Raw genomic sequence first — 576716 nt, forward strand, 5'->3', positions numbered from 1 at the left:
GATTCGCGGATCGCGAAATCGCGGAAAATCCGCAAATTCGCCCGCGAAACGGATTTTACTCCCACCCTTACCCAAGAGGTGCAAGTTGTTTCTGTGAGCCCGGTTTTCAGCGTCCTCCGCCCTGTGATGGAGCTCCGACGTCAGCGTCTGAAGACGGGCTACCTGCACTTTTAGGGTGGTCAGGTCGTCCTCCGCCGTGGAGATACGGGATTCCGCTGCCTTGATGCGCGCCGTGGCGTTTCGGAGGTCCTGTCGGATGAGAGCGACATCCACCTTCATCTTCACCTCTCCTATCTTACCCTCCACGGAGGCCTGGGAGGTGCTGATCACCTAGAGGATTGTAGATAGGTCTCCCCCCTCAGTCCCCCACGGAGGTGGGGGTCGGCGCCGGGGTCGTGGTCCGGTTTAGTGAACTGGTCCATGCACACCTGGGTTGGGGGAACCGGAGTTTGCGTGGTCTTACCCCTGCCCATGGTCCCAGCGAACCGGTTGGTGGCACGTGGGGAATGATGCAGTCCCTAGGGCCCACTCTAGAGGGTCAGACCTCGCAGGGCCGCAGGGGGGTCAAGCCTTCAGGGTCTACCAGTGGCGCGACAGCCCTCCCGTAGGCCACCGTCCCCTGGGCCTCCCCTCACAGTGCAGGCGGCAAGGTCCAAAGATCAAGGAGACAGGGGGGAGGGGGGGAGGCTCCACGCCGCATGCAGCGCCAGTCAGAACAGGTGGAAGTCCGTCCAGGGATCTCACAGGGCAGGGTGCCGGTTGACAGCAGAGTTGGCAGATCCCCAATGAGGCCGAGCAGGGCCTCAGTGAGGCAGGCGACCTCGCCCGCTACAGTCCCCCAGTCCAACTAGGCCCCAGGTGCTGGGCAAGAGGTCCGGTACAAGGCAGCAATGGGAGGTCGTGACAAGTGGCCCCCAGGGTAGTCGTCCGGGTGGTCAAGGACCTCCGCCGGCCCAACACCCTCACAGAAGTCCAGCGGAACTGGGAAAGGCACCAGGGGGCCGGTCAGCAGCCAGGCGGGGGCAGTTTCTGGCAGCAATGCAAGTCGGGGCTCCCAGGTCTCCCAGCCTGCTTGAGCAGCTCGCGGACGAAGCCGAGGGGAGGCCCTGTGCCCCCACTCAGTTCTCCTCTTGCCCCCGGGGTCCGCAGCAGCCTCGGACTGCCCCCGGTTGCAGGGCAGGGCCCAGCGTCGCAACAGGGCCGTGGCTAATGCAGGGCCGGTCCCACAGGCCCACACTCCGGCACCGCAGCCCCAGTCAGAATGTCAGCGGGGGGCCGCACCAAGGGCAGCGCGTCCGGGGCTCCCCGGCCTCCCAGCCCACCAAAGGCGCACATGGGCGAGGCCAAAGGGGGAGCCTCCCCCCCCGTTTCAGTCTCCTCCTCCCTCACCTCTGGGTCCCCAGCAGCCCTCTGCCTCGGGAGGGCTCAGGAGCAGATCTTCCGGTGCGGCAACTCTGCAACTGGCCCCACAGCGGCCCGAACTCGATGGCGGCTGGGGGTCGCCTCAGGCACTCCAGATCGTCGATGCCGCACCGATCCCCCGGCACCAGGCAGGGCAGGCCTCGTCACCCCGGTAGGGCCCCCGTAATCCAACAGGGAGCCCAACGGGAAGCAGGTTGTCAGGACAGCTCCACCCGCGCAACAGGGGCGGGGAGCCAGGCGGGCCGTCAGGAGTCACCAAACAAAGCTCTCCGGACCAGGCCACCTCGCAACTCATAAGGGGGCCGCCATGTTGGAAGCCTCGCGGCCAGGGAGGAGCAGGCCAGCCAGGGCGATACAGGGCTGTCAGGTGAGTCCGATACAGCAGGGGCTGTGAGTCGATGGCAGCTGCGCAAGGCTGATGCTGGGCGGATGACGGAAGGTGGGTTCAGAGCACTCTTAGAGTGCGACCGCCATCTTGACGCCTCAGGCCACGCCCCCCAGCTATTTTTTGAGAAGGAAAAAGTAGCCATCTTGTTTTTACTACACTTTGGCTATGTTCAGAGTTAGGGCTTTAGATATAAACCAGAAGTAGTTCCCTGCTTATTAAAACTTTAGTCAAGTGATAATAGGTAGGGAAATGTATTGATATTTTTTAACATATGTTTTAAATAATTTTACGTCCATGTACCATGGTTGTTTCTCAAAATTTGGCAATATTTGGTGAAAGTACCATAGTGACAGATATCACTAAGTTTAAATGCTTTATAACTTAAAACAATATTGAACCTACTTGACTGCAGTACCCAAAATGTCTAATCTTTCCACTATAATGTATTACTCTGGCAAGTATCTCTAAATCAATTTAGCCGTTTTCATGCTATGTCAAATACAATACGCTATAGAAAATGCATTGGTGAAAAAACAAGTTTCTGGACCCCTCTTTTTTCTTTGCACCCCTCAACAATCCAACACAAAAATTTACATCATCTTAAAATGAAAAGAAAATGCAATAGGTCTGGAAGGTTTTGTGGTGATTCGTCAAATGGGTATTACTACACGTTGTCATTACAACGACATGCCATTACATTGCATACTTTTACCACGCATATTCCTTTACCACGTATGCCATTACAACGCAAAGGCATGCGTGGTAAAGGTATACTCATGGTAAAAGTATGAAAGGTAAGTGACTCTACACTGCCTACCGTAAACCCTAATTTAGTATCCCTGCAAGGCAGTCCCCCGACCCCCAGCTCTAACACTACCCTGCACAATCCCCCAACACTACCCTAAACCCTAAAATACTACTCTACACTACACAAACACCACAACACCCCAACCCCCAGTCCTAACACTACCCTGCATGACCCCCCCGACACTACACAAGTAGACAACATTCTGAATTCAGAAAGGGGTCCTTTGTCTAAATCCATGAAGGTTTCTTTATAGAAACTAACACGTTGCGTTTTGCGCTGTTTCCAGTCGCAGGCACTATGCAGACCCAGGCAAGTAAGGTACCATTTTTTTCGGGAGACCTGGGGGAACGCTGGGTGGGTGGAAATTTGTTGATCCACGCAGATTCCAGAATTTTCCACCACAGAAATGTGTGGAAAATGCGTTTTTTGTGTGAATTGTTTCGCTTTGCAAGGGATTCTGGGTAACAGAACCTGGTGGGAGGCAGTCGAGTCACCCCATCCTGAATTTCCCTGGGTGTCTTGTTTTCAAAAATGTATAGGTTTGCTATGTTTCCCTAGGTGCCGGCAGAGTTAGGGTTCAAAAACTAAAGGTAGGCTCTTTGCCAAAAAAGGGCCCGTTTTCACTGCAAAATTGAGGTGCGACCACGTTGCGTTTTGCGCTGTTTCCTGTCGCAGGCAATAGGCAGACCCAGGCAAGTGAGGTACCATTTTATTTTTTGGGAGACCTGGGGAAACGCTGGGTGGGTGGAAATTTGTTGATCCACGCATATTCCAGAACTTTCCACCACAGAAATGTGAGGAAAATGCATTTTTTTGTCAATTTTTTAGCTTTGCAAGGGATTCTGGGTAACAGAACCTGGTGGGAGGCAGTAGAGTCACCCCATCCTGACATTCCCTGAGTGTCTACTTTACAAAAAAGTATAGGTTTGCTAGGTTTCCCTAAGTGCCGGCAGAGCTAGGGTTAAAAAACGAAAGGTAGGCTCTTTGCCAAAAAAGGGCCTGTTTTCACTGCGAAATTGAGGTGCGACCACATTGCGTTTTGCGCTGTTTCCAGTCGCAGGCACTAGGTAGACCCAGGCAAGTGAGGTACCATTTTTTTGGGAGACCTGGGGGAACACTGGGTGGGTAGAAATTTGTTGATCCACATAGATTCCAAAACTTTTCACCACAAAAAATTGAGGAAAATGCGTTTTGTTGGTCAATTTGTGAGCTTTGCAAGGGATTCTGGGTAACAGAACCTGGTGGGAGGCAGTTTAATCACCCCATCCTGACATCCCCTGAGTGTCTAGTTTTCAAAAATGTATAGGTTTGCTACGTTTTCCTAGGTGTCGGCAGAGCTAGAGTTCAAAAACAAACGGTAGGCTCTTTGCAAAAAAAAGGGCACATTTTCACTGCGAAATTGAGGTGCAACCATGTTGCTTTTTGCGCTGTTTCCTGTCGCAGGCACTAGGCAGACCCAGGCAAGTGAGGTACCATTTTTTTCGGGAGACCTGGGGGAACGCTGGGTGGGTGGAAATTTGTGTGAGCCCAGTGATGCCACACTTTTACACACAAAATGTTTAAAAAAATAATAAATTTCAGCTACATTTAAAGTTTGCTAGGGATTCTGAGAAAAAGAACGTTGGAGGATACACGCAAGCCATACCCCCTTGAAAGCCCCCGGGTGTTTACTTTCCAAAAATGTGTGTGTTTGCTAGGTTTACCTAGATGGCAACCGAAGGAGTGAAAAACCCATTTGACCCCCCTAGCTAAACCAATTTGTTTGGACAAAATTAGTTGTTTACTTGTGCAGCGTGTCAATTTGGGCGCAATATTGCAAGGAAAATATGACGGACATTGTGAGTTTTGCAGGATATTGTGGATAAAATTAATTGTTATATTTCACCAGAGAGACATCACCATGTAGTCCCATGAGTTTAACAATATCTACAATTGGCAGGTTATTCGTAGGTGGAATGTACACCTTGGCAGAGAGACAAAAAAAAAGATCCCTGCACAGCCATCTATTCCTCAAACACATACACATACTGGTTGGATTTGGCACAAGGGCGCATGATGGTTCGGTATATATAATTTAATTAACAAGAGATTTCACAAAAATGAAATGCACTGTCAATTACATGGACAAAAAAACGGAACCAATGACTCGCAGCTCATGAGATGTAAAGCCACAACAAGGCACCAACCGCTTTACAGGCCATTCATACACCTTTCATACCAGACACACAGAAGACCATTCACACCACCAGGCACAAAATCTACACATCACAACATTTACAAAAAAAGTGACAAGGTGCGTCCTGCTTAAAAAAAAAAAAAACGACATCAAGTTTTTTAACACACACACATACATACTGGTTGGATTTGGCACGAGGGTGAGAAACAGAACCAGAACCATTGACTCACAGCTCGTGAGCTGTAAAGCCACGACAAGGCACCAACCTCTTTTCAGGCCATTCATACACCTTTCATACATGTGACACATACAAAACATTCACACCGCCAGCCGCGGACCCATCACATTACTACACTTCCACCAGCAGACAATGCCAATCAAGGGCCCATCACTTTCACACGCACACATTCCTGACACCGCAATTACACAAAGTCATGGATTACATGGAGTGGCGCTCAGCTAGCACTGTGTGTAGTAACCAGCATTATGTCACTTCCCACACACTGCCAGCCAAGCACCAGTCCACGCACACCACCAGCCCAGCACCAGACCACACACACCGCCAGCCAAGCACCAGACCACGCACACCGCCAGCCAAGCACCAGTCCACACACACACCGCCAGGAAAGCACCAGTCCACAGACACCGCCAGCCAAGCACCAGTCCAGGCACACCACCAGCCAAGCACCAATCCAAACACACCAGGCAAGTGCAAGACCACACACACCGCCAACCAAACACCAGACCACACACAGCGCCAGGCAAGCACCACACCACCAGGACAGCACCACTGCACACACACCCCCAGCCAAGCACCAGTCCAGCCACACCACCAGCCAAGCACCAATCCAAACACACCACCAGGCAAGCGCAAGACCATGCACACCGCCAACCAAACACAAGACCACACACACCACCAGCCAAACACCAGTCCACACACACCACCAGGCAAGCGCCACTCCACACACACCGCCAGCCAAGCTCCAGCCCAGGCACACCACCAGCCAAGCACCAATCCCAACACACCAGCAGGCAAGCGCAATACCACGCACACCGCCAACCAAGCACCAAACCACGCACACCGCCAGCCAAGCACCAGTTCACAGACACCGCCAGCCAAGCACCAGTCCACAGACACCGCCAGCCAAGAGCCAAACCATGCACACCGTCAGACAATGGACACTACACGCAAACCAACATCATACTTTAGTTTTTTTCCAATACAAATAAAAAAAAAATTTGCAAATTGATACAAATCTATTAACACAACAACTAAATCTAAATACACTACACAAATGCCAACTTTGAAACTGAAACAATAAGTTTTAAAGAATGGAGACCAGCCTGTTCACTTCACCACTCATGGATGCTCCCAAAAATTCTTTTGTGTGTGGTACATTCTAAAACAAGCAGGTACACACAGCCCAGGGTTAGAAGGACAGTTGGGGCAGTACATACGAACCTCCTTCCACAAACCTCTTCGCCAACAAACTCTACCTCTCCGACTGGGAAAGTCTTTTGAGGTTGTGGGAGGAATTTGATCAGGAAAGTGGCGATCTTTCAATCTGGCAACATCCTCCACCACTCCAACTCTAGGAACACTTGCCTGTTCCACTAAAACAAGGCTGCCTATTACAGACTCCTGAAACTTTACAAAAGTCATCTTTGACTGAGGACAAGATTGCTGGAACACAACAAAAGCATTAAAGTTGCCAAGTGGAAAAGATGGATAGCCAACTTCTTGTACCAAATGTAAGACTTACGAAGAGCAGCATACGGTTCCAACCTCTGGTCTACTCTGTCAACACCACCCATGTGCCTATTATAGTCTATAATGCACTCAGGTTTGAGCGCTTCTGCAACCTGACCCCAAACAGTCACCGCTTCAGTGTTTTCATCATGTATGGAAGTCAACATGTAGACATCTCTCCTGTCTGAAAACTTCACAGCTAAAAGCTCCTCACAACACAATGCACTGCACTGTCTCCGAGCAAGCTTTTGACAAACAAGTTATTTTGGGAAACCTTTACGGTTAGGGCGGATTGTGCCACAAGCAACAGTGTCCACTTTGGCCAATTCCCTGAACAACCGCACACTAGTGTAGACGTTATCTACATATAAATGATGGCCTTTGTTAAAAAAATCCTCTACCAAGTCCCCACACAATTTTCTCAGTCACTCCAAAAGTCGACGGACAACCAGGGGGGTTAATCTGGGATTCTTTACCGGTGTACACCCTGAAATTAGAGACATATCCAGTCCGACTGTCACACAGCATATAAAGCTTAATTCCATAGCGTGCCCTCTTACTAGGAATGTATTGCCTAAATACCAAGCGGCCCTTGAACAACACCAAAGACTCATCCACTGCAATTGCTTTCCCAGGAGCAAAGATCTCAGGAAATCGATTAACAAAATGATCAATGACAGGCCGAATCTTGAAAAGACGGTCACAACAAGGGTGATCTCGTGGCAAAGCTAAACCATTGTCAACAAAATGCATCATCCGAAGCAGAAGCAAATACCTATCACGACTCATGACTGCCGGAAATATAGCTGTTGCCACCAAGGGACTAGTAGACCAATATGAAGCCATTGATGGTTTCCTAAGCAAGCCCATCAAAAAAGTTAAACCCAAAAACTTTTTCATCTCCTCCAAATTTGTGCGAGTCCACCAGGTAGCCCTAGCGTGAGGCTTAAGGCTGGCACTGTTCTCCCTCAAAAACTGTTCTGCATACAAATTAGTCTGCTCTGCAATCTCTGCCAAAAACACATCATCCATAAACAACTTGAAAAAATCAATTGGCAAAAAGTTTTCAGTATTCACCCTACACCCTGGAACACCAGTAAATTCAGGCAATGCTGGCTGCACCGTGCCTGGGGCAACCCAGAGGTCAGAACTTTTATCAACAAGTCTTGCAGCCTCAGGCTGCCGCCCAGCTGCCTCTTGTCTCACTACACCAACTGGAAGTCTAGCAGCCCCAGGCTGCCGCCCAGCTGCCTCTCGCCGCACTATACCAACGTGAAGTCTAGCAGCCCCAGGCTGCACCCCAGATGCCTCTTGCCGCACTATCAGCACAGCAATGTCCTCCTCTAACACAGGCACTTCATCCACACCAAAAATAGCTTCATCAGCACTCAGGGTATCTTCATCATCAGACGATGCCATGTGCAGAGAAAACTCACTACCAGAATCTTAACCTCCGACCTCTGCCTCAGAATCAGAGTCACTCTCAGCACCATGGTCAGAGGTTTACCGCTGAGCGGTAATCCGGCGGCTAGCCAATATGCTCACTAAGAAAGGAGACTGCACAAACAACTCAACAACCAACACTGTGCAAAGTAGGTAAAAAAATGTAAGCCTTTATCACAAAGATCTATAAACTGAATAACTATACAATTCTCTTACAAAATACAGCCACACTCACCAGCACCTACTCTGCAAAGACACAACAAATAATCAACGATATCCCACTAGAAAGAAGAAAAAAAACCTTAAATCTACAAAAAGCAAAATACACATCAAGCACAAATGCAAAAGATGTTTCACAATCACTAGAAACAGAAACCAAACATACTCGTATTACTACACACTCTTCAAAAAAAACATTTACATTAAAATTGTACAAAAAAGGTCTCTTACCAAACACATGCAACTACACAAACAGCAGAACCACCAGTAATGAAACCGCACACTGCAACAGTCTATAGAGAAAAGAAAACATTACATTTCAGAAAACAAAAAATACACATGACATTACAACAGGCTATGTCACAGGTTATGTCACAAATGGGGTGTCTGTCCCAATGGGGGACAGAATATAAAACTTTTAAAAATTTGAACCCACTGGAAGCAACCCTTGCCCAAGGTGTCACTTCCATTTTAAAACAAAAACAATTTCCATGGTGTCTAGTAGGGTTTTTGGCTCCTTCCTGAGGGCAGAAAGGCAAAATTATGAGGCAGAATATATTTAAAAAAAACTATGGGCCAAAGGAAGAGACCCTTGCCCAAGAGGTTGCTTCCTTTTGCAAAAAAAAAAACAATCCCTAGTGTCTAGTGGGCTTTTCTACCCCCCCCCCCCCCTGGGTCCAGATTCGGCAAAAAAGGGGCCAGTCTGCCCCCAGGGGGGGGCAGAAAAATCTAAATTAATTATTTTGCCCCCAGAAAGCAACCCTTGCCCAAGGGGTCGCTTCCTTTTCAAGAAAAAAACAATCCCAGGTGTCTAGTGGGCTTTTATGTCCCCCCTGGGTCCCAATTCGGTAAAACAAAACGCCCAATCTGCCCCCAGGCGGGCAGAAAAGTCTAAAACAATAATTTTGCCCCCAGGAAGTGACCCTTGCCCAAGAGCGACCCTTGCCCAAGGGGTCGCTTCCTTTGCTAAAGAAAAGACAATCCCTGGTGTCTAGTGGGCTTTTCTACCCCACCTGTGTCCAGATTCAGCCACAAAAACGGGCGAGGCAGAAAAGTCTAAAAAAATATTTTTGCCCCCTGGAAACAACCCTTGCCCAAAGGGTCGCTTCCTTCTCAGAAAAACAATAATCCCTGGTGTCTAGTGGGCTTTTATGCCCCCCTTGGGTCCAGATTCGGTCAGAAAAACGGGCGATCTGCCCCCAGGGGGGGCAGAAAAGTCTAAAAAAATATTATTGCCCCCTGGAAGCGACCCTTGCCCAAGAGGTCGCTTCCTTTGCAACAGAAAAGACAATCCCTGATGTCTAGTAGGCTTTTCTACCCCCCCTGGGTCCAGATTTGGACAGAAAAACAGGCGATCTGCCCCCAGGGGGTGCAGAAAAGTCTAAAAAAAAAATGTTGGCCTCCTGTAAATGACCCTTGCCCAAGGGGTCGCTTCTTTCTTACAAAAAAAAGAATCCATGGTGTCTAGTGGGCTTTTCCGCCCCCCCCTGGGGCAAGATTCGGCAAAAAAATGCGCGATCTGCCCCCGGGGGGGGGGGGGGGCAAAAAAGTCTGAACATTAATTTCAGGCCCCTGGAAGCGACCCTTGCCCAAGGGGTCGCTTCCCTTTTCCCAAACAAACGTCCCTGGTGTCTAGTGGGGGCATTCCTGGTGCAGGATCGCAATGCTGTGCGCGATCCTGAACCAGGAATGCCCTGCATTGGGATATCAGGGGAGAGGAAACAGTGTTTCCTCCCCCTCCCCGATGCCTCAAGGCTCCGAGAAACGGCCCCCCCGCCCCACCGGAGAGCACAAACCTGCTTCTCTTCTCTGGACGCACTGGAAAGAAATGGCTTCCAGCGCGTCCAGCACTTCCTGATGACGTCGGCACACGCTGAGTGCGCTGATGTCACCAGGAAGTGTGGGGGGACCCGGGGGTGGCACCGGAAAGTCTTCCACTGCCACTCCCGCTTGAGGCTTGATGATCGAAGCCCCAGGGGGGGAGCGCCAGCGCTCCCCCCGAAGGCTGTGCCGATGATGGAGCAGTTCCATCATCAGCACAGCCCAACCGATGCTGATGACGGAACCGCTCCGTCATCAGCATCGAAGGGGTTAAAATAATATGAAACAGAGTCTGTAGAAACATGAGCAGAAAAATAAGGGAACTTTTTAAAATATGTTTTAGAACTACCCACAGGTGATGTCAGGCAGTGTTTACACTATGCATAATTAAAAACAGTTCATGGAGTACTAGCTCTGTGTAAATAGTGATGTGCATAATGATGGTAGCAAAACATTTAACCATAATTTTCTGAATTCAGATCAAAGTACTCATTTTCAATTACTGTGTATGATTCTAATTCAGATAGCATATTAGAAACAGTCATCAGAAATGGAACCTGGGGTAATAACATTATCAATAGCAATTATAACAACATATGCAATTTGGAAAGTCTCTGTAGGAACAAAAATGTCATAGGGGACATTATCCCAAAGGATACCATCATGGACAGGAAATGCAGTAATGTTCACAAGGGACAAGTCTCTTCGGACCTTATGTGAAGAAGAATAGAGGATTAGCACTTTAGCTAACAGTTCCAGAGAAGAGCAATCTGAGAGATAGTATCCATTCAACAGAAGAAAGAAAACTGTAGCAAATCCAATCCAGAGGAAGAGAAAAAATAATGAAAGAAAAATCCAACAGAAGGACCATGAAGGAATCAGGTAAGTCTGTTTCAGCCAAAAGAACAGTACACACGTACCACGCAAAGAGAAAAGTGAAGATTCTGAAGAAAAATCATCAACGTTGACAAAATTGGCACTCTGAGTAAAAACATGGACTTCATTAGACCAAGCTGAGCAGGTAGGCACCTCCAAAGGCAGTTGATAGTATAACATTTCATTACAAGGAGTAGCAAACTCATTTAGAAACACATCGCATGTTTTCATCATTAACTTGTATGATTGAATGGTCAGCAGCTGCAGTCCCCAGCCAGAGAGTAGAAAGTTTAGGACTATGTGGTGTGCGTAGAGGGATTTTGTGCAGGGAACAGAGAGATGACAAGGAACTATCCAGAAACCCTTGTGGCCTATTATGGAGAACTGGCCACATGGTGTAACTTGGTCAAATTATTGGAAACATGTTGTTTCTGTTTACAACCAGCAAGGTGAGCAGGAGAACCATGTGGGTAAGTGTGGTGGGGTGGTGGGGCAGGGTGGAGTGGGGAGGGAGTCGACAGATGACGAGGGAAAATATACATTTTTAAAAACCCACTTACCTTGAGCTAGCTGCATCACCAACTAGGAGATACGGCCAGTGCAAGGTAAGTGCTTTTATTTTTTTATTTAATTTTCTCTTGTCGTCGTCTGTTGACTCCCTGCCCACCCCATCCCACTGCTCTTACCTGCACGGGCTGCTCCTGAAGCGGTGGCAAAATCACAGTTTGAGTACCTTTGACAACAAAGACAGGCACTGGTGCATGTTAGGATGAATCAAACTCTATTTCCTGCAATCGTCACTTGGACTAAATCCCCAACTTTAGGAATTCAGCCAGAAACTGTGGGTTGCTCCTTCACTTTGTCAGTTACTGAATGTTTCACATTTAAATTTGAGTGCTCATCTCGGAAGTCTTGTAATTCGTGTAAGACAATGAAACATTAATTGATGTCAAATGGTGCATATGCTGCCATTTAATAACAGTTTGAGAATCAGCTGATCACTGTAGCCGCACCCATAGAAATTGAGAACAAGAATCAACAGCCACTAAGATAATTTTAAAGGCACCATCATTATGGAGTGGTTCACAAGGATCTAAATAACTGCATTGTAATGGCTTATTTGAAACTAACAGATGGTTCCTCCGTGGGCGAGAAACAATGGTACTTTTAATTTGTTGACACACATACTTGGGGAGAGGACGTAGCCTAATGGCTAGAGCGGTTGACCTTGAAGCTGGGGAACCGGGTTTGAGTCTTGGCAACAACGCTCAACATCCTGTGATAATGGACAAATCACTTAATCTCCTGTGCCTAACAAAAATCAATGTGTTGTTGTGTAACGAAACTGGTGCTATGTAAAGCACTCTGTAACCGATATCTTCGGGTCTAGCTTGTGCTATATAAAACTCAGAGAAAAAAGAAAAATAAACATGACCACGCCACCAGTAGTGTTTTTGCAATAAAGAAACTAGCCACCACACCAGCATGGGCAGACCCCAATCCCTCATGAGCAGCTATTTTGAACTCTACCAGGCAGTCCAGGTTGGGTGTCACTCAATCACCCACCTAGGGAATGCAGGCAAAGGGGATATTTTGAGGACTCAATAGACAGGAATATTTTGCTGAATAGCCTTTAGGCAAGGACTCACCACTAGCCAAATCCATTACCTCAGCCATGCTCGAATCATCTTCATCAATACCTGTATGTGAATGTGCAATTGCAGCTACTAAAACGGTCTAAACAGTTGCCTTGGCAGCTTCATCAGCCAACAACGTGTACACCAAAATGTTGATGTCTCAATGTGTGAATTACATGAGCCCCATGCAAAGCATCTTTTCATATCATGACCTTCCCCCCAAAAAAAGTTCACGCTTGATAGTATTATCTTTAGATTCTCTGAATCCATTCAAGTGCCAATAAGTTAAATTGTCATTAAAGGACAGGATGCACTAATAGGAATCACATGCTATATGTGTGGGGAATTCTGAATCTGTATTCTGCAATGCCAGAACCAAAGTTTTCAATTCAGCCAGATGAGCAGTACAGTTACCTAACGTTTCTGTAAATGTTTTTTGTACCTACAATATACCGTCTTTCTTGACACCTTTTACTGCAGCACATGCAGCCGAGTACTCGTGCTTACTACCAATTGCAGGCTGGGCTGAACCATAAGTACAGATTATGAAAGCATACTGATCTAGAGGCAAAATCCCACTAGAAACAAAGTATTCTTGTTCATACTTGAGTTATTACTGGGTTTTCTAAAGTACAGTCAAAAACAATATCTACATCAGTAGCTGTCAAGGAAGTGACCCATTGGATCCATCTTGGCAGTAACACTTTCATGTTAGGGAGCACTGGCCTTGGTGACAGCTTCTCAGGCCGTAACAGGAGACACCACAATTATGAGTTCCCCCTGAGCCAATGGACGTTCCTTCAGTACAGCTGTTTGAACTGCAGTCAAAACTTTTCCTGTCGATGCAAAATGCATTACTGCATTGTTATGTTATGTTATGTTATGTGGTTTTTATTTGGCGCACAGATGCTCCAGCTAAGGAGCGTCCTGGCGCCCGGCATTGGAATATAAATGTGATTTATAAGCAATCTGCACTGTTTCTCCTTCATTGAATAAAACATATGTGCAACCACTGGAAACAGCCTTTATGTGGATCACTAAAGGGGAGCGACCCTTGACCCTGTTTGCCAGGAAGGTCGCTCCCCACGCCGCGCAGCTCCACGGACTGCGCCCTTGCTGCTCCTGTGACCAGCCGCTGCTCCTGAGGGTGTTCGAGGCCCGCCTCCACCCGCAGGCTACCATCTGCCACTCATCCCTTGTGGACAGTGGTTGGCCTTAGATTTGCTTGTGCTCGCTCGTTTTTCTGCCTGTGACCACTGTTTCTGCACTGTGTAATATTGCTTTGTGACCTCATTGTACTGATTTTTGGTATTGCCTGTATCTGCTTCTGCCTTGTTCCTGCCTTTGTCTGTGCTTGTTCCCCCTACGTGCCCGCTCCACGCCAATCCCAATCACTGCCGCTGTGTCCCCTGCTGCCCGCCCCCGCCCCCATTGGCCCTCTCCCCACACCCAGCTGCTCCTCCCTCCCACCTCCCCTTGTTATGGTGGCTGCTGTCCGTCCGCGCCTGGACCACACCCAGCCCCAGAACCCCTGGACCCCAGAGACCCCCCGCACCCGACTGCACTACGATGCCAGCACCCTCCACGCACTCAACCCCGGACAAGAACACGCCTGCTACCGGGCCACACCAAAGCGCACCCCTGGACCATTCTCCTGTCTGACCTGCAGCCTCACCAGCATCTAGCCCGCCAGACCGTCAAGCAAAGATCCAAACCACCTCCAATGCATCCTCCTCAACACCCGCTCCGCTCGCAAACACGCCATCGAACTCTGGGACCTCCTCGACTCAACCGCCCCCAACGTCGCCTTCCTGATGGAGACCTGGCTGAACACCACCTCAGCACCAGACATCGCCATCGCCATCCCAGAAGGCTACAAGATCTCCCGCAGAAACCGCACCAACTGAGTGGGAGGGGGAATAGCCATTGTCCACAAAAACACCATCAGAGTCTCGACCAACACCGACGACACTCTCAACACCGCGGAGCACCTGCACTTCCAGATACACACCGACCCCAACACCACCCTCAAAGGAACCCTCGTCTACAGACCACCCGAACCCCGACCACAGTTCAGCGACTCCATTGCCGACCTCATCGGCACCCACACCCTTGCCTCCATGGACTACATCCTCCTCGGGGACCTGAACTTCCACCTCGAGAACAACAACAATGCCAACACCACCGCCCTAATCGACAACCTCCCCAACCTCGGACTCCGATAACTTGTAACATCACCTACCCACGCCGCGGGACACACGCTTGACCCCATCTTCTCCGCAAGTCCCCACGTCTCCTTCAACCACACCACCGAACCCCACTGGACCGATCACAGATGCCTCCTCTTCACCTTCAGGAAACCCACCACGCACCACCGCACCCAACAGATGCCACGCCGCTGCTGGGGCAAGGTCACTGAAGACCAACTAACCACCACCCTTGCCCTGAGACCACCCCCTGACCCCACCGACCCCGACACAGCCGCCTTCAAACTCAAACAATGGATCAATGACTGCGCGGACACCCTCGCTCCACTCCGGACCCCCTCCACCAACCACTCTAGCAAGAAAGCTACATGGTTCACCGAAGACCTCCAAGCCTCCAAGCGCACCTGCCGTAAACTGGAAAAGAACTTGCTCCGCAAACGAACACCAAACAGCTACACGGCCCACAAGAATGCCTCCAGCAGACATTATCAGTTCATCAGGACCACCAAGAAGGCCGCTTTCAAGGACCGCCTAGACAACAACGCACACAACAGCAAAGAGCTCTTCAACATCGTGAAAGAACTCTCCAACCCCGGCTCCAACACTAACGCCATTACCCCTCTCAAGACCTGTGCGATTCACTTGCCAACTTCTTCCACCGCAAGATCGCCGACATCCACAACAGCTTCAACGCCACGACCCCCACATCCACAGCCGAGCCCACCAACCCTGCGACCACCAAGCGCACCAGCCGCCTGACCGCCTGGTCCAACATCAGTGACGAAGACACCATCAAGACCATGAACTCCATCCACTCCGGATCCACATCTGACCCATGCCCACATCACATTTTCAACAAAGCCAGCACAGCCATCGCCCCCCATCTCCGGAAAACAATCAACATCTCCTTCGAGACAGCAACCTTCCCGGAAAGCTGGAAGCACGCCGAGATCAATGCCTAAATGAAGAAACCCAATGCAGACCCCAAGGACCTAAAAGATTTCCGGCCCATCTCCCTGATCCCGTTCCCGGCAAAAGTCATAGAGAAAATTGTCAACAGACAACTGACCCGATACCTCGAAGACAACAACATCCTGGACCCATCCCAGTCGGGCTTCCGCAGCAACCACAGCACTGAAACCGCCCTCATCACTGCCACCGACGACATCAGGACCCTAATGGACAAAGGAGAAACAGCCGCCCTCATCCTCCTGGACCTCTCAGCCGCCTTCGACGCGGTCTACCACCGCACCCTAACAGCGCACCTCCACGATGCCGGAATCCAAGAGGAGGCCCTGGCCTGGACCACATCCTTCCTCTCAGGCAGAACACAGAGCGTCCGCCTCCCACCCTTCCGCTCCAAGACCACCGAGATCATCTGCGGCGTACCGCGAAGATCCACTTTTAGCTCAATGCTGTTTAATATCTACATGGCTCCACTCGCCCACGTCTCCGGCCAGCACACGCTCAACATCATCTCCTACACCGACGACACCCAACTGATCTCCCTCACCGAAGACCCTCTCACCGCCAAAGCCAACCTCCACAGGTGAATGAAGGCCGTCGCCGAATGGATGAAGGACAGCAGGCTTAAGCTGAATTCTGACAAGACGGATCCACACCCTCAGCCTGGGACGTTTCCTGGTGGCCCACTTTGCTGGGAACAGCCCCAGCACCCACCAACCACGCACGCAACCTGGGGGTCATCCTCGACTCCACCCTCTCAATGACCAAGCAAGTCGATGCCGTTTCCGCATCCTGCTTCAACACCCTCCGAATTCTCCGCAGAATCTTTAAGTGGATCCCCCCCGAAACAAGAAAAACCTTCACCCAGGCCCTCGTCAGCAGCAGGTTGGACTACAGGAACGCCCTCTACGCAGGAACATCAACCAAGCTCCTGAGACGGCTGCAACGAATCCAGAACGACTCGGCACAACTGGTCCTCGACATCCCCTGTAACATCCAAATCAACCCCCACCTGAGAGAACTACACTGGTTCCCCATCAACAAGAGGATAACCTTTAAACTCCTCATCCACGCACACAAAGCCCTGCACAACGCCGGACCAGCATACCTCAACGAACGGCTCAGCTTCTACACCCCTACCCACAGCCTCTACTCAGCCAGCCACGCCCTCGCCACGGTCCCACTCATCTGGAAAATGACCACCGGCGGCAGATCCTTCTCCCACCTCGCCGCCAAGACTTGGAACACCCTCCCCACCAACCTTCGGCAAACCCAAGACCTGCTGACCTTCAGAAGACTTCTCAAGACCTGGCTCTTCGATCAGCAGCGGCGTCCCCCTTCCCCAGCGCCTTGAGACCTTCACGGGCATGTAGTGCACATTACAAATTCCTTGATTGATTGATTTAGTCTCAAGCATGTCTGTTTGTACATTTCTAAGTATAGTAGTATGTTTAGTAGTCCAATGTTTATTAGAAAAATCAGGATGAATTAAATCACACAATAGTTTAATCCACTGCGCATAATCTAGTATGTATGTTCGACCAAAGTTGAGAAATCCTGGAAACGATTGAAGCTTTTTCAAGGTATTTGGTATTTGCACGAGTCCAAGAGAGCACATTTCTCTAAAATATGTGGTGTTATTCTTTTGCTGTCATTTGATCATCTGTATTCTAAAAACAGGACACTGAGAAAGGTAATTTTAGGTTTTGGAAAATGTAAGTTTTAGCCATTTTCAGCGAATCCCAAAATTCTACGATCCACTCTGTCCAAAGACCTCAACGTAAGACGGTGCTTCTGAGTTAATTTCCGGTACATTTGACATCACACAGACCTGGACTGATCTTATGCATTGTGGGAGCTTACAGAATCTTCATTGTGCTCCTTGCGATGAAAATGCCGTCAGATTACAGCATTCAGGTGCTATATTACGAAAGAAAAGCCATTGAAAATGTTCAATGTAGTTTTGTATTTTTGATAAACAATGCTATTTATTAAGTCCATGAATTTTGTACAGCAAAAGTCAGTTAGTGATTTTTTAATTGCCGATAGTCTAAGACTAAACAATAGGAATGATCAGGGTTTAAGCACAGGAAATAATGGATTATTCATAGGGGAGACACAAGGCTGAATAACTCCTTTATAGTGTGATTGTGATAGAATCTACCTAACAAGGTGTTTAGCGTCATGATAATGGGATATTGTGCTTGCACTTGGAGACTGGACCTTATAGGTATAACACGATAAGGTGAGTCTTTATTCCAACCTGTCTGATTGCGATTAAATGCTAAGGCCTGCCAAAAGGCCATTTTGTAGAATATGCTTCTTTAACTTCCCAGAGAACAAGAACAGAAAAGGGAGGTATTAGTACATCCTCCACTTGTGGGACTTTTGTAATAAACTCTTATTCATTAGTCAAATCCTACTAAAATCTTACTTTAGGAGGATGCGATATGCCACCGTCAATTTGATTGTCCAATTCATAGAGTCTATCAGGAGGGCATAGCTGCTGATCTGCAGTTTCACTCTGTATATAGTCATTAGTCGGTCTTGCCACCAGAAACTCTTGAAGAGTCTGTTGAACTATTGTGATCCCTGCTGGGCAGAGAAGTAGAGGTCTCACCAGCTTCTTTGTCTGAAGAAGAGTTCTGAGTATTTGTGGCATAGCGAGTAATTCTTGCTACTTTCTTCTTTTTAAATTGTGCTTTTTGTTTTGGACGTTTCACTTCCTTATTTTGATTAGATCAGAAGAGCTCTGGGAGTCTGATTTCGGTGTCACATATTCCTCCTGTCTGCGGTTGCCTCGTTCCCCTTGCTCTGACCACTTGTTTGTAGAATCCTGAAAAGACAGAGAAGGCCCTGTATCAGAATACTGATTCCTATTAGGCTGTTTAAGTGTGTCACAGATACGCAGATTGTAAAGTTTTTCATAAGACTCTGATGGTGGAGACCCAGTCTTTGTTTTAGCTCTATGTTCTAGCGCTTTTTAGAAGACTCAAGCTTCTCATTTACAGTATCGGCATTAGATTTGCTTTCAAGTTTGCGCTTCGTATTAGGCCCGGTTCTCAAACTGTCATGACATATAGATGCATAGGTTTCAGATATTATTTTATGTAGCTCACATTCTTGATATGACATGGAAACTAAAGCAAGCTGCTAAATATCATCAAAAAGCTTCCTCCCCTTTAATATTACTTAAAATTATTGAGGACACTGTGAAAAAGTTGCCACTGAGTTTCATCCCGAAATCAAGGGCAAAGGCCGCTCCATGTTCAGTCTGAATCTGTTTAAGGACTTAGGGTAAAACTGCAATTGAAAGAGTACAATGAGTGATGGTGTAAATGGCAGTAAATACAGTACTCCATGCACTAGACTCAACAACTGGGGAAACCACACCAAGAGGAAGACACATAGTGATAATTCAAAATGTATTTTGGGGTCCCGTATGGGGAAGCACTGCTTCAAGCTGATTTGATTTTTATGCAATCTAAAACAGAATTTCATCATGTTTAGTAAGGGTTTTTACTGATAATTACATTAATCGTATCTGGACTAATTGCAGGCTCAGACTAACTGAGCCTGACCAGCTTGAAGAACCCTTGCTGGGGCAGAAGTTAATGTACACATAATGTACTACATCAAACGTTGATACAGCCTCACCAAATGGTTTAACAGAGCAAGTATGTCATGCTGGTTTAATACATCTGCATGCGGATAAGGCATATAGCCTGCTAAGACTCATCAGGCTGCCCCTTTATTACTGAAAGGGCCAGTCTTACATTCTGAAATGTGTTTGGAGGGAGCCTTGGAACCAATTATGATGTTCCTGGTAAGTTAATGGTATTTCTAAATATTCATAGTCTATATGCAGCTGGAACTGCAGCCTCAGTGTATTTGTGAAGTTTGCGTGAATTGGTATCGACTGCAAGAAAATAATTCCAGGAATAAAAAACTTCACATTTATAAGCTTCTTGTGCCTCAACCAAGAAGGTAAAGTCTCCAACACCATTGGCAAGCCTATATCTAGTTAAATGATTAGCCGCAGCTTGTCTGCAATTAACACCAATAATCACTGGATATGCTATATTTAACTAATGGATTTCAAAGAAAGGAAACACAATAGAGTGCAATCCTTTTAAAAGATCAAGCTTGATCAACCTACAGACGATAAATAGGTGTTTTCTATTAGGCTGAGGAGGATAACTCCTTATCAACACTGATGTATCCGTATAAAGGTGATGAAGGAGCCTTGGACACACGTAAGAAACTACTCAGAAGACCCATTAAATAGGTACCAGACCTAGAATATTGGCAGCGCCATGTTATATGGTTTCTACAAATTGAGTAGGACTGTGTATTACTTCAACACAATTTCACAGTATAGAGACTGAGCCTACTAATATCATAAGTAAATGTTGGTCTTTTGGCTAGCTCACAATACCACATCTAAACCCCTAATCTTTCGGAGTTACAGATGTTACGGGTAACCTCGAACATGACCACTCTGATTCCCAAGGAATTCATGGAAAGAGATCTAACTTTTTTTGTGTCACTTTTGAATGCCTAAGGTGTTGCAAAGAAAAATCAAATGTTTATTGAAAAGCTCTAATCCTTTTAAATAAGATGTGAACTGCGATTATTAGACAGGGGAAACACAGCATTGTTATAAGCATAATTAGAATGGTGAAAAACACAAACAATTCAACAATGTTAATTGTTCATAATGTTATTAAGATTACTCCTATCAATCACAAATTACTCTATGCTAAAGAAAGCATGTCAGGACTACCCCTCTGCCAGACCTGTTGGACTGATCTAACCCCATACCTTGGCACAGTGTGTCAGGAAGTCGGCCTCAGTACATTAATGAATGCATCAATAGCTGCCAAGTTTCCTAGGTTTATGTGTATTGTGCTGCTCTAGTTCAGGTTTTTTCATTTGAATTGTCAGACTTGTAGTCCTGTTTATAATGCAATAAACAAGACTACAGGCCCCAGAATTGAAAGAAAAAAACAGTATTGGAACAGCACGTCAAGTATGGACCGGGAAAATTTGGCAGGGATATGCATCCCTGCCTGAGAGTGCAGGCCTGCTCACTTTTCACACACGGCTATCTTCCTTCTCAGGATGAAAGTCAGGAACAGCAGAGCTGCATCTCAGTCAAAGCTTACAGTAGTTTCCATAATAACTCTGGCTAGAAGTGAGCACCTCTCAGCAAATTCAGAAGGGATATTGCTTAAATAATAAAACACCATCCTTATCATCACTAAGTTGTTGACCCTTATAACTACATAACCACTTCATAACATTACTTACAAAAGCAGGAATAGTCACCTACATAGTCTAATGTACTTTGCTGTGAAATTTCTTTACAACCTGTTCAGTTGTTTTGTTGCTACCTGAAATACTAAACGTTTATGTAAAATGCATTGGACTGTGAGTGCGTTTGGGATCCACCTTTTCCCTTTGCTCCCCCTTGACAAAATGCTACCAAACTTTCAATCCTTCAGCAATGGTACAGGTACAATAGGTCTACAATGTTTTGTCAAATGGGTGCAAAGTTATTAAGGGACAATAATCAGAGGCATTCCTATCTCTGGTAACCATAACTATAACCACCGCCACTCTGATATAGATATAGATATATATCATGTAATGATATTTCATCACCCAGTCAGCAGAACCAGTGTGTAGAACGGTCATGCAATTAATCCAGGCACTGAAGGATGGCGACATCTTGCATTGATGTGCGTGCACCAAACAAAGATAGGTCTCCAACGAATTTCGGTTTATGTCTTCAACTGTATATATCACGTGTTTTCAGGAGTTTTAAAAGTGCGCCAAATTGCACTTTGTAAATGATTCTCTCCCCCTGTGACCAAGGTTGACGCCGAAACGCGTAAGGGAAAAGGAGAAATATTGTGTTGCTGAGCCTGTCATTAAATGCCTCTTACCCGGTATTGGGCCTCTTGTGGTGCTTTCTCAGATGGAATGTGACCGGGCTGCTCAGTGCCCGGTGTTCAGAGGCCGCCCTGCAGGGTATGATGTTCCTTTGCTCGGAGGCTTTGTTGGAAATATATATATACATATATCCCCCAGGCTACTGTGTCAAGAATTAGTGTCAGCTTTCCATTACCTGGCAGATTCAGGGGCTACCTATAAGAAGCAGGGAGCGTATGTGTTGGAGTGGTGAGTAGTGAATGAAAGAGTGAGCTAATGACTGGTCAACAAAGTCTCAGGGTTCCAGACTGTAGTCTGGACGGGGGGGGGGGGCTGAGAATGTAGGGTACTTTGGCAGAACATTACAGAGAGGAGTGGGTGATAGGCTCAGGAGTGGTTTGTGATGAGCGAAGGTTTGGAAATGAATCTATTTTATTTCTAATGGCTCCTCACCAGATAAGATAATGATAGCATAAGCCATGTTAAATATACATATATATATATATATATATATATATATATATATATATATATATATATATATATGTATATATATATATATATATATATATATATATATATATATATATATATATATATATATATATATATATTCTCCCACTATAGTTAGTTCAGCTAACTATAACTCACGTGCCCGCAATGCACTGCTGATGACGTCACATATTACATCACTCATGACATAGTCAGTGACATCACTTATGACATCACTGATGACATCTCAAATGACATCACTGATGACATCATCCAGTGAATGTGCGTCTTTCTGAAAAATAAATATTTTTTATATATATATATATCTAAAGGTCGATGGAAGAATAAATGGGTAAATAAGTGTCTAAATGGATTTTTTTTGTAAAATTGATTGTTTAACTGACTTATTAAGTGTATCTTAGTGAATACATGTATTAACGAGTAATGTTTAAATATTTAAATATCTGTATCAGTGTCTCACTTTGTGTATAATTGGCTGCATGGGTTGGTGAGTAGCTACATGTGTGTGTATATGGGTTATTAGATGTTTTTTTAGTATCAGTATGAGTCTCTGTATGGTTTAGTGGGGATATTACTTAGCACATAGATGCATCAATGACTGACTCACTGTTTGTATGTGTTTTGAAGACAGCATATGTGCAGGACTGTATGGGTGGATGAGTGTGTATATGTGTGTGTTAGTGAGTGAATGACTGTCTCAATAGTGTCTTTATATCAGTAATGACATATGTGTTAATCTAGTATATGTGAGTATTGATGTTTATAAGTGAGTATATGTGAGATTGTAAGATTCCTGTTTAAATAAGTATGTTTTTCTATAAGTGATTGTTTAAGAGAGTAAGTATATGTAAGTTTTCTTAGAAGTAAGGTGGTAGTGTGTGTATAGTTATATATGCAAATAAATGAATGTTCAATAGTTTATTTGCATGTGTGAGTATGTGTGTGAGTAACTTTTGGATGACTGTCGGTGTGTAACAAGATGTATAGGTGTATCACTACATATGATGAGTGAGTATATGTATGAGTGACTATATAAAACTGTTGGTGAATGAGTGGATGTATATATAGATGGTGGTATTACTGAATTGGTTGTTGTAACTGGTATGGATATCTCCATTTTTTTGAAAATGTTAATTTCTATTTTCGAATATGTGTTTTAAGGGTTACATTACACTGAAAGGAGGTCTGTCACTCTGTCACAAAGATGGTGTCATCAGTGATGTCATGAGTGATGTCACTGACCATGTCATGAGTGATGTAATATGTGACGTCATCAGCAGTGCATTACACGCGCAAGTTATAGTGAGTCCAACTAACTATAACGTGGGAATTTCAATGGTTTTATGTCAGTAAAATTTCCATCTAACTATAACTGGTGTGAAACCTATGTTTTTTTCTGTGAATTTAATAGGTTTTTTAAATGCTAATTCCTAACTATAACAAGGCGGAAGTAAAATAAGGCATTAACAATTGAAAGTAAAAACGGACAATTATCACAATCATAAGCGCCATCTTTGAATGGTGAAATAACACAAATAACGAAAAGAAACAAAATCAATTTCATAGCAATGCTCATAATGCTGAACAAATCATGCAGTCCTATTCAGTGAAAATTTCAATTAGGTTATCTAATGTATATATATATATATATATATATATATATATATATATATATATATATATATATATATATATATATATATATATATATATACACCCCACATTCTCAGCCCCCCCCCCCCCAAGACTACAGTCTGGAACCCACACAATAAATTAATGGATCTTGTCAAAGCATGCAGGCCTGCGGGTAGACTTTTTGACCCATGCCATGTCCACCACAAACCTTCAAGACTATTCTTGCTCCCACACCAGTAAGTGGAATCATCAACAATTCCTTAACTCCCGGAATATTCCCAGAAGATCGCAACAAGTCATACATATGCCCATTGCCAAAGAAAACAAACCTGGACCTGCTTAACCCCGACAACTAGAGGCCGATTTCAAATGGAATTTTTTCCTGGTCAAACTGATAGAAAGAAAGAGCAGCATTTGCCCAGATGTCACAATTCATTGAATATAATTCCCTACTTTCAGACTTCCAAACAGGATTCCGTCCAGGAAGAAGAACAGAATCTGCCCTCGTTGCCACCCAGGATGACCTTCAGAACACCATTAACTAGAACGGGATTGCTGAACTACTTCTCTTGGACCTCTCAGCTGCCTTTGACAGTTGACCATTACACTCTAATACAAGAACTCAACAAAGCCAATATTGAGGAGACTGCTCTCAACTGGATCACATCCTACCTTCTCAACAGAACTAATGTCATCCATTCCCCCCTTTTTTACTCAAACCGTACTTCACAAAACCAGCGGTCCTTCAAGGCTCTATCATCTCATCCATGTTTTTAAACATCTACATGAAGTCATTACCGGCATTGATCAATCAATTTTACCTCACATACTATAAATATACAGATGACACACAAAAACTCCTTAAACTGGAAACCCCCAAAGACATTGGTCACTCACAAATTTTCAATGGTCTCACAGCCATGGATCAGTGAATGACATGGAGCCATCCCAAATTGAATGCTTCCTAAACAGAAATACTCATATGTTCCGATTGGAAAAATTATGACCCACTCGTCGCTGGCCTGATGATCTGGGAGCATCGCCTAAAATATCAAAGGAAGTAAGAAACCTCAGAATTACTTTGTACTCCATGAATGTACAAGTGGACAAACTAGTAGGATAAAGTTTTGTTACTATAAAAACTCTGCGACGCATCTTCCCCCACCTGGGATTTCCACACAAGGTCCAGGCTACCATCTCTCTTGTTCTGTCTAAACTTGATTACACTAGCAGCTTCTACCATGGATCATCTTTAACATCTATGAAAGACTACAAATGATTTAGTACTCTTACAAATAAAGTCACATCTCCCCGGCTTTCAAAGCCCTACATTGGTCACTGATTGCCAGAAGATCCACATTCAAGTCAGTGGCGTAACAAAACTTGAGGGGGCCCCCCTGCAATGCACATGGAGGGCCCACCCCTCCCAGAGGCCAGGCCCACTACCTACCACTTTGCCCCACCTCCTAAAAATCTGATATATTTTAATTTCAAACCTCCAACATTTAATGAAATGCCTCTATATTGTCTTGCTCAAAGTTCTAATGAGAAAATGGGAAAACTCTTAACAAATAAGCTACACCATTCGTAACAATACTGTCAAAAGCAGAATATTTAACTGAGGCAGCAATCAGAACAATGCCAAGCAGCAGTCCTATTGTCTCAAGAACTGCTTCTGGCTGAAGAACAAAGAACTATGAAGGGTCTGAATTAGAATTCACATTAATGGACAATAACTTGAAACTTTGAAAGACAAACCCAAACCTGTAATTCCATAGACTCGACTGACAATATACATGAGAAATGCACAAGATATAACTCAGTATCCTGTGAAATTCAGCAGAAATGGCCTGGTGAATTATCTGCATGCCACATACTAGTGACTGTCACGGGTCATAGAAAGTGTCACAGACACACTATTCCAAATATTCTAAATGTGTTTCCATGTAATATTCAGGGATAGTGATGTGTGTTTTAAATATTGCAACACAGCAGCTGCTCGCTACTATTACTGCAAATAATCTCTGACAATCCATTTCTCATATTTGTGAGGTCCTGATTCTATCCAAAATAAACTATTTCATAGATGTTACATGAAACACAACATTACTCTACAAAATGTCTGTAATAGACACACATATCACCAATATTGAAAAAAAGCAAAGGTAAGTGGTATTTAAAACAATCTGTTCAAGAATCATTTAGTGTGGCCCTGAAAGTCTGGGGCCCTGGGCCAGAGCCCACTTTGCCCATGCCTTAAAATGTCTCTGGATGGCATCTGCCTTTAATGGATGCAACAATCTCCCATGCAGTAATGGCGGCTTCTGAAGCAGCAATTGTGACCTGGGGAAAGTAAAGGAGGCCCTGGTAAGAGGTGAAGGATATAGCTCGACAAACATGATAAGTGACAGAGCACTTAGTATCAAACCTGGGCCCTGGCATGGAACAGGAGCTGATAATTTACTGTACGTGAAAGGAAGTGTGAGTGAAGATATCAGCACATCACAAAGTGGTGGGCATGTAAATGCGAGTAACAGGGTTACCAGAGACAGTCCTACAGGCAAAGTGGCACCAAAACCCACACACACCTAAATAATTTGAAAAGATGTCTTGCAGCCCCTCGTGTTGGATCGCAAATTGGAAAACCAGAGGCATGTACATCTTAGTAAGAAGCATCCAAAGCTGTTCAAGGGGCACATGATTTCTAACAAATAGTAGCTAGTTATACATTTTCTTTTAAAATATGTGTAAACATATTTTTTTCCAATACACTCCTTTCCCATATGACAGTTCTCCATCTGAGCAAGTATATATGGAAGTATTTTTGGATGTTCAGAGTAAAGCTGGAGAAGATATTGATAACGTGGTTGGTTGTTAAAGGAAAAAGTAAGATTCCAATCACCTTTTGTCTTTTGCCAATGAATGCAATATACTTTTAGAAGGGAGTAAAGCAAACTATATTAAGGGGTTTTGATATGTAAAGTGATGAACACATTCTTTTTTCCACAGAGAGGTTATTGTGAAGATGAATCCCTGATCTTCAAAAATGTGGATGGATATTGCTCATTCAGTGAATAACTAACATCAATACTGAGAGGAGTAAGAGACTTATGTGCCCTCATATTATACACACTGTTGTCTACAAAAAATATACATTTTCGACTTGATCAACTTGTTATTTTCTACATGATTGACAATTCTGTAGTAGCATAGCTGTAAGTTTAACAAAAATCAAAGCCCATATTCAACTCAGTGAGCTTTCACTCATGGTTTAAAATGCAGGAAGTACCATGTAATGTCCAGAAATTGACACATATCTATACTATGGAGATTAAATGGGTGAGGCACTGGGGGTGGCATACCTCTGCCCATTCACAGATTGGCTTTGCCTCTTGCTTCCCCAAGGGCCATCACCAACCTAAGCCTCATATAACAAATCAGAGAAGCAAGAACGAAAGTCATGAGTTGGCTAGGGGATTGAAACCAGGGGCCCAACTAGACCCAAACTTCGGGGGGCTACCTCTCCCAGCCAGGGCTGGCCCTAGCACTGGTCGCACACAGTGGAACAGTCTTTTTTGGTACACTCCCCCATTTCCTCCTTCTCTATGAACTCCCTCACTACTACTAACCAACAATCCACCTCATCTTTCTATAGCACCTTGCTGACAAACATTTCATTTGTTATAGTGCTACTCATAGTTTACTCACATTCAGTTTTGTGATCTGCATGGTACACAAACTTTGTAGAAGGCACATTGACCCTCTGCCCTTTGTGGGTGGCAGGAATGACCATGTGAGTGCATGGTTAGCGATGTGACAGTGTGAGAGTAGGGTAAGAGGAGTGAGGTGACCATACGAATTTGGGTGTGGATGTAAGTGCAGAGTGGGACGAAAGAGAATGCATGGTTAGTGATGGGCTTGTTTGAGTGAGATTGCAGATTGAGCAGTGAGGGGACAGGTGAGTGAAGTGTCACAGGAGTGCAGGGTGAGTAGTGTGCTCAGGTGACTGCAGGTAGAGGTACAGGGTGAACAGCGCAAGTGAACTGTGAGTGCTGAGTGATCACTGAGTGCAGGGTGAGCGGGTGAATGGTGTGAGTGCATGGTGTTCGGTGAGTGGATTGTGATTGCTGGGAGTGCAGGGTGAGCGAAAAAGTGAAGGGCGAGAATGAGGAGAGAGTTGTCTTAATGCAGAGTGCATTCCCAGATACTTGAAGTAACTCAGCAAGTTCTTGACAGCAGCGTAGGGTTTCATATACAAGTTAAACTATTGCTATTAATCAGGGATTGAGGGTGTAGGAAAAATAATGCGCTGATCCTGCAACAAACTTCCAGTCTTATAATTAGGGTTGCCAGCTCATTATTTTGTTGTCCCAGACTGGACAAAAATAATCAGTCACCTAGAGCCGTATTTTCAGCACTTATCTGTGCATACTTCGAACAGTAAATATAGATATAAAGCACTTTTAATTGTGTTTTAGAACTGCATGAATGATGAGATCCATGACTGATAATTAAAAGGAACAAAGACAAAAAAGTCACATTATAAATGAATGCATACTTTTTTATTTACAACCCTATTTAGTGTCAAGACTCCAGGCCCTTTAAACAACACATGGCTGACCTTTTTCTTTTGGCAACCGTACTTTATATTCCATTTCATGAAATGCATGCTCACACTACAGCAGGAAATGTACATTTCAAATGTAAGGAATAGGCAGAGTGGGAGCCCGGGGGTACTGGAACCAGAAAAATACTAAGCCTTTGTAATCAGTTTACAAAGGTATGATGACTGTGCATCTCAGATAGAGCGTACAGCTGGCTGTAGTGGTGCACTGTAGCATCCAACAACACTTTTCAAAAATGTACATCACACACAGACATGTAATAGCACACACTGGATAGAGCTTATACAGCTCAGAAATACCATATAACTGAATGGCTCGCAACTCCCAAGAGCATTGTAAGTAGTATAATACCCAAGCAAGCATCAAACAGAACGCAGTGGACAGACCTTGCATACACCCTACATTGCATATATATACTATGCAGCTGGCTGCAATGTGGCCCCGAAAAGCACTTTTCAATGGCATGAAACACACACAAACTTCCAGGGGAGTGGATGTAACCTTACGGCTACAGCAGTCGACCTCGTAGCTGGGGAACCGGGTTTGAGTCTCGGCAACGACCCTAAACATCCTGTGATTTTGAGCAAATCACTTAATATCCCGTGCCTAACAAAAAAAAATGAATGTGTCCTTCTGTAATAAAAGTGGTGCTATGTAAAGCGCTCTGATACCCGATGTCTTGGGTCTAGTTGATGCTATATAAAACTCTTTAAAAACATTTTTTGTTTTTTTAAAACACAACACACTAAATAGAACATTTTGCTTACATCTAACTAAGCACAGACATGACATTTGGGCCGTGGGCCATATTTTCCATAGAATGCAGTATATTAACATAAATAATGTAACCTAACTTGTAATTGCTGTCCCTATATTTGTGTGATAACTTGGTCATTGGAATGTGCTTCAAACAAAGACGATGATGCTGGGCTGGTAAACAGGAGCGAGGAGAGGGGCAACCCATCTTCACTATTGAGAGGCTCAGAAGCGCACCATTTAATTTATGAGGTCAAGACTGTTATGAGGCAACTGGTGCACCCATGCGCGCTACACCTACTGCGCTGATGGGGACCCTGGAGGCTGGAACATGGGGGCTGCGGGCCTATATTACATTCTACACCTGGCCCCATGATGCATGTGACTGGCATGTCCGGTATGCTGCCCACCCCACCCTCGGGGACTCCTCTGACAGAAAGACACGGTCCGTGACGGGCATGCCAGCGGGCAGTGACGTGGGGCGGGGGAGGGGCAGGGTGGGGGGGTGTGAAATGCGGGAAACGGACAATTTCAGGTAAGTACCAGAAAAAAATATATATATATTTTGTTGAGCGAGCTGCATCAAATTTGGTGATGCAGCGCACCAGTTTGGCTTCTCACCTCAAAATCCCACCATACAGGAAAAAAACATAGAGGACACATCCTTCTCTGTTCTGTTAAAGCAGCCAAAATATGGAATTCTCTACCTCCACATATGAGCTCAACAGATAACTACCTCACTTCAGAAGACTACTCAAGAGTGGGCTGCTCCCCATATAACCACCATACTCAAACATGAATACACAGCATATCTCTCTGTATATATAAGCATTTATTTGGACTATAAATAGGTACATACATATGAGTATTGCTTTGTATAAACGTGCATAACAAATATGTTTTTAAATATATAGATATTTGTTAGTTCTGTACATTTTACTAATGGTTATATTATTCTATGTATTCTATGTTAACATGTATATAGGTGACTCCATAAATAAATACATCTTTTATCATATCATAACTATTTATCCACAATTGCTTCCCTATTGAATTAAAAATAAATAAATAAAATAAATAAATAATTAATAACAACAAATTAATTAACTTTAAATATAACAACACTTGAAAGTCTGGGTTTTTAAAAACAACTTAAATCTACATATATTACCTTTCATATTCATATATACGTTTCATGGACTTATGTATCTTTATATTTATTACTTTGCTTCTAATTCAGCATCTCCAATGCACTACCCTATTTCTTACCCTATACCTCTCATAATAAATATATTCTCTACCTCGACTCTGACTCATCTCAAACCTCATTCTACTTCTCTTTTCAATGCACTACTCTATTTCTCACTCTATACCTCTCTCACTATATCATCTACCTCCACTCTCTCACTCGTCCCAAACCCCATTTTACTACTATGATCCCCAAAATAACCCTTTCTTGACTCTTACCTGTCTCTCACCCTATACCATTCTCAATATATCCTCTACCTCCACTCTCTGACTCATCCCAAACCCAATTTTACTACTATGATCCCCAAAATAACCCTTTCTAGACTCTTCCCTCCTTTACCCCTCCTTGCATCATATCATACCTCTTATGGGGCCATATGTATCAAGGCAAAATGGGTTCGCAAACGCCGAAATTCTAAAAATTCCGGCGTTTGCGAACCCATTTTCGCGAAATGGTATGTATGAAACATTTTTGGTGCAAAATAAGGAATCGCTAAATTTGCCATTCCTTATTTTGCGATTGCATTTAAGGAATTGCAAATTTTGCGATTCCTTAAATGCAATGTATCAAGGAAAAAAACATTCCAAAATGCCATTAAGGAATCGCAAATTACCACCAACTTCTAGTTGGTGGTAAGTTGCGAATTCCTTTAAAAAAACATTTTTTTTTAAATCAAAAGGTGCCATGTGACGCTCATACATGCCCTTAGGGCATGTATGTGTGCCATATGCGCACACATGTCATTTTCAGGGGTGCAGCAGGGTGTTCTTGAGAAACCCCTGCACCCTTGAAAATATTCACAATTTGCGATTAGCAAATTGCGATTCGCAATTTCCCCTTCATTACTATGGGCCTCCTGGCCCATAGACATGAATGGGAAATTATTCCTTAATTGCGATTAGCAATTTGCTAATCGCAATTATGGAATTTTAAGGAATCGCTAAAAAGAAGCGATTTTCTACATACATACCATTTTGTGATTTCTAAATCGATTCCTTAAAAATCGTTATTTAGGAATCGCAAAACGGAATGTTGATACATATGGCCCTTACTATCCAGCTCTCCCAAACAAGCTTTTCCAAACACTTCCCTCAGACTCTTACCCCATCCACCTCCTCTTTACTCATCCCAAACCTCCTCCTACTGCAATGAACTAAAAAAATACAAAATCTAAATCCTTCCCTCTTCTATCCCTCCACTATCCTTTTCAATCCAAATAACAAACTAACGTGTCCTCCACTAAAAGGTAATTTCATATTTCCCTATACTAATTCCCCATGAATCCTTTTTGGGTTCCAAAGTAGATTGCCACCTGCGAAAAGCACTTCAACTTTTTATCAGGGGTAGCGAGTGCTATGTAAATGCAAACCCTTCCCTCTTCTATCCCTCCACTATCATTTTTTAACACAAATAACCACCGCTCAAATTATTAACATATTCCACTATACTCATTTCCTCACTAATCCGGTGTGGGTTCTGGAGTAGCGTGCTACCCGCCGAAAAGCGCGTCATCACCCCATCAGGGGTAGCATGCGCTATATAAATGCAAACCCTTCCCTCTTCTATCCCTCCAATATCCTTTTCAATCCAGATAACAGACTAACATGTCCACCGCTCAAACTGATTTCATATTTCCCTATACTAATTCACCACTGATCCTTTTTTGGCTAGGGAGTAGCATGCTGAAAAAGTGCTTTGATGCCTTTTCAGGGGTAGTAAGCGCTATATGAATGCAATTACAATTGTTGTTTAGTGGGACACACAATGCACTTGTTTTTATGACGATGGTCCAAGCGGCTATGGTCTACCGGCTATCTCCCTGGACTAATATTTGAATCCACACATTAATGTCCCTATGTCCTTTTATCACAATGTCAGTGACCTTGTGTAAGTTTCAGTATCCATGGGAGTGATCCTGTGCTCCGAGATCCCGATGTACTAATGCCAGTCTTCCACCGTCAGTGTTAGTCACAATGTCTGTCAATGTCCCTATATCAGTGTACAAATGTGAATTTTCCTGTATCAGTATTGGTGTTTCCATGTCAACATAATTCCATTTACTAGTTTCTGTGTCAGAGTCTCAGTGCCACTGTTTTATCTCATTGCATGTGGGATTGTCCCACCGTCACCTTGCCAATGCCAGTATCCATTTGTAAGCTTAACTGTCCCACTGTCAGTGTCTCACAGTTCCTGTGGTTATGCACCAGTGGCTATGATGGACTTCTAATGTCCATGCTAGTGTTTGTTCTGTGTCACTACCTATAGTCCTGTATCAATGTATTTGCCATTGTCCAAGTGTTAGTACCCCTATGTCAAAGAACCAGCATAAGTGTTCATGTGCAAGTGTTGGAGATGCAGTAAATATGTGTGCATGTGTGTGTCTCTGTCCCTTGAAATCTCTCTTTATTTGCGTTGATGGTCTCGTGCCAGCAGCCCAGTGTCATGAACTCCTTGGTGGTGCCCATGTGTTGTGTCACGTCATAGTGTTAGTGTACATGTGCCAAAGTACCGGTTCTGGTTCCCTTGTGGACTTGTCAGTGTTCCTCGGATAGTGTCCCATGTCAGTGTTAGTGCATATGTGTTGGTGTCTTGCTGATTTTTCTCCCCTTACTGTTCCAGTATCAATGTCAGTCCTCCAATTTGCCCATCTTCTTATGTCCCAGTGTCAGAAGCCCAGTGTCAATATCCCAGTGTCAATGTCCCTGGGTTAGTTCCTCCATATTATTGTCAATGTGCCAATATCAGCTTCCCAATGTCAATGTCACCATATTATTTTCTGTGTCTATGTGTCAGTACACTCTCATTTCAGGACCTGTCAGCCCAACCAGGTAGTGTCACTGTGGCAGTAACTCTCTGTAGTGTTGCAGTGCCCCGTTGTTCAGGTGCCCCAGTGTCAGTATCTGGTGCATGCTGAACATATTCAGAGTTACAAGAAGTGTTAACAATAGAGAAGAGCACTTTTAAAAATAGGCCTTGAACAGGGAGGCCTTCCTGTGGCTAGTTCCATTTGGGTGGGGGCATGCATAATTATGGGGTGTCCAGCCCTGCCAGGCTGCACATCATGGCTCTGTCCCTGATAATACTTGACTGCAGACATCTACTATTCCCAGTTTCATCCTCAGTTTTCCCTTCCTGCCCACTCTCCTTCCCCAAGAAAGGAATTAAAGCTTCCATCATTCCATGCAGGCTACGTAAGAAGGGACAAGTTGAATTGGAAAAGTTATAATCGGGCTTTTAAGAGAGAACGAGAGAGACAGAGGAAGAGTGGAAGAGCATGTGAGGATGGAAACGAATTATACCTTCCTTATCCTACTTCAAAGCAAGGGACAGCAGTGGATTCTATGAACGGGTCATTGAGCAAAGAGAGTAAAGAGCTAGCATAGCCATAAAAAAGAAAATAATCGAAACAGTAAAGAGAAGGACACAGGAAGCCAGGAACAAGGATAAAGGAAAGATAAAGCACAAACGTGGTAAGAAAAAGTATGAACAAGTTGAGAGGCATCGGGAAAAGCAGACCGGTTAGAAAATGCTAAGTTAAACAGTAAAGAGTGATAGCAAGTGTCATACGAGCATAGGACCATTGAAAACAACAAGCATTGAAAGGGAGTGGAAGCCACGATGGCGGCTGAGTAAGACCTGAGTCACTCACCTCTACGCCGCTCCGGAGCTCCGAGTTGTCCTGTCAGCCGAGAAATGTGCCCAGGCATCGACAATTGGGATCCCGGCTATTGGCGTTGCTGGCATACTAGAAAATGGAGTCTGATCGAGGAAGAGATTCTCCTGGAGCATCGCTGCTGGCTGGGGCGAAGATCGTGCTGGGAAGCACTTGCAAGGCTGCTGCTCACCGCGTTAGCAGGCAGCTACTCGATCTGAGAGTAAAGACAAGGTGGAACAGGGGAAGCAGAAAACTGGCACAAACTCTGGTAAGATCGTGAAAGACCCGGGGGGGTAAAAACACTAGACACCCTCCGATTAAAGACACACTAACGGTGGGGGATAAGAGGCAACCAATCATTGCTAAACTATTTTACAAAAGACATAATGCGGACCGGGGCACGGATTTCACAGCAGAACCCTTGACAAAGGCTGGTAGCTGATGAAGCAAGGTGAAGAACAAGATTTTGTTCAAACTTGTGAAGTTAATTTCCCATAACAGTAATTAAATTAATAAGCTTGTGGTGAAATTACTAATCAACTTAGTTTAAGAATACATTCATCAATACACGTGGGATAAACTAATGTGCTTTATGTTGCAAACGCAAAGAAAAAAATAATAAACTAACCTTGTCTATTGTCTTTGTGAGTATTTATAATGCTGCTTGACTGTGCTTTTTGCTAGGTAACATAATTAACAGGATTAATTAGTAAAGGGGGTGGGTAACAGAATGGGTCTCAATTCTTTAATTAATTGATGTCTTGTGTTTGTTTAATAATAGTTTCCAAAGTGAGGCCTAAAGGTGGTTCAGAAAATATGGCTGACAGAGCTGCAGACGCAAAAGCTTGTCCAGAGTGAAGTCTTTGCACATGCGTAGCTGTGAAGATCTTTACTGCACTGTCATCGTTAATTGAAAAAGCAGTTCTTTGGTTGTGTTTGAACGTGCTCATGGAGAAAAGGCTCAAGGACAGGAACTTAAAGTGTCTGCCAAGGCTAGGAAGTAAATGTTCGAAACTCGAGGAAAAAGTAACTTTCTTGAGGAAGCTGAAAGATGTGGAAATGAAAGACAATAGGGCTTATTTGAAGCCTGGACTTGGTCAAGAATCGGAGATGAACTAATGCATTTTATCATGGACTGACACAGGACAGCCAATGAAAAGTTCGGAATTGCTTAAAAGAATGTAAAATGTAGAAAGTTTAGCTAGAGAGAAAGGTATAAAACCTGACACAATGAGCAGGGATAAAACTCTTACTTTCCAATTCCTGAGTGACGTGACATGCTGTTGGACCTTTGGCGCATGTAAGGACAGCAGACTTTAAATGATTTTTCCTTTTTAGGTGAAGTGAGAAATAGTCAGGGAAATAGATTTAGGGACTGGAAACTGTTATTCTGCTAATACTTCGTTTTTCTGAGCTTGCTATGAAAACGTCAGTTTTAATTCATTTTCTTATTTAAATGCTGCTTTCTTAATTGTTTATAAAATAAAGATTCTAAAACGTAAATGCTTTTTCGTTATGAAAAATAAAGTTAATAAATTAGATTTGAAGGGACAAGCTGGTCTTGTTTATTCATGGTCTAGTTTCCATCAGTTGATCCAATCGCCTTAGTGGTCGGATTAATAAATAATAAATGTTTAAAACCATGGTAAAGAAAGATAAACTGCAGGTGTATATAATAATGTAAATAATATGTGAGTAGTTTAGTTAATCACACCAACTGATTCAGTTGCTCAAAATGGTCTCATTGGTATTATGGGCCTTTATATGCGTTTCATGATTAATGGTAAGTATTAAGGTGACAGGTAGTGTTTATGAGAAAGTTTTTCAATCAGAGCGCTGGATCAAATTACTTGGTAGCAGAGGGTGGTTTCTATGGTAACTAGTATGTTACATGGTAATACATAGGATTGATGTCTAAAACATGTTAAGTTTGTTCAGTTGTTATATGTAGTCAAAAGGTTTTTTCCAGCAGTGTGAAAATTCCTGGTTTGTGCCGGCATGAGAAGTGTGACAGGTGAAGTTACACAGTGCATTTGTTCTGTTCCAAAATATTGGTATCGCCGTATATCACAAGTGTTGTGGCCGTACAGCACAAGTTTAGGGATTTTAGGTGTGTAAGGTAGAATTTATAGTGAGGATTGTCTATGAAATCGTAGCTTTCGAGTATAGGGACTTCTGTCCTGTTTTAAAACTCACTGTGAAAAGAGTAGTAGAATTTATCTAAGCTTGAGTGAAGGCTAAGGAAGCGTTGTCTATCTTACTGGTGAGTGAGGTTTTCTATTAGTGGGTTAAAGTCCTACTAAAGATTTATGTATGCATGGCTAGGGATTTTTCTGTATGAATGTGCGTAAATGAATTTGTTATGTACGATCGAGTGAAACTTTAAATTGTCTCTAAGGAGGTGTAAAATATCTCTGCATGTGCATTTAGAGAGAAATGAGTTCGTTATTACTTGCTAGAAGGGTAAAGTAGCCTTACTTTATCGACAAATTTAAATATTCTGTAAAAATAGCGTCGTCTATTTCACGTGAAAAGAATACTTGAATGTTTAGGAAAGCTATAACTTTATTTTAGTGAAACAGACAAATGGCTTGTTTTTGTGGAGTTATTAACTGAATTTATTTGAAAAATTTGTAAATAAGGCGCTGTGAAAAAATGTTTGTAAAGGAGGTGTCAGTTTAAGGAGTGGAGTGAGGCACAGAGCAGCTGCAGCGGTAGCATACGTCATAAGTGTCGCGCTGTGATTGGCTAACACACGTCACAGTATTCGCGCAAAGATTGGTTCATGTGACTAAGGCAAGCTTGCAGCTGATTGGCTCATCCTGAAAAACAGTAATTCTATTGGTTGAGCAAAATAGTGACGAAGCTTAACTCGATTGGTTTGTTGGTAAATTTCGCGCACGGATTGGTTGGTGCTGCGGAACAACAAGAAAGTTGTTATGATCTTTTCCGAAGTAAGGGAAATTGTTTAAAAACATTGATTACTATTACATGAAGGAGAAAAAGAAACTTTCATGGTTTGAGAGATTGAAAAACAAAATTAAACCTGACAAGAAAATTTCAACGCGGGTGGAAGATTACTTCATAAGTACAAAACACCTGCAGCTTATATGTTGGGTGAATATGGTTATCATACTTGTCTTTGGATTGAGAATTGGATGCAGTATACTGAAAATGATGGTGTATTAGCATGGCCGGAAGATGGATCATTTAACATAGCAGTTTTGAAAAATTTAAGAGAAAGAATGATGAAACTTGTACCAAAGCCTAGACCTACTCAATTTGAAGCTTTAGTTGAATGGGAAGATGACATGTTTGAATTAGAACGAGAGAGTAGAGGAATATTAAGGGGAACAGGATTAGGTCATGATAGAGAAACACATGAGGATAGAATGCGTCGATGGAGAAGTGCAGACATGTGTGATGGTTTGTACCCAGTGAGATTAATTGATGAGGTAACTGGACAAAAGAGTGTCCAAAAGAAAAAGAAAAATAATGAAGAAAGTGATTCCGAAGATGCGGTATTAGATGAAATTTATACTAGAAAACCGCAACCTTATCAACCAGTTTGTTCTCCAAGTGCCCCTCAAAGAGAAATTATTGATGAGACGTCTCCTAAAACAAATCCGCATTATAGAGAAACACCTGAAAGAGTAGAAACAGGGCGTAATTCAAGTATATCAGGAGAAAATAGAAATTATACTAAAACCCCAGTTCAAAGAGATGAAATTCCAAGAAATGGAAATAGAACAGAAAGGTATGAGGAATTACCAAATACCTCAGAATATATTTGTTCTTCAAATGAATTAATACAGCAGTTAACTCAATCAATCAATCATGGACATTTGTATAGCGTGCTACTCACCCGGAAGGGTCTCAAGGTGCCGGGGGAGGGGTCCGCTACTGCTCGAAGAGCCAGGTCTTGAGGAGCTTCCTGAAGGAGAGATGATCCTGGGTCAGCCGGAGGTGGATTGGGAGGGAGTTCCATGTCTTGGCTGCCAGGTAGGAGAAGGATCTTCCCCCGGCGGTGGCTCTGCGGATGCATGGTACGGTGGCGAGGGCGAGGCAGGTTGATCGTAGCTGGCGGGTGGGCGCATAGAAGGTCAGGCGGTTGTTGAAGTACTTGGGGCCCCGGTCGTGGAGGGCCTTGTGTGCGTGGGTGAGGAGCCTGAACGTGATCCTCTTGCTGACGGGGAGCCAGTACAGGTCTCTCAGGTGGCCGGAGATGTGGCTGTGTCGGGGGATTTCCAGGACGAGTTGTTTCTGAAGTTTGGCTGTTGTTCCGGCGTAGAGGGTGTTTCCGTAGTCCAGTCGGCTGGTGGCGAGTGCCTGGGTGATCGTCTTCCTGGTTTCGGTGGGGATCCATCTGAAGATCTTACGGAGCATGCGCAGGGTGTTGAAGCATGATGAAGAGATGGCGTTGACTTGTCTGGTCATCGAGAGGGAGGATTCCAGGATGAAACCCAGGTTGTGTGCATGGTCCGTTGGTTTGGGAGTGGTGCCCAGGGCAGGGGGCCACCAGGAGTCGTCCCAGGTAAAGGGTGATGATCCCAGGATGAGGATTTCCGTCTTGTCTGAGTTCAGTTTCAGGTGGCTGTTCTTCATCCATTCAGCGACGTCTTTCATCCCTTCGTGTAGGCTGGTTCTGGCGGTGGTGGGGTCGTGGGTGAGGGAGAGGATTAGCTGGGAGTCGTCGGCGTAGGAGATGATGTTGAGGTTGTGTTTGCGTGCGATGGCTGCGAGAGGGCTCATGTAGACGTTGAACAGGGTTGGGCTGAGAGATGATCCTTGTGGTACGCCGCAGATGACTTCGGTGGCCTCGGATCTGAACGGGGGGAGGCGGACTCTCTGGGTTCTTCCGACGAGGAACAAGATGATCCACTCCAGTGCCTTCTCTTGGATTCCGATGTTGCTGAGGCGCTGTACTAGGGTGCGGTGGCAGACATTGTCGAATGCTGCGGAGTGGTCCAGGAGGATGAGGGCCGTTGTTTCCCTGTTGTCGAGCAGAGATCTGATGTCATCAGTGGCTGCGATGAGGGCGGTCGCGGTGCTGTGGTTGGCTCGGAAACCGGACTGCAAGGGGTCGAGAGATCCGTTTGTCTTGAGAAAGGCGGCAAGCTGTCTGTTGACGGTCTTCTCGATGACTTTGGCAGAAAAAGGGAGGAGCGAGATGGGGCGGTAGTTCTTGAGGTCGGTGGGGTCCGCTGTTGGTTTCTTCAGGAGGGCGCTGAGTTCGGCGTGCTTCCAGATCTCCGGGAAGGTGGCGGTGTTGAAGGAGGTGTTGATGATGTCTCGGAGATGGGGTGCGATGATGGAGTCGGCCTTGTTGAAGACGTGGTGGGGGCAGGGGTCGGTTGGCGATCCGGAGTGGATGGTGTTCATTGTGCGGGTGGTGTTTTCGGTGCTGACCGGGGTCCAGGCGTAGAGGGTGGTGGTGGGGGGCGTTGGGTCGATGGTTGGGTGTGTGGTTGGTGCACCTAAGCTGTTGTGTTTATCGGCGATCTTGCGGTGGAAGAATGAGGTGAGTGAGTCGCAGAGGTCTTGCGAGGGAGTGATGTCGTTGTTTCCAGCGCCGGTGTTGGAGAACTCTTTGACGATGCTGAAGAGTTCCTTGCTGTTGTGGGCGTTGTTGTCCAGTTGTTCTTTGAATGCTGTCTTCTTGGTGGTGCGGATCAGCTGGTGGTGTTTGCGGGTGGCGTGCTGTTATCCGTGGTCTGGTCGTGGCGCCAGGCTTTCTCGAGGGTGCAGCAGTTCTTCTTGGAGATCTTGAGTTTGTCTGTGAACCAGGGGACTTTCTTGCTGCCGGGTCTGCTGGGAGGGTTCTTCAGTGGTGCGAGGTCATCTGCGCAGTTGGTGAGCCACTGTGTGAGGTTGCTGGCTGCTTCATTGGGGTCCGTTGTGCTGGCGGAGGGTTCTGGCGGAGGGAGGTGGTGAGCTGTTCGGCGGTGATCTTGCTCCAGCTCCTGCGAGGAATCTGTTGCGGGTGGTGGTGGGTCGTGGTTCTTCTGAAGCTGAAGTGGATGCAGCTAAGGTCAGTCCAATGGAGTCCGGTGGAGTGGCTAAGGGAGATGTGCTTGCTGGAGGAGAAGACGGGGTCAAGCGTGTGGCCGGCGTAGTGGGTGCGGTGTTCACCAGTTGCTTGAGTCCGAGGTTAGCGAGGTTGTCTAGCAGGGTGGTGGTGTTGCTGTCCTTGTTGTTCTCCAGGTGGAAGTTGAGGTCCCCTAGGAGGATGTAGTCGGCGGAGGGGAGGGCGTGCGGGCTGATGAAGTTGGCGATGTCTTCGCTGAATTGGGTGCGTGGTCCCGGGGGTCTGTAGATGAGGGTGCCTCTGAGGGTGGTCTTGGGGTCGGTGTGTATCTGGAAGGGGAGGTGTTCGGCGGCGGTGAGGGTGTCGTCGGAGTTGGTCGTGATGCGGATGGTGTTCCTGTGGACGATGGCGATGCCTCCTCCAGTCTGGTTGACGTGGTCCTTCCGGGTGATCTTGTATCCGTTCGGGATGGCTATGGCGATGTCAGGCGCTGAGGAGGCGTTCATCCAGGTTTCTGTGAGGAAGGCGACGTCTGGTGATGTTGTGTCTAGGAGGTTCCAGAGTTCGACTGCGTGTCTGTGGACTGAGCGGGTGTTGAGCAGGATGCACTTGAGGTGGTTGCTGCTGGTGCTCGGCTTGTCGGGTGAGGTGCAGGTCCGGAGGCAGGTGTATTTGCAGGCTTGGCAGGCGAAGGGTCCATGGGTGCGTTTCGGGGTGGCTCGGTAGCAGGCGGGGGATCGGTCGGCATTGAGTGCGTAGAGGGTGGCGGTGTCGTAGGTTCGTCATGTGGTGTGGCGTCGTCGGGGCCAGGGGTTCTGGCGCTGGGCGCGGTCCAGGCGCGGACGGGCATTGACGGGCTTGCCTTTGGCGCGCCTTCATCACGCAATCGGCGTGCCCGCTGTGCGTGCTCGCTGCGCGTACACGTGCACTCCGCCATAAATGGCGAAGTGGGAGGGAGGAGCAGCTGGGAGGCGGGAGCGGTGCGGCGAATGGGAAGGGAAACAGAAGCAAAAGGGGCGGGCCGCAGGGGAGCAGCAGCGGGGAGAAGGGCGGGAAACATGGCAGGGGTAGGACACATTAATGGCGCAAACAAGGAGAGAAACAGCACAGAAACAAACTAAAGAGGCAGGAAACAAAATACAGAGGCACAATACAGAAATACTGAGGCAGAATACAAAATCCAAAGGACTAGGAACTCAGCTGCAGGGCAGCGCCAAAACTCGGCAGAAGCGGGGGCAGCCTGGGCTCACTTACGGGGAGTGTGCGCGGTGCGTGGAGCGACCGGCCCAGAACAGGGTCAAGGGTAACTAAAAGCATGGAAGCAGTAACAGTCCCTGTAACGATTGGACCTGTTCTTCCAGTATTTGATCAAAAGGAAATTAGGCATTCAGCTTTAACTGTTCCATTAAATTCAGAAATACAAAAAGTGACTGAAACATTTTATTCAGATTTGTCTGAAATACATCGAGAGAAAATAATGATGCCTGACTTAACTTTTAATCAAAGTTTGTCATGTAAAACTCCATCTGGTGCAGAATCTGACTCTGGAACTCCGGAAAAGGGTCTGAGTAAAATAGATTTAACACAAATCCCAGAATGAAAATTACTTGATATTGCAAAATTGAAGGCAGATTTAGAGGAATTAATAATTGGAACGATTGGAACTGACAGATTGAAGGCATATCAAGATGATGAATTATTATTAATTTGCAAAAGCATAACATGGAAAACAAAAAACAAATATGATCATTTATAGGATATGGCTTTTGAATTAGAAGTAGATTTAAGTAAGCAGAAGAATTTGCAGAAAACTTATAGGGTGGATTTCTCTAAAAAAGACATTGAAAATATGAATACCACAGGAAGAATCATTCATATAAAAGACTTAATTGTGATTTTGAGAAAATGGGGTGAATTAAGTAAATGGAGAGCGAAATGGACAAAGAAAAGAGATGAAGACAGAACAAGTTTAGCTTTTCCTATCAGAGAAAAGGAAAAAGTAGTAAATGAGTTTCCAAATAGAGAAATAGCGGGAGCAGGGTATGCACATGTCCCCTGGACAAGACAGGACATTTTAATGTTTACAAATGACTTTCCTCGATTAAGAGAAAAACCTGTACAATGGTCTCGACAGGTAGACAGATTTGTGAAAGTTTCAAAAGTTTTGTGGATTGATCTTGATGGATTATTTGGCATAGTTGTCCCATCAGATCTTTGGACAGAATGTAAAACTACTATAAATTGGCCTAGAGAAGAATACCCTCGAGATAAAGTAACAGGTGCTCCTTCACCAGAGGTAATGACGAAGTGCGAACAGGTAATTGTGTTTTTGAAAAACAAGATTCCCCCAAAGAGATAGATTGGGTTAAAATTAATAGAGCAATCCAAGAGTCAAAGGAATCAGTACATTCATTTTATGAAAGATTACTGCTGGTATTTAAACAATACAGTGGTTATGAACATTTAAGTGAGAAAGACATGAGCCATTTTATATACAGATTTGATATACAGACCTGAAATTAGTGAAATGGTAAGAACTGGAATAGTTGGTTGGCAGTCAAACACCGTAATATTAATAATAATAAAACCATTTATAAAGCGCCTGGTTACCCAAAAAACAGTGTGTCCCCGCGCTGAGTAGATGATATCTTGAGAAAAGCAAAATACTGTAGTGATGAAATAGAAGCTAAACAAAAGAAGTTGAAAGAATAGGCTATGTGGGCACAGGTAAAAGTGGCTGAACAACAAATAGCAAGCTTAGGAAATAAGAATGTTGAACAGAATCAAGGGAAATTTAAAAGTAATTATAATAAACCAAAATTGATGGGAAATATAGAAGAGTTAAAACAGAAACTCCCATGTTTTAATTGTGGCTAAATTGGATACTGGAAGCGTGAATGCAAGAATCCGCCCAGAATTCATTTAAAAAATGCATCATTAAATCCACAGATGTAGAATGAGATAAATGAGCAGCAACAGCTACAGCGACAGGTAGTGATTCAGCAAAGCCAGTTACCACAACCGCCACTTCCAAACTGTGTAAATGTGCAGAGATACAGTGCAGAAACAGGATTCAGCGGAGGTGAACAGGTAAACAGATCGCCAAGAGTGAATGTGTTGAATGTGTCTCAACAATATTGGTTGAAAGAAGATGGAGGGAGTGAATCTGAAGAATACTTCTGACGGTGCCTGAGAGAGGAGGAAGAGTGTGTGCTTGGAGCCACTCTTGAGGTAGATCAATCCGGTCCATTTGTAAATGGTAAAGTGAATGATGTAGAAATTACTTTCTTAGTGGATACAGGTGCTACCCGTTCTACTGTTAGATCAGTGGAAATAGAAAACCTTCCTCTCTCTGGAGATAAAATCCAAGTAGTAGGTGTAGCTAATCAGCAAATAAAAACAGATTTAACTGAACCAGTTGAAGTTGAAATAGGTAAATTTAAAGACATGCATAGATTTGTAGTTTGTGATAGCAGTCCTGTAAATCTATTAGGTAGGGATATCCTGTGTAAAATGAATTGTTCAATATATTGCTCACCGGATGGTATAGAGCTTCAAACTCCAGAAGAAGATAGGCTTTAGAAATTAACAATGTCAATGGTTGAGGCAGAAGAAAGTAAATTATTTCCTGTGTTTGATAAGAATAGTTTACTTGAAGAACTAAAAGACACAGTGAATGTAACAATTTGGGATTTCACTGGAGATGAAATGGGTATGATGAAAAACGTAGACCCAGTAAAAATATCAGTAAAACAAGGAGCAGATTATCCAAACATTCCTCAGTATAAAATGAAAGCAGAAGTAATTGAAGGTGTTACCCCTGTAATAGACAAATTCATAAAACAAGGTGTTCTAAAAGAAATTGAGAGTAGTCCATGTAATTCACCTATTATGGGAATTAAAAAGCCAAATAGAACTTTCAGAATTGTTCAAGACCTGAGAAAGATTATTAAAATTGTTGTTCCATGTTGCCCAGTTGTACCAAATCCAGTGGTAATTTTATATCAGATTCCGCATGATGCAGAATGGTATATGGTTATTGATTTGTGTAATGCATTCTTTACTGTTCCATTGCATCCAGAAAGCCAAGAAATGTTTGCGTTCCGGTTCAAAGAGCGTATTCTAGCTTGGTGTCGAATCCCTCAAGGGTACACCGAAAGTCCATCTATTTTTAATTGCTAAAGAAATCATTGGAAAATCTAGATTTACCTGGAAAATCTACGTTAGTGCAGTATATTGATGACCTCCTTATGGCCGCAAAAACAAGAGATAATTGTGTAACAGATACCATTACTCTTTTAAATCATCAAGCAGATGAGGGACATAAAGTATCTCCTGCGAAATTACAGTTTTGCAAACAAGAAGCAAAATATCTTGGTCATAGAATTGCAAAAGGAGTCAGACAAGTGACAACAGAAAGAATAAAAATTATTCAAGCAATGCAACCTCCAAAAACACAGAGACAGGTTAGAATGTTTCTAGGAATGGTAGGTTATTGTCGCCAATGGATTAGTGGGTTATCAGTAATTGCAAAACCACTGCAGAGACTGACAAAAGCAGACATAAAAGACCCAATTAGCCTAACAAAAACCGAATTAGAAACTTTTGAACAGTTAAAGAAAAGATTGTGTGAAGCTCCAGCATTAGGAATGCCTGATTATGAAAAAGAATTTGAGCTGTATTGCAGTGAAAGAGAAGGATGTGCATTATCAGTTCTGATTCAAAGACATGGAAGACTGAGAAAGCCAATAGCATATTTCTCAGCTGTTCTTGACCCTGTTGCAAAAGCATTACCACGTTGCTTAAAAGCAGTAGCTGCAACAAGTGTAAGTTTGGAGCAAAGTGAAGGAATAATAATGGGATTTCCTGTAAAAGTATATGTACCACACTCAGTTGAAATTCTCCTCACTAGAAGCAGAACACAACATTTAACAAATAATAGGCTTACAAAATATGAAAAAGGTATTCTTGGCTCGGACAATGTTTCAATTGCGAGATGTGTGAATTTAAATCCTTCAATATTATTACCTGACACTACTGAAACAGAAATCAGGGATGAGGTTGATCATGAATGCCTGGATGTATTAGAATATTGCACTAAACCAAGACAAGACATAAAAGATGTCCGGTTAGCTGAATCAGATTATGTTTTATTTGTTGATGGTTCATGCTTAAGAACAGATGAAGGTGTTCTGAGTGCAGCATATTCAGTATGTACAGTTGCAGATGTAATTGAAGCTTCCTGTCTCAAAGGAATTCGTTCAGCTCAAGTAGCAGAATGAATTGCTTTGATTCGTGCATGTGAATTGGGAAAAGAGTTAAAAATTACCATAGTGACTAATAGTCAATATGGTTATGGTGTGGTCCATGACTATGGCCAGCTCTGGTCTCAAAGAGGTTATTTAACTTCTGCGGGATCACCAATAAGAAATGCTCAGCTGATTAAAAGATTGATTGATGGAATTCAGCTACCAGAAAAAAATGCAGTAGTAAAGTGCACAGCACATAAAGGTGAAGATTACATAACAAAAGGAAACTCATATGCTGACTCAATAGCAAAATTCTGTGCAAAACATAGTGTGCATCGGTTTGTTCCCCTCCGAGTAGGGGAACCTTCAGACTTCTTAGCTCTTGTGCTTTCACTGTTTGGTCAGACAGTGTTTATCCGATTGCACGCTACAATCCATTACAACCGTATCAACTCAAGTTTACCCACGCTGTGCGAGTGCCCACTTAAACTAGATTCAAAACATAATGTGTCCATGAATCGGGAAAAAGAAAATGAACATGTTTCGAACTCACTTATGCTAACATCTGTAGTTGAGACTTGGCAGGAAGTAAAACAGTTGCAAGATGAGGCAAATGATGAGGAGAAAAACACATGGTTAAAAGCAGGATGCAGACAAAGAGAAGAAGATGAGGTTTGGGTTTACAAAGATGACAGAGCAGTAATGCCAGATAGTATGATTTCTGACATGGCACGCATGTACCATGGTCCAGGACATATTGGTAGAGACTCAATGATTAGAATATTTAGACAAATATGGTACAATCCAAAATTCAGAATAATTGCAGAGTCCCTTTGTCAAAGGTGTCTTATCTGCCAACAGATCAACCCAAACAGAAAAACTGTTGTAAGCATGGGAACCATAGGACGGGAGGGTGGTCCATTTACCAGAATACAGCTTGACTTCATTGACATGCCACCTCACAACAAACTTAGATATGTCTTGGTGATAATCTGTTTGTTTTCAAGATGGGTAGAAGCATTCCCAACACGCCACAATGATTCAATTACTGTGGCAAAATTGCTTTTGAGAGAAATCATACCAAGGTATGGTTTTCCAGTGACGAACGAGACAGATCGTGGCACACATTTTGAAAACAGATTGCTAAAATTGATTTGTGAAGCACTGGATATAAAGCAAAAATTACATTGTGCTTACAGACCAGAAGCATCAGGTGTTGTTGAGCAAGTGAATGGTACAATAAAAAACAGAATAGCAAAGATGTGCTTAGCAACAGGAATGAAGTGGACAGATGCAGTTCCACTTGTTTTGATGTCTTTGAGAAGCATTCCAGATAGAAAAACAGGATTGAGTCCTCATGAAATATTAATGGGCAGAGTTATGGGGCAAGCATTTGTTCCAGTTGATAAACTGTTGAGCATTAATGATAGCATTATTATGGATTACTGCAAAAATCTAGCTAATGTGGTGACTTCTGTGTTCCATCAGGTGGGAACTGAAGCAATTACAAAAGAGAAAGAACAAGCTCATGATCTGTTACCAGGAGACTGGGTAAGGACAAGAGTACATCAAAGAAGAAATTGCCTAGTACCAAGGTGGCAGAAGGCAAGACAGGTGATATTAGTCACGACAAATGCAGTAAAGTGTAGGGGATTGAAAAGATGGATTCATGCTAGCCACACCATATGTGTGCCAACACCTGAGAATCCCGACGAAGGTGAAACAACAGCTGATTCAGATTCAGAAGAAGAACCTGAAAGAAATCCAGATCCTGAAGATCGACAAGAAAGTGGACATCTGGAAAATTCAAATGTGAATGAAGCATTGAATGAAGAAAATGAAGAAATTGTGTTACAAGATTCTGAAGAAGTGATTCAAGATCAAGATCAGGAAAGTATTGAAAAGCAGATTGAAAGCTCTGGAAGAAGGAACGAAAATTCTGAAACTGGTGAATTGGAAGCAATTGAGGAAGAAGAAGAAGAAGAAATTTCAAGTACCAGCTATAAGAATGTTGTTGCTAACAGAGTGAAACTGCAGAGTAAAGAAGTACCTGAATCTAAAGAAGAATCTGATACAATAAAACTGATTATTAATAAATCAGCTGTTAACACAGAAAGTGAAACAGATGATAGTGGAGATGAATCAAAAGTGAAAAGATCAAGGAAAAGAGCTAGGAGAGTAGAGTATAATTAAGCGGAACCAAAAAAGAAATTAACAAGAAAAGGAGATAATTGGCCAAATGAAAATGAAGGCCTAAAATTTAAATTAGTGAATAAAGCAAAGGAGCAGGTGAATGAGATCACAAGTCAAAAAGGAAAAGACTCAAATAAAGAAAAACAAGCAGGAAAGAAAATAGAAGTAATAAACAGCGGAGCAAAAAGAGTAATAAAGCCAAATAAGAAGTACAAATCACATGAGTGGACCTATATGATAATTCTACCAGTAGTAGAAGTAAATAGTAGTCAAGGATATTTAGATGATGCAAGTGATAATGATTGAATTTGTTCATTAGGTTACACAAGGTTGAAGAAATTGTGTTAGGTGACACAAGGTCGAAGAAATTGTGTTAGTTGGAAAACACATTGATGTATGACATAAGGTCGAAGAAAAGCTGATAGAAAATAAAGTTATCTGTTGAGAAAATAAATAAATAAAAGGGGAGTATATTTAGTCATTTTTTATTTTTAGTAAAGATGCTTTCTACTAATAATAATTCGGGATGCTCGATTTTCAAAAGATGTTGCAAATTGTCTTCAATATGTGTAATCTTGATAATTTTAGTTTGGTTAATGTTAGCTGTCATTTTTCCTTTTTGAATAGATAAAGAGATGTATAAAACTAACATGACTAGTAAAGTTGTGGTTAATCATGATAAAGTTGCTGAGACTGATAAAATTATTGTACATAAACCAGAGATTCATCAAGATAGATCTGTGGGAGATTTTTCTAGTAATACCTTTTCAAGACTTTTATCTGAATATGTTAAGGTGATGGACGCAAAAGACTGCTACATTTGTGTGAAGTTACCTACTTCTGTGTCTGAAGGTGTTACGTATAATATGCTTCCTCTTACTTATGGCATAACATGTAGTGTAATAGCTAGTTTGTTTTATAAAACTGGACGTTTGGAATATTATTATTCAGATTTTGATGAGATTTTTGCAAATTTAAAAGTTGAAGATAGCTTGAATAAAGTGAAATATGCTAAACAGATGAGAGAATTTTTCTTAACGACTAGTGAACTCACTTATGAGTATGCTTTTAGAAATAATTTAACATGTAAATTGAGAACAGAAGAGAAGACGTTCTTAAATATGGTGGAAGAGAGAAGGGCGATTTACAAGCGAAAAGAGATGTTGAAACCTATTAAGTCTAAATTTTGGCAGATGGAAGATGAAAAGCTTAATGGTAGAAATGAAAATGTTGCAATTCATATAGATAAACCTGTTAGTGGAAAATTTTGTATAAGAAGAGATAATACTTTGTTTGATAATTATTTTGTAGGTGCAAGTCAATGTGAAGATACTTATTGTATTATAAGGGGTTGGGGATTTAAAGGAGGCAAGGATCCAATTTTTCCTGGAATTTATTTTGTTTGTGGGAATAAGGCGTATTACAATCTCCCAGACCATTGGTATGGGACGTGTTATGTAGGTTTAGTTTTTCCCAAAATTTTCCATGTAGATAGAAATGCGAAAGGTTCATTTGAAATTAGCAATCACTTGAATAGATTTAGAAGGGAAAGTTTTACAGAAATAATGGGAGACATATTTGGTGAATTAATACCTATGGTAGGAATAAACCTGAATGCAAACAAAATCAGAAAAATGTCTACAATTGTTGATAGATTGTCAACAGATACTGCAAGTGGATTTCAATTAGTGAATACAGAGCTTCTTGCTATGAGAACTATGGTGATGCAAAATGGTCTTGCTCTAGACATTTTGCTGGCAAAAGAGGGTGGAGTCTGTGGAATTTTGCATGTTCAACATTGTTGTACTTACATACATGACAAAAGTCAGAATATAGAAATGTATATAAAAAATATTACTGAATTGCATAATGAAATTGAACCTTTAGAAGACGAACGTTTTTCAGAACGTTTAAGTAAAAGATTTGCAGAAATTAAACACTGGTTTCAAGAGATTGGTAATTCAATTATAGGTAAAATAGTTTTTCCTTTAATAGTCATAGTTATAGTGATACTTTTGTTAAAAATTAGTTGCATGATACACAAGAGAAGAAAACATGTAATAGAAAAGAAAAGAATTTGCAAACTAAGAAAAGAAAAAGAAATAGAATTAGAAGAGTTTCGGAGAATTCAATATGAAAAATGCAGAAAACCAGATGAATCTAAAGTTTAGAAATACTAATATTAAGAAAGTCCAAAACATGTTCAAGAGTTGAAAATGTATAAATTGTGGATATTATTTGGGGATTTAGAAATCACCAGATGAGGGAGTTGATGAAGCAAGGTGAAGAACAAGATTTTGTTCAAACTTGTGAAGTTAATTTCCCATAACAGTAATTAAATTAATAAGCTTGTGGTGAAATTACTAATCAACTTAGTTTAAGAATACATTCATCAATACACGCGGGATAAACTAATGTGCTTTATGTTGCAAACGCAAAGAAAAAAATAATAAACTAACCTTGTCTATTGTCTCTGTCAGTATTTATAATGCTGCTTGACTGTGCTTTTTGCTAGGTAACATAATTAACAGGATTAATTAGTAAGGGGGTGGGTAACAGAATGGGTCTCAATTATTTAATTGATTGATGTCTTGTGTTTGTTTAATAATAGTTTCCAAAGTGAGGCCTAAAGGTGGTTCAGAAAATATGGCTGACAGAGCGGCAGACGCAAAAGCTTGTCCAGAGTGAAGTCTTTGCACATGCGTAGCTGTGAAGATCTTTACTGCACTGTCATTGTTAATTGAAAAAGCAGTTCTTTGGTTGTGTTTGAACGTGCTCATGGAGAAAAGGCTCAAGGACAGGAACTTAAAGTGTCTGCCAAGACTAGTAAGTAAATGTTCGAAACTCGAGGAAAAAGTAACTTTCTTGAGGAAGCTGAAAGATGTGGAAATGAAAGACAATAGGGCTTATTTGAAGCCTGGACTTGGTCAAGAATCACAGATGACCTAATGCATTTAATCATGGACCGACACAGGACAGCCAATGAAAAGCTCGGAATTGCTTAAAAGAATGTAAAATGTAGAAAGTTTATCTAGAGAGAAAGATATAAAACCTGACACAATGAGCTGGGAAAAAACTCTTACTTTCCGATTCCTGAGTGACGTGACATGCTGTTGGACCTTTGGCGCATGTAAGGACAGCAGACTTTAAATGATTTTTCCTTTTTAGGTGAAGTGAGAAATAGTCAGGGAAATAGATTTAGGGAATGGAAACTGTTATTCTGCTAATACTTCGTGTTTCTGAGCTTGCTATGAAAATGTCAGTTTTAATTCATTTCCTTATTTAAATGCTGCTTTCTTAATTGCTTATAAAATAAAGATTCTAAAATGTAAATGCTTTTTCTTTATGAAAATTAAAGTTAATAAATGAGATTTGAAGGGACAAGCTGGTCTTGTTTATTCATGGTCTAGTTTCCATCAGTTGATCCAATCGCCTTATTGGTCTGATTAATAAATAATAAATGTTTAAAACCATGGTAAAGAAAGATAAACTGCAGCCGTATATAATAATGAAAATAATATGTGAGTAGTTTAGTTAATCACACCACCTGATTCAGTTGCTCAAAATTGTCACATTGGTATTATGGGCCTTTATATGTGTTTCATGATTAATGGTAAGTATTAAGGTGATAGGTAGTGTTTATGAGAGCTGGATCATAGCTTAGGGGCTCAGACTTAAATGAGATAAAACAAAACTTGATTCATAAACACAGCATAACAAACGGTGAGGCACGTGTCTCTTGGGGCTCAAGTGGCGAAACTACAGTCCTGCTGACAAACGATATGGAAAAGGTTGAGATGGAACCAGAGCATAATATGGACAATGATATTAATACTACACCAGAGTCAGAGGCAGAGAAAATGGATAATCGCACACCAAAAAGAGCGGAATAAAGTTAAGGTAGCAACTAAAAGATGTGCAGGCGGCCCTTTTGGATGTCACAGAACAGGGATATCAGTCTCTGACCCCCACCGAGAACTTTTTCACATTAAATGAAGAATCGTATGGCTCAGAGTCCTCGGGACCACATAGCCATAGTAGCGATGATGAGGGAGTTAATTCCTCCGCAAGCAGCCAGCGTGAAGGCAAAAAAGCCCAAAAGAAAGCAAGGAAATCCTCAGAAAGAAGGAAGTCAGCTCAGAAGACAGACACTGAGGATGAGGTAGATCTCCGATGGGACTATTCCGATATACAACCACTGCTATTAGAAGGACACGGAGCACTGGTCACACAAGAAGGGGCGGATAAACAGAAGGAAATAGCGCAGACACCCGAATCAACGCTAACAATGATCTTACAATCCTTGAGCACTTTCCACAACGAGGTGAAATCGGAAAATCGGATTGGCCGTGTGGCAGCGAAAAAGCTTCAGGGGTCTATGCGTAAAAGTGGTAAAACTTGCACAGAAATTGCCGAAAGAATGAATATAGTGGAGACCGGAACAGAAATACTGGAAACTACAGTGGACTCTTTGAAAACCCAGGTTACTTCTCAAGAAAAAGCAGTTACCCCCATTCCTAAAATGAATATGTGACCTCATGTAACGTAACTGGTGATATGTAAAGCGCTCTGATACCTGATTCGGTTTGGGTCTAGTTCGCGCTATACAAAACTCTGAAAAACAAAACAAAACATAGATTCCCACTTTCACTTCACAAACAGCCACGCAAGGAACAAGCCTTCCCCAGAGTCATCTTGATATTCTTTGGCAATTTTCTCTTGCGACAGGCAGACAGGCAGCATATGATCTTACCCAAATAAAAAAAGGAACTAAAAGGGTTTTTCTTTCTTCGCAAAACCAGACTTTGCACATGCCACTGTGGAAAGTCGATGGAGACTACAACAACTGATCACACCTTTTCAAAATGCAGGGGCTCTCGCCTTTCTCCAAAATCCAGCTAAACTGAAAGTAGTGTCGCAGGCCGCACAGTGTTTCTTTCCTCTGAGATACAGGCGGAACAAGCTTTGAAAGATTTCATCTCAGGGGATTAGGGGGGTACAGGGAAAAAATAACTGATCCATTTGTTTATTTTTTATAAAACTAAACTACTACCGGACTGCTGGTCAGAATCTTGCTGGACTATGAGGGTACCTTGTGTGATTTAATTTGATTTGATAACTGGACTTGGTCATTGCAGTCAATTTATTTTTCCCTATAACCATTATATAGTGTTTTCTTTTTTCAATTTAAACTTCTTTCATGAATCAATGTAGGGCACAATTTGTCTGTATGTATGTAAGGATAGGAGGGATGGAGGAGCGTGGAGTGTGGGTGAGGTTGGTCAGACGCTATCACACAGGCTCAGGATTGAGCCTGGCGGCTTACAAAGTGGTGGAGGGTGGGGGCATGGTTGGGGGAAGAGGGAAGATCAATGGAATGTAAATACAAGATGGGCGGAAACAGGTGTAGGTGTAGGGGGTCACAATAGTAAGAAAATGGTAGAAAAGAGGATTAGGAACCAGCAATATGATTACAGTAAATGTCTGAAAAGTGATCCAACAATAGTATGGCAAGGTTAAGAATTATATCAATGAATATATGTAGTCTTAATGACATAAGGAAAAGACAGAAGGTAGCTATGGGATTGCAAGCAACGGAGGCTAATATAGTATGCTTGCAGGAGACACACATTGAGGGGTCTCAACAGTATCTACTGAAAACATTTGGGTACCAACTCATAATCGCTTCTACCCAGGGCACACAAACTAGAGGGGTGGCCATTCTAGCAAAAGGGGGTGGGGGCTCCAATTTACAAGACCAATATCGGATAAATTTGGAGGATGGGCCATCACTGAATGCCAATATAATAATGGGGAAAATAGGATGACATTATGCACAGTCTATGGCAATGTCAGTGACGAGCCAGATGTCCTGGTGAGTGTCGCTAATGAATTAGTACATTGGCCCCTACCCCTAACTGTGTGTGGGGACCTTAACCTACACCTACCAGGGGATTGGTCAATGGGTCCCGAGTATAATTATCAAGGGAGGAAACCAAAGGTTTTCAGGGCGCTTAAGAATTTTTGCGTATTACATGGGCTGAGTGATAGCTGGCAATTAAATCAACCCGGGGATCACAGCTTTAAATATTTCTCTCACCCACATTCTCGTCATGTATGACTCGATTATATATTCATCTCTAACTCTTTGAAGGAAATGTGCACTGTAGGAAAGCTCCCGAGGGTCTTATCAGACCATAATCCATTACAACTAGATTTAGTATGTAATAGAAGTAACCCCATATTAAGGACCTGGACGTTTGAAAGGGCTTTTTTAAAGAATGAAAAATATTGTCAACATATGAGGGATTGGATCCTGACTTCTAAGCGATCTAGCGCACCTATTGAGGTGGTCTGGGATATCATGAAGGCAGGCATTAGAGGAGAAACGCTCCAGTTCTCAGTTAGGGCCAATAGAGAGGGGAAACAACAATTGACCATGCTACAGAGGAACTTGAGCAGAGCAGAGGAAGATCTGATTGATGCCACACAAAAGGGACAGGTAACTGACGAATTGGCATGGGTAGCCATCGCTAGAAATCTTGTATCAGAAATCTTCACGGAGAAAGCCATTACCAAAGCTACAATCTATAAGGAAAAATCGTATGAGCTTAGTGAACAAGTTGGGCACCAGCTAGCAGTTCACACGAGAGAGGAGATAACAGCTAATGTAATAAAAAGTATTAAGGACTTAGAAGGTGGTCTGAGATTGGAATCATCTGAAATTAGAGCATCATTTCAGAGTTTTTTTTATCAAGAACTGTATAAAGAACCAGAAAGAGAACAGGAGGACCCCGAGGAATATTTAGATCAAAGTGTGGGCAACTGCTTGGAGAAAGGATATAAAGATAGCTTAGATAACCCTCTCTGCTGGGATAAAATACTGCTCTCTATGAATACCTTGGCAATGGGTAAAGCAGCAGGGATGGATGGGATTCCAACTGAGTTTTTCGTGAAATTCTCAGAACAACTTAAAATAGTCATGCTGGAGCTATTTACCTCTATATTTCGGGGAGCGGGAATCCACCTCCTTCTTGGTATGTTGCTAAAATCATGGTTTTTCGGAAAAAAAACAAGGACCCCCTGGAAATGGGATCTTATCGACCTATAACACTAATTAACGGTGATTCCAAAATGTATTCTAAATTTTTAGCCGCCAAATTCATAAAGAATTAGTAGAGTAGCATAGAGTGCAGTGGCTTGGAGTGGTACAGAGTAGAGTATAGTGCCATAGAGTGGAGTGGCATAGAGTGCAGTGGTGTAGAGTGGAGTGCTGCAGAGTGCAGAGGCATAGAGCGCAGAGTAGAGTGGTGTAGAGTTCAGCGGCAGAGAGTACAGTGTTGCACAGTAGAGTGTTGTAGAGTGGTGTGGAGTGGCGTAGAGAAAAGTGGCGTAGAGAAAAGTGGCATAGAGAGCAGTGACATCGACAACAGTGGTGTAGAGTAGAGGGCAGGGACACGGTGCATTGGCATAGAGTGCAGTGGCATAGCGTACAGTAGCATAGAGTGGAGTGGCATAGAGTAGATAATTTCAGAGTCGAGAGAAGTGGCATAGAGTGGAGTGGTACTGGGTAGACTGTAGTGGCATTCAGTAGAGTAGAGTGGCATGGAGTAGAGTGACAGAGTAAAGGCGTAAAGTGCCATAGAGTGCAGTTATGCAGAGTAGATTAGAGTGGCGTATAGCAGATTAAAAAAGAGTGAAGGGGCATAGAGTAGAGTGCTTTACAGTAGACTACAGTGGTGTAGAGTATATTAGCAAAGAGTGCAGTGGTGTAGAGTGATGTGTGTGTTGCACAGTGGCATAGAGCGCATTGGCATAAGCAGAGTGGTGCAGGGCAGAGAGGTGTAGAGTGCAGTGGCGTAGAATAGAGTAGTGCAGAGTGACGTACAGTGCAGAGTGCAGTGACGTGGTGCAAAGTTGAGTGGTGCGAAGAACAGTGCAGTGGTATTTAGTAGTGTAGAGTGGAGTGGAGTGGCTTAGAGTGGAATATGCATAGTGTGGTAAAACACTTCCTATACAGATAACACATCACATTACAACCATTACATTTGCACAGGCATATAGTTTCACTGATAAAAGTATACAGTGCACAAACGATAAAGTGTGGAATCGTCATTACCTAGTGTATTGATTTGTTTTGAATGTTTTAAAATATTTGTTTCCACCAAACCTCAGATTTACCAAAAACTGTGCTTCATGTGGGCTTTTCTAATTATGAAAAAATCTGCACATTTCATGCACAGACATTGAAATGTTGTTGTGTGCTAGAAAAAAAATGGCATCGTACAGCCTTCCATGAAAGCACTCCCAGGAGCCGGCATGATTGTCAAATAAAGCCTCTAACTTTGAAGTCAGAGAGAGAAAAGTAAACTTCAAGCTCTCTGAAAGAGTGAGCCTGCGATTTGGCCTCCGTCTTTGAATGCACAGCAAATGTGAGAAGATTTAAAGGCTGGTTTACAGAATTTGAGTACCAGTATATGATTACACTAAATATAGGTTTGGGAAAGGACGAACTAGAGCTGGTCAGAATATAAAACAAAGAACCAGCACATAGAAAGCAAGTCAACGTGAGTTACAAACCACCACAAAGCCAATGGTGAACAACGGGTGGAATGCATTCCAGGAAAGCTCTCCAAATGTTCCCAGTATGTCGTTAGCAAACTAGACAGCAGGCTTCGACCTAAACACGACATTTCACATCTTCAGAGGCAACAATGGGGCCTGTTGGTGGAATTTAGCTCCAGGAGTCACCCATATAACACCTCCTTGGTCAAATCCTAACTCTATCTTACAAAGCTCTCACTAGAAATCAGTGAAGAACTAGTCAGAGAGAAAAAAAAGTTATAGGGCTCCGGAACGAAAGGGAGAATGGAAAATATCAAGACTAGTGTTTATTTTCTATTATAAATATTTATATTGGTAAAACACTGCCTTATGACCGCTTTAACTTCATTTAGCCGCACAGGGCTAGTAGAAACAGGGGTTAGACCTAATTTTTTAGCATAACATCAAAAATTCAAGGAAGGAATTCACAAGAAACATAATATTAAACTAATCTGAAATGTTTACTGCCGAGCGCCAGTTCATAACCTGAACGGGACACAGGATAAGAGACCTGCTATATTAAGCCATGAACACACAGAACATCAACATGCAGGCCTAGGTAAGCTCCCGCCTGCTGCCACGATCACAGGAGCACGGGAACTACCCAGCGCAGAAAATAAAGTACAAACAAGATACACCATAGCTGCTGATAAAATATCGAAGAGAACAACATATACCTGCACAACTTCAAACTGGCGTAGCGGGAGTGCCTTCCTCGGGCCGTAACACAAGCATGAAAAGCGCAACCCCTCTTTTGGCCTCATGGTAAAAAGAAATGCTATAATTGGGGTTCAGTGGGCCCCTTCGACGCCAGAACCCCAGCACCCGTTGATAGCTACACCCCTGCCTAGAAACCGACGTTAAACATGCAAAGTACGAGACCCCAGTGTGAGTTTCTACATTCACCAAAGGCCCACATAGACTCTTTACGACCACAGACCCATCATCACAGCCAGATGTAGCCCCTTCCTCAACACTACGGGACATACCACACCGTGCAACCGCAAAGGGGGCGACAATCGGCTCTCTCATGAATAGAGCCAGCTCAAGATACATTAACATTATTACAGCAACGCTATTATGTGATCTTAGAGTCTTGGCAGACTGAACAGCATCAGTCCAATTAACAAGAGGGGACCTGGCTGGAGGAACAGTGGACCCATTCTGAATTTCTGGTCACAAAATGTTTAACATTGCTGCTTTTTAAGCAGATATGAAGGCCTTCATCCCAGGCCGCATGACCGTTAACTGCAAGATCAAGGTAAACAAGCCACCACTTTTCACTTTAATAAGAGCTACTAAGAGATTTTAAAGGTCTACGGTTGTATAGCCCATGAATGCCATACTAGCATAATCATCCATCAATCCGTGTGGAGGATTGTAGAACTACTATACCCCGAGATCCTCAAAATAGGTCTGTTTGTAAGGTCAGTTCATGCTAAAATGAAAGGTGCCTAGTGTGTTGTTGTAGTTGATGCATTTACACATTAAGGGCCAGATGTAGGTAAATCTAATTTACAGACTCATAAATATCGAATCATACCGAATCGGTATTTTTTGAATCGGTAAATTAGAAGGAGGTAGATGTAGGTAATTTATTATTTTGAATTACCGAATCTGTAAGATTCGGTATTTACCGAGTCAGTAAATACCGAATCGTATTCCCCATTGATTCCTATGGGCTTTGGAGCCCATAGGAATCAATGGGAAATACCGATTCGGTATTTCCCGAATCGGTAAATACTGAATCCAGCAAGGGTGCAGGGGGTGTCACTTTGACACCCTCTAGCACCCCAAATGCAGGCTTGTGTGCCATGTGGCACACATACATGCCCTAAGGGCATGTCTGTTTGTCACATGGCACAGGTGTGCATGCACAGATGTGCATGCACACCTGAATTCGGTATTTTACCACCCAATAGGATTGGGTGGTAAAATACCGACTCTTAAGGGCCTGTGGCACTCAGTGGAATGCCACCTACATCTTCATTTACCGAATTCGGTATAATTACCGATTCAGTATTTTACAGAATCGGTGAATTTACCGATTCTGTAAATTTACCGATTCTGTAAAATAATGGCCCGTACATCTCAATCACCAATTACCGGTCGGTAACGGCCGAATTCGGCCGTTACTGACCGGTAATTGGCGACCTACATCTGGCCCTAAGTCTCCTAGCTTTATCTTGGGTTTTTGTATAACAATTGAAGTGGAACAAGTGATGGGAATTTTTATCATTTACATCCTTTCATTAGCTTTCTACTAATAAAAAAAACTCATGCTGATGCGCCACAGACCACCAATTACAACTCTATCTGTGTTTGCAGGTTTCTTAAAATGGTGTAGAATAGTTGCCAAGATTATCTTTATCATTGCCTTCCATTTACAAGCGTGCAAACATATGAGACGGTAATAACGACTTACCCCTCTCATCCAGGTCTACATGTTCCAGTGCTTCATGCTGTCCTGTAGGGTCATTCACATTCCTCAGGATCAAGTTCAGAGCCACCTATTAAACCCTGCCTATTTTAGGCTGGTGACAACATAACTTTATGCCTTGCTGCTTCAAGCTTTTCTATCACATGTTGTACAGAAGACTGCTGTGAAAATGAAGCAAACAATAATATCCACGCGATGGTGCAGCAATTTTAATAGTTACTAATTAAAAATGTTACTGTGATACACCTCATAGGTGACACATTGCTTTTAATTGACATTGATGTTTTAGTATTTGGTGGCGTCCTCTTTACGAAACAATTGGGAATTGTACTGCAGTGCTATTTTTTAAAAGATAAAAGGGGGAGACTACCACATACTATCGACCAGACTTATGTACGCGCTTGCCTACGTTAGTTGACCCCACCATCTACATTGATGCTGTAACTGTGTATTTCCTCTGCCCGATTGCTGTAGCTGTTTTTTTGGGTTACTCCTGCACACATCCACTAAAGTAATCATTTGAGTTCAATTACTAGTAATATAACCAGCTGTAACCCTTATATTCTTCTTATTGTAAAGCGCTCTGATGCCTTCGGCCAATGTCCATGCTATAGAAAATTGAATAAATAAATAAATAAATAAAACATTCAGTGCTCGTCAGTTTATGTTTTATGGCTTTCTTGTGAATCCTATGCCTCACAGATGCACTTCATTGTTTCGCGGATTCTTACTGTAAAAAGGCAAAACTTTATAGGTCAGGATTGACAGTTTCAACTCTCCGTGACCGTAGTGTGGGCAAATTTTGCTTGCAACAAGCAAAGGAAGAAGGGGCCTGATCCCCTGTCACTCTCCTATCTCTGTATATTAGAAATTACTAATTCCCTAAGATCGGACAGACAACTAAAGCGGCCTTCGGCAGCCATAAAAACAATATTGGTGTGGTCACTCTACCCAGACAAGGGGAAATTTGAGATACGTGCAAGAGCTCAATTTTAGTTCCCGAGTAGACTGTTTCACAGGCGTGGTAGAAAAAGTGGCAGGTTGTACCAGGCTGGCACTGCAACAAGAACAGTAACCTAAGCCACGAAGTGACTGTAACATATGGCTGGATGCTCCGCTTATCCCTATACCAAGCACTGGTCTTGACGTAAGGAATGACTAGAGCAAGCCCTGAATTTCTTAGGGAGAGGGTAGGCTACAGAGCCCTCTGTTTCAGGTACACTAGTCAAATTCACCTTAAGCGCTGCAAACAATATAGTACAAAAATGGTAATTGGCTAAAGCACGTACACATGGTTATGAAATAATACACAAATGTCAATATGGTACACTGCCTGACTTTGGGGTAGGCTGTTCTTAGCTCCTCGGTGCCCCCAAATGCATACGATTCATGTGCTCCAAAATATTAGCCAAGAGGATCTGTGTTGCGTTGGGGACTATTGAGCAGAGGCTTGGTGGAAGGTGGTGCCTAGAAATGTTTAGTTCCATAATTTAGCTTATTTCAATAACAGCCGCACTGTGCCCATTCCGGGAACCATACCATACCTCTGTATCTGTATTACTACACACAGCCAACAATCATTGTTTTTGTGGTGGGTGTTGGCCGCAGTTTTATTAATCATTACATACGTCATATTTGTACAACTCCCCTGGACACCTTCTCAGGCCGGGGTCATAAATCATTATCATACATTATCACAATTTGTTATTAGTCAGTGTCATTTGGACATCATAAATCATAGGTCATAAATCATCGGGTATCATAAATCATTCTGTCATTGTTTTGTTGTCATAAATCGCTCTGCCGGAGTATCATAAATCATTGTCATAAATCAAGGTGATAAATCATCAGGATGTCATAAGTCATTCTGTCACAAATCTGTTATCATTCTGTTGTCATAAATCATTCAGCATGGGCATCATAAATCATCAGCCACAAATCATCGGCTGGTCATAAATCACTGGTTTGTCTGTTTGCTCATTTGCATATCCTAGGGTCATAAATCACTCTGACAGCTTGTAGATTGTTTTGTTGTTGTTTCCATGCCCCTTTGCGTGTGGGGGGTAGCCTTTTCCCGGAGCCAGGCCACAATTCACTACCTTGCTAGTCTCTCAAGCGCCGTGCCGTTTGGCGGAGGGTGGGCTGCGAGTGCCATCTCTGTGTGCTACCCCGATTTTTTCTCACCCAGCCGTGAGGCATCCCAGAGTGAATGGCCCTCCTTCTACACACTGCCCTGTCGGTGTGTTTCCATAACCAAGCCAATACACCTTTTGTTTCCACCCCGTTGGGTTGGATTTGCCCTCCCCTTGCGCTCTCCGCATGGGGTAGGCTCTTCCCGGAGTTAGTTCTCAGCACGCTACAATGTTGGACTCATTTGTGCCCTGCTGACCAGCAGGGGCTGGGCTGCGAGTGCCGTCTCCATTTGCTACCCCCTTTGTTACACCACTTTACTCAGCAGTGAGGTATCCAAAAGTGAGTGAACTTACTCCAGGTGTGTTTTCATCGCTAACCGTTGCACCCTTAGTTCTTTTCGTCCCTGCCAACATTGCGACGCTGCTGTTGTAGGTGTGGGTGGGTGGGACTCAAAAACCGTTGGTGCCGCTCCCCCAGCTCTCTGATGTAAAAGGTTAGCTACCCAGGGTGAGCGTAGCCTTATATCCCCTTCCCCTTTTCTTCTTCCCTTTGTTCTTGGGGAGGGGGGAGAAGAGGGCCTCAGGCGCTTTTTGCCACGCGGCAATTCCTGGTGGCGCTGACTAGCGCAAACCAGATCCGTTCCTTGTGGGCTCGGTCGGCCATTATGGCACCGGCCCTCGAGGCCCCCTTCGGGGGTAGTCTCTGCAAGTGCGACCGTCCTGACTTCGTCAGTTACGGTCGCTCCCTCCTGCCCCTGATCTCTCCTGCCTCAAGCTGGGTATCGTTTGCGCAGCTCTGCTGCTAATCACAGAGATTGTCCTTTGCTGCATTATTTGTTTATTTTTACAACTTGTATTGGCCTGCCTTGAGATCGTGTGCCCGTGTTTGTTGTCCATTGCTGCATTATTTGTTTATTTGTACTCCTGCATTAGCTGCCTTGAGATCGTGTGCCCGTGCTTGCTGTCCATTGCTTCATTGTTTATTTGTTTTTACACCTTGTATTGACCTGCCTTGAGATCGTGTGCCCGTGTTTGTTGTCCATTGCTGCATTATTTATTTGTTTGTACCCCTGCATTAGCTGCCTTGAGATCGTGTGCCCGTGCTTGCTGTCCATTGCTTCATTGTCTGTTTATTTTTGCTCCCTGCATTGGCATTTGTGTGGCCGCCCCGCGTAGTTATTTGGTCGGTTTCACCCGACCCGGTCGGCGCTTCCGCCCCAGCCGCCATTGCTGTTGTTGTTGTTGTTGCCCAGAGCCCGCCCCCTCCACCACGCACCCGCCTCCCAGCTGCTCCTCCCTCCCACTAAGCAACATAGCCTCCTCTCCAGACACCGTAGCGCTGTGACCGTCCTGACTTCGTCAGTTACGGTCGCTCCCTCCTGCCCCTGCTCTCTCCTGCCTCAAGCTGGGTATCGTTTGCGCAGCTCTGCTGCTAATCACAGAGATTGTCCTTTGCTGCATTATTTGTTTATTTTTACACCTTGTATTGGCCTGCCTTGACATTGTGTGCCCGTGTTTGTTGTCCATTGCTGCATTATTTGTTTATTTGTACTCCTGCATTAGCTGCCTTGAGATCGTGTGCCCGTGCTTGCTGTCCATTGCTTCATTGTTTATTTGTTTTTGCTCCCTGCATTGGCATTTGTGTGGCCGCCCCGCGTAGTTATTTGGTTGGTTTCACCCGACCCGGTCGGCGCTTCCGCCCCAGCCGCCATTGCTGTTGTTGTTGTTGTTGCCCAGAGCCCGCCCCCTCCACCACGCACCCGCCTCCCAGCTGCTCCTCCCTCCCACTAAGCAACATAGCCTCCTCTCCAGACACCGTAGCGCTGTGACCGTCCTGACTTCGTCAGTTACGGTCGCTCCCTCCTGCCCCTGCTCTCTCCTGCCTCAAGCTGGATATCGTTTGCGCAGCTCTGCTGTTAATCACAGAGATTGTCCTTTGCTGCATTATTTGTTTATTTTTACACCTTGTATTGGCCTGCCTTGACATCGTGTGCCCGTGTTTGTTGTCCATTGCTGCATTATTTGTTTATTTGTACTCCTGCATTAGCTGCCTTGAGATCGTGTGCCCGTGCTTGCTGTCCATTGCTTCATTGTTTATTTGTTTTTACACCTTGTATTGACCTGCCTTGAGATCGTGTGCGCGTGTTTGTTGTCCATTGCTGCATTATTTATTTGTTTGTACCCCTGCATTAGCTGCCTTGAGATCGTGTGCCCTTGCTTGCTGTCCATTGCTTCATTGTCTGTTTATTTTTGCTCCCTGCATTGGCATTTGTGTGGCCGCCCCGCGTTGTTATTTGGTCGGTTTCACCCGACCCGGTCGGCGCTTCCGCCCCAGCCGCCATTGCTGTTGTTGTTGTTGTTGCCCAGAGCCCGCCCCCTCCACCACGCACCCGCCTCCCAGCTGCTCCTCCCTCGCCCCTCCCCCCTCCCACTTATGACAGTTGCTCTTGCGTGCAGCGTTCACGCGCAGCGGTCGCGCCCCAGTTGCGCCGAAGGTGCGCCAAAGGTAAGCCCGTCTACGCCCGTCCGCGCCTGGACCGCGCCCAGCGCCAGACCCCCTGGCCCTCGTACCACCCACCCCACCCGCATTACATACAATGCCACCACCCTCTTAGCTCTAAACCCCGGCCGTTTCCCCAACTGCGTCCAAGCCGCTCCTAGACACATCCATGGACCTTTCTCTTGCAACTCCTGCAAGTTCGACGGCACCAAGAACAACTCCTCATCCTCGAACACAAAACAGTTATCTGACCCCAACCACCTAAAATGCATCCTGCTCAACACCCGCTCGGTCCACAGGCACGCCATCGACCTCTGGAATCTACTAGACACCATCTCTCCGGACGTCGCCTTCCTAACAGAAACATGGATGAACGCCTCTTCAGCCCCAGACATCACCATTGCCATCCCGGAAGGCTACAAGATCATCCGTAAGGACCGCACCGACCAAACTGGAGGAGGCATCGCTATCGTCCACAAGAATTCCATCCGCATCTCTACCAGCTCAGACGTCAACCTCGCTAACGCCGAACACCTTCACTTCCAGATCCACACCGACCCCAAGACCACACTCAGAGGCACCCTCCTCTACCGGCCTCCCCACACGCCCTCCCCTCCGAGGAATACATTCTATTGGGAGACCTCAACTTTCACCTGGAAAAGAACAATGACAGCAACGCCACCACCCTTCTGGACAATCTCGCCAACCTCGGACTCAAACAACTTGTCACTACCCCCACCCACATTGCAGGTCACACACTCGACCCTATCTTCACCTCAAGCAAACATGTCTCCTTCAGCCACACCACAGCTCTCCTTTGGACGGACCACAGCTGCGTTCACTTTATCTACAATAAGACCACAACCCACAACCATCCTCAACCTACCCTGCGAAGAAACTGGAACAAAATCACCATCGACCAGCTCTCCTCATCGCTTCTTCAAAACCCCCCTGCCCACTCCTCAAACCCCGACCAAGCAGCCATTAACCTCACCCAATGGCTATCCAACAGCGCCGACATCCTAGCACCGTTGAAAAAACGCCAAATCAAACTAGGCAGCAAAAACGCCTCCTGGTTCAACGACGATCTTAAGAAATCTAAGAAACTCTGACGCTCCCTCGAGAAGGCCTGGAAAAAAGACCCAAACACCAGCACCAGGGACGCCTTCAAAAACGCCACCCGCATACACCACCAACTAATTTGTTCTGCCAAGAAAGCCGCATTCAAAGACCGACTAGATAACAACGCCCACAACAGCAAGGAATTATTCAACATCGTCAAAGAGTTTACCAACCCCTCAGCCAACTCCAACGACATCACCCCCTCTCAAGCCCTCTGCAACTCCCTAGCTTCATTCTTCCACAACAAAATCGCAGACATCCACAACAGCTTCGACAACCGACCCGGAGACCAACCCACCCAACCCTCTGCAGGACCTTCACCCCCCTTGAACATCCTTAATGACTAGAACCCAATCTCCACTGAGGACACCATCCGCCTGATGAACTCCATCCACTCAGGATCCCCCACAGACCCATGCCCTCACCACATCTTCAACAAAGCAGACTCCATCATAGCACCACACCTCCGAGACGTCATCAACTGCTCCTTCAACTCCGCCACCTTCCCGGAAAGCTGGAAACATGCCGAACTCAGCGCCCTTCTGAAAAAACCCACAGCAGACCCCACCGAACTCAAAAACTACCGCCCCATCTCGCTCCATCCATTCCCGGCCAAAGTCATCGAGAAAGCTGTCAACAACCAGCTCGCCGCATTCCTCGAAACCAACAAATCCCTCGACTCCTCACAGTCCGGCTTCCGAGCCAAACACAGCACTGAGACCGCCCTCATCGCAGCAACAGATGACATTCGAACTCTACTGGACAATGGAGACACAGTCGCCCTCATCCTCCTCGACCTCTCCGCAGCCTTCGACACAGTCTGTCATAGCACCCTATTACAGCGCCTCAGAAACATCGGAATCCAAGGAAAAGCACTGGATTGGATCACCTCGTTCCTCACCGGAAGAACTCAAAGAGTCCGCCTCCCACCATTCAAGTCAGAGGCCACTGAAGTCATCTGCGGCGTGCCACAAGGATCTTCACTCAGCCCCACCCTCTTCAACGTATACATGAGCCCCCTCGCGGTCATCGCACGCCAACACAACCTCAACATCATCTCCTACGCTGATGACACTCAACTGATCCTATCACTCACCAAAGACCCGAACACTGCCAAAACCAACCTACATGAAGGAATGAAAGAAGTAGCCGAGTGGATGAAGCACAGCCGACTAAAACTGAACTCAGACAAAACAGAAGTCCTTATCCTAGGTACCTCCCCCTCCGCCTGGGATGACTCTTGGTGGCCAGAGACCCTTGGAAAAGCACCCATCCCGACGGACCACGCACGGAACCTGGGCGTCAGCCTGGATTCTTCACTCTCCATGAACAGACAAGTCAACGACGTTTCATCATCCTGCTTCAATATTCTTCGCATGCTCAAAAAAACATTTCGCTGGATCCCCACCAAAACTAGAAAAACTGTTACCCACGCACTTGTCACGAGCCGCCTGGACTACGGAAACACCCTATACGCCGGTACCACCGCAAAACTCCAGAAAAAACTCCAACGCATCCAGAATGCTTCAGCCAGACTCATACTAGACATCCCGCGTAAAGACCACATCTCTGGTCACCTGAAAAACCTCCACTGGCTCCCCGTCAATAAAAGGATTACTTTCCGCCTCCTAACCCACGCACACAAAGCACTCTACGAACTTGAACCCGAATGCCTTAACACACGACTCTCCTTCTACACCCCCTCCCGCCAGCTACGATCCTCCAACCAAGCCCTTGCTACTGTACTTCGCATCAACAAAACCACCATGGGAGGTAGATCCTTCTCCTACCTGGCAGCTAAAACCTGGAACTCACTTCCCACTCACCTTCGCCTCACTCAGAACCACCTAGCATTCAGAAAGCAACTTAAAACTTGGATATTCGACAAGTAATTCCCCCACCCTTCTTCAAGCGCCTTGAGACCCTCTGGGTATGTAGCGCGCTATATAAATCATCTGACTTGACTTGACTTGAATTTGCAAGTAGATAACAGAAGTGAGGAAAAGGGCGTAACACAGGCCCCTCCAGCGCCTTCGTCGCAGTAGCGCCCCAACCCTTCAGGGGCCTCCATTCAGCCCAGGGCACATGAATATAATTGTGATAAGGGAGACTCAGGGACTCCATCACATTTTGCAAGATGACCATCATTTTGCCCTCCTCCACTGGGAAAAGGGAGATGCATGGATTGTCCAGAGTCATGCAATTTAGGTGAAGAAATAGGGAGTCAGCATTAGATAGCCGATCTGCTACTTTCAAAGTTTGAAACAGCATGTAGTAATGGCTTTCAGGTTGTTACTCCATCTTTCTCTAGCCTTGTTAGATTATTAATGCTTTAACATTCTTTTGAGGAATTGTATGCCATCACATGGAATGTCACTGTTACCTCGGAATTTGGAATCCACTTGAAGTGGAGCACTTGGAGTTGACGCTGTGTTTTCGTGGAGCCTGTGCTGTGCAGGCTCTACTACCATGTAGCCAGTGAATAAACTTCATCTCTCAAAGCCTTTGGGTTACGTCTTTATTACTACAGACATTTTTGGTGTCACCCTGCGTGTGACCTCACCACTAAACAGAGGTCATAACAACAACTCGTAATGAAGTAAGTTGACCCAGGCCTTGTCCATCCTGCTCAAACTACGGCCTTCAAAAGTCGTCACGAGCCATTCGCATTCAACTACAATGGTGTGTACGAGTAATGTCCGTGTGCAGAGGCCTTGCCACGGGAACAGTAGCCTGCTGATAAAACCGGATCGTGTATCAACAGATCTGTCATGAGTAAAGAATTACTCTGTAATTTTGAAAATGTGAGGGCGTTCATTGTTTTGCAAGAACACTGCTGTTAAAACAAAGTCTGGGAAAGGAAATGTGCCGACTTGAACCACTGCGGGCAGTTTTCCTCTTACTTGTGTATTGGTACAAACAACATAGTAAAGAAACTCAGCCCTGTACGGTAGGAGTTGCTATGCAAGATCCGGTAATTCCAGTTTAGGGACAAGGCTGTGGTTTTATGGTCGTTGATTATTAATCTGCCCATCTCTGACTCCTTGAAGATCAAAACAATCAACAAACAGGGCAGGCACAAGAGACAGTGAGAGTGTGTATGAAAACTGCAGAGGCAGGGAGAGTGCTACTAAAACTTGAGCGAGACTGTGAGAGGCGATAAAGACCGGATTCATGTTTTCCCGAAGAGCAGGTCTGGAATTAGTTATACTCTATGTCTATATGCTCTTCTCCAAAAGCTGCATATGTAAATAAGTTTGCTGAGTATGGCACCCATCCATCTGTGTCAGGGACGTTTGAAGGATTTTAAGGGCCCTAGGACAAATGTATTTTAGGGCCCTCTGTTCATAACTGCTTTGATTTTATGAGCCAGTTCCAGCTCTTTCATGCCCTTATTGGTCAAATTCTAAATGTGTGTACATCTGATATTCAGGGATAGTGATGTGTGTTTTCAGTATTGTAACACAGCAGCAGCTGACTAATATTAGTGCAAATAATCTCTGTCACACCCTCCCATTTCTCATATGTGAGGTACTGTATTGATCGGAATTAAACTTTTAAAAAGAATGTTGCATGAAACAAACACATTTTGTCTGCAAAACGTCTAATAGACTCTCACGCATTATAAATTATAGAAAAATGCAATTTACAACACTGTTTAAAAATGATTAGAGTCATCAGGGCAAAATTCTCTGCAGAACAGAGCTGGCTCTATCAGGGGGGCCCCTGAAAGGCTGGGTCCCTGGGCCAGAGCCCACTTTGCTCATGCCTTAAAACGTCTCTGATCTGTGTTAATACAATGTCCAAGAAGAGAACAGCAAATTATGAAAACAACTTTATAATTTCAAAGTAAAATGCTTCACAATGAGTGAACATAGAATATTAATCATCACAACTAAGAAGCTCACACATGCAGGCATATCTATTATCCAGTCATTTACTAATGAATCCACCGCAGGGTGTGAAAATAAGCGATGTAAGACAGAGCCCTCCCAGGAAAAAGTTCTACTATATTTTCTTTCTTTATATAGGTCTTGTTAAACCAATTTTTTAGTTTTAATGTAATCAAAAGAAAATCACCTATTAGAATGCATATTTTAAATTGTCTCATCATGATCTTAGCATTTAAAATTGTATATATAACGATACACATTTTTGCAATAACCACATTTTAAATATTATCACATTCCTTGTAAAAATAAACATTTCTCAAAAGGTTGACAGACATATCTGCAGTCTCAAGCAAACAATGAATACTAAAGGAAGGAAGTTCAAATCCTCTAATCTTTGTACTAACATCAACTAATAAATCATGTACTATAAAAATAACTAATGAGTAACGTTGTATTATAGGCCTATAAAACTTGGTCTTGGAAAGTCGTTCAGTAGCTATATATATATATATATATATATATATTACCTACTGGCGGTCGCCAGTAGGTATATATAGTTAGGATTTTTTCTCTATGGGATTTTTGAAAATTCTATGTCTAATAACTTTGGCGTTTGTGGACGGAATTGGCTGAAATTTTCAGGAAAATGGAACATTTTGTTTCCGAGCAGCCCCTGACAATTTGGGGGGGTTTCATCAAGGGGGGGCAGAGAAAAAAGGGGGGTCCCAAAACGCGTTTTTCCCATGGTAATTTCCATAGGGCGGTTGGCCTCACTTTTAGCTCGAACGGCTGAATGGATTTGCACGAAACTTGGCAAAATTGTAGGGACTGTTAGTCCGATGTGCCTTTGCTAGGTCTCAATATATGTGCTCCAGTGGATTTTGAGTAATTTAGGTTCAAAAAAAGATATATATCTGGGCGGAGCCTAACCACACATCTGATCTGATTGGCTGTCAGCACTTCATCCAAGAAGTGTTGGCAGCCATCTTGGGACCAATATACATGATAGCACCTCATTAAAAAGCATTGTAGTTAATAGAGGGTTTTAGGACTTTAGTTACATTATAAATCATTTGTTGATGGTACCATACTCGTTTTAGGAATTGTGGTGGGTTCTAAGGTGATTTTACCATGTGAAAAAACCTTCTGCTGTGATATCATGAATATTGTTTGAAAGAAAACTAATATCTCATGATTTTCCCACAGTGGTTTGGAAGGGGATCTATAAGCTAAACTGAAAGCATATTTTCTGTAAATTCACATTATCTTTCTCAGTCATGTGAAAATGAAGTCTGACATTCTCAGTAAAACATGTACATCCAACAAGGACAGAGACTGTCAGTTGATTCCTTTGTGTTCTACTGCAGCCTCCTAGAGTGTTCTAAAGAACAACTAGAGCGCTAACAGTCCTACTTATTACAAAGGTATGGCACACCTGAAGCCATCTTGATTGGAATAAAGTGGTAACTCTTAAAACATTTAATTTAAAAAGAAACAACATGAGGGGGTATATTTTGCCATAGAAAGTATGATTAGTGCTGCAGAATGAAAAATTAGGGCACATTTTGAGTGACTTCTCAAATCCTTTTCTATTTCATTAAAACATTCTGACATGCAGTCTCCCAAAATGGCCACCAGAGACAAAAGAGCCCAAATGTAGCCCAAATATCACCCAGATGTAGCCCAAGTATAGCCCAATTACAGAATGTCCCAGAGTGTTCTAAAGAACAACTAGAGCGCTAACAGTCCTACTTATTACAAAGGTATGGCACACCTGAAGCCATCTTGATTGGAATAAAGTGGTAACTCTTAAAACATTTAATTTAAAAAGAAACAACATGAGGGGGTATATTTTGCCATAGAAAGTATGATTAGTGCTGCAGAATGAAAAATTAGGGCACATTTTGAGTGACTTCTCAAATCCTTTTCTATTTCATTAAAACATTCTGACATGCAGTCTCCCAAAATGGCCACCAGAGACAAAAGAGCCCAAATGTAGCCCAAATATCACCCAGATGAAGCCCAAGTATAGCCCAATGACAGAATGTCCCAGAGTGTTCTAAAGAACAACTAGAGCGCTAACAGTCCTACTTATTACAAAGGTATAGCACACCTGGAGCCATCGTGATGGGAATAAAGTGGCAACTCTTAAAACATTTAATTTAAAAAGGAACAAAATGAGGGGGTATATTTTGCCATATGAATTATGATTAGTGCTGCAGAAAGAAAAATTAGGGCACATTTTGAGTGACTTCTCAAACCCTCTTCAATTTCATTAAAACATTCTGACATACAGTCTCCCAAGATGGCCACCAGAGACAAAAGAGCCTGAATGTAGCACAAATATCACCCAGATGTACCCCAAGTATAGCCCAATGACAGAATGTCCCAGAGTGTTCTAAAGAACAACTAGAGCGCTAACAGTCTTACTTATGACAAAAGTATGGCACACCAGAAGCCATCTTGATTGGAATGAAGTGGTAAGTCTGAAAACACTCAATTTAAAAAGGAACAACATGAGGGGGTTCATTTTGCCATAGAAAGTATGATTAGTGCTTCAGAAAGAAAAATTAGGGATCATTTTGAGTGACTTCTCAAATCCTCTTCTATTTCATTAAAAAAATTCTGACATGCAGACTGAAACATGCACTTTGAATACCAGCAGCAGACGTCCCTGGTGAGCAGTAGCTTTACTACAGTGATCTAATGTGCAACTAGAGTGCTAACATTCAGAATTTATGGCAAATGTGTGACACATCTGAATGCCTTCTTGATGGAACCAAAGTAAACAAGCATTGAAAATGCAATAGATCTCGCCCTCGTTTAAGTTAAAGCCATTCTGTTTGTAATGAGGTGGCTTTTTAGCTTTGCTTTTATTAGTGTTTTTTCAACTTTCATGTAAATAACATGCATCTGTATGCATATAAGTATATGTATGCATGCATTTATGTTTGTATTTATATAGATATACAGATGATATATGTTTATATATGTATGTATGTATATATATATATTCACTGAAAAAACCATAGGCTATAGACCATATATAGTTAGGAATTAGCATTTACAAAACCTTGAAAATTCACTGAAAAAACCATAGGTTATAGACCGTATATAGTTAGGAATTAGCATTTACAAAACCTTGAAAATTCACTGAAAAAACCATAGGTTATAGACCATATATAGTTAGGAATTCGCATTTACAAAACCTTATTTTACTCACGCAAAACCATTGAAATTCCATATATAGTTAGTTGCACTAACTATATATCGCGCACCCACAATCCACTGCTGATGATGTCACATATTACATCATTCATGACATGGTCAGTGACATCACTGATGACATCTCAAATGGCATCACTGATGACAACATCCAGTGACTGTATGTTTCTGTAAAGTTAAAATATGTCTTACATATTGAAGAATGAGTGGATGTATAAGTGTCTGGATGAAGGATTTAGTAGGTGCATGACTGACTGTATGAGTGAGTGATTAAATGTGTCTCACTGAGTGCATGGGTTAGTGACTAAACTGTCTTAATTTGTGCATCATTATGTCTGTTGTTCTGTAAACTGTTGCATGTGTTGATAAGTAGCTATATGAGTAACTATATGGGTTATTGATTGGTTGCCCAAGTATTTGTATGGGAGACTGAGTGTGTGTGTGGGTGGCTGGGAGGTGTATGACTCTGTCCATAGATGTGTGAGCAGTTGATTCACTAGATGTATGGTTTCAAAAGTGCATGTGGAAACAGCTGTATGGGCGGTTGGCTGTGTGCATGAGTGTATTGGTGAGTGAATGGATATCTCAGTGCAACATGTCAAAGTAAGTACATATGTAAAACACAGTACATGTGAGAGTTGACATATATAAATAACTGTGCATAAGAGCCAGTGAATGTGTGAGTGGCTGTATGGATCATTGTGAACTTGTATCAGGGATTGTATAAGAGAGTAAATATGTGTTAGTATATGTTTGAATAAGTAAAGTTTGTATAACTGTATAGTTGAGGAAATGGAGGTGTGATTGATTCTTTGCATGACTGACTAGGTGTGTGAGTAACTCCATGGATGAGTGACAGTCTGTGTGTGTCTGTTTACACTGATTGTATCTAAGGTTATATTAGAGTCTGAAGAGGTTCATCGTATTATCACATGAATGATATCATCAGTGATGTGATCAGTAATGTCAAATGAGATGTCATCAGTGATGTCATCAGTGATGTCATTTGAGATGTCATCAGTGATGTCATTTGAGATGTCATCAGTGATGTCATCAGTGATGTCACTGACCATGTCATGAATGATGTAATATGTGACATCATCAGCAGTGGATTGCGGGTGCGCAATATATAGTTAGTGCAACTAACTATATATGGAATTTCAATGGTTTTGCGTGAGTAAAATAAGGTTTTGTAAATGCGAATTCCTAACTATATATGGTCTATAACCTATGGTTTTTTCAGTGAATTATATATATATATATATATATATATATATATATATATATATATATATATATATATATATATATATATATATATATATATATATATATATATATATCCACAGAGGATAAGCAGACCCCAAATATCTAAAGATAAGATCTGTTTGGCTGCCACCACATCAACAAAGATGTGGCAGTAGCCATTGTACAACTTAGGTTTTAGTTCCCACTCCTACATAAGGTCTTAAAAAAAACATAGTTGGAGAGGGTAGGGATACCATACCCCCCCCTGGCATCCCCTCTGTGGCAAAAAACCTAACGATGTTTTTTAGGGCTCCTGCTGTTTTAAAAAAATAAGTCCCCTGGGTTGAGAAGGGGCTTGAAGGGTCGGCACAACTAGTGCCCCCATACCTGAGCTTTTAGAATGCCCCATGGCCCTAATCCACTGGGGACGTTTTTGCATTTAGGGGAGGAGGCATGTGACACTCCCTCCTCAAGCTTTTAGGAGGCTTCAGGTACCCCACCCCTTGGGCAGATACCTTAATTTATATCTAGGGGATGCGCAGATGCCTCCACAAGCCTTTCGATAGTTCCGTAGACCACATCCCCTGGGGCCAAAGGTAGTTTTAATTTGGGAGTGGGCATGGGCCCCACCTCCGAGCCATCCTATGGCCTGGAGCCCCTATGCCCTGGAGCCTAATGGCAGCAGTGTCCTGGGGCGCACATCACCAAGGGCACTGCCATTCTATACTCTGGAGAGTGCAAGCTGAGAATACAAATCTAATTTTCTACCTGCATGTTCCTGGGCAGGGAACACAGCTTTACTCCCGCAGGAGCAGAGAAAGAAGCTGCTCCATCTGGGTGGGGCAAAGGAACATACTCGGCTCTCCATGAACACAGTATAGGTGGTGGCTGGGGAGACAGTAGAGGCTGACTGGGTCTTGGGGCTCCCCCCACAGCCCCGACTTAAAACAAAAAAGTGTGGTGCCCTAGGTGGGCACTGGGTCATTTATGGTAAAAGACAAATGGCTAGCTCCTGGCAGCACCCACACGTGGTACTGACTGAGGAGCCAGTAGGAACCATGGGGTACCCCCTGTGCTCCCCATTAAAAAAAAGGTGTCAATGCCCTGGATGTGCTCCAGGGTACCCATGTTAAAAGACAAGCAGCAAGCTCCCACTGACACCCACAACGGGTGATGGCTTGTGAGCCATTAGGGACTATAGAGGCCTTTGGACTACCCACCTCCAAATAAAAAAAATTAAAAATAAATGAGAGGCAGGATCCTCTCATTTAATATTCACTGCTATGAGCAAGGAGTGCCCCATAATGCCAGGTGAGGGATTTATAGTAATACAGCACTATGCGGTTCTCAAGTGCGTTCTTGTGTTCTAAATCGTGCGCGAACAGCACTACGTGGTCCACATTGGTGCTGCCATCTTGTTTTTTTGCTCTCTGATATGCTGCTGGGCCTACATTTTAGCTGTCCTTAATCTTTGTAATCCTCCTCCATTATTACTTTTCTACCCCTAATTTTTATTTTTTATAATAGTGTGTGTCTTTGTGTTTGTATATTTAACATTTTTGTGTACATTTTTTTGTGTTTTTGTGACCATTTGACTATCTCCCCTTCTTTGCTTTTTGCTTTCTTTTTTACTCTCCCTTCCTTTTCTTTCATATTATTTCCCCATCCAGCACCATGACAGAGGGGTGACTTCCTCGCGGGCGGCGCCACATCACAGGTGTGCTACCCCGGGCGATCTTTGGAGAGGAGGAAGTGGCAGCACCAAATTATGTGCAGAGCCACCTCCCCTCTAAGCTGGTGTGGGCTCCTGCTTAGAAGATTCTACAGTTAGGTGGTGTTGCTTTCACCACATCAGTCCCACCAAGTGTGTGATCTATTGATTGTGTAATTTAAGCCACGCCTCAATAAATCACACAGCTCGTTGGGAAGAGGGTTAGGGGTATGATAAATGGATGGATTAGGGGATTTGGGAAAATGTTTGACAAAGAAACACTACAACTCAAGTCCAACATTCATCTGGGCAATGAGCAGCAGCACACAATTCACCATCAATCTGTTGTTAGAAGGAAACAAAGGGATGAGTCTGAGAGTACAAATAAATGCACTGCAAACAGTACTTCTGCCCGAGACCCAATTTATCAGATATCTAAATGTTCTGTCTTCTAGGTTGGGGAGCGAACCCACCCACCCACTGCTCTTAGTTAACATGACGTTAAAAGAAAAATTATACTGTATTGCAAAATTGGGTGGTGCATCTGCACTCTACTCTGGAACGTCCACTCTCTGGGGCCTGTCTGCACTGGTCTGGTTGGTAAAACGAAGTGTTGCTGAGCTCCCCTGTCTTTTGCCTTTTATTTGTGAAGGAGAGTAGAAGAAGGCCAGTGTTTGTAAAAGAGAAACTGTATTTTAGAGTCAAGGAGAAGGACAGAAGGAAGGTAAGCTTCACGAGGAGTGTATCAAGAAGACTCCGAGCAAAAAACACAAAAGGGGGACACAGAGTATCACTTTTGCCACAAGTACGTACACACACACACACACACGCATTTCACAAACACACCTCTCTCTTTTCCAAACAGCTGAGTACTAGGCCTCAGACTCTTGGTTTAACTTTGAACTAAAGTCAACAGATACTCAATAACTTCTTGTTTCTAGCTGTTGATGAGGTAGTCCTGCAGCTCTTGCCCCGAGTTCTTACATGATCATCCTCCTGACTCCAAGTAACGCAATCCCAGACCAGTCATCATCAACATGAATCACGATGACCTGAGCAAGATAGACGTGGGGTGAACTTCTGTTGAAGAACAAGTAGAGAAACTGAACTGCAGTATTTTGCATTCGGTTTTGTGTGTTAACTAAAATGACTTTTCTGGCCTCTGAAGAACCAAAAAAAGGAGAACACCCTACAATTAAATCTGGCACAGTGTGAAAGGACTGATCACCCACAGGGAAAAAAAATAGCACCCAACACTAAAGCCCCAAACAATGCAAATCAGTAAACAGCTCAAGAAATTTCCCATATTAATTTTCAAAACAGCCTTCCTCACTTTCAGACTCTACATCAATCATCACTCACAGTCACTCGATAAGCTATTCACTTATTGGTGCAATGTTTACCTGTGCCATTCCATGCACGGTGGTAGGTGCACTTTCTAACCTTTAATGTAACCAACAGATTGGAATTTGGCAGTCATGTAAATAAAACGATTATTTGGGGCAGTCATCCTAGATGATAAAAAAAACAGAAGAATCATAGGAGTGGACCATATAAGTTAATTCATTTTTGCTAAGTAAGTTTGTGAAGGCCAATCACCTCCAGAGTAAAAATTATCACCCACCCCATAGTCCCCAAATATTGCAAATCAGTCATCTCATGCAAGTTTCCACATTACAGTTCAACACCCTCCTTCACTGTCTGCCACCACTTGAATCATCAATAAAGTTAAATCATCACTCACGCAATCAGTCACTCACCGTTGCAATAGTTGAAGTTACCACTTCCAATCCAAGCACGGGTAGTTTAGGTATTAGGTATTTAATCATTTGTTATGCAGGCAACACAATGGAGTTTGGTTTTGTAGGCAGTCTTGTTGATAATAAATGATTTTATGGGGCAGCTCTTCTAGTGCTAAGTGATGCTAAAAGGGATAGCATTAGGCAATAGGCATGCGAGGGGAGCAGGCATTGTCCCCCAATGTCATGAAGGAATCGTGAAGGCTTTCTTAATGCATATTGGTCTAACTGCAAACCAGCATAAATCTCCCACAAAAATAATAATGTTCCTCTAGCTAATTTTTCGTAGGATTTTTTTGCAAAAAAAGAACTACGTTCAACGAGAAAAAAATCTAAGCGTTCTATGGGGTAACTGGCATACTCGGTACGGAAAGTAGAGTTAGTCCTCCAAATGAGGTGGTTCTCCCAGAAGTTGGTCAGCCTATACATATGATTCAATTCCAGACTAATGACCCTCTACTCCTCCTGTGCTACGGTTTCAAAATGGTGTAAATGAGTGGTATAAAATGTTGGTTCATTGTGATCATAGTCAATATCTCCACTTTTTGAGGCAGGAGACTGGTCCTTCTCATTGTGACAACTGCACCACCTGCACTGAAAACACGTTCAGCTGACGCTCTGGAGACAGGACAAACCAGATACTTTGCCAGCCTGCTGAGCTCTGGCCAGTGGCGCATCTTCCCATACCAATACATCAATGGATTTTGATCCACATAAACCTCTTTTGGATCATCCAGATACTCCAGGAATATCCTGTGGATGGCAATTGGTGCTACCACTAACTCAACCTGTTTTGCCATCACGTCTGCACTGGACTTGAGCCCTAGCAACTGAAACCAATACAATGTAGAAGTTGGGTCGGGTCCTTCTGTTGCTGGTGTTCTGGTTGATGGTGTTGTTGGCTGCTGTGAGACAAGACTGCCATCTCTGGAAGTTGAAGGTAGCACCCCAGAACTACGGGGTGGGACTCAAAGTTCCAGGCTTTCTTCTTCCAAGTCTCAGGCTTGCTCTTCAATCCACCTTCTGTATTTTAAAACATCCCACTCGGAAAAAGTAATTTAAGTGGGCAGAATCTTTTTGTACTGTGGATCACAGAAGCCAAAGCGAATGACTACGTCTCAACCAAGGCAAGCGCTTCTGTGTTTTCATTCACACCGAGGGGGAGAACCTTCTTTACCTGGTCTTGTAGGAGAGGCAACAACGGGATAGCTTGGCCCATCGTACTGTCCTCCTTGCTAACTTCGCGTGTGAAAACCTCAAAAGCGAGTAGCATCGCTGTCAGGCATTTGACTAGGCCACATATGTCTGCATCCATGGTCATAGCTTTCCTCCCAACTACATACCCACCTCTTTGAATGATAGTCATTGATCCATTTGTACTGCTAAAACAGATGTTGCAACATGTAAAAGGTGGAGTGCCAACGCGTTGGCACCTCCTGTATCAGCATTACAAGAAATAGGGTCAACCCAAAGAGAAGTCATTGGGACCTGGGTATGTAGTGATACAAAGAGAGGGGTCCCAGAATGGGAGGACAGATAGGACACACAAATCAGAAGAATTTTATTAGCTTTAGAGTACAGTGTTGTTTAATCACAGAGTACTCAAACACATCATTGTGTACATTACATGAGTATATCAATTGACAAATAATAGTGCCCAATGACAAGAAAGGGGCGGGGTGAAAAAGGGAAGTGGTAGGAAGTGGTGCAAGGTAGGGAACGTGGTGCAGGCCAAGCATACTTACTTACAGGCAAGCGAAAAGACAGTTTTACAACTGGCTTCAAACGAGAGCCAGACATTAGTACATCAAATGTTCGTAAGATTTTGAGCAACCAAACCTCTGGAATCAGAAGTATAATTCGTGCTAGGGGTAGAAGCTGGTACGGGCGATAGTAGTCTACGCTTCGACCCAAATCGGCGTAGGGTAAGTGGTCCCTTACAAACGGGTCTTCATCACGACAGGAAAGGGTGTTGGGCAAACTTCCTAGAGGGGGGCATATGAACACACAGTTAAAATGGACCCATAGGGATCCCGAAGAGTACCTCCTGTATCAGTGCTTTAACTGGTGCTCTTTTATTACGCTGAATAATCCGCAGCTGCTTCCGGGCTTTAAAATAATGGCTGAAATGAGTGCAGATTCTTCAGCAAGGGGTCAGTATATTGCTGACTTTGTCTTCCTTTTTGAGGAAGTCTTGCACCACCAAGTTGATACAATGGGCCAAAAGCAGGACCCTGAAATAGCCTCCATCTGACATGGCCTTGACTATGTTACTGCCATTTCCCGTGGCAACAAATCCAATTCTAAGACCTTTGGGTTGCAGCCATTCATACACCTTGCTTTTAAATTTCTCCAAGATTCCATTGTGAACATGCCACTGCTGCATGCTGCCGAACGCTCTTAAAACTTTCTACAGGGCTAAGACCTGAAGATATCTTTTGCTTTACCCCTGCAAAAGAGATTCAGTGTGCAGTGATACACATGTAATCAGTCGCCTGACAACTGGTCCACATGTCTGTCATCAGGTGGTTGGTGTGAACAACACTTTGCTGAAAAGCTTATCCAACCAACTGCAGCACACCATGATGTAGAGCTGGAACAGCCACTCTGGCAAAATAGGTCCCACTTGAAACCTTCTATTTTGGGCAGATGGCTGCCACAAATTCTAAGAATCACAATCCTTCCACAAAAGAAAAAGGGGGAGGTCCAGCACTAAAATGTTTGCCAGCTTCCCATTGTACAAACGTGCGGTTGGGTGGTTTCATTAGTATGGCCCCTCCTGCCTAAACATCGGACTAGTAGCTGATGTTCCCCGGCTCTCCCGACCACCATGACCACATTCAGCAATTTTTTTTAAAGATGCTCCTCCCACTTGATTGTGTGGTGTTTTTTTCATATTGGTCATCAGGCCCTCAGTACCATAATGTGTACCAGGCTTACCTCGACAAACATTTGTGTGGCAAATGGTGCATACTGCAATGTGCTTGCTCTCTTTGCTCACTGTAAAAACTGGAGGTAGATGGGCATGTCGTTGATTGCCTTTCTGCTTCTCCTGAGAGGGAGGGTTGATGCAGGTCTCAGCTGGGGCTTTGCAAATATGGGAGCTGGTGGCAATGCTACCTGTGCCACATCCCTCGGAGCTGGTTAACTAGCAATGTCAGATTTCTCTGTGTCACCTTCGACCATGACTACCTCAACATAGTTATCCTCCTCTTTATCCTCTTCCATAAGTCTAAGTCTTTCTGGAACTTTTCTCTTCCCTTGCCTCTCATGTTGTCCCCAGGTCTCTGTCGGGGTCCACTCCAATTATCTATTATCATCATCAGAAGTGCTGCTTGGAGAAGATGTTGCAGTAGTACCCTTCATTTTCCTTGCTGGAGACCTGGGAGCCAATAATTCGAAAAGAGGAGGTTCAACTTCTTGCTCGGAAGGAAGCTCAACCTCCTCTTCAGCTCCAACAACAGATAAATGTACTATTGCTAGCTGCGGCTGCTGTCCAATTTGCTATGTTTCCTGAAAATATTGTGTACTACTTTGCGTATGGGGCGAATCCAATTCAAAATCACTACTCTTCAGCGTCGCATTGATGGCACTGGCTGACTTAATCGCAGACATGGTTGTGGGCTTAGGTTGGGGGTGGTACTGTTGATGCAGGAGTGCTGCTCTCAGCTTGCCCACCAGAGGCTGGTGCTGTGGCAAGCACAACTTTCCTGATAAAGGTTGCGGTCGACCACCTTCTTCTCCCCTTTCTTGGCAGCACCTTTCTTTGGGGCCATATTGAAGTTGACAGTGGAACTTACCTTCACAACAAGCTGAAGAGATGACCATGGTGCGTAGTCAGAAAAACATCAAAAGTGGGAGGCCGAGAGAAAACTATGAGGACTCATCCTCCAAATGCATGTTTTGTAACCAAAAAGAGTCACTCTTTTTTAGATATACATATTCTCGAAACCTTGTGTTGAAAAAGAAAAAAAAACATCTTTAAATAACCCTCACCCACCACGGCTGCCCCTTGGTGCATGCTTCATCGTACGGTTCTTCTCAAACCCGCTGCGGAAAGGGGAGTGCTGCGACCGATGGATATGTGGGAGCACTTGTAGTATTAGAACCCATCGAGATGGCAAAGGTTATTTGGAGTTTGGGTATTATTATATGTAGAAAAGGTTCAAATATCTGGCTAGTAGAAAAGTATTATTTATTGGTACCTCCTAGTCGACACGGGGGATGATGAGAGATTTCTGGGGTGATGTCCCTAAGTTTCTCTGGTTAAATAGTTTCAAGTTTTACCCCAAGGCTTTCAATCAGGGCCTAGGGAGGTCACTCACTTGTAAACACTTCTTCAGTCGTAGATATCACAGTGTTCTCAAATTAATGCAGCAAGAGATATAAATCTATGAATATACAGCACCTAATCAGTCTGTTTCTTTGTTATATGTAATATGACTCATGGCACCGTGAGTCCAAAACAGGGGGGAAGACGGACGCCTGTAGTCACACTTTCCTCAAGGCTACTGTGTCACATTGGGGGATAACCGTCTCTTCTCTTGTGCAAGCAAGAAGAACATCAGTGAAACATGGCATTGTTGCAGTTCAAGTAGTAGCACAAACAAACAATATCAGTCAGTTGGTGGGGTGATTTAGCAAAAATACAGTCAATCAATCACTCAATCATTGAATTTGTAAAGCGCACTACTTACCTGGGAGGGTCTCAAGGCACTGAGGAGGGGGGTGCTGCTACTGCTCGAAGAGCCAGGTCTTGAGGAGCTTACTAAAGGTGAGCAGGTCCTGGGTCTTCCGCAGATGGGTGGGGAGGGTGTTCCAGGTCTTGGCGGCGAGGAAAGAGAAGGATCTGCCGCCGTAAGTTGTTCGTTGGATGCGCGGGACGGTGGCGAGGGCGAGGTTTGCGGAGCGGAGCTGGCAGGCGGGGCTGTAGAAGTTGAGTCTATTGTTCAGGTAGGCTGGTCCGGTTTTGTGAAGTGCTTTGTGTGCGTGGGTGAGGAGCTTGAAGGTGATCCTCTTGTTGACGGGGAGCCAGTGCAGGTCTCTAAGGTGGGAGGTGATGCAGGTGCGTCAAGGGATATTGAGGATCAGGCGGGCGGAAGTGCTCTGGATGCGTTGCAACCGTGGTAGGTGTTTGGTTGGGGTTTCTGCGTAGAGTGCGTTGCCGTAATCCAGCCTGCTGCTGACGAGGGCTCCAGCCTGCTGCTGACGAGGGCTGCAGTCGAATTATCCATTCGTAAAACCACACCAACATAAGTTTTAATTGTGTGCAGTACATTCAGGAAGGGTCAGAGAGAGCAACAACAACATACAGATGTAACTTTTTGCTTTATTTGCATCACATTGGGATGTGACATTCAGAGGTGCAGGTGACAATGGAATAATCCTCAGACAATGAATGTTGCTGTGCAGTGCACCCATTTCAGTCATGGGGTTGATGCCAGATGTTAGGAAAAAAGAAAAGAATGTAGATAAAAAAAAATACAAAATTTTAATTAAAAAACTGAAATAATTTAAGAAGAAAAAATTTAAAATGTTCAAAAAAATAAAATAAAAACATGGGAATAAAAATAAAACAAATAGAAATTAAATTAAAATATATTTGTTTTAAATATATCATTTTTACAAAAAAATTTAAATAGAAAAAAGAATATATATATGCGCAGAAACATTACGTGCAATCAGCTGTTTTTACTACACGCCGCAGATGAAGGGAAAGGTCCTGAAACGCGTCCGGCGTTCACGTTACCAGAGAGGTGCCTCTGAACTACCGTGTGCTTGTAAAGCTGCCATTAAACCCCTGAACAAACGTTTTCCTTGTGGTCTCCCTCAATTAGACATATTTTTAAATAAACTGAACTCAGCACCGGGGATCCCACCTGTCATAGTAGCGAATACAAATTATAGGGCGCTTGCATACGCTGACGACATAGTGGTGCTTACAACCAGTCTTCAGGAAGCCTTGCCAGTAATAAAAGATCTCGCTGCTCGCTTTGGGGCATTCTCCGGCTACAAGTTGAATATAGCCAAGACTCAAAACTTATTTGTAGGCCAGACACCCCCTTCATCGATCCCAGTGGTTTCGGTAGGGACGTATCTGGGTATTAAAATTACCTCTCCTATATCATATATCCCAGCTATGAATTTTTAACCCGATTTTTCAAAAAGCAAATGCTACGCTTGAACGGATTGATCATTTTCATTTATCCTTATTTGGCCGAAATAATGTATTGAAAATGACAATACTTCCTAAGTTTCTTTATATGTATTGCTCTATTCCACTTGAGTTCCCCCCGATGTTCTTTAAGCAATTGGAAAGGATGACATCTAAGTTTATATGGAGCTATAAAAAACCTCGTAGATCCTATAAAAAGATGGTTCTACCCAAATCTAGGGGGGGTGGGGTATCCCGTGCTTTTTGTATTATTATGTTGCGTCTGTCTTACAGTTCATTTCCCCTTTGATTATTGGTGAAAAAGTAAGGATCCCACAGAGTCAATCTCCCTCCATCTATGAACTTATAATGGGCGAAGAATGTCGTGGATGCTTCCTAAAAAATATAGAGCCAAGTTATTATAAAAAAACTAAATTTAAGACGCTGAAAGCAGCCTTTCGAGTTTGGAAGATAGTTAGGCAACTTTTGGGAATTAGGAAACTCTCGATATATACACCCTTTACTGCCCATAAAATATTTCCATCTGTGTTTCAAGATCTGGCAATGGTTCGATGGCGAAATAAAGGAATACAAGGGGTGAATGATCTATGGCAGAAGAACCGGCTACTTACTTTCCTGGAGCTTACAACCAGATATAATCTCTCAAATCAGGACTATTTTAAATATCTACAGATACATAGCTTTTTTAACTCCCTGTCACCTGTGGAAGTCTCAGGTATTACCAGGATTTCATTGATTGATGACCTGTTCACCAAAAAAAGGATTGGATATTATTATAGAGCTCTTCTGACGTTATGCCCTGACGATTTAGAAATCCACGCCGCAGGATGGGCAGAGAAGTTAGGGGTGGCAACTATTTGCCTAGAAGAATCAATTACACTAGCTAACACTGTGTTGGTCACTGGCAGAGCCCGTACGCAGCACTACATGGCTCTTTATGACCTATATTATACACCGCTAAAAATTTCAAAATGGGGTGCGACGGTGGGCATAACATGTAATAGGTGTGGGTATCACGCTGCTGATTCGCTGCATATGTCTTTTGTATGTCCGTTGTTAGCCCCCTTTATAGAGGCAATTCAGACCTTTTTGACTACAGTGTTAGGGTATTTCCTCAAGTTAACTGGGGAACATGTCTTAATTGGAGTAACCTCTGAAGTCCTACTAGAGGGGCACAAAGGGCTCATATTCATATCTATGGCTATAATGAGAGCATGTATTACTCAAGAATGGATTAGCTCTCCCCCCCCTCCATTCGAAGAATGGAGAGCACGTCTATTAGCTGCATATAATATAGAGACAGCTATATATAGTACAAAAGGTAAAAAGAAAAGATCGCTGGGAATGAAGATCTGGGACCCAATTCGGCAATGGATTTAGGGGGAGCTGATTTGATAATTATAATCTGTCACTGCATTTACTTTCTGATAAACTCGACTGGGATTTATTCTGCGCTTACTGATGGTAGTCTGGGCATTATTTTGGCTGTATAATTCTTTGATTTGATTGGTTATTAATATTGAATTAATCCTGTATTGCTTGCAAAAAATAAATGTAAAAATGATAATAAAAAGATTTAAAAAAAAAAAGGAATTAGCATATTAAAAACCTATGAAATTCACTGAAAAAACCATAGGTTTCACACCAGTTATAGTTAGGAATTAGCATTTAAAAACCTATTAAATTCACTGAAAAAACCATAGGTTTCACACCAGTTATAGTTACCTGGAAATTTTACTGACATAAAACCATTGAAATTCCCACGTTATAGTGAGTTGGACTCACTATAACTTGCGCGTGCAATGCACTGCTGATGATGTCACATATTACATCACTCATGACATGGTCAGTGGCATCACTCATGACATCACTGATGATACCATCCTTGTGACAGAGTGACAGACCTCCTTTCACTGTAATGTAACCCTTGAAACACATATTCAAAAATACAAACTAAAATTTTCAAAACAATGCAGATACACATACCAGTTACAACAACCAAATCTATAATTCCAGCATCTATATACACATCCACTCATTCACCAACAGTTCTATATAGTCACTCATACATATACTCACTCATCATATGTAGTGATACACCTATATATCCTGTTACACACCGACAGTCATCCAAAAGTTACTTACAGATACTAACACATGCAAATATACTATTGATCATCCATTTATTTGCATATACAACTATACACACACTACCACCTTACTTCTAAGGAAACTTACACATACTTACTCTCTTAAACAATCACTTATAGAAAAACATACATATTTAAACAGGAACTCTTACAATCTCTCACTCTCACATATACTCACTTATATACATCAATACTCACATATACTGGATTAAAACATATGTAGTTACTCATAAAGACACTAGTGAGGCAGGCTTTCACTCACTAACACACACATATACACACTCATCCACCCATACAGTCCTGCACATATGCTGTCTTCAAAACACATACAAACAGTGAGTCAGTCATTGATGCATCTATGTGCTAAGTAATACCCCCACCAAACCATACAGACACTCATACTGATACTAAAAAAACATCTAATAACCCATATACACACACATGTAGCTACTCACCAACCCATGCAGCCACTTATACACAAAGTGATACACTGATACATATATTTAAGTATTTAAACATTACTCGCTAATATATGTATTCACTAAGATACACTTAATTAGCCAGTTAACCAATCAATTTTTTTTTAAAACATCCTTTTAGACACTTATTTAAACATTTATTCTTCCATCGACCTTTACATATACATATATAAAACATATTTATTTTTCAGAAAGACACACATTCACTGGATGATGTCATGAGTGATGTCACTGACCATGTCATGAGTGATGTAATATGTGACGTCATCAGCAGTGCATTGCACGCGCAAGTTATAGTGAGTCCAACTAACTATAACGTGGGAATTTCAATGGTTTTATGTCAGTAAAATTTCCAGGTAACTATAACTGGTGTGAAACCTATGGTTTTTTCAGTGAATATATATATATATATATATTCACTGAAAAAACCATAGGTTTCACACCAGTTATAGTTAGGAATTAGCATTTAAAAAACCTATTAAATTCACTAAAAAACCATAGGTTTCACATCAGTTATAGTTAGCTGGAAATTTTACTGACATAAAACCATTGAAATTCCACACCGACAGTCATCCAACAGATGATGGCTTTTGTTTTATTTTTTTCATTATTTTTATGGGAGGGGGGCTTCGTGGCCCCCCTTCCCTGAGCCACTTTTGGCTCCGGGGACCCCATCCCCCGGGGCCTGCAGCCTTCTTTTTTATTGAAAGTTTTTGGAAGGGGCCGTGTGGCCCCCCTCCTTAGGCCAATTATGACCCGGTGGACCCCATACCGGGGGCAGGCCTTTAGTTTTTTGTTTTTAATTATAATTTCAGGGGAGAGGGGCCACGTGGCCCCCACTCCCAGACCACTTCTGGCACTGGGGACCTCATCTCCTGGGGCCTGGCCTCATGTTTGGGGACAGTGGGGGAGCCCCAATGCCCCCACATTCTCGCTGGCTCCCCCGCCTCCTGCAGGAGCCGGCATTGCTTTTGAGCAAGGGGAACTGCTTACATGCAGTTCCCCTTGCTCAAAAGCAATTCTACTTTGCTTATTTGAAGCGAGAGCAGGTTTCCCTGCTCTTGCTTTAGGGAAGTAAAGCAGAGTTTGCTATGGCAGGGCGGGAGCCATGCTACCGCCCCCCATAGTGAACAGCAGTGTCTCGGAGGTGGGTATCCCGGGACACTGCAGGAGCTAGCCCTGGGGGTTGGTTGTCCCCAGGGCCAAGGAGGGCTCCAGGAGGGGGGACATGTGGCCCCCCTCCCTCCATCTTGAAAGCCAAAGAGAAGCGGTGGTCCCTGGGGCCGGGGGGCCGCAACGGACTCCCAAATTTAAATATTTAATGCCCCGGGGGGTGGTGGTACTTGGGGCAGTGTGGGGAGGGGCAGGAGCCCCCACACACCTTTTATTAAATGTAGTGCCCCGGGGAGGTGGCGGTCCCCGGGGCTCGGGGGCCCTTGATGCCACCCGCACATTTGCATTAATGACACAGGGGAGGTAGTGGTCCCTGGAAATGTGGGGGGCTGCGTGCCTACCGCATTCAATTTAGTAAGCCCAGGGGAGATCGCGGCCCCCACAAACAAATAACAGAGTGCTCCAGGGACCTGGCCCACCCAGGGGCTTTTTGAAAACAAAGCGCTGGAGCCTGAGCTTAATTATTATTTTTTTCTCGGCAGGATTTGCGCACCCAGTGCGAATCCTGCCATTTAAAAAAAAAAAAGCTTTTTTCGGCCCTGGTGGTCCTTGTGGGACCCTCTGAGCAGGCCTATGGGGTCAGTGTGTTTATATCCTGCCCCCTTTTGTTGTTTTTCAACCTTTTCTCCCCTTTTTCTTGTGACTCGGTTACCGAGTGACAAGATGACTGCCAACACTTCCTGGTCTGGAATGTTGGCAGCCAATCAGAATTGAGCTTGTGCTCAGGAGGGTTCGCGAACCTTCCTCGGTGCTCAGATGTCGATATTTTTTAGTTTTTAGATTTCTCAGGAACTACTGAATGGATTTTCATCATTTAACAAAAAGGGCACAGTCTAAACCAAGACCCACCTTTTTGCCAAATTTGGTGTAAATCCGTTCAGCAATTCAGGCTGTAGCCTTTAATAAAGTTCCTATGGAAATTAACGTGGGGAAAACGTGCTTTGGGACTCCCCTTTTTTCTCATCCCCCGCTTGACGAATCACCCTGAAACTTTCAACACACAATCTGAGCGGTCCAACCCTGTTTTTTGTTAAGTTACACGAAGATTCGTCAAACAGCGCCAAAGATATTGGCAAATCAAAAAACGTTTTTCCTATGAATAACAGGTCTTAACTATAACTACCTACTGGCAACCGCCAGGAGGAGATAGATGAATATAGATATATGTGTATATATATATATATATATATATATATATATATATATATATATATATATATATAAAAATCCAGCCCGTCTCCAATGTGCTTGCCGCACAGAAAGGCACGTAGACAACGGAATTAGCACTCCAAGGCGAGTTGTGTTTCCAACTGCTGAATTTATTTATGCAACATGTGGGTAAAAGCTGCCATATATATATATATATATATATATATATATATTCAAACTGAAGCTTGCTCGCTTATTGAGGAGAACGCACACAACGTTTTTTTGCCTTCTTTATTTGATTGACAGCAACAAGCTGGTAACGGGCCTTCCAGCGTACTCTTAGCCGATAATGCCACACGTGTTCCGGGACCACATCCCTTGTTCACTGGCTGGGCTTCAATGGGAGAAAAACAGCGTGTTCGCTTTTCTCAGGTGTTTAAGAGTTCATGAGACTGCCTCCTATTGGGCGTGTCTTCGCTATGCTTGCTGGTACATGCAGTTCCGGTAAGTGTAAGTTCTTTAGTAGACGCTGTCAGTTTCCCTCCGTGAGGTAAATACATCGAGTTGCTGTGTGGTGCATCACCTGCTTGCTGCTTGTCTTCAGTCAGCCAAACCGGCACGTTGTTCCAGCGTGTGCTTCGAAATGGTAGTCTGTATTTTAGAGTGGGTGTATCAAACGTTATATTAGGGTGCGAGGAGGTACGTCAGATGATCACGTGGATGTCATCAGTGATGTCATCAGTGATGTCACTGACCATGTCATGAATGATGTAATATTTGACGTCATCAGCAGTGCATTGTCGGGGAGCGAGTTATAGTTAGCTCAACTAACTATAACAGCTGAATTTCTCTTGTTTTGTACGAGTGAAATGTCCAACTAACTTACAGTGAATTGCTAAGGTTTTTTAAATGCTAATTTCTAGCTATAACGTCCCTGAAACCTATGCTTTTTTTTCAGTGATTTTCAAAGATTTTTTAAATGCTAGTTTCTAACTATGCCTCCATAGGTAGGACATGTGCAGCAAGAGGAAGAAAGGCGTAGAGAGAAGCAAGAGAAATGCAGAAAGAGGCAACAGAAGTCCAGAAAGGCAAAGAAAGGTGCAAAAAAAGCAAGAGATCTACCATTAGAACCAACAGAGGTGCAGAAAGAGGCCTTGTTGCAAAGTCATCCTGTGCATCGAATTGTTTGTTGACTGGTACTGGTGGTAACTGACTCCGACTATCCAGCCCGGAGCCAGTGCTATGCTGAAACACACTTAGAATACAGAAAACACACCTACATTCTCTAGAGTACACAATGGGTTGGGGTACCCCTGTGATTGCCATGACCTCCCCTGTAAGACCCTAGTACATAATAGGGCAGGGGGATTAAACTATCTCTAAGTCAGAGGTGCGGAAAGAGGCAAAAGAAGTACAGAAAAAAGCAACAGAACTGCCGAAAGAGGCAAGAGACGTGCAGGAAGAAGCAAGTGAAGTTCAGAAAGAGGCTACAGAGGTGAAGAAAGACACAAGAGAGGTGCAGAAACAAGCAAGAGAAGTGCAGAAAGAGGCAAAAGAATTGCTGAAAAGCAACAGAGGTGTATAAAGAATCAAGAGCAGTGCAGAAAGAATCAACAGAGGTGTAAAAAGAATCAATATGGGTACAGAAAGAGGTAAGAAAGGTGCACAAAGAGGCAGGAGAGTTACAGAAAGAGTCCGGAGAGGTGCAGAAAGAAGGAAGAGAAGTGTAGAAAGTGGCAAGGGAATTGCTGAAAGAAGCAACAGAGGTGTAGAAAGAAGCAAGAGAAGTGCAGAAATAACCAACAGAGGTGCAAAAAAAGGGAAGATCGGTGCAGAAAGAGGTAGGAGAGGAGCACAAAGAGGCAAGAGAGGTACAGAAAGAGGCAAGAGAGGTACAGAAAGAGGCATGAGAGGTACAGAAAGAGGCATGAGAGGTACAGAAAGAGGCATGAGAGGTACAGAAAAAAGAGGCAGGAGGAGTGCGGAAAAAGGTAGGAGAGGTGCACAAAGATGCAAGAGATGTACAGAAAGAGGCAGGGGGTGCAGAAATAAGAAAGAAACAGGCAGACAAAAAGTAACATAGGTATGGAAAGAAGCAAGAGAGGTGCAAAAGGGTCAAGTGAGGTGCAGAAAGTCAAGAGAGGTGCAGAAAATGGCAAGAGAACAGCAGAAAGAGGCAAGAGATGCAACAAAGGGAAGAGAGGTGCAGAAAGAGGCAAGAGAAGTGCAGAAAGAGACAACAGGGGTGTAAAAAGACAATAGGGGTGCAGAAAGAAACAAGAGAGGTACAAAAAGAGGCAATAGAAGTGCAGAAAGAAGAAAACGAGGTGCACAAAGAGGCAAGAGGGTGCAAAAAGAGGCAAGAACAGTGCAGAAAGATCCAAGAGATGTGCAGAAGGAGGCATGAGACGTGCAGAAAGAGGCAGGAGATATGCAGAAAAAGCAAGAAGGGTACAGAAAGAAGCAAAAAAAGTGCAGAAAGAGGAAAGTGAGGTGCAGAAGGAGGCAAGAGAACTACAGAAAGAGGCAAGAGAGGTGCAGAAACAGGTAAAAGGGGAGCAGAAAGAGCGAACAGGTGTGCAGACAGAGGCAAGAAAGGTGCAGAAAAACGGAGAGGGGTAAAGAAAGAGGCAAGAGGGATACATATATTTGCAACAGAGGTGCAAAAAGAAGCAAGAGCAGTGCAGAAAGAATCAACAGAGGTGAAGAAAGTGTGGCTCAATGATTATAGCAGCAGACCCTGATGCAGAGGTCTAGCCCGGGACCAGGGTTCAATTCCCCTCCTCAGCGGGTCTTGGGCTCAAAAAATTCCACGGACCTGATAATTCTCGCCTTGGTGCCTATTCCAATCATGGAGTCCCACTCTGCAACTCTGGGTAATAGCTTGCTTAATCTCCACAACGGCCCCCACAATGCTAAGGATGCCTGGCCTCCACCTTGGGGGTGCCCAGGAGTGGACGCCTCACAGGGCAAAGCCTGCATGGGTTCCACAGCGGTATTCGTACAAGCGCCTTGAGACCCTTGCGGTGAGTAGTGTGCTATACAAGTATTAATTTACATTTACAAAGAGGCAAGAGGGGTACAGAAGGAGGCAAAAAAAGTGCAGAAAGAAGCAAAGAGGTATAAAAAGAGGCAAGAATACTGCAGTAAAAGGCAGAGGTGCAGAAAGAGTCAGGAGAGGTGCACAAAGAAGCAAAAGGGGTACAGAATGAGGCAAGAGGGGTGTAGAAAGAAGCAAGAGAAGTGCAGAAAGAAGCAACAGAGGTACTTAAAGAGGCAAGAAGGGTAGAGAAAGAGGCAAGAGGGGTACATAAACAGGCATGAAAGGTACAGAAAGAGGGAACAGGGGTGCAGAAAGAGGTAAGAGGGATACAGAAATGTGCACGAGAGGTGCAGAAAGAAGCAAGAGCAGTGCAGAAAGAAGCAAGAAAAATGCAGAAAGAAGCAAGAGGTGGAGAAATAGGGAAGAGGGGTGCAGAAAGAGGCATGATTGATGCAGAAATTTGCAAAAGAGGACCAGACAGAAGCAAGAGTAGTGCAGAAAGAACCAAGAGAGCTGCAAAAAGAGGCAAGAGGGGTGCAGAAATAGGTAGGAGAGGTGCACAAAGAGGCAAGAGGGATATAGAAAGAGGAAAGAGGGGTGCACAAAAAGGAAGAGAAGTGCATAAAGAGGCAGTAGAGGTGCAGAAAGAGGCAAGAGAGATGCTGAAATAAGCAAGTGAGGTGCGGAAAGAGGCAAGAGAAGAGCAGAAAGAGGCAAGAGAGGCATAGAAAGATGCAAGATAAGTGTTCAGAGAGGCAAGAGAAGTGCAGAAAGAGGCACTTGAGGTGCAGCAAGATGCAACAGAGGTGCAGAAAGAGGAAATAGAAGTGTAGAAACAGGCAGTAAAAGGGGCAGAAAGAGGGAACAGGGGTGCAGAAAGAGGGAACAGGGATGCAGAAAGAGGCAAGAGGGATAAATACATTTGCAAAAGAGGTGCAGAAAGAAGCAAGAGCACGGCAGAAAGAACCAACAGAGGTGCAGAAAGAGGCAAGAGGGGTAAAGAAAGAGGCAAGAACTGCAGAAAAAAAGGCTAGAGGGATACAGGAAGAGGTAGGAGAGGTTCACAAAGAGGCAATGGGGGTACTGAAATAGGCAAGCGGGATGCAGAAAGAAGAAAGAGAAGTACTGTAAAAAGCAACAGAGGTGCTGAAAGAGGGAAGATGGTGCAGAAAGAAAAAAGAGGATATAGAAAATAGCAAGTGAGGTACAGAAAGAAGCAAGTGAGGTGCAGAAAGAAGCAACAGAGGTGCAGAAAGTAGAAGAGATTTGCAGAAAGAGGCAAGAGAAGTACAGAAAAAGAAAGAAATGTGCAGAAAGAAGCAACAGAAATGCAGAAAGAGGCAAGAGAGGCGCAGAAGGAAGCAAGAGTGGCTTGCACACTATTAGTACCAATTTGACACCCACATTTAGAAATACGTTCTAGCTTTGCAAAGGGCCTACCACCATGCTGTAACACTTGTCGCTGCATTTTTGTTAACATTTGAGCTAGAGACAAGTCTTTTTTTGTTCAAATCTGCAGATTAGGGAGCAGATGATGGATTATGTGGCTAATGTGGAAAATTTATAATTTTGCGAAAGTCGGTGCAGCCAAACAGTCACACACTTCCAGTGGCCTTGCTCATACCTTTGACTAGGTCCACAAGTGCTCCTCAGTGATTCCTTCTTTTTTTGTCTCACTGAGTTCATAGTTGAGCTTCTATGGAAATGAGGAAGACTAAACCTTAGGTTACCACTCCACAACAAAGACTACCATACCACATAATTACTCTCCATAACACAAAATCCCACTCTACATAATTCCTACACACTAAATACCACATACTTTCTATCCACATAATTGCACTGCACAACTTACCACATAATTCCACTACACACAATGTAGATCCACTCCACTACCAAAAGCATTAGTAAAAAACTTTTACATTTACAACACCAATAGCTCTAACTCCCACAAATGTGAAACCTATTGCATTGCAAACACTTTTTTAACTAGAAGACGCGTTTGCAGAGTGGTGGAGAAAGGGGGCTGGGCCTCCGACCAGTGCTCAGGTATTCCGCTACCTAGGACTTACAGGAGGTACAAGGAGGGCTTTTTGGCCCCCAAAGTCCCTCAGGAGTAAAGTGGACTTCATCCCCATCCCGTAGTCTGCTAGGAGATGCATCTGCAGAGTGGTGGAGAAAGGGGGACATGGCCTCCAAAGACGTCTTAGCAATCCCACTGTGTGGGACTTACTGGAGGTAATAGGAGGGGTAGTTGGCCCCCAAGGACAACCGTGGGACCAACTACCTCCCCTATTACCTCCAGTAAGTCCCACACAGCAGGATTGCTAAATTCTCATAGCAGGCCACACCCCCTTTGCCCACCACTCTGCAAACATGCTCCCTGGCGTGCTCTTGGATGGGGATTGAAGTCCCCTTCCCTGCTGGGAATCCTTAGGGGCCAACTAGCCTACCTCTTACTTCCAGTAAGCCCCACACAGTGGGATTGCTGAGAGGTGGACACAAGCCATGCTCCCTTTCTCTACCACTCTGAAAACGTGCCTCTTGGTGCATTTTAAGTTGGGGTATTAGGCCCCCCTTCATTCCTAAGGTTCCCTGGGGGCCAACTGGTCCACCAGATATCTCCAGTAAGCCCCACACAGCCGGATTGCTGAGAGTGGTCCAAGGCCATGACCCCTTTTTACACCACTCTGCTTGGAAGATGAAGTCCACTTGTGTCCTAAGGTCCTCAGGACACAAAAGGACTTCATCGCCCCACCATCAGTGCACCAAGAGACGCGTTTGCAGAGTGGTATAAAAAGGGGTCTTTCTGGAGGTACCTGGTGGGCTAGTTGGCCCCCAGGGACCCTCAGGAATGAAGGAGGCTTAATGCTCCAACTGGGACTGCTCCACACTTTTTTATTTAATTTAAGTCCCAGGGAGGTGGTGGTCCCAGGGGCTTGGGGGCCCTTGAGGCCACCCTACCCATATTGATAAATGCCCCGGGGAGGTGGCAAGTCCCGAGCAGCATGGGGGAAAGAGACCCCCACACATTTTTTTAGAAGCCCCAGGGAGGTGGTGGTCCCCGGGGATGCGTGCCCCCGCGCATAATGAATAAAGCCCCGGGGAGGTGGCAGTCCCCAGAGCTGCGGGGCCCACAGTCGGCCCCGCTAATTAACTGTGCATTGCCCTCATGACCTGGACCACCTGGGGGCTTATACAAAACAAAGTGCTGGAGTCCACGCTTTGGTTTTTTTTTCAGCGAGATTTGCGCAACCAGCCAGAATTCAGCCAACTTTTTTTTTATAAATGCTTTTTTGAGCCCTGGTGGTCCCTGTGGGTCCCCCTGAGCAGGCCTACAGGGTCAAGGTGTTTCTACCCTGCCTAAAAATAACTCCCTTTGAAAAGCCACAATAGCATACTTAATCACTTCTCACTCAAACACCTATTCACACAGGAACTATTCCAGTAGCCAAAAGTCAAATATATGAATGCTTTATTCATCAAATAAATGCAGTGAGTTAAAAATGATTAAAAGAAAAGAGTTAATCAACTCATGGATTATAATACAATTTCATCAAGAATTATTGCACAATGTGCAGCAGAAACATTTCTTACAAAATACAAAATAACTTTTAGGTCAGCATTAATGATCCATTAAAAATATAATTGTTTTCACAATTACAACACCACCAATGATGTACAATGGATTTATATACAACAAGATCAAGAAGCGACGCGTTTCGGTGGGATCAGTAGGTCCAAACCACCTTCTTCAGGCTTTACATTAAAACTTGTCCCGGCACTTATATCTATATTTAAAAAAATCTATATGTATGTATACATATGAAATCAAACATATCACAACACTATTCATTTAATTCACAAACATATTTATCCTTTATTTTAAACAATGTATTAACATTTTATGGAAAAACACACATACATAAGACCATCGGCTCTGTCACATAATTCCTTGAGATCTCTACATCCACACTTAAATCTTCAAATATATATCAAACTAATCAACAAACAATAACTCCCATACATCTCAGGCTATAAAAATAGGTCTGACTGGTATTTGTGTGTTGGTGAGAGACACTACCACTTGTTGCACACTCAAATTCCATGACCACCATTCAATGATTGAGGTGCTTGTCTACTTGCCATCTTACAACGCCTCTCTCACATTCTCACAACAGGACTAATTCCAAACACCCACCGTAATGTCAACGTGCAGTTATGCAAAAGGGAAAAAAATCTCCCAGTCTCTAGTGGCCAACAGGTCACAGACTGCACTGGAAAAGGCTCATATTTTTAAAGAAGGAACAGCCCAAATTAGCAGAAAATGCAGACAATATTCTCACTTTTTCTATCCTCATCTTTCATCATAAATGCTGCTACATACCTCAAAATTCTGAACATAAGGCCTGTCACAGTCTGTTAAAACATTTCATCAGTTGGAAATATGACAACTGTGCTGCCCTGCAATCCAACACCAAGAATACTATTTAAAAATCATGGAACTCTCAGGCTTGCTAGTGTGTGCGAAAGGGGCAAAAAGAGTAGGAAAGAGGAGGGTATGAGCGATGTGAGCTCTGAAGGGTGGTTAGGGTGTGCTATAGAGGGAGTGTGAAGCGAAGTATTTACCCTTACCGGCGTGAAAGTGGTGTTTTGCCCAGAGTGAGATGGTGGTGAGGTGAGGTGCCGGTAAACTCTGGGATGAAAGCGTGCGCCTAAACAGTGAGCTGAGTGCTGTAAACTGATGTGCTGTGGGTGCAGTAGTATACTGGCCGAAGCAAAGTATTTACCCTTACCGGTGGGAAAGTGCTGTTTTGCCTAGAGTGAGATGGTGCTGAGGTGAGGTACCGGTAAACTCGGGGATGAAACCGTGCGCCTAAACTGTGAGCTGAGTGCTGTAAACTGATCTGGGCGCTGTAGAATACTGGCCGCTGTAGCATAGCTGTGCAGCTGGCATTAGTATGCGTTTAGACTATAGTGGGAGTGGGAAGCAAAGTACTCACTGGTAATAACTGGTACCGCTCTGAAGACTTGTGGATGAAACTGTGAGTCTAAGTCATGAGCTGATTGCTGTAAAGTGATGTGCTGTGGGCGCTGTAGGATACTGGCCGCTGTAGCATACCCGTGTAAGTAGTGTTAGTATCCGTTTATACTATACAGGGAGTGGGAAGCAAACTACTCACCCCTACCGGTCTGAAGACTCGAATGCAGTGTTTTAGCAAGCAGGAATAAATAAATAAACGTGAAGAAGATAATGTAGAATGTTGCAATGTCACAGAAGACAAATGGTGAAATCAGGTGTGTCTAAGAAAGTGGCTGTGTGTAATAAAGCTATAGAGTTTGAAAGTTAAATAAAAAGTGTTTTTATTTAAGTGCCATAAATGGACCCACTGGTGCAATAGCCAAGGCATCCAGCTGAGGCAAACTCTAAGCTGTTCTGCTGGATTCAAACATAAGCGCCTGTATCAGTGAATTCCACATTTCATGTTTCAGTTCCAAGTGACATATACAATACCTATTAGACTTGAATGACTCTAAATTCTATAAGGAAAATAAAGGTAGGATACGATTACCACATGTATCCTTGAAGAAAACAAAGAAAAAAAAACATTTTGCAAAATATAATCATCACACTTTTTAGGTACCCTGGTACTGCTTTTTTGTAACACAAAATTATCAACAGTAGAAGAGTCAGGAATCTGTTGTACAGTAGATTCAGTCTGGTACGTGTCATAATTCGTAATAGTTCTACCCACATTGGAACTTTGAGGAGTCATACAAACATTGCGCTTCTGAGAAGCACATTCGGTACCCTTCTGGTCAAACCATACATTATTGTCTTCAGCTCTTTCAAAAACAATTCTTGTGCAGAGAGCAATGGCATCGGCTGAGGCAAACTCCAACTGCTTCAGCTGTATTCAAACCGAAGTTCCTGCATCAGTGAATTCCACATTACATGTTAGAGTTCCATGTGACATGAACAATAGCTATTAGACATGAATGACTAAATTGTATAATGAAAATAAAGGTAGGATATGATTACCACACTGTGCCAACCAGTTCCTAAACCATGTCGTGGTTTTTGATCTTGATCGCCAGCTTGTGAGCACATGCTGAGGGAGAGTAAATTTGTGTGAATGGGCTTTGTGGATAACAGAAAGGCAGAGCGACGTATGCACAAAGAAAAGACATGGTTTCAAAATGGATGTCGGGTTTAAGCTAATTTAGCAAGTAAATAGAGTATTTGCATAGGCCATACATCACCGATCCCTGGTTAGAGTGGGGACGTAAGGGGCAATAATGAAAACAGAGTTCAAATGCGTCAGCATACTTAGATAGTTATTATATTAAAAGAATTCAATTTAAGTCTATTACATTTTTTTAAAGGAAAAAGTTAAAAAAGTTGGAAAAAATCAATCCAAGAATAACGAACATTTCTTACAAGTCTTGGAGATTGCAGTATGGAAGTTCTTCAGCGGCTTGAGATGTGTAATGTTCCAAGAGGTCATGCCATCATGTGAGAAAAGCGAAGCAATTCAATTCATATCCTCGAAGGAACAGTAATGTTCCTCGAATGTTGGAGCGGCAATTTGAATTGGCAGGCAATCTGCGATGTTGTCAAAGGTCGCACGTTGCTGGAGATTTTTCGCGGCTGCACAGAAATCCCATTCCGCCACAATACCTTTTTGCGTTGCATTCGCCATTTCTCCACTGCCTGAACAATCAAGTTCATGATTTTCAAGATACTCCATTACCTGCTGGATATCGGGAGCGATTGTTGGGATGTTGGCAAGGCATATATCCACTTGCCAGTCGAATGGGCAAGTTTTGCAATAAAAAGATGGTTGTACGCAGAATGCATATGTGTAAATAAATGTCATGTTGTAGCTGGCTCCGATAATAGATAAAGGCAGGCAGCCGAATAGTTGTTCCATTTTTTGACAGTATTGATGTAGCTTCGCGTAGAGGCTTATTCTGCCGGACATGGTTGTTAGCACAAGGAGCGCAGCCATTTTTTACAAGCAAAAATAGTAGTAGGATGGCCGCAAAGAGAGCGAGAATTATGGGCACTGTTCCTGTTAAGCCACAGATGATCGAATAAATGAAGTCTGGGATTGTACCAAAAACAGATTGAAAGAGTGAGAAGGCCGGAAGACACCGTGTTAAAAAAGTGTGCCAGACCTTGAGTGTGAGATGTGTTGAAAATTGTGTAAGAATTCACTAAGGATAATAGGAGGTTCGTATTTAAAAGAGACTGTATTTTACTTGAAGTTCATGATATCGGCAGTCGAAACATTTCTTTTGCAGAAGTGAGGGACACTTCTGTTCTGAACAAAAGCTGTTTCAGTTGGTTACTTTTATGAAATCTGTTTGCAAAGTAGGTTTTGAAGGTCAAGTTGAAGTTTGGGAGTTGTTTTGTGTGGTTGGGAATAGATATTGCCACCGGATGTTACTCAGTTTGAAACAGTAAGGACAGACGGTATGCAATCTCATATTCCGTAGGAGTGCATGTTATTGAGAAGCAGATAAGTGCTGTTAGAAAGCTGTGTGAATGTTGGGCTGATTGTGGGAGTTGGCATGGCTTTAAGAAAACACGCAAGATTGGGGCCTGTAAGTTTAGAAGCGTCGTGCAGTTGGACGTTCTTGGATAGTAATGAATGAGTGCCATTGTAGTCGCACTTTTCACCTGTGAGAAAAAGTTCTGGATCCTCTTTAAGACAGCGATATGTAAATGGGAGAAACCACTGCTCGTGAAAAAACGCGGTACCTTATATAATCACATGCAACATGACAAACAACATGTACACCTAGCAGACACAACGATACTACGTACTGTGGGAACTGTGGCTAGCCATGTATACAAACCAAACATGGCATGGCACCTCTGCCACACAATGCAGAATGCGGGGAGAGATGAGAGCAAAGTATGTGCAAAGGTGGGAAGTGATTCTCGATTATAAAAGTATACAATGCGAAGTATTGAGGGGATGTGCCGGACAGACTTGAGTATGCAGAGTACAGACATGTACATGTGAACACACACTGATGGTCTATTGAGTGAAGTAGACAGTGTACGCAACCATGATAGTACAGTCAGTAGGGAATATTAAAAAAACATAGCTCGTACGTGCCCCCCCAAATCTTTAGTGTAGTGGGCTGGCTCGGAGTACGCAAGACTAGTGTAGGGGTATGAATAAAAGGCATGTTTCTGTGGGTGTGGTTTTGCTCAGGAATGGCGAACGTGTCTGCCAGGTCTAGGCAGCTTACACCGCCAAGAGTTTGACCCCGTGAGCAAAGGTGGCTGTGTGAATGATGCTCTCAGCCTGCTGGTACTCAAACTGTCATGGCCACTGTGACGCACATATTCCCCACAGTTCACCTTTCACTACCGCATTTTGTGAAAGAGGGCCCATCATGTGCCGGTGGAAGCTCCTGGGCCGAGGTTTGCGAGGTCGGAAGGTTCCTGAGATCAACGTTGGCTACCGCGACACAACCACACATCACCCAGCTGGAGGCCCAGCACTGTGGAGAGCTCTGTATACTACTAACACAGTAGTCCAACAGGTACCAACAATGGAACGGTGTCTTGATCCCACAATGGACGATGTTAGAACTGTATCAGAGAGTGGAGATGAAGGTACTCCCTTCGACCAGGTGCAACCAACTCTAGGTCCCAACAGTGGAACGTTGTCTTGATCCCACAATGGATGATGTCCGATATTACCTGTTGCTTGGTTTTCATACAACTGCCTCCGTTGAGGAGCATCAGACTCGATGCTTCCATAGCTAACTGCTGCGCATGATTATTGGGCTTGATTGACTGCAGTTGCTGGACTACACCGTGGTACACAAGGTCCGAACAGTGAAACGGGTTCTTGATTCTATGGTTGAGGATGTCAGAAGTTAAAGTCTGTGATAATTTCTGTGTACCCCCTCTGACCAGGTACAAGAGGCCCTGGTATTTAAATGGTATTATATCCTTCTCCTTCCGTACCAGGGTCGAAATAAAGATTAAAAAGTAGCGGGGAAAAAGGGCATCCCTGTCTTGTGCCCCTCCTTTTATCGTCATCTTTTCTGTTAGACTGTCATTCACTAGAACCTTAGCTAAGGGCCCTTTGTAGATCTGATTTATGGCACTATGAAAAGTATCCCCAAGATTGAATTTGGCAAGAGTTGCATTTAAAAAAGGCCAGCTAACCCTGTAGAATGCTTTTGCGGTGTCGAGGGTTATGATTGAGAGGGGGACATAATGCTGAGTTACTACATCTATTGCGCTTGTAAGTTCATGGTGAACCTGCTACTTTTCCTAGTCTTTTTGCTAACATGTAATTTTAAGGACGCTCAATGAAATGTTTTTATAATGTTTTTGTTTAATATTACCCAGTGTAATTTTATGTGTGGTGTGTACTTTTATGGCTTGTTGCCAAATAAAGCTACATAACCGAACAGTAAATTGTTCATATACATAAAATATCTTAAGGAGATATTAATGCATAAGCTTGTTTTAGATTTTAATTAACAGTGAAAAGAACAGATTTATGTATCCCAAACAGAAAATTGTACACACATGAAAAATTGACACAATGTTTGGTGTAGTGTTAGTGGCACCGATCCACGCATCCTTTACCAGCCTTTGTCAGGTCTGACTGATCCTGGTAGGGCTGATTGGCATCCAAGAGAAGTAGAGCACTCTACTTCACGAGAAGGAATATATAAACAATACATATAGCCTTAAAAAAGTGAAACATCACATTTTGACATATGCACAAACATTGGTGATGCACCAGGAGGAAGCAATAACTACAAAGGGGTAATAATTAGTATTTCTCTATCTCAAAATATCATTAAGATCTGTGGATCGTGACAGTGCTTCTGCTACTTAGGTATGTTCTACTTGACTGTAGCTCTCTTCTGCAGGGAAAGACCAGAGCTGGTGGGGATAAGCACTAAGCATATCTTCTTTGTTCCTGTGAATGCCCTAGTCTAATACAAACAAAAGGGTCCCAAGAATATTGCCATATGGAGTGGGACAGGGAAAACCAATCCAAAAAAAGGGAAAGAACAACCCACCTCAAATAAACACTCAACACAGAGTTGCAAGTTAAATAGAACAGCACAATATGTATTGCTGTAGCAAATAGGTTTATTTCTTATATTTATTCAAATAATATATACAAATTTTCCATAATGATTGAAGTGTTGTAAACTTATCTAGGGCTCTAGTGTAATTTTCCCGATTCATGCCCTTATATAGGTATAACTTATCATATCCTTATATAGGCATAAGAATCATAAACATATTTAGACACAGCCAATGCAGTCCAAATACGGCATGGCTACTTCCACTAAGCTCCTAGAGTACAACGAGTTCTTGAAGACAACCAGCTTTCAGCAGTACGGGACTTCCCCCTGCTTCAGAATTGATTTGTCCCAGAACTCCTGGAGTGTGTAAAGAACTTCGAGTTCTTAGTGACGTTATTATGTCCACCCTTACGTCAAACTCGGCACCTTCAAGGTATAAATATGCCCACATCTGCCCTAGCAAACACACAGTGGTTTTGGAGCAGATCGACTGAACTACTTGCCCGACGCCCTGCTGTAGCGAGTGCCGAAGGAAGCCGACCCTTCAACTGACGCACTGAGAGAGATGCTGTCTTTTCTCCTGCAGAGAAATCCAGCTCCAGTGTTTCCCTGCTACCCTTGCGGGTTACTGGGAGATCGAGTCCTGAGAGAGAGATACAAGACCTCCTTCATTCTATAACCAAGGTACGGAGCTGATTAGACCCTTAGAGAATTCTTGGATAGATTCTTGGCAGAAACTGTTTAACTCCAGCTACACCTCACTTACTTCTTCCCTTGTACTAGGCTTACGTTAGGTACACTGGGGTAGGCGTATTTTAGATGCACCAGTTGAGTACTTTTAGTCATTATTTATCATTGTATGTATTTTATCTATTTTATGTATCTTATGGCTTAGAAACCATATAAATTATTTTACAGTATTATTTCATAATACTCCTTTTACTGTACGCACTTTACTTCATAGCAAGTATTACGATTGTAGCAATTCACTTCTCTTGCATGAGTAAGAAGACTGCTCAATAAATAACCTTTTTATTGAAAACGCACGTCTCTCTATTTCTCTGCAAAAACCCTGGTGAAAAGAAGCATGCACAATTGACTGAGTGAAATAGCCATCTATTGTTTCCGCGACTCTGAAGATATATTTCTTATTCTTGGGGAACAAAGTTGTCATTTTATATGGTTGTCAGAAACTAATCCCTTGTTTATTCGAGAAAGTTTCTAGAGACCTAGTCGACTTCAGTCCTACGTCTAAACTATCTTTTATGTTATTCCAATGCGCAGAGCCTATTGGGAATATAGGAACTACACTACAGAAGCAAAACATTTATATATAGTAGCTACCAAAAAATCCCCAGTCAACTAATGAAAAAACACTTCATGCTATCAAACTGCACACATACGATTCATCCCATGCTAGGAGAACATAAAAGAGGTAACAGACATTGTACAGCACCATATTAAGTCAACTGAACACCTTCTTCCAGTACTCGGGTCTATGAAGTGTACTTGCACAAAATCAAATGAAACATGTAAATATGCAATCAAAACTAGAGGATTTTTATAATTAATGGGCACCTATTACATATAAACTTTGCTTTCTTTTCAACAGACCGTAAAATCTAAAAGGAAAATGGAAAGTAAAAGGAAACAAAACCTTTAGGTAAAAATTCAATAATACACAGGAGGGTTATCTTAAAAACAACACAAAATGCAATTATAGCAATAACAAAACATAAAATCAGTAATTTCCCCGGTTTTTCCTTCGAAATTGAAAGAGAAAAGCAAGAAACAAGCAGCCAGCCATACCGCAAAACGAAAACAATTGTCTACAAATCTTGTAAGACCACATTAGAGTAGAAAATAAAATCACCAGGTAAAATTCCCACTGAAAGCTATGAATAACCAAAGCAAACTACTTTCATCCTACAGGCTACAACCAATATCACTTAAACGTTTCTCTTTTCCTCAGAAACAATACAAAAAAATTCCTTCACCACACTGTCTCAAGTAATCATGCAATCTTTTTCCGCTTAGCAGACAGATTGTTCACACAGAAAATAAAGCACACTTTTAAACCACAGCATTCACAAAATGTTCATTTTTATATTTCTGCAGATCCCTGAACCATGGAAACAGAAACTAGGCTAGCTATGTCCTATGATGAAGAGGAAAGAGACTGCTTGAATATGGTAGCTATCTTTATTGTAAGGAGAGGTTAACTGAGCCCTGGAGTCATTGATACTGTATATTCATCCCATTGCAAAGGGAGAGCAATTACTCTGGGTGACACTATTAAAAAGGACCACAGAGCATAACCACCCTGCCTCTGCAATGGAGATCAAAGTGGTGAAGAACATACAGCAAATTAAAATGCTAGCTTCTACCTCCAATGAACCCTGTGGCTTAGGTTTGAGAGAAGTATCCCAAAACATCACCATGCACGTTGCTAATAGTATGCCCACAATACCTAATTTGAGGAGAATGGTTCAGAGGCAAAAACAGGTGAGTAATCCCCAAAGAGTAAAACCACAATCCTACTCTGATATTAACATCCCACTTTAACGAACACTTTATTTTACTAATGAACTTTTCCTCCTGTATGACAAGGAAGACACTCTCAAATGAATACTAATCTTGAGCACAATCCATACGTTAGTAACCATTGATGGATGGGACTTTTAAATTAACACCCCATCCATTCACTCAAATCTACACAATTCATGCTAACAAACTGCTCAACTGTCCCATTAGTGTACATCTTACTCACTGACAAGCAATCCATGTACACTGAATTTTTATAAGTAAATAAAACCAAAACTGTGAATAAATGTCTTAGGAAAATATAATTGATTTTGAACTACAAATGATTATTACGAACATTTACCATGACATCCAAATTCAAAGTTTTTTTCCTTGCTTTTTCCTGGCATTTTGGTGATAAATTAAAAAAACATCCTTAGTTGAGGATTATGTGCCAAGCAGTAAACTACAGTATGAATTGAAAAAACAGCTTAGTGTTTTGGACCTCCTGAGTGTGTGGATGAACTCTTGACCTGCTTAGAAGGAGGTGCAAAAACAAACAATGGCAAAAAGGAATGGCACGATTCATTTAACAAATCAATTTAACAATTTCACCCTAACCATTATCATTTCGTGGAAATTTTGAAGAAAGAACAATGTTTCCAGGAAATGAGAATGGCACACTCATTGTCGGGTAGTCTGAATCCTGGTGAATCCAAAAAAGCAAGAGACTATTGGCAAAAATCCATCAATTTCAAATGATGGGAGTGTCAGACTACCTGCCATTATTGCTTGCATCCTACACTTCTAACATATACTAACAACCTGTAGAAATACTCACCTGCTTTAACCCCTTCGCTGATAATGACGAGCTCAGCTCGTCATGCAGTACACTGGTTGTGTGCTTATGACGAGCTGAGCTTGTCATGAACAATGAGAAAGGAGAATCTGCAGCACAGGAGGGGAATTGCCTTAGCAGCCATGTGGTTAATCAACATTTGCAAACTCAATTGTCGTTTTTTTTTTTTTAAACAAATCAAAAGAATAATTTTTGTTCCTACCTGCAGTTGTCTTCTTTCTTTGACTCTTGGTGATATTTCCTACCAACTGTCACTAAGAGTCTTGAAAAATCCAATAATCCAAAGAGTGTAACCAAAATCCAGAGAAAAGGCCAACACCCTCTTTTAAAAAATTTTTAAAAATAAAACAACATCTGCTATGTTCCATTAATTGGCAATCCAGAAAAATTAAAAAAATAAAGACATCCCAGAACGAAAACCCTGAGTAAAAGTCAGTAATTAAAAAACAAACTTCAAAATAACATGCATTAGTCACAAAATTCCCCAAAAACGTCCAGTAGTAATTCATTCAAGAATCCCAAGTTTCTCCATCAACGATGTGGTATTTGTCTTCAAAGTCATTAAACGGTAAAAAAAATTAAATGTTGGTTTTATTTTAAATAGGTTTTAAAAAGTTATAACCATTATTTTCCAATTTTTTTTAAAACTTAATTTGAAAAAATACTGACCTGATGTGCGCATACGAACACAACCTGCATGGGGACTGAAAGTGGTTAAAACAACAATAAAAAACTATTCTTTACTGCACAAAATCTATTTATGTCCCTGATCCCTCCTTCCAATAAACTTTGCCACCTATATCTTTTAAAAAGTAAAGTACATTTTTCTTACCTAACTGCAGCTCTTACTTGCATCCGATCTAGACTGCAATGCTCCACCAACTGTAGTAACAGAATGCAAAACCACATACGTCAAGCCTGAAAGTAAAAAGAGAAAAAAAGGCCAGTCAATAGGAAACCTTGGGAAAATACTTTAAAAATTATTTAAAAAAATGTTATGCTTTATCTTAAAACTATGTACTATATTTGTAAAATGAATCATATCTTTTACTATTTATCACAATTTTTTCTGATTTTAAAAATGTAATCTAATAAATATTTTAATTAATATCCTGATGGGGTTATTTATCTTTGACAATAACATTATTACATTTTTGTGTACAATTTGTAACTTTTTTAACGTTTTATTTTTATAAATCATTTTACATATTTTATAAGTTTATTCTACACCTACTATAATTTAGTATGATAACAAATGTGTAGTATGCTAATGTTTAAACATTAATAATCCGGGTATTAATATTAATACCGGAGTATTAATACACTCTCACACCCAATACCCCTATATCCCTAACATCCTCTCCCTAAAGGTTTGTGCTACTGTCTTAAAAACATTTTATAGGAATAATATTATTACTATATATATATTATAATGTTTAAAAATGAATAAGCTGGTATTAAAATGAATACCCGGGTATTAATATAATTCCCCACCCAACATTCCTATATCCCTAGCATCCTGTCCCCAAAATTGTAAAAGATTTTACAAAATGATTATACTTGCCTATATCCTTACACAATACATATACCAAAAATAGGTGGTAAAGGCATGCGTGGTAAATGCATGTAGCTATAATGGGTGGTAGAGGCATTCATGGTAATGCAATGCGTAGTATAGGTATATGTGTGGCTATGCCATGCGTGGTAATGGTGACAGGACCTATGCTGCTCCCTCACGAGAGCCAGGAAGGAGAAACCTCCTGGAAGAAGTGCTCTCACAATGCTGTGGCAAGTTCTGCCTGCATTCATTTTCTCACCTGAGGCACTGAGAACACATGACGTGGTGTTTTACCTCTGTATTACTGGGATACTGCCAAAGACCAAGGGACAGTGTGCGTCTTGTGGCGGTGAGAGTTTGTATATCGGGGATGGGGGCTGGAGCGTGAATCCTAACTCCTACTCGCAACTGAAATTAATCAAATAAGACTCCAGAAAGGTAGACAGACACAATTCCCATGCTACATTTCTCTATTGAGTTTTGTGGTACAAACATACGCAATACAGTACAAATTATTCAGAGCTGAGCGTAGATCTGCGGAAATGCAAGAAGAAACAGGGATACCTCTGAACCTTCTTATTCGCAAGCAGCTCCAACACGTTCGTTTTTCGGTTGACATCTCAAGTAAAGCAAAACCGGCGAGTTCGGGATTCGTCGTCACTTGGTGAGATTCATAAACTCAATGTCTGGTTCATGTCGAATTGAATGGAAACTTGGACAGAAATGTTGACGTGGATGTTCTAAAACACTTCCTGCAGCGGGAAGCGCATAGTTACTTTAATCACATCAAACAGTTCATATGACAAAAGAAACATTTCGGGGAGTTGGAAATACTGAGTAACGCGGAAAACAACGAGCTAAACATTTTTTTGCAACTAAGAAAATGATAGTAAATAAATGCAAACCTGCTTGGGCATCAAGGAGACGCTTGATCTGATCTTCGCTCTTGTTTTTGGTGTTTGCAAGTATCTTAAAGTACAAACAAGCCTAATTTGCATTAAGTGCTCATAATATGCAAAATCGCAGACATTAATCATTAATCATTTTAGGTCGATTGCTAGTTTCTTGAGATTTTTGCTATTTCATAATTTCAGTTATTGTGATCAGTAAATCAATTTGATCTCAACTACGAATTCATCAATGTGGATTAGTGTAGAACTCGGTTAGTGGGCACCGATCAGCCATTCTTTTTCTGCGCATGCTCAATCAAGGATTACATTTACATAGATGTCAGCACTGCCATGTGTGACACCTTGTCAGACTCCACTTGGGATGCCACGGCAAGCAAGGGCGAATGGACCAGAACTAGCGTAATTTGCAATGGTTGTCCAGAGGGTCTGTCCTACTATGACTCCGCAAACTGGACCAAGTGTAAGCTCTACAACACCTGACTCTCAGTGCTAGAGATGGCGAGCAGTCACCGGAATCTCAGGGAGGTAGGGAGGGTGCTCGAACTCAGAAGTCACACAGCAGCGTATAATGACTGTCTAACCCAGTGCTTTACTTTCAAGAAGAAAAGTGCTTTCTTTAACATACATTAAAACTAAATATTACACAAACAATAATGGACAGATGCAACTTAATCAGGTGTAGGTTAGGTGTTACCTCTCAGGTCCTGACAAATTGCCTAAGACCCTCTTGGGCCATTCAAGCATGAAACATGTTGACCCTAATTCACATATTTTCTGCTGTCTAGGTTTATTGATTTCCAGGACAGTGTTCATTTGTTTTTACTGTTGTCAAGCGGACCACCTTATTAAACTTTCTTCGGTACCCCTTAGACATTTTGAATCACTCACTACACCACATATGCTCACGATATTCTCACATGCACGCATAATTATGGCACCCAACTTTAAAGATCTTCGGCAAAGAGACCCACTCAAGGGGCCCATTGGGCATTGCAGCACCTCCCCATGAAGAGTTGCCCAATGATGATGAAGCATGACACCCATCTGGGTGTGTGGGGACTATTGGTTCTGATTAATCGGATTCCCAGATCCAGTTGATCAGCCCCCTCCCGACCAACAGCTTCTCTTTCCTCATCTTGTTCTTGATGAACAGCATCCTTCTGTGATTAACTGTTACACTTAACATATACAACAGTTATTTTTTCAAACTGTCAGCGCACTGTTTTTAGATTTGACACTAGGATAGTGTTTATTAAAATTTTTGGAGTGTCCTAGTAGCCAATTTTGTCAAGGGGAGCGCTCCGCAGGATTCGTTTGATGCTCGTAAGGGTCCACCTCCAGATGTTACCAATACCCTAAGTACCTATACAAACAGGGTATTCGAACCATCAGGTGAGGGAAAAAAGGAAGGGGAGGGATCAGCAGGGAAGGAGACCTGAAACAAATAAAGGCAAGCATAAGAACAAAGTACATAATACTTGACTACTCTCATATGATCTCACTAGTAAGGCTAATATACCTGTCACACAGATGGTCTCTAGGTAATGCTTGAATCATATCCAAAAAAACTCTGCCTGGTTCAATATCACCAATCACATGATACTTTCGGATCATCAATAGAGTTTCTATTTTCACCCCTTCCTTGAGGACACAGAAAGCAAATAGTCAACTGGTTATATTCACCAGAGCTGGAAAGTCCCACTAATAAAAGTTCAAGAATCAAATACACTGTAACGCGAGGCTGCGACCACCCGCCTCGTTCAGAGAAGGGAACACAAACATAAACTGGTAAGGCGTGGTTGCGACCACCACCGCTTTCAGCTTTTAGCTACACTTCGCAAAATGAACAGGAAGTTCGGCAACGTGTGGTTGTGACCACCACTGCGTCCTGTGACTAAGCAAATAAAGGAAAAGTAATAGAGCAGACCGGCAACGCGTGGCTGCGACCACCACCTCGTTCCGTGTCTAATGAAAGAAGTATGGTATTGAACAGACTGGCAACGCGTGGCTGCGACCACCACCGCGTCCCGTGTCTCATGTAAGGCGACCAGCAGTAACAACAACAGCGCGTAGCTGGGATCACTACCGCGCTCCGCTCCCGGGAAGAACTGCAGGGTACTCACGGTGAAAAGCAGGCTGAAAACAGGACGGTATCCGCTCGTATACCGCGGCGCTCGGGATAATGCAGGACCAGCTGACAGTGTACTCCTCTGTCCAGTCGTCAACTAGAATCAGTCAGAATTACGCGCATCCTCCGATGTGCCGGCCCGCCTAAGTACTTCCTCTCCCGTGGCATCATGGGAAACATAGTTTCATCTGTAGTCAGGCAGGCGCGGCTCGGACAATCCTCACAAATTTTAACATTTACACAATTTTTTCACTTTATTGCACTGCAAACCTTCAGCTCCACTGATTAAAACTGGCTAGTGGCTGTACCAATCACTGGGGTACAAAGCAAGCATAGTTTTTATATCGTTTCATGCTGGCTGCACAAGTTGTGCAATCAATCACAAATCCCAGATGATGAAGTTTCGCCACTTATGTGGGCTGATGGGAATCTTTTCTACTTAGTGAATGCACTTTCTTCTTTTTGTCCTAGACATTCTAGTTTCTCTGCTAATCTATGTCTCATTGTTTTTAGAACGTTAGGTTCATTGTGTTTTTTCAGTTGTAGAATGGGGATAGAACACTGCCTGGTCTTTAAAAATTGTTAATTCCTAGGACCCTCTGGATGACGTTTTTGTGCAGGTGCCTTCAAACCACACCTTTGTATACCTGATCCTAGTCTTCCTTCCAAAGTTCCACTAGAGTAGGGTGCTCAACTGGTGCTTTGTAGAATACCTTTTGGGTACACCCCCCATGTGCTAATAGCCCCTGTAGCTCTGGCCCACCTGGACATGGTCATCACAGCCAGTGCTTTTTCAGAGTCTACCCTGAGCCTCTTACTACCCTGTTCTGGTCTAAGCAAATCTGAATGGTCACAGTCTCAAATTGGGACTGCAGTTTAGCCTATGCTCTACACACAGCTGATTTGGTTCAAGCCATGTAGGCTTTCAGTCCTGGTAAACCAGAGACAATTAAATTGTTGTCCAAAAGACATCCAGGACTTAGTTTCTTTTTCACCCCAGCTTTCTTTTAACCATAGTCCTTTAAGCTTCTATATCTCTCTGACAGGAACCCTCCTCCCATTGATACTAGCTTTCAAAACAAATACCTTAGTTTTATGATGAATGTGTTTAAGGGCATTAGGGTCTCCTTTCCAAATGTCCATAGCAGCTAGGATGGGTGCAAGAGGGCCCTCTAAGGTCCCTTTAACCATAGACTAAACACTTGCTATCAAGGATAACCTGACAGTCTCTCTTCTCCTTGTTACAATCACAACAAGCAAAAACTGTGGGCTTTTAAGATACCTCCTGTCCCCCCTGCACCTTGTGTTTCTACCTTGGAACCCAATTCTCTTTCTGCTTATGTGCTCCTTTGGACCCTTGAGAATTGAACTGGCCCTTACTCTCTGGCTTGGAACTAGTCTGTTGAGGATTCTCATCTCCCTTTAGTTTACAGCCATGGTACTCAAGCCCTTTGTTATCACTGTTAGATGCCCACCTGTCAGCTAACACTGCAAGTAACTCCGCTCTCTGCCTCAACGGGTTAAATGCATAAAATCCTTGGCCTCTAACTCACTCCAACCACCCTGCACACAATGAATATAGACTTCAAATGGAAAACCATCTACTTTCTTGCTGTATTTTAACCCCTGGAGGGGGAGAGTTTCCTTCAACCCAAACGGGCTGATTAGAACTTTTTTAGTTTTCATAATTAAATTTCTCAGTCACAGGTATCTACACTAAGGTACTAAGAAAGCCAACAGCACTCCCTCCCTGGGTTCTTAACATGGTACCCTCCCAGAGTCCATCACAGTTTCTTCCCTCCATTCCAGTTCCTCTAACTGGTCTCTTATGTAACCCACAGGGTACCCCCTTCTCTTTGTTCCTGGGAGCCTTCCACCCTTTGTGCCAACAAGGATCCCTCAACTGATCTAGACACAGTGTTAAATTCTACCCCCACCATCCTTGTATCTGACATATTAATGTGCAGATCCTAATTTCTATAACTTGAACTAATTACTTTGTTGAAAATTCAAATGGGCTTTTGCAAGATCTCAAACCACTTGCTGCCAACTGACATACCCTGTTCAGCAGGACAACAGGCAAGCAGGGGCTATTGGGTCACAACCATGGGGTTTGAGTTTGTTTTCCGCTGATTCCCAAGATCTATCCTATAATGGCCCTGCAAACTGAGCCAAATACAACTGCATCACTTGACTTTCAGTGGTAGCAATGCAAATAGTCACAGGCTTCTCTGGGAGGTAGTGCGGGTTGCTCAATGATCACACAACCGCGCAATAACTGGTAGTCCAGCCCATTGATTTACTTTCAACAATTAGTTTAATACAAATTAAAACCAAATATACAATAGTGGCCAGATTCAACATAGTGTCGTAGGTACTAGGGTCAGCTAGACCACACTCCTAGTACAGGCTTTCACACCTGTAGGAATAACTATGATACTGGAATATAGGATTAGGTTCAGAGTACCCCCTTCAATAAGATATCAGTGGACTCTGTACCTCACAGTTCATGCAGTCTGAGTTTTTGATACTTCCAGCAGTCAGGTGGCTGCCTCACTGCAGCAATGCGCAGTCCCTCTCCTGCTTCAGAGATGACATGCATAGCACAGCTTCAGAGAGAGCCCTTCTGCTCTGCGGAGAGGTTGCAGATGGGGTCGAAGGAGTTTGCTGATGATTCTAGGAGCCGGCCAGCAGACATTCAGTAATGTCTTGACATGGCAACGTACAGGCCAACTTCAACTGAAGGGGCACATGGGGAGAAGCAGTGCCCAATGGCAGATTCCATCATGCCGGACTACACAATAGAGAAGTGGGGGTGAGTGAAAGACAGAGTTTTCCAGCCGGGAATTGGGGGTTGAGCCTCGGGAAGGGAAAGTGACAGTTCATGGGGAACGCAGGGGCTTCCAGCTTGGGGACTCAGCCTGCCTGGTAGGTGGGTGCTTGACTACCCTTATGGAGCTGCCTCACCTAAACAGCCTTTGGAGGTGGATGCAGAGAGACTGGGGCAGGATTGGAACCCGGGGAAAGACCAGTGTGAGAGTTAATTATGAGTAAAGGAGTCCATAAGCAAATGCAGTGGACCAAGTTGGATAAATAAACCACCCCTTCGGGCGGCTACCAAGATATTGCACCTACAGCTGGGGAGATGGGTGGTGACGGAGACCTTGGGGATGAGGCTGGTGTGGAGCCCTCTCTCTGAAACATTTTGGCAGTCATCCATGGCATCCAGGCGACACTGGAGAAACTGGAATCCAAAATAGATACTGTTGCTACAGAGGCCACTCTGCAGACTTGAGAAAAGTCAATGAGTGAACCACACAGACTGAAACCACCGTAGCCCAATTCAAAGAGGAATAGAAATCCCTCAAAGCCAAGGTGGAACAACTGCAGAGAGAGAGCGCTGCGGTGCAGGCGTGATTAGAGGACAGCAATGGTCATTTGAGATGCAACAAAATCTGTGTCGTAAGGGTCCCTGAACCTGCAGTGGGACCTAGTATTAGGTTATTCCTAGAGGACTTGATACTTAATACGCTAAATCCCAAGAGGCTATCAAACATTTTCTCAGTGGAGCAGGCACACGGGGTCGCCCATCCCCCCACCAAGGCCAGGAGCGCCTTTGAGAATGATCATCATGCGCATCTTGAACTACAGGGACTGGGGCCCGATAGGGCGCCCGCGCCAGGAAAACACTCCAGGTTGAAAATGCAAAGCTACAGATCTACCCCAACTTCACCTTTAATGGTCAGCAACAGAGAAAGAGCTTTTGGGAGGCGAAGCAGAAGCTGGGTGGGCAGGAAGTAAAGTACATTATGCTGTTCCCTGCTTGCCTCTGGGTCCTACATCAATGGGCTGGGCTACCAGTTATTGTGCAGTTGTGTGATCATTGAGCAACCGGCACTACCTCTAAGAGAAGCCTGTGACTATTTGCATTGCTACCACTGAAAGTCAAGTGATGCAGTAGTATTTGGCTCAGTTTGCAGGGCCATTATAGGATAGATTTTGGGAATCAGCGGTAAACAAACTCAAACCCCATGGTTGTGACCCAATAGCCCCTGCTTGCCTGTTGTCCTGCTGAACAGGGTATGTCAGTTGGCAGCAAGTGGTTTGAGATCTTGCAAAAGCCCATTTGAATTTTCAACAAAGTAATTAGTTCAAGTTATAGAAATTAGGATCTGCACATTAATATGTCAGATACAAGGATGGTGGGGGTAGAATTTAACACTGTGTCTAGATGGACTTTTGGTACTCCAGAAGAGGCATGGGATTGGCTTGCAGGCTGGTCGGTGATGAGGCAATGAAATGGTGATCCTAGGAAGGAACGATGACCGAGGGATCTGGAAACAGAGATACAAGCACGTACTGGAGAGGTGGGCCCCTCTGGGAGTGCCCAGTTGGAGGGTGACAGGTTTTCAGTGCTGAGAATCTTTGATACAGATGAAAAAGCGGCTGAAGACAAAGGAGAAGATGTTATGGAACATGCATAGGGGAGCAGTGGGAGGAGGCTTCACCCACCCTCTTCTCGGACAGGGTGCATTAGGAATATGTATGCCCCAAACTGCAAACCCACTTTGTCATGGCACCCGACCTGGCTGCAGTGCAGATATATGGCGGTCTTTTGTACATACTGTACAGGGTTACTGCTCAAAGTGCCAGGGAGGTCGGCAGCGAGCTCCATGGCTATTGCTGTCACAGGGGATTGTGCTTGCAGAGTTCTTTTGGTTTCGTATAGGATATCTGTTTAGCATAAGCGGCATGCTTCTGTTGAGGTAACAGGCACCCTGCAAATTAGGATTGGCATGCAGTTTGAGGCCTGTCTTCCAGGAGGGCATGGAGCAGGGGTAGTTGGTGGGGGGGGGTAGAGTTACCATTGGCACACCTATGTTTTATACTCCTGGATATGCAGCAGAACAATGGAGGAGTTTGGGGGGCGTGAACTTGGTGGACTTTACCATGTGTGCCTCCTTTAATTGTACTCCTACGATGGTGGAGGGTGATGCATTAACATGTATGTCATAGAATGTTAATGGCCTGAGGGCCAAGTTTAAGAAAGGGGTCCTTATGAAGAGCATAGGCTAACATAGCCTAGATATTGTGATGCTACAGGAAACACACCTGAAGGATACCAAAATTAAAATGCAAAATACACAGGGACATAGAGTATCAGCTCATGCAGGCTGTACCTCTGATTCAAGAGGGGTGGGGATCCTGCTGAATAAATCTACCCCGTTTACCCCACAGCAGACTTGGGTTGATAGCTAAGGAAGATACATAGGCCAGACTGGGGCATGGAATGGGTTGACTTTGAATGTGTGTGCGGTTTATGTTCCACCTACATTAAAAGCGCAGACACTAAGGGAGTTGGAGGAGACTCTGCTTCAGTTATTGGAAGGGGCTCCGACCCTGGGGGATGCCCTTTACCATGTCCTCGATGCCGGAAAGGACTGCAACCCCCCGAGGGGTGAGAGAGCCTCTAAAAGGTGCTTGGGGAAGTGTGGTTCTGGATACCATGGGTCTGGGAGACATTTGAAGGGCTCTTAACCCTGGGAAGAACCACTTCACTTATCACTCCGGATGCCATCACACCTCCATGAGAAACAACTACTTCCTTACCTCGTACAAATCCATGCCTAGATCCATGATGCCAGGATTATGGCGCACAGCATCTCAGACTATGCACCGCTCTAGGTGGAATTCCACGGTCCGATCTTGGACCTAGGTGGGGATGGATATTCAACCGGGGTATCTGGGTATGACAGAAATTATGGACAATATAAGTAATGGTATCAAATTATACTTCCAGGTTAAATACAAGTACAGTGCATTCTGTAGTTACGCTGCAGGAGGCCTATAAGGCAGCAATGTCCTTGATAGTGTGGGAAAAGAGGAGAAAAAGGGAGAGGGGTGACAAACTTGAAAAATACATTTTAGGCTTGGAGACTAAAAGGGGGCTACCCTAGACCAAAACAGCACTATAGGCTATGGCTTAAGCAAAAGGAATTTATGGATACGGCAGAAAACGGTGCGCAGCATCACCTTGGCCACACACAGGAGGGTGAAGGAGGTGGGTGACAAGGCAGAACATCTACTGGCCTGGTTGAGCTTGAGGGAGAGGAGCGGAGTCTATTAACTGAGGACAACGATTAGAGAGGTAATTAGAGATGTGGGGGTGATTTCAGATGAATTTGGAGCCTATTATTCATTCTATAGTAAGTCCACCATGAGGTCTGATTTGGATATTAGGGAGTTTCTGAGAGACCTGATGGTTCAGGAACTTAAAGTGGAGACTCTGTGAGATTTGGAGGAGGGTATCTGTGAAGAGGTTTGTTATACCTGCTGCTCAGCCAGTGTGTCTGTGGAGTGGAAAGTTGGTGTGAGAGGTGGCAGTGGAATGTTGGATGAGTGAGGGTGTCAGTTAGCGGATGGGCTGAGCAGCAGGAAGGCTGCTCATGGTGGGGCTCTGCTTTACATCGTAACAACTTATCTTAAATAAATCTACTTGAAGAATCTACATGGATTGGACCATCTTTTATTTACCACATATTTTGGTGACGATTGTGTGTGCAAACTAACTGAGAGAGAGAAACTACTTAACCTACAAGCAACTCCTTCATGAAGAACCTCCTATGAAAGTATGTGCAATGTGTGTGTAACAGCAATCTGGCAACTCTGAGCCCCACCGGTGACCAAGATCCTGGTCTGCCCCAACCCGGGTGTGCCAGATTTAACCCAGCTGCTTGCCCCTTAAGTAATTCACTGTTACCCGTGTTGCCCTGGTGCCAGCTTGATGTGTAGTTCAGGTTTACTGAGTGTGGACCAGCGTGCCAGCTCTGTTTGTGGAATCGAAGCACCTCATCAGCATCCCAGAGGAATTAGCAAGAGCGACTTCTTGAGAGGAAAAGCGACACCGCTGGTGAGCCAATGTATTTACTTAAGATGGCAAAGAGTGCTGCCCATGCATTTATCCTTAACGTTGAGTAGAAAAAACAAATAATATATCCTGAGCTAGACATTCATCAGTATCAAAGTCCAATTATTAAATCCAAAGAATCAGAGTATCTTCATTTCATCTTTATTTATTTTCCATTAAGTAAGTCCAATCTTCACCAAGAGAATATACAATAGCCGCTGCCAACACGTGTTTCGTCTTGGCCTGGTGACCAAATGACTTCGTCAGGGCATATGACTAGAATAGTTTGTATTGGAATTCTAAAAGGTGTGCCTTAATCCATTCTCGGCATCCACTCTTTTGTTATTCAAAAGTTGTTCCACGTTTCCAAAGTATTCTCCAGATTGCCAGTAGTTAACGTACTGTACGCCACCTGCATCGGAAGTTTACTGATCTTGCTCTGTAATCAGAGGACACGAGTGAACTCTAAACACTTTATTGGGTCGTTTTGGAGTCGACTTATACGATAATTGTTGGGTTTAATACTCTTTTCCTAACTTCAAGGATTTTGCAAAGGAATTACGTTAACTACTGGCAATCTGGAGAATACTTTGGAAACGTGGAACAACTTTTGAATAACAAAAGAGTGGATGCAGAGAACGGATTAAGGCACACCTTTTAGAATTCCAATACAGCGGCTATTGTATATTCTCTTGGTGAAGATTGGACTTACTTAAGAATGGAAAATAAATGAAGATGAAATGAAGATACTCTGATTCTTTGGATTTAATAATTGGACTTTGATACTGATGAATTTCTAGCTCAGGATATATTATTTGTTTTTCAACTTTACATTTGTGGCTTGGTTTTATGTCACATTGTCTGGTTCTGGGTGGGTGACCAGGACCTTATCCTTGGAGCTAAACAGATATTGTGTTACATTACTAGTATTTCTTCCCAGCGCAATTAACTCTCATTCACCTGTTCTCTCTGTTCTTAACATTGAGTACTTTAAATTGTTGCTGCACATTTCCAATATGTTACGTAGTTTGAAATGCACGGTTACTCTAACACGAGATACGCTCAAGCCTTACCGGTTTTGAAAGATGCTCCAGTACTAATTCCAGGCACGAGACAACCTGTGAAGGCTGTGTATGACATCAGCAGTGGATTCAAGGTCTAATCTTCTTTGGAACCCAATGCAAAAAGACGCACTGGTGGCCATCTTTGCTTAATGGGAAAAATCCCTTTGACTTTAATGGCGGTAATGACGTTGCAGATAGTGTTCAATATTTAATGAAGCCTGCCCATGTAAGAAAGTTTCTGCAACTTGACTTTTTTTTCGTCCACGTGTTGTGAACACCTCATCGCTGTTCTTCCTACATGCCGCCATGGTGATCCTCTGAACTGCTGTGTGTTTTTGCGGGACATTGGTGCAGTGGAAGGAGTAACCGGAATGAGCATTCTCTGATCACCTCGGTGCCCCAATCTCGGCCAGTTTCCCTCGGGGTATCGTTGCAATTTTGTTTGTTGTGCCTGCAGCCAGCCTCCCCACCCCGCTCCCGCCTCCCAGCTTGATCCTCCCTCGCCCCCGCCCCCTCCACCATCCATACATGACAGATGCTTTCCCACGCAGCGTTCACGCGCAGCAGACGCGCCCCATGCGCGCCGAAGATGCGCCAAAGGTAAGCCCGTCTGCGCCCGTCCGCGCCTGGACCACACCCAGCGCCTGTTCCCCTGGTCCCCGCAGCTCCCAACCCTCTAAAATCACATATGATGCCACAACTCTACTCGCCCTCAACCCCGGATGCACACCACAATGCTGCAAAGCCACCCCAGGACGTATCCACGGCCCATTCACCTGCCTCTCCTGCAAGTTCAACTGCTTCAGAACCCTCACCAAATCCACTCCCTCCATACACAGCTCCGACTCTAACCGCCTGAAGTGCATCCTGCTTAACACCCGCTCGGTCCACAGACACGCAACTGAAATCTGGGACCTACTCGACACTACGTCACCGGACATCGCCTTTCTTACAGAAACATGGATGAACACATCATCAGCACCCGACATCGCAATAGCCATACCGGACGCTTACAAGATAACCCGAAAAGACCGCACCAATCAAACAGGAGGAGGCATCGCCATCATCCATAGGAACACCATCAAAATCACTACCAGCTCCGACGATAATCTCTCAACCGCCGAACATCTCAACTTTCAGATCCACACCGACCCTAGGACCACACTTAGAGGCACCCTCATCTACAGGCCTCCAGGTACCCGCACTCAATTCAGCGATGACATCACAGACTTCGTCAGCCCACATGCCCTCGCCTCCGAGAACTACATTCTTTTAGGAGACCTCAACTACCACCTTGAAAACAAACAAGACAGCAACACCACCACCCTTCTGGACAACCTGGCCAATCTCGGACTCAAACAACTTGTCGACACCCCCACCCATGAAGCCGGACACACGCTCGACCCTATCTTCACCTCCAGCAAGCACATCTCCTTCGATCGCACCACAGCTCTCCACTGGACGGACCACAGCTGTGTTCACTTCAGCTACAAAACCACCCTGACCCACAGCCGCCCTCAACCTATTCCTCGGAGAAACTGGAACAAGATCACCACCGACCAACTCCTCACATCGCTCAACCAAAACCCACCCACCCTCTCATCAGACCCAAACCAAGCTGCCACCAACCTCAAACAGTGGATCACCCACAGTGCTGACAAATTAGCACCCCTGAAAAAGCACCAGATCAACTCAGCCAGCAAAAAGGCTCCCTGGTTTAATGATGACCTTAAAAAATCCAAGAATCTATGCCGCACCCTGGAGAAAACATGGAGAAAAATCCCAACCACCGACAACATGGCCAACCTCATAGCAGCCACCCGCAAACACCACCAACTGATTCGATCCGCCAAGAAATCAGCATTCAAGGATCGTTTCGACAACAACACTCACAACAGCAAGGAACTTTTCAACATCGTCAAAGAATTCATCAACCCCACTGCAGCATCTAACGACATCACTCTCTCCCAAGACCTCTGCGATGCGTTAACCTCCTTCTTCTACAACAAAATTGCCGACATCCACAACAGCTTCGAGAATACTCCCAGCGATCAACCCTCCCCACCCCACTCAGATCCTACTCCACCAACTAACCACCTTAGCGCTTGGAACCCAATCACCACTGAAGACACCACCCGCCTAATGAACTCAATCCACTCTGGCTCGCCAACCAACCCCTGCCCCCACCACATCTTCAACAAAGCGGACTCCATCATCGCACCTCATCTCCGTGATGTCATCAACTGCTCGTTCAACTCTGCCACCTTTCCAGAAAGCTGGAAACACGCCGAACTCAGCGCCCTTCTGAAGAAACCCACAGCAGACCCCTCCGATCTTAAAAACTACCGACCCATATCCCTCCTCCCATTCCCGGCCAAAGTCATCGAGAAAGCCGTCAACAGCCAGCTTGCCTCCTTCCTTGAATCCAACAACTCCCTCGATCCATCTCAATCCGGGTTTCGAGCCAAACACGGCACCGAAACCGCCCTCATTGCAGCGACTGACAACATCCGAACACTGCTGGATAACGGAGAAACAGTGGCCCTCATTCTACTCGACCTCTCCGCCGCTTTCGACACAGTCTGCCACAGCACCCTCATACAACGCCTCAGCAACATCGGCTTACATGGAAAAGCCTTGGACTGGATCACCTCATTCCTCGCTGGGAGAACTCAAAGAGTCTGACTTCCCCCATTCAACTCAGAGGCCACTGAAGTCATCTGTGGCGTACCACAAGGATCTTCACTCAGTCCCACCCTCTGCAATGTTTACATGAGTCCACTCGCCTCCATCGTGCATCAACACAACCTTAACATCATCTCTTACGCCGACGACACCCAGTTAATCCTTTCCCTCACCAAAGACCCTAACACCGTGTAATGGCCGGATTTTCCGTTTAGATGGGATCAGCCCCTAGGGGCCCCTCTAACCCAGCCAGAACGTACTCACCTCCCTCCTTAGAACGTATTCACAAGGGATATAGATATATATATATGTACCTAAGGATGGGGAATAGCAATAAACATGCATAGGTTTTCTACCATATCTTATTCACATCAGTTAGTCTCGCGGCCACTCCGACCCAGACTGATCTACCCCAGGGCAGATATGACACACAATCCGGCGTGTCTACACATGGGCCTGCAGAACCCAATGCTCTCTTTTCCAAACGGTTTACAATCCGGCAAACCTACACATTGGTAATCCCCCCCAACGCTCTCACTTACACAAGCCACAATCCTGTGGGTATACACGTTGGTAATCCACCCCAACGCTCTCACTAACGCCGTATATCAACGACGACCACATTCCTATGAACACCTATCGGAACGATTTCTCCTTTGTCTACTTGGGATGAAACAATAATAATAGAATTTGGTACGGTTTCCGAATAGTATTATGTACCTCTTACTCTTGGCATCAAAGGTCCACTCGCTCCCTATTTATTTGATCACCACTTACCTGATTGGGGTTACTCATCCATTCATATAAACAACAACCAACTAGAAGCCACGTTTACCAAGATTGAACAAGAATACACGGCACATCTCAGTTCACTAAGAACTAGGATATTTATTGTCAATAAACATATAACACAGTACTATGCAACACAGATTATGCAAAGAAAAGGCAAAGATTAGAATGCGCGCTTATTATGGAAAGGGCGGATGTCACCTTATTAATGTGAAGTCGGGACTCGGCAGTCATCTAGGTTCCCTTCTCGTCTCTGTGTCCTGGCTCGTCTCGCAGTCACACCCCAGCCGTCACAAGTACACGTCTGCACCGCTAGGCTCAATCTCGTCTGCTTCCCTCCAGGCCACTGGAACTTTGCTGGTTATTAGCTACCGTATCTCTCTCTCTCTCTCTCTGTTTCAGTGCGCTCCGCGCTAATTCTCCTTCAGTCTTTCTCAGAGAGTCTCGGTCTTAAATCTTTCTCGGACTTCAAAGATGGCGACTGTCCGCCATGGAATAATTAATGGCAGAGATGCTAACGGCTAGATGCCGCCTACGAACTAACTCTCGACTGACTAACACCTTCGCTAATATCAAAGCATGTTCCTTCATGGAAAGCTACGGCCAGCAACCTGCCGCCCACCAAATTCTTGTACCTCCCCGTACCAAGGACACGTTCCCAGCCGGCCGGCCTGAAGTTGTGTCTTCGGAGTGGAGAAAAATACATTCCTTCGATAAGGGCCAGCCTGAGCCGGTTCTCTCCAAGCGAACAACAGCTTGAAACTAAAACATTACACTTGACCTAGAAGGCCTCTCGAGCTACCAGGCAGAGGGCAAGATGGAGTCTGTCCTGTTTAAGGCCTACAGGGCCCACAATACGCATAACTCCATGGAAAATATCCTAACACGCTAGCAAAAGGGCAGATCATGATTAATACTTATATATTTATCCCCTAGCTTGTATTCATAAGCCCTACTCTAAAGAAAGGGGCACGAAAATACCCTACTATGTAAAAGACAGAGATCCTATCTATAGTCCTAATCCCTATGCTATAAGGATGATAGACTGGAGTCACTCTCCATCATTCTCCCTCTCAAAGGAGCTAGAATAAGTCAGCCATTACATTACACCCCTTGACTCCAGTCTATTAACTATATTCTATATGGAACTCACATCAGTAGAAGAATAATAGGAAACAAAATTAACTGATCTATGTCTATTGCTAAGTCTACAAAACTGGAGCAAGGAAGGAATGCACTGAATAAAGCAACAGACAGCTATTAAGATACAAATGGCAACAATAATTCCCCCTAAAATCTGTCGTAAAGAATGCAAGTCAGGTAACCAATTAAAGAGCCAGTCAAATAAACCCTGATCAATATGTCGTCTAATTTCTGTAGTCAAGTCGTGGAGTTTGTCAATATGGACTTGGATTGATTTAGAATGGTCGGACAAATTAAAACAGCATAGGCCCTCAAAATCAGAACATTCATGTCCATGTTTTAACAAAAGGTAATCAATCGCTGCGCGATTTTGTAAAATAGCTTTACGTTCACCCTGGGCATCTAATAACAGATCAGATAATACAGTAGAGGTTTGATTGATGGATTTAACCATCCAGCAGGCCATCTTGCCAATAGTTTTGGCATTATACACGGCCAATGCAGGGACACCAATAATGGAAAAAGCTAAACCAAGATATTCCGATTTAGAGTAGAGATGAACAGAGGAATCACAGTCTTCATGTAATGACATCGAATCTCGTACCATACGGGAATGTGAACTAGGATGTGAAGAAAACATTAATAAACTCAATCTAGTGATAGCACATGGACCACCGGAAATATTTGCGGGAATATAGGGCCAAGACGAGTTCCCGCAGGAAAAGAGCCAGCCAGAAGGTAATAACATGGAACGATAATAACTAGGGGCAACCAATAAACGTTTACAAGTCATATTGTTTTTGACGGAAACACATGAATTTGGAAGTCTCTTTAAACACAGCAATCGTTGATGAGCTGAAAAAGAAGTAGCAGCCTGAATCTTTATCTTAAGACATTCGGTGATAGCTTTGGGATCACATGTCATAATAAAACATAAATCACCTGGTGTGATATTGAAAGTTGTAATTTGGGAATGAATAGGGGTATCGAGGTCAGGAAGAACAGTACATAAGGGGCAAAATTCATGGGCCGCGAAATCGCCCAGAATAATATTTGGTCGAGCATTCGAAATATTAAAGATATGCCGTAAAGTCTCAGTGGATGCTGGGACGGCAACCAAGCAGGTCGCCAAAATGTCAGTCACAGACCTCATGGGGGTAAGACAGAAATGTGGAGAGTTCGTCACTCTCTTAGCCAGAGCGATCCAGAAATTGGCAGAGGAGTCCCATGCAGCAAAGGAACGCGGAACTCGGGTTTTCCAATCAACCGAAGTCGGTGGATCCTTTCCTCTCCCGGCGTAGCAGGCCAAAAGGAGTCCAACGGCGACACATCCTGCAGCAGCAGTCCAGAGAATGATCTGGAAAAATACAAACACAGGCCTTAATCATTCTCGTAGGTAACATTTATCAGCTGGGACAGCTTCCCAGCTATCTTTCCCTGGCTTCATCACCAAAACGGTGTTGTCATGACCGGTCGCAATAATATCAGCCTGTTCAGGGGGATTTTTAGGCGATTGCACCCATATTTTAGCTCCAGGAAGATCAGACGATCCGAAGCCTTTTTGTCCTCGCACAGTTAGCAACGTTGGGGCAGAGCCTTTTTTGATCTCACCACTGAAGACAGGCATAATCAGTAACTGAGCAACACGGTCAGACTTTTTGATCAATAAGTCAGTCTCACTGCTATTAAGCAAGAGAACCTTAATCTCTCCCTCATAGTCACTGTCAATTACTCCTCCGAGTACCTGAATACCTTTCAGGGCAAGGCCTGATCTGGGGGCAATTAATCCAAAACTACCGGCAGGTATACAGACACCAATGCCAGTTTCAACAATGATTCGGTCTTTTCCTTGTAAATTTGCATCCTTTAAAGCATGCAGGTCTAGGCCTGCGGAACCTGGGGTCGCTCTACATGGAGCCAAAGCACCGGGGGTAATTTCCCAATACATGACAGTGTTGGACAGGGAATTAGGCTTTACATCCACATTTGGAGGAAACAGACGCATCAAAGGGGATTCAGCATGTAACAAAGGGCGATTATTTAAAATCAACAATGCCTGAAACAAAAGGTCTCTCCAATTTTTATAATGGTCATCTGTCAATTTACGCAATTGTTCTTTTAGCAAACCATTCATTCTCTCAATCAGTCCCGAAGCCTGTGGATAATATGGAATGTGAAACACCCAATCGATGTTATTTTCCACACAGAATTCCTGTACCAATCTTCCACGAAAGTGGGATGCATTATCAGATTGAATTTGGAATGGAACACCATAGTACAAAATAAGCAACTCCAGGGTCTTAATGGTGTTCACTTGGGTAGCGTTCTTGCAAGAGAAAGCGACCAAAAGGCCACTATAAGTATCAACAACTGTACAGACATACTGACAATTTTTGCTCATAGGGAGCGGGCCAATATAATCAATCTGCCAAATTTGAGCGGGCAATTTTCCTCGATGTAACTGCCCTCGAACAATTCGAGGCACCTGCTTCTTTCTAGAATGCTGGCAAATGGGACAATGCAGAATGACATCTTTAATCAAAGAAAAAGGAATATGAATTCCTCGATCGGCAGCCCACCTGCTAGTGGCTTTCTCTCCAAAATGTCCCGCTTTCTGGTGGGCCCATTTCGCCAGTCCCGCCAAATCAGAATCTTGCATGTCCACCACTGCCTCAGCAATTTTAGATTTCTCATCTGCAATGTTATGAAAGAATTTATCAAGGGAATATATCGGAGTATGAGCATCCACGTGAAAGATTGTTACAGTACTCTGTGGGAGCAACTCCCAAATTTCTTGCCATAATTCTTTTCCCCACAGTTCTTTTGAATGCAATTCCCAATTATGAGAATGCCATGTTGGTAACCACACCGCTAGTCCATTAGCAGTGGACCAGGAATCAGTGAAAATATGACATGTGCCAGGCAATTCCTGTTTCAAAACTTGGTAAACTGCATAGAGTTCAGCATATTGACTACTCTTACCATCACCAGTTGTACCCAATAATTTCTGCGTGACTGGATTATAGGAGACGGCTTTCCAATGTCGTTTCTCACCAATGAACCTCGCTGAGCCATCCGTAAACCACACATGTTTTCTATCCTCCGCGGACAGATCATCAAATGATTTACCCCACTTGACGGGAGATTCCTGCACTACGGGTACGGAACAATCACTTCCAGTCTCATTGGAGGGCGCCTGTCACACTCGCTCATGTAAAACTGCCACACCTTTCGGACCCACACGTGCCCTGTCCTGAATGTACCATTTCCATTTAATCACGCTCGCCTCTTGAGCATGTCCGATTCGATGAGATTTCGGCGAACTCAAAACCCACTGCATAATAGGAATTTCAGGTCTCAAAATCACAGCATGGCCTAGGGTCAATTGCTCGGTATCCACCAGAGCCCAGTAACATGCAAGTAATTGTTTTTCAAAAGGTGAATAACGCTCACCAGCCTCAAGTAACTTTTTAGTCCAAAAACCTAATGGCACTTTTTGTCTGCCCTGCTTTTGCCACAGACTCCAATTGGCATATAGACCTTCCACGGACACATTCAAGTCCACATCACCTTCACCCACCGGCCACAAATCCAAAGCATACTGAATTGCTTCTTTCGCCAAATTAAAAGCATTCTGTTGTGATTCACCCCATTCAAACGCATTCTTCTTACGAGTGACTCGATATAACGGAGCTAAAATCTGACTCAAATGGGGAATATGCTGACGCCAAAAGCCAAACAAACCAATGAAACTCTGAGCCTCTTTCCTATTCTTTGGAACTGCAAAATCTAGGATTTTTCGCTTCACCTGTGGGATCACTTCTCTATGACCTTCATGCCAATTAATTCCTAAAAATTTTACATTTTGGGATGGACCTTGTAATTTATCAGGATTCATTTCCCAACCTTTTGCTCGCAAACAATCAAGGATCTGATCTAAATGGGACTGTACCTGATCTTGCGTCTCACCTTGAATCAAAATGTCATCAATATAATGACACACCTGTATCTGTGGATTAGCGGACACTTCAGACAAATGCTCTGCCACCAGCCGGTGACAGATCGTGGGACTGTGTACATAACCTTGAGGAAGACTCCGGAACGTCATTTGACGTCCATTCCATGTAAAACTGAATTGTTCCTGACACTCGGGGGCAATCGGAATTGAAAAGAAAGCATTAGCAATATCAATAGACGCATACCATGTACCTGGATGCTTTTGAATTCTCTGAATCAAAGTGACAATGTCTGGTACTGCAACAGCCAATTTAGGTGTATGTTTATTCAATTCTCGATAATCAACAGTCATGCGCCAAGAATTATCACTTTTGCGCACGGGCCAGACGGGGTTATTCCAAGCAGACGTGACCGGCGTTATAACTCCCGCGTCAACCAAATATTGAATTGTAGCATTAATTTCCTCATGACCACCTGGGATACGATATTGTTTCTGAGAAACCACTTTCGTAGCTAGAGGAATTTTAATGGGAGGCATCCGTAAACGGCCAACCCGTACGGGTCTGGTCGAAATATAATGTCTAGTTCCAAATTGATAACAACCATCATCCAGATGCAAAGTCATTCCTTTTAGAATATCAATTCCAATTATATACTCCAAAAGTGGCACAACTAACACAGAATATTCCCTACGAGGAATCCTACCAATTTTAATTTCAAGTGTAGTTTGTACTGCGGGGGTTTCTTTTCCACCTAAACCAGTAATTGTGAAAAACTGTCCTTTAAATTTCTTTGATTTTCCGTGAATTAAAGTGGCCTCCGCTCCTGTATCTACTAATGCTCGGGCCCTTTGGATATTACGATGTTTCCAAAAAATCTCAATATCTACATAGGGTCTGTTGTCTCTGTGAGCCCACTTGTGTACTGGAGCTTGACCTATTTCCTAGTCATTTTTCCTGCGTTCTGTCAACCAGGACAAATCAGGGTAAATGCTCTCTGTTTTCTTTGGTATCAAAATGTCTTGTTCATATCCATCTCCATTACGAAATGGATTTTTATCATTTTCAAAATACTGTGAATTACGGTCAGAAAGTCTGTTACGATCCTCCCTTCTTTTCATTTCAGGGGAATAACTCCTCTCCTCTCTATGTCGGTTGGAAACACGATCATCTCTCCCCCTTTCTTTTTCCCCCTCTCTCCCTCTCTCGTAATCACGATGAGGGGACACATCACGTTCATAACGCCGATCATCACGGCGATCAGAATCCACATGTCGTCTCTCATCACCACTGTCATCAGATCCACGGTCATACTCATTCTTCCGCACACGACGGGCACCCTCCTTCCGATCCAAACCACGCTTACGAAACATATCCCATAAGCGATTATTAGGCTCACCGTCAATGTCCTCCCTTTTGACACCATCAGCAATAAGAGCAAGAAACATGTCACGTCTAGAGAACTTATAGTCCCCAGCAGTACGACCCTCAGGTCGAGATTGTCTCTCAGGTTTAAACCACTCACCCAGCTCACCAAGCTGATGAACAGACTCAAGCACAGTAGACAAAGGATTGCCAGTTTGATTAATCAACAAAGTCATCATAACCTGCTTGTAAGCAACAGGCGAAGAACGGATAATGCGATTACGCACAGAAGATGTTAAAAGACCATCCAGCAATCTGTCAGAAGTACTGAGAAAGATAGCAGTTTTCATGACTTCCTCCTTCAAACGTTGCGACGCATCGCGCAAAGTGTACCATGGCTTGTCATTAACAGGCCAATCAGATTCAGTAGGATATTTATGGTTACAGCCGTCAGACGCAAGCTGGAGCAAAGTAATTTGACCAGCACCATTATAGTTCCGAAAATGATCTTGAATAGTGGAATCAGAACTCAAAGAGCAAAACCGTAAGCAATCAACAGCATCAAGCATAATACCGGCAGCGCCGAGCTCATAAAGGCGCACCATCCATGTAAGCAAGGCCTCACCAGGCCGTTGACGAAATCGTTGTAAAATGTCACTAACCTCCTGTTGAGTAAAATCTTCAATACTATCCAGAGCAACACCACCCGGATTACCAGGAGCTTGTTGTAATTTGCGACGAAATACGGGATGAGCAGAAACCTCAGGAAGGGCCTCCGAGGAAGCCCGCATCTTAGATTTAGCAGAACAATCGGGGCAAGATACGTCACCTGAATGGGAAGAGCGAGCACGGTCGCCGTGAGCGACAGTATCAGAATAAGAAGCAGATTTACAATCACGTCCAGAGCGAGAAGATTCGCGCTTATCACCCTCCTCAGCCGAGGAGTCCGAATCATTTGAATCCCAGATATTACCATCCCACTCATCAGGGTTCCAATCCATTCCGGCCTTAGCTACGACCAGACGCACTTTCCGTGTAGACACACGACCACGACGATGTTTGTACTTATATCGAGCAATGCGGACCGCAGCTCTTTCGGCTATGGTCTGATATGTTTCAAGTTTATCAGCAAGCAATTTATTTTGACAGCGCAAAAGAGTATGCGCATTTTGCAACTCAACACACTGTCCTTCCATGTCCTTAAACTGCTTCTGCAGCTGAACAAACTTCTCATGAAGAATTCTGTATGCATTAAGAACAATCCAACCTCTGCGTCCTAAAATAGGAAGCTCATCACCTTTCACCACTGGCGCTTTCTGTAAGCATGAAACCACATCAGCAGGCTCCGCCTGCTCCAAACAAGAAGATCAATTTTCACTCAAGCCAGTAGAATCGGCCCACTCACGGGCCAAAGCCTCGTAAGGCGTAGACTCCCAGCCGGGAATCTGAATAGGCAACTTAAAAACCGACGGTGATTTTTTCGCAAACATATTGACACACAAAAATTATATACACAATTATACACAAAATATTATACGTACGAGCCGAGCGCAAAGAAACAAGATCAAAACAATACAGCGCGCACAGGCTTCGTAAACAGTTCGTGACGCCAGATGTAATGGCCGGATTTTCCGTTTAGATGGGATCAGCCCCTAGGGGCCCCTCTAACCCAGCCAGAACGTACTCACCTCCCTCCTTAGAACGTATTCACAAGGGATATAGATATATATATATATGTACCTAAGGATGGGGAATAGCAATAAACATGCATAGGTTTTCTACCATATCTTATTCACATCAGTTAGTCTCGCGGCCACTCCGACCCAGACTGATCTACCCCAGGGCAGATATGACACACAATCCGGCGTGTCTACACATGGGCCTGCAGAACCCAATGCTCTCTTTTCCAAACGGTTTACAATCCGGCAAACCTACACGTTGGTAATCCCCCCCAACGCTCTCACTTACACAAGCCACAATCCTGTGGGTATACACGTTGGTAATCCACCCCAACGCTCTCACTAACGCCGTATATCAACGACGACCACATTCCTATGAACACCTATCGGAACGATTTCTCCTTTGTCTACTTGGGATGAAACTATAATAATAGAATTTGGTACGGTTTCCGAATAGTATAATGTACCTCTTACTCTTGGCATCAAAGGTCCACTCGCTCCCTATTTATTTGATCACCACTTACCTGATTGGGGTTACTCATCCATTCATATAAACAACAACCAACTAGAAGCCACGTTTACCAAGATTGAACAAGAATACACGGCACATCTCAGTTCACTAAGAACTAGGATATTTATTGTCAATAAACATATAACACAGTACTATGCAACACAGATTATGCAAAGAAAAGGCAAAGATTAGAATGCGCGCTTATTATGGCAAGGGCGGATGTCACCTTATTAATGTGAAGTTGGGACTCGGCAGTCATCTAGGTTCCCTTCTCGTCTCTGTGTCCTGGCTCGTCTCGCAGTCACACCCCAGCCGTCACAAGTACACGTCTGCACCGCTAGGCTCAATCTCGTCTGCTTCCCTCCAGGCCACTGGAACTTTGCTGGTTATTAGCTACCGTATCTCTCTCTCTCTCTCTGTTTCAGTGCGCTCCGCGCTAATTCTCCTTCAGTCTTTCTCAGAGAGTCTCGGTCTTAAATCTTTCTCGGACTTCAAAGATGGCGACTGTCCGCCATGGAATAATTAATGGCAGAGATGCTAACGGCTAGATGCCGCCTACGAACTAACTCTCGACTGACTAACACCTTCGCTAATATCAAAGCATGTTCCTTCATGGAAAGCTACGGCCAGCAACCTGCCGCCCACCAAATTCTTGTACCTCCCCGTACCAAGGACACGTTCCCAGCCGGCCGGCCTGAAGTTGTGTCTTCGGAGTGGAGAAAAATACATTCCTTCGATAAGGGCCAGCCTGAGCCGGTTCTCTCCAAGCGAACAACAGCTTGAAACTAAAACATTACACTTGACCTAGAAGACCTCTCGAGCTACCAGGCAGAGGGCAAGATGGAGTCTGTCCTGTTTAAGGCCTACAGGGCCCATAATACGCATAACTCCATGGAAAATATCCTAACACGCTAGCAAAAGGGCAGATCATGACTAATACTTATATATTTATCCCCTAGCTTGTATTCATAAGCCCTACTCTAAAGAAAGGGGCACGAAAATACCCTACTATGTAAAAGACAGAGATCCTATCTATAGTCCTAATCCCTATGCTATAAGGATGATAGACTGGAGTCACTCTCCATCATTCTCCCTCTCAAAGGAGCTAGAATAAGTCAGCCATTACACACCGCCAAAACCAACCTTCACGAAGGCATGAAAGAAGTAGCCGAATGGATGAAACATAGCCGTCTAAAACTCAACTCAGACAAAACGGAGGTGCTCATCCTAGGATCTTCCCCCTCTGCTTGGGACGACTCTTGGTGGCCTTCCGCTCTGGGCACAGCACCCACACCCACAGACCATGCTCATAACCTTGGCTTCATCCTAGACTCCTCTCTCTCGATGTCCAGACAAGTCAACGCAGTCTCATCCTTCTGCTTCAACGTACTTCGCATTCTCAAAAAGATCTTCCGCTGGATCCCCCTCGACTGTCACCTACGCACTGGTTACGAGTCGACTGGATTATGGTAACACACTTTACGCTGGAATCACAGCAAAATTACAGAAAAAACTCCAACGCATCCAAAACGCATCAGCGAGACTCATATTAGACATCCCTCGTCAAGATCACATCACCAGACACCTAAAAGACCTCCACTGGCTTCCCGTCAACAAAAGAATTACATTCCGCCTTCTCACCCACGCACACAAGGCCCTCTACAATCTAGGACCCTAATGCCTCAACACTCGACTGTCCTTCTACAAACCCACCCGCCAACTAAGATCGTCCAATCAAGCCCTCGCCGCAGTCCCGCGCATCCGAAAATCCACCATGGGTGGCAGATCCTTCTCCTTCCTTGCTGCCAAGACCTGGAACTCACTCCCCACTCACCTCCGCCTTACTCAAAACCACATCTCCTTCAGAAAAGAACTCAAAACCTGGCTATTCGACAAATAATGAACCCCCTCCCCAAGCGCCTTGAGACCCTCTGGGTGAGTAGCGCGCTATATAAATGCTCGAACTTGAACTTGAACGTGGGTGAAGTGCTTCATGAGCCAGTTTCTTTGGACAATTCGATTGGTTGCGGTCACCTACACTACACAGAGGACTTCTACACCATAGATAGAACTAGTAACAGCACCTTTTAGCAGTTGTGAGTATCTTTGGGTGAGGACTCACTCACCGAAGAAGAACACCCACAGTTGTTTGATCTGAAGTTCAATGCATTACTACTTGATGCTTAGACTGCATAATCTGTTGTTTAACATTTTGTTTTGTGTTTTGCAATGATTCCTCCTCACTTTGTCCGTCTAGTGCTTTGTATTTTATTTATTTTTTTCTTCTCACTTCCTGGCACTTTGTGCGTGTTATTTCCTTATACTTATACAGTGCGTGGGTACTAGTTCTGAACCTTTAGTGTTCACTAATGGATTTAGTTTGGTGAATGAATGGTTGTGACCTTACCATTCACATGTTATTGAGTGTTTGGACCAAGTAAGTATGTTCTTCTACTTTGTTCTCCATGTTTTTGGGATACACAGTTTTTTCTTAATTCTGCTTACTGTTCCCTTTGAGTCTTGTTACATCCTACCTACTAGGTAAAGGTGAAGGGTAGATTTGTTGCCCTTTTACGGGTGTTTGAACTCTGTTATTCTTTTACCACACTACTTATGAGGTGAGGGTGAAGGGCAGAGTGTAAGCCAGGGTTGTTTTGAATGTGCGTGTCTTTACTGCTTATTGCTGTTTCCACCTTACTTCGTGATTTGATGTAGAGTTGTGTAATTGTTACATGATTGGTGTGGAGCGACTTTTCACACATACTACCCTAACTTTGGGTGAAGTATGAGTTAAAGACAGACTTGCGAAGACGGTGAGTTTTGCTAGTGTGTTCTTTTACTATTTGATTGCGTGTAGCGTTGTGCGTATTTACAGGTTCCGTGTTGAGTGTTTTTCCACACATCCCACCCCAACTTTTGGTTTGGGTGAAGGGCTTAGAAGAAGCATAATTTTGTAGTGTGAGTGTTATGGATAGTGATTACTGTTTGACTTGGTTGGTGTAGAGTTGTACTCTTTTACATGTTTCGTGTGAAGTGGTCTTTTCACATGTACCACCTTAACTTTGGATTTGGTTGTAGGGCAATTATTTTATAATCAAACAAAGAAATTCCTTTCTGGGTGTTCCAATTCATATACTAGCATTATTTTCCAAAACACCATTTGTTTAGACCAATTTCAAACTATATATATAGCCCTATGCAAACATTATAATCACAACATAAAAATGTATGTATCTTAGTACTTTTTATTAAAAGAAGTTCCGAAATAGATGCATATTTGTTAACAATTCATTAAAAAAAAATCACACATATTCTTCATAACAATATTATGTTCAATTTTGGTGAATTTCACAATAAATCAATACATATTACACAAAACATAATTTAAATAAAACAATTTTTATACACATAAAAAAAATCCGTATGTCGACGCGTTTCGGTGCTTCGTTTTTATAGAACACCTTCCTCAGGACGATATGGTTTAAAAACATCAAATCTTCTTTCTAAAATTAAATACATACAATTAATGGAGTTATACTTATATAAAGAAAACTTCTTTCTACTGGCGGGCTAATAGAGTGAGTGGTCATAAACAGATCTTACTTATTGTTAATTTCAATCTTTCGGGTACCAGATATGTATCCCTGGGGTCACTGTAAATGATGAACCTCCACTTCAACTCTTTATTTCACCAGAGAATCTGAATATAAGACAATATATACTTTCAGTTATCGCGTTTAAATTTTGATGTCTGATATGTAAAGAGATCTGCCCCAGTATGCACTTACTTATTGCCTGGTGGGACGCGCTTAGTTTAGAGCATTGTATATCTTTCAATTCTTAGATTTTGTTAGTTCTTGGCCTTGCTTGCACGAGGGTATTTCTTTCTTTCTCTCCTCTGTTGTATCTCAAGGTTGCTTCCTCTTTATGCTTTGAGGGAATAGTCAGCGTCTAAGGCATATAATACACAGTGTAAGGAACACCTTACCCTCTACTCATTATTACAGTTAAAGGATGCATATTTGCCTAATTATCTGCTGTTTTAATAAATAAACAGCTCATTTCTATTAATGGGGGCATCCTGAGGCATCCTTCTCTTCCCCATGGTTTACACTGGTCCCTCCATGATTTTAGTTTAGGATAAAGGACCACCGCTAATGTTCTTTAATAGATAACTTATGCACATTTTAGTTATCGGGGCCATTGGTTTTAATGAAGGCGGTCCGATGTTTTCAATTGTTTGTTCAAAAAACGTATTCACCTAAAATTTACCCAAATGGAGTTGTAGGTTAGTTGTGACCAACAAGCTAGCATAGAGCATACAATAGTTACATGTTAGTCCTAAAGTGGATCTGTCACTAGTTATGAATATTACCTAAAGTATTAACAGGGATTCGAAGTAGTCAATAATTCCTAACATTTCTACATCCCTGATGACGTCTATAACAAACGTCAAATTAAGGTTACCTTACCTTTTGTAAAAGTAGCAGCGGTCCGCCTTCCCGGTCTCCCTGGTATCCAGAGTGAGATAAATTTCTTCTTGTTAACAAATATGCATCTACTTCGGAACTTCTTTTAATAAAAAGTACTAAGATACATACATTTTTATGTTGGGATTATAATGTTTGCATAGGGCTATATATATAGTTTGAAATTGGTCTAAACAAATTGTGTTTTGGAAAATAATGCTAGTATATGAATTGGAACACACAGAAAGGAATTTCTTTGTTTGATTGTGATATTTCCCGGTCCTTTCTGGGTTTATTTGGGAAAACTCTCTCTTTGTAGGGGCAATTATTTTATGTCATAGCTTGGGTGTGGGTTTATGTTTTCTGTGGAATGATTTTCGTAGTTCTTGTTAGAATGGTTTCCTACCACGCCTCTCAGTCAGTACCCCTCGTATCTCTATTGACCTGGCCAGCCAACTAGTTTTTGGTATCTGGGTTTGGTTAGTGTTTTGTGGTGTGGTAGTGTGTGCGTTTACGTTTAAAGGAAGCATGTGATTTTCTTTTTTTTTTTTGCATGGTGGAAAGGGAGAAGAGGTGAGTGTAGTAGTCTTTATGTGTTTACAGAATTGCTGGATTGCGTGGTGGGTTTTATCTGTCCCTGAGTTATTTATTTATATATGTATTTCCACCATCATTAAATGTATAACATTGCACTCTCTTTATGTTTATACCATCTTTATATTTGATATGTTATCCTTACTTGTTTGCAATGTCTTTTACCATCTCTGTTTTTAATATGTAAACACGTACCTCCCGTTTGTCCATTACTGTGACGTGCAAGTCATGCGTGTTGTTATATCAATTTTATCTTTGTTTAATTAAAGAGAGGAGATGTATTATACCTGCTGCTCAGCCAGTGTGTCTGTGGAGAGGAGTGTTGGTGTGAGAGATGGCAGTGGAATGTTAGATGAGTGAGGGTGTCAGTTGGAGGATGGGCTGAGCAGCAGGAAGGCTGCTCCTGGTGGGGCTCTGCTTTACATCATAACAACTTATCCTAAATAAATCTACTTGAAGAATCTACATGGATTGGACCATCTTTTGTTTACCACATAGTTGTACCCGCTGCTAGAGAAATTCAGAAGGGAAAGTGCGGGGTCAGAATTGCCTTCCAGCACAGCTATATAGGAAACGGGCGTGTGACCTGCCCCCCCCAACTATGCAAAATGGCTGCTAGGAAACACTGTGTCGTTCCCCATGACCAGCAGCTGGCCACTCTTATTTTAATTCGTAAGGAAGGCAAGCCATGCATGGTTTGTGCCTCCTACAAACCAATCTCACAACTAAATATGAAGTGTAAAATTATTGCAAAACTCTTGGCCACCCGATTGCGGAGGGTGATACAGACACTGGTACACACCGATCGTTCGGGCTTTATGCCTACCAGAGGGACATGACTAATCCTCCGGCAATTATATCTCTGGATTGAGGACACAGATGCCAGGACTGAGTAGGAGGCAGTCCTTTCTTTGGATACCACCAAGGCATATGAAACCCTGAAATGGGGCTTCCTTTGGGGTGTCCTGGAGAGGATGGGGGATGGCCCTAATTATGTCACATGGGTCAAGCCGCTAAATAGTGAACCCCTGGTGCAGGTCAAAGTCAACGGTGTGTGTTCAAATTCATTTATGTTGCATCGGGCACCAGGCAGGGGTGCCCATTATCGCAGATGCTATTCACCCTGGCTCTGGAGCCACTGGCATGTTGGATACATACGGACCTGCTGGTGAGGTGACTGGACAGGGGAGAGAGAGGGGAGGACAAAATATCCTTGTATGCTGACAATATCTTCTTGTATGTGACCAGTCCTGAGACAACCTTCCCCCAGTTTTTCATATCTTCCATCTCTATGGGCCCTACTCTGGCTTTTAGATCAACTAGGTTGGGTGGGGGAGGCCCTCCTCTATCCCGTGTGCGTAGTTTGCAGGCCAGTATCTCTTGGAGGGACCAGTGGTGGAGCATGTGGGCTTTAAATACCTCAGCCTTTTGTTACTAGGAGTTCAGATCATTCTGTAATGGACCACTTTAGAGCTGATGCGCAGCACTGGCAGAAGATCCCATTATCACTTCATGGCAGGGTAGCTATGTACAAAATGATGACCTTGCCAAAGCTCCTGTATCTACTTCAATATTTTCTGTATCGAGTTCCACTCGAGTTCTTTGGACAAGTCAATCACACGGTTGGTCAGCTCCTCTGGGATGGGGGAGCAGCTAGGACAGCACTCCCCAAACTCATAAGAGGGTGGTATGATGGAGGCATGGCCCTTCCTGATGTGGAAAAATATTACAGAGCCTCCCAGCACAAGGGGCTCTTTGCCCCTCAGGAGGCGCCTTTGATTAGGTCGGATCGTAGAGTGCTGGACCTATAGGGCACATCTGAGTACATTGTATTCCAAAGGAGGTTATAGGTCCCTCACTCTCCTGACAATGGTCATAGCATCGGTATGGTGGAGTGCTACTAGATTCCTCGGCTGGCAGGGTAAACTCACGGCGATGACACCACTCTGGAACAGTGACACAATAACGGAAGTGGGGAGGTTCAAAGAATGTGCTAGTTGGAAATTAATCAGGATCTCCACTCTAGGAGACGGTTGGGTGGTTGGTTGACTGGGAGACATTGTGGGGAGTATTACATGAAACTTGGGGAGTTGCTCCGATAATACCAGCTGAGGCATGCCTTGTCAGTACAAGCGGAGATGAATACTCTATTGGAAGATGCATCACCTCTTGAGGATAGGCTGTTGACCGAACCCTTGCATAAGAGTGTGATATCCCTTTCTTATACTAAATTGATGAATAACACCCCTGACCCCCTGGTTAAGCTTTGGGAGGCATGGGAGGTAGATGTAGGAGCTATGAACGATGAGGCATGGGAGGAAGCAATTTGTTTGCCCAGGGAGGGAATCCTAGCTTCACACAAAGTGTAGCAAATGTACTTAACAGGAAAGCGATAAAGATGTAGTATGTAGCTGGTGGTGTATTTTGAAGCATGCAGTTGCATGCACACTACTAAAGCATATGCTGCAGTGCGCTGCCAATTACAGACTAGAAACAACTAGGGCTAGCTCTGATCAGTAAGGCTGAGCCTGATAAACAATACAACAGAAGAGGAATGCCAATACTGATACTGTAATTCATATACCAATGTGCCATCCAAATAAAGATTTATATTCAAAACTGGGAAGTGCTATTTAATAGCTGTTTATTCTACAAAATATGTTGCAAGGTACATTAAGTTTACCTTAGTACATCATGTCAATTATAAATTGATGACAATAATGAAAATAAAATCTCAACCATACAATCACTAATCAGACATATCACAGTCATACCACTAACATTCACGCATTCATACTAAGGTACTTCACACAAACGGGGGGTTCAATGCACCAGTGTGAGAAGTAATAGGTCTGCTATACACTCAAAAAGAATCAAAATGGGTTTTGTAAAACAATACACTCCTTACAGTTCAATTAAATCAACTTTTTCAAAATTTAACAAAAGTGGGTGTATAGTTGTATATCCTGGTGCAACACAATTAAGGGTGACAAAAAGCAGACCAAAGAAAGGCCTACGCGTTTCGAATTCCTAGCAGTCTTGGGGATTCTCCTCAGGGCCAAACCACTCTGAAAAAGAGAAAAAGAACCTGTGTATAGGGGTTTTGTAACACAAGAACACTTGAGAGCACTACAACACCTGGAGACACACAGCTTACCAATATCAGTGTATCCAAGAAGACCTATTCCTGGCAGAAGAATGATGGGTTTGACTCCCATTCTAGGCTTTACAACTATACACCCACTTTTGTTGAAATTTTGAAAAAGTTGATTTAATTGAACTGTAAGGAGTGTATTGTTTTACAAAACCCATTTTGATTCTTTTTGAGTGTATAGCAGACTTATTACTTCTCACACTGGTGCATTGAACCCCCCAGTTTGTGTGAAGTACCTTAGTATGAATGCGTGAATGTTAGTGGTATGACTGTGATATGTCTGATTAGTGATTGTATGGTTGAGATTTTATTTTGTTTCGCGTCCTCTTTTCATTATTGTCATCAATTTATAATTGACATGATGTACTAAGGTAAACTTAATGTACCTTGCAACATATTTTGTAGAATAAACAGCTATTAAATAGCACTTCCCAGTTTTGAAAAGAAATCTTTATTTGGATGGCACATTGGTACATGAATTACAGTATCAGTATTGGCATTCCTCTTCTGTTGTATTGCCAATTACAGACAGCACATTTTACAATGATATGGCCACGAAATTGTCACAAATATACAGATTTACTAATAAAACTATATAGTAAGCAAATGATAATGTGTGGAACTCAGGTTTCAGTGAATATTTATCACTTGCACATTACCAAGTAAAGTGTCTTGATTAGTTTTGATCCTATTAAAATCTTTTGTTCCATCACACTTCAGAATTAGATAGGAAATTGCTTCATGTTTGCTTAAATAACTGCTGATCTATTCCAAAATATGTACAGTTTATTTACATCTATTTATATTTGTTTGTTTGTTAATGAAAATTACAACCTAAAGCCGCAATTATGATAGTCCTCCCTGGGACATCAAATAGCAGACTCACCTAAGTGCTGACACCTGGACATGCTTATCACACTTATTTGTTTTCCTCTAACAGACCCCATCACTACTGGGGTCTCACTGGACCTGACTCCTCCTGGACAGCCACTCTTTCTGCAGGGTTGGTAGGTTTCTCCTCCTGCACGGTTGACAGGTTCCTTCCTTCTCTCAGAAGGGAGGCTGCCGTCCTGAAACTGCAGGTCAGATCAAAATAATCTTCTAGTAAGACTAGGTGATGTCCCCTCACGTCTGGAATGCTGACTAGAAGACACCAACTCTGGTTGCACAAAAGTCCTTGAGTATTATGCAGATCACTTCCTTCCTCAAAAATAGATAACCTGGAACTCAAACTACAAGTGGGCCTGTGGATCCCACTTTTATAAAATCAAAGCAGATCCGAGATGTGGAGCCACGGTCTACACTTTTTGAACTGGTTTGAGGGTGGTTCTCTTTTCAAGTGTCTTTTCCAGGCTGCTCTTCAGACACAGCCTTTGTGTAGACACAGCAGAGGAGTCTCCAGACTGGAGCACCCACAACAGAGGCACAAAGAGGTGTGAGCAGCTGGTTTTTATTAGCCACAATGAACAGTGCTCAGGGAAAGACAAAAGGCTGGTGTGACAAAATGGGTCTTTTAAATTGAACAACAGAGAATGCATTCCCCACCCTTCATCCCCACCACTGACCAAATGGCAGAGTCACAGGAAGACTAAAGAGAAGCTCCTCTCATCAAAATGCCTAATTGAATCACTAAAGGACTCTTGTATCTCCCCACTTCAGGAATGACTTTCCTCCCTACAGTTTCAGTAATATCAGCAACATTTCAGCTGCATGGGAAAACAACCTCACCCCTTTCGTATACACAAGACCAGGCCACGGGCATCCAAAATAGATCCCAGAGGCCTCCATTACTCTGGCACACACTTGCACGCAATGCATCTGCCATGCAGGCCATATAGAGAAATAACTACAACATACGTTTGGGAGGTTAGCATAAGGAACTGGGTTAGCAGATATAAGTGTAACCTTAGACAAGTGGGCAAGAAGGTTTCCACTCCAGTGACACTGGGCCAGTAGATCTGCAATACAGTGATACTGTTGCGGGGGATTCTGCACATATACAGATTTATGCGCCGGCAACCAGGACCTAGGTAGATACTGGTGTACCAACCTATCCCCTCAGCACCCAAAAATCCCAAAACTGACTAGCAATAGTGTGTCATTCGTTCTCCGACTAATAGCGAAGCTACCAATGATTAGACAACCCAGAACATGACACTCCTGATTCTCTCAGGAATCACGGGAACAATACAACTCTTTTACTCACTCACTCATACTTGTCCACAATAAGAGTATTCAGAGTCACAGTAAAGTTTAAAACGTTTATTTTTAACTAACGCGCTCTATAGTACAGTACACGTGCCATTACTAGCAGCAAAATGCACAGAAACAATATTGTCAGCATTGTTACAATTCCATAGAATTCAAATGGGGATATCATTTTATAAATGCAGTGGAAAAGGCCTATAGTGCCTTACCACCCTGCCCGTGCTAAGATATAGTTTTATATAAAAAAGAAGACCTCTGGGCTTTGTCAGCAGACCCCATACCTCAAGGCCTAGATAAAAGTTTTACATATCAGGACAAGCACAGTTCTTCTCTCTTGAAAGGTTCCTCTCCAAGTACCTGAAGTACATGCTTAGCTTGCAATATTAAAGCATACGATTTTCAGTAGTGCAGCTGTGTGTCATGTTATATCTAGGTGCGAGGGACTGACCAGAACAGAATAACAAGGGCCATTGTTGATCGACCTGGTACATCGTGTGCAGACTTTACCTCAGAGAACAGCACAGAACGTGAAAAGCAGACAGTTCTCATGTGAAAGGGCACAAACAAAGTCTTGCAAAACATATGCATGGGGTGCCGTGTGCAAAAGCGGCCTAATGGCAGCGAAGCTCATGCTAACTTAGCAATGTGGACAATGAACCCACCACCCATACCACACCCTCCCCCTGGTAAGTCCATAGTATGTAGACATAGGACGAAAACAGTGTTCAATCTAGTATGAGCAGAATTCAAAAGCCCCTTCATTTTGTGAAAAAGAAAAAAAAGTGCAAAAAAGGGAGTGAAAAAAACATTTATGGGAAAAAAAGTCCCCTAAAGGGAAAAATCCGGAATGCAAGAACCTGCGAGATGCTTGTGGGGTATTAGTGAGGCTAATCCATCAAAGTATATGAGCAAAAGAATGCAACACCCTCCAAAAGAACATCATTATCGTTGGACGAAAATAGAGATGCCACCCAATTCAGCTAGCTGAATGACAACGTGTGTTCCTCATAGTCAGGTGCTTACATGAGCATTGTCGGATGACTTGTGTGATATTCGATGTAGCTTTGAATTAGGAGATTCTGTGTAGCCTCACAAATATCCCATTGAGCCTAGACTCCAAGTGCAGCCACACCCGCCATAAGGCCAATGCCGGAACAGTCCTGCTCATGAGCCACTAAGGGAACCAGATTTGCTGGTCGAAATCTGGTTCTGAACATGACATATTGGAGATGCGTAAATCCAATGCCCATGTGAACAGTCATCTCAAGCACAAAAATTCTGGTGGCACGCAAGTGAAATACGCAAAGCGGAGGGATAACCCATGAGATACACTGAGAGTAAGTAGCTAGTGGTAATGTACCGAAGCATCCATGCACACAGTCACGGAGCAATTTCAGCCATCTGTGCAGCACTACAAGAGGAGCAGCCATTGCACAGCAGACACAGGAGAAGCAGTATTTCAGCAGCTAATGCCAGCATTAAAGGGAATCCACCAAAGAAACTGGAAAAGTTAGAATGAATGAATGCAGGTATTACACCAAATATTGTCTGAAAAGAAGTCACAAGGCCAGAGGCTTCACAAACAGGTGCTATAGAGGGAAAAGACGCTCTGAGCGGGGAGTGAGTGAACCGAACGATGCAGTAGAGGTCAGTTTGACGCAGAGTAACTGGCATAAAGACATTGGGATAAGTGGACGCGTACACGACATCCCCAACATGTGGCTGTAGGTATGCCATAAGGGGGCAACCACCTGGTATCGAGCTGTGAGTTCACAATGTGGCGAGGACAGACCCCTAGCCCTGAAGAAGTTGCGGATAAGTATTAATAGGCAATGAAACCTGTTGGCTTCCTTTATAAAATGACTATGCACGAAAGTAGGTCTTGTTTTTAATGTTGGAAATAGTGCCAGTGATTGTTTAGCTTATTTTTAGAGGGTAAGAACCAGAAAATTGATTTATTTTGATTGCTCGTTCTTGGGGGTCAGGTTTTTGCACTAATTTATATTACAATTTAGTTGGGCACTTTTAACATTGATTTCAGTGGGGAGGCTACCGATGATGATAAGTGGAGCACACTGATGAGTACCGATCAGTCTTTCCCTGGCGGTTGTTTCCCTGAGGTGCCTCCTCACATTTTTTTTTGGTGGTTGGTAGTTAGGAACTGTGGCCAGTAAACATACACAGGATATGTTCTGGAGGAAACAGATACAGACTGATGTGCTTTTAAATGAAAGGGATAGGAACACCCTGATAGTACAGTAAAGTGTAGCTAGTACTTTAAGTATTCTCACCATTAAGGGGTGTGGGGCATGTTCATGTTTTTATCCTAAAAATATAGAGAAGGTTTTTGTGTGAAACAAGGGCAGAGCCGATAGGTTTAAAAAAAATGTGCAATGCCTTGAATAGAAGACGTATTAAAAATGCGGTGGGAGGTTAGTGTTCAAAAGTGTTTGAATTTTGCTAGTAGTGCTCGCCACCTGCAGATTAACGGTCTCGTGCACAGAAGTAAGGGGAACCTCTTGTTGGAAAAAAAGCGCTTTTAGTCTGCTCAATTGTTGAAATCTGCTTTCAACGTTGGTATGGAAGGCCAAATTGAGCTATCGAGCTTCCCATGCGGGGGAGGAAAAAGCACATTTTTTGCAGCAAACAACGCGCTGTGAAACCGTTACAATGTATGGTATTCCAGCAAGCAAACCGCAGCATTCTTGGTTATTTAAAATAAAATAACTGCTGTTAGTAAGCGAAGTGACTGTGGGTGCTATTGTGGGAACAAGGGAATGACCTACTGTAGAATCACAGTCATACCCATAAGGTATACTTCCTTCTCATCCCGCAAGCATCTATCTGTGAAAGGCAATTACCACAATTCATGCAGAAAAGCGCTACCCAGGGGTTCAAAGCGGCCTAGCGGGTAATGTTTCATACAGGAGTTGAATTGAAACAATGAGAAAGGTAGAGATATAACTCCATGGATGAGCCAGACAGCAGAGTTAGTCTCCGCCACAGAGAAAGTCAAAGGGTCTGTTTTCTCCATGTGTAAAAGAGTATAAATTGCATCTTTCATGGACATAAACTGATGTTTGTCTGTCAGGTTATATGGTAAAAACAAAGCAGACGCATTTAAATAATCCCAAGGTACCTTACCCATTTTTAGAGTTTGAAAAGTCCATGCGAATTGCATCACGGAACGCAATTGATTCTTACCATGATATAACAAAGAAACATCTTATTGTACAATATCAATAACAGAAGAAACAATATAATCCAATGTGTAAACGCGGGAAGACAGTGTATTAATAGTATTGTCAACGACAGCAAGAACCTTTTCTAAATTTACCTGGTCAATTTCCTGCAGACGTGATGCTGCTTCAATCAGTGAAAGTTTCCATATTTTATTGTAAACTGCGTAAATAAATCTCTTTGTTATAGGAACTTTGGGTCCCAAGACAAATTTGGCCAAATAAATGTTATTGGACAGCAACAATAAGTGTTGATTAACAGACGAAAGTGTAGAGTGCTGTAACCACTGTTGACATAATCTTCCCATCAAATAGGTGGCCACCGAATGTGTTTGCCTAAATCTAGGGTTGGGTTTATCTTGTATATACCCTGAACTAATGTTATGAAAACAGAGCTGGAATACATGTGAAGTCGTCTGCCGCACTAGCCAACCTAAAGGATCCAATGCAGACACGTTAAAGGTGTTATTTTGAAATGCCAATGGCAAGTCACTAATTGTATAATTTGTATACATGCGCCAATTACTATACTCAGCTAAAGAGGGAATGGCAGGGGTGTTTAACTTTTTTGCAGTTGCCAAACCCAAGCAAGTAGTTTGGTACACTGTATCATTTAAAAACAATATTTGTGCTGGGATGAAGCAGGCACGGTGTAAGGCTTCAGTGCCACGCACCTGCCAGTTCTTAAAACCCCAGATCGATTTCAAATCAATGGTAGTCTTCCAGTGATCATTACCCCTGACTGACAGATCATGTCTGAAAGAATTTGAATACATTAACTTTGTATGGGTCAACATGACTTTGGGTGATAAAGGAATGGATGATAATTTAAAATAATAGGACTCAGGTGATGACCTATCAAAAATGTTGAAGTATGTAAAGGTATTCCTAAGTGTTTTAGAACTTCCTTTTAATGGTGTAGGGCAACGCTCTCACTGTGTATAATTAACAGCAGGACGTAATGTATTAGTCTTATGCCCATAATGTTGATAACAATAAATCGGCATAATTGGCAGGATTGAAATACAAATCTTCAGCATTAACCCGTTGGCTGCTGCCGTCGGCCAATGGTCGTCGCGAGCACTACCTCGGTAGTGCTGCGCACATCCGTTGGCCGACACGGCCCCACCCGTTTCTTCGAACGTTCCGCACTGGCACGGAACGTTTGAAGCAGCCAACGGGTTAAAAGCAGCATATTACTTCAAATCTGAAAACAATGATTGAATTGCATGCACATCCCAGTCATTTCGACGCATTTCCTGTGTTACCACATCACCCATGGAGACACGAAAGACGTATGGTACGTGAAATCAAATCACATCAGGGACATTTGTACAGCACACAACACTCGGAAGTCTCATGACGCTTGCAGACTGCTCTGAAAGATTGCTTTATTAGTTGTCGAACAGTCATGACTTTAACTTCTTGCGAAAGCAATTGTGATCTGTGATTGTGCGCAGATTGATGGGCAGTTTTTTCCAAGATGCAGGGGCAAGAAAAGAAAAGGACCATCCTCCATTTCTGGAGGTACGGATTCTGAGAGGAGTGAGTAATGATTCATTGCTGGATGTCAGGATCCTCCTACAAGGCTGGTACCAACTTAGTTTTTTGGCCCAATAACCTGGGCCACTTCCATACATGTTTTTATGTGTGAAGTAGAGGATCTTCAATTGAATACGCTTTATGACTGAAAGCCAGTGTAAAGATCTCAAGCTGGGTGCCGAAGGGGATCTGGGCGGGAGGTCGAGTACCACTCTAGCTACGGTGTTCTGCAGAATCTGAAGTCTTGCTAGAAGGCCTTCATTAAGCAAGGCATTGCCGTAGTCCATACGATTTATTATTAGTCCCTGGACTAATGGTTTCCTGGCCTCGATAGGAATCCATTTAAAAACCTTTTGTAGGCTATGCATCATTCCAAAACAGGAACCAGTTATATGGTTGATCTGACTATGCATTGATAGTTTGTTATCCATATGGAATCCTAAATTCCGAACGTCTGTTTTGGGGTTGGACAGGGGCCAAGGTTCGGGGGCCACCAGTCATGAGACCAGTGTTCTTGCGCCTTACCAAAAAGCACTATCTCTGACTTGCCACAGTTTAATCGAAGGTGATTTGTGCTCATCCACCTATCAACTTGGGACATGCATTCTTTCAATCTCAGCCTGGTTTCTGCTGGATCTGGGCCAAGAGTGACCAAGATCTGTGTATCATCGGCGTATGATACAACATCAAAGCCGTGAGATTTGATCACCTTGACCAATGGTCAGTTGGGCCATGGACCTCAAAATCTACTTTATCTCAAACGATGCCTTCTGAAACTGGGAAAGCTGAAATGTTAACAAGAGTCTGGCCTCGCTTCATGATGTGGAAAGAAGAGTGGGGGGCCAAAATACAATCAACCAAGCTCCCAGCAGAGAGTTCTGGTAAGTAGTGACCCTTGATGAGCAGGAAAAACACTGTTACAAATCCAATTGACATGAAGAGAAAAATCAAGATGAGGACCAACCATATGTACATCCAAGGAGGGACTAAATAAGTCTGTTTAAACCAGGAGACAAAAACAGACTGTTTAGTAGGGCCAGTTGAGGTGGTAAAGGACGATTCATAAGAAAAACTGGCATGGTGTAAAGGACTTTCGGGCAATCTTTGCAAAGACTCACTTGTGGGATACGCATATTCCACTTCCTCGTTGCAGGAGGAAGCAGACGGGACAGGCAAATGGTCAACAATAGGGTCCATCTCGATGACAGCATCAGTAGGTGCGTTGAATGATGCGCCAACCCCAGGATTCCTCGAAAGTGTGAGGCATGAAACAGTAGGCGTCATACTATTCAGAATCAGCCAGATGTTGTAGCTTGACATTGTCTATTGAGATATACCCTGTGACCAGGAAGCGGTGGAAAAAAATGACTGTACGAATACCCTTCAAGCTAAGCACTGGAACCGGTGCATGATAAGAGGGACCAAATTCTTTTTTGTATGACTGTACGAGTACCCTTCAAGCCAAGCACTGGAACCGGTGCACGATAAGAGGGACCAAATTCTTTTTTGTTCTCCAACTTCTCTCGGACCGGATCACCAACGTTCAGAAGCCAGCCTGCCACTGGAATCAGCAGTGCAGCTTCAGTGGCAGAGGGCAAATGTTCAGTTGCAAGACTGTCATGGGTCTCTTCTAGGTCCTGTAACATAGTAGCATGATTATCTATGTCAAAGGTTACGACAGCCACCTCATGTCTAGACCATCAAGGTCTGGCACATACATTTTGATGCCAAAGAGCATCTCGTATGGGGTCCGCCCACCCAGAGGTCTTTTAGGGAGATTATTAAGTGATGGTTGGACTCCACACAAATGAGCTAGCCAGTTCCTGACAGTACCTAAGACTCTAGCTGTCAAAGATTGCTTTAAGTCACGGTTCATCCGCTCTACAACCAAATTGCCCTCAGGCCTGTATGGAGACGAAAACTGCACCAGCACCCCAAAGACTTCATTGCATCCTTGTATGCCTTAGAGGCGAACACTGGACCTTGGTCTGAATGAAAGGTGCCACAGGCAAAAATCCCAACAAAGACACGCAAATCTTTGATGACATTTCGAGCATCAGCACTGCGTTGTGGCCATATCCAAAGGAATCAAGTGCACGAATCAACCACAACTAAAATGTATTTATATGCAGTATCTGAATAAAATGGACCAATCAAAAGGCCTATTAGAAATGCATAGCTGTGTTGGTGGTGGGTGTGTCACCGTAGATGGCTTAATTTGCTGGCAGATGTCACAAGCAAGTACATAATTACGGGTCTGTTTATATAAACCACACCACCAATAACGCTGCTGCAAGATAGAAATTGTTGCAGACAAGCCGGCAGGGGCCGAAGCCAAGCCTTCATGTGCGGCTTTGATCAAAGAATATCTGAGGTCCATGTTGGGAATCAGCCGATCACCAACGTCGGCTATTCTTGTGAATGGAACTTGTTTGGGAGTTAACTGATAAGAATACTTTGAAGGGAAACCCTGTGGGTAATCAGTGCCCTTCGTTGTAACAGCTAGAGCTGCCAAAATCTCATTATCAATCAGCCAAAGAATTACCAAAAGTGTGTGCTCCCACACGCTGATTGCCAAGAGTATGTATCACACTATGTGTGGGGCAGACGTTGTTTAAAATCGGCCACTCGAACCCAAAGCGTTTTATGCTTAATTGCGTTGCCTTTAGAGTTTCGATAATCATTTTGAGACCAAAAGAATAAGTTGTCATTGAAGGACTGAACACAGTAATAAGAATCACACACAAAGAGTAGTTACCTTCGGATCTGCAAACTCGAGAGCAAGAACAAGAGCACGCAGCTCAGCCAGTCTCCTGGCACCTGTGTATGCACTACGTTAGACTTGAACTTTCCGTTCACCATTGTACCTGCCACAATGACACAAGCCGCTGAATAAGCATGTTTAGAGCCAGAGGCCGGTTGCACCGAGCCATCTGTGTAAATGATACATTTGTGCTCCTCCAAAGGGAGAAAAGACAGAGGAGGTGGCTGAACGTGTTCATACTGCAAGAACTCCTGTGTCTGAAGAGAGGGGTCAAAGATAAATGTGACATAAGGAGACATCAAAGAAGTAGCCCATTGTATCCAACGTGGGTGTAATGCTTTGGAGTTTGGAATACTCGCCTTTGTCACTGTTTCTAAGGCAGGGTAAGGAGTAACCACTAAAATGCGTTTCCCCTGCGCTAGTGCGCATTCCTTCAGGACTGCCATTTACACAGATGTTAAAACATTTTTCACAGTGGAAAATTGCATTTCGGCTGAAGTGTACAGATGAGATTTGTATGCAATAGGAACTATGTTGCCTACATTGTATGTTAAGTTGGTAAAACCCACTGCACCTGGTACAATTTGTATCACCAGGTTTGTGTGGTAGTCACGTGTTAACAAGTACTTAGATTCAAGTAGAGCAGACTGCAAAGATTGCAGAATAACAGAATGTTCAGCAAGCCAGCTGGCTTTAGAAAATGTAGGTTGTATCAAGCATAAAGAGGCGTGATACGCTGGGCATAGTCGGGAATGTAAGCGCGCCCAAAATTCAAAAATCCCAGCAAAGACTAGCCCATTTCTCCAGAAAGTGAGCCGCCAAGCCCCTACGTTCATTAGTGAGCTCATAGCCCAAAAAGAGCACCGCATAGCAAGCAATGTGAGATTTAGCAAAATTGAATTTGTACCCGTTGTCCACAAACATGAGAATGATGCGGTCAACATGGCATAGATGCGGCCAAAGTTCGTCATCCATCAGATAAATATCGTCAACGTACGAGTATGCATCTGGGTCTTAACCAGCAACAATCCAAAAACTTATTGGAAATGAGGTTTTTTATTTTACTTCTCCCCGCCTCCCCTGTGCCCTAAGCTACCCTCCACCCTCCCCTGGGACACCCTTGCCCTATCTATCCGGAACTAGTCCAGAAGATAGTGCCCCAACCCAATACTCTCATTGTGCTAAATGTATGTGTAAACTTCGTAAACTCCCAAGGTGACAACTTGCTTGGAGTAGCGGTTACCAAACTGGACCAAAGTTTAAATATGCTAGCCATACAATGGAACCCATGTGCTCACCCCATTTTTCTTCTTTTTTTTTCTTTTCTTTTCTTTCCCCTTCCCTTCCATTCCCTTTCTTCTCCTTTTTAATTTATTTTTTTCAAATGGGATAGAGAAAAATAGAGCAAAAAGAAACTTTTTTTCTTATTATCTTTTTCCTTTTTTCCCTCCTTTTCCTCCCCTCCCTCTCTTCCCTGCTCTTTTCCTTCCCTCTCCTATCTTTTTTTTCCTCTTCTCTTCCTCCCCCTATATCTATTCCTTTCTTTTTCTTTCCCTTATATATTATCTTCATAGAGCTATTACCTCCTCTTGCCTCTTGCCTCTTTAGACAAAAGAGAAAAGAAAAAAAAAGGAACCTCTAAAGAGTACTAGAAGGGAGCAATAGATAGAAAACCTCAACCAGTAAAACCATTCGCACCACCCTTAGACCCTCCAATATTAAGCAGTAGTTCATCTGCTTCTTGTACTGACCTAATGTTAAACATTTTATTGTTATACATTATTCTAAGTGAAGCAGGGAACTTAAGCTGAGCTGATGCGCCTGCACTTCTGAATGCGTCTAGGCGTCAAGTTCCCATTGCTTCTCGAGAGTAGCCCTTGAAAGGTCTGATCTAACTTGAAAGTTGAACCCTTTCCCTGCCAATGTATTGTGCTTCAATGCCGCTGTCAGAATATTTTCTTTAAGGGTATACGTGTGAAAATTCACAAGAATTTTACGAGGTTTGTCTCTATTAGGATTCTTCCTAAAGGGATCTCTATGAATCTGTTGGATGTCTTTGGCCAGATATTCAGACGATTCCACCAAATTCAAAGCTTCTTTTAAAAGAGAGACTACATACAACTTAATGTCGGACCCTTCACTTCCATCAAGGACATTCAAAATACGTAGGTTACTACGTCTAGAATTGTTTGAGAATTTCCATCCTCTCAGCAATTAAAAGATCTTCTTTCTTGAGCTTCATAATGTCACTTTTAGCCTGTTCTAGAGGTAATGACAGTCCCGCCACGGTCTCTTCAAGGGCTGATGTTCTTGCATATAGGCCATCTATTTTGTTGTCAAGGGACTCACAGAAATTCCTTTTCTCCAATTGGTTAGCTTTAGAGGCTTCAAAACCATTTTTGATGTCACTGGTCAATGCTAGAAACATAGACTGTAAAGAGGGAGTCGTGGGAGCATCAGTAGCCGCCTGCAGAGGCTCTACCTGAGCACTAGCCAATTCCAGTATTTTCTCTGCTGCAATGTCCTCTGAGCCCACACATACCTCTCCTAATGGTACTAAGGTTATATCAACAACCTGGGATGGCAAAACAGTTTCTACCCCCCCTGCAGCCGCGTCAATATTTGTGCTTACGATTGTATCAGCGTCTGTGACTTCGCCCAAACAGAGACCATCCGCGAGGGACACAGAAGGGGACAACTCCATACTATTGATGGCGGTTCCGCTTAAATGCAGCGTTTTGGCCCCCAAGGGAGTAAGCTGATCGGGGATAAAGTCCTCTTTAAGATGCAGCACTTGTGGAATAGCCTTGAAGTAGGAGCGCAGTGATGGAGTTATTTTGGCCGCAGCACCAGTAGGTATATTAAAGCCTTTTAATTGCCTTAGAGCCTCTTGCCCGCTTTGCTTTAGTTTCTGTATACAAATAGGAGGAGGGCTTCTTAGGTCTAACTGATCCCAGAACCTTTAAGCTTGGAGAAACAGGAACAGCAAAAAGTTCACCACATACTGATTTAACTGACTTAACATGCTTAAAAGATATTGGAACTGGCACTGGCACTGGCACAACTGATGTAGAGCCTGACTCACTCTCTCTCTCACTCTCGCCAGGTCCCGCCATGACACCCGTGTCTCCCAGAGACTTCTTTTTACCCCCACGCTTACCTCTTTTTTTTTGTGGCAGTCTGTACAACTTTCACTAGGCTCGCTAATTTAGTTTCATTTTTGGCAAAAACCATATACCCACAATCACTCCTGACCTCAAAGGCGGGCTCTGTTATGGGATCAAAAAACCTGCTCGGTTCTTGTAGAGGCTCCATGTCTGCTGGAATCTCTTCTCCCCCGACAGCAACAGGGAACCCGCTGGAGACGCCGCTTGCAACGCAAGAAGCGTGCAAAAGGCTCCGAAGCTGCCGCCCTCTCCTAAGCTCCAGGGCGGCCCTACACCAAAGCTGTAAACCCGGACCAAGAACCGAGCCTGGTCCTGGCAACGAGGAGGGAGAGCCAACAGCTGAGCCTCCGAGCCTGTCAGCTCCCTCGCAAGTCGTCTGCCGGTAGCAGGAAGAGGTCGGAGTGGAAGGTGGAGAAGAGGCGGGAGGGAGATCACCCGCCTCCCAGCGCATGATTTGAAAACGCAGACACAGGCCGGCAGCCAAACAACGCACCTCGCCAACAAACTCAGCAGTACAGCAAAAAGGTATTTGCGCTATGATTAAGAGCCATCCCCAAGTCCGCAAGGGGTCCCTTAAACTTAAAAGTATCTAGAGCACTTCACCATAATGCACATAACCCGGAGCTAGCAAAACAACTGGAGCATTGGACGGAGCACCGCAGCAGCTCAGCTTGCTGCCGCCATGTTTCCCGACATCCTCAAAACTAAAAACAATCTATTTGTTATTGGTTGTAGTCTTGCAATTTTCTGTCTAAGGCAGAGCTTTTGGTGGTCGTATGTGTCTGGTGTATGAAATTGCTGCCTCCTTATGAATAATGTGAAAGTGGTCTCCTGGAATGTGAAAATCCTCCACACTAGACCTAGGTCAGATAAGATAATGCAGTATTTGCGGGATCTGGATGCGCAGGTCATCATTCTCCAGGAGACCCACTTGACTGAGGCGGAAGTACTCTCATTGGTGAAAAAAAATAGGTGGATTGATTTTTCTATCTCTACCTCTCAATCTTCTAGTACTAGAGGAGTGAAAATTATCTTTAAAAAACCTCTTCAAGTTAGATTAGTGTCAAAAATAGCAGACCCAGGTGGCAGATGGGTCATCGCTTCAGTGTTAATAGCAGGTGCACAAACAACGATAGTGGGCTATTATGGACCGAATATTGACGATCCACCTGTACTAAAGTCTATTTTTTCACATTTGTTGTCCTTCCCCGAACCGACGATTCTGGCTGGAGATAATGTAGTGCTGGATCCTCGTTTAGACAAAACCCCAAACAGCCGACCTTTGTCTCTTTCAAAAACAAGGGTGTTTTTACTTAGGTCTATGAAACAGTACGGGCTTGTCGATATCTGGAGGAATAGGGCTGGAAATAAGCAGGGGGTCTCTTTTCGAAACCAGAAATACCACCATCAGTCTAGGATTGACTTTGTTCTAATTAATCAGCGTTTGGTCGAATGTGTGAAAAAGATTGTATATCTTCCATCTCACCTATCGGACCATTCGGCCATCCTAATGGAACTTTGTGGGTTTCCTAAAACGTCTAGATCTTGGACGTTTGATCGCTCGCTTCTATCAGCAGCAGACGATAGATCCTCTTTACTTACTGAAACACAGCTGTTTATAGAGACCAATGTAGGATCAGCTGCCCCGGGGATAGTTTGGGACGCTCTTAAGGCCTTTTTAAGAGGCCTTATTACAAATAAGGTCTCATATCGAAGGAAGTGTTACAAAGAGAAGGTAGCGTCCATAGAGGCAGAAATGATGGTAGTGCAAGAGGAAATAGATCAAGTTTCATCTGGCATTTCTACTCTAGCTCTCGATAGCAAGTTGCTATCTTTGAAAGCACAATTGGGGTCTGTGCTGAATCAACGCTTGCAGGAGAAATGGGAGGCTAGCAAGATAGCTCAATTCCAATTTGGAGAGGGGGCTGGCAAGTTGCTGGCCTGGAAGGCCAGAACCGACCGGACTCGCAACAATATCGAGTCCATAGTCCAGGATAATACACATTACTCATCGGATGGGGATATTAGGAGAATCTTCAGAGAATTCTTTTTAAACATCTACCATGAGGATAAAATATTGGATAAAGAAACTATTGACAACTGGTTGGATAAAATGCCCCTTCCATCCCTATCCGATGAGCAACAGGCCTCTCTGAATGCTAGCATTACGGAGGGGGAGGTTAGGGCTGCCATCCTTAATAGTGGTAAGGGGAAGGCCTCTGGCCCAGATGGACTACCAGCCGAAATCTATAGGGTCCTTGAGCAAGCAGTCGTCCCTTTTCTAACTAGGTTATTTAATCAAATCTTGCAGGATGGAACATCTCCACCTGTTTCCTGGGATAGTGCTTCCATAACCATAATTTTAAAATCAGGGAAATCAGCACTGACCTGTGGGTCATACAAGCCTATATCCATCTTGAACGGGGACTACAAGATTTTTGCTTCCGTTCTCGCGAAGAGGCTAGGTTTAGTAGCTCCAGGTGTTTTGCATCAGGATCAGAGAGGGTTTGTGAAGGGTCGCCAATTGTACCAGATAACCTATGATTTGATAGGGGCTATAGATATAGCAACAATGCATTCACTCCCTCTGGCAGTCTTAACACTCGATGCAACCAAGGCCTTCGAAAGGATGAACTGGGCGTACCTGTCGGGGGTCTTGGATAAGTTTAATATTGGAGAAAATTTTGGTCGTGCTGTAAGACTCTTATACTCTAAGCCTTCTGCCTGCGTGCTGGTCAACGACAAATTGTCGGATCCCTTTCCTATTACTAGGGGAACCCGTCAGGGTTGCCCGCTTTCTCCTCTATTGTTCGACCTATATATAGAGCCCTTCGCCCAGCGGTTGAGGGAAGAGGAGACTATCAAGCCATTTGTCTTTGAAGGATGGGAAAGGAAAGTGGCTTTATATGCCGACAACATTTTGTTATTTTCCTCAGATATAAGTTCAGCCTTTCCAGCAGCCATTAATCTTGCTTTAGAATTTGGTGAAATATCTGGCTACGAGGTTAATGCCTCTAAGACTGAGGTAATGATCTGGAATGATACTGATAGTGTACTGGAGGTACAGCCTACTACTAGTCTTCGGTATTTGGGTCTGAATATAATCAATGACATTAATAAAATTGCAATAGTTAATTTCTACAATTTGTTAGGACGAGTTAATTTAGTTAAGATGACTATCTTGCCAAAGGTGTCATTTCTTTTCAATACCATACCTCTTTTTTTAACCCAACTGTTATTTCTAAGTTACAGGGAGATATAACATCTTTTATTTGGGATAAACATATCCCTAGGATTTCATGGAAGAAGCTCAGGCGGCGCAGAGAGAAGGGGGGCTTTGCAGCAACGGATCTACAGGCATATGCTTGGGCTTTCCAACTTAGACATACCCGAATGTTGTTGAAAATGGCTGTGGATCACAGGATTGGCAGGTTGTTCTCAGCTATGCTTAAAGGGGAAGCAGTTTCACAATTAGGTTTTTTGTTTAAATTTTGAGTCCCCAAATTCTTTAAGAAAATTAAGTTGAAGATATTGCAGGGGATGGCGAAAATATGGTATAAGGTGAGGTCCTTAGTTAAGCTTGGTTACTTTTCTAGCAGGGCCCGCTCTGGGAATCTTCTGGAAGTCCTGAGTGGTTGAATGACAGCTTGGCTGCTCCCTTGCGTGTTGGTGGCCTGGAGGTATGGGGAAACATTTTTGTGGGGGGAAGCGTGTTACCATGGGAAGTTCTAAATATGAAAACAGGATCTAACCTCTCTAAATTTAAATATATCCAGATTACCAGCTGGATACAACACTATACCTCGCAAACATCAGCCCGAAGTCGAACTCCAGTTGGGGGTGGCAACCAACTTGAGGCTCTACTTTTAGACAAACCATCGGGCAAAAAAGAGGTATCTGTGTGGTATAACTGGATATTTGAGGAGTTTGATGGAGAATTCCAACTTCCAGAGGTGTTGTGGGGCTCTGCCCTAGTATGTCCTAACCTAACTTATCTGTGGACGATATCATTTCAAGTTCTATGGGATATTGTGAAGCCTGCATGGCTGCGTAGAAACTACCTGTACACGCTTCATAGAGCATATTATTCCCCACAATGGATTTCAAAATTTGCCAAAGGTTCCCCGGTGGCCTGTGCTAGATGTGGCCTGTTGGAGGCCACCGACGTACATATGTTTTTTGAATGCCCCTGCATTTCAGTTTTTTGGGATTCCATTAGTAAGTTGCTTTCGGATTCTTTAGGTTTCCAAATTTCTATAGACCTACCTCTTTTCATATTGGGAGTAAGCGATGGAGTTTGAAGCCCAGTGAAAAATCTTCTTTTCTATTCCATTTTGCTGGCAAGAAGGGAGATCTGTATAAAGTGGAAGGATCAGCATCCACCGTCGCTACCTGATTGGCGAGCTTCAGACTTGATTTGGCAAGAGCTGGGAACCGCAATAAAAGATCCTTTTGGAATTTGCTAAAATGGAACTAGCTGTCCGGGGGTTTTTTTTTCTCCTGGTCCAATGATTATGCTGCTATGGTTTACCTCCCTCTGTTTACCGGATTTTACTTTCCCGGTTTTCCACATCCACAAGCATATGGTTTTCAATTGCAGGCCTAAGTTACCCTCGTTATGCTGAAGGGTCGCGAAATAGGAACAGTTTATAACCCTTGCCAGTCTTGTACTGAGACAGCATATGGTACACGAACAACCTGTAATATTTGAAACCTGGTGGAATATGAGGACAAAAAAAAAAAAGAGTATGCATCACGGTCGATGCTGTCTAACAAAGAGACAATACGGGTGGCAAAGACCTTGGGGCTATTCTTATACCCCATTGGTAAATGCCGAAATTTTTTCTGTTTTCCACCAGCTGTGAATGCGGTCCGTTGACTGCATTCAGGGGACAGAATATGGCTAAAGAAGCTGTTGGAAATGTCAAGTGCTGTTTTATATTTTTTTACAAACAACACGGTCTACAAGAGCCGAGCTATGGGTATTCTGTACCGCAAAAGTACAACAATGAGAGTTCAAGTGCCGGTAATCCAAAACTATGCGATAAGACCCATCAGGTTTGGATACAGTAAAAAGAGGATTATTCATTGGTGACACACACGTCTCAATCACACCTTAATACTCCAACTCAGTGAGAACATCAGTAACGGGACCTTTAGCTTCCTGTTGGATGGGATACTGGGGTTGAGTTTGTGGCACAGACTGCAATGGTATCTCATGATGTGAAGATTCTTTATCCCAACCCACCTGATTATGGTACACCGTCGGTGCAAGGGCCAGAGCCCACTCAGCTGCAAAGGCCTCTGCATGCTCCTTGGGGACATAACGCAAAAAACTCGGAAGTATCATGTCCTCTACCCTTGATGCGGCCAGAACAATCAGTGGGGGCCCAATCCGCCTCCACCAACAAAATGTGGTAAGAAAAGGTCAGATTCTCCCAGAAAATCCCTGTGATAACACGCTCAATGTCACCTTCAGATTGAAAAACCATATTATATAGTCTATTGGGGGGGCAACTCGGGTGTCAGTTGTCTCTACTGTAATGAAAGTGTCAGTTGCTGTTGCCTCCATACAAGGATGCAGTGCCTCCCACACTATGGTAACTTCTGCTGCGCTCTCGAGTAGAGTCATCGCCCAAGTCCAATCCAGCAGTCATGGTGGCACCGTCTAAGAGATATTTCGCTGTTAAAGCTGCAACTTCTTTCTTTTGGAAAGGAGGACGAAAACGAGGTTGATTGTCTTGTTCTCCTATAACGTCAAACTGACGAGGCTGATCATGTTCCTGTGGCGTAGGATGACTCTTGCTACGACCCTGGCGATCTCCACCATGGACTTGAGAGCCAGATGTGTCCAGTGAAGAACAAAGAGAACGCTGATCTGGGAAATGAAATCTATCAGGAGTCTTAATTTTCACACGGTCGCCCAAGTCATAAGTACGCTCAGAAATGTCAAGTGTCGGTGAACCAGCACGCAAACCTTGCATCCGTTGTTGTTGCCTGTTGTTGCCCCTGTTTTTTATTTTTCCTGTTCTTTTTAGGAAAAGCAGGACGCCCCTCTTTATCAGACTGAGCTTTTTGTTGTGTTTGAGATTGAGTTTGCGTTTGAGTAAAAGGCTTAACTCCCAAACTATTGCGGCCTATGTTTTTATAAGCTTTTGCAATAATCTTTGGTAATTTGCATGGTTTGTCTGCCTCAGAGACAGCCTCCAAGCGGTTTGCTACTTGAAAGCTTACTGCATTGCCCTTGACATTGGCAAGGATCATATCAGCAACCACGTCGAACACCCCCACCAGTCTCATCCCCAGCTCCTCATCTGCTTCGGCTTGTGTTCATCCTGAACACATTTAATCACGGAGGGGAGTACAGTCATTGAGGGAGTGCCGAAATACTTCGAGTACACAGCTGCAAACACCCTACCCCAGGTTTTACAATCAGCTACCTCAGGAAATAAATCTTTAGGCAAACTTATAGTCAATATCCTGTGTTTTTCCACAGGAGAGGTATTAGGAAAAACAGCTTCTCGCTGTCCAAATTTTTCAGCTAGCCAATAAGGTAAATCGTCCATATTTTGTGGGTGCTTGCCCTTACGGAATTAACCATGACAGGATTGATGGTTACGCCACCAGGTCCAGCGGGTTGCGCAGCAACACCAGGTGGTCCCACCTGGAAGTTGCGCGTCATGAACTGTATAACAGCTCTATGCACACGTACTAAAGTAGTATGTAACACAGGAAGTCCCGCCAAAGTCGCTGTACCCAGCCGACGTGGAGGGGTACACCCAGCCAAAACAGGCCAATTGGCCCCATCTATCGATAAAGGGTCCAAACGGATTGGCGTTATTGGGTGAGGAAGGGTGCCATTAAACCAAATTAGGTGTTGCCAAGCTGTAAGCAGAATTTCCAAAGTCTGAAAGGGTTGATAAGCATTAGGAAGGGCTGTTGCAGTGTATGTATGAAACATATTATCTGTTCTGTCGACCGCCGGAAAGGTGACCCAAGAATAAAACACCCTGAAGTGGTAAGCAGCATCCACTTGGACTACAAAAATCACTGCAACACCAGCATTAAGGACTCCATTCTGAGTCAAATAAGCCGTGAGAGCAGGGGGACTGTGAGGCGGAAGATCAACTTCTCACTCCCCCGCCCTAGGTTTGCATTCAAACGTACAGCTAACCTTAAAGATCAACTAATACATACCAGGCCAAAGAATAGGGAAGTGGTCACTCAATGGACCCTCTGGAATCTGCCTCCAGTGACAGGTCACTTTCCCTGTGGCGGATGCTCCATCTGCAATCAAACCAGCCCTAGCAAGGAGTTAAAACTCACTGAGACCTTCAGGTGGAAACAAAAGCGACACACCAACTGCAACACCCCCAGGTGCATTTATCTCCTCAACTGCCCTTGCGGGAAGAGATATGTAGGCATGACCATGAGACTGGTCAAGCTGCGTACCACTGAGCATAGGAGCAACATTAGATGCCACAAAACACACACAAGGCTTTACAGCCACTATACGGGAAATGAATCACTCAGCAGACAGCCTGCGGTGGACGATACTGGAAGCACATCAGCAGATTACACACCAGGCGCTCTTCAGGATAGAGCAGAGGTGGGTACACTGCTTAGGTACTGATTCCGACGCCCTTAATGACTCCATTCCTTGGGGTTGTCTTACTAGGGCCTGAATTCACTGTCCCTTGTTAACTACACTACCATGTGTTTACTATATTTCTGAGTCTCCTGACAGAGAATGATGCATTCCTGAGATGCAATACAGGACGTCACCTCTAGGGGGGAGGATATCCATCGTGCCCTCAAAGGCCGCCCTACTGGCCTTCCGTTTCCCTGATATTTCGGGGTTCTAACGACCATCCTTATAAACCCCTTTAGATCTGATACCATTCATATTTACAGGTTCTATTCCACTTTACATGACCGAATTAGAGGTGGGCTATCCTGCCCTTCTGCATCATCCCTATGAGTTGGTTACCCGGTTTTACAAACTTACAATAAAAATCACACATCAGCACCGCCGCCGTCATGTCCGACACTTTGGCATCCCTGCCCTACACATTTATTAATCTTCCACGCCTATCTCACGTGCGTCTTGTGACATAGCTCTGCCTGGCGGGTTGTCTCGACCGGCACCTACACACACTACAACATGGCTGCCATGTGATACGGGGCTCACACAGGCCTTGCATTGGAGCCTTGCCCTGCTGGCCCACCCCTACGTTTGCGTAACCTCCAATCGCCCCACTCCCCCACGTGACACGCGGTCACGGGAGTTCCGGCACGACTAGCTAAATAGCAAAGTTACCATGTGCCACAGTGCCCCGGCTTCTCCCCAACCCCTACATGCGGGTAGGTGATACGGTGTGTTTCGTACTTCGGACAGGTAAGCGGCCCCCACAGGGTCCGTCCTCTGCAATGACCTCCATTGCTGCCAGACCGCAGCCTCCTAGAATTGAGGGTGATGCTGTGGTTGCTCCAGGGTCGCGGTATGCCTCATCTCTGTGTTGCCGCGAAAACCAGGGAGCCATTGCCGGGTGCTGTGCGCTGTATGTGTGTGTCTGCTGCGGGGGTTTCACGTCACCACCTCGTTAACTCCTGGGTTGATGGGGTGGGCGCGGGGCCTCTGGGGTTGTGCTGCCCACATATTCTGATGGTGGTCTACACTGTCTCTCCAGGAGCAGAATGTGAGTTTGGTATGTCCACCGTCGGGGTTTCCGCCAAGCGCACCCTGTGTGTGGGTCTGATTATGGCACTCTCCAGCGGGGCCCTTTACTGTTTCCCTTACAATATCTCTCCCCGCCCTTCCTCCCAAGGTACCAACCATTCAGGTGCCGTGCACTACAGAGAAGACTGGAGACGCCCATATTGGTCTAAGTGGGGTGAGATACTCGAGCAATGGTTGACACATTTTATTGTTCACAACTGAGTCACAGTAATCCATAGTCGCACTGATTCCCACTGCTTTTGTTTCTCTTTGATTTTAACCGATTGTTGAATACAATCACTGTGTACTTTTACTTTGATGGTACAGAATGGGTAACCCATCACTCCTTACCCACTGTCCTAATATACTGTAACCAGGCTGTGGTGACCTGTACTGACTTAAGAGCTTATTGAGGGTTAACTCTCTTCCCTTCATGTCGCCCTTTCATAGGTCCCACTTAGACAGAGCAGGACCATCTGGCCTGCAGTCCAACTTCTAGAGGAAGGTAGTATTTCCCTTTCCTGTTTGTGTAGCACTATAATATTGTAGGTCCTGATGAATTGCTCTCAAAGCATGAAACATGTCCATGTCGACCTTTAGGTAGGATACACACGGCTGGATCTTCGCACCAGCGTGTGTTTTCACTTCACTGTTTTTAGTAAGGTGGTAAACCACACCAATAAAGATTGTCGTGGATTCACTAACCTTTTTTAACCTTCACCACTCTCACTTACGTCTACACTTTCCCTGAAGCCCTCATACCCACATGCACCAACTGGCAGGAACAAAAGGTCTCCGATAAAGAGCCCCTTTATAGGTGCCCGTCAGACATTGCAGCGCCTGTCTGACGAGGAGCAAAACCCATATGAAGAAGCATGTCACCTAGCTTGCTGGGTGTGTGAGGGTTTCAGTTTCGAAAGGGGAATTTCCCCCCCTTTTTTTTCTTCCCACTGCACGCTGCTTTTTTTGCTTGGTTACGCGGTTTTAGTACCTCCTCCTGGGGAACAGTGTATTTCTTTTTGTTGTTGCGGAATATCATCCGCCATCACGATAAAGAACAACAACTTAAAGAGCGGCAGCGCAACAAAGGGTTAAGAAGAGAGAAACCTTTTTAAAACTTCAAGTTTGAAAGAACCTATAAAAATATCAATATAGGAAGTTACACTGTCACAGCTTTCTCCGGAGATAGAAGCGAGGGTATTGTGGACAAGAACAAGCACTACTCAAGCGTCTCGCATATAAGAACCAGACCAAACGTTGGCGGCGCCATGTTGCAGGGATTCCGCACATATACAGAACTATGCGCAGGAAACCAGGACCTCGGTAGATAGTGGTGTACCAACCCATCCTTCAGCACCCAAAAATCCCGAAACCTACTAGCAATAGTGTCTTATTCGTTCTCAGACTAACAGTGAAGCTACCAAGCCATAGACATCACCCCGTCCCAAGACCTCTGCGACAAGCTCTTAACCTACTTCCACCTCAACATCAGAACACTCTATGAGAACTTCAGCGACCACCCACAAGACACCTTAGCCAGCCAGCCGCCTCCCCAAGACACCACCCAGCCCACCAACTCCAACTGGACACCAATACCGACCATGGACACCACTACTGCCATGAAAGGCATCCACTTAGGGGCCCCACCGACCCCTGCCCGCACATCTACATCAGAGCCGCAGACACCATCGCGCCCAAAATGCAACACTATCAACACTACCTTCATAATAGGCCCCTTCCCAGGCGACTGGAAGCGCGCCGAAGTCAAGCCTCAGCTCAAGAAGCCCACGGCTGACCCCAAGGCCTCAAAAACTACTGGCCCATCTCACTTCTCCCCTTTGCAGCCAAAGTGGCAGAGAAAACAGTCAACAGGGACCGGACACGATTCATCCAAGAGCACGCCGTCCTCGACCCGTCCCAATTCATATTTCAAGACAAACACAGCACCTAGACTGTCATACTCACCGCACCCTCCTGGACCAAGGCCACTCCGCAGTCTTCATCCTCCTCGACCTGTCTGCAGCCTTCGACACCTCTTCTCACCGCACACTAGCCGATAGACGACACGACGCCGGCATACAAGGAACTGCCCTAAACTAGATCTGCTTCTTCCTCACTGTAGGAAGCCAAAGGATCAGACTACCGCCCTTCCTCTGCGCCCCCACGGAAATCACCTGCAGAGTCCCACAGGGGTCATCCCTGAACCCGACCCTCTTCAACATCTACAAGGCCCCCCTAGCAGACATCGTCCAAAACGGCCTTAACATCGTATCCTACGCCGACAAGACCCAGTTTATCCTCTCCGTGACCAATGAATCCACCACAGCAAAACTCAACTTCCAAAGAGGAATGCAAGAAGTTGCAGTCTGGATGACCAAAAGCTGCCTAAAACCAAATGCCGAGAAGACTGAAGTCCTCATCCTCGGATCCACCCCTTCAGCACGGGACAACAACTGGTGGTCCCCCGCCCTCGGAAACCCCCACCCCCTCAGACCACACCAAGAACCTCTGCATCATACTCAATTCTTCACTCAACATGAACCGACAGGTCAACGCCGTCAGTTGAGGAAGACAGTCACCCACGCACTCATCGCCAGCAAACTCGACTATGGCAACGCACTCTACGCCGGCATCAACAAGTCCCCACTCCACAAACTGCACACAATACAGAACACCGTGGCCAGACTCGTCCTCAGCATCCCCTGACACGAACACATCATCCAACACCTGCAGTGACTCCACTGGCTCCCGGTAGAGAAGAGGGTCACCTTCAAAATCCTCACCTATGCCTACAAATACCTGCACAACAAAGGACCCAAATACCTCAACGACAGAATAAACTTCCACATACTCAAAAGAAACCTGCGTTGATCCAACCTCACACGGGCTGAAACCCCCCACATCCAGAGAGCCAGAGCAGGCGGAAGATTGTTGTCTCACATTGCAGCCAAAACCTGGAATGAGCTACCGACACATGTCAGACTCACACTCTCCCTGAACATCTTCAGGAAGACGCTCTCCCGACTCTCTCAGGAATCGCGGGAACAAGACAACTCTTTCACTCACTCACTCATACTTGTCACAATAAGAGTATTCAGAGTCACAGTGGGATTTAAAATGTTTATTTTAAACAAACGTACTCTATGGTACAGTACACAAGCCATTACTAGCAGCAAAATGTATAGAAACAATATGGTCAGCATTGTCACAATTCCATTGAATACAAACGGGGATATCATTTTATAAAGACAGTGGAAAAGAGCTACAGAGCCTTACCACCCTCACTGTGCTAAGAAATAGTTTATTATAAAAAAAAAGAAGACCTCTGGGCTTTGTCAGCAGACTCCATACCTCAAGGCCTAGATTACAGGTTTACATTTCAGGACAAGCACAGCTCTTATCTCTGGAAAGGTGCATCTCCAAGTGCCTGAACTACATGCTTAGCTTGCAATATTAAAGCATACGCTTTTAAGTAGTGCAGCTGTGTGTCATGTTATGTCCAGGTGCGAGGGACTGACCAGAACAGAAAAACAAGGGGCATTGTTGATCAACCTTGTATCTCAGAGCACAGCAGAGAACGCGAAAAGCAGAACGTTCTCATGTGAAAAGGGCTCAAAGTCTTGCAAAATATATGTATGTGGTGCCTCGCGCAAAAGCGGCCTAATGGCAGCGAAGGTCATGCTAACTTAGCAATGTTGACAATGAACCCACCACCGATACTACAATATAGGAGCAGAGGCCTCCAGTGGCACAGATAAAAATGACACAACTATGAAGTCACAAAACAGTACACTGCCACCACTACTCTATTTACTAAAATCATGTCAAGTACAATAATTCATGAAAAGTGCAATGAAGGCAGGTGTGGTGTAGCCCTCCAGGTCAGAAGACAGTGCCAGGACCTCATTAATTTCAAGAAACAGGCCTCGGTCTCAGCACACACACACTAGATTAGTGCCGAGCTAGGTACAAAATAAAAAAACAGGAATTCAGATACATGGAGTCCCTCAGGGCAGGGGAACATACAGGACAGTCCCGCCGCAACATATTTTGCAAGTTCTGGGTTTTTACCTAATAGTACTTCGCAAAAGAGGATTTAGAGGTTAAAGCGTCTAATGGTAAAAGCCACATTACAAGACACGCTACAAGCATTTATGATGTGCCTCTTCCATCTTTAATTTCACGTCCACTTCTAAGTAATTCCCGTTCCCTTGTTCGGTATTCCAGACTCGATAGACATGGCAGGCAAATCAAACAATGACCCTGATGCATAAGGATATATATCTCACCGCCATCACATGAAAGGGACTAGATTTTTGTTTTTTAAAGACAAACTTCCGCTTTGGAGTTTGTAGTTGATAAAAAAAAAAACTTTGTCCAGCGGAGCAACAACAACATGGCACCCACTTGGCTAGAAATGCAGCACCCACAGTTGTTCTGAACAGTGACATCACTGCCAGGCAGGCAGGCAAGGATCTCAAACTAAGGAAGATAGTCAGTCCTCCTCTAACAAGAGCAGAGGTAATAGTCTCAGCTGACAACCTGCCAACAACTCCCTTAATATACCTGGATATATAACGAGCAATTTGGTGCTGTAGTTGTCCGCAAGGCGCATATGAATCTACTGGGTGGGAGGGCAGCAGCCTTTTGCAGTACCAGCCTTCCGTTAGCTCTATTACACAAAGCAAAGAATACGAGTAGAAAAAGGACTGGTCTTAATATGAGTGATGTGTACCAGCATTTACTAGTTCTGTAATCAAAGAATGCATCACAACAACAGCAGAAGTACGTTTGCGTATCACACCCTGTGGCAAGGGGGAGATCGAAGTATGAGTCAGGCGAGGTTGAAGATCCAAAGAAACGTTATTCTTCCATAGTAAAGGCCCACGACCTTGGACACGTCCGCATGCTCCCAAGAACACAGCAAACTGCCCTGGCAGAGCTGACGTTCCTAGAACCATTCAGCCGGTTCCAAAGAATGTGAAACACACATTAAAAGTGCCCAACTTGAAACAAGGCATTAAACAATTACTTTAATCAAAAGGGAACCAGGAGCTTTTCATGAGATCCTGCACAATGCTCCTGGAAGATACGCAAGTCAAAAGAATGTGCAGTTCCTAACAGTGGGGGAGGGGAGAGAACAGGTCTCTTATGGATAGCCCTCACACGCCCAGAAGGGTGTCATGCTTCATCATTGGACTGTGCTCCTGGTCGGACCAGCGCTGCAATGCCTGACAGGCTCCCGCGATGGGGCTCTTTGCCAGAGATCTTTTAAGAGACAGCTGTTTGGTGCGTGAGGGTGAGTGGTCAAGGTAGTGTGTGAGTGGTGGCTTAAAATAGATTTAGAACTGCGCTGAGGGAACACATTTTATTCACTGGGTGTGCTAACCAAATTAAAATTTATGAGCCCTGCTTGGAATAACAATGATCCCATAGGGTCTAGTGTGTGAGTGTAGTCGACATGTTTCTTGTCGTCTGCCCTAGTGGGACACTCTGCAATTCTTCAAGGCCAGTGTCAACAAGAGTGAATGCTCTAACACTAACACTACTACAAGGCCGGTGCTGAGTACTGTGAATGTCACCAGCATTGTTTTTTGAAGATCCAGGAGGGACCCGGATTGTTGAGACCTGTAAGAGATATGAAAAGTTAAAATTCCAGAACACGTCTGGAAAACAATAGTACCCACCAACAGTGCAGTGACTTCCATGCATTTTCAAATCCTGCCAAAAGGGAAGGTATTGGTGGACATACTATGGGTGAGTGGGATTAAAAACGAAAAAAGACACAGTGTACATCACATGGCGTAGAAAATTGTTAGAGATACGCCTTTACCAATGAAGGATTGATGATATCATTGCATTACCTTGTGACACCGAAATGTGGTGGTGCCAGCATTTAGTGCTGATTACTTGTGGGTATATTGCAATCCACTCGCAGCATGCCCAACAGTACAAGTGCATAGTAAAGGCACAGAGTTTGAAAGTGCAACGGTACGCGAATGCACAAACAATTTGAGATAATTAACTCTTATACATGTGACAGGGCATAGGCGTGTGACCCATTAATTTAAAATCTATTCTGGTAAACGTGGCGTAATCGTAAGAGCAGAATAGTTACTCACCCCCGATGATGGGGTCGGGGGTTGTACAGGGTAGCCTTGAGAGCACTACGTTGCGCACTCTGAAAACAAGTGAAAATAATCACAGAGTCCAGCGGCGGGGCTGTTAGTGCCAAGACTTACCGGTATCCGGTGATGAGACTCATGATCTGTAGTAGAGTAAAAGAATAGGTACTCACATGGCAGGGGACGCGCAACTAGCGGTGCTCCTACCCTGGCTCAGGCTTCAGTGACGGGCCCTTCCGCTTTGGGGATTAAGTAACGTATGTCAGTGCGCGTTAGCATGAACACTAGACCAACGTGGCGGGCGGCCATCTTGGGAGTGAAAATGTGAACAGGGATTTTTTCACAATACAACTTTATTCGGGCTAGGCAGCAGACGTGTGAGAGATCTAGACTGAACGGATAAGTTAAATCTGACAGTGACTTTGAACGTATGTTAACATTCTCCCACCTACAGTTTTCCTGGACCTCATACAAGCAAGGTGTGGTGGATAATTAGTTACTCACATGATAGTATATAATGAGGCAAAGACAGCAAAAGTTGTTTTTACATTGGGCGGTTGACTTGCACTGTGCGCTACACTTCCTTAAGTATTGTTCAATACAGCTGTGGCATGTATTAAGTGTAGGGCAGTACTTATACCTGTAGTGATTATGTAAGCAGTGTACCTAAAGTAAGGAGGTCCTGGGGGTTAAGTGTTGTTCAGTACCACCCATGGGATGTCTGTGTTACTGGAAATATTTTTAATCCATTTTTGTTCCTTTCTAAAAAAAGTGCTTTCTTACTGATCACTGGGTGTGATTCCAAGATGGTCCAACACTTGTATGGGGTCCTGGAAAACTGTAGGTGGGAGAATGTTAACATACGTTCAAAGTCACTGTCAGATTTAACTTATACGTCCAGTATAGATCTCTCACACGTCTGCTGCCCAGTCCAAATAAAGTTGTATTGTGAAAAAAATCCCAGTTCACATTTTCACTCCCAAGATGGCCGCCTGCCTCGTTGGTCTAGTTTTCACGTTAACGCGCACTGACATACGTTACTTAATCCCCAAAGCGGAAGAGCCCATTAAGGGAGCCTGAGCCAGAGTGGGACCACCGCTAGTTGAGCGTCCCCCGCCATGTGAGTACCTATTCTTTTATTCCACTACAGATCATGAGTCTCACCACCGGATACCGGTAAGACTTAGCACTAACAGCCGCCCGCTGGACTCTGTGATTATTTTCACTTGTTGTTTTCAGAGTGAGCAACGTAGTGTTTGCAGGACTACCCCTTACAACCTACGACCCCATCATTGGGGGATACGTAACTATTCTGCTCTCTTAGGAATACGCCATGCCTATGCCCTGTCACATGTATAGGAGTTAATTATCGCAAATTGTTTGTGCATCAGCGTACCGTTGCACTTTTGAACTCTCTAGTGCCTTTTCTATGCACTCGTACTGTTGGGCATGCTGTGAGTAGATTGCTATATACCCACATATAATCGGCACCAAACGCTGGCACCACCACATTTCGGTGTCACAAGGTAACACAATGATGTCAATAATACTTCGTTGGTAAGGGTGTATCTCTAACAATTTACTACGCCATGTGATGTACACTGAGTCTTTTTTCGTTTTTAATCCCCACTCACCCATAGTATGTCCACCAATACCTTCCCTTTTGACAGAATTTGACCATGCATGGAAGTCACTGCACTATTAGTGGGTACTATTGTTTTCCAGACGTGTTATGACATTTTAACTTTTCATATCTTTTACAGGTCTAAACAATTCGGGTCCCTCATGGATCTTCAAAAAACAACAGTGGTGACATTCACAGTACTCAGCACCGGCCTTGTAGTAGTGTTAGAGTTTTAGAGCATTTACTCTTGTAGACACTGGCTGATTCTAAATAAATTCCCCAGAGGAATTCCAAGAGTCTGAAATATGCTGAAATCCACTATTTCTGCCTGCAAAGATTAGACTGGCATATTTAGGTTGTATGATTTTGCGAACTGTTAAATAAATTGTTCAATACAAAATAATTAACAGAAAACGAACTAAACAATGTAATATTACCAGAGGCGAGGACTGTGTAAACAGCGTGAGAGACATGACCATCCCAATCAGGACATTCAGAAAACTAGAGGACATTTAAACTGCTAAGAGAAGGACTTGTTTTAGAGGTCCGTTTAAATAATTTACAGATTAAAGACAGGTGAAATCTCACAGAATCAACTTCAAACAAGATATGGAACATTCCATAGGAAAACATCGTCAAATAAATGTTTGATGAACCACAGTTCTCTAGGCAATTTCCAAAGATGCAAACCCCATACAACCCTTTTCCTCAACAAAAAACAGGCATACCACCGAAAAGAGCATGATAAAAGGGACAACTGATATAGCAATGCGATCACGCCTCCATCTATTGCAAGTTTGAAGTTATAGTCTCAAAGGCGTCCTCCACAATTAAATGACTGTGGAAAACCACAAAGATGGAATATGTGATGGAGTACCCATCAAAACTGATGGCCATACAGGTTTCCTGAGGTAGTGATGCTTTTCGAACTGAAATTCTGTGGTGCAGGTAGAACATTGCCCACGCAGGCTAGAAGGGACATAAATCAATAGAAAGTATGCGGTCTGGCTCTGGAGTAAAAGTGCATATCCTATTTATAGATGGATTGCATGTGTAGGTCTGTATACTCAAAATTCAACATGAACCTGAGGTGGCTTTATCAGGACAACTACAGTCTGCAACATGATGGTATGTATTACAGTTAAATGGCAATGGGGACTTAAACGCGTCAGGGCTGGTAAGTGTGGATTCTTAAGGTAGGATGCAGAGAGATGTTCTTTTTGAAAATTCCGATAGCAGAAACAAATGATCTCATAGGCATCAATTGAGGACAAGGCAAGTTTAACACCATTTTACCATAACATGTAAAAACATGTAAATTACATGACCTCAGCATGGCTAAACTGACAGCGCAAGAGACTCATCACAGGTACAGATGGCACACAACAGAGGCAAGCGAACTATTGTGAAGAGCAATACAGGATAGGAGATAAATCAGGAAAATATTTCCACAATGTTTGCATTAAAAAGTTAATCAAATGATTAATAATATTGCATGCATAACCTTCAAGCAGTTCTGGGCTGATTATTTCAAAACTACTCTCCTGTGCATCGAGTTTTAGAGACACATTAGAACTAGATAAGACCTCCTCAATGACATTCCAATTACATGTGCATTGCCTTCCTTCCCTACTGATCTTCTCCAATGCGATTACATAGAAAAAAAACACCCAGCATTTCAATAGCATTATGTCTTCTGTCCTTGTTCGCAACATCCTATTTGAGTATTTTCCAAAAGGCCCTATTCGCCAACAACTAACCTTTTAATTTATAATAATTTTTTTATGCATTGCTTCATTATTCTAGCTTCTCATCATTGACCACATTTAAGCTGTTTCCATTCGCCACAGATGTAGAAACTGTGATAATTTCGTTGTTTCACTTTTTTTTTCTATTTCTTTTTTTTTTGTTCTCATCTCACCTTAGACCAAGGCAGAGTTGTATGGACCTGGGCACCCTTCAGCTCACTGCATAGGTCTAGGCCCCCACAGCCTACCTCACGTGTTTGAGATCTGGTGTAATCATTGGACCGGGATCGACCGCCAAAGATCTAACAGGATTTCAGGTGTAGGCGCCGTCCCCAAGCTAGAAGGGGAGACCAGATGTTCTCATGTGATCCTATCCCACCTCCCTGATCTAAACGTGTTATGTTGAACGCAGCTTTTAACCAGTTTTCTCTATTGGGGGGGGATCGGATCTTTCCACCTTAAGCAGATCTCCCTCCTGGCTGAAATAATAAGATATAACAACAAACCCATATGTAGCTGCAACAGCGCCCCCCTTATAGGATCATTTGTACCAAAAATCATGAGGTAGAGATCAATCCCAATATCAATTCCAAAGATAGCTGTCAATGTTTCCCCCACATTCGTCCAAAATTGACTTAGTTCTATGCATTCAAAAAATATGTGGGTGTCGTTGGCTTTATCATATTTACACCTGGGACATTGTCGGACCGGGACAAACTTGGCAATTCTAGCCGGGTTGTATTAAAGCTTATTCAGCACAAAAAAAGTGATTCTTTTTTAGCCTAGCAGGCTTTACATATCTGTAGAGTAGTTTAAGGGAGACTTCAAATCGTTCTTCTATGGCCTGGGCATATGGGAGAGAGTTCCATACCGATGATTGGGATCGGATCCCGCTGTCCTCTGCTTTGAACATTCTTGCATACCAAAGGGAGATTTCTTTTTTCTTTGGTTGCGGGTTTTGTAATAAGTGCTTGAGATCCCAATTCCCTTTAAATTCTCCAGCTTCGGCCTTGTACCATGATCTTAGCTGGAGGTACTTCAACATTGAAAAGGTGGGACCGATCTTAACTATAAGCAGCTCCCAAGGGAGCACCCCATCTAAATCCACCAGATCCGACCTTCTCCCTAAACCAGCTTTCCTTATAGGGATCGCAAGACTGCCGCTCAGGCATGTAGTGGTCCCTGGTGAATCCCAAATAGGGGCAAAATCAGAAAAGAAAACTATACCTCAGATGCGCCTCACGTTATACCAAGTTAACAAGGCTGCTTTCAATACCTTGAGACGCACATGCTTAAAAAATCTGGGAGCCCCGAATTTGTATAGGAACCCACCTTGCCCACTGTCTCCCTCTAATAGAACCATTTCCCCTAAAAGACGACCCCACTTAGATTCCCCCGGTGTGGATAGAAACATCCTAATGCCCTTGAATTGAGAAGCCAATAGGTACCAGTTAATATCTGGGAGGGCTAGGCCACCCTTTAAGAGAGTTTCCTCCTTAGTTTTTTCCAAGATAACCATGCGCTTTTCTGACCCCATATAAAGCTGCCAATTTTACCTCGAATTTTACTAATATTTTTCTGAGGAAAAGTGAGAGATACCGCATTGAAGAGATATGTCAATTTTGGTAAAACCATCATCTTTACTAGGTTTACCCTTCCATAAATTGACAGAGGAAGGTATTTCAACCTAGCAAAGAGATCTAGGTCTTTTTCGATTTTTGCCAGATTTAAAGGGGGGATTTTCTTCAAGTCCTTCACTATTTTTATCCCAAGGTACCTAAATTCCCCACTAACTGAACCTCCACTGTAGACTGTACTCCAGAACATAATTTCAGTTTTGGCCGAGTTGGCAAGGTTTCCTGACATCGAGCCAAACTCCTTTAATATGATTTCAAGACGTGGGATGGCAATATTAGGATCACTGGTGTAGATGATGACATCGTCAGCGTAGAGTGTGATTTTAAACTGATACTCTTGTGATTCAAGTGGTCTTAAAACACTGTCCTGCCTGATCATCTGCGCCAGGGACTCAATATATATATTAAATAAAAGCGGAGATAGGGGGTATCCCTGCCTTATTCCTCTCTGAATTTCAAAACTTGGAATCAAGGAACCATTTAGCAAAATATTCGCAGAAGCCCCAGAGTAACATTTCTTTAAGGTCTGCACAAATATTGGACCCAAACCTACAGTCTCTAGCACCCCCCCAAAGATATCGCCAACACACGCGATCGAAAGCCTTAGCGGCGTCTAAGGCCACTACCACTAGGGGGTCCCCCCTAATCTCGGCCAGGTCAATATTCCCTATCAGCATTTGGGTTCGCTCCTGGATGGACCTCCCTGCCGTAAAGCCTTTCTGGTCGGGGTTGATTAGGCTTGGTGCCAGTTTTGCCAACCTCCCTGCCAGAATGACCATAAAGATCTTATAGTCGGCATTCAGCAGGGAGATTGGACAATAGGAGTCAGCCACCAGGGGGTCTTTCCCTGGCTTCAATATTAAAACTATTGTGGCCTCTTTCCATGATCTTGGGTCCACCCCGTTGATACTGTAAACTGAGTTGAATAAAGTTTAAAGTGTGGGTAGGAGCTCTTCCGATAACAGCTTGTATATTTCCTTGGGGAGAGAATCAAGTCATGCAGCTTTTTAATTTTTTGCCTTTTTTATTTGATCCCCTATCTCCTCAAGGGATATGGGTGCTTCTAACATTTCTCTAGCTGATTCTGTAAGCACGGGTAAGGACTTGTCCCTTAACCATGAGCCAATCAATTCAGGGGAAGGTGTTATATTCTCCTTATACAGGGTAGAAAAGAGGGACCGAAGACATTCCTGCATTTCTGAATGCCTACTTGATTTGGTATCCACACTATCAATGATCAGTTCATTAATATCTTTTTTTGCCCGGTCCATCCTCGCTTTCAAGGCCAATAATGCCCCTGCTCTTTCGCCGTATTCGAAGTTTTCCATGTTCCGCGCTTGCCACTAGGCCTTACATTTCTCATCTACAGATATTCTAAGGTCCTGCCTAGCTTCCTGGAGTTTCTTCTCTACCTCTTCCAGTTTCCGTGTATTCTTTTGATTAATAAGGCTCCTTTCTTTCTCAAGAGCAGGTATTTTTAAATCCAGGGACTGTAATTTTAAGGTCTTAATTTTATTTTTGGAACTTATTAGGCTACCCAGCACCCCTCTCAGATTAGCTTTATAGGCATCCCAAACATGATCTATAGAGGTGGAGCCTAAATTGATGGTAAAACATTTGAGAGAGGACTCTTTAATTGCCTGAATAATCCCCGAGTCTGATAGAATATCTCTATTCAATGTCCACTTTGGTTGTGTACATATATTACTCGTGGAATATAGGCAGAGCAGAGGAGCATGGTCTGAAAGATGACTTGGAGATACTAAGAATGTTATCTAAGATCGCTCTATTAATCAGAACATAATCTATTCTTGCAGAATGATGGTACTTTTTACAATGAAATGTGAAACGCTGTACAAATCCCATCTTGGCTCTCCAGGTATCGACCAAATTGATGTTTAATAGCAGATTTTTCATGACCCTTCGGGACCGCGGGGACCCAATAGCATGACTCAGGTTAGACCTATCCTTTACCGGATCAAGCCAGCCATTAAAATCGCCTCCCACTATCAAAGGGGGAGTTGCTGTAATGAGATTATCTTGAAGTTTAGCAAGAAAAGATAGATCATTCGTATTGGGACCATAGAAGGAGGAGCAGGTCAACTTTTCCCCCTCAAAATCCAACTGGGCGATAATCCATCTACCCGATTGGTCTGTTTGAACCGACTTAATTTTACAAGTGATTCCCTTTTGACCAAGATTGCAACCCCACGTCAGTTTATTGATTGTTGGGAGTGGCAGAAACATTAAATCCATGGAAGTTTGGAGAAAATACTCTTGGACTCTATTTGGTTTAAATGAGTTTCCTGCAATAAACAGACCTGAACTGGTAACATCTCTAGGTATTTAAAGATCAATCTTTGTCTTCTTGGACATCTCAGGCCGTTTATATTCCAGGAAATAAATTGAACATTACGGCCCCCTTTCATTTTGCCTTTCCAAAATGCATTCCCTGATTAGCCAGTAACACTTAAAGTTTGATCTTGATGGCCAGTGAGATGAGAGGTATTTTTTAACATTTTTCCCCCACCCTGTGCCCCGCCATTCCCCCGTCTCCCTCCCCCTTCCCTCCCTAATCCCTCGTGACCCCTAGACCCCCTACACCCTGAGGAACCCAACCTTCCAAAAGGCAATTGCCTTTTCGGGCTCTTCCTCCCTCCAGGCTTTATGCATTTACAAACAAAATAATTATAAACTGCTGCATTCCTCCCTTACAGCCCTCCTTGCTTATCATGCTGTATTTTTGCAATTAAGGTGTTGACTTCTTGCGGGGAACGGATCGTGTGCATGTGGTTGGTCCACATAACTCGCAATGATGCAGGAAACCTCAGTTGAGCCTTCGCCCCCAACCAATTCAGCTCTGCTAATCTTTTCCCCAATTCCCACTGTCTTTCCGCGGTTATATGGGAGATATCCGATCTAATGAAGAAGGAAAAAGGAGATTGTTCTGAGAATGGAGAAGAAATAGCCTCTCCCCTTAGGGCTGCAGAGAGGATCTGTTCTTTAACAGAATAGGCTAAGACATTGACCAAACTTTTTCGGGGTTTTAACCGTCCCGGGTTCCCTTTAAAGGGGTCTCTGTGGACTCTCTGGATTTCCTAGCTTAAATCCATACTGGGATGGTCCTTAAAGACTGTACGCTTCAATAAAGAGATCAGAAACCCTTTTATGTCCTCTCCCTCCATTGCTTTCGGTATGTTTAAAATTTTTAGATTGTTCCTCCTTGAATGGTTCTCCAATCTCTCAAGATCGTCCTTGAGCTCCTTATTCTGTATGGATAGCTTTTCCAACTGAAATGAGGTAGCCTCCATTAGGCTCTTGATCTTGGGGATTTCCTCTTCTATTGCGTCGGTCCTTGCGGTGACTACTTCTAGCTTCTGAGCCAGCAACTCGCAGGAGGAACAAATAGCCGCATGGTTTGCCTCAGAAACCAGGAACCTGCTCGCTAAATCGGCTTGGTTTGCTTCAGTCACAGTAAATCTGTTAGCCATCTCATCCTTCAGAGCCATAAGGATATCTGCCAAGGAGTGGGAACTTGGGGCCGAGGTGCTCGTATTTTAGAGGGGGTCGAATATTTAGTATACTGGCTGGTGGAACTGCTCAAGACCTCCATCTGCCCTTCTACCACCTCCTTATATTGCTTGGATGTAACTGTCTGATGACTCTTGGTTATCCTTACCCAACCTCTCATCCCGGAATTGAGCCTGTTCCATTCCCTGCAACTGATCCAACCCCTGGTCTGCCTCCTTCCGTGGGTCCAATATGGAATATCTATTAATGAGTGTAATTGCTGGATGCACTTCTTGATCCAGATTGGATTTTATAATACGTTCTGCAAAGTTAGCTGATTTCTTCGACTCCGGGTGGGCCTTCCCCCCCTGAGATCCATTTCATCCGCTTTTCTTAACATCCAATATCGACCCTTTCAACCATTTTGAGGGGAAGGGGGGTTGAGGTATTTCCGAGACTAACGAAGAAGACAAGGCAGACTGTGTTTGGCAGAGGTACTACTTTAGGTCCAGGGATGGCATGGGGCTTTGGAAGAATGAGACATAACCTGGTAATAAGTTTTCAGTGACGGGGTAATTTTTACTTTAGACCCAGCTAATTTCTTCTCCCGTAATTTCGCTTTACCCCTTTGGGATTTTAGAATCACAGGTGTTGCTGGTGTTACTGGTACTCCTGAGTTCCCCCTGCTTACTCTGTTTGCTTTGATTAGTCAAGATTTTTACTTCGGTCACCGGTGGGGAGACTCGCTGTGGCAAGAGTGTGTTATCAACTTATGCAATAGCAAATGTGCCGCCCTGGCCCTTAATGAATATCTTGTAAGTTTAGGAGAGATTCCCTCTTGCGCTGTAACCCCGCTCTCCATGCATTCATAGAGTACTTCACCCATAATGGCCCCCTCTGTTACCTCCAATATACCTTTTTTAATGCTGGAGGATGTACTCTTATTCAAAGAGTTATGGCCAAAAGTTGTTCACTATACATACCCCAGCGGGGAAACCCTGCAGGTTCCCAGTCCCGGGACCCCCTACCTGCTCCGAGGGTGGATGGGGAGAACCCAAACCGAAAATACGGTCTGAGAGGCACAGCAGCAGGGGGGACCGCTCACTCCGCTTCTACGCACCTGCGGCGTTTCCCCACCTCCAACTCGGCGTCTGCTCAGCTGTTCCGCCCTCACTCACCGCTAGAACGCCAACCGCTGCCTGACCTCGCTGCCCACACCGAAATTGGAGGATCGGAGAGAAACTCTCCATGCCGACACTGCAGCTGAAAAGGGAGACAGACAGAAAATAGGTACCTGGGCACTAAAGCGAGGTCCTCCGCATGTAGCAGTCCACACCATATCCAGAGAGGGTTAAAGAGGGTATCTTATAGTTGTTTTTAGCCGCTAAATCACGCCTTCATTCAGAGCCCGAAGAGGAGCATCCGCGGCCATTTAATTTCAGCAAAAAATAATCTAATTTTTTTACAGATAAAGGAGAGGATACAACAAGTCACTAGTGAGCTCTCCACAGTTTTTCTGATGCTATCAGACCCAATGAGAAGAGCCTATACCGCTAGAAAATAAGACTGAGCAATATAAGATGATGCCTCACTCCCAAAAAATGGTTCTCAATCTCTTGCAAACTGATTATCTGTCAGTCTTCCTTCGGATTCTAATATGCTTCCTCATTCGAAGATCAGTTTTTAATGAATTTCCTGGACTTGCATGGCCACTATTTCTTTTTAATAATGTACAGCTTCTGGGGATGAAGGTAATATTGCAAGGATCAGGTTTATTGAGACAAAAGAGCATGAGATTTTGAAATCCCACATGTCATTTTTCCAAAAATTTTCCTTTCAGTTGCCTAATTGGACAATTTACATATGTATCACCGATAATTAAATAAAAAAAACTTAAAACGATGTTTCCTATTGCTCTGTACTAGTGGGTTAGTGCAGACAGTTAGTAACATGGTAAGAAGTTCTGGTTTTTGTAGATGGAAAGTTATAAGCAGGACGTAGATATTTATGGCAACAGGTTTATTTTTTGCACTGATTTAGATAATTAAAGGAAAGACTGCATTTCTCTGCATGTATCTACACATTCTTGGTTTAATCTGACTTGTATTAAACTAATTTGAATATCTTTCGGCAATAAATATCTGTTATTTAATGTACTTAATTTTGCACCAGAGATTCTACTTGCATTTTTCACCTTTGCAAATATGCCCTCTCTTTCATATGAAATAGCAACACACCTTTTGTTTTGTGCCCACTGGGTTTTGTGCTGGAGTATTAATCACACCAGTTTTCCCTTGAACCTCTATAAGACCTTGTAACGACCGGATTTTCCGCTTAGATGGAATCAGCCCCTAGGGGCCCCTCTAACCCAGCCGGAACATAATCACCTCCCACCTTAGAACGTATTTACAATGGGTATAGACATATATGTATGTACATCTCGTACCTAAGGATGGGGAAATAGCAATACAACATGCATAGGTTTTCTACGATATCCTATTTATACCAACTAGTCTCGCGGCCACTTAGGCCCAGACTAATCTACCCTGGGGCAGGTCTGAATATATACTCTTACACACTGATGATTATCAGTGCTCACTCGACACACAATCTGGCGTGTCTACACACATGGGTCTGCAGCCCCAGTGCTCTCATTTACACACGGTTCACAATCTGGCGAACCTACGCACCGTATCCCCCCGGTGCTCTCATTTACACACGGTTCACAATCCGGCGAACCTACGCACTGTATCCCTCCGGTGCTCTCATTAACGCCGTATACCAACAACGATCACTTTCCTATGAATACTTAAGAAGGAAATCTCTCACTTGTCTACTCGGGATAAAACTACAATAATAGAAATCAGTACGACTTTCCGAATTGATATATATATATGTACCTTCTGCTCTTGGCATCAAATGTACCCTTCTTACCTCATTGTTCATTCATTCCTTACCTGATCGGGAATCACATCCGTTCATGCAAACAATGCCTGACTAGAAAGTGCGGTTACCCTGATTGAACAAGAATACAAGGCACATGTCGGTTCACTAAGAACTGGGGTATTTATTTGTAATACACACAAACACAATACTATGCAATATATATATTCTGCAAAGAAAAGGCAAAAGGTTAGAATGCGCGCTCAATATGGGAAAGGGCGGACGTCACCTGGTTAATATGAAGTCGGGGCTCGGTAGTCATCTAGGTTCCCTTCTCGTCTCTGTGTCTTGGCTCGTCTCGGGGTCACACCTCAGCCGTCACAAGTACACGTCTGCACCGCTAGGCTCAACCTCCTCTGCTTCCCTCCAAGTCACCGGAACCTTGCTCGCTATTAGCTACCGTCTCTCTCTCTCTCTCTGGCTCTGTGCGCTCCGCGCTATTTCTCCTTCAGTCTTTCTCAGAGAGTCTCGGTCTTAGAATATTTCTCGGACTTCAAAATGGCGACTGTCCGCCTCGGAAATAATTAATAGCATAGATGCTAACGGCTAGCTGCCGCCTACGAACTAACTGACTCATTGCCTAACACTTTCGCTAATATCAAAGCCTGTCCCTTCATGGAAAGTTACGGCCAGTAACCTGCCGCCAACCAAATTCTTGTACCTCCCCGTACAAAGGACACGTTCCCAGCCGGCCGGCCTGAAGTTGTGTCTTCGGAGTGGAGAAAAATACAGTCTTTCGATAAGGGCCAGCCTGAACCGGTTCTCTCCAAGCGAACAACACCTTGAAACTAAAACATTACACTTGACCTAGAAAGCCTCTCCAGCTACCGGGCAGAAGGCAAGATGGAGTCTGTCCCGTTTAAGGCCTACAAGGCCCAAAATACGCATAACTCCATGGAAAATATACTAACACTCTTACAAAAGGATGAATCATCACTAATACTTATATATCTGTCCTCTAGCTTAAGTTCTTTAGCCCTAATCTAAGGAAAAGGGTACAAAAATGCACAACTGTGCCTCATGGATAGGTCCTACTTATAGTCCTAATCCCTATACTATAAGGGTGATAGACTGGAGTCATTCTCCATCATCCTCCCTCTAAAAAGGGCCAGAAAAAGTCGGTTATTACATTTCACCCTTGACTACAGTCTATTATCCATATTCTACATAGAACTAACATCAGTAGAAGAATAATAAGAAACAAAATTAACTGATCTATGTCTCCCGCTAATTCTACAATATTGGAGTAGGGAAGGAATGCATTCAATAAAGCAGCAAATAGCCACTAAAACACAAACAGAAATTATAATACCCCCTAGAATCTGTCGTAAAGAATGCAAGTCAGGTAACCAATTAAAGAGCCAGTCAAACCAGCCCTGATCAATATGTTGTCTAACCTCTGCAGTCAAATCGTGGAGTTTGTCAATATGGGCTTGGATCGATTTAGAATGGTCAGACAAATTAAAACAGCAGAGGCCTTCAAAATCAGAACAGTCATGTCCATGTTTTAACAAAAGATAATCAATCGCAGCGCAATTCTGCAAAATGGCTCTGCGTTCACCCTGGGCATCTAATAATAGGTCAGATAATACAGTAGACGTTTGATTAATTGATTTAACCATCCAGCAGGCCATCTTGCCAATTGTTTTGGCGTTATAAACAGCTAACGCCGGGACACCAATGATAGAAATAGCTAGACTAAGATATTCTGATTTGGAATAGAGGTGTACGGACGAATCACAATCTTCATGTAACATCATAGAGTCACGTACTACACGGGAATGAGAACCAGGGTACGATGAAAACATTAATAAGCTTAATCTAGTGATAGCACATGGACCTCCAGAAATATTAGCGGGAATATAGGGCCAGGAGGTATTCCCGCAGGAGAATAGCCATCCAGCAGGCAATAACATTGCACGATAATGACTAGGAGCAACTAATAAACGTTTACATGTCATATTGTTCTTGACAGAAATGCATGAACTTGGAAGTCTCTGTAAACACAACAATCGTTGATGAGCTGAAAAAGAAGTGGCAGCCTGCAGTTTTAATTTAAGACATTCCGTGATGGCCTTTGGATCACATGTTAGAATGAAGCATAAATCACCCTGTGAAATATTATACGTTGTGATTTGGGAATGGATTGGGGAAATCGATTCAGACAAGACCGTACACGAAGGACAAAATTCATGAGTCAAAAAATCGCCCAGAATAATATTTGGTCGGGCACTGGAAATATTGAGAATATGTCGTAAAGTCTCAGTAGAAGCAGGGACGGCAACCAAACAGGTCGCCAGAATGTCAGTCACAGACCTCATGGGAGTGAGGCAAAAATGTGGAGAGTTAGTAACTCTTTTCGCAAGAGTAATCCAAAAATTGGACGATGAGTCCCACGCAGCGAAGGAACGAGGAATTCTGGTTCTCCAATCAACCGAAGTCGGTGGGTTCTCTCCTCTCCCGGCGTAGCAGACCAAAAGGAGTCCAACGCCGGCACATCCTGCAGCAGCAGTCCAGAGAATGATCTGAAAGAATACAAACACAGGCCTTAATCATTCTCGTAAGTAACATTTGTCAGCTGGGACAGCTTCCCAGCTATCTTTCCCTGGCTTCATCACCAAAATGGTGTTGTCATGACCGGTCGCAATAACTTCAGCCTGTTCAGGGGGATGTTTAGGCGATTGCACCCATATCTTAGCTCCGGGATTATCGGCGGAGCCGAAGCCCTTTTGGCCACGTGTCGTTAGCAAAGTCGGGGCAGAGCCTTTCTTAATCTCACCACTGAAGACAGGCATAATCAACAATTGAGCAACGCGGTCAGACTTTTTGAATGATAAATCAACCTCACTGCTATTAAGCAGGAGGACCTTAATCTCTCCCTGATAATCACTGTCAATCACTCCTCCAAGAACTTGAATACCTTTTAAGGCAAGGCCCGATCTAGGGGCAATCAATCCAAAGCTACCGGCTGGTATACAGACACCAATGCCAGTTTCAACAATGATTCGGTCTCTACCTTTTAGGACAATGTCATCCATAGCATGCAGGGTTCCATGATGGAATATCATTAATATAAATATCGTCAGAAATAAATATCGTCACTAAAATATCGGTTACATTAATATCGTCATCCTATACTTAAACAAGGATTCACACAAATAGATGATTTTTTATCGACAACCCTAATATCGTTCACACTAATATCGACAACATAAATATCGACTACTACATTATCGACTTTATTTTAAATAACATTACCTTAGACATATATATCGACTACACTAACATCGACGACCTCTCTGCCTATATAAAGATACAAAAAATATCGTCTTTTAATTACCAACTCGATATGCACTATTCTTTTATTTTACTCACTTTTTTTTCTATTTAACTTGACAAAACTATTCACACATATAATTATTTAGTTTTCCTATTACTTATTTATATAAAAATAAATAATATAGGTAAAAAAAAATTACATTTACTGATACTATCATACACTCCGATGGCCTAAATGTGAAACACATTGCATTATTTTCTACATATAAACTATTTACATATAAAACAAAATAACACATATAAAACTTTTTACTATGTAATTTAACAAACAAATAGTGATGCAACAAACTCTTACGAAAATAACAGTTTTCTAATTCAAAATAATGTTCTCAACCAATGAATTTGAAATTTCACTAATTGAACCAATCAAAAGCTACCATTAATTAACTCACTAATATAAAAACAATTACACACTTAACGTAATTTACCATTTTTGGCCCAAACTTGGAGAAAAATGGTTACCTTGCTGAGAGAAGAGAATACAAACCTACGACTACAACTACAAAACGTTATACTACACTTCAAGTAAGTAAAATCCCATTCCTTTTTTCATTCGATCTTAGCAAAAAGTAGATAAACTCCCTAATTTAAAAACTGTTCTTCTTTAGAGTGAAAACAAAACATGTTGAACTTATCAACAACGACCAGAAACTTAGATGTAAAATCAGTTATAAACTACCTTATCCATTTCTACTTAGATAGCTGATAAAAATTACTTAAACTTGCTAAGTAAATGTACAATTTACTTCATATGCTAACAGCTACTATCATCCAAATACTATAAGTAACACAATGATTATTTTTTCAACAGAGTCTACAAAATTATTTGCCTATCTACAACTACACTACCAACATCTTCTACTACATCAAGTAAGTATAGTCACTGTATGTATACCAATTCTGAAAGTAAAATCAAACACCTATTACACTAAATTATGTCTTTCAATTATTCTTTAACACTACTACAGAACTTAAAAAGGAGAAAATTCAGAAAGAGAAATAAGAATAAAAGAATTACCAGTGAAGCCACATAGTAAGTATATGTTCACGCTTTTTCCTGCACTTATACACACCTCTATAAATCGTGTACAATGTTCATAAAAATACATATATATATTTCCACAGATCTACCTTAGACATGGCAACTGGAGCTACTTTCATTACTTCTCAAAAAGGGAAACTAATGCTGAGCTACATGGGTTACACCTACACCCAAGAAAGAATAAAAGCGAATAAGACCCATTGGAAATGTAGCAAATATTACTCAAGTGCATGCTATGGGAGAGCAACAACTGTTGATAACAATGTGGTAAATGTACGTGAGCATAACCACCCACCAAATGTAACAGAAGTGGAAGTTAGAGAAGCATTGGAAACATTGAAAGATGCTAGTACAGGATCACAAGAAACAAGCACTAGTATTTTGAAAAATGTTTTAAGCAAAGTGCCAGAACATGTGACAGGACAGCTACCTTCTATTCCCAACTTAAAAAGATTAATTGCAAAAACTAAACGTGCTTCAGATCCAACTCCACCAACCCCAGAAAGTTTTCAGGATATAAAAATATATCCTGAATATACCATTACACATAATGAGGATAAATTCTTAATGTATGACAACCACAGTCATGACAAACGAATTTTACTTTTTGCTACTAATAGTAATTTGCAAAAACTTAAATCATGTGAAACATGGATGATGGACGGGACTTTTAAAGTTTGTCCCAAACCTTTCTATCAACTTTACACCATCCATGGTGAATACCAAGATACAAATATCCCTCTAATTTATACTCTGCTGCCAAACAAAACAAATACTACCTACGTTGAACTTTTAACAACGATCAAAGAATTAACTGATAATTACTATCCTCAAAGAATTATAATTGACTTTGAAATGGCCATGATTCAAGCTATCCTTAAAATATATCCCCATACCTCAATACAAGGTTGTTATTATCACTACAACCAAAGTATATGGAGACACTTACAAAAATCTACTTTAAGCATTGAATATTCTACAAACAGTCACTTTGCTTATCAAATAAAAAAGTTGATTGCATTGGCATATGTACCAACAACAGAAGTAGCTAACTACTACAATTTAATAATTGACAGCCCTTTCTACCGCACCAATGAGAAAAAACTAACTCCCTTCTTGGACTATTTTGAAGATACCTGGGTTGGAAGATTACATCGTTCAGGCCACCGTAGACAACCTAAATTTCAAATTCCATGGTGGAATGTGTATGCTAGTACAATAGCACAGAAAGCTAAAACTAACAACGCAGTTGAAGGATGGCATAATGCCTTCCAAGCCACTTTAGGAAGAAGTCAACCAACACTTCACAAACTAATCCAAAGCATTAAAAAAGAACAAAGCTACCAAGAACTCAGAATAGAGCAATCCCTTTCTAAAATTGGCCCTAAACTAAGTAAACAAACATTAAATATGTACAAATATCTCCAGCAAAAAACTAGAATGTACCCAAGTATAGAAGGTCTAGCATACTTAGACCTAATAGCAAAATCCATCCTTTAAATATAAATACCTAAAAAGTAAGCAAAGCATAACAAAACATCCTATGTAGTTAAATTTAGTAACATTATGTCATGTAAAAATATAAGTAATATATTATTACAAGACATAATAACATTACATTTAACTAAATAGTACACTATAACACAATGCAACCCAAAAGTAAATATCACTTTTACTTACGGTTCTGCTGCTGTAGAATATGTTCCACAGTGATACTTTCCACAGCTATCCATATAGTGTTTAAAAATCCCAACAAAATGCAAAAAATACAACTGTTTGATAATAGTCCCACGTCGCAATCCTCTCGAAATTGAAATCATTAAAAAGGTGATAAATAATCACGAGTAAAAAAGTAGAAAACCCGAAAAAGCAGGGAAAGTAAAAAAGTATGTACCTGCTTTAAAAAAAAAGCGTTACAATCCATCTGCTCCCCAAAACGAAGACCTGTAAATAATCAAAACAAAACGCAACCTCTAAACATACGAAACACACATAGCCTACACATAGCATAGAAAACATATGAAAACATCTGAATTCATCCATTAATACAACACTAAACGTTACTTGTGTTCGAACTACCTCACAAAGTACATTCTACATAACGACGCTAAATAACACGTAATTCGCACATAAAGAGTAAAGTACTACACATATCGAAACGTACACACTACAACTATCACTAAAATAAATTTAAATATCTTTAAAATTAATGTAAAATAAACTTACCTTCACCAACAAGAAGCAGCTCCCAACCGCGAGGTTCCGTTTTCTAAAATGACCCAAACAACGATGTTGATAGAGTAAAAAGTGAAGTTCCAAAAACAAAATGGCTGCATAATAAAAACTAAAATAGGACAAAATACCCTTTTGATCAAAAATAAATTGTATTAAATAGCATAATATTTTCCATGTTTAGTAATATTTTTTTTATTGTTAAAAAACATATGAATATTGTAAAATATACATTAATATGTTCAATAGAATTATGTATTAATTGTTTATTGTATATTAAAAAATGTTTTTCATTGTTAAATATTTTTCTCAGATGTTGAAAAATGTAAATTTATGTTATGTACATATCTTGATAAAAACAATGACATAAAAAATATGTCATATATTAAATTTTAATTAAAATTATTAAAATTTAATATACTAATTTTTGCATTATTGAAACTGTATTTATGTACAAAACTGCAATATAATTTGTTACCAAAAATAATGTTAAATGTTTTATAAAATGTTCAAAATCTTTACAGTAACAAATTAAACTATGAATAAATAAAAATATTTAAAAAAAATCTTTTGTTTATTAATTTAGAAACTTGTCATATATATCTAAAAATGTTATAAAAATGTTTTTAATTCGTATTGTTGAAATGAATATTACAACATGACATATATTATTCCTATTAAAAATAGTAAATAGATAATACTGGATAATAAACTATAATAATTAACTATTCTAACTCCAATCCAACATAAGTCAGGGTAAATGTGGATAGTAAACCATTATAATTAACTATTCTAACTCCAAACATAACATAACTCAGGGAAAGTGCTGGATAGTAAACCATAATAAATTACTATTCTAACTCCAATCCAACATAAGTCAGAGAAAGTGCTGGATAGTAAACCATAATAAATTACTATTCTAACTCCAAACATAACATAACTCAGGGAAAGTGCTGGATAGTAAACCATATTAAATTACTATTCTAACTCCAAATAAACATAAATCAGGGAAAATGCTGGATAGTAAACCATAATAAATTACTATTCTAACTCCAAACATAACATAAGTCAGGGAAAGTGTTGGATAGTAAAACATAATAAATTACTATTCTAACTCCAATCCAACATAAGTCAGGGAAAGTGCTGGATAGTAAACCATAATAAATTACTATTCTAACTCCAATCCAATATAACTCAGGGAGAATGCTGGATAGTAAACCATAATAAATTACTATTCTAACTCCAATCCAATATAACTCAGGGAGAATGCTGGATAGTAAACCATAATAAATTACTATTCTAACTCCAATCCAACATAGGTCAGGGAAAGTGCTGGATAGTAAACCATAATAAATTACTATTCTAACTCCAATCCAACATAACTCAGGGAGAATGCTGGATAGTAAACCATAATAAATTACTATTCTAACTCCAATCCAACATAAATCAGGGAAAGTGCTGGATAGTAAACCATAATAAATTACTATTCTAACTCCAATCCAATATAACTCAGGGAGAATGCTGGATAGTAAACCATAATAAATTACTATTCTAAGTCCAATCCAACATAAGTCAGGGAAAGTGCTGTATAGTAAACAATAATAAATTACTATTCTAACTCCAAACATAACTCAGGAAAAGTGCTGGATAGTAAACCATAATAAATTACTATTCTAACTCCAATCCAACATAAGTCAGGGAAAATGCTGGATAGTAAACCATAATAAAAGAATATTCTAACTCAAATCCAACATAAGTCTGGGAATGTGCAGGATAGTAAACCATATAAATTTTTCTATCTAAATTATATTTTAAACCCTATTCCCCTATAATACCAAAAACTCACTTCTTCAATATTAATTTAATAATTTTTATTAATATTAAGAAATAAATTTCGTGTAAAATGTTACATTTCGATGTTAAATTTTGATTTCATGATAATTTTCTAATTAATAAATATTTAATACAATTTTTTAACACTACATTTTTAATTTACTACCCACCCTAATCCCCTATAATACCAAATATTCCCTCCTAAATTTTTATGTTGAAATTTAAAAATATTACAAATTTAATTTCGTGAACAAATCGAAAATTCAAATAAAAATTTCGATTTCTTAATTAATTTATAATTTTTTTATATTTTATAAAAAAATTTATAACCAATTTTTAAATTACTACCCACCCTAATACCCTATAATACCAATAACCCGCTCCTAAAATAATAATTTTAATTATTTAAATATAATAATAGTTGTAATTTCGTGACCAATTCTAACTTTCGATTTAAAATTTCGAGTTCATAATAATTTTCACATTTGTTATTATTTTATACAAATTTTTAAAACTACATTTTTCAATTACTACCCACCCTAATCCCCTATAATACCAAAAACCCGCTCCTAAAATTTTAATTTGAAATTTTAAAATATAATTACAAATTTTATTTCGTGAACAATTCGAAATTTCAATTTAAAATTTCGAATTCTTAATTAATTTCTAATTTGTTTATATTTTATAAAAAATTTTATAACAAAATTTTAAATTACTACCCACCCTTATCCCCTATAATACCAATAACCCGCTTCTAGAACTTTTACCATTCTTTTGTAGAAAATATTTTTTAACACATATTATTACTAGTAGTAGTTTTGTTACTTTTGTAAAAACATAATACAGATTTTTTTATAAATTTTATAACACCTTATCTTTTTTTGGCGATATTATAAACAACGACATTTTAATCAACGATATTCTGTTCATCAATATTTTTTATTGACGATATATTTGTCATTCTCACAAAACGATATTTTTTACAACGATATTTACTACTACGATATTTTTTACATTCGATATTCTAACCACGATATTAATGCTAGTCGATATTTTCCTGTCAATATTCTATCTTTATACCGCATGCAGGTCCAAGCCTGCAGAACCTGGGGTTGCTCTGCATGGAGCCAAAGCTCCAGGGGTAATTTCCCAATACATAACAGTATTAACAAGGGTGTTCGGTTTTGCATCAACAGTTGGAGGAAACAAACGCATTAAAGGAGATTCAGCATGCAACAAGGGACGATTGTTCAAAATCAATAATGCCTGAATTAGAAAGTCCCTCCAGTGTTTATAATGTTCATCCGTTAACTTTCGTAATTGTTCCTTTAGCAAACCATTCATTCTCTCAATCAATCCCGAAGCCTGTGGATAATATGGAATGTGAAACACCCATTCAATGTTATTTTCCACACAGAATTCCTGCACCAATCTTCCACGGAAGTGGGATGCGTTATCAGATTGAATTTGAAATGGAACACCATAATATAAAATGAGTAGTTCCAATGTTTTAATGGTATTGATTTGGGTAGCATTTTTACAAGGGAAAGCGACCAGAAGGCCACTATAGGTATCAACAGCGGTACAAATATACTGACAATTTCTGCTCATAGGGAGCGGGCCGATATAATCAATCTGCCAAATTTGTGCGGGCAATTTTCCTCGATGTAAATTGCCTTGAACAATGTGAGACACTTATCTCTTTCTAGAATGCTGGCAAATGGGACAATGCAGAATGACATCTTTAATCAAATTTAAAGGAATATGAATCCCTCGGTCAGTAGCCCACCTGCTAGTGGCTCTCTCCAAAATGTCCCGCTTTCTGGTGGGCCCATTTCGCCAATCCCGCCAAATCAGAATCTTGCATGTCCACCACTGCCTCAGAAATTTTAGACTTTTCATCTGCAATATTATGAAAGAATTTGTCAAGGGAATCTATCGGGGTGTGAGCATCTACGTGAAAGATTGTCACAGTACTCTGTGGGAGCAATTCCCAAATTTCTTGCCATAGTTCTTTTCCCCACAGTTCTTTTGAATGCAATTCCCAATTGTGAGAATGCCATGTTGGTAACCATACCGCCAGTCCATTAGCAGTGGACCAGGAATCAGTGAAAATATGACATGTGCCAGGTAGTTCCTGTTTCAAAACTTGGTAAACCGCATACAATTCAGCATATTGACTACTTTTTCCATCACCAGTTGTACTCAATAATTTCTGCGTAATCGGATTATAGGACACTGCTTTCCAATGTCGTTTCTCACCAATGAACCTCGCTGAACCATCCGTAAACCACACATGTTTTCTATCCTCCACGGACAGATCATCAAATGATTTACCCCACTTGACAGGAGATTCCTGTACTACAGGTACAGAACAATCACTTCCAGTTTCATTCGATGGCGCCTGCGCCACTCGCTCATGCAACACTGCCACACCTTTCAGACCCACACGTGCCCTGTCCTGAATGTACCATTTCCATTTAATCACACTCGCCTCTTGAGCATGTCCAATTCGATGGGATTTCTGCGAACTCAAAACCCACTGCATGATAGGAATTTCAGGTCTCAAAATCACAGCATGACCTAAAGTCAATTGCTCGGTATCCACCAGAGCCCAGTAACATGCAAGCAACTGTTTTTCAAAAGGTGTATAACGCTCACCAGCTTCAGGTAACTTTTTAGTCCAGAAACCTAATGGCACTTTTTGTCTGCCCTGTTTTTGCCATAGACTCCAATTGGCATACGGACCTTCCACAGACACATTCAGATCCACATCACCCTCAGGCCACAAATCCAAGGCGTACTGAATGGCTTCTTTCGCCAAATTAAATGCATTCTGTTGTAGTTCACTCCATTCAAACGCATTCTTCTTACGAGTGACTCGATAGAAGGGAGCCAAAATCTGACTCAAATGGGGAATATGCTGACGCCAAAAACCAAACAAACCAATGAAACTCTGAGCCTCTTTTCTATTCCTTGGAACCGCAAAATCTAAAATTTTCCGCTTCACCTGCGGGATCACCTCTCTGTGACCTTCATGCCAATTAATGCCTAAAAATTTAACATTTTGGGATGGACCTTGTAATTTATCAGGATTGATTTCCCAACCTTTTGCTCGTAAACAGTCAAGAATCTGATCTAAATGAGATTGGACCTGATCTTGCGTCTCACCTTGGATCAAAAGGTCATCAATATAATGACAAACTTGTATTTGTGGATGTACGGGCACCTCGGACAAGTGTTCCGCCACCAGCCGGTGACAGATCGTAGGACTATGTACATAACCTTGAGGAAGACTCCTAAACGTCATTTGACGTCCATTCCAGGTAAAACTGAATTGTTCCTGACACTCAGGGGCAATTGGAATCGAAAAGAAAGCATTAGCAATATCAATGGACGCATACCATGTACCTGGATGCTTCTGAATTCTCTGAATCAAAGTAACAATGTCTGGTACAGCAACAGTCAAACGAGGTGTGTGTTTGTTCAATTCTCGATAATCAACAGTCATGCACCAAGAATTATCACTCTTGCGCACGGGCCAAACGGGATTATTCCAAGCAGAAGTGACCGGAGTTATAACTCCTGCATCAACCAAATCCTGAATTGTGGCACTGATCTCTTCGTGGCCACCTGGGATACGATATTGTTTTTGAGAAACTACTTTCGTAGCTTGAGGAATTTTAATAGGAGGCATTCGTAAACGGCCAACCCGTACGGGTCTGGACGAAATATAATGCTTGGTTCCAAATTGATAACAACCGTCATCCAAATGCAAAGTCATTCCTTTCAAAATATCAATTCCAATTATATACTCCAAAAGTGGTACGACTAACACAGAATATTCTTTACGGGGAATCCTACCAATTTTCATCTCAAGTGTAGTTTGCACTGCAGGGGTCTCTTTTCCACCTAAACCAGTAATTGTGAAGAATTGTCCTTTAAATTTCTTTGCTTTACCATGAATTAAAGTGGCCTCCGCTCCTGTATCCACTAATGCTCGGGCCCTTTGGATATTACGATGTTTCCAAAAAATCTCAATATCTACTTAGGGTCTGTTATCTCTGTGAGCCCACCTTCGTACTGGAGCTTGACCTATTTCCTAGTCATTTTTACTGCGTTCCGCTAACCAGGACAAATCAGGATAAATACTCTCATGTTTCTTGGGTATCAAAATTTCCTGTTCATATCCATCTCCATTACGAAATGGATTTTTGTCATTTACATCGTACTGTGAATTACGATCAGCAAGCCTGTGACGATCCTCCCTTCTCCTCAGCTCAGGGGAATAATCTCTCTCCTCTCTATATCGGTTGGAAACACGATCATCTCTCCCCCTTTCTTTTTCCCCCTCTCTCTCCCTCTCTCCGACACGACGAGGGGACACATCACGATCAAAACGCCGGTCACCACGGCGATCAGAATCTACACGGCGCCTCATCACCACTGTCATCAGAACCACGGCCACAATCATTCTTTCGCACACGACGGGCACCCTCCATCTGATCCAAACCACGCTTACGGAATATGTCCCACAAGCGATTATTAGGCTCGCCGTCAATGTCCTCCCTTTTCACACCATCAGCCAAAAGTGCAAGAAACATATCACGTCTAGAGAACTTGTAATCCCCAGCAGCACGACCCTCAGGATGAGATTGTCTCTCAGGTTTAAACCATTCACCTAACTCACCAAGCTGACGAACAGATTCAAGCACCGCAGACAAAGGATTACCAGTCTGATTAATCAATAAAGTCATCATAACCTGCTTGTAAGCAACAGGGGAAGAACGGATAATGCGATTGCGTACAGAAGATGTTAACAGACCGTCCAACAACCTATCAGAAGTACTGAGAAAAATCACGGTCTTCATCACTTCCTCCTTCAAACGTTGCGACGCATCACGCAAAGTATACCACGGCTTGTCATTGACAGGCCAATCAGATTCAGTAGGGTATTTATGGTTACAGCCATCAGACGCAAGCTGGAGCAAAGTAATTTGACCAGCACCATTATAGTTTCGAAAATGATCCTGAATGGTAGAATCAGAACTCAAAGAGCAAAACCGTAAACAATCAACAGCATCGAGCATGATACCGGCAGCGCCCAGTTCATAAAGGCGCACCATCCACGTAAGCAAAGCCTCACCGGGCCGTTGACGAAATCGTTGTAAAATATCACTAACCTCCTGTTGAGTAAAATCTTCAATACTATCCAGGGCAACACCACCCGGATTACCAGGAGCTTGTTGTAACTTGCGGCGAAACACAGGATGAGCAGAAACCTCCGGCAGAGCCCCCGAAGAAGCCCCGTCCTTAGATTTAGAAGAACAGTCAGGATAAGACACGCCATCGGAACGGGAAGAACAACCACGGTCGCTAGATACGACATCCTTGTCACAAGAAACAGATTTACAGTCACGTCCGGAGCGAGAAGACTCGCGCTTGTCACCCTCCTCAGCCGAGGAGTCAGAAGCATTAGAATCCCAGATATTACTATCCCACTCGTCAGGGTTCCAATCCAGTCCGGCTTTCGCCACGACCAGACGCACTTTCCGCGTAGACACACGACCACGACGGTGTTTGTATTTATACCTCGCAATGCGAACTGCAGCCCTTTCGGCTATAGTTTGATAAGTCTCAAGTTTGTCTGCAAGCAATTTATTTTGACACCGCAACAAAGTATGCGCATTCTGCAATTCAACAACCTGTCCTTCCATATCCTTGCATTGCTTTCGCAACTGAACAAACCTCTCATGAAGAATCCGGTATGCATGTAGCACAATCCAACCTCTGCGACCCAAAATAGGAAGCTCATCACCCTTCACTACTGGAGCTTTCTGCAAGCAAGAAACCACATCAGCAGGCTCCGCCTGCTCGAAACAAGAAGTCCAATTCTTGCTTAAACCAGTAGAATCAGCCCACTCACGGGCCAAAGCCTCGTAAGGCGTAGACTCCCAGCCGGGAATCTGAATAGGCAATTTGAAAACAGAGCCTGATTTTTTCGAAAACATTTTGACACACAAAAAATTATATACACAATTATTAACAAAGAAAAACACGTACGAGCCGAGCGCAAGCCAACAAGATGAAAACAATACAGCGCACAGAGGCTTCGTAAACAGTTCGTGACGCCAGATGTAACGACCGGATTTTCCGCTTAGATAGAATCAGCCCCTAGGGGCCCCTCTAACCCAGCCGGAACGTAATCACCTCCCACCTTAGAACGTATTTACAATGGGTATAGACATATATGTATGTACATCTCGTACCTAAGGATGGGGAAATAGCAATACAACATGCATAGGTTTTCTACGATATCCTATTTATACCAACTAGTCTCGCGGCCACTTAGGCCCAGACTAATCTACCCTGGGGCAGGTCTGAATATATACTCTTACACACTGATGATTATCAGTGCTCACTCGACACACAATCTGGCGTGTCTACACACATGGGTCTGCAGCCCCAGTGCTCTCATTTACACACGGTTCACAATCTGGCGAACCTACGCACCGTATCCCCCCGGTGCTCTCATTTACACACGGTTCACAATCCGGCGAACCTACGCATCGTATCCCTCCGGTGCTCTCATTAACGCCGTATACTAACGACGATCACTTTCCTATGAATACTTAAGAAAGAAATCTCTCACTTGTCTACTCGGGATAAAACTACAATAATAGAAATCAGTATGACTTTCCGAATTGATATATATATGTACCTTCTGCTCTTGGCATCAAATGTACCCTTCTTCCCTCATTGTTCATTCATTCCTTACCTGATCGGGAATCACATCCGTTCATGCAAACAATGCCTGACTAGAAAGTGCGGTTACCCTGATTGAACAAGAATACAAGGCACATGTCGGTTCACTAAGAACTGGGGTATTTATTTGTAATACACACAAACACAATACTATGCAATATATATATTCTGCAAAGAAAAGGCAAAAGGTTAGAATGCGCGCTCAATATGGGAAAGGGCGGAGGCCACCTGGTTAATATGAAGTCGGGGCTCGGTAGTCATCTAGGTTCCCTTCTCGTCTCTGTGTCTTGGCTCGTCTCGGGGTCACACCTCAGCCGTCACAAGTACACGTCTGCACCGCTAGGCTCAACCTCCTCTGCTTCCCTCCAAGTCACCGGAACCTTGCTCGCTATTAGCTACCGTCTCTCTCGCTCTCTGGCTCTGTGCGCTCCGCGCTATTTCTCCTTCAGTCTTTCTCAGAGAGTCTCGGTCTTAGAATATTTCTCGGACTTCAAAATGGCGACTGTCCGCCTCGGAAATAATTAATAGCATAGATGCTAACGGCTAGCTGCCGCCTACGAACTAACTGACTCATTGCCTAACACTTTCGCTAATATCAAAGCCTGTCCCTTCATGGAAAGTTACGGCCAGTAACCTGCCGCCCACCAAATTCTTGTACCTCCCCGTACCAAGGACACGTTCCCAGCCGGCCGGCCTGAAGTTGTGTCTTCGGAGTGGAGAAAAATACAGTCTTTCGATAAGGGCCAGCCTGAACCGGTTCTCTCCAAGCGAACAACACCTTGAAACTAAAACATTACACTTGACCTAGAAAGCCTCTCCAGCTACCGGGCAGAAGGCAAGATGGAGTCTGTCCCGTTTAAGGCCTACAAGGCCCAAAATACGCATAACTCCATGGAAAATATACTAACACTCTTACAAAAGGATGAATCATCACTAATACTTATATATCTGTCCCCTAGCTTAAGTTCATAAGCCCTAATCTAAGGACAAGGGTACAAAAATGCACTACTGTGCCTCATGGATAGGTCCTACTTATAGTCCTAATCCCTATACTATAAGGGTTATAGACTGGAGTCATTCTCCATCATCCTCCCTCTAAAAAGGGCCAGAAAAAGTTGGTTATTACAGACCTCCAGATTCAGGATGTGCACTTTGATTAGCAAAGATCGAGACAGAGCTAACAGGAGCATGACCGTTTATACAAGCCATAGCACCCTCCTCTAAGGTGCTCTGCTTTGGGATATCCTCTGCCACATTGCTTCTCTCTGCTGCCTCATTTATCAGCTTTTCACCATTCCCCAGCAATGCCGCATTTGCTCCCAAACAAGAAACATCCATAAGTGCCACCTGCTGATTTTCTTTAAACCCAGGCTCTGGAATTTTTTCGAGTTCTGTCTCCACATTTTCAAAAACAATGTTTCCCTGGGGTTTATCGGACTGTTTGGGACTAGAATTAGCCTGCCTGAGGGCTTGAGCCTCTGTAACTGAGATAATGTTATACTGTTTCACGTTTATAGCCTGTGTAACTATTTCTGCCAGTTTCTTTCCATCATGTATTTCTGCCCCAGATTCAGACAAAAATAGCTCTTCCGAACGTTCTGACTGCAGAAGCTGCAGCACTGGCCTCCCAAGCTTTGCGGAAGCAACCATATCCCCTTTTTGCAGTTCTGAGCCTTGGCCCCCTTACATACATCCTTCGGCGCTCACTGGTTTGTCGCACGGGTGCTTCTCACAGTTCCCTTTGGCGGTGCCATAGCCTGGAGAGCGCTGTGTATCGCGCAAGTCTGCCAGTATCTGATAAGCCGCGGGTGCGGTCTCGATCTTGGCGAAAAACACCAAGCCGACAAGCTCTCCGCAACTCTCGTAGCTGATAGACGCCTGGATCCAATCGCCTGCATTCAATTCGGGAGTGTGTTCCTGTTTCCTGGGAGTGTAACCGGGTAAGCTTCTCAGTCAGTCCTCGCGTCTTTTCCTTCATTCTAGATATCCCGCAAGTCACTCATATGCTGCTTCGCTTTTCTTCCTATTCCTCGTTTCTCGTAGTGTTTCACACTCGTCACTCCATTTTTCCAAAGCCTCTGGAGTTCCTGTGCACCGGAGCTCATAGACCGCGTCAGCCCACCATCTTGCCTCCCTCCGCCTGCAAGATTTCTCAAGAGAACAAAAAGCAAAAGCAAAAAATAAACAAACCCCAAGAACAGTAGATAAGGAAAAATTCTAGATCTACTACACCGAAGAATACACAAGAAAATAGAAGAAAACTTACAATGGGCCATACGACTGGAAAACAGGGATTGAAGCAGGGGAAAAATACAGAAGCTGTAAGCCCCATACAGAGATGGGTTCAGGCAAAAGGAGGGGTTAAAACCCTGATATCCAGACTTTCGGATTTAGGATTAGTAGACGATATTTGTGGGGCACTAAGGCTGTCATCAGGAGAAACCTCCGAGGGCCTATCTGATGCGGGTTGTTGCCAACAAGATGCTGTGCTATATTTGCTGAAGAAGAAGAGGACTCCCAAAAAGAGCCCTCTGGGTAAAGATACTCCAATGGGGGAATCGTCATTACTTTCACTTATACTGCAGTCCCTTACAGATCAAAGAGAGGAAACAAGGGAACTTTTCTCTCAAGTTAGAGCTGATAATTATGATGTTCAGCAGTCGTTAAAAGAAGTAAACTCGAAGGTTGGGACTATTACTAACGATATAGTGAAACTTCAATCAAGGGTTGCGGAAGAGGCAACCTTGCAGATGACTAGTACTATCAAACAGCATCACGATTCGCTAACTTCAATGCAGTTGAAAATCAAAGACATGGAAAATCGCCAGCGGCTGAATAACCTGAAATTATTTGGAATTCCAGAGGGGCAAGAAGGGACTGACCCGAGGTTTTTCGTTGCACATTTAATGCAGACGGCTTTTCCGGATTTAGGAGATTGGAACTGGGATTGCCAGATTCAGAGGGCACATAGACTACCATTAGTACAGCGAAGGCAGATGCTAGATACCCACGTCCCTTCCTTATTAATTTTGGCAATTTTTTGCTTATGCAAGCAGTTTCATTGAAAGCTAGACCTGGAACACCCATCTCAGTAGAATCGTTTTTTATCAGGTCAGACTTCTTTAGAAAGACAATGGAAAGGCTCTGGCAATTAAGGTTATTGATTGACCAATTAAAATCGACTGGAGTACAGGCGTACCTACAAGAACCGGCGAGCCTGAAAATAAAACGGGAAGGACAGTCATATGCTTTTAGGTCTGAACGTGAGGCAAAGGAAGCACTGAGTAGATGGCAGAAAGGGGGGACGGGATAAGGAAAAGGGTCTATGACCTGATTAATATCTGGGATGTGGTATTAGGGGATAGCTTTTGGGGATATTGATTTATGGAGTGTTTTGGACTTTCTTTTCTTTCTTCCCTAATATCTGTAAATATAACCAGTTTTTTTCTCGACACCAGATAAAATTATGGGCAGATCATAGGGAACTAGTCTCGGGGCCACTGTGGAGACCGGGTTCTCAGTCTCCTGCCAAAACCAGCGGCAGCCTAAGGAAGAGGTAGATTCCTCCTTCTAGGAGTAGGGGGTGGGGCTCGCTTCATTGGGGGCAGGGGTGGCGGGGGAAAGGGAGAGGGAAAAAAATGGAGAAAAAACAAAGACAGGATAATAAGGAACCAAAAGGTAAGTAAAATAGTGGAATACAGTATCAAAACAATAAAAATGGAGGGTATGGGTGGTAGTTTTGATAGCATTGTTTTTCTTTATGGATCAGTGTAAGTTTAAGTGTTTAGCATGGAATGTGGCCGGATTGAGCTGTAAGATTAAGAGGCAATTGGTAACAAAGGAATTAAAAATGTATAATCCCCATGTAGCTATGTTGATGGAAACACATCCATCGTATAAAGATCGCGGACTGTTAAAGCAGTTAGGGTGCCAAGTGATAGTGTGTACTACGCAAAGTGCTTCTATACTGGGGGTCGCTATAAAGAGACATAAATGGGCTGAGGAGGTAATTGGGAACACAATGGCAGATAAAGGTGGTAGGTGGGCAATGGCACAGATAAAGATAAAAGGAAGAAATTATATATTCTGTGCAGTGTATGGCCGAATACGGATGACCCTACAATTTTTGAAATGTTAAATTGGGGGGGGGGGGGGGGAAGAGGGTTGTGATGGGCGACTTTAATTGCATCATGGATTATAACATTGATACAACGCCACAGGGTCATTTAAAAAAATGAGATGGTCAAGAGCTACAATAAGGGAATTAGGGATGTGTGGAGAACTCTATACCCTAATATACCAGGTTATACTTATTTCTCAGCTCCACACAAATTATATTCCCGGATAGATATGGCCTGGGCTACCAACTCTATTGTATGGTCCACTGATATTGAAATCTGTTCAAAGGTGACTTCCGACCACAACCCCATACTCCTTACATTTAAAATTTCAGAGGAGAATAAGGCAGTGAGACCTATTTCATTTCCTAGATATCTGTTGACCGACCAGGAGTATGTGGCTAAGATTGGGGGTCAATTGGAGACTTTCTTTGAGGAAAATGTAGGAATAGCTTCTCCTATCGTAGTGTGGGACACTTGTAAAGCAGTTGTTGGAGGTTACAGCCAGCAATATATCTGGCGACAAAACAGGGAACGGACAAGTATAACTAACACAACTATAATAGAGATTCGGAAGGTGGAGGATCAACTCGCAGAGGCTATTATAAAAGGTTTGGAGGATACTGAGCGACTGGATTTTAAGCTAATTGAATTACGATCGGCCCTGAAGAAAATAGATATATAAGTGTGGCAAACTATAATAACTATCGCCTATCACAGTACGAATTTGGGGAGAGTATAGGTAAAGTACTTGCTTTTAAGGTGGCAGACGATCGGGCTAAGGTTCATATAAAAGCCATAAAGGGGCTAGACGATAAAATATATGAGTAACCACAGCAGATATTAGAACAGTTTGCTCTTTATTATAAAACATTATATACTACAACGATGCAGCCCACACAAGAGTATATCTGTAGGTATATTCAAAACAGCTTTGTAAGCAAGATGGGGAGGAGGGAATACAACTCTCCTGAGGAAGGCATCTCAATAAATGAGATAGAACTAGCAATGGGTACATTACCATCAAGGAAGGCTGCGGGAGAATATGTCATTCCTCTAGAATTTTATAAAATACTAGCAGTCCGTCCCGACGTTGTCCGGGTATGAATTGCTGCGGGCCAGTAGAATATTGTTTTGTAGGATTTCGTTTTGATAGCATATCTTATCTGTGACAGGCCTGTGAAACACTCTGATTCACAGTGCACTGCTGATGCACTTAAGAGTGCGTGTTCAGTAGTGTGTGAACTCTAGTTTCCCTACATTATTTTTCCTTGCAATATTATATAGCGAGAACTCGACAACATGGCATGAGCACAATTTACATTACAGAAGAACACATTCATTTGTGGTAGGCACGGGGAGACAAAGCGATTTGCCTGGAATCACAGGATGTTGAGCTGATGCCGAGATTCGAATGTAGCTCCCCAGCTCTAAAGTTCACAATTCTTGTGGCGGGAGGTGTGTCTAAAAGTGTATGTCGGTGCTGGCCATCAACGAGAGAGACCTGTGCATTTTTCAAATCGGTAGTGAAAAAATATGAGTATGTTGCTGGAGATGTGGGCCGCCGTGCCACCAATGTACTTACCGGGGTAGGGTAAACACCCATTATTCCGGAACTTTCTTTCCGCATACCATCACTCCGCATACTTTGATTACGAAAGTACCATGACTCCGCAATGCCATTATAACGCATGGCATTACATTTTATATGCTTCTACCATGCATACATTTACAACGAAATTCGTTGTAAATGCATGAACGGTAAAAGCATGTTTTTTTTAATGTTTGGATAAGGGAAGTATGGGTATAGGGGTATATGTTGTGGGGTACTGAGGTATATGTTTTGGGGTGTTTGGGTATTTTAAGGGTTCAGATATAGTTTTGGGTTATGGGGTACAGGGGTGGTTTTAGGGTTTAGGGATAGGTATGGGTTTTGGGGTACAGGGGTATTTTTAGGGTTCAGGGTTAGGTTTGGACTTTGGGGTATAGGGGTATTTTTCGGGTTCAGGGGTAGGTTTGAGTTTTGGGGTACAGGGGTATTTTAAGGGTTCAGGGCTAGGTTTGGGTTTTGGGGTACAGGGGTATTTTTAGGGTTCAGGGCTAGGTTTGGGTTTTGGGGTACAGGGGTATATTTAGGGTTCAGGGGTAGGTTTGGGTTTTGGGGTACAGGTGTATTTTAAGGGTTCAGGGCTAGGTTTAGGTTTTGGGGTACAGGGGTATTTTAGGGTTCAGGGGTAGGTTTGGGTTTTGGGGTACAGGGATATTTTTAGGGTTCAGGGCTAGGTTTGCGTTTTGGGGTACAGGGATATTTTTAGGGTTCAGGGGTAGGTTTGGGTTTTGAGGTACAGGGGTATTTATAGGGTTCAGGGCTAGGTTTGGGTTTTGGGGTACAGGGGTATTTTTAGGGTTTAGGGATAGGTTTGGGTTTTGGGGTACAGGGTATATTTATAGGGTTAAGATGGGTTAGTGTTTAAGGGTGTTAGGGTATTTTAAGGAGTAAGGGTGGGTTATGATTATGGGATGCAGGGGTATTTAAAGGGAGCAGGGTGGACACCCAGAGCTGGAATGTACAGAACCTGGGAAGAAAAAGCAATGAAATATTGGGCACAACGCTCGCTTTTTTTCTGTAATCCCGCGCCCCCCACACACCCACGCCCCCAGCACACGATATGAGACATGGCATGAAGGGCAGGACGTTTGTCACACATGCCCACAGCACAATGCAGACACGCCCACAAGGGACTACTTTGCTGGCACGGTTCTTTTACCTTTTAGATGTATATGGTGGGCGTCTGCATAGCCTATGTCCTTCTGCTGCAACTGCCCTTGCCAACGCTGTATTGGGTGTTGTGATTGGTGCTGTGGTTCCTGAGATTACCCGCCTCAAAGGTTTGGGCTCTCTATTATATTAGTATAGATTCAAGGATGTTATGCTGGTACCATTTAGTCAGGTAATAGAGGAAATTGGATTTAGGGGTAGAACTCCTGACTCATGGCATATGACAAAGATAATTTTTTTAAAGAAAAATAAAGCAGCGGAGGAATGTGGGTCATATAGACCAATTTCACTGATAAACGCAGACGCAAAAATATATGCTAAAATTTTAGCTAACCGCCTGGCCCCAATAATGCCCAATTTGGTTTCCCCCATCAACAAGGGTTTATTCAAGGGAGGGACACTACTGCACATGTAAACACAGCAGTAAGTGCATTTGACCTTGCAAACATCAGACCCACCTCACTTGGTATGATTTTATTAGACGCAGAAAAGGAGTTTGACCCAGTGGGGTGGGAATTTGTGTGGGCTACGATAGCAGGTTAAGGGTCAAGTTTTGAAGCAGATACAAGCACTATACGATAAACCATGTGCAAAATTGGCCTACTTGGGCCAGCAGTCATCTACTTTTCCGGTATTGTGTGGTACTCGCCAGGGATGCCCTTTATCGCCTTTATTATTTGCTCTTTATACAGAGCCATTAATTTCTGTTTTGCAAAATGATGTGCGAATAAGTGATTTTAAATCTGGGGTGAGCTCTCTGAAGGTTGTTGCTTATGCAGACGATATAGCGTTTTTTTCAACAGAACCGGGAGAAGCACTCAAAACGATAACGGAAGTAGCGGGAAAGTTTGGCCTAATTTCTGGCTATGATTTAAATGTTAATAAGACGGAAGTTCTTCTCAACCATAAGCCTTTGATGCCAGTAAGTGGAGCTTGCCCAACTGTTATTTACTTAGGGTTCAGGATAACAGAGCGGATTTACAGTATATTGTCAATAAATTACGATACACTATTAAAAGAGATGAACAGGTCTTTAAAAAAGTGGCATAAGTTACCGATTGGGATTATAGGCAGAGTTAATATTATAAAAATGAAAATCCTGCCTAAATGTCTTTATCTTTTCTGTTTCATTCCATTACACGTCCCAAACACATTCTTTAAAAAATTGGATGGAATATTAGGCAGTTTTATATGGGGATATGGGAAGGGAAGACGAGCAACTGATCGGTTAAAGTTTCCATTTAGCCAAGGTGCTCTAGAGTTCCCAGACTTCAAAACATATTTTTGGTCAGCTTGCTTTACCCGCTTACGTAGTCTTATTAATCCAGCCAACACTATTTTTAGCCACAAGTTTATTTGGGGGGTTGAGAGTCATATGTTTCTATATAGACTTAACCACCCTAACTATTTTAAAAGGGTGAAATTTAAGACTATACAAGATGATTTATATATCTGGCGTTCAATTCTGCTAAGTAAGAATATTTCCTGATACCACAGAATCCAAGATTCTGTGGTAGCAGGCGATCCAGGAGCAGGAGAATCCAGGATTGCTGGAGATATTCCATGACCGGATAGGTAGGAAGTGGGCTAGATGCGGAGTTAATTGTATGGGAGATATATGGGATTACAATGGCTTGGTCTCATTTGAGAGTTTAAAGAAAAAATATACGCTACCAGGGTCTATGCTTTTTAAGTATTATCAGATTCGAGACTTCTTTTTGAAAAATTTAAAACCGGGAAAAACAAATGATTCAGAGATATGGGGGTTTCTCAATGCAGCTGAATCAAAATTCCTGATAAGCAGAGTGGATAAATGGTTCAGTAGTGGAAGACCCGACGATTACAGGAGATAAGTGGAACGTTGGAGTGTAGTATTGGGGATTCCGGTAGTGGCTGGTACCATATCACAGGCTCTTAGTATTATAGACAAGGCCGTACATGCGACTAATTTAAGACTGCAACAACACTGAATGATAGGTCTTCTATATTATACCCCGGATAGAATTGTAAAATGGTCAACGGCTAATAATACTAATAACGAGCAGACAAAATGCCCAAGATTTGATCTATATGCAGCAGATATTAAGCAAATGTTTTTAACATGCCCAGAACTAACAATATTTTGGCAGAAAGTTGGGGATGTTTTACATCAAAAACTAGGGATAGAAATACCCTTGTCGACTTCTGAAGTTATGATGGGATATAATTCTCCAAATTTAAATTGTAAAAGCTTGTTTTCTATCCTATTAGTTGCAGCAAGATTAGTTTTAGCCAGGGTGTGGATATCATCGAAAACCTCCAACTGTGATGGACTGGTGGCTTGATCTATGATATGTAATTTTCATTGGCTGGGTTGAGAAGGGCTCTCTGTATGATTAAATGAACCACAATATGGGGACGTATGGGGACGTATTGGGACGTATTTTTGGAATGAAATTGCAAATAGTTTAACCTTCCCCTCCATTATGTTCTTTTCTTTTTTAGCGATTACATTAGATGGTTGTTTGTTTATATTTAATAATATGCATTTTTTGGTTCATATTTTATGCCCTCTCCTGGTTAATAAAAATATATTTTTTTAAAGAAATAGCAACACACCTAAGATTTAATCGGTTTGTGTGAAGGAGGATGGTGTGACCATGTATTATAAGGAATAATGCGTACATCATAAGGATAATGTAAGTTACCTCAGGGTTCCATTATCCTATAAAAGAACTCCTCACTGATTTACTGTATCCGTATCCCTGAGTCAGCTTCTGGGTATATCCACAGAGAACTGTTCTTAGATTCTCTCCAGTTCAGGAATTCTGAATGGGCTAAGCAGACCTGCTGGCATTCTGGATAATTAAGTAATAGTGCTTTATTCAATTATCTGGACCAGAAAAACAAAGGAAATGTTGAAAATGTAGGCGGAGATTGTATGTGAATTTCCCAATTAAAGAGTTAGGGGAAATTAAAAAATCACTTGGGAGTCTACATAATAGCAATATACTGTTACCACTTTGAAGCTTGAACACTGCCTGAAACAAAACCAAAGTGAAGTATTAGATCTCTGGAAGAGAACTGTGTAGTGCCTGTTGACTTCCATACATTTATCCTTTTAGGAGCTATTCCCAGGGCCAGAAAAACCAGATCCTTTCAGCTGAGAAGAACTAAGGCGATAACGAAACATATCAAAGAGAGAGGATGTTGGGTTGAAATGTGCTCTACAAAACCACTAGTATATTACAGTACAGTGCCTTTTTCAGTGAACTCTTTTCTAAGGGCTGCAAAGAAAGGAAAGTAACCAACAAACAGAATATGCTGCAATCACCTAGAGTAAATCAGCATGATCACTGTGCTTTGGTCCTGAGAAGAGTGATTGAGAAGTCTGTTTACCACCAATGCCTTTTATTGAAATAACAGTACATGAATGTTTTGAGACAACTGGAGTGTCTTGAAAGAAGTTATTCCACTTTCAATAACTTTGGGACTATGATGAAGTGGCAAGTATGCCTGTGAACGATGCTACCACAACATCCACCTTTGGCTTTTTAGGACCAAGTTCAAAGCTACTGCAGACCTGAAAAAAGAAGGTACCCATCCCCATGGAGACACTGAATCTCCCTGCCCGACGGAGGAATTTTGACATTTGAATACGTTTCAAAGTCTGAAGATAAAACTGTTGACCAAAGTGAAATGTACAAACTTACTTGAACTTCACTCCACCATCAGTTGACAACAGAGTGCCTCATGTTGGTCTTCCAGAGTACCCAAGGTGTTGAACCAATACCTGCAACAAACATCACTACACCCCTGGGCAGCCAAGTAAGGGTTCCAATGTACCAATTCCTACTGACTTATATTATGTGTAGCTTTTCTTTACAAATCATAATTTGACGCTTTTAACTAAATTTAGTAGGATAATGTTGTTACTTTTCACTAAATTGGAATTTCTCTGATCGAATCCTGTCTTCTTGTTCAAAGCTACCAATGATGAACCAAGAATTATTCGCAAAGACCAGATTTTAGTTTTAGTCAGTAGATTGTATACAATTGAGGGAGCTAAGTCCCAGGTGACATCAAGTTAGAAGCCTCTCTCCCAATAGTTATAATTACGTTGTCTAGATGAGGATTTCTTTGCCCCTTTAAAATTATGCCACATCACCTTTAATTATTTTATAAAATAAATTAAAATTGTCACTTGTAGTTCAATAACATTGAAGTGGACGCAGTAAGAGAACCAATAAACAGGGGTCACGTGGCTCATAGCGGCATTGTCGTTTTTCACTAACTTAGCATGAGCTCGTTGCAGCATGCCTGCTGCTTTGCACACGTTACTACACATCTTGATTCTTTGCAATATTCTCAAAGACTCCTTTCACATGAGAACTCATCTGACTAAACATTAAGTGCAAGGTTAAACACAATGTACCTTGTTATTTTATTCTGGCCAGTCCTTAGCCCTTAGACAAAACATAGCGATGTAGCTGTTTGGACATTGGTCTTGGGTTTTTAGTGGGGTGCACGAATAGGTAACACACACTTGCAGAGGGACCTTTCCAGGGAGACGAGCGCCCATGATGCAGATCTACCATCTATAGGCTAAGGTATGGGGTCTGCTGACAAAGCCCAGAGTGTTACATCCTTGTACCTTTAATTCCTATAGAATGTTTGTATTCTATCTTGGGTGGAACGTGGAGATTGCTATGAGCAGTTAAGATGTGCAGTTGTTTGAAGCAGTATCTCGGGGGGTTTTCTTATGAATAAACTTCTTAAAAAAACAATTTGTTTCTGTGATTCCACTTTGTAAAAGTGGCGACGAGGGAGAACCCACCTGATGTGACCCCCGAGATTTGAAAGTCGTGATTTGCAACGATTGCAACTATTTCTGAAAACCTCGTTTTGGTTCTTGGATCTTATCAAACAAAAGAAGATTTACTACAAGAACAGCATTTTTGATTGCCGCTTAGCCATTTCCAAACGAAACAAATAACCTTTGTGAGTTACTTTCATAATTATTATCTTGTATGCATCATTTACTTCTACCACTAGATGGTGTATTTGTCATTAATCTACATTCTCTCGGTATTTCAACCGTAACGTTTTACATACTCGAGTGACAATTATTATCCTTGCTGACTGCATGTTTCAAGGAATCGGTTCGCTTCAAGCAATCATTAAGTCAAGTGTATTTATTTTATTTCGAAAGCATGTTGATATTTAACATTTATTATACCTCTGTAAAAAAAAAAGCTGGTTATTTGCGTGACATTTCCGTTCTTGAACCAGTAACAGAGTGGAATGGTTCTCTTCAGAGAGATTAAGGAAGTAAAACTGTTTAAACCAACCTGCATTTGAAAAAAACATCGGCATCTCCGTGCAGTACCTTCGTGCAGCAGAATCTTCGTTCTCATTGTTCTTACGTGGAAGACATCGTGTCGTCTTTGTGGAAGGGATTTTGATTACGTGGTAGTGCGCAATGCATTCTGGGCAGTGCGCAATGCATTCTGGGGCGTGTTTCCAGGCAACCGAGCACTAACAACGAAAACATCGCTTTTGAAGTTGGATTTCTTCTATTTGACCCAACATCGTGTTTGCTTATTCCAACATCACTTAAAAACTGGTATTTTATTTAACTAACATTACAACATTAACTTTCATTTGGATTTCAACAAAAAGACTACGGTGGCTACTTTTATTTTGTTAGTTTATTAATTTCTTTAGTACTGTATGGTATTTATAAGTTAGTAACCTTTGCATATTAGTTAACTCACTATTTATTGCCAATAATTCTGATTTTCAAAGGTTATTATGGAAACTAATACCATTTTAGCTCCTCCAAAATTTTTACAAGAATTTTTATCAACAATTGCAGCTTGTTCTTGTGGGCAGACTCCTGTTCACCGTATACTATTATTGACAAAAACATGTGGGAGTTATGCAGCAAATGTGATCTTGCATGTCCTGAAAAAACTCCTGTGGGTTATTTGGGCATCAGATTGCCAGTAATTGGATGTTTTGCTAGAGATATTGTTTTTAAAGGCAGAAATACACAAGGAACAGTTTATGTTGTAGAAAAGGGAAGAGATTTATTAGGATGGAAGGAACAGAAGAATTTGGGAATAATTCTAAATCCAAATCATCATGACCAAGTTATTTTATCTCAGAGTGATACAGAATTCAAATGGCATAAGAAAATTTCAGACCAAGTTTTATTAACTCAAAGTGATGCAGGGTTCAAGTGGCATAAACAATTTACAGAATTATTTAGTTCCAAATTGGGATGTCTTAAAAAATGTGAACATCGTATAATCCTCAAACCTGATAGTATACCTGTAGTTCACAAAGGGCACAATGTTCCTTTGGTGTTAAGATCACAATTGAAGATTGAACTGGATAGGTTATGTCAACAAAACATCATTGAGCCTATTGAGGCGTCAGATTGGCTTAGTCCGGTAGTTTTAGCGCGGAAACCCAACGGAAAATTACGCATGTGCGTTGATTTAAGGGACTTAAACAAAAGTATTTGGGTGGATCGTTACCCTTTACCCAAGATCAATGAGATGGTAGCATCTGTGAAGGACGCTAAGTATTTTTCATCTATTGATCTACCAATGCATACCACCAGATAAAATTGCACCCCGAATCTCATCACTTAACATTTTTTATAACACCAGAGGGCGCCTTCCAATTTTTGAGAATGCCTTTTGGTTTATCTTCGGCAACAGCTGTTTTTCAAGAGTTATGTGCAGAGTCCTTGAAGGCATATCCAATATGTTGGTGTTTCAAGATGATGTACTTGTGTGGGGGAAAAGTGGAACTGACCATGACAATATTTTGAATGAGGTCCTGACCAAACTTCAGTGTGCTGGTTTGACTGTTGCTGCTGAGAAATGTAAATTTGCCACGAATGAAATCGAATATCTTGGTCATACTTTGTTGGCAGATGGTGTTAAGCATAAGAAAAACTTGTTAGACGCAATCATGAATGCTCCATCGCCTTGTGACAAGGAACAATTACGTTCTTTTTTAGGTCTAGCGGAGTATTACTCCAAATTTGTGTCCAATTTTGCCTCAAAAGTCTTTTGTTTAAGATTATTAATGAAAAAAGGGGATACATTTTTGTGGAATGCTGAATGGCAATCGGTTTTTGAAAATATTAAGTTGGACATCATAAATGCTGTAGCACTTAAACCTTTTGATCCCAATAGAAAATCGGTCATTGTTGTGGATGCGAGTGCGTATGGACTGGGAGCTGTATTAACGCAAGGGAAAGACAAGTTTGAATGGGCAATAGCGTTTGCGTCTCGTACCTTAAAAGGTGCTGAACCATCGTATTCGGTCATAGAGAAGGAGGCGCTAGCTTGCCTTTGGGGTGTAAATTATTTCAGGAATTATGTTTGGGGAACAAATTTTGAGTTAAGAACTGATCATAAACCCCATGTGGACATATTTACTACCAAAGGTGCAGGCAGGGCCACTCCCAGAATTGCCAGGTGGATTTACAAACTGCAGGAATATGATTGAGGTGAAGTATGTACCTGGAATTAAAAATGTTAATGCTGATTGTTGATCGCATCGTCCAGTCGGTGAGAGTGACATTGTAATGGATCAGGATGAGGATTGGTCAGTAGCTACGGTGGATGAAGCTTGCAATGGTGCTATAAGTTTGGAAGAGTGGAAACAAGCTGTACAAGATGATTCTATGTTAAAACAAGTGATTTCATGGTTAGCTTCTGTATGTGATCGTTTTTCATGGAGTGACTGTGAATTATCCGAGTATAAAACGGTTTGGCCAGAACTTTCTTATGATCATGTTGTTGGAGTAGTTAGGAGAGCAGACAAACTTATTGTAGCTTCAGGATAAGGTAACAGATTGTTAGATCTGATTCATGAAGGGCATTCGGGCATGTCTGGTATGAAAAGAAGATGTAGGTGTGATTTCTGGTGGCCTGGCATGGACAAAGATGTTGAAGGGCGTGTTAGGAACTGCGTAGCGTGTACTTGTAGTGACAAGTCCAATTATTCACAAGAAACCAACATTAGTTCTGTTCTATTTCCAGACAAACCTTGGCAAAGATTAGCTATGGATATTTGTGGTCCATTCAGTGTGGGTAACATTGCTGGCACGTTTGCCATAGTTTTAATGGATTACCACAGTAAATGGCCTGAGGTGGCATTTATCAGGGAGATCAAAGCTTCCAATATAATTTGTTTTTGTGAAGAATTGTTCCATTGAGAGGGATTTCCTGAGAAAATTACTACGGATAATGGTCCACAATTTGTAGCTGGTGAACTTCAGAGTTATTTACGGTCATGTGGTGTTAAACATGTTACTACTGCAGTATATTGTCCAAGGGAGAACGGTATGGTAGAGAGATTCAACCGAGTATTGAAGGAATGTATCCAGTTGGCAGTGGTTGAAGGTGAAAACTGTAAAACTGCTGTCAAATAAATGATTTGGAGTTATTGCAATACTCCACACTCTGCAACCTTGGTGTCTCCGTTTGATCTTCTTATGGGACGTTCTGCATGTAACAAAGAATTCAGGCATGGATGTTCAGGACTTCTGCTAGACATATTTCTAAAGACGGTCTTAGTGACAGAATGAATGCATATCAACGGAAGTATGTCAACAGACAACAACAAAATCAAGAAATGTGTGCAAGGGTTTTGTGTTGGTGATTGGGTGAGATCTTCACGTTTGGGTTTGTCAAAAGATTGTTCTTCCAAATGGTCCCAGCCCAAACAAATTTTGGAAGAGGAAATTGTGTGTTGTTAGATGATGGACGTAAGTGGAACCTTAACAATATTACTTTGTGCAGTGATTTGGAATGTAACATCTGGTTGAATAAGAACAGTGATGTTCCTGTACAATCAAATTCTGGATTTGTTCCCTCAAAATCAATAGCAGAGTTTTCTGGAAAGGCTCAATCTGGTGGGGTTCAAGCTAAGTCTGTCAATGTTCATCCTAAGTCATCTGTTGCTGTTGAAAAAAATCTGTTCCTAATACGAGAAGGTTATATGGGCGGATTGTGGAAAAACCTATTAAGCTTAATGACTATTTTATATTCTTAATTGTATATTTGTGTCATCATTTCTTTCAATTATATTTAGATAATTTGTTTTTTTTTCTTTTATTTTGGATAGGGAAATGTGTTACATCCTTGTACCTTTAATTCCTATAGAATGTTTGTATTCTATCTTGGGTGGAACATGGAGATTGCTATGAGCAGTTAAGATGTGCAGTTGTTTGAAGCAGTATCTCAGGGGTTTTTCTTATGAATAAACTTCTTAAAAAACCAACTTGTTCCTATTATATAATAATACTTCTTCAAGGGGAGGGATGTTGGGCACTATAGGCCTTTCTCCATTGTCTTTTACGATGACATCTCCCTTTGTGATATATGGACTGACTGCTATGCTGACAAGATTTGTACTATGCATTTTCCTGCTTGCTGTGGCGCGTATACTGCATGTTAGGGCACGTTAGTTGAAATAAGTATTTTAAACCGTTTCGTAACTCCATCAGATTTTATTGTGGACGAGTACAAGAGAGTGAGCGAAAAAGTATGTCTTGTTACCACGATTCCTGAGAGAGCTGGGAGTGTTGTGTTCTGGTGTGTTTAATCATTTGTTTCTCTGGGAATGAGTAGGAGAACAAGTGAGAAAGTATAGCTAGTCGGTCCTGCGTTCATGGGTACTAAGGTGGTGGGAAGACTCAGTCCCTATACACCAAGGTCCCATTTCCTGTGCATAGTTCTGTATTTGTGCAGAATCCCTGCAACACAGGCCTTGCACAAATCCCACCTTGCCACATTGATGACAACTCTTCCAATGTGTATCCCCTACCAGAGGGTATCACAGTCATTCGACAAATTTAAAAAAGTCCCAACACCAATTCGTATGACAGATGAAAGTAATTAAACTTGGTATTAGATGAGACAATTCTCATGGTAGCAACATTTGTAGAGCTATCACACTGATGTGAATGACTGCTATGGGTGCTTCAACAAGTCCCCATATGAGTATGATGGGCTCATGTCTAAGACACTTTGGGTTCAGGAAGGCTTGAACTGACTAAAGTCATTGTTCTATGGATTACTTGCTCAAGTGTATTGCATCCGTGGTTAAAATACGTGGAGCCAATTTACCAATCTTCCATTCAGTGTGGCGGTGAACTATATTTTCCCTAATTGAAGCATTTCTAAGAAAAATGAAAGCAAAGCTGCCTATGGCAAGATTGTGCAGTAGAATAAGCGATCGGTCATGAGTACAAATTCAGACAAGACCAACATAGCTTTCCATAATTACAAGTTCAGTAAGTTTAGTGCCATTACATTCTGTTATAGTATCATTTGGTGTTTACAGTGCTTAGTAAAGTCATAAGTATGGCGTAGAGCACAATATAAAACACAAACTTAATTTTATTGAAGAAAAGGGACAACATTGAGCTAGATACAAAGACATTTGTTCTTGATTTACAATAATTTACTACCTACAAACATCTATGTTGCTTACTGTAGGAATCTACTATAACTGGGTTAAATCTCACTTAAAATTAAAAAACTAACATTTGAAATGATGAGCACAATGTAATATGTTTATTATTCATAAATTGAACAATTATACCCACGTCATGCTTTCATTCAATTAAACAACAGTTAAAACTAAATGGCAGCGTGTGCATGCTAATGCCTCAACAATAGAAAAATAATTCACAGGTCTGCTCCCAACGAACCGGATATTAAGGAATGCTTTGTAAAATCACTTGAAAAATACAGCCTATGACCAGGTGCCTGCTTTATGATTATCTAATTATAGAGATAACTGATAACCAAGAACTAAGGAGACATAAGTACATCACTGATGGGAACAATCTCATTTTCTCCATCATGACAAACACCACATTGCAACACGTCATCTTTCACTGCAGCCCAAGACATCTGATTGGTAGAAAATTTAGCTGCCCAGTCTCCTGAGTTGTTAACAACAATGACGCCCCCCAAGCCATCCACTCGTGTCTTCATGTAGTTTAATGCGGTGTCCGAAGCATCTTCTGAGGACATTCCTAAACACAAAAAAGAACTGCTGAGTTTATTTAAGATTGCGTCATTTATATCAATGCTAAATTATGTTTTAAATGCCGAAAAACTGGATTTTGACATATATAAAGAGAGAGAAAGAGAGCAAGTACTCATAATATGGCCCAACACTGCCAAGGCGGAGTAGTTTGTAATTTTGTAATTGTCACAAGAACCTATCTATATATCTATCTATCTATCTATATCTATATCTATATCTATATCTATATATATAGAGTTTATTATGGGGGCTGTTTTCTTCAACCTACAGCTATCAATGGGGGCTGATTGGGATTGATATGTTAAGTATTTGTTTACCTTTCTTTAATACATGGTAATTAAAATATAGGCAGTGGCGAGGGTCAGTGGATCTAGGTAATTCTATGGTTGCAGCATTTACTGTAGAATTATGGATTTACTGCATTTACTATAAAATTTGCATAATTTACAGATATCCCTAAAATGTTGCTTGCATCTCGAATAGATTAAAATAATACTACCAGAGAACGTGCCACACAATTAGCATTTTTGATGCAGGATTTAGAAGACCTTTATGCATAATCCTAGAAGTCCCGATAACGTTAAAGCTCTGCTCATCCACAAGGACACCATCCGCATCACGACCAGCACCGACAACACCCCACCCTCCGCCGAACACCTGCATTTCCAGATCCACACCGACACGAATACCACCCTCAGAGGCACCCTGATCTACCGACCTCCGGGACCACGCACTCAATTCAGCGAGGACATCGCCGACTTAGTCAGCCCGCACGCCCTCCCCTCCACTGACTACATCCTCCTGGGGGACTTCAACTTCCACCTGGAGAACAACAACGACTGCAACACCAGCACCCTGCTCGACAACCTCGCCAACCTTGGACTCAAGCAGCTGGTGTCCACCCCCACCCACCTCGCCGGACACACACTCGACGCCATCTTCTCATCCAGCAAAGACATCGCCTTCAGCCACGCCACAGAACTCCACTGGACGGACCACAGATGCATCCACTTCATCTTCAGAAGAACGACGATCCACCACCACCAGCAACAGGTGGCTCGAAGAAGCTGGAACAAGATCACAGCCGACCAGCTCGCCGCTTCCCTGAGCCAGCACCCTCCCCGCAAGCTCAGCGAACCCCAGCCAGGCCGCTGACAACCTCATGAAGTGGATCAGCAACTGCGCGGACGAACTCGCCCCACTGAGGACCCCGCACAGCAGACCCGGCAGCAAGAAGGCCCCTTGGTTCACCGACGAACTCAAGAGCTCCAAGAAGAACTGCCGAGCCCTCGAGAAAGCCTGGAGAAGAGAACCAACACCGGACAACAGTTCCACCCTCAAGCTTGCCACCCGGAAACACCACCAACTGATCCGCACCGCCAAGAAAACGGCTTTCAAGAACCGACTGGACAACAACGCACACAACTGCAAGGAACTCTTCAACATCGTGAAAGAGCTCTCCAACCCCAACGCCGGAAACAACGACATCACCCCATCGCAAGACCTCTGCAACTCCCTCGCCTCCTACTTCCACAACAAGATCGCGGACATACACAACAGCTTCAGCACTCAACTGACGCACGCCACGACCGCAGTAACGCCACCCACCACCACCCTCCGCGCCTGGACCCCGGTCAACACCGAAGACACCGTCCACATGATGAACTCCATCCACTCCGGATCTCCGACCGACCCCTGCCCTCACCACGTCTTCAACAAAGCCGACGCTGTCATCGCACCCCACCTGCGGGACATCATCAACACCTCATTCGACACTGCCACCTTCCCCGAGCGCTGGAAGCGCGCCGAACTCAGCGCTCTACTAAAGAAACCTACAGCAGACCCCAGCGAACTCAAGAATTACCGCCCCATCTCTCTACTCCCGTTCCCAGCCAAAGTCATCGAGAAGACCGTCAACAAGCAGCTGGCCGACTTCCTCGAGACGAATGAATCCCTCGACCCATCGCAGTCCGGATTCCGTGCCAACCACAGCACCGAGACCGCCCTCATCGCCGCCACCGACGACATCCGAGCCCTGATGGACAACGGAGAAACAGCGGCCCTCATCCTCCTAGACCTCTCCGCGGCTTTCGACACGGTCTGCCACCGCACCCTAGTGCAGCGCCTCAGCAACGTCGGAATCCAGGAGAAGGCACTGGAATGGATCGTCTCCTTCCTCGACGGAAGAACACAGAGAGTCCGCCTACCACCGTACAAGTGAGAGGCCACCAAAGTCATCTGCGGCGTCCCTCAAGGATCCTCGCTGAGCCCTACTCTCTTCAACGCCTACATGAGCCCCCTCGCGGCCATCGCACGCCAACACAACCTCAACATAATCTCCTACGCCGACGACACCCAGCTGATCCTCTCCCTGACCAACGACCCCGCCGCCGCCAGAGCCAACCTGCACGAAGGGATGAAAGAGGTAGCCGAGTGGATGACGACGAGCCGCCTGAAACTGAACTCAGATAAGACGGAGGTCCTCATCCTGGGCTCCTCGCCCTCCGCCTGGGACGACTCCTGGTGGCCCCCCGCCCTGGGCACCGCACCCAAACCAACGAACCACGCACGCAATCTGGGCTTCATCCTGGACTCCTCCCTCTCCATGACCAGGCAAGTCAACGCCGTCTCCTCGTCGTGCTTCAACATCCTGCGCATGCTTCGGAAGATCTTCTGGTGGATCCCCACGGAGACCAGGAAGACCGTCACCCAGGCCCTCGTCACCAGCCGACTGGACTACGGCAACGCACTCTACGCCGGAACCACCGCCAAGATCCAGAAGAGACTCCAGCGCATCCAGAACGCCTCAGCCAGACTCATCCTCGACATCCCACGACACAGCCACATCTCCGGACACCTAAGAGACCTGCACTGGCTCCCGGTCAACAAGAGAATCACCTTCCGCCTCCTCACCCACGCACACAAAGCTCTCCACGATCAAGGCCCGAGCTACCTCAACAACCGCATCAACTTCTACGCTCCCAAACGCCACCTCCGATCTGCCAGCCACGCCCTGGCCACCGTCCCACGCATCCGTAGAGCCACTGCAGGAGGAAGGTCCTTCTCCTACCTGGCCGCCAAGACCTGGAACTTCCTCCCGGCCGACCTGCGCCTGACCCAAGACCACCTCTCCTTCAGGAAGAAGCTCAAGACCTGGCTGTTCGAGCAGTAGCCCCCCCCCCCCCCAGCGCCTTGAGACCCTACGGGTAGGTAGTGCGCTCTATAAATGTTTTGATTGGTTTTTTGATTGATTGCTGAGGAGTTTGGGGCTGCCATTAGGATGATGAAATCCGAATTTCACAGACAGCAGTGAAATATTTACCATTTTTTATGGTCCCCTGTGAAACATGTTTTTTTATATCTCTGCATTGTGTGTAATAAAAGCTCCAAAATATAGTTTAAGCATCAAACTCATAATAATCAAATGAGTTCAAGCATGTAATGTGCAGATTAGACATAAGTCTATCAACCGCTGCAATGCACCACTATACTCTTTCTGGGAAATCAGCAGTCATATTTAATTACACAACTTCATTGACTTAAGTTACATAAAACAAGATGTTAGGAGGGGAACTGAATAGAATACGATTTGTGGGACTAGGTAGGTATCTTCAAGCTAATACAATGTTAGTAGAACATGTGATGTCCATGACACCATGACACCTACAGAATGAGCCCTTCTTACTGAGAATCAAAGCTTACATATACATCGTATGTACAAGTACTTTGGACAAGATGGTTTTCAATTATGTTTGCACAGTAAAAGCTAAAAAAATACAACTACCAGCAATTTGAAAAGCATAAATGCTGACGACCAGATACACTAATAATTGTCGGACAGAAAGATGAAAGATAAAAAGGAGGGAGTAATAGAACACAATCAAAACAAACGTGTGAAAACTAAACCCTTTACTATAAAATTAAATCCCTTACGATAATTCGAATTTTGAGGTGCAAGTTGAAGGCTGCTAAGTTGGAGTACCAAATCAAACAACCAGAATTACTTTGTTAATAAGTAAGCTTAACATATCATCTTTTCTCCTCATTATATTGGCTACGTAGTTTAACGGATATAAAAAAATAACTGTACTGTCTACTACTGCCTCAACTACAGGCTTTCACTCCACTTCCCGATCAGATCCTTGTTTCTGTACCTGCATTCAACCAGAACCAAAACAAAGAAACAACAGTCTGCATAATGCTCTTTTTCTGCGTTACAAGGTTTGTGTCACATGGCTGGACAGTGCAGCTGTGGTCAGAAAGAAAAGGGAAATTGAAAAGCGCTTCTGAGAAAGAGGCTTAAGCTGTGCCCACATATTGATGCTGTTCTTTATGAACATTTGATTGGATCCTAGTTGGGTTATTCCACTTACTAAAATGTTTCATTGCAGTTTATGTATCTTCGATTATCCATTAACGGCAGCGGAGTATGGCTGGAAGGACTCAGCATGAATTGCTAGAGAAGCACTAAATAAAATATGGCAATCAAAGAGTCATGACGCGAGTGAATGTGCACCTATTAGAGCACTCATTTTAAATTCAAAAACCTAATTCTATGGAATTATGTAGGAAACATCTTCAAACAAGAAGGCCACCATGGAGTCAACCTCATCTCAAAAGAGAGGATCCTTCGCAAAATTCTTGTTCGATTTTTGCAGTTTTACAGAGAGCGAATTCGACAAAAAGATATCAGAGCGCTTTACACGAGCACCGGTTGCATTACAGATGGACATATTTATTTTTAGGCACAGGGAGATTAAGCGATTTGCCCAGAATCACAGGATGTTTGAGCCTCCCGGCAGGCTCGAGCATGGTTTCCCAGCTTCAAAGTCAGCCGTTCTAGCCATTAAGCCACATCCTGTCCCATATATATTTAAAACAATAAAGGGGGATGTGGCGTGTGGTGAACTCCATAGAGGCAGGAAGCAGAAGTTCGGCTGCTGAGACGCCCGGTGGACAGCGGTTGCAGTATCCAGGCACCACTGCAGCTCAGCTCCTACCTCCTCCTGCCTGGTTACTGGATATTTCTACTGCTTTTAGGTGCACGTCGAGTGCGGAGGGGTGGAACCGACAATCAGGAAACGGCCCTCAGTTCTGCCTTGCATCAGAGCATCGAAAGCGCTCAAATGACGACAGACGGCCGCAGACTCTAGGGTCAAGTACATTGTGCATTCACCTGGGGTTCAATTGAGAATAGCTGAGTTCTGGTGCTGTGGGGGCAGAGAGCACTTATTTACAGCTCACACACCTTCAAGCACCTCTTCCCCCTACACCTTCTCAGCAAAGAAAACAGGGTTCATCTGGCAAGCCCCATAGAAACAAAACATGTAGGATATGGTAGCTTCACGGTAACTAATCACTGCCTCTACTCCAAGTACAGCGGTGTAGTTCCTTATGCAGCCACCCCGACCCAGGACTCCCTAATAAAGTACAAGGTAAGAAAAGCTGCCATTTGCTGGAAGTTGCATTATGTACAGTACCGCCTGCGTGTTTTCAGTGTAGAGCGATGAGAGAATAACTGTGCAAGGGAAGGTCTGTGTTTGTATTATGGTTTTTTAAGTTGTGCCTGTGTGTGTACTTTAAGCAATGTGCCTGTGAAAAAGCAGGGTGAGCGGTCTGCTTGTATGAGTGAAGGGACGAGCATGTACAAGTGAAGTATGTGGGAAGGACTTTGGGAGATTAGAGTAAGCAGTGTTCCTGTGAGGGTGCAGAATGGACAATCTGGACGAGTGTTGGAAGAATGGTGCTTATTGTGAGAGCATTATCTGTGAGTTCATTGTAAAGGGAATTTCTGTGTGAGGGCATGGTGAGCGGGGTGCCTTTGTGGGTGCAGGATGTGTCTGTATGGGTGCAGTGTGGGCATTGTGCCTTTATGAGTTCTGAATGAGTAGTGTACCGCTGTGAGTGAGGATAAGATGCATACCTGTGCGAGTGTAGGATGACTAGTGTCTGAACGCATAGTTTCTGTATGTAGCGTGAATGTAGTGTAAGTGGCGTGTCTGTATGAATGCAGAGTGCAAAGAAAATGCTTGTATGAGTGCAAGGTGTTATGGACGTTTTGTTTGCTGGAGGGAAGAAGAGAAGATGCCAAAAGTTGTTTGAGACTCCATAACTAAATAAACAGTTAAGATCCACTCCTTGAGATTAAGGGTGTCTCCTCCACAGTGGGGAACACCTTTATGTTTTTAGGTCTCCTCACACACCAACAGGCCCCTTGGTGTCATGCTTCATCATCGGGGTCATCGTACCCCTCTACGGGGTACGGCGTGCTGCGACCTACGGAGACGTGGGAGCACTTGTTAGACTATGTGTGGTGTTGGTGAGGGGGTATTTTGAATAAATGTGAGTGTAGTGACCTTTCACCCTCATTTTTAACAGCACCAGCCCGGGGGCTTATTAAATAATTTTTAGTCACCCCACGAGCCAGGTTCTTTTTAACTACCACTATTTCCCAAACCCCACAATACACTCACATTTATTCAAAATACCCCCTCACCAACACCACACATAGTCTAACAAGTGCTCCCACGTCTCCGTAGGTCACAGCACGCCGTACCCTGTAGAGGGGTACGATGACCCGGATGATGAAGCATGACACCAAGGGGCCTGTTGGTATGTGAGGGGACCTAAAAACATAAAGGTGTTCACCACTGTGGAGGAGACACCCTTAATCTCAAGGAGTGGATTCTAACTGTTTATTTAAATATGCCCAGGGAGAATGAATCCATTCTGATTTCTCTCTCTCCCCCCTCTGATTGTTAATTATGAGACTCCATAACACCTGTTTGGTGCACATACCAGAGAGAACATAACAACAAGTTATGTACGTTCGGTAATGATATTTCTGCTATATACTCTACCTAGCCACAGATTCCTCATCTTTTGACTATCCCCCAGATGTTAGACTGGTTCTTGAAAATCTTCAGGAGTACCCCTGCATGCCAGTAGGTGGAGTTGTACTGCTCCAGGCCTACATCATTCCAGGCGTGACATGAGGAATCGTATATAAGTGCCACCTATGTGCGCCAAAATCAGTTGCTTTCTAGGCCGTCTATATCCCTAGATGCAGAGCCCAACACATTTTGGTCTGAACCAGTGTGCAGATCTCTAGACTTGGGATCTTTTTAGGGAAAGAGGGCTCAGTAAAAAGAACAGGGAGGATCGGTGAGGGATCTACAGTTAGAGTATCTACCAAATAGAGCATTACTGAAGGTAAGTGACTTGCTCTTCTAACAAAAGATTTCTCACCTTTTGAATAGATACCAACGCCGTACCTCACAGGTCTGTAAACTGGCTCCCACCAAAGAGCCCTGGGGGACCAAGTGAGCAAAAAGCTCATCTTGACGGAACTGGCTGTCCAAGCAGTAGTGCTTTGTAAAAGCATGGAATAACACCCATGTAGGAAACTAGCTGTTAGAAATGGGATTCCTGGTTGGCTGAGGTACGCACCTAATCCAGGCAGGAAACACCACTCTAGTCGGGGTTACCTAGATACACAATATAAGACCACCTGTGTTCATCCTCGACGTCTGGGTGGGTCCAATTCCCCGCAGATTTGCTGCCCCCGAACATCTGCCAGGCCTCCGTGCGACGAGTGAGCTGCGCAGCCATTTTTAAACCAGGCACCCTCGCGGGTGCGGCCTAAAGTGTGCGTGCAGCAGTGCGGCGGCGGTTCATGGCCCGGGTGGGCTGACAAGGTGAGGGGCTGACACCCCTGACATTCACTTACCCTGTTGCACTGCTGGGTTAGTGGCAGAACGACCTCCGTGTGTGTGTGGTCGGTGTGTCCTTGTGGAGCTGCCCCAGCGGAGCACGCGTCTTGCCTGGGGCTCTATGCTCGCCATCGTACTTCATTGGTGAGGCGAGACATCAGAGGCTGCGATGACCTCGTTGGGGCACATACTGTGGTGGAGCGGCTGGGGCCCATAACACGAACACCAGTGCCCCACATGTGCAGGAGAGGCCCAGTGAGCAACAGACGCCCAACAGCCTGTAAGTGCACCAACTACAAACATTGTACCTGTTAGTTATTGTGCAGATAAGTGATAGATCGCTGCATTGTGGCTCTAATTTTGTGCAGAGATGTTTTTGCCTGGTCACAACAGGTACTGGGGGCTGGTAACCACGGCACTAAAAACATCTGGGACTGCAGCACATAGGTTCACCATAGGATAAGCTTGCACACATTAATCGGCAGTAGGGGTAAACAGATGCAGTTAAAAAACAAGTGGACACTCATGAGTCTAGGTTGGACTCGTATCTCCGACAACCATGAGTTTCAAGTTGAAACAAAAGAGCAGTTACTGCAAATGGACAAGGTTCTTAGTCGGATTAGGGCAAAGAATGGTGATTTAGAGGCCAGATCTCAGTGAGATAACCTTAGGATAACTGGAATTCCGGAGAAAACTGCGATTTCCAAAATGGAGGCCTATGTAGATGATCTGCTCCGGGATCTCTTTGGCTCTGGCCTGTCTGCGGTTTTCACGGTCGAGAGAGCATACCGCACGTTAGGACCCAGGCAACCCCCAGGCCAATTTTAAGTTGGATTTTAAATTATCAAGACCAAGCACGATAATGAGGCTAGCAAGAGAGCGGGGGTCCATTGCCACAAAGTAAACACCATTTCATTTTATCCAGATTTTACACCGGTGGTGCAGGCAGCCCGCAGGGAGTTCCTGCCCGCAAAGCGCATTTTACTGCAGGCGTAGATCCCCTATGCCCTACTTTATCCTGCAAAACTTATGATAACACAAAAAAGGCTCTGTCCACATGTTCACAGATGCTTAATCTGCAATGAAGTTTGCCAAGCACGTGGGAGGGAAGAAGAACGCAAACAGATCGTCTACTGGTCAGACCTCAGAAGCTGGATTAAGTGACAATAATTAACTCTCTTTTCTCCTTTCCTTTGGTTGCAAAATCAGGTTTGAACTCTGGTATATCATAATTTGGAGCATGTTGTGGCACGGCTGGGACTGACCTTGCCAGATGTTAGGCACGTATACTGCACTTAGGATGAAGCCGCGATGCGTAAGCATGTCCTATTATGTGCTAAAATTTAGTGGCTCTCCGCCATAAGGTTGGCCACCCAGTCTATGGCGTTTGATTCGCTGGAGTGGAACGATCTATTCCTCATCCTTGCGAGAATGGGCTTCAGCCCCCTTTTCATGGGCTTTATACGTACATTATACACAAAGCCATCCGCTAAGATCTGCCTCATTGGCATGCTCACCAGCCCATTTCACAGAACTCGCGGAACGAGACAGGGTTGTCCTCTTTCTCCCCTAGTCTTCGCCATTGCGATGGAGCCATTAGCAGTGCGGATCAAACACCATGCTACAAGAGGCCTGGGATTCAGTACAAGGGGACTACTGATCTCGCATTATGCAGATGGTATTACCTTATATGTAAATGAACCCTTGGTAAACACCGCCCCCATTCTCCGAGAACTAATGACATTTAACAGAATATCTTGCATTCCCATAAACTGGGCAAAATCCACTCTCATTCCACTTACAGACACGACAAGCGCATTCCTTATTGAGTACCCCCTCCAGTGAGTTAACGGTCCGGCAAAATATTTGGGTATATGGCTCAGTTGGGTCGAGCAAGAGATCTGGTCTATGAACTTCGGGCGAGCCGTCACATGGTTGGAAGAGAAGGTAAAGGCATGGGCAAAGTTACCTCTTTCCTTGGCTGGGTGGATTGCGGTGGCCAAGATGGTGGTCCTACCAAAATTCCTATATTTATTTGTTAATATCCCGCTCACCTTTTTTTCTTTAGCAAAATCCGCTCATTATTACAAAACAATGTATGGGCAGGCGGACAGGCACAGGATTCATGGGAACTCTAACACTGCCATTGACATAGGGCGGGCGGGGGGGCCTGGACTTACAGTAGTACGCCTTCTGTGCACAGGAACAATTCCCGCATTTCTGGTTTCAACCACACGCAGCGGTGGAGATGGATGTGGAGGTGCCGGTTCCCCTCCAAGTGGCAGTGTACAAGGCATAAAGACAACCGCGGGATGGAATAGACCCGGTCGAGACCCTGAGGTGAGTGTGGGAAAAACTTTGAGATTGAGCTCAACTGAAAATCTGTCTCGTCCTGTATCCCACCCACCCAAACCCACCCACCCACCCATCCATCCATTGGCGCAGTGGACTAATGCATCTACTGCAGGGGGCTATGTTCAACCTCATGGTCACAGGTTCAAATCCCAGCGGGTCCACTCAGCCTTTCTTGCATCTGAGGTCGATCAAATGAGTACCATTGAGTTGGGTAACAATACAAATCTGTTATTTAGCGCCAAGATGCCCTGTCAGGGGTGAACGTGCGCTTTACGAATACACATGTTATGGTATGTTATGTTATTCCTCTGGCACATAATCCCTTGATCCCTGGAATGAGGGAGGGTGCCAGCAGAGCCATGGCTAGAGATCTAGGACTACATACCTTTGCTGATCTGGATCCAGAGGAAAAGTTCAGAGCACCACCTGAAACTAGAGAGGGAAGGGCTAGGAAATTCTTAGAGCTTTTTCTTTAGTATAGACTCAGGGCAACCTGCAAGCAAATATACAAAACCTTCCCCGCTCCCCAGCCCACGATGATGGCACTTGAAAACATTATTCAGACAGCCACTCCCAAAAGCTCATAACACGCCTATACAGTAATATGCAGAACACTGCCCCCATAATCAAACCGAAGGCATTCCAGGGTTGGAACTCTGAACTGCAAACCTCCTTAACAGAAGACCAATGGCCTTTCTGTTGTGGCCAAAAAACTGTACTTTCACCCAATTTTAAACTGAGTTTACTTAATTTTAAAATTCATTCATCGGTTCTACAGAACTCCTGTTCAGAGGCATAAAATGTGAATCAAGGCAGATGACAGATGCTGGAGGTGCGGTTACGGCCCGGCCACGTTCATACACGTCATGGTACTGTCCTCCACTGGCATCATTCTGGGGCATGATTTTTAATACAATTCATGATATTATTGGTACACCAGTTGACCCCGGGCCGCACATTGGTTTACTGGGGTACAAGAGAGACACGCTTGCTGAGATGAGAAAATTGCATGCCATGCTCTTGCTTTTTGCTAAACGTAGGGTCGCCATACAGTGGGGCAGGAGGGGGATTCATAGGATGGAAGCCTGGATGCGAGATGTCACTTTCAGTCACACAGAATTACAAAAATTCTGGGAACTAATGCCACCTGCATCTAGGCCAAAAGACATATGGGAACCTTTTCTGACATGGGCTCATTCGCTACGCAATGGGTGGGGGACCCTACGGATCAGACCAGTTCCCCGGTGGCAAGATTGTACGCCTCTGAGTCAGGGACTGCCTGGGAAAATCCGGTCAACGGGAACAATAGCAACTTCAGGTTATTTACCCTATCATATTTCATATTGCCTGCGGATAACCCTATAAAGGAGTAGTTCTCGTTTTCAGACCCCGTTATATCAATCGTCATTTTGGTATATAATGCACTGTCATGGACAAGATGATACTTGAAGCTCATCCGTTTGGCTATGTAATACTGTATATTGTACGTCTACCACCTGTAATGCCACTATACTCAACTGACAGTATTGTTGCCTTGTTTATGTTTGTTGTATTAAAAATGCCAATAAACCAATAACAAAAAAAAATGTATCTGCTTACAGGAAACATGGGCAAACAAAAATGATTTTCATTTGGAGGGTTTCAAGTCCTTTTTTGTCCACGCAGTCCCCTCAAGCTCAGGAAGATCAAAGGGTGGCCATTTAATTTAGGTTTCCTTAGCACTAGACTAATGTATCAGTGTTACTTATAGACAATTACTGCTTACAATCATTGATATTACGCAAAGGGTCAAGTAAATTGGGATTCTTTTTTTTTTTTTTAACTGTTTTTATTTGTAACATACACGCAACGGTGCATAGCATAGTACAGTCATATTGGCATAACCAAAAACAAAGTATTACCAATGTCCCACTCCATATATTGAACCGGGAGTACACCGTCCAGCTGTCCCTGGAAGATGCCCCCCCCTCTATGTGTTACATCTCTAAACCAGAATCAAAAGATCGATGAAACGATCAACTGACATATTCAGACTGACACAATAGTTCTAGCATTCCAGTGTGGAGGCTCCAATAGCATCTGCTAACTGGGCCATCAGTGTTTTTCTCTCCCGCCTAAATTCCACTGTAAGGGAAATGCAAATGTCACCCCTGTATTTGTTTCACTTTCCCCATTTATGGTCCCATTTTTGGGGGCATCCCAGTCCCTTGAATACTGTTTTTTCAGTGATCACTGCGCTATCCATGTCCATGCCCAACCACTCAACAGTGGAGTCATGGCTGCCCTAATTCTGGGCGATGTTGCGCTTGGCAATAGTCCAATCCATCGAGGCCCATGCCTGCTCCGCCTGTGAGATGTCAGTAGCCTCCCATATATTGAGGAGGCACAGTTTGGGAGAAGGATTCAGGGGTTTGTCACATGTCCTTGCAAGTTGGCGGGTAACTTTCCCCCAATAGTGTTGTATGTATGGGCAGTCCCTGAGTATATGTGTGAAGGTGCCGGTTGATTACAATGTTGGAGGCAGAGTGGATCAGGTCTTCAACCTAAACAGTAGTTTGGCATCAAAATAGACCCGGTGAAGGATCTTGAGTTGGACGAGTCGGAGTCGTATAGGGATCGCTACCTCTCTGGGAGAGGCCAGTGCGGCTCTCCATTCCTTGTCTTCTATTTCCCACAGATCAGTCTCCCAAAGCGACAGTAGTTTCTGCATCGGGTCAGCCCAACTATTCACCAGTTTCTTATAGGTGAGGGAGATGGTTTTGCGGTCCATTAGATCTAATAGCAGTCGGTCCTCTAGATGGGATGAGTCGGTGAGGGGGTTTCCTTTGGTAGGGCAGTGGAAATAGCGTGGCTACTTTGGAGATACCGAAAAGTCTCCGAAGGTGTAAGTTGGTATTTAGTCTGGAGGTCAGAAAATGTGGCCATTTTCCCCTTCACCCACATGTCTCCCACCTTGGAGATCCCGATTGTGTCCCATTTGTCATAGCCCGGGCAAGTGCTGAGTCTACCAAGTATGTCAGGTTCCCAAAGAGGAGTTGCTTTGGTGAGACGGTTGTGCCACCCCAGCTTTCTCATGACTCCATGCCACGCCTCAATCGTACGAGCCGTGGGGCCAGTCAAGTGAAGTTTGCGATGATTAGTGTACAGCGCCCTATTGTAACCACCCTGCCCCATGAGAGAATGGTCAGTGCGGAAATTTGGATCGTCATGTGGACCAAACACCCATCTGTTGATAGCCGTCAGTTGTGAAGCCTGATAATAAAGTTGTATGTCTGGCAACCCTATGCCCCCATCATATCCCCTCATGGTAAGTTTGTTAATTGCAATTCATGGTGGTCGGTCCTCCCACAGCAATCCCTGCACGCCTTCAATTTGAGAAAAATAGGAGTCCGGGTCAGGGTTGAGAGCATTTTGCAGTGCGTAGAGGAAGAGTGGCAGGGGAAGCATCTTAAACAAGGACGCACGTCTGAAGAGAGTGAGGGGCAGCGATCGCCAGTATCTAACGTCTGACTTTAGTCGTTGGAGGGGCGCCAGCAGATTCCGCTCGAAGAAAAGATTAACGTCGGAGATGACAAAAATGTTCAAGTATCGAAAACCTTGGATTGCAACCGGAATTTCATAGCCCCACAGGCTGGATGGGGGCTCTCCCTAAAGTGCATACATCTGGGACTAGGAGCAGTTTATCTGATACCCCAAATGTGCACCAAATATGCGAAAGATGTGTAATACCCTTCGCAGCGAGCGTGCCGGAGAGGCCAGTTAAAGCAATATATATCTGCCTAGAGCGATATCCGGTCCTCATGGTTATTTGTCCATTTAATTCCCTGCATACCCGGATCTCCCCTGATCCAAACAGCAAGCGGCTCCAACACAATGGCGGAAATCAGCGGGGACAATCGGGAACCCTGCCTCTTGCCTCGCCAAAGGGGGAAAGCGGCGGAATGATGGATGTTTACGGTGACGTGTGCAGTGGGTTGCATGTACAATAGTCTGATCCATCTAATCGGCTTGGGTCTGAACCCCATGCGAGTCAATAAGGCGTAGAGATAATCCCATTCGATGGTATCAAATGCCATATTGGCATCTAGTGACAGTAGGATTACTTCCTCCTCGATGGTACTAAGTCTTTCCCTTGCCCTATGCGCCAGTCGCAGATTACTGGCCATATTTCTGCCTGGCATAAACCCAGACCGGTCTGGATGAATCAAGTCAGTGATCTAGGGAAGGAGTCGATTGGCGAGAATTTTTGCTTCCACTGTAAGTAGGGAAATCGGGCAGTGCGAATATCAGCCGGGAGGAGTCCCGACTGGTAGCATTCCTTATGCAGGCCCAACAGATGGGGTGGTAGTTTTGTCGCCACAGGGTTGAAAAGCTCAATGGGTAGTCCGTTGGGACCCATCGCTTTGCCGGAACGAACATCTTGTATAGCTTTTTGGATCTCTGCCTCCGAGATGTCCTCTTCCAGGGCATCCCAATCGTGTGGGGAGATACACACCACATTTATGGTGGCAAGGAGATCTGCTGACATTGAGGCTTGGGAGGTCTTTGGGACCCTATAAACCTCCTCAAAATGAAACGCAAAGGTATCAGCAATCCCCTGGAGGTCAGTTAAAAGTGCGCCGTCAGGGCCCGTTATTGCTTGTACCCATCGCGCTGCCTGCTCCTTGCGTTCCGCCATACCAGAAGTTTGCCAGTGCGCTCGCCTTGTTCATAAATCCGATGACTGGTAGATAGGGAGCCCATCGTGGCCTCCTCAAAAAGGAGGAGTCTGTAATCCTGTTGTTTCATGTTAAGACTGTGTTGGATATCGGGGTCGGGGGCCTGGGAAATGGCCTCCTTCATGTTCAATGTCACTCTCCAGTTCAAGGCGGAAGCCGGGAGGCTGTGTTACCCTGTGCTCCTCTGATTTTACCTGATTTTAAAAGTGTAATTAATTGCAAAAATCGGCGTTTTTCGTGCCCCTTCGTAAATTGTTCTAAATAGCTTGATTTTACTATGCTTGACTTGCTAACCCCGTCCGCCCTCTTTCCTGCTGCCCTGGGCCACTCCCAGCCGAGTATTGAAGCTGGGGAGTTGGTCCCGGCACTCAATTGCGGCGGCCATCTTGTGTGTGGGTGGGTTCTAGCGCGCTCTAGTTGCGCATAAAAGGGGATGTCTACTCCTCCGCGCAGCGGTCGCGCTTTGGGGGCGCACCTGACTCGCGCCGGAGTCGTGCCAGAGTCCTGCCCGTCTGCGCCCGTCCGCGGCCGAACGGGCCCAGGGGCCAGGGACTCTGTCACCCCTGTCACATATACTCCCTCTGCCCTGAGAAATCTACAACCCAAACATTGCAACCTACCCCCTGCCTGTCGTGATCGCATTTCTTTATTGGGCATTGCGCGCACTGCCTCCTCTCCTCACCCTTGTGCCCATCTCCCAGTATGCACGGATAATCAAAAGTCACGCATACGTGTCTTATACTTAAACACACGATCTTTCGTCAAACATCATGTTGACCTTTTTATCCTACTCACTGATAAGTGCCCTGATATCCTTTTAACCACTGAGACTTGGCTAACTGATGACTCACTCCCCGATATTTTGGCAGCCCTACCCCATGACTACTATATGTTTAACATCAATCGTCCCCCCGGCAGCGCCGGTGGTGGGGTGGCAGCTATCATACGGAAGGAGTTTAAAATCATCTCCACATCCTCCTTCACTCTTGTCGATGTAGACAATCTTATCATCAGTCTTGAAACAGGAGAGGGAGCCCTTACTCTCATTGTCCTCTATCGTCCCCGACCCCTATGCCTTTGTTTCCTGCCATTTTTAGCGAACAATTAGCCAATCTGATCACCTCATCTGCCCGACTCGCCATCTTCGGTGATTTTAACTATTGGTACAACAACAGCGATGCTGGCCCCCATGCTGCAGAGCTGTTTGAAGTCCTCTCTAGCTTCAACATGAATCAACTTGTCTCTTCCCCCACTCACGTCAGGGGTCACATATTAGACCACATCTGGACCTACAATCTCACTCTCTCCTGTCCTGTGGTTACCCCCTGTATTTGGTCGGACCATCAGCTAATCAACACGGTGATTACAGTCAGGGACCGTGTTAAAGCTCCTGCCGTAGCAGGCGGGGTCGCTCGCAAATGGGGCACCAAGGAAGATAGGAAACCTTGTGAATCACAAGGTTTCCTATCTTCCTTGGCTGACACTCAACCTCCATCGCGCAGCAATGCGACAGTCCAGGCCTTGGAAAACGACCTTTCCAGTTGGATCACCAAAGCCAGTGATCTTTTTGCCCCCCTCTCTAAATTTCCCCGTTCTCGCCACAGCAATTCACACAGGTGGTTCAATACCTCCCTGAAATCCCAGCAGCTCAAACTGCGTCAGATGGAACGCAGGTGGAGGCGTTTCTACTTACCACTCAACAGAGGCTTACGCTGAGGCACGAAAAATATACAAAAGTGCAATTATAGCTGCGAAATCTTCATACTTCTCCGAAAGAATCTCTGTCGCCCCCAATAAGTCCAAGAAAATATTCAGAATTATGGGCGAGTTGACGTCTGATGCCAGAACTCTCCCCTCCCAGGTCCCCACCCAACAATCCTGTGATGCTCTAAATAGCTTTTTCACTGAAAAGATCATTAAGATCAAGAACACTATCCCCCCCGCCCCCCCTGCTGCTCCACTTGTCCCCTCCCTTGGTAACCCATGTTCACTGTCACACTTTCCCCTCCTCGACTCTTCTTCCCTCGCCAAACTTGCCTCCCGAGTCAAATCTGGCTCCCCCAATGATTGCTGCCCTCCCTCTGTCTTCAGGGACATCTGCTTGGTTCTGCCCAACTGCATCTTGACTCTACTAAACACCTCTCTTGAGGCCGGCATCGTACCAAACTCCTTCAAGGAAGCTGCCTTGGTACCATTGCTGAAAAAAACCCGGAGCCGACTCAGAGAACTCTGCCAACTATCGGCCTATTTCTCTCCTGCCTTATTTTTCTAAGATCTTGGAGGCACATGTCACCTGCTGCCTCTCTCAGTTCATCGAGTCCTCCGGCTACCTTGAGCCTAACCAAGCTGGCTTCAGACCTGCCCACTCTACTGAGGCTGTGATCTTAGCGGTTATGGACTCTCTCAGGAGCAACGCCGACAAAGGGTCTCCTCAGGCCCTGATCCTTCTGGACTTGTCGGCAGCGTTTGACACGGTGGACCATAACATCCTTCTCCACCGTGTCGAGCAAGCCGGTATACGGGGCTCGGCTCTGGTCTGGATTAAATCCTTCTTGACAGGCAGAACCCAGGCTGTTCACCTGGGTCCTTTCACGGCTACTAGGGAACCATTCATCTGTGGAGTGCCTCAGGGTTCCTCTCTGTCTCCCCTGCTTTTTAATCTTTATCTTCGCCCGCTCATCCATTCCCTGAAGAGCTGGGACATTACCGTCTTCAATTATGCAGACGACCTGCAAATCATCTTCCCTCTGAACACCCCTAACGCAGCTCTCGACTGTCAGGCGGTCATGTTACATATCCAGCAATGGATGAACCTTAATCAGCTCAAGCTGAACCCAGGGAAGACTGAGCTAATTCTCCCTGGCAGTAGCTCCACTCACTGGGGCCCACAGTTTTGGCCTACAGAGCTGGGCTCCCCGCCCATCCCGGCAATATCGGCAAAGAGCCTGGGGGTTATCATAGACTCAGAGCTCTCCCTCAAGCCTCAGGTTGGTGCAGTCGTATCCTCGTGTATGTTTCAGCTTCGGAGAATCAGGAAAGTTTCCCACCTACTCTTGCCTGAAGCCCTGATACAAGTTTTAATCGCCCTTGTGCTCTCCCGCCTGGATTTTTCCAACTCCTTGTATCATGGCCTACCGAAATACCTGCTACATAGGCTGCAAGTCGTGCAGAATCAGGCGGCCCGACTAGCCTTTAAGACCCCGAAGTGGCAGTCCGCAAAACCACTACTCTGAAAACTCCACTGGTTGCCGGTCGAACAGAGAGCTGCATTTAAGATCGGCTGCCCGACCTACAAAGCTGTGACTGGTATGTCCCCCGTCTTTCTGAAGTCCCTAGTGACTCCTTACCGTCCGGCACGCAACCTTCGGTCCTCCCACCGTCCACTTCTGACCGCAGTCCCAATCAAACTCAAAAAATATGGTGGTTGCAGATTTGCTCATCTGGCTCCCAAACGCTGGAACCAGTTGCAGTTATCTTTCAAATCCTCCATGTCTCTGCTGGAATTCAGAAAACTTCTTAAAACCAATCTTTTTACACAGTCTGGCTAGCTCCCCCTCTCTACATCTCTCAGTACCACCCAGCGCCAGGAAACCTATGGTGACAGAGCGCTATACAAGTCCCTCTTAAGATAAGATAAGATAAGACTACCCTCCTGGATCGCTCGATTCTATGTCCCACCATTAGTGACAGCGCCCTGCCCTTAATGACCGCGCCAAATGCTCCCCAGAGTGTCACAGCTGAGGTGGCCTACCCCACATTTTCAGCAAAATAATAGTCAGTATCTTGCCGGAGACTTTCCTTAATGTGGGGTACTTTTAGCCCCCAAGATTGTATCATGATTGTGCCGGGACGTCTGGTGCGTTGTATGCCAAAGACCGCCAAAATAGGGGAATGATTGGATATCCCTTGTGCCAGACAATGGGAGTCAGTGAAAGCGTGTATATCTTGGGCCTGAGTGAACAAATAATCAATTCGAGACTGGCTACCATGCGCCCCAGACTTAAACATGTACTGCATGCGTTGAGGGTGCAGCCACCTCCATATGTCAACCATCCCCAGGGCATTGGTGAATTCTTGAAGTTGCAAGCCTTGTGTCGGGTCTGCTCGGGATGGAAGTCGGTCACGTGAGCCATCCATAGTCAAGTTAAAGTCACCCCCCAATATTAATACTCCCATGGGCAGATCTAATAACAATGCCCCCACATTGTGTAATGCCCGTTGCTGTAAACCGGGTGGGGCATAAACGGAGACTACGTGAATGACACGTCCTTCCCATGTGCCTGTGACTGCTCAGTATCTGCCCTGAGCATCTGTCCAGGTGGTGTGAACCATATAAGGGCAGCCTTTGCGAAGGAGGACCCCCACCTCATAGAACCTGTGGTAAAACCAGAATTTACTACCATTCGGTATCCCTTTCTATTCAGGGCCACGCATGAGTTCCCTATTAGCTGTGTCTCTTGAAGCATTACAATGTCAAATGCATGTCGATTGACATATTGTAAGACAATACGCCTTTTGATTTTGTCCCCCAGGCCATTTACATTCCAAGTGGACACTCTAAGTCCCTGACCAGGCGCCATAAGAGCCTTTCAACAAATAAAAAATACATCGTTGGATGGGCCGTCCCCTAGAGTTTCTCCTGAGTCCCACCTCACAGCAAAACATAAACCACCAAGTTGCCAGAGACCGCATCGAGAGACTTCGCTAGTATACTGAAAACATTGGGACCAATCATGTTACTAGTATTCCAAGTATTGCAACACACCGATGCAAGAAACCAAAAAACTCAACAAATCCAACTCCCCCGCCCAAACTGGATTCCCCACCCCCACCCTACCTCCCTGCACAACAGGACTAAAACCCCCGCCACCCCCAACATGCAGAATGCCTGTCATCCACACTTAAGTAACCTTGGGAACGTGAGCAACCCCACTCCCTAAGATAACCTTATAAAATACTCATACTACGCCCTGGCCAAAGCACCCCCCCCCCACCGCCCAAAGGCGAAACATAAGTTGTTGAATATACAGGACATGTAAATCAAATATAGAGCGAGATCCTCAAACAATCGCCTGAAACAGCTGACTAGACTGAAAAGACATCTGAATCCTTAAGCAAGTTCAAATGAAGAGCAATACAGTTGACATGGCACAGAATTACCCAGTTGGGTGTTTGAGGCCAGCGGATTACCCAACAGTCCCTTTCCATAGAGCAGTGTTCAGAGTCCCCCTGTGGGACCTTGAGAGTCTGAGTCAGAGTGTGGAGGGGAGCGTCTTAGCTGGCGCCAGTCGCCTGTTCCATCAGCAGCGAATGTGACCTTAAGCGATTTCTTGCCAACTGTGAGCCAGCCATCGAGCCAGTCCCAAGCATCTTCCGGCCTAGTGAAGAACCACAGTTTGCCGTTCGATTCCACTTTAGGTTTTGCAGGGAACGACATAGCGTATTTGATCTCCTGGTCTCCGAGGCCGGTTTTACTTCCAGGAAACTGCAACGCTGTTTCTGGACCTTCAGAGTAAAATCTGGGAAGAACGTGACTTTGCTATTCTCACAGTTCAGCAGGGGGTGGGATGCTCGTGCGGTCTGCAGGATCACATCGCGGTCATGAAAATTGAACACTCTCCCTTTTTGGAAAAGCATTTAGACAGGCCTCGTGGCTGAAGGTGCTTGATGACTAGTTCTTCCACAAATAGATCAGCGGTTTGCCCCTCTGTGTGCTCCGGTACACCAAGAATGCAGAAGTTGTTGCGCCGCATTCTGCCTTCGTATTCATCCAGTTGTCGAGCCATTGCTTTGTGAGAGGTGCGCAGTTCGGGCACCTGTCTTTTAAGGAGGGTGGTATTAGTGACAAGTTCCATGGTGGTCTTCTCCACTGTGCTCACATGCTCCGCCATTTTCCTCATATCCTCCCAAATCCGTGCCACCTCCCCTGAAACTGTGTCAATCCGGGTCTCGAGAGAGGTCTGTACCGTAGTGATAGCCTTGAGGATGTCTTTGTTCGTGGGTTCAGGGGCCTCGCCCTGAGCCGCGGCCTCCCCTGGTCTTCTCCCTGATGCTTTTGCCATGCAAATTTTCCAATTTGTCCTGTGTTGCTGTGCGTCCGCTTCGTCCTGTCGCCATGCTCTCTCCGTCACAGTAACCGCAATGCAGAGTAGGGGTGCGACCTTTACTCACTGCTGCCTGCAGTGAACCCTTCCACTCGGCCTGTCGGCTTTGGCAAGTGGCACCCCTATCCACCGGTCAATATCGCCACCGCGAAGCACCCACAGTGGCGCAAAGGGCCCCACGATGTCCACCACTGCACAATGTTTAAGCGACCTAATCAATAGCAGTGTAACTTGGGCCGGATAATACCCCCAATTTGCAGGTCTGCCAGCGTTTCCCCATTATCTGTTCACAGACCGAGCCTCACTAAATGGCGTCTTGGCGGGAGGGCCAGGCGTTCTAACATTCGGCAGGGCACAGTGTGGAGTGGCCCGTCCTGGACTGTCCTGGTTTTCCTTTGTGCAGGCCACTCCTGTCAATCAAAGTCCAGCACACTCTGTGGGCCCCACTCGATGGGGGGGCCAGCAATGTTCACCCACTAGTTGGAGCGGGCCCAAGGTACCTCCGGGCCCAGCCGGTTATTCACATAGCGACCAGCAGCACAGCACGGACCTCGTGGCTCCTCCAGCGCCCGCGCTGCTCACTCTGCTGGGGCACCCACACTAGTCTGGCAGAAGTCGCTCCTTGGGACTGCAGACAAAATCGGGGGGTGGGGGCAAGCAAGGCACAGAGTACCCCAGCGTCAAGGGCCACAGATCAGGTTGCTGCAATGCTGGATCCCCCGTCCCAAGGAGTCAAAATGGCAGATCAGGGAGTTGGCCTCAGCAGACGCCAAACCCACGCTGTGTGCCCCAACCTGCTGAGCCACACCTCTAGGAGTCTATAGACTGTCAGCACACCGGTCGCTGGCACCGCTCGTCCATCCACTTCGGCTCCGACCGGTACCCAGGCCGCAGTTGCGGCGTTTCGTGAAGTCTGCCCGCCGAGGAGCGACCCGCTCCCTCGGTGTGATCACAGGGGGCGGGTCACTTGATGGCTGTCGCCTCACCCGGTCTCAGCGGACCTCTCAAACTGCGTCCACTGCATGCAGAGTAACAGCCAGCTTCAGTCGTCCCCTCAAAGAGTAAACTCGGATGGAATAAACTGGATATTTCGGGAGTGGCGCAATGGAGCTCGGCTACCGTGCAGCCATTCCAGTCGGCTGTTGGCCACGCCCACCCTGAATTGGGATTCTTGAACTTTTACAGCTCAATCTCTTGTCCCACAGAAATTTGTTATATATCATAGTTGGGCTCCTTTTTAAGAGACCGGCTTAAGGTAGTCCGTGGTAATTTTAGGATAGTCGCGGATTTTAACATTCATCCTTGTGGGGAGCTAAGGAAAACCAGCCTTATTGACTCAGGTTGTTTACGTGTGAAGGGTACTCATTTTGAATATACCGCACAAGGTGATTCCCTTAATGATTTATTACATTCATTTGATTTATCCTCATCCTTGTGTAAACGGAACTGCGCAGTAAGGTTTCGAACCAAACCTTTGTAAGTGGCGGCAGAGGTTAAATTATCGATTTCATCCTTGTATTAGCGCCCCTCCTTGATTTGATCTCAAGTTTTTCAGTGAGGCAAGCATCCATAGTGACCACAATCCCCTATGTGTGCATATTAGCCGTCCTTTTTTGGTGTCCACCCAAGGTTAGGGAGAGCTGGGGTCTTGAAAGAAACGGACGGAGGAAGAAGGTTAAAATGGGCTCAGATAACTCTGGAGTAATTTTATGTCTCTCTATCTGCTCGCTGTGATATTGAGCTAGCCCTATGTACTGCCCCATTAACAGACCCAGGTGAAATTATAGAAGCCTTTAACGACATTTCCTCTACAATAGAAAATCTCCTTAGCGCCCCTCTGCAGCAATCAGCCACCTTGGTACCGTGATGGTTTAATTCTGTTTGCTCCCATGCTGCAAGGAACTTGAAAGAAGCGCTAGGCGAGAGCCAAAGGGATATGATCCTAGTTAAAACTCGTAGTAGGGAGTATAAAGCCGTACTAGCCAAACGTAAGGCAGCGTTGAAGGAGGCAATATGGAGGAACTTAACTGAGGCAAGTACCTAGAAGAGTAGTGTCAAGTTCTGGGGCATTATTAACAGCCCTTTTTAAAACAAGAATGCAGGAAATGTGGTCTAGGCCCATATAACGGAGGAGGAATGGGTGCACCATTTTGTAGATATGTTTCAATGCCCCCCAGATAGGAATAGATTACCAGGAGCAGCGGAGGTTAAATCATCCCTGGTCATCTCGGTTGAAGAGGTCAGGAAAGTTATTGGGCTGTCCAACAACAAAGCACCAGGTCCCGATGGTATCCCGCCGGATTTATATAAATCCGATGTGAACTTCTGGGCATCTGTTTTCACGTCTGTTATTAAAGCTATGGTCCGAACAGGTTCTCCTGGCTACTGGGCCACCTCCACCATTGTCCCAGTTTTTAAAAATGGTAACAGGGACAGTACCCACTGTTATAGACTCATATCTTTATTGGACTCTGTTATTAAGGTGGTCGGCCGTGTTCTTTTAGACAGGCTGACCAGTTGGTCAGATGAAAATAACATGTTAACAGACATCCAGTACCGTTTTCGTGCTGAACGGTCAACCGTGGCCCAATGTCTCAACCTACATTTGATCATCAACAAGTATACGGTCGTCCGTCCCGGAACTATCTTTATGGATCTGTCTTCCGCATTTGATTGTGTGAACATGTTTACGCGTTGGCAGACCATGCGGTCTATGGGGGTGGATGGCAATATCCTTAATTTCCTTGACCATCTTCATAATGATACCAAGGCTGAGGTTTGTTATTCACAAGACCTTAAGGTATCTCGCCAGTTCCCCATAAAAAGAGGAGTACGCCAAGGGTGCATTTTAGCTCCTTTTTCTGTTTCATTTATATATTAACAAACTAGAGCAGATTTTATTGGAGACAAAGTTAGATTTCCCCCAGGTGGGACGGTGCGGCCTGCCGATTTTGTTATAAGCAGATGACGCTGTTCTTATGGCCCAGACTTTTAGAGGATTACAATCTCTGCTTAATTCTTTTACATCTTTCATGGAAGATTTGGACTTGTCAAACTATTCCACATCCTACGTGATGCAGGTGGGACGGCGCACAAAAAAGAATTACCAGTTTGGGGTTGGTGCCACTTTGGTTCCCCACACAGAGGTTTTTTGTTACCTGGAGGTCCTGATAGGTGACAAAATGAAATCGGGGCCTTTAAAACGGAATAAAAAAGGAGATGTAATGCGCGCTAATACTGCTATTAATAACTTTGCCTCAAATCTTGGTAGAAGACCGATGGTGGCAATCCTGCAGATTCATCACACAAAATACATTGTTAAAGTCTCCTATGTCTGTGAAATTGTGGGGTCAAATCACAACGGTAGAATTACAAGTGGTGGAAAACAACTTTTTGAAACGCCTTTTATGTGTGCCCTAGGGTAGTTCAAGCTTCATGAAGCGTTGGGGGTTCCCTATCTCTCTGAACTTTTGGCCCTTCAACGCCTCACATTGTGATTGAAGCAATGGTTGCACCAGTGTCCCAAACTAAGTAAATCAATTTTTAAAGGAGTGAATGGGCCTTGATTTTTTTTTGTTTAAATTTCTTTATTGGATTTTAACATTTTAGATACTGTTTGACAATGCTTATACAGATTACAGCCATGTATATATATATGTATATATATATATATATATATATATATATATATATATATATATATATATATATGTATATATATATGTAGACTTACATCATTGTGTATCTCCATTAATGAGCGAGTATGTGTCTGCATTGTCTGCTCATCCTATAGTACGTATCTGAACATGAAGATCTAAATAAAGGTAACAAGGGGATATTTGAACTGGGATGCTGGTGTGTCATACCGCAACGCACGTGTGTCAGCCCTCTTTTCCAAATTAGTACCGCTCATTTACCAGTGGTGTGTTTTGGTGTATCAGCTTTGATTATGCTCATTATATCCCGTGGCTTAGCTACATTAAGAAATGCCTTGGAAGGCTGGGAAGATCAGAAATGTTCTCCAACCTGGAACTTGTGCACATGAAAGACCTGGGTTGAGTAAAAGAGTCCTTCCTTAATCTGAGGACTGCTGAAGGGAGGGTGTGAGTTGAAGAAACCTAGTGTTTGTAGGTTTGTGATTTTGAAATCGGTACAATCTACCAAGCCATATCTCTTAGGGCTCTTTAGTGCTCATAAACGTTTTTTACTAACTAGGCTCCAATTTGATCTCTTCCACCTTCTGTTGGCCACGTGGGTGTAGTAGAGGTCAGAGCCTAGAGTCCTGTGGCTGCGACGGTAAGTCTCCATGTTTTAAAACTTTTATAAGATTCCCCAAAGAAAGCTTATTAACCCAAATTTGAAATCATTGGATTTTAGGCAGGTGCGACCTGCTTTTATATTTATCTGGCATTACTGTTTCCCATGTTCTTAACTTTTTAAAATCAGCTGTGAGTCTTAGAGCCTACTGAGATAGTTTTATTATGGCTCTAAGTGACTGCTACATACTTTAGTATGTTTGACTGGGGACCATTATGCATAGCTAGGTTTCCTGTGTTTTTCTCCTTTTGTTTCTTTTAAAAAGATTCGGCATCCATTCCCTTTTAGTCAATCGTTTTTGAATATGTATTGAATAACATGTTTTTTTTCCTTAAAGTAAGAGTTGGCAATCATGTTATTTTTTTTGTAGAATGTACTGTTTTAGATTACCTATTTTATTCAAAAACCGAATAAAGTTAACTTAAATACAAGCAACAACACGTTTGACCCACTTTGCTCCACTGGCCATCTGTCAGTCACTACACCAACTCGCAAATTTATCTCAACAGCAGGCGTATACTGATTTAGTTAAGGTACACCTGGGTGCTAAGATGACCAACAACCTTGGGAGGGAGGGCAAAAGTAGTCAACTGCAGCTGCCCAATCTCAAAGGATGGAGGTGGAGTCTGTGCTGGATTGGAAGCATGATCCTGCCCTGCTGCTGCAACACGATCCTCCCGAAGTGGCAGCCTGATCAGAGGACAGATGCTCATATCCAGGATTTCTGGATACCACACTCTCCTTGCCCAATTCAGTGCCACTAAGTTGACTTGTTCTAAGTCGTTCCTGATCTTCATCAGGAGTTGGGGCAGAAGGCGTTAAAGAATCTTGAATTCTACTCTAGAAGCAAAAAAGAGAGAAAGAGCGAGAGAGAGCGAGTGAGCAAGAGAGATCAAAAGAGCGAGAGAGAGATATGCTTTGGATAACGTGCAAAAGGGCTGACACGGAGCATTCTCGGTGATGAAAAGATTGAGCTAAGGTTCTCCCTATTCTTGGAAGACACCTTGCACCTCTTCTGGGTGGCACAGGGGCCACCATCCCAGCCAGCCCTGCTTATTGCAGATTACCACTTGATGGCAGTGTTTTTATGACCACTTGTACAGCCTCCCTCTGATGGATGTACTAAGGCTTTCAACATCAAACTGATGGCTGAAAGCTCCAGAAGAATGTGGAGCCAGGCCTCCACTAGAGACCAGATGCCTCTGATAGCCACCTCTCCCAAATGGCCACCCCAAACCAGAATTGATCAGTCACTGCTCTTAGCTTTGGGTGGGGCAGGAATGCAGCTGATCCAATTATGGTCCCATAACCACCACTGCAGGTGCAATCTCCTCTGAATCTGGACATGATAGGAAAGGTCCCCCTAGTACTTTGCTTAATGAGATTTGAGATCACACTGCAGAACCAGCATATGCCTCGGCATATTTGGCCAGGATGAAGCACGTTGTCATCAATCACAGTAGCCTCAGTCATCCTCACTAAGATCCAGGACAAAGACAGACACATTGGGATCACAGCCTGAATGTCCTGGACTCTACGCTTCGGGGTTAAGGCCCAAAATTGCACTGTGTCTAGAATGACGCCAATGAAAGGGAGCAGGAGTGATGGAGTCAAGTGTGACTTTGGCACACTGATAGTGAGCCCCAATGAGGTCAGGAGATGCACCATAGTCTTATGGTGGGTGACAACTGTCGGGATCCAGCCCACCTTCAGCAGCAAGTCATTAAGGTAGGGAAAGACTGGATCCCCTGACCTTCTAAGATGTGCTACCAACCACCACATCCTTTTAGTGATCACCAGAGGGGCACTGGTGAAGTCAAAGGGGAACACAGGTAACTGTAAATGCTCCTGCCCCACCCCAATCTGTAAATAGCGCCTATGCTGGACAGGGAAGTGGAAGTAAGCTTCCCACAGGTTCAACTCTACAATCCAGTCATCAGTGTCGCGTGTAGACAAAACCTGGGACAGCATGAGCATCTTGAGCTTGCCCTTCTGTAGGAAGGCATTGAGAGTGTGAAGGTCTAAAACAGAACGAAGACCTCCGCCCTTCTTCAACATCAAAAGGTCTCGGGAAAATCAACCAAAGCCCACTTCTGATGCAGGCACCTTCTCTATGGCTCCTTTGGCCAGAAGGGCCTGCACTTACTGCTGTAAAAGGGACAGATGGTTATTAGTCAGCCATTATGGAGATGGTGAAAGATGCGGAGGGGCAGCAATAAATAGTACCCTGTAGCCCCACTAAACAATCTGTGGGCCCCACCTTTCTAAAGTCACCGTGCCACCCTGGTTGAAAGGCAGGTTCCTGCCTCAGACAGGGTGACTGTGTGCTGTGAATGACACACTAAAAGGGTTTTGCATTAGCAACAGCTGGAGGGCGGGGAGGGAGAGCTGGCCTGCATTTAGGCTCTGGTGTCCACTTGGTCTTTGGGTACCATGGCTTCGGCCACAAATAGTCTGAGGGGTTTGCTGGACAAGCCGCCTCTGCTAGCGGTATTGAACGCCTATTCTGTAGCCACAGAGGGGACGACGTGTGTGGTATGGCAGACTTGGTGGAGTAAAACGAACACAAGGAGAAGATGGACACTCACCCCCAGTCACAGATATGGGTTGAATCCATCATCGTTCTTTAGCTCACTTCACCACCTCAGTTCAGACCCAGCTATATGCAAATCAGTTTTGACCCTGTGCCTCATGGGAACAGTCCAGCATATACTGCCAAACCAGGTCTTCCTTGAACCGGAAACAAGTATCCTAGGACCTTTTTTGGGGTAACACCCTTCATCTGCCAGGCTAGCTTGAATTCAGTGGCAAAGTGAGAAAGGCACCCAGGTCTAGAGCAGACAGACCCAACAAGCTGCCCAGGGCCTACAATGTTTAAAGCTCTCAAAGGACAAGTCTGCTTTCGTCAAAGTGGACTGGACATTGCCTTCAAATCCTGTGGATCTCACCTAGGTATGCCTAGTGGAGAAACTAATCCAGTGTCTAGTGAGGTGTCCAGGTCACTGTAGGAGTATGGTTGGACAAATGACTCCCCAGGATCATAGGGAAGATTAACAGAATCTGTTACAAACAAGGAAGGTAACGGATAGGCCCTTCCATGAGAGAAGGGCAAAGTATTGGTGTTTGATGCTACACCAAAATGCTGTGGCCCACTTGGATCAGGGACAGCCTCAGTTTGAGGTCAAAGAGGCAAGTACTTTGAGTCAGACAGAACAAAGGCCAAGTTTTGTTATCCAGTGTTGTCGATGCTCCATGATCCTGTGTTGTTTGGGGCACCAGGGTCGGAGCCTGTGACCAAGCTGGGACGGAGCCCATGGAGGGTCCAATGGGTTCAAAGGGCAGTGAGGGTGGACCAGCCAAATGAATACCAAATGGAGGCTCTCAGGGCCAGATGTAGGTGGCCGAAAATAGCCATTTACTGATCGGTAACGGCCGAATTCGGCCGTTACCGACCGGTAAATGGCCATTGACATGTAGGGGCCCTTAAATGTTGCATTTTCGGTAATTTTACCGAATCGGTAATTTTACCGATTCAGTAATTTTACCGATTCGGTAATATTACCGATTCGGTAATTTTACCGAAAATGCAAGATTGAAATGTGGGTAGCCAATTTTCCATTGGCACATGGCTTTCAGAATCGGTATTTTACCATGGAATCCAAATCCATGGTAAAATACCGATTCCTGTGTACATGCACATCTGTGCATGTACACATGTGCCATGTGACAGACAGACGTGCCCTTAGGGCATGTCTGTGTGCCACATTGCACACATGCCCGTTTTGGGGGTGCTAGAGGGTGTCAAAGTGACACCCCCTGCACCCTTGACAAATTCGGTATTTACCGATTCGGTAAATACCGAATCGGTATTTGAATTGAATCCTATGGGCTTCAAGGCCCATAGGATTCAATAGCAAATAACGATTCGGTATTTACCGAATCTGTAAATACCGAATTTTTAAGGAATCGGTAATAAATCCAGATGTTGGTACCTACATCCCATTTACCGATTTTGAAATACCAAATCGGTAAAATTCGGTAATATTCGGTATTTCAAAATCGGTAAATGTGATTTACCTACATCTGGCCCCTAGTTCCTTGGGGGGGCCTGGAGGTGCGCAAAAGGGATCACGTAACAAGCCAAACAGGCGCAGCATGGCTTCACAAAACTCCTGCATTTGCTGCAGAGTTGCGGATGGACCAATATTCAGTTTGTTTGGAATGAGGGTCGGATTCAGCCTGAAGGGAATTGGCTTAAGGAGTGGGACCAAGAGGCACATTAATATGAGTGAGCCTTCTCTGGAGAGAATAGCGGGAAGAGGCTGAGTCCTGCTTGGACTTTTTCTGTTTCTTCTGCGACTTACCAGAAGATTTCAAGTGTGATGAAGATCATCCCTGGGTACAACCTGGGGAGCATTTGCTTGTTAAAGTCTCACAAGGTTTAAACCCTGTAGTTTTAGGGGTGACATTTTCACTAGCACTAGAACAAAATTTGGCAAAAACAGCATTAGAGAGACAAAGGGTAGCTCCAAATCTGCCTCTGGTGGCAGGGAAATAAAGGAACTGGAAACAACATGGGTGTAGCTCATATATTACTCCACACGTCACTTCCAGTGAGATACGACGTCAGTGCGGAGTCGCATGAAGCCACATAATGACACACAGGGGTACTACTAAAGATTTCACAGATTGAGTTTAATGCCTTGGGAATATTCAAAAGGTGAGGATTCTACAGCTAGAATTATCTATCAGAAGGTCCATACATGGTTCAATAAATTAAAAACAATTGTCAATTTTCACTGGTGATCTCCAAGAGCTTGTCTCTCTCTCTCTCTTCCTCAAATTAAATGGCACTTCATGTTCTGCCCAGATGCTCCTAGGTTGATACCATGGTCAGTAATAGTAAAATTCCATTTTCAGGATAGGATATGAAGTGACCCTTCTTCCTGGCTTCTTGTAAAAGCAAGGTGGACAATATTAAAGAGATGGTATTTCCAGACTATTCCCTATTAGCACATCATCACTGGGCCACCTTTTAGGGGTCAAGTGCAAATTACATGAAATAGGCCAGAAATATAAGTTTCTATTTCATACCAACCGGAAAATGATGGTGCACAAGTATTCCTACTCTATCATAGAGCACGTGGCTGTATGAAACTAGGCTGAACAGTATGGGTTTTCCAGGGAAATAAGTCCTCCCTGGCAACTAAGACCTAAAAATAAATGTCAGCAACACAAGAATAGAAGACCCCAGGGACGTGCCCCGGCTGCCAAGGACTACTGCGCCTTTACCAAAATGAATACATGCAGATAAATAGGCACCAGTGGCAGTATTACGAAGCAGCGAGACCAACAAGTACTGACTAACCACTCTTAGGTGGCCAAATGTGGAGATGGGTTTGCATTGAGGGAGCAATGAATAAGGGGAGTCACAAGGCCACTCCATATCAACAGAGGACCTGATCTGATGCCAGAAAGTGACACCTTAAACTCTTTAACAGATTTTTATGTAGTGACAGATATATAAAATATTGATTCAGGTCTGAAACAGTGACTTATGAGAGCTGATCAGATAGAATATACTGGTCTCTCTTGCTCATGTCATATTGCTTGGAGGTAAGTTGCGAGAATTTCATTATGAGCTGGATAACGGGTGGCAAGCAAGGATATTGGGGGGTAACATTGCAATTACATACACTCCGTTATCTAATGCCACTATCACTGAACATGGGGGATTGTACAGTTGCTAATTTAGGTTTCATGAGTGGAAAGTACTAGCTACTGTGTCCTAGAAAAACAAGTTAAGGGTAGATAACAGCAGGTTAGCATGGTTTGACATTGTTTACTATTACTTGTTATTTCTGGGGTAGATGAGTAGTGAAGGGAAGATAGGCACAATTCGTAATGTATCACTGGGTGTCCCTGCCAATACAGGCTCATCAGCCACAAAGTATCAACATGAGATCTCTTAATAAATATAAGATTATTGCATGGAACATCCAAGGAATGAGCTCAATTTACAAAAGATTTAACATATATTCCTTTGTCATGCATAAAGGGGTTCACAAAGGTTTACTGCTAGAATCCCATCATGACAGCTACCAAAGGGGAGAAATTACAATGGTATAGGGGAGGGAAGTTTTATTTCACTGGCACCTCTTCTTATAATTGGAGTGTGCTGATGTGGGTTAGGCCTTAGATTCCCATTGTAATCAGCACGGTCATAACAGATAAGTGAGACAGGTTTTGGTAGAAAGGAAATACATGACATTCTGATGGTGCTGGGCTCAGTATACGTCCCTAATATTTAGCAACTGGAGTTCTATGACTTAATAACTAGAAAATTGACAAAGTGGATACGTATCCAGTTTATATTGGGTGGCGGCTTTATTAGATTCTTGGATGCAAGCATGGATCACTCAAACATCCAGGTTCCAACTACATCAACCAGCATGGCATATCAAGCTTTGAATGAGTGGCTAATCAGTTGGGCCTTACAGGATTCCTCAAGCTGCAGGAAACCTGCAGTTACAGATTATTCCTTTTACTCATAGCATGCAACTTCCGTGTAAAATGGCTTCCTCCCTCCTGGTTGAATGTGAAGTCCTTAGGGTTGTGATAAGAGATCACTGTATCAGAGCAAAGGTGCCTGCCCGCAAGACTACAGAGAGTAAACTGAATGTAGTTTATACGTCTCTGACTGACTGGAGCGAGAAATATTACATGACTCAATGAAGAGGCATTCACTTTAATAGAGGTGCCGACAAATGTGCTGCCTAGATTAAACTTCATTCGTTGTGAGGTCACATACTGAGGGGAATAGACCCAGCAGGCTTTTCATGTGGCTGATGAAATCAGACACTAACAGCACATTTATAGTAGCAGTTCTTGAAGTTCAGAGCAGTGACGTCCTCTCTCGGCAGGGAGTTAATAGTGCCTTTTATAACTTTTCCTCAAATGTTTGTCAAAGGATTACCAAAGGCGCTCATTATGACCGAACACACTTCTTGAACAGGGCTACCCTGAAGCAGGGGTCCCCTGAGCAAAGGTCATCCATGAAGCAACTATTCCCAGCCCAAGATATTAAGGAAGCTATCCTGGAACTGGCAGTTTGGAAGACATCTGGCTTGGTTGGCCTCCCAATGGAATTTTACCACATATTTGTGGATCAGCTGTCCCCGCAATTGGCAGTGCTATATGCTATGGTCTTTGAGATCAGTCACTTACCTCAATGGCTAGTAAGGCTTTGGGTGTCTCGTTGCCCATGCCTGGGAGGGACCATTTGGCTATGACAATCCTATAGACCTCTCTCCATTTTAGCTAGTGTTTATAAAATTCTAGTAAGGTGTTGGCCAAGAGAGATCAGCAAGAAAACAAAAGTCAATGGAAAGATAGGATGAGGAAAGAAAAAATGAAAAGTAAATTGCAGAAAAATTAAAAGCTTTGTATTTAATCTGCAGAGCACCTGTTGCCATCCTTTTGACATAGTTAAGTGGGTTAAATTACTGACTGCATATATCCATGTGCAGTGTGTAAGTCAGATTCTAAAAATAAGCTGGAAAGTCAGTGGCTAAATATTTCTACAGCACAGATGTGTGTATCCTACAGGCCCCATTAACCAATTCAATAAGAAAGTTAAGTGGGGTAATGCATCTATTGGAGATATTTTAAAGAACCTATTTGTTAAAGGTTTCAACAGGTGCCAATCATAAACACAGAACCTGTGTTTTTCAAAGTAAGCATCAAAGAACCATCTGCCAATTGTATTCCATCACTGATGAGGAAATTGTGATGACAAAAAATGCTTTATTCAATTTCATTTAAACTCATAAAAGCATGATGCAAAGCAACCAAATAAATACTTAAAATCATTAAACATTAGCGCTAGTTTAAATATAAGGTTAAAATAATCTAACTAAAATAAGGTCTAAATAGGACTATAAAGCGGCTTTCCTATGACTTTACCAATATTTCTAAGATAAAAGTTTTTTTTTACTGAATTTAGCGACCATGCTATATTTACATGCGGTCTTGTGTGGTACACTGCCAAGAAAAGCTTTAGTAAAGTCGCCCCTAAACCCATTTTAGCTAGCAAAAATGGCTTCACCCTAAAGTGGGACAATGTGGACGAGCCTAAGCTACTTGCAAACCCTCTAGCATCCAACTATGAGGATTTTCATTGCTGCTTAGATCCAAAACTAAACAGTAACTTGCAACTTGGTGATAGAGGGTTTTTCTAACATTCAAGCAAACATGAAAAGCCTGCTGACCTGCCCCATTCCCACTAAAGATATAGCCTGGCACGATGGTTTGGTAAGAATTGTTCAGTAGCCTCACATAATCTTCGGAAAGCTCTAAAAGTTTCACCAAGAGATAATGAACACATTTGAGAACTGAGGAATCTGTATAAGCCAGCCAGGGCAGCAAGACAGAAAGAGATAAAACGCTAAGCTTTGGAATCATTAAAGAAAGCATCTGCCTTGAAACATAGTAAAACTTTCTGGAATGTGGTTAACTTATTCTCCCTTCAAGATGATGGTGGTCCCTCTCTGGACGTTCATATAGAGGAGGAGATGTGGATAAGCTACTTTCAGGATATTTTTCATAACCCAGCGGGCTTTAGCTCCATGTCTGACAATTTGCCTATTAAGGCAGCAACCTGTCTCATTTGAACGTGAGGAAGTAGAGACCGCTTTGTCACAGTCACCATCTCTTAAAGCAGTAGGACCCAATGGGGTCCCAACTGATATCTTTTTGACCAATAGACAATTGTGGTCACCTTTATTTACCGTAGTTTTTAATTCAATAGCATTAACTTGTCCCCTGCCCTCCTGGAAACCCTCAGTAATTATACCGATTTACAAAAAAGGCGATGCCTCTACTCCACTCAACTACTGTCCCATTTCCTTGCTAGATAGCACTGCTAAAATCATGGGTAGGTTACTACTAAATAAGCTGGAAATGTGGGTGGAAGAGAAGAAAATTCAGCAGTATGGGTTCAGGCAGAGTAGGGGCACCATCGGCCAATGTCTAAATTTGTCATTATTAGCTGCGCAGTACTCCTTGGCAAAAAAAGGACAGGTATACATGGCCTTCATCGATGTGTCAAAGACGTTAGACTTTGTGGTACAGAGCAAACTGTGGGATATCATGGAGGCCATGGGAATGGAGGTCGCAATTATCAATTTTATTAGAGAGTCTTACTTAGACGCCTCTGCTATGGTCCGTTTTGGTTGACTTGGGGAATGCACCAAACGTTTTCAAATTGAAAGGGGGGTCAGATATGGTTGTGTTCTGGCCCCATTCCATTTGCTCTCTACACAAATAACTGGTATGAAGCTTTAGTTAAAACATCAAAAGACACCCCTCAAGCACAGAACACCCTCTTCCGATTCTGCTATAGGTGGATGACACGGTTCTTTTAGCCAGAACCCCAATAGCACTCAAAAATCTTATTAGCGATTATACAGCTTTTATGTCTGATCTGGACCTCAAGGTACATAAATCTAAGACCTTTATTTTAGCTATGGGAGGTGTGAATAAGAAACCACCAAGTTTTTATCTTGATGAAGAAAAAATAGAACACGTTCCAAACTTTAACTATCAAGGGGTGGTCTTTGACTCAAAACAATCTTGGAAGGCAATGATGCAGAATAGGGCCATTCGCTTGAGCAAAGCATAGCTGCAATTGTCCGCTTATCAAAAAACGTGGGCAGTAAGCCTGTGCCAGAAATTATTAAAATGTATCTAGCTAAATCAAGATCCATTGCCACTTACGGGCAGCGATTTGGAGGATAGTGGTCATCGCAGCCCTCCAAGTAATAGAAGACAACTTTATGAAGCGGCTGCTAGCGGTTCCAACAGGTTGCAGCAACATTGTCGCTCACAGGGAAGTTGATCTGCCATATATCGGCAATGTTATTAAACTGGCCTGCTCTCTTTGTGGTTGTCAATTTGGAAAAGGAACAGTGTCGCACTCAGGGCCGGACTGGGAACCACAACCGGCACCGGCAAAGTGCTCGGCCGCCCCCCCCCCCCCCACTCGGGGGTTGGGGGTGCAGCCGAGCTCGTTTCTGGGGACGGTTTTCGGCTGATTTTGGTACAGGGCCAATTTTGCAGCTATGCTGCAAAAACGGCCCCAGGGGCCCAAAACCAGCCACCACCCGTGCGCCGCACCGGGGGATTGCCCGGTGCTCGCTATGGCCAGTCCGGCCCTGGTCGCACTAAAATCAACGGATTCTGAAAGACATTCTGTCCTTAAATCATAACCATAAAATCCCTTGGCTCGCCTATGTTAAACATACTTTGACATCATTGGGGCTAACAGAATTTTTTGTCACTCCTAGCCTTCATGAAGGTTTCACCAAATCAAGGCTAAAGGAACTTTTTACCAAGAGAACTGCTTCTGATAGGTGGGATAGATGTAGGGGGAAAACTTCTGTTTCAACCTATTATGGTCTATCACACTTACAGCAAGGGGTTCCATCGTACCTTTGTTTTGTATATACCGATAATGTTGGGGTATCCATGTAATGTATTCTCAATCTCACAACTCCCCCCCCCTTTCCCGTGCAATAATAAGTCACTTCAATCAATCTTGCACATATTGTTCTTTTGCACTTTTTATTCAAAAGATAGGAAACATATATTATCCCTCTGATGAAGAAATTTAGATATCGCTCCGCAATTTTGTCTCTTGCTACGTTACAAAACTTAGAAACTCAGTTTGTTTGTTTTAATATGTTCTCCTTACAAGCTGTGTTAAGAAGTCGAACGGCCATCAATGAACATCCTCTCTTACCCAAATGAAGTTACATCTGGGGTGGACCATGATTTTAATTGCTTTCTGCGGTCAGCTAGATTTGCACATTCAGCCCTTGCATGTGTGAATCAGTTAACGGTCTATTTATGGAAATGACATTTTTTTAATCATTGGTTTTATTTATGTTATTTACATAGGTCTTAACTTTATTGACCCAATACATGGAGTTCTGGCTAATGGATTTCTTCATCTCGAAAAATTGTAACTCGTATTTTTAGCCTGACTTGTTTGTAATTGCATTTGTGTTTTGTGGTACGCAATATCGATTATATACACTGTTTTATTCATGTACTTTTATGCATTTAACCAAAATACTGTGTTTGGCTTCCTTTTTACGTACCCTACAATCCAAAGCTAAAAAACCTCTTCCTAGGAGAATAACTACTAAAATCCCCTCTGACCTTTATTATTTAAATGTAAAAATAAATAAATTGGTTAGGGATCAGTACCTCTCCTTTTTCCCTGAACGTAGTAAAAGGATAACTCTTTTAAGAAGAAGGAGAAATAGGATAAAGGCCAGATTAAAATGAGAAAAAGAAGATACTATTTGGGTTAAACTCCGTGAGGCAGCTAGAAGTGGGCAGGCCAAGACTTTCTGGTCTATAATCGGAGAAGGATGCGGGCAAAGATCTAGACCCTTACCGATATCCATTAGTGAGCAATCTTGGGTTGATTTTATTCAGCATCTGTATAGTGGCAATAATGTGACGTTTGACCCAGCGAAGCTACAGGAGAATTAGTTACCTTATGGTCCTCCCTCTGAATTGGAAATTGTTTCCGCAATCAAGGGCCTGCGCACATCAGGTGCAATGGGCCCTGACGAAGTCCCCATTTCTGTTTTAAAATCTCAAAGTGCATTGTGGGGAAAAATTTTATACCCAGTCTTTAGATTCTGCTTTACCAGTGGCATTGTTCCATATTCCTGGAAAGAGAGTTTATTGGTTCCCCTCTTTAAAAAGGGGGCAAGAGATTTACCTAAAAACTACCGACAAATAGCCCTCCTAGACGCCACTGGTAAGGTTTTTGCGAAATGTTTACTTAATTCCCTAAATGATTGGGTATCTTCTAAAGGAATATTACCACTTGAGCAGACTGGCTTCAGGAAACAACATGGTACCCTGGATAATCTCACGGCTCTCCAGATTCTGGCAGAAAAATACGTCAAAGTCCGTGGAGGAAATATATATTTTGCTTTTATTGACTTCTCCACGGCCTTTGACAAGGTGGATAGATCTTTGTTGTGGAGTAAGTTATTTGAGGGATGCCCTTTAATTTGTTAAGACTAGTTATTGCCCTACATACAGATACTTAGTGCAGAGTATTGATGGGAGGAGAGAGAGGATTATCTAGGGTTATTCCCACGATTAATGGACTTAAACAAGGATGCCTGTTGGCTCCTTTGTTGTTCTCTTTATACATAGCAGATCTCCCCCAGGCTTTATTATCATCTAAAAATGGCATTTCCCCAGTTTTAGGGGGAACCCCAACAGTATGCCTAATGTACGCCGATGATATTTTAATTTTGGACCTCACCCCAAAAGGTTTGAATGGTCGACTACATGCCCTGAATACCTATGCTGAGGCTCATTTTCTAAAAATAAATATTTCAAAAAGTAAAATAATGTGTTTCCGGGGAAGGAAAAAATCCAATTATGACAATTATCTCTGGTCTGTTGGGGGTGAAAGACTAGAAGTAGTCAAATCCTATCCTTTCCTTGGAAAGGTTGTCACGAGTAATCTAATTGACATAGCACATATTGAGAATAATAGCAGGAAAGCTCTTGCTCAAGGGAGGAGCCTGGTTTCTCTTTACAAGGCGACAGGTAGAAGGCACTTCTCCATATTGCTCGAGTTATTCCGAGCAAAAATCCCCGCATCCCTTATGTATGGACTAGAAATAGTGGATATGACAAGATGGGAGTTTCTGGATTCATTTGAAGGAAAAATATTACGCATCCTCACCTCAGTAAGCACCGCGAATTCCACGTCTTCTTTGAGACTGGAATTCGGATTGCGTAGTTTCTGGGCCCAAGCAGTTGCGAGTGTGGTGCGTTGGGTATTTAACTTAGCTAAAGGAATGCCGGGTACGTTGAGGCATCTCATAAAAAATGAACTGTTGGGTACTTTTAATGCTTATTCCCTAATTGTAAGGAATTTGACAAGCTGTTGCATTATTACAGTTCGATGAATCAGATCTTTTTTCATTTTCCACGGTCCAATTAAAATCGATATTAAAATCGGCTTCCTGGGAGCTAGGTTATAGAATAGACAGAGGGAAGAGTAAAATGAAGAGAGGAATGCTCCATTCCAGTGGTTTTTGTCTAATAAAAAAACCTCAGCTATACATATCCTGGAATCTCCCCCATGGAGTTCGGCGTTTCATCCTTTTGTTAAGGCAAAACTTACTCCCTTTGAATTGTCTTTTATCTAAATGGTATGGCCGTTCCGTCATATGCGACTTTTGTAATACCAATTCCCAGGATGTGTATCATGTCATTTTTGTATGTCTGGCACTTATGGTATTTAGACGCAAATGGTTAAGACCTATGTGTTTGCAAATGGGTATCCTTACAGCCTCTGATTTTATTGAAGCAATGTTTAACCCTCCAAATGAAATGTTTTGTTTTAAATTGTTTCATTATTTTAAATGCTTCCTACCGTTATATTGACAAACTGATATTATACCTTTCTATGATATTTTATTGTTTACTGCTTGTTTGAATTTTTGTGGACCTCAATTGAGTTCCGATATCATAAATAAATAAACTTGAAACTACACTGTTTTATTCATGTACTTTTATGCATTTAACCAAATGTCAAATAAAGAACAATTTGATTTGACTTCTTATAAGCATAGGGCTTCCAGCCCTACAGTAAAAGGATAAGACATCTGATGTATTTGAGTTAGTTTAACCGCTGATTGTCCAACCTCGTATCGTGGGTAAAAGTCAACGGATGATACCCGGTCATAAATAAAGTGTAAAGTGCTACTGCAATAATCATGTAAACTGCCAGTATTTGACCAAAATAAGAAATTCTCCTATGAGATGGTGGTGTGTGTCCCTGTGTAGGTTGTCTGGTTTTGCGTTGGCTTTAAATATCCTCTTTTTTTCAGCTCAGACTGACTTGTTGACAAAGACACCCCTTTACAAGTGTAAATAGAGTTTTATGGAGAAGTAGTAACACCGGACAAGTGCATATTAGATGGAATAGTGATTTGTGACAATAACTGCAAAGGCGGCATTCCAAAGTAGGCCAAGGCAGTTTCCATTTTGGTGTAAGGTCTTTGGAAGGATAAACTCCGAGCCTCAGTAACATCAGGTTGAGTTTTTTTGATCTTGAAAAGTGCTCTAGAAGGCACGGTTGAGGTTTTAAGGTTTTATATGTCACCACCCAAGCGTGGGTTTTGTGCGTCAAAGTTGCTTTATCTATTAGCTTTAATTGCAGCCAAATGGCTTTGTTGGTTGGTTGTTTGTTTGAACTCGGCGTAGGCAGGTATTGTGTGCCAAGCCTCATCCAACTTTTATAGATGAAAGCGATTTCCTAAAAAACAGAGTATATTGAATTACTCAATCTGAATTGTATTTCGACTTGTAGCCAGCAGTGATGGCATTGGAGATTGCCTCTGCTGCCCTCTTTCTCCAGTAAAATGTAATGAGGGTGCCTTGTCTTTCCATCACTGAAAATCTCACGTACATGCAGATGCCAAATACTTGAGAGCTTGATATGTGACAAAATCATATACTTAATTATTTATAATTATAGACATTTGTATTTAGCCCCTGCCTTTCATGCACACGTTAGGGTCACAAACTGCAGCAAACATTGCCTCAACCAAATCAAGAACGCACAGGTACTGAACAGTTTTGGATGCTATGGGATAAGGTTAGTTTGGGAAGGCTGAATGTTTTGTAGATTCTGTGAGGAGTCCGAGTCACCAAATAAGTCAGAAAAGACAGGACACCATTCCATCAAATAGAGCCTTGGACTAATCAGACAACCTTTGATAAATTAAGCAAAAATGGTGAAGTTCTTATCTTCTTCTGGGAAGAAAGCAGTCGCACTGTTATGCCTACCAAATGCCATCGGCATGACTTGAAAAGTCGCTCCTCAAACTAGAAAGAAATGCGTTCTACAACGGCGAACAAATACTCTGTAATCAGAAATAAAACCGGAGGGTATATAAATAGAGCCTTCATATACAGAAGAAAAGTATTACACTATACCTTGTTCCATATGGTACAATACGAGTCTGGCAAGAGTCACCTTCATAATGGCCTCGCCGTGCCCTGTAGTTGAACAGGCACCAACCAAATTGTCAGCGTAGCCTCCACTTCCTGTAGAAAAAAAAATCATACGGAAATATTTATTATCAACAATTATTTACATTTCTCTGTAAGTGTAACAAACACTAAGCACATGGAACGATACATAATTGCCCCCCCCCCCCAAAAAAAAAAATCACTAATATAAGTATAAGGCAACTGAAAACAACCTATGAGGTAATGGCAACCAGCTCACTTCACTGAGAAGGCAACCAAATCTGTGCTCATCAGAAATATACAAAGATAGTTGTTAGCCAACATTGGGCCTGAGGTTTGACAAATGACTACTGGAGGAGATGAATATTACACCTCAATGAAAACTAAGTTCAGCACAATGTACCCATAAACCATTTTATGCAAGACCTGCTGTTCTTGTCAATTGCCTTTACTTCATCTTCACTCTTATTTTTTTACCTCTTCTTTCTTTCCTAAGATTAGCCACAATTGTTGCCTTGATGAAGTGCACAAATGTCGGATTTCTTTGATTATGTACCTTCTATTAAGCATGTCTGTATCAATTATCAAGCACTGACTATATTCTATCTTCAAAAGCACAAAAATCACATTGTAAATGTAAATGAAATGTAGTAGTATTTGTATAGCACGCCGAATCGACCCCCGAAGGGGTGTCTCAGGCGCTTGTACGCATACCGCTGTGGAACCCTTCCTGGCTTTTCCCTGTGAAGTGCCCACTCCTGGGCACCCCCAAGGTGAAGCCAGGCATCCTAGCGTTGTTGGGGCCGTTCTTTCCTGTTTTCAAAATGGCATGTAGTCCCTTAAACACAATCTGTATACCAAAAGTATTTTGTGAATAAGAAGGGCTCGTAAGTAAAATTGTTGGGCTTGGATGCTGCAAATATGTGAGAAAGGGATAGAAGATGAGGGTGGCTGGAAAAGCATGCACGAGATGCCCACTTACATTTCCAATTGGGCCTTACCTCAGGTAATGCAAGAGCGAATTAGATTGACCAGTCCGTTATTGCACCAGCAATCACAGACTATGTGCTGCACAGCTATTTCTCTCTCGAGGTTTAAGGAGAGGAGTGGGCTGCACGAGATGGACCCACCAACCCCGTCAAGCCATGAATGTAGTAGGTAGCTCCCTTCAGCAAAAGTGACCTGCATCCATTGCTAAGCCAATCACAATCGGATGATTAGATTTGATCAATTATCCCAGTGCTTTTCTATTCCAGTTCTCTATGGTGGCACAGTTTGTGGATCATGTGTTGAGCTCATCCTCCCCTCCAGCAGAATGAGTTAGGAATGAAGATATTGAAGTAGATATAAAAAGGGCTAACTTAAAATTTGCTTTGTTAAATTGGCATCAGACCTTACACAATATCCTGCACCTCTTATCACTGGATTTAGGTAAACCATAACAGTGATTCATTCTACCCTACATTGATTAGTTTATCCAGGGCTCCTTGAATATCTAATCAATATATTGTTAACCAACTGCATCCCGTTCAGACAACAGTAGTCAAACTTTTCTTGGCCAGTCTCTAAAACACCATACGTCCACCCACCCCACAAACTACACTGTTCTCCTATTGACAAATGAACAATTTTCCTAGGAGAGGGTCACAAACTGAGACATGAAAGGGGCCCTGTTTTTTTCCAAAGCCACTTTAAGAAGCACATCACTTCATTCAAGAATCATTTACTCTATTAGTTGTACTGTTGTTTTTACTTTTCACATGTAACAAAAGCATTTTTCAGAGGAATGCTTTACTACTTGAGCCATGCAAAAAGAACAATTGATGGACAGAATGCAGAACTATGTCATACATTCACCCCAGTACAGAGATCTGGGCCTACATCAATATTTTTTGTTGCTCACCATGCCATTCCAGTTTGGACCCAACCATATGCATATCAGTCTTGACCCTGCACCCAGTGGGAACAGTCCAGCCCGAACTGCCAGGCCAGGTCCTCCCTGGACTAGAAACAAGCATCCTAGGACCGGTTTCAGGCTTTCAGCCCTCATCAACCAGGATAGCTTGACTCCAGTGACATGGAGAGCACTGGACCCAAGTCTGGGCATACCCTCCCACTTGGGGTGACAACTGCAAAAAGTCCAATTGATGGACAGAATGCAGAACAATGTCATACATTCACCCAGTACATAGATCTGGGACTAAATCCATCTTTTTTTTGCTCACCATGCCATTCCAAGGATGCTAGTTTCCTGTCCAGGGAAGGCCTGGCTTGGCAGTTCAGCCTGGATAGTTCCCACAAGGAACAGGGTCAAGGCTGATTTGCATATGGTTGGGTCCAAACTGGGTTGGTGTGTTGAGCAAAAGAATGATGGATTTAACCCAGATCCTTGTGACTCTGGGTGAATGTTTGCATTGTCCAGCATTCCTTCCATCAATTGTTTCTTTTGCATAGGTTGCCCTAAGTGGGAAGAGTAAGCCCAGACGTGGGTCCTGTGCTCACTACACCACAGCATTCAAGCTAGCCTGGCTGAAGAAGGGGGACTTATCCTGAAACCATTGAACGGCTGGTCAGTAATACCTTGGTGCAGTTCCTGGAATCTAATTCCAGGCTGGATGACGTTCAGTTCGACTTCCGACCTGGCCATGGAACGGAGACTGCTCTGGTGACTGTGTTAGACGATCTCCGAATGCGGGCAGACAGGGGACAATCAGGCCTTCTTATATTGCTTGACCTGTCTGCCGCTTTCGATACGGTCAACCATTGCATTCTGCTGACCAGGTTGGAAGAAGTTGGGGTGTCAGGGACGGACCTAGAGTGGTTTCGCTCTTACTTATCCGACAGATGTCAGGCGGTCTCCCTCCCGCCATATCAGTCTAAATTCTTCAATATCCACCATGGCGTTCCTCAGGGTTCGGCGATGAGCCCTATTCTTTTTAATATCTATAGGAGACCCTTGATTGGAATCATAAAGGCGCATGGTGTGAAAGTGGTGAATTATGCCAACGACACCCAACTTCTCTTCTCTCTAGAGGGCAATCAGTCGATTTCTCTGGCAACTTTTCACAACTGCATGCAGGACACTGCCCATTGGTTAAGAACCAACTCACTTCAAATTAACTCAGACAAGACTGAAGTCTTATACTGCACTGTGGGGAGGATTCCTTCCCCTTTTCCGGACAATTTTTGTCCCTCTCCTAATACGTCCAATTTGGTTCTGGTTAAAGCAGTACGGAATCTGGGAGTGATGTTTGACATGAATTTAACCATGGAAACGCATGTAAACAAGGTGGTGGGGAATTGTTTCTCTCTGATTAGAGCTCTAAGGAAGATTCTTCCGCTGCTGCCACAGAAGGCAAGAGCATTGGTTGTTGGTAGCATCCTCCTCAGTAGACTTGATTATTGTAATGCTCTACTGTTGGAGGCTCCTAAATATTTGATTGAGTGTCTCCAAAGAGTCCAAAATGTGGCGGCCCAACTTGCACTGATGCAACCACGATGCTCGTCAGGTTCACTGGCCCTTGCAGAGCTTCACTGGTTGCCTATAATGCAGAGAGTCCAGTTTAAGTCTCTGTGTTTGGTCTTTAAAGCCCTTCATGGCCTTGGGCCTGCACCTCTTCAAGAGACATTTGCATGGTACACTCCAACAAGGTGCCTTCGCTCTGCCACCGCCTGTTTGGTGAAAGTTCCGAAAATCCGAAGAGCCAGGTCAGGAGGCAGGGCATTCAGCTTGGCTGCTGCCAAGCTCTGGAACAACCTTCCTTCAGAACTTAGACAGCTGCAGGATCTTCTACAGTTTAGGAAGAAGATCAAAACATGGCTGTTTCCGAGAGCCTGATAGGGTGGAACTGCCATGCTGGTTTAAGATCTTACATGGCTTTTTCCGAGCTTGGCAGGCTGGAACTGCCATGTCAGTCTACAATGTTCTTTCCCCACTGCTCGATGAGGATTCGTGTACTATAGCGCCAAGATACCCGCTGGGTGATTGTTGCGCTCTACAAATACTTTATACAATACAATACAAACCGGTCCCAGGATGCCTGTTTCCGGTCCAGGGAGGGCCTGGCTTTGCAGTTGGGGCTGGAGTTTTCCCACAAGGAACAGGGTCAAGACTGATTTGCATATGGCTGTGTCCAAACTGGGGTGGTGTGGTGAGCAAAAGAAAGATGGATTTAACCCAGATACTTGTGACTGGGGGTGAATGTTTGCATTGTCCAGTATTCCGTCTATCAATTGTTTCTTTTGCACATTACTACTTAGCCAAGTTGTCCAGGCCAAGTCAGGGATTCTTCACAGAAGGAAAATGTTACGTACCCTGCAGGTATTGTTTTGTACCCTGTAAGTATCTGTTCACAGTACTACAGTCACATAATGTGGGCTCTGTAATTACAACTTGATTTTCTGCGAAGAAGCTTCAACACACAGGATGTTGTGTGGCTTCTCCCTTCATCCACAATGGACACAAACACCACCATGGATTGTTTTTCACTCACTAGGTGAAAGTGAAGTGTGGAGTAAGAGTAGTATGATGTGCACTGGAAGTTGGTAAAGAGTGAGCAATAATTTAGAAAACATGGTTTCACTGCAGTCTTCTAGTGAGTAGGATGGCTGGAAGTGAATCAATATTACTAAACATTATGAACAGATGCTTACAGGGCAAGTAATATTTTCTGTTTGTAACATATGTGGCTGTAGGTACACATGCTTTGCATAGTCTTTCAAGCAGTTTCCTCCCAGCACTGGCTGGCGGGCATTGAACCAGTCCTTAACACACTCTGGCCAACTATAGCTTGTTGATGAACTAGTACGTTCACACAGTAATGTTTCATCTATGTGTGTGGTGTTGACCAGGCAGTTACTTTGCAGATGAACACTCTTTCTGGTGGATACTATACCTGCAGATTCTTTACCTTAGAACACTCCGCAGGAGCTAGACTTGATCTGCAAACTTTTCTCCAGCAATGCTCCAGCACACTACTCGGTGGCTATGTGCGGCTCTGTACCACCCTGGAAGTGACAGATCGGAGCTGCAGGACACCAGTTTCTTATTTTTTCCTCTCCGCTTCCTCTGATGCGGAGTTGAACAATTGTCGGTACCAGTGTGCCGATTCCTAATTTGGGAGTTTTATAGATGCTAAAATAGGCCACTCCATAAAAAAGGCAGGTGGGAGAGTAGAGCGGAATCTACGGATCCACCAGAAAAGAGCGTTATCAAAGGTAAGCAACTTGTTCATCTGACGGATGCTTCTAACCACAAATTCTTTTCCCCAGAGTAGATACCAAAGCAGTATTTATCTAGGTGTAGGGTTTGTGGAGTAGACTTAGAACGAAAAGTCTAACAGGACCAAGCAGGCAAAATGTCCTTCTCACCAGACCTAGCTGTCAAGGAAGCAATGCTTCCTGAACATATTCACCAATGCCCATGCCACAGCCTGGCAGATTTCTAGACAGGCATTCTATATGCCAACGTATTGGTAGAAACCTTAACCCTTGTGAAATGGGCTCCCAAATCTTATGGTGGCTGCTTGTTGAGTAGTGTGTAGTACACCTTAATGCAGAGGACATGCCACCTCAACGGGTTCCTCTTCTTCACAGCCTTGTCTTCTGCGCACCAGAGAGCTCCTGACTCTACAACTTGTACATTTGCTTTTTTTCTGTTTCTATATCTTCCTTGTGTAACTTTACAATTTGTACATTTGCAATTATTTGTGTTTGTATATTTTATGTAACGCATGTAATCCTAAGTCCTTATGTATCGCAACTGGTTCTTATGTAAAGCTCTCAGACACCTTTGGGTAATGTTCGCGCTATATAAAATCGCATTAAATAAATAAACATAAACTGATCGTTCTCCCGGTGTTCTTTGTTAAAATCCATATAAAAGCTCAATGCTCTTTTGGCATCTAACCGATTAAGTTCCTCCTCCTCTATCAAGGGGTGGTGGAGAGAAAGAATGGTGGCAGGTGGTGGATTTCCCAATGTTGAAGTGCATCATGGCATGCCGCCCGAGTCGTCACCAACAATTTGTCTGGGAATAAGGAAGTTTAGGGCGGCTGAATGGTCAATGCAACCACTGCAGACCGTGAGCTATCTCCTCTAAAATCTGGATATCATCAAACAGATTCCCATGATGCTGGGCCTACTGAAACTTCTGATTCCACTGTAGAGCTACCTGGAGTAATCAACAAGGAGGATGCAGCCTCAAGGCTGCTCTCACCAAGATCCAGGAAAGCTGCTGAAACACTGAGATCATAGCCAGAATGTCTTGGACAGAAAGCCATGGACTGTACGGTATCCAGATTAGCTAAAAAAAATTGAAGCTTCTGCTAGTTGATTGTGAGACCCAACAATGTCAGCAGGTTTGCCATCATCTGGATGTGGTTTACAACTGACCGCATAGAGCATGTCTTCAACAAACAGTCGTTGAGGTATGGGAAAATGTGTGCATTCTGAATTTGTCCTTACGCAGAAAAATATTCAGAGGTCAAAGGTCCAAAATAGGGCAGAGACCTGGTCCTTATTCTGCACAAGGAAACAGTGAGAGTAACAGTCCTCTACTCTTTTGTGTCCAGAAACCTTTTTGGAAAGTAACACTTGCACTTCTGGTAACAGAATGGGCAGATGCTCTATTGAAAGTTGTTGGGAGTAAGATTTTGTGGGGCGCCAAGTTTTCAATGGTTATGTTTTTCTTTGATCATTGTACCATTGTTGCTTATTCTCCTTAATAGGGATAAGCAGAGCCTTTAACATCTCAGTTGCACTCCATGTCGCAGCAAGTATTTGACCCATGTCTGCAACTTGATCTATGCACATATGTATTCTGCATGTGATTGTACTGTATATTGCTGCTCCATGTGTCCGAAGTTTAAAAAAAAGATTTGGTGGGGAAAAAAGAAAGGCTAGGACATAGTCATGCTGAATGATTTGCAGGACACATCTGCTGGATGTGATGGATAGCCACCCTTGGAAGAAGTGCTGGGAAAGACGTGCGCCATCAAAGGTCATATCCATTACAGAGTCTTGTACATCTCCAGAAATACTGTGGAAAATATCCATGCATGTCAGCGGGGCACAACACTGGTGGCAACCGCCATTACCAGGCAATTTGTAGAATCTAGGCCAGCATAAATCACATATTCGGCTGCGTCTTGTCCATCATAAATTGACTGAGCCAAAGAAGCCCTAAGGTCTTCAGAGACCACTGACAAGATCTTGCTGGCCATGTCTTAGAGGGCATATGCACAGCAACCCGATAATCAAAAATCATTTATCGATTGTGATGCCAGGCTAGCAGATGAGATGCCTCAATAATCTTCAAATCCCTATCTGGAGAAGATGTAGGGAATGAATTGGGGTTTACCTTATTAGTTGAAGTGTGAAACACCAGGGTCACTGGATAAGGGTATTTAGTAAGAAAATCAGGGTCACCTGGAGCTAGTTTGTGGCACCTGGCCACTTGCAAATTCACCGGTGGGTAGGAAATAGGATTTCACCAAGCTCCCATCAAGATATCATTGAGGACCTTGTTAAATGGAAACAAGGGCTTAGACGTGGCTGGCCCAGTCTGCACAGTTGTCATAAAGACCTTCTATTTGGTATGGACTGAGGGCAGCTGTAAATCCAATGTCTCAGCTATCTGTTGGACTACTGCTGCAAATTATACACTTGCTTCCATTGATGGTCCAAGTGGTTTCACTGGAGGTATCAAGCCCACTGTCCTATTGTACTTTCTGTAAAAGTTGTTAACTGTACACCATCATTATCGCCAACTTGGAGAGTAGCTTGTTTAGAGTCAGAGCCATAAAGATAACGAAGCCTTTGCTGGTACATATGTCCTGGTAGAGGTGCAGGATCAGAATCAAGCTGTATAACAACCAGTTGCAATAGTCGGCTCGGTGTCAAACATTGGAATCAGCACTAGTTACTCATCTGGTGCTGGTGGCATAGGCATTGGTGTCAACTTGGAAGGGCCCGGCATAGCTTTTGGAGACTGTACCTGAGTCAGTATGGGACATGGACTGGATCCCCAGGGAGTCCTACGTCCCACAGGTTGGATCCGCATTTGGGAACTCAACTGGAGGTCCCTGTGGTGCCTTGGGGCTTGAAGATGCATTGGAGGGAGCCAAAGCTATTGTTGATTACGAGTCAAGTATACGGTAAGTAAACTCCTGTTTATCTGTAGCCTGCTTCACAACCACCGCAGCTCAGGAGCTCATGAAACTGTCACCAACGGACATAGAATGTTAGTTACAGCGGGAGCAGCTTGCGGCACGAGAGGGGAAGGAACAATAACACATTAAAGAGGGGGTGGAGGAGGATGACAAGATGCGGGGAAAGGTAGGGGGAAAATACACATTACAACGAGTATGCCAAAATATGCAGTATGGCCTCCTTGAAGCCCTCAATCTACTGCGTTACGGTCAATGGTTCAGGAAACTTAGAGTGCATCAGGATCTGTTGGGGAATGACGAATTTCAGATTATCATGAAAAGAGAATCAGGATTTCATTAAAGAGGCTAACATTATGCATACATTATTTTATTATTGCCACTCCTGAGCAGCTCCTTTAAAGAACCTAGAAAATAAATAAATCCAAAATAGAACATCTCAAAACCAATAAATGTCTCCTGCATAGAATGTTCATCCTCTTTTAAATGCAATCCTTTGAAAAGAAATCTTCATCTTCTACTAAATTCCTTATATACAATCCTCGAAGAGAAGATGCCCAAACAGATGTTATTCTGAAATAAAACAAACACTCATGCATTAAAAAATATATTTCAATAAATAATATGTCCTAAAAATCCTTATTTTAATCTAAAAGATATTATACAAAATAATCTAAGTTTTCTGTTTTTAAAAACAATAAACTAACATAACTCTCCTCATATTTGGGTGAGGAGGGTGGTATAATGTTAGCCTCCGAGTCTTTACTGAAATCCGGATTCTCTTTTCATGATAATCTGAGAATCGGCATTTCATTACAATACCTGAGGCTAACATTATGCATGTTGAAAGCCTTTTAACACAACATTAGACATATGCTCCACCGGCCTAAAATAATGTCTTGCAAAGGTATCTGCATTCGATCAATCAGCTGCTTTCATAATACTTTCCAAACTTCCACCTATCAAACAGGATTTACTTGCCATTGCACCTCTAATAGAATGTGCCTTGAATTTTTCTATATCTACACCAGCTTCACTCATAACACATCTCACCCATCTAGAAATTGTAGCAGTACTAACTGCTCTAAAAGGTTTCAGAAAAGAGATCACTGATTGATTTTCACCATCCCTTCTGTTCTCAGCAACTCTACACTCATATTCTCTCAAACAATCCACCACACAAAGTTTCCTACATCCCTCATACCTAGGATAGAACACAGACATCGACATAGTCTAGTCTTTGTTCTTTTAAAAATTTCAAAATATACGCCATCTGGAATAAAATGTCTATTATTCAACTCTAAACTTTTCACATTAGAAACTCTTTTGCAAGAAATCAAACATAGTAGAGTTGCTAATTTAATAGAATTTTTTTATTACTCAAATATCTATTTGAAGGCCAATCACAGAACAATTTTAAAACCAAATTCACGTCCACATAACATCATAACATGCCCTTGGAGGTCTCTTTAATCTCATACTCTTCAAGACCCTACAAACTAAAACATTACTCCCAATAGACTTTCCTCCTACCATTGCATGACCTGCCGAAATTGCTGACCTTTAACAACTAATGGTCCGATAACTCAAACCTTTATTAAAATGCTCCACAAGGAAATTAACAAATTCTACAACTAGGGCCTCCACGGGATCCAAGCATCTCTCCATGCTCCAACACATCCAAATTCTCCACACTCCTTTATACCTTCTCCTAGTTCCTGGAGCCCCAGATTCCTCGAGCAACTCTGCAGCCTCATTCGAAAGTCCCTCGATGCATTTGGATCCCCAACACTTTCCAGACAAGAAGGTCCAACACCCCATTCAAAATTAGAGGATGAACCTCTCCCAGCTCGTTTGTCAACAAACCCTCTTTTGTTCTCATTAAAAAAGGAACATCACACACCAATTCCAGCACAGCCGGAAACCATGCCTGAGTATTCCAAAAGAGGGTAACCAGAACTATTTGACAACCTTCTATCCTCACTTTCAATAAAACCCTCTGAATCCTTGCAAAAGGTGGAAACGCATAACCCTTCAGATTCAACCACCATTTCTGCTGAAAAGCATCCGTAGCCAGCGCTTCCGGATCCGGCATCCAACTGTAAAACTTCTTCAATTGGCGAGTCAATCTCGTCGCAAACAGATCCACCTCCAATGGACCCCAAAAATTCTGAATTTTCATGAAATATTTCTTCCCCAGCATCCATTCGCTGTAATCTCTTACACTGACCTACGCATGGCCTTACTGAACTGCAGGTCCCTTCCGAAACACTCTTGAGCTTAACTTCCTGCTACAGGATCATAACCTGGACATCCTGTTTCTTACAGAAACGTGGCTATCCACCAACTCTGAGGCCGATATGGTCCGCGCTCTTCCCCCAGGATACCTTATCCACTTGCAGCCCAGACCCTCGGGTAAAGGAGGCGGACTGGCCATTTTGTACAAAAACCACTTAACTGGCAGGATGAAGGACGGCGGAATTTCGAATTCCGAAAACTGCCACTTCCACTTCCAGCTCTCCCCCACCACATCCTTCACAGGCCTCCTTGTATATCGTCCCCCAGGGAACGCTGGTCATTTTCCCAGCTCTCTCCTAGAGACGGTCACCGTCCTAGCTTCTTCCGCCCCCAATTTCACCATTTTAGGTGACTTGAATTTCCATTTTTCGAACCCTTAGACAAAGTATCCACTGACTTGCTCCTCGATCTCTCTTCCTATGAGATCCATCTCTTGAACACAGGAGCCACACACTATAAAGGTCACCTCCTAGACCCGATACTCTCCAATATAAGGTCACTTCAAACCAGCCCCCCGTCTCCCCTCCCCTGGACCGACCATTTCCTCCTGACCTTCACTTGGCAGGTCGACCTTAAAACTGTACAATTGCTCAGTATCTCCACTCATGATAGAAGGTGGTCGAAACTGTCAGTGGAGAAGTGAATTGACACCCTAGAACGCTCCCCCCCCCCCCCGCCCCCCGCCTCGGACCCCGTTGTAGCAGACACCAACTTTAAAAACTGGCTCTCTAATTCATTGGACTTAGTCCTACCAAAAAAAAACCTGTGGAAAAAGCAGACTAGAACGGGCTCTGCCCCCTGGTTCACTCCTGAGCTCAGAATCCTAAGGCAAGGCTGTAAAAGGCTTGAGCGTATCTGGAGAAGAAACTGGGATACTGCTAACAAAGACACCTATCGCGACTCGATCAGAGCATACAAAGTCGCCCTTAGAAATGCCAAAGCTACATTTTATGAGAACAGAATCAAAAATGCCTTCAACTCTACGAGAGAAACCTACAAAATTGTGAAAGAACTTCTGAAGATCCCCGACCCCCCGTTACCTCAAGACCCCTCAGGGTCCGAGTGCAACAATCTAGCCACCTACTTCGACCACAAAATAAAAAATATCATATCCTCCCTACCCCAAACGGAAAGTCCTTCATGGAATGAGAATGAAAATGAGAATCTGCCCCCGGATACGCCTTCAATCTAATCTCAGAGGAGGACTTCCTCAAAACCCTAACCAGTATCAAAAGCGGCTCCCCCAGCGACCCAGTCCCAATGCGCTTCTTGAAACAGATAGCTGCCTCCATTTCCACCCCGGCAACTGAGCTCATCAACCTTTCTCTTTCACAGGGCATTGTGCCTCCCAGTTGGAAAGGGGCCATTGTCAAGGCCCTGCTGAAGAAACCCCATCTCGACCCTCTAGAGCTTACCAACTTTAGACCCATATCCCTTCTCCCCGGTCTCAGCAAGATCACAGAAAAAGTGGTGAACCACCAACTTTCCCATTTCCTGGAGTCCAATGATCGGTTGCGTAATTTCCAAACCGGATTCCGCCCAGGCCAGGGCACTGACACCGCCCTCCTCTCGGTCATCGAGGAGGCTAGGCGCATTCTGGACTCAGGAGGATCAGTGGCAGTGATCCTCCTGGACCTCAGTGCGGCCTTTGATACGGTGAACCACCGTATCTTGATCCAGCGCCTGGCCGAAGCAGGAATACAAGGGTCTGCTCTGACCTGGTTAACATCCTACCTTTCCAACCGCACCTTTCAAGTCTGGGAAGGCAACTCATAATCTGCCTTAATACCCCTCCAGTGTTGAGTGCCGCAGGGCTCATCCCTGAGCCCCACATTGTTTAATGTGTACATGCCCCCCCTGGAGGATGTGGTTGCCCCTTTTGGGATAAAAATAGTAAGCTATGCCGATGACACCCAACTGGTCGTCTCACTTTTGCAACTCGACCAATGCCCCGATAATTTCCATCAGTGCCTGACTAAGATCCATGCTTGGATGTCTGACTCCTCACTCAAGCTAAATGGATCTAAAACAGAAATCATGATGTTAGGCCACAAGTCGGCCTCTATGCCTTCTTCCATCTGGCCGGCTTGTTTAGGGGACACCCCCACCCCAAAAAAAGAAATCAAAAGCTTGGGGGTCTGGCTTGAGCAGGACCTCTCGCTTAAAACACAAGCGAAAAAGACAGCAAGCACCTGCTTCGGACTACTCCGCTCTGCCCCGCCCGCAAAGTCCTTCCCCTTCTCCCCCATCATTTCCAGGAAGGTATTGATACAAGGTCTAGTTCTATCAAGACTAGACTTCAGTAACGCAATTTTCCTAGGAGCCCCTGAAGCCACAATCAATAAGCTTCAACAAACCCAAAATGCGGCTGCTAGGCTATTAATGGGTATCCCCCAAGATCATCAGCCAAACCTGCTCTCAAAGCGCTTCATTGGCTCCCCGCGCGCGAGAGAGGATTATCTTTAAATCCCTTTGCATCACCCACAAAATCTTGCAAGGTAAAGGACCCCCGATCAGGAGAAGCCTAGTCACCCCCTACAAACCCAATAGACCCTTGCGCTCAGACAAAGGGTTTCTGGCCACGGTGCCTAGAATCAAGAAAGCCCGCACCGGAGGCCGCCGCTTCTCGGTGAATGCGGCCTCACACTAGAATTTTGCGCTGAATCTGGCTATCTTCGCTTCCGGAAAACACTGAAAACCTTCCTCTTTCCCAAATGTACCTCTTTCCTCCCCCCCTCCCTCAGAGTATTACTCAATCTCAGAGCTGGGATGCCTTCTGGTAACCATGCGCTTTACAAAAAGACATACAATACAATACAATGTCTCGAGTTCCAATCCGCCACCACATTTTTCAGACCTGGAAGATTCTGCTCTCAACGCTATCTTGTTTTCTAAACAAAAAATCCACAAAACCTTTACCAAATTGGAAGGATTCTTTGACCTGCAACCTCCCATCCGGTTTATATAAGCTAGAAGCCGAAATGTTGTCCATCTTCAAAAGTACAGTCCGACCCTGCAAATTCACAAAGAAACTCTTCAACCCGTACAAAGCTGTAGTGAATTCTAAACAATTTATATGCATGGTTATCTCCTCCGCCGACCGTGTACCACCTGTTTCTAGATGATCCAAACAAGCCTACCAACCTAAAAGGCTTGCATCCGTCTCCAGAGTCACATCCGGGAGACAACCAAATATTGCTCTTCCATTCCAAACTTCCAAATTGTGCGTCCACCACTCCAGCTCTTCCTTTTCTTCCACATCTAACACTATTCTGTCCCCATACCACAATCCCTTTCTCAAGACATTCGCCTTCACCCTCTGTAATGCTCGATAATGTAGGGGACCTGGAAAAATCTCCTGTATTGTTTAAGAAAGCAAACCCAGGATCCTCGCCAAATCCCTCAAAGTCATGCTCTCTTTCTTCTGTCCCTTCAGCACGTCTTTTTTTATCATCTGCACTTTTTTTGGCAACCTTAAAATCTCCTCCTGTGTATCTTTTGTGAAACCAAAAAAATCCAAACTCTGTGTTGGCACAAAAACTGATTTCTTCTGGTTTATCAAAAAACCTAAATCCTCCAGCTTCTTCACTACAAATTGTAACTTACCTTTTAATTCCTCTGCATCCTGCAACATCAACAATATGTCATATAGAAAAACAATCATTATGAAACCTCTCTCCCTGAAAAAAGCCACAACTACTCATTAACTTGGTAAAACACCATGGTGCCGACGGCAAACCAAAAGGAAGACAAAGGAACTGGTACAATTGACCTCTCCATCTGAACTGAAAATATTTTTGACTGCACTCCTTCATTGGGACTGTGAAATATGCGTCCTTTAAATCCAGTGTTACCAACCAATCCCCTGATTGCAACATGTCTCTCAGAAGATGAATCCCTTCCATTTTGAAATGTCTGTAAACTAAAGAATGGTTCAGAGTCCTTAAATTTATCACAGGTCTCCAACCTTTTTCTTTCTTCTCCACCAAGAAAAGAGTGCTCACGTAAACTCTTAATTCGTCTTCTATCATACATATTGCTTCCTTCTCCAACATTTCCTTTACTTCTAGATCTACAATATCCATCTTTTCTTTGCAAAACATTAACTCTTTTGGTTCTAATCTTTGAAAGGGTTGTTTTACAAAATCTATTTCGAACCCTTGAACCACATTTAAAATCCAAGGATCCTGTGTAATCCTTTTTCAAGCATCTGCAAAATACCTCAAACGACCTCCTACTTTTCTGAGGGAAGAACCAGAAATTGTCAGCATACTCACCCTTTCCTCCTTGATTCAACTGACTTCTTCCTCTTCCCCCTCTATATCTTTGGTATCTTCCTCTTTGAGGGAAGAAACCAGAGGATCCTTGGAAACCTCTCCCTGATCCTCCGTTTGAATAATTATATTGTGAATAATACTGGGACCTTTGTGTTCCTCGGCCGGCATACTGTCCCAGTCTACTGGCCCTTCCAAAAACACCAAACACATTTTTCATGTTAGTTTGTGCTCTATCCAACGCAGTAAAGGTAGCTACATGCTTGCCTAAACTTTTAACAAAACCATCTCCGAAAAGTAATCCCTTGGCATCCTCACAATGCTCCTTATTTGCCAAATCACCTAACTTTGGACTATCTTAAATCGAACCGACTTCCTTCTCTCTGCCAACAACCCTGCGTTTGCATTACCTAATAAAACCATTGCTCTCTGACTCCAACAACGTATTAACTGCGCATCCACATTTTCTCAGTTTAAATAAGCTTCTTCCGTCATATCCAAAATTTTCCCTAATGGACCGAAAACGTCCAGTAATCTGTCCTGACAAATCTTCAAAGAACGTTCCAATCCCTTCCTAGGATCTTTTCCCAATTTAAAAAGGTACGATATCAAGTCAGTACCTAGATTTGGTGTTTGACATACCTTATAGTCAATCTGCGGTCTAGAGCATTCTGCCCTCAAAACACTCCTGGCCTCTCTATCCAGAGGGTTTCTTATCCAATTTTTCATGAACTTGGCAACATGATCATGCGGCCACCAGTCCGCACTTCTTGGATGCCTTATAATATGGATTAAACATCTCTCCACCTAGTGGATCCTTTAAAATAACCTTTGAAGTTGATGGTTGGTCATTTTTAGTGTCATCATTAAGATCATCATCTTGATCCACATCTAAAACATATTCATCTATCAACTTATTGTCTCTTTCTTCCTCTCTTCCATCCACATGTAAATGTGTGTGTCTTGTAAAGCGCACTGCTACCCGGAGGCGTCCTGGCGCTATAGACCGCTGGGGAATCCGTCCTGGCTTTCCCTGTGAGATGTTCCCTCCTGGGTATCTCCAAGGTGAAACAAGGCATCCCCGGCGTTTGTGGGGGGCTGTTGTGGAGATGAGGCAAGCTAATGCCCAGAGTTGCCGAGTGTGATCCCTGGTTAGAGTAGGCACTGAGGCGAGAATTATCGAGTCCGCTGACCCTGGTTCACGACCCTGCCGCGTTGGGGATTGAACCCTGGTCCCGGGCCGTCCTCTGCTTCCAGGTCTGCCGCCTCTAACCAGTGAGCCACACCACTCCACATCCATTGTATACTCTTCACCAGAGTCTTCTTTTGGGCCGCTACGGACACCTAGGGCACCTTTCTTTCTTATGGAGTTTAATCCATCTTTCCCATCCTTATTCAACTGTTTACTCTTTTTCGCTTTTTTATAACCTTTCTTATCTCTAACATCATCATCCTCATCCGAGCAAGACCAAAAATCTTCATCTGACCTAGTATTATTTATTTATTTTGAGAGTTTTATATAGCGCTGGCTAGACCCGGAGGTATCAGAGCGCTTAACATTAGTTTCCACAGAAATTACAAAATTACATCAGTTACACGTTACATCCGTTACTAGAAAAACATTTCAAGAGAGTAGAAGACTAAACAAATGGAGCTTAGAAGGGTAAGGAGGTGTACCCTTTACCCCCCCTTCTCCTTTACACTCCACCTTCCTTTTTCTATCCATAACAATCTGAATGACTTCCCTCATGGAACTTTTCACCTCAGTCTGAATTAATTTCCTGAGGTTATCTTCACTAAATCTTCCCTCAACTACATTCACTTTCTGAGAAACACCTGACTCCACTGAATCCATCCTAAATACCTCCAATAACCTCTGCACACACACCTAAAAAAATAGACCAAAAGATTCCCACTGCTCTTCTCCTCAACACTGCCCCGATAAACCTTTTCCTTTTTTGTTTATTGAACTTGTCGCGATCAAAATAACATATTTCCAAATATATACAATGAAAAAGTACCCAAACCAAAATGGCCGCCAAACTCTCACGAGATTTTGGCGGCAAATGGTCTTCAACTCTCTTCCTGCTCTCGTGTGATTAAATCTATTACGTTTGTGTAATATCGTTACCCAGACAATCAGGATCGCTCGTGTCCAACCGTCACCAGCAATAAGAAGGTAACACGCGCTCGATAGCGGGCGCTAAATACCTATTGCCATATACATCTATTACAATACTAAAAAAAAAAAAAAAACTCAAAATGCCAATGTCAAATTATACGTGTTAACTGGAAAACCTCCCTCGCAGTGCCAAAATAAACATACAATGTGCGCGATAACAAAGAACCCCATGCGCCCATTAATGTAAAACAGTTTTAAATCTTCGCACATAAAAAGATTAGAAATCTTAAAACCACCAAACTTTTCCTAATGAAAACGATTCTTTTTTTTCCCCTTATCTTCATTATTTATTTGACTAGCTAAACCACTTTAACCCGTTAAGCGCGCTCAAACATTCCGCCCCAGTGCGGACGTTCCATTGCGCTAACGGGATTCGGACGTCCAACGGTTGTGCGCAGCACTAGCGAGGTAGTGCACGCGACGACCGTTGGACGTTCGAAGCACCGAACGGGTTAATAAATCAAAACAAAGTATTCACACCAACCACATCTTTCCCAAATGTTTCTGAAAATTAGAAGCTTATAAACTTTCTCTTTATCTCTCAACAAATCATGCATTCTTTAAAATGTATTCTTATAAATAATAATACTTATCTGTTCTGGAGCAGCATTTAAAAGAGGATGAACATTCTATGCAGGAGACATTTATTGGCTTTGAGATGTTCTATTTTGGATTTATTTGTTTTCGAAGTTCTTTAACCCCTCCCATGCTCGTGACGGAACCGTTCTGTCACGAGCCTTGGGTGGGCTGTGCTGGTGACAGAACGGTTCCGTCACGGCCCTCTCGACGCGCCTGCGCGAATTCCGCGCCTGCGCTAACGTTCTCTAGCGCGGGCGGGGCTGTGATGGAACCGTTCCGTCACAAGCACAGCTCACCCGCGTGCCGTGACGGAGCGGTTCTGTCACGAGCATGGAACCGCCGCGCGGCCCCCCACCCCCTTAGCACTGCGGCGGAATAGCCGCCGCAGTGAAGGGGTTAAAGCAGCTGCTCAGGAGTGGCAATAATAAAAGAATGTATGCATAATGTTAGCCTCCGGTCTTGTAATGAAATCTGCTACTCGTCCGGGGAGATACAGAGAATCTGATTGACATTGTAACACCCTCTATTTGTGTCAGGAAGGAGTGGAGTACCCCTTCAATTGTTTTGCATTTGCATTTGTGCTTTGATTTGAAATTTCCAGAGTTAACTGAAGTTAACCTCTTGCAGAAATGGCCTTGCAAGACAGATCACGTCTGAGCTTGTGATTTAGAGCGGAGCAGGAATTAAGAGAAGGCTGTGATTTCTTCTTATATTTGGCAATATAGCAAAATGCCTAGACAGCTAAGAACAAATGCACCACACTACCAGCTAATTCCTTTATCTAAATCAGATCATTGCCGACCTCCACAGGCTGGCTGTTAAACAACCCAGTATAGGAAGATTTATATCTAATAAGAGAGGCAACAATTGCATCAAATCCATGTCCAAACATCTTTAGTACAAAATCCAACATTAAAAGTATAGCATTATGGATGGATTGTTGGACTTTGTACTAAAGATGTTTGGAAAAAGATTTGATATAATTGTTGCCTCTCTTCTTTTATCTATATGTTCAACGATACCCAGATTCGTTTCTATATCCTGGATTGCCTTTTCTGCACACAAGGGCAGATTTATTGCATGACTTCAAGTAGTGTCCCGAGTCCAAACACCAGAGAGACACCTCGTGTGGGTACATGACTGATATCTGCTTTTGACAATAATGGCATGGTTTGAAACCTGTTGCTTTTGGAGGGGCCATCATTTCCTAACACATTGGAATTAGTTTGGAAGTCATCAGAAGGACAACCAAATTGGGAGCAGACCTCCGAGCTGCATCAGTGTGCAGAGAGGTCAATTATATGCAGTTCTGATCCATCACTTCTGGCGAAGTATGGATCAGCAAGGAGACACATGACACCACCTAACAGTGTGTGGAAGCATTCCTGGAGAAATGTTTTCGGATTCAGTCTTGTGCCTGGGGAATATTCTGCGGTGAAGTATCTAGGGTTAGAAGTATCCATCAAAAATCAGCTTACAGGATGTTTCCAATAATGACTCCGTTTTTACAAGTAGAGTGTGCCCTTGTGATGCAGGAAGTTTACTTCTAGCCTTGGCATAGCAAATTACTATGCATTTGAAAATGTACCTTGCAATGCCTAACTTAGAAATAGGGGGACCAGAGCTTAGTTTGAGTCGTTGTCTTCCAGTGCTTGGCACCAGCACTTCATTGTCAACACTGGTACTTCTGACAGCCTGCCATCAGGTGGTAATGTATGGCTAATTGATAGATGAGCACAACAACAGTTAATTTTTTATTCAATATAAATAAAAAATGACTATTGTGCCACCCAAGCCATTCTGATAGCTTTGACGGCCGGAAACAGTTCAAATTATCACACTTGTAGGAGTGTGATGGTTAGTAGCTGTGTTGTTACGGTCATTGGCTGCATAGCAGGGGCAATATGCGGTACAAGCTGCAGTGGCCTCATGATGAGAGCCCTTTTATTTTTTGTTTTACAAACTAAGCATTGTCCCGTCAATACAATACATGTGCCTGTTGAAACTCTAAGGTGTGTAATGCTCATTCTCTAAACTCTCTTAAGCTAAACTCTAAGACCTCAGGTGCCAGATCGCTAGGTTGTGTTGTTTGGGCTGTTAGTGCAAGGATTTGGCATGCTGCCATGCGAGAAGGTCTACCCTCAACAGAAGTTTCTAGTGGGGACTGCTGGACATCTCCAGATGAACTGATTACCAGGGATGGCTTGCCCAAGTTGAGGCACCAGAATGAGGGTCATATAGAACTGCCTCATCTTTTTCATCACATATGTGCTGAGTGTAAGAGGGGGAAAACATTAGACAAATATCCCTGACCACTTCACCCAGAGGGCCTTGCTAATGAACTGTGGAAGTGGAGCAGCGGCGGCTCTTCTGCAATGGCAAAGGAGCGTTGCCCCACTGAGAATGAAAAATGAAATTATAAAAAAACAATTCTATTATCGTTTTACATTTCACTGGCAGCCAATGCTGCAGAGTATAGGGCGGGCCATGCAATCCTCTCAACACTAGCCAGGGACTGGAAGGAAGAGTGGAGGACATTTGTAAATGTGCATGTCAGTTTAGTTAGGCCGGCAAAAAATAATACATGTGCACTTAGTTTCTCCACTGAGCTGTACAATACAGCTGGGTGGAGAAATGGCACAGGCTCCCAGTCCCTACGTGAGCGACTAACCAGGTCGCTCAGACCAATCCAGGCGCTACTCACAGCATGAGAGGAGCGTCTGGATTGGGTGGCGAGTCTGGGAGTTGTGCAGATGGAGCGGGAGAAGCAAGTAAGTGCGCTTTAAAACAAATTATTATTTGCCCCTTCGCTGCCCCACCAATTCACCATTTTATTTTGCTGCTGGTGTGGAGGCGAAGCTTGAGCTCACTACTGGAAGCACCTGTGGAGGGCTTGATGATGGATTTCCCATTTGCGCATGAACTTGTTGATGCATCTTGCTTAACCAGCCTGCAAAGTCATTGTCAACCCCACAAAGGTGCAATGCAGGAGATGAATATTGTTGCAGACTACTCTGTGGCAGATCTCTTGTGCTAGTGCAGCCAATTAGTACATAACGGTCATGTTGTCTGTCCTTAAAATAACCACCTTGCCATGGCCAAGCAATTAGGCGGCTTTTGTGGGGGTGGGTGAATAGCAATGAGCTCCAGGAAAGTGATGTGCATACGCTGGTGAAAGTTGGAAGGATTAAGTGGGGGGGAAAGCAGGGGGTGAGGAGAAGTAAAGGTGCCTTGGAAAGTCATGTCACCAAGATGAATGGTCCAACCAATGGGCTCCTCAGCCGGTATACCTCGGTTCCAGTGACACAGTGGGCAAGGGACCCATGTCTGGGCACACCTGTCCCATTTACTGTGTCATACTGAAGTACAAAAAAAGTGATGGATGGAATGCTTGAATTAATCCTAGCTACACCCAACTGAAGAGCCCTAATCATGGCGAAACTGGTCTTGGGTTGTTTGTGTTCCGGCTCAGGGAGGCCCCGGCCTGGAAGTTCGGGCAGGACTGTTCCCATAAGAGCAGGGTCAAGTCTGATTTGTATACGGCTGGGCCAAACTGAGGTGCCATGGTGGGCAAAATACAATGGACTAGAGTAATGTAATGTATATATGGATTTGTAGAGTGCTGGTTGTCACCTGTGAGGGTATCCAGGTCCTGGCTGATTGCCATTGGCTCAGATTAATGATAGCATTCCATCCAACACCTTATTGCTTTTGCAGCTGACACCCTGAGAGTGACTGGTATGCCCCAATGGGGGTCCAGTGCTCACTGTGCCACAGGAACCAAGCTACAACCAACTAAAGAGCCCCGATCAGGGCAAAACCAGTCTTGCGTTGCTTGTGTTTTTCTTCAGGGAGGACCTGGTCTGGCAGTTTGGACTGGATTCTACCTATGGCATAATCATCTTGGCTTTGACTTGGTCCTTAAATTTGCCAGTGTTCACATAATGTTATCCTTGAGCACAGAAAGGGACTGGATATTGAATTCTGCCTTTGTAAGCGTCTCCACCAAAAAATAATCCTTATTCTGTGTGTCCGTACCTTGACTTAATGATGGTGGGCAGTCCCCTCTGAATGACTACATGATGTGCAGTGGTATCATTGGAGGGGGAGATGTTTTGGTTGGAAAAGACTTGAGATCTGGATTGTCTGCCAGGCCGCTGTTGTATTCATCTACGTCCCATGCCCCAGCAGGTTGATCATAAGAGCTGCCGTGGTCAGAGAAGGAATAAATTACCTATGAGGAGATTCTTGTGGTGAATATAAACTGGAAAAAGGAATCTTGGAAAATCACATTAAATCTATATATGCAGGCAAAAAAGTCTAGCACGCAATTCGCTGTTCTGTTATGTTTAAAGTGATGGGGCCTGGAAAGAACTCAATAATAATAACATGTTACGTTGTATACGTGTCTTAACATACATGCAATTGCATTATTCACGCTCTAGATTTTTTTGCCTGCCTATATAGATTTAATGCGATTTGCTGAGATTCCTATTTCCAGTTGATATTTGCCTTGTATTTGGCATGTTCATCTTGTATACAGGGGGCCCCTTCCTTCCAAGGAAGTGGTGAATATAGCTATGAAGAATTTGGAGGAGGAGGTGGTGGTGGTGGTGGTGGTGGTGGTGAATGCCAGGGTGTGGGAAGTTGGGGTGGGGGGCTTATAGCCTTTACTTCATACCTTTCTAGCACTGGGTACCTCGGTGCTTTAAAAGTAAGTTTCTCCTTAATAGTTAGTCTCCCTTTCTTGGAAATTGGAGGGAGGGCGGGCAATGGTTTCCATAGGGGCAGCTTCAATGACATTTTCACTATCTCTGAGTGAACAGACTTTTGGTAGCGATTGAGTTCCTTTGCTAGTCTCTGAAGCATGGCTGTCTTGGGCTTGTCTGCCTTGGTGTCCACTTGGCACTCTGTTTGTGAAGTGCTCTCTCCATCAATTTCAGCTCTGAAGAGGGATGCTCTCTTCCCTCTGGTCATGATGAACTCAAGGAGAATTGTGGCTCGATGCCCTTCATCAGGAGCAGGCTCAGCCCTGAATCCTTTTCTTGAAGAAGACTAGAGCCCAAGGGCTGTGGTTGACTGGGGGATAAAGCCTTCTAGGCCTGCTTGGGGCACGATGCCAGAGTCCCATGGGAGTTATGCTCTGCCTCGGTTTTTGGGTGGGTGGGGCTTTGTTGCATGGCTTGGTGTCGGAATCCTCAGTATCTTTCATGTGTGACCTCATCAGTGTAGTTATCGAAGGCACATACTCTTGACCTTTTCCCTTAGTGGTGGTCGAGGATAAAGGCTAGGGACTGCGCGTCAGTTGGCCCAATGATATGCCTGAGGGGCCGGTCTGCTTTTTGTTGATGTCAGGCAGGTCCTGTTCACCAAAGATGTTGGGCTTCTCAGAAGATGACTTTTGCTACATCTCGAGGAGCAGCCAATGCGTTTCACTTCAGTACCTCAGCGTTTTTTTTCAGCAAAACACGAGGCATAAGCCACATGACTCGTTGTAGTTTTGCACTGTGAGAAAAATTGTGAGGGTGTATTTCCCATCACCCCCTTCCTGTCAGCATTCTTCACAGTGAGCTACTGATGAATGAAGAGGACTTGGCTGAGTCAGGACCAGGTCCTCATCGACCTGGGTGTTGGCCAATCAGTTGCGGTCAGTCAACGAAGTGCGGTGCAGCCATTGGAATTACCACTCCCAGTGATTGTTATCCAGTTGCAAGGAGAAGAACAGTCAGGTCCCGGAAAGCGACGAATACGCAGCAATCTCAGAGCCATGTATCTACAGCCACACTTTCTTCAAACACCGGTTTTCCTTTTTTGAGGCAAGTAGTTTCTGCTTTGTGGAATATCAGTCACAGCTGTGATCACGACACTAAACTCTTAATTCTATAATTCCAATTCTTCAAATTGTCCTCTATTCCACCTCTCTCAATACTGCCAACTCTGAGCAAATCCTACCTCCAGAGGCTCCCCTATAACACCATTTCTGCTCACGATCCTCCCCAGTCCTGCCCCCTTCATGCACTGCCTGCTATCCCTGTCCATTTTTCCAACTTCATCCTCTCAGCACTGCCAGCTAGTAAATGTACATTTTCCACATTTACACCACTTTACACACATGGTCTCATTTTACATACCTTCTTCCTGGAATGTGACCTTTACACTGGCCGCGGACTACGCAATCTCATTTGTCCAGGCACTCCAAGTCCAGCAAAGTATTAACTTTAAGCTACTATGCACAAGGCCTTCTGGGATTAAGGCCCCCTATATCAGCAAAATGTTATCTCCCACTACCAACTCATGAGGAACTTAAGGTCCTTCATTGCCTTTGTCAAGGTGAGAAAGAACTAATGCCTGCATTATCATTTTGATATCTATTTTGGATGGGTATGGTTTCACTTTTTTCAGATAGGCAAGTGGATACTATGAGGTTTCTGTTTCTTCTTGATGTACTCTTTGAAAGAGGTCAGTAGAAGAGATTTTCACTGACTGTCAGCTGAAGGAAAGAGAACGCCTTCTAGGTTCACCCCCAGGTTGAATTTGTGGATAACTAGCCTTTAATCTTTGGTAAACCTGGGTTGTCGATCAGGAGGAATTCTCTCATTGTTGGCTTAAGCTTTTGGGACGCACTGGACAGCCAATTCTGGATTAGCTCGAGCCAGACTTGGAGTCCCCTTAAAGCTACAAATCAAGACATTTCTGAGGTACTGTTTCTTCAGCTGCTGAAGTATCTTAATGCTGCTGCTAGAGAGTATAGATCTAAGAGGATACAGATTTAAGACGATGGATCCCTAGTGGAATTCAAAGGAGGCACGATGTTTTTTGGATCATGTACTAGCTAGAGGAGCTGATCATGGTTAGAGAGATAAGACGACAACCTCTGTAGGGCTTTGCCAGAGATGCCAATACATGTTTCCACTGAGTGGATCAAAGAAAGTTGCTCGGGTGGGTTGAAAACTGGAAGGATTTCAAGGAGGATCCACAGTCAGAAGCCAATTGTGACATTGACAAGGAGTCAGTTAATTGAAGGGTGGCAGTCTCCTTGATGTAGAACAGTCTGTCACCTCACTGGTAACCCTACAAGAGGTTGTTCTTCATGAAACTGCCCTGCAATTATTTTGATAGTGCTTCCCTGATAGGTTTTTCTGATGAAAGGTGGATATGTGACAGGACAGTCACTAGCGAGATCTTCTGGATGCAGGGTAGATTTTTCAGCAGAGAGAAAACATGTCCTAGCCAATTGAGAAACTGGAAATGTCACTGGGGGGATTAAGATCATTTCACAATGATAGTAGAATGAAATCTCTGTAGAAGGTGGCTTTGAGGGAGCTGAAAAGGTTGGTGAGTCAGCCTGTGAGAGGAAGTTAAAGGTTGTCCGCTAGGTGGAAGAGCAGTGGAAATGAAGGCAGAGTTGATGTTTTGTGTTGTTGGAGTATTTCTGGTTTGTTATTTTCTTGGAGAAGTGGAAGTTGTTGGCATTTCACCTGTCTGAATTCTGGACCGGTGAGTCAGAGTGGCCTGATTTAGTGCTTGAGAGGCTTGAAAACGTCTTTGCTTTCTTTTTGTTGATGGTTATTTTGTAGAACTTGGCTTTGGCTTAGGTAATGAGGAATATGAGTGCTAAGCAGAGTGCTTCAAGTTGAATGAGGCCATCAATGTCATTGGTCTGACTTTTCCTTTGCTTGCCTGTGCATGGATCACTTGAGTGTACTGTGGTTCATGGGGGTGTGTTTAGAGAATCAGGTTTCAAAGGCGATTTAGTTCAACATGGCTTTCAAGGCAGTGTTTCATACATCCAACAGCTTTTTTCATTCAATTAGGCCTGCTGAGAGTTTGAAAGGCAGCCTTCATGGTAAGGCCTTGAAGGGGTAACATCTTTGTTTTTCTTATCTTGACTGACATTAGTGCATTGACGTGAATGATAGGGAAGGAGAAGTGACCATTTCAATCCAGGAATAGTGAGGCTGATTGATGTTAAGGAGTGCAAAGAAGGATTCTATTAGTATTGTATTAGTACTTGCATGATGAGGTAGGTTGAAGTCTTCGAGGAATGTGAGTGTGTAGAGCGGAGGCAGATTTGAGGGGGTCCCAGATTTGGTCAAAGTAGCTCTTGCTGGGCTCAGCAGGGGGCGGTACATCAGACTAAAGGAGGCCGCCTGCCTAGCTGCGAATGTAAGGCGTCAGGTGAGAAGCTTATATTCCGCAATCAAAAAGAGTTTATTTTAATTTTTTTATTTAATGCATTTTTATATAGTGCGGACTTTACCCGAAGGTGTCAGAGCACTTTACAATAGTTAAGGATGTTGGTGAGTTCTCCTCATACCTTGAGCGTGTTTTCTAAGTTTTGGATATTGCAGCCGGCAGGAATGAGGACTCTGGTTTTGAGTGAAAAGGGTCTGAGCTAGAATCTCTTTGATGAAGACTATCTAGATTGTATTGCATGATGATGTTGGCTATGTCAGACTAATATTTAATTACAGAGTAACCAGTGATGATAAGAATTGGAAGGTTTGTATTGCTGGATGTCTGAATTGACTAGTGAGTAGGATGTGGATAAGCTGTTTTGTGTCTGCTGTTAATGTCTATGTGCTTGTGTGTAAAGGTTGGGTGTGTGTATGGGTACAGGGCAGGGTGCACGGAATGTGATGAAAGTGTGGTGGTTTACCTGAACAGCACTGGTCCTGGCTCTATGACCTTTCTGGCCCATGTAGAACCAACTAAGCAAAGTACTTCTACCCCTCAACGTGGAAGTGCATGCCCGATAGGTCAATCTCTTCTAGAATACCTATATTGGCTGCTAGCTCTAGGAAGGGGGGGGGAGGATAAAACATAGGTCTCACCACTAACATGTGGATGTTTTTTGGTTTCACTTTCTTTTTGACACAAAGAGACTTCTGCTCCCAATCTCACTGGTGGGTCAACTTGGGGTCAGAGCAAAAAAGTGGCTGCTGGCACATGATGTCAGTCTCAAGAGCCAAGGGGTTTTTACTCTAACTGTATGTTTCTGACTGTGATGTGCACCTGCCCTGTGATTATCTGTGAAGGCTACTGGGCATCATGGGGTGGACTAGAAAGTTGATGAGGTGACTGTTGGAGCGCTAGGTGACGTAAGGGAACAGTGAGATAGTCAAGTAATCTGGCTTTACACTGGTGGGTGAAGATAAACCATGCTTGCATATTTTTACTGGTAGAAAATATCTGACCTCTAAGCCGGCCTCTTTTGAAACTGCACAGATTATATGACCAAGGGTTAAGTTACTAGATAGATAGATGAAGGAGTGAAATTACATTCAAAGTGTCAAATCATAGTGACAGGACACTATTCGGTTAAAGTGCGCTCTACAAATGCAATTCACTCATGTATACATTGAAATCCTTCACTTCCTTATTCTGCCGAAAGCAACAGTCTAGAGGCTATTCATGGAGGTCAATCTATCCCTGTTCTTTGTTATAAGATGGACAGTAGACTTAATTTGAACTTGGCAGCTCTTAGTACCTTTGATCAGTATGTTTCTTATATGATGGCTCCTACCTATGCATGGAGTGTCACCAACCCTTCCGACCATTTTATTAGTCAGTCCTCCTGTTGATGTTGCACAAGCAACATTTCCTGCACTGTCAATAGCAACAGCACCGACTGTCCCATGCCCACTGCCAAAACAAAAATAAAAATGTATTAGTTAAGACATGTATAATATCAACATGGTTCCATAAATAATCTTTATAGATCTCCAGATAATGCAACTGAAAGACGAACAGGATTTTAAAGTACAGAGTAATCAAAAAAAGTCAACAATGATCAACATGCAGCTTCACCAACATATCTTTGTCTTATTTAATTTTCCATTGAAAAAGAAAGAGAAAATTATTGTCCAGATTCTCCCTGTTGCAAAGCTTGATTACCATGAGCATGATACATGTTTAAGAGTTCAGACGTGCTGTATTTGACAGGCCTAAAAATATTTGGGGATGGAGACTGCCCATTTCAAAGAATATTCTAAACCGTGGTCAGGGTGAACCCCCAGAGACACTAAATTAACCTGAACTTAACCCTCTGATAGTTATCACACCAAGCAGACAGGCTTAACATTGGGTAAAGTGTAAAGTATTTAGGAATAAAAATAGATTCAAATTAGAGAAAAATGTAACAAACAAAATGACAACAATCTAATGAGGGGAACCAGAGAGATAATTTTTTACGTTTTAAGTAACAACTTTAAACAAAAAGCACCAATGATCATTAATAGTCATGTAGGACCTGTACTTAGGTGCGATTTGAGGCTGACCGCGATGGAGCGTGGGTCAGATATAGCAACAAGGTTCGTTCTGGGTAAAGATTTTACCTTCTGACTTGGTCTTTCAAGTCAGAGTCAAAACATGTCACTTCTAAGACTCCAGGAACTAGAAAGAGGGAACTGCGATACACTCACGGCATCAGGCTAACAGGAAAGTCACGCCTAAGACCAGTTGCCACTAGTCATTTGGGACCTTTAGGAAAAAGGCTGCTTGTAGCCTATAATGTCCAGGAAGGCCTGTCAACTAACCGAGTCCACTTCTTTGTCATGTGTAGAAGGGGAAGCTGGGCCAGTCCTCCAGTGCTCCTCCCAATCCACAGACAGCAGGTACAGTCCATTCCAGTTTTTACACTGGTCCAGAAGTGTTTTGAAAAGGGTCCTTGGGGGTGCCACATTTACACCTGGCACAAGCTACTGAGTGTGGGTGACTCCCTAAGCACTGGGTGAATATTCACAGGGACAGTCATACCCATATTGTCAGTAGTTCCTGTTTGACTTACTGAAAGCAGGTCCAAAATGCCACGTGTCTGAGCACTTTCAAGATGGCGACACACTTCGGCCACATTAAACTTGGACTCTAAGGTTGATTAAGTGTGTCGGAGTGTCATAAGGAAATCACAAGTACCCTTTCACATCTAACACTAAAATCTAGTTTGAAGCAGGCACTGCAACAACAGCAACCCAAAAGAATTGTCTTTGCATTATGTTCCCTTTCTTTCAAGTGTGCCCCAAGTGTTACTTGTGGCTCAATAGACCTGTCAAGTCGGATCTGACAGTGTGGCGTCACAGGATGCCCACATCCCCCACAGTAGATATTCAGCGATTTTGAGGGGCGCCATCTCTACTAATTCAGTTCTGCCTACTATTGCTCCGGAGAGGTATTTCACACCCATTCAAGGCGAATCAATGTCTGGGCTACTGCAGGGGTTGTATGATTGACCAACTACTGCCTAAACCACAAATTCCTTAACTATGAAGGCTAAACAATGAGCAAAGACAAACAACTATGTTGTTACCACGAGTTCCTAAACCACAAAAATTATTAGTTTATACAAACTCGATTCAAGTGACATACGGTTCTACGTGGTTTAGTTCTGTACACTTTGTAGGAACCCAGTTGATGATATCTACTGACATGCATGCTTGAATATTGTCCTGCATTTCAATACTCCAACGTCAATGTTCTGAAAACGGTTATATTCCACGCTATGAGAATAAATTATTGAAGTTTGGAATTGTGTAAGTCACATGCGTCATCTAAAGGCATGTTGACTGTTCTTGAGCTACATTGTATCTAACAGAAAAAAAAAGATTTATCAACATTTTACTGAAAGGTGAGATCGTAGTTTAAGAACCGAGAACGTGTATATTTTTATATAGAAACAGTGTGCGTCTCCAAATAAATATTGATGACCAAGCACCTAAGAGTAATGGGTTCAAAAAGACAGTGACGGAGTAAAATATCTAGGACTTTCTTATGAAGCAAAATTACCGAATTGAACAAAGTGGCTTTGGGTTACTAAGCGCTTTAATCAGCAGGACATGTAATTGCTTTTCTACACACAAAACATTATGTGAGTTGCGGAATAATGCAGAACAAAAGTTCTTTTTCATAACGATAACTTCTTTCTGTGCGATGGCTACTACAGTTTTTTCTGCGTCAATTGGATTCCATACTTTGCAGAGTAGTATGGCTTATTTTAGTCTGCATTAAATTGTGCAGGGGTGTTTTGCCCCCGGTTTCAATGTATTATATATGGCAGATAATTAAGTGGTGCTAGTTGGTGAAAGCAAATTCCAAGGGTCGAAGAGAGGTGGGGGGCGGAGAGGATTGATGTTCCACGCATTGTTCCAAGGGGCGAAGAGTACGCAATGTCGGGCCTTGGCAGTCCTCTGCACTGCCAAAAAAATTATCCCAAGGGTCGATGAGGGGTGGGGGGTGAAAAGGAGTGACGTGCCACGCATTGTGCAGTCCTCGTTGTTCGGGCTTCGCTGTTCAAGTAAAGTCATGGTTTAGTAAAGTCATGGTTTAGGAAAGTCGTTCGGGCTTCGTTGCTCAGGTAAGTCGTAATTAAAACTTCATTGTTAAGGATGTTTCCCTACTGCAGGACAGCTAATGCAAATTAGCCTCCATGAGCTTCAGACAGGGAAAAGGTAACTTTCTAAAAGCTACTTTTCCTTAATCTTTATAAACAATCTGCTTTCTTCATTAATTTGTTAGTTTAATACCTAATAAAATAGTGGTTTATTTATTCTTCTAGCTGATCTCTTTCCTGAGTTACTAATCATAGTATTTTAATCTGCACTGTGGTTTTCTACGTAGCACTGCTAGATCTGCCACAGTGAAAACAGCTTTTTGGACCTTGCTACTGTAGGGACATGATAATAAAGCTTTTTTAGGTTTTCCACTTTTAAATACTATGCATGCTACTTTGCATAGAGGTGACTTACAAATATTTAAAAAGGAGGTATTTACCTGCTTAAAAGGGTCATTTAAACAATTTGCACTGCAGGCTTTATTCTGCAGCGGTCAGGCTACAATGGTAGGCCTGAAGCCATATTTTCTTTTGTCACACTAGTGCATGGAACAATAAGTGCTGCAGTCCACAGATCACAGTTAACTTTTCATGCTATGGTTATATTTCCACATCACATACTATGGCCTTAGAAAAACTTAAAATAACCAATGTCTCCATGTAATAGGGGTCAGAACACAAACTGGGCACTGAGCAACATTGTCCCAGTGTGCAGAGTCTAAAAACCATCAAATAGAGACCATCAAAAAGTAAAACAGTTGGGGTGACCACGCAGAAAAGACAAATCTTACACAAAGCAAAATAATTACTACTCTACTTCATCAACTGTCAAAGTACTTTTATATGTATAAAACGTGTGTTTACTTCTCTAATGAACCCATGAAATTGTGAATCCCCACTGCTAGATATTTGCAAGGCTACTTCATCAAAATAGCTTACTTATATCCTACTGATATCACATTTTTAGATTTCGATATTGGATGTGCCTTGTCCACCATTATACCAAATTCATACTGCAGGGACATACAGTTCCAAAAGTAAGTCAGTTTTACAGAATATCAACGCTGTTAGGCTTACAAGGGCCACTGGACTATCATTTTATAAATTGTTTTGATACCACATAATGCTCAAGTTTATTGTGAATGCGTTATTTGTGTTTTATATTGCTTTCTCAGTTTACTGTACACAAAGATACATCTCATAAGTGTTCATAGAAATTACAACAAAACATAAAATTAGATGCTAATAGGTCATTAATGTACACAGGGTTATTTGGAAAAATACATCAGAACACATTACAGGAAAGTGCTGCTTTTTGGGTAATCCTATGCACGTCGTGTGGTCCAAACTAGGCTTACCCGTTGGACAATAGGCTACATTGCCATTTACATGCCCTGAGCCAAAATGACTGGACATGTTGGACACAAAAGTTTAAAGTGTGTAAAAATGTGTCATAAATTTACATCTACAAATTAAAACTATATCCTTTCAAACTTTGCATGTATGGCCTTTCTTTGACAGGCACAGGTTTGGAGGCTGGAGTAGGAACATTTGTGTGCCAAGTTGAGGGTTAGTGTGATGGCCTCAGAGAGTGCACACAGTTGTATTGCAACATTTGTGGGTATTCAGCAGGGTTCATTATTGTTTTCACACCGCTCCTTGCCCTGTAGTGTGACGTTCATTTATTTATTTATGTATGGATGTTTTGGAACTCTGATGGAGGGCCACGTAGGAAGTGCAAAATAAAAATGTAAACATTTACACAGTCGTAGTTACAATGACAATATAAAAGGAACATTCTTAAAAAGTGTTGACGTGAAAAGTGCAAATAGGGCATATAAAACTACATTTTCACAATAATACACTTAAAAAGTGAAAATGAAAACGTACAGGTATGCAAACATAATTGCAGCTAACATGGACAAAACAGGGGAATCATACACATTTAAGCAACATTTAAAAAAGTTCAATATTTTTGAACAAACCATCTCATTGGGGGAGCAGCATATAAACAACTGCCGATTATACATTATATTTTTAAAAGTTCGATCTTAGAAAGTGGCGGTGTGCAGAGTGCACATAAGGCACACAAAGACCACATGATTTAAATCTTGTACAAGGGTAGAGCAAAGTTCACAAAGTCTCTTCTTTGAGTATGCCTTCCCGTAGTCCTGTGATCACGCGCAGAGGGAGTATATTTTGCTCTAAAAGCAAAATAAGTAGGCACACTCCATTTTCCTGAACAACAATATCCATCGCATGCTGCGTACAAAGCAAAATATCCCTTTCAGCTCACGTTATACAACGATAAAAGAAATGAAAAAATAAACTTTTTAAAAGGGATTTTGGCAGTGGAAAATCACCAATTTGAACAATCTCAAACATATCATCCATACTAATATTATAAAGAGAGAGCCCAAACCTTTGAGGCGGGTAATCTCAGGAACCACAGCACCAAATCACAACACCCAATACAGCGTTGGAAAGGGCAGTTGCAGCAGAAGGACACAGGCTATGCAGACGGCCACCATATACATATAAAAGGTGAAATAACCGTGCCAGCAAAGTAGTCCCTTGTGGGCGTGTACACGTTCTGCTGTGGGCGTGTGCTGGGGGCGTGACAAACGCTGGGGGCGTGTGGTACGTTCCGCCCTTCATGCCATGCAAGTTGTAATTGCGCCGCATCAAGGGGCACGCTGGGAGCGTGACACGCTGGGCCGTGACAAACGCTGTGGGCGTGTGTCCCCACTGTGGGCGTGTGTCCGCCCTTCATGCCATGTGAAGCGCCAATTGTGCCGCATCAAAAGGCACGCTGGGGGCGTGTGCTACGTTGCGTACTTCATGCCATCTGGGTCGTACATTAATCAGATCGTCTTCTGTGGACGTGTGCTGGGGGCGTCACAAAGGCGTTCACATCAAAGCATGGTAAGTAACCATTCGCAATACTCCCTTGGGGCACTGCCTGTTGTCTCACACATACTGGGGGTGCCGAATGAAGTGTGTGCCTTGGCCTGGGTGCGTCTGAAAGGGCCGAATGCAGTGTGTGGCTTGGCCTGGGTGCGTCTAAAAAGCACTCGGGCCAAAGAGCGTCAGTGTGGGTCATAAATAAATAAGAACAGCAGGAAACAATCATTCAAGACTCACACATTTCTAATTGTTCGACGGTCGCCGCTGGCCCTCAAGCGGGAGCACATGCGACTGAGCGTGTCTGCAGGGACAATTACTGCAGCCTCTCATGCGCGCTTTTACTGAACTATCACATTAAACCAAATTACACGCCTGCTAACATCAGCCAGGGCTGTAGCCGGGCTCAGGCGGCGGATCACTAAACTAATTACATGCGCCTGCTAACATCAACCAGGGCTGCAGCTGGGCCTCAAGCGGGGGAACACACGAATGACCGTATCTGAATACACATTCTATTTCATACCCGGAAAACGTCGGGATGGGCTGCTAGTTAGTTATATAAAAGAGGAAAAAAGATGCACTTTTCTCTCTCTGGAGGTCAAAAATGTTGTGCCTCAATGCAGCTCCATTTGACCCCTAAGCAGGCAGTTCCCCCACCTCAAAACTGCAGCCAGAGTGAACGCAACAGTGGAAGACAGCCCAAACTCAAGTCAAAGGGCATAGGAGGAAACCAGAGTAGTAAAATTACAAATTTGACACCAAATACGCCCTCCACTATGTCGAAAAATGCTCAATGCTTCATCTTTATCACTTTACAGGCAGAAATTTATATTGGCGAAATTTTGCCTTCTAAACCGACAAGACATTTTTAAAGTGTCTTTTTACTGCAGCTTTTGTACAATCTGTTAACATCAGAAGCTTGGGAGAGTTCCTTACTTGTACAATGGTTTATATGATCTATATCACAACAATTTACTGGAGAAAGCCTTGCCCAAAAAGGGTAAAATTGCACTTTTTCCATCATATCATTGATCAAAACCTGTTCACATTCTGCATGTTTTTTAGCACCCCTCTATCTAAAGTCAGGACTTAACTTTTTGAAATGTTTATTTTTTTTAAATAATCCGCAGCACGTTCTTCTAAGGCACTGAGATGCATTTTGAGTCTTTTTGGGGTTAAATCCAATAGGACTACAAAGTCGGCATATAAACATACATCCATGGAACCTTTTTGAGTTGGGGATGGGGGGGGGGGAACATCCCTTGCCATTTCTACTCTAGGGGGTAGATCGTTAATGCTAATTTGTACACTCAATTTGCACACTATGTTCAATGCCAAAATCAGACTGGAGTAATTTTGAAAATGGTACGAAAAACACATCAACATCTCCATTCCTGTCCCTGCAGTGGGTGCGAGGTAAGAATTTCTGAACAGACACATTACGGAAAGATGGATTTAGAAAAAAAATCCTCTAAGATGTATTACACCATATATTTTTCAAACAAGTTCCAGTAGGCACATGCCCAGAAACTCTGTAAATATTGCTTGTGTTTTGCCAGTGTCTTTCAAAAGAAGGCCACAGATATGGAAATTTCTGGCCTGCAGACATGAAAGGATTCTTCTGTTTCAGGGCAACCTATAGTATTTCCTATAATTGCTTGTAAAGTGTAAGATAAACTAAATACCAGGTTATCCATCTGAGCTTGAATTAATGGATTGACTCCGAAGAAGGTAGCAAGGAGATATGAGGAATGGGTTCCACCCCATTTAGCCTTTGTAGATTTTTTGTATTTTAGACCATCAATTTTGTGACTCTCTGCTGGGATTGAGCCTCACTAACTGAGTCTCACTCACTCTAGGCTCTAGTAAAATGGCTTTGAAAGCAAACTGTCAATACCCAACTTTTAGAATAAGATCCCCTGATGGGAAGCTGGGGTAAGAGGCTCTGAACTGGTTGAACATGTTTAGTGCTAGAGGCACTCCTATGGTTTGAAACCAAGTGATGATCTCGGCCTACCATCATTTTGATTGGCTTTTGGTGTTTTACTTTACCCTAGCATGAATTTACGTCCTGCATATGCAGGTTTCACTTGAAGATTCCTTTTGTATCTCTTAGTTTTAAAGTTGGAGCTGTCACAAAGTGGAACAGCTTGCCAAGAACAGAACGTGTCCCAAATGTGGATGATTCGTCCTATATCCCTGGCACCTAGCCATACAAACTGTTGAAAACCCAGCCTCAATAGGTATTATAAAAACTAACCACCCACCTCCCTCCTCCCCTAAAGAACCCTTAACATGCCCAGGTCGAACACAAACAGTCCTATTTCTTCTCACTCAAAGCTTCACAACTCTGGCTTATCCTCAAAACGTTTGCCTTCCTCTTGCCTTTCAAATTGTCCCTTCCGCCACCGTGCATGTCTCAACTGGGTCTTAACCTGACCAGCTTCCTGAAAGAACTTTAAATCCTTTTCAAATAACCACCACCAGAAAAACATCCTGAGTTTTTTCTGTCCCAGAAACCACCCCAAGTGTCCTCCTAGATCCCCTCAGGGGCAGGTCAAATCAAGGTCATTACACAGGGGCACCTCGTATTCGGCGTGCAATAAAGAACCTGATTTATGACCTGGACTTGGTAGATGTCTGGAGGGGTAAGATGGGAGAGGCAGCTGGGTTTCATTGCAAAAAATACCATAATTTTTCCAGGATCGACTATATATTAGCGAGTAGAGAACTCCTGATTAAAACGTCTGCTGTTTCTATCCTTCCAACCCATCTTTCTGATCATGCCCCGTCTTGTTTTCATACAAAAGGGCAGCAAACCCCACTCAGACTAGATGGACACTGAACAGGAGAAAGTTGGACGATCCAGATATCATTCAGTGCATTAAAGCATCCTCAGAGTTTTTTAGATCAACATAGGCTCTATGACTATGGAAGTAGTCAGGGATGCCTTTAAGCCAACCTTAGGGGCCGGGAGTTAAAATAGAGAGAGGATAAAATCAAGAAGTTAGAAGCTGAACTTACCTTGGTAATAGGAGGGCCCCATGAAAGGATGAGTAAGGTACAGGAGGATCTTGAACTAGCTAGGCAAGATTTTAGAGAGAAGGTAGATGAGAAATGTAAGGCTCAATAGCTAAATAAGAACATGGAAAATTAGGAGTATGGTGAGAAGGCCAGTGCCCTACTAGCATGGAAAGCCAGACTGACCGCACTAAAAACAACATCAGCGAGTTAGTTATAAACAACAATGGGGACAAATCTACAGATATAGACGACATAAGGAACTGCCTGCTCTCCCTTTTCTCAGATCTCTATAAAGAGAACTTATGCCCCTCAAAACATCAAATACGGCAATGGTTGAGCACCAAATCTCTATCTTCCATAACGCAAGCCGATAAAGACCTTCTGGATTCTGGAATCTCCGATCTCCCTGGAAGAGATAAAAACTCAAATAAGGCTATCAAAAAATAAGAAAGCATCTGGTATAGATGCCCTCCCAAACGAGGTATATAAACTTCTGGCGGACGAGGTTACCCCAGTATTGGGAACTTTATTTCAGTCAATTTATAATCGAACAGGGCAAATTCCCAGTTCATGGAGAGAAGTGACTATTGTCCTAATACTTAAAACCTGGGAAGGACCCTCTGAGAGCAAACTCTTACCGTCGGATCTCACTACCAAATTCAGACTATAAAATCTTTATGGGTATATTAGCAGGGAGATTAGCCAAATTGGCCCCAGGATTGGTCAATTCTGAACAAAAGGGGTTCATCAATGGAAGCTATATTCAGGAATAAACGCAGCTACTCATTGATAATATTGATCTGGACACAGTAAGAGTAGAACCCTTTGCGGTGATCGCTTTAGATGCCGCCAAGGCTTTCAATAGGGTTTGCTGGTCTTACCTTTGGGAGTTACTGGAAAGTAATGGGCTTCGGGCCCATGTTTATCCACACTTTAAGACCATGCTACCAGGAACCTCAGCAAAAATCCTGATTAATGGGTCGCTTACTCCTAGTTTTGAGATTCAGAGGGGAACTAGGCAGCGGTGCCCCATTTATCCCCTGTTGTTTGACCTATATATAGAGCCTTTGGCCCAGGCTATAGGTTAGATGAACGAATTCTGCCGTTTAAATCTCAGCAGTATTCATCAAAAACAGCATTATATGCCGCCAATATTATTCTCTATACTAGTGACCAAGTAGTAACAATACCAAGGGTTGAGACCCTCTTGGAGGAGTTTGGTTTAATTTCCGGATATCTAGCCAACTCCTCCAAGACAGAGGTAATGTGCTGGAATATAGAGCAGTGGAGGGGGCAGACCAGTACAGAATTCAAATATCTCGGCATTACCATGGTTAGAGAGCTGAATAAGATTGCCCCTTTGAACTTGTAAAAAGTTACTAAGGAATTAGATTGTTTGTTCGCAAGGTGGAAGAATCTCCCCCTAACTATATATGGCAAGGTAAACTTAGTTAAGATGACCATCCTCCATAAGTCGACTTAGATCTTCAACGCCGTTTCCCTGACGTTTCCCCAGCAGGGCATTATGAAAATACAGAGTAAGATTGGGAGTTTTGTATGGGGAGACAAAGGAGTGAGGTTGTCATGGAAGAAGCTGAGGCGGAGGTTGGTCAAAGGCGGGTTAGCTCTCCCAGATATCAGCTGGTACCTGGTAGCATTTCAATTTAAAGCCACCCGGATGCTTCTGACAAACCCTGCAGCTTCAGGGTGGGGGGTACTGCTTAGTGAGCTGGTTAAGAATGAAGAGGGGGACAGCACAGAAGGGTTTCTCTATAAATATGGGTCACCGAAGTTCTTCAATAAAGTGCGCCTGAAGGTCCTGAAAAATGCGTTAGCAATTTGGTTCAAAGTAAGGAACAGGTGTGGGATTAGTTACTATTCGGACTACGCCCCTGTCTGGGACTCCCCAGGGACTCCTCCGTGTCTCAAAGACAGATTAGCTGTTCCTATGAAGAGATCTGAAGTCTCTATTTGGTCAGATCTGGGGGACGAGAATGGTATCCACCCGTGGGAGACATTGAGAGCTAGAATCGGTCCCAACATATCCAAATTTAAGTTTTTACAATTAAAATCCTGGTTTGAGGCGGAGAGCGGGGGTATAAGGGGAGATTGGGATACAGAGCTTCTTTTTACATCATTGCAACTGCTGAAGAAAGAAGTTTCGATCTGGTACAGAAAACTGGTTGAAGCAGACGATAAGAACATTCCAACACAGGCTTCTGTATGGAATCAATCTTCCTTTGAATCCGCAATAGGGGATCTTTTTGAACATTCCTTAAAACTTCTTGATAAATTTACAAAATCAGCTAGTTTAAAGAAAAATCGTTTTTTGTGACCAATCGAATATATTATACCCCAGCTTAAATAGCAAAATTTGCCCCAACCCCGGAGCCGAAATGTCACAGATGAATGGCCCCTAAAGCTAATGACATTCATGTTTTTTTTTAGTGCCCGGCGCTGGGATCGTTTTGGAAAGGGATTGGGAACGGTTTGTGCAGGATTTTTGATATGAATATTGTGGTCAATGGGTCTTTAGTTTTCTTTGCCGATGACTGCTCCTCAACAAAAGACCTGACAATGAGGGATAGAGGACTATTATTATGCCTTATCTTGCTGGCACGTAGAGAAATATGTGTGAAATGGAAAGACCCAAGCCCCCCAAGAATGGAAGATTGGCTTAAATCAACATTTGCGATGACTCGCCTTGATCTTGCTGGCTCTAGCAGTACTTTGACTAACCTCTGGCAACCCCTTATTAACATGGGCGAAGATCTAAGACTGTTTTGGTAATTAACTATGAAGGTACCCGGTCCTATGATTACACTTAACTCCAGTGTAAGGAGTCGGTCGGGAGACCTAAGCAAGTGCAGTTGGCCGAGAGAAGCCCAGGGTCACAACAACGGCTGTAACACTCTGCAATATGCTTATAGGTGAGATGAGGACAAAAATAAATAAATAAAAAAAAATATAAATAAATAAAAAAAAAGAAGAACAGAACGTGTGGAATGTGCATTTGAAAGCATGAGAGAGAGAGGTGTGGAATGTACTTTTTTGTCTCTAAGTGCAGTGTTCGGAGCAGTGGTGCTCAAATGTGCATTGTGTTGTACATTGAGAGATGAAGTATGTGACGCTATATGCAGTGGTCCACAAATATGCACTTTTTCGTACATTTGGAAGTATTCTTACTATTGGTTTTGACATGCCCTCATGTCATCTTGAATTTGGACTCGGTTTTGCTTGAGCTTTTTGTGCTCACCCCCCGATTACTCAAGTTGTTTAGGTTATTCATGTTCAAGGTTGATTTGTTATTGTTGAATTTACAGCAGGAGACATTTATAGTAAGCTTTCTTAAGATAAAGGCTGGGACAAATGAAAATGCAGAAGGAATGTGAGAACTCCTTTGCCCTGGAATGCTTGCATGGATAGTGGCCAATTCCAGTAAGTTTCTTGACCCAGAGAAAAGGTCTTTCAGAACCTTCTAGTGTGTTTTGGGATTATAAAGTTGAGGTTTGTTGACTTAGAAACCGGGATTGTTTGAGCCTGAACAGTGAACACATTGTCTGTGCAGGCATTTGGTTGCTGAGTCACCTGACTTGGGCTGTGAGTCCCCCAGTCTTGAGTGAGCGATGATGAAGATTGCACCAGGTGAAGTGTTTGATTTTTGATTGTTGCCATTGTGATGTGTGGTTGTTTGCAAGCATATTCAGTTTCCTGTGGCTATATCAGTCACTGTGATGCATGACTTTCAGTGTGCACCTTCAGTTTCCAGTGGCTATAATCATCTGAGGTGTTTTCTTTGAGTATTGACTTCCTGATGTGTGAATGAGTCTGAGTGCACATCTAAGTAATCATCTGATGTACTTAGTGTATGTATCTTTCTGATTTCTTGCAGGACATCCAGTATTTTTTGCTGCATGAATTTTATTCATAATGTTATCCATGCATTTAGCAGTTGCATTTGCCAAGTGGGTTATTATTGCATGTAATTAATATATATATATATATATGTATATATATATATATATATATATATATATATATATATATATATATATATATATATATCACCTACTGGCGATAGCCAGTGGGTATATATAGTTAGGACCTAGTTACCATAGGAAATCCCCAACATTCTATATAACTTTGACGCCGATTGAGGGATGTGTGTGTAATTTTCCTTAAAATTGCCTCGCTCCGCTCCGCTCCTTCCCTGAAAGTTTCGGGGGGATTCGTCAAGCGGGGGCCGAGAAAAAAATTACACCAAACTTGGCAAAATTGTAGGGACTGGTATGGAGATGTGCCTTTGCCATGTTTGGTGAAAATCCCTCCAGTAGTTTTTGCAAAAATTGAATGTGAAATGTAGCCCAATGCAATTTTCTATAGGACCTTTAGACACGGCTACAGCTCGAACGGCTGAATGGAATTACACCAAACTTTGCAAAATGGTAGGGACTGGTATGCAGTAGTGCCTTTTTTATATTTGGTGAAAATCGCTCCAGTAGTTGTTGAGAAAATTGAACTTTCCCAAATTATATATCTATGGGCGGGACACTGTCCGCGCACGGTTCATGCACAGTCCTTGCACTGTGCGCGGACCCTAGCGTGCGCGAGCGGAATTCTGATTGGCTTTTAGACATCTGTCACCATTCCAGTCAGTCGAGATGAGGAAGTGCTGTCCGCCATCTTGTTTTTGTGGCAGAAGGTAGCTGTAAACAGAAGGCTGGTACTTGAAAAGGGGGCAGAGTAGAGATTCCTGACCCCCCTAGGTTTTGTTATGGGGTCTCTAAAGGAACCCGAAGATCAAAAAAAAAAATATATATTTTTTTTAAATCGCGGGGTCCGCGCACCGTGCGCGGACTGTGGTCTAAAAAGACAAAAAAAAATACCTTTAAATAACAAGTTTGAGTGTTTTGATGTTGGTTCAGTGTAATACAGAGTGGTGACTTTTTCACCTTTGGGTTTAGATACGTGTGTGTTTACTGAGGCACAAGGTGGCTGCCAACACTTCCTGGTTTGGAGTGTTGACAGACAGTGGCAGCCAATCAGCATGCCTTTCGCAGGAAAGCAGCATGCTCATTGGCTGCCAACACTTCTAACCAGGAAGTGTTGGCATTCATCTTGTGCTAGGTAGACCGAGGCACAAAAGAAGCAGAATAACAAAAGTGTAGAATGCAAAAAGGGGGCAGGGTAGAAACAAACTGACCCCCTAGGGCTGCTCAGGTGGTCCCACAAGGATATTAACATATTTAAACGTTATCCGCTAATAGAATTAGCATTTAAAAAACCTTGCGAATTCACTGAAAAAACCATAGGTTTCAGGCCTTATATAGTTAGGAATTAGCATTAAAAAACCTTGCAAATTCACTGAAAAAAACATAGGTTTCAGGCCTTATATAGTTAGGAATTAGCATATAAAAAAAACTTTGAAAATCACTGAAAAAACCAGAGGTTTGAGGCCTTATATAGTTAGGAATTAGCATTTAAAAAACCTTTGAAGTTCACTCAAAAAACGATAAGTTTTAGGGGTGTTATAGTTAGCTGGACATTTCACTCATACAAAACCATTGAAATTTCTCCTATATAGTTAGTTGTACTAACTATATTTCGCGCACCCGCAATCCACTGCTGATAAGGTCACATATTACATCATTCATGACATGGTCAGTGACATCACTGATGACATCTCAAATGACATCACTGATGACATCACTGATGACATCATCCATGTGACAATCACATACACCTTTTCATACACTAGTAAAATCTTTCATCACTCTTTGTAAAATACAGAGTATCATATTTGAATCCATTGACACAGCAATACAAGAATTTCAAAACCCACTCAGTGATTCCTAGATGTATACACATATCTAATCACTTACCTGTAGATTCACTCATACATGCTGTCAATGAATAGAACACTATCAAAAATACTTATACACCTATATCGACATACACACCAGCACACAACCTATTCACATATGAAGTTATCCTACTCACTTATGCAAAGAATGGATACTACTTACATACTTACTTAGCTACACACTTATACAAACACCACTTCATCTATTCATTTAGATAGTAAGTCATACTTAGTGTATTATAAAATCATTATTACAAATATACAGTTATCCATACAGTCACTCACACAATCATGGAGTCTTATGTATACTTATTTATATACAACAAGTGACACATACACTGCCTTTTATTTTTCTAGTTTGTTGGACATGTACCATTGAGAAATATATCTGCTCATCACCACACACATAAAGATATTCACTCAGCCAAACAACTATTAGAACATGTAGTTTTAACTTCATATATCTACTGAATCAACTATTCACAAATAGTTTGGGCAGTAATACACCCCCCACCGAACCACACACACATTCACTCTCCCATACAAATACTCAGTTAACTAATCAATAACTAATATAGACTTTCACATAGCTAGTAACCAACTGGAGAACCAGTTTATACAAATGACAAAGTGATACAGATATTCACACAGTTTAGTCACTATCCTCTATATTCAGTGGGACACTATAAATTGTTAAAGTAAAGTCAATTACACTGCTACTAAATCCTCCATCCAAATATTTATTTTTATATATCCACTCATTCTTCAATGCAAATTGCTGGTGCAAGCGGAAACACAACAACCCCAATGGGAGTGGAAACACAGGGACAGAAAAAAACAAGAGGAAAATGAATCGGCGGAATGTGGTAAATTTATCCTCTCATATACTTTCTAATATAGAGCATGATGTACTGCAATATGGTCTCTCTTTTTGCCCCACCGCCAATTTTAATTACTCCCAGGAACGTATAGACCTGTTCAAATTCACAAGAAAATTGCGATTGCATAAATGGAATAAACGGAAGGTCAAGAATGCTGCTATAAGCGTTTCCTGCACTGAACCAGCATGTGAGACCATTGAAGAGGTTGAAACATTAATTGCAATGAAGGATTTGGAGTTTGGTACACCTGTGAACACTCCAAATGATGCAGTTTCTTTGGGCTTTAAAACAGATATTAACTGTCCCAACTCGTTTAAGCCCAAATCCACCTTTAACCCAACGTTGCCTGCCTGCAGTATCGATACATTTGAATCATTGGTCATCAATGACTTTAAAGACTTGGCCAAAAAGAAATGTTGGTCGAATGACAATTTGAGCAAATCAGAAAGACTAGCCGTGAAGTCATTGGAGAATGACTCCACAATTGTCATTCGCCAATCAGACAAGTCAAAGTCAAAGTCAAATAATTTATATAGCGCGCTACATACCCAGAGGGTCTCAAGGCGCTAGAGGAAGGGAGGGGAATTACTTATCAAATATCCAAGTTTTAAGTTGCTTTCTGAATGCTGGGTGGTTCTGAGTGAGGCGAAGGTGAGTGGGAAGTGAGTTCCAGGTTTTAGCTGCCAGGTAGGAGAAGGATCTTCCTCCCATGTTGGTTTTGTTGATGCGAGGTACGTCAGCAAGGGCTTGGTTGGAGGAGCGAAGTTAACGGGAGGGGGTGTAGAAGGAAAGTCGTGTGTTGAGGAAATCAGGTCCAAGTTCGTAGAGTGCTTTGTGTGCGTGGGTTAGGAGGCGGAATGTTATCCTCTTATTGACGGGGAGCCAGTGGAGGTTTTTCAAGTGACTCGAAATGTGGTCGTTACGTGGGATTTCTAGTATGAGTCTGGCTGATGCGTTCTGGATGCGTTGGAGTTTTTTCTGAAGTTTTGCGGTGGTACCGGCGTATAGGGTGTTACCGTAGTCCAGGCGGCTCGTGACCAGTGCGTGGGTGACCGTTTCTCTAGTTTCGGTGGGGAGCCAGCGAAATGTTTTTTTGAGCATGCGAAGAATATTGAAGCAGGATGATGAGACGGCGTTGACTTGTCTGTTCATCGAGAGTGAGGAGTCCAGGATGACGCCCAGGTTCCGTGCGTGGTCGGTCGGGATGGGTGCTCTTCCAAGGGCCTCTGGCCACCAGGAGTCATCCCAGGCGGAGGGGGAGGTAACTAGGATAAGGACTTCTGTTTTGTCTGAGTTTAGTTTCAGACGGCTGTGCTTCATCCACTCGGCTACTTCTTTCATTCCTTCATGTAGGTTGGTTTTGGCGGTGTTAGGGTCTTTGGTGAGTGAGAGGATCAGTTGAGTATCATCAGTGTAGGAGAGGATGTTGAGGTTGTGTTGGCGTGCGATGGTCGCGAGGGGGCTCATGTATACGTTGAAGAGGGTGGGGCTGAGTGAAGATCCTTGTGGTACGCCGCAAATGACTTCAGTGGCTTCAGACTTGAAAGGTGGAAGGCGGACTCTCTGAGTTCTTCCGGTAAGGAAGGAGGTGATCCATTCCAGTGCTTTTTCTTGGATTCCGATGTTTCTGAGGCGTTGTAGGAGGGTGCTATGGCAGACTGTGTCGAAGGCTGCGGAGAGGTCGAGGAGGATGAGGGCGACTGTGTCTCCATTGTCCAGTAGAGTTCGAATGTCGTCTGTTGCTGCGATGAGGGCCGTCTCAGAGCTGTGTTTGGCTCGGAAGCCGGACTGTGAGGAGTCGAGGGATTTGTTGGTTTCGAGGAAGGCGGCGAGCTGGTTGTTGACAGCTTTCTCGATGACTTTGGCCGGGAATGGAAGGAGCGAGATGGGGCGGTAGTTTTTTAGTTCGGTGGGGTCAGCTGTGGGTTTTTTCAGAAGGGCGCTGAGTTCTGCGTGTTTCCAGCTTTCCGGGAAGGTGGCGGAGTTGAGGGAGCAGTTGATGACGTCTCGGAGGTGTGGTGCTATGATGGAGTCTGCTTTGTTGAAGATATGGTGAGGGCATGGGTCTGTAGGGGATCCTGAGTGAATGGAGTTCATCAAGCGGATGGTGTCTTCAGTGGAGATTGGGTTCCATTCATTAAGGATGCTCAAGGGGGGTGAGGGTACGGCAGAAGGTTGAGAGGGTAGGTCTCCAGGTTGGTTGTCGAAGCTGTTGTGGATGTCTGCTATTTTGTTGTGGAAGAACGAGGCTAGGGAGTCGCAAAGGGTTTGGGAGGGGGTGATGTCGTTGGAGTTGGCTGAGGGGTTGGTAAATTCTTTGACGATGTTGAATAATTCCTTGCTGTTGTATGCGTTGTTGTCTAGTCGGTCTTTAAGTGCAGCTTTTTTGGCAGTCCGGATCAGTTGGTGGTGTGTTCGGGTAGCATTTTTGAAGGCGTCCTTGGTGCTGGTGTTTGGGTATTTTTTCCAGGCCTTTTCAAGGGAGCGACAGAGTTTCTTGGATTTCTTAAGATCATCGTTGAACCAGGAAGCGTTTTTGCTGCCTGGTTTGAGTTGTCGTTTTTTTAAAGGTGCTAGGTTGTCGGCGCTGTTGGTTAGCCATTGATTGAGGTTAGTGGCTGCTTGGTTGGGGTTCGAAGAGTGGGTAGGGGGGTTTTGAAGAGATGAGGAGATCTGGTCGATGGTGATTTTGTTCCAGTTTCTACGCAGAGTAGGTTGAGGATGGTTGTGGGTTGTGGTCTTTTTGTAGACAAAGTGAACGCAGCTGTGGTCCGTCCAATGGAGAACTGTGGTGTGACTGAAGGAGATATGCTTGCTAGAAGTGAAGATGGGGTCGAGTGTGTGACCTGCGTAGTGGGTGGGGATGTTAACAAGTTGTTTGAGTCCAAGGTTGGCGAGATTGTCCAGTAGGGTGGAGGCGTTGCTTTTGTTGCTGTTTTCCAGGTGAAAATTGAGGTCTCCCAGTAGAATGTAGTCCTCGGAGGGGAGGGCGTGTGGGGTGATAAAGTCAGTGATTTCTTCACTGAATTGTGCACGGGGTCCTGGTGGCCTGTAGAGGAGGGTGCCTCTGAGTGTGGTCTTGGGGTCGGTGTGGATCTGGAAGTGAAGGTGTTCGGCGCTAGCGAGGTTGACGTCAGAGCTGGTTGAGATGTGGATGGAATTCTTATGGACGATGGCGATGCCTCCTGTTTGCTTGATGCGGTCCTTTCGGATGATCTTGTAGCCTTCTGGAATGGCAATGGTGATGTCTGGGGCTGAGGAGGCGTTCATCCATGTTTCAGTTAGGAAGGCGACGTCCGGAGAGATGGTGTCTAGTAGATTCCAGAGGTCGATGGCGTGTCTGTGGACCGAGCGGGTGTTGAGCAGGATGCATTGTAGGTGGTTGGTGTCGGGTCTCTGTTTGGTGTTAGTGGAAGAGGAGTTGGTTTTGCTGCAGTCATACTTGCAGGAGTTGCATGAAAATGGTCCATGGGTGTGTCCGGGAGCGACTTGGGTGCAGGTGGAGATTCGGCCTGGGTTAAGGGCTAAAAGGGTGGATGCGTAGTATGTAATGCGGGTGGGGTGGGTGGGGCGAGGGCCAGGGGGTCTGGCGCTGGGCGCGGTCCAGGTGCGGACGGGCGTAGACGGGCTTACCTTTGGCGCACCTTCGGCGCGAATGGGGCGCGACCGCTGCGCGTGACCGCTGAGCGCAAATGCATCTGTCATATATGGATAGTGGAGGGGGAGGGGCGAGGGAGGAGCTGCTGGGAGGCGGGTGCGTGGTGTAGGGGGCGGGCTCCGGCCACAACAACAACAACACAGGTAATGGCGGCTCAAAGGGAATAGCCGACCGGGTTGGGGAGATAGAGTTAATGAATTATTCTGTGGTGAGTAGCGGGGCGCAGAACAGTCAAGCAGACAAACAAAGCGCTATTTCTAACGAGCAAAGGCACTGTAAAATAATGCTTCAATCAATGTAGGCACTCTCGCAGCGCTTACGAAACCCAGCAAATTCTATCGAGCAGAGGCGCAGAAAAATAATGCTTCAATCAATGTAGGCACTGTATCAGCGCTAACGATACCCAGCCAGCGTGTTCAGGAAAGAGCAGGGCAGGAGGGAGCGACCGTATCCAACAGAGTCAGGATGGTCACAGCGTCACAATGTACACGGGGAAGCCTTGCCTCTGAGTGGGAGGGAGGAGCTGCTGGGAGGCAGGTGCGTGGTGTAGGGGGGCGGGCTCCGGCCACAACAACAACAACACAGGTAATGGAGGCAAGGGAGGTAATGTGGTTGTAATGGATGTAGAGGATTACATCAGGGAGGGCATGAGACAATTGAATGTTACGGATTGTTATGAAGTCTCTTCCCTACAGACCATTGAAAAATGCAACAGTACTTATTGCGAGATGCTAAATGAATGGCGCCAGAGTGGCATCATAGAATGGAATGAGTGCGCATTTCTTTTAAACCGCAACCCTAAAGTAGCAGTGTTGTATTTACTGCCCAAGTTACATAAGAATTCTACCAATCCCCCGGGCAGGCCTATCGTGTCTTCGATAGGCTCCTTGTTGGAGAACACGTCGAAATATATCGACTTTTTTCTTTGTCCTTTCGTTGAGAAAATACCTTCCTATCTAAAAGATAGCAGGGATTTTATCAATAAGCTGACAGACTTTATATGGCATGACAATTGCATACTCATTACACTTGATGTATGTAGTCTATATACATCAATTAGACACAAAGACGGCATCAAGGCCTGTCGCAAATTCCTGAGCACCCGATCAATCTCGTATCTTAGCCATACTGAGATGATCATTCAAATGATGACGTTCTGTTTGGAGCAAAACTTTTGTCTTTAATGATGTGTACTATAGACAACGACAGGGTACAGCGATGGGAACTTGTTTTGCTCCCAGCTTTGCCAATCTATTCATGGCAAGCTGGGAGCAGCAAGTAGAGAGGACCCATCCGATGTACCGCAGCCATGTGAGAATGTGGCTGCGGTATATTGACGATCTGTTGATCATCTGGGAGGGCTCACAGATTGAAGCGGAGAGCTTCATCGCTGACCTCAACAGAAATGATCTCAACCTTGCCTTAGAGGGCCAGATGAATACTCACACCATGGTATTCTTGATCTGGTTGTCAAAGTATCTGGCGATAAGTTAACTACCAGATTACATCGGAAGGAGACTGCCGGCAACACACTGTTGCACGCTGAGAGTGGACACCCTAAAGCCTTGATCCGGAGCATTCCCTTTGGCGAGTTCCTCCGGGCCCGGAGGAACTGCAGTACGGGATCAGGACTTTTTGATTGAGAGTGAGTGCATGAAAGAACGCTTCACTGAGAGGGGATATCAATCCTCTATCATAGAGGCAGCATTTAACAAAGCTAGCAAGATAAGCCACTCCTCACTGTTGGTTGCTGATAATAAATCGACAACACCAGGGAAGGATGTTATAAGATTTATTTCCACCTTCCACTCCAGATCCTGGCAGGTACAGAGCAGTCTCAAACGCCGTTGGAATGTACTCAAGACTGAACCCACTTTGATGGATGCCTTGGGCAACAATCCAAATATGACCTACAGGAAGGCCCTTTCACTTAAAGACAAACTGAGTAAGAATGAGGTGAGCACTAGTACAGCAAGAAGTAGTGATATCCAAGGCTTCTATACTTGCATGAAATGCAAAGCATGCAAGTTTAGTAATAATGTCAAAAAAGTATTTTTTCCTGTGGAAGCTGTAGATAATACCATCAGCAAACATTTGACATGCCTATCCGAATATTGTATTTATGTTTTGGTGTGCCCTTGTTCTAGGAAGTACGTTGGGAGCACGATGTTCCCAGCGAAGAAACGTGTCTTAGAACACATGAGAGCAATTGATAATAAAGATCAAACATCACCAGTTGCCCGTCACTTCGAAGAACTTCATAGGAGAAATAGAAATCTGCTCAAGTTCTTCGTAATTGACAAACTCCCAAATATGAACAAGATTCGGAAGCTAAGACAAATGGAGAATAGATACATTCTCGAGCTGGATACTCTAATACCCAGAGGCCTTAATTCTGAGGAAGAAATGAAATGGCACTTAGGAGATTGATTAGAACTATGTTACCAGGGTGTTATCCACAAATGTATCTGAGCTTGATAATTGAGTGGGGTTTACTTACGGAAATTGCTTTATCTGAATATGTCATACTTGTATATTGTCAGTTGTCAAGATAGAGCTATGCCCAAGGTCAACCAAGTGCTTCGTTGAATGTTCTAAACTGTTTTATTTTACGTTACACACATAGAATTTGATTTTAATTTACTAGGAGTGAAGACTCAGGACCCACTAAGGGCCAGATGTGGTGCATATTAGAACGCATTACTGTCTTTATCTGATCAGCCCCCCCCCCCTTTTTTTTCTTAATTCTAGGATACGGGAGTGTAGCGGTTCACCGGACAAGAATCCCACTGGGGCGGTGATATTGGATTACTATATTTTTTGGACTTTATTTTGAAACTCTCACTTGGGAATATCAAATATGTCCCGTCAATATGTTTTATGACAATGTAAAACATAACAACATGTAGTAATGCTATTAATTTGAACGTTGCCTACTGGGGAAATGTTATTTTGTCTGCAATAAGCTGGTTAGGCTGCGCATGTAATTTATTTACCGCATGACTCGTCTATAGTATACAAGTCATAACGTTATGCAAATTCGGTCACTATATGGTATGTTATGGTTTAAATATACATATAAGTCGGGACCTGGAAAGTCTTCAGTTGTTATGTGAACAGCTCCCCGTTGACTAGCAACGATTATCAGTTAGATTGGTCTAAGAAAAATAAGTATTCATACTGGTGATATTACAAAGCTGGTCGAATGTTATAAGTATAACATTTACCCCACTCCAAGATGGCGGCGAGAATGTGGGCGTGAGTCCTCGGTTTATTTTTATCATTTGTCACATGTAACTTTATTTAATGTTTGTGCACATTCACTGAAATTACCCGTGACCAAGGCGAGTGTTTCGCTGAAACGCGTTGGGGTTTTTTCCTTTGCCCGTATTCACTATGCAGCAATTGGAATAATAAACTAATTTGGAAAGCGCAAAAAGTGATTGGAGTGATCTACTTCCTATAGAAGAGTGCATTTGCGTAGCGGTGGCTACGCGCTGTGAACGGTAATTTAGACACAGGGTTACCTCTGCCCCTGAGATGCACCGCTGTCCTGGTGTCCCGGCGACTATGCGGAAGATGTGCACTATATATATATATATATATATATATGCCACAAATCTCCTTCCGTCGAAAGAAGAGTAGAAGCCACACAAGGGGGAAAATTTCAAGGGAGACGCTTTATTGGTGTCACAGCAACAGGCAAATGCATTTCGGCCGCCAGGCCTTCTTCGGTGCCCAAACACTGCTGTAAATGGGCAAACTCCAGCCTAGAACTGCTATAAACATCATGTCCAGTCCTGATAGGCTAACATCACGTCCCTCCCACTCCAGCCGGAGTGGACAGCCCAAATATATATATATCCTGATTTTCGCCTCTAGCACACAAGAATCGATTCTCCCAAGAGACGATACGTACCCAAGTCATGCTGAATATTTTTATTTTCTGTTACTCGCCCAACACCACCGCCATGACGCGTTTCGGTCCCTCTCGGACCTTGATCACATGACACATAACCATGAGCGTGAAATCCGTTACGCTCGCGGATTTTGCGGATTTTCGGGAAATCCGCAATCGCCAAATTTTGCGGATTTCCCGCAAAATCCGCAAAAAAAATCCGCGAATGTAACGGGTTCAAAAGTTGAACCCACACTCATTTAACTATTTTACAATGGCGCCAGCAAGCTGCCAGCGCCGTTGTAAAATAGTTACAAAGTTAGCTTGCACAGGAACCACTAGATAAAACGAAGCAGGTGCTTCCTGTGCAAGCTAACTTTGTAACTATTTTACAACGGCGCTTGCAGCTTGCTGGCGCCATTGTAAAATAGTTACAGGGCAGCACAGCCTTACAGGTCACTCAAGGGACCCCTGCGCCCTTCAGGGCGATTGCATAGTAACACACACATGGTCGCTCGAACTAGTTAATGCTCAAATTCAGTGACTCATTCATTAGCCCAAAAACAATCATGTGCCTCTTCCCAAATGTACCGCGGAAAATCAGCTGTGATGCTGGATAGAGGCCTTTGCATCCTTGACTTTCACGAGCGCAATACCCGTGCTGTTCCTGTGACCAGAACCTTCTTTTTCTTCATCAGCTGAACCGATCTTTCTCTGACCTTTTATACATACAAGAGGCATGTGAACTCGCATGGAAGCACCCCCCCCCCCCCCACCACAAAATCCGCAAATCATGGTCGCTCGAACTAGTTAATGCTCAAATTCAGTGACTCATTCATTAGCCCAAAAACAATCATGAGCGTCTTCGAGGCTGGACAGGTGTGCCTCTTCCCAAATCTACCGTGGAAAATCAGCTGTGATGCTGGGTAGAGGCCTTTGCATCCTTGACTTTCATGAGCGCAATCCCCGTGCTGTTCCTGTGACCAGGAGCTTCTTTCTCTTCGTGTTCGCACGGGTTGCTGCAAGTTCGCACGCGTTTTGTACAATTTCGCAATTTGCGAAATTGTACAAAACCCTCGCGAACTTGCAGAAACCCGTGCGAACATAAAAAAAAAAATCCGCAAATTCGCGAGAATTCGCGGATTTTGCGGATTGCGAGTTTGCAAATCCGCAAAATCCGCGAACGCGAGATCCGCAAAATTCGCCCATGCTTAATGACACATCACATGGGCAGATCAACACCTTTTAAAGTGACAGTGTAATTACAAACATCATAAATATGGATGAAAGACTCAGTTCCTGCTTGAATGCATTTGTAACTGAAATACAGTGCATATTGGGTTAAAACACTTTGTAAACCTCCTGTGCAAATCTGGCTGTTAAATACAGTACATAAAAAGTGCAAACGTGCCAAGTTCATGTGCAAATTGCAATCATAGTAAACATTCACAATAAATATTTACAAAACCGGGTAAAAGACATCAATAAATAATTATGTTCATTATCCATGATAAAAACATCCCATTATTAAAATCAACTGAATAGAAGGAATTTTCTAAAATACATGCATGATTTAAAAAATCTATGCTAAGAAATTCCTCTACGGCTGCATCAATAATGAGTATACTCAACCCGGGGTCTTCAGTCACATCCGTGACCAGCACATAAAGAAAGTTTTTTTGCCACTAACCCATGCAGGAACACTAAAGTTAATACTCATAAATATAGCCCAAGTGGGCATATTCAAAGTCAACCACCAACAATAATGTTACTCAAAACAGTGTGTTCACACCCTAAAACCAAAATTACCAAGTGAAAAACAGTGAAACTATAAAATACTTTAAATGATTCTTTTTGTGTGCGGCATAATGACTTATTCATTGTAGATGGACTCATGAAGATATATACAGATTTAAAAAAACACCATAAATATCAGATATAGATTATAAAAACGTATAAAAATCTTCCGTAGAGTTCAAACCATTCAGACTCTTAGTGTCCATCTCAAGAATGTATTTGGTTTCTAATCTTCTTAACCTAGTATTTCTGTCACCACCGCGCCTCAAGGGTGGAATGCAGTCCACTACATAATATTTCAACAGATCAGGGTCCTTTGCATGTACTGCTGAAAAATGGCGCGCCACAGGGTATGACTTGTCCCCATTTTTAATAGCCTGAAGGTGTTGTAGAACTCTTATGACACTGGGGTCTAGTGCTCCCTACATATTTCAATCCACAGGGGCACTCCAGAACATATATCGCATACTCGGTCTTGTACGTAGGTTTTTTATCAATTTTCCTAGGTGTACTGTGAAAGGGGCTCAGATATTAAGTTTTATTTATACCCTGTCTGCATGCTTTACATGTAGCACACTTGATGAAACCCTTGCTTTTCATCAACCAGTCTGGAGAAGATTTAATTTCAGGACTACTGGACACCAGAGTGTTACTCATGGAACTGGCTCTCCTGAAAGTCAGGTTGAGGGAACGTGTTAGTTTCTCACCCAAAGCTGGATCATTCTTAATCAGTGGCCAATTCCTGGTGATAATTCTCCTAATAGCCTGATGCTGATCGCTATACGTTAGTATAAGTCTCAGGGGTTGTTCATGAATCGGAATGTCTTGTTTTCCCTCTAGTCACCAATGCCTGTGTTCTACTTTGTGCATTGGCTCTTCTGGTCGCATTTTCAATGACCTTGGGGCTATATCCTCTTTCAATGAATCTCATACAACATTCCTTCTGTGCCTTGAGACAGTCTGTCTCCATGCTACAGATTCTTCTGATCCGCAGCATCTCCCCGTAAGGGATGCTGCGGATCAGATGGGCCGGATGGTTGCTATCTGCATGCAGTACAGAATTGCCGGACGTGCTTTTTCTGTGCAATCTAGTGTTAAGAGAGTTCTCAAAGACAAATAATTCAACATCAAGGAACATAACCGAGGTCCTGCTGATGTGGCTTGTAAATTGTAAGTTCATATTATTGATGTTCAGCGAGTTGACAAAATTCTGTGCCTCATTCTCAGTCCCTTTCCAAATGAACAATAAATCGTCAATGTATCTGAACATATGTGCTACCTGATTATTGACAAATAAGAGATTTTCATCTAGCAGTGTCTGTCTTTCCCATAACCCCATGTGCAGGCAGGCGTAGCTAGGGGAAAAACATGCCCCCATAGCTACGCCTCTAATTTGCTGATATACCTGTTTGGAAAAAAAGAAATAGTTATTCTCCAGACACATGGTAATAATTGCTATCAGCATTTTGTTATGTTCCAGGTAGCACATGGGACGCTTTTGGAGAATATAATCCACAGCCTTTAATCCGTCCCTGTGATGTATACTAGTATACAGTGACGATACGTCCATTGAAACGCGTTGGGGTTTTTTCCTTTGCCCGTATTCACTATGCAGCAATTGGAATAATAAACTAATTTGGAAAGCGCAAAAAGTGATTGGAGTGATCTACTTCCTATAGAAGAGTGCATTTGCGTAGCGGTGGCTACGCGCTGTGAACGGTAATTTAGACACAGGGTTACGTCTGCCCCTGAGATGCACCGCTGTCCTGGTGTCCCGGCGACTATGCGGAGGATGTGAACCTTATATTATATATATATATATATATATATATATATATATATCATATTTAAATAACGAAGCAAACCACATTCACTGGATGATGTCATCAGTGATGTCATTTGAGATGTCATCAGTGATGTCACTGACCAGGTCATGAGTGATGTAATATGTGACATCATCAGCAGTGGATTGCGGGTGCGCGAAATATAGTTAGTACAACTAACTATATAGGAGCAATTTCAATGGTTTTGTATGAGTGAAATGTCCAGCTAACTATAACACCCCTAAAACATATAGTTTTTTGAGTGAACTTCAAAGGTTTTTTAAATGCTAATTCCTAACTATATAAGCCTGATACCTATGGTTTTTTCAGTGAATATATATATATATATATATATATACATACATACATACATACATACACACACATTTTAATGTTGTTTATTTTCCATCTGGGAAAGCCTTTCTGTTAGAGAGCATTGCATAAATAAAACCCCAAACCTTATTCTGAAAACAATATTTGATGTGCTTCATTTTATAAAGTGAAATCCCTTTCCAGGGGATGTTGTGTAATGTTTATTGCTTCGTCGTGTACGAGCTACCGTTTGGGAGAGTGGTATTCTGTATTATCTGGGAGTATGAAGCAAGACAACATGATCACATGTAAATATAAGTGCAGGCTGAGTGAGTTTCACTACTGGCTAATTCAGCCCAGCATCTGTCACAGGTAGCCTGTCAAAGATGGGGACCTTTATTTAACTGCTTATGCCCAATGATTGCCTTAAAATATAATTGTACATTCAATTCCTATTTTGTTTTTGGCTACATTGCAAGTCTGTAATGCTTAAATGTATTTACATAATAGGCGAAAACTTGACCAAAATATAACTTTGCATTAGTTTGGCCTAAGGAAGAGTTTAGCAATTCTTAATAGAGGTAAACAAAGGGCTGAGTACAAATATAACATTCATTTGGTCATATATCCACACCTCATGTACTTTAAGTTTGGGCATAATTCTCTGAGCCAGCTCTTAGCTAGATCCAGGTTTTGAACTACCCTGGTGGGCCAAATTAATTAATCTGCTGGCCACCAGGAGGATCAAAGCTGTCCCCAAAGAAATTAGGCTTATTCCTGAGAGAAAAAAAAGGGCAGGATATGGATATGTTCATTACATTTCATATTGCCTCACAAGCCAGGGAAACAATAGTGGAGAGGCCAGACCTGTCACCAGTCTCTCCAGGAGGCCCCTTTGAAATTTGGTGGGAATGAACTTTCTTGGCTGCGGCAGTTATGGGTAGGGCTTACAGTACTCAGAAAGGTAAAGCGTGACAACTTGAAGTTGCCATTTTGGGAAGTCCCAAGATGATGTTCACGAGGGATGGGGATAGATGGATTGACATGTTATCTTGGGATTGAGCAGAGGTGCCCACTTTCTGAATCTTTACATCTTCACTTTAGGGAGCGACTTTGAGAAGCACTAGATCCTACAGGACTTCAAGGACAAATGAGCCTATCATGAACAGACCCATGTCTGGAGTGGTGGGTTCAAACAGAGAAACAGGACCTGGGTTATGAGGAGCTAAAAGGCAGGAGGGCTGGCCCTGTGCTCTCCCACATCACGAGGAAAGCAGTGCAAACATCAGCAACATAAAGATCACACAATTTTAGTAACCAGGAGGCCAAAAACAAGCTCTGTTCATGGTTGGTGACCACCAAGAGGGGCAAAACACAGTTTATCGCATTGAAATCAACCCAAAGGGGCCACAGAAAGCAGCAACTGTCGCCCTCCTTCATTTTGCTTAAACCGCTTGACGGTAACCAGTGGCACTGGGCTCACAAATCTGGTAGGTAACAGCACATGTGGTGCCACCTTCCCACTCCTGTTAATTATTGCTGATGGAACCAGTGCCCAGGGTTTCCATGAGAAGCAGGGAACCTACTTCTGCTACCTTTGCATGTGTCTGCGGAAACAGTAATGGTGGGGTGGTGTAGAGAAACTCATTTGCGGCCGATAACAAAACTGCCAGCATCTTTCAATTAAATTTAAAAAAAAGCTTCACATTTTGTGGCCACTTGAAAGAGATTGTCCCAGAGGTAAGGAGTGCCTTAAAAGTATATGGGTCTCTCGGAATTTTGCATTATTGGTTCTGTGGTGCCCCACAACTAACGTGGGATATTGGATCTGGGGGCTGTCAGGAAAGCATGACATCCCATGACCCTACCCAATCACAATTTAGAATGTCATCCTAAGTCTCCAAAGGTAGACCCCAGTGACCTGGGGAGGCTTTTCTGTTATAGCAAGCACTCCTCTGGGTAGAATTGTTAGTGTAATGGTTCTGGGGTTATTGTCAGGTCCTGATGCTTTGTTGCAGCAGGTGTAAAGATAGAAGAATTACTCCTGCATCGCATATTACCGAATAATGGCTGCATTATTAACAGTAATAATAACAGTGAATCACTGCATGTATATTTTTGAAAGTTATTGGGAGATAGTATCATCCTGAAATGTTTTGATATAGTTTGCACTAGATTTTGACGTTATAATGCTGCTTTTCACTGCTGTGGTTACAACCTCACATTATTAACTGCACACCCTAAATTGTGTTAAGCATCTAGTGGGGTATTGTGGGTTTAGGATTTAGGGCTTGTTGATGTGCAGACCATCAGAGCTGCCTCGCACGAAAGGTGTACAGGGTTCTTTTAGGGGGTTACCTTATCTGTGGGAATTTCTTTAGCCTCCACCCCCTGTTGGGTTTTGAGGCGCATTAGAGGTTGTCATCATAGATATATGCTACCTGCCATCCTGATTATACGTGTGGATTTGTGCATTGTATTTAGTAGTGTTTGTAATAAAGTACTTTTCTCTTTTATAAGAAATACAGTGGTTAATTGGGTGTTTGGTGCATTTCTGAGGGCTGAGCCCCTAGCCAACAGCACCTCCCCTAAGTAAGCCTTTGGTACCCTCAGAGTCAATTACTAAAAAGGGGTTCCTGGATCCCTGTAAAGGCATGAGAATGCCTGTCAATCCTGGGATTCTTCTCAAGGCATGATTAGGAATCACAGTAGCCAGAATTAAAAAAAGCCACTGGACCATCCTTTTCATTCTGCCAGATCAGAAGGCCTTCATCTAGTGGACAGATTTTGGAGTGGTGAAAAGTGAGACCCAGCGGAGCATCACACATCCTAACAAATTAGTGGTACTCTGAACTGCGTTTTAACAAACATAATCTATTCTATGAAATGACTGGTACCTGGGAATCTATTATTAATAAACATTTATATGCATTTCTCTCTAGGTTTTTGTCTTAAGTTAGGAACATTCTGAAGGGAAGATTCACACACATCCGTTTTCCTGCATGTGTGTGTGTTTTATGTCCTGGATAACAAGCTATTTCCACAAGTATAACCATACTCACAGCGCCTCTAAATGTAGCCGCTCCTCTGACACATCCAGACTGATTTGCACTTGATTGGGTCTAAACTGAGGTGGCATGATGGCCTAAAAATAACGGAGTGGAATGCGGCCCAAGCGATTATCAGTGGCTCAGATGAATGTAAGCATTCCATCCATCACCTTGTTATTGCATTCAACATCCTTAAACTACAATCTACACGATTAAAAATAATCACGTTTCCAAAAATGGCCAACTAGTAAAACCAACTTGCAAAGTGATATTAATGGCTACACAATCCTTAATAAAGATCCCACATTGGTTTCCTGTTTAAAAGGCTCCCTCAAGCCGGTTGAGCTGAGGAGCTCGTGGAGAGGCACCTGCGCGCCTTGAGAGGTACTGTGACCTGAGAATACTTTGGAACCTGCTCAGCAACCCCAAATATTTGATGCCTAATCTGACGACGAATAATGATCCAGAAACACGTGTATAGAGATGGCTAGTACAACTTTGTAATTACTCAAGACAATCCTGCAAGCACACACGCTTGGTGAACTGCATTTACCACAATGCTCAGGGGTGACCCGCTGGGAGGTGAAGCAGTGTGATCTCACATTGGTTTCCTTTTTACAGGGCTCCCTCGAGCCGGTTGAGCTCGTGGAGAGGCACCTCCGCGCCTTGAGAGGTACTGTGACCTGAGAATACTTTGGCAGCCTGCTCAGCAACCCCAAATATTTGATGCCTAATCTCTACTGACGACGGATAATGATCCAGAAACACATGTATAGAGATGGCCAGTACAACTTTGTAATTACTCGAGACAATCCTGCAAGCACACACGCTTGGTGAACTGCATTGACCACAATGCTCAGGGGCGACCGCTGAGAGCAGTGTGATCCCACATTGGTTTCCACACTTAGAGAGTGCCACCACTCCTCCATAGGCTCTGCCCATTCCCGCCCACAAAACTACATCAGCATAGGAAAATAAAATTATTACTTCCAAATCTTCCTCTTGAGTCTGCCAGTGCACCTTGGCATATATTGCTGCTGGTGGTATTTTAGCTATAAAGGCATAAATGCCCTAATTCTGAACAGTATCTGCGACAGAAGCCACAACTCCAGCAAGATACCATCTGGTTGGAAGGAGTGCCTGCTGCATCAATTGAGGTGAAAGCTGCAACAATACCTCAGCAAAGTGACTAGAGGCATGATATATCTCTTGCTTTCAAATCTCAAATGTTACCATCCAGAATGATACTCTGGATACCATTGAGTGGAGGAAAGGTCAGCACCAACTTGTGCTCCTGCAGGAAACGGATGGCAATGCAAAGTAGAGGTGGAAGTGGGGATGGTGGGTGAGGAGGAACAATGGAATATGGTGTCAGAAGGACATCTCAAAAGTACTGAATGGGGCATAAACTTTGTAGACTTTTTCGCAGTGCTCCGATTTCTTTTTTTGTGCTTCACCGTGGACTCTAAGCAAAATAAAAATGGGAGGCTTCTCATCTGTGCTTCTTCGTAAGATGGGCCTCACCACTGGCTGACTCAGTTGCATCCCCCTTTTCAACAGTCGCCTGTAGAGTGCAGGAACCAGGCTCAAAAGCTGAGACAACAGGACTGGCTCAAACAAGTTATCAGGCATGATGGGCAAATGGTCTTTAAACGGGGTGCTTTTATCTTCTGTGGGGTTAGTCATGCCACTTGCTTATAGCCAATGAGAACAACCTTTATAAAGAAGAATCCATGGGATGCACCTTGCTACCTTACTGACAGAACTATGCTTGGTAATATATCTAGACCCGGACTCCTGTTGATTGAGATGAAATCCAACATCCCTTGCCAGATAAGTGCACCCATACTCTCAAGATAGATCTTTCCAGAGTAACCTCTTGCTTATTGTAGTACACAGAGAACAGGCATGCACCAGACCACCATTAACCAGACAAGAGAGACAGACTAAGAGTCCCCTGTTGGAAAAAATGCAGACGGTACAACACATTACTTAAAGCTGGATCTCTGCAGCATACGATACCCATTTGAATGCAGAAGTAGATGTAGGGGACAATCTGGAACAATTAGCCTCTTAAAGAACGCCAGAAACGGTGCTAGGTCCCAATAAAGAAATTCACTGAGAGTGAAAGAAGTGGGTTCAGGCCACACCAAAGCATGGAATTAAAGGAAACTTGGAAGGCCAAGTAAAGTGTAGGAATGCAATTTGCAATGTAAGTCAAACATATATGTTTGTGATAGCAGCATGCAAATGCTTTGCAAATAAACAACTATGTCTGAAGTTTATATTTCTACCACTAAGTGGCATATAAACCCACAGGTTGTGAACAGGAAAAAACACAAAATATAAGTACTAGAATATAAAAAATGTAAATATTCAGAGGGTAAACATATGGGCAGGTAGACAGCATAGCTCACTAGTCAATGTAACACCTATCCGCATGGTTTTAGGGATGTACATGGAAGCTAGCTAGGAGGAAGAGGGATGGCGTATAGCAGAATAATCTGTTGCAAGAGGACTGGGGGAGTACGAGTCCGATTAAAAATGAATGAGTCCTGTGCAGATCTCAATCTATGACTTGAGACAAACTACTTTTTCATGCCTCACATGGGGTATTAATATGAGACAATACTTTGCTTCTAATCAAGTGGTCAATCTCTGAAATAAAGCCATAAAATCAGTACTTATCCTTTAAAATCCACAACACAGGGATGGCACTCCCCAAAGGAGCTCAAAAGATCTTGTGGTGAAACCTCAGAAAAATACATTCAGACATGTGTGATCAAAGACATGGTAGTTTCAACGCCCTGTGGAAGTAAATTTATACAGATTCAGTATATTACAGACAGACAGTGTAATAGTTTAATTGCACCGTACGTACATTTGACTTTCTACGGGGTTAGATCCAGGCTTCAGGTTATGTTCCCATCTCGCTTTGGACCTCTGTGTGATTAGAGATTCTTCTAAAACTTCAGGGACTCCTTGGGCTTTGGCAAAAAGAGAAGCACCACGATCTGTCAGCAGCAAGTGATCTGTCTGCGAAAAGGAGGATAAAGCAAGTCAATAAAAGGATTTATTAACATTCCACCACAGTATATAGTTTAAGGAAATGTAAGCTGATATTGGTGATCCTGGCAATAAGGAATTGTAGCTGTGGTGCACTATGGGTTTGTACATTTCTAGATCACTTTGAAGAGTTTAAGTGGGCTGTAAAACACATTTCAGGTTAGCTCAAAGTAGGAGTCTTCTTTTTTTTAGAAATTTCAAATTATGTAATTGATTCTAGTAGCTCAAGATAGTCTAAGACTTGCATACTTTCCTTTGTGGATGAGAACCACACATATATGGCAGTGAGCAGCTATGGTAGCTATTCCAAGAGGTGGGCAAACAGCCTTTTGATAGTGACCAAAGAGAGACGTTCAGCAGCCAGTTTTCACTGAAGGTATCCGAGTTTAGATTATTTATGCCCAAAAAAGGAATATATACACATACATACATATATACATATACATATATATATATATATATATATATATATACATATACATATACATACATACACACATATACACATACATATTATATATACATATATACATTTAACACCAAAGTCTCTGCACTTCCAAGCTGGCTGGCGAACAGAGACACGGACCCAACGTTGAGAGGCAAGTTGTTTTATTTTTCTCCCAAACTTCGAACTTGACGCGTTTCGGGTACCATGTACCCTTGGTCACAAGTCCAATTAGAAACATTACTCGCCATATTTAAATGCAAACCCAGTGTTGTTGTGCTCAAACCACGTGACCAATAGACCGACAAAACACTAGTATTTTTTGTTACAAAGCACCAGAGAGTCTGTTTTTCAAACATTTTAGCCATCTCAAGAAACAATTCCTACATAAATGCAATGGTAATTTATAATGAGAATATGTTATTCATATAAAATACTTCATAGTTATAAAAACCTTAGATAAAAGAGTTCAAGCACATGTATATATACATATAGCCATATAAGAGAAAGCTTAAACCTTCTCTCCTTCTAATGTTCTGCGTAATACCTATAGAATTCATGAAACATATAATAAATATGTATTAAAAAACATGAAAACCGCAGTACACAAAAGAGGTAAATGACTGCAAAAATGTAAATAGATATATCTGTTTGCTTTCATTTATAAATATCACAGTCAATTTGCAAAAGATTTTTCTCCCGGCATGAATGCCTATATTGAACTTCTATATATCCATACTAATATTATAAAGAGAGAGCCCAAACATTTGAGGCGGGTAATCTCAGTAACCACAGCACCAATCACAACACCCAATACAGCGTTGGAAAGGGCAGTTGCAGCAGAAGGACATAGGCTATGCAAACGGCCAACATATACATTTAAAAGGTAAAAGAACTGTGCCAGCAAAGTAGTCCCTTGTGGGCGTGTCTGCGTTCTGCTGTGGGCGTGTGCTGGGGGCGTGACAAACGCTGGGGGCGTGTGGTAAGTTCCGCCCTTCATGCCATGTGAGTCGTAATTGCGCCTCATCAAGGGGCACGCTGGGGGCGTGACACGCTGGGGCCGTGACAAACGCTGTGGGCGTGTGTCCGCACTGTGGGCGTGTGTCCGCCCTTCATGCCATGTGAAGCGCCAATTACGCAATTGTGCCGCATCAAGGGGCACGCTGGGGGCGTGTGCTATGTTCCGCACTTCATGCCATCTGGGTCGTACATTAATCAGATCGTCTGCTGTGGCCGTGTGCTGGGGGCGTCACAAAGGCGTTCACCTCGAAGCGTGGTAAGTAACCATTCGCAATACTCCCTTAGGGGACTGCCCGTTGTCTCACACATACTGGGGGTGCCGAATGCAGTGTGTGCCTTGGCCTGGGTGCGTTTGAAAGGGCCGAACGCAGTGTGTGGCTTGGCCTGGGTGAGTCTAAAAATCACTCGGGCCGAAGAGCGCGGTGTGGGTCATAAATAAATAAGAACAGCGGGAAACAATCATTCAAGACTCACACAATTCTAATTGTTAGACGGTCGCCACTGGCCCTCAAGCGGGGGCACACGAGACTGAGCGTGTCTGCTGGGACAATTACTGCAGCCTCTCATGCGCGCTGTTACTGAACTATCACATTAAACCAAATGACATACGCCTGCTAACATCAGCCAGGGCTGTAGCTGGGTTCAGGCGGCGGATCACTACACTAATTACATGCGCCTGCTAACATGAACCAGGGCTGCAGCTGAAATCAAGCGGGGGGACAAGCGCCTGCTAACATCAACCAGGGATGCAGCTGGGCCTCACGCGGGGAACACGCAAATGACCGTATCTGAATACACACATTCTATTTCATACCCGGACAATGTCGGGACGGGCTGCTAGTCTTGTAATAGAGATGTATATATATATATATTCTTTTTATTTCATTGCAAATTGGAGTATGGGGATAAGACCAAGATCTACACAGCGAGATGACACTGTCTAGGCAATAACCTCTGGCATGTGAAGGAGTTTATTAAAAAAAAAATCAATGTTGATTTGATGCTTTTGCAAGTTTGTGTGTATTCTTTGGAGAAAAGCATTGATTGGTTTTCCCATCAGACACACATCACATCTGCAGTTATTCAACTTCCTGCCACAGCACACCCGCCCCCAACCCACCACAACTATATTATGTCTCTACAAGAAGAAACTTGGACTGTAGGTAGCTGACCTGCGCTGCCTCAATGATAAATATAAAAAGCAGAATTAAAATAAAACGGGGTGGGTGTACGTGTATGGTTATTTAGAAATTCAAAACAAGTATGCCCAGCCCTACAAGGGCATTGATTTTCTTGCGGAGCTTAAAAAAGAATCCTGTGCTGTTTTCAAGGGCTTTATTGCCACCCAATCCTACCACACGCTAGGCTCACTGTCCTTAAAAAAACATTTGAAGGTTGTGGCTACCTCACCTCCATGTTTCAAATTAAGTGAACGTTCGAGTGGTTCATAAAATGGGCAACGTACTTTATCAAGGCATACCTACTGCCTAGACATACACAGATAAACAATTCTAGGTAGGCATAATCAAGATACTGCCCTGTCTAGCGTCAGCAGTGGATAATTACTTATTTTATTATGTGCATTCAAAAGAGAAAACCCAGCTCCAGAAGTCAGCAGATTGCTGAACAATGCACCAACATACTTAGTCATCAAGTGAGAATACAAAGACATGAAGGTATGTTTACGAGGAGTACACCGTACATGAATGCACAAGTAGCAGAGTTCAGAAACACAGGTTTGGTGAAGCAGGAGGAATTACTTCTAGGAATGGTAAGAAGATTGTGAAAAGGGAGGATTTCTTTCCTGAACTCCACCAACAAATGTCTAGAAGATGGTAATGCGAAAGTCTTGGTTTATATTCAACTTAAGTCTACTCTTTGTCTTTTGCATTCCAGCTGGCCAGGGATGGGCTACTAGAATCACGTATAACCCCCAAAGAGTGGGACAGCGCATCCAGAAACCACACGAGTCCTTATGTGTGGAAAAAGTGGCTTTAATGAGACAGGTTCAACCTACAGTTATACAGACCCTGGCACCTAGCCATACAAACTGTTGAAAACCCAGCCTCAATAGAGATTATAAAAGCTAACCACCAACCTCTCTCCTCCCCTAAAGAACCCTTAACATGCCTATGTCGAACACAAACAGTCCAATTTCTTCTCACTCAAAGCTTCACAACTCTGGCTTTTCCTCAAAACGTTTGCCTTCCTCTTGCCTTTCAAATTGTCCCTTCCGCCACCGTGCATGTCTCAACTGGGGTTTAACCTGACCAGCTTCCTGAAAGAACTTTAAAACCTATTCAAATATCCACCACCAGAAAAACATCCTGAGTTTTTTCTGCCCCAGAAATCACCCCAAGTGCTTCCGGCTGTTATTAATAAAACTCCGACAACACGGTCCTCAAATAGAGCAAACAATTCCATTCCAATCACAGACAGATGGACTCCATCATCCCTAAAAATGTGTACCTCCTCATTTCCGATATCATCATGCTTGATCACAAACATACCTTCCTCCCTCCATTTCTCTGTTGCATTACCGCCTGGAACTGTCAATAGATCCCGTCACCTCTCCACTCTCTATGTGGCATAAATCCCATCTGCATAATCGTTGTCCGTACCCACATTTGCTGGACCCCCAGCAAATTGTCCTTTGCACATTCTATCAGGGCCAAACACTACATCTGAACTAAATAGTTTTCTTCCAAATGCAGTACCATTCCACCAGTGCAAGGGAAGGCTTTCTGCAATGAATCCAAATTAGGCAGCACTTCGAACCAGCGCATTCCACTATTGCCAAACCATTTTATCTGAGCTTCTAAATAAATAAAAACCCACTAGTTTGCCAGACTCCCTTGTTTCAGCCTACTGTACTGACCATTTTACAAAGGACAATACCCGTAAATCCAGGGCTCAATGGGCTCTTGCTCAGGTCTTGCAAAGCACAGTAACAGTCTCTACTATGCCAAACCCCATCTCATAACGCTTGTAACAGTGGGACATCCCTATCCCCACCCGATGTATGCCTTTTCCGGCCAGTCTCGCATCTCTGCCTCAGTCGCCATCCCTATTTGAAAGGAATGTGTGCGGAATTCCACTCCAGGTAAACTGCTCAGCACTCCCAGAACCTGAGAAATGAAACACTGCCCCATTCAGCATGCCTAAAAACCCCATCTTCGAAAATCCCCCTCCCTATAAACGTCTGCTACCAATGCAGCGGGCCATCCCCTTCATTCAGATAACAGAGGCGGACTCCTCTCCCACGACCCTTCTCGTCTGTTTTAGACTGACAACCTCAATTTCACTTTTCCATGCACCACGCACACTTTCGCTTCTAGTATCCTTCTTGGAACCGATCAACTCTCCCACACTAAATGCCCCCCAAAGCAGCCAAACCATCAATACCACAAAAAGACAGCTCTTCTGGGCATCGCAAGTTACTTGTGGGAGAACCTCCACCACTCCTTTAAGAATCTTCAACATCACTGGTCTTCATACCCGTTCCTTAGATCTCCTTGCTTTGGCTAAACCATCCAAAATCCGCCTCCCCAACTCACCTGCTGACGGTTCATAACCCAAATAGAACGTTGCAAAAAAGGCCAAACTTGCCAACTTACCTGCAATCATCACCGCCAATAAACCCTTCTCAATCAATAACATGATGAAATTTACCACATCCGCCTGGCGCAAATATTCTCCACACCCACACTATGACTCTCAGCCCCAGACACCCAAAATTCCAGCCATGCTGGACTGTATGCTTGTTGTGAGGAATTTGAAAAAGACCTTCTGACCAGTTTCATCATGCGCTCCTGCCAAAGGCCCATAGGCGCCATCCTCTCGAACACCCAAGGCACTAGTCCACAGAATCTCTGCCACTGGGAACGAGAGCGAGTATCCACAATGCTGCTTTTCACTCATGCGACATGCTGTGCCCCAATAATCACATTCAAGTGAAAACATTACAACACATCCCAACACAAATATTCTCAACCACTTCAAAAATTAAAAGTCTCAAGCTGTCTACTGACAATGTTGACCAGTGCCATGTTGTTCACACGAAAGAGTACTTTCTTGCTGTCAAAATTGTGCCTCAACAGAAACGACCACCAATGGGAAACATTCCAAAAAGTCAGTGCTAGGTCACCACCCTTCCATTCCTCAGGCCAAGATTCTGAACATGAATGCCCTTGCACAGAACACCAAAAATAGACATCCACTAGATGAATAACTTTTAGGACCACTTCGCATCCTACCACAAACGCGCCATTGAGACTATGTTAAACTATCTCAGGAAAGTCTACCAAACTCTCAAGTCAGTTTTCATTCCTGGATTCAACTGAATTACATGGTGAGGGAGTGATGACCCCAAAAAGGCCAAGCCCAAACTTTACAGAAGGTGAACACTGCACTAACAGCTGAGCAAGGAAAATTAAGGTGTCCCAGCAAAACCTGGATATCCTTTTTTTTTTTAATCATAAATAAATGGCATTGTCATTTACATTGCCATTTATTTAACGATTAAGCTATTGGCAATGTCATTTACAATGCCAATAGCTTAATAGCTTGCAAATGCATGACCTATTGCATTTACACCCACACAGGGCCACACATACAGAGCCACACATAGAGCCACACACCCAGAGCCACAGCCACACACACCCAGAGCCACACACACACAAAGAGCTACACACACACACACACCCAGAGCTACACACACACACCCAGAGCTACACACACACACCCACCCAGAGCCACACACCACACACACACCCAGAGCCACATACACACCCAGAGCCACACACACACACACACACACACACACACACACACACACACACACACAGGAGAGCAAGCACAGCGAGGGGGCAGGGAAGCAAGCACAGCGAGGGGGCAGGGGAGCAAGCAGTGGCAGGGAAGCAAGCACAGCCAGGGGACAGGGAAGCAAGCCAGCCAGGGGGCAGGGAAGCAAGCACAGCCAGGGGGCAGGGAAGCAAGCACAGCCAGGGGGCAGGGAAGCAAGCACAGCCAGGGGGCAGGGAAGCAAGCACAGCCAGGGGGCAGGGAAGCAAGCACAGCCAGGGGGCAGGGAAGCAAGCACAGCCAGGGGGCAGGGAAGCAAGCACAGCCAAGGGAGCAAGCGGTGGCAGGGAAGAAAGCACAGCCAGGGGGCAGGGGAAGCAAGCACAGCCAGGGGGCAGGGGAAGCAAGCACAGCCAGGGGGCAGGGGAAGCAAGCACAGCCAGGGGGCAGGGGAAGCAAGCAAAGCCAGGGGGCAGGGGAAGCAAGCAAAGCCAGGGGGCAGGGGAAGCAAGCACAGCCAGGGGGCAGGGGAAGCAAGCACAGCCAGGGGGCAGGGGAAGCAAGCACAGCCAGGGGGCAGGGGAAGCAAGCACAGCCAGGAGGCATGGGAAGCAAGCACAGCCAGGGGGCAGGGGAAGCAAGCACAGCCAGGGGGCAGGGGAAGCAAGCACAGCCAGGGGGCAGGGGAAGCAAGCACAGCCAGGGGTTAGGGGAGCAAACACAGCCAGGGGTTAGGGGAGCAAACACAGCCAGGGGTTAGGGGAGCAAACACAGCCAGGGGTTAGGGGAGCAAACACAGCCAGGGGGTAGGGGAGCAAACACAGCCAGGGGGTAGGGGAGCAAACACAGCCAGGGGGCAGGGGAGCAAGCACAGCCAGGGGGCAGGGAGCAAGCACAGCCAGGGGGCAGGGGAGCAAGCACAGCCAGGGGGCAGGGGAGCCAGCACAGCTAGGGGGCAGGGGAGCAGGCACAGCCAGGGGGCAGGGAATCTGACAATTGAGTGTTTGGAAACTGCACACCTCTCTCATAAATACACTGTTTTCCTCTCAAATGGCTCACTAAGGTAAAAGCTTTTTTCCAAGTGTTTACTGCAACAGTGCTCGACTATTTTGGGAATCAAACCAGGACGCCCAGTATAAACATTTGTTTTCACGTAGCCAAAGTGGGGGAAGCAAGCTCTGAGGAAGGTAAAACCACAAGGGAGTATAACTGAGGAAAAGTCCGACTTCTAAAAAGTTTGAAAGGAAGGCGTTTTTCTGCTAATAAAACCTCATGACATCTGACCCGTAAGAAAATAGACTTTTTAAAACGGTTTATCGGCGCCACAGGTGGCTTTAACGTGCAGAATACTCCACGCTCTTGCACCTTGTATGTATATGCTGAAAGGTAACCATTTTACCAGCCTCGGAATGCGGTAAAGCAAACTCCAGCCCTGCTTGGAAGCCAACCTGCATACTGCACAAGCGCCTGAAACATTGTGTCTTAAAAAGCGAAAGTTGAACTTGAGCTCTAGTGTAAACGTGCGGACTGATAAAGGGTGTAGACACGTTGATACCTCATTTCATTGTAACAGTAAAAATGGGGAAAAACCAAAGGAAATGATGGCCAGAGCGTTGCCAATACAAGCACTCACCCCCAGTCAACTGATCTGGGTTTAATCCATCACTGTTCTTTAGCACACTCTGCCACCCCAGTTCAGACATGGCCATATGCAAATCAATCTGACCCTGTGCCTCATGGGAACAGTCCAGCCCGAACTGCCAAGTAACAGTAAAAATGGCAGCTTACAGCGCTTAGAAACCGCAAACCCTTAACACAGAGTTATTTTAAAACATGGCTTTTTGTCATTTATTGTGCAAGATATATATTTGTCAGTCTGCCGGAGTAACCTCAGAGCACAATTACAGAATATCATGCTTAAACTCTCGGTCATTTAAATCGTATTTATTTCTCAATATGGCTAAGTGGAATTAGCGTTCACCGTTTACATCAATAGCTTGGTCAACTTGTCCTTTCATCCTTCCGAGGTTGGCAAACTGAGACCTATTTAATCTGTTCATTGTGCTATACAGCATTTAAAGTGCTCTAAAACGGTAGAAGAGTGGAATGGAGCGCGGTAACAACGTCACTTTTATTGTTAATTAAACCACCGTTGCTTTCTCCAAAATGACTATGTGTTCCCCAATATTTTGTTTTGCGCTCCCAAAAAGGAATACATTTATGGCATAAAAACTAAAGTGACTCAGTAGCACCTCAACGATGGTTCAAAAACACGATTTTAACACCCTTTGGGGCACCAAAAACTATTGGCTTTGAAGAGTCAACTATTAATTTCCATTCCCCTAACGGCGGCTGCTTTGAGTACCAGTGACTTTCATGGCTGAAGGGCGAGGACCTGCTGCCACCTCATGCTATATCTCTGAATGGCACTTCTGTACCACCCCTAGCGCCGAGAGGCAGCCTGAGCCCCCTGCTGCACAAGGCGCTTCACATATTATAACAAGAAAATGTCTGTTCTCTCATCTAGGTATTATATTGTCGCAGCCTCTGTGTTAACACCAACCACGCTTCATCGCCATTCCTATGTGTACCCCTAAATCTGTTTGAATCGGAACTGGTGCTCAAGTAAAGCGCTTCAGTTCCCACAGGCTGAGGTCGCACTATATCAAACTGCGAAAAATAAATCCGACAATGTTCTTGAAAACACAAATTGTCGATATACTGTGTATGTACAAAATACTTTGATTTCCTATATCTACATTTTTTAAATAATTTTATACAGCATAGCTGCACCAGTAGTATTAGGGTTCTTTATACGAAACGAGATCAGTGCATCATATGTGAAGGAAAAATATTAATAACAGGTGCGTTTTACTGTTAGATTATAGGTACTCGGGTTTACAGATTCATATATCAGAATAAATAAACTCGAGGTCAAATATGAAAGAAGGCGAAAGGCGTTAACCCTTCCCACCCCTCGTCGATATTTGCGTACAGTCTTGCAACATTGAGATTAAAATAAGCCTCCAAGTTTTTTCAAACACTGAAAGGTCGGAAAAATCTCACGAGCAGCAGAGTTCACCATAGGTTCAGCCCACCGTTGAAACCATGGCCCTATCGTGTCCCAGTTCTGTGCGTGGGAAGCTCATCCAGCCAAAGGTGTTTTTCGGTGCACTAAGGCGAGGCTAGACGAAGGAGAGCTGAGGGCGGAGGGAAGGGGGGGGCAAGGCGAGACGAAGGAGAGCTGCGGGCGGAGGGAAGGGGTGGGCGAGAGCGGGACGAAGGAGAGCTGCAGGCGGAGGGAAGTGGTGGGCGAGAGCAGGAAGGAGAGCTGCGGGCGGAGGGAAGGGGTGGGCGAGATGAAGGAGAGCTGCGGGCGGAGGGAATGGGGGGCGAGAGCGGGACGGAGGAGTGCTGCGGGCAGAGGGAAGGGGGGGGGACGCCAAAGGAGCCGAGCAGCTCTGGAAACCAGCACCATGTTTCTCCGATGCAAAGCAGAAATGCCTCGGAGAGACATGCGGTCATTTTCGCATTCGGGGGCATGTTTTTGGGTTTGAGTGACTGATGACGTCAAAGCTAGAAAGAACGCAAAAAACACGCCCCCGAATCCGAAAAAGACGGGGCTTCAACCGGGTGACGCCCCTCTCTTCCAATGGCTGGCCTCTGTTTAGGAAGCCAGCCAATGGAGAAGAGGGGCGGGTTCAAGCCCCCTAACTAAAACACAAAATCTTCGACTCCGCCCACTGCTACGCAGTGAGACGGTCCTAGACCTAAAAATCCTCTGGGTGGACTGGCAACACATGACAAGCCGACATAATATCGCATTTCGTCTTCAGGGCCCTCGGGCCAAGTCTGTTAATCAGCGCAATAGCCGCATCAGCTACAACTCACCAAATGGGGAGGAGCAGAGGTGTTTTTTGATGAGCGATGGAGTGAGGTCCGTGAGGGACAGGGTGCAGATGAGAGAAGTGTATGCTGGTAAGTAAAACTGCCTCCAGGGGACTAAATCAACTTTATTCCATGGACCACTGGGATCAATCTAAAAAAAGAGGACTGGGGTTTTGTAAAAATATATATATACCCCTTTCAATAATCAACATGTTTCTTCCCGTTTATGGTCCCCAAAATGGGTTCCAGGGCATTCATAAGAACCGAAAATCATATTCACTCTGTCTGTGATATGATAGGTAAAAGTTATACTGGCCAGCCAGAAGTCAAAATGGCCATGCTGGCAATGCCCCGTGTACGTTCAGGGTCCACGTCGTCCTGAAAATAATAACAAGGAAAAAATAAATATATCAAAATGGAGGGCATTTATGCTCACGTCACTTTACAGCTTTCAAGGTAGCAATTCCATATATTATTGCATATTCTTCAGTCTCATCTGTGACAGATACATTCTCTATCTGTCACAAAAATTATTATTATTATTATTATTATAAGAATCTCTTACAAAGCTCAGCAAAGTATAGCCCAGAGCCGGATCATATATGGTATAGAGGGATTACTAAGTTTCTGGTTGGGCCCATCCTTTTAGATCCCCTGTGTGAATAATAATTAACTATTTTTCACGTGCCCTTATTGTAAGCCCAGCATGCCCCTGTGATCACTGCTTGTTCCCTGCCCCCTGATACCATCCCTTCCTGGGTGGGATGGCAGCAAAAGGGCTTATAAATCCCCAGCCATCTACATGCAGTATAGGTCATTGGAGCCAGCTGAGCAGACGTCATTGTTTGCAAAAATATTTTGTTGTCCAGCTGTCCCCTAACTCCATCTGAACCTTCTATAAAAAGTGCCTAAACTCCTCATCATACCTCACCCAAGTTTAGCCACCAAAAGATTTATGACCCTTCCGCAATACATCTAGGTATGTAAATAATGTTCAACATCATTCAGGGAATCTTTTGCAATACACAAAAGCTTATATCAGGAAAATTGCTGTCCAGTTTTTTATTGTAACAGGCACCCGTGGCCTCTTGGACAGCTCATACTACTCTTCTTTAGCTCTTACTTCCCAATGCAGGAGTTTGAACACATCAATATACTGCCTTTTCCAAATAGGCTCCTAAGTAGATACCATGAGATGCGCCCAACAGGTTTGGTTTTCCTCATGTAAAGGAGTTTTTTAATGTTTTATTCCTTACTCTCCTTGGTCCCTGCCTCGTCATTCACTAAATTCACTGTTGTCACCCAGGCCAGATCCCGTGTGTCCTCAACTCATTTGTCGCTATCGTCTGGACACGTTCCTTGATCCTGAACATACTTGCCCTTCAGGAGTCACACCTAGGTGCCATCGGCATGCCTGCCCCCTAAGCACACCTCTACTGACTTAAATGCTTTATTGTGTGTCAGAATACCCCAGCTCTTCAAGGTTGGAACCCATTCAGAAGCCTGCCACCACAATATCTATCCTCTCTCTGTTTGCTCCGACATCTCCTTCTCCTCCGGACACAACGCTATCTGCAAAGCCTTAACTCCCTCGCTACCATCAATTAGTTTGGGGGCGCTCATGACACAAGTCATGAGACCCTCTGCACCACTTCACCTCTTGACTTGCCACATCGCGTGATTCACATTACAATTCCTTATCCTTGTAATCCAGCACAGGCACTTCCAATCCCCAATCTAACTCTTCATGCCACAAGCACTCGTGTTCGCAACCTGCACTATCACTAACTCCTCCATCACCAAACTGCACCTCATACAGCATCTCATAGGACTCTGTGTTGTGGGGAGGATGCATGATGCCTTACCCTATCAAGGCAACTCAGTATGCATGCAGTCCTAGAGCTGGCCGCACTGGCCTGATTCCTACGTTTGAAGCAGGACCTATGAGCTGTACAAAACTCTCCCTGCTACAACTGTCCGCTGCCACCATCTCTGTTATAAGCAACTACCTGATCCACCTGTTCAGCTTCTCTCTCACCATTACTACCTGGCCCCATGTACCCCACTGTGTCCTCTGGAACCCAGATCCAGTTGATTCCATACCGTAGCCTCCCCTGCTCCTCGTCCTCAATCCCAGGCATATTAGGAAGAAAAAAACCTATGTTCCCCACAAACACTGAAAGAACATTTGTTGCACCCATAACCTCACCCAGCTCTTCCCTGACTGCCTGCTCTCCAGCCACTTGGGGACTCTCAACTGCCCAATAATCGACTGACCCCATCCTCCCTTCTTTTCCCACCCAGACCACTGTCCATCCAATTCAAAGCCTTGCCATAGCTCCTAGCCTCACTCACTAGTGCATTTTGTGTGCCTCCTACATGCTCTGCACTGGGTCATGGCCATCCCCGAGGGCCAACTCGCTCTGGATGCCTCGATTGTTCCCTTTCTGTTTCTGTTGCTAGGGTCTGCCGACTCCTGCCAGATACATCGAGGAGCAGGCCCGCATCATGCGAGACCCCATCCCTGTCTAAGCCTGCTGACACCCCTCTTGCACTCACGAGCGCACCACACAGGTGAAGGCAGCCTCGCACTGAAACCCTTCCTGAGAGACTGTCCGCCTGCCTCCTCTCCGACAAAAAACACTGCGCTCAGCAGCCCCTTCTACATACATCCTTGCCCACTTAAGTCCTCGCGCATGCCTCATACTCTGAGCCACACAGGACCCCATCATATCCGCTGCCCCCCACCACTCTTTCCCCACTGACGTAAATATATAATTTACTCTCTTAATTTCTATGCAGGTAAGTACTTAATCAATAATAACTCAATCGGAAAGAAAGAACCAGAGTCCGTGGTGTTAGAGTTCTTAAGGGTTTTATTCCTCAAAAAGGAATGGTCAGGACCATAATATCATGTTCTTCCCACCGCAGGGGTGGAAGAAGGGATAGAGCGCGCTATATTTTATTGACAGTACATAGCTTATATACTTAATTCATGTCATAAGAAACAGTATAGTAGGCGTAACAGCTGAGAGAAGACAAGATAAGACAAGATAACAGTATACACGTGTTACTAGTACGTAATCAGAAGGCGTGGACTAGGCGTGAACTAGAAACGTCACAGATGGGTGTCACAAAGGGGTGGCACTAACAGAAATGTTGCAATGTCAGCAGAAATCGGAAGCTTGGATGCGCGCGCAGCTGCATGACGTGTGATTGGAGGGGTGCAGGGGACTTGACATTTACACTGACGGAAAGAGACAGAAGTCTGGCATGTCAGATCAACTTGTACTTCTATCATATCTGATATCTGATGTTTAGGAACCATATTATCTGGACGGAAAGGTCTCTAGGGCAGAAGCTATTCTATACTAACTGTGGATGCGTGTATAAGCGCCTAAGTGTCTGCATGAGAAGCGTGGGGGCACGGGGCCTTCCATGGAAGCATGGTAACAGAAGCTATGAATTACTTGCACTGAGACAGGTCGGCCCTTTGGCTCTGCAGCTGGAGAGGATGTTTACCGAAACTAGTAGGCAGGAATGCATTCTTCGAGGAGCGGAACAGATAACTCGAAGGTTATAGTCAGTCTTGGCAGAAAGCAGGCTGAGCTGAGCGCGAGGGGCCGCGCTGGAAGTAAGTCAGAGTTCACGGGTACAGAGGCAGCCTGGGCTGAGGCTGTCAGAGTCAGAAGCCAGAAAAGAGGCTCGATGGCAGAAATTCAGGGCCTACTTTGCCAGAGCAGGAAAACATGTAAAGTACACTACAAAAAGACGGTGGCAAAGCATACTTAGGAACGGGTTATTTAATCCATTCAGGGTGGATCTGAAAGAGGACAAGTTAACGTTGGACGCAAATGTATTTGCGTCTTCATAGCTGACACAGGAGGGAAGTTACATGCACTTTAAGCTGGTACATGGAGTCGGTGGGGTACGCGCTAGGGAACACAACTTGACCATAAAATTTATATTTCCTCATCTCCCTTGTCCATCAAGCTTTTTCTATTTTAACTTTTAACAAAGCAATCTGGTGTGGCCTTTCAGCCCTGGAAGTTGCTTTACCAACCTCTTCCACTCCTCCTGTGGCTGCTCCTGCCTTCTTTATCTTCAACTGGGGGTGATGAAGAGAAAATACTGCTGCCGCCACCAACACCCCCCCCCCCCATTCCACTCCCTGCTGACCAGCTGACCACTGCTGAGGCCAGCATGTCCTTGGCCCCCAAGCTTGGTCAATTGGCCAGGATTTATAAGATCAGCCCGCCCTTATGCTTCCAAGAGTAAGTAGGGCTTCTACCACTCTTTTACTCAGTTCGCTGGCCATAACGATCCAATTGGCCTACCCGCTACTGCACAGCTTGGAAAAATGTGCTCTTCCTGCAGACTGACGTGTTTGCCCCATAGGAACAAAGGAGGCGTCACTTTTTAACCGCCACAACTTTGAATGTGCCTGGCTCCCCCACCCTATCGTTACCTACCCAAACCTTTCCCCTTGGTCCCTGGATAACACCACTAGCCAGAGAAGCCGGGGGAAGAGGGGGGCGGGGGGAGACGGGGTGCTGGGGGCATCTAAAACTGCCCACCCCCTCCTCCCCCAAACACTATTACCAAAGCTTCTAGTAATGGTAAATAAAAGAAACACCAAGTGGTTCCTCTCCAGGTAGGGGAGTTTGGTAGTGGGGTCAGGCCACACCATCAGGCAAAAGGAAGCATAGCTCTGCAGCTTACCGTGCATAGGTAGCATCCTGGAGGACATGCTATTTCAACGCTTCAATGTCCTGGGAGATAGAGTGTCATAGGGTTTGGTATATGTGCTTACCATCCATTCAGAATTACAGAGCATATCAGATCATTTATGTGTGCAGACACACAGGAGTCCAGGAGTGCTCACACATACACACAGAGTATGAAAGCGTGATGGCCGAAAACTAATTGGTGGTGCTCTCTCACGGATTTGAAAGTGCAGACACCTACTGATACCTCGACAGTGAGTAGAGTTCACACTTAGCAGAGCAAGGAAGTGGGACGAAATGCCAGTAAAAGAAAATATTGCCTGCAAATAGCCAGATGAAAACGATCGCCCATCTAGGGCTTGAAAAAGTAAAGACGGACAGCAGGGGCAACCTGGCAGCAGGGAAGACCACAGGCAGAAACAGAGGATCACTTGACACTCACAATGTAAAGTGAGTGGCCTAGTGAGAGCTGCAGAGTAGCTATCACTAAGACCAAAGAAGAAGGCATGAGACTCTGACCCACTCACTCAGTTTTAAGTATTTTAGGAGCCACTAGCAGTTTTTCAAAATATTACCCAGGTATGCATCAAGCTGCTAGTAGTACAAGAGACTGGGGGCATAGAGAAGGCCCCTCCCTGACCTGGAAGGGTCATGCACACATTATTGCTGGATATCTGCTGCTATTGCAGTTCGGGGTCAAAGGCAATTGCTTACGTAGGTGCTGCTCTGTAAAACAACTGCTGAACATGCACTCCTTGGCAATCAGATTGTACAGCTGCTTGTAATCACAGACATCACTGCCCTGAAACTAAACATCTAGGTCCAGATGTAGGTAAATATTATTTACCGATTCTAAAATATCGAATTTTACAGATTCGGTATTTTAGAAACGGTAAATGATATGTAGCTAATGATTCTGTAAATTTTACCGAATCGGTAACATTCAGTAAATAACTATTCGGTATTTACCGATTCGGTATTCCCCATTCATTCCTATGGGCCTGGAGGCCCATAGGAAGGAATCAGAATTACTGATTCAATAAATACCGAATCGGTAAAAGGGGGTAGACTTACAAGGGTGGCAGGGTGTCACATGGACACCCTGTTGCACCCCTGTATAGTGCATGGGTGCACATGTGGCACACATATGCCCTAAGGGAATGTATGTCTGGCACATGGCACAGTTGAAAAAAGCACATTGCTTTTTTTAGTGTTTTCTGATATTTACCACCAACTTGTAGTTGGTGGTAAATAACGAATCCTTACAAGTGAAAAGCACTCACTTGAGTGCTTCCTACATTAAGGATTCGGTAATTTACCGAATCGGTATTTAAGAATTTGTTAATTTACCGATTCCTTAAATTACAGATTCAGTAAATTACCGAATACTTAAATTAGGCCCCTACATTTAAAAAGCCTAATACCGGTCGGTAACGGCTGAAATTCGGTCATTTCCTCTGTTACCGACCGGTATTAGGCTTCCTACATCTGGCCCCTAGTGCCTTGCAAAAGGGGTCTACAAAAAACACCCAGGACTGTTGGGCAACTTCTCACGGTCACTGTACTTTTGCCTATACTTCTCTGGGATTAGTACATACTCTGTGTGTCTGTGTGTCCTTCATGAGGGGATACTTCCTGCCCCATAATGGACATTCCTCCCTTAATTGAGAATGTGCTTCCAGAGTAGTCTCCCCAATCCTCTTCAAAACCCTGCACATCTTCAGAGCAACCCTAGGCATCAAAACATTTATCTAGGTCATCCCCTACAACAAAGTTAGGCACTAGATCCTTGGAGACTTGAACCCTCTTTTCTGTAGTGGACACTGGGGTATTGCTGCCGCCATTGTTTTTGGACTGTTGCTTACTTGGTTTTGGAGCATAAGCTCCTTCAGGCACATCTCATGAGGCAGCCTCATTTCCTCCATATCGAGCGTCTTTTCTTCCATTTGAAGTCTGGCTAGCTGTACCCTGAACTCCCTTTTATCCTTCCTTTCTGCCTTCCTGTCTGCTAGGACACACAGCTCCTGGCTTCGAAAAGCAGCTCTTTTCCTAAAGGCAAGTTGTAATTTTCCTGAGGCTCAGGGCCCATGTCTAGGCCCTCCCGCTCATCTAGGTCCAGTTTTTCCTCCTCAGGATGGTCATCCTCGTGCTCCTCTGGTGTGGACTGCATCCTCTTGACCTCCTCATAGGCTCAGACGTCTACCTGGAGGTCCAGATTTCTAACCTTCCTTCCTGCATTCAGCCCATTCTCGTGCAGAGCCTCGGTAGCTCAACCCTAGTGAGGTCTTCAAAGTGAGCAGATCCATCTCCATTATAGAACAAGCATTTGCAATGCAATAGGTCTCGCATTTATTAGAGTTTGAGCTCTTGGCATTGTAAATGACAATGCCTTTTATTTGTGTTGTTTTTAAAACATAAATAAAAGGCATTGTCATTTACAATGCTATTACCTTAAACTCTTGGATCTGCGAGACACATTGCATTGCAAAAGCGTGCTACAAAAATATAAACTAGAGTGCCGGTCGGTTTGCTCCCCTGTAGAAGCCAGAGTTACCAGTGCACATTGATTTATATGGTAAATAAACCCCACTCAGTAAAAGGAGAACAGTGGCAAAAAACTCCACGGCGCAGGAAAGCAGAAGAAAGCAAAGGGGCTGCTGGAGGCAGGAAAAATGTGCCTTTTGTCATTAAAGCAAACACACTGGCCATACCGTTTTTGTGTTGAGCTCCTCGTTAGCACAAAAATAGCGCTGGTGAATGGAAGAACCCGCTGGGTAGTTTGCCTACAGCCTGCCACTGAGGTATGTGGAAGGAACAAAAGCAGAGACACAAAAACCACTGATCTGATATCTACACGGAGAAGATAAGCCAGTCATAATATTGGCACTAGAAGTCCTGGTGTTTAAAGTGCATTCTGGTACTTGTAGTTCCGCTTTTACAATAGTGCATGTATAGGTGGCAGAATGCAAAAGGAACACAGGGGAACCAATGCTCAGCCCTATTCTCTTTGGCATGGGGGTGGATTGCAAGTTCTGAAACGCAACACCTACCTCACGGGTATCTGAAACAGAGTGGGGCAGCTATCAGCAGTTCTCTCGCATCGCAAATCAGTACTGGTATAAGTGAGGGAAACCTTGCGATCTTTTGGCTATTTAAACATATAAGTGCCTTGAAGCATTTTCCACGCACACAGAGCGCTATCCACACAAAAAGTCAAAAACGTTGGTTCCTAAGTGGCTGATGCCCACCTTGTGCCGTCTCCGGGCCAGAGGCTTCATAGGTCGGGAGTGCCAGTGGTGGTCTTGGGGAGGGGGCAGAGGGTCAGGTAGCATGCGGACACCTTCATTCTCCTCTGCTATGCCTGTGTGGGCAGGGTGTGGGGCTGCTGAAGTCAGGGGCTGCTCGCTGGGCACTACTGGGACCTTTTACTCAGCAGCTCCGAGCGCGGTGTGTCATACTATGGACTGTGAGAGGAGCAGGGGGTCGGGGCAGTGCCAAGCACATCCCTCTCAGGCACGATTAACCCCTGAAGAGCTGGAAGGGTGAGAGCGCCGCCTCTACTGCCATCCCGGTGAGTTGTGCACCCTCACCGGAGAGACAGTTTAAGGGACCACTAAACTCCACTGCGGATCTTAGACACCGGCCACGCTCCACGCACCGACCAGCCGATCACACCACAAAAAAGTCAGTCACCCGTGCCTCCAATTAAAACAAGACTCTTTACCCGCAATTGTGTGCTGTAATGTGTGCTGGGCAGCCGGTAAGAATGGACGCAGAACTGCTGCAATGTGTCCCTTAGAACTTAATTCTCTTTTTCTGACAGTAAAATAATTCTTATTGTAACTTAAATTAGACTGCAATACTCCACCCGCTCTAACATCATTGGATTAGAGATGTGCACCTTCCCCCCTTCCCCTTCTTAGATGACATCACTCCCTTCAGAAGCAACACTCAAAATCGTCCACGTTTCAGACAAGACGTGAGCGAAACCGTGTGGGGCGGGACTTCCGTCTTCTGAAGCCCACGTCCACGGAGTGGCTGGCCCAGAGAGGAGCAGTGGTGACGCAGGGCTCCCATACCAGAGGGAGAGAGCCCCGTGGAGGCTGCAGAGTCCGGAATGGCGCCGGGGGTGAGTGGGGTTAGTTGTGAGGGGGTTGGGGAAGGGGGGGGGGGTCTCTGTATGTGTGCGTGGGTGCGCTTGTGTGTGTGTGGGGGCGGAGGCAACGGGGGAGGTGTGGTGTGTGTCTCTGTATGCGGCGTGGGGAGGTGTGGTGTGTATATCTGTATGTGTGTGCTCGTGTGTGTGCGTGCGTGTAGGTGCGCTCGCTTGTTTGTCTGTGTGTGTATGTGCGCGTGTGTGTGCAAAAGCAGGGGGAGGTGTGCCTGTGTGTGTTGGAGGCTAAAGGAGACAGGACATGGTGATCGCGGGCACAACCTGATCCGATTACGGCAGGCTGCACGTGCCCATCTCTTGTCTCCTCTTGCCTCGTTGTAAGCTGAGCTGACAGCTATAGGTCTCGCTGCGAGAACGCGCTTTCGCCAGGGCGAGACCTAAAAAAAAGGGGTAGGGAAACTTAGATTTAAAAAAAGGCAAAAATAGTCAATTAACAACTAAGGTCAAAGCAGGTTGTGAAATGTAAGTGGTTGAAACATGTTGACCAACACACTATAACACATACTGAGATACGTAGGTCGTAACTCCCCTTCCAGTATCTCGCACTTCATTATTTTTATTATTGTCCAGTTGCTTTTTAATAAAATTCACTTTTACAAAGTTAAACCAGGACAATTTTTAACATTTATTTTTTTGCACTTACATTTCACAACCTGCTCCACTGTATTACAGGTGTCGAAGCACACCCTGGTGACGCTAGGCCACCAGGGTGGACCCCGATGATGAAGCATGTCACCACTAGGTGGTGAGTGAGGGTTTTTTTAGAAAAGGAATAATTCCACTTTTGGAAAACCTTCAGCCTATACATCGGGTGATACCCCTTCTTTTGTTTTTCTATACACTATATAAAATAGACAGGACTGTTAATGACAATATAGTTTAAAAAAAAAAGAGTTAAGTGTTGGTACTAACTTAGCATTTAAATCTTAGCTAGTTAAATCAAAATGGATTTATCGTCTGTGGTCGCTCCCCCAAAATTCTGATAAAGTCCTGGGGAACCCATAATGCCCTGGGAAGATTGGATTGAGTCTTTTGAGACTTATTTAGAGGCAATAGGTGGGAAAGATTTTGTATCGTCCCACAAAGTAGCTTTATTAAAGCATAATTTAGGGATTGAAGGCAGGAAGGTGTTAAAAACATTATCTGTTCACATTAGAGCGAATTCTAACAATCATGCAGATGAAGAATCTAACGAAGGTGAGGAAACAGAGAATGGAAATTCGATGAATATGTAGAAATAGTAAAAGTCCTGGAAGCAAATTTTGGAGAAAAAAAAAAATCAATATTGTAGTTGAAAGACACAAATTCTTTTCCAGAGTGCAACAGGAAATCGGTTGAGTGGTACATTTCTGTACTTATAACATTTGCAGCAACATGTACATATAAATATCTAACAGAAGAAATAATAAGAGACCAATTTATCAATAGGACGAATAACAAAAATACAGGAAAAACTGTTGGACTTAAAAGATCCCTCTTTAAAAAATTAAATAGAAGTAGCAAGACGCCTAGAGAATACATCCAGAACTTAATTCAAACCAAGTCAAGGACAAGGGGGATCATACTAAAGTATGTGCGGTTGAAAAAAAAGATGGCAAGAAGAGGGACAAGATTGTTAAAAATCCTCAACCTAAGTATAATTGTACATGTGATAGGTGAGGCAGCCCAAGACATACAGCTGACTGACAAATGCTTGGCGATTAAGGAAAAATGTTACAAGTGTAAAAGGATAGGGCATTTCGCATGCATGTGGAACACCAGTACTTCCAATAATTGGAAACGTACAGTACATGCCATACATTAGGACAGTGAATAAGGGTCTTCTGAGGAAAGAGATGCAGTTGTGTGGTATATGATATTGATATCAATGAAATTGGTGAATGGTACAACCGTCCTAAGTGCATACTTGGCATCAATGGTACCAAAGTCCGAGTGTGGGTAGATTTGTGCTCTCCATACACTATCATAGACAAGGATGCATGGATAAAAATTAGAAAATGCAACTTGAGTTCCCCGGATATTGAAGCTGTAGGTTATTGTGGGGTCAAGCTGCCTTTAATAGGATTCTTTAACTGTAAACTATCTCACAAAGACAAGGAAATATTTAGCAAAATGTTATGTGGTATAAAAGGGGAGAACCTTATTAGGATGGTGTGAACAAAAAATGTTAGGGATCAAGCTGGATCCAAATCATCCTGATCAAGTACTAGCAACGGAAGATTCTGATAAAAACAAGTGGAGCATAAAGTATCCAAAGTTGTTTAGAAGTGAAATTCTGTGCCTAACCAAATTTGAACATCGCACTGTTCTTAAACCTAATTATGTTCTATTGGACGTAAGACGAGGAATGTTCCATTCGCACTTAGAGAGAAATTAAAAAAGGAACTGCAGATGGTGTGCGAAGCACAAGTCATTGAACCAATCGAGTCTTCAGAGGGACTTAGTCCCATAGTTTTGGACACAAATCAGATGGAAATTTGCGCATGTGTATTGACTTAAGAGATCTCAATCGCAACATTTTAGTTGACAGTTATCCCCTACCGCATGGCAATGAGATGGTGTCCTCGGTTACTAATGCAGCATATTTTTCTTTAATTGATCTTTTGAGTGCACATCACCAAGTGCGGTTACACCCGGCATCAAAGCACCTCACTTCATTCATAACAGAGGGAGCATTTCGATTTGTGCAGATGCCATTTGGATTAGCATCCACTTCCGTTGTTTTTCAGAGGGTGATGTGTAAAATTTTGGAGAATTGACATACGGTCTTAGTGTTCCAAGACAATGTTTTGGTATGGGGAGAAAACAAGGAAGAACATAATACTATATTAGACCAAACTTTAAGCACATTGCAGAATGCGGGCCTAACAGTAGGAGTGGATAAATGCAAATTCGGAGTTGAAGAAATAGAATACCTTGCTCACACGTTATCAAAAACAGAAGTTAAACCAAAGAAGAAACTGTTGAATGCCATTGCTGATGCTCCGTCATCCCAAGACAAGGAACAAATATGTTCATTCCTTGGCTTGGCGGAATTGTATTCAAAATTTGTTCACCATTTGTCTGACAAGGTACATGTCTTGAGAGTGTTGATGAAAAAGGGAAATAAATTTGTATGGACGGATGAGTGTCAGACTGCATTTGAAGCCATTAAGGAACAAATTGTGAAGGCTGTGGCTTTAAAACACTTTAACCCCTCGGACCAAAGTATAGTTGTAGTAGATGCAAGTGCGTATGGTTTGGGGGCGGTACTTATGCAGAAACACCTGAATCATAACGAGTGGTGGCGTTTGCATCCCGAACATTAAAAAGGTGCTGAATTGACTTATTCTGTCATCGAGAAGGAGGCTGTAGCGTGTTGTTGAGGCATTAACCATTTTTCAAATTATGTATGGGGCACGCATTTCGAGGTTAGATCTGACCATAGACCTCTCATTGAAATTTTCATAACCAAGGGTGCTGGGAAGGCAACACCTAGAATTGCCAAATGGTTGTACAGATTGCAAGGATATGATTTCACCTTGAATTATGTACCTGGCATTCGTAACATAAATGCTGACTGTCACGGTTACCACTACAATGTATAGATGAGGTAGAAACTGGTGATGACTATGTGGTGGCCAGTGTCTGAGTTGTGCAGGGGAGCTATCACAGAACATGAGTGGAAGTCCGCAGTGGGAGAGAAAGCTATTCTAGTGGAGCTCATGGAACATTTAAGTGGTCACACTAACTCTAGTGTGGAGTTGAAGAAAACATTTGGTGAATACTGGACGGTATGGCCAGAATTATCTGTTGTAGATAATATTGTGCGAAGGGATGGCAGGTTGGGAGTACCCAGAGGGTTACGTTGCAGATTACTTAATTTGTTACATGAAGGACATAGTGGGATGTCAGGGATGAAGAAAAGAGCGAGAATTACGTTTTGGTGGCCAGGAATGGACAAGGATGTGGAAGTGTGTGTGCATGATTGTTTGGCGTGTATGTGTAGTGATAACTCACATCAGGTGGAAGAGTCCCCCATTGTTCCCACCAAGTTTCCTGATAGACCGTGGGAGAGAGTAGCTATGGATATCTGTGGGCCATTTAGTACCAAAGGTATAATTAACAAGTTTTGCCCTCGTAATTATTATCATTCTAAATGGCCTGAGGTTGCATTTTCTGGAGAAGTAAAGGCATCTAATCTTATTGAATTTTGCGGTCAAATTTTCCGTAGAGAAGGGTGTCCAAGTACCCAAGTTAGGGATATTAGACCACAGTTCACGGAGGAAGTGTTTAAGGTGTATTTGTCCAATATGGGTATTGTCCACCATACCACAGCAGTTTACAAACCCAGAGAAAATGGTCTCGTTGAGAGGTTTAACCGTGTGTTGAAGGAGTGTGTTCAGTTGAGTGAAAGTATCAGAGACAATTGCAAAGGAGATGTTATGGAGCTATCGTTCTACGCCCCATTCGGTCACCAAGGAGACTCCTTTCATGCTTTTAAAGGGAAGGCAGGCTGGGACCAGCATGGATGCTTAAAGTGTGTACGTATGGCCTGGACAGAAAGGGTTTGATAAATAGGGTTCAAGAACATCAAGACAGGTATACAAGGAGACACAATGACAAATTAAAAAGGGAATGGAGAGCGTTTGCTGTCAGCGATTGGGTAAGAACAAATATCTATAGCACACAAGGGACTGGTTTGTCAAAATGGTCTAAACCAAAGAGCATTGTTAAAGTAAGGGGCAGTAATGTGTGGTTGTCGGATGGCAAGAAGTGGAATGTCCGTGGGATCACATTGTGCAATGCAGTAGAGAGACACGTGGTTAAAAAGATCAAGTGGAGGTTCGTCAGATGGGGTGGAGAATGAGGAAATTCCTGCAAGGAACACAGTGCAACGCATCAAAAGACGGCCAAAGTGGCAAGATGAGTGTTGATCGGTTATGTTAAGTGTTTTTTTTCTTGATAAAAGAAATGCGTTATAATATTCTATGTTATACCTTTGTTATAGAGATGCATTATTTATGTTGTTACTCTTATTAATTGAAATGCATTGTTTATGCTCTTATTTTTATTAATTTTGTGTATGTAATTATCATATTTAAAGATTAGGAAGGGAGGTGTGTTGTATCCCAGCAACCTTGTTGTGGATGCAGCCTAGTGATGGTTACCATGTAAACTTGAATGGTTCTGGAGGACTGTTCACTTGGTTCGGCAGTTGGTGGAGATGCTGACATGCTCAGGGGTTGCTCCATGTAACTCAATAAATACATTATATCCTAATCCATGTAGTGTACTTTGTAATAAGCGGCGTTCTATTGTGTACACCACAACGCAATGCCTGGCCCCGGAGTGGCGTGTTCTGCTGGCGCCTGTGCCCTGTTTACAGCTGCAATTCCACGAGGCTCTAGCTGGTGATGAGGAGTGCTGGATAGTGGTACTTTGACCCAGACGTGTGGGGAACCCTGGGGTGCATCACAATGAGCTGTATTGTCCACTGCTGGCGACCTTCTCCTGGGGCCTTAGGCACCAGCCTCCTAACGAATGAGCAGGTGAGTCCTGTGCTCTGGCGGAGGCCCCCCGGCCGGAGAGGAGTGCTTTGCTGAGTGCTCGTCACAGCGGCTTGGTGGAGTATGGGGCCAACGAACAGTTGACACAGATAGGCTTTGGGCACACGCCTCTTTGCCATTGTGGACGCCCTAGTTGGGAAGAGGAGAAGAATTGGATCTCACCTCGTCTGCTATTCCCCTGTGGCTGACACCCTGCCACTGTAAGACTGGGATGCCCCCCTCCACTAAGAGTACCTCGCAGTGGTGATCTCTGTTTGACCTGACGTCCGGGGCCTGTACTGCGTTCTAGTGACTTTTTTGGCTGTCCGATTCGCTGGGGAGCTCGGAATCCTAGCCTATACTCCTCTTGCCAACAGTGTATGCAGCCTGAGGCAGCTCCTCATTGTGTGATCACGCTGCCACAATGGTTAAGGACAAAGGGAACAACACAGCCGAAACCAATAAGATCTCCAACTATGCTCAACTACTGCCCTTAGAGGATGGGGCCACGGTGTCGCACTACCTGAGGGCCCGGTTGCACCGGCACAACCAGGAGCTCGACCTCCATACATAACCGCGGTCCAGACGGCCATCCACGGCACACGGGATGAACTAAGCACAAAAATAGACTCTGTGGCTATAGACCTGAACTTGCTTAGATGAGTTTTGCGGAAGGTTGCAGACCGCGTGAAGACCACAGAGAAGGACGTGGGTACTTTGCAAACAGATCTGCACAAACTCAAAGTCACAGTGATCAATATGCAGCAGAAACTAGTGCGACTGGATGCACAGGCCGAGGATGCTGAAGGCCGCTCCCGGCGCAATAATCTCCACTTTGTCGGATTTCTGGAAAAGGCAGAAGGTCCATCACCAGAGTTGTTCCTGGAGGACTGGTTGATCAGCGTTTTAGTTCCAAAGAACCTTCCTGCTTCTTTGCGGTGGTAAGAGCGTATCGGGAGCTGGTCCCCCCTCCAAAGCCGGGCACGCCCCCAGAGCTATGATAGCCAGCTTTCTTTACTTTCAAGACCTGTACTTGCTGCTACAACTGTCATGCAACAAAGGCCAGCTACAATATGAATAGTGGTGGCAAAACATTATTCTTTTTCTCGCCTGGAGAAGCAACGGATTGGCTGGATGGAAGGGGCTCCCCGAGGGCCTGTCTAGTATGCTCGATGAAGACACCAGAGAACTCAGGGTCCCGTAGCCACTCGCGGGGTCGTCGTCGCCGAGGACAATCGCTGGATGCAGCCCTACCAGGATCCAGGTTTTCGCTGATGGCACGTTGCAGGACTCGGACGTTGTGCCTGAGTCACGACCATCGTCACCGGGGCACCCGTCCAGCATCAACGCAAGCGAAGATACGGATGTCTAAGACCATGCTGGGGTAACTGAACTGCTCGAATTCCCAGGGCATATTTGTGATACTCGCTTGGTAAGACTGAACTACTGTGGACAGGGGTGGGGACACCCACATGACATGGAGTTTATCACTGATCCACACCTGATGGCGGGGGCCCGGGAGCCCCCCAATTGGGGGCTGGTGCCTGTTGATTGAGTTGGAGGCATGTCCTCACACCTAGACAGCCAACCACCCACTTGTTTCATGGGGAAGGGTGGGGAGGGAGGTACAGACATTTTCTTGTTTCTTACATTCATAAGGTTATACATCGGGGTGTTCCATTTGGGAATGGGGTGGCACCTACATGCCTACACCGAGCCACACGTGGCACAGGGGGGGAATGTGGTATTGCCCAGAGGGTGGGGGGAAGTTGGGGTAGCAATGTTTTATTATTATCAGTCCGTCCTTTGTGGAGCTCGAAAGAACAAGCAGCAATACTGTACTGAATTTGGGGTGGGTAGGGATCGCCTTCTATGTGACTGCTTGCATTGGGTACCATGGGGAGTCAACAAAAGAGTGCTGGGGTAGCTGCTATGAACAAGTGGCTTACGTAGAACGTGCGAGGTATCACCACCCTTGAAAAACGCAGACGTATCTTTGCTTATTTAAAAAGATATAGGGTGGCGGTGGCTTGTCTTCAGGAGACGCACGTATGGGAAGATTCCGTAAAATGTTTGAAGAAACGATGGAGGGGCCAAGTGTACACCACTTCATATTCTGGCTTTGCTCGGGGGCCCCCATATGGATAGCACCGGGAGTCCCATTCCAACACTTACACCATGTTATAGATCCAGACTGACGATATGTCATTCTGCATGGGAGATTGGATGGGTCAGAGATCTGTAGAATTAATGCATATGCTCCAAACGAGGACTATGCCCTTTTTTTGGGGACCTTCTTGTGGCTGCCTCTCCCTACTTGGGAGCTCCAATACTTTTAGCCGGAGATATGAACTGTGTATTAGACGGCACCCTAGATAGGGAACCTCCAAAGCTCCTCACTAAGCCAAAAATGACCGCAGCCCTACAGGGGCTGATACAAGAGCCTTTGTAACCACAATCTCCAAGCGGCTAGGTAATTACTTTCAGAAAAATTGGGGGACGGCCTCGAGCCGTGCTATGGAGTGGGAGGCCATGAGGGTGGTGATCCGTGGTATATGCATAAAGACCACATTTGGCATCCGAGCACAGCTGGAAAGGAATGTCGCTCAACGCGAATCTGCACTGGGAAGGTTGGAGGCAGAGATTGGTACAGCCCCTCAAAAATTGGCAGAGTGGACTGAGGCGAAGTAGGCTTTTGACGGATGTCCGTAGGTTAGATAAATACGTATTCACGACATACAGGCAGCGGCTGTACAGGGAGGGGGATAGAACTGGAACACTTCTGGCACGGTTACTCAAACAAGAAACGTCTGACGCAAATATTGTAGATGAGGGATGAGGCCGGGGCCCTAGTGTATACGCAACAAGCTATTACAGAGGCACTGGCAACCCATTTCGAAAGAGTGTATACTAACCGTTCTGACGTAGGATCTGAGGTAACAGGAGATTATCTAGATGCCCTGGGGCTCCACAAACTTACTAGAGAAGAGCAACAGGTTTTGGATACCCCGGTAACTAAGGAAGAAATTCAAAGCGCTATTGGCTGCCTTGAGATAGCCAAAAGCCCGGGCTCTGATAGCTTAACCGCTGAGTGATACAAGTGCTTCGGGCCACTCCTGCTGGATAAATTACTGGAGGTCTACAACGAGGCATGGGACAGGACTGTACTCCCACCTACTATGAGTGAGGCTCTTGTTGTCATGATCCTTAAGCAGGATAAAGACCCTAGCCAACCAGGCTCCTACAGGCCGATATCGTTACTGAACATTGACTTTAAAATTCTAAGTGGCATTTTAGCTGAGCGCCTTCTCTCACTTATGAAACACCTGATACACCACGATCAGGCATGGTTCATACCTGGGAGGATTACAACTTGTAACTTACAATGGCTTGCACACACGTAGCACGCTCCTGCTCTCTGCGAGACCGACACTGCCATTGCATTGGACTCATTGGAACGCCCGTATATGTGGCGCATTTAAGGAACAATGGGAGTGGGGGCGCAATATCTGCTGTGGACCCACCTGCTTTATTCGGCCCATACGGCCAGAGTCCGGGTGGGTAAAACGGTCAAGATCCATTCTACTGAGGCAGGGTACCCGTCAGGGATGGCCCTGATCACCGCTCTTATTTGCCATTTCTATGGAACCCATAGCTAAATGACTGTGGATGGTTATGGATATCTTGGGTGTACGGTTGGGGACGACTACTCATGTGGTGTCGCTCTATGCCAATGATACCTTGGTTTATTTGAGGCAGCCGGAGCGCTCGTTCACACTGCTAGTAGCTGAAATGAATATATTTGGTAATATCTCGGGATTACACGTCAATCCCGCAAAATCTAAATTGATACCAATAGGCAGGTTGGAGTTGGCTGCCCTGGAATCGAGACCTCCCCTGGATATACCGTGGACAGCAGAGGGATCAAGATACTTAGGGATTTATCTAGCTGGCACCGCCGAACCCTTCCACAAACTGAATATCAACCGGGTGGTTGAAGTTCTGAGAGGCTCCATTTGCTTTTGGGCGGATCTCCTGCTCTCATTAATGGGGCGCATGGCGATCATTAAAATGTTTGTATTATCGCACTGCCTCTATACACTCCAACACTCCTTCTTCATGATCCCACAATACTTTTTTTAAAACGTTGGAAGTCTTGCTGGGAGTCTTATTGTGGGGCAAGAAACGTAGGGGGGTGAGTTTTCAAACATTACTTTGGGCACGGGGGGACTTGATGTTCCACAACTAGAGCTTTATTATATGCCCTCCCAGCTCCAGTTTGGGGTGCACTGGCTCCATGACTATGACAATTGGGCAAAATCCCTTTTGGTGGGGAAATACCAACGACAAACGCTACCAGGGCTTTAAATGATGGGAGGACCCATTCCTGACAGCTACCCATACATAATACGCCATGTTGCTACCCTATGGGAAAGTAAAGTTCTGCGGGTAGTCCGGCATGCTCCATAAGTGCCGGACATGCCCCTGTGGGAAATCCGACCCTTCACCGCAATCGCTGACTCTATGTCGATTAGACGGTGGAAGGAGGGGGTTGTTTACTTCTGGGAGACCTTTATAGGGTGGGCAATTTATAACTCAGGAAGACGCTCGTATTGAGTTTGGATTGGGAACAGGGCAATTCCTGCAATATGCAAAAATATCAAGAGTAGCCCAGGAGCTGTGGCCGAAATTTCCCTCTGAACCGCTGCCACTAACATATTAGTAACAATGTTGTACATGGCACAGGGACGAAGCCTCATATCTCACCTCTATCGAGCGCTACGAGATGATGTCCCGCTAGAACCCTTGGGTATGCAACACAAATGGGACACAACACTGCACTCCACTCTGACAGCGGCAGAATGGGGGGAAGTACATGAAGGGGTTTGCAAGGTGAACGCTAATGCAAGGTTTAAACTACTTCATTAAAATGTCATTCATCTGGTGTACCTGACCTCACACACCCTCCATACAATATACCCACACCGCATGGACGCTTGCCCTGGATGCGCTACCAGAGGAGCTGACTTCGTACATATGATTTGGCTATGCCCCAGACTCCAGCCCTACTGGGACGCTGTCTTGATATGTTTAGGAGAAGCTGCGGGTTGGACTATCCCACAGAAAATCAAACTGGTACTCCTGAGCCTACTGCTAGGCCCAAAACTAAGGCACTGAGTAGGAAATGGGTAAATCTGGGCTTGGTATTGGCTAAGCTGCGATTAGTTATACGGTGGATCCATCCCAACCATCGACACATACTGTCTGGCTAAGAGATATGAAGGAGTGGGCAATGGTGAAGCTAATCAGAATGAAATTTGTAAGGCGGGACGACAAAGCAGGAGGACAGGTTGGCATGGAATACCATGTTCATAGACCTGCAAGGAGTCCGGGATCAGACCCACCTGAAGGACTGGGTTCTTTAAGACCCAGCGGTGTTAGGGCACAACACCTGAAACCTTCGTGGGTAACCTGCTCCGGCGTACGAATGACAGAGACACGGGACACTTCCTTCGGCGTCAAAGATTCAAGGTTTATTTACTGCAGGGAACACAGAAGTCACGACAAGTACAACACGTGCAACTTGGGGAGACTGCTTCAAATTGGTTCTGTGGATCGCTCCTTTTATACAGTTTTTACCCATAGGACAACATGGTACACAAAAGTTTATGACCCGGTTCCCACAATCCTCCCCCAGAGGGGTCGTTTTGGTCACCTTGAAACACACAAGGTCCGGGACATAAGTGCGGAAACATTTGGCGGTTCCCAACTGTAAAAACCCATCTTCCCAACATTAGTGCATTCCGATCGGCAGTAAAACAGATCGAAATAGGAACAAAGACAGGTGCAGAGGAAGACGGAGACAGTGGGGAGATCGGAAAGGGTGTAAAAGGGGAGGTATCGGGAAACACGAGATACAGGCATCAAAGGGACGTGCCTAATGAGATGCACGGCTGAGACAATAAACCCGTGCGGCAAGATGAGCCTCGGGCGGCGCCATCTGCTTTACAGTAGCATCCCCCTCGTCATAAAGACACTTACAAAGAACATGTGTCTTCCGCAAATATCTTGGGAGTCCCAGGGTCGCGAAGCGGACATCGTCCGTTCGCTGGCTACTTGAGGGCAAGAGACAAAATGGATGCCGTATCTAAGATGGAACCCGTGGGTACAGATGAAAAACCCACATAACAAACGATCGGTTTAAGTTAGCACAGCGAAACTGCGCACACTTACTAAACTCGTCATTTGCGGTTCATAGATACCAGACTCGACCATATTCGTGCGAGTCAAAAAACACCACTTACAATCGTCACGGAACCTCACACCAAACAGCGGAGCAAGGGGATGTGACTCATAGTGGCGTGAGAATAATTAGCCCAGTATGTCAGTAATTGGCACGAATTGCATTGAGGGTTCGACTACTGCTAGGTGCCAGGTTGCTACAAGGGACAGGACGACACGGGGGAGGGTTACTGTTTAGGTTTATTCACCTTTATGGCATTGAAATGGTTACACACCACAATATTTTGAACTGTGTGCCTCTCTGATCACATAATGTATAAAAATATCTGTGTTTGAAATATGGACGATTATAGTACGGCAATTTGTGGTATAATAATGTGTGTTATAATTGAACCTAAAATGACAATAAAGAACAAATACATTTTTTTTTAAAAATGATTGGAATTGCACTTCTATTTGCAGTATTCAAGATACATCCATTCTGAAGCTAAGGAAACTTCTGTATTCATTTAAAAACTCACCAGTACTTAAAAAAATTAAACTTCTACAAACCTTAGACATTTGACCATTTTGGAACATTACTGAACTACAAGGACATTCTTTTCAGGTTGCCTTACAAATCTTGTGTGGCACCACATTCCAAACACATTTAGATGCTCTTTACACATCATTCTACAATATAAAATCTTGTGCGCACATTGTAATTTGTCAAAATACCATCATGGCAATTCGAACGACCGATTAATGAACCCTGCACAAGTTAACAGTATAACACACAAGATGATGGACGGAATGTTGCACAATGGCAAATCATTCACCCCCAGTCACAGATCTGGGTTTAATCCATTGTTATTTTGCTCACCAAGCCACCCCAGTTCAGACATGGCCATATGCAAATCAGTCTTGACCCTGTGCCTCATGGGAACAGTCCAGACCCAACTGCCAAGCCATGTCTTCCCTGGACCGGAATCAAGCATCATAGGACCGGTTTCTGGCTATCAGCCGTCTTCAGCCAGGATAGATTGACTCCAGTAGCGTAGTGAGCACGGGACCAACGTCTAGGCATACCCTTCCCACATAGGGTGAACAGCAAAACACGCAAGATGATGGACGGAATGTTGCACAATGGCAAAATGATTACAGAACTAACACAATGTACATTTTTCGATGCAGTTTCTGGGAGCAATAACTGTCTAGAGGTTGCCTTCACTTCACTAAGAATCAAGCAGAAAATTAATTAATGAACTTGGCCAACACAAAGTGGATATTCTTCAATTTCAAGAAACAATTTTATAAATACTAAATCAGATCTGCATTTGTTTCTAAAGAACACATAAGAAGAACAAGTTAAAATTATTTATCTACTTTGAGGAAACTAAAAATGGAGAACAAATAGCATGGAGAAATGCTACTATCAATTTGTGGAAAAAAATACAATGTCTGTGAATAGCAGCTCTTCTGTAGTTACTGCCTTGGAAAACTAGAGTATAACTTGATGCCTTTACATGGAATTCATAAAATGTGGAAATGTATCTAATACATTCAGAACTATTCAAACTTCATGTATATGAAAGCCTTTTAATTCAACCAGTCCAACCTTTTTAAACCATTGTGAGAATGCTACCATAATAAGGAAAATATCAGCCACTTGAATTAGTATGCACACTATCTTAGTTCCAGTAGATTTTTTTTTAATAAGCAAAAAACATAACCACTCCTTGAATACAACTCAAAAAAACATTTAGTGGTTTTAGTCAATGGAGTACCTACAAAAGACAAAAAAACTGGCAAGAATTAACACGCATTAACAAAGTTCAAAAAGCTATACATTACCTTAGAAAACCAACATATACTGACAAGATTTTGACATTGAAAACTTTGTCTACAAACTTATGATTTCAAGGGAAAATCAAGCTGGGCAATTTGAGCACATTAATCAGGAACAACTGAACAAATATATGAACATTATAGTATACACCCACCACACTCAAGAGACATGAGGGGTGATGCTTTGGAATTGTATTGTATGAGGGAAGCCACAGGAGAGCAAATTAGTGTCTGGAAAAAACTCTAGAAGCAAGATGTTTTACCAATATTTTCTCTCAATGGGACAGGTGGAGGATATGAAGATCGTCCAGTCCAAATTTCTGCACTGAAGTACCGAGCAACACGATTACTGGATCCACGCTCTCGTCAAGACATTCCTTACATTTTCACACTACTATATGGAAGTGAACTTTCAGTCACTTCTTCTGCTATCATGCACACTGGAACTGGCTTTACTAAGATAACAGCACTGGAATCTGTTGAAAAGGTGCACAACAAAGATAAGAATCTAGAATATAACTTGATCAACATTGTGGCATGTCAGATGGGATAAATGAAAACTGGTTTCAAAAACATGAAGAATTGGAATGTATGCTCAGAAATGTAGGACCATCTACTTGCTTTATTACTTAAAGCTGTGCTGAGCATGCATGGGGCGACTTGTATCAATTTCTACTTTAAGCAAATGCTAATATTGCAAAAATAACCTGGTAAACAACTGCTGAATTATGTTCTTTGGATGCTGCCAGTGTTAGCAAACTTTTCAAACACAAATTTAAAATTTTGCTTCACTACTTAGCCAACAGAAAAAAAATCCAGTTGGAGAGGTGCTTGATTTTTTGGGGGAGAAAAGGGTATGAAGCAAGAGGTACACCATACCTTTACATGCTTTTGTGGATCCGGGTAGAGGATAAACAGTTTATTAGTATCTCCCAGTCCCTAAGGCTAAAAGACAAGTGCAAGTGCGGGTTTGAAATAATAACCGCACTCAGTATTGGTCAACATGTTTCTGCATTTAAAGAAAAAGTTTTAATGCATTCTTCAGGACCTGTTGTTTCAAAACTACTGCTTTTTGTGAAAAATAATTAAAAGATATCACCTGAGAGTTCCAGGTTGTGTGCTCAACCATGTACCATATACGATGGTTGAGGAGCTTCACCCCACCTGGCTGCGGCTCAGGTATGAGGAGCACCGCTCTATCCGTCGGTGTCTCCCGACAGTCATCCGAGCTGTCTGGGGGATGACTGTCAGGTGATATCTTTTAATTATTTTTCACAAAAAGCAGTAGTTTTGAAACAACAGGTCCTGAAGAATGCATTGAAACTTTTTCTTTAAATGCAGAAACATGTTGACCACTACTGAGTGCCGTTATTATTTCAAACCCGCACTTGCACTTGTCTTTTAGCCTTAGGGACTGGGAGATACTAATAAACTGTTTATCCTCTACCCGGTTCACCTAATTTTACAATCCTTCACCATTTCACTCCTATCACTTCACACTGCTTTTTCCAGTCGCCACCCCTACACTTGATAATCATATATTACTTCCCTCTCACATTTTTTTCGGTCACGGTAACATCTGACCGGCCGTTTTGTTTTGTCTCCTGGGCGAGGAGAACCCAAATGATGCAAAAGACGGCAGTACAGAGTGGCCTCTGATGGGAATTTTTTCCCTACGTCCTTGAGCCCTTACTCGGCCAACATCACATAAAAGTTTGCATGGTGTGTTCCCACGGGTGTTATCTGTATAGTATCTGTCTTGTGATCCATGGTAAATAACTTACCTTTCTGACTACTAGGTACAATCTGGTGTTCTGACCCACTTGGACAGCCAATGATTGATAATGAAGCAATTTTTGCCATGGAGGAGATTGAACATGCAACGGACAAAGCAAAACAGTACATGGAGAATTCGATTACTTAGTATTGCAATACAATTCAGAACAATTACAAATATACAAAGACCTAAAGCAGTCAGTAGATCATGACATTTAACGTGAAAATAGATTATGTGGATGTAGTAGTTTTCAACCTACATTACAATATGTCAGCGGCAAAGCAGGGACAAGCTTATTTATTAAAGTAATTTACTGCTCATGTATATAAAGCTACAACTTTAAATTTATCTAAATTAAATATTTTGATATAAATCAAGTCGGAATGGTTTCCAACTTAATTTTGGTATTAGTACACTTGCTGATGCAAGCAGTTCTCAGAACATCTCAAGAATTTCTCTTTGGAAGGAAACATACCATTGTTTTTGGAGACTTATTGCAACAGACACCAGTAAAAGGTGAACCAATTTTCAAAAACCTTTTGAAAGAGTAAACTCGCAATTATTTGGAAAGTTAGCGAATGTCAAAATGTGGGTGAATTTTACATACAGAGAACCAACACAGAATATGTGACAAGGTAAAGATGAACTTTGCGCCATGATATTACAAGACATTCGCCTTGGCAATCTCACAAAATAAGCAAAGATTATGTTAAAGGAATGAAGTACAAGTACATTTTTTCCTAACCTTAATTCACCTGATGAAGTAAGACATCTTTCACAATCACAACACGTGTTTTATTTGATGCCAACTCTTGAGGAATGTGCTGTTATTAATAATAAAGAGCTACATCAAGAAAAACAGGAAATTGTACATTTCCCTTGTAAAGATGAAGCAGAGCATCATGGACTGAACATACCTATAAGCAAAAATGTAGCTACAAAACTACAAACTATGGAAAAATCTGTGTCACGTAAAGCAGGGTTGGGGAAAGATTTACAACGGTGTAAAAACGGTGGTTTCATTTTTTTGACACAATTTACATGTACAAGAAGAACTTGTAAATGGAGCCATGGTATTTGTAGTGAACTTTCTGCTGTATGCGAAAAATCAAGAGACAACTTTTGGGGACGTGAATACATTCAAGAGCAAAAAAAGTTCTTGTTTACTACAAGATTCATACTTAAAGATTTGTATATTAGACAACAACAGTTTCCTCTTTATTTGTGCTTATGCTGTAACAATTAACAAATCACAAGGAGTAAGCTTTGATTATGCATTAATTAACATTGGCTCTACAGTATTCACAGAGGGAATGGCATACGCATGATCTATCTCACGTTAAATAAATTACAGGACTATATAGTAATGATTTCGATGACACATGAATTCATGAAAACAGTACCTCTGTCAGCTAATACAATCATTCGGGAAAGACATACAATCCTCATCCTGGTGAATACCTTATTGTTACAAGACCAATAATCTTTCAAAAGAAAATTAACATCAAACTACAGTTATGAAGAAGAATTTGAACAATCTAAACAGAAAAGTAAAAAAAGAAAAATCTGACACGGAAATTAAAATACATCAATAAGTATTTCTAGCCCTACTGCTTCTCGAATTTCCATTTCAGGGCAGACTTTCACTAGTACGGATATTACAGACATTATTTTCCATCATGGAGCGACTGCAGCATGTGATGTGCTTTAAGGTAACAATAACAGCATCCCAAAATACCCACAAGTTATAGTTACCAGAGATAATTTCTCAAAGGTTTTAACATTTAAAACGTTACGTTGTCACAAAAATTGTCACCTAACTATAATGTTACCTGAATCTTTGTTTTAATTCAGTAAATTTCTATGTTATTTTTACAATAAACAAAGTCAACCTCACACCAGTGGTCAGGTTCTGTGGCCAACCCCCGAGCCAGCCAACCCCATGCCGCATACTGCCTTTGGTCGTGCACTGCATGGGTTTAGGTGTGCGGCCCCTCCCCAAGCCTTCATGGCCCCCAGCCTCCAAGGTCGTATGTATTTCAAAGAGATGCGGGGGGGGGGGGTCACATGGTCCCCCTCTCTGAGCCTTATTAGGCCCTGGGAGCTCCATCCCCCTGGTCTTTGTTTTGTTTAAAGGAGAGGGGGCTGCATGGCCCACTCCCCAAGCCTCATCAGGCCCAAGGGACATTCCCCAGGGCCCTCTGTCCTTTAAAGGGGAGGGGGGCCATATAGACCCCCTCCTTGAGCCTATTATGACCCTGGGGATCCCGTCACTCAGGCCCACATTATTTCACGCTGGGTGACCAGGAAGGTACCCAGGGCACCCACCACGCACAACATGGGGGGCTGCAGCGGGAGCACCAGGGCCAGGCGGGCCCTGCTGCCTCACCGGGTGCTGGGGGAGTCAGCATTGCTCCCACCCAGAAAGAGCATCTATTTATCTCAATTCTGATCCCAGGCAACAGAAGCATTTTTAAAGCTCCTGCCAGCAGAGAGCAGACTTTGCATTTGCTCCCGTTTGATTGGAAGTTTTAATAATGCTCCTGCCACGCGAGAGCAAACACAAACATTTCGGGAAACTAATGTGTCCTGGGGTGGGCCAGTAATGACTCAGGGAGGGGGGGGAGCGCGACCCCCTCCCTTTCTTTTTTTTTTTTATAGTAGTGGCCCTGGGGGGATGGGTCCCCAGGGCCTTTTAAAGGCTTGGGGAGCGGAGATGTGCAGCCCCCTTCCCCAAACAAAATACAGTGGGCCACAGGGGATGGGGTTGCCGGGTTGAAACCAGCCTGGGGAGGAATACAGTGCACACCCTCCCTCCAAAAATACTTTGGGCTCACAGGGATGGGATCCCCGGGCTGAAAATGGCCTGGGGAGTGGAGGCTGCACGCCCTCCTCCCCTTACAAAATACTTCAGACCCAGAGTAATAAAATCTCAGGTGCCAATAATGGCATGGGGAGGGAACCCTCATGCACTCCTCCCCAATTAAAATAAACATGGGTCCCTTTTGGGATATTTTCTTCATTGGTATATTTTATTAATTTCATTTTATTTTCATTGCTATGTTTCTTTACATTTTCTGTATTGATGTTTACATTGCCCAGAAGATAAAGGATAAGAAACTAAGGCAAGGAATTAAGAAACTAAACTTTGCTGAAACAGGAGCAAGTAGCACTAGTTCAGACGATCCAAGCAGGAGGATAATAAGGAATAGATTGGGAAAGGGTGAAAAGGCTACCAGGAGGACCCAACCTGGGGTAAAGGAGAGTGTAGCAGTAGGTTGGGGGATGGACATGCCAGTAGATGGGGGACCTACAAACCTAAGCCAGATGAAGGGGGTTAGAGCCAGAGACAAAGAAGATGTAAGCAGGCATAATAGGGGAGAGATGTCGGATGGAATACTACAACACCGACAGCCAGAACTCCCTACAGATAACTGGGTGTTTGTAGAGCCATTAGGACAGGAAAAGGGGGGGGAAAAGAAAAAGGAAATTAAACCCTTTAAATCGTTCACAGCTCCTAACATCTTTTGCAATGTGTCCCAGCCTAAGATATGTCAGTACTGCAGATTTAAAAGAAGTTGGGTTTATGGCGAATAGTAAGGGGGAGGAAATAACCAAGGTTTTACTCCACTCAGCCCTAATAAAAGATGCAATAGAAAAGGCAGAGTCCGAGATGCTTTGGGAAGGAATCAGAATAGTAAAAAGGGAAGAGGTGTTACTGAATAAGACAGGGAACTCTTTCCTTAGGAACCATGCAGCACTAGATGAAAGACAAATAAAGATGATTAGCCTGGGGAGAGGCAAGAAAGATGCCCTTGAAGTTACGATAAAACCAAAAGATCAGAGGTGGGACGTGGAAGATGTCCTTGCTGGGAATAGATATAGAGATCTGGCCTACATGAATGGTGAGGAAGACAGCTATATGAGTAACATTGATTAGGAAGAAGGGTCGTTGCACAGCCTTGCCATTCTGTCCTGGAATGTAAATGGATACAACAGAATAAAGTCACAGGAAGATTTAAAAAACATCTTGAAGAAAAATGATATTGTATGCCTCCAGGAAACTTGGCTGTGCGACGAAACCCCTGTTACGGAAGGCTTCACTCACCACGTAAAACCAGCAAAAAAGAACCAATTAGGTAGACCCTCCGGTGGCCAGATGACGCGGATCTCAACTAGGATAGCCAAAGATTTGGAACCCCTCAAACTCAAGTGCAAATGGGCGTTGGGTAGTAGAGTGTGTACCGTAAACAATATGCTGGGGGGTGAAAACTTATGCATTATAAATGTGTACATTCAGAAAGGGAAATCAAACGAATATAAGACTGATCTAGAATGTTTAAAATCAGACCTGGAGTACCTATGTGATTGCTATCCAAGAGATGTGCTAATGATATTGGGGGACTTCAATCATAGATTAAATCCTATTAAAACGGACCCCTGGTTGAGGGATATGCTGGGAGTATATAAAATAGAGCTCGCACTTTTTCTCCGCTGTGAGATTTCAAATCAAGACGTAGAGCTTGGGCAATTGCTGGGGGCCATAGGGATGGTCTGCGTAAATGGAAGGAAGGATGCAGACCGGCCCGCGAATCGTACCTTTAAGTTAGGACAACAAATGTGCCCAATAGATTATGCATTCATTCAGGCGTGGAACTTCTATCTAATTAAACAATTTGAAATCCTTAGGCTTGAGGGTAGTGATCACTACCCTCTACAGGTAGAACTCCAGGTACGCAGTTCCCCTCATAGACAAAAAGTGCTTCCAGTAGAGGTGGAATACCCTAAAAGACTAACCACGAGAATTACCGATGAATATATAAAAAAACTGAGTGCACACCAGTTGTCCGTGAATTTAGATAGCCTAGCACCAGTGGAGGGCATAATATGGTATGAGGACACAATAAGGGATATGGTGGAATGCCTCAGGATAAAATTAAAACACGGTAACCGTAAAGTAGTAAATAATGTGAAACCATACCCCAGTAGCAGCTCTCATTGGTTCGATGATGAATGTCGGAAGGTCAAGGCCAGCATCAGAAAACAGGAGAGACACCTAAGAGCATATTATAGTGATGAAGCGGTAAGAGAACTTAAGAAACTAAAAATAAAATATAAGGTCACTATTAGAGATAAAAAAAGGACATTTAAGGACAAATGTTGGGGGAATTTACTTGAGACAATTGAAGAAAAGAATGTGAGAGGCTTTTGGAAGTTAATTCAGGAATGTACGGGGAAAGCCTCAGGAACCCTACACTGCTCGGTGCCAGAGGTCAAGTGGGTGACATATCTGAAAGAAATCTATGGTACATGGCCAGATAGGGAGGGGACAACGACCAAGGATTGGCCTAGAATAAGGGAAGAAATTAAAGCATACTTCTCCCCAGATGCCATTAGAGGTATAATAAAAAGACTAAATCTAACACGGGCTGCTGGACCTGATAATCTACCTGCAATTATAATAAAAACGAATATAGATTGGTGGGCGGAGTTTTTTTCTAATATGTTTCAAGAGATCCTAAATTCAGGCAAGTTCCCAGATAATTGGAAAGGGGCAATTGTCAGGCCAATACATAAGAAAGGTGATGTAAACTCCCCAAAAAATTATCGCCTAATAAACCTATTGGATATAGGCGAAAAGGTCTTTTCAAAAGTAATTTTGGGTATACTAAAGGACTGGGTGGACAACAAACAAATAGTACCGCCAGAACAAGGAGGGTTCAAAGAAGGTCACTCAACTGTTGACCACTGTTTTGCCCTTTGGTCCATTGCACGGAAGTCAATCGATCAGGGGGGAAAATTATTCGCCTGTTTCGTGGATTTCCGTGCAGCTTTCGACCTGGTGGACCGGGATCAGCTGTGGTCATCATTGGTTGGTTATGAAATACAGGGTGACCTGCTTGCATTAATCCAAGAACTGCATACAGAAAACTGGGCACAGATAATCCTGGATAAGGAGGGAGGATTGTCAAAGAGAATCCCAATTGGGAACGGATTAAGGCAGGGTTGTGTACTTGCCCCCCTATTATTCTCCCTGTTCTTAGCAGACCTGCCTCAAAAGTTGAGAGAGGTTAGAGGGGCTAACCCAAAACTGGGAGGAAACCAGATATCATGCCTTCTCAACGCTGATGATCTGGTAATTATGGATCAGACGGAGATTGGGCTCCAAAGAAAATTAAATCGATTCAAAGAATACTGTACCACCAAAAAACTAGTAGTAAATATGGAGAAAACAAAAATTGTCTGTTTTGGCAGGAAGAAAACAAAGTTCTCTTGGTACCTGGGCACAGTATTACTCGAGAGGGTAGCGGACTATAGATATCTGGGAATGTGGTTCTCTGGTACCCTGAAATGGCATACTCATGTACAAGCACTAAAAATGAGGGCATTGGCGTCCGTGAAAGGTTTAAAAAGATTTAACAATACATACGGAGAAATGTCAGACAGACCGGTCTTGAAAGCCTATCAAGCAATGGTGCCCCCTCAATTCTTGTATGGAGCCGAAGTTATTTACTTAAGCTGTAAGACCTCCTGGGATAGAGAGGAGGGAAATATATTAAAAAGCCTATTTGGACTGCCCAAATCTTCTATGGTACAGGCGGCCAGACTTGAGTTGGGAACTACCTCGTGGGCGATAACCGCCTGTATGGCCCTTGTACGATTCTGGCAGCGATTGGGAACTGATGAGCTCCTCAAAATCTCTCAGTGGGCCAAAGTGGAAATTACAAGGAGCGACCTACCCTGGGCAAAAGAGGCTAGAGCATCAATAAGGAATGCATACAGGGTGCTCGATCTGAAGGTCTGCCCGCTACAAGATCATATAATAATAGGTAAGAGAGAACTAAGGCTCCAAGGCACCGAGATGTCCCGCACTTATGACCAGGAGTACCTCTCACAAAAAAGCTCGGTAGCCCACATGACATCTGTCTGGGAGCTTGACCAGCACTTTCCATATGTGGACCGGCTACCAAGTCATAACTTAAGGCGGGAAGTCCTAAAAATGAGAATCGGAATAAACCCATGTTACGCGAATAATGGAGCCCGAAATCAAATGATAAGTTGTAACGGGTTCTGCACTTGCACTTTAGGCACTACCTGTAATATTATACACATTTTATTAGATTGTATGTGGTTTTTAGATTTGCGGAAGGAGATTTTATGTCCGATTTTTAAAAATTATAATATTACAAATAGGATGCAAGCCGCAAAATTGTTGATGGAAATGGAGAACTTAGACATAGCCTGTGCCTTGGGGAAATATATGAAAAAAGTTAAGGTATTCCTCAGTTGTACAGAGTAAGATCTAATAATATAGGTCCCTGACATCAAATAATGTGAAACAATTAGTCTTTAAAATAGCGCTGTATGATTAAGAAGATGATGTATAGATGTAAATTAAGTGTTTTTTAAATTAATTGTGATACATCTCGATTTTAAAAATGATAGTTATGTATATGTATATTAAGATGTAATATGTTGATTGATACCGCCGTGCTATGTACTTTCTGTTGCTATTACTTTCCCTGTTTAGTAAGACAAGATGCAAATTGTACTTTTATGGTTGTAACAAACCAAATAAAGTTTGTTTTGACTGACTTTGACATTGCTTATATACTTCGATAAAGCTTTCTAAACTTAAAAAAAAATAAACATGGGTCTTCCCTCCATGCCCTGGGCACCCCAGGTTTTTTTTTTTTTTTAAAGAAGATCACAATTCTACAAACCCCTTCAGTTGAGAAATGCCCTAACCAGATATGATAGCCTTGCCAGAGTACTGCCTTCTTGAAACAAATCAAAAAATTACTTGCACTGCTAGGTAAGTGAGGCATTTCTGGGCACCGTTCTCTGGCGATTAACGCCTCAGACATTTTGCAGACTTACAATACTGATAGGGGCTCAACTTGGCTCATTACAGGAGGAGACAAAGATGGTTCCTTGTGAGTAATGTGTACCCACTAACCTCCAGTTTAGCCAATTTAAGTACCTGCACACAATGGGTTATTGCCCAAAACGGCTGCTGAAGATGTAAAGGGCCGGCTCTTGGCCTTGCAAGAGATGCTGCCATGATGCAGGGGATTTCTTTCATATGGTCTACAGCGGTTTGATAATCCAAGAATACTGGCAAAAGGCTGAGTCCACCCTCAGCAAGGTCTTGACTGGGAGGGCTTGTGTAGTGTACTTTCCTTAGTGCGACTGGCTTTCCTCCTCACCAAACGGAATATAGTTCACCATTAGCGATCCAACAAGGCCCCACCACAAGAGATATGGAAAGGGATATGGACCGCTGATTTTGGGTTGCAAAAGTGATCTACCTTGCTAGAGGATGCCTGGCAAAACATCAAAAGATATGGGGGCCTTGCAGTCATTTAGAAAACACTATAGTTATCTGCTCTCAACCTACATATGACAGTCATGACTAATACACTACCAGACGTTTTAAAGAAAAAAACAATAAAACATTTAGGGCCACATGCATTCGAAATAGCGATTACCTAATTGCAATTTTCTGCGATTGGGGTAATCACTGTTCCTAATGTATGAAACTCTGAGTTTATTTAGCGATTTCTAGTGGGTCACCAATCGACCTACCTCGTAAATAAAAATGAGGTAGGTTGCAATTTTTGACCCACTGGGAATCGCCAAAATCACAGGGATGGTGGCCTGCTGGGGTAAGCAGATCACCATGTCCGTGATTGCTTTTAAGTAAACCAATAATTTTCTTTTTTTTTTTTAAACAGGTTGTGTTTAAAAAAAGAAAAATGAAAAGTTTTCGTTTAATTTTTTAAGAGCAGGCAGTTGTCCATGGGACCATTTCCTTTTCAAATTTTTTTTTTTCACTACCAGTCCCAAATGGGAAGGGGTCTCCTGGGGGCCTCTTCTCATTTGCGAATGGGTGAATGTTCTACAACCTCATTTCGGTCACAAAACAGTACTACATAATGTGATTCAGTATTAGGATGGAACGCCCTGAAAATGACCCTTTTTAATACCGAATCAGTATGTATTTGCAATTCCCAATAGCGATTCAGTAGCATGTTATTGAATCGCAATTTGGAATTCATACATACCAAAATGCATTTTACCGGTTGCAAACGGCCAAAATTGGAATTCATACATATCCAAGTGCATTTTATCAGTTGCAAATGGACCGATTCTGCCAACCAGGCTGTTTGCGAACAGTAAAATGCATGATGCATGTGGCCCTTAGTGTCAAGAAACCACAACCTATGTAGAGCACTTCATTTAAGCTCTATAACCATCTCGTATGGAGCTAATGTGGTATCTGCGGTGTCCTGTGTACTGCTGGGTATCCCTTCACACTCACAAGCTATGCCTCCTGAAGGGAGAGAAATGAGCAGTTGCCTGTACTTGATAGGGCATCCTTTCATGGTATTTGCATCTGGTATGTGCCTCTGAATCAAATCCACTTTTTAGTATGAGACTAAGGGCACGGGGGTATAAGTATTGATATTCCAAACACTGTTGGTCAGACCAAATACAGCATACCTCAAGCCTCAAATAACCACTAGCAACCCTCATGGGACAATACGGAGTAGACGTACGAAAAAACAAACAAGATTTTGTAATGCATGGTTTCTAAACTGTTAGATAGCATTGCATAATGCAGACATATGGATAACATTACTGCATTGATGAACATCGCAGGCATTGGAAGAGATTGGGTTATTATTTCCTACGGTGAGTATTCCGTAGCTTTAATCCTACCAATCTGCGGTTCATACAATTGCACAAAAGTTATGGCAACAGCTTTTTTATAATTTTTTTATTTTCCTCATTTTAACTGGATAACAACTGTATTGTCAAGCAATATTCAGGTAAATAATACATACCTTTGGCTCAACATCCATATGAAGTGACTTTGTTGATAAACTGTTTTATTATGCATCTAGAACCATACATCAAAAACCTCTTGTGGCAATGAACTCTGAGAACTTGATGTATGTATGAATGAGACATGCATAGCATGCTGTAGCCATTCCAGAAGGGACAACATGCTAAAACCAATTTTGATTTATTAACTTGTTTTATATAGTGCATCATATCGGCCATTAAATATTTACAGCTCTTAATTTATGGACCCTGGACAAATGGGAAACAGAGTTTCACTTGTTGGAATTTTTTCACTGAGTCACCCTTCCTTCAAAGATGAGACCTGTTTGTGTATTTACTTCACGGGCCGGCACCAACCCTTCCGGCTAACTGCGGGGTCAGGATCGCTAATGAAGGGTTTAAATATTTAGGTATACACGCAAGGGCCGATCCATCGATTTTCCAGTAGCATATTCTTTCGAGCCCTCTAGCTCGACTGCAGAGTGATGTCCGCCACTGGCGGACGCTGCCGGTCTCACTATTGGGTCGGGCAGCACTATAAAAAAATTATGGCTCTGCCCCGGATTCTATATGGTTTGCAGAATACTCCATATGGAGTCCCTGATGCGTATTTTAAATCGATTGAAGGAGAGGTTGGAAACCAGCTTTGAGACGGGAAGCCGCCATGCATCGCAGGGCCCAAACTGGTACGTGGGTGGTAGGATGGAGGAATTGCCCTATTAGACATCCGTAGCTTTTACTGGGCAGCCCACCTCTCAATTATTTATAAATGGGTTTATGGTGAGCAGTAGGACTCAGCATATCGAATGGATAAATGGCTGGTGGGCCAAGGAGGATATAGGGCAGCTCTTTACACAAAAGCAGCAAGGACAACAGCTCACTGGCCCCACTGCTGTCACGTTGCCATATGGCACTCCACCTCTCTAAAGCTTGGATGGGGTAATAAACTGACGCGAATGACAGCACTATGGCACGCAGCAATGCTGGGCAATTTACGTAAATGCAGAGGCTTCGACAAATGGGACACCATTGATATATCACAAGTTGTTGATCTAATAAAGAAAGGCAGAATATTGACATTTGCAGAACTACACAATGAATACAAAAAGTTGGTGAAACTTTGATACCTACAGATACGGCACGCCTTAGTGGTTACTATCAAAGACATTGATGAGATCCCGGAAGCCAACCCACTCGAAGATAGATAATTGGCTGATCCCATGGAGAGCAAAGCAATCTCACTCACGTTTGAAAGATAATTAATAATTCACCAGACCCACTGAAACATTTATAGTTGCGCTGGCTGCCTGATATTGTCGACTTGGAGGAAGAGGATTGGCGCGATGCGCAGGCTGCCCCATGGGAGGTGGCCAAACCATCATGACTGCGGTTGGTCAAACTGAAAGTTTTGCATTGCACATGTATCACATGCACTACACTGGTTAAGATGGGCCAAAGTTGTTCGGCTGATTGTCGACGGAAATGTGAAGTGCAGGCACGTTCTACGATACACTTTGGGGGTGTCCACTGATCCAGATGTTTTGGGAGGCGATTAATAGCGTGGTTGGCGAGGTATGCGGGGTTACCCGGACACGATCCCCCAAGATATGCCTGCTGAATATATGGGATGCCGAATATCTCAATCGTATGGACCAACTATGGGCAGCCAGTGGCTTTATACTACAAAGCGTAATACTGCACGGCGATGGGGGTCCCCGAGCCGCCACCAATAGTTGAATGGGAACGAGATGTTGATTGGTGCATGTTGGCCAAACGGGTGGCCTATCTAAATAGAGGATGCCCCAAGAAGTGGGACAAGGTATGGGGAAAATTGAATACATATTGAGGTAACATCTGCACCTCCCCATCAGCACAAATGCATGGACCAGGAATGTTCAGTCAGGAGATGACTCTTAGATGAGGCAAGGGGAGGGGGGCGTCACTTGAATGATGTCTTGTGCTGGGATGTAATTGGTTGTACATGATTGCGTAGGTTTAGTTGTAATATGCCACTTTAATCAATGCTAATAATAAGAGTTTAAACATTTTTTTTTTAAAGGATGAGACCTGTAATATGATGCAGTAGTATGCAAGTCAGGAAACTAGGCTCGAAGGACACCGTCCATGATTTAATGGAACATTGCAGGCACCAAAAAACTTTATTCAGATCCTGGACTCGAAAACTACTTGACTTTCACATCATATGTCTGCAACAGACGTGGAATGAGGTGGAACAGCCATTAGGAAGCTACATGGAAATTTCGACCTTCGCACCAAAGGCTAAGAAAAATGGTCATCCAAAAAGGGGGGACTATCAATCGGTCACTTGATAAAACTTTCACTTTTACCCACCTTTCAATCAATGCACCTTTTGTACAAGGCATGATTATAAACAATTGAACTTTGGAAGCACCTCTGGACCAATTAGAATTCTAAATATATACATTAACCCTAGCCCAGTACAAAAATGATGGAACATAAAAGCAGTAGGAAATCTTATGGAACTGGAAATCTTGCTTGGTGGAATCCCACTTGTAGTCAAAGACGATTTTAATTTGAATCTGGCCAATCACTTGGGAAGTAGCGACAACCTAAAAAGAACAGCTATGTGCTGGGGAATTCCAATATAAATCTCCAAATTTAGATTGGCCAATAAACTAGACCATGAACTACTCCAAACATTGGAGTCTCTCAGACTCCGGGCACTAAATGGTCGCACTCAAGGAGACCCCACAAAGAATGCTACGAGAAAATCTTGCAAACCGGTTTCTGTCCTAGATTACACATTTGTATCTCTTCAATTATTTTATAAGACTCTTGCCATATAATTTAACCGCAAGATGCAAGAGCAACCACCCCTCATAGTCCAACAGGATCACAAATTACAATGTGAGGGTTCAGGTCAACAACTCAATTGGCATGCAAGATCCTGGCACTAACTGGAAGAGTCAGATGGAATAACGTTTTGTCAGTCCGCTTTAAGGCCTGGAAACAGTATGGTGTACCAATCAATTAGGATTCACATTACACAATTAGGGCAAAGTGTAAGCTGCAAGATGAACTCAAAGCCACTCTTCTAGCAATCAACCTCCACTCCCGTCATGGCCAAAGATTCAAACCAGGTATTTGGGTCCTCTCAAAGAACAACAAAGGGCACTGGATAAGGAAATGAAATTCATCAATCCCCATCCTGATCCCCAGACACAAATAGGATTTCTTGAACTATCAAATGCTTATAAAAAAGTGGTCTGCGAACTGAAAACTGCCCAAACCGACCAGGACTGGGTTGACATAGAGCAAGCTTGTAGAAACAACTCTAATTCCCTCTGGGCCCCAATACATTGCTCAGATAGACACCCTTCAGGGTCAGTAGGCAACAAAGTAACACAAGAAGCATGGATGTATGTACCCAACATCACTGCCTGGGGAAATATTTAAAGAAGACCACAAGTTATGGAGCACTCGTTTTCGCACCGGGTTTAATTTTTGTCTAGCAACGGAAGCAATCCCAGAATTATGGTGCAACTCCATTTTTCAGCCAATATATAAGAAAGGCTCCTTTGCTTCCCTGGATAGCTATCGCATGATCGCTCTTACAGATACAGACCATAAATCTTTGCAGGACAGATATTGGCTTCATTGGAAGGATGGGCAGAAAGCAAAAACCTAATCCCATTTAATCAAACCGGTTTTAGACCAAAATCCAGCCCTACAGACAATCTGGTCACGCTTACTATGATCGAGGACAAATGCTTCTATAAAAAAAAAACCACACCTGTACATCCGTTTTGTGGATTTCTCCAAAACCTTAGATCACGTCAATCGAAATCTATTATGGAAAAAGTTGATTCATTGTAATAGTCCTACAAACCTATTACATGCAACCCAGCTCCTATATTCTAGCAAATGAGCTCAGATCAAACCTGTTCAGAAGAACTGCTGTACTGACAAAATTCCAATAAACAGAGGCTTGAAGCAAGGCTGTGTCCTAGCTCCAATTCTTTTTAATCTCTTCTTGGTGGACCCAAGTACATACCTAGACGCTGCCAATTTCCATCTTCCAAGCCTGGGTTATCGAAAAATGTCCTCACCACAAACCACTGATTACTATATGTAGACTAAGGGCCAGATGTATGAAGCTCTAATAGGTTCGCAAACGCCGAAATTCACAGAATTTCGACGTTTGCGAACTCATTTGAGCAAAACGGTATGTATGTAGCAAATTTCAGTGCAAAATAAGGAATCGCAAATTTGCGATTCCTTATTTCGCGATTGCATTTAAGAAATCGCAAAATTTGCGATTCCTTAAACGCAATGTATGATGCAAAAAATAAAATGCTAACTGTCCCTAAGGAATCGCAAATTACCACCAACTTCAAGTTGGTGGTAATTTGCAAATTTCTTGAAAAATGCCAATTTTTGCATTTTCCAAAGTGCCATGTGATGCACATACATGCTCTTAGGGCATGTATGTGCACCACATGTGCACCCATGCTTATTTCAGGGGTGTAACAGGGTGTCCTTTGGACACCCGTGCACCCTTGAAAGTATTCTCAATTTGCGATTAGCAAATTGCGAATCGCAAATTGAGAATAATTTCACATTTATTCCTATGGGCCTCCAGGCCCATAGAAATGATTGGGAAATTATTCCTTAATTGCGATTAGCAATTTGCTAAATCGCAATTATGGAATTTTAAGAAATCGCTAAAAAAATAGCAAATTTCTACATACATACCATTTTGCAATTCTCAAATAGCGATTCCTTAAAAATCACTATTTGAGAATCGCAAAAGTGTATCTTGATACATCTGGTCCTAAGTTATTTATACAGGAAAGCTTTTACCACATTTTAGCGATTTGTCCCATTATGTTAGCAGAACGCAAGCCATTACTAAAAAGAACCTTTAATCAGCACTTATATTAGAACATGTTGGCATACTTTACTTTGTTTGAAAGGTGAAACCTCACAAATAATAGCAGCCTTTATAAAATTCATTCTCAAAGCTGACCAGCTATTGTAAGCAAAGGCCCGATGACCGACAGGTAGTTATTCATTAAATTAACCTAAATTGATTTAAGTCTGTAGTTCCTGCCGTACTTCGAGAATAGAATGGCTCAGTGACACTTTGAATACATTTGTAACAACATAGATTACATCTGGCTGCTGGTCAAAGGGAATTATAACACATGGATGCTGAGACCTTACTTGCCCAAGTCAATGTTTCTGTGCTGTCCAAATCCCTCAGGCACTTTGTGATTTTGCACAGACAGATCTGCACTTTCACTTGGAAACAAGGAAACGGAAGGGCAGGGCATCACTTAAACAAAACCTTTAACTCTGTTGACTTTATCTGTTATACGGTTTTCGGCTCATGTGAATCGCAATACATAGGAATCTTGTATAAAATTCTTCCGCAGCTAAAGCAAGAATGCACATACGTCTCTGCACTTTATCTTGGTATTAGGCTGCACTAAACAAAACACTAGGAGATTTTATGATAAACATACTAAATTGATAATATCATCATCACTTTTGCACTCCCTAATGAAGTATTGCCTAACACCTTATTTCCACTGCAGTTGTAAATAAATGTATAGCTATGGAGATAACCCAAATGTCCTATCTTGACACATGCACTTTAACGAGTACTAATCAAAGCTATTCTGAGCTCGATCATGTAAGTTTACATTTTATTTCTACTGTATTCTTCTATGAATTCTGTAGCAACTATTTTGTGGGTCTATCCCTATAAAAATTGGTGTTTTTAAATCTAAGAAAAAAAGAATACAATATATATTATGGTTTTTATTAACTGAAATAAACTTACTTTGACTATGGAGGTGCCTGCAACTTGAAGATGATGCTTACAAGTAGTAAACAATACAGCTGTTCCTCTTGTTACTGGCACTTAACCTCAAAACCACATCTTACCCATATATAAACCTTTGCTTTGGCTACCTATCAAGAAAACAATTGTTTTCAAAGCACTGGTTATTGTACATATAGTAATTCATAGCTCTACTCCTACTTTTTTTTCTACCAAAGTTCAGGTGCTACACTATTACAAGAGGTTTGACTTCGTACTCCAGTCTTGGCATTCTCTGAATGAAGACCTAGGGAGTGAAACAGAAGACCCTGTGAAGTTTACGTCTCCTACAACATGCCAGTTTTCACGAGATTTTAAAAACCTATCTATAAATGTCGCCTTCGCTTTAGCATCTTCCATACTACATGAGTATTCCAAATGGCTACAACGCCAAGAAGCTTGGGCTTTTGTGTGCTTTATAAATACAAATACCAAAGAAATTGAAGAGTGGTGTCCGTTTCCAAGGCAAAATGTTGACGTCTTCAGGTTGTGTTTTGGGGCCTTTTCTGCTATGAGCTACATGCCCAGACACACAAGTGGGCACCATTTTTATCAGAAGAAGTCAGAGAACACAGAATCGTAGAACATTTTTATTAATTGCATTTCGCTCCCTTTTTGGATACAAAAAGTAAGCAAGTGTGCATGTACAGAAACTTTTACAAAATGCTGTCTGAATCACTTGACTGTTTGGGGAACCCCCACAATCCGATTTGTACAAATACCCACTCCTCCTCAACTCAGTTATCTTGCACACATTTAAAAAAATGCATTGGTTTCTTTCTTACCCATTTTTCATTCATTAAGTTTTCCCATGTAAATTAGTGCATTGTTGCAATCCTTAATTTGTAAATGAATGTGTGCCGGAGGCCAAGCTTTGCTCGGAAGCCTGGGTTGGGCATGATTAAATGTCTGCATACCGAGTATCAAAACTGTGCAGTTTTCGATTTACCTTACGCCTCTTTAATTCACTGGCAGACACCGCCTTCCCCTTTATCTCAATTCTTGCTGGTTCCTGCTATCTCTTTTTGCAACTTATTTCCATCTTTCTCCTCTGCCTTCTTTTCTGTTTGTGTTTTTTTTCCCCATTTCTCTCGGGAAATGTCTGACCAGGAAAAATAAGTTTCCTCCCTAAATATTTGTGCTGAAGACCCCACCAACCACTGGGTCAGACTAAGCACTGCATGGTCAGTACACAATGAAAAATCATTATGAGCGACTGCTCTTCTGTTGGCTCAGATTATCGCAAGTTTCTGTTCAACCAGCACACACTATATATTCCTTCTGGCATAAAGGTCTGACACATGTAATGGTATATTTCTTTTGAAGGTCAGCCAACTAGGCAAATAAATCACTGATGAAGACATTGTAACCTATTTCTTGTTTTCCTACTAATGTACGAGTTACTTACCTTCGGTAATGATGTATCGGGTAGAGACGATTCTAGCTGCAGATTCCTTCACGTAGTATTATCCCCAGGTGTGAGACTGGATCCGGATACTTTTTTGCCTCAGCATCCCTGCACGCCGGGGGCGGGGCGACATCATGCGACTCCGCCCAGGCGTCGTCCACGCACAAGACGTCAGCGAGGTCACATAAGACCCGCCCGACGCGCCTATGTCAGTTTTCTTCAGAGAACTTTTATGCACCACAACGCAGAATCACCAGATAAAAAACTGTGGAAGCATTGGAACAGTGTGCAAAGAGCAGAAAAATTGGAGAGAAGCGGTGACTAACAACACCACACAGAATAGTAGCAACACCGTAGAACCCAAAGACAGGAAAGAAGAAAGAGCAAGCAGAACACTGCACAGCCACCCTGTCAACACAATGACAGCCTCCCACTCCCGTACCCCTGAGGCAACGAACATGTGTAAAGTCACGGTACCCGTAGAAAACCTACCACCCCCATCCAGAGATAGGGGACCAGTCCCAAGACAGAAAGGGACAAAAACCCTCCAAGCCACCCAAACATAGAGGGCAACCACCCATAAGGGACAAGGCAAGACATGGCCAGATGACCCTAAATCAGGGGATAGCACTGGAGGGAGGGGAGGACAGGGATAGAAGCAATTGCCTCCAAACCTTGAGTGGCCACAGCAGGACAGGGCACTGGAGCACCGGAACCTCATCCTCCTAGAACCAAGGAGGAATGAACCACCCCCAGACAGAGCCACCCATCGAGAACAAGGACAGCAATCACAGGAGACAAAGCCCCCCCACCGGGAGGAGAGTACCGAAGACCAACCCAAGTGTCCTCACAGAATAGGGGGAGGAAGGGCAGGCCGTGAAGGAATCTGCGGCCAGAATCGTCTCTACCAGATACATCGTTACCGAAGGTAAGTAATTCGTACCTCTGATAGAGACTACTAGCCCAAGATTCCTTCACGTAGAATAGATACCCTAGCAACACCCCCTGGGAAGGAGGGTCTGCAAAAGGACCCCACCAGCCAAAACAGAAAAGAGGGCCTCCAGGGGACCAGCTCTGTGGACCAGGAAGAACCTCACCCCACCAGGTAAGGGGAACCCCCACAAGCAGAACCCTACCGACCCCAAGGGGATGTAGAAGGAAAAAGAAGGCTGAAGAGGCTTGTACACTCACAGTAGGGGAACCAAAGGCAAGGGCGGAGAGGCCGAAGCATCCCACTCCCCCACAAGGCAACATAACATCCGCTGAAGACCAAGACAGGAAAGCTGAAGAAGAAGCCTAGAGGGCCCAATGAAACTAGGAAAAGAAGGCAAACCCACTCCATATGGCGAGCAGCCTGCCAGCCAGAACAGCGCCGGCAGTCAGCCGCCCGCCAGAAGCAAGAAGAAAAGCCAGAGGCCACAGGAAGGCCAGGTAGGCGGCGTCTGGCAAGGGAGAACACAAAAGCGTCCCAGACCTCAGGACAGGAGCAGGGAAAGGAGGAAATGCCTGGGCACACCACTACGAGTGACCGGGCACACGACCTCAAGGAGCAAAAGCAACCCACACAAATGCCATGGAGAACAGGAACCCTTCAGCAGAGTGCAAGCCATATGACCTAGGGTACGATAAGCCCCCAACATGAGGACCTTCTTTGGAAGAACTTCCGCAACAGAGGACAAACAAGAGTCACTGGGAAAAAAACACACCCGCGAAAGGCTTCACAAACAGCCTAATCAAGCAGAAGGCCTAATCTCAGGGCCAAGTCTGCGCAACAAGTCCAACACGTACACATAATCAACAAAGGGGACCATCCAGCAGCCAACAATGCCAAAGTACCAACAAGCATTGGAAATGCAATAGGTCTCGCAGCATTAGAGTTAGTGCTTTTAGAATTGTTTATGGGTTTTTTTGTAAATCTTTAGCATTTTTGTTTCCTGTAGCCAATGCTAAAGAATTAAAAAAAAAAGCCATAAACATTTCTAAAAGCTCTAACTCAAATGCTCCGAGACCTATTGCACTGTGTGAGGGTGAGGGGTTGAGTGTGAGTGAGGGTGAGGGTGGGTGAGGGTGGGTGAGGGTGAGGGGTTGAGGGTGAGTGAGAGTGAGTGAGAGTGAGTGAGGGTGAGGGTGAGTGAGGGTGAGTGAGGGTGAGTGAGGGTGAGTGAGGGTGAGTGAGGGTGAGTGAGGGTGAGTGAGGGTGAGTGAGGGTGAGTGAGGGTGAGTGAGGGTGAGTGAGGGTGAGTGAGGGTGAGTGAGGGTGAGTGAGGGTGAGTGAGGGTGAGTGAGGGTGAGTGAGGGTGAGTGAGGGTGAGTGAGGGTGAGTGAGGGTGAGTGAGGGTGAGTGAGGGTGAGTGAGGGTGAGTGAGGGTGAGGGTGAGGGTGAGGGTGAGGGTGAGGGTGAGGGTGAGGGTGAGGGTGAGGGTGAGGGTGAGGGTGAGGGTGAGGGTGAGGGTGAGGGTGAGAGTGAGGGTGAGTGAGGGTGAGGGGTGAGGGTGAGTGAGGGTGAGTGAGGGGTTGAGGGTGAGGGTGAGTGAGGGTGAGTGAGGGGTTGAGGGTGAGGGTGAGTGAGGGTGAGTGAGGGTGAGTGAGGGTGAGTGAGGGTGAGTGAGGGTGAGTGAGGGTGAGTGAGGGTGAGTGAGGGTGAGTGAGGGTGAGTGAGGGTGAGTGAGGGTGAGTGAGGGTGAGTGAGGGTGAGTGAGTGAGGGTGAGGGTGAGGGTGAGGGTGAGGGTGAGGGTGAGGGTGAGGGTGAGGGTGAGGGTGAGGGTGAGAGTGAGGGTGAGTGAGGGTGAGTGAGGGTGAGTGAGGGTGAGGGGTTGAGGGTGAGGGGTTGAGGGTGAGGGGTTGAGGGTGAGTGAGGGTGAGGGTGAGTGAGGGTGAGGGTGAGTGAGGGTGAGGGGTGAGGGTGAGTGAGGGTGAGTGAGGGTGAGTGAGGGTGAGTGAGGGTGAGTGAGGGTGGGTGAGGGTGGGTGAGGGTGGGTGAGGGTGAGTGAGAGTGAGTGAGAGTGAGTGAGGGTGAGTGAGGGTGAGTGAGGGTGAGGGGTTGAGGGTGAGGGGTTGAGGGTGGGTGAGGGTGGGTGAGGGTGGGTGAGGGTGGGTGAGGGTGAGGGGTTGAGTGAGAGTGAGTGAGGGGTTGAGGGTGAGTGAGGGTGAGTGAGGGTGAGGGTGAGGGTGAGGGTGAGGGTGAGGGTGAGGGTGAGGGTGAGGGTGAGGGTGAGGGTGAGGGTGAGGGTGAGGGTGAGGGTGAGGGTGAGTGTGAGTGAGGGTGAGTGTGAGTGAGGGTGAGGGTGAGTGAGGGTGAGGGTGAGAGTGAGGGTGAGGGTGAGGGTGAGAGTGAGGGTGAGGGGTTGAGGGTGAGTGATGGTGGGTGAGGGTGAGTGAGGGTGGGTGGGTGAGGGTGGGTGAGGGTGGGTGAGGGTGGGTGAGGGTGGGTGAGGGTGGGTGAGGGTGGGTGACTGAGGGTGAGTGAGGGTGAGTGAGGGTGAGTGAGGGTGAGTGAGGTGAGGGGTTGAGGGTGAGTGAGGGTGAGTGAGGGTGAGTGAGGGTGAGTGAGGGTGAGTGAGGGTGAGTGAGGGTGAGTGAGGGTGAGTGAGGGTGAGTGAGGGTGAGTGAGGGTGAGTGAGTGAGGGGTTGAGGGTGAGTGAGTGAGGGGTTGAGGGTGAGTGAGGTGAGGGGTTGAGGGTGAGTGAGGGTGAGTGAGGGTGAGGGTGAGTGAGGGTGAGTGAGGGTGAGTGAGGGTGAGTGAGGGTGAGTGAGGGTGAGTGAGGGTGAGTGAGGGTGAGTGAGGGTGAGTGAGGGTGAGTGAGGGTGAGTGAGGGTGAGTGAGTGAGGGTGAGTGAGGGTGAGTGAGGGTGAGTGAGGGTGAGTGAGAGTGAGAGTGAGGGTGAGGGGTTGAGGGTGAGTGAGGGTGAGTGAGGGTGGGTGAGGGTGAGTGAGGGTGGGTGAGGGTGAGTGAGGGTGGGTGAGGGTGGGTGAGGGGTTGAGGGTGAGTGAGGGTGAGTGAGAGTGAGAGTGAGGGTGAGGGGTTGAGGGTGAGTGAGGGTGGGTGAGGGTGAGTGAGGGTGAGTGAGGGTGGGTGAGGGTGGGTGAGGGGTTGAGGGTGAGTGAGGGTGAGGGTGAGTGAGGGTGAGGGGTTGAGGGTGAGGGTGAGTGAGGGTGAGTGAGTGAGGGGTTGAGGGTGAGTGAGGGGTTGAGGGTGAGTGAGGGTGAGTGAGGGTGAGTGAGGGTGAGTGAGGGTGAGTGAGGGTGAGGGAGGGTGAGGGAGGGTGGGTGGGTGAGTGAGGGTGAGTGAGGGTGGGTGAGCGAGGGTGAGTGAGGGTGAGCGAGGGTGAGCGAGGGTGAGCGAGGGTGAGCGAGGGTGAGCGAGGGTGAGCGAGGGTGAGCGAGGGTGAGCGAGGGTGAGCGAGGGTGAGTGAGGGTGAGTGAGGGTGAGGGTGGGTGAGTGGGGGTGAGTGGGGGTGAGTGGGGGTGAGGGTGGGTGAGTGGGGGTGAGTGAGGGTGAGTGAGGGTGAGTGAGGGTGGGTGAGGGTGAGTGAGGGTGGGTGAGGGTGGGTGAGGGTGGGTGAGGGTGGGTGAGTGAGGGTGAGTGAGGGTGAGTGAGGGTGAGTGAGGGTGAGTGAGGGTGAGTGAGGGTGAGTGAGGGTGAGTGAGGGTGAGTGAGGGTGAGTGAGGGTGAGTGAGGGTGAGTGAGGGTGAGTGAGGGTGAGTGAGTGAGTGAGGGTGAGTGAGGGTGAGTGAGTGAGGGGTTGAGGGTGAGTGAGGTGAGGGGTTGAGGGTGAGTGAGGTGAGGGGTTGAGGGTGAGTGAGGGTGAGTGAGGGTGAGTGAGGGTGAGGGAGGGTGAGGGTGAGTGAGGGTGAGTGGGGGTGAGTGTGGGTGAGGGTGAGGGGTTGAGGGTGAGTGAGGGTGAGTGAGGGTGAGTGAGGGTGAGTGAGGGTGAGTGAGGGTGAGTGAGGGTGAGTGAGTGAGGGTGAGGGGTTGAGGGTGAGGGGTTGAGGGTGAGGGGTTGAGGGTGAGGGGTTGAGGGTGAGGGGTTGAGGGTGAGGGGTTGAGGGTGAGGGGTTGAGGGTGAGGGGTTGGGGTTGAGGGGTTGGGGTAGAGGGTGAGGGGTTGAGGGTGAGGGGTTGAGGGTGAGGGACTGACTGCTGGCATCTGGCGAGAAAACTCTATGCAGCGGCAAAACAGCCTGAGCAGACCCAGCGGTGGCCATATCCAACGAAGGAGCGCACTGGCGGCGACGTCCTGCTTCAGGCTGGCTCTCCCAGGATGGTAGCCTGGTGCAGTGCAGTCCTATTGTGTTGCACCTCCGCCTCTGTCTAATCCCCGTTCTGCTATCTTGGAGCGAATGGCAGCATGTGAGGCCACCGGGCTAGATGACCGAAGGTCATGGCTCACCTGAGTTGCATGAGGGAGCTTACAGGCCGGAGAGAAATCGTGGCGCCTTTGGACTGGACTCAGCAGCCTCGACACTTGGGGAGGGGCAGAGGCAGCGAGTACACACTTTGGGGAGGATCCCCTTACTAACAGAGCACAGCAGAGGACGTGGTGCGGGCCGCTGCTCGGGCCCCCGTATACCAGAGCTGAACAGTGAGCACACACGGACGCTAGGAAGTGAGGCCAGAGATAATACGCTGCTCTTTGTCTATCTAAAAAAAAACAAGCGAAAGGATCGGAGACACGGCGGGTAAAATAAACAAAAAAAAGAAGCCGGAGGGAAGAGAGGGGAGGGGGGAGGAGAAATGCGACACGGCGGGAAGGGGAGGGGGCGGAGCGGGTCAAATCAACAAACAAGCCGGAGGGAAGAGAGGGGAGGGGGAGGAGAAATGCGACACGGCGGGAAGGGGAGGGGGCGGAACGGGGGAGGGGGCGGAGAGGGGACTTTGGAGCAGCGTGTAAGGGTTCTGATGTAGAAGCGGTGCTCACGGCTCAGGGTGCCTCATTGTGCGATAACAATGAGAACAGGAAGTTGAAAAGCACAAGACATAGGCGTGGAGACTGCGGCTCGGTTTCTCATACAGGAAAGTCAACAAGGGAGGAGAGGAGGAGGGGGGAGGAGAGTAGGGGAGGCACGGCCTAGCGGCCGTGCAATCAAGTAGTGAGGGGGCGGAGCTGGGGGAGGCTGTGGAAGAGAGTAGGCAAGGCGACACGGCGGGAGGGGGCGGAGCGGGTAAACAAAGACGGACATGCATGCGCCCGTGACTTTTAAGGTCAATGCGCATGCGCATAAGCTTAATGCGCATGCGCATTGACCTTAAAAGTCACGGGCACTGCAAGGAATCGCCACGATTCCTTGCAGTGTAGATAAAGAGTGGATAACTCGCAATACTCTCGCCTTGCTCGATGCGCATGCGCATCGACAGGCGAGACCTAAAAAGGACCAAATGGCCAGTAAACGCACTCCACAGCCAGAACAACTGGCCTAAGAAGGCCTAGAATCAACCCGACTCAGGAATCACTGAGGAGGGGACGGAGGATAAGGCAGAGGAGCAGAAGGAGGAGGACGGAGCCCTGCCAAGAGCCTCTGGATGGCGGAGTCGGCCGGAGCATGGAACAGCAAGCTGCCATCAAACGGAAAGTCAATGAGGCGCTCCCGAATATTCTCAGGGAATACTCCATCCCGAAGCCAAGAATGGCAACGGAGAGCGACCGAGGAAGCCACGGACCAGCCCAACACCTCTGAGATGTCCAGGGCGGAGCAGAGAATAAACAGCGCCAGCTCCCGGCCATCCAACGCATGATGCTGTAAGTTCACTTGACCACCCTCCAGGGACGCCGCTGATCCCAGATGTTCAGGCGCAACACAAGGTGTTCAGAACCCACATGGCAGCGCTGGTCAAAGCGAACATGTTGCGCCCCCAAAAGTCCAGCCAGCAGGCCTCTCGGGACGGAGGAGTCAACAGTGGTGGCAGGGAGGCAAAAACAGTACGCAAAAGAGGACTGAAGACCGAGGGGTGAGGGAAAGACACGCCGGGTCACGAGGCACTGGGAGATGCCGGTGCAGAAGATGCTGAGGCACCGGGTCCCCCGAGGCAGGACGCCTCCAAGCCCCTGTCAAAGGAGAAAGGAGGGAACCCTCAAGGGGGAGCAGAATCTCCCTTCCACCAGAGCCCTGGTGGAAGGGAGCCACGTCGAACAGATGGATGTCTGACTTCCTGGAGGCTCTGGGTCTCGCAGATACATGGAGGACATACCGCCTGGACACTATTCAAAACAAGTTTTATTCTAGGGCACACAATAGCCTTTCCCGGATTGATTACCTAATCGTCCCTGCCTCCCAAGTCACACATATTCAAGAGGTTAGACAACTGGTGAGAGGGATCTTGGATCATTCCCCGCTCTGGGCTCACTTAGCAATAGGACGTGGTGGGGTGGGGAGAGTGGCCCCCATTAACCCATAGCATCTCCATGACCCGAAAACACATAAGGCCTTGCTCCAGGCTATAAACCACTACTTTCAAGAACACGGGGGTACAGTGGACTCCCCCCCCCCCCCTGCCCCCAGACATTGTGGGAGGGATTCAAAGTCGTCATATGGGGACAGGCACAATCCCGGATAGCTGGAACCCGAAAGGAGAAAATTAAAGACCTGGTAGAGATTGAAGAGGCAGTCTCCAAATTGAAAAGGGAACAGGATGATGGTGTCACATAAGAAAAAAGCCACACTTTGCAACTCAAAAGAGCCAAATACAAGGCCATTGAAACAGATAGGGCTAAATCCATGGGGAGAGAAACGGCGGGTAGAGTGTACGACTTGGGGGATAAGGCAGGGAAACTCATAGCATGGTTGAAAAGGAAGGAATTGGCGGCCCGACTAGTGCCAGAACTGATAGACGACGACGGGCAATCCATAACAGACCCCCGGGCTATAGTCGATACATTTGCAGTCTACTTTAGTGTCATCTATTGCACATACTCTTTCTATACTGAAGCAGATTCACAATTCCTTGCTTAGAGATATTGTTCTTCCAGTCCTTTCAGACCTGGACAGAGACTTTTTGGAAAGCAGCTTTACAAAATTATGAAATCACATTGGCAGTTAGAAGTATCAGGTCGGGTAAGGAGCACAGTCCTAATGGCCTGCCCATCGAGCTCTATAAACTGGCCCCGGACAAGCTGGCTCCCTACCTGCAAACCATGTACACAAACAGTAAAACGCAGGGACAGCTTTCTGGGGACCAAAGAATAGCCACACTAGTCACCATTCATAAGGCAGGAAATCCCCAAGACAAACTGCGCCTCATATCGGCCTATCTCCTTGCTCAATGCAGAACCCAAGATTATTGCTAAGCTCCTTGCCAACCGCCTAGTCAAAGTGCTCAGTAGCGTTGTACACACTGACCAATCAGGCTTTATGCCTCAACGCAACACAGCATTAAAATTCTGAAGGGTGCACAGGGTAATAGGGAGATTGGCGACAATACAAGAACCGGCGGTCATCGTCTCCCTAGATGCATCAATGGCTTTTGACACTATTGAATGGCCATATCTTTTCGCAGTACTGGTAAAATTAGGTTTTGGGTCCGAATTTATGTGTTGGGTTAGTCTTTTGTACTCCAACCCCCACATGCATCAATCTAGGATTTTGCATTTCTTAAATAGCGAAAATTAAGGAATCGCTATTTAGGAAATGCAAAATGCTATGCATCAAGAAATCCTAAAAGTTTTTAGGATTTCTTAATTTTCGGAAATTGCGATTCCTTAATTGCGAAGTGCAATTAAGGAATGGCATTACATTGATTCCTATGGGCCTAGACGCCCATAGGAATCAATGTAGTCAATTGGAAGGCAGTAGCAAATTGCGAGTGGCACTTAGAAAATTTCATGGGTGCAGGGGGGGGTCCAAAGGACCCCCCCCTGCACCCCTGAAATGCATTTGAAAGTGCATGTTTCACACACACATGTCCTAAGGACATGTGTGTCTGTAACTGGACAGTTTAAAAAATGCATTTTTAAGCATTTTTAAACAATTTCGCAAATTACCACGAGGTTGAACCTCGTGGTAATTTGCACTTCCAATTTGAATATTCGCAATTTTTTTTTAAATGATGCATAGCTTTTAAGGAATCGCAAATTTGCAATTCCTTAAAAGCAATCGCATTTTTGGAATTCGGTAAAAATACCGAATTACTCAAAAATGCTTGATGCATCCCAAACACATATTTAGGAAGTGCAAACGGCCGAATTTACCGATTCGCACCGTTTGCACTTCCTAAATAGGTTGATGCATGTGCCCCCAAGCCTCTTGCACAAGTCGTGGTGAACAACAAGAAATCAGAAGTGTTTGAGCTGGGTTGACGAACCCGCCAGGGTTGTCCACTATCCCCCCTCCTGCTCACTCTCGCATTAGAGCCGCTAGCGGTGTGGATCCAAAGGGAACCAGTCATACGTGGCCTGTGCTGGGTGGAATCATGGGAGGACCGAATTTCGCTGTATGCGGATGATATCCTATTTCTTGCCTCTCTTCGAAAATCATTGATAGCAACGCATATTTCATATTCCATAAACTGGAGTAAGTCCCTTCTGTATGCACTCCATGGTGACTCACCAATAGTGCCCAAGGTCTGCCCTATACAAATCACCACAACAGGCTTGAAGTACCTGGGGATCTTTGTGACATCAAACTTGCATCTCCGATACACCCATAACCTACGACCACCCCCTACAAAAACTAAAGCACAATATCCTGGCCTGGAAGGCGCTTCCACTCTCCCTGTTAGGTAGAGTGACGTTATTTAAAATTATGTCTTTACCCAGCTTCCTCTACGCACTGCAGAATTACCCCAATCCAATACTTTCCAGTTACTTAAGGGAAATAGAGGAGTTACAGAGAGATTTGTTGTGGGTGGGAAAACCCCAAATACGTTGACCAAACTTACCCTCACCTGGTATGATGGGGGTATCGGTCTCCCAGACCTTTAAAAATACTACTGGGCTTCTCATCTGGCGGCCATCAACCACGGTACTTACCGCCCTATAGATGATCCTGGCTATGCCATGGATCGCTGGCACCTCCCAGGAGGAACCTACAATAGAGCCCTTTACTCTAAGCCGAGGCATTTTTCCGCTTACCGGACCTACTAAACACTCCGTGCAGGTTTAGCACACGGTAACAAAAAGTCTGGGATGGCAACGAAAACTGCAGTTGGCAACACCACTTTGGGACTCGGAGACACTTGGGGATCTTTTGAAAATGAAGGTTTGACAAGTGGGATATAATCAGGATTTCGAATGTCGGAGACCTCTGGGCAAAGGGAGACCTAATTCCATTTACCACCTTGCAACAACAACACGAGATCACGCAGAGTTTTTTTTCGGTATCTGCAGGTCCAACATGCCCTGCAGTCTTACTTACTCAAGGGATCCACTCCCCCATAACACACACCCCTCGAGGATAGACCACTCGACAGTTATCTACTGGAGAAAATGATCTCACTCACATACAAGAAACTTATAAATAACACCGGGACTCCCATTCAAACAGTGCGGAGAGGGATGGCATTGCACTGGATGATGAGGAGTGGCAGGAAGCGCTAGCTTCTCCACGGGAGGTAGCAATTTCGGCCAGACTAAGGCTTGTTCAGCTGAAAATACTACATAGAATATATGTCACTGAGCTGTGCCTTGTTCGCATGGGGAGGATGCAGGGAGGGGAGTGCAGGCAACAATCTGGAGGAGAAGGCACATTTATGCACATCATATGGTAATGTGAATTCATCCAGGCATATTGGCGAGGAGTGCCTGCTGTCATGAGTGAGGTGCTGGAACTGGATATCAGGCTTGAGGCGAAGAGGTGCCTCCTGAATGTATGGGAGCCCACAGATCTGAGTAGGATGGGTAGGGTTTGTGTCACCTTGGGTCTCATGGTGGCGAAGTGGAACATAGTTCAACTGTGGGGAGCCAGCGGTAACGGACTGGAAAAAGCACATGGACTGGTGCATGTTCCGTGAAAAGACTGTATACCTCGCCAGGGGCTGCCCAAGGAAATGGTCATTGATATGGGGTTTTCTATCAGAGGGGGAGGGGGAGAAGGAAAGTTTTGTGATCCTTTTAGCTTCCTTAGTTGCAATATCAAAAAATCAATGTGGGAAGGGATCACTTGTCCTGAGTAACCAGGGTTCTAATCTCTTATTCGGTTACGGTGCCGATAAAAAACAATCATTCACGTACCAAGGCTCGATAGGCGTATATCTTGATTCTCCGCCTTGTTGTTAGTGACGTGAAAGCATTATCATAGGGTTTGATTGAATGCTTCCTCCACCCGGAGGTAAATCACTGGTTAGTACAGTAGTGATTAGTGATCAAAAAATGGGGGTGTATAATTAAAAAAGGCTTTTATTAACCAGTGATGATAAATTTTAAGTGGTGCTGGAAAGAATGCCTTGTTAAAAAGATTGAGCGTGCTTAGGAAGCTTGATTCCGAGGCTTCCGCACTGTGTTATGTCCATAAAAAGGTCGACATGTTTCAGCACAAGTTGCCCCCAAGGAGTCAAGTTGGCTTTCTTCAGGACCTGGTGAAAAGGGAAGGGTGAGGTAACCTTATGTTTGAGGTTAGATTCGTAGAATATATTCTTCTAGAATTGGAAAGGGACTTATAGTACCTTTGTGGTGATCAAAATAAGCATCCTCTGGCGTTCTGAGAGTGGCCGGGCCTGCTCATTGGCAGTCTGGGCATGACTTGTTCTGCCTCTAAGTCCCCGGAAACATGTCGACAATATTATGGACATAACAGTGCGCCCGAGCCAATCTGGCTTTAGAGCCAACTTCAGCACGGAAACTGCCTTGCCAGAAGTAGCTGAGACTATTAAAGTCACGTTGGATAGAGGTGGAAATGCGGTCTTGGTGTTGTTAGACCTCTCAGCTGCCTTCGATACCGTTCCCCACAAGAGACTGCTGCAAAGACTTGCAGGGGTGGTTTCGGAGGCAAGGTATTGAAATGGTTTATATCTTGTTTAAGAAACCGCTCCACAACAATCTGGTAACCACTTTTCACCGCATATATCCCTCCCTTGAATGTTGGGGTCTCGCTGGGATCCATTCTCAGTCCCACATTTAATTTTCATATGGCCCCCCTCGCACTTGTCGCCGAAAAGCATGACGCTAAAATAGTGTCATAAGCGGACGACACACAAGGAACAGGATAAGTAATTGTCTCTGAGGTCTTTTCTTGGTTCAGCCGCAACCACTTGAAGTGCAACTCTGATAAGTCAGAGATTATTTTCTTTAGCCCTCGTCCACATGAAGCGTGGCTTAGCTGATGGCCGCAGGATATGTCCCCACCTCGTCGGAGGTCACCACTGTGAAAAACCTGGGGGTCAAATTGGATGCTGCACCTTCTAAGAAGGCGCAAGTCGTGGCAGGCACCTGTTTTGGGATGTTAAAAATGCTGAAGAATGTTCTCCCCCTGCTTCCAGTCTCCCACAGGAAAACAGTTGTCCAGGCCCTTGTGATGTCGAGACTAGACTAGTTAATTCCTTGTACCTGGGTCTTCCAGAATTTTTACCCTGCAGATTACAGATTATTCAGAATATGGCGGCCATCTTTTTGACAAAATCCAGGATGCACACGTCACAACTTTTGTCTGCACTTCATTGGCTTCCTGTGCGAAAGAGAATCCACTTTAAAGCCCTAGTCCTGGTTTTCAAAGCGTTTCACAAGATTGGTGCCCCCTACTTAAGGGAACGATTTCAGCCTTAACACTCCACAGCGTACTCAGAGTTACTCTACCCAGCACTTGATCTCAACTCCGAAGGTCATGCTCTCCCGGGTTGGGGGAAGATCTTTTCAAGCAGTAGCATATTGTCTTTGGAATAGTCTTCCTCTCCCACCGAGACAGATCCCGGACCTCTTAACTTTTAGGCGGAAGCTGAAAACTTGGCTTTTCCAGCTTTAGGCCTTCTCGTTTTCTGTGGCCTGGGTGGATCTCTGTCGGTTGTTATGGTGGTCTTTTATTCTCAGCGCCAGGACACTCCTGTGAGTAGCCGCGCACTCTTTAAATTCCAATTAACATTACCACTAACACTGCGGAAGGTGCATAAATGTAGGTGTTGGATTTAGTATTCTTTTTTTAATCTCAGATGAACTGGACAGAAAAGCAGCTGCAAAGTCACTAGACCAAACTATCCAAATCAGAAAAGGCAGCCATGCAAACAAGCTTGGCCTTGCTCTTAGTCAAAAAATGCTAAGTCACCATGCTGACTAACACCAAATTGGACAAGGCAACCATGCGCACAAGCTCTGCCACACTCCAACCAGGAATAAGCAACCACCTTTCACTCTCGCAATTGTAATAGTGTGGACAAGTCTAACAGTCAGCCTAATATGCCCAACTACACCTGCTTGCTTCTTTTCATGGCACAAGCTTTCATAAATAATGCGTGATGTCACAGCGACATGTTTGAGCACCTCTCAGAACCTAATGAACACCACCAGCACTTCTCACAAAGGCCACACTACAACCAAACAGCATTAACCAAGCATATAAGCACTCGCTTTAATCGATTTAAAAAAACAGGCGGCCGTTTATAGGAGCTCCAGTTTGCACACAATGCGGACAGTCTTCAAAATACCTAAAGGCACACGAGCATAACTACTACTGCAAAACACACACCAAAATGACAATATACATATATTAAGCTAATTCGAAACCTATACTATATCGTAACAGAAGGTTGCCGTGTTAGAATGAAGCCAGACTTACCAACTACCCTCCCCCAAGGAGGACAGCATATACTTCCCAAAATTCGAAAATAATGCAAATAATAAAGAAGTGAGGAAAAATGTGTGGAAAAGTTGCATCAGAAGAAAATATGTTTACTAAGTCGGCTTTGAGCTTTTAGCCATCAAATTGTTTGCCGTGGTATAGTGAGTCCTCCAGTGGGGAGTTTGAACATTGCAACTGATAAAATGTCTCAAACTATGCCAGCCAGACCATTTAATCTAATAATCTAAAGAAATGGGTCTACGTTTAGCATAGTTATACAGGGTAAATGTGGAACACCCTTCTTTGTCTGAGTTAAGAACACTAGTGAGATCAGTGGAAGATTGAGGGAGAAGTGCCCCCAAATATTACAGGTCTAATAATGTGAATACACAAACATTAACAATATATATGTTCGTGTGGCCACACAGTGCATGAGCAGTAGAAACTTTTTAAAACAATCTTACAATATGATAGATTTATGGTTTTAAAGGAATCAGTAAACACGTTTTTTAAACAAGATGACATAATACAACAGTGCTAAAATTATATTTATCCGTGCAATTTGCTCAGTGCAATGTATTCATCTTTTGCTTCGCTAAAAAGGATACTGGCAGTCTTGTTTGCAGCGGCGATGACAGGTGATGAGGCGAAGTCACTGCCATTAGACTTTGAGGTAATAGTTTATTTTCTGTAGTTGTAGAACATGTAGTGGTATTAACAATGAGTTTGCTCCTCCAAGGTTCTCAGTGATTATTACTAGGTAGGACCATTAATCTGGCATGCATAAATTAGTTTCTGGGCCAGATGTAGGAGACCAAATACTGGTCGGTAACGGCCGATTTCGGCCGTTACCGACCGGTATTTGGGTTTTGTAATGTAGGGGGCCTTTGATTTACAGAATCGGTAAATTTACCGATTCGTGTAAATTTACACAATCGGTAAAATACCGAATCGGTAAATTTACCGATTCTGTAAATCAATATGTAAATGGCACAGTAAACAGTGCCACAGGCCCTTAAAAATTCGTTATTTACCACCCAATACTATTGGGTGGTAAATAATGAATTCCTGTGTACATGCACATCTGTAATTACCGATTCGGTAAATACCGAATCGGTATTTGCCATTGATTCCTATGGGCTTCAAGGCCCATAGGAATCAATGGCAAATACCGATTCGGTAATTACCGATTCGGTAAATACCGAATCCTACCGATTCGGTATTTGTTACCGAAAAATTACCTACATCAGATTTACCGATTCATGAATACCGAATCGGTAATTACCGAATCCTACCGATTCGGTATTTGTTACCGAAAAATTACCTACATCAGATTTACCGATTCATGAATACCGAATCGGTAAAACTCGGTATATTTGAATCGGTAAATCTGATTTACCTACATCTAGCCCTAAGTCTTTAATGGTGGTGCGTAAGTATATGGGCCATGTATTGACCACTGTTTTGATGACCTCTAGTATATCAACCTTACGCGTGTCACGGTTTGCATTCATGATGATATTTAAGAAATGACTTGCATTATAAATCCTGCCTGAGTAGTCCGAACTGCAGGCGGGTAGGAGCGCATTGTACTGTGGTAAATAGAATATCCGTCTGTATGTCATACATTGCAGTTTGTCCAGAATTTGTGAGAACTTTGATGGGAAGGCATGGTGTCCTTAGGAGATGGATTGTTGGTGTCAGCTTAGTTTTCCTAACTCTTTCGATTACTTCCGACGATGGACAACAGAAACATGAGTTTATCTACATAAAGTAAATAAAAAAAATCACTTTCTTTTTTTCCCGGATATAATTTGAGTATTACGGTTGCCATTTTCTGATAGCCAGACCCCCAGACCGTTATATACTAGGGGTATAAATTATCTTTGAATGACCCAATTTCCAAGACTGTCTAGACTTGTTTTTGCCAAACACCATCACATTAGATTTTGCTCATGGTAACTGGCAGCTTGTTCGCTAGACGGTATTTATTCAGTGTATCCAGGGCTTGTTGCATGCCTATTTATGTCTGGTCTAGAATGACCAAATCATCTGCATACTGAACAATCAGAGTCTTATATGGTCCAAGCGTAGGTCGAAATGAGTTTGCTCTCTGTAGTGTCCCGCTAAGGTCAGCTATGTGACGGTTGTAGAAAAAGGGGCCAAGGACTATTTGGCCCTGGTTTGTAGAAGGTGGTTTTGGGACCTTGTTGGCCTTTCCTAACTTAATGCATAACAAGTAAACGAAATAAGGAGTTACAATTTCTTTAAGTAAAGCTTGTGATATACCCAATTTTGTTAGCTGATACATAATAGCTGTCGGTCCACCCTGTCAAAAATAGCAGTTTTAGCTACAAAATATGCAAACAGAGGTGGCCGAAAAACCAGTAAAGTGAGATGTGACATAAGTCAGTACTACAATATGATCGATCATTGATGATTTTTGTCTGAACTCGGTCTAATAAAAGGGAATTCAATTATTTTTCTCGGTACAATCTTCCAGTTCTCTAAACAAGATCTTAGCATATGCTTTTGCTTCGACGTCCAGCGATGCAATAATCAAATTCAAATTGATTTATTTCATGATTTGGAACTCCTAAGAGGTCCACATAAAACACAGAAATACACTAACACATAATTAAAATTAGTTCTTAAAACCGGAATGGAGCCTAGAACAGCATAAACTACATTCAGTACAAAGGCAAACAACTCTTCAAAAAGTTTAAAACATGAATGCAAAACATTTCATTTGACGGGTTGAACAATAAATGTATAGCCTCAGCAGTCCTACGAACAGAAAATCTAAAAAAGAGGGTTCTCAGCCACTTATGAATTATGTGCCTGGGTTAGGACCAAGTAACAGAGCTACACTTTTTTCTTAAGTTATCTTAATTTTGCACAATAACATTTCTGCTGTGACCTTTTGCATATATTTGCGTGTGCGATAATGTTGGATTAGTTTCTCTGAAACTACTTTGTTCACACAGCAAGTTTCACGTAACATTATCACTATGCCTCGAGCACCATGTACAAGGCCTCTTAACGCACTTTGTAAAGTGTCGTTCTATCTTCATCCACGGGGCAACACAGCTTTTACATACCCTTAACATCGCTAATCTATACGCACATCACAAAGATGCTTCTATTATAAATAAGGAGCATCCCATAAGATTAGCAGAGAAGGCAATTCAGGTGACACCAAGGGTCTCTGCACACAGACTTCACTATGCAGCGGTCTGACATCTCCATGGGGGTGTGTCCAGTTCGTAACCAAGAGGGACTCCTACATTCTCTCCCTCCAGATACCGGGGTTGGACCGTCCCATGGGGGAATCGTGGCTTCACAACAACACGGTAGGTACACTCAGAGTAGGGTTTGCATAGTAGGAGTATGCCTGTTTACTGCCTTGCTTAAATGCCTACATATATACATTATATGTCTGCATATATACACTGTTTTAGCACCATGGTAGAATAATATCTACTAGGGACTCTTTTTATGATTGAAATTACTTACATCTGCTTCGGTCTACTGATTATCGCAGTACATGTATTCTATACAAGAATAACCTTGGTTCAATGTATTGAAAATGTCCAGTGTGGATTCTCTGTATATATCTCTGAGCAAAAGTAAGAACAAGTGACTGAGTGAAAGGTTCTGATTTGCTTCCACGATCCCGTAGGCGTCAGGGTAGTCATGTTCAGTGGCGTTAGAACAGACCCAAGACTGCCTACGCAGGTCCCTATACAAGTTAGCATTCACTGCACCATTTTCTGTTCAGAAGCCATTTTGAATGATAATTGAAACTAATCTTGAACCGTTTCCGAGAAAAGCCTCTGTTAAGTTTTGTTTTTGAAATGTTGAAGTTGTGCTTCAGTAATGAATAAACTGTTCATAATAACGTATACTTTTCTCACTAGGTAGAGGCCCTCTCCCATTTGTCTGGTGGCGGGCGCAGGGTGAAACGACCTTGGATTGCGTTAGGTTGTTTGAGATACGAGAATCAAAATCTATTTTTTTTGTATTTTACGGTCCAGCTGCATCTGCCTGGAAAATTCCACAGTGGGCATGTTTTTGCATGGCTATGAAATGAACATAATGTATCTCTATGCTTGTTGATTTCAGTTCCCTTTGTACGACTCTTCGAGACTGTGCAGACGGGGCTTCACTCGGAGTGTATCTGAAAAAAACAATTATTGGTATATTCTCCACTGCTCTTCCGACTCTTCATTTGGTAAGAAGGCTGAGAGGTGGTCCGAAGTGACCCGGGTGGCCCCAAGTGGGTTGCTTCCTTCAGTTGGCACCCAAACAGGGACTCCCTCGGGAGATTGATCGACCCCCCTCCCGCAGACAGGCCGGGGGAGACAAGGACATCATTGGGTCGGATTGAGGGCTCAAGGATCCCTGAAGCAAGAGTTTCTGTTACTCGCAGCTGCTACTTCGGTCCCGCCGAACGGTGCCTTGACCAGTGGTCATCCAGAGTGTTGTCCTCAACGGCGACTGTTTGGTCTGAGGAGTCGGCAGTGGAGAACTGGTTCATTTGTACTACTGATATTAGGTAAGTTTGTTTTGGTTCTATGTGGATATGGTACCATTGTGGTTTGAGTTTGTTACAGTCTAAGGACTGTGTTGATGTAAAGTGTTTACAAATACTTTGCCAGGTGACAATCACAATTTGTTTTTTGCAATGCCTGGCCTTAGTAAAATTTGGATTTGGTGTTGTTGTCGTCATTGTTCTGCAGATGCTCGGTTGGAAGAAGCTCAGCCTGCGCCTCCTGAAGGCAGTCCGAATTTTGATATGTATGTGAAACATGATCTTGGCCCGATTATAATTAGTGTATTATGGCACAAATATACGAGGGACCATGCCGAGTTGCAGTGGCCTTTGACAGGCTCTTTTGATAAACAGAAGATTGGCTTTTTACAGGAACAGTTGTTTAAGAGATGAAGTAGACCGTCGATGTTTGACTTTCTTCAAACTTGGCAGAAGGAGGCTAAGCAAAAGCGGTTAAAAATGTAGAAAGGGAGAATGCAGACACTTACACAGAATGCTGTGGCGTATGATAGAGAAAAACAGGAGACAGTAAAACAATGCAAGGATAGTAGATTTCGGTTGCATGTTGACCTACAAACCCTGCAAGTCCTCAATATCAGAAGGGTCTCAAATGTCTGTTCTTGCCTACACATTTTAATTTGTATTTTTTAATTTCAAGAGTTAGCATTCAGAAATCTGTCTACTTTTGGAAATGTATAGCTTTCTGGGACGGCCCATAGGTTTTGTACCTATTTCTACCACAAACTGCAAGTAAGTTGAAAACACAAAAATTAAGAACATTCTTACAAAAATGCAAAACTGTAGTAATTTATTTTTAAAACGACTCTGCTTGTTCCAGAAAGCACAGCAAACATTTTGTTGATGTCACTTTTTAGAAAAAGAAATATATACACTTTCTTCAACAGGACTTTTTCCCCCACAAAAACAAAATGTATCATTATTTTGGACTATTTTTCAGTGCCCTCCATAGATAACCTCAAACTCTAGGTATTTTTATAATCCATGGGTTGTTGGGGAAAAAAGGACGCAGCTTTGGTGTGGATACCTTAAATAGATAAAAAGTTATGAAGGGAAAACATTTAAGTACCCCAAATGTTTAAAAAGGGCTCAGCATTGGGGGTGGAAAAGCCTCAGCATTTAGGGGACCCACCATTACTTTCAGGGAAGACTCAAATAGCTTGCCATCCCAACATGGCTTCCAAGTCAAACACTCTTGTGCCTTCAGAGTCAATGTCAGAGCCAAAGTCATCCCTTTTGGAGTGCAGGTAAACACTTAGGGCCCGATTCCAATCTCGCTCGGAAGGACACCAAACACGATCTGGCCGGAAAAAGTATGAGCCGTACGTGTGTTTTCCGGCCTGACTCGTACAGCTGTACGAGCGAGCAAGTACAATGCGAGCAATGCGAAATTCACTGACGAATCGTTTCCTGGTCCGAACCGCTTCGTACGTCTAGTCCGTAAGCAAACCGAGCCGTGCAATGGAGGCGATTTCCAACTGAGCCAGTACGATGCACGCGTCGGTCAGCCGGTACGAGCTCAAGTTTCCGGCTCGCAAAACGTACAGGAAGCTACCTTTGGGGGTCCTCGTCGGACCCCCGTCATTCGCAGCCTTACGACTAGGACACAGGGGGAGACCCAAGGGTCTCCCCAACACAGGCATGTACGGTGCGGATGACACCAACACGTACCCACTGTAGGGGGCGCCCTTGTGCAAGATATACCTATTCAGTTAATGGGAGCCCATGTACGCGTCGTACAACAGGCTCCCATTGACTTCAATGGGAGTCCGACCGAACCGAGTCCAGCAGCATGGGGCGCATCGTACTCACTTGTTCGGACTGCAGGAGTCCGGCTCCGTCAGAAAACGCTCCTGATCCGGTTTGGTCGGAGAGCTTCCGACACAGATCTGAATCGGCCCCTTAGTTGTAGGAGTTCTTTGAAAGATCACCTTTGATGTAATCTCACAAGCTGGTTTTGATGAGTTGAAGACTGGTGAGGAGGCCCTCTCTACTCAGTACTATGTTCCCTTGTTTGGCTGTCTGTGAAGCTTGATGGGAATTTATTAGAGTCCACAATTCTACCAAGTTGGGGGTGGAAGCAACATAGAGCCTAATGATCAACTTCTGGGCTTGGCTCTTGCATCTAGACAGTCAAATGGCTCCACGATGCAGGCAGGAGAAGGTAAGCCCCTTGGGAGCCCAAACGCAGTGACCAGTCCAGATCCTGGATATATTCACCCACAGTTGTCTTTTGTTTTACAAAGTAGCATCAAACAATTTGCAATATGTGGCACAGGGAAACAGAATATTTCGCACAGAAACGTAAGAGTTTTGCATCAAATGTCAAGTCCACTGTTAAAAACCAGACCAGCACTCCAAGGATCTTCTATTTGGCTTTGACTTTCTGGAGGGGTAGCAAGACTAAAAAGTCAAGGCTTACTCATGAAAACGTGGAGCAAAAACTTGGATACAAAACAGATACATAAAGGAATGGTCAGTAAGTAGTAATACAGTATATAACTTATTTCCTCTTTAGGTCGGTCTTGGTGCGTCGGATCAAAGGGCCCACACAAGACAGTCATTTTGCAATGCACAGAGACAAAATACCGGGCTTACAAATATTAACACAGGTGAAGGTGGGGAGGTGGTGACAGTTTACTTTCTTGCTACGACTATGTCTCTGAATCACCCTACAATGTAAATGTAAATGTAGTATACTTGTAAAGCGCATAGCTGCCCCAGCAACGGGGCGTCCCGGCACTGTACAACGCTGTGGAACCCTTCCTGGCTCTCCCTGTGAGATGCCCCTCCTGGGCACCCCCAAGGTGAAGCCAGGTATCCCAGTGTTGTTGGGGCAGTTGTTGAGATTAAGCAAGCTATTGTCCAGAGTTGCAGCGTGGGACCCATGATTAGAGTAGGCGCCGAGGCGAGAATTATCGAGTCCGCGGACATTGAGCCCAAGACCCTGTTTCGTCGGGACTGGAACCCTGGTCCCGGGCCTCATCTCTGCTTCAGAGTCTGCCGCTCTAACCAGTGAGCCACACTTCTCCAATCTTGGGGAAACAAAGTAAGACTCCGACTAGAGTGTAGTATGGATATTTTCTGTCTATTAGTTAGGGTATTAGACTTAAGATGCTAAATAAATTTCAACAACACCAACCATTATAATTAGTGCAAGCTGTAAACTAAGTTGTTGACCTAAAAGAAATGGATGACAGATCTACTGGTTTAGAAAGAGGTCTTGTGGCGGCTGGTGCTCAAACCACAGAGTTATTGTTCTTACCCAATGTTTTTGCGTTCTGGCCCTGGAGCAACGGTGGGCTCCTCACGGACCAAAAGCCACATATCCCACCTGTTTCATTCTTTTTCTGTGACATTCCACCAGACGAAGTTACAAAAACACAAAATAGCGAAACATTCTGGTGCTCCCCTTTAAGTAGCAGGGCAGCTGACCGTAAGGTCTTCATCAAGTAATGGTTATGCATGTGAATAACATAGTTGCATCTGTAATGGCAGTTTCTAAACACATGAGCGTATCATCAAAGGACAGGCATACACTTCATGAGATTTACTCATTTTACTGAACTGGGACTATGAAAATCCGTCTTGCCGGGAACCCTTATTATACACATGTTCCTATCCGCCTAGAGACTTCAATGGCATAATAAAGGCCTTTGCTACATAATTATTCAAGATTTCTAAACACAGTTTGAACGTGCAACTTGCGAGAAGGGTGTCAGCAGGTCAAATTTATTAGAAGGATCCAGAGTACTCGGTCCATAAAAGAGGCCTGACATTAGTGTCCAAGATATGGCTGGACATCCAGATGATTCAAAACCGGTTGCCATTTACAAGCGAAACATTTAAACACATTTACTTAATCTCTTACCAATATTAGGGAAAAGCTAGTCTTCTCTTTCCTCACCCTCTTTCAATATTGCAGCAGTTATTTTGTATATATTTTCTAACTTCCATGTTAGGTTACATGATTTATCCTCTTTACTTATGCCTTCAAGGATTAATTTTATTTAGATTTCTTTTTACCATCATCTTAATCGATGATAAGCACACTGGATGTATGACGTTACAACGCATGCTTTTACCACGCATGCTGGTACAACGCACGTTTTACTACGCATACCATTACAACGCATAGCGCTTTGGGGTGCTGGATAGTGAATAGTTTAATTTACTATTTCAACTCCAGTCCCCGTGGACACTAGGGAAGGTGTTGGATAGTAAATTAAATCTATTCCCTATCCTAGAGCGCCCCCCAGCGCAATGCGTTGTAATGGTTTTCGTTGTAAAACCTGCATTGTAATAGCACTGCGTGGTAAAAATTGCATTGTAAAGGATGCTTCCCAAGCACACTTTCTGCCTGCAGTTAGTTAAAGACATCCTCTTGAAAAGTATGGAAGGTTTTATTGTTTTATCACTTGTTGCTCTGGACTCCTCATAATTCTTTATATTTCAAAATAACTTTTATCAAAAAAGTATTTGCAGATTCCTGTGACAGTCTAAAAGAAACACCAAATTCCTCGACACCTACCTTTTCCATGACGAGTCTGGCAAGCTTGATTGGGTTAGCGATGCACCGGATGGCAGACACAGCCCCTGAGGCCAGATCTTTCCCATCCATAACAATAGCGTCCATTTCTACCTCACCCTTCTCGTTTAGCACAGAACCACAGCCTAGGGAGCCCAGCAAAAACAGAAGTAGAAGAATGACTTGGTTGAATTGCACGTGATGTACTCAGAAAATAAGTTTACTTATTGAGTGCCCAGACAGGCAAAACTGAATTGACTTCAAACAAGGATAAACAATCAAGTACTAAAGACTTACACCATAAGGCAATCCTTTAAAGTATATATCTTCCTAACAGTTTCACAAGCATTGAATAATGTTTAAATCCAAATCTCTTGATGACCTTATCCGAAGTTCTTTTGAAATATCAGAATCCTCCATGATGCTTTAGGGCAGAGAGCAGGAGGAGATTTATTCCAAAACTAGGTTGTCCTATGAAACTTAGCAGGCCAGTCCAGTATCAGTCAGTGTTTACTTTATTTTGATTAGAATCAGCAATCATAAAAGTGCAATAAAAACATCAATAAATTCATGACCATAACACAAAATTCAATAAAAATACAATGTCATACATAAGCAAAATACACCCCTGCTAAAAATCTAGATAAATAGCAATATACATAATGTGTATAGCAATGTTTGTGCTTAGAGTCTAAGGTTCTAGCTTCTTGGGTACATACCTTAAATGCTCTCTTGATCTATGCACTATCTGATTTAGAAATTAGCTCTGGTGAATTATAAAGATGTGGTTTACCCAAATTTGTCAATGTCATTTTTATATAACTTAACCAAGTTATGCACAGGCTATAATCCATATTCAGGCAATCTCTCAAATCTGTTTAATTCTATGTCTTTTTTGACCCATATCAAAAAACATAAAAGTATAGGGCCCAAATCAAATGTATGTAGTCAGCAATAAAGCCTGCACTACTTCTGCAGGTACATTCTGCGGAATTTGTAACAGTTATCTAAAACATTTATTTTCTGCCGCTTGTATAGTAATGGAAGACGTATTACCCCTGATCTACGCTCCAAAGGATACAGTTGGAACACACTTTGCGTTGTAGAGGTTTAATACAGACTTTATATGGCTGTAGCCTAGTCGCCTGGAAAAAGGCATCAATACTGATGGCAACCCTATCAAAAGATTGAATGCATGATTTCAATAAGGGCTCCCAGGACGAATTATCATCCAGAAAGATGCCCAAGTAGCAGAACCTGTCCACCATGCCTATATCATGATTCTTTATTACGTATGTTTTAGTTTCGGTATTTTTGGGTCCCATTATCATAGTAGAACATTTGGAGTAAGTGATTATTAGGTCCAGATTTTCCATAAAATCAGCATAATAAGAGTTGTAAGCTGTATGGGAGATAAGAACAGAATAAACGGAGTACAGCGAGGCAGGGACCATTCTATGTCCTACCTTCGGTAAAACTGATCAAATTGATTAATATATATAAAATAAAAAGCATAGGCACTAAAGGACAGTCCTGCAGAACCCTCTTCCCTAACTGAAAGTGCACCATGCATTCCCCCAATGGACCGTATCTTTCAGAGGCGTAAAGGCCTCTGTGCAAATCATGCAAAAACGACACTAGGACCTCATCCACCCACGTCCCTCAGTACAGACCCCAATTTAGATCTCACCTCTACGTCAAAACTCTGCTGAGGTCCAAGAAGGCTAGATGTATAGTTTCCCTTTTGACCACTGTGTATTTATTAACTAAAAGATATAAATTCAAGTTTTGTTTTAAAGTGCCTCGACCCTGCCTAAACCCGAATTGAATTTGACAATATATTCTTATTATGAGCCCAATCTGTTAATCGCTTAAGCAAAACACTACACAAAACCTTTGCTTACGCGTTTATCAAAGAGATTAGATTGTAGCATGCTGGATCGGCTCGGTTCCTTTTTTAATAATAGGTACTATAACGGATTGCTTCCATGATGAGGAAATATGGCTTTTTGCTACTGCATTCAGATTCTGGGTGAATAATGGGGCCCACAGATCTGCACATGATCTAAAAAGGCCACCTGGGACCCAATCTGGGCCCGGAGCCTTCCCAGGTGTCAATTACATTGTGCCTTCCCTCACCTATTCCAACTCAAAATAGACATTTGTTTCTTTGGCCAGATGTGCAAAAAGGTAAGAATCACTGTCACTGGCATTTATAGGACCAAAGTGGTCAACCCACTCTTGGGCAAATATACCAATACTCGGATCCAGTACAGTTCCCTCATTAAATAATGGCTGGTTAATGACTTTCCAGAAGACAGCACGGTTTCTAGCACGACAAGGCTCCTTAAGCTTATCCCAAGCTTCTCTCTTCAGGGCGCTTATTCTATTCCTGCAAGCCAACGCATATGCCCTCCTAGCCACTTTTACAGCACAGGTCGACCTTGGTTTTGATTTTAGGGCTATCTTTAGGTCTTTATAGGTTTGTTCAGTTCTGTAGTTCTTATCAAACTATTCACATTTTGAGCTAATTGTCTTGGTATTATGTCTAATCTGCTCTCTCTGGACTGCAGTACAAATAGTAGAGAATGAGTCCACAATCGCACGATCATGCGCAGTAGTATTCAAACACCTCAAAGTTCCAGCTACACTGGTGGACCAAATACCTCAGAAAGTCCTCTGGGATAGCTTTAACACGCCTCCCTCGTGTTTTAAGTGTAAGTGGATGTTTATAGATGATGGAAGTCTTAGCAGCAAGATCACACCAGCCAAATTCTGCTGTGATTGTATTATGATCACTGAATATACTCCACACTATTCTAAATCCCACCAGAAACTGAACTAATCGTGCAGATGCAAAAATATAAATCAATAGTTGTATTATTACCTTGACCCTTAAAAGTTGGGACCGCTGTAGGGGAGTCATACTATTCTTTAGATAAAAGATTAATACGGTTTAATTCTAAGACCATAAAGTTAAGATTATCTCCCTGACCGGACTGCCTAAAATGAATCCGCTCTGAGACCTCACTATGTTCCTGACCCCTCCTTTTCTCAACACATCTCGCAAGGATGAAAGTTAAAATCCTCAACCAGCAGGATTATTGGCGAGGACCAGAGATTTAGCAATGTTTTTTCTTCTTAAATGTATAGGCATTTATATAGCGCACTACTTACCCGTAGGGTCCCAAGGCGCTTCGACCGCTGCGAAACCCTTCCTGGCTTCCCTGAGAGATGGTCCCTTCATGGGTATCTCCAGGGTGAGACCAGGCATCCCCGGCGGTCTGGTGGGGCCCTTAGTGAAGATGAGGCAAGCTAATGCCCAGAGTTGCCGAGTGTGATCGCTGATCAGAGTGGGCCCCGAGGCGAGAGAATTATCAAGTCCGCTGACCCTGGTCCAGAAACCTGCTGCGCCGGGAATCGAACCCTGGTCCCGGGCCGTCCTCTGCTCTCGGGTCTGCCGCCTCTAACCAGTGAGCCACACTACTTCTTAGCTCTACGTCCAGTGCTATCTCTGTAGGCGGTGAATTTTAGACATTGATTATCAGCACCCTAATATTGTGGGGAAAATATAGTAACACACACAAGATAATTCCGGAGTCAAACACTATTTGCTCTGTGGTGCAATCTAATCTTAAACTTATGAACGTTGGTAGCCCCCCCCCCGCCCCCCTCCCTTTGCTCTGCCTTGCGGGGAGGCCTTAGCATTAGCATAGAATGCAATAAACCCATCCAAAAACAAAATCCCCTCTACATCCCAAGTTTCTTGAAAACACACTGTCCCATATGTTTTGCATAGAAAACCCTCCGATCATCAGCTACTAGTGAGCTTAGCCCTGCAATGATCCAAATAAGTATGGTCAAGTTACTTTTTGAAGTGTTCAAAAGCACGCCTTCCCTGTCGTTCTCCCTGTTACATCAGTAACGCACAAATTCACCTCCTCTCTGGGATCACACTGAGGGGGAACATTCGCTTCTATGATAAGTCAATCTACATCGGCAAGGGCAACAAATGAGGTGAATGTAGGTATACCAGAAAAACTGGACAGGCTCACCAGGCCCCAGCTGTTGCTCCTGAGGCTGCATGTAGACTGCCCCTTAGGTACCCTAATGGGAGCCGAGATCGCTTAATCATTTGGTTTATAAAAATAACCAAAAGGCAATAGAACAATGCTACTGGATTCCACCTGGGTACTCAAATTTCCAAATAATAAGCTTTTAGCCAAATGTTGAGTATTAAGATTTACAATATGCAATCTCCTTGCATATCCTCCACCCAGGTACCACTCCACCCCATCCGCTTTAATATCAAGATATTATTGGTCAATCTTGATGGAAAACTTTTGATGCGGCCCAACCAATTCACAGTCTTGGGGAATAACTGCTCATATGACTCCTTTTGGATCCTCCTTAGGCCAGGAACACCAGCAAGGACGATCACATATGGGCAAGAGGTTGAGCAATCCTATAACTGGTTGTACTTCCACTTGCACTTCTTCCCTATTTCCATTTTCTTAGCTTCCTTGAGCCCTTGATACCATGGGGGGTGATTCTTCAGATCAGGTTTTGTTTTTAAGAGCTACAGTGCCCCTCCTAGTTCAGAGGCTCCAGGGAAGAAATGTGTGATATCGGCTGTGGGATTAGGTGGGGGGAAATTGCCTGAGAATAATTCTCTGGCCTACCTAACGGAGCTTTGGTCCCTGCCCTTCCATTACCTGTCTTATCACAAAGAGAAAATGCTTGCTTCCAGTTGCCCACAAACATCTTAATATCAAATATAGCATTATTTGGTAAATTTTGGTAAAGTTTATTAAATATTGGTAGTAGTTCAGCAAGAAGAAGCGATGTAATTTTAGCCAAGACCTACCCCTCCAACGAGCAGTCACCCTTCAAGTTCGGTCCTTCCTTTTTACCCGGCTTGTTCTGGGAGTAGCAGGGAAGGATCATCCTCTGGTGAAACTGAGGCCACATCAGAGGACTTTAAAGATGAGGAACTAGAGTAACATTTTTATTGGCCTTAGATTTAGGTCTTCACTTCGGTCGCTTAGCCTACTTGCAATGGGGTAGACTATCATGATAACTTTCTCTTAGTGGCATCGATATAGCACTTGGCCCTTGTGCCACTGTGTCCAAAGATAATTGCACTTGAGTATTTGGTAAGGAAACTATAAGCTGGGTGAACCCGTAGAACTATTTAGAATGCCAACCACAGCAGCAGTAAGGGACATCCTTCTCTCCGTAGGATTAATCTCAGTGTTAATTGCCATCATCATAGCACACTGTAGCCTCCTAGCCAATGAGGTTGGTGTGGATGGTGTTTGAGCAGCTTTCATCCCCCTCTTCCAATTTCCTTTGAACCATCTTGGCGCTCCCTAAGTTGTAGAGTTGGTGAGCCTCCTTCCTAGCCAGCCACCTCCCGTGCTGCACAAAATGCTGGGAGATCGAGTCCCACTCCAGCCAGCCACCACAGAAGCAGGCAAGTTTGATAAAGGGCCTCGGATCGCCCAGTTTGCACAGTCTGCACTGCGGGACAGGTGATGCGCCTTTAAGGCAGTGGGAGGGCGGTTCCCACCTCCCACGCTGCACCACCCCAGCCAGCTACCACAGGAGCAGGCAAGTTTGATGAAGGGCCTCAGACGCACGGTTTGCAGAGCCAGCCCAGTAAGTTTTGACTTCCCCGTACAAGAGAAAACCAAAGCAAGCTCAATATGCCATGTTGCGAAGTTTGGCCGTAATGCCTACAAAGAAAATAGAGGTTTTGGCATGCTACAGGATTATCCAGTCTAATTATTTGTACTTCATATACCACAGTAGGTGGAAGGACAGGGAGTCCTCATCCACCTGAGTGCCAGAGAGAGTGGATTTCTTACATTCTGTGCGGGTATGTCACGAATTAATTGGATATTTTGGGTAGGGAGTGATGAGATCTCCATCTGAAATAACCCCACTCAATATTGCTTCATAATACCCTTGTTAAATAGTATACACAATTTAGATGGAACTAGATACATTAATATTTGTGTGGGATTGGGTTTACGGATTGGATGGCAGCAATCGCACAGTGTTTATCCAAATGGAAAGCGGGACTGGACGGCTGAAGAATTTTAGAAAAGGAAAATGCTACTTACCCAGTATGCATCTGTTCTTGGTATATAGAGCTGTAGAGTCATATGCTTTAGCATAGATCGCCATCTGGTGTTGGTTCCGGATGTTTGCACTTTCTTTTTGTTCAACAAAGTCTTTTAGTCACAAGGTAGTGGACTCCTACTTTCGGTGATAGTGTGCATGGGCATCGACTCCATCCTTAGATTGTTTTGCCATAAAGGGTGATGATGGAATTAGTAAAGTAATAAAAGAGATTTCCATGTAAATTGTATTTAACTAAGATATCACTGCAACAGGTCAAGGTACCCGCGGAGGCGGGTGGGTGCATATGACTCTACAGCTCTATATGCCAAGCACAGATGCATACTGGGTAAGTAGCATTTTCCGTTCGAGGCATATAAGCTGTAGATCATATGCTTTAGCATAGACTATAAAGCAGTTATTTTGACGCAGTGGCTAACCTGTAGCTGTTGCAGTGGTTTGAAATAGTGTTCGTAAAACTGCATGGCCCGCACTAGCCTGTTTTGCTAACACATCCACACAATAATGTTTTATGAATGTGTGTGGTGTAGACCATGTTGCAGCTTTGCAGATGTCACCTATGGGTATGTTTCCTAAGAATGCCATAGAAGCCCCTAGTTTGCGTGTGCGTTTAGCTTTGATGTATTATATTTGATGCACTCAACTATACATCTGGTAAAACCGGATTTTGAAATGGGATTGCCTTTATGTGGTGGAGTAAAAGCAACAAAGAGTGGTTTTGTTTTTATAAAGGGCTTTGTTCTTTCTATGTAGTAAAGCAGTACTCTCTTGGCATCTAATGTGTGAAGGGCACGTTCTGCCACTGAATCTGGTTGAGGGAAGAACACAGGCAACTCAACAGATTGGTTTATATGAAAGACAGATGACTTTAGGTAAGAATATGGGGTTAGTTCTAAGGACCACTTTGCTTTGGTATATTTGCAAAAATGGTTCCTCTATGGTTAGTGCTTGAAGCTCACTCACTCTCCTGAGAGAAGTGATGGCTATAAGGAAGGCTACTTTCCAGGTGAGAAATTGTATTTCACATTTGTGCAACAGCTTGACTGGTGGACCCATGAGTCCTGTAAGGACTATGTTAAGGTTCCACACTGGAGAAGGTGGAAGTCTGGGAGGAATGAGTCTTTTGAGTCCTTCCATAAAAGCTTTAATAGCCGACACTCTAAAAAGAGACAAGTGCTGTCTGTTATGCAGATATGCAGCGAGATGTAAGCATATGGATATGTACGCTAAGTTAGAAAGTTGCAGGTGTAATAGATAACAAATTAGATTTTGTATTGAGGCATCTAGTGGATTGATGTGATTGTTGTTACAATAAAGAAGAAATCTTTCACTTTGCTGCGTAGCATGCTCTTGTGGTAGGGCGTCCAGCCTCTTTGATAACATTCACACAGTCTGGCGGAAGATTAAGGTAGGCAAACTCTAGGATTTCAGGTGCCAAATCGCAAAGTTGATGGGATCTGGATGTCTTATCTCTTCATGGTTCTGAGTAAGGAACTCAGGAGTGAGGTGTAGTTTTTGGAGGGGAACTACTGATAGTTCCAACAGAGTTGTGAACCAGTGCTGAGGGTCCCATGTGGGAGCAACTGGGATAAGCATCAGGGAGTGTTTGAGTTTCCGAATCACTAATGGAATGAGCGTGGGAGGTAGAAAAGCGTAATCAAATATCCTTGACCAATTCATCCATAGTGCATTGCCTTTGGACAATGGGTGTGGATGTCTGGACGTGAAGTTTGGGCATTTTGCGTTTAGGTGGGTGGCGAACAGATCTATCTCTGGGAAGCCCACATTTGGAATAACGGGAGGTGAACTTGAGGGTGAAGTTCCCATTCGTCTATCTGCTATCGTTGACGACTGAGCACATTCACAACTTGGTTGTGTACTCCTGGAAGATGTTCTGCAAGGAGATATATCTTTTGAAGTATGGCCCATCTCCAGATAATCTGTGCTAGCTGTGACAGCTGCAGAGTGCGTCCCCACCCCGTTTTTGTATGTAGTACATGGCTGTCATGTTGTCTCTGCGAACCAGGACAGCTTTGCCTACTAGATGAAATTGAAAGTCTTTTAATTCTAAAAAAATGTATTCTGTTCTAGATGGTTTATGTGGCGTTGTTTACATTGCAGAGTCCACATGCCCTGGATGGTATGTTTTCCCATATGTGCTCCCCAACCAGTGAGGGATGCGGCTGCTGTTAGAACGATCTGTGGAACCGGATCGAGAAATTGGGCGCCCCTTGGAAAGGTTTTGTATGTTCCATCATTGCAGAGAGCGCGGAGTTCGGCCGTCTATCAACACCAGATCTGATAACTGACCTTGAGCCTGGTTCCACTGATGTGCTAAACATTCCTGTAGGGGACGCATTTGAAATCTTCCATATGGAATGATTAAAATGCAAGAAGCCATCATTCCAATTAGTTGCATGAACACTCTGGCTGGTAGGGAGTGTTGAAACTGTGAAATTAGAGCTTGTATGTGGCGAATCCTGACTGGGTTGGGGTACGCTAAAGCTTTGAGAGTGTCTCTATGGCTTCTAGATACACCTGCGTGTTGGATGGTTGGAGGTGAGATTTGGTGAGGTTTACGGTGAAAGCCAAGTCGTGATGCAGTAGGACTGTTTTTAGAGTGTGCTGTATGCAGCTTTGTTGTGATCTGGCTTTTATAAGCCAGTCTTCTCTGTAAGGAAAGCTAAGATGTGCTGTCTTCTTAGATGAGCTGCGACTACTGGTAGACACTTGGTGAAAACCCTGGGTGCCATAGTTAATCCGAATGGTTGGACTTTGAATTGGTAATGTTGTCCGTCCACCACAAACCGGAAATATTTTCTGTGGGCAGGGTGAATGGGAATATGGAAGTGGGCGTCTTTTAGGTCTAGAGTGGATAGTAAGTCGCTTTGCTGAAGTACTGGGAGCACCTGTTGGAGTGTGACCATGTGAAAGTGATCCGACTGAATGTAGAGGTTTAACTGTCTGAGGTCTAGTATACGTCTGAGAGCAGTCCTTCTTGAGAATTAAGAAATACTGGGAGAATACCCCAATCCCTTGTTGTATTAACGGAACAGGTTCTATAGCGCGTTTTTGTAACAGAGATAGAACCTTTGCTTTAAGAGAGTGAGATGTTCCGGTGACATTGCATGTGCTCTTGGAGGAATATTTGGTGAAGCGTTTGTAAGCGCCAGGCAGTAACCATGTTGGATCATTTGTAGTACCCATTTGTGTGAGGTGATTGAATTCAGTAAGAATTGGGAAAGACGTCCCCTGACAGGATGATCGGGGGTTAGTTGAGGGAAATCATTGTTTGCGGGGGAAGCATGTGTGGAATTACCTCTTCCTCTAATATTGTCCCCTCTATAACCTCCTCTAGAATATCCTCTGGGCGAGGGGGATTGATTGTTGCCATTGTAAGAGGAGGAGGCATGGTTAGTGGACATAGTTTTTGAGCGACCCCTGTAAAACGAGAGGCAAAAAGGAACCTCTACTGGCTGTTAGCTGTAAAGACCCCATAGACTTTGCAACCTCAGTGTCCTTCTTCATCTTTTCCAGCATAGTATCAACAGCTGGGCCGAAAATAAGCTCTTTATCAAAAGGCTGATTAAGGATAGAGGTTTGCGGGGGCATGGCTTCGCCGTGAACGGGATGGTCGCACAGAGCTGAAGCTCTCCCGGCTCCAGCAACCGAAAGACCGTATCCCGGGCACAAATGCGGCACAAAACTTCGTGATGGCAATATGAATATCCCGTGTGATGGCAGTATGAATATCCCGTGACAATAATGGAATCAATGGTGCCATGCAGGTCGGCCTGAAAACAGAGAATCGAGCGTAGCCCGTCCTGCTCCTGGTCGAAGTGTCTCCCAAAATGGGGGCGGTGTGGAGCCCTGCGAGAATGGAGCCTGTGGCAGAGTGAGGAGGAGGCCCGGGATCGCAGCAAGCGTGCCACGGTGAGTGCGGCGTTCACATAGGTGCCTCCGGAGCTCTCCGGGTGCAACAGCGGGCATCACGCAACGCGGAGGGTCCGTTACGCCTAACGAGCAGTGTACGCACTAGGCCCCGGGAGCCGCAAGCGCAGTTTGCCATACAGAAGCGGCCCGGTTGATTCTTCCACTGTGGGCGCGGGCTCCAGTCCCAGTTCTGGTAGGTACAATGAGTACCATAGGATCCGTTATATTCCGTTAGTTAGTCCTATGTATAGGACTAACTAACGGAATAGAACGGATCCTATGTATAAGAGTATATTGGAACTACAGATCGAAATATAGACTGTAAAGGGCGTATTTTATATCACTGTGATTGTTTTAAAGTCACAACCACCTTTACCCAGTCCTCACTTCTTTCCCATCACACCTATCCCACCTAACTGTTTCCCTCTTTCCATCACTTTGAGCGCGTTGAAATGCTACTATTTGATATAATTTGTGCTGTCTTCTCCACATGAAGCTCTATACTATTGCATCTACATGAGAGCAGTGCCCTCAGGCATTTATGTGATTCAATGAAGTAATTGAATGACGTATTTTCTATGTTTGAATGTATTGATACTTCATAAACCTTGGTACTCATTGATTGAAATTGGGTACCTGATTAATAATGTGCTAAAGTAACGAATAAAAGTAAAAGAACACCTTGGATATAACAATTTTTTGCTCCATACTTGACTAAATGCTTGTATAACATTTGATGTTACAGTGAATCGATAGACTCTGACCATTGCTATTGTACCTACCTTTACAGACCCAGGTCAGAGAGTTCTTAGGGTATACCCCATTGAAACTCATTACTCCAGTCCCAGTTCTGGCGTCTCTGCGGTACTCCCGGGGGCGGGTAAAACTGAGCTCTAGCGCCCAAAATTGTGTAACACCGTCTCACCCTCTCCATATCGGCTCCCTGGTAACCAGTAGCGCTTTGACTGTGGCCTCCTCCACGACAATTGACAGGCTGAATTAAGAGCTGGCACCTTCACACCACAGGGACAGCTCAGGCATATCCGCACCATTAACTGCTCTGCATTTCACACCTGGCCATTGACTTTGTTACCCTGTGGACGCTCTCCCCCTCCACTGCTCAGATTGTGGGACCCTTTGCATGCTCCTGCTGCACCCAATCCGTCGTGGTTCTGGACCTTGCATTGGCTACCACATGCTGGACACTGCGACAAGGCGATTCTACATTGCTTGCCACACAAGGTTTCCCCTACAGCGCCTCATCAGAAGCCTTGCTCACTGGCTGTAATCTTGCCTCCACTTTCACGTCTACCAGCGCAGTCGCAGCATGGGCCGCAAAGACCCTAAACAACGCGTACTTCCTTTCGAGAAACTAGCTGAACCCACCCGTGACCAACCTAGCGACATGGCGGAAGGTGGGCAACCTCCTTCCACCTCGGCAGACAACACCAACCACTTGAATCCATTACTGTTGGAAATGGGAGAAGGTTTCAAGGCGATAGATGTTCGTTTTGACTTATTGGACAAACACATAGCAGGACCTAGGCGCAAAAATCCAGGTGCATGATCGACGCCTTGACGTGGTTGAATCCCGCACGTTGTACTTGGAAGATGGAATGGCGCAATATGTGAAAAGGGTAGACCGCATGGAACGAATCTTAAAAGTGGTTGCGACGAAAAACGAGGATTTGGAAGCGCGAAGCCATCGTAAAAACATTCGCCTTATGGGCGTGCCTGAATCCACAGCTTTTGGGAGCATTGATAACCTGGTAAAAACAATACTAACGGACTTGTTTGGGAAAGAGGCCTTTACTCCTGGATTTGTAGTGGAACGCGCTCACAGATCACTTGGCCCCCTCTCTAACCCAGGATGCCCGCCTAGGCCCAAAATTGCGCGAATAATGAACTTCAGAGACAGGGATATGGCACTGCGACTAGCACACGAGCAAGGTAAACTCTCCTGGCAGGGCTCCAAACTGTCTCTATACCCGGATTTCACTGCTTTGGTTCAGGACGCGAGGCGGAAGTATCTCAGAGTTAAAGCGGCGCTCAGGAACTTGGGGTTGAAATACAGTATGCTATACCCTGCCAGGCTACGGGTTGAGGTTAACGGCCGGTCAGAATATTTGAGAATCAGACAGAAGTACAGGACTTTTGCGGCAATTACAAACTCAACAATAAACGCCCCACAGAGACGGATGCCACCTCACCCCCACACAGTGGTTCAGCTGTCAGTGTGGATTTATTCTCGAACTCTGGGCATGGCTGACTGATGGCCACCTGCTTTATCCTAATGTGTCACTACTATGATAATCTGTTGTGAATGCTGGGATTCACCATGTTGCATATAAATTTTGTTTCGGTTGCTGGGTTGCGGGATAGCGTTCGTCCCCCCTTTTGGTGTACACCTAGAGATAGTGTTGGTGACGATAGACTGTACCACATTAGTTTGTTTATCCATTATCTTTGAGATGCTATTGGTACTGTGGGTTGTATTGCATATGTTGGTAATGCCTCTCAGGATGGGCGGCAAGGCTGGGTGGGGGAGGAGGGAGGGATTGGTCCTTTTTGCATTGCACTGAATACATGTTACATTTGCTTGTGAGCACATCAGACGGGTACAAAACGTGGTTGTCCTTTACTCTCCATATCTTGTTCCTAAGATGGCACAGCTAGGTTACAATGATGCCCCTTCGAGGGTCAATGTAGCCTTCCTTCAAGAGACGCACCTTCCTACTAGTGATCAGGCCAGGTTAGCATCCTCCTGGGGCCCCAACAGATTTTTTGCTAACTATAGCAGCTATGCCAGCGGAACGGCCATTCTTACCCATAAGCAGCTTCCATTTAAGTGTCACTTTTCAATTTATGATGACGACGGCAGATTCGTAATTGTAGTGGGTACACTATTGACCCACAAACTGGCGTTGGTATGTATATATGGTCCTAACAATGACGCCCCCGATTTTTATTACACATTACTTTCTAGATTGCTGCAGTTAGGCCCCATGCCCCTTATCCTCGGGGGCGATTTCAACATTGTACTGCATCTGCCCACCAATAGCACTTCATCTGCCTTGGACTCCAAACCCAGAGCGCGTAAAGATTTTCAGTCCTTATGTGAGCACTTTCTCTTCTGGACTCCGGGTCACACTACCAATACACATTACACCAATCTTCATGATGCATGGACCAGACTTGATTATTGGTTGACACCCCCGAGATTTCTTGCTGGTTCCATACGCTTCAAACTTTGCGCAGAACATATTCAGATCACTCTCCGGTATTGATGTCCCTAAAACTCCCACGTCCCGAAGGCTTTGAGAGACAAAGGAGGTTTCCAAGCGGAGCCCTAGATGAGGAGGTGTTTAGGCAAGAAATCCAGGAAGCGATTGAGGAATACTTTGAGCTCAACACGGGGTCGGTAGACACGAAGGCAATGCTGTGGGAAGGTTTTAAGGCCTACATGAGAGGGGTATGCATGTCCAAGAACTCAGGAGTGCTGCGCGATACACGTGGCACACTCACCCAGGTGGAGCGGGAATTTGAATCCCTAGATACTGCACAAAGGGTGGCAGCTGAGCAGAGTCATATTGGTAAGAGAGCGGCTCTACTCCTGGAATACAGGGAGACTGCAGAGAGGGAGATCCTGTATATGGGGAAATATCAAAATGCCAAGGTCTATGGGGAGGGTGACCGGCCTGGGAGGGTATTAGCACAAATGATAAGTCCCCCTACACAAAAGCATACATTACAGAACTGAGATCATCAACAGGACAACAAACCACAGACCCACTGGAAATCCAGAAGGAGTTCCTTTCTTATTTTAAAACACTGTACACCACCAAATTGGGAAATGACCGTACTGACCAGGAGACCTACCTCTCTGAGATCGCGTTAGTATACCTCGAAAGGTTCCTGCAGGATTTTCTAGCAGTATCCATTACTGTAGAAAGCATAGATAAAGCCATTACATCCCTGAACTCGCCTACCACCCCTGGGCTTGATGGGTTCACGGGGGAAGTTTACAAAGCCTGCAAGAAACTACTGATCCCTCGCCTACTAGATATGTATGCAGAAGCATTAGAGAAACAGGTTCTCCCGCCCACTCTTCGTGAAGCGGCGATCATTCTACTCCCCCAAACCTGGAAAAGACCCCCTGCTATGCGGCTCGTATCGAGCCTTGTCCCGCCTCAACCTGGATTATAAAATACTAGCCAAAGCGCTAGCATGCAGCTTCTCGTTCCTGATGGAATCCGTTGTCTCCCCGGCCCAGTAAGGCTTTATACCGCACCAGTCCACGGCGTTCAACCTCCGTACTTTATTCAATACCCTGCACAGAATAAACCCAGACACTCCTGCCGCAGCTATCCTACTGGATACCAAAAAAGCATTCGACTCTCTGGAATGGCCCCTTTTTCTGTCTATAATGCAAAGAATGGGTATGCCACTGGGCTTTATTGCCACCACGGCCCTGTTATACAGCCAACCCACTGCTGGGCTTCGGTTGAATGGTACTCTGTTGACACCCTTTCCCCTGTCACGGGGCATGAGGCAGGCAGGGGTCCCCGCTATCACCCTTGTTGTTTATATTAGCCATGGACCCACTGTAAGACACCTCCAGGAGAAGCATCTGCACAGAGGCTTACAATTTCGAACTGGCCCATTGCTGGTCTCTTTATATGCTGACGACACGAGCTTATATTGCGTGACCCCAAGACCAACCTAGACCCTCTCATAAGAGAAATCCTCTGCTTTGGTACCTTCTCTGGACTGGGGATCAATTAGCATAAGTCGGTTATCTTCCCTCTCACTAGTAGCACGTCCCGATAGGACCTGGAGTTTCCACTGGCCGTTGCTCAGACTCAGTGAAATACCTGGGGCCACACATACATGCCGAGACTGACCAAATAATCCACCGTAACTATGGTGTGGCGATCTCCAAACTCAAGATACAAATTGACCACTAGCTAAAACTTCCCCCCTCCATGGCGAGGCGGGTAGCCCTTATTAAAATGATTGTGCTCCTAAAGTTTTTATATTTATTTCATAACATCCTGATACCGCTTACGAATACATTTTTTGGTACTCTTCGCACTCAGTTGATCCGACTGGTCTGGGGCAATAAGAAACCCGTGAGTGAGATGACAGGTCCTGACACTTCCATGTAAGGGTATGGAGTTCCGGATCTACAATACAATACAATACAATAAAAAATTGTATAGCGCGCTACTCACCCGTAAGGGTCTCAAGGCGCTGGGTGGGGGGGGGGGGTCGCTACTGCTCGAACAGTCAGGTCTTGAGTTGCTTCCTGAAGGAGAGATGGTCCAGGGTCAGCCATAGGTGAGTGGGGAGGGAGTTCCATGTCTTGGCTGCAGGTAGGAGAAGGATCTTCCTCCGTCGGTGGATTTGCGAATTCGTGGGATGGAGGCAAGGGCGAGGCTAGCGGATCGGAGCTGGCGGGTGAGAGTGTAGAATGTGAGGCGGCTGTTGAGGTACTTCGGGCCCGTGTCGTGGAGAGCCTTGTGTGCGTGGGTGAGGAGTCCGAACGTGATCCTCTTGCTGACGGGGAGCCAGTGCAGGTCTTTCAGGTGGGCAGAGATGTGGCAGTGGCGAGGGATGTCCAGGATGAGTCGTGCTGAGGTGTTCTGAATGCGCTGGAGTCTTTTCTGGAGTTTGGCTGTCGTTCCAGCGTGGAGGGTGTTCCCGTAGTCCAGCTGGTTACGAGGGCCTGGGTGACCGTCTTCCTGGTTTCGGTGGGGATCCATCGGAAGATCTTTCGGAGCATGCGCAGGGTGTTGAAGCAGGAGGACGAGACGGCGTTGACTTGCTTGGTCATCGTGAGAGAGGAGTCCAGGATGAAGCCCAGGTTGCGTGCGTGGCCTGTTGGCTTGGGTGCGGTGCCCAGGGCAGGGGGCCACCAGTAGTCATCCCAAGCAGAGGGAGCTGGTCTGAGGATGAGGACTTCCGTCTTGTCTGAGTTCAGTTTCAGAAGGCTGATCTTCATCCATTCTGGGACGTCTTTCATTCCTTCCTGGAGGTTGGCTTTGGTGGTGGCGGGGTCGTTGGTGACAACTGTACTATCTGGTGGCACCGTGCAGCTTTGCGCAGACATGGTACCCTTCGGATGCCAGGATCACCTTTCTGAGACTGGAGTCAGATTTTGTCCTGCCGGACACCTTGGCTGCAATTTTGCCCCTCGGTATTCCTCGACATCCCAAGGACATTCAGCCAGTCTCCACAACCAGCTGGGTTTGGGCTAAACTGGGCCATATCACAAACACCCAGACGGTTTACTCCCCTGACCTACTGCTCCTTAATGCAAAATGGCTGCCCATAACAGGTGAAAAGTTAGTCCAGAAGACTTGTACAAATTCTGCTCCTAAAAGCACTTCACGATAGAGCAGGCTTGGAATTGACGGTACTGAACTGGTTCTCCTCCTTTCTACACAATCGCTCCCAAAGAGTAAAAATCAAAAACTTTGAATCCGACCCCCTACCCGTCAGTAGAGGAGTCCCTCAAGGGTCAGTACTCTCCCCCCAACTCTTCAATATCTACATGGAACCGCTTACCACAATACTCAGGAATTCAAACATCCCCTTCCACCTCTACGCTGATGACACACAACTCTATCTGGAAACCACCTGTATGGATGACATTCTCAAACTCAAAGACACGCTCAAATATGTTAAACAATGGCTCGCACAAAACCATTTAAAGCTCAATCAAGAAAAAACTGAAGTTCTACTCATCTCCAACAGAGACGAAAACCCCCAAATTGAAGAATTACTCGAAGCCATCGACGCTACTGATAAGAAACTTCCGCTGACTATCGTAGCAATAGATGCCGCAAAGGCATTCGATCAGGTAAATTGGGATTATCTCTGGGATGTATTGTCCGCATTCGGCTTACCTACTAACTTCATCACCTCTATAAAAGCACTGTACTTGAACCCAAAGGCAAGGATTTTTGTAAATGGGACGCTCTCAGATTGGGTTCAAATATCAAGGGGCACTAGGCAGGGGTGCCCCCTTTCCCCCCTATTGTTTAATTTATATATCGAGCCATTAGTGAATAAAATAAGGGCAGATCATTTAATAAAACCCTTTTCAATAAACGATCTGGATCTAAAATTCGCCCTATATGCAGATGACCTCTTAATGTTCACTTCCAATCCTGAGGTAGCAATACCTAGACTTTTTGAACATGCAGAAGCTTTTGGAAAGACCTCTGGTTATAGAATAAATAAGGATAAAACGGAAATCATGCAATGGAACCAGGAGGCAGTGTTGCCTGAAACAAAAATAAGGATGAGGTACCTTGGGATTCAATTAGTCCAGGACATTACTCAGATATCGATAGTTAATCTGGACAAGGTGTATAAGGAAATCTGTGGTCAATTACAGCGTTGGTCCGGGCTCCCATTAAACATCTTCGGGAGGGTTAATCTTATAAAGATGATTATACTACCAAAGGTAACTTTCTTGTTTAATTCAATACCCTTATCTTTCGACACAAAGGCGGTGGGAAAACTACAAGGAAAAATAGGTTCATTCATCTGGAATTCCAAAATGCCCAGAATCTCTGCTAAAAAGTTAAGAAGACAATTAAAAATGGGAGGTCTGGCGCTACCTGACATCTTGCATTATGCCCATTCCTTTCACTTTAAAAATTTCAGAGTTATGGCAGGTAAGGCAGATACATCTTTTTTGGGACGTTTGTTTCAAGCAATATTGCATGGTATCCCCCAAGGCCACGAATACTTTTTATTCAAGTTTGGAGACCCCAGATTTTACAAAAAGGTCAGGCTAAAGGTTTTAGTCACGGCTCTGAAGAATTGGGTTTTCTTCAGGAGAAAATTACAAATTCCATACTACGCCTCTCAGGCCCCAATATGGGACTCTCCAGGGACCCCAGAATGCCTTAGAGACCAACTGTCAACCCCTCTCAAATTAGCAGGGTTAATGCAGTGGAGAGATTTACAAAATGATCAACAGCTATTGGGGTGGGATTCCCTCTCTCTGTTGACGGGAGGAACCCTTACAAGATTTAAATATTACCAGCTGTCAAGCTGGTGGTCTACGGAAATATGGGATTGTACATCTAACCCGAAATTTGATTTTGTAAATAGAAAGGGGCGTTGGGATAAAGAACTCGCTTTTTGGTATGACGCTTTGATGGAAAAAGAGGGAGTTACTGATTTGGAACTTCAGAATCTCTGGGGAAATGTTGTGGGGCTGGATAGCAACAAACTGGTAGACCTGTGGGGGGACTCTTTTAGTCTGGTGAACGGAATAGTAAAATCCGCTCCTCTTAAACGAAACCATCTGTTCACACTGTACAGGGTGTATTTCTCCCCAAAAAGACTGACAAGGATCACAAACCTACAATATAGCTGCCCAAGGTGTAAATCTTTAGAGGCAGATTTGCATATGTTTGTATAATGCCCTAGCCTTAACTTGTTTTGGAAAAAAATTGAGGGTTTTTTGATGGATGTACTAGGAACACGGATCGTGGTTTCACCGGCAATGATTCTGTTCGGTCTGGGGACGGGTTACCAGCTTGCAAATCAGCAGACTAAATTTATTTTCTATGTGATGTTATTGGCTAGACGAGAAATATGTAAAGTATGGAAATCTGAAGATGCTCCCACTTTCTCTGATTGTTTAAGGTATATTATTTATATTAGTGAGTCTGATATAGCATGTGATAATTCCTCAGAGTCTAAGATCTGGGAGCTCCTTGTGGCATGGCGGAGCAGATGAGAGTATTCCGATGATTTCACCTGGGTACTGTCAGTGCTTAGTCCTCAACCAATCCGAGGGTCGCCAAGTCACAGAGGCTGAGGTGGATAAAGCAAACAGTAAACACTAGAGGGGAGTATCTTTTTCCGGCTCTCTCTGGCGTCGAATTCTGTGGGCGTAACATCGTGATGCCAGGGGGAGAGGAGAGGATCTCCGTCTAGAGCACCCAAATTGGTATATGAGGAATAAAAAAAAAAATTAAAAAAAATAAAATAAAAAAAAAAAAAGCCATTGACGCCATCAATGGCACCCTCAAGCCAAAAGACTCGGTCAAATCCCTAGGTATCACCTTAGACCCCAAACTAAACATGAAAAAACACATCGCTAACTCAGCCAAAAGCGCTTTCCTCAATCTGAAACTTCTCTACAAAATAAAACCATTCCTGCCTCCCAAGGACCTCCAACAGGCAACTCAAGCTCTGGTGCTCTCCAGAATGGACTATGGAATGGCAACCTTGACCGGCTCAGCCAAATCACACCTAGGCCCCTTGAAAACCACCCTCAATGCAGCGGCTACCATGGTTGGTCACAGGAACCAAGAAATTCGACCACATTTCCCCCGCGCTCAAGGATCTGAAATGGCTCCTTAATACCTGGCTGCGAAACTCAAAAGGGCTGGCCAGTCCAGGACCCTCAGAAGCTCCAGCACGCTTCTTCTCATTCCGTTGAAATCGCGGAAACGCAAAACTTTAAGCAAATGCTTTGCAGGTAATGCACCCAGGATATGGAACGCCATCCCTCCCCACATCAGAATGACCTCCCACTTCCCAAAATTCAAGACTTTACTCAAAGCACTCTTCCTGGAGGCCACCTGAACTGTAAGGGGATGCTCATAGTTCCCCTAACCCTTGTAATCATTTTGATCTGTATGTTGTTTTTTTTTTTGTTTTTTGTTTTTTGTTATCCTCTTGAGCTGTCCAGTTATCAATCGTCCATCGCCGTTAAGGCACATTGCTGTACCTGATGTGAAGCGCTCTGATACCCTCGGGTCCAGCTAGCGCTATACAAAACTTCTAATAAATAAATAAATAAATAAATAAATATCGTTAAACTGGGCGACTTGTTCCCGGCAGGCCACATATTTGACCCAGAAGACGCGTCCTTGTTTCCGGACGTGACATTTATGGACAAATTTGTGCTGGCTAGACTTCGGTCGGCGATTGGAACGGAGTTCTCGGACTACCCGCTAGAACCTCCGTCCTTCCCGCCACTTACAATGGTAATAGGCAGTAGCAGGGGGGTACACTTGATTTCCCAACGTTATAGAGCATGTGCAGATGTGATTCCCACTAGACGATTGTAGGGTATGCAGCGCTTGGGAAGCGGACTTGGGCAATCCAATCTCGGACGAACAATAGACGGCTTGCTGTAAAGTAACGAAAACAGTTGCTTTAAATAGTAGGCACAAGCTGATTCATTTCAAGTTTCTACGCAGAATAGATGTTACCCCTGCCAGAACACACAAAATAGACCCGACTAGATCACATCATTGTCGGTGATGCAGCTCCCCCCAAGCAGACTTCGCACACTTAGCCTGGACATGCCCACACATACATACTTTTTGGGTGGAAGTTCACCACACCTTGAGTAAGATCATACAAGTACCGTTCAACCCCCTGCCGGAGATGGTTTTACTGGGATACGTTGTCCAACTCCCTCTCAAAGTTCGTAGATTTGCTGCCATCGCTCAACTCTTGGCTAAAAGAGAGGTAGCAATAAACTGGGGTGGCTAGAGGGTCCAACAAAACGTGGCTGGATTCAAAGCTTAGCCTCCTGCTCTATGAAAAGTGACCAGTATGCCGCTACAATCCCTCCCTCCTCCAGGCCTAAAGACATCTGGGGGCCCTTCAAAGCCTTTTTATCTACACAACAGCAGGATCCCCCCAAACAACAGGAGCAGGGTATAGTTCCGACTGGAGTGGGCTAGGCTGGTACTCACTCCACAGCAACATTCCAAAGTATAAGGCACCCACTCACTATGGCTTGAATCTATTCCAACTTTAACAGCCTGCTGTTGGAAGGAGGGTGCTGACAGGTTTTCTGGATGCACGAACTGTAGTGTCGTTCGAGATAGACCTTAAATATACTGTATATAAGACACATCTCATATTACATTAACTAATGTGTTTCGATGTTGAACGTATCGCTTGACTGTACCCGAGATGTCTTTCAATTTGAAACAGTGACTGGTTTTGTCTTTACTAAAATGCTAAATAAAGTTAAAAAAAAAATAGGTAGAGGTTTGCACCTCTGGCTTAAATCCAGAGATCCTGAGCCAAGCGTGCCTGCGTAATAATATACTTGTGTTGATTGCACGAGTTGGTGTCTGCTTGTCCAGCGCACATTTAATGGAGGTGTTAGTAATAAGCTTACCTTCATGTATAAGGTCATTAGCTTTAGATTTGTATCGGTCAGGCACGTGTTGTATTAGTTTGACTAGCTCATCGTAGTGAGCCCTGTCGTAATGGGCTAGCAGTGCCTTGGCATTAGCAATGCGCCAGTTGTTTGCTGCCTGCGAAGCTATTTTTTAGCCAGATGCATCGATAAGCTTGGACTCCTTCTCAGAAGGAGGGGTGTCTCCTGCGACTTGGGAGTTAGCTCTTTCGCATGCGTTGGATACTACAAGATCTAAGGGTAGCTGCCCTTTAATATAAATAGGATTGGTAGGAGCTGATTCGTATTTATCATATGCTCTAGCAGTGATAATTCTAGCCCTTACAGGATTCTTAAAGACCTCGACTGTATGTTTTAGCATACCTTTTAGCATTGGTAATGTACGAGTTGTTCTTTGGGAGGAAGAAAGTGTTTAGAAAGAAAATACTCTTCTAAAGGTTCCTTGTGAAGTTCTACCCCATGATAATGAGTGGCCCAGTTAAGGAACTCAAGATAACCAATGTTGCCATCAGGTGGGGAAGGTCTAGAGGGATACAAATCAAGGTTATTGTCTGTAATTGGGTCAGTGTGGTAATCATCCCAAGCGTCAGCGTCCTCATCCTCATCCTCATCCCCATCCCCTTCATCCTGTGGGTCCGGTGTAATAGGCCAAAGTGGTGAATCGATAGGTGTAATGAGAAAGTTAGGATTAGGAGGAGGAGAAGGAGGTGGATTGTAAGGGGAAGAAGGGTTAGTGCACATATTCTTTGCTCTGGAAAGTCAGCTTTCGATTTCTTTGGAATGGTTGCTTGAATATGACCGGTCTTAGGATTTCTAACTAATTTTTTCTGTTTTGGGTCGAAAATTGGCTCATTAGACGGAAGCTCTTTGGGGAAAGTGTCTTTATCTCTCCGTGGAGACTTAGGTGCCAAAGATTTTGGCTCCGAGCCCTTGGGCGTTGATAATTTGGGATCAGTGTGTTTAGACTTTTCGGAGTCCTTTGTTTGAGGATTTTGGCTCGGAGTCTTTGTCTTTTGAACATTTTGGCTTTGAATCTTTGGTCATGGGGGATTTGGGCTCCGAGTCTTTGGCTTTGGATGGTCTTGGCTCCAAGTCTTTGGACTTGGGATGTCTGGGCTCCCAGCCTTTGGGCTTAGAGGGTTTCGGCTCAGAGCCTTTCGGCGTAGCATGTGGAACCTTCGGTCCTGAAGGTGTCTTGCTCTTATGTTTCGAAGCCGTAGGTGTCAGTTCAGCATCAGAGTGGGGCTGGCTCGAGCCCAAAGGCTTTTCTTTTTTTCCGGAGTCAAGACGGAGGGCGGGGCATTAGAAAGATGTTATTGTGCGAACCTGAACCCGAGGGCGAAGGAGGGACCGGAGCCTCTCTCTTTTGTGGAATGGGTACCGAGGGATTTGTACTCACGGTAATGATGTCTTCCTCCATGTCGGAGTCGGCTTCAGACACAGAGACCTGCTCTTCTTCCTTTGGCTCCAAAACTGGAGGTTGGATGCTGGAATCTTCTCCGAAGATGTCCGGAATGGAGTCAGTCTGGTGCTGCATTTCGTGGAGCCGGGTCTGATGATGACGAAGTGTCTTTTTCAATCAGAATGATAGACATGCGTCGCAGCTTTTTTTGTTGTGTTCAAGGGACAAGCAGAGGTTACAAACTTCGTGCAAGTTGGTGTGTGGAAATTTAGCGCAACACCCGGGACATAGTTTAAATGGAGTCTGTTCCATCGACTGCTAATGCGGTCGACACGGGTGGGCTCGACGGCCTGCCTCGAGATTACCAATGGAAAGCTTTCCGAAGTAAGATGAGCGTCGAATAATGGGTCGCAATCGATAATACCGTCAAGGGTAGTGGATTGTGTGCCGAAGGGGTCCAAAAACTGTACCGAACTGAAGCGCAGCAATACACATCCGAACCCGATGGTGGAAAAAAGCAATCTAAGGATAGAGTCGATGCCCATGCGCACTATCACCGAAAGGAGAAGTCACCTACCTCGTGACTACAAGACTTCTTTGAACAAAAACAAAGTGCAAACATATGGACCCAACACTAGATGGCGATCTATGATAAAGCATATAATCTACAGGGCATACGCCTCAAACACAAATTTTTGAACGATGCTTGCACAAGCACGATCGTCTATGTGGCAGGCAGACTGAAAATTATAACTTTGACATCCCCTGAAGGGTAAAGCATGACTGGTGAAGACCAAGAAGATAATCTGCGGCATTCGACAAAGATTGTGTCTCAGCCCCACCCTCAACAAATACATGACCCCCCCCCCTGGCTCGAAGATCGCATGGAGTCAACATCATCGCTTACAGCAACCACATCTAGATAATCCTCTTGCTGTCAGAAGACCCTCCAGCACCAGAGCCAACTTCCAAAGATGCATGATGAATGTCACAGACTGTATGAAGGACAACTGTCGCAAGCTCAACATGGACAAGACAGGAGTCCTCATCTTCGGGAACAGCAACTCACCATGGAGAGATGCTTGGTGGCCTGCTGAACTCACCCCTCCCTCCTCCCCAACAGAATACGCCTGCAACCTCAGCATAATCTTGGTCAGCGAGCCATTGATGCAGAAACAGGTTAGTACGGTCTCATCCGCCTGCTTCTACACCCTACGCATGCTTCAAAAGATTTTCAGTTGGCTCCCAATCAACACAAGAAGGACCATCACTCAGGTCCTCATCACCAGCAGGCTGGACTATGGTAACAATCTCTTTGTAGGAATCACTGCACGCCTCCTGAAGAGACTACTAACAATAGAAAACTCAACAGCAAGACTCTCTCGACCTCACCAGGTAGCCCCACATCACTCCACACCTCAAGAAGCTACACTGGCTTCCAATCCAGAAGAGATGCCAGTTCAAGATCTGACCCACGGATACAAAGCCTTGCACAAAGGACCAGCATACATCAACAAACGGATGACCTTCCACCAACGAACCGGAGATCTGTCTCCCTCTTTGTTGCAGACATCCCGGATCCTCATCGCCAAAAGCGAAGGTCACTCCTCTGTCACCAGGCGGCCAACGCCTGTAATGACCTTCCCTTGCACCTTAGGAACGCCTGATCGCTGCGGGATTTCAAGAAAGGACTCAAGACCTAGCTGTTCGACTGAGCAGAGCACTGCGTGCTAGCAAGCCCAGTGCCTTGAGACACTCATGGGCGATTTGTTGTGCTTTATAAATCCTGACTGATTGATTTAGGACAATGTGAATTGGCCATTAGTGTTATTTGCTATGGTGTACTTACATGCAATATTGTGTGGACTACACTGCATTATTTGTTAAACTGTATTTTATGTATAAATGCCAATAAAACGTGTTATGCCATGCCACAAAAAGATTTCTTAAACTGTTTATGAATTAACAGAACCTAGAATTTGAACAACACAACTACAACTATCATGAGTAACATAACTTTATAGCTATTGGGTACTAAGGCCCCATTCTTAGATACAGAAGTAACAGAACAAGGCATATGCTGAAACTTTTCATAAACTTAGATTTGGGGAATTCACAAAAACACATTTGATTACGGATGCAAATACAAATAAAAACTGTATATTTTTCTTAATTGGTGGATTATCTCCCTGCAGTTTTTTCCTCTACACAAGAATAATTTAAACATTAGCAATACTGATTAATACCCTTCCTCTGCGGCCCTTGAATACAAGACGGTTTCAGAAATTCACACCGAATCTGCGCACCAATCTGCACTCTTTAGTGAAGCAAACGGAGTGTGAAAAGCCATTGGAAATGTTTGTGAACACCCAAAAAGTCATAACTATGTATGTTAACCACATTTCCAATGACTGCTTCCATGCCCACCCGGAACACATTCTCATTCCCACCGCAAGCTTTAACACGTCATGGTAATATGTTGGTACATGGAAGGATACTCTCTCGTTGAGGTATTTGGGTCCGATGTTGTGGAGGGATTTGTAGGCGTGGGTGAGGAGTTTGAAAGTGACCCTCTTCTCGACGGGGAGCCAGTGGAAGTTATGTAGGTGTTGGGTCATGTGTTCCTGACGCGGTGTCCCGAGAAGTCTGGCTGCAGCGTTCTGGATGGTTTGGAGTTTGTGCAGAAGAGCCCTGTTGATTCCGACGTATAGGACTTTGCTGTAGTCCAGTCTGCTGGTTACGAGCTCGTGGGCTAGTATAGGAAAATTATAGCTAGAGAAAATTTCAACAAGGCCTATTCATAAGAATACATTTAAAATATCCCACACACAGAGAGGTAATCAAGAAACACCCTAATTGAAACAATGTGTACACATAAAAAGAATTAACATGATAAATGCATTTACTTATTTTCTGTATAGTTCATGATTTATTTAGTATTACAAAAACTCAATTATGCATATAAGATACAAAATGGTCATTCCAAAGATCTAATTTCAACAGCCAACATGAATATATACAAATCCATATGATAGACGAAACGTTGATTCAGGCAATGCGGCAGATGTCTACCCGTGCTCGTGGGCGACGGTCTTTCTGCAGTCGGGGGAGGAGTGGGGGAGATCCATTTGAAAGTCTTACAGAGAATGCGTAGGCAGATGAAACTAGTGGAAGCGACGGCGTTGATCTGGCGGTTCATGAAGAGGGAGGAGTCGAGGATGATGCAGAGGTTTCGTGCGTGGTCTGTAGGGGTGGGTGGATTCCCAAGAACGGAGGGCCACCAGGTGTTGTCCCAGGCGGAGGTGCTGGGTCAGAGGATGAGGACTTTGGTCTTCTGTGAGTTGAGCTTCAATCAGCTGTCCTTCATCCAGGTTGCCACGTTCTTCATTACTTCCTGGAAGCATTGCTACGTTCTTCATTCCTTCCTGGAAGCAGAGTCTGGTGTCCTTGGGATTCTTTGTGAGTGAGAGGATGAGCTGGGTGTCGTCGGCGTAGGATACAATGCTGAGCCCATGCTATCTGACGATGGCGGCGAGCGGGCCATGTAGATGTTGAAGAGCTTGGGGCTGAGCAATGATCCTTGTGGTACTCCGCAGTTGATATCGGTGGGTTCAAAGAGGAAGAGGGGGAATCTGATCCTCTGGGTTCTGCCGGGGAGAAAGGATTGGATCCAGTCGAGGGTGGCTCCTTGCATCCCCGCTTCGTGGAGTCTGGCTGCGAGCGTTTTGTGTATCACAGGACGGTTTCACTTGAGAATATTGTGTGCAGTTATACAGTGAATTGTAATTACGAAGACCTTAAGGCCAGAGAAATAACCACGCCCACTGGGGCGTTCAAAATGAATATCACGCAGCTGCACTTCACCGATCCTGTGTTCATGTTTTTTTTGCCATTGAAGAAGGGTCAAAAGACTTGAATCGCGTCAGGCTGTGAATGGCAGTAATACTTTGATGACATTCTTTTTACATCTACGTGCAGCCTTCGTGAAATGAATAATGAAGGGATCCAACCTACCTGATGTGGCTCTTCCATAAGGGGTAACTCTTTTGGATTTGGATATATTTATATATACACATACATACACATACACACACACGCACACGCACACGCACACAAACAAACATGCATATATAAATATAACCTAGTGGCAGTCACCACTGGGAGATTCGAGTTAGGATCAAGTTTCCATAGGAAAAGCACTCTTTTTTTTGGTTTCCTTATAACCTTGGTGCCGTTTAACAAATCTTCAGGAAACTTTCCAAAACAAAGTCTCATCCACGTCAGCTCCTACCATGAACGTTTTGCTGTGATCCATCAAGCAAGTGTCAAGCAAAGGTGAAAAGGAGGGAGGTCCCAAAACGCCTTTTCCACATGTATTTTTCCATAAGAAAATTACACAACAGCTATTGCCAAAACTGCTGAACGGAATTACACAAAAGTTGGCAGAAAACTAGATCTTTGTCCATAACTTGTGATTTGGTGTAAATCCGTTCAGTAGTTTTGAGAAATTAAGGTTAAAAAATATAAATATTCCATATTTCACACCACGAAGCCAACAGATCTCTACATAAGATCTGACTGGCTGCCACCACATCATGAAAGATGTGGCAGCCACCTTAGGACTCAGGGACTCAGTCCCGTCCTAGATAAAAGTAAAAATGAAAAAGCACATGGGGGGGCAGGTAAAGCTTCCCTGCCCTCCTAGGCCTTGTGGGGAGTGGTCCTAGAGGGACCCACCTCGGGGCCACAAATAGCACTTTATACGCTTCAATTAAAATAAAAAGGCATTCACCTTGTCTTTTATTAGCACCCCACACCCCCAGGATGGGCCAGGGCATTAATAGTCTATCCTCTGGGCCGTTTTTAAAAATAAAGGGTAGGAAGCAAACAACCCTCCTCATCCTGGGGGCTCCTCGCCGTGGTCTCAAACAAAGGAGACATAAGTGCACCGGGTGGACCCTGGACACCCAACAAAAAATCAAGTGGCTGGATCACACCAGGGCTGCTCCCCCACCATCCCCCCCAAAGATTTTCATATTTTGGTGCACTAAGTGGGCACCGGGGAACCATCTGCTAAGAAACTATCATGCAGGATCCTGCAGACACTCACAATGGGTGCCGGCAGGAGCCTTGGAGCTCCCCCTGTGGCCACCAACTTAAAAAAGTATATAGGTTTGTGGATGCCACAGGTGAACACCCAAAATCATATAGAAAACGAATAAAGTGAATATTAAATGAGTGCCGAGGAGCTACTCATTTATTATTCACTGCTCTAGAGAAGGAGCGCCTCCAATGCCATAAGAGGGTGTTTTACTTATCGGTTTTTGGATCCTGATGGTGCCCTTAGAAAAGACAGGTACATCACCAAAAATGTACTTTAATATTAAGGGGGATGCAGAATGAGGGAGGCGGCCCCTCGGCGAAATAAAAAGTACGTTTCCTGTCTGGACAATCACAATTTTGTATTGCTTGCTAGAAATTGATGCCAGATTATCTGCATCGAAATGTCTCAAAGACACAACACAGGTGGTATGAGGTTAGCAGTCTGGAAGGAGAAGTACCTGCATTAAAATGTGGATCATCTTCCATCACAACAACAGCTTCTTCTACTGCATCCATTGCACTGCCTCCTTCCTTCAGAATGCTGTAACCTTTCAGAGCAGCTCGTTTGACACCTGCTTTGCATCCCGCCTCTCTCTCAGTGGAAATGCTACCTGCACCACCATGTATCACAATAACAGGCTTCATGTTTATGCCTTTGTGAGCATCTACCGGATAAAAGAAAAAAAAATATGTTAATCATGAACATTTAAAATTGACGTAAAAACAATCCCATCTCAGGCATAGTTAATTATGACATACGCCGAATATCATTACCCAACGCCTTGAGACATCTGCTTTGGGGGGACGTTTCTCATGAACTATTACTACCAGCAAAGTGCACTCGCAAACTGTCCCCAACTGTGGTACAAGTAACCAAGAGCTAACTGAACGTACCATTTCCCATCAGCTTCTGAAGATTGGTGGCCGAGGGCAGGTACGTTATCATCTTAAGAAAACAAACAACCATAGATACAGTAGGTGTGATCTTGCACACTTCTTCCAAAAACAGAGCTTTGGAAAAGAAGTATCTCATAGAGGTTAGGCTAAGGATAAAAAAAAAAAAACTTGCATCCAAATGTTGTGTTCACCTGCATCAATCCATCTCTTATGTTGCAGGAGAAAGGGGAACATGAATATGCAACAGGTGTCCATAACCCACGATAGAATTGGGCATCCATGTCCTCAAACACTAATGATTTAGTGGCTCCTTGATAGAAGCATGCATCATTGCTCCTAAACTATATATGCTTCAGTGATCCTAGGAAGTATATGCACCAATTGCCGCAGGACCTAAATCTCTCGGAAGTCCCAGGCAGAACACTGAAAGCCCCAGATTTAAATGTGGATTAATGGACCCACACAGGAAGGACCATTTAATAGCCCTGCATAGTAAGTAGCATTCATGGCCCACATAGTAAGGAGCATCAGTTGTTGAACCATATAGTAAGGAACATTAGTAGACCCACATGGTAATGAGAACTTCCACAAAGTAACCAACGTGAACGACCCCACACAGTAAAAGGCAGGAGGGGAAGGAAAAGATGAGACAGACTGTGTTCAAACAGAAGAAAACAACGATTGGGCGGAAGAAAATGATATTAGGGAATTAGAGCAAACTACGGCAAAGCATAAAAAAAGTGAAGAAACAAGTACAGCATAAAAATGAAATAGGTAAAAGAACGAAGGGAAGCAAGCAACACATGAAAGAGTATGCAGACTAAAAAGCATAAGCACACAGAAGGAATGAGTAGATATGAGAAAGATGTAACTGAAATTTGACAGGGTAGACAAAGACAGAAGAATCAGGCAAGTAAAAGGCATGCAGAGGCAAGAGGGGGCGGAAGGCACAAGGAGGTATGAGGGTAAGGAGTCAGCATGCACACATGGGATGGGGACGCCGTCAGCAAAAAGCATGAGAGGCTCAGTGAGGAATAGGATGCGTCAGCAGTAGTATCTCTGGGACACCTTTCTTATTCACTGTACTGCAGCTGGTGGCTCCCAAAGAAGTAGAATACTTACGCAGCATCATTGTGTATCTGCAAGAAGGAAACATGGGCGTTGCATGTGTGGCCTCTGTGGAAGTGCTCTGGTGTCAAACAAATGACGAGAGGCTTGCTCTTATCTGGTCACTGTAATAATCCAGCTGCGTTTATGCATGGACTGTAGTGAGTGAGAGCTGATAGGGCACGTGTCGTGCTTATGATCCTGGTTTGTATGGGAGAAGGCTCTGCGTCTTGGGTGGAAACGTTTAAAAACAAATTCAGCCCTATGCTGCGTTCTTGAACTGTTGATTCTGGATGTTTCTAGTTTGAAGGATAGAGTTTTGTGATGTGAATGCCCTGAAGGGGGGATGCATATGGTGAACAAGAACTATACTGCAGGGAGGAGGAAGAGGAGAGCGGGCAGAGTGAGGGGTCAGGTAAGAGGGACAAAGAGACGTTAGGTGAAGATGCACAGATTCAGGTAAGGTTACTTTCCCAGGCAGTACAAGTGTTTTGTTGACATTCCTGAGACTGGAGGGAGGACACCTAGACACTGAAGTACGGAAATAAGAAACAGACTCCCCTTCGAAATATGAGTATTTCCCACACAGATAGCTGCTGATTAGTCTTATTTAAGACTGCCGTTTGGTGGATGGTAGGGTGGGACTGCAATTTCTGGTGTCAATTTAGGAGAATCACCCTTTCGTCTCTCTTCCTGATCCCCTTAAGGTGCGGCCGTTGATAGTTTGGTCCGGTGCAGGCTGCTCACACCTCTTGGGGTCTCTCTTAAGGGAGCTCCAGGTAGAGATGGCCATGTTGTGGAGATTACAACTACAGACAAAGGCTGAGTCAGGAAGACAGCCCGAGATGGATCTATGAAAGGAGAAATGATCCAAACCAGTTCTCCAAGGGTAGACAGATAATACACCACTGCTGTGTGCCATCTCTGCACAACCCCAGTTACCCACTTTTTTGTTCCATACGTAAATCCTATTTTACCAAGGAGGGGATGCGCCACAGAGTATCCCGTGGAATCCTGTGCAACCAAAACTGGTGTCTTCCTTACAACAAGCTTCCCAGAGGTGAATGGCCATCATCTAGAATCTGATCTGGAAGAAGAACTATTTTTTCTGTCCTTGAATGCATAGATAGCCCTGCCTGGACAAAGGTGAAAAAGAGTGAGCCATCTCTGCAGGAGAGCTCACAAATGCTGTGAACTAGGTAGTTGACCTTGGTGTGCCTGTCTGCCAGAGACTTGTGAGGAGTGTGACTGGCCTGGCACTAATTAGGAGCTGGTCACTGATGCCAAAGCAGAGGATTCGCATCCTGACTTGTAGCACTTGCTTGAGGGCCTGAAATGACTCGTGGACGGAGCTGACACTTGCCCTCTTGTGCCCGAGCTATCTGCACCACGGAAGAGGTTCAAGTGTGCTAAACGAAGCACATTTGTGGATAGCCCCTGGCACTTGTCAAGTGGGTGCAGACTACGCAGGAAGCAAAAACTACGACTGAAGCCCTGGAAAGTGTGACAAAGTTACAGAGTGGCTGCCCATGACACTATCCCCAAGTGTGCCCGTTCAGATCGGGCTACACAGAAGCACCTTAAAGCAACACAGTCACCAACCCGGGACCTGCACCTTGCGGGGAGACCTCAGCAACTCTCCCCAATACTCACCCAACCAGAAGTAAAAGGTCTGACTGCAACCAAAGGGCCCAACTGCTGCTGACACCATCTGCCCAGAATATGGACAGCATCTTCAGAAAGCCACAGGCTGGTGTTTCCTACATGACACTGACTGAGGTAACACATACTGAAGATCAAGAGGCCAACGCGAGCCCTACCACAGCCCCAGAACAAGGGTGAGAGGGAGTGCTGTTACTGCCAAAGACTGATAGCCAGGAGGAAAATGTGCTGCACATGAAGTACTACCTACACCAGAACAACTCTAAAGTAAAAAGGCAAAGCTGGACTGGGGCAGCCCTACCTGGAAGTCTTAGCCTCTGACACACATGTCACTTAACCAACAGTTTTTTTACGGTCTACTACGGAGTTTCACTGTGTAATAAAGTTCTTTATTTTTATAAAGCTAAGCACAGGACTGGAGAATGTAGTTATTGGTCTGTTGGGCATTTGTGGAGTGTTGAGCCTTTTGCACCCCCACACTAACCTCTCTGAGAAGCCTGTTAATGCTGGACATCACTAGAACTACGAGCCAAGTGCTTAAGTGGTTGTACTTGGCAGAGTTTGGCCGAATTTCAGGCCAACACAGGAAAACGGCCCCCAGCCCCCATGACTGTGGCACACTAGCCCGGTGACCGAACTCTCCAACAGGGACTCAAATAACCCCTAGTCACATTACTCATAATGCTAATTCCACTGCTTCTACACCATCAAACACAGAACTGAAGTATACAACATTATCTATACATCAAGCTCTAAAACTCTGGGATGGATTGCCTCTCAAACTACATAAAAGCCCTTCAAATGGAGGTCTTCATGAAAAATCTGAAGACATGACTTTTCTGGCTACGTTTCCTCTTGATGCCCAGAAACAGTTCTGTTATTTTTATATTCGGCCTCTGTTTCTACCTTGGCTCGCGGTGCTGCCTGGGCTCTTGGGCATACTGTGGTTCTGTGTCTAGAGCCCAGGGTTCTATGATGTAGCCGTTATCGAGAGGCGGTTTCCCCAGCTGAGCTGGTTGGGTTTTGTTCTTCTCCGCAACTTTAATAAATGTCTCTTGCATACCACAAAAGAACCCATACTTTTATTTATTATAATTTTGGCGACAATTTGGCTGAGAGAGACCAACGAGATATGGAGTGAACAACATGCCAACAACCAAACCCACATCAAGAAGGATCAGCTCACCTGGACACTTGTATGTATTTACAGAGAGGTGGTCGCTGCAAGGTACGTCGCAAGCTTCCTTCACCGCACACTCGACTCTAATCCCTCTTCAACACTGATGGAGCAAGGCGGAAACACATTTTTGTATACCCCTTGTGAAGTTACTTCTCCATAACAGTAATATGCAATAATCGTGTGGTTTTGAAATTAACCAACATAGAATAGAATGATCCAACACAAATACACGAGGGATACTAAATTGCATGTAATTGCAAATCATAATCTACTAATTTGTAATGTGTTTTGTCCTAAAAAGTACGCATTTGTCATAATCTAATTGAACATTGCATGAATGTGCTCTGTCGGTTTATTTGTGGCATAAATCATGAAGATTGGTAAGTGACCCACACATATATGTTGCTTAAAGCTAGGTAACTACTACCTGGGATGCTATTAGTAGGGGGGAGGTAAACAGAAGGGCTTTAATTCTCAAATTTACGTTTGTGTTTGTTTCTATAATAGTTTCTAAAATGTGGCCTAAGTGGCCCATACAAAATCGAGGCTGACTGCGACTCCAAGTTTGCGAGGAAGTACGCGTGCGCAAGTTTGTAAAGGGAGAAGAGCGAGCAGCCTGTGCCTGAACAGAATGGGTCAAGGACAGTATGGCCTGCATCTTGGAATTGATACCAAATTTTCGAATGTCAGCATCTTGAACGTGGGAATGGGGCATCGAATAACAAATTAAAGGACACAAGCGTAGGTGGCATGGCATGAACAATGGGCTTACTATTTTTTTCAATTAGAACGATGACTGTGGAAATTGAACAATAATGTGATGCTCATCCACCCCTCAAGTGACCAATCACGGACAGTCTAAGACCCCAAAGTTACGACCTTTAGATAGATAAGTTAGTGAAAAAGGGTATAAAAGAGGACATTTGGGATGATAAAGAGAGCTTGCTTTCAGATTTTATCTTTGCACCCCGACATGCTGTAGGTCTGCGCAACTTTTCCTATGGCGCAGGGACTTTGACATTTTTCAGAACTTCAACTTTTGAATGGGTGCAGAGTCCTATGAGAAGGGAACATCGAGAGAGATGTTCATTGGGAACTATTCTGTCCTTATGCTGAAGCCTGTGTTTCCAAACTTTGGTAATATAAAAAACTTTTCTTATTTCCTAAACTGTCATGCTAATAAATGAATGGTTTTGAATCTTAAATTTTTCTTCTAGGTTATTGAGGTTTAAATACATTTTCTTTGAGAATGAAAGATAGAGGTCATGCTAGGAGATCTAGTCTCTGAATAAAAATGAAGTAAATGGAGAATTAAGCTGGTCTTGTTGTCCTTTAGTTAACTTTTACTAGCTGATCCATTGACAAATAATGGTGGATTGTTTTAAATGTTTTCCTGAAATTAAAACCATGGTACTGTGGAAAATAGACAAATTGATGTACATAAGCAGCGTTCATTTCCCTTTTTCCCACTCCTCTCCCTGTATGCACCATGAATACCATAAAATATTGACCGTATCACTCCGCCAGTAAAAGCCCGTGCCCATATGTACATGACAGCCATTTTAGGCACCTTGGCCTCTTGCCCACTCATTAGAATCACTGGCTTCCCTCCTGCGCACATTTGACCACCCCCCTCCCACTCTCACATGCATAGACCATGAAACCCAGCACTCTGCGCGACCCTGCTATGAAAGGCAACCCTCCTGCTTGACCCAGGCACCCCCCCCATTTCCCTCTTGAAGAGGCATCCTTCGCCTCAGCTGACATAGCCCCCAGCTGTATCTGACTGCCCCTGTTCTCTCATGTACGGGTCATAAGACCTCTCTCTCTCTCTGTGCGACTCTGACCCTGCGCGCACCCTGACCCCCTCCTTCTCCCTCACATGGACAAGTCATAAACCTTCTCCTTCTGCAAGACCCTGTCCTTGGGAGTCACGGCCACGCCTGACCAACACCTCCTTTCCTTCCATGAATGCCCCTCTGTTGACAAGCCTTCCCTCCGCGCTCGATTGTCCACGCAGCATGAATGCCACTCCTTTGATGACCCCTTCCCCCGAGTCCGACTGACCACACATGTCCGAGGCCATCGCCTAAGCCAGAGGATACCATTTACTGCACTTTATTGTATGAAGTCACTCCTCTTCAAAGGACCCACTATTGATCCTGGTCTCCCCACCCCCTGGGCTACGATCAGGCGCACACATCCTAATAATCAGCGGAACATTCAGCTGCGTCATTGCCCCCTCTCTTATCAGCAGGTCAAGGGTCCCTATTGTGAACACATGTGGGGTAGGATTGACACGAGGATTATGGGGTTATCTTTTCTTTGTTTCACAATGCTGTGACTGTAATGCCAAGTGTTTTGTAAGGTATAAAAGGCTGAGTCTCAGCTCACTTGTTAGAGCACCTCGAGACGATACCTTGTTGTCTGATCTGATGTGTTCTGCTCCGTCGGAATAAACTTCTGTTTCCTGCCTTCTGGTCTCCGGCGCCTGCCTCATTGCTTGGTAAATTTGAATGGTACAAGGGCGGTTAGCGCCGGGCAAATCTTGAGAAAGGTCCTAGCCCTACCTTTTTCTACAATTGGCGTCCCAAAGCGTGGGGCCCATCAGCGACACGTGGATCCAGTGGGAGAGGTCCCGACGACAGAGTGAACGACTGCAACGATCGGGAGAGCTCGTGTCCGATAGACCCTCGTCTGACAGCCGATCATCCGACCTTCACTAGTTCTGAACAGACCTCTCTCGAGTGATCCACGGTCCTGACTGGGAACCATTAGGAGTGCCACGGGCATCACGAAGAAGAGAGGACGATCGGGCGCTGGATCCAGGAGACAGGAAACCGTCCACGCGGTCCGGGTAAGGTCGTGTAAACACGACGAATTGAGAAAAGATTGTTTTGTTTGGATAATACTAGTATTACGCTTTGTTGAAACTTCTGGAGATTCACTGTCTGCAAACGGGGAAAAACAAACAGGCTCTCTCTTTGCAAGCAGTGAAGGATAGGTAACGCAGACTTTTGTCCCCGTTGTAATCCGTCGTGCCTATCTTCCTCCCCCACTGTTTCCCGAACTGTCGTTCGTGGATTATTGTCTGGAGATTCTTTGTCTGCAAACAGGGAAGAACAAGGTCTCTCTTTGCAGGTAGAGAAAGAGTGGGTAGCGATAACTTTTCGTGCCCACTTATTCTCCCCACTGAATTGTTTGATTGGCCGATTATTCGGTATTGGTTCGTTTGAGGTATTCACCGCCGGCAAACAACGGAGAATAGAAATATTCTGTCTAGTCTTTGCCCGCCGTGATAAGATAGGTAGTGCAGACTTTTGTCCCCGGTGTAAACCGTCATGCCTATCTTCTCCCCACTGGTTGGTAGCCTGTTTAGCCCGGACCGCTTATTAGAGATGAACCATCCAGCTCCACTGGAGGGCACCCCTAATAAGGACATGTTCACTAAGCATGGACTAGTCGCTATAGCTTATAATAGGTTATGGCATAAAAAATACAAGAAAAAGAGTTGAGCGAAATCAGTAGGCCACTGATGAGCCATCAACTTCGCTAAAAATAAAATAAAAAACGTTAGAAATAACTCGCAATAAGAAACATAAAAATGGCGAGGGAAGACAAGCTTGACACCAAGGCAGCCACGAGGTAGCTAGGTTCCGTTGCCTATTTCTGCCCTAAACATGTCTGCTTCATTGCCCACCACGCCCAAATAACGGTCACACGAAATAGAAACAAATTCAATAGGTACCTACCCCCATCCCGGAAACTCCCGAAGTGCCACAGGTCCGCGGTTACGCCCATCCGGTAGGCGAGGCCTCGAGGCATGCGGGGCTCGCCTGGACGCAGTCGGAAGGGGAGGCTGTGGGGCGGACGGCCCAGAAAACCGTGATGGCCTCTCCTTCTCTCCTCCTCTGCTGCCCTGCAGGCCACGGGGGGGGGCTGTCTTGCCTCAGCCACCGACCACCCCCCCCCCCTCTGTCTCTCGCCTGGTCCGACCCGCAAAGAAGGCCGAAGCCAAAAGCGAGAACGGCGGCGCTTGCAAGTACTCCCGCCACATGTCAAATTCCTGGATAGTTACAGGTAGTCCCGCCACATGTCCACCTCTGGAGAGTTGGAGGTAGTCCCGCCACCTGTCAAAGAGGAAGGGGGGGGGCTGTCTTGCCTCAGCCGCCGACCACCCCCCCCCATCTTCAATAGCCAGCACGGCCAATATCGAAGCGGCGGAGCCGAGGAACGGCGCGGGGTCGCTGGAAGGGGGAGGTGACGCGAACGGGCCTCCCCCACCTCCCTCCAGGTGGAGGCTTCCAGCGACACCCCAACGCTCTTTTCTTAAAGAGGGTCCACATCGAAAAGCGGTCTTTTGCCCGGGACGGGCACACGCCCCATGCCTTCTCTCCTCGACTTTGAAGATTCTATGAGAGCCGGGGGGCCCCCGACCCCTCCGCATGGGTGCCCCCGTCCCCCTCACTGGGAACCGCGACATCGACGCACTCCTGCCGGCGCCAGCCTCAGTTTGGAAATGGCTAAAACACAGCCAAGGTACAGACTTGTTCAGTTCCGGTGGAACACCAGAGTGACCCGGTAGGAAAATTGTTGCCGCCCTCCCCACTCTTTGACTGATGGTCCATATTGTTAGACTGTTACCACATTACGCAAAACTTTTTGAACTACCAACGGAAGGTTCTGGTCCAACCATGAGTCATTGAAGACATTCTGACTATACCGGAACCTGCCTGACCTCGCCCAAAATGGCGCCGATACACGAAACAAAACTTTCGAACTCCCTGTTCACCCGGATTGCTCGAATATTGATGCACTGAGATATGTATGCATTTTTTGGACAATGGAAGTCGATAAGATGGAAAATGAGTATGTGTTTAAAGAAAGAAGCAATGTAAGACAGATATTGACCATGTGTTTGGACAATAAACTGATCTAGGGTGGGTACTAATTATGATTGGGAACAATGAAATGGTGTAATTTGGGAACCGAGTGAGCATCTGGATAATGAATTAATGAATTAATTGAGAACTGACTTCTTGACATGCATCATGCTTGCTCTGTAGGGAAGTTTGATACGATTTTATTGCACTGCTGCACTTTATGCAATGAACTGCCCCCAACTTCGTTCTTCTTATGTACAGTTCCAATCTGCTCCGTGGCCGGTCCACTGGGTTGTAGGCCTGTATTTATACATCAACATTTTTTTTTATTAAAAGTATTTTGAAAAAGAAAGCATAGTTGTAGCGGTTGCATTAATGAGTTTTGGATGATTTTACTACTATGAGCAAAGAATAAGTATGATGAAGGCTGAAGGTTAAAAAGGACCCGATATTTAGCAGCTACATTATGTGTGACAGGCAGCCGGAAAAGTGTTTTAGACGCTTTTAAACGACACCACAGAAATGCCACCTGACCGCCACCCTTGCACGCAACCTAAAGGGGTCGCGACCAAGTAACTCATGTAGATACGCAGATCATCAATGATTATCTATCTGACGCTACGGGTCCCTCTGGGCTTAAACGCCGAGATGGCAAAGAAATGCACTACGTGGAGATAGGTCGGGTATGTGGTAGGTAAAAACATTTCCGGATTACTGCATGCTGATGAGGTTTGAATGCTGCCCCCCACCCCTTCTTTCTCCTCCCTTCTGCAGGTCGCGTTGGAACATCGGCTGAAGTATGGGAGAACGATGATCGAACAACCGACGAAAAAGGGAAGGAGGGAATATGAGCATAGTCCTTATGACGATAAGTTTTTAGAGACATAGACTTAAATATGACTGTTCCTCCATTAGAGCATAGCGACTGAGAAAATGGACTGACATAGAAACTCGACGGGTACTGTATGACGGAAATTGACTGGAAATTAGCACGTTAGAACGACTGGGAGGATGGACTGACATAGAGACTTGACGGTTACTGTATGACGAAAATTGACTTGAGATAACACGTTAAAGAATGTAACTAGACGTTTGACTAGGTAGGGAAAGGACAGAAGAAAAATGCAAGAGTTAGGGTTACCAAGGCTGCTGCCGTCTGGGAAGTTAGAAATGTTGCTGATGTTCAAAAATACTGCTCCCCCCCCCTTCTCACATTATAGATCTAGCCAAGCTGTCCGACTGTTCTCCCGATCAATACTTGCCGTTTCCTCAGCCTGGAGAACTTCCCACCAAAGGAAGAAACTGAAAAATGATTTAAGATCCAACCATGGGTAAATAGCGCGACCAGGTTAATTTCTGATCAACTAATCGAGGTGTAAGTATTGGCAAATGAGAAGGCTCGAGGAAATAACAAACGAAAAGGGAAATGAGAGGAAAAGGAGGAAAAGGGTAAAAAGAGCTCAGCACGTAGATAAATAGGATACTAAAGATGCGCAGCATGCAGAAGTTCTGTTTGGCCAATAACTGTTTTATGTTTTGTCGTGAACTCTTTTGTATGTAACACATGTACTGTCTTCCCTTGTCTGAGTTTGTGTGTATGTAATGTACGGGTTTATGTCTTCCCTCTGTCTGCGTTTGCGTGTTACCTGACCTCTGTCGTTCTGTGTTGTGAGCACACTAAATGACCTATTTTCGTACACGTCTCTCTCTCTCTCTCTCTCTCTCTCTCTCTCTCTCTCTCCCTCTCTCTACATGTCATACGTGTACCGAATGGCTCGTTTAGGTTGCGGACGACTCTCACTCCCTACGAGAGTCCCCCTGTCCCATCCTTTTTGTATGGTAATATTGTGCCCCGTCGGCACCAGTCTGATTGGATACTTATTGAACGCGAAGGTGTTCAGCGAAATTGACCGAAACTAAAATGATTGTATCTCGCCATATTACTACCTCTCCTTTCTACAAAATGAATGAACTCGAATTGGCTGAGAAGGAAAGGACAGGTGAGACGACTAAGGTCCCCTAATCTGGCCCTCTTAAAAAGGGGACTATATGTCAATGGCATCCTAATTTTTATTGTTAGAGACAAGCGCCAAGGTCCAGATTGACCCCCAATGCCCAGATTGCCCCACCCCCCTTTGCACCCAAGCGCGAATGCCCGAAGCGTCCCCGCCCCACTTGATTGACCCCAGCTACTGTCCCCGATATATATATATCTGATGACCATGAGTAACTGCCGCCCCTCGAGAAAAACCTGTTTGACCCTGTCTTTCAATGATTGCACCCCCGCTCTGTTTGAAAGAGTTTGCCAGCTCTAAAGGGAAATGTAAGACTGTTAAGGCTCGGGTTAGAAGGACGAGTCTCCCCTGAAATGTTGTCAATCTTGGGGTTTTTGTTGAAATACGCAGGTGATAAGAGTCTGACCTCTGTCCATATATGTCATGAACGAACGCCGATTAGACTTGGTGCGAACGCAGTAGAAATACCCACCTGCTTACTTCATGGTAATAGACTTCTGATTATGACCAATGAGCATAACGCCAGGTGCTAGGATTGCGAGTGGAATTCAAATGTAAAAATCTCTTCTCCTGCCAGGTCTCTAAAACTTGTTTTTACCCATTTAAAGATACTCAATCACCGGAGGAGAAGGGCCGGACGTGACGCACAGTGTGGCTGCAGATCATGAGACACATGCGACCTCGACCAAAGGTGGAGCCGCAGCACAACAAGAAACGGGACGAGGCAGCACCCTCAGAGGCGGTAAAAGAAAGGATGAAGGGCTGTCCTGAAGCTCTCTGTCCGCCAACCCACGTGTGCCTGGAGCCTCCGTCCCTCTTTTCAAGACCGATTGATGGGCCCGCTTGCTTGTTATCCATTGCTCCCTTGGTCCCTTTGGTGTGTCCCAGGAAATCTGCCCCCACTCCGCCCTCTCACTCCCATCGACTATCGAAACAACACACCCTCTTTTCCAGCGACTCTCTGCTGAAAGGAAGAACAGCATCTAGATGGAAATGGGGTTACGCCACGGAAATATAGGTGCCAAACTTAAGGCGCCACTAAAAGGATTGGTTAGGGAACAGGACTGTGGTCTAACAGCAGAGGACTGACCGCACCCTGCAACGCGTAAGGATAGAACCGAGCTGGACCTATAGCTCCACCGCCGGTGCTCAACAGCGCCAACGAAAGGACACGGACTAGAGCCTACCAGTGATGGCTCACTACCAAAAAGACACTGTGACGAAGAGATCTTATTGGACTGAATTCCTCCCTCAACTACTTGGTCAAAATGTTCATTGGTCACATTCGTTTTTGAAAGTCAGAAGCATTTATGCTATGTAGTACGTTTACAAATGCAATTTCCTATGTACTGCATTTTGCCAATCGCACCAACTGTTCATGATTTTTATGCAATATGTTAGTATTGATAAATGCTATTTCATCAACCACATGTTTATATGTACGCCCCTTAACTAGGAAGGATAGGAAAAATGAACTTCATTGTTTATATGTACCCCCATCAACTACAAAAATGAACTCTGTTATGTAAAAAGGGGCGACTGTGGAAAATAGACAAATTGATGTACATAAGCAGCGTTCATTTCCCTTTTTCCCACTCCTCTCCCTGTATGCACCATGAATACCATAAAATATTGACCGTATCACTCCGCCAGTAAAAGCCCGTGCCCATATGTACATGACAGCCATTTTAGGCACCTTGGCCTCTTGCCCACTCATTAGAATCACTGGCTTCCCTCCTGCGCACATTTGACCACCCCCCTCCCACTCTCACATGCATAGACCATGAAACCCAGCACTCTGCGCGACCCTGCTATGAAAGGCAACCCTCCTGCTTGACCCAGGCACCCCCCCCATTTCCCTCTTGAAGAGGCATCCTTCGCCTCAGCTGACATAGCCCCCAGCTGTATCTGACTGCCCCTGTTCTCTCATGTACGGGTCATAAGACCTCTCTCTCTCTCTGTGCGACTCTGACCCTGCGCGCACCCTGACCCCCTCCTTCTCCCTCACATGGACAAGTCATAAACCTTCTCCTTCTGCAAGACCCTGTCCTTGGGAGTCACGGCCACGCCTGACCAACACCTCCTTTCCTTCCATGAATGCCCCTCTGTTGACAAGCCTTCCCTCCGCGCTCGATTGTCCACGCAGCATGAATGCCACTCCTTTGATGACCCCTTCCCCCGAGTCCGACTGACCACACATGTCCGAGGCCATCGCCTAAGCCAGAGGATACCATTTACTGCACTTTATTGTATGAAGTCACTCCTCTTCAAAGGACCCACTATTGATCCTGGTCTCCCCACCCCCTGGGCTACGATCAGGCGCACACATCCTAATAATCAGCGGAACATTCAGCTGCGTCATTGCCCCCTCTCTTATCAGCAGGTCAAGGGTCCCTATTGTGAACACATGTGGGGTAGGATTGACACGAGGATTATGGGGTTATCTTTTCTTTGTTTCACAATGCTGTGACTGTAATGCCAAGTGTTTTGTAAGGTATAAAAGGCTGAGTCTCAGCTCACTTGTTAGAGCACCTCGAGACGATACCTTGTTGTCTGATCTGATGTGTTCTGCTCCGTCGGAATAAACTTCTGTTTCCTGCCTTCTGGTCTCCGGCGCCTGCCTCATTGCTTGGTAAATTTGAATGGTACAAGGGCGGTTAGCGCCGGGCAAATCTTGAGAAAGGTCCTAGCCCTACCTTTTTCTACAGTACTAGAAGTTAACTGCAGATGTAAATAATGTATGAAGTTTAGTTTTAGGCACTCCGCTATAATCCAGCAGCTCTCCTTTGGTCTTCACCGAATCCTTGGAGCAGGTTAAATGTGTGCATGAATGATTTGCAGTGTTATGGGCCCACTGATGTGTAATTTGCGATTAGCTACTTGGGTTAAGGTGATGGTTTTACAGAGAATTTCTGGAGCCACGCTGCATCAGTTAATTAAGTAATAGCAGAACATAGGTTGCTATAGGTTGACTAAGATATATTATGTATAGAATAGAGTATATAGAATTTTGATGTACAGAATTTATGACTAACAACTGTTGAGTCTGTATTGAGTTATATGTAGTCTGGAAAAGGCTTCCTGAAAGTGTGGGAAGCTGGTCACTCTGTCTGCAGCAGAGGAAGTGTGGCAAGTGAAGTCGCACATCACATAGTCTGTTTCAAAGTGGTGACATCGTCGTATGTTACAAGTTTAGGGACCTTTACGTGTAAAAGTGGTGAATGTATAGCGAGGGCAACCTGTGAAATCTTGGGTCTGAGCATAGGGATCATTGATTATTCAGTCTTAAAACTCTTCTTGGAGAGAGTAATAAAGTGTAACCCAAGCATGAGAGAAGGGTATGGTAGAGGGAAGTGCTACTTTATCGGCGAATGTAAAATTCTGTGGTAGAGAAGAAGAGGTAAGCGCTGTCTACTGGAAATACAGAATACTTGTGAAAGTGAGAAAACTATCACTTTGGCTGTAGCGAAACAGACTAATTGGGTTGTTTCATGTAGTTACTAACTGATTTTGCTGCATAAAAGTGTAAATACTGAGTACCGATACATTTTGTAAAGGAGGGGTCAGTCGAAGCTGCAGAAGACGGAGCAGGGCTGATGTCAAAAATGTTGCGCTGAGCAAGACAGAGCAAGGGCTGATTGGTGCATCAGTGAAAGCAGCAAAATAATTGGTTGAGCACTAATGAAACTTATCTTGTTCTAATTGGTGCGTTAGTGTGAACCGCGCTGTGACAAGTTGGTGTTACGGAACAGTACGCATCTTTTGAAAGACAGGAAAGTAACAGAAAAATTGAGTTTTACTATGGAGAGTAGAGAAAAAATCTTCATGGTTTAAACAATTGAAAAATGTTTTTAAAAAGGATAAAGTAATTGAGACGAGAGGGAAAATTGCTTCCTCCGCCTAAAATGCCTGTATCAAAACGTATGACAAAATATGGCTACCATACATGTATATGGTTAGAGAATTGGGCAAGATATACCAAAATTGATGGTGCATTCGCTTTTCCAGAAGTAGAATCTTTCAGTCTTGCAGTATTAAGAAATTTCAGAGAAAAGATAATTAAGCTTGAACCAAGACCTAGACCGACTCAGTTTGAAGTCTTAGCTGAATGGGAAGATGAAATGCATGATTTAGAGCGGGAAAGGTTTGAGGAGTACATAGGACAAATGAATAGATTTCGTGGATTTTGGAGAGAAACTCATGAGAATAGAATGCGGAGATGGAGAAATGCTAACATGTGTGATGGGATGTATCCGGTTAGAATGGTTGATGGGAGTAGGACGAAAATGTACTGAAAACAGAAATAATGTAGAATTAGGAAGTAAAGGTTATGAGCAATGTTCCCTCTATTTTTTTTCCTCTGTGTGCGGCAGTGTAGGGTCTCTGTGCACTGCAGTCATGGCTATGTGCCCCAGGAACCAGACTGCGCATGCATGCAGCACCAAATATCACTCCAACGTTTTGCTTGGAAATAGTGAAAAGACTGTGCATTTCCACACATACAGCGCCACGTTTGGGTCTTCAGGTAGGTTTGCAATTCGGATACGAATGCCATGACATGACATGAATTGGTTACACAGGCAAGTACACTTCGGATTCCTAACTGGAGCACTGTTCATTGGGTGGGGAAATGTTGGGAGCATATACAAGAACACATATACACAATAAGTTACACTCTTACATAACATATTTACAATTTGATGGGCAAGCTACTGAGTAATGTCGGGCTATCCCATCAAAGATAGTGTATGAAATGCGATTAACTTGAATACTTTCACAAAGGCCCACGATCAGACCCGCAGCCACGCTCTATTAAGAAAAGAAATGCATCAAGTCCAAAAGCATAACGTGTTTTAACGTCGTGCTTTTGGACTTGATGCAGGTGGCATCTGGCATGCTACTTGTTATATTATATAGCTGGATGCAGAGAGAGAAAGAAGCAGCAAATTACAACCAATGACAAAGCCAATAGTCCTGGCTTGTTGTTGGTGAAATGTTACTTGTATTATATTTCTGGATGCAGTGACAGAAGCAGCAAAGTACCAGTCAGGCAACACACTATGCTAAGCACAGATTTTCAGTTTGTGTTTTTAAGCCATACCCTTAATTACATCGATCACACCCCTTTACGAGACCCTCTAGTTTTTTTCATCCCACTTTAAGCCCTGTCTATAAGATTTGTGGACATTTACTGTAAATATAAATGAGCCTATCTAGAAGTTCTAACATTATGGGATTGGGCTAAATGTAATAAAAACGTTTCCTATGTTCTTTGTACTGCATCTTCTTTGAGGAATACACCTCGCGATCTTGCAAAGGCGCTTCATCTTTTATCTTATCAGGCTATCAAATATGGCGTGAATGACCCTATTAGGCCTACAATGAAATAAGTCACAATTCTAGTGAAAGTTACTTTGAGAATCCTGTATTGTTTTTCAACATATCCTCTCTGAGAGCTTCCTCTCATCCTCCCCAACTTAATTGGATAGTGGCAGTTTGGATATTAGACAGATACAAATGTGAGAAAAGAACTAATCTGGAGATCTCAGATCATGTTTGCCACATCAGCAGAGGCTGTTGCATGGTAGGCCTACTTTTGGAAGAAGAAACAGATACAGGTATTTGCAATAGGTTTCATTGAGTCTCAATGCTGGTTACCAATTGGGTGACCTAGTCACCTATCCCCTCCCATTTTGTCACTAAATCACCTCCAGGACACTATGCGAGATTTAAACTGTGAAGTTTCTTTATTATGTGAATGACTCAATCATATACAAAACGGGAGACATTTAACTGGATAATGCAAGTCTATAAACTATTAATGCTGTTGTCAAAGACTCAAGGAATCTTAATTGGCTCACCTATACTGCCAAGTGTAAACAGTGTAAACGGTTTTCACTTTCACTTCCAAAATGAACAGTACCCAATTCATTAATGGATGGAAATACTTCTTAGTTGGCAAGATTACTTAACTTGTTAATACTCACAAAAGACATCTGCAGTGAAATGAATGCCATGAGTTTGAATCAGAGTAACGCAGATTCTGCCTTAACTGTATTCTGCCTTCCAGCCTTCTGCGGTTGGTTAATTGAATCCCAGCAGTAAACTGGGCAATAGTAACTTCTTGTTCTACAGGGCTTAGAATTGGCAACACCACAGCATGAAGTGCTACACATATCACCAAATAATGTAGTATTGGCCATTACAGTTCCTTGTCACCTGTACCACACCTTTGCAACATTTCCACTTTTATAGTCGACCTGACACCAGTCATCATGCTCTCAAGGTGAAAACATTAGTGTATGTTAAACTAGGCCAATACTGTTGTCTGCTCCCCCATGTGCTATAGACACCCATTTAAACACTCCTGCCTCTTCTTCAGTAATCATAGAAAAAAACTTTCTCTGTTTCAAAGCTAAACTATTGGAACAGCTTCTACTTTGGTGCTCCCACGAAACGCATCAATAGATGACAGATTCTAGGACACACTCACTAAGCTTGTAGTGGGTTCCCAGAAATGCATTCTTGCCACCCCATTAATCCTCATGGCGGCCTGTTAGTTCTAGAATTCGGTTAAAACTAACCACCATAGCTCAAAACTATTTCAAAGCAAGATCCCAAACTACAGTTAGAGATTTCCCATCAGAGGGATTTCCAATATTTCCTTATCTTAGAGTTGTAATATGTGCATCAGCTCATAAAGTGACCGATCCGGTGTTTAAATATACAGGGATTTAGTGAAGAAACCGTGACAGTAATTCACTCTCCTGATTGGCATGTTATATATTCAGAGCTGCACTTAATTTACTAAAATCCCTGATTCTGAAATCTTGCTGTTTTTGCATTCTCCCTCAGGTCACTAATCATGTTTGCCCCATGCCAGGTTCATTTAGTTCTGATTCAGGGTGTCCGAGTGCTACGCCTCTGCTTGTCCCTCGACGCAGAGTCCTCTTTCTCCAGCATTCTTCTTTATCTCCACCCAAACTACACTGTCGAATCCATCAATTCGCTAGACACGCCCCTAGCCCTCTTAGTCATAAAGTATTCTAACTTTACCTTCATATGGATAATACGAAAGATAAAATGACCAGATAATTTCTAGCCACCAGAGCCCTCAGCCTTGCACTCAATCTGCGCGCAGCCTCCCTTTACTACCAAACCAATACAGCAAGTCTGCAAACAAGGCAGATTAGCCAAAAAAACACGTTGTGTTTTGAAACTGGCTGTATTGTTCTGATAGTAAAGCGAAGCTCCGGGGTAGATTGAGTGCTTTTGTTTAACTATCCATGTTAATCGCAGCTTGTGAAGGGGCTGCAATTAACATGGATACCTAAATAAAAGCAGACAATCTCCCCCGCAGCCTCGTGTTACTAAGCAAACATTACATCAAACAGTGCGTGCGCTTCATGGCAATAGAAAAAGCACACGCAAGTGGCCACTTTAAAACACTTACCTCCGTAATATGGAAATGACCGTTTTTCGTGCCGCAGCCTTTTAAAAGCGGCTGCGGCACGAATACTCTTGTGAGATGTGCCCTCTGTGCGCGCTCCACACATGGCACTGCGCGCTCTGGGGTAGGGAAGTGCGCGGCCGCGCGGCTTATTGGGAACAATGCACCTCAGTGATGACACCAGGGGTGGCATGCACCCACCGCACCCCCCTTCCTACGCCACTGATTTGAGATAGCACAAAATGGGTAATAAAGTTCAAAGTTGTTCCGTACAGGGGCCACCAAAATATTTCTTGCCCAGGGCCTCCAAAATTGTTAAGCTGGCAACGGTGGCTGCAGCAGGCATAGATAGCTTGTCTGTGGCCTGGGCAACTCAGTGGCAGCCCACGATTTCCTCTTCCTAAGACTTCCAAGAGCACTATGTGAACATTCAATTATTAGGGATTACTTCTACTGTAGGGTCTCCCTATTCACCCTCCTATGTCTTGTAGACGTGATATGCTGGAAGGTAGTATGTAATATCAAGGACCCTACAGGGATATGACTCAATGTACCAGGAGACTAGGTTATATGAGACAAATCAGTACCGGAGAGAATATTACACGTGGCTCATTATTTACAGTACATGCCCAGTGCTGTTCGCTACTTAAAAAGTATATAGAGGGGCATCTGAAACTTGCATGCTTGTGAATTGTCACCCACAGGAATGCTTAGAAGGTAGGGGGCTAACTAGTGTTGATATAAGATATATTCACCATCTACAATAGCTGGGAGACCAGCCTTCTGAAAAAACAGAAGTGGATAGGGATGTGAAGATTTACCACCAATCTGGCCCTGTTTGCTGCACATGTTTGTAATAAGAGACGTGAGCACATTTCCAGGAAGAGGCATTGCATCTTTTTTCTGCTTCATATGTAGCTCAGCTTCACTTTTCTGAACACTAAACCTTGTAAAAGGATGACAATATGGCTTTAAAGAGTCTAACTCTAGCCAGAGTGATGTCTTTAAAAGTGTTCATTTCTCTTATTTCCTTAGAAGACCATTTTGAAAACTAGGCTGAGTGTATTCAGCAATGGTGCTAGGAAGTAGAGGTGGGTGGGCCATTGAAGAGCCTGATCCATGTCTCTGGCTGAGCAAGAGGTCCTCTCGGACCCTGGAACTGAATGTGTATCTGTAGCTGCCCGACCACCCTCCGGGGTTAATTTAAAATGCAAAGCGTTTGTATGGTGCAAGCTCTGCATGAAAGTCTGTCAACAGCTCTGCAGCTGAGCAGTGCCCGTCACTCGTGACGTGCAATGGTATTTGATCTCCTACACCTTTTCTTTTGCTAATAAATGTAATTGTCTTTCCTAAGCCTCTCCTACAGTCGGCCTCTGTTAATTTCGGTTCGGTTCGGTTCCTTTCCTTTACTTTACTTAACATTGTAATTTTATTCAGAAAGCCTTCTGGTGTCAACGGGATTCAAAATGCAATTACAGACTACGTATTAACCTTTTAAGTAAGACACGCCCCTAGCCCTCTTAGTCATAAGTATTCTAACTCTACCTTCATATTGATAACACGAAATATAAAATGACCAGATCATTTTAGCCACCAGAGCCCTCAGCCTTGCACTCAATCTGCGCGCAGCCTCCCTTTACTACCAAACCAATACAGCAAGTCTGCAAACAAGGCAGATTAGCCTAAAAACACACGTTGTGTTTTGAAACTTGCTGTATTGTTCTGATAGTAAAGCGAGGCTGCGGGGGAGATTGAGTGTTTTTGTTTAAATATCCATGTTAATCGCAGCTTGTGAAGGGGCTGCAATTAACATGGATACCTAAATAAAAGCAGACAATCTCCCCCGCAGCCTCGTGTTACTAAGCAAACATTACATCAAACAGTGCGTGCGCTACAGGGCAATAGAAAAAGCACACACAAGTGGCCACTTTAAAACACTTAACTCCGCAATATGGAAATGCCAGTTTTTCATGCCGCGGCCTTTTAAAAGCGGCGGCGGCACGAATACTCTCGTGAGATGTGCCCTCTGTGCGCGACCCACACATGACACTGCGCACTCGGGGGTAGGGAAGTGCGTGGCCGCGCGGCTTATTGGGAACAATGGTTAGGAGGATTGTGAATCAGAGGATACAGTGCTGGATGTGAGCTTAAATAGGAGACCACCACCATATCAACCAAGTTCTATAGGTACAACCCCAAATGCTCCACCAATGGAGGACAGGTTTGCAGAAACTCCAAGCCAATTTTCCAATTTTAGAGATCTTCCAGAAAGAGTAGAAATGAGATGCGATTCTGATGTTTCATTATTGGGAATTAGACTTACTGGTAAACCGAAATGATGAAACAAGGAAAAACTTAGAACAGAATGGAGAGACAAATTGAACCACCAAGTACTTCTGAATATATACGTTCAACAATTGAGTTAACTGAAAAGATACATTACTAAAAATATAGAACTGTAACTGTTCCAGTAACAATAGGTCCTGTAATTCCTGTGTTTGAGAATCAGAAAATAAAAGAACCATCTTTAACTATTCCTTTGAATCAGAGTCTACAAAAAGTGAAGGAAAAGGTTTACCTAAACTTGTCAGAAATTAACTAACGAATCAAATGACACTGCCCGATTACTTTTAATCAAAGTCTTCCTTATAAATTCCCAACAGGTGCAGAGTCTGGTTCTATGACTCCTAAGAAAAGTGTAGAGAAAATTGATTTAACACACACTCCAGTAGGACCATCAGAGCAGGAACTCAGGGATTGGATCAAAACTTTGAAATTGAAAGAAAATGAACTGAAAATGTTAGATGTGGCTAGATTAAAAATTGATATGGAGGAACTAATAATTGGAACGATTGGGACAGATAGATTGAAAAGTTATCAAGATGAAGAATTGATGTTTATGTGTAAAAGTATTACATGTAAAACCAAAAATATGCAAGATCAATTTGAAGGGTTGGTGAGCGAAATGGATGTAGATTTTACAAAATATAAAGCGCTGCAGAAACCTTAGAGTGGATTTTACAGAAAAGGATATAGAAAATATGAATATGGCAGGAAGAATAACTCAAATAAAAGAATGGATTGTGTTGTTGAGAAAATGGGCAGACATTGATAAGTGGAAAATAATATGGGCAAAGAAAAGAGGAAAACAATGACAAATCAACATTAATTTTCCCAGTAAGAGAAAAAGAAGAAGTGGTAAATTAATTTCCTATGAGAGAAATACCAGGAGGAGGATATGTACATGTACCCTGGAGTAGACAGGACATATTATAGTTTACGAATGACTTTCCTAGATTAAGAGAGAAACCAGTAGAATGGTATAGACAAATAGATCGATTTGTAAAAGTTTCAAAGGTTTTATGGGAAGATTTAGATGGACTGTTTGACATAGTGGTACCAGCAGATCTATGGTCAGGGTGTAAGATCACTGTAGATTGGCCTAAAACTGAATATCCACAAGATAAAGTAACAGGTGCTCCTGGACTTTACGTAATGCAAAAATATGAGCAAGTAATAGCGTTTCTGAAAAATAAAATCCTACCAAAAGAGACAGATTGGGTAAATATTGACAGAACAATATAAGAAGCAAAAGAATCAGTTCATGCGTTTTATGAGAGACTGTTATTAGTGTTTAAACAATACAGTGGATAGGAGGAGTTGAATGAAAAAGATAGGAGTCATTTTGTATAACGTTTTGCGTTTGGATTAAGACCAGAAATAGGGGACATGATTAAGCATAATTTGATGGGGTGGCAGTCATTCTCAGTTGATGAGGTTTTGAGGCATGCAAAATACTGTAGTGATGAAATCGAAGTAAAACAAAGAAAGCTTAAAGAGAAAGCGATGTGGGCACAAGTGAAATTTGCAGATCATCAAGTAGCTCAATTAGAGAATAAGAATGCAAAAGGAAATCAAAATAGAATAAAGGGAAATTTTAATAAACCAAAACTAACAGGAAATATAGAAGAACTTAAGAAGACATATCCATGCCATAATTGCGGCAGGATAGGGCATTGGAGAAAAGAGCGCAAGTATCCACCGAACGTTAACCCAGAAAATACATCATTGAATCCGCAGGTACAGAATGAGGTAATTCAACAGCCATCGCAACAGTAACAGGTAGTTAATCAACAGAGTCAGGTGCCACAACCTCCACTTCCACACAGTGTAAACCTACAGAGACATAGTGCAGAGACAGGATTCTGTGCAGGAGATCAGGTAATAAGAAATCCAAGAGTGAATGTGAGTCCGCAGTATTGGTTGAAGGAAGACGGGAGTGAGTCGGATGACAGTTTGACAGTGCCTGAGAGAGGAAGAGTGCATACTTGATGCTACTCTAGAGGTAGATCAATCTGGTCCTTATGTAAATGGAAAAGTGAATGATGTAGATGTGACTTTCTTAGTGGACACAGGTGCTACCCGTTCTACTGTTAGAACAGTAGAAGTTCAAAACCTTCCTCTCTTGGGAGAACATATACAAGTTGTAAGTGTAGCTAATAAACAGATTAAAACATCTTTAACAAAACCAGTTGAAATAGAAATTGGAAACTTCAAAGACATGCATCGATTTGTGTTGTGTGTGACAGTAGTCCTGTTAACCTTCTTGGCAGGGACATACTGTGCAAAATGAACTGTGCCATTTACTGTTCACCAGATGGCATTGAGCTTCAAACTCCGGATGAGGATGGCTTGTAAAAAAGGACTATGTCTCTGATAGAATCAGAGAAGAATAGTATGTATCCTGTGTTTGATCAAGAGAAAATACCTGATGAATTGAAGAAGGTAGTCAAAGAAAAAGTGTGGGACTTCACAGGAGAAGAGATTGGCTTGATGAAAAATGTAGATCCTATGAAAGTTTCTGTGAAAGAAGGATTAAGTTACCCAAACATCCCTCAATACAAAATGACAGCTAAAATAATTGAAGGAATAACTCCAGTGTTAAATAAAAATGATTGAACAAGGAATCTTGAGAAAAATAGAAAGTAGTCCTTGTAATTGGCCTAGAATGGGATTGAAAAAGCCTAATGGAACATTTAGAAAAGTACAGGATTTGAGAAAGGTTAATAAAATTGTTGTTCCATGTTGTCCAATTGTGCCAAACCCAGCAGTAATTCTAAACCAAATTCCAGGATGCAGACTGGTATACAGTCATTGATTTATGTAATGTGTTCTTCACTGTTCCATTATATCCTGAAAGCCAGGCAATATTTGCGTTCCGGTTCGGAGACCGTATTTTGGCATGGTGCCGAATTCCTCAGGGGTATACTGAGAGTCCATCTATCTTTAATCAATTGCTAAAGAAATCATTAGAAAGTTTAAGTATACCTGGAGAATCAGTTATAGTGCAATACATTGATGATTTGCTAATGGCATCAAAAACAAAAGATGAATGTATTTCAGACACAGTTGCACTGCTAAATCATTTAGCAGAAGAGGGACAAAGTGTCTTCGTCAAAACTACAGTTTTGTCAGAAAGAAGTACAATATTTAGACCATAAGATTGCTAAAGGAATAAGGCAAGTTACCATAGACAGGATCAAAATGATACAAGGAATAAAACCTCCAAAAACTCAGAGACAGGTGAGAATGTTTCTTGGAATGGTAGGATATTGTCGACAATGGTTTAGTGGATTCTCACTAATAGCTAAACCTTTACAAAGACTGACAAAGGCAGATGTAAAAGATCCAATAACACTGAACAAAGCAGAAATGGAAGCTTTTGAGCAGCTAAAAACAAGTCTATGCGAAGCATCCGCATTAGGAATGCCAGATTATGAAAAAGAATTTGAGCTGTATTGCAGTGAGAGAGAAGGATGCGCATTGTCAGTTTTAATACAAAGACAAGGAAAACTGAGAAAGCCTTTTTCATATTTTCCTGCTGTTTTGGATCCTGTTGCAAGGGCATTGCCAGGATGTTTAAAAGCAGTAGCTGCTACAAGTATAAGTCTGGAACAAAGTGAAGGCATAGTGATGGGATTTCCTTTGAGAGTATATGTATCTCACTCAGAGGAAATTCTCCTCACTAGAACCAAAATGCAGTACCTTACTAATAACAGAATGACAAAATATGAGAAAACAATTCTAGGTTCAAATAATGTGACAATTTCAAGATGTGTAAATGTAAATCCATCTGCATCAGGATCCATCTACATTGTATCCTGATGTTATGGATGTGGAAGTAAGAAATGAAGTTGATAACAAATGTTTTGATGTTCTTGAATACTTTGCCAAACCAAGACCGAACATCAAAAATGAATCATTGTCTATTTCTGATTATGTGATTTTGTTGATGGCTCATGCTTAAGAACAGATGAAGGTGCTCTGAGTGCTGAATATGCATGTACAGTGGCAGATGTCCTAGAGGCATCTTGTCTGAAAGGAATTCGTTCTGCTCAAATTGCAGAATTGATTGCTTTGATTCGAGCATGTGAACTGGGAAAAGAGATAAGGTTCACCATAGTGACTGGATGTCAGTATGGTTTTGGGGTTGTCCATGATTATGGTCAACTGTGGTCCCAAAGAGGTTATATGACTTCGGCAGGATCCCCCTTTAGAAATGCTGAATTTGTGAGAATGTTGATTGATGCAATTCAATTACCGGACAAGATTGCTATTGAGAAATGTGCAGCTCATAAAGAAAGGAGAGGACTACATTACCAGAGGTAATAGGTATGTCGATTCAATTGCAAAATATTGTGCTATATTATGGTAATAGGAGCTTGTAAAGCGCACTGTCACCAAAGGTTTCATGGCGCTAATCATATGTGGTATAGTTGCGGAAGACCGATTAGCAGGATTGCCCGAATAGCCAAGTTTTCACAGCCTTTTAAAAGCCCAGTAGGTTGTTGCAGGACCTAATTGCAAGTGGAATGGAATTCCAGAATCTGGCTGCAAGGTAGGAGAACCTGCGGCCTCCCTGCCTTTTCAGTTTGATGGTCGGTATGGTGAGTAAATGAAGGTGGGCTGATCGAAGATTGTGGGTAGGGACATGCTTTGTGATCAAGCTACTGAGAAATTTTGGGCTGTTACAGTGCACCGCTTTAAAGACTAGGCAGCCCGTCTTGAAGGTAGCACGTTGTACCACAGGCAGCCAATAGAGCTTTCGCAATGAGGGCCTGGCAGATTACCATCTTAGCTGTTTTGAAATAATCTTGCTGCCTGATTCTGAACTATTTGTAAACGGTTAGGCAGGACCTGAGGTAGTCCAATATAAAAGGAATTAGAGAAATCTAGGCGTGAGAGCACCAGCGCAATAAGTACCTGGACGAGGGCTGCGTGAGATAGCAAGTGAGCAATCTTCCTAATTTTGCGCAATTGGAAGAGGCTAGTAGAGACCACAGCCCCCACCTGACCTCTAAGTGAGAGATCAGCATCGATGACCACCCCTAAGCTTTTTACTGAGGGGGGAGGAGATCCGAGTTTGCCCGGCCAGAAATGTGGTCCCCAGTGAGTAACACTGTTCCCAGGCAGCACCGGTTCAGTCTTACCCGGATTGAGTTTTAGCTGGTTGAGATCCATCCAATGCTGGATATGAAGGATCATAGATTAGAACTCAGAGGCGGCGTTGGGAGAATCCAGGGTGAAGATGATCTGAAGGTCGTCGGCATAATCAAAAGCAGTTATTCTTCTGGCTTTGAGTGAGTGGATTAGAGGCCGGATATAAAGGTTGAACAACAGTGGGGAGAGGGACGAGCCCTGCGGAACTCCACACGAGCTGGACAATTTTGGGGCAGTAAAGTCACCAAGACATACTGCTTGGGATCTGCCTGTGAGAAAGAACGTTATCCACTTAGAAGCCGGACCATGTATGCCTGCTTGTTCGACACGGTGCAGCAAGATGTTGTGATCGACCGCGTCGAACGCCGCCAACAAGTCCAGGAGCACGAGGGCCTGGGGACCCCCCTGTCTGTGTTTGCTCTCAATGTGTCCAGTACCTCCAGAATGACTGACTCCGTCGAGTGAGCCAGCCGAAAAACGGCTTAGTTAGGCTCTAAGAATCCTGATTTTTCAATGAAGTTAGAGAGGCACCTAGCCACATGGGCCTACAGGATTTTAGCCAGATAGGGGAGGAGGGAAATAGGGCAGTAGTTAGAAGGGTTCGAGGGATCTGCCTCAGGTTTCTTTAGGAGAGGGACTAACGTAGTGTTTTTGAGGGCGCCAGGAACTTCGCCCTTACTGAGGGATTTGTTGAGAAAAAAGGAAGAATGCTGTTAGATAGGGCCAAGAAAATGTCTGAGGACAAAGGGAGGACAGCATTCCTTTGGGGAGCCCGACTTGACACAGGTTAATAAATCAAGGAGTGTGTTGTGGCATATATCCGTGAAATGATTCATAATAGAAGAATTACTGGGAATGTCCTCTAGAGATTCCATGTGCGCAATAGGGGGAATGCTAGCCCGGATATTGGCAATTTTTTCCACAAAAGAAGTTGTTCAACGAGTTGCACAGCTCTTGAGTGGGGGCCTGGCTAGGTAAGATTGTCATTACTGCCGAGATCATTCACAATCTTAAAAATTTCCCTAGGTTTATTAGGGGCAGTATTCTGGCTGCTTTAGCGGACAGTATAGCATTCTTATAATCCTTGCGGGCTGACAGATACAGCACTCTGTCTTTCCTAGAGTAGCAGTATCTCCATTTTCTTTCTATTTGGCGGAGTTTTATTTTCTGGTCTTTTAGTGTACTGGTGAACCATTTGTGGGCATCAGAGTGTCTGGCACAAGAATATTTGATGAGGGGCGTGCTTGTCACTAGCTGCCAATAGCCAGTCCGCAAGATCATATTCCATAGAGTCGACGTTGGTATTAGAATTGATAATGGGTAGGGAGCTAGCTAAGGAGTTAATGAATCCATGAGTATCAAGTGTTCTCCACTTTCGGGTCAGGCCTCCCTCCCCCTTGGTCGACTTGGCCCTTCCATGAAAGGTGGCTATAAATTCGATCAGATGGTGGTCAGACCAGATACAGGGGGAGATCAGTGGTGTTGACAGTGTGACGTTGTGAGACCAGATTTGGTCTAAGGTATGACCCTTGGTATGGGTGGGGGCCGATAGATGCTGAGTCATGTTTAAGTTAGAAAGCAGATCAGAGAGTTCTGCCGCCCGTGGCCCACCGCATGCGTCGTTGAACCAGTAAATTAGGTCTCCAATAAGTAGGACTCTAGCATGGTTGATGATGAGATTCGCCATCTGTTCACTAAGGGAAAGGGGGGGGAAGAGAGGCATGGCCTGTGGGGTACGATAGATCAGTGTGAGTGCCAAAGATCCTGAGTTAGTGTCGAGATTAATAACATTATTCTCCACTTCAGGCAGCACCAATGAGGTCATGGCGCTGAACTTATGGTTTTTATGTATTTATGTATAATGGCGGCAACCCCTCCATCCATCTTCCCCGGGGGCCAGTTGACATTCAGAATGTAATAATCTGAGGGGAGAGCTGCTAAAATATCAGGTGTAGAGTCCTGGGTAAGCCAGGTCTCAGTAAGTAGTAATACATCCGGTTTTTCTGATGTCAACAGCATGAATATGTCTATTTGGTGCTTCACCAAAGAGCGCGTATTAAGATAAACGACCCGGAGAGTAGTCGAGTTAGCTGTAGTGGGGCCAGGAGTGAAGGAAGGGGGGGGAGGGGAGAGCGTGTCTAAGAAGGTGGCGTAGAATGACCTACTTGATCTTCAAGGATGCCGTAAGCGGAGATACGACCAAGGACATCAGGCGCTAGCGAGGTTAGCGGTTACTCTAATGATCTAAGTGCCCTGGAGGAATATATGATGATTTGACCAGGGTTCATGGCCCCTGAGCCCGTTCGGGCGCAGACGGGCTTGCCTTTGGCACGCCGCCGGCGCGCCCGCTGCGCTCCCGCGTGTTGGTAGGCATATATGCCCCGGTCCCGCCTCCACGCTCTACCCCATACCAGCTGATTGACTGAGGCCTATGGGAGGGGAGCTAGGAGTGTGTCAGTCGAGGACAACAGAGAATGCTAAATTCAGGTTTCTACGCGATTCGGATAAGTATTATTAATAACAATTCTAAAAGCAGATTGTCAAATTCAATTCTGGCGCAAGCTGGCGGGGTCCGCGCCCCGCCTCCACGTTCCACCCCGTCCTGGCCGATTGGCTGAGGCCTATGGGAGGGGAGCTAGCAGTGAGTCAGGTCGAGGACAACAGAGAATGCTAAGTTCAGGTTTCTACGTGCTTCGGCCAAAAACATTGCATCTATAAATCGGGATAGACAAAATGAACATGTTTCTAGTCCTTTATTGCTAACCACAGTAGTTGAGACATGGCAGGAAGTTAGACAAAAGCAGGAAGAAGCCATTGAAGAGGAAAAAGATAACTGGTTAAAAGCAGGATGTAGACAGAGAGAAGAGGATGAAATTTGGGTTTACAAAGATGAAAGACCAGTAATGCCTGATAACATGATTTAAAATATGGCCCGAATGTATCATGGTCAAGCCCATATTGGGAGGGACGCTATGATCAGAATGTTTAGACAGACATGGTACTACCCTAAGTTTAGGATGATTGCTGAAAGCCTGTGCCAAAGAGGTCTTGTATGTCAGAAATTAAATCCAAGCAGAAAAACAGGCGAGTTTGGGAACCATAGGGCGGGAGGGAGATCCATTTACAAGAATGCAATTGGCCTTTTTTTAAGCTTCCACCCTGTAACAGACTTCGGTATGTGCTTGTGATACAGGGTTGTGCATGCATGGGAAACTAGGGTCTTTTTCCACACAGGGAATAGCACGCAACCTCCTCACATACCTTAAAAATACCCTATACACCACCAGAAATTTATAATAAAAATATTTTCACTTAGGTGTGCACCTGCACAACCCTGTATTGTTTTCATACTCGACCCCTACATAAGCAGGGCTGCACCCGGATTAACTTAAAATGTCTTGGAAAGACATAGCAGACCTTACTACTAACCAGGCTACCACAAAAGCATATACTTCTGACAAAGCTGAATCAATATACTCACTGATCAAAGAAGCACGTGACTTCGGCGCCTCCACAGGAAATATCTCACAACAATTACGACAGTTGGAATACTTATTGAAGAAAGAAATAAACCAGCTCCTCCACGCCACAACTCTGATAGAGTACCACAAAGTGAAAAGAATCCCAAGAGGCCTGCGAGTTGCTTTAAAACCTATGTTATTCAAGTTCAAAGATTTCATGTCACGCTGGTACGCGATACTGAATAGATGTTAGCTTGACTTGATATTACTCATTGAAGAAATCTCCACTATACTTGCTGACTTGTCACATGACATCAATAAACTAAAGAATGAGATCTCTCAAAAAATGGAAACTGAAGATTGGGACAAAGTACTAGAGAATATCAACATCAATTTGGACAAACATGCCGAAGAGGTTCATGAACGGAAAATCAGGAAGTTCCGCAGGGACACCATAGACTATAAATTAGATGAGGTCTACTCCTGGGCGGAAACCTAGGCCCAGAAACGTTTCTTCAAGAAACCAAACACTAATTCTTCTGAAGAAAGTCTGGTACCGGATCAGGATTTAACAATACAACGTCCTAAACCTACCTTAGCAACACCACAATGCATCACAACAACAGAAGGAGAAACATCCACATCAAGCAAGCAACCGCCTTTTTTAGAGGCAGGCCCATTGACCAAGGTACCTCCAGACAAAACATCACTACAATCAGAACCCGCACTCGAAGGGGAAAAAACAACAAAAAAGGCTCCAGAGACGGGCAGACCGCAGAGAAATCCCAAAAAAACGAATCAATAGTGATGAATATATCACATAAAACACTCAATCAAGCCGAATTGAGAGTACTAAACAAAAGCATATCCTTTGTTCCAACTTACTCTTCTAACGAATTAGAAACAGAAACAGCATTATTCAAGTTCATGCGTAAACTACGTTTGAAGGGGTTCTTCTCAACATTGCCAAACTCAGAAGAACATAACAATGAAACTCGGAAATTTCGGCCCAAAAGTAAGTTCATGGCCCCGATTACCCACAAACCATTGGATACTTTTGAACAATTGGTTAAGAAAGATTTTGAGATGATCAAATACTCCAAACCAACAAATTCTAACTTAACGGACAAAGAACGTAAAATCTTGAGGACTTTACCACAAGACAAATCAATAACCTTTCAACCAGCGGATAAAGGCGGAGCCCTAGTGGTATTGGACACAACATTTTACAATACGAATGTGGACACACATGTATCTGATACAGACACTTATCTGTTACTTGACAAAGATCCCACAGAGGAACGAATCACTTTGCTAACAACCATAGTCACGAAAGCTACAGATGACGGCATTATAGACACACAGACTGGAAAATTCTTGGTGAACCAAACATCAAAAGCTCCACACATTTACATGCTTCCTAAGATGCATAAGGACAATTTAAGACCCCCTTTCAGGCCCATAGTGGCCGGATGCAATTCAATACATGAAGCAATTGGATATTTTGTGGCTCACTACCTACAGCCATTGGTACAAACCTGGGAAACGTACATACGAGACACTACAGATTGTCTCTTAAAACTGGAGGCAATTGATGATTTGGTGAACCGCCTCACTCTATTGTGCACAATAGATGTCGTGGCTCTCTACACCTCAATAGCACACAATGAAGGCTTAGAGGCAGTGGAGTGGAGATTGCTGGCCTCTACTACACCATCTGAATTAGCCATTTTTCTTCTTGAATTATTACACTTTTCGTTATATCACAGTTATTTTGTTTGGCAGAACAAATTTTATTTACAGAAGACGGGAACATCCATGGGCTTTCCCGGAGCCCCTTCGTATGCTAACACCTTCATGGCTCATTTTGAATACCAGCACATGCTCACCAATCCTACGTGGCAAAACAATGCAGTGTCAATTTTCCGCTACATTGATGACATTCTAGTTATATGGAAAGGTCAAAGACATCTACTTGAAGATTCGATCAAGACTTTGAATTCACATAACCCGAGGATTCAATTCACATATAATATTCAGGAAGAAAAAATAAACTTTCTGGACATAGAAATCCGCAACACTGCAACAGGTTTCAGCACATCAGTGTACACAAAACCTACAGATGTGAACAGCGCACTTCCCTTCACAAGTGCACATCCATTCTCATTGAGAAAACACCTACCAATCTCCCAGTTTATGCGTATAAAAAGGATCACCTCTGATGAACAATTATGTAAAACCAATATTCAGGATCAAAAACGCAAATATCAAGCGAGAGGATACCCACTTAGGATACTCAACCATGCAGAAGAACAAATAGAGAAAAAATTAAGGAAGGACTTACTGCAAGCCTCCATCAGAACACCATCACGAAAAGAAGTATTTGTATTAAAAAATTCTACTCAGCCTCCTCTCATAAAAACCATAATCAAGAAACGATGGGAGATCATCGAAAATGAACCAGACTTCAAAAACATCTTTTTGGAACCTCCACTATTTGCACACCAAAGATCAAAAAATCTACGTGAAATGTTAAAACCTCAGGAAGAAAAACCTACGGGAGGTTTCAAGGGAATGACAAAATGCCATAACTGCGGCCAATGCAGCAATGTGATTCAAGGCGATATCTTCATGCCCCCACAGATGGGCAAAAAACTGAAACTAAATCACACATCTAATTGCAATACAGAACAAGTAATATATGCAATTAAATGCCCTTGCGGCCTTGTGTATGTAGGCAGAACTAGCAGGAAAATCAAGACATGCATCACAGAGCACAAAAGCCGCATTAGGAACAAAAACACCACGTCTCCCTTGGCAGTACATTGGGACACGGCGGGACACACTATACCTCAATTACGCTACACAATTCTTGAAAGTGTCAAGAAAACCCCTGGTATAGACATTAATACCGCATTAGCTCGCAGAGAAACCCATTGGATAAAAACACTATGCACGTTGGCCCCGAATGGGCTCAACGACAATTATGAAATGTTATGTTTCTTGTAATTACAACATTAGTGTATCATTCAATTATTTTTCTATAACTGTACAGGATTTGCACTCGCTTCTCTTTCCGTGTTCACACTACTTCTGGGTGATTTTCCTTACCTTTATAATTTTTCCAGATAATTCAGCCTCCCCTCAGACACCAACTCTCATTTTTATTTTTATTTGTACTTTTTTATAATTTTTTAGAAATGTAGCATTATTATCAAAACACAAAACATAACTAGCTATTCAATGCATAAGACTTCACTTTCGCTCAGTTTCTTCATCCACTACTCTTTTTGAAACACTAAGGCTCATTTTCTTGTTTTCCCTTAGTTAGTCTCGTGTTTCCAGCATCGTAGTGCTTGTCCCCTTTAAAACCGCTCAGCATTCTGGGATAGCCTACACACAATACGCGTCTCGGCGTTTGCAAGCATCGGCGAATACTGTTACCGCTCAACTCTACACTTCGGGTAGGTTTAAAACACACGTCCGTTTTATTTTCTTTATCTATTTGACGCTCACTGTTCACTAACGGTGCGCCTCGGATTTTTTTTACAGTTCCTTTTCAAGCTCTCGTCCCGAGTATTGACGGACGAGAACTCCCTTGGGCTTCCGGTAAGCCTGCTTCGGTAACTGTTTACTTGCTTGCACATATTTTCATACATGCATTTCTCACTAGAGCAACGTTATTTTCGGCAGATCCGTACAACTAAACTCTGAGCTGGACGTTATATATTGCTGTACACGGCGACTCATTGGAGTGTTCAGGCAAGCTTCTCCTCCTGTGTTTAACTTTCCTCTTTTGGGTTTTGGGACCTCAATTACTTATCCTTGCATACTATTTTAACGCGCCTTTTCACCATAACTATGGGTCTTGGTTGTTACCACGAAGTTGAGCACATTTTTTTCCACAATTTAAAAAAACACACACGTCTATAGCACATCTCTGGGTGCAAATCCTACATGCATAGCAGTATATTCACTGCATATTGTTGTTTTAGATTACTGTGGATGCACTTCTAATTTTGAAGATCATCATATTCATGCAACTGACTCCCCTGACGAAGGGTTTTCTAACAAACCCGAAATGCATTGGGACTTTTGAAAAAGAATAACATCAATATGGAGCTACATGATTATGTATATATTTTTGTGTTTGTTTAGGAGCATTCTAAAACAGACGGTTTTTGTTTATACTTATGAAAAATGTCTTGCAAATGATGCCATTGACTTTTTGCATATAATTTTTTGATGAAATACTAACTAAATCTGATGATTTCATATGAACTCTGGTGCCTTTGAGCATTTGTCATTATTGTTTGAGTTGATTCATGAAAAACCTGTTTTGAGACATTAAGTCCTCAAGCTGTGCACTGCCTTAACTGTGGGTGCTCCCACAGTCCTTTTTGCATGCCTAGACATGCCAGAATGCGGAAGTGGGGAAATTCTGTGTGGTTCACTATTGGCACGGAATTGGCAGAGAGCGGGGAAGGCTGGAAAGCTGTCGCAGGCCGAACCAGGCCCAGAACAGCGCCTCAACCGTGTCGACCTCCGCCCGAGGGCCCACAGTGAGTGCAAACAAAGCTGTGGACAGAGGCCAGGGAGAAGCTACATCCGTCTGAGGCTGATGAGGGGTAGGGTGAATCCAAAAATGCAGGAAACTGGCCTGGGCACACAGGGCATAGATCCTGGAATCAGGCACGCCCATACCACCGGCAGACATGGGGAGAGTAAGGATGTCATAAGCAACTCTTGGCTGTTTACCCGCCAAAACGAGCTAAATGATTAGGGAGCGTAATTTGCAAAAGGAATGAGAAGTGAGAGGAATAGGGATGATTAAAAAAGGCTAGAGAAATTAAGGCAGGACCACCATTTTGGCGATTGCGATTCGGCCCGCCAGAGATAGCGGAAGTCATTTCCACGATGGAATCCTGGACTCCAGCCAGTCGACCGCACAACCGAAGTTAGATCTCCACTTTTCGTCCAGATTCCTACTCAGCCAGATGCCCAAACAGCACGTGGGGGCCAGAGGCCCACACAAACAGAAAGTCAGGTGGCAACTGCACGGTGGCATCCGTTAAGAGGAATAGAACAGACTTGCTCCACTTCACTTAAATGCCTGAGAGCCCGCCAAAACGAATAATTTGCCAGACCAAGGGGCTGAGGTTCTCCTGAGGATGACGAACGTATAGGGTAACATCGTTCGCGTACATTGAGACGAGCAGGGAGCGGAACGAGAAGCCTATCAATCTGTTGGAGTGTGGTGCTGCTAAAGCCTGGCAGCCAGGGACTCCATTGCAATGGCAAAGAACATGGGCGATAAGGGGCACCCCTGACGTGTGCCAAGAGACCTGACCATTAATACGGAGGCGTGCCGAGGGATTGGTGTAAAGGAGTTTAACCTTACGCATAAAAATTTCGCTGAAGCACATGCGCGGCAAGATGTAAAATAAAAAGGGCCACTCCAACGTATCAAACGCCTTTGTAGCATCCAACAGGGCAGCCACAGTTGGGAGGTTAGGATTGATTTAATGCAAGACTGAGAAGATCGTGCGAAGTTGCCCTACCGGAAATAAAAACCCGATTGGTCGGGAAGAGCAATGAGGTGCATGAGTAAAAGAAGGCCAGAAGCGATCAATTTGGCAAAAATGTTGTTGGTATCAATGTTGATGAGGGAAAGGGGGCGGTAGGAGTCGCGACGGTTGACAGGTTTGTCGGGTTTAAGAAGCAGAGTTATCATCGCCTCACGTAATAACAGCGGGAAGAGGCCCGTATTGAAGGATTCATAGTACATAGCCACCAAATGTGGTTCTAAGAGATCAGCGAACATTTTGTAATACAAGGCTGGTAAGCCATCTAGGCCAGGGGCCTTGTCCCCGGGTAAGCTACTGATGGCAGCCAGTATTTCCTCCCTGGAAAAAGGTTAATCAAGAAATTTACAATGGTAGTCTTCCAACCAGACCAGCGCAAAAGAATCAAAATATTGATCAAAATCCTCCCGTGGCAGAGGAGTACCACAGTATAGCTGAGAATAAAAGTCAAGAAAGCGGGACTTAATTTCCTCCGAGGAGGTAGTCCTACTTGGGCCACCATCACTAAGGGCTGTTACACAGGAGGCAGCTCGTGGTGGGTACGAAACATTGGCAAGAGTGCGCCCAGGGTGGTCCTCCTCACCAAAACAACACGCCCGACCCTCCCTGCTCAAAAAGGACAGTTCACGGCCAGCCTCTTCCGAGAATTCAGTGTGTTTTGGCGTATTAACGCCATCGTCTCAGGACTGGGGTGAGCAGCCTGGGCGGCATCCAGATCTTTAATTCCCACCTCGAGCTTGGCCAGAGTAGTACGAATAGAGCAGAGGACACCAGCCTGTTTAGAAATGCATTCACACCGAATGACAACCTTAAATCCTTCCCATAATGTCAAGGCGGAGTCCACAGACCCCGTATTTAAATCAAAATAGTTGGTTATCGCAGTGTGGATGTCCGCACAAAAGGCAGAGTCCTGGTGGGCGTTAGGGAGAAGACGCCAAGTAAAGACCTTTGCGGGAAATGAGGAGGGCGAAGACGGATCTGAACCAGCGCATGGTCAGAAAAAGTGCGGGCCATGTGCACTGCATCGGTGAGCCAAGACAGGGCGTCCGGCGAGGTCAACCAAAAATCAATACGCGACCAACAGCCCCCTGCGCTGGTAACGCAGGTGCCTTCCCGGACATCGGGGCGGAAGTGGTGCCAAGCATCATAAAGAGAGTTATCGGTTAAGATAGACATGAGAGCCGCGGCTGCACACAGATGGAACATATAGGAGCCTGACCGATCCAAGGCTGCCGATAGAGTAACATTAAAATCACTTCTACAGACTACCGCTGCGGGGCCACAAGCGGAGATGAGGTGCCAGATGGGATTAAAAAATTCCGGGTCGTCCGAGTTGGGACCATAGACCGCGGTGATTGTAACGGGCTGGGCCAGTATTAAACCGTGGAGGATCACATACCTGTCCTCAGGATCGGGGAGTACCCGGGCGGTCTGCCAAGGGAGACCCCTATGCATCAGGATTGAGAATCCCCAGGCATACGACGAGTAGGTGGAGGAGTGGAATTCCCCTCAATATCGGGCTTGGAGTCTGGAGACGGATCCGGGCTGCAGATGCGCCTCCTGTAAGAGACATATCTACCTTGTGTCTCTGTAAGTGTGAGTGAATCAGTCGGGCCTTACGGTGGTCATTCAAACCTCGGACATTCCAAGTCCAGCAAATGATATCAGCCATAAGAGGGGGTCCAAAGTGCAACGATACGCAGTGCAGGCGGCAAGCACAACAGGTAGGCACAGCGAACATGAGAAGCAAGGAATTCAAAGGGCAGCAAAATACAGGGCGGGCAGGAGGCTTCACAAACAAATAGAAACCACCCACCGGAGATTTCCACAGCAGGGCAGCGCGGGGGAAGCACGCAGGCCTCTAACTAACGGATGTGGCTCAGAGAACAGAGCGTGCCGGTGAGCAGCGATAGTGCCCTACAAACCCATCCACAGGAGGCGCCGCAGAGAAGGGGAAGGAGGGACCAGTTGAGCAACATGATTACCAACAGTAAATTACCAATGACCGTAAACAGATTGAGGCATGAAGCACAATGCAATGTTGCAGTCAAGCCTTGTGGAAGCAATACTAGAAAAGCATCCAATGATTGACTGAAACCATTTCCCCCTTAGAGGAGCAGAGAACCCCCAGAACAGGCAGTATGGAAGTGGAGATGCAATGGCCATCAGCCCGGCGAAATAAGCAGCCAGGAGCACAGTGTGGTGTCTAGGAATGGACATGTGTAAGCAATGCAGAATAACCAGACTATACCATATAAAAGCATTCCAAGCAGGAAAACAACAAAAAAAGCGCAATCCCACCAAACCCACCCAACCTACCCACCCCGAACCACAGCAGGGATAACAATGCTCCCCCATCACCCCAATCAAACCCCCCCCCCCCCCCACTGCAATGACTGAGAACAAAAAACGGAAAGACCCCCAAAACAACTCCCACTCCAACCCCCCAATTAGGCTGAGACACCAACACACCCCACCCCAGGGACCCACAACCAGGAAGGGGAAAAAGAATAGTGCAGGTGGAAATCATCGCCACCCCCTTTTCTGAATCCTTTTTGTCCACCATAAGCGTGGAAGGGTATACTCAGATGTGAGTCCCTAGCTCATTGCACCATCAGGATTCAAGCAAGCCGGGCCGAAGACGGCTGAAATGCCAGAAACCGGTCCCCGGTAGCTTGTTTCCTTCCCAGTACAAGAATTGGCTTGGTAGTTTGGTCTGCCCTGTTCCCATGATGCACTGGGCCAGGGTCAGACTAATTTGCATATAGCCAAGTTCTGAGCTGGGATGGTGCAGTGAGCTAAAAAACGGTAATGGATCAAGCCCTGATCTTTGGACTGGGTAAGAGTGGTCTGCTTAATTCAGACACTCTGTTCATCACCACCCCCTTTTCTGAATCATTTTTGTCCACCATAAGCGTGGAAGGGTATACTCAGATGTGAGTCCCTAGCTCATTGCACCATCAGGATTCAAGCAAGCCGGGCCGAAGACGGCTGAAATGCCAGAAACCGGTCCCCGGTAGCTTGTTTCCTTCCCAGTACAAGAATTGGCTTGGTAGTTTGGTCTGCCCTGTTCCCATGATGCACTGGGCCAGGGTCAGACTAATTTGCATATAGCCAAGTTCTGAGCTGGGATGGTGCAGTGAGCTAAAAAACGGTAATGGATCAAGCCCTGATCTTTGGACTGGGTAAGAGTGGTCTGCTTAATTCAGACACTCTGTTCATCACCACCCCCTTTTCTGAATCATGGTAGGGCTAGGCATACGCCCCGCAGTAAAGCAGGGTGGCCAAGCTTGGGTAGAATCAGGCATCACGTAAACAAGGGAAAGCGACAGCAAACAAGAAATGGCACTTTAGTCATTGTCACTGAGGCGGTCTGCAGCCGCGGATGGGGATTGAGATGGTGGTGGCCAGGATGATTTGTCGAGCTCTTTGCCGGATAAGCCATGGAGTATGGGACATCGTGTTTCTGTAGGATTCGTTTAGCAGGAAGGAACTCCCGCCGGGCTGCCTGTACAGTTGTGGTGTAGTCCGGGAAAAAGGAGAGGGCGTTGCTCTGGTGTATGATGGTGCCCCTGTCCCATGCAGCTCTAAGTATGGCGTTGCGGTCCTGGAAATTCAGCAATTTAGCGATGATAGGGCGTGGGGGCAGACCGGGATGAGGACCATGGGAGTGGTGCGCGCGCTCCACAATGAAAACAGAGGAGAGGTTGTCACCGAAGAGTTCTTTGAACAGGGTCTCCACAAAGTCCTACATACGGGAGATGTTGGTCGATTCCGGAAGGTCAGTTGTGCGGAAATTGCTCCAGCGGAAATGGGCGTCCAAATCCTCAATTTATTTTCAAGAATGACCGCCAAGATCTTCGAATTTGCAACAGTTTTTGACCGTCCTGCGTGGCGGCATCTTCCGCATCGGAGACCTGGGACTCCAGGTGTAACAGGCGGTTGTCTTGCGTATCCACACGGTCCTTCACGGAGTTCAGGCGGGCCGACAACTGGTCCAACTGGGTGGCAATGCCAGTGACCGTCGACTTTACGTCCAGCATGATCACCTTCAGGTCGTCGTCTCGGGAAGGGGGCACTTCCATGGTGACAGCAGCTTACCACCCCCCCCCCTCCCCCCTCAGCACTGGAGCCCTCCTGGCAGGAGGACCTGCGGAGCTCGAAGGCGATCTTAGGCTGCTTCGGTCGGATTTTCCCATGGCAAAGAAGGCGGTCAGCTGACCAGCACGCCAATGATGAGGACCGGTACACGTGGGCAGGCAAGGTCAAGAATGAGCAACCTGCATTGAGGGCCACCAGCACAGCAACATGAGGGAGTGTAGTCGTGCGGCCAAGGCGACCATAGAGTAAAGGGGTAGAAAACAGCAGCCCTACAATGGAATCAATGCTGGGCAGAAAGCGCCCACACCCGGAGGGTAGTCGAGCAGGATGAGGGGCACCAGCTAGGGTAGTGGCTGGTATCAAGCAGCACCAGGAACAAGCAGGGATCCCAGGTATGGGGGTGCGGCCAGCACATGGGCCCCCAAGGCAAAGGAAGAGCAGGAGGGGGGGCGCTGAACCCACACAGAAGAGCCAGATACGGCGGCCCACCGTCAACGGGCAGTCTCCCCAAGCCCCCAGGCAAGAAGGAAGCGGCTGGGTGTGGGCACCCCCAGCCCACGAAATCCACAGCCGGCCGCTTCCTTCTTGCCTGGGGGCCTGGGGAGATGATGAAGACGGCCAGGGGAGGGCGGGCAGAGTGTCGACAACAAGGCCGCAGTATCCTGGACCCGGTGGTGTGGCCCGCGCACCCACAACCCTGCCATCAACATAGCCATATTTCCGGACACTTGGAAACACACCAGCATCTTACTCGTCCACAAGAAGCCATCCACTGACTCAGCCACGCTCTCCAACTAAAGACCCATCTCCCTCCTACCATACTTGGACACGGTCACATCAACTGGCATCACCAACCACCTCATCAACCACCTGCTCCTGAACAAAATTAAGTCTAGATTCAGGCCCAACCACAGTACAGAACTAGCACTTGTTGCAGTCACAGACTACATCCACATGGTACTTGACAAATAAAACATGGCAGCACTCTTTCTCCTAGACTGCTCTGTAGCATTTGACTCTGTCCCACAAGCTCAACACCAACGAGACAAATAGTGATTTGGCAAGAACAACTCGCCATTGGACTCCAACTGGTAGTTGGCCAAATTCAGACCCACACCTAGCACCCAAACCAGGAACCTCAGAATCATCATCAGACAGCAAACTGGACAAGATCGCACAACTCAATGGCATCACTGCATCCACCTCAAGTCAAATGGCTCCTAAACAACAGCGGAAAGACAATGACGTAAACCCTAGTCACCAGCAAGCTGGACTATGGGAACACCCTCTATGCCAGGATCACCAAGCATCTCACCAGTAGACTACAAACCCTCCAGAACTCAACAGGAATACTCATCCTCAAACATTGCATCACACCACACCTCAGAGAGCTCCACTGACTCCAGATCCATAATGGGCTCATTTCATGCCCCTCACACACATTCAAGGCACTATATAACTTGGGCCCTACCTACCTGAACAATCATATCTCCTTTCATCAATCAGCCAGACCTCTTTATTCAGCAGAACTCCTACTTGCACAGATACCAGGCACAAAAAGAACCAGATTAGGACGGGCTTTCTTTTACATCCCTTCTAAAGCATAGAACAACCTCCCAATTTACAGCAGAACCTTCTCCTCTCTTCCTGATTTTTGCGAGAAGGTGAAGACCTGGCTTTTCAATTAACCAACCTACCAAAGGAAGGGCTAGGCACATACAGCTGCTCAGCACCAGTACAGCCTTGTGGGTGATAATGTGCTTTACAACTCCACATACAATATATGCCCTAAGCTGTAAAAATGTACAGCGGACACATGGAACAGAACATGAGGGGCTGTTCTCCACACAGCATTTTGTTTTTTTGCACTTTTTTATGCAAAATGCATGTGTCAAAAATTGACACAAGGACGCATATTGAGCTAAAATGTAGTGCTAATTAACAAATTTGCATTTCATGTGTAATTTGACGGCCCTAATAACAAAGTAAATAGATTCCGTTCAGTGTCCCTTATTACTCCATTTCTTTCTCTCTGTCTTTTTGTGTACTCTCAATCATTTATCTTTACTGCCTCACCTTGTCTTCGGTCTTTCTCTACCACCCCGGTCTTTATTTCTTCCTAACCTGACCTCTGCCTCTCTCTGTTTCTACGTCCTCAGATTTCATTGTCGTTCTCAGTTTCTCACTTTCTCAGCGTCTTTAGCTCACACACACTATCTTTCCCAGTTTTTCTCTGCCTCTTGTTTTTTTGCTTCTTCTCCCAGTCTTTCCATGACTCACTTTGTCTCCCTGACTCCAACTTCTGTCTCTCCCCTTCATCTCTCTATTTCTACACCGGTCTCCCACTCAGTCTTTATATCTCTATACGTTTCTTTCTCTTTCCACTCTTCTCTCCTGCCTCACCCTATCCCTTTCTATGCGTTTCTGCGTCTTTCTACCTCTATCCGTGTCTTTCTATGACTATCTCTTCCAATTTTTCTTCCTCATGCTGTTTCTCTCTCTTCTGGTGTCTATTCACTCCATTCCTTGTTTACTTGCACAGGGCCATTCTTAACATCAATGAACTACAAATGTGTTGGTGCTTAGTTACCTGGGAACTTGAAACCTTCATCTCTGAAATGCGGTCAGTAACCAGGGGGTGTAGACCGCATAAAGATTGAATTCCTGTTGCATGCAAATTGTTACACTTCTGGGCTCATTTACAATGAATGAATGACTTGACTTCTAAGTCAAGCATTCATATAGTAAAAACAAAAGCCAAGATTTACAAAGATTTTGCGTCAGGTTTCCGTTACTTTTTTAAAATAAGCCTAGAGAAAACCTTTTTGGGGATTTTCAAACTAATGCAAATTGGTATTTGCATTGAATATGTAAGGATTTTTCTAAAGGGGATCTAGGTCGCTTCCATCCAACTATAGGCCCATAAGCCTTATCGATAGTTCCCAAAATGTTTTGGCGGGATTATTTTTGATTGGCTGCTTGACTGCATAGCTGACGCTGGAATGCGGTTTTCATTGCAAGCTGGCTTTAGGGATGGTATTAGTACCATTTATATGGCGTTTTGTCTCCAGTTGCTTTATTGCAAATACGTTACTCTGGAGGGTGGTTAGTCCCTATATGATCTGCCTTTAACCTTGTACCCAGGAGTCTTTGTGGAAAGTGTTGGGAGAAACTAGGGTTCCACACTACATCCTGGATGTTATCACTAGACTTCACACTAACTATCATGCTCAGCTCAGATGTGGGTCCCAGAGTGAGTTGACTGCCCCAGCCCCAGGCAAACGGGGTGTGAAATAATGTTGTGGTCTAGTTCCAATTCTTTTTCTTTTATACAATAACAATCTTGTGATCCAGCTGCAGAAGTGTGAGAATGATGCCCTGACTATCAGATGGAAATGCTCTGGCCCTTCTGTTCGCATACAATACACTTCTGATCTAGAAAACGCCCATGGGGTTACAGAAGCTCCTGGATCGGTTTGGGTTCTTCTGCAAACAGAGGGGCCTGGAAATTAACATTGTAAAACCAAGTAAGTCATCGACCTGACCCTTAATATGGTACTGCTGGAGAGAGTTAATTTATTTGACTATTCAGGGGTAAAGCTAACGGAGCAGTTTTATTGGTTACCTCATATTCAGAAGTGTAGGCTCAAATTAGAACAATTTTCATGGGGGATGGTGGGGTTGCACTTAGGTTCCTTATTTTGTCCAATAGCTTAAACCCTCCAAACGTAAAATCTACAAGCTCCTGGGGCAACCCTATATGGCAGGGAACTATGGGATCGTAATGACGTTAGATCCCTGGAGAAAGTAGAAAATGGTTTTATGCAAATCCTTATCCATTTTGCTGTTGGTACCCTGCTTATTCCATTACGGCTTTGTTTTGGCCTCCAATCTCTTGTTGATAAAGCAGGACTGAGACCTATACGATCTTGGCGTAGACTATGGGCAACCCTTGGACTCTTGCCATACTGAGGGGGTCTGGAGTAAATATTGGAGTTGCCTGGGGCATCCAGAATCCCTTGGCTCAGGTTTATAAAGCACAGCCTGTTACAGATGGAGTGCCGGGACCTACGGTCTATCCCTGTTGTAATCACTGGGGTTCCAAAAGTAACATTAAAGGGCCTAGCCTGACGCTACATTGATGATTGTTTTTAGCGCACACTAGAGTAGGTATCATTTCAGCCACCTTTCTTGAGTTCAAAGTAGAATGCAGCTTGAATTGCTTCTTGGATGAGATTGAGCCTCCACAAGCTAAGTCGCTTCATATAAAATTCCAAGTAGGGACCTTGCCACTTCTGTTATGACAAGGAAATGGATGCTCGCAGTATGTCGTAACATGGAAATTAGGGACTTCTGAGCAGAGATGAGGATCCTGAGAAGCGATGTCAGACATACAATTGTATTAGCGGTTTCACTCTTCCTGTTGTATATGTGGAGCTTTAGGCAAACAAGGATCACCTGTGAAGTGTTGTGCCTGCGGTCTACCTCTTCTCATTAGATTTGTAAGACATTACTGATCTTTAGACCGGACTTACAACAGGTATTGGTTGTGGGTCGCTATTGATGTAGCAGGGTACTAGGTACCCTTATGGATTATTGCAAGGGATCTGTACATTGCATTAATTTTTATAGTTTTAACTATTTATATTTTACCTGTATCTCACTGATTTTATGCATTTTACAAAGTGATGTTTTACGTGCTTTTATGGCTGTACAGCCCAATAAAGATTTAAGATGATGTAAGGAAAAGTAAACCAGTGCAACCACCTGTGCTATTTTGGGCGCAAACTCAAACATATCTTCTAACATTAGTAAACAGGGTTTTGAACCCAAACATAATGCTGCTAGAAAGCAGAAGGTAAAAAGAGTAATGTTTTTATTTCTCATTTCTTTTCTGACTTTGCATGTGTGCTACACTGTACAGCACACACACAAAGTAGGAAAAGTTATAAAACTTGTCTAGTCATAGTATTTTATACTGGAAGGGTTTCTGTCCAGTACAAAACATATGCTAGACTCACGTACACACCCTTGCACTATGGTACAAAGGTGTGTGCGTGGAGCTCAGCAGCAACATTTTGCAGCAACTCTAGAGAATGAGAAGAGGGCCATGTCTCTGTACAGTTGGCGCTCTACTCCCTGTCACGAAATGCTGGGTCGTACCTTAGAGTGCTGTACTGCGTTGCATGACAACTTTGTAAATCTGGGTCTAAGTTTAAAAATGTGTCACTCAATAATAATGCACCATTTTTTTTAAAGTTATCTATACCGCAAACATTCAAGCTTGTATTGAAATGCCTTACAAGAAAACAAACCAGACTAGACTAGTTGCACATATTATGCCATGTATGCAGCACTTTTAAGTGGGCAGATACTGAGCACCTGCACTTCTTGAAAGTAAAAAGGAGAGGACATGCACTTCTCACCACAGCTGCAGTACATTTATTGAGAGATTACCGGCACTTCTCATGCAGCAGCAGCCAGCACGGATCGGAGATAGGGGGCGGGTAGGGATAGGTTGAAGGAGGACGGGGGGAGCAGGCAGCAAAAAAAAAATCAAAAAATGTAAAAACGTACCTTCTCGCCACGTATCTCCTCCCTACTCCTCCCTCGATGAATTTAACAGGAAGCACACCCAGGCTCCCAGTGAGCCAATCACTAAACTGCCTTAGCAGTGTTGGGATTAGTCTGCGTGCCATGTTTAGGCACTCAGACGCGTACTGGGAGCCTGAGCATGTTCTTCATGCAGGCTGTACAGCAGCCAGCATGAAAAACATGGGCATTGCGCAAGACTGTTTTAGGCGACCCGAGAGGGCCGGCCAAGCAGTCATTTTGCACTAAAGAGGGTGCAACAACTCCTACCCAGCCCCTGCCTCTTCACGCACAGCAGCGGAAGTAAGAAAATAAAATGATAACGCGAGTTATCATCATCTTATTCTCTCTCTATTTTACTGCTAAAAAGCAGTGGCGTGACGCAACTGTTCTCAGGAGCAAGCAGGTACTCTAAAGATCGTGTCCATGCATTTCAATATTTCCCTTTAAAGCACTGCATGTGTGTCAAATGTGCAAACAGAAAACTTGGCAGCCATACGCTAACACTTTTCTCTGCTGTACACACATAAAGCATTGCTATCTAAACAGACTGAGCCAGGAGTCAAAGTGGGCAAGATCTGAGGGGTACGAAGTGTAAATATTTTTTATAATTTAAGCAAAACAGTTCCCTTACTTGTAGAGAAAAGAAAACCGTCCCGGGATGGTTAACCTCTTCGCCGCTAATGACAAGGGTAACTCGTCATGGAGTTTCCATTGATTTCAATGGAAATTACATTGAAGTTCCACCAGAAGCATAGCATCCAAGTGGTTAATTCAGAGTGTTCAAATGCTTCAGCTGAAGTGTAAGGCAGGGATTCTCCTGTGCTGTGTGTGCCTGAAAGAAACGTAAATGCAAGCAATAGGTCAATCTGCAAGTGTAAAGGGTGCTTGGAATCCGGTATTGGCTTTAATTGATGGAATCAATTGAATCTGCCTGATGACACATATTTATTATTTTTGAGTGGTGGTAGAAGGGAGTTACCAGCAGAGATGGTATAAAAAAAATGCATTACTAACAGTCAAGGTATTACTACAATCTATATTTGGGAAGCAGATTTCGTCTAAAAATCTTTGTACATTTTGTTGCAGCCTATTCTATACTGTGTACAATGCACGTTTCAAATAATGACTTACATATTCACAGTGCTTTCCATCACAGACTGGGAACTCGTAGGGCTAAACATACACATGCCACTATTTTCTACTGCACCTACCAGGATGCGTTTCTCACTGATTAACTTAACCTGCATGTATTTTTCATTTAAATTGTGTGTTCTGTTATATGTAGATACCTAAAGAGGAAATACAGAAAACAATTACAGTGTACTCGGACAAGACGGAGGTCCTCATCCTCGCCCCCACCTCCTTCGCCTGGGACAAATCCTGGTGGCCAGCCTCGCTGTGAGCTGCGCCGACACCCCCAGACCATGCACGCAACCTGGAGTTCATCCTGGGCTCAGCACTGTCTATGACCCAGCAAGTCAACGCCGTCCCCTCCTCTGCTTCAACACCCTCCGCATGCTTCACAAGATCTACAAATGTATCCCCACCGGAACCAGGATGGTCACTCAGAGGCCCCCCGTTACCAGCAGGGTGGACTACGGCACCGCCCTCTACGCGGGAATCACAGCCAAACTCCCCCCCCCCCCCGACGGTGAGTAGTGCCCTCACATTCACTCACCCTCCATTCACTCACCCTGCGCCACATCACAGTTCCCCCCGACGGTGAGTAGTGCCCTCACAATCACTCACCCTCCATTCACTCACCCTGCGCCACATCACAGTTCCCATACTTTTTAGGTCGAGCCTGAGCAGACAGTACGTGCACTGCTTTGCGAGGTATGCTGTAAAATACATTGTGGCTTGAAAGCCCTCCTCTTTTCTTTTCAATGGTTCCTGTTTGTGCCTTTTAGAAATGCATGCTTCCGTTTCATCATGGTGTCTAATTAATCCCACCTTTTGTTGGTTTAGATCAGGGGTCTCCAACCGGTCGATCGCGAGCTACCGGTAGCTCGCGGAGACCCTGTGTGTAGCTCGTGATGCTTGCTGCTCACTTTAGTAGCCCGTTAGTGTTATTTTGGCTTTTTAGGCTGTTACAGGCTCTGTTGCCCGCCCTTACCCAAAGCAGCTGCTCGGATTGGCCTTTGAGCATAGCTAGGGCGGGCCGGGCGAAGAGGATGACGTTTCATTAGCGTCTTGTGACTCGTGAGCCCGGTCTAGGGCCCCCCTGCCTTTTCCTCACTGGCACCATGCTCATTGTGTGAGTCACGAGCGAGAACGGTGCAAGTGCGGAGCTGTATTAGGCATGGCAGGACAGAGCAGCTAGTTTTCAGATCACCCAAGGCAAGCAGTATAGAACTGCCGGGACCCGCGCCATTTGCCCTTTGCAGCAGAGCAGCAGGTAAACCGTGGGAGCACACCCGACTCTCCATGTCAGGTGTCTTGCAAAAGATGGCAATTACTTTTTTAAAGTCTTTATTTCCACTGAAGACGGAAAAGCACAACCGTTATTATTTGCAGCTGCTGCCGTTTTTTCACAGGAAGCTGGTATTTAATGTGATGGCCCCATTCTCCTCCCTTTCCACTTCTCTTTTGTATTAATTTGTAATGCCCTTGAACACCTCTGTGTGACTCGGCGTCCGTTTGAAAGAAAACAACATTTGTGCAGCGGTAATGTGTCAAATATGCCCAGTAAAGTAAACAAACACGAAATGTATGTTAATATTTAAGTAGGGCACGCAAAAAGAAGAGTACATTAGTAATTTGTGGAAAATAAACCAAGCCAAGAAATATAAATATAGCGGTGATGAGTTTACCCACTACCTGTGTAACAGTAAAGATTCCAGCAGCCGGTATCTCCCACCCACCTTTCCGGCGTTACGAGTTGCAGTTCAGAACTTAGCATTACCAGATCCACTTCTGTATGTGCCCCCTCTTCTGGACCCCTTTGCGTCCATGTTTTCCTTCTGCTTTAAAGAGGAGAAAAATGAGCAAGCAGCAGATTTGTATTTTTCCTATGCCTTCTTGCACTTGGTCAAAACTGTAATAGGGTGGCAACCTCTCTTCCCAAGATTACCTCTGCCTGACTGGGGTGGCCCCATAGTGTGATAATAAGAGAGCTGTGCATTACAGTTGATCATCACACACTACTCCACACGCTGCACACGTAGTGAAATACGGGTTCAATACCAAACTTATCCAAAGGCAGGAGGGTAACCACACAGGCGAGCACATGTAGCAACACCCCCTCTGTGCTGTAATTAACAGGCCTTGTTTGTTACATGCCTGTTGTATGAAGATCGCACAGACACGTTTCCATTTTATATATTAACCATCTCACATCTGCACAGAAAATCGGAAATGTAATTACGGCTGGCACATTGCATCATCATAAATTCTTGATTGTGGGCTTATCACTTAAAGTGTAAAAACTATATGAAATGTTAAAACCGTCAGTACAGCATTCTGTTTAGTTCAGGCCTGGTTTAGTTTGACCCAATAATCCCATCACCTTGGGGTTACAATAATCCAGCCTCACCAGCTCCCGCCCCACCATGCCACTACTAATATACCTGCATATCTGAGAATGTGCCAAAATCTATTGGCAGATGCATGGTAACACCCATACTCCACTCATGGAAAGCCTCCCTGGAGCAGAGTAACACACCACAGCAATTTGTCCTTTCTTGCCTCCATATCTATGAGGCCATTCAAGGCCACATAGGGTGGCTATGCATGGCATCACAGATTTTGTACAGTGCACACTAAACTTATGCATTTTAAAGTGCTCTCATTTGTGATAATGAAGAAAGGGGAGGCATTGTGTTGCAGTATTATTAGTGTGTAAGAAAATAGGCTTAAAGTCTATAACACTGGGTGTGGGGGGTCTCTCGGAAAAATGCGCGAGTTGCTTGGGGTTTAGTAGCTCACAATAATTTTCACTGACCAGAAGTAGCTCTCACTACAAAAAAGGTTGGAGACCCCTGGTTTAGATAATCCCTGCCGACTGCCCCAGCTACATGTGTATTTCCATGTTGTTCAATTAACGTGGATTTGTGCGCACTCTTTTCTTCCTTTGGGTGAGGGCTTGTTAAAAGATGCATCACTCTTCTGTGGCAAACGCCTTGTTTACATTTAGGCTTACATACCTCCCGATTAAATTTGTAGGAGGCATTGCTTTCCTGTCTTGGATGCTACTTTTTCAACCCTGTATTGCTGAATTGTGGTAACTTCACCCTAGCACACCTCACAGGCTGAATGCATTAATTTTCTGTGGCAGACGTTGCTTTTACATTTCAACTATGCATTGCTTTCCCGTCCGGTACAGATCCTGGAGGCCGCTCTGCTCCTCCTTTGTTGCCTCTCAGGCTCTGCCGGCGCGGCCATTGGAGGAGGGGGCAGGGTAGAGCTGGGCCCATGCATCTCCTTTGCTCTCTGAGATCCCATGCGGGTAAAAGAAGCTCCTTTCTGCTAATTCCTTCCCTAAATTTCCGAAGCGGTCAGAGGCAGACCGGCTCGCTGAGTCGTTCTTGGCACTCAGCGAGTCTGATACATTTCTGCAACATTTCTTCTGTCACCCTGATTATTCTTAAATGCATGGTGACAAGATAAGATTCTGTTTCTCATGCTAAGCCATAGCGTGCTCATTGGGGGAAGGGGAGGGTAGTGGTAGAGCCAGGGCTGCCCTCAAGATGCTCAAAGCCTGCATAGCTCAAGAAACTCGCAAAATAATGCCATGGGTAAACCATGAATGACTCAGCGAGCTGGTCTGACATCGACACTTCTGGAAAGTTAAGGAATGATTAACAGTACGAGCTGCTTGTACCCAGAGCAGTGAATAAAAGTATGAACATAAAAAGCAAGTTACATTGCTATATTGTTTAGGCAAAGAAGGCTTAAAGCAATATTAAACTTTGCATGATTAGAATGTGAAGTGTGATAATCTAAGTTAATATACAAAAAGTTTAGATTACAATTAAGTAAGTAGGTTTACTGTCATATTTCACAAAAACAGCAATTAATTCATCATGGTGACAAACACTGAAACAATGCGAAATTAATTCCCAACACTAAAACCTACTTCATTTTGGACTATTGCAAGTTTTTTTACGAGGCAAGCGTTAATACAAAACTATATGCAATTCGAGGTTCCAATCTGAATACCAGACAACCTATAATTTATTCTGGCCTGAAAGGTCCTGACTGAGTCTGGGTGAAGGGGGCATCCATGTTTTTTGCAGGGGGAGAGGGCTCAAGTTTTGATGCACTACTGACCTGCACATAAAGATATTAATGCATGAAAAGTTGTGAACCTACTTTGATCACTGTGCCTCTCGCAGAGTCCCCGAACTTGGAAATTATCTGCTAACTGCAGCAAGCATGAGTCATCCACAGAGCACTGTAAGGGAAAGTCATAATCAACAGCTAACATAACACTTATAATACTATTCAAGAGTGAGAGGACTGAAAGTAGCAATACCATTACACCTCACTTGCGGGCGGCTTCCTCACCCTCACTGTAGACATGCTGCCTGCATCATGAGTCAACAGTTTCCCAAGATCTGCAAAGTTTAATGGATCAAGAGGCTTCCTCCCAGGCTAGCCACAGATGGTTTCCTTTCGGAAGTGGAGAGTGTGAGACCGACTGTGCTGGACCCTAAACAAGCCTTCAAGTAAGCATGATGGCGACGAGGCTGGGGTATTAATTCACCACTTCACTAGTCAGTCTTCTGCCCCTCCGTCCTCACTTAAGCTGCAATTTGTGACAATTTTTTTATTTTAAGACTTGTAATAACAGCACTTTGGTATATTCAAGTCCATACAGATACTGAAAAAAGCAAAACCGAAAGTATTAAAATGCAGAGTACAGGGGGCACAAGCCCTAAACAGGGGCAGGGTTTGCAAATTAGCACAGGCAGTTTGCAGAAATGTCACAGAGAGGAACATTGCAAGTTTATTATGCCTCTCTTTAATGGTATGGAACCGAGATTCCCTCATGTACATAACTAAGGAAGGCTGAAATATATTTTGGTTCAACAATGTGGGAGAGTTTTAATAAAACCTGGGGGAATATGTTCACATTAACTTTTATTGGGCTTAGTAAATTTGCAGTGGAAGAAAACTAGAATATTGTAATGCAGGATATAGAATTAGTATGGCCCTCTCTGAATCTGACTTACATATCTATGTACTTTTTAGGTCTCAGCTAGGCAGCGCATGCGCTGTCTCGTCGAGAGATGTTGTATACAGTATTGTGGGGGAAGCTCTGCCCACTTTCTGCCCATGCTTTTGATTGGCTCAAATCTGAAATGCTGCATTCTGATTGGTTGCCGATGTATTAGTCCCGCCTCCTTACTGCCATTACATCATTTTTGTCCTTCCATGGCTATCAGCCCCTTTACTTCAGCAACTCTTGTTCCCCTGCGTCCCCCCGTTCCCTCCAGCAGTCCGTGACTTCTCTGGCCACCACCACCACCACCCCCCCCCCACTCCCCACCTCCCCCACACACTCCCCACCTCCCCCACTCCCGTTCCTGCCTACTTCGGCGCCCGCATTTTTGTTTACAATGCTTTTTTTCCATATGATTGGCAGCCTGTATTCGCACTTTCTTTTGCCTGACCTGTCCAAACTCTTGCATGTGCGCAATGCTTTACATCATGTGCATGCGCGCCAAAAGTCTGCCTCTGCCTCTAGTTTTAATAACTTTCAACTATTCAGCTGACCATGCCAATTTCACGAGCGCTGTGCATTCGGCTTCAAATCTGCACCTATCCGTAGGGTGCCCACCCTCCCACCACCAAAAACAGGCTACCTAATGAACTCTCCTCCCACCCCCATTGCTCGGTTAATGAGTTTGTCATTGGCCAGGTCCAGACTCTCCCAAGTTCACCCTTTATGTTTTGTTGCTGCTTAGACTGCATTTCTCTGTACGGTGCCCGCTCTCCAACCACTAAAAACAGGCTGCCTAGTTAACGCACCTCCCTTCCGCTCCCCAAACCCCCTGCTGCCGGGTTAAGGACACTGCATCTTAATCATCAGCTGGGCTCAGCCTCTCCTGGGATCACCTATACAGCTGCAAGAGACACGGTGATCTGACTCTGAGCCTGCCTCAGACCTGCCCACCTGCCCTGCAGCTGCCCACAACACCAGAAAGAGTTGTCGCAGACAGGAACTCTGGACTTTGTGCAGTAAGTATTGGATTGACCCCATGCTGATTGTTTCTTTTTTTTCCCTTTCTTTCTTTTTTTTGGGCTTAGTAATCGCTAAAATGATCTTTTTTTTTTCCTCCCTGCGGATTGATAGGTCGTGTAATTATTAGTATAACAATAAGAATAAAGAATAACTGATCTTCCTGGATTGTTTAGTGGTCACTGATGCCGGCTCGTTGGGATTCACTGTGCTGCTGGCCCATCACACTGGTAATTATAAGGAACCACGCATGGAGGTCCAGCTCAATATGCACTTCCCTTATTTTCCTTATAGACATTAGCCTCTGCTGTGGGCCCAGGGCCGGAGGACCGGCCTCAGTCTCTGCTCACAGAGATCTGGAGGCAGAGACAGACAGAATCTGTCTCAGAGATTTACAACAGCAGATTGGTCAAATGGGTGTACTTTTGGATATTTATGTTTCCCCTTCTTCATTGCTAGTTTGCTCCACAGAAAGTGTCACTCATAGTCGTTAAAAGTCACTCATAATTACACTGAAATTCTGCAAATGTCATACATAAGTAACCTGAAACCTTGGCAGTTATGCACCGTCGTAATATTGTAACAGCCTTGTCACAATTAGGATCAGCTTTCCACGTGCCTGTGCCAGACCAAAGTAAAAGGGGGTGCACATTTTGCTCACACTCGAAATGCTTCTCACGACAACCCCTCCTTTTTTTCCCACCTGGCCCCCGAGTCACAGATACACGCCCCAGGCAGAGCAGCCCTGGCTAGGTGGTGACAGCAACCTAGCTACTAATAGTGCAGAAGGTACAGTGGAACCGTGTCCAGCGAGGGGCCAGTGGTACTCAAATCATGGCTGTATTTGACTACCCAACTGGTTGATGGGTGAGTGGAGGGCTTGCATTCCTTGATGGCACCTTCACTTTACCACCACTGGGATCCTGGAGAGAGAGGGGGAGAGCGAGAGAGAGAAGTGTAATCCTCCAAGCATAAATGCAACGTTTCCCTCAACCCACCCTTTCTCTGTGCATGAAGTGAGGCTCCATGTATATCCTTATCTGAACTAGGGAGAACACTTAGGCCCTTTTTTACAACATTGTTGAGCGACTTGCAACAGTGAGGCATCTCTGAACACTGCATACAACCAACACACATGTGTGAGGCTTGCCCTATCAGAGCTCTCAGATGTAAACACCTGTACTCAGTAACTTTGGCAGGGGTGACCTACACCGTTCCCTCTAGGCCGCGCGCGCGCACCTCCCCCCAAGTCAGCGCGCACCACCTAGCGTGGAGCGCGCACACAGGACGTCGCTAGAGGGTCGCGCCGCTCGCTGCTTTTAAAACGCGAGCGGCGCGAACATGAGCACTTTTTCAGTGGTTGCGGTGGAGTGGGCGTGAGGAATGCAGTTAAGGAGGCAGGGGGCTGATGGGGATTATGACGCTTGCGGCTGTGTGGGAGCGGGCAGACTGTGGCCTTTTGTTTAAATATTGCTGTTAATCGGAGCCCCTTCACGGGCTCCGATTAACAGCAATACTTAAACAAAATGCCACAGTCTGCCCCGCGCTTTACTAACAAAAGCGTAGACACTTGGATGTTACATTGTTATCAATACCACTCGTTGTGTCTCTATTGTGATTTTTGTGAAGTAGGATATTTCAGACCCTCGATTTCTATATCCAGTTCCACTACATCCCTATATATCTCTACCATAGGGTTCTTTCTGATAAAATTATCTTCATTTTTTATGGAATCTTTTTGTTTAGCCAAGTAGTGACACTCCCTTTTGCTTCCGTTCGCGTGTTTTAACTAATGTGACTATCTAGATCATTTTTCCCCGTAATCTATGTGGCTCTTTGTGTTCAAGGTGATATCATCATGGTTATATTATATGACTGTATTTCTCTATTATTGATCAGGAATTAGCCTTTATCAAGTGGCTCTAACTATTGAATATTAGAAGATACCATCTACCTTCGATGTACTGCATAGAAATACAGTATTGTCAATGTAAGTTGATTCCTATGTACCCATGAACTTTGTATCAAAATTAAGATAAGTCTAGTGCTATTATCTTTTTGGTGCATGGCCTCTTTTTAACATCTCATCATCAAAGGAGGAATAAGATTGCAACTAATATATGAACTATGATTAAAACGCTTGCTAGCTAAGTACTGTACAATCTTTATGAAAACATTTGTCTATCATTAGACAATAAGTGACCAAATTCTCACACTAGACCTGCTAGGTAATGAAGACTTTCGAATCTGATGTATGTAATGTTAAACTGTTTTATTATATATGATTTCTTTTTTGTATTTTTATATGCACAGTTATGCAAATATGTAAATTATGTAATACTAAATCAATGATCTGATATATGTCTTTCTTGTAAATGTATTTCCAGATTTTTCAACAGTGACTCCTGAGGAAGGCGTTTTTTCAGCCGAAACGCGGGTCGAGTTTTAATTTATATTTCTTCAGCACCTTTTATGCTTATGACAACTTTGTATGAATTGTTTTAATTGTAACTTGCATGATTAACTTGTATGATTTATATGTTATGTACCTATTGTTGATATAACCTGTTGATGTTTCTTTATGAATCATATTTTTATCTCATCATATAGTTTCACTTTTGCTGAGTCTCTGATTTTTATTTATGCTGATTAAATATATAATTTTAATATAAAATTCACATTCGACTGTTCTTCTCACCACTGGTTTCTAGACAAATTGTTCACTTACTTCACTGATGGCCTAGGATTTTTTTCCCGCATAGAAAAGAGAAACCTATACATTTTAGAAATGACATCCATTGGAGCAACGAAAAACTCGAAGAAGATCTTAAATCTACTGCAAAGCAACAGAAATGGAAGGGCGCTAACCTATTTGACCAGTTAGCCGGCAGAAAAACAGTTAACAGATTCTGCCTTAGCCAGCCTTTTGCCGACTGGTCCCCCTAGCTCCTCCCTGGCAATACATTGTCCAGCATCAGTCTGGACTACAGTCCCGCCGCTCTCTGAGTCCTCAGCCTGTAGTAGGGTGTGAGGTCCCCCAACACGATCTTCTCAGGTGCCTAAATATCATATATTAAAATAGACAGCAGTCAGCTGACTCCTGAGCACCCGCAAACAGCATAGGCATTGGAAAGCCTCAGGAGAGTGAGACGCACACATTACAGCCAGCCAGGACACTGTATTTCAAAGACTTGACTACTAGCACAGCTCAACCCTAATAAATATGATTAACAACTATTTGAAATGTTTATGTTAAGATGCTCGCGTGTTTGTTCACAGTTTAGTTATTCTTCTCGGCTTCTTCAAAGGGGATGATATGTAGTGTATTCCCCTTTAAGGCATCGGCTAACCACCGGAGTTCTAATGTTCCATATTATCGGATGAACGTTGTAGTTGCCAGTTGAGGGAAGGTGTTTGAGCACCTCAGTCACTTAATAAACTACGTGCTTGAATTTATGGAAAGCAATATTTTTTTACCGCATGAGACCTCTTGCAAGACTGTGTGCGTCAGTGCTAACAGTGAAGCTCTTCTGGCCCCACATGGTGGCAACCGGCTGCCAACGCATCTCTTTCTGTGTTGCTTGCTGCGGGATGGGTACGGGTCAGTTTAGGGGAGGAAAAAGCAGTTCTCATATTGTCAATAAAAATATTGAGTCTAACAATCAGCGATAAAGATTGATGTAAAGATTCTGTGAATTGTTTATTGTGTGTTTTTTCTAATGAAACTAAAAAAGCATGAAACAAACTTGTCGACATCATGGGGTTCAGGGGTATGGTATGTCACTGTGGAAACATAGAAAAAAAAATATATATATATATATAAAAACAATGTAAAGGGGCTCATAGCACACGTTCACATTCCGAGCAGCTATGTGTGACAATGCATTTCAGTGCGGTGATGCAGATCACCACACTGGAATGCGTTAGTCTAACGCATGATGCATGATACTTGGCAGGGCTGCAGAGGACAGAAATCCACAAAAAAACGAGTGGGACACAGACAGAAAGGCACAAGAAAACGATAAGGTCACAGACAGAGGACATAAAGGCACAAAAAACGAGTGGGACAGAGGGCAGAAAATCACAAAAACAACTGGCATAGAGGGCAGAAAGGCACAAAAAACGAGTGGGACAGAGCATAAAGGCACAAAAAACGAGTGGGACAGAGCATAAAAGCACAAAAAACGAGTGGGACAGAGGGCAGAAAGGCACAAAAAAACGAGTGGAACAGAGGGCAGAATGGCAAAAAAACGAGTGGCACAGAGGGCAGACGGGCACAAATAACTAATGGCATAGAGGCATAATACAGAAATATAGGGGCAGCTAAGAACAGAAGGCAGAATGGGCAGAGAGGCCCGGGTGCAGCGAGGGAAACAGAAGGGAAAACTGGCAAGAGACACGGGCAGCGAGGAGTACAGAAGGAAAGACTGTGCAGAGAGAGCATGGGGATAGAGAGAGGAACAGAGGGAAGAAAACGGGGCATGGACGACGTACAGGCAGCGGGGAAGACAGACAACAGCAGTCAGAGCACAATGAAAATACAGGCAATACAATAAATTTGCAAACTGCCCTTAAGACCCTTATTGTGGCTCTGTATGTGTGAAAATGCATCATCTTTTCACTTTTTAAAGTAAACGTTTTGAGTGCCATTTGGTGCCGCAGACACACGCGGTTTGGTTCCTGGCGCACATAGCCATGGTTGCAGCGCACAGAGACCCTCCAGTGCCGCACACAGAGGAAATAAATTAGAGGGAACATTGGTGACCTAACCCTTTCATCTGGAATGACACGCACTTATTAGGCTGGGCAGGACGCTTTACAATCATCCATTTTTTACTTCAATATTTCTTTTAGTGCTACAGTGCCCTCAGTGAAGTTTTATCTGCTAACTAACACTATATTGGTGCATTTGCAGGCTTTCATCTTTCTTCCTTAGCGCTCTTCCCACTCGTTCCGGCCCCCACCACAGTTGTATCAAAGGCAGTGAAGGGTGGTACTGCTAGAACAGTAAATGTTTCAGCACCTGAGCTAATATGCTGCATAGATAAATGCACATAAGGTTCGAAAGGCGAGACTGATTCTGTTGCAAATGCTTGTTTTTTCTGCAATGCACAGATATTCTATGCAGTAGTCTATTATTATTTTCCTTCTCCATGATAAGGTGCATTACAATGAGCTTATAGATGCATACATGTGAGCCACTTTTTCAGCTATTTAATTCACGGATAGGGAGCATTTTTATTGTGGTCCCCATGCATATTCTCTATCTTAGTGCGACCTTGATAGTAGGCAGCCCACAGTGATTCCTTTAATATTTACTAAATACCAGGCAGTTGGGGTTTACCTACGACTTGCTACCAAATGGGTGTTTGAACATATGAAGAACTGGAAAAAGGAAATGCAATGTGTTTTCACTGGCATACTTAATCTGATTGTTGGTATCTCAACATTGTTTCAGTTGGCGATGTTTTACATGTACATTTTTTAAAAAATGGTTTGCTAGACTCTCATGCTAGTGTCCAGCAGGAAGTTGGCACTCAAAGTAACAGTAGATGGTGTAGCACCCCGTTTTCAGTTTTTACTGATTTTTACAGATAAATACAGACATGAAATATTTACTTTCTTGCCTGTATTTATTTTTAAACAGAAATTGTGTTGCTTTTTGAGTAATTCTAAATGTGGTCTGTCATGACTGGCAGGCCACAAGCTGTGAGGATTGATAGGTAAGAGTTAAAAAAGAAAGGAATTTTAGTAAAGAGGTTTTAACATCAGTAGCCATGCACATGTTGATACAGTAACTTGCATATTTTCATTTAAGTGCATCGATTTATCTTCTGCAGGTGTTCACAGCATTGAAACGTGGCAGGCACTCAAGCATGAGTGCATATTTATTGTTTAAATAAATGTGGAAATATACTAATTTCAACTTCATTTTTCCACAAAACCTAAAATAAATATGGATAAATACTGATACAATTAGCAAAAAATAAATATGGCTAAAAATGAAAATCCCACAAAACTGGGAGCCCTACTTATTAGGTCCCACTAGCGAGACAAGTGCTTTAAATGGGCCGGTACTCACCGGTACTGAGTACCGGCACTTCCGAATTTTCTTGCAGTCAGTACCGGCACTTCTCGGCAGCCAGGGAAGAGTACCGGTACCCTGATCATCGGCACGGCAGACGCAGGTTAGGCATCTTTCTCCTCAAGCTTAAACATATCATTAAGATTACGTAAGCCGCTTCCACTAAGCAAAATATTTAACAATATCCCCAAAACATTATTTTCAAAAACAACCCGGCAGAACTTGTTACTGGTGGCAAATGGAACCGGCGTCTGGCAGAGCGCCTACTTACTTTACAGTCCTCACACTTGCCCCTGCCGCTAGTTGTCCCTCTAAGCGTAGAAAGAATACAATGAACAGGTCAAGGGAAACGTACAAAAATAACGCAATCTTTTTTTCCTGCACGCACAGCGGAATGTGTGAGCAAGCAATCAAAAAAGACACACTGCGGACAAAATGAGGCATATTCCCTGAAATGAAATTAACAAAACTAGGATTTCTACCAACATAAAGCGTTCTACTTACAAGACCTGCACTCTGACCTGCGCTCTGACACCTTCGCGTAATGTCCACGCTTTATAAAAATGCACTAAATAAATTACCGCTACAGAGTCAGCTGACCAAGATCACAGCACAAACACGTGATCTCCCTCCCACTTGCTTTCTTGCCTCATCCCCGATCCTCTTGATAGGAGTAGCCGCTGTTTACAGAGGCGTGTTTTGGCGAAAGTTTAAACCGAAACGCCAGGCACACGTCTGACTAACCTGCCAGGCCGTTCTTTCTCCTACAGCATGATAGAAAAAGAAAACAGCAGCACTCGAGTAGGTCACGTGGTGGTAGTCTGCAAGCACAGCTGCTGTAAACTAGGAACACGGAAGCGTCTACGGCGCTGCCTTAAACTTGTTAGGGAAAATGCCATTTACCTTAACTTATGTAAAAGTCTTATCTGATGGGTTTTGGGGAAGGACTTGCGATTCTTTTAATGTATTTTGTCATAATAAAAGAAAAAAGCAAAATACAAAAATCTATTTAGTTACAAAGGTGCTTCTCGCGAGCAGTCCTGATACGTAGTTTCGTTTTACTTGTTCACTTCGGGTTTATCTAAAGGAAGTGGGCGAGCTTGCAAATCCATAAGGAGAGGCGGTGAGCCAAGGGTCAGGCTTTGCTTTCAGAGCCCAGCAGTGACGTTGCAAGAGGAGGGGAGGGGGGGGGGAGAGTCGAGGGGGTAGGAGATCGTGACTGCCCCAGCTCGATTTGGCCTCCCCCCTTCCCCCCATCCCCCCTTTTCGGCACCGAAGCTGTTGAATGTGCCAAGGCAACAGAAAACATGCCTTGGCAAAGCCAATAGGTTTCGGATGTTCCAGATCTATTTGCCTCTATTCTGTTAAAATCTAGCAGCAGCATACCCTCTTTTCTTAGCTTCTTCCTAGTTATAAACTTATGGGAGCGGTGAAAAAGTAGGGATGGCCAAGATCCATAACAAAGTTATACGCATATCTTAGCCATAGAATCCTCATTGCTCCTTCCAGGTTCAACGTATCCGCAAGGATTTCTCTATTTAATTGGCCTCATCTTTTGACCACAGCCTGTGCCATAAAAGCACAGGTTCAACACTTATCAGGTCGGAGATAAATGGAAGCCCTAACTCTGCATGACAAACACTTGCAGAGGAAGCTTTCGGTAAGCATAAAACGTATCTTAAAAATGAGTTTTCCACTCTCTGGATCGGGAGTAAATCAGCAAAACCCCAAACCTCGCTACCATAGAGTGCTGCTGCAATGCACTGCGCTTTATACAATTTTAAAAGTTCTACGGGGGTCTTTTCCCGAATTTCCTAGCAAAAGTGATTAAAGCAGATGTAGTGCATAATAAAAACAACCTTTTAGCTAAAACTGCTTGAGCCCAGGTGTCGTTATGGGCTAAGACAGAGGTCTTCAATCTGTGGGGCGCGACCCCCAGGGGGGTCGTGGAGTCCTGGGAAGGGGGTCGCAGACTCTGTTGGAGAGTGCAGCAGTTCCTGGCGTCAGGCTGATTGAGGCCGGGTGATCAAGCTGGAGGCCTAATTCACGCCTCATTAACAAGTAAAGGTCTTCTGACGACCTGTGAAGTACTCGGGTGTGCCTTTCTGTGTGTCCCGAAGCTGTTTCAGCTGGGCTCACTTACACGTGCTGGGGAGTGGGGGTGGGGGGGGGGGGGGTGTCTGGGGGAGGAGGCTGTAGCCCTTTGAGTTCAATCAATGGACTTAGCTGTGGGGTTTATTTTTATTTTTAACGTTTTATATAGCGCTAGCTTAACCCATAGGTATCAGAGCGCTTTACAAACACACATAGCAAACAGCAGAAGGACATTACAGTCATTGGTTCAAGTCCCACATACCTGGCGCCTGTGCAGGAGAAATGTGCCTGAAACTGTTCTTCACCGTGAGGTGTTTATACAGCCTGTCTCTCCCCCCCCCCCCCCCCAAGCAGGGAAGCACAGAGATGCCCTCCCATGAGAGAGGAAGAAGGAAGAAGACACAGAGAGATACTGACCCCACCCCCATGAGAGAGGCACAGAAAAGGTGGGTGGATGAAGGATGAATGTATGTGTGGATGGAAGGATGAAGGGTGGGTGGATGGATGGATGGATGGATGGAAGGAAGGATGAAGGATGGATGGGTGGGTGTAAGGATGAATAGATGGATGTGTGAAAAGGTGGGTGGATGAATGATGAGTGGATGGATGTAAAGATGAAAGGGTAGATGGATGGATGAAGGATGAATGGATGGATGCTTGAAAAGGTGGGTGGATGAATGATGAGTGGATGGATGTAAAGATGAAAGGGTGGATGGATGGATGAAGGATGGATGGATGTGTGAAAAGGTGGATGGATGGATGAAAGGGTGGGTGGGTGAATGATGAGTGGATGGATGTAGAGATGAAAGGGTGGATGGATGGATGAAGGATGGATGGATGTGTGAAAAGGTGGGTGGATGGATGGATGAAAGGGTGGGTGGATGGATGATGAGTGGATGGATGTAAAGATGAAAGGGTGGGTGGATGGATGGATGAAGGATGGATGGATGTGTGAAAAGGTGGGTGGATGGATGGATGAAAGGGTGGATGGATGAAGGATGTGTGTATGGATGGATGTGTGAAAAGGTGGGGGATGAATGATGGGTGGATGGGGGTGGATGGATGGATGGATGGATGAAAGGGTAGGTGGATGGATGAAGGATGGATGAAAGGGTGGATGGATGAAGGATGTATGTATGGATGGAAGGACAAAAAGGTAGATGGATGAAGGATGGATGTATGGGTTGATGGAAGGATGAAGGGTGGGTGGATGGATGGATGGATGGAAGGAAGGATGAAGGATGGATGGGTGGATGTAAGGATGAATAGATGGATGTGTGAAAAGGTGGGTGGATGAATGATGAGTGGATGGATGTAAAGATGAAAGGGTAGATGGATGGATGAAGGATGAATGGATGGATGTGTGAAAAGGTGGGTGGATGAATGATGAGTGGATGGATGTAAAGATGAAAGGGTGGATGGATGGATGAAGGATGGATGGATGTGTGAAAAGGTGGGTGGATGGATGGATGAAAGGGTGGGTGGATGAATGATGAGTGGATGGATGTAAAGATGAAAGGGTGGATGGATGGATGAAGGATGGATGGATGTGTGAAAAGGTGGGTGGATGGATGGATGAAGGATGTATGTATGGATGGATGTGTGAAAAGGTGGGGGATGAATGATGGGTGGATGGATGGATGAAAGGGTGGATGGATGAAAGGGTAGGTGGATGGATGAAGGATGGATGGATGAAAAGGTGGATGGATGAAGGATGTATGGATGGATGGAAGGACAAAAAGGTAGATGGATGAAGGATGGATGTATGGGTGGATAAAAGGTTGCATGGATGAATGATGGATGCATGGATGGATGTGTGAAAAGGTGGGGGGATGAATGAGGGGTGGATGGATGAAAGGGTGGGTGGATGAAGGATAGATGTATGGATGAAAGGGTGGATGGATGTATGGATGGAATAATGAAAGGGTGGATGGATGAAGGATGGATAGGTGAAATGGTGGATGTATGGATGGAAGGATGAAAGGGTGGATGGATGAAGGATGGATGTATGGATGGATGGGTAAAAGGTTGCATGGATGAATGATGGATGGATGGATGTGTGAAAAGGTGGGTGGACAAATAGATGGGTGGATAGGTAAAGGATGGACGTATGGATGGAAGGATGAAAGGGTGGATGGATGTGTGAAAGTGTGGGTGGATGAATGATGGATGGATGTGATGAGGTCTAACAGGCGCATTTATGGTTGTCGATAGTTGTTGATGAGGAGTACCAGTTTCTAGAATCTTTTGTCGTAAGGGGGTCCTTATGCCTAAAAAGGTTTTACAAGGGGGTCTCGGCATCAAAAAGTTTGAAGACCTCTGGGCTAAGAGAATGCCCAAGTAGGAAAACTTCTTTGCAGCACCAATTTTCTGCCCTGCCACAAACATGTCCATATGCTTCTTAATGCCAGTACTACAGCGCATAATGAAGGTTTTGGACAAGTTTACTCTTAAACCTAGATCTTTCATAAAGAGGGAGAAACTATCCAGAACACGCTGAAGACCTATTTGGGTACGAGACATCAGTACTGCGTCATCCGCGTACAGGAGGGCTGGAATAGGACGCCCATCTACCATCGGAAAATCCTGGTTATCCTTAAGAAAAGCCTCCCCTAGTCCATTTATATACAAGTTAAAAAGGAACGGGGCCAAGACACAACCCTGTCTGACCCCGCTCTTAATTGGTAAGGCTTCTGAGCATTCTCCCCTCACACCATAGCGGACGCGGCCCTTGACCACACAATAAAAGCCTTTAATAAAATAAATAATGTTTGGTTCAACCCCCATGACTTCTAAAATTGACCACAATTTATTATGGACCACACAGTCAAAGGCGGCTGTGAGATCCACGAATGCTAAAAACAAGTTACCTTTCTTAGCTCTTGTGTATTTCCCCACCAATAGAGAAAGGTTTATACCCTGCTCAGTAGTCCCCACCCCAGCCCGAAAGCCATATTGCAGGTCTGACTGAACAGAGTTTTCCTCAGTCCAGTCCTGAAGACTCTCAAGAAGAACTCTCCCTACCACCTTCGTTATTGCAATAAGGAGATGGGTCTGTAGCATCCAGGATCGTGCCTATCACCCTTTTCAAAAATAGGCACAATAATGAAGAATACCCAGGTAGGCAAGAAACTAGTGCTACAACTAGCATTGAGCACCTGTACCAGGAGGGGCCCCCACAACTGGGTGTTTATTTTAAAAAGTTCAACGGTAACCCCTTCTGGGCCAGGAGCTTTGCCACCTTGGCTAGCTTTAAGGGCCCGCTCCACCTCCTCTAGGGTAAACTCTAGTTCCTTGTTCTGCAAGGAACAGTTCATACTGGAATTATCCCAAGGGAGATTATCGTCTGTGAGGGGACTACCCTCTCCTTTGTATAACTGGGAGAAGTGATTAATCCACTGATCCTCAGGTATGGCTATCTGGATAGTTGGGCCTGCCTCACTAGTCAGGAAAGGGTCTCTAATTGCCCTCCAGAATGCTGCACTATCTTTAGTTAGTATGTAGTCTGTTGCGTTCCTGGAGAGAGCAGGCCTACAGGGTTTGGGTGTATGTATAGAAAGCCCGACTCATACACTGTCTCTGTGGTAATGTACCACAAGGCAAGTCCCCGGGCACTTTTATTACTTTACCTTTCCCCTACTGGTACCAAGCATTTCATCTGTGGTAAGACGGTTCATCACGAGGACACCCCTCCTTTCTCGGCCTCCAGTGGATTGGCACACCAACATAACATTCCTCCTTTATTTTAAACAAAAACACAGCACCAAATCAAAAGGTAATGATCATTGTAGCACCTTCAATAATAAAGATCTCAGAAAAAGAAAAGCAAAAGTGAGAAATGCCTAAGAGAGAGACATAGATTATCTTGTCTTACCACACATCAAGTCAACCCAAAGTCCTTTAGACAAGAAGATCTCACAGGACATGGTGTTAGATGGTACCTCTCCCTTGCATGACGACGGCCATCATCGCCACGTCGAGTCATGGGAGGATGCATACAGGAAACAGGCGATCCTGTGGGGCTCGATTCCACTGACAGACCGATACCAGTCTCTCGAGATTCAGCATTGCTTGGACCGGAAGCTGCTGTTTTGGAATCCTATGCCGCAAAAAAGTCCACAGGGATACAGCTGTCGACATGGCAGCTTCAATTCCCGCTGTTACTGAGGGATCCTCAATATGTTGGTCCACAGGAGCTTCATACGTTTGAAACAGGACACATTCCTTGTAACACTCTCACCCACCCTCTGGGCTGTGGCCACTTTTCCCTGCACTGACTGTACTTGCCAGGGAACAACACCTCAAAAGGGAGCATGAATGTGCTTAGTGTATGCCTGTTCTTAACCATCACCAAGTCTCTGACCACGATGCACCTGCGCTTGGCTCCACTGACTCGTGACCAGTGCTTAAATGGTATGGTACTCACCGGTACTGAGTACTGGTGAAGGACTGGGCTCTTTAAGACCCAGCGGTGCCAGGGCACAACACCTGAAACCTTCGTGGGTAACCTGCTCCGGCGTACGAATCACAGAGACACGGGACACTTCCTTCGACGTCAAAGATTCAAGGTTTATTTGCTGCAGGGAACACAGAGATCACAACAAGTACACAGCGTGCAACTTGGGGAGACTGCTTCAAATTGGTTCTGTGGATCGCTCCTTTTATACAGTTTTTACCCATAGGATAACATTGAACACAAAAGTTTACAACCCGGTTCCCACAATTATCCCCCAGAGGGGTCACTTTGGTCACTTTGAAACACACGAGGTCCGGAACATAAGTGCGGAAACATTTGGCGGTTCCCAACTGTAAAAACCATCTTCCCACCATTAGAAATTCCAATCAGCAGTAAAACAGATCGAAATAGGAACAAAGACAGGTGCAGAGGAAGACGGAGACAGTGGGGAGAACGGAAAGGGTGTAAAAGGGGAGGTATCGGGAAACACGAGATACAGGCATCAAAGGGACGTGCCTAATGAGATGCACGGCTGAGACAATAAGTCCGTGCGGCAAGATGAGCCTAGAGCGGCGCCATCTGCCTTACAGTAGCAACCCCCTCATCATAAAGACACTCACAAAGAACATGTGTCTTCCGAAAATATCTTTGGAGTCCCAGGGTCGCGAAGCGGACAGCGTCCGTTCGCTGGCTACTTGAGGGCAAGAGACAAAATGGATGCCGTATCTAAGATGGAACCCGTGGGTACAGATGAAAAACCCACATAACAAACGAACGGTTTAAGTTAGCACAGTGAAACTGCGCACACTTACTAAACTCGTCATTTGCGGTTCATAGATACCAGACTCGACTATATTCGTGCGAGTCGAAAACACCACTTACAATTGTCACGGAACCTCAGACGCTCCTTTTGCCCTCATGTAGGCAAGCACTAGTCGGAATCATATTCGATATTCATCAGACCATCGAGATGTTGCTGTAGCATAGCTCTGTCCAACCGAGTCCCCTTGGTAGCAGATGGTTGTCTCATACACGTTGTAGCACAGAGGCTACATAAGGCAGGACCACACTGCACACAAAGGCAACACGTGAACAGGAACACTACAACGACTCCGATGATCATCAGAATCTTCCAACCCCAAGTCGACATCAGGCCCCAAAACCATCCAAGTAGCGTCCAATCCCCTACATCCACGTGTATGGATTCGGAGATCTTATGCAACCTCGAGATGGCTTGATAGACGGTAGGAGCATTATCTGGAATGAAAATGCAGCAGCTCGAATGGATCACCTTACATACCCCACCACGATCTGCTAAGATGACATCTAAAACCATACGGTTTTGTAACGTCATAAGTCTCTCCGCCTGAAGTTCTGTGGTGATATTACCAAGGGCACTGGCAGTAATATTAGCTGTCGATTCTACCACTCGAGTCAACTGTCTCAGGTTCCTACTATTGACCATAGGTCCCCAAAACGGGAGGAAACCCTTGAAAAAGTCTCCTGCCTCTTGACCGGCAGTATCCTCTTCGCTAATTACGCCTCGTACAACTCTAGTCTTGTGATAATCGGCATCTACAGTGAACGTCGGAGGCAACAGATTTGCAATAAAACATGAGCCCATGAAGTCTGCGGGCAACCATGCGTATGCACGATCATAACAGATAAAGTATGTACCCTTGGCAGCCAGAAACACAGGGGACGAGGACATCGGCAGAATGTAATTTTCAGTGCAAGCACTTGCTCCAAGTCGGGCTTGCGATCTTCGGCCACGACCCATAAGACAAAAATTACCAGTGTGGGGTACGACCCATATTGGAGGCGAGCTTTTAAGCTGCTTTTCGCTAGTGAACACACTATATTCACCTCTACTTAGGACCCTATAAGCCTGTACCTCTTCTTCGGGAATAAGCGAAGGATCATAGATATCACTATCTAAATCCTCTATTGCTATCGACAAAGGTTTTTGGTACGAGGTAGGACCAGAGTAGGGGGAACGTGGTTCTCGAATGGGGTGGAAACCCAGTGCGCTTCGAAACATTGTTTGAAATGCTCGAGCTGACCCTTGGGAACTATACGGTAACACCAGATATGGAATTCCCTTATCCGTAGTATGTGGCATCAACCCACACACCCAACAATTAGTAGTATTAACCACTAACTGATGCTGATGGAGGAGCTGAATAAAGGAATTGTTGCGGAATTCTACACGTCTAGCCTGCTCGTGTTCCGGTAACATGTGAAAGGAATGGGGAGAAGCAGTAGAGGTAAGATTAGGGTAAGAAGTAGGAGTAGGTGTAGCAGGTAAGAAGTAAGACATCGTATAATACACCCCACCCGCCAATAATGCAGAAGCAGTCAAGAACAATACAAACAATTGGAATATGAAACATTTGGTACGACTAAGTTGCTGCAGCTTGAATCTGTGGACTTGAGCTCCCTCCAAATCATTCAGCTTCGAGAATGCCATTCCCTATGACCGTCCGCAACGTTTCTTGACGCACTTCGTTCTGTGCAGCAATAGCCAATCCCTAGGAGTTCCTAGGAACCGACGGCCTTTAACCTAGCGTCAAGACCTACCGTCCAGAAGGAAGTACGCGCGCGGCCCTACGGCCTTCAATGCACAATATGTATATATGCAAAACAAAGTCTCTCAGCTGAAAAGGCAAAAAGATACAAGGAGTGAAACTCAAAATATATGTACAAAAATAATTACAGTGATATGAAAGTTCAAAACTGATCACGGAAAACGGGATAATGCAGGTGTCAATTCAGCAAAGCAAGATTTTTTTTTATTTGTCCTTAGTGCGTGATCGCAAAAAGTATCGGGTTTTCCCAGGACGTGTCTGTTCGTCAAACAAAGGATCCGTTGAGGAGACAGCGTCCTGATGATCAGTTGAGTGTTCTGGTCTTGAGTCTTTTGATGCTAATTGTTCAACAGTGTCTTTCTGCTGCGCTGAGGGTTCTTCAACAAGCTGTGCGTCGCTAAAAGGCACAAACGCCGGCAATGTTTCTGTTTCAGATGACGCAATGCCTCTCCTTACCCACGGGTCTGCCGGCAAAGGGATGGGGACTCGTTTGGTGTGCGTAGCATGCACCCAATTTTTACGTCCCTCGAGACGGACGGCAGTCCTCGTGGCCAGGAGCACTTGATGGGGTCCGGTGAACCTCGGGTCCAGGTTATTTTTGCGTGAAAAGTTCCTTGTCACCACCCAGTCTCCGGGCTGGAGCTGGTGACCTGGACCCTCTGTCTGCGTCGGCAATGCGTCGTGAACCTGTTGGTGAATTAACCTCAGTTTAGCAGTCAAGTCATGTAGATAATCGATCAACATTGGATACTCAAGATCAGAAAACATTCCTGGCCTAGGAACCCCCCACACATTCGCAGGACGGCCGAACACTATTTCATAGGGACTAAGCCCTACTCGGGAGTGTACAGTCGCCCTAGTTGACAGTAATGCTAAAGGTAGAGCGTCAGGCCACGAAAGACCGGTCGTAGCCTGAATCTTCGCTAACTTTAGTTTAAGGGTGCCATTGTACCCTTCAACCAATCCAGCTGACTGGGGATGATTGGCGCTATGGAATTTCTGATTAATTCCAAGGCCCTTACACACACTCTTCATCACACTTCCAACAAACTCACTTCCGTTATCTGACCACACGACTCTAGGCATTCCATACCGAGGAAAGTATTCCTTCAGTAGGATTTTCGCAGTAGACAAAGCAGTATTGTCTTTGAGGGGATAGGCCTCGATCCATCGGGAGAATGCGCAAACCACAACTAAAACGTATTTCAGGTTATTGCATCTCTCCATATGGATGAAGTCCAGTTGAATCACCTCAAAGGGATACGAAGGAGGAGCAAAACTGCCAGGAGGAGTTGGGGTTCCTTTGCCAGGATTGTACATTATGCACACCATACAATTCTTCACCAAACGTTCAGCACATTTCGTAATGCCATCATTCTTCCACACAGCAGCCAGCAACTTGCAAATACCTTTCGCGCTAATATGTGCTAACCCATGTGCCATTGTCACAACGGCCAGCACATACGCATCAGGCAACATCCATCTTTTCTGATCCGACAGATCAATCCAACAACCATTCGCATCCAACTTTCCCGTACTTTCTTTCCACTTCGTCTTTTCAGTCTCAGTGGCCTCATTCTGAATTGCTTTCACACTCTCAATAGTGTCTTCACACATACTCGATTCTGTAGGCCACCTAACCGAACTCGTCACATACATTCGAGTGCTAAGGTTCCGGGCAGTCTCCTTAGCAATCTCATCGGCAAACGCGTTACCACGACCAACATCATCCGTCACCTTACGATGCGCACTACATTTAACAATCGCAACTTGCGTAGGCAAAGTCAATGCATCCAAAAGATCATTCACAAGCTGGCCATGCTGTATCTTCGTACCGTGCGACGTCAAGAAACCTCTCTCTCTCCACAATCGTCCAAAGCTGTGAGCAACACCAAACGCGTATTGACTGTCAGTAAACACATTCACACGTTTCCCTTTCGCTAACACACATGCTCTAGTAAGAGCAATCAATTCTGCAGCTTGAGCAGAATTCTGATTCAACCTTGCAGTCTCAACAACAGTATTCAATGTTACAACAGCATAAGCAGTAGTCACATCGCCATTCGGCAACTTAAAACATGACCCATCCACATACAGAGTGCCATCCGGATCTTCCAATGGGGTGTTTTTAAGGTCCACTCGACCTTTCGTTTCCTCTTCAGTCCTCAAGTAGCAGTCATGTTCTGCTACTTCATCTGACTCTGTGCTAATTGGTAACAGAGTTGCCGGATTCAGAACGTTACAACGTTTTATCTGAATGTGGCTTGCCAAGAGCGTCAACTCGTACCCAGACAACCTCGCACTCGTCAAGTGCTGCGTTTTCGTTCGATTCAAAAGGGTATCGACTGCATGCGGAACCATCACCGTAAGCATATTATCCATGACCAATCCTGCTGATTGTCGGATGGAGACCGCAGCTGCCGCTGTTGCTCGTAAACAACTCGGCAATGCTCTAGCTACTGGGTCCAAGGTCGAGGAAAAATATGCACATGGACGTTGCTTACCACCGAAAGGTTGCGTTAAGACACTCAAAGCACAACCTTCCCTCTCGTGAACATATAACGTGAACGGCTTACTGTAGTCAGGAGTACCTAACACAGGAGCCGAACACAATGAATCACGCAATTCAGAAAAACTTTTCTGACATTCTTCCGTCCATGGTAAAGGAGTTGAAACATCCTTGCACGTAAGAGCCACCAATGGTTTCGCTAGCAATGAAAAATTTGGAATCCATTGCCTGCAGTACGACGTGATACCTAGAAAGGCACGCACATCTCTTTGGGTTTTTGGCACAGCCATTCGCGCAATCGCTGCAATTCTCTCTGGGGTCAATCTCCTTCCCTCCTTTGACAATAAGTGACCTAGATAGGTTACTTCTTGACAACAATATTGGAGTTTAGAAGGTGACACCTTGTGATTTAACTCACAGAGATGTTGCAGCAACGACACCGTAGCAATCTTGCAAATGTCCTGAGTATCAGCAGCCACCAATAAGTCGTCGACGTATTGGATCAAAGCCGCACCGACCGGCAACCTAAACGCATCCAGTTGACCCTTCAAGGCTTGGCTGTAAATAGATGGACTTTCACAGCAGCCCTGAGGAGCGCGTTTGAACCGGAAGCTGCGTCCACCGAGAGAGAAACCGAAAAGGTCCCTGCTCTCTTCGGCAATCGGGATGCTAAAAAACGCATTTTTCAAGTCAATCACCGAAAACCATGATGCAGAAGCTGGAATCAGAGTCAGTAGCGCCGTGATGTCAGGCACAACAGGAAATTGAGGAACCACAATTTTATTTACCTCCCGTAAATCGATAACAAAACGATAAACAGGCGGTTTTGAAGGATCAGTACGTTTAAGAATTGGCAGCACAGGGCTGTTGCACACGTTTCCCCGAGTCTCTTCAATAACATCTTTCTCGATCAAATCATAGATGATCGCCAACAGTGCTCGTTCACCATCAAGGGAGATACGATATTGGGGAATACGTGGCAACCGTACATTAGATTTCAACTGAACAACATAAGGGGAGATGTCAAGCAGGCCCACATCATTTGGACCTGTTGCCCACAAAGACGCAGGAAGAGAACTCAATTCCGGTGGGAGCTTATCGAGGGACAAATACATGGGAGAGACTACCCTCTCTCCTAACGTAAGCTTTACACCCGCAGGAGAACAATACAAAGTTGCATATAAACGTTTAAGCAAATCCAAGCCCAAAAGATTTTCGCCACAACCCGTGGTTAAAATCAACGGAGCTTCTAGCTCACGTGGCCCAATTTTAAGGGGCAAAGGGCGCGAAACTGGATTGCTAACGGGGGCGCCAGAGAATCCAACGGAAACATTTGTTAAGCCAGACAAAGGTGCGCCAGGGAGTTTCGAATGCATGATAGAACTTTTCGCTGCACCAGTGTCCAACAGAAAAGGCTCAACGACGCCCGATGTAGCAACTGCGACATAAGGCCCTCTCTGATCAACCGGAACTGATACCACTCCCTCTCCTTGTCTTTGGCTGTCCTAGTAATTACTGTCGTCAGTTCCCTGATCGACATAATAATCGTCCACATTATACAGCGCAGATCGTCCTTGCGATGATCCACGTTGATCGAAACAATTATTAGAATTGGATGAATTATCTGAGCGATCGTTCTGAGCACCACGGCCTCTACCTCGTGACGTTTGATGCGAACCACCACGACCTCCTCTAGTCGAGTTACCACTATTACGTTCGTTTAAAACAGGGCAATTGAACTTAATGTGTCCCTCCTGTCTACAATAAGCACATTGATTGTACCCTAACGAGGATCTTTGGGAGGAGGAATCGTTACGGGTTTGGGATCTGTTTGAATGTGGCTGTGATCTATTCTGTTGCGAATTATTCTGATTTGACCGCGGAGGATACGCTTGTTGCAACAACACTTTAGTTTTCAGCTCTTTCGTCTTTTTATCAGCACGGTCAATCTCTTCTTTCTCTCTATTCTCATAGTATTGTGCCGTAGCCAGTATCTGAGCCGAAGTAGAAACGGCCCATGCGCTCTCCGAATTTCTCAATTTATTGCTCAAATCGGGCAACAAATTTGAAACAAATTTATCCACAAATAACCTTTGACCACCCTCCGTGCCCATATCCTGACCACTATGGTCGATGAATGTTTCCTAGAACCTCGTAAAGAAGTCGGAAACACTCTCATCTTTCTTCTGCTTACAGGCTGACAACTTGTCCCAATTGACTCTCATAGCTGGCATAAGAGTTTTCATTAATGTTATAATTCTTTGAGGGAGAGCAGCAATCAATTGGTCGGGTTTAGTAGCAGCCACTTGTCCAGCATCTGCCGCTATAATGGCAGCCCAATCACCGCCCAATTCATTTGCGTGATCTTGCTGGCGAATCTTAGCCCATACCGGTTGCGGTACGACATTGCCAAACAACATGTCAATATCGGCAAGATTCATTATCGTAGCATCTACGAGCTGCGATAATTCTTTGTAATACCCTGCAGGATTTTTGCGTGGATCAGGCAAAGATTGTTTCACCTGTAGCACTTCCGAACGTTTCCATGGGAGATGTATCCACACTCTTTGGAAATGCGCCGCCGTCGCAGGATTAGCATTAGGATCAGCCGGTACCCAAACCGGCGGAACTTCACGCATAGGATATTGGCCAGAGTCATCTGGTTGTTTTTCAATATCCTCAACAAACAATGCATGAGGGATGGGAGCAGGACGAAGAGATAGCAATCGCTCAACAGCACGTCGAACGTTGGTATCCACTATCAGCCCATTCGCGAACTGAAGCTGAAGATCAGACAGAGCGGCGAGCACCTCGTCAGGCGCATCGGCCACTATTTGATCATAAAGGAACTTACACATTTCATTAAACACATATCTCTGGGTTGGCACATTGAATTGACAGAATGTTTCGAGGACAACACGGGGTGGACTTCTCTGCGGATTTACCATCCAACCCATCGCCATATTATATAGCGCAACACGTTCTCTGTTACCAGGAAGCTGACTACGTCTCTGAGGACCATCGGAACCAGCGGACCCATGAACAGGTCCGAGCGAATGAAAGAAACTAGCCGCAAGAGGAGAATTGCGACTACGAGTAGAGGGAGAAGAATAAGACACAGGGCTAACAAGAGAAGGAGTAGAAACAGTAGCAACAGCAGGAGTTAACAAAACAGGTACAGTAGCAGGAGCAGTAGCGGGAACAGGAGTATGTGGAAGCGGAGGAGCAGTAGGAATAGAAACAGACAAAGGAGCAGGAACAGTCGGAAGAACGGGTGCAGGTTGAAGAACAGGTGGAGGAAGAATAGGTGGAAGAATAGGTACAGGGGGAACCACAGGAGCTGCGGTACCCTGTACGTACGGAGGTGGCGACTTCATAAGATAAGACATTAAGGGATCCTCAACTGGCTCTTCCTTCTTTTCCGACTCCGTAGGCAAAGCAGGGTAACATTTATCCACGGTCATACGCTGTAATCTTTCAAACACTTCCTTATCCTTAACCTCCTTATCTCGCTGGAATTGCTCTGCTTTCTTCACTATGGTAGCAACATTATCTCGCTGACTACGTTTAGTCTGTCTGATTTCTTTCTGTCAGGCTTCTTTGCGCCACAACCGAAAAGCATCAAACATGGCCGGCCTTGACTTTCTTTCGAACAATTTAATCTCTAGATTATCTAAAATCGGAGCTTCAAAGCTACCATGAGGTGGCCAACGAAGGTCGCCGTCCTTTTTCGTGTATTTAATCCAGTAATCGTTAAAGGTAACTGGGCCTAGCCCATGCTTACTATAGAGCTCATACGTGGGAGTTCCAACCGGAGGTATCGGACACGAGTCCTCCAATCGGGAATCCATACCACAAGGTCTGAAACAACTAAACAGAGTACTACGACCAGGCATCTTGCACACTAGCCGAGTTTCACAAACTTCAAGGGTTACGGGATTTACCAAGTCCCAGCAAAGAACAAAACCCTCGGTTTTTGGCGGCTGCAGTCGTCAAACAACACAACAAAGTACGCTAGCAAAGTGTCACCGACAAAAACACTCACACAGCGCTAACAACAAAAACACTCGCTAAAGTGTCAACAACCAAGAACTATGGGAGCGACCCACAAATACTTAACTCAAAAATCGATGGCGTCTCCAGGAAGGCCCGTCAATCGTCTCGCTATACCAAGGTCTACGCCAGGCGCCAAAACAGGTCTACAGTCAGGGCAGCAGTCCGTCGCAGCCGTCCGGAGGCGGGAATCTTCGCGGGAAAAGTCTTCGGGCCACTTATTTCGACAACAGGATCGATGAAGCGGAGTGCACCTTCCCTCGGAGATTTCACACGAAGTTCCTCACGATCGTCGGGCTTGGACCGGTACCACTGATGCAGCCCCACGTTGGGCGCCAACTGAAGGACTGGGTTCTTTAAGACCCAGCGGTGCCAGGGCACAACACCTGAAACCTTCGTGGGTAACCTGCTCCGGCGTACGAATCACAGAGACACGGGACACTTCCTTCGACGTCAAAGATTCAAGGTTTATTTGCTGCAGGGAACACAGAGATCACAACAAGTACACAGCGTGCAACTTGGGGAGACTGCTTCAAATTGGTTCTGTGGATCGCTCCTTTTATACAGTTTTTACCCATAGGATAACATTGAACACAAAAGTTTACAACCCGGTTCCCACAATTATCCCCCAGAGGGGTCACTTTGGTCACTTTGAAACACACGAGGTCCGGAACATAAGTGCGGAAACATTTGGCGGTTCCCAACTGTAAAAACCATCTTCCCACCATTAGAAATTCCAATCAGCAGTAAAACAGATCGAAATAGGAACAAAGACAGGTGCAGAGGAAGACGGAGACAGTGGGGAGAACGGAAAGGGTGTAAAAGGGGAGGTATCGGGAAACACGAGATACAGGCATCAAAGGGACGTGCCTAATGAGATGCACGGCTGAGACAATAAGTCCGTGCGGCAAGATGAGCCTAGAGCGGCGCCATCTGCCTTACAGTAGCAACCCCCTCATCATAAAGACACTCACAAAGAACATGTGTCTTCCGAAAATATCTTTGGAGTCCCAGGGTCGCGAAGCGGACAGCGTCCGTTCGCTGGCTACTTGAGGGCAAGAGACAAAATGGATGCCGTATCTAAGATGGAACCCGTGGGTACAGATGAAAAACCCACATAACAAACGAACGGTTTAAGTTAGCACAGTGAAACTGCGCACACTTACTAAACTCGTCATTTGCGGTTCATAGATACCAGACTCGACTATATTCGTGCGAGTCGAAAACACCACTTACAATTGTCACGGAACCTCACTGGCACTCCTCAGTTTTCTCCCCCTGAGTACCAGAACTTCTATTTGAGCAAGGAGAGTACCGGTACTCCCAGAAGCAGCAAGGCTCAGGCCCGAAGTATGGTCATGTGCAACGCAAAAAAGGACTTAAAAGACCCTTTCAGATGGAGCGTGTTTATGTGCTGCTTTGGCATTTAACAGGTAGTGTATGCCTGCGCTGCATTGCTCCTGCAGTGTTAGGTTCTACTTGGCATTGCAACAAGAATGATGATGTGGCCAGAGCTGCTGAGAGTAGAACTGGGGAACAAATACTATGAAAAACTTGGTAAACAGGTATATGAACGGTTGCTCAACACTACTTACTCGGTTGATGTAACTACACAATTTTAGTAATCAGTGGTGCTCCAGGGGAAGAAGGTTGGTTACCTGCACAACCTTACCATTACCCTCAAAATAGGGTAACTACTCAGATACAAAATTACCCTCCCCGAGCACTCAATAATAAATCCAATAGGTATTGTAAAGGTCCAATTGGTTCACATTTCAATGTGGCTATGGATAAGTGTGGCTCAATGGTTAGAGCGGCAGATCCTAATGCAGATGTCTAGCCCGGGACCAGAGTTCAATTCCCGCCTCGGCGGCTCTTGGGCTCAATTTCCGTGGACCTGATAATTCTCGCCTCGGTGCCTATTCTGATCATGGGTCCCACTCTGCAACTCTGGGCAATAGCTTGCTTAATCTCCACAACGGCCCCAACAACGCTAGGATGCCTGGCTTCACCTTGGGGGTGCCCAGGAGTGGGCACTTCACAGGGAAAAGCCAGGAAGGGTTCCAAAGCGGTATGTGTACAAGCACCTGAGATACCCCTTCGGGGGTCGATTCGGTGTGCTATACAAATACTACTACATTTACATTTACATTCAGTTTCCTTTAATATAAGTTTTCTTCTCTTGGCACAGCAAGATGTCCATATCCAAATATCCAATGATTCAATGCAATACTTCTTCAGTCAAATACAAGCGCAAAGCAGCCAGCACGTGTTGCTGTGCCAAGAGAAGAAAACTTATATTAAAGGAAACTGGATAAAATTATTGAGTGCTCGGGAAGGGTAATTTTGTATTAGAACTGGGGAACCACGTTCGAATCCTGACGTCTACTCCTCATCCCGAGATTCTAGGCAACTCACTTAACCAAAGGTGCTTAAAAAAATTTAAGATTTCATGTAAGTTTTCTGATTTTCATTTAAAGCGCTCTGATGCCCATGGGCCAAATTCACGCAGTATCAAACTGCCAAAAATTAGGCCTGCACATATGACATAGAAGCTAATGCTTGCCATTTCTCCTAATGTACATGTTGGGAGCTAAGTGTTCGTTGACCTTGCTGAGTAAGGAGGTAGTAGGCGGAGGCACAGAACATGTAAATGGTACCGCTGTCACATGTATAACAAAAACAAAATTGAAGGTTGCCTCAAATGCGGACTGCAATTTTCTTGAATGTATGCATATGTGCCTATGCCGCTGTCACATGCACACAGGCTAGCTGATCCCACTAGTGCTGGCTACTAGGAGCCTCGAGAGACAGCACAGACCTGCTCTCACCGGTCCGGTACCTCTCCTCCGGGAGGAAGTGAACTACCCATCGAACCGCAGTTTCAGTTCGATGTTTTCATGCTGATCGTGAGCATGTGAGGAAGGCGCGAGGAAAAACGCCAGCTGCTCCCAGCTTGCGGCCCCCGTAATTTCTACACAGTGGGTGCTTTTTATCGACCTAACAATTCACGGAAGGCAGGCGGGAGCGTGGTTTGAGGTCAGGGCCGAGAAAGCAGGTCCTTACACAGAAACTCCACACAGTGCTCGGTGCACAGATTCGACTTCACCATATTGAGGACGCCGCAACACGCCCAAAACAACAGCTATAGTGGGCTCAGAATCGCTCCAGGGCCATCCAGGAGACCACCGTCAGGAGAGAGTGAGTCCTTGCAACAGGCAGGCACCACCGGGGCAACAATCCAGTGGCAAGCGGTAAATGGCAAACCGCAGCGAATGTGAACAGCCTGATTCAGACCAGGTGACCGCCGTGACTGCTGTGTGTCCTGCTTTCCCTGCCTGCCTCCCATACCTGTCCTTCAGCTGCTCTCCAACTCTAACTAAGCTGCTGAAAAGAAAAAATCAACTCCGTGCTTTTGGGAGAAATTATACAACTGTGCCTTTCCCCCAGGCTTCACTCTAGTAAAGATATCCATTTAAGGATCTTACAGTAAAATCTTTTTCAAGCAAACTCAGCCGGTCGCGCAGACCCACAAACGTTTAGTGCCCAGTGTCCCGGCTCAGACTTCACGATTAGTTTGAGCCATATAGACGCCTTCAAAAACGCCACCCGCATACACCACCAACTGATCCGGACTGCCAAGAAAGCCGCATTTAAAGACCGACTAGACAACAACGCCCACAACAGTAAGGAATTATTCAACATCGTCAAAGAGTTTACCAACCCCACTGCCAACTCCAACGACATCACTCCCTCTCAAACCCTTTGCGACTCCCTAAGTTCGTTTTTCTACAACAAAATCGCAGACATCCACAACAGCTTCGACAACCAACCCGGAGACCAACCCACCCAACCTTCTGCCGTAACTTCACCCCCCTTGAACATCCTTAACGACTGGAACCCAATCTCCACCGAGGACACCATCCGCCTGATGAATTCCATCCATTCAGGATCCCCCACAGACCCATGCCCTCACCACATCTTCAACAAAGCAGATTCCATCATAGCACCACACCTCCGAGACGTCATCAACTGCTCCCTCAACTCCGCCACCTTCCCGGAAAGCTGGAAACACGCCGGACTCAGCGCCCTTCTGAAAAAACCCACAGCAGACCCCACCGAACTCAAAAACTACCGCCCCATCTCGCTCCTACCATTCCCGGCCAAAGTCATCGAGAAAGCTGTCAACAACCAGCTCGCCGCCTTCCTCGAAACCAACAAATCCCTCGACTCCTCACAGTCCGGCTTCTGAGCCAAACACAGCACTGAGACCGCACTCATCGCAGCAACAGACGACATTCGAACTCTACTGGACAATGGAGACACAGTCGCCCTCATCCTCCTCGACCTCTCCGCAGCCTTCAACACAGTCTGTCATAGCACCCTATTACAACGCCTCAGAAACATCGGTATCCAAGGAAAAGCACTGGATTGGATCACCTCGTTCCTTACAGGAAGAACTCAGAGAGTCCGCCTCCCACCATTCAAGTCAGAGGCCACTGAAGTCATTTGTGGCGTGCCACAAGGATCTTCACTCAGCCCCACCCTCTTCAACGTATACATGAGCCCCCTTGCGGCCATCGCTCGCCAACACAACCTCAACATCATCTCCTACGCTGATGACACCCAACTGATCCTCTCACTCACCAAAGACCCTAACACCGCCAAAACCAATCTACATGAAGGAATGAAAGAAGTAGCCGAGTGGATGAAGCACAGCCGTCTGAAACTGAATTCAGACAAAACAGAAGTCCTTATCTTAGGCACCTCCCCCTCTGCCTGGGACGATTCTTGGTGGCCAAAGGCCCTTGGGAAAGCACCCATCCCGACGGACCACGCACGGAACCTGGGAGTCATCCTGGACTCCTCACTCTCGATGACCAGACAAGTCAACGCCGTCTCATCATCTTGCTTCAACATTCTTCGCATGCTCAAAAAAACATTTCGCTGGATCCCCACCGAAACTAGAAAAACGGTCACCCACGCACTGGTAACAAGCCGCCTGGACTACGGATACACCCTTTACGCCGGTACCACCGCAAAACTTCAGAAAAAACTCCAACGCATCCAGAACGCATCAGCCAGACTCATACTTGACATCCCGCGTAAAGACCACATTTCTGGTCACCTGAAAGACCTCCACTGGCTCCCCATCAATAAGAGGATAACATTCCGCCTCCTAACCCACGCACACAAAGCATTTTACGAACTTGGACCAGAATGCCTCAACACACGACTCTCCTTCTACACCCCCTCCCGCCAACTTCGCTCTTCCAACCAAGCCCTTGCTGCTGTACCTCGCATCAACAAAACCACCATGGGGGGAAGATCCTTCTCCTACCTAGCGGCTAAAACCTGGAACACACTTCCCACTCACCTTCGCCTAACTCAGAACCACCTAGCATTCAGAAAGCAACTTAAAACCTGGATATTCGACAAGTAATTCCCCACCCTCTCCAAGCGCCTTGAGACCCTCTGGGTATGTAGCGCGCTATACAAATTATTTGACTTGACTTGACTTGACTTGGAAAGCGATACAGTCTGGACAGAGTGTGGGCCTCAATATTCTTGGTAAAATCCAGAGATGCTGTCAGGAAAAACAAGCGGAGGGGATAAAAAAGACAAACATCCACAAACCCCAGCCAAAAACGAAAAAGATGAGGACAAAGATGAGGGCAAAGAAGGAGCCCTGATCGATATCACGGCCCAAATGCACAACCCTCCTGGTTTGTCCTTGGTAGTTTCTGGCACGCTAAATATAGATTGTACAGAAGCAATAGAAGTATGGCACAAGTGCGGACCTACTACAGATGTATCATCTACCGCGGCAAGTACTCTGGAAACTACAGAAAAAACTTCTGCAGAGGCCACCCCACAAGCCAAGCGTCTTGGAAGTAAGATGGCAACCCGTACGGCCCTCAATAGGCACAATTCTTGCCCTAACAGCAGCAAACGGGCACTGAGAACAGACTTTTTAAAGGTTGCTATTAAAACAACGGAGGAAAACCGGAGTCGTCATGTCACGAAAGCTATTAACCCTACTGTTCTAACCAACAATGATAAAGACTTCCAAAATGATGTCGATACGTCCCCTTCAGGGGACAGAAGTACAATTAATCGTGTGGATGAAAGGAAAGAAAAGAAAGACCCTTGGCACACAGGATTGGATATCACGGGCGATAAACACCAAGAAATTCAATGCCTCCAACTATCAACCCCTAAACCCTTCTGTCCTCCGGAGTGTCATCAAATAAAACATTTCCAGGTAACTAAAGCACTAATCCACCTCCATTCGTCTCACCCGGATTTGCCTTGCCAGTTCCAACAACAACAACTTCTACCCGGACACAATGGGCATAACGGTAACAGCATTCAAGATGATCATATTGAAAGTAACCCAGTACATCATTACATTACAACCACTTCGAGTCCCTTGGGCATGTTAGATCCATCGTCGGGTGCCCACTCCCTCGTCAGTCAGGGGATAGCTAACACTTTGACATCCAAGTCCAGCCTGATTCACTTTTCTACATGCCGGAAACAGCACAGCACTTTTGTCAGGACCTCTGCCAGGTAAAACCAAACGATGCGCCGACATGCCAACCAAATCACTCAGGACCTGTCCCCATGACACCACCCAATCAAAATAAGGCATCACTCAGCAAGTTTCTTGGCTGGTTGAGCGACCATTTGTAGGGCAACCGCCCCACCGGGACCACCTTGCCAGCTTACTCTTAGCAGAACAAAGCTGTCCATCAACGTCTCCAGTCTGGCCCCACTTGCTAAGCACAATGGATACAATCGGCAAAACAATGATTCTCCATGCAGACAAACTGGGCACCCAAGTAGATCTTTTGAATATCCTTGCAATTCATGTTCAGGGGGTCGAACAAAAGCTCCATAGCTTTAATGAGATGATTTTGAAGGTGCAGCAAGATCAGGAAACTGCTTTTCAAATGTGCCACTGTCACTGCACCCAAATAATTGATCAATTAGCCTCCATTCCAATCATATTGACTGATCTATTGGGTACAACAAGGGAAGTATTAACCAAGCACGTAACCTTAATAGAGAAAGAAAAAGCAACATCAATAGAGAAAGAAAAAGCAGCCTCAAAGGAAATGGATTCGGAATGTTTCAATGCCTCTGCAGGACAAAAAAGTAGTGAAACAGAGTCAATCTCTGCATCAATTAAACTCATTAAGCCAACAACATCAACACTCAATCCATCAAGTGTTCTCGATAACTTAGGCACCTTGGATTCCTCTTTTCAAGATCAATGTAACCAGTCTCCTGCAAGACAACTAAATGCACTTAAGCCTCTATCAAAGCGGGAGTGAAAACGACTGAGAAAGTTCATGAAGCACAAACAAGCCAGGTACAAGATTCTTCCTTAGCAACATCAATTGAAAATGGAGTTCATCAAGAAGGCAATGTAACCCAAAACAGCATGGAAATAGTAACTCCTAAGGAGCAACCAATTTCATTCTTTAATCTGCCCGCCACGCCCAGTACCTCAAACCATATAACAAGGGAGCTACCCCAGCCAGAAAAAATATACAGTTTATTCAAACCCGTAGCTGGGAAGGAAAAACATACTTCAAAAACTCAGGCTACACAATTAACAAGGAGCTCCAAGATGGTAATAAGGAAAGCAAGTCAGGGTGAGATCATCTCGGCTGAGGAAATTGGCACAGACGTAAACCGAGATCTGGAAACAAACAGCGGAGGCGTAATCCATCCACAAAAAAATACTCCGGACTCTTGAGATTCAACCCAGATCTCCCGAGAGTCTATGGTGGTGAATAAAGAAACGGAAAGGACCCCAGACAATGAGTTGCAGTATGACCCCAACAACAAATTGGTCTTTAATCCATAATATGTCTCAAGGGGAATGCATGACATTCTTAATAGAAGCACATTGCTCAAATTAATTAAAGTTCTTCCACCTCTAAGCCACATAAACACCAATGATATTGAAAGTATTGAGTTTAATCATAACCCAAGTCTCATTGGCCAAGAATTTACAACACCCACATTCACCAATAGCATGCTTATTGAACAGATTTGGCAGCAGAAGGACTCATTCGCCAAGTGGGGAATCGAGTTAAAAAAGATAATCCCTCTTCGTTACCCCAGTCTATCACAACCACCACCTTATACTGCGAGTCATTTAAAAGGGGCAAAAGGCCCAGACCATCACAGCCAAATAAAGGGTAAAGAGTACCCAGCCAGGAAAATTACCATCACTTTTGATCATCTTGAAGCCAGTACTTTTTCGGGGCCTTGCGACTCAAACACAGAAGGCAACCCCTCAGGAATGACATGAGCAACCAGACCAATAGCTCCACATGCACATCAAGGTTGTAACATGTGTTCTTGGAACATTCATGGCCTGCATTCAAAACTAGAGGACCCCTATTTCATGGACTTTATTACACAATACAACATTCTCCTTTTGAAAGAATCCTGGCAGAAAACTCCATCCTGGTTTCAAAATTTTTTTGAATCCGGCGAAGAGAGCCGCAAAATACGGAAGAGCAAAAGGGGGTCTCTCTTCCTGTATTTCAACAGAAATCCCATGGGACGCTTCTATTATAGATTTAGCTTGATCTTGGATGTTGTGCGTCAAACTTGATGTCTCAGTGTTTTGTAGCCTGTTCATACTTAACATCTTAATTCACCCCGCATCCAAACAAAAGAGGCTAAGAACTGAACAATTAATTACTTCATTAACAACCAGATGCTAATATCATCCTGTCGGGCGATTTCAATATGAATCTACAATATGTAAGGAGTAAGGGCAAAAAAGAGGCCACACTAGCCCTTAAACGACAGGATACATCGGGTAAGAGATGTGCAACCCGCTTAAAAGATCTCTCACTGTGTGTACTCAATGGTCGAGGCTCAACTGATTGGCCCGCAGTCTACACCAGGGTTACTAAAAAAACACGCCAAACCATTGATTACACTTTTACGGATTACGATCTTCTTCCGCGTATCGCCAATTTCCAAATAAAAGACAGGGCGGAAAGTGACCATCAACTGCAATCCTATACTCTATTAAAACGTTCACAACTTCGGAGAAAGCAAAGGTGCTATCATCTTTAACCCAATGTTATAACCTAAAACGCCTCTATTGGAACAAAGATAACATTGAGGACATCACAAGCACATACACCAGTCTTTTGGAAAGATACAACTCCGAAACACTGACCAAAAAAGCTTGGGAGTATTTTATTTACGAAATTAACAAGAAATTTTCTAAGCATGCTCACGCCCACAAAGCAGGAAGCCTAAAAGGGGCAGTCTGGTTCACCAACAGCCTGAGGAAACAAAAACAACTAAATAAGTACCTCAGACAACTACGATCATGGGAACCAGAACGCAACCAGGAACTCAAAAACGAGAAAAAAGTTAAAAAAGGACAATAAACTGGGCAAAAAAAGAGTACCAAGAACATATTTGGGCAAAACTTCTTTATGCTTGTAAACTTAGGGACGTCAAACTCTTTTGAGAACAAATCAACCAACTAACCAATGGCCGGAATCAACATCATAATTCGGATATATGAAGACACATGGAGATCCCATATCGAACTCTTATATAATGAATCTCCACCCCCATTTTCCCCAAATAGCGGATTAGCAACAGGGAAGGAGGTAAAGTAAATGACATTATGACCCATGAATCACCAGAGGATTTTGTTCTGTTCTCAGAAAACCAAGTTCTAAAAATTATAAAACATTTAAAATCTGAGGGAGCTCCAGGTCCGAATGGATTACCAAATCCTCCGTTTTGGCAGGACCCCTCATTTTGGTCCTGTCTCCGGACTATCTTTTTTTCCAAAGCTATAGCCGGCAGTCAGATCCCTGAGTCGTCGAGAGGAAGCATTCTCAATCCAATCTACAAGGCGGGTTCCCGTTTGGATCCCTCCAACTACAGGTTGATTGCGCTTATAGATGTGGAGGCGAAAATCTACGCATCTAACCTTCTGGTAGAGTTAGAGGCTTGGGTCAGTCGAACAAATCTAATACCATATACGCAAACTGGATTCCGGTTTGGGATGGGCACCCTCACGAACATCTCTGCGGTCACCCTTCTAGTCAACCAAGCCTTTGCAAAATTAAGGCCTCTGTAACACCTGCTTTGTAGACCTCAAAGCAGCTTTTGACAAAGTTTCAAGAGCTACCCTATGGGCTAAAATGCAAGCCTGTGGGGTCCCACCCAGACTCCTGGACGCCATCATCAATCTTTACTCTCATATGTGGGTCCAAATCAAGGAAGTAGATGGGTCCCGCGTAACTGGTAAGATTCCAACATTAAACGGGCTAAAACAAGGTTGCGTTTTAGCGCCTTGTTTGTTAAACATTTACACCGCCGATCTCGATAAGTGCCTCCAGTTAATTCCAGCTGACTCCCCAAAATTGGGCAAAATACCAACACTGTGCCTCCAATATGCAGATGACATTGTGTTGCTAGCACAAACTCCTGTTGGCTTGCAGAAATTGATTTCGGAACTAGGAGCCTATACTACCTTGAACCCTCTCACGATTATTCATCAAAAGACAAAAGTTAAGTGTTTCTCTAAACATAATAAAATATTGAAAAGGCAAACTTTTTCCAGGACATTGGGCGAGCAACCACTGGCCCGGGTAGCTTCCTACAAATATCTTGGCTTCCAGCTAGATTGCAAGCTCACCTTAAAGCAACACGTGGAACAAGGATGCACAAAAACCAAACAACTGTTATTTACTTTCAAAATCTTGAGGAAAAATCTCATAGGTTGCTCTACTAGTCACCTGTTAAAAGTGATTGCCGTAAAAATTCTAACTTCCATCTTGTATGGCTCGGAAATCCTGAACAATATAGACACTACAACAATAAATACAGCACAAACAACATTTTTAAAAAGACTATTCTTAATACCGTTACATACCTCACAGGAACACATTTGTTTAGAATTCGGGCTAAAAAATCAGATCATGGCCAGACAAGGTGCCCTAGTAAAGTATTATTGGAGGATGAGGGAGGCAGAAGACAACCCCTAGCCCACCGCTGTTGGGTTGAGATTGAAAATCAAGTAAGTCTAGCTAATTCAACCACGACAATCCTGAAGGAATTTTTGTCGGCATTACAGCTAGAAGAGGCCTGGTTGACCCCAGCAACGTATTGGTGAATAATGCAATCAAGCGGATCTCTTTTCTAACAGATAAAATGATCTTCACAAAAAAACATCACGCCTGGGCTGTGATACCGGCCTACCAGAGGCTAAAGCCGCAACAGTACCTGATTGAACACTTCTCCCACCATAAAAAACACTACTTGATGTTGCTATGAATGGGATCATTCACCTCAAAAGATTTGACCCCAAAATGGAACACACATGGCCATCCAAGGAATGCGGCCTCAGCGGGTCAAGGGGAGGAGTCACTACTACATCTACTATGTATTTGCCCTTTCCTACTGAAAACTCGAAAACTCATTCTTCGGGAGATTTTAAAGAAGGAGCAGATAAGAACATGTAGAGCTGCAGTCATCAGGTTTCTTGGAGGGTTTTCGATTACCCTGTCCTGTAGTGCCATAAAATTCTGGAAAATAGCAGCAAAGGAACTGGAAAAAATCGATTTAAGCCAGGCAGCTAATAAATAATCTGCTGGCTCAGATTTTTTAAAATGCATTGTCATACCTGTTAGTTCTTGAATTGTGGTCATGATTCTATGGCCTTGTTTTTCTCTTTTATGTTACAGTGTTTTATGATGGTTCGCCACCCTTTTATGATTTTTAACGAATCAATAAAAGTATATTTGACTGACTGACTGACATATAGTAGAGGAGCTGGAAGAGACAAGCTGGCACTTATTCCCTCTCTTGCCCAATTCCAGAAGCTGAAGGATTAGAATGGGGTTCTCATGGTGACAGTTTACAACTGTTGAAACTACACCCTCTCGGCAGTGGTACATCTTTAACTTTTTGTTGTGCTATACAATGTTTGTTTGAATGGTTCAAAGATCACCAACCTCTGATCCATGCCAAAAAATGTGGCTATTGTTAAATGCCTGGCGCACAGCCACACCCCCAGCCACTCCCCTAACTGCCTACCCGGTCTAATTAGTGAGTACCAGCACTTCTAATTTCCCGTTTAAAGCACTGATCGGGACTAGATTATTTTGTGCCTGACACTGTTACAGCTTCCCAGCCACCTGCATCTGAAGATCTGAAGGCTTGTTTACTTGGGGAATGTTAGAACTTGTACCATTTGCGTGAGTCTCCCTTCCATATTTCTCTGATTACCTCCTCCGTTTTTTATATGTTTTTCTGGTTTAGATGCTTTGGGCACTGTGCCGCTGCGATTCAGTGCCACAGTGCAAGTGCTCACTATGTTAAATTGACGTATTGATTAGTGACTCTATGATTGGCTTATTTAAATTACTTGTCAGACCTTAGTACAGTGCACCACGTGTGCCCAGGGCCTGTATATCAAATGCTGCTGGCGGGCTTGCAGCACTGATTGTGTCACCCACAAAAGCAGCTTGTGTGTGACTCAGGCCTGCCATTGCAGAGCCTATGGGCAGTCTAGTGCTGTCATGTCGACTTGGCAAGTGCACACACTTGCCAGTCCCCAAACCTTCCCTTTTCTGCATATCAGATACCCCTAAGGTAGGCTCAAGGGCAGGGTGCATTGTAAGAAGTGGGACATGCTCTGATGTATGTGGCATGTCCTGATAGTGAATTTCAGCCACTTCCATTTTTCACTATTGCAAGGCTACCTGTCCTTGTAGGCCTGAATGGGCAGTTTGATTATAACATCTTATAATCCTAACTGACCCAGGAAACATGGTAGAAATTCTAATTTAGTATGCCTGAACTCAGAATGATAAACTACATCTTTTAGTGAAGTTGGTTTTAACATTCTGTGTTTGAAAATACCACTTTTAGAAAGTGGGTATTTTCTTATCTAACCATCCAGTCTGCCTCTGCTAGCTTGTGTAATGGATGTCTGGTTTGTGAGTGACAGGGGCTGGGGAAGCTCCAGGAGACAGGGCGAGTCAGCACAGGGCTAAATAGACCTATCTGCATGTAGAGTGGTGGGAGGAGTAGCAGCTGGGACTGAATAGGACTGTGTCTGCCTTCCACAATGCTGGCTCCACCTCCTGTGGTATGTTTGAGGACCCTGGCCCACCCTGACAAAGGAAGAAGGTGTGCATTGGCAGAATGCACCCAGAACTGGTTTGAACTAGGTTTAGGACCCTCTGCCTTCAGAGGACAAAGGATTTTGCAGTATAAATATTGGGGCCCAGACCCCAGGACTTTAGATCACTTCTGGAACAACAAGACAAAACTTTGCCAAGGAGAAGTACCAAGGAAGCTGTAGGAGTTTGGACTGCCCCTCTGCGAGTGTGCTGTTTGGTGGGTTGGCCTGCAGTGGTGTCTTCATTGCCAAGGAAAGGAGAAGGACATTTTAAGGAACTTTCATCATCTTGCAGAATATTTCTCCAAGGGCTTGAACTTGTGCTTGGCTCCTGCTGAAGTCTCAGCACTACAAGACTTCACCACCAGCTCACCTCTAAATTTCCTTGCTGGGAATTCCTTCTGCAGAAGCCTGCGTGTCGCTGGAAGCATGACTCAACAAGAAGCAGCGTGTCACCGTTGCGGCTGTTGCCATTGCATTGCCGGAGAAGCCCGCTGCCGCATCACCAGAGAAGCGTGTCTTCGTCGCAGCTGTTTGCCGTCGCATCACCAGAGGTGCATGTCGCCCCCACAAGGGTTGCCATTGCATCACCGGAGAAGCTTGTCACAGGGCCTGTCACTGCTCCAAAGTTACAGGGGTTCGCCGTCGGGCGTGTACGCATCGTCTTCACGTTATCGCATCAAGGGCGCAATCTTATTGCATTGCACCGGATTATCGCATCAAGGCACCATCTAGCCGCATCATAACCGGAACGCAGTTCGAGAATCACTGCATCACCTCCTCTCCGGTAAGGAACAGACGCATCCCCTACTCTGCGCAAGCATTGAGGCGCGACGCATCGCCTCCCCTGAAGCAAGGAACTGACGCATCACCCTCCCTGAGGACCTTTTGTTTGTTTTTCGTTACGCATCCAAGGTACTGTTGTGAGAAATGTGTTGCATTTATCATTAACTTGAACTAAGTTACTTCTACCATCTTTAAGTCTATTTTGAGTACAGTATTGTGGATTTTTGTCGTGTGTGGTCTTGTGTTAAGTCTCTATAAAGAATACTTATTTTTATAAAACCTGTGTGGTGTCCATCTGTAGAGTTTTCCCTGTCATACTGTATGTGTTCACAAATGCTTTACACACTGCCTCTGAGATAAGCCTATCTGCTCGTGCCAAGCTACCAAGGGTGTGAGCAGGGGTTATCCAGGAGTGTAATCCCCTTTCCCTTACTAGAAGCAGGGGTCCCTATTTAGTCAAAGGTACCTACCTCTGCCAACTAGAGAACCCCAGTTCTAACAGTAGTGGTCAGCGATGAGGATTCTGGACTTACATTTGTGACTCATATATAGTGATTAGTGGACACTATTAGTGAGTGCAGACCAAACGCAACCACATACTTTTTGGTAGAATTTTTTTTCCTCTTTCCTTGAACTGCTATTTTTTCTGAGAACTGCCAATTCTTACTGCCATGAGCAGACCATCATCCATTGCATCTATGGATCTAGATTTTGAGGAAGAGAGGTTGGAAACCTACAATGTGAAACAGCTAAAGTACTTCTGCAAAACATGTAAAGTTGCTATTCAAGGCCTTGCCAAAAAGGAGTACCAAAAGGAGCTGAGGGCCTGGGACACAACTAGCTCGAGGTCAGTTGTGGTGTGCTTCATTCGCTGAATGATTTTTAAACCTGCCTCAACTTTCTTCTTCTTATTTTAAAAATTATATGTTGCTTTGTTTGTTTTTAAACTTGCTCCAAGTTCGAATTGGGAGTGTGGGGAAAAGCCTCGTACCTGTACCACCTCATTTCCGGTTACTCCTTGGCCCCGGTCCGACGCGGCCATTTGCTCAGAGGGGCCCCCTGGAGTCTGAACCGCGGTTAGCGCTCTAGCGTCCTGGCACTTGACGCTATTTAGGGCAAGGCTATGCGCACAAGCAGCTGACACAACTAGCTCGAGGTCAGTTGCGGTGTGCTTCATTCGCTGAATGTTGTTTAAATCTGCCTCAACTTTTTTCCGCTTATTTTAAAAATTATATGTAGCTTTGTTCGTTTTTAAACTTGCACCAAGTTCGAATTGGGAGTGTGGGGAAAAGCCTCGTACCTTTACCACCTCATTTCCTGTTGCTCCTTGGCCCCGGTCCGACGCGGCTTGTGCCGTTTGCTCGGAGGGCCCCTCTGGAGTCTGAACCGCGGTTAGCGCTCTAGCATCCTGGCAGTTGACTCTATTTAGGGCAAGGCTATGCGCACAAGCAGCTGACACAACTAGCTCGAGGTCAGTTGCGGTGTGCTTCATTCGCTGAATGTTGTTTAAATCTGCCTCAACTTTTTCCGCTTATTTAAAAAATTATATGTAGCTTTGTTCGTTTTTAAACTTGCACCAAGTTCGAATTGGGAGTGTGGGGAAAAGCCTCGTACCTTTACCACCTCATTTCCGGTTGCTCCTTGGCCCCGGTCCGACGCAGCTTGTGCCGTTTGCTCGAGGGGCCCCCTGGAGTCTGAAGCACGCTTAGCGCTCTAGTGTCCTGGGACTTCACGCTATTTAGGGCAAGGCTATGCGCACGCGCAGCAGACGCGTGCAGCAGACGCGTGCCTCGGGTGCGCCGAAGGCGCGCCAAAGGCAAGCCCGTCTGCGCCCGTCCGCGCCTGGCCCGGGCCGAGGGCCAGAACTCCTGCCTTTTTAACTTCAGGACCCATTTCTTACTCCCGGGAAAATCTATGGGGGTGGAAACCTGATCCTAAACCCCCGTGCTGTCCCTGGATCGAGCCCAGTAAGTGCCCAGACTGTGATCCCTGTTTTTCTTTTTCGCATCCATTGTCTCTGAGTTTACACACACAGCAAGAGTCTAGCATACAATTCAGGGCCACGTTACTCAACACCCGCTCCTTAATTAAACATAACTTGGAGATGGCTGAGCTGATCAATAGTCTTAAATTAGACTTAGTTTTCATCACAGAAACGTGGGCCAATGAATCCTCCGATCCAGACCTAATTTTAGCACTTCCCTCAAACTTTCACATTACCAGAGCAGAAAGGATACATAAACGAGGGGGGGGACTGGCAATCATTGCTAAAAATGACATCTCAGTGAAAGCTTCTTCACAGGGCACATCATCAGACTGTGAACTGCTTGAGTTTAAGGTCCTACTGAATCACAATGATTCCCTGAATGGTCTCCTAATTTATCACCCTCTTAAAGCTCAGCGCCTGCTGCTCGACATTCTTACCCCATTTCTGGAATCCAGCATAAATTTTGCTAGTTATACCATTTTGGGGGACTTTAATTACCATCTTGAGAGCTCTCTATGTACTAGTAATGGTGACCTCGTTGAGGCACTGGCTGGGCTGAGCTTGGAACAGTTGGGTAAAGAATGTACCCACGATGCGGGACACACTCTAGATGGTATTTTTACGTCCAATCCTATAATCAGTATTGACAAAATTCTCCCGGTGGTATGGTCTGATCATAGTGCAATCATATTTACAATTAAGACCTCTGCCCAACCACATACAGAACCTGTGTCGTCTCCATCCTTTTCTTATCAGAATTGAGGGATAATGGATCAGGATCTCTTCTACACCTCCCTCCAAAAGAACGCACCTAATCTGGGGCTAGATATTGACCCAGCGGTTAACAATCTTAGCGATTGGATCTCCCAGGCGGCTGCATAGCTGCACCTCTCCTCACCTCCTCGACAAAAAGGAAAATACCATCCGAATCTTGGTTCTCTGAGACTCTAAGGCTCCAGAAACAGCTATGTCGAAGTACATAAAAAACAATGGAGATCGAACTATAGGATAGAATCAAAAAAGAAATATGCACAGTCTTTGGCCTTGTACAAAAAGTTAATTAAGGAGGAAAAAAGCAGATATTACTCGGATAAGATCGCAGCATCCAACAACTCGAGTAAACAGCTCTTTAAGATGGTTAAAAAACTGGGGAAAATCCCTGAGAAATGGATCCCGAGTGATAATGCAGATTTCTGTAATATTTTAGGCCAGGCTTTTGTTGATAAAGTGCAAGTAATTTATGACACTTTTTGCAGCATTCCTACTGAGCCTAATGTCAACACTGTCCCCCTAACGGAAATTCGGAATTTTTCCTTCACCCCACCCAGCAGGGATCAAATCATTCAAACCATTAAAGTAATTAAATCAGGGGCTTCCTCTGATCCTTGTCCCCACAAAATGTATCAACTTTGCGCCGAAGAGCTTAGTACTCAACGGCATGGAAAGGAGCATCAGTACCTCCTCTGCTAAAAAAAACCCACATGAACCCCGACGATGCCAACAACTATCTTCCAATCTCCAGAATTCTGTTCTGCTCAAAGGTCCTGGAGAAAATTCTTAATACCCAACTTTCCACCTTCAGCTCCTCAAACAATTTGTTGGACCATTCTCAAAACGGATTCAGAGAAGGACATGGGACTGAATCGACCCTAGTCACTGCCAGTGAGGAGCTTAGGCAATCTCTTGATGGAGGCGGGAAGGCCGCCTTGATATTGTTAGACTTATCGGTGGCCTTCGATACCGTCAATCATAATATCCTTATCTCGAGATTATCTGAGCTGGGTGTTCATAGCCTGTCATTAAAGCTCCTTCTATCCTATCTTGCTGAACAATCTTTTACGGTAGAAGTAGGAGGTACCAGCTCACAAATTTTCAATTTGCATTGTGGAGTGCCTCAGGGCTCCTCCTTGAGCCCTACGCTCTTCAATGTATATGTGGCCCCTCTAGCGGCTCTGATCAGACAGCATGAATGACACTGTGCAACAGACATCCTGCCTTGGCCTAGCCAAGATAAAAGATTCAAACAAACCATCCATACCTACATCTACACCTGATAGTAAGAACACTTCAGAAGGAGGGGTCGACGTAAAAATAATTTTACTTAGAAACAGAACTGATCCTTATTGGAAGAAATGGTTAATCTGGCCCACAGACACAAACAACTGTCAAGATAGATTCCTGAATAAAACACAAGGGTTTACATTAACTAGGCCAGACCCAAGATATGTCCAGAGACAACATTTGGGGATAGTAACAAAATACAGTGTAGGAAAACTGTGCCTTGAGTGGCTACAAAAATCCACACTAACAGAGGTTAAATAACACTTATCTTTACCTAAAGATGGCTTTGATTTAAGACTTCTTCAAAAGGTCCTGCGAAACAACGTCAAAAAACTTTTTATATACACAGGTATATATGCCATTTATAATGAAGTTCGGAAAGCGACACAAGCAGATACTGCAGAACAATTACGAGAAATTGATTGTATTAATTTAGAGAAAGCTCTCTCTGTAGTTGACAATGGGTTAACGACTCTGTCATCCAGAATTTATTATTTGGACAGCATAGTATCCTCTGCTATAGACATAATGGAACAGGACATGCTCATGCTACAGCATGGACAATCACAATTACGTTCTATAATGCATTTAGGGTGGACGTTGCAAAATTTTCATTCTGGATATGTGCCACGGCATCTAATCAACACCACGTCATTGTTTTCTGTATTTAACCTTACAGATAAACAAATTCCTCTGGCACAAAGAGGAGCAGACTATACGGTGCTGAGCATTGAAAAACTGGAAGGATTACCATTAACTGTTTCAGAAAAACCTGCAACAGAATGGCTAATACACGAGATAATCACTCTGCCTGTCACAATTTTCAATTTTCAATACTGTTTGAAATATATACCAGCTGGCGTGTATGAAAAGGTTGGGTAAAGAATACATTAAGTCAACCTGGGAATTACCATATACACACAGATGTTGGAGTGGGGGAAAAGAAGTATTTCTTAGTGGTACACAATGTAAAAGCGCACTAAGCAGTAAACTTTTATGTCAGGGTATTAATTTACATGGAGCCTGTGATGGTTCTTCGACCAACTTATCCTGCCACCTGCAAGGTTCTCCAGATGCAGTGATAGATCCAATTATTAGGCAGCTTTCTAACAGAAGCTATATTATGTTAAATGATCACAACTGCTGTGGCATGTTGCCAGGAATATCCTATCTCGTAACTGTGTCAGCCAGGGTCACTTGTTGTATGCAAGTATTGTTTCCTAAAGCTAAGACAGATGGGGAGTCGCCGTTATGGCCTTCACTGAACATCTCTTCTATTCGAATTGATACTTTAAGCAGAATGAAAGCCATTCTTTTACAAAAAACTGAGCCACTGACCTCGTCCAAAGAGACGTATGAACTACAAGTTGCAAGGTCCTCTGCAGAGATACATGCCCTTTTATCGACAAACTGCCCTGTACATTTCGTAGAAATGTTAGGTCGTATCTTAAACATGTCCGATACCAGTGGTATTGTATATATATTTAAGACAGTTTTTTCAGGACTGTTAACACCATTTGAAGCAGTCCTCTGCATTTTTCCAAACTTCGTGCACTCTGTGTTCGGCGGCCTGCCTCTCTTTTTGGGACTCGTAGCAGGAATGCTATTCCTGTTCCTTCTGCTCCGATATGGCAAGTCCGGTCAGCAGCGACACCCAGATTACCATAGAGAACACTCTCCTGGCAATGAAGTGTTGTGAGCGTCTGATACAGATTCTGGGCCTGGCTCGTTTGAGAGATCTGAATACCACGTGTTTTCTATCATTCCGACCAATCTGGCAAGATTGCATCTTACCTGTTCTACGATGCCTGCTATGTGGAGAAGAATGCGTGTCTAACACTTCTATCAGCACTGCCAACGGATGTTGATACTTTGTTTGGTACGGTAACGGCCCATGCACCGTGTTGTCCCCAGCGGCTACCAATCCTGATGACGGCATTCATTGAGGTCTCAGAGACGCAATCTGCTGACGGTGAGATACGTGGACCGACAGGCACACAGGTACCATCTCCATCTCTGACGAACATTGCTAATGCGGCTAACGCTGACGGCGATGCTTCAAGTTTTTGTGCAATCAGTTTACTTAATGAAGTTTTCCAACTTTCACCTACTGTGGTAGACAAATTCTTTACCAGCTTAGAAGATTTGATGTTTTCTCCAAACAACGAGAATGACTTTTGAAGTTAGCACACAGCGTTCTATGGGACTCTGTATTCCACCTTCACTTTTCAAAACAAAACTTCCAACTTTAAAACTCATTTTTTCTGCGATTTGGCTTATTCCAAAATTGAATTTTTTGGGGGGGCACAAAGTAATCTGCTTAAAGTAGAACTATTCTTAGAGAATAAGAATTCTTTGAAAAACTTCCAAGACACAATATTTGACCATGTCCACAACCTAAACAGTCTATATATTCTGTGATGGAATGGTCTCGACCTTTCTGCTGTATTTAAGAGCCATTTCATACATGTTATTTCAAGCCTCATTCTGAAAAGCATTTTTATCCAACGTCACACTACATGCTTTGAATGAAACTATTGCTTTTTAAAATGCGTACAGCACAAATGCTCATCTTTCATGTACAGCCATTTCGAATGCATTTTATGTATTTTGGGAGGGATTTTTACACATCATGCTTTAGATATGTTTAAAATGCTTAGAATTTAGTAATATCGAACATAATAAAGTGGAGTGTGTGTTGTATAGCGTTTTAGGATCCAAGCGAAATTTACAGATTTATGCCCTTATATAGGTACGATTCACATTTCCCTTATATAGGCATATAACTCATAACCATATTTAGACATAACTCATAAGTCCAAATACAGGCATGGCTACTTCAGCAGTCAGGGACATCCCCTTGCTTGAATATTGATTTGTCCAAGAATTCATGGAGTTTTCAAAGAACTACCATTCCCTTGGGGTTCTTTGAAGACGGTATTATGTCCGACTTTACTTCAAACTAGGCACCTTCCAGGTATAAATATGCCTACACTTGCCCTAGCAAACACAGAGTGGTTCGGAGCAGCTCGACTTTTTACTTGCCCGACGCTGCTCGCTACAGCAAGTGCCGAAGGAAGCAGACTCTCCAGCTGACGCACTGATCGAGAAGCTGTCCTTTCTCTCGCTGAGAATCCAGCTCCAGTGTTTCCAAGCTCCCCTTGCGGGGTGTTGGGAAATCGAGTCCCGAGACAGAGATACCAGACCTCCTTCATTCTAAAACCAAGGTACGGAGCTGATTAGACCCTAAGAGAAATCTTGGTTAGATTCTTGGCAAAGAGAAACTAAACCTATGTTACACCTCACTTACTTCTTCCCACGTACTAGACTCAGGTTAGGTACATTGGGGTAGGCGTATGTTAGAAGCGCCAGTTGAGTATTTTTAGTTTTTGTTATTTATGTATGTATTCATCTATGGTTTAGAAACCATACAATGCTTTTACAGTATTATTTTATAATACTCTTCTTACTGTACGCATTATACTTTGCATCCAGTATTACGATTGTAGCAGTTCACTTTACTTGCAAGAGAAAGAAGACTGTTCAATAAATCCTTTTATTGAAAACGCCCGTCTCTCTATTTTTCTCTGCACCTCTGATGAAACGAAGCGTGCATGATTGACTGAGTAAAATATCTATCTATTGTTTCCACGACTTTAAAGATACGTTTATTCTTGGGGAAACAAAGTTGTCATGTTTATGCGGTTGTCAGAAACTATTCCCTTCTTGTTTATTTGAGAAATCGTTCTAGCCGACCTCTTAGCTAGCTGGCACTCACAATTAAGTCTAATATATTCAATAGAGACCTAGTCGACCTCAGTCCTACGTCAAATCTATAGGATATATTATTCCAATGTGCAGAGCCTATTGGGAATATAAGAACTATGCTACATGGCGCCCAACGTTTGTTAAGGCACTAATTTAACGCTAGATACTAGAGTAAGTCAGTTGTGCTTTTCACAGAGACCCATTTTTTCTGTAAAATACTCCAATAGACGTCTGGAGTGGGTAAAGGACGAAAATCCTATGTATTAGTTTTTGGTTTGTTCAACTTTGAAGGATACAGTGTTTCAAAATATTGTGCACCTTATCTTTGTTTTCTTAAAACTTGCTCTGCAAACTTTCAGGCAACAAAATGACTGAAAACGAGTCCGGTGGAGCTGCAGCAACTGCAAACCAACCGGGGTTAGACGTTACAGGTTTCCAACAAAATTATCCGGATGCTATAATCATTCAGGAAAATTTAATGAAGCCATCACTATAAAACTTATATCAAATTGGCCTATCACCAAGAGGTGGTAGGGTAATTTTTGTCATAGAGGCACACGAATATTGGCAGACAGAGGTATTCTATTCATGGATAATCTTCCCTGAAGCAAATGTAGTATCGCATGTGTTTCACTTCTACAAAGTACAGGATAATAAAACGGAATACTTTCCTTTCGAGGACATTGAAATTCCACTAACTTACCAAGAGCATTAGCTCTGGTTTAAAGGCGCCCTATGACATCAAAATAACATTACCAGGCTCGGTCCACTAGGTAGACCAGGAGCAACATGGCCGGTACTAGCCAGCTATACACCACATCCTGACACTGAAGAAATGTCAAGTGAAGAATTATTAGCTCAACTAAAACAACTAATAAAAATACATAGACAATTGGTTCAATATGTCATGCGGACTCTAACAGTCCAACTTCCTATAAGGATTCCACAACAAACCCCTCACCAGGGGAACACAAATAAAATCACACCACATACTACACAATCATCAGTCATTGGTAAATTTACCCGCAAAAAGGGAACAAATTCCATTCTCGATAGCTCAAAAAAATACTCAAATAGAGGCAGTAATTCCTGACAGTACACCTCATGAGAAACACAGAATTTTAACAATCTGTTTAGCAATGGGGATTGCACGACACCTGGAGGACTGCAACACTTGCTGCAATCTACACAAAAACACATGGTGTTCCGTCTATGGCGGTAATACCAGATGTCCTGAAACAGATTCAAAATGAATACTGCTTTAAATCAGGGTATGAAATTACTGAAAGATTTCAAACAGGTCTCAGCTATAATATTAGCTAATATTAAAGGTGAAGCAGCATCAGTGGCGATCCGCCAAAAAATAAAGTAAGGGAAATAGACATAACTGAGCAACCATATGAACTGGCCAGAATAATTGAAAAATCCTATGGAGAACTAGGTAGAGATAGTTTGGGTGGGAAACCAGTAAAGCCCCAACTAACAGAAAATCCTTAAACGGTCTTTATTAAAAACACTCTCACTACTCCTAAAAAACTTCTAATGAGAAGCGTTCTCAGTCCTGAGGAATGTCACCTCAAAAGGAGCCCTCTGAAAAGAGGTATAACCTCAGTAATAGGGATAATTTGAGAAAACCTGATAGATATCAAGATACTGATACACGTTCCTCTCGTGCCTTTCAGACTTCCTCACAGAAATCAGAAAGAAGAGGACTGTCAGAAAACAAGGAAGAACGCGTGAAGTCTAAAGATGATCAACACGTTCCAAAAAATAAGAAAGCTCAATTCACCAAAAAGAAGGTAGCAGGTCTAAAAATCAGACATGCCGAGGATCTTGAGGACCCAACTCAAGAACGGGGAGTGGGCCCAGACAATGCTGGACAGCGCAGCAGAAGTCGCCATAGCTCGCAAGATCTTGAAGGATCATCTGGAGGCAGTGGACTTGAATGTGTACATTCAAGTTGAAACAGCTGACGCCAGGTTAGTGTACCCCATATGTTATATGAAGTAACGCTCCGGATGGGGGCGTGGCTTGGCCGCACACTGAGTGGACTCTGCCGGCCAAGCATCAAAATTCGCCATAATCCGGTCGACATCCTCACCTTTGCTGCATTCTGCTGCTGAATCCTGACCCCTACTTAGGCGAGGCATCGACTCATCGTGCCGCCGCCTCCTGATCATGTCTGGTGGCGGTGCTGCAACCTCTTCTCTGAGACGTCGGGCCCACGACCTGAACGTGTTGCCAGGCCCTCTCTGCGTAGGATTGCTGGCGGACGCTGGGCGCTGTGGAGGCACTGTCTGCTACCCCCAGGTTAGTGGGGCGGCTGCTGTGGTTTTGCGGGTGGGGTTGGGGGTCTGGCCATCCTGCCCGCCCTGTTCGCCGCGAGGTGGACGCTGTGCCTCGGCACGCTCCGGGCTGCTTTGCACGGCTTCTGTGAGTGCCCGGGCCCGGTGCTGCGGGCCCCCATGTCTCCCCGCTCGTTTCTGCCAAAGCCTGCCGTTCGCCCTCTCCTGACACCTATCTGCCTCCCGGGGTGCGTGGCCACTGTCCTTGGTAGCCTGAGCTCCGCCTGCCTCCAGCATCGGCCCGCTACCTGCCTGATTGCCGCACATCCGGGACTGGGCCTTGATCTTGCTCCGGACCCTTCAGCCCCCGGTCTGTCTCCGTCTGTGACCGTCCTGAGCCATCTTGTCGCTGCCCTCCAGCAGCACCCTGCGGTGAGGCCCCTATATTGAACTGCTGCATTGGGCCCGTACCGTCCGGCATACAAGGTCGGGCCTTTCCTGCCTGTGGGGGGCTGTGGCCCTCTGAGCACCGCTAGCAACGTCTGAGGCCTGCGGGCGAGTGGGGCGACATATGCGGTTCTGCGGGCAGGGTTGGGGGCTTGCTCCGCCTGTCCGGGTTTCCTGCAGGGGGTGTCAGCGGATTTGGCTGCCCCCAGGCCGCTTTTCACAGTCGCTGCAAACGCCCGGGCTTGGGAATGTGAGTGGCGGGCCCCCCTCGAATCCCCGCTTGCCTGCATCGCAGTTAGGAATGCTCCCCCCCACCTGGCGTAAATCTGCTTCTCGAGCTGCGTGGGAGCCACCCGTCATTTTCTGCGCCCTGCCTGCCTTTGCCTCTGACCTTGAACTTCACCCAGGTGTTATTCCGCCAAGACTGGGCCTTCAACTTGCTGCGGCCCCACCGGTTCCCTGTCTGCTCTCTTCTCCCAGCTGCCTGTTGCTCCTGCTCCTGTGGGTCCATTGGGGCCGCATGTAACGTGCCCTGCTGCCTGTCGCTGCGTCTGGAGCCCGGCCACGCCCCACCGCCCTGGCCTTGTCTTGCGGGGTGCTTCCTGGCCAGATCTTCTTCTTCAGGGTTTGGCTGCTCTGCTTGGTGGTTGGGTGCTAGGTGTGTTGCTGCCCTGGCCACTCCCAGGGGCCCACTGTCTTGCTGCCCTGGCGGTGCCCTCACCTGACTTGTTCTCCCTGGATTGGCCGGCACAGGCTAGTTGCCTGTCATGAACTGACCTGCAGCCTGATGGACATTGCACTTGTCAGCCTCACTGACGTTTTCATCTTCAGGTGGATCCGAGCCTTGTCTTCTCTGCTCCTCGGTGAGCCCCCGCCACTCCCTGGATGCGTAATTGAGGGGATACCACTTACCTCTTGCTCCACCTTTGCTGCTGGGGGTCGGTTGGCCTCTGGCTCTTCTCAACTGTGTCCTTCCCACTGCGGGTCGCTGCCCGGCTTCCGAGGGCCTCTCATCATGGGGAAAAATGATCCAAAACAGCCCAAGATAGCCTTTGATCTCCGGAGGTCTGCTTGTCAGGCAGTTGCGGGCTCCGAGGGTGCCGATTCCGCTGTCAACATGGAGGCCCCCTCAAATCGCGAAGATGACCTTAAGGCGATTATGCTGGACGTCAAATCCACGGTGACGGGCATAGCCACCCAGCTGGACCAGTTATCTGCCTGTCTGGACGCGGTGAAAGCCTGTGTCGACTCCCATGACAATCGGATTCTTCATGTCGAAACCAGTGTCTCAGACGCTGAGGATGCAGCCACCCAGGACCGGCAGAAACTACTGCAGATGGACAAGATCCTAGCCATTATCCGGGATAACAATGAGGACTTGGAGGCTCGTTTCCGACGAAGCTACCTCCGCGTCATGGACCTTCCGGAGTCCACAAACATTTTCAGGATGGACGACTTCATGGAACAGCTGATTAAGGATCTGTTTGGTGACGTCTTGTCCTCAGTCTTCATCGTGGAGCATGCCCATCGCTCTCTGGGCCCCCGTCCCGGCCCTGGACTGCCTCCCGTCCCATTATTGCCAAGATCTTGAACTTCCGGGACTAGGACGTCATTCTTTGGGCTGCCCGTGACAGGGGCACCATCTCCCACCAGGGTAACACACTCTCTTTTTACCCAGACTACACCCTTGCCATCCAAGCTGCACGGAGAGAATTCCTTCCAGCTAAACGCATCCTCCTAAAGCACAAGGTTTCATACTCGCTGAGGGTTTGCCAGGGCACAAAAATACTTGTTTTCCCTGACCCTAGAGAGGCCTTGGCTTTTGCTAAGAATTTGGACCAAGACGCCCACTCCTCTCCGTCTACATCTCAGCCTGACGGGACTCAGCGATAATGACTGAGAAGTGCAGACATTACTGGTTCATTATATTCTTTCCTTCTTGCTGAATGATGTCTGACTAACAATAGCTTGGCCACCCTGCTTCTCTGCAGGGGCGTACGCCTAGTCCTGCCATGCCCCCACGGGATGATTCCCTTTTCTTCCATTGTTCCTTCTTCTCCTAGTTGTGGGTTCCCGGGGTGAGGGAGGTGGGCAACTCAGCCTATTTGGGGGGGTTGGAGTGGGTGTGGGGTGGTTGGTTTTCTTTGGTACAGGACTGTTATGCAGGGATGGGGTGGGGTGGGGGGTGTTGTGGGGTGTTCTGCTCCTCTATTGAGGAGGCGGCTTCAGTCTGCCACCACAATGTTGCTTAGTATTGTTTTTACATGTTTTATCATTGACATTGTGCTGTGCTCATTGCTCTGGCTACTCGCATTTAGTGTTGCAGGCTACGTTCCATTGTGCTTTTTGACTTGCTCTGTTCCTGTTTACTGGTCATGGATTGAAGGTCAATCTGTCGCTCAACTGGTCCCTCCTTCCTCTTACATGCCGCACTTCCGGCGGGTTGTCCCGTACTTTGGTCTGTGGCTTTTATACAGGGATGGGGCAGGGGAGGCGGGGGCGTTGCGGGATGTTTTACTCCTCTATTGAGGAGGTGGCTTCAGTCTGCCGCCATGCTGTTTCTCACTATTGTTTTTGCTTGTTTTACCATTGTCCCTGTACAGTGCTTGCTGCTTTGGTCACTCGCTTTTACCCCCATAGGCTACGTTCTATTGTGATTTTTGACTTGCCCCGCTCCTGCTCACTGGGCTTGGTCTGTAGGTCAACCTGTTGCTCTCCTAGTCCCTTCCTCCCCCAATATGCCATTTCCCTTGCGGTTTGTCCGGTGTACGGCTCTCATTGTCCCTTGCAGTGATTTGAGCTCTCGGCCTTACCTGTCCGTTAGTTGTTTGCGCGCCTCTCCTTTACTGTCCCAATTGCTTATCTCCCTTGTGGGATGATCCAAGGTGTCTGTCCCCCCCCCCCCCGTCTGGGCCGCTGGCCACTGCCTTCCTTCCCTCCTGTTCCCAATGTTAGCTGCGCTACTCTGTGGAGCTTGCCGCTTGCGTCACATGGTGCTGTTTTCACTACTGTCTCCCTATGGCTGACTTTGTTTGCTGGTCTTGGAATATCCGGGGCTTAAATGATCACCGCAAATCCCGCTTGATTCATTCCCATTTGCAAAGCCACAAAGCACCTGCTGCCGGGGACTATCTCCAAACTCTACTCCAGGAACTGGGGGAGTTCCATTCTACCACTTACTCCTCGTATGCCAGGGGCGTCTCTATTTTGATAAGGCGGGGCCTTCCTTGGCAGACTGACAGGGTGATCCTTGACCCGGAAGGCAGATATGCGATTCTTCACAGCTTGCTACTGGCACAACCTGTTACAATTGCCACGGTCTATGGCCCCAATTGTGACGATGCGGACTTCTTCAACCAGGGTTGGCACTTCATCTCCTCTTGCAGCCCTGCGGTGATCCTTTGGGGCGGGGGTTTTAATGTTATCCTATCTGCGACTTTGGATCAGTCGGGTTCCCATTCATCTCATCCACGCGCTGCTGTAGCTCTTTCATCGCTTCTAACCGATAATGCTCTCTATGACTTTTGGCGCCATTCCTTCCCTGATGTGTGGGAGGGCACCTGCTTCACTGGCGTGCAGGGCTGTTGGTCGCGTATTGATTTTTGGATGACCTCCCCGGACGTTCTGTCCTGGCTCTCCGATGTGCGGCACATGGCTCGCACCTTTTCTGACCACGCGCCTGTCCAGATATGTCTTCGCCCTCCTCGTTCCCCGCGGCTGGCTTTTACTTGGCGCCTTCCCCCTAACGCCCTCCGGGACTCTGTCTTCTGAGCTGACATCCAGACCATGATAACCAATTACTTTGATCTCAACGCGGGCTCGGTGGAGTCTGCTTCCACCCTATGGGAGGAGTTTAAGGCCGTCATTCATGGCGAGTGTATTTCTAAGCAGGCAGGCATCCTTCGCTCTTTAAGTGCCACTCTGGCAAGGCTGGAGGAAGAAATCAAGGACCTGGATGCCACCCAGGCCACGAGTCCCAGTCCCGTGACACTGGCACAACTGCATCAGAAACACACTGAATTCTCTGATGAGGCTGGGCGCGAACTGTCCCTTCGGGCCGGGTGCGCCGTTTTTGGTGAGTAGGACCGCCCGGGACGTACTCTCACCAGCCTTCTTCGCCCACCGCGCACAGCTTCCTATGTCACGGCCTTGAGTGACGGTGGTCCGGACAGGACTACCTCCCCGGATGGCAAATAAGTCCAGCTTTCTTGACTTTTACTCACAGCTTTACTCCGCTGGCACTCCCTTTGCCATGGGAGGACTTTGATCAATATTTCGATTCTATCGCATTGGTCTGGTTGGAAGACTTCCACCGTAAATTCCTGTATGAACCGTTCTCCAGAGAAGAAATATTGGAAGCCATCAATAGTTTACCCGGAGATAAGGCCCCTGGATTATATGGCCTGCCTACCTCTTTCTACAAAACATTTGCCGATCTCCTGGAACCACATCTAGCTGCAATGTATAATGACTCGTTTGACACTGCTCCTTCCTGCCTTCCCTACGAGAGGCGCTGATAACCCTGCTTCTTAAACCCGATAAGCCTTCCGACTGTCGTGACTCCTACCACCCCCTGTCACTAATAAATATAGACAACAAAATCTTTGCCAAATTGATCGCCTCTCGCCTTCTCTTACTTATGCCCACAATTGCCCTTCCCGTTCAATCAGGTTTTATCTCCGGAAGGGCGACTTCCCACAACCTCCGCACGATTTTCTCGGTATTGCATCAAATTAATCCCGACCTACCGGCCGTGGCTGCCCTGCTGGACGCCACAAAGACGTTTGACACGCTGGAGTGGGCCTTCTTATTCTACATCTTGCAGCGTATGGGCTTCAGTGACCACTTCTTGTGCAACATCAGACTCCTCCATACCAACCCCTCGGCACGCCCCCGCATCAACGGCCAAGTCTCAGACCCTATTACCATCGCTCAGGGCACGCATCAAAGGTGTCCGCTATCGCCCATGCTTTTTGCTATAGCGATGGAGCCCCTGGCCGCCAGGTTGCAGCAGCACCATACCCACAGGGGTATTGGTTTCTCGTCCCGCTCCCTGCTCATCTCAATGTATGCGGACGACATTACGCTCTGTGCCATTCTCACCTGACTTTCCATTTGTGTGGGCTTCCAGCCTCACTCCCTATTTGGGCATCTGGCTCAGTAGGGATCTGGATGAACTGTGAAGATCGAACTTTGGTTGTGCGGTAGACTGGCTGGAAACCAGGATTCCATCATGGAGCCGGCTCCCGCTGTCTTTCAAATTACGCTCCCTAATTCTCTCACTGGTCTGGGCGGGTAAACAACAAAGAGTAGCTTACGATATCCTTACTCTACCCATGTCTGCTGGTGGAATGGGAGCGCCTGACTTCAAGCTTTATGCCTGTGCGCCAAGGCCAATATCCTGCATTTATGGATCCAGCCCTCCCCTTATCAGCCTCATGTGGCCGCTGAGATGGATGAAGCTTCTCCCTGGCCTCTGTCCACAGCTTTGCTTGTGCCCGCGGTGCGCCCTCGGGCCGAGGTTGACACAGTCGAGACGCTTAGATGGGCCTGGTCAGGCCTGCGGCGGCTGTCTGGCATCCCCTTGCTCTCTGCTAACTCTGTGCCCATAGTTAACCACCCGGATTTTCCTTCACTTCAGGCCTCCAGCATGTCCAGGTGTGCGGCGCGCTTGGGCCTGATGGTGGTGGCGGACCTCTATCTGGAGAACACCTTCTTTACGCTCCCTGGCGCATCGGGGCCTCAGGACACGCTCCTATTTTACCAGCTGCTTGCCACGTGCCGGAAGCTGCATCCCACTTTCACTCAACCCCCAGCCAACATGCCAGCTCTGGATCTCATCTATACCTCCTCGTCCCCACACAAATTAGTCACCAAACTATATGCCCTCACTCTAGTGTCCGCCCCCATTTCCTCTGATGGCTCTATTGTTGTAATCAGATGAAGAAGTTGTCACCATACTACCGGCTTTGTTTGATCCATTTAAAGTTCTTGCATAGGCTTTACCGTACCCCGGTGCAGCTCCATAGGCTCGGGCTCACTCCCGGAGACAATTGTGTGCGTTGTGCTGCTCCTGCGGCGTATTTCGCGCATCTTGCTTGGCTTTGCCCTAGGGTTTCGGAGTTCTGGAGGGCGGTGTGTTCTGACATTTCTGACATTACTGGCACAATAGTGTGCCCTGATCCACCTCTGTTCCTTCTCGGGTTTGTCAAGTTCTGCCCTGACGCCTCAAGCTGCCTGATCGCGATGCAGCTGGTCCTTGCTAGGCGTAAGGTGGCCGTGTGTTGGGGTCGCATGCCGGCTCCCAAGGTCGAGAGTTGGCTGCAGGAGTTGGCTGGAGGCCTCTTGGTGCCAGACTCTCCTGTCGGAGTTCTGGTATTTAATGCCTGCTAGGTCCTGACCTGTTGACATCTGGGGTCCTTTGATTAGCTACCTCATTTCCCGTTCTCAGTCTAGCGGCCCTGCCTCTTGGTTCACGGCGGCCACCGGTGCTGGCCAGTGACTGGCTCTCCCCCCTTCCGTTGGCGCTTCTGCCCTTTTTTTCTTAGCTCATCATTACCGACAAAGCTCAATCTGTGTTTCCCCATGAGGGAGGGACCTTGATATGTTGGAGCTGTGACATTCTCTTCATGTTTATTTACTGTGCTGACAGTTGACACCTATGTCTAATGGAGCGCTTGACCTGCTTTCTGTTTTGTATATTGCACTGCGCTGTTGCACGATGTACTGTGTCTGCTTTGATTTTTCTCAATAAAGGTTTTTGAAGGAAAAAAAAAGTAATGCTCCGGATGGAGGGGGACATAACTAGGGAAATAAGAGCACTCTTTTGGGAGAAGCTCTTTGGACTACATACATTTAAACTCTTGTTGCAAAACCTTTGCAGTACAAAATGCACACAGTGCAGCACTAATGAATAACATTGTGTGTAAAAAATATAAAACCATATTAGATATTTCAAACGGTTTCTTTTGTCATAACATTGCACCTGAAAGCAGGTATTTGACCGCTTTCTCAATTATGGGGACACAGCGTCACTTCTGTCGTCTCCCCCCGGGATTGATTCAATAATAGTCCAGGGTTATTTTCAACCAGAGTAACAGAGTTATTAAAAACATATGATGATCAGGCATTATCGTATGTCGATGACATCTATCTAAAAGACGATGACTTGGACAGGCACTTGAACAGAGTGAATACCATTATACTTGGATTCGCCTCTGAAGGGTACAAATTCAACTTTAAAAAATCAAGAACTGCCCACCTCAACGTCCTTTTTCTAGGATACGAGTTATCAAGTGAAGGCAAAAGCCTGGCATCCAACTTTTTTGAAATATGTGTGCTGCTCCAACTTCCAAAAACGCTGAAAAACTTACAGTCAATTCAAGGTTTCCTGAATGTCGGAAGAACGTACAATCTAAATTACGCAGAAAGGGTTAAACCTCTCTATGAATTAAGCAAACCTGATTTTAAAACAACTAATTAGACTCAAAAACACACAGAAATTTTGCGTTCAGTGCAAACAGACATGTTAGGAACAACACATTTACAGACACGCGTAAACAAACGCAACCTTGTAATCAGAATAATCCCAGGAAGATGCGGATTCACGTACTTAACCTTTAATGAAATGAAAAAGTACCAATTGCTTACAAATCACACTTGTACACACAAGCTGAAATGAAATTCACTTCAACAGAAAAAATTCTGACAGCGGTTCAAACTGCAATAGCAAAAGAGAGAGCTCTCTCACAGGGTAAACGCATAATGGTCGTTACTCCTGTACCTGCCTTAGAAGCAGTGACAAAAGCAAGCATTCCGAATGCAAAGGCTTTACATCCGAGATGGATAGAATGGGTTAACTCTCTTGCTGCAACAGACGTTAAATACGTTTTTGACCCCTATTTGAAAACACAAGAATTTCTACAATACGAACAAGAATGTCCTCTGCCAGCTGAGATTCTGCCTCTAGAACAGTACAAATGTACGAACGAATGTACGAACATAACGGATCAGCACAGCCCGCTATTGGGGTAAGCAAGCTTATAGTGCTGCGTGCGCGATTGTTAAAGGTCGCTTGCGCGATGAAAAATTCCGACCTATGGTCACAAAAACTAAATCTCTTGGAGACTGTACAGCTCAGCAAGCTCAACTACAGGCTTTCAAGATGGCGCTTGAAAATACCGATCGCGAATTCCCCACACTCATAGTGAGCGATTTGTATTATTGCGTTCAATCTCACAACGAATACTTGCAGAATTGGATTCAAAATGGTTTCAAAGATGCAAAAGGTGGCACAATCAACATAAGTTGCTTTGGGAACAAGTAGTTCAATTACAGAAAGAACTACAAAAGACTCACGTGCTCCATACACTGAGTCATCAGCTTGATGGCGTTCACGTTGCAGGGAATTCATTGGCTGATGAAGCCGCGAAGGCAGCTGTGCAAACGGCTTCCGTAGCTGCAATCACTCGTTCGAAAACAAAAATAGACAGAGAAAGAATGCAGGCTGTCGCCGCTTCCAATAAAGAAAGCGGTAAAACGTTACCAAAAGACTTTCCACTCAAGTACTCATATATAACTGATGTAAATAATGTTCCTTTTTCTCAAATCCCTGGAGTGGGGGATAGAGTAATTCCAAACATTGAACATAGATTAGGACTAATTTTAGCAGCACATGAAGGGCTCGCCTCTGCACACGCAGGTGTTTCCACCACAGTGTCATCATTAAAACAAAGATACTGGTGGCCGCGCATGTGGAAACAGACCAGAAACTATGTTTTGTAATTTAAAATCTGCGAGACAAAGAAGGTTTCAACAGTGAAACACCCAGCGCAGACGCCCTTTTTAATTTCAGATAAACCATTAGCATGCATTTACCTGGACCACTGTGGTCCCTTACAGTGGGATGGTAACTATAAATATATCATGGTAGCAGTGGATTAATGCTCAATATTCATTTGGATGTGGCCTCAGCGCTCGGCTGACGCCCAAACTGTTATAAATGATTTGCAAGTCTTTATCGGCACATACGCAGTCGGCACGCTACATTCTGTAAAATAAAATAAAATAAATTCTGACTGGGTCCTGTGTTTAGCTCCAAAGCTTACAAGGAGGCCATGGCCAATCTGGGCGTTGCATTGCGGTATTCGAGTCCATAATGTAAATATCTTCCTAGACAATTAATAGAATAGTAAGTAAATCTAAAGTATGTGTCTCACAATGCATACATGTAATCTCAAACAACCACTTAATTAAAAATGTATAAAAAAATAAGTATTTTATTCAATTCTGTGTATATTTTCATAAAAACAGTACAGATATCTAATACATAGTATTGACTACTAAATGTTAAAAACACAAAAAGACACAGATCAGCAAAAATATTTCCATAGAAAACACTACAATAGATAAAGCTGTGGCAAGGCTGTATATGGTTCGACGCGGCTCGGCCTGTGTAACGCCTTTGTCAGGAAGAGAGCCACGGTCCTGTTTAACTAGAACAGGAAACCTGAATTCACGTACTGAGGTAAAAAGACATTTTTGGAGCAAACTGTGGGCGACTGCGAGGAATCCTTACCTCTGGGCATTTGTTTACCCTGCTGCTGCTGCACGAGTCCTCCCGCCGCCGCTACTGACACCATCGCGGCCGCCGAGCGGAGGACTCGGTATCCCAACAACCTCAGCGGCTGGGCGCAGGCGGGTACCGACACTTCAGTGCCTGGAGGCGCTACAAAGGGTGCTGACCCCCCGCTTCGCGGGACGCCGGGCGAAGCCCGGGCAAAGGGCGGGCCGTCTGTGGCCGTCCAGGGCCGGAAGAGGCTGGGCTGGGCCACCCCCCTTGGCCCTATCTGCTCACTTTCCTGTCGTGGACTAAAAGGTACCTTTACATAGTCCATTGGTCATACTTTATACTACGCTATGGGGGTAAATACTCCTGTCCAAACAAGATCAAGCTCTAGACTTAAAAAGAATGGTACAACCCCATTGCACACTCTTACAGTAATCGACAGGATGTTGCAAAAGACAATTGGTGTGGTTGTCACTGCCATTGAGAACACAGAGAGACGTCTTTCCTTACCTCCAAATATGTGTCTGCAACAAATACAATCTGACACTATGGAGACACAGGCAGATAACTCAATTTCATTACTTGTGGACTCGTTTATAGATCTCCCTAGGACTGATCATAATTCTAGCAACTCTAATAACCTATCCACACAAAATACCCTAGTGGTGCCACAATACCACAATAGTAGTCTCTCACAAACACCAAATTTGCAGCTTGCAGCTGACCTAAGTGCAGATTTTTCCTTTTCACTGAACTCTCCACTATTAGGGCCGACATCTCAGGCTGAGTCACCTAATGCACAGGCGGGATCAGTGGTGTCTTACATCAGCGAGGGTTCTCACAGACCAGGCACTGTTGAACAAACAAAGGCGCAGGAGACCGACCCAACAACTGATAATGGCACATCTGTTTTAGCTAGTACACAAGCTCAAAATCACGAACCTATCAGAGACATCACAAAAAGAAATAGGACTGAAACCTCAAAGAAGGGAAGCAACAAAAAGCCGTTAAAACGACGGATCCTACTTTAACTGACTCAGGTGTACAGGTAGCTAAAGTATCAGTAAGATCTGATATTGCACCAAGGGTTCTTACTAAAAACACAAGAGTTATTCATGTAGAGAAGGTCCCTTCGGTCCCCATAGAAGAGGTTGAAGTGTCAATGGTTCATATAGAAAAAGCTGTTAAATCACTGATTCTCCCGCTCCTCGAAAGGATAAAAATAGTTAACAACAAACTGGAGAAACTTGAACAGCTAACCCTTGACAACTTTACCTCATTATAAAATCTGGTAAAATTTTAAGTTAGAGGCCAGATGAAGAATATGGTTCCCCCTTAATGGATCCTGCCACTACCATTATAGGACCCATAGTAGGTCCAACTGTGAACAAAACTACAGGGGTAAGACTCCAGAAGGGCCCTAGTACTAATAAAAAAGCTAATAGATTAATAATAAGTCTTCCGAAAAGACTTCCGAAAAGACTATCCAGCACACTACACCGCGTAAACTTAACGATGCCCCTAAAACTGATGCGTGCCCAAAAGAAGCAGGATATAACAAAGAGAAGGAGGCTAGCATCACAAGAGTTCCCCTGGCCACGGTTGACCTACCACCTGAGTCATTACCATATGTCATTGTTCTCACGGGTGTTCCTGAACTAAAAAATGGTAAATCAGAATCCTACCAAGAACTGAAGAACAAGGTGACATTTTGGTTGAATAATAATAGGCCAATCCCTAGACATTTGAATGGAGAGGTGATGTTTGTCAGAAGAGTCAACTGGATAGGCAGAAAACCAAAAGACATTCAAGGGGATACAATCATTGTCAACTTCAGAGATAGCAAAGTAGTAAGACTAATTAGCGAAGAATATCAGTACATGAATAAGGGCCCAATTTGTACGAAAGATCTCTCTTACTTCTACAGACCGAGGGAAATGTGGCAGTACAGAAATCACCACATCCCTATCCAAAGGGTGATGGCAGATGATTATGCTCCCAATGCCTGGGTGGCTATAAATAACCCATTTGCACCACTCTATGGACTAGATGAAGTTTATTGACTGGGAGATACACATGAAATAGGTGAATCCACATTAACAAAAGATTTCACATATGAAAATAACCGCAGGTGTAACTCTGCAGAAATAGTCACTCAGACTACAGATCCCAGCCTAACGAATATGGGTGGAAATTTAAATTTAAATCTAAATTTGTTAAATTCCAAAACCATAGAGAACACAAGTGTGATTGATAGCTCAACAGTCACACTTACTAAGGACAAGGATAACTCTAGGTTATTAATTATATCTTGGAACATTGCCGGCATAGGGAAAAATATCCCCGATCCAGTATGGCAGGAATATATTAACAGGGGGAACTTCATTCTGTTCCAGGAAACCTGGGCCCTAGAAAACGTTTTTAAAGTAGGGTATAGATCCTTCCATATTCCAGCTAGTAATCTGAACAAGGGTAGACCATCTGGTGGCCTGATAATTTGGGTGAGAATGACATTAGGAATTGTTGTTAAACAAATAGACTGTAACAATCCAGACATCTTGGCGATAAAATTTAAAGATGGAAAAAAAGTTCGATCTGTCTGTATCATTAATATCTATAACAGACCACAATCCCCTAATAAGGATTCGGAAACAGTAATACAATTAGCCAATTTTATCTGCGGCCTAGACCACAAAACTAAGTTGATCATTGGAGGAGACTTCAATAGGAAGCTTGAACCAGTTGTGGGGTTAGAAGATATCTATGGGGAGGAAGATAGTGCTAACAACATCCCTCACATTGACGCAAATAGTACTGTTGCTTGCTCAAAAGGGGCCTTGCAACTGCTAAAGCTAACAATGGAACACGGTTTGCGTGCCTGTAATGGGCGACTGCTGTCGGATTGTCCAAGTAAACCTACCTTTAAAAAAGGTTGTTGTGCCAGTCACTTAGACTATATATTGGTCTCAATGTGCCTATGGCCAATACTCCAAGATCTAAAGGTGGACCACCGTATAGAAAGCGACCACCTTCCTCTAGTCTTGTCAATCTGTGAGACGCTAGTTACCCCCCTACGGGAGATAAATCCCTGCAAGAACTCTCCATCTGAGGATCCCCTAGAATCCAATAACCGCAGGTCTCTAAAATGGCCTGCAGTAATGGGTAATAATAGTATTATTAAGAAAATCTATGACTCTTATGTCACTCTAATGTCCCCATTAGTTGATATCAATGGAGAGGGTATTCTTTTAGCTGAGTTACATGAGAACTTAATGTCACAGCTTAGAGAGATCTTCTTAAAAGGGACTAAACAGGCACATTCTGGTCAGAAAAAACATAATTCGAAGGAAGGCCGTTGGTATAATAAAGCTTGTCGTCATGCTAAAACCGAACTAATACAAGCTATAAAAGATAACCAGATTAATACTATTAGAGAGAAAAGGTTGTATTATAAAATGACACTCGACCTCGCAAAAAGAGAATGGGATGGTAGAGTCTGGTCAGACCTGCTTTTAGCATGTAAAACAAAAGACCAGTCCCTTTTTTGGAAGTTGATTGTGAGTGGCTCGAAAGAAAATATTTCATCAAGGGATAGATCCCTTGAAGAAGGTGTCTGGGTCAAGCACTTCGTCATCCCTGTATTCGTGTGGTGGGGAAGATGAGGATGAGTGTACATTAGGGAACCTTCAAGCTAACCCGTGTATTACTACTTTAACATTCAGCCTGTCTGACACCATACTTGCCATCAATGCAGTCAAACAGGGCAAAGCCCCAGGCCCAGACAGAATTCCTGGAAATCTTTGGAAATACGAAAATCTCCTTTGGGCTCCGTATATTAATCTACTTAGTAATGACATCCTAAGAGGGGCCCCAATACCAGAGACGTGGCGGAGTGCCGAAATTGTAACCATCTTCAAGAAGGGCGATAGATCTAACCCGGACCACTATAGACCAATTAGTCTTCTGGATGTACTCCAAAAGATTTTTGCACGACAACTTTTAGACAAGCTTAATATTTGGATTGAAGATAGCTCTATTTTAACAAAATATCAGGCAGGGTTTAGAGCTAAAATTAGCACAGTGGATCAGGTTTTTAGATTTTTATGTTTAGTTTGGAAATATATTAATATAAGGAACTCCCATTTATATGTAGCCTTTGTGGACCTCAGGGCCGCCTTTGATTTGGTCCCAAGAGGCAAACTGTGGAAATCATTAAGAGATATGGGAGTCCCCGGTGATATACTACACCAACGAATGAGGCTGCATGAGGGGAATTACGCAAGAGTAAGGTGGGGACCCAACGGGGAACTGACGGGAAAAATTGACATAGAGAGAGGGGTAAGGCAAGGCTGCGTCCTGGCGCCAACTCTCTTCTCTCTCTATGTCAATGACATCCCAGACACCCTCTTGGGCTGCAAGCATGACTCTCCCAAGTTGAGTGGTCAAGCCGTTCCGGCGCTACCATTTTCCGATGACACGATTTTAATTTCCCAGACCCCTAAAGGACTACACAATTTATTAAATGCATTTCATTCATACTGTTTGGACAAAAATCTTGAAATTAATTCCTCAAAAACTAAGGTTATGTCCGTTAACCCACACAAAGGTTTTAAAAAAGTTTTTAGTGTAAATAAGGAGAATATTGAACAGGTCCAAAATTTTAAGTACTTGGGTATCAGCCTTGACTCTAAAATGAATTGGACTTCACAGATAGAAAAGTCTTGGCTAACGCTAATACAAAGCCAAGCTCCCATAACAAGGCAGCACAAAAATAGCTTTCTTAAAGCAGTATCACCCGCCATTGAACTATATAAGTATAAAGCTCAATCTGCCCCCCTATATGGGGCAGAACTATGGGGACATGTAGTCAGAGACTCCTTTTCAACACAGGACAATAGTTTTTTAAGACAACTTTTAGCCGTCCCAGGCTGTACTCCTCTAATTCCTCTATTTTGCGACCTAAATGTATGACGCTCCGATGACCATGCCTCCTTACGCCCGCTACTCTTTTGGGTTTGTCTTTGGTCCACCGATGAATTAGTGGACTACAGATCAGCTCTTAAGGAAATCTTACAGATAAAAAATATTGCTAGAATAAGCTGGCTACTGCACATCGAAAAATGGTTTCTAAAACTAGGTTTATATAGCTTTTGGACAGACCCCGATTCTTTAACCCACAGTTCAAAAAAGTTATTAAAGGTACGATACTGGGAACGTATCCTAGTTACCCACTCCAAAACTCTAAAATCGGGAAATTGACTCTCAAATTCTTTGATGTCAAAAGCGAATGTAAATTTGAATGTTTTATGGATGACATTTTCCCCTCAATGGCAAAATCACTGTATTTAAAGTACCACTACGGCATTCTACAATTAAAATTTAGAACCTCTAAGTGGGTGTGCAAGTCAGAGCCAACGAATAAAAGTAATTCTGATCACTGTAAACTCTGTGATATGGGCATAAAGGAAGATGAGGCCCATGTCATATTTATATGCCCGGCGTACTTGCAAGCAAGGAGAAAGTTGATCAAACCCATCTGCCTCCTTTTAGGCTTTTGGAAAATTAAAGATGGGGAAAGAGTATTTAAAGGGGATACTTCTCAGACCATAGTTTTCAGTTTGAGTAGGTTCCTTCTTGCAGTAGCGATGGTGAGGAAGAAAAAAGGTCTCAAAATGTAACAATATTTTAGTTCTGCTCCAACTGATAGTATAATGAAATGAAATGCATTGGTATTATAGTAGTCCCCACTCAATCTAGCTCAAACTATCCCCTGTAACATGCTCCTTGATTCTTTCCTAACTGTTTTTAATATATTTATTGCACTAACTTATCTTGTAAATATGAATTTCCTGATTGTCTTTGAATTTTAAATCCATTGTAAACTTGATCCCCTTGGCTAATTCTCTTTTTACACACTTAAATAGCCCAAGTAATTATGTATGTCTCAATTAGCTTTTGTTCGGATTATTAGCACTTGATGTATTAGCACTTGATGTATTAACACTTGATGTATATGTTGATGTTTCTAAATGTATTGTATTCTTTTATGGTTATTTTAACCTAAAGATTTAATAAATGAATGGAAAAAGCTCCTATGGGAGGTGATACCTTATATTCTATAGATGAGCACTCTTCAGAGTAGCACTTAATAGCAGGTGTGTCGATGAGTAAAAATCAAGAATGATGCCCAGGTATGCTTTTGATAAACGGGTCCCAGCACAAGGGGATATTTAATGATAAAAACCTTATACATGATAGAATAAGGAATGCAGCATGTACGTCATAAATACCCGAATGTAGTTGGCCATCAGAAAAAGCACGGGTTTAGGGAATGACGCCCTTGATGAGTAGTTTGTGCACGCACCAGGGAAACGCTACGGGTGACTCGTAGTCTAACGGTAGCAGACGGTAAAAAAAAATTATTTGAGTCCATTCCATCCTAAGGGAAATTCTGTAGTGGAAAGAAAAAACTAGGACATAAAGCAATCTATAACAGCTAGGGTATTAGGCTCGGTGACGGGTGGGTCAAACATCTAAGAAGTGTCCAACGTAGTTTAAATAATCACTCTGCGATAGGATGGCTCCAAGGCCGATTGGACTAGCATCCACAGACAATTCAGATTCCCAGGCAGGATCAAAGTACACCAGAGGAGTGTCCGCGAATAATGCTTGTTTGGTAGCTTGGAAAGCCTCCTCCTGATCAGGCCCCCAGTACCAAACAGTGTTGGGTTTTGTCAGCTCTCTCAAGGGGGCGGTGAGGTTGGTCAGATTCCTAATTAAATTTTCACTGTGTGTGACTGTACCTAAGAAACTCCTCACACCGATGACAGTAGTGGGAGCTGGGGCTGACTGGATGTCCTGTACTTTGGCTGGATCAGGCAATACTTCATGCTGGGAGAAACAGTATCCAAAAAACGCAATTTCCTTCAGAAGGAAAGCGCACTTTTCTCGATGGAGCGTGAGGATATTGTCTCTTGGGCACTGAAATGTGTCTCTCAGGTGATCAAGATGTTCTTTCAGCGTGGGCACATATACCAGAATGTCACTAACATTGAGGACCCCGTCAAGGCCAGCCAATACACCCCTTATGGTGTCTTGAAAGACCTCAGCTGCACTCGACACTCTAAAGTTAAGGCGCTTATACCTCCTGAGACCTAGATGAGTTGAAAACATCATAATGGCCCTTGATTCCGGGTCGAAAAGTAGCTGGTGATATCCAGCTCACAAGTTCATTTTGGAGAACCACTGGGAGCTGCTCACATCTGCCACAATGTCATCTACAGTGGGCATCAAATGATAGCTTGGTTAGGTAACCTCATGTCCACGCACATCCTCACTTCTCCAGGCTGTTTGGGTTTCTGCTCTACTGCAATGGGGAATACCCATGTAGTCAGGCCATCCACCTACTCGATGATGTCATCCTGTTCTAATTTTGTCAACTCTTCCTCTACTTTTGGCCTCAGATGGAAGGGCACCCTTTGGTGCTTCAGCCCAACGGGTTGGATTGAATTTTTGACATAAAGATATATCATGCAATTCTGGGGGCATCCTGTTCTTTCAGAGGTTCAAATTCTGTCAACAGGCGCTCAACGCTTTCCTGATGCATGCTGAAGGGAAACGCGACAATCTGCAGATGCTCTGCAGTCCGGAAGCTCAGTAGCATCCCTGATCCCTCTTTTGTGACATATACTTTGGTACGAGTGAAACAGTATTCGTGAGTGGTTTTGGGGGTGAATACTATGGCCAGTGGAAGTGGAATGGTGGATTCATATGCGAACACCTGTAGTGGTGGGGCGTAGGGTTGGTTGTACAGGAAGTGTCTCCATTGCTGATTGTGCCATGATGTTTATGGATGTCCAGCTGTCAATCAATGCTTGTGCCTGGTAACCTGCACGACCCTACATGCAGGAGTTTTAACAAAACTCCTATTGAGGTATCATCGCATTCTTGCCACACTCAATGCTACTAATCGTATGCTACTAAACGTAATTTTCACATATGATGTTCCTTTTCTACAATTTTACGATATTCATTTGGCGCTAGAACGCGCTGTTCTCTATAACGGTAACTCTTCTGTTATTCTCTCTAACTGACACGATGAGCATACCAATTCTGAATGCACACCACAACATGCCATTTAGACATACAACAATTAACCATTTATGAAGTCACACTTGCTCAAAACATTTGATAGCTCTTCGTGCACTACAACAATGTGACACCATCTCGAGATTTAATGATATTTAGATACGCTATAAATACCCTCTATGTATATTGTACAATATGAATGATGAACGCTTTTGTGAAACAAATTTAACAACAAATGATCAAAGCACCTATAAGGATGAAACCATTTGTAATGTCTGTACAGTTACAGTTAATCTTGTCCATTTTAACTTTTTATCTACCCGAAGCCAACTGTAGTATCCTCAACAACATCATATACTGAGTCAATGAACCTAGTGATGAAGATAGGTAAGTGACTCAAACTCACCTATCACAGAGCGGTTTTACATTTACACCGCTCCTTCATCGGTCCTAATGAAAGTCCGCCGATCCTTAGGGACACTTAAGGACTGAAACATGTCGACCACCGATATAAGTACTATATAAGTGCAGTGGACCACTTACACATCCACTATAGGGCCTGTCGTATGGTATAGAATGTAATGGTATGGTATGTGTTGTCATTGTGTGGTGTGGTATGTATAGGAAGGGATGGCCAGTCATGGCATGGTATAGTGTAGCCTGTCTTTGTATAGTACAGTATGTTATGGTATGGTCTGTCATTGTACAATATGGTATGGCTTGAGATTGTATTCTATGGTATAGTCTGTCACTGTATATTATGGTATGGTGTGGTCTGTCACTGTATGGTATGGTATGGTTTGGTATGGGATGCCCTGTTGTATAGTATGGTATTGGAACATCTGCGGTCAGTGCTTGATTCCCGTCAGACTGCGGCACTGGTGTTACTTGACCTCAGTGCCGCGTTCGACACGGTCTCACACTCGATTTTGCTGCAACGTCTGGAGCAGGCTGGTATCTCTGGTGCTCTTTGTTTAATCTGTATGTGCAACCGCTGGCTGCGGTCGCCAAGCGTTGGGACATGAATATGGTCTCATACACTGATGACACGCAGCTGGCGGTGACACTGAGTGGGAGGGCTGACCTTAAGGCCCCTAGGTTTCAGGCTGGACTTCTGGCAGTAGCGGGCTGGATGACAGATAACTGTCTTCAGCTCAATGCTAAGAAGACAGAGGTCTTGATCGTGGGTAAACAGAGCAGCCTATGGGGCGATGAATGGTGGCCTCCAGAGCTAGGTGTTACTCCAACCTTGGTGTCGGAGGTTAAAAACCTGGGTGTCTGGTTGGACTCTGCCCTTAGCTTTTGTAGTCATATAAAAAAAGTGGCAGCCACTTGTTTCGGAATCTTGCGAGGGCTCAGGCCTATTCTGAAATCTTTTGATGCCCCTACCAGGCAGTTGATCCTGCAGGCCACTATCACGGCTTGATTATGCCAGTTCGCTCCTGTTGGGGGCCAATCAGGCAGAAATCACCCAGCTGCAGCGCGTCCAAAACGCTGCCGCTAGAGCCTTGGTGAGTTTACAGAGGTTTTGTTCCGTGAAGGAAACTATACGTCATTACATTCGTTGCCTATGGCACAACGGATCGATTTTAAAATTCTTTGCCTGTCTTTCAAGATCCTTAAATTGTCCTCCCCCCAGATACTGGAGAACCAGCTCGGTCACTAAGGTCTTTGGGTCAAAATCTGGCTGTGGTCCCGCGGTTTAAGCTCTGCCATGCTGGGGGACGATCTTTTCGAGTTTTAGCTGCTAAGTTATGGAACTCACTTCCATATCAAACTTGTGCATTGGATAATTTGTTGGAGTTCAGGAGAGCTATAAAAACCCATCTCTTCCCTTCTGCATCTTAGGATTCTGCCTTCTGTTCACCTGATTATCTGATGTCTGTTGTGTTGTGCCTTTTACCCGTCCAAAGCGCCGGGACGCCCCTTTACTGGGGCAGCTGTGCGCTATACAAGTGCGGATAACATAACATAACATAACATAACATAACATAACATAACATAACATAACATATTATGGTATGGCCTGTCATTATATAGTATAATATGCTATGGCCTGCTGTATAGTATGCTAAGTTATTGCCTGTCATATGGTATGGTATGGTTTGTAATTGTACCATATAAACTATATGGCTTGGCCTATCTTATGGTGTGATATGGCCCTTCATGATATGGTATGGACTGGCCTGTCATTTTATAGTATGGTATGGTATGGCATGATATTACTCGGCCTCTCATTGTATGGTGTATCGTATGGTATGTTATGGCGTATCTTATAGCATAGTATGCAAAGATATGGTATGGTCCCGCGTGTCGTAATTTATGTGTAGGAAATTCCGTTTTTAGATGAGGGGGTGGTAACCCTCCTCAAGCAACAACTATAATCCCTATCGGGATGAACAACAAAAAGTCAGTATATTAACCTGTGCTTACCCCTCTGGTTGCTTTGCGAACAAACAGCCAGGCATAAATCAGAGGCAATGTGTTTAGTACTTAGGAAGCACTCAAACAGTAACAAAGTGAAAACACAACACAAGAAAAATCCCACACCATTTCTAAACAAAATAGACAAAATGTTATTAAACAAAACAAATTTAATCCAATCAGTAGAACCGGAGTTATGAAGTTTCAACGTTTTTTGTGAAAAATTGCATCTAAAAGATCAAAGAGCCAATGAAGAACATCTAGTTGCTCAAGACCGGGGCAAAGTAAAAGACTATGGCCTATCAAGATGGATGGGATCCAGATGCACTCAGTGAATTGGACCAGGTTTCGCCTTACCTGTGGACTTAGAAGAATGTTTGAAGAAAAATGTCTGAGAAAGTAAAGTTCAGTGCGGACAATGCAGCCGGCAGTGTCCGAGGAGGAGGTGTCGCTGAGGAGCTGCTAGACATAACAAACAATAACGGGAAGGAAGGTCAAAGGGGAAAACCTGTTTATAGACCAAGTTGTACCCTATCCCCCAATCTAACTATGAAAATACAAACAGTGGTACTACTGGTCTATCGAAAAAAGTGGCTAGTCTCTCAGGTGTAAAGTGTGTTGGTGATGTTCAGAATGAGGAAAGAAACCCATCAGCCCACCCAATGGCGGAGCATCATCATCTGGGATTTTTTTGACGTACTGGTATCTACTAGGTTTCTCACTAGTTAATTGTGAGAAAGGGCCTAGTGTAAGATCCAGCAGTGATGAAAGGCCAAAAGTGTATGGTATATGGTGCTGTGGACAAAAAATACAGTGCTAAATAAGTGTTCAAAGAAATATGTATAAAGTTTGAAAATTGACTATTATGATGCCAAAAAGGAACTTTATTGAAGGGGGTCATCATAATGCCAAGGCTAAAAAACAGCGTGTAGATAGTATGTGAAATATTAACTATCATTAGATGAAATTAATAGTCAACATGTTTCAGCCATATCACGACAACATCTGCCATGGCTTTCTTCAGCACCAAACTAAAATAACACTACTACAAAGATGTGAAAACCAACTTTTTCCAAAATTGTAAACCCGTGCAATAAATTCTACCATACAGAGAGTTCTTGATGGTCGTAAGAAGGTGTCACGGAATTGCATGCCTTTCCCAAATTTTGCTTGGGGATGGCCTCACCTCTCCTGGCACTCGCTCAGGTTTGGAGGCCCCGCTCTGTCCGTCGGTACCTCAAGCTTAAGCCTAAGCTGAGGGGGAGGTCAACTGCTAGACATAGCCACTGTAAAGATTTGTACATTTGGAATTAGACCTTTTTTTAGAAGGCAAAAAATTCCAGCAGGATGAAGCTGCAGGCTGTAGCTCAAAAGGGCTCTTTGAGGCCAGATATTGTTCAGAAAACGACCTGCTGAACAGGATTTTTGCTCTGGAGCAAAAAACATAGTAAAAACATGTACCTGCTCACTGATCCTTGGGTGGATCAGTGAGCAGGTAGGTCCTCGTCGCCTGTTGGTTCTGAGGCCAATTTGTGGTGGAAAACTTTCCATGTCCCAAGTTTCTATTTTTGGCTGCTTGGGCACCTTTAGCACCAGTTTCAAGGGTCCAAGACTGGGTAGGCACCAATTGCAGGGTTGGACACATTTCAGGCAGGGTCCCGGTTCAGGGTTCACTTTGTTGGAGCTTTTGAGGTCCCTGAAGCTGAGAACAGGAGGCCAGCCAACTAGCCATTGGAATCACACTGGTAGTCTTGGGAGTAAGCGGCAAGCGAGGCCTCAAGCAGCAAGACAGTCCTCTGAAGGTACAAGGCAGTATTCAAACAGAAGGGTAATTCTCTGGAAGCAGCAGGGCAATTGTGTGAGTTACAAAGCAGACCTTGAGCAGCAGAGCAGTCCTCTAAATACAAGGCAATTCTTCTGGGGGTCCTTCACAGGCACAGGAGTGAACTGAAGAGTTGGCATGAGGATCCAATGCTTATATTGGTTGTCACCCTTTGAAGTGGGAGAAACCTTAAGACTTACACACACACCTGGTCCTGGAATTTCCTTCCTCTCCTGCCCAGGCTCCAAGAGGTCTATAGTGAAAAAGGACTGGTGTCAAGTTCTTTGTAGGTGTACTGGGGCAGCCCCCATGAAATAGCAGTGGGACAGGGAACAGCTCCACCCCTACCATCCACATTCTGCCAACATCTAGTCCCAGTTTGTCTTAATGTATGGGACAGATACAAAAATATTACCTGCCACTCCCACTCCTGTGTGTGAGAGCAAAGCACTCTCTATTCAGTTACAAGTGGAGCTGTGCTCAGCTCCGCCCCTCATCCTGCCAACAGATGGCTCATTAGGCCATACCTAATCCAGCTAATGTGTGACTGTCTGGGAGGAATTCACAAAGCCTTTTAGTTACACCTATTCAAGTGATCCAAGACAGCCTATAGGCACAAAAGGGCCAAGGGTAGAAAAACGCCTACTTTCTAAAATGAGCATTTACATAATTGTAATCAAAACTCCAACTTTACCATTAAATAAGGTTTTCCATTACAACTCCAAAGACACCAAAACAGGATTTAGGACCAGATGTAGCAAGCGAAATAGCGCGCACTAACGCTGAAATTCGCAGAATTTCAGCGTTTGCGATCGCAAAATTGCTTTGTGCAATGTAGAAAAGGAAAAATCCTTTCGCAAAATAAGGATTCGCAAAAAACATTTTGTGAATGTGACCTATCAAGTCCCAAAATGTGAGGCGCAAACTGCAAAATCGCAAGCTACAAAATCGCAAAGATGTATGAAAAATCACAAATAGCGATTTCATTGAAAAAAGCTATTAGCGACTCGCAAATTACCACCAACTCAAAGCAGGTGGTAACCAGGTGCACTGCATATAAACAGCCCCAGAATGCATAATTTTTTCCACAATTGCATCCCTGTATGTCATAGCAAGGAGGATACGGATGCAAGCATCAGCACAGAGGATGAGGAGACGACAGTAACGCATATACAGTGTGCTCATTACCCTGTTCCAACTGACAGAAGAAGAAATACATGAGACGTACAGGCTTGACTCCACTACCATCCTAGACCTGATACGTGACCTGCATCCAATCCTGGAGCATCAGACATGCAGGACCTACGCAATTCCAACACATGTGCAGGTCCTGTGTTCACTGCACCTAGTGTATCAGGTAGTTACCAGGGGGTGATAGCTGTAGCCGGAGGGTCTCACAAAGTTGCCTGTCAAGCTTCCTCAACACCTTCCTGGATGCCATGCTTCAAAGAATGCACCATTACGTCCGGTTTCCCACCACGCAACAGGAACTGCATAAGACCAAAATTGATTTTTGTCAGATGACTCAAATCCCACGTCATTGGGTGCATTGATGGGACATATATTGCAATCTGTCCCCCTCTGCTATTGAGTATGTATATCGGAACAGAAAATCCTATCATTCCATAAACGTCCAGGTCATTTGTGATGCGTCACACATCATCACTGATATAGTTGCAAAATTTCCAGGAAGTACACATGACTCTTACATCTTCAGGCATAGTGGAATCTATGCACGTCTGACTGGGAGAGAATTTGGAGAAGGATACCTGCTAGGTAAATGCATGTGACACACTCTGTTGTACACCTTGGATGTATCTGTAGTGGCCTGTGATTGATTTTTCATCCTTTCCCATTTAGGTGACAGCGCATATGCAGTGCATTCATTCAAACTCACCCCATTTCATTTCTCAGCCCATCTACCCCAAGTGAGAGGAGATACAATCCTGCCCATAAGTCTACGCAAAATGTGGTGGAGCGGACATTTGGACTGCTGAAGAGCAGGTTCCGCTGCCTCCACAAAAGTGCCGCCCGACATATGCTGCAAAATCATTGCAATCTGTGCCAAGCTACACAACCCCAGTGGAACTCACAGATTCAGACTCTGAGGATGAGGAATGCCCACGGGCACATCACATTGTGCAGCAGGTGGTGTCTGTGCAGCAGATGGGAGACAGAGACTTGATGAGATCACACACTACTATTTCTAAGGGAATAATGACACAAAGCTGATAATAATTTTTGAATAACTGTGTTTTATTGTCCTTACATCAGGCAATATGTTTGCACACAGCCTCACAACCCTGGCCTCTGTGTGCCGTGAGTTGCACATCATGGCATGTCAACACTGCATGCACATTAACAACCCTTCCACTGTCTCACATGGGTTACCTCACCCATCAGCAAATGTCTGCCACACCATGAAGTTATTTCCTGCGCCTACTCACAGCACTGCTACGTCAGTGTTCACACTTCCCTCCCTTGACGACTGTTCTGCTGCTGGCCCTTGCCTTGCACTCTGCCGTCTTGGCTCAGCAACAAGTGGAGTAATGCTGCTGCGGCTGGTGAACTCCCCACTGTACCCACCATCCCCAGCCACTGTGGCAGCTATGTTGGCTGTCTGGAGCAGTTCAACAGCACTGGTGACCTGCACCAACCCTGTGCAACATCCTGGCTGCAGTGTGCCATTTTCACCTGCATGGTAACTGTGCTTCTGCTCAAGACAGCTGTAGCATTGCATAGGCGGTTTACCGCCTTCATGTACCCATCAATGCATTGTTTTTCACGGCGCCTTGAACCGTCTTCCCTCTGCATGGTGGTGCACAACTGCTGTACTGCCACATTCATGTTCTTCATGCACTTTGCATTGGACCTCTAACCCTCTGCAACAGTGGCGTTCTGTTCATTAATGCCCTCCTTGATGTCCCTCATGTTCGTATTCAGGGACACCAGCTACCCTTGCATTAACTTCATTGTTTTCATTTGCAGACGTTGCACCTTGACCATGGTGCCCTCAAGACCTGCAAAGACACTTGATTCCTCACCATGTTCAGCAAGACGTTGTGGCCTTGGTCTGCGTCGGAGACCACTGGTGTGACTACGCTGCATGGGTGACTGTAGGTTTGGAGCCTGTGCTGGCTCTTCAGGCATGGTCTGTGGTTCCTCTGGTGTCTCCTCCCATACTCCCTTCATCTCCTGTAGTGTTTCCACAGTGTACCTCCTAGGTCTTGGTGTAGGTGTGATGTCTGTGCCTGTCTGCGACTCTTCCTCTCCTGCATGTTGTTGCCCAGGTGCCTCATGTGTCTCTTTTTCTTCGACCTGTGGCGCAGGTTTGCCTGTAGATACAGGATGACCATTAACTGTCTTTCCTTGAATCATTTTCATTACATTAAATTTACATGATTTGCTATTCACACTAACAGTTCTCCGCTTGGTTATTGACTGGTGTGAGTCCCCTGCAATTGTGTTCACCTATGTCCCTGCTTTGCCATATGATGTTTGTGACTACATCTCGCATTCCTGGTTGTCAGCAAAATGTGACTGGGGTGGAAATCTAACTTGCTCATGTGTAATTGGGGATTAGGGATTAGGGAGGGTGAGGGGTCAGGACAAACTGTGCGTGCATCTTACCTATTCCATCAGGGTCGAGGTCAACCTCAGAAGTATGTTCAGACCCGCCAGCAACAGTACTGGAGAACATAAGGGGCATCCCAGTATTCAACCTCACGGGTGAAGAAATGGACCCGTCGGCCACCCAGTTGCTAACTCGAGGGCTATCATTTGTCCCCTCGAGCAACTTTGACAAATTTGAATTCCATTGAGACCTACAACAATTTTCTCGAAAGGTGCGCCTTAAAAAGTTCTTCTTAGAGAATCCCTCCAACACCAACACTGAGAACAAATCAGGGTGCAGACCCCCATCCTCCTTTACCCCATCTCTGGAAATGGTTGGACCTGAGGTCAACATCTTTGAGAAGGCCGTTATGAGGAAAATTGAGAAAATGACCAGGTATGTACCCATCCCTGCCACCAACTTATCTGAGCCTGAAAATACCATCCTCAAGGACTTGAAAGACAACAAAAAAATTACCATCAAACCCTGTGACAAGGGGGGAGGGATTGTGATTTTTGATACGACTAAATACATTGCCAAAATGAATGAACTTTTATCGTCCTCCGGACATTATACCATCACTCATCGCAATCCAGAGAATAATTTAAAACAACGGATTCTGAAGATGGTAGAACTAGCAGTTGAAAACCAGGCCATATGTGAAGCAGAAGCCGAAATCCTCACGCCCAAGTACACTAGGATACCCATCATATATGGAGTCCCCAAAACTCACAAGAACAGTTCCGATCCACCTTTGAGACCGATTGCCTCCACCATAGGTTCGGCCACGGAGCCCTTGTCCAAGTATATTGACAACTTTCTAAAACCTCTGGTTATCGAACTTGAATCATATGTTAAGGACACAGGCCACTTCATTGGCCTCATTGAAGGTACCCCTTTCTTTGAAAACCGTGAACTTTTAGTCACGTTGGATGTGGAATCCTTGTATTCCAACATACCCCACAAGGAGCCTATACTACCATTGAAAATATCCTATCCACCAGACCCGAGATCAGCAACTCAAAGTTCATTCTCCAATGTCTGGAGATAGTTCTCTTTGAGAATTACTTTGAATTCGGAAATACCATATACAGGCAAACAACCGGAGTCAGCATGGGGGCGAGTTGTGCCCCTAGCATTGCTTGCCTGTACATGGGGGAATTCGAGAGAACCAATATTTTCAACGAGATGGCCCCCTTCCATGAAAATGTCAAAAATTGGAAACGATTTATTGACGATATTTTCTTTATATGGGAGGGGGACCAAACCACCTTGGATGAATTCATCCTATGGCTCAACTGTGCTGATCCCAACCTACGATTTTCTGCCACTCCAACCAGCAGAAAATTGAATTCTTAGACATCTCGATTGAACACCATGATCAAGCCATCAAAGTATCCCTGTACACCAAACCGACTGCTCGGAATACTCTTCTCCAGTACAGCAGTTTCCACCCCCGCTGGCAGAAGGAGAGTATCCCCTACAGTCAATTTCTCCGTATCCGGAGAAACTGCTCAGATCTTCCTGATTTCCTTACCCAGTCTGACATCCTAAAAGAGAAGTTACTGTATCGAGGATACCCCCCCAAACTGGTCAAGCACTCCTTTAAAAGAGCAAGATACACCAACAGGGAGAACATGTTTCAACCTAAACCTCCTGAAAGTACTGACCAACTAGTCTGCATCACCCAACATTCCGACCTGAACCACAAAGTGCGCCAAGCCATTAATTCCAGCTGGCATTTATTGAACTTGGAAAAGAACAGAACCACAATACCAAGACCGATCTTTGCGTTCAAAAGGAACAAAAACCTTCGGAACCACCTCGTCCGAGGGAATATAGCTGAGACCTCCACCGTTACCCAAAGTGCCATAACCAGCCTGAAACCAGTCTTTGGAAACCATAGATGTGGCTCGTGCAATGCATGTCCTCAGGCCATAATTGGCGACTCTATAACCACCACGGAGCGCACCATCTCAGTGGCCCGAAATGAGACACTCACCAACTGCAGAACCAGCAATGTGGTTTATGCTATTCTGTGCCCGTGCAAGCTCCCATATGTGGGGAAACTGGACGTGAATGCCTGGTCAGAATTGAAGAGCACAAGTCGAACATCAGGAACTTGAAGACCTCCGCCCCCATTGTCTCCCACTGGATGGAAAAAGGACACACGGAAAATGATCTCCGCTGGTTCATACTGGAGAAAATAAAAGCAAGATATGGAACTGACCCTGCCAACCTTCGCAAAAAAAGGGAGGTTTTCTGGATCTTCCTAACCAACACTGTAACTAATGGTCTTAACAAAGAATGCCCATGGCAAAACACTTTTCTATAATGTCCTGTAACGGTTCTTCTCCTGGATATGCGATTCATGTTTGATCCTTGGTTTGGGACCAACACCTGTCGCTGATACGCATGGTAAAATTTACCTCGTTGACTTTATCTAAGACCATAAATTCCCTTTCACCCCCTTGTATCTAAACTCACTCCAAGATGGCGCCTGTCCCGGGCTATCCAAGAGTGCTATATCCCCCTACTCTCTCTTTTGCTATCCGACCCTATACGTCCTTCTCCCTAATCCCCTGTGCCAACTTCGTCACTTTATCCTATTTCTCGACTCTCTCACCCCCAGCTAACCGCCCCTCTCCGCTGGTGATACCCCTCTCTATTTGACAATATCTCCACTCCAAGATGGCAACTCAGATCCTAAATCATAGTTCCCCAGCCACTACACTCCAAGATGGCGTCCAAAACCGAAGACATGTGACCCTAGTCCCTCGTCCTCTCGCATTATGCCGACACGACCCAGCTGGCTTCTCTCTGACCGTCAGGACCAGTATATAACCCGTTGGATATCGAGACGCTTTTTCGGTCCCGGGTTCTCCGTCACCCTGGCAGGAATTCAAGAGGATGATTTTCCGCGGTCTGGATACGAGTTGATTCAACACCCTTTGAGGTAAGCCCTGAGTGTTTTTGATCCCCCCGTGACCCCCCGGCTCCTTTCGTTGCCTCCTAATTAAAAAAAACAACTAAATTCCCCCCCTCCCCTTCTTTCGCCATCCCGATTGCACCTAACTGCCCTTTCTTATATATGTGCTTTGCCCTCAGGGATTTCCCTGAGTGTATCGGACTCGCCGAACAACAACGGAAGACGGCCCTAGTCTCCAGTCTCCCTTTTTCCTCAGACGCGGCATCCAGCCCCAATCACTACCAGGTGAGCTTGCCACCATGCTCGAAGCGGGACTGTTCCTATCCGTCCCATATTTTATGCTCTTTATCTAGCCCGGATACGTCGTCCACATCCCGGTTAACATCTAATAGACCTACCACACGGATGCTCCTTATATTTCTACGCAGTATCACCTCATCATAGGAAGCACCCTGATCGGAACCCCATTCCCGACCGATACCAAGTGTCTGACGTGGCCCCCACGCCCGCTACATTACCAGGTGAGTAAGTTTTAACCCACCCCTGCCCCTGGGGTTAATTTCCCCCTCCGTATCTATCCAGGCCGCCCCGGCCCCTTATGATCCTCTGTTAACATCATGGATCCCCTTCTACCCATTTATGATTCGGACCCATCCATTCATGCATATAAAATCCCCACTTTTCCTATCCTTGGTGATCTTAGTACTATAGCTAGCAACTTCCAACCCAGCAGTCATCTTATCTATATCTTTCGTCCCTGTTCATTTATTTTTTTCAGTGTTATCATTCTATGACCTGAACCACGGACATGCGCAGATACCCAGACTCTCCAGAAGGACATTATAATTCAGACCTTTTGGCCCCTGGTAGCGACAGGTAGGATCCTGTGCGTTTCCCATATAGATGCCTCCTTATATTGATTAGGCACCGTATTTAACGCATGCTCCCTAGTGATATCCCACTCGTTCTAAAATGAAGGTTTAAACTTGAATTACTGTACAGTTCTAACAGACCTGACTATCTGATAGAGACGGGCTAGAATCTACTCTCCCCCGTATAGATGTTCCTCTATATCTATTGGGTAATGTACTAAATGCATCCTCTTAAGTGATTTTAGATTGTACTTTTGTTAAAAAAATAGACTTAAACCTGAATTACTGTACAGCCCTGCCTTAAAAATGTGTTCCCCTTAATAGAACTGACTACCCTTCCATTCAATAATAGGTGTCATTGGACTGTGACTATTGTATAGATGGATAACTAGGATCTGAACTATATGAGCGTGTGAGATAGAGTATGAATGAAAGAGTGTAGTCCCTAATGAGAGAAGTTCTGTGTCTTCACCTTGGCCACTTCTTTGATTTGGCCCATCCCCCGATCCTGGGGGACATCATCCTGGGAGCAATCTATGGATATCTAAACCAAGACCATTCTGTGTTACATCTTTGATGTGCCTATACATCCTATGACAACAAATGTTTAGAAATGGTACATGAATCATAAATATAGATGTATGAAACCTTATAAAAATACTCAACATGGCTAAGCCTATATGACTGTAAATCTATGTGCATGCAATTTTATGAAGTATTTAATATGCTCAAAAACATTTGTTTTAACTTTTCAGCCAGTGTGTTCCCCTCCCCCTCCATCTCTGCCAGCCCTGACGAAGGTGCCTCACACCGAAACGCGCTTTGGCGCTACTACCAAAAACGGCAACAGTATTCCACCTGACTTGCCCACCCCAAGTTGCATCCCCGTCCATGCAACTATATCTCCAACTTTTTTGTTGCAGGCGAACCGAGATTTACCCGTGTGAAGTGATTGACCATGTGAGAGTATGAATGACCCCTGTTAGATATGAGTGTCTGTTGAGCCCCTTGAAATTCCCCGGAGTGAGTGGAACACCTAATTCCTTGAAGATAATTCTTCCCCACATGAAATGAGGAATATTATTGATGGCTTTATTAAGTCTAGAACCTGTTATCTTTTGATTGTTTTCTAAATATGATAAATTGCATCAAAACTAATAATAATAAAAACATATATATTTTCTATAAAAAGATGAATTGACTGCTGTCTATCTGTTGTCTTGGGTTCTGATATTCATCTGATATTGCTCCCCTCTAAACTGAATTGGATCCTATATAGGACCACTAATTATCATCCTTGGCAGGGTGTTCTTTTCTAACTGGTCTATTATCCCCTCCCTCCTGCCTATATCATTTATCCGCCCTGGGGAACCCCCTTCTATTGCACATACGTGCATCTTACCTTGTCTGGTGTTGTCTCGGGCTGAGCTGTCCACTTCTCCTATGCCACTTATGCTCTCAGGCTGCAGGGTAGACTCCACCATGTCCTCCAGGGGGGTTGTTGCAGGCTCTGTGGATGGTCCTGCACCTGTTTTTTTAGCTTGCTTCAGCCTGTCTGCAACCCTGTTTTCGCCCTGGAGCGCCGGCCATACCAGCGCTTCTTTAGGTTGTCGATGGAGTGCTGTGTGACCCCAATAGCATTGGCCTTGGCTTGTATTTCCAACCAGATCTTCCTCTTCTGGGATTCAGGAACATGCAGTAATTTCTTCCCAAATAGTAGCTCATGGGTCTTCACTACTTCCTCAATGAGGACCTCCAACTCCTTTTCACTAAATGTGTGCTTCATTTTCCTTTCTGCAGGCTCCTTTCCCTTCTCCTGTGTGTCCAACCTGTCAGTTGGTATCTGCCTGAGCACTCCCGTGCAGCTCCTGGATGTGTGCTCCTGCTCTCTGCCTCTCCCACAGCCTCAGGCACTCAGAAGCAGCATGGGTGGGGGTCACTTCCTATATGTGAGGCCAACAGAATGAACCTGGATTGCAGATTCGCTAATTTGGGATTATAACAAATTGCGATTTCGCAAATACAGAATTAACCCAATTGGACATTACAGCTTATTAAATGTAATGCAGAATCCCCATTGTTGTCCTATGGGATGGATAGGCCTCACAGTACTAAAAAATGAATGAAGAGTTTTTCCCTACCAGGACATGCAAAATGTAAAAGTACATGTCATCTTTTTTAAATACACTGCACCCTACCGTATGGGTTGTCTAGGGCCTAGCATAGTGGTGACATTATATGCATTAAAAAAGGGGGTTTAGGGCTAGATGTAGGTAATCACAAATTACCGATTCTTAAATACCGAATTTTACTGATTCGGTATTTAAGAATCGGTATTTGTGATGTAGGAAATAATTCTGGAAATTTTTACAGATTTGGTAAGATTCCTTATTACCGAATCGGTAATACCGATTGGGTAATAAGGAATCACCTTCCCATTCATGAATTGTAAGCCATTCACTATTACCGATTTGGTAAATACCGAATCGGTAATAGGGGGAGCATATTCAAGGGTGGCAGGGTGTCACATTGACACCCTGTTGCACCCCTGAATGGTGCATGTGTGCACATGTGGCGCACATACATGCCCTAAGGGCATGTATGTCTGCCACATGGCACCTGTAAAAAAGCACAAAATTGCTTTTTAAAAGGTATTCAGTATTTACCACCAACTTGTAGTTGGTGGTAAATAACAAATCCTTAAACCAAAAATGCACTCACTTGAGTGCTCCCTACATAGGATTAAAGGATTCTGTATTTTACCGATTCCTTCATTTAAGGAATCGGTAAATTACCGAATCCTTAAATCCAGCCTCCTACATCGCAAAGGGCTAAATACCGGTCGGTAACGGCAAATTTACCGATTTTCGTCCGTTACCGACCGGTATTAGCCCACCTACATCTAGCCCATAGCCCTGGTAATAGGCGTATTTATTAAATGGCAAGCCTGAGACATGTTTTAAAGGGCTACTGAAGTGGGTGGCACAATTAGTGCTGCAGGCCCACTGGTATCAACAAACAACAGGAGAAACCTGTCACCCCCGTTGAAACCTGGGTGAGTACAATATCATACAACAATGTTTAGACGGGAGTTAATGAGGTAGTACAATTTGAAGAGTAAATTAATTACACGAAAAACACACAATCCCATTTTTTTTAGGTTCAAATATTTGTATTAACAAAATAAGAGAAGCAAAGGCTGTATACTTTACAGGGAATAGGAAGCAGCATCAACCACGTTTTAAGTTTTGTACTAAGTGTACAGTGAACACATTGTGCCCTTGAGTACGTGTTTTAAACGGTGCAAGTGAAACACGTAAAAAATGGAAATCAGCATTTTCTTTGGGGAAAATTTGGTACGAATATTATGCATGAACATTTACTTAATCATGCGAGCAGTGAAAGAATCATAGCATAATTAGCACTCCCAATTGGGTTGAAACAAGGGAAGGGCGTTTCAACCTTCATGACTTGAGGTCATCATCAGGACAAGAAAACACAAGTAAAAAGATTGCTGCCTAATGAGGAACAATAGGAAAGTTACACCCAATAACAAATACATTTAAAACAATGTAAACAAATCTGGGATACGTGTCTTATATTTTGTGCAATATTCACACACAATGTCTTTGTGAAGAAAAGTGGTTATGTACAAATTGCATCAGTCTACTATTTTAGGGTGTGACTATAAGCCCCTCTACCCCTGCAGATCATAATGCATATTTCTGCCTAAACAAAAGTATGTGTCATTGATATGTAAAACTATTATTTTGTTATATGTTGTATGCCACTTGGTGTCTTTTTTCACAAGTGTTTTTAAACTGCAATTTGTACATAACCACTTTTCTTCACAAAGACATTGTGTGTGATGAATTTCTTCCACCACAGATGATCGCACAAAATAGCTGTTAAGTACACCCACTATAGAGGAGTACATTGATCGAGATACGACGCCGCATATATAAAGGGCCTGCCAGCTTGGCTGATAGGCAGGCCTTTTTTAATTTTCCTTTTACTTTATTTCCTACGGTCACTACACAAAATATCGAGTTAAAAATATCGACTTACATAAATAATGACTTCAAAATATAGAATGGACAAAATATCGAAGGACAGAATATAGTCAACAAAAATATCGAATTTACGTAATGTAATATTGATATTTATAAATATAGAAAGTCAAAATATGGAAGTATATAACATAGGTTATTAAAATATATCGAATTTTTAATAATATCGGATTTTTTAAAGTGTTTTGTATGTTAGTATATGTGTGAAAAGTGTAATTTTTTTGTAATTTTTTTTAAGTAATGAATTTTATGTTATTTAATTTTTGCGCAGTTTCCACCCCCGCTGTCAGAAGGAGAGTATCCCCTACAGTCAATTTCTTCGTATCCGGAGAAACTGCTCAGATCTTCATGATTTCCTTACCCAGTCTGACATCCGAAAAGAGAAGTTACTGTATCGAGGATACCCCCCCAAACTGGTCAAGGACTCCTTTAAAAGAGCAAGATACACCAACAGGGAGAACATGATTCAACCTAAACCTCCTGAAAGTACTGACCAACTAGTCTGCATCACCCAACATTCCGACCTGAACCACAAAGTGCGCCAAGCCATTAATTCCAGCTGGCATTTATTGAACTTGGAAAAGAACAGAACCACAATATCAAGACCAATCTTTGCGTTCAAAAGGAACAAAAACCTTCGGAACCACCTCGTCCGAGGAAAGATAGCTGAGACCTCCACCGGTACCCAAAGTGCCATAACCAGCCTGAAACCAGTCTTTGGAAACCATAGATGTGGCTCGTGCCATGCATGTCCTCAGGCCATAATTGGCGACTCTATAACCACCACGGAGCGCACCATCTCAGTGGCCCGAAATGAGACACTCACCAACTGCAGAACCAGCAATGTGGTCTATGCTATTCTGTGCCCATGCAACCTCCCATATGTGGGGGAAACTGGACGTGAATGCCGGGTCAGAATTGGAGAGCACAAGTCGAACATCAGGAACTTGAAGACCTCTGCCCCCATTGTCTCCCACTGGATGGAAAAAGGACATACGGAAAATGATCTCCGCTGGTTCATACTGGAGAAAATAAAAGCAAGATATGGAACTGACCCTGCCAACCTTCGCAAAAAAAGGGAGGTTTTCTGGATCTTCCTAACCAACACTGTAACTAATGGTCTTAACAAAGAATGCCCATGGCAAAACACTTTTCTATAATGTCCTGTAACGGTTCTTCTCCTGGATATGCGATTCATGTATGATACTTGGTTTGGGACCAACCCCTGTCGCTGATACGCATGGTAAAATTTACCTCGTTGACTTTATCTAAGACCATAAATTCCCTTTCACCCCCTTGTATCTAAACTCACTCCAAGATGGCGCCTGTCCCGGGCTATCCAAGAGTGCTATATCCCCCTACTCTCTCTTTTGCTATCCGACCCTATACGTCCTTCTCCCTAATCCCCTGTGCCAACTTCGTCACTTTATCCTATTTCTCGACTCTCTCACCCCCAGCTAACCGCCCCTCTCCGTTGGTGATACCCCTCTCTATTTGACAATATCTCCACTCCAAGATGGCGACTCAGATCCTAAATCATAGTTCCCCAGCCACTACACTCCAAGATGGCGTCCAAAACCGAAGACATGTGACCCTAGTCCCTCGTCCTCTCGCATTACGCCGACACGACCCAGCTGGCTTCTCTCTGACCGTCAGGACCAGTATATAACCCGTTGGATATCGAGACGCTTTTTCGGTCCCGGGTTCTCCGTCACCCTGGCAGGAATTCAAGAGGATGATTTTCCGCGGTCTGGATACGAGTTGATTCAACACCCTTTGAGGTAAGCCCTGAGTGTTTTTGATCCCCCCGTGACCCCCCGGCTCCTTTCGTTGCCTCCTAATTAAAAAAAACAACTAAATTCCCCCCCTCCCCTTCTTTCGCCATCCCGATTGCACCTACCTGCCCTTTCTTATATATGTTGTGCTTTGCCCTCAGGGATTTCCCTGAGTGTATCGGACTCTCCGAACAACAACGGAAGACGGCCCTAGTCTCCAGTCTCCCTTTTTCCTCAGACGCGGCATCCAGCCCCCAATCACTACCAGGTGAGCTTGCCACCATGCTCGAAGCGGGACTGTTCCTATCCGTCCCATATTTTATGCTCTTTATCTAGCCCCGACCACGTCGTCCACATCCCGGTTAACATCTAATAGACCTACCACACTGATGCTCCTTTTATTTCTACGCAGTATCACCTCATCATAGGAAGCACCCTGATCGGAACCCCATTCCCGACCGATACCGAGTGTCTGACGTGGCCCCCACGCCCGCTACATTACCAGGTGAGTAAGCTTTAACCCACCCCTGCCCCTGGGGTTAATTTCCCCCTCCGTATCTATCCAGGCCGCCCCGGCCCCTTATGATCCTCTGTTAACATCATGGATCCCCTTCTACCCATTTATGATTCGGACCCATCCATTCATGCATATAAAATCCCCACTTTTCCTATCCTTGGTGATCTTAGTACTATAGCTAGCAACTTCCAACCCAGCAGTCATCTTATCTATATCTTTCGTCCCTGTTCATTTATTTTTTTCAGTGTTATCATTCTATGACCTGAACCACGGACATACGCAGATACCCAGACTCTCCAGAAGGACATTATAATTCAGACCTTTTGGCCCCTGGTAGCGACAGGCAGGATCCTGTGCATTTCCCATATAGATGCCTCCTTATATTGATTAGGCACCGTATTTAACGCATGCTCCCTAGTGATATCCCACTCGTTCTAAAATGAAGGCTTAAACTTGAATTACTGTACAGCTCAAACAGACCCGACTATCTGCTAGAGACGGGCTAGAATCTACTCTCCCCTGTATAGATGTTCCTCTGTATCTATTGGGTAATGTACTAAATGCATCCTCTTAAGTGATTTTAGATTGTACTTTTGTAAAAAAAAATTACTTAAACCTGAATTACTGTACAGCCCTGCCTTAAAAATGTGTTCCCCTTAATAGAACTGACTACCCTTCCATTCAATAATGGGTGTCATTGGACTGTGACTATTGTATAGATGGATAACTAGGATCTGAACTATATGAGCGTGTGAGATAGAGTATGAATGAAAGAGTGTAGTCCCTAATGAGAGAAGTTCTGTGTCTTCACCTTGGCCACTTCTTTGATTTGGCCCATCCCCCGATCCTGGGGGACATCATCCTGGGAGCAATCTAAGGATATCTAAACCAAGACCATTCTGTGTTACATCTTTGATGTGCCTATACATCTTATGACAATAAATGTTTAGAAATGGTACATGAATCATAAATATAGATGTATGAAACCTTATAAAAATACTCAACATGTCTAAGCCTATATGACTGTAAATCTATGTGTATGCAATTTTATGAAGTATTTGATATGCTCAAAAACATTTGTTTTAACTTTTCAGCCAGTGTGTTCCCCTCCCCCTCCATCTCTGCCAGCCCTGATGAAGGTGCCTCACACCGAAACGCGCGTTGGCGCTATTACCAAGAACGGCAACAGTATTCCTCCTGACTTGCCCTCCCCAAGTTGCACCCCGTCCATGCAACTATAACTCCAACTTTTTTGTTGCAGGCGAACCGAGATTTACCCGTGTGAAGTGATTGACCATGTGAGAGTATGAATGACCCCTGTTAGATATGAGTGTCTGTTGAGCCCCTTGAAATTCCCCGGAGTGAGTGGAACACCTAATTCCTTGAAGATAATTCTTCCCCACATGAAAAGAGGAATATTATTGATGGTTTTATTAAGTCTAGAACCTGTTATCTTTTGATTGTTTTCTAAATATGATAAATTGCATCAAAACTAATAATAATAAAAAAATATATATTTTCTATAAAAAGATGAATTGACTGCTGTCTATCTGTTGTCTTGGGTTCTGATATTCATCTGATATTGCTCCCCTCTAACCTGAATTGGATCCTATATAGGACCACTATATATCATCCTTGGCAGGGTGTTCTTTTCTAACTGGTCTATTATCCCCTCCTTCCTGCCTATATCATTTATCCGCCCTGGGGAACCCCCTTCTATTGCACATACGTGCATCTTACCTTGTCTGGTGTTGTCTCGGGCTGAGCTGTCCACTTCTCCTATGCCACTTATGCTCTCAGGCTGCAGGGTAGACTCCACCATGTCCTCCAGGGGGGTTGTTGCAGGCTCCGTGGATGGTCCTCCACCTGTTTTTTTAGCTTGCTTCAGCCTGTCTGCAACCCCGTTTTCGCAATGGAGCGCAGGCCATACCAGCGCTTCTTTAGGTTGTCGATGGAGTGCTGTGTGACCCCAATAGCATTGGCATTGGCTTGTATTTCCAACCAGATCTTCCTCTTCTGGGATTCAGGAACATGCAGTGAATTCTTCCCAAATAGTAGCTCATGGGTCTTCACTACTTCCTCAATGAGTACCTCCAACTCCTTTTCACTAAATGTGTGCTTCATTTTCCTTTCTGCAGGCTCCTTTCCCTTCTCCTGTGTGTCCAACCTGTCAGTTGGTGTCTGCCTGAGCACTCCCGTGCAGCTCCTGGATGTGTGCTCCTGGTCTCTGCCTCTCCCACAGCCTCAGGCACTCAGAAGCAGCATGGGTGGGGTCACTTCCTATATGTGAGGTCAACAGAATGAACCTGGATTGCAGATTCGCTAATTTGGGATTATAAAAAATTGCGATTTCGCAAATACAGAATGAACCCAATTGGACATTACAGCTTATTAAATGTAATGCAGAATCCCCATTGTTGTCCTATGGGATGGATAGGCCTCACAGTACTGAAAAATGAATGAAGAGTTTTTCTCTACCAGGACATGCAAAATGTAAAAGTACATGTCATCTTTTTTAAATACACTGCACCCTACCGTATGGGTTGTCTAGGGCCTAGCATAGTGGTGACATTATATGCATTAAAAAAGGGGGTTTAGGGCTAGATGTAGGCAATCACAAATTACCGATTCTTAAATACCGAATTTTACTGATTCGGTATTTAAGAATCGGTATTTGTGATGTAGGAAATAATTCGGGAAATTTTACAGATTTGGTAAGATTCCTTATTACCGAATCGGTAATACCGATTTGGTAATAAGGAATCACCTTCCCATTCATGAATTGTAAGCCATTCACTATTACCGATTTGGTAAATACCGAATCGGTAATAGGGGGAGCATATTCAAGGGTGGCAGGGTGTCACATTGACACCCTGTTGCACCCCTGAATGGCGCATGTGTGCGCATGTGGCGCACATACATGCCGTCTGACACATGGCACCTATAAAAAAGCACAAAATTGCTTTTTAAAAGGTATTCAGTATTTACCACCAACTTGTAGTTGGTGGTAAATAACAAATCCTTAAACCAAAAATGCACTCACTTGAGTGCTCCCTACATAGGATTAAAGGATTCGGTAATTTACTGATTCCTTAATTTAAGGAATCAGTATTTTATCGATTCCTTCATTTAAGGAATCAGTAAATTACCGAATCCTTAAATCCAGCCTCCTACATCGCAAAGGGCTAAATACTGGTCGGTAACGGCAAATTTACCGATTTTCGTCCGTTACCGACCGGTATTAGCCCACCTACATCTAGCCCATAGCCCTGGTAATAGGCATATTTATTAAATGGCAGGCCTGAGACATGTTTTAAAGGGCTACTGAAGTGGGTGGCACAATTAGTGCTGCAGGCCCACTGGTATCAACAAACAACAGGAGAAACCTGTCACCCCAGTTGAGTCCTGGGTGAGTGCAATATCATACAACAATGTTTAAACGGGAGTTAATGAGGTAGTACAATTTGAAAAGTAAATTAATTACACGAAAAACACACAATCCCATGTTTTTTTAGGTTCAAATATTTGTATTAACAAAATAAGAGAAGCAAAGACTGTATACTTTACAGGGAATAGGAAGCAGCATCAACCACGTTTTAAGTTTTGTACTAAGTGCACAGTGAACACATTGTGCCCTTGAGTACGTGTTTTAAACGGTGCAAGTGAAACACGTAAAAAATGGAAATCAGCATTTTCTTTGGGGAAAATATGGTACGAAAATTATGCATGAACATTTACTTAATCATGCGAGCAGTGAAAGAATCATAGCATAATTAGCACTCCCAATTGGGTTGAAACAAGGGAAGGGCGTTTCAACCTTCATGACTTGAGGTCATCATCAGGACAAGAAAACACATGTAAAAAGATTGCTGCCTAATGAGGAACAAAAGGAAAGTTACACCCAATAACAAATACATTTAAAGCAATGTAAACAAATCTGGGATACGTGTCTTATATTTTGTGCAATATTCACACACGATGTCTTTGTGAAGAAAAGTGGTTATGTGCAAATTGCATCAGTCTACTATTTTAGGGTGTGACTACAAGCCCCTCTACCCCTGCAGATCATAATGCATATTTATGCCTAATCAAAAGTATGTGTCATTGATATGTAAAACTATTATTTTGTTATATGTTGTATGCCACGTGGTGTCTTTTTTCACAAGTGTTTTTAAACTGCAATTTGTACATAACCACTTTTCTTCACAAAGAAATTGTGTGTGATGAATTTCTTCCACCACAGATGATCGCACAAAATAGCTGTTAAGTACACCCACTATAGAGGAGTACATTGATCGAGATACGACGCCGCATATATAAATGGCCTGCCAGCTTGGCTGATAGGCAGGCCTTTTTTAATTTTCCTTTTACTTTATTTCCTACGGTCACTACACAAAACATTGAGTTAAAAATATCGACTTACATAAATATCGACTTTAAAATATAGAATGGACAAAATATCGATGGACAGAATATAGTCAACAAAAATATCGAATTTAAGTAATGTAATATCGATTTTTATAAATATAGAAAGTCAAAATATGGAAGTATATAATATAGGTTATTAAAATATATCGAATTTTTAATAATATCGAAGTGTTTTGTATGTTAGTATATGTGTGAAAAGTGTAATTTGTTTGTAATTTCTTTTAAGTAATGAATTTTATGTTATTTAATTTTTGCGTAATTTATTTCGGTAGCGGGTTGTGGGTTTATAGGGGAATAGGGTAGGAAGTAATTTATTTGTAATGAATTAAATATTTTAATTTATTTATTGGTATTTATTTTGAATAAATTGTTAATACATTTTTAATTGGTAATTAACACATTTTTAATTAGTAATTCATTTTTATTAATTGATTAATTGATAATTATGTGAATTTTATTAATTTATTTTCTGTAGCGGGTTGTGGGTTTATAGGGGAATAGGGTGGGAAGTTACTTAATTGTAATTTATTAAATATTTTAATTTATTTATTGGTATTTATGTTGAATTAATTGGTTATTAATTTTTAATTGTTAATAATTAATTGTTAATTGGTAATTAATTTGTATTATTGGGTAATGAACTTTAATAATTAATATTTATTTGTTTTTTATTGATGGATTATTATATTATATTAAATTGGTAATTACTTTTAATGAAGTTTTTATTGGTATTGATATTTAATTTATTTTTATTAATATATTAAATATTTACTTTTCCTACTGTTAAGCTCACTGGAGTGGGAATAGCAATTTTTAACCCTACGCTATCCAACGCTTTCCCTACTGTTGTACTCTCTGGAGTGGGAATAGTAATTTTTACCCCTACGCTATCCAACGCTTTCCCTACTGTTGTACTCTCTGGAGTGGGAATAGTAATTTATACCCCCACGCTATTCAACGCTTTCCCTACTGTTGCACTCTCTGGAGTGGGAATACTAATTTTTACCCCTACGCTATCCAACGCTTTCCCTACTGTTGCACTCTCTGGAGTGGGAATAGTAATTTGTACCCCTACTCTATCCAACGCTTTCCCTACTGTTGCACTCTCTGGAGTGGGAATAGTAATTTTTACCCCTATTCTATCCAAAGCTTTCCCTACTGTTGCACTCTCTGGAGTGGGAATACTTATTTTTACCCCTACGCTATCCACCGCTTTCCCTACTGTTGCACTCACTTGAGTACGAATAGTAATTTTTACTTTTAATTAATTTTTTATTGGTATTGATATTTAATTTATTTTTATTAATATATTAAATATTTACTTTTCCTACTATTAAGCTCACTGGAGTGGGAATAGTAATTTTTACCCCTATGCTATCCAACTCTTTCCCTACTGTTGCACTCTCTGGAGTGGGAATAGGTAGTAGTAGTAGTAGTAGTAGTAGTAGTACAAGCTTTATTCGAGATAACTTCTCATAAAAGCACAACATAAAATCAAGTACAATACAAGTAAAAGCAGTCATTTTACATATACATATTCTTAAAAACAGTTGTGCGAGCTCATACAATACCAAGAGTAAAAAATTACACACAAATATAACCAATTGCATTAGAAGTTCATAAGAAGTATACATCGGGTTAGCTAGACCTACCCATCAGCCTCCGCCTGATTGCCCAAGCCCACCCCAGGTATTTGGCTACTCCAAGAACTATCGACTCCTGAGTAGATGTGCATAGGATTCTCATAGCCACTGCACTGTGTCGTGTCCCAAGAGTTTTGCAAACTGGAGTCAGCCATACCCTCCTTGGTGACGAATAAGCTTCGCAGACAAATAAATAATGACCTAGGCTTTCTGTAGCAACTTCACACGCTGGACAACACAAAGAGGTTGAACTCTGCCATCCCGCAGTTAGTTTTTTTAGCGGGAGGGATCCAGACCTTAACTGGAAGACTAACTTCCTGTCCAATGGGACTGTAATACTGTCCCAGTAGTTTTCTAAAATAGGACAGATTTTGACTTCCAGGAAGCGGCTAGCCATAGAATCAGATCTCGTACTTCTCAGAAGGCTGCTATCTACCCAATCCCAATATTGAGACTTGAGGGCTTCTTTACTTGGAAAGACTTCCCCCTGCGGATTAGTCCAGAGATTAGAGAGGCCTAGTTTAATTAACATGGCCCTTAGATTTTTTAGCCAGTTAATCTTGTGTAGATTATCTTCCCTAATTATTGCCAGGAAACCATCTGCGTAATGCTTAATCTCTGGAGTTGTCCAAAGGCGTCTCCAGTAAAAAATGGGGCGCAGTCGCGCTCTATCACTAATTGAACATCTACCCAGCTCAAGAAACAGTGGAATTAGGGGGGTGCTCTGGGGGAGACCTGTGATTCCTCTAAGGAACCTGTTTTCTGATATCTGTAAGGTTGATAGCTTTTCCCATGCCCATAACTCTGCGCCGTATAGGGCCGCACCTAGAACCTTTGGATCATATACTATAAGGACAGGCTTAATGGGTTTAGTCTTAGATTTTCTATGTTCCCCACGCAGTGCCCCTGATATTTGTTGGTGTTTTAGTGCCGTTTTTTCCAGATGATGAGACCAGCCCAGGCCCTCTGCTATTTGGACCCCTAGGTATGTGAACTCCTTAACCACCTCTAACTTAGTGTTGTTCAAGAATACCCTGGGGTGGATTTTGCGGCGCGGGGAGAAGACCATTAGTTTCGTCTTGCCCACATTTACTTCAAGACCGTGCTCTTTACAAAAAACATCGAATATGTTTAGTGCACGCTGTAAACCTACAGGAGTCTTTGACATGATTAGGGTATCGTCAGCGAACATCAGGATCGGGACCCTGACGCCCGCTAACGAAGGTGCATCTACACCCACATCTAACATCCGCTCCACAATCCCATTAATGAATAATGAGAAAAGTAGGGGTGCCATTGCACAGCCTTGACGGACCCCCCTTTCTACCGGGAAATCCGATGTTGACTCGCCATTCCCTCCCCACTGGACTCTTGCGAAATTGCATTCATGCAATCGCATGATTAGGGTGAGCAGTTCGGCCGGAATGCCTAGTTTATGCAGAACCAGCCATAACTTGTGCCTAGGGACCAAATCAAAGGCTGCCCGTAGGTCGACAAATGCAACATACAGGCAGCCCTTGCCAAGCAATACTGTCCTCCACCGCAATATGGTGAAGCGGAAAACCTGGTCAATTGTGCTGGTGGCCCGCCTAAATCCTTCCTGATAGGGGGAAAGAGCATTATTGTCGTCCACCCAGTCCATAAGCTGATTTACAACCATTTTCCCCATGACTTTTTGTATGGTTGCTATCAAGCTTATTGGCCTGTAATTAGCTGGGAGAGACCGATCTCCTTTTTTGTAGATGGGTATGATGATTGCACCTTGCCAAAGCTCAGGGACCACCCCACCCTTGGCGATGGCATTTCCCAACAGAAAAATATACCTCGCCCATCTTTTCATGTCGTGTTTAAAGACATCCGAGGGTATCCCGTCTAACCCTGGTGCCCTCCCACCTTGAACAGTGCAAATCGCTTTTTCGACTTCCTTGAGGGAAAACAGATTATCAGTAGCAAAAACTGACGATGTAACCTCCCCCATCCCAGCATTCTTTATTTCTGCATTTTGTGGTCTGAAGTACTCAACCCAGGCTTCTTCAGCTACATTATTTTCAGGCCTTGCAGGGATGCCTCCTCTACCCCATTTTATAATCTTCCAGAAAAGCCTAGAGTCCTTACTACTGGAAGCCTCCTTTAACTCTGCCCAATGGTCTTCATCCCATTTCCTCTTTGCCTGGGAAATGGCTGCTTTATACAATTTCCTGGCTGCACTAATTGCAGCCCTGTCTCTTTCTCTGATAGCTTGACCCAGTGCCAATCGGGCAGACCTGCACTGGCAATTAAACCACCTAGCAACTTCCGTTTTTTTTTCCCTTTATTGCTTTGTGATTGCATAAAGTATGGTTTTAGGAGGGAAAAAAACTTGTTATGAATATCTGTAATATCCCTGGATCCAGGGATTGTAGATTCTACCGCTTCCATAGAGGTAAGAGCCTTATCCACCTCAACATTAATAAAGGTCATTGATCCTTCATTTGCTAGTACCCTTGGCCATTTTAGCCTTCGCATGTCATTGGCCATTACTGGGATATGGTCATTTCTTGTGTGCGTGATTTGGGGTCCAACATTCCACCATTTGTGGGTCACACAAAGGGGATTGTGATCGCTTTCCAATCTACCCTTAATTACCATATCAAGAACTCCCTGCCAGAGCGGAAGACTACATATTACATAATCTATTCTGCTCCTGCTATGGCCATTATCAAAGGTACAACCACCCTCCTTGTCGCCTGGTGTCCTCCCATTCAAGGCTCTTAGGCCATGCTCCATACACATGGCATTTAGTAGCAGTATATCCTTCGTCCACCGCTTGACAGGATTTATACACAAAGATGGTACTCCCCAGAGAGTGTTCTCATCCTGTCCTAGGGGATCATTTGTGCTGTCAAGTGGTTCGAAGGTCCTATTTAGATCCCCAGCTACTACTACCCTGTTGCCTTGGGACTTAGTTTCTAGGAAGGCGGACAGCGCCTCTAGGGTGGAAGAGCTAGCTGAATTAGTGCCTCTTGCGTAGATATTACACAGATCAATCACATCCCCCTTTTTTGTTGAAAATCTTAACATGTGTAGATCACTAATACCCAAATCCAACACTTTAATAGAGATTTCCAGATCCTGCTTTATCCATACCGTAAGCCCCCCCATTGGCCGACCCCTAACCCCTCTAGAGGCTGGGATTGAAAAATTTAAGTAGCCACGGAGGAAAACAGGGTCACAAGCCCATGTTTCTTGAAAGCAACACACGTCAAACCCATTGATAAAATCTACCCAAATGTGTGATTCTAACTTGCTTCCCAGCCCAGCAATATTCCAGGATAAAAACGTCCCAGAACTAAGCCCGTCCCCACATGCTGCATTTGTTTTGGAACATGGTTGGGAGATCAATGAGCTTGCATCATTCCCAACAAGACTCTCGGTTTTTCTCATATAACCACCATCTGTGTCATTATCATCATTTGCAGTTAATGTGGGTAACTCCCCCGCTCTATCGTTGGCACTTGCTTCCCCACCTCCTTCCACCATAATCATACTCTCGTTGCCAATATTCCTGACATTTAGCGTTGGACCAGCATTGACATCAAATTCATCACAATCCCCTTGTTGATTCCTACTATTTCCTCCCCTACTAGTGAACATGTGATGAAGGGTTTGTCAACATCCCCACCCTAGATCTTGCCATCCAAACGGGGCATTATAATTCGGGACAGTGATATAGTTTTGGCACTGTGGCAGTGGAGCCGGTGTGGGAATCCTTAGCCGTGGGAAGTTGGAAGGGCCATTGTGCTCATTAAGCAGGCTAGTCGATACACTAGTTGGGCGTGGGTAGAAGAAAGTAAGGTCAACAATTCCAATTCCTCCATTGTTTATCCCCCATCCCTGTCTAGTTATCCATCCTGCCACCCTTGGATCTTGAAAATTAACCACAATACAATCCCCCCCCAGGCTTTTGGTTGTATAGCCTATCCAATCTATTCTCCTTACCCCCAGGATTAGACCATCAACTTCTCCTGGTAGAGGCCGATTCACCCTTAACCAGTGCATAACCTTATTTTTAAGCATCTGGAAGGTTTCTCTCTGTCCCGCTGATAGTAGTGGGACATTTATGAGGACTGCTACAAAGGGGAAGGAATCTGGGGTAAGGTTCATGGGGGGTTTCTTATGGGGTGGCTTTATCGGGATTAGTGGGATCGGTTTGGAAGCTATAGGAACAGGGCGGGTGCAGGTTTGTTTGCTATAATGTGGTTGTTAATTAGTGAGGCAGGTGTTGGAGCAGTGTCTACTGTAGGACACACATTACCCACTATTCCAACAGTAAGCAAAGGATTTAGAGTTGGAGGCGGTTGTTGCGCCTCAATCAGAGCTGGAGTGGAATTTACAGCAGGTCCCGGTGGTGCTAAATCAGCAGGCTTAGAAGATCTCTTTGCATCCGCACTACCTGACTTAGGTGGCAATGAAGAATTAGTTTGTTGCCTTCGTCCCTTTTCCTGCGTTACACAGTGGGTGTTATTCTGGGGCTTACTACTTCCGTCCAGCCTTACTTGAGTTTTTATCAGCGCTTTTGTTGAGTAGAAATTATCTAGTGTTACCTGCTCAAAATGGTCTAGCCGGTCAGAGAGCTTGCTAATCCGTTCCTCTATAGGGGACAGAATTGATCGAAGCAACCTTTCTAAGTCGGGAATCAAGTTACGGAGGGGTGATAGCTTGCCATCCATTGGCGAACCAGTCTCTAAAGATTTGATAGTACTAGGATCTGGGCTGTCTAATAGGACAACATCCCCATCTTGTATAGTTCCCATGCTACGGCTTACTTCAGTGACAGCCTTCCTAGGGCACGTACTTTTGCTTACTTTTCTATGTTTATGTGGGGGTTTAGCAGAGTAACATTTTCTTGATGCAGTAGTCTGTTTTCTTTTCGATCCAAGTTTGGATTGGGGCAAGGAAACCTGGGCACATGATTCTGTGTACATTTCATAAAGTCAGTATGGCTCACACAAGGGGAAATTATTTCAGTTGAAATGCCCTTGTTTACCTCCTTAGTGGTTACATCATGAATTTCGGCTACAACAGAGAGACTTACTGAAGATAAAGGTGTTACCAGTGCAGGATAAATTTGTGCAGAGCGCTTGTCTACAGGATTTTTAAGAAGTTCAATAGACAGTCTACGCTCAGCACGCCTCTCTGCAAGTGTTATTTCTTTATCAATATTTTGGGATGGGCGATTAAAAAAGAATTTATCCAGCGGTCCAATAACCAGCGGCCCAACCTCAGCAGGTGGGGTCGTCGGAATAATACTACTTGAGGATACAGACATTATTATAATCACCAACCTTCTTACAAAGTACAATATAAGGCACTTAACTGTCGCTTGATACTATAAGTTCCGTTAGGGGCAATATCAGAGGGCTGGCCCAGCCCGGCCTCCCTCGGCCCCTGACGGCCACAGACGGTCCCGCCCTTGTCCCGGGCTTCTCCCGGCGCCCTACCGCGCGCTCCCGCGCAGCGGTGGTGTGGTCCACTTACAAAGTTTTTTGGACAAATAGAAATGGTTCTTTTGATCACCCGGTGCTCAGGGGGGCGGGGCTTGCAGGGAGAGCGACCAGGTGTGCTTAATCGGCCGGCAGGGACTCCTGGAACATTGAGTCCCTGCGCTTACTCGCAGCCCTGCTTGGCCCTTACTGCGCCCTGAGCGGACCTCAGCACTTCCTTAGTCCTGACAGCGAAGCGGGTCCCGCGAAGCGGGAACCGCGAGGTGTAGAGGCAGAAATCCGGTGATTTGATCAGCTGGGCACACAGAGCACACCAACGGCAACAGTCAGCTCAAACAACAGAGGGTCCCGCTGAACGAGGAATGAGGTGGGTCTTTTGATCACCCGGTGCTCAGGGGGGCGGGGCTTGCAGGGAGAGCGGCCAGGTGTGCTTAATCGGCCGGCAGGGACTCCTGGAACATTGAGTCCCTGCGCTTACTCGCAGCCCTGCTTGGCCCTTACTGCGCCCTGAGCGGACCTCAGCACTTCCTTAGTCCTGACAGCGAAGCAGGTCACGCGAAGCGGGAACCGCGAGGTGTAGAGGCAGAAATCCGGTGATTTGATCAGCTGGGCACACAGAGCACACCAACGGCAACAGTCAGCTCAAACAACAGAGGGAATAGGAGTTTTTACCCCTACGCTATCCAACGCTTTCCCTACTGTTTCACTCACTGGAGCGGTAATAGTAAATTTTACCCTCCCGTTATCCTACGGTAAAAATATTGTATGTTTTTTATTAATATTATGTTAATATATATATATATGTTGAAAAAAATAAAATTGTATATTTTTTATAGCTTAAATTAATTATTTTATAATTTTAAGGTTATTTAAATATTTTTAAGTATATGTTAGTTAATTATTTTTAATATTTCATTTATTTTAAATTACTTTTAAGACATTTACAAAAATTTGATATTTTGACTAACTATATTTTTTTAACGATATTTTTTTTTTTTTCACAACCAATTTTATTGAGCATAAGAGTATCAAGAATGTGGTATCTTCACACACCAAGATCACCACAACAGTATCAATGCAATGATGACAGAGACAGTAATGAATGAAGCAGATGCCAATGAAGCTCAGCTTTAAAGATGCCCTAGCAGCCTACTCTAAACCCCAACTACACCCCCCCCGTACCCAACACCCCCCCCACCACACGTGTACAGAGAGCAACACAAAGGAAATGTACAAAGAATAAGCAGGTATAGCGCAACCAGGGCTTTGCCACTTGAGGCCAGAAGTGTCACTGCGATCAAATGTCCTCCTCCTGCTCCGCCGGGGGTTCCAAGGACAGGCCGCGGTAGTCGGCCCACCGCTTCCAGATCTTGAAATGTTTGCGTGGGCAGCCCCGCGCCTCAAAGACCGGTTTTTCAAGGCCCATGAAGTAGTCTAGCCCAGCCTTCCATGCAGACAGGGGGGGGGCCCTCACAGACTTCCATGCCCGAGCCAGGTCCCGCTTGGCCACCACCAGACCCAGGAGCAACAGATGACGCTTATACACGTTGCCCCCAACCCCTTCCATGATATGCAGCAGGCCCAGCCGGTGGGTACGAGGAAGATCCCAACCCAGGACCTCAGTCAGGCAGCTCCACACACCCCTCCAGAATCCAGCCAGGCGACCACACGACCACACCGTATGTATCAGGGAGCCAGGCACCTCCCCACAGCGCAGGCATTCCGGTGACGCAATCAAGCCAGCCTTCCATAGACGTTCACGTGTATAATAGGCACGGTGCAAGTATTTGAATTGTATCAGGCGGAGCCGAACCGCAACAGCGGTGCCGCGCGGGGACTCCAGCGCCTCCCTCCAATCGTCCTCATCGAGGGCGCCCACGTCCACCTCCCACGCCTCCCGAAGGGAGCGGAGAGTGGAGGAGCAGTGGATAACAAGTGACTGATAGATCCTAGAGACCTTCTTGTCTCCCAAGTCTCCCATAAACACTTTTGCCTCAAGCGGGCTGAACTCCGGCAGGGAATCGAGGCCGGCAATGCTCGGGGCGAGGGCATGCCGCAGCTGGAGGTAGCGAAAGAACTGGGACTGAGGCATCTGGAACTCCGCGCGGAGTTCCTCAAAGGACTTGAGGGTGGTGCCTGACATGACCTGGCCCAGTTGTGTAATTCCAATAGCCTCCCAACCCTCAAACCCGGCCAGGGCCGCCAGTTCCGGAAGCAGGCCATTGTGCCACAGCGGCGTTTCAGCTGTTAATTTGCCCCACCAACCCATGCGGCGCAGGGACTGCCGCCACACCGCAAATACCACTTTAGTGACCGACGGCAATCCACGGCGTACGCGAGCTGAATAGACAATAGTGTGGAGCGTGCGATCTCCCATGAGAAGTCTCTCCAGGGCATAGGCCGGATCACCCCTATCACCATACCACCAGTCATTGAGGACAAGCAGGTGCGACGCTTGGTAGTAGGAGAGGAGGTCGGATGTGGCCAAACCACCACAGTATGTGGACAGAAAGCACGTCCTCAAGGCCACCCTGGCTGCACCGCCATCCCACAGGAAGCGGCCCAGCACAGAGTTCACCTGGCGGAACCACTCCATGCCAATAGGGTGCGGGAAGTTTTGGAGTTGGTACAGCAGCCTCGGCAGTGCCACCATCTTAAAGATGGCCGACCTCCCAAAGATCGTGAGGGGCATTCTGGACCAAGTTTTAACATCTGTCTGGACCCGTTCCTACACCGGCAAGACACTGCGTGTCCAGGCCACGGCCCGCGAGTTCGAGAGGAAGACGCCCAGATACTTCAAGCCGTCCGTCGCCACGCGCAATTCGGCGGCCCATGGGTCGGCAACCACTCCGCCACCCAAAATCCACAGGGTCGATTTATTCAGATTAAGGTGAAGTCCCGAGACCACGCCAAACCCCCGCATGATCTCCAAAACCCGGGGACCCGAGCGCCGCAGATCAGTGAGGAACAGGAGGACGTCGTCTGCATACAGTGCAATCCTATCCGCCAGGTCATCGTTCCAGACGAAGCCACGCAATTGAGCATCAGTTCGTATCCGCGACGCCAGGGGCTCCATGGCCAGGGCGAACAGGTAGGGGGACAGCGGGCAACCCTGTCGAGTACCACGTCCGATGTGAAAGCGCTCAGAGACCGCGCCGGCCACGCGGACCGACGCCGTAACATTAGTGTAGAGGAGACGAATATACGACAGGAAGACAGGCCCTAGATTGAGGCGGGCCAGCAAAGTGAACAAATATGCCCAACTCACCGAATCAAAGGCTCGGTCCATGTCCGCAAGAAGGAGTGCAGCCTGTTCATCCCTAGCACCCATGGCGTCGACCGCCGCCTGCGCCCGCCGGATATTGTGCCGGGTGGCCCTGCGCGGCATGAACCCAGCCTGGTCAGGGTGGACCAGGTCGGCAATGTAGGGCAAGAGGCGGTTCGCCAGGGCCTTCGCCAAAATCTTGGCCTCGATGTTGAGAAGGGAGATCGGCCTGTAAGAGTCGTGCCGGTCCGGTGCCCTGCCCGGCTTCAAAAATACCACAATCTCGGCATGACGCCAGTCTGGTGGCAGCTCGCCCCTAGCCCGCGCCGCCTCTAGGGCTCTGCGAAAGTGGGGTCCCAACTGGACGTGGAACTTTTTATAAAATTCGCTAGGATAACCGCTCGGGCCGGGCGCCTTCCCGGTATTCAATTGGCCAAGGGCCTCCCCGAGTTCCTCAGATGTAAGCGGGGCCTCCAAGGCGGTTCTAGTCTCATCAGGGACTGCCTGCGGGAGCGGGTCGTCCAGGTATGAGGCAATCTCGCCCTCCATCAAGGGGTCGCGAGGAGCGTATTGCGCCTCGTAGTAGCGGGCAAAGCTAGCCGCCAGCAGACCCGGGTCGGTCATGACCGAGCCGTCATCCGCCGTGAGACCAGGCAGCTCTAGGGGCTGGAAAGTCGCTTGGCAAAGCCTATGCAACATGGTGCAGGACTTGTCGCCCCACTGGTACACCCTGCTGCGCATGGCGAGCCACGCCTGTCGGGCCTCCTCGTACAGGACCGAAGCATACATCTGTTGGGCCTGCAGGAGCTGTCTCACGACGCCCCCATCACCCCCGAGCCGACCACGCTGCTCCAGCTCCTCTACGCGGGCCGCGGCAGTCACAATGGCTTCCCGATGTTTCCGCCGAGCAGCCACACACCAAGCTATATCAATGCCCCGGAGTGTAGGCTTCAGCGCCTCCCACACAACTAGTGCATCAACATCCCCCACCAAGTTCTCGCGCCAGAAGTGATCAATCGCTTCGCGTAAATGGTTCACGTACTCCGGCCGCTGCAGCTGCCAGGCGGACATACGCCAGCGAAAAGGTTGTCGTTTAGAGGGGAGGGTCACGGTGGCCAGGACAGGGGAGTGATCCGAGAGGCCTCTGGGGAGTATTGCAGCATCCCTGACGCGACTCAGGCAGGCACCCGGCACAAACAAATAATCTAGCCTCGAGAAGGACCCATGCACCGCCGATACATACGTGAATGCACGCACTGCGGGGTAAAAATGCCGCCATACATCAATCCAACCCAGACTACTCACAGTCGCACACAATCTGGTGGGGGCAGCCGCAGGGGGGGGGGGTCAGACACTACAGGAGCTCGTCTCAGGCGGTCCAGACCCACATCCATGACCTTGTTCCAGTCGCCCCCCACCATGGTCAGAACCTCTGGAATCTCGTCCCACAGCGCAAACAGCCGCTCGGACAATGCCCACTGCACGGGGGGAGGGGCGTATACACTTCCAAAGACCACCGGCTCGGAACCCAGCAGGCCCTTGATAAAGACAAACCTGCCCTGAGGATCAATCCATTGCTTCTCATGAACATAAGCCACCCTACGGTGTACCAATATGGCCACCCCCGCGACCCCCTCGTAAAGCCAGCATGATAAACCTGTTGATAACCAAACCTCTGAAGGCTGAGGGCCTTGGAGCCCAGCATGTGAGTCTCCTGGAGCAGGAGCACATCCACCATCTCCCTCTTCCCCCACCGCAGCACAGCCCCACGCTTGATCTTATCTAGGATACCCCGCACATTCCATGTCACCACCCGCAGGGTCTTTTGAGGAGGCACAGTCGCAGCATCAGCCATTATCGACACACAGTCCAGAATCCGGCCCCCCCTCCCACCCTGGCGCAACCCGCAAATCAGCAAAAATCAAAACCTCAGACACGTGTGGTCCCACCCCCCCAGCCCGCGTACCCAACAACCCCCCCCAACCCAGGACCCCCCCAACATTTGCAACACCAGAACTCCCCCCCACGCCCCACACCCACCACCCCAATACCTCAGAGAACGTTGAAGTATCTGTCGCGGCATGGAGAGACCCGGGTCCAAAACAGAGGACCCAGGGCCCGCCATACCAATGGATCCCAACAACCCAACCATGACACACACACCACCCCCCCAACAACACTCACATCCGTGAGGGTCTGAGGCCCACAAACAGTACCCCCCGAGCCCCACTGCGTCCCCATGGCAATAACTGGAGTCCTCACATGGGAACCGACCGGCATATCGAGGACAGAATGGAACAGTCTCACCAGCCAAAGTAGAGCAGTTCAGTATTCAGCTTACAGAGTGTGTCCAGTCCCGGCAATGTTCAGCTGCCCGCATCGGAGTGCTCCGAGTCCCTGGCACCACCCGACTGCGATGCACTGGCGGAGGCAGATCTCTTCTTGGAGCGAGACCTCCGATGGCGGCCCTTCCTGTTTGGGCGATCCGTCCGCTCCGGCGACGATCCCTGGGACCTGCCCGGGTCCAGCCCCGGCTGGGCGTGGGGCCTGAGTCGCACCGCTTCATCGGTCCAGCGGAACACCTCCTCTGGTGAATCGAAGAAATGGGTCCGGGACTGATATATCACCCGCAGGCGGGCCGGATACAGGAGAGAGTATTGGAGCTTGAGGCCCCTCAGCTTAGCCTTAGCGTCCGTGAAGGATTGCCTCTGTTGCTGTACCATCTTCGTATAGTCCGGGAAAATCATGATAGTATGATTCTCGAAGGCGAGCGAGCCCTTGTTCCTCGCCTCCCGCAGGATAACATCCCGGTCATGATAATTCAGCAGCCAGGCGATGACAGGTCGTGGGCGCTCACCCTCCGGCGGCCGCTGGGTCAGAGCCCTGTGGGCCCTCTCAATCACGAAGCACGTAGACAGTGCCCCTTCGGGGAGCCAGCTCTCCAGCCACTCGGTCAAGAACCGCTCCATGCTGTCCTTCTCGCACCGCTCCGGAAAGCCAATGAAGCGGAGGTTGTTTCGCCGCGCTCGCCCTTCGGCATCCTCCACGCGGGCCGCCAGTGTCTTTTGAATGCCCTCCACCTCCGCCAATCGTTTCTTTAGGCCACCAATGTCAGCCTCGGTCGCTGTGATGCGGGTCTCAGCCCCGGTGATCCGCTCCACCGCGTTGCGGAGGTCCTGGCGCAGGAGCGTGACATCCGCCCCGACCGCCCCAATTTTGGCATCGAGCATGTCCCGGGATTGGGTGATGGCCGCCAGTATAGCTGCATTGTCCGGTCCAGGGCCACCGCTGCCACCGGCCGCCCCCGCGCCGCCACTCCGCCCGGTGAATTTATCGATGGGGCCATGTTTAGGCGGGCCACCTCCTCTGTCCCTGGTCATGGCACACGCTGGGCAGGGCGGACACCACCCCTGAACCGTCGGGCACTGTCACAAGTCTTGGATGGGACGGCCTAGACGAGGCCTCAGAGGAGAAAGCGGGCCGGGCGGCCCAAATCCGGTGTCGCGAAAATCGAGGTCCCGGCGTCACCCCGGTGGGACAGGCCTCACCCACACTCGTCACCACGAGCGGCCGTCCAAAGTACAGGAATAAGTTGTGGCTCCGTGGTCTGTGGGCAGCCGTGTTCAGCGGGCCGGGCCAGGAGCGGTATATCGGATGCCACCACCGCCTGCCAGTCCGTCACCGGCCGCCTCGGGGCTCAAGGATCTCAGTCTCCAGGCTGTCGCGGGGCTACGCCGTGCAGTCGCCGCTCGCTGGTCACACAGGGGAAGAGCCGTCCCCCCGATGAGTAGGAGCTGGTGGCACCGTCCCGATCTCCAGGCGATCGCAGCCAGAAAGTTGAGCCAAGGGCGGCATAGTGGATGCCACCCGCACCCGCTAGATCGCCACCGCCACCAGGCGTCGCGAAACTCGAGGACCCCGGTCTCCGGCCGGTCACCAGGCCGCACTTCGCCGCCGTCTCCCTCCGATCACAGGATGGGAAGAAACTCAGGATCGACACACCAAAGTAGACAGGAGACTTCGCCAGATCGATGTTAACCACTGGGTATCAACAGCGGGCTCGGGGGCCAGGATAAATGATCGAATTAAGTCTGGGCCGGCGGGAGCTCTACAAGGCTGCGACCGCCATCTTCGCCCGCCAAGCCACGCCCCCCCTTAAACGATATTTTTGATTCAATATTTTTGTACTTACCTGTTTGTAGATAGGAATTCGATATTTTTGCATTCGATATTTTATCCTCAATATTTCTGTAAGTCTATATTTTTTAACTCGATATTTTTTCAGTGATCCATTTCCTACAGATACATTGTGTCAGTGTACAACTGTATGTATTAAACATCAGATGAACACACATTAGGGGCCCGATCCGGTAAAATTACCGTCCGTACGATTCGCATCGGGAGCCGTCTCTGTACGACTCGTACACACACCGTACGACCCGACGAGTACGATCCAGACCGGGGTATCAGGACGCGAGTCGTACGGTCCACGTCAGGTAAGGGCGATTTGTATGGAAAAGCGCACAATCACATACACACCGTAAGGCACGTACCCCCCATGATCGCAGGAGTACGGCCCGTACCACTGCGATCATGAGGTGTACGCGCCGTACACCCAGCGTACATGGGGTACGCGCCGTACACCCTGCATGCATGGGGTATGGTGCGTACCCTATGTACGCTGGGTATATGGCGCGTACCCCCATGATCGCTGAGTACGCGCCGTACCCCTGCGATCATGGGGAGTACGCGCCGTACACGGGGGAGGCCATACTATACCTCTTTTGGGGCGAACTCTGCTTTGCTGACTGTTTTCAGCTCCCGTAGAAAAAGGGTCATACGGTGCGTACCCAACACGAATCGTACTTGCCGGGTCGTATAAACCAGCCGCGAACCGTACAGAAGTCGCGTACAGCGGGTTCCGAGTGAGACTCGTATGGGGATTTGATTCGTACGGTCTCTTTACGATTCGTACGGAGTCCAGCTCCTGGTACGAATCGTACTACGTCGTACGTACGGGGGACGTTGCAGGGTATGATTCGTACGGGAAAAACGCTCCGAACGGCTATTCGGAGCTCTTTTTACTGGATCGGAATCGGCCCCTAGGTGTGCACCCCATGGTTTCCTTTTCACAGGATTCTTCAGGAGTGGTACGCTCTTGGCTGGCCCTCGTGTGGTCCTGAAGAAGAGCTTTAGGGGAAAGCTCAAAACATGTCGACTCACTACTAGGGACACCGTGCTCATTACAGTTAGGTCTTTTCCCTAATATTAACCCCTGAGTTTAAAACATACCGACTAGGAGCAGGAATAAAATGTTAGCTCACTAGCTAGGTATTTCAACCTATTTTTTCCACTCCACATCACTGCACCACACATATTTTCCAAAAATGAAGTGCCCTACGCAGTTCGCAATTCACAGCACGCCTCAATTTGCAGCAGATTGAAAGGACCCCAATGATGAAGCATGCCTCCTAGGGGTAACCCTGGTGGGTCAGGGAACTCTACAAAATAATTTTTCTTTCTGGAAAGAAGGTTTTTCACACATTTTCAGTGGAATCCCTGTCCTTCCTATGGCTAGGTTTCTAATTCAGGTATTCCGGATGTTGTGGAACTGCAGTCAGTAAGGAGGGTGAACCTAACCTTAACCTCTACCTCCCCCCGTTTTTTAAATTGGACTCTATGTCAGCCAGTTCAAACTCCATACCTGTAGAGGTGGATTCAGGCACAACAGTCGTAGAGAGAATTTAGAAAAACAAAAAAGGTCAATCAAAGAGAAGTTAGTACTCAAATTGGTTTCAGATATGGGATGGTAGTGTACACCAAATAACTGTATGGCACTGCACAAACACAAAGCCTGATCTTTACCGCTGATCACCAATGTAAGAAATTGGGTTACTGGTTGACTGGGAAGTGAGGCCTGGTCAAGCAGCAACCACAATCCTTGTCAGGCGGAGGCACAAGTCAACCCCAAACTACTGTGCTCAGACCTCTAGTAGCATGGCATAGAGCAGTCAGGCTTAACGTAGAGGCTAATGTGTAAAGTATTTGTACAACACTTCTAACAGTAATAAAGTTAAAATGTCATGCAAAACGGATGCAACACCAAGTTAGAAAAATAGAATTATTCTGATGGGGAACATAGTTGGCTTGCAGGAGCACATTCAAGCCCACCATCAAGGGGCCAGGACTGGGGTGGCTCCCCTTGGGAGAGAAGTACTCACTCATGGCAGACTCCAGGTGCTGGGTTCAAGGTTGTTGGAAGCCTATTATGTCCATGAGGCATCTGATCAGGCGGCAAGCCAACTAGCCCTAGAGCCACCCTGGGGTTCTGGGTTCAGAGATGCAGGTCCATTCCTTCTCACCCAGGCAAGAGTGCAGCAGGTCAGCACATCAGGGCAACAGTCCTTCAGAGCAGCAAGCCAGCAGATTGGCAGTCGTTTCAGCAGCACATCAGTCCTTCTTCCTGGCAGAGTATCTACAGCTCCAGAAGTGTACAGAAGAGTTGGTGTCTGAGGTCTAGTATTTATACCCAGATGCGCCTTTGAAGTGGGGAGAAGCTTCTAAAGGCATGCCTCTGAAATGCACATGTGTCCTGGCTTTCTGACCCTGGCTCCGGACTAACTACTGTGGGTATGCAGCCCTCTGTGTGGAGATAGAACACAGCCTATTCAAGTGTAAGAGGGCTGGATCTTGTACCTCCCTCTCATCCTGCCAGTGAAGGGCTATCCAGTCACACCTAAGCTCCCCATTGTGTGTGGCTGTCTAGGAGGAATACACAAAGCTCAACCCAACTACACCTGGTCATGTGACCCAGAGATAGGCTGCAGGCACCAAATGACTAAGGCAAGGAAATGACAACTTTTTAAAAGTCGCATTTTCAAAATTGTAATTCAAAATGCAACTTCACAATGAGTTAAGATTTTTCGTTCCAATTGAAGAGACAACCAACAATGAACTGGGCATCTGTTCCCATTTGGAACTTACACTTCTAAAATGTAATTAGGTAACTTCAATGTTATACTATAGGAGAGGTAGGCCTTGCAGCAGTGAAAAATGAATGTACATGTTTTTCACTACCAGGACACGCAAAACTTAAAAGTACATGTTTTACTTCCTAAATACATTGCACACTGCCCGCTGGGTTATCCAGGGCCTACCGTAAGGGTGACATATGTATTAAAAAAGAAGGTTTGGGCCTGCTAAAAGGTTTACTTTTCCAGGTTTAAATTGCAGTTTAAACTGCACACACACATGCAGACCTGAGACATGTTTGAAGTGCCACTTAAGTGAGTGACACAATCAGTGGTGCAGGGCCACTAGTAGCATTTAACTTCCAGGCCCTGGGCACAGGTAGTGCCACTTTACATGGGGCTTACAAGTAAATAAAATATGACTACTGGGTATCAGCCAATCTAGCATGTTTTCAGGGAGAGCACCAGCACTTTAGCATGGTTTAGCAGTGGTAATATGTGCAGAGTCCTAAGGTCATCAACACGAAGTTAGCAAAAACAGGAGGCCTGAAGCCAAAATGTTAAGGGGAGTCCACGCCAAGGATGCCAGGTCTAACATACATTTCATGTGTGGAGATCTCCACTATCAAGACAGAGACCTCCACACAGACAAGATCGGAGAGGAGGAGGCAGAGGTTTTCAGCTATAGGTTTGTGAGTAGTACTATTTCAATACTACTTTTACATACTACAAAATGCAGTTTGTGAATGGGCCCCTATGTTATTATAGGCCCTCATGCTTGAGTAATGAGTCATGGTCCTCAGGATAGATGACCCCATTGAATTGCATTTTGAACACTTTGGCCAAATGGCAATTTGCCATGAGTATTTTTGCGACCAGTAAAGATTTTAAGGAACCAACCTATGTACTAAAAGGTTGAGTCTTAAACATCCAAATCAAGGTGGGTCGGAATCCGACCTACTTCATACATAATATTGAGATAGGTTGCAAATTGCAGCCCACAACGATTTGTTGCCATAACAGGGATGGTGGCCTGCTGGGGTTTTTAAATAAAGCATTTTTTTATAATAAAGCTCATTTTCCTTAAATGCAAAAGGGCATTATTTAAAATTATACATTTTGAAAACGTGTTTTAAGAATAGCCAGTGTTCTCCCTACTCCTAAAAATAGTTTTTTGACCACTCACAAAGCCCTTTCAGTTTGTGAATGGTTTACCGCTACCATTCAGTAGTCGGTAGAATATTGTTTTGAGACCAGATTTCTGTTGCAAATTATTACTAAATACCATAAGGAATTGGTATTTGAAAGTGACATCCTGTCAGAAATGGGGGTCTCTCGTTGGCAGGTTGTTAGTTACCCTGCCCAAGTAGGGACCCTTTTTCCTAGTCAGGATAAGGGGGATACACCAATGAAAAAAGGACACCACACCAGTTTAGAAAAACATCAAATATTTATCTGTGTAAAACAAGACCAAAACAATAAAAAAGCAACATACAGTAATCAAAATATGCACTGTGCAAGAAGAATCTTAAGAATGCAGTTCTTTGAAGTCGGTAGCTCCGTCCAGTGCTACAGTGGTGCTGACAATAACCAAATCCAACAGCTTCAGTCAACCATGTCAGTGCGAATCAACATCTGTGTCAGAAGACTGGTAAACATTACCTTTTGTTCTGGTTGACTGCAGCAGTGTGGGCCGTTGGCGGCTATCATCGAGGCTGATGTATGAAGCTCAGCGGTGAGGAGTACGTTCCCCTCAGGTAGCAGTACAGGCAGGGGCACGGTGGCGGTCGGCCAGCAGCATAGGTGAAACCAGGGCAGCGTTGCAAAGCGGGCGGTGCTCGTCGCTGTACTGGTGGTCACAGTGCAAGCTGGGCATTTGTCGAAGATCAGCGGTCGATAAGGCTGGCGTTGGTTGGCCGTGGCTGTGGTGTGAGACGGGGCAGTGCTTAGTGTAGCTTACGAGCGGTTCCCCAGACCACGGTGCAGATCACGGCATCAATGACAGCTAGCAAAGGTGTCGTCAATGAGACCAGGGCGGTGGAGTGAAGCAAGGTAGTGCGTAGTGCGGTGCCCATAGGTCGCTGTACAACCAGCGGTTCAGAGGTGACGGCGTTCGTCGCCGGTGAGATCATGGTTTCGATGTGAAGTGGGGCAATGCCCTCTGTAATGTCTTCAGGTCACAGAATCGCCAGCGGTTTTGGTGGTGGCATAAGGTTGATGTTTCCCTCTGTGTCAAATGAGACATGTGGTACCCAGAGCAAGGTGCTGTTCCTGAGACTTCTTGAACCAGGGGCAAGTTGTACCTCAAGCCCTTGGAGGAACAGAAACAAAGAAGTTGCAGAAAGTACAGTCCAGTCCTTTGTCTGCCCAAGACCGAAGCAGCCATTGCAGTCTAACACAGCAAAGCACACAGCAAAGTGGTAGTTCCTCCTCACAGCTTCTCCAGATGTTCTTCTTGGCAGGTTTCTGAGTCCAAACGAGTTCTAAAATTCTGGGGTCTGGCCTATAATACTTATACCACATTTCCCTTTGTTCTCTTGTGGCAGAGTATCTGTGCTCAGTCCAAACCAGTTCTGTCCTCTCTGGCCCAGATTCCTGGCAGGAGGTGGAGACAGCATTGTCCAAGGCAGACCATGCTTATACAGGTGCAAGGAAATCTCCTCCCACTACTCTAAATACAGCCCAGGTCTATTCAGCCCAGCCCGACTCATGCAGGAGAGGCAGGACACACCACAACTCCTTCATTGGCTGTCTGAAGAGAATGAACATCCCTAGCCCCTGTTACTCCAAAGCCAGACAGTCAATCCACAACTCAACAGAGGCACATAGGATGGCTAAGCAAGAAAATACCCACTTTCTAAAAGTGGTATTTTCAAACACACACCATAAAAATAATCTTTGCTAAATGATGCATTTTTAAATTCTGAGTTCAGGCATACTAAACTCCATTCTCTATCTTGTTCTAATGGTAAGTTATACTTGTGAGATGTTACATAGTATCTCCCATTCTATCCTATGTTGACAGATAGCCTTTCAATAGTGAAAAACGAAATACACTGCATTTCACTATCAGGACATGTCACACACACACCAGGGCATGTCCTACCTTTCACATACACTGCACCAAGGTTGGCCCATAGGGGTACCTTGGGCCAACCTTGGACGTGACTTACATGCAATAAAAAGAAAGGATAGGGCTTGGCAAGTGAATTGAATTGAATTGAATTGAATTGAATAGAATTGAAAAGGGATTATACAGCGCAACATTGCCCATAGGCGTCAAGCGCTAACGATGGTATAGGCTGTGAGGTAGGGTCTTCAGGGCCTTTCGAAAGAGAGAGTAAGCCGACTGACCTTTAATATCCGCCGGAAGAATATTCCAGATCTTGGGGACAAGGGAGTTGTACCTGCTGTTTATTAATACCCAAGTACAGTGCATTACAATAATCTAACCTAGAGGAGATTAGTGCTACTGTAACAGTTTTCCAGGCCTCTGGGGAAAGATAATGCATCAACTTCCTCAGGGTTCTAAGGGCTTCACAACAGGTGGAGATCGTCCTGCTGACCTGTTTGTCGAAAGAGAGTTTATTGTCGAAAATGACACCCAGATTTCGAGCGGACAGAGGGCTTAGGACAAACCCCAAGAGCAGGAGGCCACCAGTCCATTGACCATATCTCTTCCTTGCCTCCGAAGATCAACACCTCTGTTTTTACCCCATTTAATTTGAGGAAATTCCTCACCATCCAGCCAGCAACTGCTTCCATGCAGTTTCTGAAATTCTGGGCTGTGATGTCGGCAGAGTGTAAGAGGGAGACCATGATCTGGGTATCATCGGCATAGGATAAAACTTCCAGCCCAAAAGATCTTACGAGTCTGGCAAGCGGTGTCACATACATTTTAAAGAGTGTGGGGCTCAGGGATGACCCCTGAGGGACCCCACACTGCACCGGTTTTGCTGGCGAGAGAAAGTCACCCAGCTTGACCCTTTGTACACGGTCTTCCAAAAAAGATTTCAATAGGCTAAGCGCCGGCCCGTTCACTCCTATCTCCTTGAGGCGTTCGACTAAGATGGAGGGAGATAGGGTGTCAAATGCGGCTGTCAGGTCCAGCAGGACCAGAAGGGTAGTCTGCCCACTGTCGACCTTAGCACGGATGTTATTGGCGACAACTTTGAGAGTGGACTCAGTGCTATGAGCCCTGCGGAAACCGTGTTGGGAGGGGTCAAGAAGGCTAGCGTGCACTTGCCACTTGCCAAGTCGACATGGCAGTAAAAACTGCGCTCAGACACTGCAGTGGCAGTTCCGAGATAGCTTTACAGAGCTACGTCTGTGGGTGGCACAATGTGTGCTGCAGTACCACTAGCAGCATTTGATTTACAGGCCCTGGCACTCTCAGTGCACCTTACCAGGGGCTTACCAGTAAATCAAGCATGCCAATCATGGAAACACCAATCCATAACATGATTTACAGTGGGGCACTTGCACTTCAACGCTGAACAGCAGTGAGAAGTGAGCAGAGACATTAAACCAGCAAAAACAGAGTCAAAACCAGCAGGTCAAAGCAAAAAGACTGGGGAAGCGCCAAAAGATGCCAGGCATAACACATGTCCCCTCCAGCTGAAAGTAGGGAGAACTACCCAACCTCCTTTGAGCTCTCTTCACTAAGATGGAAGAACCTGGACAAACCATCAGCATTAAATGTTCTGTGCCACGGCAGTGTTAGACCTTAAAGTCCATTCCCTGTAGGGAGATTGACCACCTCAACAGTTTGGGGTTCTCACCCCTCATCTGCATTAACCCTATGAGGGGCCTGTTGTCTGTCTGAACTCAGAAGTGAGTCCCAAACAGGTAGGGTCTTAGCTTCTTCAGTGCCCAGACCACAGAAAAAGCTTCTTGCTCTAAGGCACTCCACCTCTATTCCCTAGGGAGGAGTCTCCTGCTAAGGAAGACTACTGGCTGGTCTAGGCCCTCTTCATTCAGTTGTGAGAGCACCGCTCCCACACCATGCTCTAAAGCAGTGCACTATGAATTCTATTACAGCACCAGAGGCTTCTGATTATGCAATGCTTCTCTTTCTATTTTATTGCCACTCACAGCAGCAATTCAAAACGTTTTTGTATGCAATAAAAACTACATTTCCCATAATGCTTTATCCATACATCACTTCCTGTATGACCCTATAAGAGCCACCATGCCCCATTAGCTGAGCCTCTTTCTTTGCTCCTCACGCAGAAGTTAAGTTGCATTGCAGGTTTATACATTGATTATCATGCGCTTAATTTGTTTATACTGTGATTTTTAGGCTTTTCTCATGCCTGATTGATGTCGTGCGCTTGCACTCTGTATTGTTGTTAGCCCATTTGGGCAAGATAATTCCAGACATTAGATTCGTTCAGGACTGTGTTGTTTCGGCAGTGTGCGCATGGGGTTGCTATGTTTGCGCGATTTCACGATAACCGTTTGGTAAACACTGAGTATATAGTAACTTTGTTATGCTAAGCCTTACTTTAAAATTTCTGCATTAAGTGTATGTGCGCACGTTAGCGCTGGGAGTTTTAGCCCGACCGAGCACAGATTCAGGATGCTCCCGCGGGAGCAAAGATGCCGCGTTGTCCTAATTTGACTGCATGGTTGCATGTATGTGCGTGCAATGGCGCTTGGAGACAGGGCCCGATTGGCACACAATCAAGACGCTCACGCCGGCAGCGTTCAAAGTGATCATTGGGGGATATCCCTTTGTTGTTCACTGCGAGGTCTCGCGCTTCCACCGCCAAAGGCTTCCTCTAATGGCCGAGTGTGGGATTGAGCCGATAAAGCTCCGACGTGCATAGCCCAATTGGGCTTTATTTGGGCGCTTTGGGCTACGCACATCGCACGTGCCCCCTAAGCTTTCTTGAAGGCTCATATTGCCTCGAATTTTACAAGGAGCAGTTTTACTCTTACGCCTACCAGGCTGCAATAATAAGTTGGCCCGCGGAGTGAGCACACGCTCCTAGTATTGGATGGCTCTTATGCCCTTGTGGGCTGCAATAATTTAGATTACAGCATTGCTGAGGAGCTTGGTACATTATTCAACATTCTTGTGTGTATGGTGTTGGCTACGCCTTGACTCCTCCTCTATTCTGTGCTTTGCACTAAAATATGACATATAGATACCCTTGAGCATCAAGTGGGTGTGAGATAAGGAGGATGAGGTCTATCCTTAGGAGAAGCAGGAAAGTCTCCTAGATTAAAAAACGTTGTTGTCGCTCTGGATGCCGCCGTCCAAGAGTCGCCCAACAGGGTCACAGAGAAGGCAGTCTCTAGCACTGTGCAGCAATCATTGGTAGCCACCTTAAACCTATTACTAAGTAACTACAATCTTTTGTGATAGGACATGTATTTCAAGTCCCTCCTCAACTTGACTCTGGAGAGGCCACAGACTAGCCCAAGTCTGGGCCATGGCCACAGCTGATCGTTCTCGCATGCTTATCTAAGGCTAATGCTCCAGATCATGGGCAGTCCAACCCCTCTAATCCGGTGGTGGTAAAGCGAAACGCTAAGAGAAGGTGCACATAGACACGGGTACTATGGGCACTACGGGCACGAACTTCACTGAGGAGAGGACTTCTCCCAAGAAAGATCTAAGCAGGCTGTAGATACCACACCCGATAACCTACTCCATTCACATTCAATCCGGCGGATATTGGGTGTACGCGCTCGTTTGACTGGACTCCACTCTAGAGGTGGCAGACTATCTTCATTTTAACCTAAGGAAGGGATTCCACAATCCCTGCGCAATAGACTGCGATTAGAGTGCCCCAGCCGAATATTTCATAATACCATAATACGGTGGCGTAGACGCAACATTGACGCCAGTCTCCTCATTTTTCTTAAATGTGTGAAAGATGATAGATCTCAAGAAAGGGCTTAACCAGGCCTGGCGGGGATGCCAGGACACACTCTTACAGGTAGCAGGTCCCTTAGCCGAACTACTTGAAGATGGCTTGGCTGCCAGGAATTGACCACCCCTGTGGACCCGGATGTGTTAACGGGCTGGATGCAAGGAGCAATATGCCTATTAGGGAACACCAACTGCGGCACCTCTACTGAGAGATGTAAACCCTTATTAGCGGCGGGTAACCTCTTGGAGATAGATTCATTAAAAGATACCTCAAAACAAGCTGTGGGCACATTTAGCTGTTTGGTCAAAGCCCAATCTGGAATTACGAATGGTCTTTTTGCAATGCATAATTTTTACAGACCGTTCAGGTATTCCAACTAGAGTTAGCAAATCCCTTCCAAGGTATTCAACCAATTCATGACACACAAGCATTTCAAGATGAATGGCATCCATCGCTTAGCCTTACAAGCAGCTCATCTAACGATTCCTGTCTTTCCTCCCCTCCGTCGTTTTTCTTGCAGTTCTGATGGCAGGAGTGATGGTTGGAGTATTTGGCCCTTCCTTTAGAGCTCTCCTCAGCTTCCTGGTGCTTCACCAAGCTAATGCAAAGGGTGATTACTCCCTTAAGGGAACGGGGCATCCATAGGAGCGTATATATTGGTGCTGTACGCATCTTCGCACAGACACAGGCCTTAGCCACACAACAGTACAGATGACAAGTCTCTTCTACAAAATCCAGTTCCCTTAAGGGATACAATATGAAATGGCCTATCACGGATTAAAGAAATGTTAGGTACCCTCTGTGTTTCTTGAGTTAGTACTTACCGGGATTATCTTGTTTCATTGTTCATCTCAGACGGTGGACCACACTTCGAATTGAGGGATCTCAAAAAGGAGCTCATACCAGTACTATCCATGCAGACAGTTCCCTTTGGGCGATTACCAGAGTAGTAGGGCTATTAGCATCATCCATTCAATCTTTCATTATCTGGCCTCTCAAAGACATTTTCAAAAGAGCCTGTCTTATACAGATCTGGTGCCTTCTCTCAGGGAGCGAGAGAAAAGATGCAATTATGGTCTGAACAGGTTAAGGCGGGGAACAGCAGAGCCATTTTGGCTCCCAGCCAGATATCGTTATCGAGTCAGTCACCAGCCGTTGAGGCCAGAGAGCACATTGCGGAGATATCTCCACAACAAGATAGTGGTATTTGCAGGAGTTAGATCTCCATATCAACTGCCTGGAGCAGTTGGTGGGGTCCTTTGCAATCTGGACCCCCCTTTTTTCCCACAAAGGTCATCTTTACTAGTGGAAATAGCGAAGGACTTCTGGCATACTGCCTGAGTCATCAGATTTCGGCCATTGCGGAATACATTCCAGGACAATGGTACACTGTAGCTGACTGGTACTCCAGGTATCTCCAAGATTACAGTGATGGGCAGCTTCAACTGCAAATATTTCAATGGTTGCAAGTGACTTGGGGTCCTTGTCTGACATACCTTTTTGTGCCCAGAATGACTCGTCAGCTGCAGATGTTTTCAGCAGAAGACCGGATCCGTTAGCAAAAGCGTTGGACGCCCTGTCCCACCTCTGGTCAGTGGGACTGAACTACGATTCCCTCCGTTCATTCTAATTCCCGGAGACAGATACATTAAAAGATGCCTCAAAACAAGCTGTGGGCACATTTAACTTTTTGGTCAAAGCCCAATCTGGAATTATGAATGG

At 44.5% G+C, this 576716-nt stretch overlaps 1 protein-coding gene across 10 annotated transcripts; it reads right to left on the minus strand.

Moving 5' to 3' along the window:
- Positions 1 to 208499: 208499 nt before the first annotated feature.
- Positions 208500 to 470966, minus strand: ASRGL1 (asparaginase and isoaspartyl peptidase 1). Of its 10 annotated transcripts, none has more exons than XM_086926476.1 (9): positions 470921 to 470966; positions 457909 to 457977; positions 457777 to 457804; positions 412168 to 412374; positions 383931 to 384073; positions 309386 to 309540; positions 276493 to 276611; positions 249430 to 249540; positions 208500 to 209161 (listed from the first exon to the last, which is right to left on the minus strand). In XM_086926476.1, exons 4-9 carry the CDS (start codon positions 412352 to 412354, stop codon positions 208935 to 208937), a joined length of 942 nt encoding a protein of 313 aa, XP_086782602.1. In that variant the 5' UTR covers positions 412355 to 412374; positions 457777 to 457804; positions 457909 to 457977; positions 470921 to 470966; the 3' UTR covers positions 208500 to 208934. The 10 variants fall into 10 exon arrangements, with proteins under 10 accessions (XP_086782602.1, XP_086782604.1, XP_086782607.1 ...); XM_086926478.1 differs by lacking the exons at positions 457777 to 457804; positions 457909 to 457977 and adding exons at positions 416562 to 416655; positions 462459 to 462540; XM_086926481.1 differs by lacking the exons at positions 457777 to 457804; positions 457909 to 457977 and adding exons at positions 416562 to 416655; positions 462459 to 462540 and having other exon boundaries at positions 412168 to 412377.
- Positions 470967 to 576716: the final 105750 nt, after the last annotated feature.

The sequence above is a fragment of the Lissotriton vulgaris genome, chromosome 6, assembly GCF_964263255.1.
Source record: "Lissotriton vulgaris chromosome 6, aLisVul1.2, whole genome shotgun sequence".
In the NCBI taxonomy this organism is placed as follows: Eukaryota; Metazoa; Chordata; class Amphibia; order Caudata; family Salamandridae; genus Lissotriton; species Lissotriton vulgaris.

Excerpts from the sequence above, each read along its gene's own strand:
- ASRGL1 (XM_086926474.1), bottom strand. The coding sequence starts at position 457,898 with ATGCTTCTGGTGGAACTTCAAT. Across the intron at positions 309,541-383,930 it reads CCAGACTCGTCATGGAAAAG|ACAGATCACTTGCTGCTGAC; the intron begins GTAGGTGTCGAG and ends TCCTTTTCGCAG. Across the intron at positions 249,541-276,492 it reads TGGTGACACTCCATGCATAG|GAAGTGGAGGCTACGCTGAC; the intron begins GTAGGAGCCATC and ends TTTTTTCTACAG.